The following is a 490,670-nucleotide window of genomic DNA, read 5'->3' on the forward strand; positions in this document are numbered from 1 at the left end:
CACTTTTTTTTGGAAAAAAAAATTTAATGCCTGCTCCGAAGGTCTTATCTTACTATACTAGGGATTATATAGCTATATATGAAATTTCATGCATATCGGTTAATATCTTGACCCTCCTCCACCAAAATAGCTGTTGACTTGGCTGTTTTCCTATGTCATGAAGGCTGAAATTTCAGTTCAGTGGAGCACTTACTGTTCACAACCCTAACCCTGTGGAAAGCCATCCAATTAGACTTTAATTTGATTTTGAGATGTTTTTAGAAGGTAATTTAATTATTGTTTGATTTTATACCAATGTTATGTACCTGATGTTAGCCACCCTGAGCCCGACTTCGGCCGGGGAGGGTGGGATATAAGTAAAAGTTTATTATTATTATTACTTGTTATTATTCCTTTGTAAGAAAATATGAAATAACGTAAAACCATTTTTGCGGGGGGGAATCAATGGGGGGGGTTGACAAGAAATTTTCCGCACTGGGTACCACCTGACCTTCCCATGCCTCGGGGGGGGGGGTGACAAAAAATTTTTTTGCCCCCGGGTACCAATTTACCTTGCTACGCCCCTGATAGTGCTTCCTTCCATGTTTTGGAAGCTTTTCCTCTGCTCTCCATGAAACTGATCTATAGGGTAACATCTCATTCCAGCCACTGTGCTAAGAAACGTTCACACTGTCTGCACTTTCTGTTTAACACATATAAGCCACCCCTACCAGGAAGCCTACAGGACAAAAAAAACTTTGCATGACAAACAGTGAAACAGACATGCAGTTAATGCTTGCAATTGGTAAAACAAATACATTGGAACTGGACCCCGACTTGATGATTGATGGAAATTAGTTACAAAGTTACTAAAGTAAATTAGAACTGAACGCAGTTGAGAGAACGGGGGAAGTCCCCTAGTTAAGATTTAAACTAGATTTAAACATTAAGCAATAAGTATCTGAGTGTTCGTGTTTTGGTATGTATAAGTTTTTATTATTTTTAATTTTTATTTTTATCTTCAGTTTGTTGTTGTATTTGATGTATTTTTATTGTGTTTGTATGTTGTATTTGTGATTTTATAATTAAAAAAAATAAATTTAATTAAAAAAAATTAAATTAAATTAAATTTTAAAATTAAATTAAATTTTAAAATTAAATTAAATTAAATTTTATAATTTAAAAAAAAAAGGAACTGGACCCCGACTTGAGCATCTCAGACTAAAGTCTTAATTTAAAGCCTTCTCCAACCAGGAAGGGGGAAATCCTTGTACAGTTTGCAGAATTTGCACAGAAATAGTCCTTTGGGACATTGTTCGCTACTATGCAGGTGACAATGTCTGCAAATTTCAGCCACTTATAACCAGTTCCAGTTTTCTTTCTAGACAATAACAAAAGCACCTGGGTCATAAAATATCCGAATAGATCTACAGTATTGATGTTTGCCAATTTATTTATTTTTTATTTTTTGCCTTGGACCAATATAAAGTATAAATGTCCCCTGGAGCATTTCATACCAAATCATGGGCTAAAATCCTAATGCTGAATTCAGTGGAATGAGGTTAGGATTTGAGCCCGATCCAGGGAAGTTGCATGAATTGCCCTTCTTCAGACCCATGGCTTCGTTTGGGAACATTTTATGCTCCTGAGCTCCATTAAAAGTTGGCTGGGGGTGATAAAATGTCTCCGGAAACTTGTATTTGCGTGTGGTAGTTTGATTTCATTTTGTTTTTGATGTTAATGGAGCTGAAGAGCGTTGCTTCCCGTTGCTTCGCATACGTCTTTGTCATCTCTATGCAGGCTGCATAATTCAACTTTCCTTTTTTCGTGAAGCAGGTTACTTTAAAACTAGAGCGAAATATCTTTCATGCAGCTATTAAGCCATATACTACTGGGGAAAGAAGGGCTTCTTTTCTTTCATCTATCTTTTCTAATAATCCACAGTGAAATTCTCATTGATTAAATGAGCTCTGCACAGATGCCTAAACTATTGTTGGGTAGGAGCACAACTTGTCTGCAGCTGTTTTAGCTCTTCTGACTTTTCCACCTTTTCCTTTCCACTGATGATGAAGGACTTTCCTGTAATTGGGATGAAACAGCATGAATAGCAGACTCTCCCTGTCCTCTCTACTCGCTCATATCACTGTCTTAATAAATCTCTTCCCAAACTGAAATAACTGTTGCCTATAATGCCCAATTCAATCCAAGAGATGCAGCGTGTGGCACGACTCTTGAAGGGCTATACCACTTCAGACTCCATGTTTGAAGACATCCAACCTATTTCTGAAGACACTTTAAAGAAAACTTCCCTGCAATCGATACATTTCAACGCAGCCGGAATGTAATCTACCATCTAACTGCAGCAGTTGCAATTTTATTTCCAATGTGGGGACGTGACTCGGATGTGTGAATCCCAGACATGTGGCCTGGAGCGGTACAGTCCTTCCAGGGCACAGTGAGAAGACTCGCAAAGGAGGCATGCAGTGGTGTGATGGCACAATGGATGACACAAAGCCAAATGCATGCATTGCTTGGTCTTCTTCTTCTTTGTCGATCCCTCGTAGCCAAGTAAGATTGTAACATTCCATGAACACGGTCTTAACAGTGAGTCTGTAAGTGGCTGTGGAGGCCAATTCTGGATCCACACATCTTTCCACAGTGGGGACATTAGTTTCCAGGAGTTGATCAAGGTGAAGGTTTGCCAAGCGTGCCTTCCTCTTAGCATATTTCTCCCTTGCGTCCTGAGTTCAAGTGTCTTCAAAGTCCATGACACCTTTGGTAAAAACTGTTCTCCAATTGGAGCTCTCGCAGGCCCGTGTTTCCCAGTTGCCAGTGTTTATACTACATTTTTTTTATATTTTCCTTGAGAGTCTTTAAACCTCTTTAAACCAGCATTACGGTGGTGTATGTATTTAAAGTGTGTGTACTTTATTGTTTTGTCTGTCTGTCTGTCTGTCTGTTTGTTTGTTTGTAAGTATGCCTAAATATAACTTTAAAAAAATAAAAAATAAAATAAACCAGCATTACGCTTTCCATTTTTAAGTTCAGAATAGTCGCTTTGGAAGACGATAATCAGGCATCCAAACAACATGACCAGTCCATCGAAGTTGATGTTGAAGAATCATCGCTTCGACACCGGTTATCTTTGCTTCTTCCAGTACACTGGCATTAGTTCGCCTGTCTTCCCAAGTGATGTGTAAAAAATTTCAGTACACCATTCATGGCAGCAGATTGGATCGTTGCCTGGTACACCTCCAAATTGAAAACAACGCTCCATGATACAGGACATACAAGTAAATTGCACTGATGTACAGTACTGCCAAGTCACGGTGCTAGGGGTTCCGCACCTAATTCTGCTTTGAATTATTTCACGGGGTATGTGGTTTATGATTAGGGCCTACATTGCTTTGATCCCAGGTTTCCACTAGGTGGCAGCACAGCAAAATGTTTCTAGCACAGAATGCTAACATTGTATTTGCTCACTGAAACCTCAAACACAGGGGCATAGAGAGCCGCTGTCACACGGAGTCAAATCTGTCCATCCAACTCAGTATTGTCTACACTGACTGGTGGCGAACTCCAGGGTTTCAGACAGGAGTCCTTCGCAGTCCTACCTGGAAATGCCAGGGACTTGAACCTGGGGTCTTGTGAATACAAAGCAGATGCTCTACTGCTGAGCTGAAACACATGTTCTATGCAGCAAGATGTATGAAACTTAATAAAGCGTGGAAAACGGAAGAAGAAGAAGAAGAAGAAGAAGAAGAAGAAGAAGAAGAAGAAGAAGAAGAAGAAGAAGAAGAAGAAGAGGAGGAGGAGGAGGAGGAGGAGGAGGAGGAGGAGGAGGAGGAGGAGGAGGAGGAGGAGGAAATATTTTGAAAGGAACAACGCTGGGGAAAGTTACTGGACCACGTGAAACATTTATCATGTCCGTATGGATCTGCCAAAGCTACTCAAATGCAGACTTTCTGTCTTTGGCACCTGCTGCACTGCAGTCCACTGCAAGGAATATTCGTGTCCAAATTCAATTGCTTTTTCTTGGATAATGTCAAGTTCCTACAAAGTCAGAATTCCAGGTGCCTCCAGACCCATTTATGGAAAATGGCACTGGGAGCATTTCACAAAGTGTGTTGTTAATGAGTAATAATAAGCAACAGAGGAAAATACAAGAGAGGAGGTTCCGACTAAACACCAGGAATAACTTTCTGGCGGCATGAGCTGCTTGACAGTGGAACCCCTTGGAAGGTGGAGGAAGAGTCTTTTTAGGGCAGAATTAGGCATTGTCGGAGGTTTGTGGCAACAGTCACCAAAATCAGCTGCCTTACACCTCTGCTCTCCAGAATGATTTTAGAAGAGATTACGTTTGCCAGTTTTCTGCTCAAATTTCCCTTGACTGCACTCATATGATTCAATGGACCTTGATACAAAAAACTAAACAAAAAAAATCCCTGCACATAGAAAACTAGCATGTGAGGGGGGATCTGGGCCTCACTTCCTACCTGACAAGTTAGTTTTGTAGTACTGTACAAATGTTTGTTTTGGTACTAAAGATGTGCTCCTCCACAAATCTTGGCCTATACCACTAACGTAATTTGTTTTGCTTAAAGGGGTGTGCGCCCCTCCCAATCTCTGTCAAGAGGTAGCAAGGGGTCTTGACACTTCACCAGGGTTTGTGTTCCTTCAGAATGAGACACACCAGAGACTGTAGCATCTTTAAGAAATAGGATTTATTTACACCTGAGTTTACATGGAGGGAGTGCAGAACATTACATGCCAAGAGTGCCTCTTGTTGATCTCATCGTAGCTTCAGGAAGATTGGGTCCAGAACAGAAGCCAGCCAAGCTGTAAACTTCCCCCTCCCAATTCTGCTATTGTCTTTTGCTAACAACACCCAGCTGGGGGAGGGACGCCACCCCATTTCTTGTCTGACACTAAACGTGTCACCGTTCGTCATGGTATGAACTCTGCCATCGCCTGTCTTTGTTGGTACCTCTGTCAGCCAATCTCCTGAACAGGAGAACTAGCCCAGCCTGTGGTTTTTTTTACACTGTCTTTTATACATTTTCTCTTAATACTCCAAACATTAGTGAAATTCTATCATTTACTAAACAAGGAATTATGGGGGATCTGCCCCCTCCCCCAAATTCATAACAATATTATGAATAACCCTGCACTTTAGTATCCGCATATAGTTATAAAGGTATGTATTTTTATTTTATTTTAAAAACAACTTTATTTATTTTAATTTCATACAAGACAATAGAATAAAAACCATCCAAACATTCAATCACAAAAATACATTCTCCCATCTTTTTACACCCCTACCCCTCCCTCCCCACTCTCCCTCACCTATGTATGATCTCCCTAATTCTTCCTTTACTTTCCTATCTTTTGCTGTGTTATTTATTCCAATACTGCTATTCTATTTTATTTCACCTTGCTTACCCCCACCCGTTTCAATCCATATTTATCAAAATGTCAAATCCTGAGCACTGCAATATCATATAATTCTTCACTCCTTGCCCGGCCTCTTATATTTGCTGTTAATTTTGCCAATTCTACCAGCTCACATATTTTACTTCTCCACTCAGTTAATGTTGGGGTTTTCTCCCCTTTCCAGTTTTTCGCTATTAATAATCTGGCTGCCGTTGTCACATATAAGAATACATTTATATTATTTTGGGGGGGATCTCATCCGTAATTATTCCTAATAAAAAAAGATTCTGGCTTTTTTGCGAATGTAATTTTAAATAATTTCTTTAACTTCTCATAGACTTCATTGCAAAATCTGCTTATAACCTTACAGCCCCATCATAAATGAAAAAAAGTGCCCACTTCGCTTTTACATTTCCAGCATTGATTGGTTATAAAGGTATGTATTGTGGCTCATTATCTGTGCAAACAAAGGTGTGCATGTACCATTGCGAATCTGTTAATGTTTTTGTATTATTTCAGACTGCAACCGGGGACCAAACATTTGAGTGCTCTACCAGTATCATACATTCAAACCTAGCAGTCCAATGAGAAATGGTCTAATCCTGGCTAACAAAGGAGACCCATGCATTGACAATCACCCAATCAGCAGTCTGGATGGGAAAAGGGAAGGCCTTTTTGCTTTGTGCCTTCTCTTTGCCTTAAACAGGGTTATATTTAAGCTGGGGAGATCAGCTATAACCTCCAGGTCAAAGAGTTTATTGAATCTGTCCACAAACTGGTTTTCCTTCTCCAGTCGGAACCTCATGGCCCAGATGATGACAGTGTTGTCCTTGCACAAGTGGTCGAAGGTAAGGAGTAGCTCGTTCAAGTACGGGTGGTGGTAAACAACGTCGGCCGCCAGGATGTAGTCAAACTGGCACGAAGCCCTGGGGAAATTCTTCTCCAGGTCAACCCCCCAAAACAGTTCCTTTGCCTGGGGTTCATGCTTGCATCTGGTCTTCGTGTTTTTGACAAGGTTGTATCGAAGGTTCCCCAGCAATTCGGGCAAATCGGTGGCAACCACACGTGCACCTGTGGCAGGAAGGGGACACAGGATGAATGCTTAACAAATCTAAGCTAGTTTTGCAGGAATGCTCTCTGGCATCATTAAAGACAGTAGGAACATGGGCATCTGTTACCAAAGTCAGACCATTGGTTCCTCGATAACTCAGTACTATCTACTACACTGACTGGTAAAAGTTCTCCTGAATTTCAGACAGGAAGCCTCGCCCAGCCCTGTGTGGAGATGCCAGGGATTGAATCTGGGACCTTCGGAACAGAAAGCAAACACTCTATCTCTGAGTTACAACCCTTTGGTCTGTGGGTCATTACTGCCGCCAAACCAACAATTCACAAATAATAATAATAATAATAATAATAATAATAATAATAATAATAATATATTTTTTTTATACCCCGCCCATCTGGCTGGGTTTCCCCAGCCACTCTGGGCGGCTTCCAAAAGAATGTTAAAATACAATCATCTATTAAACATTAAAAGCTTCCCTAAACAGGGCTGCTTTCAGATGTCTCCTAAAAGTCTGGTAGTTGGTTTTCTCTTTGACATCTGGTGGGAGGGTGTTCCACAGGGCGGGTGCCACTACCGAGAAGGCCCTCTGCCTGGTTCCCTGTAACTTGGCTTCTCGCAGCGAGGGAACCGCCAGAAGGCCCTCAGCACTGGACCTCAGTGTCTAGGCAGAATGATGGGGGTGGAGATGCTCCTTCAGGTATACTGGACCGAGGCTGTTTAGGGCTTTAAAGGTTAGCACCAACACTTTGAATTGTGCTCAGAAACGTACTGGGAGCCAATGTAGGTCTTTCAAGACCAGTGTTAGGTGGTCTTGGCGGCTGCTCCCAGTGACCAGTCTAGCTGCCACATTCTGGATTAGTTGTAGTTTTTGGGTCACATAGAGTGCATTGCAGTAATCCAAGCGAGACATAACTAGAGTATGCACCACTCTGGCGAGACAGTCCACGGGCAGGTAGGGTCTCAGCCTGCATACCAGATGGAGCTGGTAGACAGCTGCCCTGGACACAGAATTAACCTGCGCCTCCATGGACAGCTGTGAATCCAGAATGACTCCCAGGCTGCGCACCTGCTCCTTTAGGGGCACAGTTACCCCATTCAGGACCAGGGAGTCCTCCACACCTGCCCGCCTCCTGTCCCCCCAAAACAATACTTCTGTCTTGTCAGGATTCAACCTCAATCTGTTAGCCGCCATCCATCCTCCAACCGCCTCCAGGCACTCACACAAGACCTTCACTGCCTTCACTGGTTGTGATTTAAAAGAGAGGTAGAGCTGGGTATCATCCGCATACTGATGAACATCCAGCCCAAACCCCCTGGTGATCTCTCCCAGTGGCTGCATATAGATGTTAAAAAGCATGGGGGAGAGGACAGAACCCTGAGGCACCCCACAAGTGAGAGCCCACTTTGCCAGATAGGCACATGAAAGGGCTGAGGCTCACAGAGCTTCCCTGGAAAATTTGCTAGAGAGAAAGAACTCTGTGAGATCACTTCCTTCGTCTACCTTGGCAGGAAGCTGAAATACTACAAGCTTCCTTCCTGCCAAGGCATCTTTCTCTTTCTTCATCATGCCTCCAAGCTGACCATATGTGCAGCTCAAACACCATTTCTGAACTTACATTTTGTACTTTTGTAACTTAGATAGTAGTTATAAACCTGCCTTTGCTTTGCTAATTCAAGATCTAGAATATGTAAGTAAATGCTACTTTTATTTCTTCACAAAACAATGTGATTGCTGTTTTCAAGGCGGAGAAAATGGGTAATACCAAGAAAAATCCAGTCAGCCTTAAAGAATCCTGGATTATTGTTTCTAGAAGGTTAAATCAACCTTCTCTTCCAAGTTCTGGCCACAATGGATGGTACTCTGCTGATCTCACTCACATGGGCAAGGAAGGGTAATAACTAAACAATATTTCCTCTCCTAGTGTCTCAATCCATCCTCACATGGTCTATCTACCATGCCCTCTTCCTGCAAAACCACATTTCTATGGGGGGGGGGGGAGAGCAACCTGTGTTTAAAAGATAATGAGCCCTTGTCTCTGTTGCTACTTTTGTTTTTGAGCTGACATGCTGCTCCTTGCTCACAGGTGCACTGAAATCCCACACACACCTTGGAATACCACTTTCTGATCCAGAGGACACTACCCATACTCACCAAGGAAACTGGCAACTATCGAGACCAGGCCTGTCCCAGCTCCGATTTCAATGACATTTTTGTCAGTCAGGTTATAAGATTTCATGTTGGTTTCCAAAAAGTGGCAGATAACGAGAGCCTGTGGATGGGGAAAAACAAAAACAGGACAAGAGCAGATTGACAGGGGAAATAGCATTGTAAATAAACAAACAAATAAATGCATATGCCTTGATTATTATTATTAATAGCAGCAAGGCTTTCCTTGTGTGGATGATAGAGCTTGTTGATCTTGCAGTGAATTGCTCCTTTTGGGCAGCAATTCTAATCCCCAAATGCTTCGACTGTCTGTATTTAGAACCTCATCTTCACAGAATTTTAATTTCCCCAGGCTTTAAACAACCACCCTGTACGTTTCACACAGAGCCCCGTGTGGTGCTCTGCTTCACGTATCAGAGCCAACAGTCTTGTTTGCCTGCAGTACCGAAGGCCAGACGACAGCTCCATAGCAGTCGGTGGATTCCGTGATCTTTATCTTGTGGCCAACAAAATGGAACCCTTCCCAGGCTTGGGTGGTTATCAGCGAAGGGGAGAAACACCTTCCCATGATCTCTGCGACTATCTGTTCATCTCCGTTTGGTCCTAGAAATAAAACAATGGAAAGGTCATGTGTCATAACAACAATGAGAGGTAGCCCAGCTCAGCTAAAGATAGTGCAGTGACCTAATCGCAAAAGCCACTAACCTCTATATGGCCAGGCTGCCCTCTTGAGCATGAAGCCATCTGAGTTATGTCCCTGCCCACAAAAAGTCCCTGACAATAATTGTTTAGTGTGATATATGTGGCCACGGGGAGCTGCCATCCATCACACTTGCTATTTATAAAGCCATAATAACAGAACAGAATCCCACCTTTACTCAGCACCAATGAGACATAGAAGTCGGTCAGAAAAGTTAGAGTGTTAGGTATAATCTGTAAGTGAGTTTCAGACTGAGTTCTTTCCTTTTCGCTGATACGGATTTAAAGGGAGGTTTAGACCACATTCTAGTCCATTGGGTGGGGTTAATCTCACAGCCTTTGTTGTCCTCCCATTCTTTTTTTATCACGTCAAGGGGGGTTGTGGGATTTTGGAGCAGTATTTTGTATATTGTGGATACCATCCCTTTGCCGGGTCCCTTTGTTGTTTGGAGGAGGTTTTTTCAAAGGTTGTCAAGGACGTAGTTGCTGCTGATTTTACTACCGTGTTTCTCCTAAAATAAGACACCGTCTTATATTTTTTTTCGCTCAACAAAACACAGTATGGCTTATTTTCAGGGGATGTCTTATTTTAACCGCGTCGCATGGGTACGCTGCATAGCCACACCTCTCCAGGCTGTTTTAATGGGAGGTACCACGTCACTATGGCTTATTTTTGGGGTATGGCTTATTTTTGGGGAACGGCGTATATTTCGCAAATGCATAGAAATCCTGCTATGGCTTATTTTATGGCTACGTCTTATTTTAGGAGAAACAGGGTACTGAGTTGTTTAGGAGGGCTTGTAATTGGTGGTGTGTTAGCCAGGGCATCCCCTAGTTTGTCTTGTATTTCCTGTGTGTACATTCCCCCTCTTTTCTTCCTAACCTAACACTGTATGTAACACTAATGTCTCACAACACATGAAACTGATCTGTAGAAAACACAACTTGAAAAAAGAGACAACGCGTGTATTTTTTGTAAACTAGTAAATCTTTAATAAAAAATATATTTAAAAGAAAAGGAAGTTATAGCGTTCCTGCCATGCTATGGGACTCGCTCTCAAAGGAGGCAGTGGTAGCCTCCAACTTGGATGTCTTCAGAAGAGGATTAGCCCAATTTGTGGAGAACTAGACTATCAATGGCTACTAGATACACTCAGTAAGTTCTACCTCCACTGCTGGAGGCTCGTCTTAGGTTCATATATAAAATCGCTCGGAGGCTAAAGGAAGCCACATCCTACAGGCTCGCAGGTTCTCTTCCAGCCTAAACCACAGTTCCTTGGTTCCTGCTTGGCCTTGCAATGAGGAGGCAGTTGACAACACAGAAAGGCCTTGATCTTGGCTTATGTATCTCCCCTATCCGAACTGCGTGCAAGCAGTTGAAGACTCCGCCTGCATGAAACCCTCTTCTCCTCCCTCTTCCATCCTCTTCTGGTCCTGGGAAGCAGTGGAACAAGAGAATTCTCTCTCTCCCTCCCTCCTGCACTTGTTCTCCACTCTCCAGCCTTGCAGCTTCTCCTGCCTCTGACTCTCATCTCCCGGCTGTTATAGGTTCCTTAGGGTTCATGGATCCCTTCTTCCAAGTCTCCAACCCGCCTTGTCATGGTCCCCAATCCTCAGTATCTAGCCACCACTCTTCAGTGCCCTGACATCATGCTTCCAGTTACAGGTGGGTAGCCGTGTTGGTCTGCCATAGTCGAAACAAAATAGAAAATTCTTTCCAGTAGCACCTTAGAGACCAACTGAGTTTGTTCTTGGTATGAGCTTTCGTGTGCATGCACTCCCTCACTATATTTAAGGATTTGGTGACTTCTGTTTCAGTGTATCTGAAGAAGTGTGCATGCACACGAAAGCTCATACCAAGACTCAGTTGGTCTCTAAGGTGCTACTGGAAAGAATTTTCTATTTTGTTTTGACATCATGCTGTCCATTCTCAAAGTAAAGTGCTAACGTGGTGAGTTTATCTCAAACTGTAAGGGGCCAGGGGAGGTCAAGATGGATGGGGCTTCGGGACAAGGAATCTGCTCTGAAATGCTGCCAAGCAACTCCAGCTGGCACTTTTATGGAAACCCTATACTGTGGCAGCATGGAGATGCAGCAGCATATGCCCTGAGAGGGTTGGGCCCTCAGATAGCGCATGCTTTCTCCCACACAAAAATGACAAACTCTTGTCTTGACAGAGGCAGTGGTGAAAGCAGGCAGGGATGGACACATTCATAAACGTTCATAAACGTTCATCAAGGGCCAAACCTAGAAGCAACATGGAAGACCCGCAGAACAGGATTTCCTGTGTATTTGTGTGTGTGTTTTAATGCTGAAAATGTTTGCACAACGTTAAAAAGAAAATTTCCAACGGAAAAGAGATCTGGACTGTAGCACTATGGGAGGGAGGGAGAGAGTTAAGTCTTTCCCCATACCAAATAAAAATAACCCCTGGAGCTTCTATGTGCCCTGTTTGGGGCAATAGCTTTCTTTCCCAGGTCCAGTATCAGTATCATAATATATACTGTATATTTATACTGTTTTGAGTCTAGCCATGTGTGCGATTACGTAGCCCAAACCTGGAGAGGGGGGGGGGCAGACAGCAACAGCCTCAACAAAGCAGCCCCATTATTGTGCCTTTCAATGAAATAACTCAAAGGCACTATGATACAACTTTAGATTGTCACGCCTTCCCTCGCAGAATTCTGGGAGCTGTGGCTTATTAAGGGTGCTGAGAATTGCATCCTTAACAAACTACAGTTTGTGAGTAGTGTAAGATCAAGTGGGTTCAAGTCCTCTGCTTTCTAAGAGGTCAATTCAGGACTTTGTCAAGTCATAGATACAGCCTAGGAACACATGGTTATATATATGCAACACTAAACCATCTAACAGATCAGGGTGTTAACGGTTGCGCTTATTCCATTCCAACCTATTGGCCCCATAAATTGACTTGCTCTCTTGGTTAATCTGCTCACCCTGGCAGATTTGGAGAATATGCTAAAGGTCCCCCTTCTACTCTTTCTTGCTTCTATTTTAAGGAAATCAAAACACGTGAAATGCTGAGTTCACACTAAATCGATAATCCTTCAGGGTGGCTCTTGCTCCTTGCCTATGTAGGGTTTCCTAATCAACAGCGAATCACTTCTGCAAATGCACCTGGAAAGCTGCATTCCTAATGAAGATGTGAAATGGCCAGAATTTCTACACGGAAGAGCTTCTCTTTGAAGTTGAGGGCGAAAGACTGGATTACCAGATCACATTTCTTTAAAAAGGATCAAGAGAAACGATGTCCTGCCAAGACCCTAATGTGCCAGGGATCTGAGCTGATTCTTTGCAAAGAGGTTTTCTCTCACGGGTCACATAAAAATACCTGTCAATGTTTCAGTTTGAGGGTTCTCTACAACTCTATTGTACAAATTCCAAAATCCACGTTTGAGCGATTTCTTTCTTAGGGCAAACCAAAATGTTCCAAAAAATAGTGTGCAAGATTTCAAGTAGAGACTGGTTTAGGTAACAGCTGGATTTTATATCCCCCCCCCCTCCCAAATAGGGGTCAATTATTCCCTGCTGATTCTTCCCAACAGCCAAAAACCTGCAACTCACCTAATGGACTAGAGCTTCATTTGTGAATGTCTGCTGCCTACCTACTATCTGAAGACTACAAGGAAATGCAAACTCCACCATGTCTTCAGAATCAGCCAAAATTCCTACTCTCTCCCCCACTGCCACTTACAGGTATGTTCACCATCGAGTCTGATGTCCTCATCCAAGTTCTGGAGACCTCAAAAGCTACCACACTCTTTTGTAAGATTCCAGTTGGCCCAATAAAAACATTGCCCTAATGTGGGTTTTGGAATTGTTCCTGTGGACTTACACGTATATCTTTCTTTGTTTTACAACTCACAGCACGAGTTATTAGTGATTTTTTTTTTACAGGAGTCTGCAGTAGTTCCCCATTGCACATTCTTCCCTCTGCCCCTTTGTAGCTTTATTCCAGGCCCGAAATAGGTTTGCGATTTATTTGTTTTTAAAGTGCCCGCTTCCTTAAGGAGAATGTGTGTCATTGGGAGGCTCTGAGAAGTTGAAGGGAAGCAACAAGAACCTGAAGGCAGCAGGTTCATTGTGTAATTACAAGTGATAAGTACCGGTAAGTATTTTAGTGCTCCCTGGCAAAAGTTGATGAGTCTTTACAATAGCCATGCGTGGATCATCATAATCCTATATAAACTCTCTCTCACTCAAACTCTCTCTCTCTCTCTCTCTCTCTCTCTCTCTCTCTCTCTCTCTCTCTCTCACTCTCACTCTCTCACACACACACACACACACACACACACACACACCAAAAATGGAAAATTTCAAGGGCTGCATACCTGTTAAGCATTTTAGGTGTGCAGCTATTGTATTTTAAATATACACCTAATGTATACTTGATCAGAGCCTTGCACAGTAACCCATGTTCTGGTAGCCTCCCAACTAGATTACTGTTCTTAACTTTATGTGGGGCTTCCCTTGAAGGCAGCTTGGAAATACTGATTGGACATGAGCCATAGCTGTCAACCTTCCCTTTTTTTTGCGGGAAATTCCCCTATCAGTACTATAGTCTATAGCATAGCTGTCAACCCTCCCTGCTGTTTCCCAATGCTATAATAAGGGAATTTCCCGCAAAAAAAGGGGGAAAAGGTCGGCAGCTATGACATGAGCTTAGAGACGTGATAGACCGCAGGTGTAGCAAAGGTACAAAGCAGCGGCTCATGCATCACCTGCCAGCAAATATTTACCGTTTTTGTTGTCTGGTTTTCTGGATTTTTCATCTGATCCAAGATGCTTGGGCTGCAATGAATGGGATTCCATTTCATACAATGGCCTAGAAATACAAAGGAAGAACTATTTAAAAAAAAACCAAAAAAAACAGCCAAGCACAGCTTTAGTAACGAATTGGAACGCATGGCATTTTCTCTCATTTGTCATGCATTTGGCTTCAAATGCATACATGTCAGGAGTAGACAATGTGGTACCCTGCAGATGTTTTGGTCTACAATTTTCATCAGCCCCAGCTAGCATGGCCAGGGATCAGGGATGATGGGAGTTGCCATCCAACAATATATGGAGGACACCGTGTTGGCTATCCTGACAATAAGAGGCCTTATGCTTATGGCAGTATAACCAACAATAAATCAACCATGCTGGTTATTGTTAGGCCAATGGCATACCACAGGTTGCCAGAGCCTAGGGCTGTGAAGAGGGGGTGGGTGAGAGGGAGGGAAACGGACAGAGTATGCATGTACATTCCACTGCCTAACAGCATCCGCATCACCCAGTAGATTGCAGCCACAGAGATAAGAAAAGAAGACTTGTTCCGTTGTCTGGAGAGGTCACTTCCTGGTTTATATGGAGAAGTCGTTTTTAAAGGATCCCAGCAACAGAAATGCACAGCTGTATTGAGCCAGCACTGGGTGTTGAGATTTTGTGCCGCTAACAATTTTGCGTCTGGGGCAGCCGCCTCTGTGACACCCTCCCCTCCCCCCTCCCCCGCCACACTATGCCACTGTGTTAGACTATGCAAGTAATGGTCGTGCGTAAAGTATTTGGAAGATCTGGTTCAAGTGTGCACCAAAGCCATAGCAAGGACATTTAGTCCCTACAGCAGAATGAACAAAGTGAATCTGTAGATTAATAGCAACAACAACAACAGCCTTCCATAGATTATAGATATATAAATAGATATAGATCATAGCATCATCTGGTCCAACCTGCAACCTTGGAGTTATTACTGGTAGCTCCACACTCTAAGCAATTGAGCTATCCAGGTTGACAAGTTATATCAAGGTTATATGCAAAATATAACAAAAACAACTAAGAAAGGTTTTTTTTAAACACACACACAGACACACACACACACACACACACACACACACAGCACAGAATAAATTTTCAGAGTGTTGTAAGGAGTCTTGGGAGAAAGTGCTGCACAATCATCCTTGTGAAGGAATGTTAGGGACAATATTTCCCCCACTCCCAGGTTTTAACACATACACATATTTCCTTCCAGCCCACTTTAATTGCCCTGGAAGGGGGAAATAATTGTTTTGAGAGTTTCTCACACAATCAACCCGAAAGAAATAAAATAGGCGACAAGCCTCTATCCATTTACCTGAGACTAAGCCCCACTGAATTCGACGAGACCTGAATAGGATTGCACTGTATACAGAAGAATATGAGCATAGCTGTTTGTGATTTGTATGGTGCAATCCTATGCATGGTTACTCAGAAGTAAGTTTCACTCTGTTCAGTGGGGCTTACTCCCAGGTCAGTGTGCACAGGACCTGCACCTTTGTTTTGAAGAGAAGCCGCGAGAAAAATTACCCCCAAACCTTGCTGTGCTTTGACTGACAGTATTGTTTAGACAGACACTCTTGATCAAGCATTACCTTTCAAAGCCTTTGCACAAAATGTTATTCTAAAGGTCACCCCCCCCCCATAGGACATTATTATCCGTAATCTGGAACAACCTACAGGGCTCAGAAATGTTAACTTGGCACCCTGCTGATTAGATATGGATCTCTTTTGACTGTGATATATTTCAGATGAAAAACAACTACATATCTAAACACAAGCTACATCAAAACTGTGCCTTTAATTTTTTTTAAAAAAAAACAACAACAACAATTATTATTGCAATGCACTAAGCAACATACCTAGGTTATTTTATTTTATTGTTCCAGGTTTCCACAGAAAGTGAAGGCCAAAAATTCACACCTGCAGAATCTCTCCCCCAACACTGGTCAGTCTGTAAATAGCGCTATAGAGAAAAGCAGGAAAGTCTGAAACGTAACTTGCCAGCAGCACTTCCCAGGGAAGAATTTATAAATCATGACAGCTGCAACCATTAACGAAGTGGGCACACCCCTTGAGTTTCATTGGGGAAAACTCTTCGGAACACTTGCATAAGAAAGGGGGGAAATATTTCCTAGAAGTTATACAAGCTGCACTCATCACTGCCCAGCTGCAAAGTAGTGAGTGAATGCATGTGCTCACACACACAACCAAAATAGAGTGACTTTCTTATTACCAAACCTGTTTGCACTGTTTATGTGCCTTTCCCTTAAGGAGACCTGTGGAAAACTAGTTCAGCAACTTTGCAGCACAATTCAGGGCAGTTCTAGGCTCCTGCTGTTTCCAAGCATACACGGCCAGCACTCTTGGACAACAAACCTGACAGGAAAACACACTGCGGGGGGGGGGGGTGATATGTGGGACACGGGTGGCGCTGTAGTCTAAACCACTGAGCCTCTTAGGCTTGCCAAATGGAAGGTTGACGGTTCGAATCCCTGCGATGGAGTGAGCTCCTGTTGCTGTGTCCCAGCTCCTGCCAACCTAGCAGTTTGAAAGCACGCCAGTACAAATAGATAAATAGGTACCGCTGTGGCGTGAAGGTAAATGGCATTTCCGTGTGCTCTGGTTTCTGTCACGGTGTTTCGTTGTGCCAGAAGCGGTTTAGTCATGCTGGCCACATTACCCAGAAAGCTGCCTGTGGACAAATGCCAGCTCCCTCAGCCTGAAAGTGAGATGAGCGCCGCAGCCCCACAGTTGCCTTTGACTGGACGTAACTGTCCAGGGGTCCTTTACCTTTTTACCTTTATATAATATAACCCTAGCCTGGTGCAACTTCATCTAACATCCCTGCAAACAAATTAGGATGATTGCTCAGTTTGAACAGGTATGGGGAATCTGGTTGTGCAGTTTGGCAAGTGGTTGTTGTTTTTTTTAATGTACTTCTTTTAATAAGGCAAATTATGACTGTATAAATGAATTGATGCATCTGTGCTGCTTTTAAAAAGAAAGCCAAGAGCCTATGGAACCACAGAGAAACAGGCAAAACAGATTGCTGAATCATCATTTGTCTCACTGTCACGTACGTGTGCCGTGCAAATCAGGAAATCAGGCTCGCAGTGGAAAATTCAGACTGCTCTTTAAATACTATGGGTTTCATATTGACAGGGAAGGAATGCAGGGCACTAGCTGCTCCACCCTGTCTCTTCCTTCACGCGCCTTTTAAGTCCTACTCGCTGCCTGCCCCACAGTGCTGGTGAGCAGCAGTGCTTAGGAGCCTTTGTTACTGCTCCCACATCCCAGGGCACAACAGTGGCCTAGCAAGGTCTTTTCCTTCCCGTTGGCTCCATGGATCCGACATCCAGAATACAGCAGTTACTCCCCCAGTGAACTGAGGGTCTCACCACATGCTCCTATTTTCTGACTTCATTGAGTGACTGGATAGACGATCCAGCAGTCGTCACTAAATCACCGGAATAGCCCAAGACCTAGAAGCAGTCACGGGATACCTTCTACTTCTCCTTGGGAGATGATCTATAGAACTGTGACTGCTGTGAAGCCGCTGCTGTACAACTCAGGTTGTCGCATCCTTGAAAGTGAGGCGGGATTTTGGTGTACGTGGGTCTTTTTTTTTAAGCCTTTTCTCTTTTCAGAGTAAGCAGGAACAGGGGGAAGATCGGGTTTGTTGTGGTGCAAAAAATGGAGAACATTCCTCCACGCCGATATACGCAATTCCTCATCCCAGGCATAATGGGGTGTGTGTGCTAGTCTGGACTACTTCCCATGTGGCTTTCCTAGCATGCCTGCACTCACAACAAAACTTTGGACTGGATCCAAAAATGGTCTCCCATCTGAAAGCCAGAGGTTTCCCCAGCCCCAGGTTATATGTTCTTTGACAGCTAGAAACACATGGATTGGGGCATAGACCTTTTCATGTATTTATAGTTTGGTCATGACGTTCGTTGCCTCTAGACCTGCTAAATCTAGGTTCAGAACCAACCACCATCACTGGGAATTTCCGTGATTCGTTGACTGTCTTCTAAATACTGGCGCTGCTCTGTATACTTTGACTAAAGACTTTCCCTGATGTCTGTCCATTTGTTGGAACTTAAACTGCAGAGTTAAAAGGGAGGAAGTATAGCTGAAGAACTTTGGCCCAAATTTGGCATACCACAGCAGCAACAAAAAAGCTGCCTCATGCAACGTGTGACAGTTCTCCTAGCTCAGAATTGTCTTATCTTACTGTCAGTGGATGTACTTTCTGTGATGTGCTCCCTGATCCTCGGTCCTGGAAATGCCAGGAACTGAATCGAGGACATGCAAACAACATGATTGATTCCACTGAGCTACACTTCCTCCCCTAAAGGGTTTTGGTTTGTACACTCAAACCATGCTGGCAACTGTGGCTACAAGCACTTATTAACACAAACACACCATTGCTATCAAGAAATGGAGGCGGAAGATTTGCACAATGACAAGGTTCACTTTGACAGGAGGAAATAACACACATACACTTTGTTGTTGTTGTTCAGTCGTTCAGTCGTGTCCGACCCTTCGTGACCCCATGGACCAGAGCACGCCAGGCACACCTATCCTTCACTGCCTCTCGCAGTTTGGCCAAACTCATGTTAGTAGCTTCAAGAACACTGTCCAACCATCTCGTCCTCTGTCATCCCCTTCTCCTTGTGCCCTCCATCTTTCCCAACATCAGGGTCTTTTCCAGGGAGTCTTCTCTTCTCATGAAGTGGCCAAAGTACTGGAGCCTCAACTTCAGGACCTGTCCTTCTAGTGAGCACTCAGGGCCAATTTCTTTGAGAATGGATAGGTTTGATCTTCTTGCAGTCCATGGGACTCTCAAGAGTCTCCTCCAGCACCATAATTCAAAAGCATCAATTCTTCGGCAATCAGCCTTCTTTATGGTCCAGCTCTCACTTCATCGTATTCATATTAGTAATACATATTTCAAAATGTCTCTAGTAACACATTTTATCTAAAGCAGCTTTCCCCCCAGCAGATTCTACTGTGTCTTCAAATATTCTCTCTTGCACAAGCATAGGGATGTTCTTCTTTACTAGTTCCACTATTCACGCATTTCTCCCTTTGCAGCATCCCTGTCAAGACTGTATCATCTTCTAAGCAAGGGCATTTTCTGCAATTTTGCGGGGATTAATTCAAGCACAGGCTACCGACGCAACTGTTGTTCAACTCGGTAATAAAAACATCTTCTAGGGACTTGAGAGAGGACCAGTGAGACGGGACTGTGCTGAGCAGCAAAAGATTAATGGCCAGCACACTGCTGAGGTGGGACACGTTCTATAAAATCTTATGCCTCAGAGGAAGAATTTGCTACGGTTACGCAACACTACACTCAACAGAACGGTGAGCCAGATCTTATGAAAGTCACCTTCAGGGTTCATCTCTGCAAGACGGGTAATGCAATTTCTGGGTACCTTGATGTATGCCATGTTTGAACTTTCCGGTGATAAAATATCAAGGAGCAAAGGCCTTTCTGCTCAATGGCAACAATAAAAGTTCCTGCTAGGGAAAGAAATCTACCCTTCTCAGGTCCAAGCTAAACACAATGGCACTGTCTTTGCATTTAATTTGCTTTGGGGGTGTGTGTAAATATCTCTAGCTGGGGAAGGGAGGTAATAATTATCTCGATGGGAGCAGGCATTGGTGGGGAAGGGAGATTTGACCTTTCTGTTTTCTGGCACACAACACCTTGGCCATCTAGCTAATGTGCCAATAGGCTTAAGAACGCCTAATGATGAACCTGCAACTCTGCTGTGTTGGCACCTGCCTTGCTGTAACAGCGGTTGACTTAGTACTGTAAGGGGAGCGGGTGGCGCTGTGGTCTAAACCACTGAGCCTCTTGGGCTTGCTGATCAGAAGGTCGGCGGTTCGAATCCCTGCGACGGGGTGAGCTCCCACTGCTCTGTCCCAGCTCCTGCCAACCTAGCTGTTCAAAAGCACGCTTGCAATTAGATAAATAGGTATCGCTGCAGCGGGAAGGTAAATGGCGTATCCGTGCACTCTGGCACTTGTCACAGCGTCCCGTTGCACCAGAAGCGGTCGAGTCATGCTGGTCACATGACCCGGAAAGCTGTCTGTGGACATATGCCAGCTCCCTCGGCCTGAAAAGCAAGATGAGCGTCGCAACCCCAGAGTCGCCTTTGTCTGGACTTAACCGTCCAGTGGTCCTTTACCTTTAACCTTTTGCCTTAGTACCTTTTTTCTTTTTAAGGTCCCTTCTATCCAACCTCGTTCTCAATGTAATCATCCCATGAGAGGTCAACTCCCTTCAAAGAAACCTTTCTCTTTAACTGTGTATTCCTCTGACAACCTGTTTTTGAGTTTCTCCAGGAAGCTGCTCTATACTTTTTTCAAGCATGCTTGATCTTGTGGGTTCCTGTGGGAATAGACTTCAGTCTTAGCTAGATCCCTTTGGCTTGCCTCCTTCTCTGGAAGAGGCAACAGTGGTGCCTCTCCTTCTTTCCCTAACTTGTTGTCTTTCCACCCTCCTTCATCCCTGCCCCATTTATTGGCAGACTGAGTCAGAGTGGCTTGCCTAGTTGAGTTCGTGGCAGAGGCAAGTTGTGTGCCACAGCCCCATGACCCCACAGTTCCCTAGGGAGCTACTAACCACACAAGACAACAGCATATAGGTTTATGGGTTCAAATAGGCCACAACTTTATTAGTTACAGATGTAAATGGTCTGGCATTGGGCGAGGTCAAATTATGCCACTCCAGCCCATCTGCTGGAAGCTCATCAAAGGCTAAACCACATCTTGAGGGGGCCCTGTGACCTATGGCCCCTTGAGGGATCCCTGTTGGAATGCTGATATGGTTCTAGCCCCCTTCTTGGCGTCAGACAGAAGCTACTCCTCCCAGATCGCTTTAAGCGGATCCCCTTAACCAAGGAGAGGCAAGGAGAAGCTACAACCTCTCGTCCAGCCAAGTCAAGGCCTACCAAATGCCAAACCTCAAAGTTGTGACGATTGCTATGAGGTGGGCAAAAACCACGATTGCTATGAGGTGGGCCAGGTCTAGTTTGTCAAGTGAAAAAATTCCTGCCCATCCCCAAATACAGCAGCTCACATGGTCCATAGCAAGGTCGTAGCATAGATCTTCCTCATTCGTACCTCAGCCACTATGCAAAGCCAATTCTCCTTTTGAATTTATTTGTTAAATTCTCTATTAGCTATGCTGTTAAGATACTACTAGCTATCTGTAGCTCTTATTGAAGAATGACCAGTCCCATCAGATATAGCTCTGTAATGGATGACATGCTTGAAGTGATTTTTTAATATAGGTGAACAGCATGGTATGAGGAGTTGAAGCTGCCCAAAATATTTTCTTCTGGAGGAATGCAGAAACCCTGTATGGTATGCTGCTGCTCGCATTTCATGAAGTGTGAAGCTGACTGACAGGTCGACTGCATTATAAAACGACTCAATTTCCATGATGAAAAACACATACACCATTACAAATCACCTTGAGAACCTTCAAAGGAGGCAAATTTGTTTATTCTCCTGGAAGCACTCTTGAGAAGAGAAAACAGACATTGATATTATCCTCTTAAAAGAGGTTTAAACATTCCAGCTCATAATCGCTATTAGAAAAAGAGAAGCTGTTATTTAATAAATAGTGCTAATATATACAAAAATAAGATCATGGAGGTTCATGCTGATATATACAAAAGATAATGAAGGTGGAAGAGCAATTCTTGGCTAGTGAAGATTACATTCTGCTGCATACAAAACAGTATTTTCAGAATTCCCTCTCTGTTGCTAGTTAGCACTATTTCTTACGTCTTCCCCTGGAAGACTTGCCCCTTGCCTTCTTGCCCTCAAATACAGGCCTAGCTGTAACCAGAGGCTTTTCTTCCTCGGCACTAGAGCTGCTGTTCCCCTCTTCGTCCCGCTTGGCTTCAAGATCCAAGCTGGCTTCATGACTGGCTGTGTCCGCTTCAAGCACCAGGGCATTTCCTCCTTTTTTGCACCTTTTGGAGGCTTCCTTCTCCGACTCTTCGCCCGACAATTCGCTGGACGATTCAGCCTCCGAGAGCTGAACGTCCCCTACGAAGCCTCCCCCTCCACAACCCTCCCCTTTCAGTTGTGGGGTTTTTCTCCTCTTGCCCCGCCGGCCCTGTGTTCCAGCCAGTCCTTGCTTCGCACCTTGAACACGATCCTTCCCTTTCCTCCGCTTACGTTCCTGCTCCATGACTGCAGTAGCCTGCAGGACTTCGTTTTGCTCTTCTTCCATCTCTTTCCTCCTCATGCAAGTCACAGCCCGCCGAAGTCTCTGACTCTTGATGGCTTGCTTCTCGTGTTGTGCTGATCTGAAGAAGGAGTCGATACGGAGCTGAGTCTACAAAGAAGAGAAAAGGGGGCATCCCCACAACTGATGTTAAGGAATTATGGCATAGGCTAATTGCAATAGGAAAAAATACACAGGGCATCTAAGTTCACCCTCTATATTGTATTGCCTGGGCCTATCAAGCCAGTTGAGGCCCACTGTACCAATGAAGATCTATGGGAAAGGCCTCTCTTGAGATTCCACCCAGCAAGCTATAAGATCCACCAGACTCAGGAAATGGCCATAGCTCAGTGATAGAGCATTTGCTTTGCATGCAGAAGGTCCCAGGTTCAATCCCAGGCATCTCCACATAGAGGTGGAAGAGAACCGTCTGAAATCCTGGAGCACCGCTGGCAGTCAGCACTAGATGGACCAATGATCTGGCTCAGTATAAGGTAGATTTCAAGTTCCTACTCAACACCTTTCAGTTAGTGGCACCTCAGTTGTGAAACTTGCTTCCTGACAAGTCCACCAGAACATGCCACTGATATCTTTCATAGTAGGAGGGTGAAGATCTGTTCATTCAGATTAACTGTTAGTGAGTAAATGATCAGTTCATATAGTTCACAGCTTCATATAGTTCACAGTTTATCCGTGAAATACTGCATTTTGCAGTTTGTGGTTTTATGGGTTTTGGGGCTGGATGGTTTAATTTTGAAAGAGATAAAGTGTCTAAGTAATCCAGAATTCCTAATAAACATGCAATAAAGACTGCTGTTCATTTGCATATTTTCTAAGTAGATGATATCTGCATATAATTTGCATTAAAAACCAGGTTCTCTGCCTGCGGGGTCTCATACAATTTCTACACAGGTTGATATACTGGATGCTGACTAGTCTCTCCAGATACCATATTTTTCATTCCATAAGACGCACTTTTTTCCTCCTAAAAAGTATGGGGAAATATCTGTGCGTCTTATGGAGCGAATGGTGGTCCCTGGAGCTGAATTGCCCAGGGGCCAAAAGAGGATCATGCTTTTTATTTTACAAAGAGAAAAGGGGGTGTTGAAAGGACCCCGCTCAGCAGCTGATCAGCAAGAGATCGGGAGAGAGATAAGAGTCCCCGGCTCCCTTTCAGCCCCGCCCTCCTTTGTTGAATGTGCTGCAGAGGGAGGTTGTTTGTTTCCCCAGCAACATGTGACTGGCTGATTAGATTATCTGTCTGGAAACTGTAGAAAAGGTTCCCTTTCCTTTAGAAGCTGCAAAAATGTGAGCTGAACCCCATAAAAACAGAGCTTTTCCTCTTTGCTTTTTGCCCTTTGCAAAAAAAACAACTGCAAAACGTTTAGCTGATCCTCAAAAAACCAGAGCTTTTCCCTTTGCAAAATTAGCTGCAAAACTTTTAGCTGATCCTCAAAAAAACCAGGGCTTTTAGAGGAGAAAAACCAGAAAAATATTTTTTTTTCTTGTTTCCTCCTCTAAAAACGAGGTGCGCCCTATGGTCCAGTGGAGTGAAAAATACGGTACTTGTAGGCAGCTCTAAGTGCAGGGATTATGACGCTGCACAGCTAGGGAAGCGCCCTGCCATTCTACACTGTTGGTTTTCATCACTGAACAAAGGAGAGCCTCAGGAAAAGGTAACTAGTCACATTCCAGGAGGCACAGAACGTGACAGGATAGCGTCTGGATGAGCCCTCTTGTCTGCTCAACATAAGGACTAATCATCTGTTATCAACATAATTGCTTACAAATTTATGTCACCAGTTATGGTCTGAAAATAACTTGTATGCATGCTGGAAAGGAAGAGGAGCCTCACTGATCCTGGCAAATTTCCCAGCCACCTGTGGGAAGACTGTTCCTGCCAACTCCTGGGCTTAGAAATCAAGAGGTCTGAGCACAAACCAAATGCTAATCCCTTTATATCTGTCTCCAGGCTTCTGGTACTTATCTGGCTTCTGTTTTCAGCTCAAAGCATCTTACCACTTAAACTGCTTGAGATCTATGTAATGTTCACCTGCAAACCTAAACCCGCATCCCTTCTTCAAAAGATAATAAACTCGTTGAGCCAGATAAAAGATTCATCAGCCAGGTCCATTAAATGGCCTCTGTTTGGACACAGGGTTTTTATAGGTAAATGTGAGGTCAGTGCTGGTCCTTCAGTTTCCAAATAATCCTTAATATCAAAGTAAGCGTAAGCTGTTTGACAACAGCACCTATGGTGCTGCAACCAATTCAGAAGGCTATCCACACAAAAAAAACATGATGAGTCTAACCGGAGTAGAACAATGACACCATAGATTCTTAAATTTGCAACATCCACCTGAAACATGGGTGGCCAACCTATGGCGCAGGCAGCAGAAGTTTGTTGGAGTTATGAAATTGAAAAATGAGGGTTCATACGCCTGGTGCTGGAAAAAATATCTTCGAGTCTTCTACTTGTTCCCTGGCACAGTAGGGGCAAAACTACACCAAGATACAATGAGCCACATGTGTAATGCAGCAAGCACCAGCACACACAATGGCAAAAAAACACTGGCCACTAATTCCAATTCCTATCAGCCCTAGACAGTAATGGCTGGGGATGAGGGGAGTTGCAGCTCAGCAACCTCTGGAGGACCACATCCCTGAAACAGAGCCTACCCAAATTCTGATCCAATAACATGTTCCAAAAAGTGAACTATTCATTTCACCTACAGTACACCAGTTCTGAAATTTAAAAAAAAAAAACTCAGTTGAGCTCTCACTCTTGTCTGCATTTTGAGTCTGCCCTGAGCAATTTATTCCTGGGATTTAAATTCATCATTTGCCTTCTTTATCCGACTTTCAGTGAATTTCATAGTGATGAAAATTTCAATACATATTTGTAGGTAATGATTTAATTTTTACCTTTGTGGGGGATAGACATCGATTCTAACTGTTCTTACCAGGGTTTATCAGGGCATATGGAGAAAGCCTTTTGATGATGCAGCAAAACGAGTTTCACACAAACACACACACCCCCACAGACACACATTTGTGCGTGTTACTGATACCTGCTGCGCATTCAGCTGCTTGAGGACAGGCAACAGAACTTCGTCTGTTTTTAACTTGGTCCAGCCAAAACGACTCTGGCAAAATGTGTTTCGAGTCAAGGGTCAATAGAAATTCAAAGGAAATTAAAGCATGAATGAAAGTTCCTGAAAGCAGCAAACACATCCAGGAAAACAGGATTTGCAATATGCTGCCATTCTGCTTCCACAACAAACTTCAACTTATGCAAGAGACCTTCTTCCTCCTCTCCAATCTCTTGCAGCCACTGCTCCCCTGCACACCCTTCAAAATCTGCTCCAGAGGATTGAGGTATCCTTTGCAGAAGATTTTTGGGGTGAACAGGGATATGCCACTCACACAGAGCTGGATACAACCTTGTATTTTGGAAGTCTACAAGTAATAGTTTTATGTAGCAGCACAATGAGCATTTAAAAGCAGAAAACCCCCTAACAATTTCTACATTTTATGATGCAAATCTGGGATATTCTCGAGCCCTTTCCTGTTAATTTTATACATTTATTGCAGCACTTTTCACAGGCAAAGACTGCAGCTCTTTGTCTTGCTGTTTTCCAAGTACTGTACTATCTTTCATGCACCACACATCTGCATTTGGTGACAGCTACTTGAAGAAACTGTGCATTAGGAAGCACACAAGAGGCGGCACATCGGTTAGCTGCTTCTGGATGACACTTGCATTGAGAGAGAGATTTCTATCCCCTCTGCACCACAGAATTGTGTTAGCAAACCATGTGAACTTTTTCATGCAAGACAGCATCCCATTTGTTGCACGTTTCACAAACATTTCTGCCGCAGCATTTCTAAGCAGAGCTTATCAAGAGTACAGAGAAAACAGAGGGGGGGAAAGGATATTCTCTTATCTGTTCCACGTCAGGTCTTCCCCAAACAAATAATCCTTTCGACTCATCCACCACGGGATGCAGATAAGCCTCTGCTACTGCAGGATTTGGGAAACCGGGTGCAAGCTGCAATTGCCGCAATTTTTTCTTCACTTTGGTGTCATACGGATTGGGACGCGTTTTATTATACTTCTGAGCCTCGGCCCACCATTCCCTGAGAAAACAGAAATAGATGTTTAAATCTCTCTCACACAAAGGGAGAGATTTTGTTGGTTTGGTCAGAACTGTCACCTGTCAAAGAGTCAAGGGAAACTTCAGTTTTGATGAACTTATGTCCCCTTCAGGTATAGAGACTACAGCAAACAAAACAGATTTTAGTACACAATGAGCACATAGCCCCATACATAAGTCCTTTTCTTGCATTGCGCAACGTAAAATGGAGGTCCTCAGTTTGCCCCAGTGCGCAGCAAGGTGGTAACCAGGTATGACCATGTGCTGAAATCAAGTTTGGGAAAGGTATTACATCTGCAGAAGAGCAGTGAATGTGTTTTCCATTTGTGGAAGACAAAAGCATAAATAACATCAAAGAGAAATCAAAAGCCCATTATATATGAATCAGTAGACAGCCTTAAACCATGGTTTGCTGTTGATTTTCAGATAACGGCTTGTTAGGGAGCAACAAACCATGGTTCTATGCTTAACTGCAGCTTTCTGCTTTATTTCTCCTGTTTGTACCAGGAGGGAGGCAAAGCAGGAGCAACCTGGCAGCATGCAAAAGCCAGAAACCATGGTTTGCCGTAACAGACGAACATGTTCTGCCATAAATGCAGAGAATCACAGTAATTACAAGAAATATAAACAGCTTCATGATTGTTTCTGTGTTATACTAATATTTCCCTTTGCATACGCCAGGCATCCTAGCTCATAATGCTTCAGACCAGAAAACACACACACACAGAGAGAGAGAGAGAGAGAGAGAGAGAGAGAGAGGAGATACACAACAGCCTGCCAAAAAATTAAATACCTACACAAGTTTTAAGAGAGGCTCCATTCCTCGTCCAGGAAATTCGTTCAAGATCTCCATTGCTGTTACACAGCCAACAGTAGGAATTCCTTCTGTGTAATCACTACCAAGCAGATAGGCTAGATTAATTAACTTGTTTCGATCCAAGCCTGAAAGGGAGGGGGGGAATAAGCAAGTCATGTGTGATAGAATTCACAAGTTCACACTTAAACTAAAAAATATACATTAACTTTGCTAAGAAAAAAAAGGGTGTGTGTGCAACAGCTCAGTGCATGCTTTTATGGTGCGTAATAAAAAGTTCAGTCCTGAACCTTTTCCACACACAAAGAGCAGAAATCTTGGGCAACCAGGTTTGAGATCTGCTACATATCTGCGAAATCAACAGAGTGCCCAAAAAACTACTGGTTGGAATTAGCGTGAATCATCTTCATGCAAGAGCAGGCACTGTAAACATGTATAAGAGCTGCAAAGATTCACTAACTAGTGCTAACAATTGCTTTAATTCAATTTATTATCAACATATCCTAATACCAAATGTCTTGCGGCTTGCAACTAAAAACAGCTATCAAGTTTAACAATAAAATAGCAATGCACACTCCTACACTGAGAGAGAGAGAGAGAGAGAGAGAGAGAGAGAGAGAGAGAAGCATGTTAATCATTCCTTCAAATGCCTGCAAGAAAAGGTATGTCAAACTGGTGCCCAAAGGATGCTAACGTTGGTATCACACTTTACCGAGGCTGCTCCATTCAGGCCAGATAATAATTATTCTACCCTATCCACAGGCAGCAAAAGCTAGTTTAAATAATGAGAGAACTTGCTTTTAGTTCAAGAAACCTGACAAGTTTTAAGGCTACTCTGACTAAATGTTGTGTCTCAGTTGTTTCTAACTACTGAGCAGACATGGCTCATTCCTAATCTGGGAAGCCAAACATCAGAAAGATTAAGAGTGTTAACCCAGGGACCAACACCAGCAGCCACAAGGATCAACCAGTTACAGAACATCTCTAGACAGTGGAACTAACAGAACAGTGTTCTGCAGGTTACCCCCTGAATTCAATGGCACTTATTCCTAAATCGCTTAAGTCACCAATTCTATAATCCTCCGGAAGCAGAAGAACGAACAGAGGAACAAGGAAATATATTTGAATTATCTGCTGTATAATAGCGAAAGTGTTGATACACTATCATAATAATACATAGTTTCAATTAGAGGGTTAAAAAAAAGCAGCAATTAAAATCTTCTGCATAAGCAGGGTTTTGGACTTACCTAGCTGATTCTGGAAATCCACGTACTGGTAATATTCCACGTACTTGTTTTGAGTGAAAAAGTTTTTATACACATGTCGTGCTCCGAACAACCAAATGTCACTGTCGTCCGTGATTGTCCCCGAGGTTTGATCAGTGAGGTCTAAGACGGCACATTGAGCCTCTGCCTCCATAGGGGCTTCAATGTATGGAATGCCAAAGAGCCGCAGAAGTTCCTGAGAGAAGGGAGAAACAAACTCAATACAGTGGTACCTCTGGTTACGAACACTTCAGGTTACGAGCTCCGCTGACCTGGAAGTAGCTGCTCCTGGTTGCGAACTTTGCCCCAGCATGCAAATGGAAATTGTGCACCTCTGGTGCACGCAACGGGAGACCCCATTAGCGAAAGTGCGCCTCAGGATAAGAACGGTTTCAGCTTAAGAATGGACCTCCGGAACGAATTAAGTTCGTAACCAGAGGTACCACTGTGCTTCTCTCCACTGAGAAGGGCCCATTCACTCACCCACGGGTATCACTCGATTACTGGCAGGTGAATGCGCGAACCAGCTCCACTGGAAAGCACTGCATCGGAGGCAATATCAGGCAACATGGAAGTGCATTATTAGATGTATAATGGGACATTTGCACATGCAAGCCATCACACCCAACTTACAAACGATGCCAGTGATTGTAGTTTCTGGTAGATATTTTTTTCCCTTAGAAGACAGTAAGTGACTGGTTTTGAATGCAGCGTTAGTTTTACTGGGGTGGGAAAGGTCAAAAATATGTAAGACCACTGACTATGTGAGCAGGGCAAATAAATCTTCTGCAGACAGCTATTTGTCATGGAGATGTTCCAAGCCTGCATCTGCTGCATCTGCAGCTATGTGATATGTCACTTAAGCCTGGATTTGCACAGGATGGAACAGTTACACTATTTCCAGCTTTCTAAGAAAAACAAATAAGGACTTTTCCCATTTCCACCCCACCTTCCCTAACATGTGTCTCGGCAATACATCAATAATCAATGTGTTTGTACACATCCCTTGCTACCCCTTTCTGCCACCAGCCTAACTCAATATGATATATTTAAGTTGCACGGTGGAAAACAGAAACGAAAAGGCGATTTGTAGCTTTTATCACTGACATCTCTCTGCGGTTTGTTCTTTCAAGTCATGCAAAGTTAACATGTGACGGAATTACTAACATGAGAATGTGTGTGCTTGTGGAGTGGGGGGGGGGGCGCCTCTAACTTATGATGTAATGTTGACATTTTCCTCTTATTTTATTTATTTCATCCCATTTATTTTAATCCAGTTCCTGTGAAAGATCTCAAAGCGATTTAACAATAAAAACATATTTAAAAGAGCATTTATTTATTTTTAAAAGTCAAATCCAATACAGATGTAGACTGGGGTAAAACACTCAATTTAAAGATCTGTGGGGGGTCTTCAAAAGGTGATGAGGAGACAACAACAGAGATGGCACCTGCCTGGTATATAATGGGAGGGAATTTATTTCCACAAATGTTTCTCAGTTTTATCTCACAGAATCATAGAACTGTGGAATTGGAAGGGACAAAGATATCCATTTGCTGTGCTCAACTTTAAGAAATATCAGTTTATTCTTCCTTCTTATATCCCCGTTGTTCAAATTAGGCACACAACATTGAAATGAGCCAAGCAAGCTTGTCTCTGGATGTAGGTGGCAGGTTTTTTTGTTTTTGCAATAAATTATAGCTGTACAGTGGTACCTCCAGTTACGAACTTAATTTGTTTCGGAGGTCCATTCTTAACCCGAAACCGTTCTTAACCTGAGGCGCGCTTTCGCTAATGGAGCCTCCCGCTGCCGCTGTGCTGCCGGCACACAACTTCCGCTCGCATCCCAGGGCAAAGTTTGCTAACCGGAGCACCTACTTCGAGGTTAGCAGAACTTGTTACCCGAAGCGTTCGTAAGGACAGTACGTAACCTGAGGTTCCACTGTATAGAATATCACAGCAGCTGTGAAATAACTCCATGAAACTGATCCTGTGAGCATTGCTCAAATGCAATAAGGAAAGGAAAATATCAATACCTCAAGTCTAGGCAAAGGTTCATACTCTCCCTCGCCTTTTTCCCGGTCACAGTCAAAGCCAGCGTAACCCAGTGCAAAGAGAGCTGAACTTGGACTTGACTGGATATTCTTGCCAACATTTCTCAGTTTTCCCTTTGGGAAAATGGGGATCTTTAAAGGCTACTGAGAACAAGAAGGGATGATAAACATATTACCTGACTTTCTAAGAACATCTGTCCTGTCACAGTGGCAGCAATACGCTCCTGCTGTTGCTTCTGAGCCTTTAGGGAATTCTGCTCAGCAGAAAGGTTTGTTTCCAAGACTTCCAACTCCTCCTGTAATCGTAAAGGAAGATCCATGTTCCGTTAAGCCCCAAGGCACCGATGTATGTTAGTTACCTGTCTGTGCTTAAGTTTGTAGTAGGCATAATTACAGCAGAAACCTATGCTCAAGATTGTTAGCAACCAACAGAAATATAAAATTCTGCACCAAACAAGTCCAAATTCTGCATTTAGCAGAGCAAAAACAGAGGAACCCTACCCAAAGAAAGGAAATTTAGCAGAAGACATTGTTGGTTCAGTTCTGTACGCATGCATGGTCAAATCTGAAATTTTGACACACTGTTTTTAAGGAGAGTTGTTTCAAAAAATAGCCTATTTCTGATCTTCAAACATAGGCAGAATCTGAAAAAGTACAGGCAGCAAACCAGTCATAAGAAGGGGAGTTTCATGGATGTCATAGTCTCTGTTCCTACTGACTTCAAATTCATCCTTTTTGTACTCTTTCAAATAACTCTACAAATCTTTCTCATTAAATAAATAAATGTTATGAAACAACTGAACAGAATTGTTGTATTCCCTGGGAATACAGCTGTTTCCTCATTAATGACAACAAAATAATTACCATACTAATATCCTGCCATTCGTTAACTGCATCCTCCTTGCCTTCAATTTCAGCATCCTGTTGTATAGACAGCTCTGAATCCTCGCCAGCGTCTTCTGTTAGGCTGCCCGTGGGACGTTCGTCCGCCCCTTTCATATCCTCTGCAGACAATGCTTCTTCCTCCTGTTCAGCCGAAGCAAGGGAGACCTCTGATGTTTCGTCCTGAGGTTCACCACTCACTTTGGCATCCACTTCAATGAAGCTACCTGATCAACATTAAAAAGAAATGAAAAGGTGAGAACGATTGGCTTCTTTGCCCCTGTTCTTCTGACAAGTTTCTTAAAGTAAAACCCAAGTGGTTCAGAATATTTAAAAACAACTTCATAAGCATCAATTAGTCCAATTAAAATCTGGGTGGGATTCAACAGTTGCCCTCCTTCCAAAACAAAACCGTTTTTAATTTGCCCCTGAAAGATCACCAAAAATGAATGCATCTGAGCTTCCCTGCCCAGGGCATTCCACCAAACCCTTCTTACATTCTGTCATGTTTATGTTTGTTCCTATGCTCCACCTTTATCATATGCATATATTTTAACAACCACATACCATCAGAATCACTCTCTTCAGACTGTGATTGAAGTTCCTCTCTTTCTTGGTTAAGGTTTTCGATTTCTGAAGTAAACGGGAGTGCCCGCTGCTGACGCTCAGAGACTTTTTCCCCTGACTGCTCAACCAATTCCACTAAATGTTCAGCTTTGCCATTTTCGGCTACCTCTGCAAAGTTTGAATGGCTTGGGACAACCGATGGAGCCTGCGCCGAAGGCTTTTCTTGCTGCTCTGTGCCACTATCCATACCTTCGTCTTCCCCAGAAGTTGTGCCCGTTGTGGGAGTCAAGGCTTCCATTGCTCCTTTTTCCTTATCTGCCACAGAAGGTACTTTTTCCATAAAAGGAGTGAATGCGATTTCAGGTACGCTCTGATCCTTCTCCAAGAGGAGTTTCCTTTGATCCAATTCCCTGTCTCGGCTAATGAGTGTGCCTTCTGAATGCCCGACAGATAAAAATGGAGGCTCTTTTTCACGCCGATCTTCAGGTACTTGGCCCTCCTCATCCGAGCTACTGGCAAGAATATCCTTCGCAGGAGGTCTCTCCACTCGACTGCCACCAGTGCGGATGCAAAAAGATGCTTCGTCCTCATCCTCATCCTCCTCACATAAAGCATTCTGAATAGCCCTCAGTGTCCTTGGGGACATGTTGCTGGCATCAGAATGAGCGCTGGACCTGCCTTCATCCAAATCAAGCCGATCTTTGTTGTCGTCTTCCAGCTCCTCTTCTGAACTGCTTCCCAACATGGCAGCTTGGATAGCAAGAACGGTTCTGGGAGAAGGAGGAGCTAGAGAAGAACTGCTGGTAGGTTCAGCCTTTACAAAATCCTCTAGAGGGGGCTTCCTGTTAACCTGAGCCCCCTTAATATTCCCTGTAGATTCTGAATCTTGAGACCCTGCAGAAGAATGGCTGGCAGACATTGTTTTCATATCTCTGGGGGCATCGCCTTTGGGTTGGACACCTGAGAGAAAAGGGATCATCACTGTTTATTCATATGTTAATACAATGGTTTCAGGGGGTATTAAAAAGAAAGACTGCAGGATTAAAATCACATGCAACCTGAGTGATGACTTTTATTTTATTTTATTTATAGGATTTGTATACCACCTGTCATCGTAAGATCTCTGGGCAGCTCACAGAATAAAATGCAGGATAAAGGTAAAAGTAAAGGGACCCCTGACCATTAGGTCCAGTCGTGTCCGACTCTGGGGTCGCGGCACTCACCTCGCGTTACACGAGAGAGCCGGCGTACAGCTTTTGGTTCATATGACCAGCATGACAAAGCAGCTTCTGGTGAATCAGAGCAGCGCAAGGAAACGCCATTTACCTTCCCGCCGGAGCGGTACCTATTTATCTACTTGCACTTTGACATGCTTTCGAACTGCTAGGTGGGCAGGAGCTGCGACCGAGCAACGGGAGCTCACCCCATCGCAGGGATTCGAACCACCAACCTTCTGATCAGCAAGCCCTAGGCCCTAGGTTTAACCCACAGCGCCACCCGCATTTATGCAGGATAAAAACAAGTAAATAAGTAAAACAAAACAGCAAAACAATACACCCCCTTCTCACAGACACTTTTAAAAGGCTGTAGAATATTAATCATCCAAAGGCTGAAGAGGAACATTTTCACCTAGTGCCTAAAATATATAATGAAGGTGCCAAGCAAAGCTCCATGGGGAGCGCATTCCACAAAAGCAGAGCCACCACAGAAAAGGCCCGTTCTCGTGTTGCCAACCTCCAAACCTCAGCTGGAAGAAGGGCCTCAGGTGATGAATGCAGATTCCGGGGCGGTTTATATGGGTGAGAGGCGGTCCTTCAGGTATTGCGGTCCTGAGCCGTTTAAGGCTTTATAGGTCAAAAACAGCACTCTGAATTGGGCCCGGAAGCTAAGTGGCAGCCAGTGCTGTCGGGCCAAGATTAGCCTTATACGCTCAGCAACCTGGTCACTGAATTCTGCACCAGCTGAAGCTTCTGAACCATCTTCAGAGGCATCCCTATGTATAAACATGGTTACCAGAGCATAGACAACAGAAGTTATTCTGCAGTTATTAAACTGGTTTAATTAATTAATTAATTAAGTTTGTTGTGGTTATTAAACTGCTTTAATTTTAATAGCACTGTACATTTAATTTTCTCATGGAAGGAAACGTAATTGCCCTACTACCTTTTATTAGGATGTAGTGAGAGGTGTCTTCCGAGACAACCCTCCTGGTTTCCACTTCTTTCAAGAAGCCCCCGTCATCTTCATACTGGCTCTGGATTTGGCCCGAGTGCTGTTCATTCATCTCCTTCTGCACCTTTTCTATGTGCCGATTCAAGCTGCTTTTCTTAAGCAATCCCTTGAGCTGATACTGGGAGAAGTCACTGGACTCCTTCAACAACAACAAAAACAACACTTCAATAAACTTGAATTGAACTTCTTGTATTTCCAGGGCAAATAAATGTACTGTTTTAGAGGAAGAGGAGGTATTTCAACCATCAGGAGACATGATCATCGTTTTGTAAAAAAAAAATATGGCATTTTTCTTTTTAGAACGCCAACAATTATATCCATCACATAGCTTGTTCCATTTAACATGTAAAAAGTTTTGAAAATTATCCACTGACTTTGGAATAGTTACATAATAGAAGATGCAGAATATCCTCATCATATAACATAGCAGAGATGGCTAATTTTCTTTTCAGCTACACTGAACCATAGAAAACCCTTCAGGAACCACCTATTAAGGCGGTTGTGGCTGAAGTGTGAAAGCAAGTACGGCCCTTTGCTTTTTTTGTTTTCTAAAAATACATTATTGGGCCCTTGCAAAATAAAAACCTTTCGATGTCATGAATCACAACAGGGGACCCACAGGAGTGATCAGTTAAAAACAACAGGAGGAGGTAAGGGCAGGGTTCATTGGGGGGGTCCCCAAAACACATTTTAACATCACAGTATCACAGTGGGGTGCAAAAGGAGAAAAAATAAAAAGCTTATACATATGCAGTATGTTTTTAAAAATGGACAACTTTGCAGTGCCTTCAGGGGCCATGTAAAATCTTTTGTCTTCATGGTATCACAGTGAAGGATAAACAGGCACAGAATGGCACACACAAAAAATGGCACACTGAGCGGAAGGTGTCTTGGGGAGCGAGAAAAACTCTTGTGGCTCATTGACTATCTTCCCTGACATGAGAACCAAGCAATACATGTTTGGGTCCCGGAATTGCAAGTGGCAGCTTGCAGCTGAGAATGGAGACTGGGATTATAGCGGTGAGTCTTATGAGCAGACCCCGGGACTTTGCCCCAGGAGATTTAGTTTCAAATCCTCACTTAGTAATAAAAACTAAGTAATAAAAAGTGGCACTGAGCATGCCTATGCATGTCTACTCTGAAGCCGGCCCTATTCCGTTCAGTGACCTGGACTGCAATCTTACTTTCCAGTATGCAAAATGTAGGTTTGCTTGGAAAATAAAACATTATTAGATCATACTGGCTTAATAGTAAAAAATTTACTGTTTGAAATACATTTTATGCATGTTTTGGTGTACTTTTATGGTTTTATCATAACCTGCTCTGATTGTTCAGTTTTGAAGAAAAGTGGGGCATGAATAGCAAACTATAAGGGCACTTTGAATGCTGTGTGCTATAGAAACAAGATAAAAATGGCAAATTAACAGCTGGCATTTCTCACAGAGTTAGGACTGAGCATTCTATCGTCATAGCATTATTGACCCTAAATAGGGAAACACAATAACTGGTTGCCTGGCAGTGCTTTAAATAGCCAAGAACAGTTGCAATATAAAAAGTGGTTATGCAAGGGGGTGGGTTAAAACAGTTGCCTGAAAACAGCAGGGTGCCCTGCGGCCAATGTTACATGTGTGAAAGATATCTAAACACATCTATTTACAGGTCAGCTGTTTATAAGAGGAGAAACCAGCGCCAGCTCCACTTACAGTTTTCTGGTTGTGAGCACACAATGTAAGGCTACCCACTACATCAGAGGTGAGGAACTTTTTCTCTGTTTGAGGGCCACATTCCCTTTCAGGGGCCACATGTCTGTGATAGGTAGAGTCAGGGGCAAAAGTGGGCAGTGCAACAGTGTAATATTTCACCTTTACGCAGTAGGCCGGTTTGTAAAGACACTCACTGCATCCTCCATGCAAGCAAGCCAGAGGCACTACCAAACTTCAAGGACACATTCCAGCCCAGCAAAAAAACCCAAAAACAAAACACTAAATGAGAGCGTGCAGCAGAGGTCAAGGCGGAGGGGTGTAGCCTGGGGAGAGGAATGTGTTGCCTGGAGAAAGTTCTAAGGGCCAGACAGAGAAGCGTGGAGAACTGCATTCAGCCCCTAGGCCTCGTTAATCTAAGGCGAACAAAGGGTCCAATTACACAGTGCTTGGTCTCGTGTTTTGAAGAACACATCCCCCCCACACCTGGATGTTCTGGGGTAAGGTGCCAGGTGCACTGAGTTACCATAGCGACACCAGTGAGGTTGAGTGTATGACTTGCTGAGCCATTCACCCTCCAATTGGTTCAGAAAATATATCTATGAATAGAGATGGGTATAATAGTTTCTAGGGCATTGCTTTCCTTGTGGGTTGCCGTGCCCTTTCCCATTTGCTGTCAGCATCTGCCTCTGGATCTGTGAGAAGTCAAGGGAAGAGGCTGTGGTTTTTACACAGCAGTGTTAGCTAGCATGGTGATAGTATCATAGAATTTTTTTTGAGAGCTGGAAAGAAGCCTGCAGATCATCTGGTCCAACCCCCTGCAATGCAGCAACATGCAGCTGTCCCTTATGGGGATCAAACCTGAAACCTTGGTGTTATCAGCACCGCACTCTAACCAACTGAGCTATCCATGATGCCAGTAGATCCTTCTGTACATACATGTCTTTACTTCAAAGACCAGAAGAACTGTATATAGTAGATTTTAGGGTTTCGCTTTGTCTTGTGTCTGGAGACAACAAGCACTCTGTTATTTTGAGCTGTGAGGCTCAGTTTTCCAGAGTCCCTGGAAGAAGCTGTCTGTTGGGAGCATGAAATCTCTTTAAGACTCTGCTGGGGATCTACATACTGTTGATACATTACACTGGTTGAGTTGTGGTGAACTACTGACACCAGCAGGCCTGAGGCTCCCCACCCTTGCTCTACAGTGTATGATTTTAGCTCAATTTCTACGATTTACATTACACTACATGGACGCGGGTGGCGCTGTGGTCTAAACCACAGAGCCTCCTGGGTTGCCGATCAGAAGGTCGGCGGTTCGAATCCCCGCGACGGGGTGAGCTCCCGTTGCTCAGTCAAAGTGCAAGTAGATAAATAGGTACCACTCCGGCGGGAAGGTAAACGGCGTTTCCATGTGCTGCTCTGATTCACCAGAAGCAGCCAGGTCATGATGGCCACATGACCCGGAAGCTGTACGCCAGCTCCCTCGGCCGGTAAAGCAAGATGAGCGCCACAACCGCAGAGTCGTCCGCGACTGGACAATGGTCAGGGGTCCCGTTACCTTCACCCTTTATATGTCTGCTTGGGAACTAAGCCTCACTGAGTTCACTTGGGCTTACTGCCAGTTAAGTGTGTGTGGAGCCTAAAAATTCATTTAACAGACAGGATGGATTCATTACAGTTTAATCTTAGTGATGTTTCCCAGAGAATTGGGAGACCATCCTTCTCTTCCCATATATAAATGGGCACTTAAGACACATGCCCATAAGCTGGCCTTTGAATGTTAGCGAAACCACTTTGAAGGTTTATTACAATCAAGAAGTATATAAATTTTGGAATCTAAGTAAAATAAAATGAGCAAATCCTGTATTTGAAGCATTCAATCAATTCCCTTCCTGCTATGGATGCATTCATTTTGACTGCCCTACATCTACCTTAAATTGTGATGTTGCTATTTTTGACATTTTATGCAATGGTTTAAATAAGCTGCTATACACCGAGTACTATTACTCTGACATTTTTACGTAAGTACTTGTCATGACAATAGTGGGTTTACTAACAGGGATTTATCTGTTCTAAACACAGCAAGATTTTGTTTCGCTCACTTGAAAAGGAAAAGGAAGGCTTGTGCATTACCTCTGGCATTGCCTCAAACAACGTCCTTCTTCGTTTTGTGAATTCCTTCATGTCGGTGAGGATCTCATGCTTTACTTCAGGGGGCAAGCTCAGGAAATCTTCCGAGTCAACATCTACAGAATGAGGGTTTTCACACAATTCTTCCTGTGCAGGTTGGAAAAGACAGCACAAAAAATGCAGAGCCGTGAGATAGTACAATAGTTCAAAAGGAAGACGCTGACCGTGCAAAAGTACAGGAAGGAAAACAAACATGCACATACTACTGAGCCTAACAGAAACATTGAAAGTTTTAGTTTTCTTTAGTTTACTTTTGGGGACTGCACTTAAAAAGCATCTGCCCTATAGTTCCTTTTATTCAAATGTTTAGGATCATGCAAAGCCTTAAGTGGAGTCATACCACTGATCTAGGTAGCCTAGTACTACCTTCTATGGAGCTCTCAAAAGTCTTAGGCAAAGGTCTTTCCCCAGATGTTGCTTCCAAGACACTGTTTTTAGCACTGATGTTTACTTAACCATAGCCATGATACCACATCAGCACTTAGATTTTATGCTGATGTTCCTTGTCCATTAGAAATGCACACAATAATATAAATAAGAACTCTAAATAAAGTGAGAGTTACTTGCAGTATCTTTTTCTGGGTCATTCTCTCCTCCCATTCCTTTTCATCTTCTTCATCAGAACTACGTTACAAAAGGAAAGGTGGTAAGCTGTCAAGTATCAACACTTTTTCCATAAAAAGCAAGATGAGCAGAGTGTTCTTTAATGGTTGCATGCCCATATAAACTTTGTAAATATAAACAATATAAGCGTGTTCAACTCACCTGTTCTTTGCATCTTCTTGTAAAGAAGGTAATACATAAATATCATCTATTTCTTCTCTTCGTATTTCTGAAAGGCTAGGGAATGCAGCCTCACTTGGGGGGGAGAAATAACAACATTAGCAAAAACTTAATATTTAGAGTTGGGGGGGGGCAGAGAGAGAGAGAGAGCAGCTATGTACTTGCCTCTTGCCTGCCAGAACAGATTTGATAGCTTGTTTTTTCAGAAAAGTTTTCAAAAGCTTCTCTGATGTTTTCCTGGAGTCAGAGGCTGCAACTTCTTTCCGTTGTCTTCGCTTAGCCTGCCAACAACATTGGTGAAATAATGTTTCATGTTAGAAGACTATGTTCTTTCCATTAATTTGATTCTCGTTTCATATTAAACTGCTGTTGAGAACTTGACTTTTTTTACCAACTGGTTTATCGTCATGCAACATCTTTACTGATGTTGTTACGGTGGCATCATGTTTTTTGCACTGTGCTGTGCACAGCTTTGTTGAATTTCCTATGAAACTGCAGTTCATAGTTAAATGAAATAGAAAGTCAGTTACAATAACAGTCCTTCCAATGGTCTTTTTAGAAGTCCTTACATTAATGACCAGCTACCGCATACTCTATTCATGACACATACTTCCACAAGTGAGCCAGAGATTTACTGAATGCCATATTAAATTTGACCGTTGTGGGAAAGGATTAAATTCCTGCCTCGGTTAGAGATGCACACAGCAGAGTCTCCATTTTGTTGTAGCTGGGAGAATAAAATTAATTGCTAGGGTCCAGTTCTGCACCTCTAATGTGGCAATCCTATTCTCATTTGCCTGAAAATAAATTTATACTGTAACTGGCAAGAAGTTCAGTACTGGACAAGGTCACATAAAGCACGTACCAAAGTTTGTCTCTTCAAAAGTGGTGCTTCACCATCAAAAACAAAGACAGGGCGAATTCGAAAGAACAGCAGCTTGCAAAGTCGGTGAAACAAAGTGAGAAGGTGGGCATTGTGGGTGGAATTTCCATGGCGGTCCCTTGCCCCTTTCACAGCCTGATTTAGCCAAATGCTGATATCTTAGAAGAGGATTCATAGGAAGAAAACTGGGGAAGCAGATACATGCAAACAAGAAGAACATCTCAAGCAGCTGCTTATGTCAGATCCTGACATTGCATCCAACAAAGTGAACTCTAACCCACAAAAGCCAGTGACACATTATTTTTCTTAAGAGTTTAGAATGCCACAGGATTCTCTGAGACACATACATCCTGTCACACCTCATAAGAGGTTTGAAAGAAACTGGTTTTTTTACATTCCTTATTAGCTTATTCGTTCGTGCATTTTAAATAATTTTCAGCTGTGCAATTGTGGTTTATCATAACCTGTATAGCTTTCTTTATCACCACCTTCCTTTTGTGCTGACTTGGTACCATTTTGCCTCTGTTTTGGCTTGTGCTTTCTAACTTAGCTGCTGCTCTAGTTTTGAAGCTAAAATAGTATTTAACTCTTTGTTGTTCTGGGAGCTCTGCAACATCCCCAGTCTGCCTCTTGTCAAATTTTGTGGGATTTCACTACAAGATCCCCCCCTTTCTTCTTCTTCTTTTTTAAGGATACCAACAGCAAGGATTTTTCCTTCCAACGTTTCTGGGTTTATGGGTCTTCCAGAGCACTCCAGCAGCTTCCAAAGTCCTTGAACTCCCATCTTTTATTAGGTAATCAAATGGAAGATGAATCTGTTGAAAACAATAAATAATATTGGTGGGTCAAATACAAAGACACCTTTAAAAAAAAAAGAAAAGAAAACACACACATGCACATTCTACTGATGGAGGTTTAATTATTATTTTATTTCAGCACTGCCCCAGGAATTGTGCGAGAGATATGCAGTGGTTCCCTAGTAAATAAATCAGCATGTAAAAGGTTAGAATGTTTTAACGCAGACCTACCAAGTGAAACACACACAAAATCACACAATAGCGGGTTTGCATTCCACATACCCCAAAACGTATTTTTTAAGACACCCCCGCTTTCCCTGAAGAAATGTGCAGAAATTAATTTCCACCCCTTAAAATGACGCGGGGCAGGAATAAGCGTGAGGAGGGGAGATCACACGGGTCCAGAGATGGCATTTCTGAGGCATCCTCTTACCCAAACTCCGCCATCTTGCCTCGTCGCGCTTCCTTCGCGTCTACTGCTCGTCGCCGGCATGTCTGTGGCGCACGGCCTGCTGGGAGATGTAGTTCCGGCCGCCGCTTCTGCTTGGAGGCCCATCACCCCTTCCCCGCGCAGCGCAGTTCCCGCAAGCAAAGCAGGAGAGTGTGCGCCAATCCCCAGTTCTCTCTTAATGTTTTTAATGGTCGCTATTACTGTGCTATAGTGTTGTGTTTTTCTTTTTTAACAAAAACTGGCACCGTTCTTTGGATTGGTACCTTTCCCGCAAGCCATTCCCATATGTTTGCTAGCACAACATAGTCGTTCCTCTTGGAAACAAGCATAGAGCGTGGCTGCGTGGTGTTTTACACACATGCCCTCCAACACTGGAATAGGGGTGTCCTATTTCATTATTGTGTTGTTGTTGTTGTTTTATCCCGCACATCCAACCAGGTTGTCAAAGCCTCTCTGGCTGGCTTCCTTTAAAAAAGAAAACATAACAAAAGAAAACAAAAAACAAATTGACTTCCCTCTAGTCCTTTCCTTGGTTCCATTATTTATCAATGTACTGCATGTCCATTGCTCAGTTTAAAATCTTGTTTAAATTACTTATCCAATCATAACAAAATTACAAATAATTCTAAAATCCTGCTGTGTTAACCTGTGTACAATGCTTCTGTGTATTTTTCAGTCCATAAGGCGCTCCGGACCACAAGACGCACTTGTTTTTTTAAAGAACCTTCTTTAAGAAAGAACCTTCTTTGGGTGAACGGAGGTGCTGGCATGATCCAGCAACATCGCTGCTGCCTCCCCTCACCTCCCGCCGAACGCGGCAGGGGATGTGGGGAGGCAGTGGGAGCGAAGCCTTCACTCCATAAGGCGCACAGCGATTTCCCCTTCCATTTTAGGAGGGAAAAAGTGCGTCTTATGGAGCGTAAAATACGGTATATATGCATCCTTTCTTAAATTCGTTGTCGTCTCTTCCTCTTAAATTTCATTGTCAGTTTTGCCATTTCAGCATGTTTCATTAGTTTAACTTGCCAATCTGGTTGGCTTCCAACATACACAAAAACAAATAAAACATTAAACACTTTAAAAAACTTCCAACATACCTGTACATGGCTGCCGTCAGATGTCTCCTAAACGTCTGTGGCTGGGGGGATGGGGGGGGGTTCGCGTAACTCCATACCCCCCCCCCAACATTTATGCAATGAAATAACATTTTACCATATCCTTCATCATTACTCTGGTGGAAATAGGGATGCTCCAAGGAAAAGCAGGATGTTCTGGGATCAAATCAGAAACTGCTTTTATAAATTGAGGGTGGTGCCTGGAAAACAGGGACACCAGGAGCCAGCCATGGGGTCATGGCCTGGCCAGGATGGCTTTCCTGTAATACTTCAGAAGTATCTTGGGAATTTCCTTGTCTGAGCAAAGAGGCATGTTTGATGGAGACTAAGTTTCAAAGAATCATAGAACTGTACAGTTGATGTAATGTAATTTTCCTCTGTGAGTCAAATACATTCGGAGCAAGTTTGTGAGCAACCGATTGATCTCTGAGCATAAACATAAACAAGTGACAAAACTAGAAAATTATGTTTATTAAAAGGAAAGGTCTTTTTAAAGTTTTAAAGCCAGTGCTGCAAACCTACAAAATTACAAAACAAGAACAAAGATGGTCCTTGATCCCACTGATATTTTTTATTAAACTGCTTTTTTTCCATAATGAGAACAAAATATTGTATTTCCAAATAAAGCTACTTGACATGATCATTTGAAAAGATACAAACAGTGTTCTGGCCAAAGAGGTATATCACTGTGGCTGCTAGTGTGTTTCGGCACTTAAAAGCACCTCCCATATTAACAATAAAGCAATTAAAGGAGTGGAGTGAAAATGATACAGAAAGCACAAGAAAAAAGGTAAGGTAGGAACAGCACAATATTGCAAGCTCAGGTGCTCAGTTCGGTAGCCATATAAGATGGAGGGGAAGAGATGTGTTTACAAGTAACCCATCAAATTGTGAAGCGATCACACAAAAAGGTGTTGGAGGAGCGCACAACTGGCAGTGAAAGATTTTTCTGACCCCCTCCTCGAAAAGGAGCAAGCAATGACCTCCTCTTTCCAGGATTTTTCACAGGCTCATCGCCTGTGACCGCCAACTAAAGTCGTCAATTAACGCAAAGAACGTAATCCATACAGAATGATGTCCCAACGGTCACCAAACTGAGATCACCCAATAATGATACAAATTTAACGTTTGGTGTGTGGTAAATTTAGAACTGGACTGTGGTGTCCTTATTGCATTTTTGATTTTCTTTTTTAGAACAAAATACACAGTATACATTTAATTACACAGGTAAAAGGTAAAGGTAAACCATTATACAATGCGTGTTTAATAAATCATTTTGGAAGTTAACAAATCTCATGCTTTTGAGTATTCTCTATTTCTTCTAAAGATAGATTCCCCAGGGCCCCCCACCCTCCCCGCAATGGCTTTGATCTTGATTTTTTTTCCTTCCGATTTCATGGTCAGAAACGCAGGTCAATTGCTGATTATACTGGATTGTAAAGTGTACAATATTCTGTGCTTATCTTTGAGCTAGTGTTTCTCGGCATCCCTGACATTCACAGGTTTAATGCAGCAAACATTGCTAAGGTTGCATGTTGCACTGAAATTTACACCCTCTCTCTACTATGTGCATAATGTACTTTAAACCTGTCTTACGGAATACTTTACAGGACACCAGTTGCACAAGCAGTTCTTTTTAGTCATTCCCGTCATAATCTGTGTAACTCTGAAAGCCGCTATTCCGCCTTTCATGAAGGTGAGACAACTTCTTCCAGACAGATTCCTGGTGGAAGCTAGCACTGAAAGATCTACCCAGGCGCCCATGCTGCTTCTTAGAAATATTGTCTTCGCTCTCAGACTTGGCGATACCCGGCGTCTGTGACGGGGGTTGCAAGTCTTGTCTAGAATTTCCAAATGGGAAGTTCCAGGGGCCAAACCTTTGCCAGCTAAGCCTCTGGAGAGCAATGATGCAATGCAGATTTCCTCCTACCTAAAAACCGAGGAGAAACAGAAACAAAAGTTATAACATTTTGACAGATAAGGAATAGCAGATTGTATCATTCAATGCAGGGGTCCCTAAACTAAGGCCCAGGGGCCGGATGCGGCCCAATCACCTTCTAAATCTGGCCCATGGACGGTCCGGGAATCAGCGTGTTTTTACATGAGTAGAATGTGTCCTTTTATTTAAAATGAATCTCTGGGTTATTTGTAGAGCCTGCCTGGTGTTTTTACATGAGTAGAATGTATGCTTTTATTTAAAATGCATCTCTGGGTTATTTGTGGGGCATAGGAATTCGTTCATATATTTTTTTCAAAATATAGTCCGGCCCCCCACAAGGTCTGATGGACAGTGGACCGGCCCCCTGCTGAAAAAGTTTGCTGACCCCTGATTTAATGTAACAAACCGGAGGGGTAAGCTGAAGGAAGTCAATGGAAAGGGGGGGGGAATGTAGAATGCATGTTTGGAAATGATTTTGATATTTGTTGCTAGAAAATAAAACTAATAAAAATTATATACAAAAAAGAAAAGTTCTAGATTTGGTACTAAGTTCCTTTCCTACAATTTTATGCTTTCCTCACCCTCCATTTTAAGACTTTCCTTGTTAACCTTTTTCAGCCTGCGCAGGAGAGATGCTAACTTTTCATCTCTCCCAACACCTTGCAGCACTGGTTCTAATAATAATAATAATAATAATAATAATAATAATAATAATAATAATAATAATAATTTATTCATACCCCACCCATCTGGCTGGGTTTCCCCAACCACTCTTGATGGCTCCCAACAGAATATTTAAAAAGCTGGTGAACAAATATCCAAGAAGCTGGTGAAAACATGTGAAGAATCGCATTTCAGCAATGCATTTTTCAGCAGTCAATGCTACTTCCTATGTGGCTAATTTTTTTACAGGGCAGCGACCTAGTAAGAGGCCGTGAGCAAGAATATAAGATTTTGTGTGGAAAGAGCAGGTCTGCAGCAGATACATTTAGGTCAGCCTTTTCCCTAGAAAGAGCAAACAGACCAGGAAGAGGTTGCTTAAGAGGGGCTATCAAAAGTCCTTTGAAATTTTTGTTGTACTGGAATACTGGGGCAGTTTCCTCAGAGGGCCGGTGAAAGAAAACACGGGAGCTACCACAGAGCTCTGATGCTTAGCCAAACAATCTATTTGGCAGCATATACAGTGCTGAGAAAGTTACTTTTTGCAGTGAACAAGTTTTAGATACTCATTTTCACCAGCTTCTCTTAGTCCACATATGAGGAGCAGGAGTCACACTAGATGTATATGCACTACTACTTAATCTCCCTGACCTCCTTCCCTTTCCTCACTTCCCTTTTCACTCAGGCATTAATTTTTCCATACTTTTCCCCGCAGTGTTTAATTTTACATTACTCACGCAGCAATCATCCCTCACAGCCAGAGTCTTAAAGGCAAACCAACCTAATGAGGCATAAATGCCCAAGAAGCAAGAAAATTTTGTTATCAAAATGAAGCAATTTTACCTTCTTTGTCTTCCGATACTGAAGTCCCCTTTCCAAGTGCCGGATATCTAGATACTCAGGATTTTGTGTGTTCAAGTCAGTTACAATATCTGCCCACCTGTGCAAAACAAACAAACAAACAAACAAACAAACCAGGGGTGGGAGGGTGGCAGAGAGATCACAAATTCAGTGCAGAACATGCCATGCAATAAAATTGTACCAGCAGTTTTTTTATGGTTTTAAAACTATTTGGGATTCAGATCACAATACAATCTTAATTAGGAGCATCCTGCACAGCACATGACAGAAACTTTCCTTTCCTTGATGTACCTTTTAAAAATGAACACACACAAAATTCACCACTCAGAAATGACTACAGCCCATGAGAACACAGGATATTTTGTATCCCTGCACTGTGCTTCTGTATTACCCAAGTATTTCCCTCACTAATTTCTCAGCTCCTCTTTGGCCTCTGCCTCTTCAGTTACCAAAACAAACTGAAAAACTATTTTCATTAATCAGTAAGGTGGGAGGGTATTTACTTTCCTCATACCAAGAACAAACTTAGTTGGTCTCTAAGGTGCTACTGGAAGAAATTTTTTTATATTTTATTTTGTTTTGACTATGCCAGACCAACACGGCTACCTACCTCTAACTCTTAGAAATTTGTTTCTCAACGAAACGGTACCTCTGCAGAGAAAGCGCTCAGCTAAAGTCCTACCACTTCTTATTTTGGAACTGCTGTTTTAAAATTTACATCTCTTCAGGACAAATACCCACCCCCGGGGTTCTACACCAGATACCTAGTAATACACCAGCTACCTATGTGAAACGAGATGTCGATCAGATACAAGCTACCTACCTACATTTTGTAAAGAAACACAGTACCGCAAAAGCCTTCACGGAAGATGTAAATGAACATTCAAAATACTCTTGGAAACATCTCTCCTGTCCAGTTTTTGCATTTGCCATTAACAGCAGCTCTACAAGCACGTGAAGTTCATAAAACCTAAATCTGTATCTGATTAATCCCACTAGGGTGTGCTAACTTACTTTTTGCAGTGAATAGTTGGGTGTTTTCTGCTTGGCTCTCCGATGAGTATCCAGTGTTCCACATCTTGCTGCAACAGGCGCCCTCTAGTGCACACAAAATCATATCCACTCGTTTACCACAGTAAGACAGACAGCTTATGGAAAAGCTTAGAATCATAGAACTGTAGAGTTGGAAGGAACCACAAGGGTCATCTAGTCCAACCCCCTGCAACGCAGGAATCTTTTTGCTCAACATGGGGCTCAAACCCACAACCCTGAGATTAAGAGTTTCATGTGCCACTGAATGAGCTACGCTTTCTAAGGTATTCTGAACAGTCAGCATGTGTGTCTCAATATTACTACTTAGCTGTTTTACTTGTACGTAACAATACAATTTCTGTTAAGGATGACTAAAACAACTTTAAATGTTTTCCGTGACTGTGGTTCAGAGAAACTGCTTCAGACTTAAACATGCAAAAAGATCACAGGGATACGACATTGGGTGACACAGGCAGCCTTTCTTCTCAGCAACCTAGCTCAAGATATCCTGTATTCAAAAGGCACCGCAGGCAAGCAGTACTCTGCATCGTACATTAAAATTAATATGTACCCCAGTCCCAATTAAAGTACAGGCACCAATTAATCTTGAAGTACTGGCTCCACATTTACACTGCATCACCTCTGTACCGATTTCGCCGTATTTAACAACTTGCACAAGCAGAAATAAATTGGCTCTAGAATTCTTAAGTTATTTTTGGATGCAACACCAAACCAACATTTGAGGTTTGTTGCTCCCCATTCCTAACGAGGAGCCCATGGCAGCGGCAGCCTGAGCATTCATGGCAAAACATTAGCCATGACTTACCACGAAATGTGAATACAGCTGGTGAGTTGATGGCTAAACTGGGATCTCCCCAGTTCACAACTCACGCTACTGCTGCTCTTGGTAAAGATGTGCATGGTTTTTGTTTTGTTGGTTTTTAAATAAGATTCCAGTCCAAATTAGAAAATATTTGAAAAAATTGAAAGCAAGCCATCTTCATGCTGTGTTACATTTTCAACGCCATTAAAGTATATAAATGTTTTTTTTAAGTAGGTATGCACCCCTTAGGAATGTGGGTGGCGCTGTGGTCTAAACCACTAAGCCTCTTGGGCTTGCCAATCAGTAGGTTGACGGTTTGAATCCCCATGACGGAGTGAGCTCCCATTGCTCTGTCCCAGCTCCTGCCAACCTAGCAGTTTGAAAGCATCCCAGTACAAATAGATAAATAGGTACCGCTGCAGCGGGAAGGTAAACGGCATTTCTGTGCACTCTGGCACTCGTCACGGTCTTCCATGTGAAAGTAGCAGTTTAGTCATGCTGGCCACATGACCCGGAAAACTGTCTGTGGACAAACACTGGCTCCCTCAGCCTGAAAGCAAGATGACCGGCGCAACCCCATAGTCGCCTTTGACTGGACATAACCATCCAGGGGTCTTTTACCTTTTACCTACCTATGCACCCCTTTCATTATTCCATTAGGACTTACTTATCAGGTGTCACTGTGTTCACGTATCTTTATAGGTGCACTATTAGAATGAATAATGTCAGACTCGATTTTTCCACAGAGTGACCAGTAACTGTTCAAGTGCTGTTTTCGATGCTTTGCATAGGGTATAGAATTCCAAAAACCTTCATCCATAAACATCTGGATGGGAAGTTTCTTTGTACTCACTGATTCAACAAGTCACTGGGTAGCATCTGATGTTATTGTGCAAATAGGAGAACCATTTGCATGAACGTAAGTTCCTTCTGCTCGCAAAGCAAGCATGTTGGATGCTACTCACTGACTCTCACATAGCAAGCATCCTGTCATGTGTTCTTCCTATCACCTACTTCTGACTACCCTGTCTCTGATTCTCCAAAGGCTTTAATATACCCAGCACACAGAAACAGAGAGTAGTCTGGATTTAACAACGTATTATTCAAAGAATGCCCATCGCATCAGTAGGTTATCAAAGTCTTACTTGTATGCCTTGCTAGGTTTTATTGGGGTGGCTTCAAATCCAATGGGGCAAAAATAATGATTTTGGCAATGATAAATGTAGGCCACAGATTCATCTCGCAGTCCTTCAGTTAGCTTGGTCAAAGCCCCCGAAGCTACAAATTAAAACAAGACAAAAGTCACTGGTGATTTGGATTTAGTCTGCAATGAGAAGAAATGTCATAGAAGATTTTAATGCCTACGTGGAATTCTTTATTTTGTGCCCTGTAAATGGCAAAACACGCAGGGGCATCAGAGGCATGCAAAACATGCAATACAAAAGCCATAGCTTCTAAATGCTCTCTGTTTATTAAAACAGATTGAAATGTACTAGTAAAAAAAAAGGCAATGCAACTGTATCAAAATATGTTTTTTTAAAAACAAAACCCCGCTTCAACATTTCTTTGGGTTTTGTTTTTGCAATCGAGTGGTGTATAAATTTTATTACATAAATGAATGAAACCAGCCTCCCCTAACATGGTGGTCTCCACAGAGTTTGGACTACAACTCCAATCATTCCTGACCTTTGGTCATGCTAGCTAGAGCTGGAATCCAATAAGATTTGGAAGGTGGTACTAAATTTGTGACCAGCCAGAAAGGTTCTGTGTTGCCTCCAGAAGCAGCTGAGGTGATCTGAAGTTTTATTTCAACTGCAGTTTCGTTTTATTTTTAAGTCACCCTTTCTCCTGTAGGAACCCAGGGTAATGAACAACATGGGGCCCTACCGGTCAGAAGGGCAGGTGGCATATAAATAATAATTATTATTCCCTCCTGCTCTATTTTGTTTTCAACTGGCGTGCTGTCCAAGCCCCCTCCACAAGGACAACTCCACAAGGAAGTTTTCTGGCAAAGTTCAAGAATGCATGCTACAAAATAGCATCGTTCTTTTTTAAAAAATAAATAAAAAATTCTGTACTGAGTTCAATGTAGATGTTATACAGAAATGTTTTAAGAAACAATGCAACTGCTAATAAATGTTTTAATAAACATAGTGGCTATATATTCTGGTTCCCTTTTCCCTTCTGTCCTTTTCTATTGCTCCGTCTGTTTGGACAACTCACCTTAATAAAATTAGTTACTTACCAGTCTCCCCAGCTGTCTTATACTTCCCGTGAGGTTTATAGAGAAAATATGAGCATCCTTTTACATGGAAATGGTCGTTAATTTGTCTGAACCACCTGAAGAGCACAAAGTGGGGGGAAAACATAGTACTCTTAAAAGACAACACCTCTGGTCCATCATAGCCCCAGAAAACGACTCCCTCTGTCCCACTTTATTTCTCCTTTAAATGCTATGAACATCATACGAAATGGCTATATGTTCACAACATGCCCCGATTAAGCATGTAGCAAAACGATTCTATGCACGTTTATTCCCACTGAGATCAGTGGATCTGAACTGTCAAATAAGTGTGCACAGGACTGCAGCCTCTCCTTCCCCGGTGATTTCTGCTTATTTCACTTCACTTCACTTTAAGAGCACATCTTACAGGCTGAGTTGCTTCACATGCCCTTCTCCTCTGAACCTAAGGGGCAGCTGAACTTAAGGGCTGATCAGTCAATTGCCAGAAGCATGTACATTTCAGCATAAATGTTACCTGCACGTTTTTAAAGCTTTGTACATATTTATGGACCACGATTTGTCCATTAAGACTTTATACACTGTGCGGGTCTCCTTGGAAGCAAGCCCCACTGAACTCAATGGTGTTTACACCAAGGGAAGTGAGCAGATTGCAGCCCTGGCGAAGTTCTATAGATTAATAATAGCTGAGTGTCATTTAAGATACTTTAAAAAAAAAAGTTGCACGTATAACCCTGTAGAATAGCGCAAGGTATAGCAAGAACAGCTTTACCTCATTAATGTTGTATTTCCAGTAAACGGCCCAAATCTAATTTCCTCGAAAGGAGGTTGAAATCCCAATATATGCAAAGCCTCTTCTTGAGTAATAGGAGGTAAGCTGGTTAAAAATAAGATGAGAATGTAAGGAATTATCACTTTAAAAAGCAAGGATTAGGCTACTTCTTTAGAACACTGACTAGGATGTAAGTCCCACTAAATCCAACAAGACTTACCCCGAAATGAAAATAGTTAAATAGCTCCACCGAGTGACTTACTTTCCAGCTCCCATTGTGCTATAGAGGAAATTCCAGCAAGAGACTAATGAGGAAATCCCACACGAAGTCTTATATTGAGGGCGACTTATACAGTACCTTTAAAAGAACACATTGATTAAGTTTATGCAGCCATGTCAAGACGTAAAGGAAAACAATGTATTTCACTTTTGACAAATAGATAAATATATTCAGCCACAGAATTTGCTTCGCAACTGAATAGCTGGCTCCTCTCACAAGAAAACCACTCACTCCATGAGCTGCATCCACCTAAATAGTTCCACGAGCATACACAATCCCTTCCCTCTACCAGCACACCCCTAAATCTGCTCTGGAGGGATGGGGGAACCCCCAAAATATATGTGGAGGATTTACTGGGAGCCAGAGGCGATCGCACTAGCAGAACTGTTTAGTTGGAAAACGCCCTTATAGTTATCTTAAGTAATGCAGAGATGTACCTAGTAGAACTACTTCACTAGAGCTTAATAGCTAATAGGACAGCAATAAAGCTTGACATAGAGAGACCTCTTTAGGAAACAGATATATAGATTCCCAAACAGGATTCCACTTATTGTTTCAAGACAGCTGTATTGCTGTATTTTTATTATTGCTGGAGACAGACCTATCATGGTGGAAACTTCATCCATTTTAGAGGTTGTGGGGAAACCTGGGGGCTTTACTGTCAACACATACGCTCCAGTTCCAAAGAAGTAATTTGAAATATTCTCAGCCAGCGTTTCACACTTAAAAGATTCAGGGCTGTTGTTATTCCCGCTCCTTTGAGGAGGCAAGACACCTGTCTATGAGAGAGTGCAGAGCTACACACAAACTTGTAATGGAGCCACAACAAAGTAGTCTTATAATCATAGATTCCTAGAAATGTAAGTTTGGAAGGGACCAGGAGGGTTATGTTGGTTTAATGCTTCCGGAAACAAAAGACACTCCTGTGATTTGAATACTCTCACTTATGAACAGAGCTGCACCCAACATGGATTTTTAAAATATTCATCTTTACACATTCAAAATTTTTAAAAAAGCTTTTGAAAACTACCATCTTCGGAGATCTAACACTTTCCGTTGTTTTATTTCTTCAAGAGCATAATGTTGCGGACATTCTCTGTATTGTTTACTCTTCTTTTCTACAGACATCTTCTTGGTTCCTTGCTTCTTTATGTTGCCTGTCAAATAAGTTGGATAATTATTCTTCAGTTAGACAAAACATTATACATGAGCTTATTCGGTAGGCAGGTAGGGATATAAATTGAATAATAAACTTTAAAAGTCAGTTTTCCAAGAGAATTGCAAAAAGAAAAAAGCAATCTACAATTGGGAATTTTTTCTATGCGGTCATGCTGATCTCCAAATTAAACCCAAAATATGAAGTATGGACTGTGTAAGTGTATATAGCTTGGTTTCATTTGCTTAATTTACACTGTGCGCAATAATTAGATTTGGACTATTTTGACACGGGAAAGAGATACGGTTTTAGGGTACAGGAGAGACATACACAGAAAGCAAAACATTTGGAAGACAGGCTGCTCAGAAAAAGCATTTTGGTTCCTGAAATTCATTCCGATTACGCAGACAAAATATAACTGATGGAATTCTACAGGATGCGGTATTAAGTGTGTGAAAACAGTCCTGACCCAATGATCCCTAGGCATGCACCTCCAGATGTGCACTATCCTGGCGCCCAGGCATCTTCACTTGGTTGCAAGCGGACCGATAGCAAGGTACAAAATGCACCTGACTAATTTTTAGCACTGCCTGGAATCTGGTGCAGTGAAGGGGAATCTTCCCCTGCCCCTTCTTCAATTCTCACCAGTGGGAGCACCAGGACTATGTATACAGCTGGGACTACAGCTGCCAGCCAGGAGTTTATATTACAACCTAAGTATATTTTTCAGGAGTTGCTTTCCATTTATTAAGATGAAAACACCACCACCACCACCACCACCGAACGTTCCATCAAAATAATTGTACCTGCTCGATTCTTCAGTTCTGGGGATGTATCACTGAATTCAGACTTATCAATTTCCCACGCCAATGGGAGCTTTCCAAGACTATCGGACAAACTTTCCAAGTGAGTATCTTCATTGTAAACTATGTCTGATGCACCAGTCCGGATGCCAATGAAACCGGGCGAATTGTTCCTAACATTTAAGGCAGTGTTGTCTTGTAGGCAGGCACTAACTGTAGCACTTGGGCTTTTGCGAGCGGATGTTACCTGGTTTAAGAAAGCATAGTCTGAACAGATAGTGTAAAACTTTTCTCGGGTGTGAGTGACGGGGCATCCCCACGGATAATGCCTGTCCCCACTAGATCCAAGAGAGGCAACGGAGGCACCGGCAGCACAGAACGGTTTCACAGTACCATGAAGATTCACTTCTGAAGCTGTTCTTCCAGGTCCATGTTCATTTTCTCCAGAACTACTCTCTAGCTGAGAGTCTGCAATGTTAGGCATTGAATGAATATACAAAGCTTTTCCCAAGGTAATAAAAGCACAGTGAGCTGCGAGCTCCTTTCCAACTCAGATGCTGCCTACATCGCTTCCTCCAGATTCACGAGATAATTTCAAATTGTCTGAAATAAAGAAGAGAGAATGTTATGTTTTCAGATAATAAGTATGCCAGAATTCTTCACAGCAAAACTTGGAGCTGGTACACAATTTATTTTCTCCATGCACCTGCCCAAGCCGTCTTATTATATCCTCCTTTGAGGTGAGAAACCATAACTTGAAGGGGGAGGCCTACATTTAGGAAACTATTACAACAAATCCACTTAATGCTGCTCACCTACACACCCTGTGTGTGTCGGGAGGGTTTGTGTTGTGCGTGTGTGTGAAATTATTAGAACTAGACAAAGGTTCCCAGACAGTAAGTGAACACAAGCCCCGAGGCTGCAGGGTCCTCACTTGCAGGGGGCTGAAGGCAAAGGCTTGCCACCCACTGTGTTGTCCCCCAAAGCACCTAGACTTCCAAGGCACAACTGCCTCTAAACATGGAGGCTGTAACTCGCTTACCATGGCCAACGAGAAAGCCATTGGCAATCATAAAGGACTTCATAACTGGACATATTCAGACTGACACATGCAGGGAAAAGGAAAATAATTAGAGCACCTCATTTGAAATCCTTTGGAAAGTTAGGTGAGGCATTAACACAAACAGCAATCACTAAGAATGGCGCTGTTCTCTTAATGATTCATATACCAACTAAAACGCAATTAGATGTTAATTAAAAAAAATATGAATTGTAAGAACTGGATGGAAAACATGGATCAAGGAGCATGGGAAACCACTTTGATTAAATTGCATAAATTTTGGAAATGCTAATTATTTTGATATCAGTTGGAATCTGTATGTAATTGGCAACACTGTGGTAATAATGGGTTAATATTGGGAAATTCTCCTGCCAACCAAGCAGTTCGAAAGCACGTCAAAAGTGCAAGCAGATAAATAGATACCGCTCCGGCGGGAAGGTAAATGGCGTTTCTGTGCGCTGCTCTGGTTCGCCAGAAGCGGCTTAGTCATGCTGGCCACATGACCGGGAAGCTGTACACCGGCTCCCTCAGCCAATAAAGCGAGATGAGCACCGCAACCCCAGAGTTGTCCGCGACTGAACCTAACGGTCAGGGGTCCCTTTACCTATTGGAAAATTTTACACACACACACACACACACACACACACACACATATATATATATATATACACACACATATATAAAAAGACACTGGCAGGCCTAGTGTCATCCACCCAACGGTCTTGGGCTCCTGCTTTCCCCAACGTGGAAAAAACAAGAATAGGGGGTCGGTTGCCTTGTTTGCTTACCCCCCCCCCAACACACACACATACCATTTTTTTCTGGCTCCATTTTGAGTCCACCCCTGAACAAGGCGCAACAACAGAGCCTGCACTAAACCAGCACTCGCAGCGCACGCCCCCGCCCCGAACTTTCTCCGCTTTTATCGAGCAGAGACCCTCGCTGCCCGCTCACCCCTCCAACTCCAACCCCCGGGGGTGAGTGTTCTCCTCCCCGCTACCTTTCCTCTTTACCTGCTTGGCGGCGGCCATGACTCGCATCAGCACCAGCAGCGGTCTCTCGCTCTTTCTCCCTCTCTCTCGCCGCCCCCTCCGAGTTCACCTGAGCGCGCGCGCCAGCGGGCACGCACGCACGCATATACCCAGCTGGCGCGCAAGCCCCGCCTCCGCCCTGCAATCCTACGGGACCCGCGCCAGGAGGAGGAGGAGGGGGACGCGCAGCCGGAGAGGCCAAAGCTGCCTTGCAGCCCCGCCTCGCTCCTCCTCCGGAAAGAGGCCCCTTTAAGCATACAAACAGCATTGGGAGGGTTTGGAATAGGTAGGGGGAGATGATCATTTTGATCACGGCTATTTTATCCCGAGATACGGTAGCTTTGTTCCACTCTGCCCAGGTCTTTGTTAATTTGTCGCCCTCGGGGTTTGCAATTTGCCGTTGAGGTTTGTTGTTTATTTGCACCCGATGGTATCTGAACTTGGTGCGGCAGAGTTTTATTTTGGTGATGTTGGCGAATTATTTTTGGATTTGGGGGGAGGGGGGGTGTTGTTGAAGCACACAGCCTCATATTTTGCAAAGTTTTACTTGTAGGCCCACATGTGTTGCAAATGTGTCGACCACCAAGGAAACGTTAACAAGCGATTAGAAAGAGAACCTGCCCAAGTGACGCTGGCACAGAAACCCCACAAATACACTAAGAACATAAGCTTTACCATCCCACCCCCCTCTCTCCCGTCCCCCTTTTTTCTTCCCAACCCCCATACTCCATATACCGGTAACACCAATGTCTCACGACATGTAACTGATCTGTAAAAAACAGAGATTGAGAGTCCCATGGACTGCAAGAAGATCAAACCTATCCATCCTTAAAGAAATCAGCCCTGAGTGCTCACTAGAAGGACAGATCCTGAAGTTGAGGCTCCAGTACTTTGGCCACCTCATGAGAAGAGAAGACTCCCTAGAAAAGACCCTAGTGTTGGGAAAGATGGAGGGCACAAGGAGAAGGGGACGACAGAGGATGAGATGGTTGGACAGTGTTCTCGAAGCTACTAATATGAGTTTGGCCAAACTGCGAGAGGCAGTGAAGGATAGGCAGTGAAGGATAGGCGTGCCTGGCGTGCTCTGGTCCATGGGGTCACGAAGAGTCGGACACGACTGAACGACTGAACAACAACAACAAAAACAAAAACACGACCTGAAGGAGACAATGCATGTGCTTTTATAAACGAGGAAAAAACTTTAATAATAATAAAAATACAGTATGATTTTTTTTCTTTTTTAATTTAAACAATCAAATATTCTCACAGCTAACCATTTCATGGTTGCCAGTAATGGCATATTTCAGCTATGAAATGCCTGGGTGAATATGTCTGTAAAAAAAAAAAATCCTTCTGAATGTTAATAGCGGAAGAATCATAGACTTGGAAGGTTCCACAAGGTCATCTAGTCCAACCCCAGGTACATCTCACCAGGCTTCCTCCACCCCGATGGGCATCTTCATTCAAATGGTGTGCGTGCACTGTGTCTTGTGATTATGCGTGGTGGCGCTTACCTGGATCTCCCCAATATTTTATTCAAATGGCACCCCCCCCCGCAGCAGAGGTTTAGGATCAGTTTTCCTTCTCATAGATGGGCTACCTTTCCAGGTAGCTCATTGGCCCCTCAGTTCCCTCTACATTACATGCAGAAACCGCCTTCTTGGCCATTGGTTCCACTGTTGGTCTCGTCCACTCAATCTGCCAGAGCCTGTGCTTGCCTATCTCGCCAGGTTTGAGATCCATCTGCTACCCTTAACTATCTTAGTTGGGGTCACAGCCATTTCTCAGGGTGTGGCTGCTGCTGCATGCTGACATCTTCTAGGAGCCACAGGTGAGGGGTGAGTGCAGGGTTGGGACCTTTTGCTGCACCTTCGGTTTGGGGATTCCTATGCAGAAGGAGTTTTCCGCTAGAGTCCCACTAGTCCCATTTTTTTCCTGCCTTGGTCAGACCACACCTGGAGTCCTGTGTCCAGTTTAACAAAGATATTGTCAAGCTGGAAGGTGTGCAGAGGTGGGAGACCAAGACAACCGAGGGGCTGGATACCAAGCCTTATGAGGAACGGTTGAAGGAGCTGGGGATGTTTAGCCTGGAAAAGAAGAAACTGAGAGGAGGTATGATAGCCATCTTAAAATATTTTAATGGCAGTCACATGGAAGATGGAGCAAAGTTGATCCAGTGTGAGACTCTTAATCTCAGGGTCGTGGGTTCAAGCTCCATAGAATCGTAGAGTTGCAAGGAACCCTGATGGTCCTCCAGTCTAATCCAACCCCCTGCAATGCAGGAATAAGCAGCTGTCCCATACAGGGACCGTGGCACCATCGACACCGAGGTGTAACCAACTGAACTATCCAGGCGAAAGATTATGCCGCAATAAATCTGTGAAATCTTCAAGATGCCACCATGACTTCAGTGGCGATTTCTGCATCGCGCGAGGGGGGGGGCGATTGGGGTTGGGCTGGATGACCCTCGGGGACCCTTCCCAACTCTACCCGCGCCTTGATCTTCCCGCGCTCCGCCAACCCCCGGCTGCCGGCCGCTGTTTCGCCACCTCGTCGCCCCACATCTCCTTGCTGGACTACATTTCCCGGCATGACTGGTGAGCGTGGGAAGTGGCTCCCGTGTGGTTTTTCCCCTTCGGAAGAAGAAGTTTTCGTGGGACCGACGAGCCCGCCCGCTCCCCTTCTCTTCCCCCCCCCCTCCGCCCCTCTCTTCTCGCCGCGCCGGAGATGCGGGCGGAGGAGCGCAAAGGCTCCGGGCGTTGTTAGCAGGGGCTGCCGTCGCAAGACAAAGGAACTGGCATGTGGCTGCCGTCCCGGAGCCTCTCCCCGCTCATGCATCGTCCAGACAAAGGCCGCCTCTCCCTTGCAGCGTTCGGACGAGGGCAGGAAGCGGAGGAAACACCCGATCGCACCACGCTGCCTTCCGTCCTGCGAAACTGCCGTCTCTAAGCGCGAGAGAGACGCTCGCCTTCCCCCCCGCTTTGCCCTTTGCTCCTTCGACGGCAAGCTCTGTAAATGTTCCGCCTTGGGCTGACTTGCTACTGGCCTTTGGGGACGGTGATCCTGGCCCTTTGCGAGTCGGCTGCGGGGAGCCAGCTGAGCTCCGAGAAGACTTGGGTATGGGGACCCGGCCTGAGAGCAGAGGTGGTCCTCCCCGCCCGGTATTTTTACATCCAGGCTGTGGACACGGAAGGGAAGAGGTAATTCGGTGTAACGCTTTTTTTTTTTTTTTAAGCGAGTGGGAACGCGGCCGGGGAGGAGTTAAGGTGGATGCGAAGCGATGCGAGAGCCTGGCTTGGCGGATCTGGAAACGGATTTGCATGCCCGTCGCAGGAATCCGGAAGAGGCTCTGCGTTTTGGAAATAAAAGCAATTTTTGCGCGTGTTTATATGTGTGTGTGTGTGATCCGCTCTGCCCTCGGTATACATACAGCTCTGTGGAGAGAGAGAGAGAGAGAGAGAGAGAGAGAGAGGCGATTTAGCAAACTTTGATTGGTTGCCCCAGGGCACTCTTCAGTAAGGAGCTGCGAGTAAATCTGTGCTTTTTGAAATGTCCTTAGAAAATTCACACTTATCGTCTTTATGTGTATGCTTCAAAGCAGTGTTAGAAACTCAGGTATGAAAGCTAGGAGCTCAATGGCGCCTTAAACCGAGGTTATGGGCGCAACAACGGAATGCCTTTTTTATAACAATAATACAAAGCTGAAAATGAAGGAAGGGCAGCTAAAATATTATGTTCATTTTTCACATGGTCTAGTCCTTCCCTTGCCCACCCTCCTAATATCTCTTCTCCAGTCTTCAGAGAGTAGCTGGAAGTGGGAGGCAGAAAAAGGTCCTCCTTTCCTTCCACTCTGCACTTTAATCTGAAATCTTAGGCACAGTACTGCACCCAGAGCTCAGAAACTGCTCGGGCTATTGAAATTCCCGGTCACAAAATACGCCTAGAACAATGGGAGTTTCAAATGCTGCTTAAAAGTGGTGTGTGATGTTTGTCCCAGAAAGGTGTGCTCATTTGGGAGCAAACATGGGCGTAGTGTGGTGGGGGTCAGGGGGGCCATAGCCCCAGGTGCACAGTTTTCAAGGGCGCCCCCAAGCAGGGATGCCTTTCCCACCCTGCCTGCCCCAGAGCCTGGCCTGGCCTTGCCTCCTTGTCCCCAGTAGCTGGGTTCTGTTCACCCTCCACGCCCCGGGCATCAGCAAACACCGCAATGCTGCTGGGAAGAAAGGGGCAAATTGTGAATGCCCCAGACCAGTGGTTCTCAAAGGGTGTGGCAAGAGAGGATGGCAACTGTGGCAGGAAGCTACAAGGATGATCAAAGAAACATTTAAACGTTTCAGTGTAGTATAGTATCAAAATATTATTTTTTTGCAGAATGTAGATAACTTTTCAAAACGAGAGCCTCAAATGAGACTGAGGACAATCCTAGTTGCGTTCTCCAATGCATTTCTTATCAGTTAAAAAAACCCAACGTAGTGCAAACAAATTTTTAATATGAAAGTGGGGCGCAGAGAAAAAAGTTTGAGAACCACTGCCTTGGTAGCTTGTTGTCCCTGGGGCTGAATACACATGCATCTAGACATGTGATCCCATCTGAATGGATGCAGGTTTTCTCCTTCCCTGTGGAAGCCCAGTTCCGCATGTGTAGTGCTTGAGTTTCATCCACTTGGATGGGCATAATTTTGCATGTGTGTGCATTGGTTTGCATACCACAGCAAGCCAAGAGTGTTTTCTGTACTCAAGCTTGTGGTTAAGCTCTCTCATCCTTAATCACGAGCTGCAGCCAGGAAAAATCTCTGACTATAGATCGTGAGGAGTGAGCTTAATATCAAGTCCCCTTTCGATGGTGCAGTCTTGTCCCTGGGAACCTGCACAGCTGCCCTGAGCCAAAGTTAGGCCACATCTGCAGGCGTGTAATGTGAAGCTAATGCATTTAATGCAAATTTCTACATAGAATTTCAGGAATACAGAATTTCTTCCAGTGTCTTCTTTTTTATTCTTTAAAAAAAAAAAACTTATTTTTGTGACTTTTAAAAATGCCTTTGGATTTCATATTGTCTTAGACAACCGAGGTCTTTCTTTGGGGAAAATATTTGCAACTCCTGCCCTTTTTGGCTACGGTCCTAAACACAGTCAGACTGATTAAATTGACTTCAGCTGCTTAATGGTTTGCAGCGCCGGACCTGCTATAATTTAAATAAGGTTGCAATTTAACCAATGTAGCATTCTTTTAAAAAACACACAAAAAAAACCTTGCAAAGTCTACTGCACTTCAAGTTCATTCCAGCTTTGTTCCTGAATTTGAATCCCTGATGTTTTTCCACTATATATAAATGAATGAGAGATAGAAGGAGAACGAGGCATTCATTTACATGAGTTTGGGTTGGAAAACGTGTTACAATAGAAGCAAACAAATTGAGCAGTGCATCAGTGGTTGAGTTTAACTCCACTGGTCTTTTCGGAGCTTCCAGACCTTCAAAAGGAAGTGTGTGTTTTTTTCACACGGCGCAAAATGAACTTGTGGAATTCACTGCCACAAGATGTGGGGATGGGCAGTTGGTTAGGTGCCTTAGTCAGAGGATTAGTCAAAGGTCTGATCAGTGGCTACAAGTCACAAGCAACCTCCAGGTTTCAGTGGCAGTATGCTGGGGAACAACCGGAGGACAAGGCTACTGTGGACTTAACTGTGAGAAAAAGGATTCTAGATTTGACCTTTGGACTGATCCACGAAGACACAACTTACTTTTTTTCCTTCTTTATAAACGGGAAAAAATTCAGCCTGAAACTGAGCAATCATCAAGGAACCTAAAGGTAAAGGTAAAGGACCCCTGGACAGTTAAGTCCAATCAAAGGTGACTATGGGGTTGCGGTGCTCATGTCGCTTTCAGGTCAAGGGAGCCGGCGTTTGTCCACAGACAGCTTTCCGGGTCATGTGGCCAGCATGAATAAACCACAGACTAATCCGCTTCTGGCGCAGCAGGACACTGTGACGAGTGCCAGAGCGCACGGAAATGCCATTTACCTTCCCGGCACAGCAGTGCCCATTTATCTGCTTGCGCTGGCGTGCTTTCATATTGCTAGTTTGGCAGGAGTTGGAGCTCACCCTGTCATGCAGATTTGAACCGCCAACCTTCTGATCGGCAAGCCCAGCGCCACCCGCGTCCCTTCTGCCAAGAAACCTACAAAGCACTTAAACACATATTTCAATTTCAGTATAATACATGACATCGTAGGATCTTCATGAGCTATGCTAGTGTGGGGAGGAACCATGGAGGTGTTTTAGATAGGGAGGGGTGTTAAAACACTACCTTTTCTTGCGTTCATATCTTGGGGGGGGGAGGAAGGTTACTCAAAACATTTACCTCAGTAGGCATGTTTGCAAGTTAGTTTATCCAGCTCTGGGTATTGGTAGAAAAGTTCTGGAAAACCTTGGTGTTCAGCAGAAGTTTAATCCCTGAGAGACAGCTCATCTGCTATTACTGATGCATGCAATATGTGGGGTGACAGTGATGCTCAGCAGGGCTGGCCAGCGCTTCAATTTAACTGAATGGACCCTTATAACAGACCCCCAGAATATGTTGCAATATGCAGGGGGTTTCTTGGCAGATGAGTTGCTGTGGAAAGACTTCTCTAGAAGTAAAAAATAAATAAATTGAAAAGCACTGCTGCAGAGTATCAGATAATCTGAAGTATTTCTGCTGTCAGTGAGACCCGTTCCCTTGTTGGTTTAACTTTACAAGCCCCCAAAGTTTATCCTTAAGCTTTTCGACTCGGGTCTAGAATTCTAACCCGAAGAGGGGGGGGCGGGGAGAATGTTTGATTTCATCGTCGCCATTGTCTTTGTTTCCCTGCGTAGGTTTACCGTCTCTCCGGGTGAAAACGCATTTCAAGTAAAGATCACGGCTCCCGAGGAGCAATTTACGCGGGTAGGAGTGCAAATACTAGACAGGAAAGATGGCTCCTTCATCGTCAGGTACAGGATGTATGCGAGCTACAAAAACCTGAGAATCGAGGTTCAGACCCTAGGCGTGCACGTTGCCAAATCTCCGTATAGCTTGAAAGGTACAAAAATGGCATCTCATTAATCCGCACTGTTGGGAGACTCTTATGCATAGTAATTGGGACTGAAGTTTGCCTTGCAAAAGTGAAACCAACTTACAGTGGTACCCCGCTAGACGAATGCCTCGCTAGACGAAAAACTCGCTAGACGAAAGCATTCGTCTAGCGGGAGGCTGCCCCGCTAGACGAAAAAGTCTATGGGGCTGCCTCGCAAGACGAAAAAATTTCGTCTTTTTTTTTTTTTTTCGTTTTGCGGAGCGCGGCTCCCATTGCCGCTCCGCAAGACGAAAACCCCGCTAGACGAAAATTTTCGCGGGACGAATTATTTTCGTCTAGCGGGGCACCACTGTATTGGATGTACTCACTCCTCCCGGTGGACCATTAATCCCCCTTTCTGTCTTCCACAAGATGGGCAATGATCTCAATGCAAGGAAGGAGAAAAGATCTACCTGAATTAATTATGTGACACAGCTCATGGTGCAGTTGATTGGTAATGGGTTCAGAGATGCATGGACTCACCTCTGAGCATTTACTGCAGGGATTTGACACCTGTAAGAGCCATAGTTCCCTCAGCCCTGTTTTACAGAATGAGCACAGGCCCTGGTGAGATTCTGGGAGGCGATATCAGCTAGACTGTCGCACAGCTGCAAGAAGAATACCTGCCCATTGTTCTGGGAATTGGTGGAGAAAATATAGACGTATCGTTTTGAGGGTTAAAAATAAAGACACCGTCAAATTTAAATCCAGAAAGAAACCCTGTGCCCTTCATCATCAAAAGTCTTGAAAATATGTGTTTTGGAGAGTGCTCTAGAAAACCAGGTGTCTTACTAGATATAAGTCAAATTAATTGTAACTCATTATCGAATATGTACGATATGTGGCTGCAAACACACGCCTTAAAACAAATTTATTGTGTGCAGGACCCGTCTATCATGAGAACTGCGATTGCCCCCAGGAAGATGGAAATGCTTGGCTGGAAGAAATGAGCTGCCCTCCATCCATTTTGCAGATTCAGAGAGATCTGGCGCATTTCCCCACCGTCGACCCTGACAAAATTGCCAAAGAAATCCCACAGCGGTTTGGGCAGAGGCAGAGCTTGTGCCATTACACCATAAAAGACAACAAGGTACACACTCCACTGACGGAAGTGGCTGTTTTTGCAAATAAACGTATGATAAAATCCCTGGAGAACAATGGAGGGTGGTCATTGTTCCTCTGGAGCCTGCTGTTCAGCTGACAGAAATCAGCTGATGTCCTTAATGCAAGGGCCTGGCATATGCACGTACCTGCCAGTCAGAGTAAACACTACTGAGGTAGATGGAGCAAGGGTCTGCCTTGTTATAAGGCAAGCTTCCTAAATTCCTACACTTAGAGCATACATCAGTGAAACCATCCTCCGGGTACAGGGCGGCATATTAATTCAATAAATTAATAAAATAAATAAATCATTTCTTCTGGCCATACTACTAATAGGTAACCCGAGGCTAAAGAGAACACAAGAACTCAGGAAGAGCCAAGGTAAAACCGAAAGAATCGTTTTGATAAATCAGACCAAGTTCCACCTAGTCTGGCATGAGAAAACCAGTTGCAAGTGTATAGTAGCTTATACGGTGGCAATTCCCATCCTTGCATATGTTGGCCACAGCATCTTGTATTTGGAGAGAAACTGCTTCTGAACGTGGTTACTAGTTGTTGGTGGAGCATGAATTTATATAATGTTAAAAAAAAATCTTAACAGAGCAGCTATTGCAACATCTTGTGGCAGTAAATGTATGCATTGTGTAGAAAATACCCACCTTTTGCCGTGAACAAGAGATTTCTCTCCAAAGAGAGAGCCAGTGTGGTGTAGTGGTTAAGAGCGTAGACTCGTAATCTGGTGAACCGGATTCGTGTCCCCGCTCCTCCACATGCAGCTGCTGGGTGACCTTGGACTAGTCACACTTCTTTGAAGTCTCTCAGCCCCACTCACCTCACAGAGTGTTTGTTGTGATGGAGGAAGGGAAAGGAGAATGTGAGCCGCTTTGAGACTCCTTCGGGTGGTGATAAAGCGGGATAGCAAATCCAAACTCTTCTCTTCTTCTTCTTCTAATACGGTAATATTGCAAGGTAGATGGCATTGGCAGGCAGGCATCTTGGGGTTGGATTTATTCCCTGAAGACTGGGTCCCTTTCCGATGAAATGGCTGCCACTCTTGTTAGGAAGGGTTGCTCTTTCCATTACTTCCATCTAATGCTGTGTTGCAAATCCTTACAGGGTGCTCCTAATTAGGACTTGCTAAAACTGTTACAGTTGGCCTGGCAAACTTGTTGGACATTAGCAATAGCAGCTGTAAGAGCAAGGTTGTTGGCTGTCATATATTCTGTGTTGTTGGTTCTGCAGTCCTAAAGTTACACTAGAAAATGGGGGTGATCTGAAGAGTTTAAGCTTTTCCTTTCCTTTCCTTTCCTTTCCTTTCCTTTCCTTTCCTTTCCTTTCCTTTCCTTTCCCCTTTTTCCTCTTTCCTCTTTCCTCTTTCCTCTTTCCTTTCCTTTCCTTACCTTACCTTACCTTACCTTACCTTACCTTACCTAATTCAAATATGCTCAGTCTGGTTTGTTTGTTTTTTTAGGTTTACATAAAGACCCATGGTGAACATGTAGGCTTCAGGATATTCATGGATGCCATCCTCCTTTCTTTGACTCGGAAAGTGAGTAGACGTCTTAAAAAACATGGTCATTACAGATTTTAATTCCGTTTTGTTTTTAAGTCTATGTGCTGTGTCCTCTGCCATGAATATGGTACCTGAAGTGCTGTAGAACACAATAAATGTTTTAAAATGCGTTAGCAATAAAAAAATTGGCAACCTCAAAATAAAAGGTGAAGCACCCCTGAACAGTTAAGTCCAGTCAAAGGCGACTATGGGGCTGCAGCGCTCATCTTGCTCTCAGGCCGAGGGAGCTGGCGTTTGTCCACAGACAGCTTTCCGGGTCATGTGGCCAGCATGAATAAACCGCTTCTGGCGCAACGGAACACTGTGACGGAAACCAGAGTGCACGGAAACGCCGTTTACCTCCCCGTTGCAGTGGAACCTATATATCTACTCACTCTGGTATGCTTTCGAACTGCTAGATTGGCAGGAGCTGGGACAGAGCAACGGGGATTTGAACCGCCAACCTTCTGATCGGCAAGCCCAAAAGGCTCAGTAGTTTAGACCACAGCGCCACCCGCATCCCTGAAAACAAATGACAGCCTCCATAAGACACAGGTGGGGAATGGTGCTGTGAGCCAAAGAAACCGAGTCACCTGCCACTAGCCAGCTGGAATGGTTATTTAGAAAAGCCTCATTTTAACTAAATACTGAAAGGCCAACGAAGATGTGACTGTCTGAATTTGAGCTGATAAGACAACTGGGGACAAGATGGGAGCCTGCAGTCCCCTGTAGCTTATGTCCCATGTGGCAAGCTAGCCATTCCCAAGTGCTGCCGTCAACTAGGAGTAACATTATTGTCAAGCAGCCTTCCCGATTCCCATCAGTCTGCAGCAGCCCAGGAAAGTTCTCTGATCTACAGTTTCAAATGCCGGTCTTCCTGTCCGGTGCTAGACAGGGTCCTTTCTAAGAGTCCTAGAAGGGAAGCCTTAAATTGGGTGCTGGGATTAACCTTTTTCTTCCTGCGTCGCCGTCGTTTTTGCTGAAAACCATGCTGTCCTAAATCCTGCTCTGGAAAATCTGTATTGTCAGAAGAGTCCCTGGAGTCGTCTCATCACTGGAATTCCAGCCTATTTGAAAGTAATAGATGCCTGACGGGTGTGCCGCAAGAATTGCAAAAACCAAATCCAGATGATTTAGGCAAGTTAGTTCCGTTCGTGCTATTAGGCAGAGCAAATATTCCAGGGTCCCTAATGAGTTTTCCTTACTCCAGAACAAAAAAAGAGAGAAGTTTCTATCGTTGCAGGGACAACTTCTTTGACACGGCGCTGCACTGATGAGAAAATTAACAGTCAGCTCAACTGGCATACAGCCGGAGCCGAACTAGACGTGACATGAGAACTCTGTGGTCAGAGACAGTATTGTGTAATTTGTTAGGGTTTTTGACTACAGCTGCGGAGGCCAGTGTTCAAATTCCCACTCACTGTGTATCCCGTTGCCACTTCACCTCGAATTCCTTGGGAGAAAGGCAGGAAACAATGGAATGAATGAATGAAATGAACTCTCCTCCTCTTCCTCCTCCTCCTTCCATATTGAATTTATCAATAAAATCAAAATATAAAACCACAAAATATGTAATCAAAACAAAAACAACCACCCAATAACCCTCCCCCCAGAAAAACACATTTTATTTTATTTTTTAATAAGAATTTATTAATTTTTTAAAAAAAATACAAAAAAGAATAAACATACAAAATACAAAACAAAACACTACAAAACCAAAATACAAAAACAAAACCTAACAAACAAACATTTATTTAACTATACTTATGTTATTTATAACCTTATTTTGGGACTTCCTCACGTCCTCTCTTCTGCGTTCATTTCGAATATATAAAACACATTTTAAAAGGGAATAGGATGTCAATCAAATCCTTTTTCAGCTTTTTTATACAAAGCTGAAAATGAATGAACAACAACTAAAATATTATGTTCATTTTTCACATGGTTTAGTCCTTCCCCTGCCCATCCCCTAATACTCTTAAGAGAGTCTCTTCTCCAGTCTTCGGAGGGTAAGCTGGAAGTGGGGAGGCAGAAAAAGGTCCTCCTTTCCTTCCACTCTGCAGTTTTAATCTGAAATCTTAGGGCGCAGTATTACGCCCAGAGCTCAGAAACTGCTCGCGCTATTGAAATTCCTGGTTGCCTAGAACAGTGGCGGTTTCGAACCCTTGACTACCACCACCTGCAAGTTGCTATTTCCACCCGTTGGTAGTATTTACAGTCGTTGATGAAAAGGGGAGGGTATAATTTTGAACATGTTAACCTGCCCTCTCCCTGCACCATGCTTCTGATCAAAATGAGACTTTGTTTTCTCTTCCTTCCCCCACACATCTGGTTTGTTTGTTTTTTAAAAAAATAAAAAAATAAAAATGGCAAAATTTAAAGAGCAATCTGCTTAACATTTTCATTAGGAAAAAAAGGAACAAAACCTTGGTCCACTCTGTTCTGTATCCCATGTTTAAATGTACATTATTTTGTACTTTGTAGATCAGCTGTTTTCTCATTTTCTGCCTTGAGGGAACTGTTACCCTGAACTCCCTCATGGCTGCCACAAGACTCCCTGAGTATTCAAGAGGATTGTAAGGGTGCCCACTCAATTCGCACTGGGTGAATTGAAACCATGACTGTAGACGATAACTCAACACCCAGATCTGTCTGCACGTTGCAGGGGGAGATTGATAGCAGAGGGCAAGAAGCTCTCTGAGCTATCTGCCATTACTGATATTCTAGCCGAAGTCCCCCTTCAAAACTTTCAAGGAAACACAGGATTCCCTAGAGCCCAATACGGATTGCACATTCATTTGAAAGATGTCATCACGAACATTTAGGGAAATGTGCTTCAAGAAGTCTGTTGAATAATATGTGAATAAATGAAGACTGAAATTAGGTTCCGAGAAATAGAATGGCTTGCAATTCACATTGGGATTATAAACCAGCAGGTGGCATTGCGCTCCTAAAGATTTCGGTGTACATGTTTCCTTTTTACCCTAAGAAGGCAGAAGACAAATACAACATGTTGGCTTACCCCGGCCTTCCAAAAGCCTGTCCAGAGTTGCTTCTCAGAGAAACTCACTTATCTTGGGTGTCATGAATAAAGAAAATGAGCTATGAACAAACCACTCCATTTCAGGCTCCCTTTTTAAATGTGAGGAGATGACAATAAATACTGGTCTACCTTGCAGGGTTATGATAAGTGTAATATATGTGCAGCATTTAAGCAAATGCCATATAAATACAAAGCATAATTCATAGTTTTGTGTTACGGGGGTTTTAGAGGACAAAATAACCTTAAATTGTACCCAGAAGACTATAGAAAGTCAGTGAAGACCCTGGAGTACTGATGTAATATATACTTTTAGGACTTGCCATTCCAGTTACTCGCCAGTCATTCATAAAGGCCTAGGCCCTATTCCAATAATCAAGTTTACAAGTCTGGAGGAATGTTTGCTTTCTGTGCGTTACATGTGAACTGTAGAGATCACAAAATTATAAATAGGAAACACGTGTCAATTTGGAGATGGTCAAAGAGCGGCCTGATGCAGCCGTAGATAGTGAATGTTTTGCTTTACTGTCTCTCAGGTGAAAATGCCAGATGTCGAGTTTTTTGTCAATTTGGGAGACTGGCCTTTGGAGAAAAAGAAATCCTCTCAGGACATCCACCCCATATTTTCCTGGTGCGGATCCAATGATTCAAAAGACATTGTGATGCCAACCTATGACCTGACAGACTCCGTTTTAGAAACAATGGGCCGGTAAGAGTTCCTACCAAGGTTTTGGAAGTTGTTCCACATCTTATAATGTTTCTTGTTGACTGTGTTCATTGGTGCTGCAGTTAGCAGTGGGCACAAGCCATTACCTTTATGCATGCAAAATGGGAAGCCGGATGCAAGGGGGATACAGACAAGAGGGGGAAAGAAGGAGATAGGCAACCCAGTCAGATGGGTGGGGTATTTTTATTATTATTATTTATTATTGAATAAGGCGTTCCTATTTTCATCAGAGAAATGTTGCAGGGCATGATTGAAAAGTCAGGAAAGTGAGAGCGCCTGGTTATGCGTGCCTTTGCCTCCACCCATCCCAGTCAGGAATAGGAACACAAAGGAGAGGATCCCTGTTTCCTCACAGGTCTCTCTGAGCATACTGGTTTTCATGCTATCTTCTCACTTCTGGTGAAAGGGCAAAAGGTACAAACCCCACATCCCTTACAAGAAGAGAAGACTTGGCTCTCTGGGGTCTCTCGCTGGGCCATGTCTCCTTCCTTTCAGCCAGAATCGGTGGCGGTTCCTCAGGGGCATATTAATACGGAGGTGCCACCCGCTCCTGCCTGGAAGCTCCCAACAACTGTGGACATACTGTATATCCCGTTTCCTCTCAACAGAGTCAGCCTGGACATGATGTCTGTTCAAGCAAACACCGGGCCGCCTTGGGAAGAGAAGAACGCCACGGCGATATGGCGGGGCCGAGACAGCCGCAAAGAAAGGCTCGAACTTGTGAAAATGAGTAGAAAGTACCCAGAAATCATCGATGCGGCGTTTACAAACTTCTTCTTTTTCAAGCATGATGAAAGTCTCTATGGCCCCATTGTGAAGCATATTTCCTTTTTCGATTTCTTCAAGGTATGATACAAAGGTGATTGTGCTTAGATAAGCCTTTAGAGAGGTTCCCCCCCCTTTTTAAATTATATTGAGATGTTGGCAGCTGCCCAGCTCCCAGAGATTAAAAAGCGTATCTTGCAAGTTTTTGTAGTGCTATCCCCCTATGGAGGCTGTATCTAGATTATAATTTTTCAGAAACCTTAAAAGTATTACTATAGCCATTGTTGCTTGGGATAAACATGTTCACTTTGTCCAAATTTCTGCAGTTCTAGATGCCTCTTAAGGCAATCTCTGCAGGTGGTTCTATTTTTCCACATTATTTCCCTGCATGTTTTGGTGAGGCAAAATGAGACCTTAAATTCTAATTTAAGCCAGTAAATGGAAGATGGTTTTTCTATGATCCAAAACCGCCCCAAGCCTTTTACATCTGAATATTTCAAAGGCTTGGGCTGGTTTTAACGTTATTAAAATTATCCCTCTAATGTGGAGATCATACAACAAGCAACTTCCACTTGTTGGTCCTCTGAGCTGAGAGGTAACATTGGTCTTGGGCTTACAGTTTTAGTTCGCCCAATTAAACGTCGTATTTCTATGCCAGTTCTGCCAGTTCCTAGTGGTTGCCGGTGCCGATGCACAGATATTTCACGCTATTCACTTGGCTCATGTTGTAAGCTCGGTAATGTTATAACATAAAGTATTGCGACGTGAAAGTAGTTTTCATGGTGTCCATGTGGGGCTTAAATGTCTCAAGCAGACTTCAGAGAAGCTGTGCGATCCACATTACTGCTCTAGGCATGTTTCTCTGCCTGCGCAGACCATAATCATCAGTAGACACACACACACACAGTGCTTTTTTCTGGGGGTACACAGGGGTACGTATACCCCTAAACATTTTGTGAATCTTTGTACTTTCGTCCATTTACTGTATTTATTTTTCCCAATTTGAACTATAAAAATTGTGATTTTCTTGAGTCAAAATGAGAGTACCCCTAAACTTTTTTTTTTTTTTAAAGAAAAAAAAGCACCGTATATATATTTTTTCAAAATAAAGACCTCAGATTGCTTTACACCTTTTGGAAAGCTTAAATGGATGAGACTGCCTTAGTAACACTTAAGCTTTGATTAGTTTTGTGAATGGTTAGTAAAATATGCAGTGATGTGTGATATGTAAAATGAACCATGGAAAGAGAAGAAGGGAAGTCATTGGATATTTTAAAGTTTGTAAAATGTTTTATTTGACATTGTGAAACAGAAAATTTAATAATAATAATTATTATTATTATAGAACTTCAAAGGTACAGGAGAATATGAAAACGAACCCAGCTAAACCTGATTTAGAGCTCACACATTATGTTTATGGGTTAAAAGCATAGCATAGTTGTGAAAGCAACACACTCATGAGAAATCCATAATTGGCTGGAGCTCACTATTAAGGGCACATCTGGCGGCAAACCCAGGTTTGCTGCTAAGTAAATGTGGAGAAATATCCTAAAGGTTCTCAGAAACCCTGCATTCAGATCTTCTTGCGGGTACTCAACCTTCAGATCTCGATGCCGTAGTGGAGAGAATGCCACAACAAATCTACAGGCCGCCTGCTTACGAATTTTGTGTTGTGTGTTTTGCAGTATAAATACCAAATTAATATCGACGGCACAGTGGCCGCATACCGACTGCCTTATCTGCTAGCAGGAAGTAGCATAGTGCTAAAGCAGGATTCCATCTACTATGAACATTTTTACAATGAGCTACAACCGTGGAAACATTATCTTCCTTTCAAAAACGACCTAAGTGATCTCCTGGAGAAGCTGCAGTGGGCCAAAGACCACGACGAAGAGGTGAAAATACAATGGGCCTGCACAGATGTTGCAAAATTATGTTCCCACAGCTCTTAGGAGTTTCTTGTGCCGCACAGAATGGGGGGGGGGCAAATTCCTGAATCTAAGCATGCAATGTAAAGCTGGGCATGGAGTTTTGGCTTGCAGTAAATGGGCAAGAAGGTAGATTGCAGTAAATCTACAAGAAGGTAGATTTGCAGGTAAAAAGTGGGAGGCGAGGAAAAAGCTAGTGCATGACTAGGAACGCAGTTGTTTTTTCTTCTCCCTCTCCAATTCCCCCCTTCTCTTTTTTGGAATCAGTCCTGTTAAACTCAAATGTTCCGGCACCACATAGGGACTTTTGGTTGGTCCTAATAAAAGGTATAGATTCATAGCCCCTGTCTGGATTCATTGCACAAAATCCCTGATGGATTTATGCCCTTAAGAGTCACTTCTCCCAGCTAATGGAATGTTAGTCTGTCTGAGACTTGGGGGGGGGGGACGGTTTGCCTATACAGTGGTACCTCAGGTTACATACGCTTCAGGTTACAGACTCTGCTAACCCAGAAATAACACTTCAGGTTAAGAACTTTGCTTCAGGATAAGAACAGAAATCGTGCTCTGGCGGCGCAGCGGCAGTGGGAGGTCCCATTAGCTAAAGTGGTGCTTCAGGTTAAGAACAGTTTCAGGTTAAGAACGGACCTCCAGAACGAATTAAGTTCTTAACCTGAGGTACCACTGTAATGGACTCATTCAATCTGATAAAGTTTTACACATGTGAAAACTGGAATTTAATTGATTTAGGTTGGGTGGGTCTGAGCAAGAAGAAGGGAAATGGGCATTATAAGAAAATTAAAGTTTTAACATGAAGATACCTTACCTCTCCCCCACCTGTTATCCCTGACAGGCAAAGAATATTGCAAAAGCGGGACAAGAATTTGCAAGAAACAACCTCATGGGAGACCATATATTTTGCTATTACTTCAAACTTTTTCAGGTCAGTTTTCTCGATTACGGAAATGGAAATGTAAGAATGCCTTAAATATAAGAACTAAAGTGACTTTCCAGTTCTGTGGAGGGACAAACACATGGCTGTTCCTATATTTATCACCATACCTTCACATGAGGTAAAGGTAAAGGACCCCTGAATGGTAAAGTCCAGTCAAATTTGACTATGGGGTGCAATGCTCATCTCTGCTTTCAGGTTGAGGGAGCCGGCGTTTGTCCACAGATAGCTTTCCGGGTCATGTAGCCAGCATGACTAAAACACTTATAAATGGGACACCATGACGGAAGCCAGAGTGCATGGAAATGCCGTTTACCTTGCCACCGCAGCAGTACCTGTTTATCTACTTGGACTGGTGTGCTTTTGAACTGCTAGGTTGGCAGCATTAAATGTTAAGGTTTGTTTAAACAAACAAACAAACAAGCACTTTATTAATTTCTTTATCAGATATATTAATACAATACAGTGGTACCTCTGGTTGTGAACAGGATCCGTTCTGGAGTCCCATTCGCAACATGAGCAGAATGCAACATGAAGTGCCGCTTCTGCGCATGTGCGAACTGCCGAACCCGGAAGTAACCCGTTCTGGTACCTCCAGGTTTGGTGCGTTCGTATCCCGTGATGAATGCAACCCGCAGCTATCGTAACTAGAGGTATCTGAAGAAGTGTGCATGCACACGAAAGCTCATACCAGGAACAAACTCAGTTGGTCTCTAAGGTGCTACTAGAAAGAATTTTCGATTTTGTTTTGACTATGGCAGACCAACACGGCTACCCACCTGTAACTAGAGGTATGACTGTACAGTTACATTTCCCAGAACAATAAACATACAGTCGTATCTTGGAAGTCAAACGGAATCCGGTCCGGAAGTCGGTTCGACTTCCAAAACGTTCGGAAACCAAAGCGCGGCTTCTGATTGGCTGCAGGAAGCATCTGAAGCCGTGTCGGACGTTTGGCTTCCAAAAATAGTTCACAAACTGGAACAGTCACTTCCAGGTTTGCGGCGTTCGGGAGCCAAAACATTCAAGAACTACATTGTAAGCTGTTCGAAAACCAAGGTACGACTGTATTACATATATATCCAAAAACAAAACTCGCTGATCAGATAGCAAGCAGCTGGCTGAATTCACCACCACCCCAGTCCCAAAGTATAGAAGCACCTTCACAATCCCTAATTCTGCCTTTGTTACATATAACCTACACTGGTGCTATTGTGGTATATCAAACATGTTATGTGTGCATTAGTCGTGGGTTCAAGCTCCACGTTGGGCAAGATTCCTGCCCAAAAGAAGACCCTCGTAGTCCCTTCTAACACAACGGCTGTCTGGTTTCACATCCCTTCGAGCCGTCCATTCAAATTGAAGAGCATCCTTTTAAAACATTACCCGTGGTGTTTAATAACCAAGATCTGCAAGTAAGCACCGTGTGAAAGGTATGCCCTAAAAAATTAAGCTGGCATTTTGTTAAAAGAAGCATCCCGACTTCCACAAATCCCATTCTAATGTGGAGGGATATGTTCCTCAAAGCAGCGATCAGCAATGATCAAAAGAGCCCAGCTTTAGAAAGCCCCTCCCGAAACACAGCTGAAAATGTCTGTGCATTAACACGGAGGTACTGATATTTCAGCAAGTCACCCGGTGCAGCCCGTGTCAGCTTACAGTTTCTGTGATACCGAATCTCACGTTCTTCCCCCGCGAGGTTTGTTGGAGCAATGGGCAATTGATTGGCTACAGCTTTTCCAACACGGAGTGCGCAAGCATAAGACGTGTCTCTCCCCCCCCCCCCACACACACACCTTTTTAATTTTTCAATTAGGAATATGCCAAACTACAAGTGACGGAACCGAAAGTGAGAGACGGCATGGAGAAAGTGGAACAGCCAGATGACGACCTTTTCCCCTGTAGTTGCCACCGAAAAAAGGTACAGTGCGTACAAGTTAACATTTTAGGAACTGTTTGTTCAGGGACCTGACCTACCGTTTATTGTAACTGGGAACATCTTATGCCTCACATGTTCGGATTCTAAGTTGGGGGGGGGGGGGAACAGATTTTGTTATGGGTGCCAACAGAATCCCTTGCTGCTTTTCCATATACAGCATTGAGGGAGGCAGAGATTTTCACAACCAATGCCTGTGGTTTAACAGAAAACCACTGAGGATGTTTTGGAGTGGGTTAAATCCTGCTAAGTCATGGAGGTAGCATGAGGCAGGAGAGCATGAGTTGCAAGGTCACAGAAACCGGCTGTGAGTATTTCGCCTAGTTTTTTTTATTCCAAGGGAAATTATGTGTTTGGATTTTTCCGGATGCAAAAATCATACAGCAGATCTGCATAATTTATCTTACGATGTGCAGGTCTCCAGTTTGCTTTTTCCTGTTTCACGTAACATACTCAAGTTTGGGCAGTCGTGGCAAGGAGAAATTCGGATCGCAAAAGCCTCGCCCCAGACACTCTACTTAGTCGGCCACCTCTCTTGGTTCTTGAGATTTCAGCAGGAATTACCCACACGCTTTCTAGCATATGTTCGCAACCATAAGATACTAGCAACTTGCTTTCGAAAAAGATAAAAATAAAAAATATAAATGAGATTTTCAGGAAACTGAATGGACAATGAACCCAGGACATTGTGCTTTTTCTATGTGCTATAAAACATGCACGACACAGTTCTCTATCACACACACACACACAAAACACAGGGCCTCTATCGCAGAGAAAACGTCTCCCTTGCAAAAGGCCATCTTACCGTTCTGCCAATTAAGTTGTGTTGCCGACGTGAGCCAGAAAGAGTTGCAATTTTTTAAAAAACGAAACAATATTGCAAGTCATCATGGGTCAAATCAATGAAGAAAGAGGGGTTTGCTGTCACTTCCTCTGAATCCATGTTGTACCGGTAGTAGGAAGAGGAGTATTTTGGAACTCGTGGGGAAAAAAATGTTTCAAAATGGGAGTTGTATTCCAAACATTCCATCCCATTCTAACATGACCAGAAAACAGAAGTCAAGGTGCAGCATGGAGTGCTTATGAATCTCTGATTGTTGTTGTTGTTTAAATTTACAAATATAAAGCTGAGCAGGTAGCAGGCAGGCAGTGGTAATCCTGAAATACCACCAGTCTTGCGCACCAACACAAACCCTAGGACAATCTAGAACAACACAAATCTAGAACAATGCTCTCGCTTGCTCTTTCCAATGAAATTATAATTTGCAAGTACCAGGTAGATCCTTTCCACACCCATCTAGGCAAGTGGGTATGATACAGCCCAGGAACTTATAATTAAGTACAAACTATCATAGCCCATTAACCAGGGGCTTAATTTTCGCTATTATGGACACCTCTGCAAAAATATTCTAGAGAGAGAAGGAACTTTTTCTGGAACATAAGAGTGTGCTCAAAATACTATAACGTAAAGCAAAGTTGTTCAGGACTTATTTCAACCGTGAAATATTTTCTTCTTGCTTTACAGGTCAAAGAGGAACTTTAACAAGAACACTGGTGTTTACAGTATTTGGATTTCAATGTCTTCAGATGAGAACAAAAAAAAAGACGAGTCCGAATGCCTTCTGTTGTGCATGCAGTATTACTACACCTTTGCTTTTATGATTTTTTATTATTATTTTTAAAAATAAATACTATTTCCTTAAAGTTGAGAGCATTTTTTTGTTTTAAAAAATAGCTTTGATTTTGGGACTATATTATATACCCCTTCTGCAGAGGACTTTTGCTGCAGCCTGTGGATTACTGCCGCTTGCTTAAGCAGATTACACACAACACACCAAAATAATAGGTGTGAGGAGAGGAAAATGTGGACTAGAAAACTCCCACTTCAATCTACATAGCTGAAGCTAACAAGAAAAAAAAATACAATTGAGAAGCTTTCAAATGATTTGTTAAAATAATTGGCTAGGGTGTGTTCAAGCTTCGTTAGCAGGGTTTAATTGTTTAATTCAGTAGTCTTTTTTCAAAACTCTTGTTTGTAACAGCTATACAAAAAGACCCCCTATCGTATGGATTTCAGACAAGGGGCATTGAGCTTCTCATTGCCAAACTACACTGAAGCCCTAACTAGGAATAAAAATTATTCCAAGCCATTTAAGGAACCTGTGGCAAAACCATGCTGTTTCACAGACTTGTTTTGAAACTAATAGCGTATCATTCATGTTTACCCTGTACAAAGCTGCCACCTCCAGGGATAGTGTATTGGCTCTCAGGATGCCAACTTATCTACAAAATAATTTTAAATATGCAGAATCTCATGTTTGGGTGCTTCCTCCCCATATGTAGAAAGTTAGCACATTGGGGGGACGGGACGACCTTTGCCCTTGTCAACCAGGTCTCCACAGGCATGTTGTAGTCACAAAGAACTGAACAAACCTTTCTCAGAATATGGCTCATTGGGTCTAATCCCTCACTTGCCCCCACTTCCTTTTGTTTTTTCTGATATTTTCTTTCAGAGCCTATATGATGGTGCAGACTGATGCAAAGTTTACTGTTTGCGGGTGGCGCTGTGGTCTAAACCACAGAGCCTAGGGCTTACCGATCAGAAGGTCGGCGGTTCGAATCCCTGCGACGGGGTGAGCTCCCGTTGCTCCGTCCCTGCTCCTGCCAACCTAGCAGTTTGAAAGCACGTCTAAGTGCAAGTAGATAAATAGGTACCGCTCCAGTGGGAAGGTTCTCGTTCGCCAGAAGTGGCTTAGTCATGCTGGCCACATGACCCGGAAGCTGTATGCCGGCTCCCCCAGCCAGTAAAGTGAGATGAGTGCCGCAACCCCAGAGTCGTCCACGACTGGACTTAACGGTCAGGGGTCCCTTTACCTTTACTGTTTGCATTCCCTTTTAGTCTGCATAGTCCAGATAATGTGACACCAAACAATACCAATCTCAATGTTCCCCCCCTGTCAATTCAGGTTTACCCAATGCAGATATAATCTGGTCTGTTGGAGGAAATCGATCTCCAAACTGCTCCACCTGGCATGGTACGGCTAGGCTACCCATTTCATGCAATCCAGTAAAGAATTGTCTGCTAACAGATTTGCTTTGGAAAAAATACCATGTATAAAAATAGATGTGTGAGATACAGTGCTTTTTTTGGAAAGTAAAAAACACAGTAAGATTTATTTATTTCCGTTATCTCTGAACATGAACTATATATACACAAAACCAAATACGTAGAGCAGAACATATTTTACACTCTAATGAAGTTACAAAAACACGCGGTTGTTTTTGCCAGTGCTTTAGCACAGAGCTGATTACTTATACTCCTATAAGGTGGTGTTATTAATCCATTTTATACCGACTACAGAGGCTAGTTGGAATTGGCCAATTGCTTCTGTCGCTATTCAATGATTTCTTTGATCCAAGACAAAACCTGCTTGTTTATTTCCATCGAGATGTCGTCTGCATTCCGTCCTCTCGCTGCCATGCTGTGGTTTGCCTTTTCAACCCAATGAATTTTCTTGGGAGCTTGCATTTTGACTGCAACGCCATCCAGCAGTTGCTATTGAAACAAATGGAGGGACAAAATAGATCAGAAAGACGTATCTAACTGTTAAAAGAGTTCATTTCCCACAGAAGACAGCATTACTTGGGTGAGGCAGTCAATAACTGTCGGCATGGCCCAGGAATATCTTTTGTCCATGTTGGCTTCGCATGGTTCTCTAAGCAGAGCATCACGTGGGGTGTAAGGGGGCAAAAATGGTGGTGTTTAATAGTGCTAGCAAGATTATTAAAGAGTGCTGCCCTTAACTTCATACACACACAGTTTAGTGGATAAGATAGATGAATTTCCCCCCCAGAAAGGATGTGAAATCATACGCTATGCAAACAAAAGTTCTAAAATGGAAGTATGGTTTGCTTTTGATACAAACTGGGCAATTCCATAGGGGGAAATGTGCTTTTTTATGGGTTTGACTTATTTATTTGTTAGCACTGACTGAGAAATAAATAAGTGTGGAGAAAGGGAGAGGAGGTGAACGTTCTGTTAAAGAAACCAAAGCTTCTCGCCCGCCATTATTTTGAACCTACGTAGCAACCCAGCAAGGCAAACCTCCAGAAAGCTCCTTTCATCACCGTGTTAGAAAACATGGGCTTATCGGTATCGCACATTTTAAGCAAGAGTGTTATTTTTCTCCACTTTCCAGCGCGTCCAGGTACTCACTTTATCACACATCTCATCTGTATCTCCAGACACAAATAGCACAGGAGACTGAATGGACAATAAATCTTCATCCCGAAGTTTAGAGTGAAGCTTTGGTCGATGCAGCGGGTAAGACAAGCATATCAGACCTTGAATGAAGCTGTCATTATCTTGGTCCGCTTGTCGTATCACAGAAGCAGCAGCACGCGAGCCCATTGAGCGGCCTACATCCCATTAAGAATCAAAGAAGGGGGGAGAAATACATTTTTTGTGATTCGAGCTACGCATTCTGTGTAACAACCATTTTCAAGGACTTCTAATCCTCCGTATTTCTCTGATGAAAGCACTCAAAACTCGGGAACCCTGCTACAGTTGGTGCACATTATCTAGGGATTTATTTACATGGAGGCAACGTGAACTTTTGCAGCTACCTCAACGCTGCTGGATGAAAAATGTCAGGCTTAAATCACAGCCAAGAAGAAGAAGAAGAAGATTTGATATCCTGCTTTATCACTACCCTAAGGAGTCTCAAAGCGGCTAACATTCTCCTTTCCCTTCCTCCCCAACAAACACTCTGTGAGGTGAGTGGGGCTGAGAGACTTCAAAGAAGTGTGACTAGCCCAAGGTCACCCAGCAGCTGCATGTGGAGGAGCGGAGACACGAACCCGGTTCCCCAGATTACGAGTCTACCGCTCTTAACCACTACACCACACTGGCTCTCGAGGTCCGTAACAGTTTTAGGAAAAAGTTCTGTTGGATCACATCAATTCCAGCTCTGACCAACTGGATGCCTTTAGGAAGCATGTAAGTGGGGGGAGGGGGGAGGGAGGACAGACCATTCTGTATGGCAAGCAAAAATACTTGTGCAGGTGAAAAGATCCGAGTGCAACACTGAATTCCTTATCAAATAGGTGGATGTCAGGGAACTGCCCTCAGCAGGGTGGGAGGTCTCGTCGATGTACCGAGAGCCCAGACACCTCAGTAGTGTGACCTCCTCCAGCGGAAAGAGCGGCATCTCCTCCAGTGGGAAGGGGCAGGCTAGAAACAGCCAGGCAAGACAAGGGCTTGGAGATGCTGCTGAGAGCCCCAGCACGCCTCATGAGTTTCGCTCTGAGGCGAGCACGCCACTTCTGTCACCCCAGTTGCGCAGAGGGGTCAAAAGGAGACCGGGGAGGCAGCGCTTTGGGGTGCCGAAATTCTTATGTTGGAGTCACATCCGGAAACCGGCACTCCCGGATTCTGCGAGTGACTAGGGCGGTCATGTTTCCATGTTCTCTGCACTGTAAATAGTCTGCACCAATAAACTGTTAAAAGACAGTTGAGACTCATGCCTGATTACTCGTGAGCAACCCTAACGCAGACCTGACAGTAGTGAATTGATGCATGGAGTTCCATAAGTAAAGGTTTGGATCACAGAAGTAGAGTTGGAAGGGACCCTGAGGATCATCTAGTCCAACCCCCTGCAAAGCAGGAATCTCAACTAAATTATACACCCCAGATGGCCACCCGATCTCTGTTTAAAAACCTCCAAGGAAGGAGGCGTCCTCTCGTGGGCATCCTTTCCACTGTCGAACAGCTCTTGGCATCACACAGTTCCTCCTGATGTTCAGTCGGAATCTCCTTTCTTGTAACTTGAATCGATTGGTTTGCCTCATTTGGAGGCAAAAAGAACCGCCTTTGACTCTTTAGGTGAGAACAGAGGTCTGTGTTGTTCAGAAATGCTAAGCAGAAATAGCTTAAATCCATATCTATAAAATATACATACGCAATCAACAACAAAAAAACCCGGTATGTGAAATGCCTGCCTCATTCAAAAATATTTGTCATAACCCTGTTTGGCAGGAGGGAAATAAGAAGCCGTGTTACATATATGGACCTTCAAATTTTCTTACCTCCAAGAAAAATGCCAGAAAGTGTGTAGTTGCCTGATGATCTTAAATATTCCTTTAAAAAAAAGGTTAAAGATTAACATTTTTGGATAATCAATACAAACATCTAGAAAGTAACTTGCTAAAAGATGCACACAGCAAAATGCAGTCTACTCAACAAATATGTACCCTAACAAACAGATACACAGAACAGGGACTGCTTTCAATACACTCAGTTTCTTACATAGTGAAAAATGAAGAAACCACAGGAGAAAGATCCATCTCTACATACATATAAATTTTATACATTAAGTCTACATGTTGATTGGAGGAAGCTACATATGGGCTATGTGGCTTAGACTACAATCCGATACACATTTATTCAGAAACCCAAATGAGCTAAATGGGGCTTAATCCCAGATAAACAAGCAAAGGATTATAACACTTTAGGGTACAAGAATTAGCACAATGTTCCATTCTCCTTGAAGTAAAAAAACAAACTTGGTGTTTCATACCACAACAGCCTTATATGCTTTAGTTCTATAGATGATATTGAGGCTTTTGCAGGTAAATCGCAGACACAGAAATCCATGAGAGGCCAGATAGTTTGCCAAAGATACAAGGTGAGAGAAATTCATATCACCAGATGCACCGTGAGTAAGAATCACAGCATACGGCAGCTTCTTCTCGGGGATGGAGAAAACGGCATCTAAGTATTTGCTTCCAAATGGTATCTTCACACTGGTCTAGAAATGAAAACACTGAAATCAACAAATATGTTTTCAGCACCCGTGCATAAAACACAGTGCATCAGACTAGCTGCCATGTTGGTCCGATCCTTTGACACAGGGCACTCCAAAAGGAAACGGAAACTGTTCTTGTGACGAAGGGCATTTCCAGATTCCCACAATTTTCAAGTATCATCCAGTCACATACTAGCAAATTCAGGTTGCACAATTATAGTTGATTGCTCAATAACCCCGCTTCCTAAAAAATTCAGACTTTTTGCTGTAAGGAAAGTGGTGGGGAACTGCACTGGAAAGTGTGGAATAACACTTGCTCTGAAGCACTGCCATCTATCTAAACAAATCAAAATGAATGCTCATTACATAGCCAATGTCACCTAATCTCCCTGTAAAACAAATCAGGATAAATCGTCAATAAACAAGTCATCTGGAGGCATCCTAAGAGACATAAGAAGATACAGTTTTCTTTGTTCTTGTCAACGACCTAATTCAACATCTTCAAAGCCAAGTCACATTAATCATTCGGTTGCTTTAATCTGTGTGAAAAATAAAATGTTGGTTTGTTTGGAAGTGTTTGAACAACTTTTAAACTATCCATACAATTAACAATGTAGAGCTGGACTTGTAAACACCAAGTAAAATGTTTTTACAAAACTTTTTTTTACCTTTTCAGTAAAAGGTATAGACTAACATGGGCACACATGAAAAGTGTGTGGGGGGTTTTGTGTGTGTGAGCTAGTGGCTTCTGTGAATTTATTAAGCTTGCTTAGGATTAGAATAGGAGCTTTAAAATCAAACCTGTATACAGAGCAAAGATAAACCTGCAGCGACATACCTCTGAACAGTCACCCATTTTCCTGTTGCGATCTCGCAAGTTCGTGTCTCAGGACGCTTGACTGCAAGTCACTGTAATAAAATTAACCAAACATGAATGGCTGCCACCCAGCAGCTCAACATGGACAACCACAGGAATATGGCCTATTGCTTGCTATGGACAGGTAAAAAAAAAAAAACCTTACAGGACATCCCGCAGCCTCTGGTATTCAAAGATACACTGCCATTCATATTTGACTCCTACAGAACTTCCTTCCAGCTTTGTACACAGCTGCATAAACTACTCAGGGTCGATGGAGGTTAAACGGATGCCTTCCTACTGCTCCGTGTTAATAGACAAACCCACCTACCCCGGGGCTTTCTCTTTGTGGAACAAAAAAAAAAATCTCTCCAGACTTTTATCAAGATTTATCAGTTAATCTAGGCCCAAAAAAATTCAAAACAGACAACCAAAATTACTAGTGCAACCAGACGTGGGCAACTAAGCACACCTGCTCACCCTCTCAGTAGAAAGATATCTCAGTTAAGTAGCAAAGAGAAAGCACACTGATTTGTGATCATCGGATGAAGGGCGGTAGATAAATTTTAAAAAATAATAAAATACATAATAATAACTAAGGGGCATGAGGAACGAATTGGGGGGTTGGTTAATTTTAAAGGGCAACAAACTGACACTTACTTAGCTGCTTGTTGCTGTTGCTATAGCTATCCCACAACAGAATTATAGAAATGGAAGGAACAACGAGGGTCATGCAACCCCCTGCGATGCAAGAATCTTTTGCCCAATGTGGGGCTTGAACCCACAAATCTGAGGTTGAGAGTATCATGCTTTAGTGACCAAGCTATCCCTTGGTCAAGAAGAAGGGTGAAGCGACTTGGCACTATTTGGGTTTTCATCAGGGACTGTGAAAGACAAGGAGAGCAGCCTTCTGGCTGTACATATTGCAGCCCCTATACACACACAGTTCTTTGCCTGCCTTTCTGTGCTCCCCGTTTCTAGATGTCCCCTTTGTATTAATGAATGTGTCATAGAATCATAGCATTTTGGGCTTGGAAGGGACCCCGAGGGTCATCCAGTCCCGCCCCCTGCAATGCAGGAATCTCTCTGCTGAGGACAAGGCACCTTGACCAAACTGGCAAAACTGCAATAAAATGGTTAGCTTTGAAGGTGCAGCAAGACATTTTGGGGGTGGGGGGCTGCAACGGACCCCACCTGCGAGCTGCGCAGTGCGCACTCACAAAACCAAAAACGCTGCTGCCGGCAGATACGTAACAGGGACTCCGACGCAGAAATAAAACTGCCGGCACAAGCACAAAGCTCAGCAGGATTCGGCACATGGTTTCACACTGGATGGGCGGGACCGCGTGTTTTGATTCCTGCATTGCACGGGGTTGGACTACATTGTCCCTCGTGGGTCCCTTCCAACTCTAGGATTCTATGAGAGATTTCCCTTTCAAAAAAGAAAACCCCGATTCTTTCTTTCCCCTCCTTCTAAGGAAACCCCCACCCGCGCTCCTGAGGCTGCAGCATCCCTTATTATGGCTCGTTTACTCGGGAGTAAGTCCCGCTGGAGGAGAAACTTGCTTCTGGAGTCATGCGCGCCCGAGATCGCGGCTCCTTCTTTCCGCGCCTTCTTTCCTCTTCCCGCAAGGGTGCCTGCAATTGCGTGCTATGCAATTGCATGCTGGGAGTTGTAGTACGCGCGCCGAAGTGAAAGCCCAGCCAGCGGCTCCTAACGCTGAGGGAGGAAGTCGAAGAAAAAGAGGGACACACCTACATAACGCCTTGCCACCCCACACACTCCGTCCGATGTACACCGGTGCCTTTAAGGTGTAAACACACGCAGCCAAATGGCAGGATGGCCGCGTGAATCATAACGAGCCAAAACAAAGACACAAAGAATTAACATCAATAAGAGCAACAAACCCCCAATAAAAGCCCCTGTTGTTGTTGTTGTTGTTGTTGTTGTTGTTGTTGTTGATCCTTCCCATCTGGCTGGGTTTGCCCAGCCACTTACAGCATATATAAAAACATAGTCAAATATCAAACTACAGAATCCTGGGCAGATAACTTTGAACATTACCGTTGTGTATGCTGTCTTTGTAACTAGCTCCGCTTTCTGTTTTCAGAGCAGAAAACTCTGTTGGGAGAATGAAAGCACTCTCGTTGGGATCGCAAACCACCAGAGCCGTTTAATAAACGAAAGCTTTGAAAGCAATTACCAAGGGCTGAGAAATCGGGTGCAGATTGTGAGAGTGTAAATTCAGATCCCCCCCCCATCCCTCCCCCCCCCCAGCAATAATGTTTAAGGCTGCATGCACGTTGGACATTTAGAACACATTGCCCCGCCATAGAGTATCCCAGGAACTGTAGTTTGCTAAGGGTGTTGGGAAGTGTAGTTCTATTGGGTGCAAACTACAGTTCCCAGCATTTGGGGGGGGAGTAGCAAATGCATTTTAAAGCGATAGTGTGTGTGCGTACACACCTCCACTCGTGTCATGGCTAGAAAGCAGGGGCCCAAGCAGTTTCCCCCTTGCTAGTCTGCTCCTTTCGAAGGGAAACCCCACTCTTTAGTGATAGATCAAAGCAAATGGGAATTAGGGAAAACCCAAATTGCTGCGGGTTTGGGGAGGCAGAAAAGCAGGACAAGAGAAAGTGTGGATAATCCCTAAATTTACTTTCTTTTCACCACCCTGTGCTTATAAGGGAACATATTGCTCTCGTAAGTGAAGGGTGGGTTTAAGTGTCATCTATGAACTGTTTTCATAGGACCCAGGGACACAGGTGGCGCTGTGGGTTAAACCACAGAGTCAAGGGCTAGCTGATCAGAAGGTCGGCGGTTCGAATCCCTACCACGGGGTGAGCTCCCGTTGCTCGGTCCCAGCTCCTGCCCACCTAGCAGTTCGAAAGCACGTCAAAGTGCAAGTAGATAAATAGGGACCGCTCTGGCGGGAAGGTAAACGGCGTTTCCGTGTGCTGTTCTGGTTCACCAGAAGCGGCTTTGTCATGCTGGCCACATGACCCGGAAGCTGTCTGCGGACAAACACCGGCTCCCTCGGCCTATAGAGCGAGATGAGCGCCGCAACCCCAGAGTCGGACACGACTGGACCTGATGGTCAGGGGTCCCTTTACCTTTACCTATGAACTGTTTTCTGATGGTTTGCCAACAAATATCTAGGGTTTTTTAAAAAACAAATTCCACACCAGCAACCTTTATAATTTTATGGGTTTAGGAGATAAACAACTACTTGCAGAGATAGCAAAGATTTCTCTGTTCAGTATTTATAGATGTAAGACCTGCAAAGAGCACATACAGGTACTATCGAATACGCAGTTTCTAAGCAGACACTTCAGGAAGTTTCCTTTGTCAACATGTAAAAGTCAATAGGCCTGCTGACCCCGCTGCTATTTTGGGCTGTGTTCACCAGTTGGAAATCTGCTTGCATCATGGTTTAATGCCTGCTGGGAAATAAATGTGCCAAAGATCTTCGTGTCAACTGACTTCATACTAGTGGAATTTGTTAAGACCAAAAGTCAAAATCCACAAGCCCTGTGATAAGCTCATCCAAGAGATCGACTTGGCTGCTATGTGTATCTTCTAGACATTCCTTTCTAAATTAGCCAGGGCAGAGAAGTATCAAAGAGAGACCGCTTGCCAAGTTAAAAATAATTATTAGAAAAAACATAACACAGGGTAAAAGGCCCGAACTAGTCAGGAACTGCTTTCTTCAGATTCAACAAAGAAGTTGTTTTGGAATCAAAAGGGCAAAGGAATGCCTCCATCTAGTTAAGATGAGTAGCCGATAAAATTACTGCCGTTTTAAGGCAATCTTTCATTGCTTTGATGAAGTTCTGAGTAGGGGTGGAAGGACTTCTCAATAATCTCAGTTTCTCCTCTTGTCAACCTTGAATTCAGCTCTCCACATTTCTACTGCAATTTGCTATTTTTTAAATGAAAATTATTGAGCGTTTTAGCACAAATTTATCCCAATGAACACACTTTTGTATGCAGTTTGGATCAATGCACACATTTTTACAAACAATTTATCCTAATATAATGCATTTGTGTACGTTATTTTCACTAACCTATTCATTTTTATGAACAGGAGGACAGGAGTGCCTGGCGTGCTCTGGTCCATGGGGGTCACGAAGAGTCGGACACAACTAAACGACTAAACAAAAACAACATTCATTTTTATACGCATCTCCCCCCTAATGTCGACATTTTTTAAAAAATTGCTTGGAGGATTGCTTTGCAAAAATCGAATAAGTTCAAATAGGGAAGGATGGCTGTATTGTTTCAGAAAATGCACATTTGATATATTTTCCTTTAAATGCAAAGTGTATTGAATTCTTAACCCCATCCAAAGGCTCTGAGCAGCAGTTCAAAAGTTATTAAGGTCCTCTTGCCGCATTGAAGTCTACGGGAGCCCACTCACAACTAACCCCACAGTGACAAACACACCCGCACACACCCTGCCCAAAACTGAAACCACACCCCAAAGTGAAACACCCACGCAACCTGCCCCACACAAACAGCTCCTTCACAATACTGCATCTTCTACTGATCCAAACGCACCAACACTGACCCACACTGAAACCCCATGCAAACTCCACTAAACCCCCACTACCAACCCTATCCTGAAACCCTCACATGCACACTGAAGGACACACACACACACACACACACACACACACACCTTGGTCTAATGGATGGAACTAGGAACCTTGAAACAGCGGGAGCAGTCTTGCTGCAAGAAGATCCTGTTTGTTTCTTTTTCACATTTCAGGGCGTGTGAGTGTCTAGGCTGAAAGGGAACGCCCTTGCATTTTTCAAAGCCTGCATTGGGTACCCAAACTGATAGATTCCAGATGATGTGGCCTACAGCTCCCATCAGTTTTCGCCATCAGAAACTATGGCACATGTAGTCCGAAATTTGCATTTGCTGTATAATCCAGTGCAAGCTTTGTATACAAACGTCCTATATCGCGTTTGCCTCGGCATTGCAATATACATATAAAGCTCTGAGGGGGAAAGCAAGAACAGTGATCTCGCATCTTCTTTAGCTTTAGTTATTATTGAGCACCTGCCCATCAGCAATCTGACAGTCCTAAGTTTTAGACCTCTTCTAGAAGGATGGAATAGGAACGTTAGCAGATCTCCTTCTCCTCCTTGTATTGCATCACCTTTCAGCGCAGCTCCAAGAAACCTTAAGCAGAATGCACACCATCTATTTTGATCACAGATGTGTGTAGACTGCCTCCAGTTATATTTAGTTCAGGTCATTATAAAATTCCCAAAGAGGTTCCAGGATGTAGTCATAGAATAATATGCATTCTCGTCTTAAGGAATACAAATACTAACATGGGGGGGGGGGTTAATGGAGATGAAGGCAGTAGAATCATCCGGCCACTTTTGTTGCTGCTGTTCTTTCTAAAGAGTAAAGTGAAATAAAGACTAAAGTTAGTCTTGTTAAGAAAAAAGAAAAACACACGCACATACTAAAGGTATCCGATTCTTCATTCCCCCGCCCTCTGCTCTCTGGGAAAGTTATCATAGATTGATTTTTATAACCGTCACAACACACCAAGGGGAAGAGCCCTCATTTACCAAGCGTATCGTGCATCTCTTAAGCAAGGAGTGCCCGGGGGGGGGGGAATTTACCATCTGAAATAAATCAATAAATAGCAAGGTGTATTTGTCTGGTTTCTAATGTGGTATGGCAAGTATCATGATAGCCTGCTTAAAGATAACTGTGTAGACTTCTCTGATAGGCTTGATGTGCTAAAGGCAGCTCTGCATGAAAAACATCTGCCTCTTTAGGAAAGAATAACATTATTCACTGAGATCTACATTAACTTTCTGCTAGCTATTGCACAGCTCCTGGTAAAGTTGTTTTCTGTTATCTTTTGGAAACGTACTGCTGCCAATTTAAAAAGAAAGAAAGAAGCATCTTTGGCCACTCACTTTTTAAAAAATAATTATTTTTATTATAGATTTTCTTTGATTACAAAAGTACATGCATTGTCTCTTTTTTCTGGGTCATAAGAGTCTTTTCTACAGATCAGTTACATTCGACGTGAGACTTTAGTGTTGTATACAATATATGATGCCATCACTCCTGAGTTCCCCTCTCTGGTATCATAGAGGGAACATGGTATTCTGAGAGCTCTGGGTGGTGAAATGATCCAGATGTCAACTAGATTCAAGACACAAGGTACATTCCAAAGCCAACCAAACACAAGTTGGGGTGCTTTGTTGGGCCTACTGAGTAGCGATGAGGGAAACAAAAAGGTCTCTTGCATCCTCAAGCAGAAGTCCTGCAGAACTTCTCTGAGTGGTCAAAGGGCTGTTGACATCTGCACCTGTGGGTGGAGCTACACAACTTTCTGGATCCCAACGTGAATTGTTTATGAGACACTTTGGGGGGGGGGTCTAGTTGTTTGCCTCTGTACTGATATCCATTCTGTTGTTGTTACAGAATCTGTCAAGGCACTGTCCGAATAAAGATTAGGGGTTCATTTTCACTTACTGCAGCCTAATAACATGAACAGGGTGCTTGAAGGAATGCATTCGACAAGTTGTCCTCACCTACATGTATCGGATTGTACTTTATACATCTTAGCCAACCTACTCGGAGTTAGATACCATCTATGAAGTAAATTTCAAATCACTTTCTCAAAGTTTCTCCCAGAGGTTTAGGTCTATATTGTGTCCTATATCCATTGCCCAGTGTGTCGTTGAAGCTTTAACTGGCTCGTCTTTTGTTTACCATTCTAATGAAAGGTTATACATTCTAGACAAAAGTTTGTCCTTATTTTGTAATAGTCCATTTTCAAATTGTGAGCTTTGGTCAAAAAACCCAAAAGATTTTGGTCTAACTTGAACACGTCATGTACCTGATGCTATTGTAACCTGTCTGTAACTTGGCTTCTGAAGTTTTCCATGGGTTTCTTACTCTTGCTTGATCTACCAATGGCATTTGATACCATTGACTATGGCACGCTCCTGGACCTTCTATGTTGGGGTTGGGGTTCCTCAGTGGTTCTGCTCTTACCTGCAGAGTCGATTCCAGAAATAAGCACTTGGTAATTATGTGCCAGCCCCTGGTACCACAGGGTACTATTTCCCCCCTGTACTATTTAACATTTCACGAAGCCACCAATAGTAGTCTTAAGAGATTTAGAGCACAAGGTCTTCAGTATGCTGTTGGAACTCGGCTCTATTTCTCATCCGAATCAGGACTGGACGTGCAAGTCATGAGAAGGTAACTGGATGCAGTGGTGGGCTGGATGAGGGCCAGTGATCTGAAACTGAGCCTGGTAAGACAGTGTCCCTGTGGGTGGGTAGTTTCTGAGTCCGGGAAACTGGCCGTTTGCCTATTCTGGGCAGGGTCGGACTCCCTTTGAAGAAGCAGGTTTGTAATCTGGGGACCTTAATTGATTCATCTTTCTTACTTCAGTGGCTAGGAGTGCCTTCTATGACCTTCGGTTGATATGCTCGCTATAGCCATTCCTGGATAATCTGGCCCCAGTGGTCCATACATTGGTAACCACTATGTGGGGCTGCCCTTGAGTGTCATCCAGAAAATGCAGCTTGTGCAGAATGCTGCTGCAAGGCTGTTGTTCTGTGGCTAACTGTTGTCAACACATTACACCTCTGTTGAAGCAGTTGCAATGACTGTTCCCGGGACAAGTTCAAGGTGTTGTTACTTGTTTCAAAGCTCTGCATAAATTAGGACCAGGATACCAGTACTTGAGAGATGCTCTGCCTGGCCATTACATTCCAAGTTTGAGGACTTCCTGCTATTGGCTTTTTGTCCACCATTAGTGACAAAGTGACATAGGATTTATTACCATTTGAGCTAAATTTCTGAATGAATTTTAAAATTATTGCCCACTCCTCATCTCACAGCATTGTACTGCTATTTTAACTGTGTTGCTTTTGGTGTATATTTTATCCTCTTTTGGGGTTTTCTGAATAGCCCTTTGATATATCACAATGTGAGTGGTTTATAAATCTTTTAAAGCAAGTTCCAATCTGAGATTGTTTGATGCCGAGGTAACATATGGAGGGCAACTTGTGAACTCCACATGGAGCTGTCCAGGGTGCTCTCTGAAATATCAATTCTTTACTCCCCTTGCTCTGCTGGAACCCAAACTGTGGTCTCGACCCCACTGTTTGGACTGGAACTCTCATACTGCTGAGGATGTTGCTTGGAACAAAACAACCCACTGGTCTATTTCATATCTAGAATATTCGACATCGACATCTACATCTACATCTACATCATCTAGAAATGTAGCAGGGATGCCTTATTCTGCTGTCCCAAATGATTTCCTCTGTTTCATATATACTTACATGTATGCTGTTTTGTTCTTATTTAGATCAACAGATCAGCATTCATGATCCTCACCTACATATTGACTTTGCAAGGATAAAATAAAGCATTACCTGCCGAAAGGTGAAGGTGGTTCTGGCCAAAAAAGAGAGAAAAGAGCAGGTACTTGCAATACACAATCATGGGAAGGAGAAGAAGACATGATACATGTGAACATGTTGTAAGGAGGCACGCCAAGGAAAACGAGCAGTGCAAACTAGATCTTATTCACTGCCTTTACACTGCAGAAGTGAGCCAGATTTGCATTTTTGTTTCATTAGGCCAGATGATAGATGTACTTTTATGCTGTGTGCTTCGAGACAGATTCTTCTTTGGCTATAAATTTGTCAGTCCCCTATTTAAGGGCACTTCATTCCTGCAACAGTATTAGGTGACATGATGCACTCACTGGTGTGTCTGCAGCAGCTGCTACAATTCGCTGATACCTTGAAGTGGGGAGATGCAGGAGTGGTTGGCAGCGTGTGACATTTTATGGCTGTTCCCTCTTGTCCTCTCATTCAGCTAATCAGAATAAATGCCAGTAAACAAACCTCTCTGAGTCTCTGCCTCTGCGAGGCAAGCAGCAAAGCCTCGGGCACTTCCACACACTTGCAAAACAGAATGCCTATCCCATAAGCATTTTCCTTTGTTGCCTCACTGCATGTACTGTACAGTGGAAACTTGTTAATCTCTGCATGCTAAACTGGCCTGATGCAGAGATGCTACCGTTATTGTTCTTATTTGAATTCAATACCTCTTGACCCCAAAATACAAAACCTTTAACATTTAACTGTTGGACCTAGAAGCATGATGTCTCCCATAGCTATGCAGTTACTCATAGTAGGTGCAAGAGATTATTGCTATTTATAATAGGAAATAGAGAGTTTCCAGGCTAAGAATTCGCATAGCGGTAGTAATTCCTTGGTTAGCCTTTGTTCAAATTAACGGTGTCTTCAGGCTATAATGCAGCAGAAGACATGGGGCGGTATTCAACTAAGTTTTACTCAGAGAGGTTTTACTCATAGTTCCCATGGATTTGCCTTTTCAGTGTAATGAATTCGGAAGCCTGAATCCTTCACTTAAAGCACTGTCAGTTTCACCTTGGACTTAATAAGATACACCCCACCTCGGGCATACATACAAAGACATATTTGCAATGCGATTCTACACATCTCTACCCAAAAGTAAGTCCCATTCAACTCAATGAGTCTTCCTTCCAGATATAGAGCATAATATTGCAGGCGCATGAGCCTCTATGGCATTTAAGTGTTTTTGTTCTATCCACTCTTCATATTATTGAATATATGTTTGAAATATCTTGTCTGTGTGTATCGCGCTGTCATTCACATTATTTGCACCCAACACAGGTATCCCTGTTGGCATATGACTCCAGTCATACAGTCACATGACTTCATACCTGCAACCTAACAACTGATTCCTGGTAGCTCTGTCTCTTCCCTTCTCTGTAATGAAAATTTCTCCCAGCCACTGCTGGCCTTTGGAGTTAGCATGCTAACTAAAACTCAACTGAACACCGAATTCCTGCTGCAAGAGCACACATTGCCCTGAATGTAATCACTGTGTTTTGTTGCAGGAGATACAAATCTGCTAGGGAAAAGCCTAGTTCTAACTAGAAGAAGAAGAAGAAGAAGAGTTTGGATTTGATATCCCGCTTTTCACTACCCGAAGGAGTCTCAAAGCGGCTAACATTCTCCTTTTCCTTCCTCCCCCACAACAAACACTCTGTGAGGTGAGTGGGGCTGAGAGACTTCAGAGAAGTGTGACTAGCCCAAGGTCACCCAGCAGCTGCATGTGGAGGAGCGGAGACGCGAACCCGATTCACCACATTATGAGTCTACTGCTCTTAACCACTACACCACACTGGCTCTCACTAACTAAAGAACTAAAGAAGAAACGTAACAAGCTATGCTCTGGGATGGAGGGAGATTCCAGACCCTCCAAGTGTCCCTATTTTCCAGGGACAGTCCTAGATTTACAGATGCCGTCTTGGCAGGAGCAGAGGAAGGGGGGTGCAGTGGGGGCGTACTGTCCCAAGTGTCTTTGCTATGGGGGGGGTGACATTTGGAACGCCGCCCACCCGCGACTCCCAAGCCTACCCCAAGCCATTGGGGGAAGGGGAGAGCTGTGCTGCTTTGCCAGTGGCATTCCTCCCTTCCCGCTTTGTTTGGAAAACTTGGGGGAGGCTTGGGAGTCGTGGGCAGGCGATGGCGCCAAATGTCCACCATTGGCAGCTTGCTTCACCCCCGTGGGCGGCTTGCTTTGCCCATGGCTGCAGGGCGCATGTGCCACTCCAAGCACCCGAGCGACTATCCCATGCCTGGGAGGGCACACTTCATCCCACACCCCCTCAGGAGCGTGCCCGCCCTGGGCAGTGTGGCCATATGCTCTGCAGCTGTGTGATGGTTTCAGATTTGATCCCAGAATATCCTGCTTTTCCTTGGATGCCCCTATTTTCACCAGAGTAATGTTGGAGGGTATGGAGGGTATGCGACTTCCAAGCCAAGGAGATAAGTAACTATACAACTTTAGAAGACATCTGAAGGCAGCCCTGTCTAGGGAAGTTTTTTTTTTTTAAAGTTTTTTTTTTTTTTAATATGTTGGAAGCTGCCCAGACTGGATGGGACAACCCAATCAGAAGGGCGGGGTATAAATAATAGAATTGTTGTTGTTGTTGTTGTTGTTGTTGTTGTTGTTGTTGTTGTTGTTGTTATGGAATAGGACGTCCCTATTTTAATTGGAGAAGTGTTGGAAGGTATGAGGTTCAAAATAGATGTCTCCTCTCACGAGGGAGGTGTGAAGAAGAAGGAAGCAGGAAATTAGGTCAGCCACCCTAAAGGTATCAGGCTAGCACCTGATGGAAGGTCAAAGGTTAAGCCAGGCAGGCCAGGCAAAGAAACAAGGAGGTTCTTGATCTACTGCAGTTTGAATTTTGAATTTGTATTTTAATCTGTATTTTAAATTGATTGCTTTTATGTTTTTGCTGTGATTTTAAATAGTGTTAGCCGCCCTGAGCCCGGTTTTTGGCTGGGAAGGGCGGGGTATAAATAAAATTATTATTATTATTATTATTATTATTATTATTATTATTATTATTATTATTATTATCACTACTACTACTCCTCCTCCTCCTCGATGTAGACACATCAGCCTTCAGTGCAAGCTGTGTTGCATCCCAACACCTCCAACAGCAGCAGCCCCATATTGGTGGCTATTTGTGGCAGAATGAGGCACTGGGGGGCAAAATGTCTTGGGGTAGCCCAGACCTTATATCTACTTATCTTATACAGTATCTGAATAAGTGGAAGTCCACGCCTCCCCCCCTCCCATTTGTCTTAACTTCTTTCTTAAAACAAACCATACATTTAAAGCATTTATACAACCCTGGGAACTGTAATTTGCCCCACGCAGAGCTACAATCCCAAGCACCTTGATCAAACCACAATTCCCAGGATTCTCTGGGGGCAAGTTATGTGCTTTAAATGTAGGGTTACAATTTCATTGCTCTCCTTTAGTAGCACCCACTTTGTTTACACCATTTCACGTTTAGCTCGTTTGCCTGCGCCTCCCTTGTTTCTTTAACTCCGACTCGTTCTGAACGCTGCCTGCTAAGTTTCGTTACTGAGCGTGGTTGCTATGTGAGGCAAACCGTGTCAGGTGGCTAAGGCCTCCATCTTAAATTAGGGCCTGCGTGTCACAAAATCCCTCCCCTATTTACAAGGGTTTGTTTTGTGCCAAGTCGACAACCTGCTTGCTGCGAGATGCTGCGTGCACAGCAGATTTCTGGAATCCACATGACAAGCTGGAGCACACGACGTGTTTGGCACGCCATTTCTAGTCGTTATAAATCAGAAGTTCATGACAAGCACAAGTTCATAAGAAAGTTGAAGCAGGTCTTTCTCCAAAGTGGTACGCAACTCCACGGGGCACCCTATCAAACCACATTTTATTTATGGGGGATAAAACACGTCCATTTTTAACCTCTGACTTATCTTGAATAGCCGTGGTCTTTCCCAGATCACCTGGTTGATCTTACGTGCAAAGCACAGCGGGGCATTCTTGGGATTTCGGAGAGTAGCTCACATGTCTTTCGTTTGACCTCTGAAGAACCGTAATCCGGCTAGAAGCCTAAAGAACTACACTTTGCTTTGCCGGGCCATCTCCATCTTAACTCTCACCCACAAAACAGAGGAAGTCCACCCTGTCAACCTTCATAGTTGCAATTCTGACCAAGAAACGTGTTAGCAAAGCTGACCTCAGCTTGGTTTCAATGTCAGCGAGAAAGATATTTGGCTAACTTTCTCATCCCCCAGGCTTTCTTCGGCTTTAAGCAATAAGGTTTTGGCTGGTACTTTATGTATGATGAACAGGAACGGTATTGGGGAGGTCACTGGTGCCTTCTGGGGAAAGTTGTTCTTTGCGAAGGGATGATTTCATCATTACTGTGTTCTCTTGTTTTCTGCACAAGGTTTTTTCTTTTAATGAAGCTCAAAGGGAGTATCTTTCACAGTGATTTTTTTTAATTTTTATCTTGGTGGATGTCTCAAGATGCTGCAAGGTTGGGAACCTCTATTATATTTCTAAAAACTTGGCATTTTCATTGATTAACTCTTAATACCATATATTCAAATACCACACATTATTTTTTTGCATCTTTTTATTTGTTTGCAAATTACTGTGTTGAACAGGCTCTCTATTTCTTTTAAACTTATTCTTCCTCCAGACGCTTCAGGACAGTGTAGTTGGGCATGTTTGCATTAGTCTGTGCTATCCTCAAGAAGATGTGAAAGGTAGATTGGGCTTAGAGGTTATGGTTGACCCATGGCCACCTACTAAAATTCCTGGTTGAGTGGGAGAGTTGGAACCTGGATCACCTTGATCCAAGCCTAACACATGTATTTAAATTCACTTAGCACATTTCTATCCTCCAGCAATGCTCTCAACAGTGACCATATCTTCTTGCATAGCACTGGCTTTTATAGGTTTAGTGCTGGTGTGTGGATAATTTTCAGGACAGTTCCATACATTATAATTGCCACAGGAATACTCTGAGAGCCAGTGTGGTGTAGTGGTTAAGAGCGGTAGACTCGTAATCTGGGGAACCGGGTTCGTGTCTCCACTCCTCCACATGCAGCTGCTGGGTGACCTTGGGCTAGTCACACTTCTCTGAAGTCTCTCAGCCCCACTCACCTCACAGAGTGTTTGTTGTGGGGGAGGAAGGGAAAGGAGAATGTTAGCCGCTTTGAGACTCCTTAGGGTAGTGATAAAGCAGGATATCAAATCCAAACTCTTCTTCTCTTCTTCTTCTTCTCTGATTGGGCTGGGTTTCCCAGACCCATGTGCAAGGAAGTTTAATGTCACAGGGACACACAGGCTTTGCGTCTATGCTTTACTGTAGGGCCACAACAAACAAGAAATGTAGGGATGGAAAGCCAGTGGCCCTTCATATGCTTTTGGACTACAACTCCCATCAGCCTTGGGCAGCATAGCCAAAGATCAAGGATGATAGGAGCTGTAGTACAGAATCTGGAGAGCAACAGATTTCCTACCCCAATGTCATGTACTGTATTGAGTTCTCTGTTTAAAACGGAAAGCAACTTTGTATTACCACATGTCACGTGTTACTTACAGTTGCTGATTGTCCCCTCTCCTTACTAGAGACTGATGCCTATGCTGTACACATCCTGGGCTGAGTAAACCCTCTTTAACATACCCTCCAACAATTCTCAAATGAAAATAGAAATGTCATATTCTATTATTATTATTATTATTATTATTATTATTATTATTATTACCCCACCCCATTTGACTGGGTTTCCCCAGCCACTCTGGGTGGCTTCCAATAATAATAATAATAATAATAATAATAACATTAATAATAATAATAATAATAATAATAATAATAATAATAATAATAATTTATTTATACCCCACCCATCTGGCTGAGTTTCCCCAGCCACTCTGGGCGGCTTCCAATAGAACATTAAAATGCAATAATCTATTAAACATTGAAAGCCTCCCTAAACAGGGCTGCCTTCAGATGTCTTCTAAAGGTCTGGTAGTTGTTTTTCTCTTTGACATCTGGTGGGAGGGCATTCCACAGGGCGGGTGCCACTAAAACATTAAACATTTTTTTTAAAACTTCCCAATACAAGGCTGCCTTCAGATATCTTCTAGAGAGGTTTCGCTTTGGCTCAGGGGGTCGCCTAACTTCCTGCCTTCCAACATTTCTCCAGTGAAAATAGGGACATACTAAAGAAAAGTAGGACACCCCAGGATCAAATCAGAAACTGGGACGGCTTCTGTAAATCTGGGACTGTCCCTGGAAAATAGGGATATTTGGAGGGTCTGCTTTAATTCTGGCAGGACACAGCAAAGTTTCCAAAGACTGGATCAGTTTACTGGCACAGCAGGAGAGAAGCACAGAATGCCACCAAGATAGAGAGCAGTTTATCGTTCCTCGTGGCTACTGCTGAGAATCTTGGCAGGCTTAACCTGGTTTTAAAATTGCAAGGGCCATTACCTGTCTCCCTGGCGCCCACCTCCAGCTTAGCAGTCCTTTCTCTCCCTTGGATAAGCCTTTTCTTTTTATAAATGTCTACCATGTTGTCTCCTGCTTACCTCTTAACTAAACTACACGGTCCCAAACACTGCAACCTTCCTTCGTAGGGGATTCGCTCTATTCCCGTGATCATTTCAGTTGCCCTATTCTGAAAACTTCTGCAACTCTACCATATGCTTCTTGAGGTGAGGCGAGCAGAACAAGCTGTGGGGTTTTTGCACTCGGATGGAAAGAGATTCAAAACAGGTGACTCCTCTTATGAGAGAGGCATGGAGAAGAAGGAAACAGAAAATGCGGTCAGAAACCATAAGCATAGGGCTTTTCCCCCCCAGGGGGAACTCACAGGAACTCATTGCCATTCTAAGAGAACAAGGGAGGTGTTCATGGTAAGTTCATGGTCCCTTTCCCCCCTAGAAAAATAGCACTGCCTAAGTGTACCAAATGGGAAAGGGGAAATGGTCCGTTTCTTCTTTGTCCACATCTCTTTGCATTGTCACTCATTTGCACGCAAGACCAAACCACCCATTAGAATAGAGATCTCTGATTAGATCTCACAGAGCATTTACGTTCAGTAAAAAAACAGTTGCAGAACTGCTCCAAATTGGATTAGAACATCAGAATTTGAGAAGGGTGGTTTTTTATTGTTGTTGTTTTTTCCTGTGGCATTCCCCCAACTGTTGTTCAACATACTAGGGGGAAATATAGGTTTCCCATCCTCCAGTGTAATAAGCATCAGGGCGGAGTTTTTTAGGATCAAAATCAGGAGAATGGCCTGTGAGAGCCAGTGTGGTGTAGTGGTTAAGAGCGGCAGACTCGTAATCTGGTGCACCGGGTTCGCGTCTCCGCTCCTCCACATGCAGCTGCTGGGTGACCTTGGGCTAGTCACCCTTCTCTGAAGTCTCTCAGCCCCACTCGCCTCACAGAGTGTTTGTTGTGGGGGAGAAAGGGAAAGGAGAATGTTAGCCGCTCTGAGACTCCTTCGGGTAGTGATAAAGTGGGATATCAAATCCAAACTCTTCTTCTCCTCTTCTCCTGTGTTAGTTTCTGTGTTTCCCACAGTGCTGCTGATTCAAACTAATCCAGGCCCTCCAAAAACTGCTTTTAAGTAATAAATAAATAAATCCAGTGATAAATCTTGCACCATGTAACATGCACTGTATTTTGACCAACATATATACAGTTTAAAAGATGGCAGTAGGCCTCAAACAAATGGTAAATGCTTTCCTGTGCTGTAAATATAACAAATGTTACTACTGAAAAGAACTGCACTTCCTTAGTGAAATACTCAGGGCTACCAGAAGATACTACAGGGAAATATTATACTCAACCACCAGATCACTTGCTCCTTAGACGGCAGTATTTATTTTAACAACTACTGAGAGGCTGCGATAGATGCCATGATACATGCAAGTTCTGGCACCGTCACTCCTGATTTCTTATTGTGGGTCATAGCAGCGTCGCAACCAGACCTCTGCTCCTGCTTTCAGTTTCCATCAGAAGCAGCAACCAAAGAATTTTCCTGTTTCTGACAGTGTGGAGAACCAGACATGTGCATTGTTCAGTCCTTTGTGTCTTGGTTCCCTGGCATGATGGTGCTGACCTCTTGCTAAAGCTAAGATTCGTCAGGCCCATCTCAACAACACCTTTCCCAAAACCCTTAGTAGAAATGGCAAAATATTTCTTTTAAAAAAAACCACTCCAACAAAGTCTATGTGAGAAAAGTGCTAACTTCATTGTGTTACTCATCAAATGAAACTTGTTCAAAATCATTTCTTTCCTACCCTCCAACCATTTCTCCCATGAAAAAAGGGACACCCCATTCCATAACAATAGTTTATACCCCACAAATCTGACTGGGTTGCCCCAGCCACTCTGGGCAGCTTCCAACATATAAAAAAACCACAATAAAACATTATAAAACTTCCCTATACAGGATTGCCTTCAGACAGCTCGGGGGTATGATAACTCCCTACTTTCCAACATTTCTCCAATGAAAATAGAGACATCCTAAGGAAAAACGGGACATTCTGGAATCAAACAAGAAACTGGGACGAGGTTCACCTGTATGTCTGCTATTAGCAGCCTCTCTAGTTCAGCATTGCAGAGTACTGCACAGTCAACATCCCATAATTATTAGCATTTCTCAGAAGCATGTGTTTGAGTTGCAATGGGTCTGACACACTGCAAATCTGTACTGTACAAGCAAAATATCACTACCAGAGGATAAGCCAGGCCTACTCGTGGATATCCTCTCTTTTTCCCTAGCAAGGCCTTCATGCACTTCTTGGGGTTAGCAAAGATGACTAGCAGCTCCACCTGGTATGCTGGCTGAGACCCTACCAGCCCACACACCGTCTCGCCAGAGTGGTGCATGGTCTAGTTATCTCCTGTTTGGACTACTGCAATGCGGTCTACATTGGGCAGCCCTTCGAAGGTAACCTGGAAACTACAACTAATCCAGAATGCAGTGACTGGGAGTGGCCACTGGGGCCATGTAACACTGGGGACTCAGCTATACAGTTGCAAATGACACATCTTAAGTGTGTTTTAAGTGCAATATACAATGTGACACTAGATGGCAATGGTGAGCCTTACGGAAAATTCAACATTTAAAAAAACACACTTTAAAACATTTTCAGAATGTTTATTCATGTGTGTGTAGATTCCACATGGATGTGCATGGATCTGAGCACAATTCAAAGTGTTGGTTCTGACCTTTAAAGGGTGGGCCCCACTACCAAGAAGACCCTCTGTCTGGTTCCCTATAACCTGACTTCATTGCTGGCAGTGAGGAAACCACCAGAAGGCCCTCGGAGCTAGATCTTGGCATCCCAGCTAAACAACAGGGGTTGGGACGTTCCTTCAGGTATACAGAGCCAAAGACGTTTAGGGCTTTAAAAATCTGCACCAACACTTTGAATTGTCTTCGGAAATGTACTGGGAGTCAATGCAGATCTTTTAGGATTGGTGTTACACAGTCCTAGTGGACACTCCCAGTCACCAGTCTGGCAGCTGTGTCCTGGATTAATTGTAGTTTGAATCACCTCAAGACTGGTTGAATGTGTTAGGCTCCTGGTTTGAGCACAAGATTGGGTGCCCATAAAACAAAACTTGGCAACCAGCACAAAAGTGACATTTGGTTGAACTTGTATTCCAAAGCAATCTCAAGCTGAGAAGTAGGAACACACAAAGATATATAACTATTTTCCATTTTGGTCAGGTAGAAGAGAATGGGAAATTATTAACCTTACTGGGCAAGGCAGACTTCAGTCTGCTGTCTCTCATATGATGCCACGAAGTTTTCCTTGCAATTTCTGAGTTGGCCTCTATGCTGAAATGAAAAACCATTCCTCACTTTGTAAATATGCTATCACACTGTTTATTTGAAATGGTGCAGTGCTGGAGAGGACTTCCAAGACTGTAATTTGAGTTGCTGATCATAAACTGTCTAAGCCGTTTTTCTTTTCTGGTATTCACTTGCACTGAACCTGAAGATTAACTTACAGTCTGTTATGTGGTCAAGGATACTTAGGACAAATAGGAAGAATCGTTGATAAACTCTGGCAACCAACTTCTTTCTAAGAAAACGATGCATCTTATAAGTGGACTAGGAAACGTATATTTATACTTGTTTAGAGGTACAGCCACCATCTGCCTGTGATTTTAATATTTTTATCTGCCCGTTAACTCTTGTAGCTTTAGTAAGAATAGTAACATATCCTGTTAGGATTGTGAAATCTGTCAATTCAACTTGAAATGGAGGTTGCTGCCATATATACGGTATATGCATTGCGGGGGGCGGGAATGGTATGAACACCACCCCAGGTGTCATGCTAGAAGTGCAACCCCACTATCCTGTTCTGCTTTCACATGAAGAAGAGAAGAAGAAGAAGTAGAGTTTGGATTTGATATCCCACTTTATCACTACCCGAAGGATTCTCAAAGCGGCTAACATTCTCCTTTCCCTTTCTCCCCCACAGCAAACACTCTGTGAGGTGAGTGGGGCTGAGAGACTTCAGAGAAGTGTGACTAGCCCAAGGTCACCCAGCAGCTGCATGGGGAGGAGCGGAGACGCGAACCCGGTTCCCCAGATTACAAGTCTACCGCTCTTAACCACTACACCACATTGGCTCTGCAGGGCTGCCATTCATCCAGACATTACCAGGGTGGGGTGGGGGGTTCCGAAAGGCAGTGCTTTGTCCTGGATCTTAAACAAGTGAATCGATCTTAGAGAAGCTCAATATCTTTTCGGTTTTCCTTATAAAATTTCAACAATTTTGGAGGGTTTCCTTAATAATAATAATAATAATAATAATAATAATAATAATAATAAAGGTCAGGATGTCCTGGTTTTCACTTTTTGAAATATGGCAACCCTATGGAATTGTGAGAGACGTTGTGCATTCCTGAGTTTGGGTTTATTATATCTTAAACTGCACAGGCTAATCAAATTGGTGAGCATTTAAATGAACAACTGTAAAGTCCAGTTTAACCATGGATTTATGGCTAAAATTATTTTATTTTATTTATTTAGGGCAACCCAGTCTGGTGGGTGGGGTAGTAAAATATAATAATAATAATAATAATAATAATAATAATAATAATAATAATAATAATATCTCTATTTTCATTGGAGAAATGTTGGAGGGTATGCACCCTGTTTTCATTAGTATTTCCCACCATATTAACGACTGATTGCTTTTGTTCACTCCACTATGTTTATAAAATGTTGGAGGTTTATATGCGCAAGAACGTAACTGTTAGCTCCGTTCTATGATTTGTAACTCTGGAGGAAGGCAAACTTCAACAGCCTTGTTATATACTATGAGACAAACCTGATACGTTGCCATAGCGGTTGCAATGGCATCCACTGGACTTTCATCCACTAACCCTCCTGCTTTCTGGGAACGTGGGGAAGCAGATCTAACCCGAGAGATCTTTACAGCTGCCTCCAGAAGGGCTTTGCACTCTGGCCTTGCAGAATTTTGCTGCATATGCAACATGCCACAAAGCAGGATCTTATTTTTTAAAAGCAGTTCCCTGGCAAAACGCAGCTCAGGGGTGCCATGCGCCAATGTGCAGAAACGATAGAACACTGTTCCACCGGAGTTAGGGAGCTGACAAACGCGAGGGCGAGGCAACCTAACACCTTATTAGCATCATAAATTTTACGCTGCATTCCAAGAACGACCCGTCTCATGTTTCTGGTTCATACTCTGGAAATGACCGCAGCCCTGGGAAACTTGTGGCTCGATATTTTTCATGTAACGTTCCAAATGCGCGGGGGGGGGGGGGGGTTGCAATTTGGGACTGGTCTTTAAATTTGTTGCCTTTGAGCCAACAAGTTACCGTTAAGCGACTGGAGAGGTTTTGGCCTTGAATATGCGGCCTTCTCTAAGGTCAGATTTTTTATTACAGTGGATATAATACGATGATATGATACATACATACCCTTTCTGGTTTAGAAATAGGTTTAGAAACCCGCTGGAATGCAAGTTGGACAGAAAAGAAACAGGAAGAAATGCTGCACCTGTTCACATATGTTTACCATATGGTTTAAATTAAGCTTTCTGCGGTGTGATGTGGGAGGTACTTGCAGGCTGCAGCTCAGTGGCAGAGAACATGCATTGCATGCAAAAGGTCCCAGTTTTAGTCTGAAGCATCTCCAGACAGGGCAGGGAAATACTAGAAACCCTGGAAAACCATTGCCTTCCGGTTTACACAATACTGAACTAGACAGACCAGCTCCTTTTCTTTTCTCTTCTGCTACTTCATTAATTTATTCACAGAAGGGGTTTTAATGGCATAAGAGCACCCCCCCCCCAAGTTCAATATTCATTTGTCTTTTTGCCACCTGAAATAAATAGAACTAGTAAAAACTCGCCCTCTAAGGTTGTTCCCTAGTTACCCACGGCACTTCCGGAATGTCACTATTTGAGCAAACCCACTTCCCTCCCATATTGCGGTAAGAAGAGTGGCAGGCTGCATACCGGTATATACCATACATCTGAAGCACATGACTTCCCCCAAGGAATCCTGGGAACTGTAATTTGTTGTGGGTGCTGGGGATTATATGTCTGTCTGGGCTAAACTACAGTTCCCAGAATTCTTTGAGTTTGTTTTGAACGTGTTAGCCAAATGGACTGGAAAGAGTGGGATTAAAATTTATTGGTGCAAACTTCCTGTCCAACAAATCAGAACGAGTGCTCCATAATTCCGCAGCGCCATCTAATTCTGCTGCCCCCACCCAAGAAATCAAGATGAATACTCTGTAAAGAGGAAGTCTGGAAGTCATTCATTGCTGGTGTTCAACTGAGGTTTCCCCTGTTCACAAATACTGTAAGATCATGCAAAGTATTCTCAAGTTCTGTATCTCCTTTAGCCTTCTGTATCTGCATGATTATTATTTCTAGTTAAACATGTTTCCTCAGTGCTATTGGTACCTGCTCCTCTGCCTCTGCTACTACCAGATGAGCAGCTACAAAGAAAAAAAGGCATTATCTTTGCCCTGCAATCTTTATTTTCTCCATCCAATATTGATAATAGTTTTGATTCATTTTTCTAACCTTCTTCCATTACATAATCACAGTATGTACTTGCTACACTGCAATCCCACTCATTCCCTCCATACACACCCCAGCAAACCTACTGTTTGATAGACTTAACCAGACATAGGCAAACTCGCCCCTCCAGATGTTTTGGGACTACAACTCCCATCATCCCTAGCTAACAGGACCAGTGGTCAGGGATGATGGGAATTGTAGTCCCCAAACATCAGGAGGGCTGAGTTTTCCTATGCCTCGACTGAACTTACTTTACATAGAATAAACAAATGCATTTCTGAAATAATTCTGTCTTGCTTTTGCTAAAACTGCCCTAAGAGATCTCTATTAATATGTCTTGGACCACTGAAAGCAATGCATTTGAATCCTCCTCGCATACCACATTAAGCCTTTCTGTTGTTTTTGTAGACTCCTGTACCCATACATTATATTTTTATTACACCAGACCTTTCATTTAACTGTCTGGAGAAGCAATGATCTATATTGCTGATTTGCCCACCAATCTCTTGGCAGACAAGTAGAGGGTTGGAGTGAGACCTGGCATTCGGTTCAGGTAGGTTAAACATGCACACATGAAACTTAAAAAAACCAAAACCCTGCCTAGGAGCATCTCTCCAGTTGTTCACAGTGCTGTTGTTCAGTCGTTCAGTCGTGTCCGACTCTTTGTGACCCCATGGACCAGAGCACGCCAGTCACCCCTATCCTCCACTGCCTCCCGTAGTTTGGCCAAACTCATGCCAGTCGCTTCGAGAACGCTGTCCAACCATCTCATCCTCTGTCGTCCCCTTCTCCTTGTGCCCTCCATCTTTCCCAACATCAGGGTCTTTTCCAGGGAGTCTTCTCTTCTCATGAGGTGGCCGAAGTACTGGAGCCTCAACTTCAGGATCTGTCCTTCCAGTGAGCACTCAGGGCTGATTTCTTTAAGGATGGATAAGTTTGATCTTTTTGCAGTCCACGGGACTCTCAAGTGTCTCCTCCAGCACCATAATTCAAAAGCATCAATTCTTTGGCGATCAGTCTTCTTTCGCCGAAGAATCGATGCTTTTGAATTATGGTGCTGTTCACAGTGCACAGACAGCTAAATTTGCATCTGCACTGCATGCATTACAAAAAATTCTGAAAACCTTTGGCATCCCGTTTCAAAAATCTTTCACCTTGAAAGATACTTGGTGGGCTCTTCACTTTCTCTTTATGCATTTCCCTACTAATGCTGTAATGAAATTACTTCTGCTTTCCCCCACTTTATCTTCCTAAACAGCTGTTAGGATAACCAGCTCACTTTCCATAAGCCTTAAATACCATATTACTCTTCTTTGCCAGATTGGAAATAATGAGATCAAAGGAACAACATATCTGAAATGCATGTTGGTTTTCATTGTTAGCTCTGCTGGTAATATTTCACCAGTGGGGCCAGTGACATCGCATGGGAATCGGAGCGGAGCAGAGTGCTTTGCTAAAGCCAGTCATTCTGTCTACCTGCCGCTTCAGTGCTATTAATAGACAATTTAAACGACAGCTCTCAAGGTCTGCCAGATATAAACGTTTCAGATGCTTTTGCTGTGCATTTTCAGCAAAACTGGAGACTTTGTAAAATACATTTTTACTCGGCATCCAAATCAAGAGTAAGACTGCCAACTTCTTTTCCTTTCAGGGCTCCCGAGCCTTGCATACTTGCAAAACAAGGACTGCTTTTCTTGATGTGGGGAACCCTCCTCCCCCTCCATGCCCAAAAAGCATGCTGCAGGCACCACAGGGCTCTCCCCCCCCATGTGCCAGGAAAAGTGCAAGCTAGTGAATTATGGTATGCCATGCATCAATTAAAGGCGTAGGAGCCCTTCCAGAACAAAAGCTGGCAACCCCAAACATTTTGCAGAACCGTTTTTATCTAAACACCAGTCATCCAATTTCCCACGTATTCGGAATAAAGTTGCTGTGACATGTAAATGTTCCCAAAAGTCAAAAATAGGAAGGATCTATTTTAGAATCCAATCTATTTATATGCTAATGCATAGTTATCTTGAAAGAAACAAAGACGGAGGATTGGGAAGTGCTAGTCAGAAAACATGGCTAGAAAACATGCCAGGCAGCTCTGCAAAGTTTAACTTGCATTTCCCCCAGATGTTGGCTTCTGGTAATAACCCAATTTAGCATCATAGCACGTAAGAAGATGCACAGGAAGTTTTCTGAAAAGCCCTCATCCATCTCTGTGAACCAGTGAAGACAAGAATGAGTCAAAGCACCCAATATATCACAGAGTTAAAGAGCTGTCCAACAGTGATCTCCATGCTTTCAATTAGCACTGCCTCAATAGGAACTCCTAAGATGGCGCACCTTTTTAAACACACTGACACACGTCACCTGCTGTCTGTTCAGCAGCTGAACTCGCATAAATCCTTGCATTACAGTTAGACTCATACAGCTTATTTGGCATACAAGGACCTGTGTTTTGAAGAGCACCTTTCCCAAATAAAGGCCATTAACCCGAAGTCTGCACTGGCTTTATATTTTCCTGTGGGAGAGATGCCTGCAAACAGCCAATTATGTGGGATTCTGCCATCCACTTGGATTCCTAGCCACATGCCTAAATAAGGAATTGCACTTGAGGGGCAAGAGATGGCTATTCACATCTCTCAGTTCATAACCCTGGCATTGGTTCAGGAAAGATTTAGGCTTTGGTCATAGGAGTTTGAGCAATGCTCCGGTAGTGTGACTTGTTTATTGATTTATCCCCAGCATAAATTTGACATTGTGGTATCCGGGTGACTAAAGATCTAAAAACTACTGCGTGTAATGTTATAGGAGTTGGATAAATATATGCAGTGCAATTTCCATCTACAGAAATTGCCTCCCGCTGAAACATATTCATAAGTAACCCCAACCGTGGTTTTAAATGCCATTCCTTCAAATTAGCCGTATTTTCCTCACAATGCCTGTTCAAATGCCAGCTTATTAACACAACCTATAGGATCTCGACAACACACAACATTATAATTTAGGGAATGTAGCATTTAACCCATTCTCCATCCACTATGATTTCATGCCGCAGTACTTTCTCATTTTATTTTACAGTACTTTTCAAACTTTCCACATTTCGGGAGCTCTTCTCCATGCAGTGGCGGAGCTTCATGCTCCGGCACCGGGGTGGGGTGGGGTGGAGAGCGGGTGGGGCCGGGCGTGCTGCCTGCGGGGGCGGGGCAGGGTGGCAGCCACGATGGCACCCTGCCAGGATCACGCTGCCAAGGGCAGTGCGCTCCCCCCCCCGCACTCCTCTTCCTCCACCAGTGTCTCCCTGTTATATGGTCTGTCCCTGTTCCTTCCTGGTCCCTTTCTGCGATTCTGCTATTCCTTGACATGCACACCCAACTTCGTCAACCCCCTCCCCTCAGCTGGGAGGATGAGTCATCTTTGGTTCCCAAATTTTCTCACTTTCCAGAGATCATGCAACATTACAGTAAAAGTGGCCACCTTCAGAATAATCAACAATGAAACCATATCTAGCATTCTTCTTCAATATTAGGAACGTCAAAACCCCCCGCTGCCTCTCCTTATTCCCAGGTGAGTATTGGGTTGCAGCCTCAATCTCCATAAAGATTACTCGTGTTCTCCAGAACATATAACTGTTGCCTGTTTAATTCCTACCATATTATTGTCACGCTGTGTTACTCCCATCATGCACAAATAGCTTGACGACATGAGGTTTGCCAAAATTCTAAGCTAAATCCCCAGAGCATCTCTGCTGGGCCCTCTCTTTCATCGCCTCTGGAAAAATACGTTTCACAGAAAGCAAATGTTTTTATAGGCAGCAATAAAATTAAATGAAACATATTGCTTAGGTTTAGATACTCTCGGAGGAAAATATGCAACCATATCCAGTGCTTGGTGGGTGGGGTTCGCTGTAGCTTGAGGTTTAAGTGACTCCCTTGATTAGATACAGGTGTGAATGGATGAGAACTTTAATTCTATTTGCATTTTAAAACAAACTTAATTTGTACTTTCCCAAACAACATGCAGAGCGAACGCAGCCATCCTTCAGAACTTGCACTTACTAGAATTTCATATCGTCCAACATTTCTCTGATGAACATAGGGACATCTTATTTAATAACAATTCGGCTGATCGCCAAAGAATTGATGCTTTTGAATTATGGTGCTGGAGGAGACTCTTGAGAGAGCAAACCTATCCATTCTGAAGGAAATCAGCCCTGAGTGCTCACTGGAAGGATCTGGTGAACTGGGTTCATGTCTCCGCTCCTCCACATGCAGCTGCTGGGTGACCTTGGGCTAGTCACACTTCTTAGAAGTCTCTCAGCCCCACTCACCTCACAGAACAAAATAAAATAAAAAAATTCCTTCCAGTAGCACCTTAGAGACCAACTAAGTTTGTTTTCCTAGTAGCAATGTATGGAAGTGAGAGTTGGATCATAAAGAAGGCTGATCGCCGAAGAATTGATGCTTTTGAATTATGGTGCTGGGGGAGACTCTGGAGAGTCCCATGGACTGCAAGAAGATCAAACTTATGCATCCTTAAAGAAATCAGCCCTGAGTGCTCACTAGAAGGACAGATCCTGAAGTTGAGGCTCCAGTACTTTGGCCACCTCATGAGAAGAGAAGACTCCCTGGAAAAAACCCTGATGTTGGGAAAGATGGAGGGCACAAGGAGAAGGGGACGACAGAGGATGAGATGGTTGGACAGTGTTCTCGAAGCTACCAACATGAGTCTGACCAAACTACGAGAGGCAGTGAAGGATAGGCGTGCCTGGCGTGCTCTGGTCCATGGGGTCACGAAGAGTTGAACACGACTAAACAACAACAACAAAATTTAGTAACAATACTGCTCCACCCATCTGACTGGGTTGCACTAGCCACTCTGGGTAGCTTCCAACATATATAAAAACATTAAACAGCATCCCTATAAAGGGCTGCTTTCAGAAATCCTTCTAAAGGTTGTTTAGTTACTTATCTCCTTGGCTCAGGGGTTGCATAACTCCATACCCTCCAACACTTCTCTAATGAAAATAGGGATGTCCTAAGGAAAAGCGGGACATTCTGGGATTAGATCAGAAAACCAGGAAGGTTTCTGTAAATCTGGAACTGTCCCTGGAAAATAGAGGCACTTGGGGGGCCTGGAATCCAGCAATGCAGTCACCCAACCAAGTAACGTAGTACAAAAATGCATATACTAAAAGTGCATATATTAGTGAAAAGAACATACAAAAATGTGCCAAGTTTGAGGGAATTGCGTTGCAATTAGAAAAATCACATACAAAATGTGTACAGGAGCAGAAATTCTCACAAAAATACTGATGACGTTGCACAGCTTTTCTAAAAACTGCAAACTGAAGTGAAAATGTGGAGAAGATAACTCAGATTATTAAAAAAGAGAGAAAACCTGAAAGCAAAATTGGCATATTTGCCCATCCCTAGGTAAGGGATGGATGGATTACCCCAGGCTAGTAGTGGGACAGGTGCCTTGCTTCCTTTTTTGGTTGCAGAGGAAACAAGCCCTGCACCCCTCAGATGAATTTCTGGAGCTACTCATTTATCTTTTAGTGGTACATCTAGTCTCTTGGCACATTGAGATCTGGTGTATATGTGTTGATCTTTGGCAGGCTCATGGCAATGGAGTTAGACTACTAGACAATGCAGAATTTTGTATGAAGTTACATTATTCCCACTGTGAGTTTGGTGCAGGGTCCAAAAACTAACACCGCCCTTACACAGTTGCTCACGAATACACGTTGATTGCATGGAATGTAAAAGTGATCTGCTAGCTGCTGCTACAGGTACAAACTATAGTCATACACAATCTATTCTTCAGAGCAGGAGGAGGAAGCCACTGCAGAATTGCACTTTTTGGATGAATTCAAGAGCAATTTGGACATGAGAGACAGGTTGGGCAGGCCGTAGCCGGAGAGGAGCTGGGAGACCTGCCTCGCTAAATATTCCTGCTTGCCCCCCTCCTCAACCAATGCTTAAATTTGTTACAGAAATTACTTCTTAAATGTTCAGGGGATATCATTTAGAATCTGCCTACCATGAAAAATCATGAAACTAGCACCAGAAGGCGGAGATTAAGAGAGAAAGAAGATTGTCAAGTCAAGACTCAGATGGTAGGCAGACTTTTCCTACCTGGCCAATGAGATAGCAAAAACAACCAAACCCACTCTATGGCTATGATAACAATTCAAGAGCAATCACTGCAGCAGGGAAGTGTGGTTCAGTAGTCTCTGCTTGCTGGGCCAAGGAAGGAGTCACTTAGCCGAAGCAGCAGCGGCAGTAAAACTGTTGCCTGTTAAGCGGATGATGTTCTTACTTTTTCACACAAAGCCTTCTCAGATGTTAAATTGTGGGCAATTCCAGACATCCTGTTTATTGAGCATTCATCCCAATTTGTTTGCAGGGAGATCAGGCAATGTGGACTATTTAACGAGCATCCATGCCAATCTGTTTGTGGGAAGTTTGTATGACATTGCGCGAAGAAATGTTATTCCACACATTCCAGTGCATTTTCTCGTCACTTTTCATATTGCGGAAAGCCTTGTCTTTTAGGGGAGCAGGTTTGTTGCACAGGGCATCTCAGTTAACCACAATTACACCACCAGAGTTTGCTATTGCATGGCTGAAGTTGAATCCCACCTGAAAATGGCAACACCCATATCTAGCATTTGCTGAGTGTTTGCTCTGATTGTTCGCGGGGTGGTCACATGGCCACGAGTATTCATTGTAAAACGTTTATATGCCTTCACACCAACAATTTGTTCATGTCACATTTTTTAGTGCAGCTCTCCATCACTGACCAAAATGCAGATAGATTATTTGGGCTACCGTAGAAGGAACAAAAATGTTGGTGGAGCAGTAGGCCACTTGCTCACTTGGCTAGGTCAGTTGCTGGGGGAAAGTGCCAAAACTAAAGGCGTTTGGCGATTAATTTTGCCCGGGGCGAAGCTTCCAGAGGGCACCATTGATGGTCTTAGCCCACCAGCCAATCCACAATGTGCCTGGGCTGTCCGGCCACCACCCCATAGGTCCAAAGCAGTTTTGCTTTTGCCTTTGTCTGCTAGTCCGTGTCTGTGGGGGTGCCCAGGACAGCTGCTTTGGGCTGCAGCGCCATCTCCTCTGTGTGCCTCTGTACTCCTTGGTGGTGGGCAGCTGCCTCTGGGAGAATTTGACTATATCCATCACCTTTGGCAGACAAGACCCATGGAGTTACCCTGAAGATCTGTGCGTTCAAAAGATGTGATAAATTAATTACACTGAGCCCGTTAGGAATGCTACTCTCTGTACTAGAAAACAGGGCACACTCTCTGTGTACAAATATTTCTTGTTCCAGTGGCATCAGGGGATAACACAAAGGCCCTTAATGTTGGAGCTGTGCATGAGGTCTAGGTCCACTCTGTGCCTAGGTAGGAGGCTGTTCAGAACAATCTGCAGCATGCCTTGAATTCTGCAGAAGAATGGCACACTGTGAACGTAATACATAATGAGTACCGGTATGTTACATACTCCCATTGATAGGTGCTATGTCCTTTCTTTAAAGCACTGGCAACAAATACCCAAAATATTAAAATCTGAACCAGCAATTCAACAACAAACAACAACAACAACAACAAAAGACTGATTACAACAAGAAACAAATGGTTAAACCAGAAAATGAATCATCTTAATGCAGATAACACTTTCAAAAATATTCCCAATTTGGTTAAGAATCGGTCTCTTTGGCCCAGAATAGAGATTGCCAGAAATTCATGGCATGCTAGCTTAGTTTAAAGGTACAGTCAACAAGACACACTCAATGTTGCTTCTCAGGAGGGTCCTGAAATGTCCGAATTGGCTGCGAAATGAAATGCACAACAAACAACTGGTGCCAGGACATGAGAAGAAGAAGGAGTTTGGAATTGATATCCCGCTTTATCACTACCCGAAGAAGTCTCAAAGCAGCTAACGTTCTCCTTTCCCTTCCTCCCCCACAACAAACACTCTGTGAGGTGAGTGGGGCTGAGAGACTTCAGAGAAGTGTGACTAGCCCAAGGTCACCCAGCAGCTGCATGTGGAGGAGTGGAGACGCGAACCCGGTTCCCCAGATTACGAGTCTACCACTCTTAACCACTACACCACACAAAGGGAGTTGGTTAAAAGCACGTGGTTTGTCCCCAACAAAATTCCAAATTGTATCAAAAACTTAATTCTGCAGCTAACATATTCTAGCTGGGAAGTGATGAGTGGAAACACGAGAATGATTGATCCCATGCCAATCCCTGCACAGGCCACTGGGGGTTGGAGTAGCTAACATTTGAGGGTCCTTCAGACTCTAAAAATCTATGATATGTAGAGCCCTGTTTAATCTGATCTTGCATTATTAGAATGAACGGGTGTCAAATCTACTTAAAAGCCGCATCCTTGTCCTTGGATATTTTTATGTTATTTGGAAGAGAGAAACTGTTTTCTCTCCGTACATTGAAAATTATGAATTGGAGCTTGTGAATCTATCAGCGGCAGATAGCTTGCTGGAATATACAGCTCTGCGATAGATATTAAGGTGTAGCTTCTCTGCAGGAATGTTTATTGGGAGACGTGCCACTGATTTTAATATACCCATAACATGCACATAGCCAGTCATATCATATCAGTTAAGTTCATATCACAATCGTCACTTACTACTTCAGCACAGAGAATGGAAACCACGACAGGGACTCTCTTCATTCAAAGGTTTTCATCCCTAAATGGTCTAGGGCCCGCCCCCTTCCCCAGTACCCACCCCACACTTGGCACACCTTCGCTATAAAAGGCACCGAGCTGGTTGAAAAATCTCTCAGCTTAGGAATTGGATCCCCGGAGTCCGGATTAATTACAACTTTCCAGGTAAAATGGTAACCTTAGCCTTTTCGTGGGGATGGTCGGCAAAGGGGCAAGTGAATGAGCTGAGACTTAAGCGATGGGCATTTTGAACTTCATGTTTATTTTTAATATGTGCGATGTATCAAGGGGCACATATTAAAGGGGCACAACAGGTGGTGGTTAGTTCAAGCAAGATATGTAGCGGGAGACCAGTAACATATCGCTTGATAGCGGCAAGCTTAAATTCAGAGGGAGGTTTTAGAATCCGAAAGACTAATGAACGGACCGGAAGATTTATGGTGAATGGGGGACTCTGTGGCAGGCCCAGGGCTATGAAAGCACAGCCTCCAAAGCAAACAGAGCTCGCATGAACACACGAGGCATGCAAAGGAGAAAGTGAGAGGTAAAAAGTAGGAGGTGAACTCAGGACTGGGTTATGTGATGAGCCTGTGAGTTATGGGCACAGTTCATGGGACAGCAGCCGGCCTGTGTAAACCTCATTGAAATTTCCCATTCATTTCAACGGGGCTTCTGCAGAATACTTTCCTTGTGAACTTTCACCAGCATCTCTCGTGCTTTTCTGTCAAGACATGCTACTAGCCCAGGAACCTGAGAGGATGGTTTCTCGAGTGGCCCATTTATCCTTTAGGGAGGCTTTTTTAAATTTTATTTTAACAAAGTGTTTTTCAGTTACTACCTTAACTGAAATAGTGACTTGACTTCGCGAGGTTATCTCTCTCGAGCAGAATGCCACAAACACTCGCAGATCACAAACTGCACTTGCAAATGGCAATCCATCTCCCACATAAAATTAAAAAAAAAACCCATTCGAGTCTGGATAGAGATTAAACAATTATGGAATATAAGATGGCATGGAAACAACTTTGAATGACTGTTCCAGAGGGGTAGCCTTGTTACAGTCTTTTCTAGCAACACACACACACACACACACACACACACACACACAGAGAGAGAGAGTTCTGTGGCACCTTAAAAATAAAGGCCGTAAATCTAGCCTCACTTATTTGAGAGTAAGCTCCATTGGCTTCAATAGGACTGACTTTTCTGTAGACCTTGTTAGGATTCCAATGTAATCTGTTTCTATTGTCACATAAGCTTTTGAGGACACCTAGTGGTCGCTATAAAAAACTAAGGTTCAGGGGATTGGGTGTCAAATAATAGCAGAGAGAAAGGCCGTGTTCTGTCAGCTTTACAGGTGAAGCTGAACTACATGCTAAGCTTGTTTCAGCTGTTAAGTGGCTGGTTTGAGTATTTGCCTGCATTATGTGCTCTGGAAACTCCAGAGCTAGTTCTGGGAAGTGAAGTGGTGGCAAGGACCATTATTAGGGAACAGGTGAAATATCTGGAACAGCACCTGTTGCCTATACGGCTTCCACTGTCGGAGGCAGTCCCAAACTTCTTTGAGCTCTTTGGTGGTGGAGCAAAACATGAATGCCAGAAACAAAAACCAACTAAGTGTCTGAAGATTTTCACTGACGAAAAGCTCTTCACTCTGGTTTCTGGTTTTAATGTAGCGTGTGCCAAGTTTCTGGTAGTCAACTTCTTCTTTTCCTCAAAGGGTAAAATGAAAAAAAGTCGGGAACTATCCTCTCCCCATCAGAAATCTCATGGTTTGTTTGTTGGTTTGTTTGTTTGGTGGTTCCTTCTGCAGCATTCCTGCTATGATTTCTACACAGCACCAGTTCTTCCCTAAAGCAGACCAAGGAATAATGGAGGACGAGGAACACTTGGAGGAAGGAGACAATGGCTGCTCCCTTGCATCTGACCCAGGTTTCCCTTTATAAGACAGTATCGCTTTCACCCACTCAACCCTACCCAAGTTTTTTTTCTCTTTTCTAAATCAATTGCTCTCATCAGCTCCCAAGTATTAAATAAAGCAACCCTGTTGTCGTTTTCGTCCTGCTGCAAAATGAGTCTTTGGGAACACTTGTCCTTTATGTTTTCAACGAGGACGTGGTAACGCACAATGCAATTCACGACACCAGCCTCCGCACATTTATCCAGTGGTTATTCTGCGTAGGATTGCCGATTAAGTGTTTTATGCTGTTAGAAAGTAAGGAACAGTTGAATCAAATTTATTTAAGATCATTTAAATGGTTTTCAGGGAAATCAGGGGAGCTTGAGGGCAGCCTGCCTTGAACCCTTGGAGTTTCCAGGCATGGCGATACTCAAATTTTGGGCTGAATTTGCCAAGTGATGCCAGGAGGACTGTGTTTATCTCAGACAGTGGTCTACTTGAAGGAGTTCTTTGTTTGAAGGACTGTCCACACCAAGTTTAAAAATAAATAAAAGGCAAGAAGGAAGAGCAGGGCTTTGTCAACTGTTCGCTCCTATGCTGCAGAATGAATAGGCAGATGGGTCTACAGCCAGAACCTTTCCAATTGTGATGAGATGTATCTACGTTACTTGTTGTTAATTTTTTGTACCCTACCCATCTGACTGGGTTGCCGCAGCAGCCACTCTGGGCTGCTTCCAACATGATATAAAATAGCACACCAACATCATAAAGGAACATCACACATCAAAAAGGTCCCGATATAGGGCTGCCTTCAGATGTCTATGGAAGGTTGCATTTACATTTCTGATTTTGTACACACACACACACACACACACACACACACACACACATATTAGCATATGCAAATCCATGCCCTCTTTTGTGAAGGCTGCATGCCATTATATGCAATGCAGAAGTGGCTACCGTAAGATGCCAGCTTTGAGATAAGTCTACATAAACATTTTTGTGTCAGTGTATTGCAGGAAACTGTATAGGCACGCTAAGATTTGCAGCTCTTTGTGAGGTTTTTTTTTTTTTTACCAAGATCGGCTTTCTAAGCACCCCCAACAAAGCACAGCCCATTTTGTTTCAATTCCTGCACCCTCTTACGTTCACAGATGACTATTGCTGACCTCTCTCCCCGCAGGACTGCCCCGTGTGTTCAAAATATTACAGAAATGGGTTCCCAAGGCCTCTCCCTATTTCGACAAAGAACATTACTGCTACGCTGGCCACCAGATCACCATTCAAGAGTCCATCGAAAACTTCGGAGCCGTAGTATGGCCTGGCGTAAGTTTCACACAGGGAAAACAACACCTCGCGAGTAAGCTTCTGTAAGATAATGAAGCGCCTCACTTTCCTCGATGCCTTGTTTTAGGATCTTAAGAGTTGGAAAGGGTCATCAGAAGGCTATGTCCGCCAAGCCCTCCAGCTGCAGGGAGCCACCGCTTTTCCTTTGCTTGCGTCGCTTATGGCCTTGTGGTCCCAGCACATTTATGGGGGTAAAAATCAACTCTGTGCTCATAAAGGCAGAGTTCATTGAGCACCCGATACTGGGTATGTGGTTAACTCCACTGAACAAGATAAGACTGCGTTCTCAACCTCCCTACAGTCCAGGGTAGATTAAATGGATTCATTGAATCTATGGCTTTACACATCCGCAGCTGTGATATCGGCTGCATGGTTAATCAATGCTACATCAGTACTGAATAAGGCTGGGCGATATCTGCTTTCCAAAATCGTAATATGTTGTTGTTCAGTCGTATCCGACTCTTCATGACCCCATGGACCAGAGCACGCCAGGCACGCCTATCTTTCACTGCCTCCCGCAGTTTGGTCAAACTCATGCTAGTTGCTTCGTAATATTACCTTGTCAGAAAGGAGGCGGGGAAGAAGTCTGTTGTGGGCCATGAAGACAATTGGCCTCACTGTGCACAGCTTCTGCCTTTCTGTCGGGTCTGGGAGGGCAGCGCTGCTCTGGGCAGAGTGCATTAGCCTGGTCGCCGCATGGCAGGGCAACGCAGAGTTTCCCTGGAACTGCCAGCCACGGCTTGCCCCGATGGTCTCTCGCCATGCAGCTCCCGGGAGTGCCACTTCCTTCCCTCCACTATTTCCCTGATAGGTAACCCCATCAAGAGCAGGCGATCTCCCACCCATCTGGTCTAGGGAACCACCAACAGTGCCTCCGTCTTATCTGGATTGAGTTTCAGTTTGTTGGCTCTCATCCAGTCTATTACCGAGGCAAGACACTGATCCTGCACTTCCACTGCCTCACCTGCAGATGTCCCTTATCCATGACCTGATTATGGAAGAGGAGGCTGATCTGGCACGTATCACTGAAACCAGGGTGGGTGATTGGAAATTCCAAAACTGCTCTCGTGACTTTAAATTAAAATAGGTTCCAGGAAATGTATCGATACATCGCCCAAGCCTAGTACTGAGTGCAGTAAGGAGGAAAAAGCACTGGGGAGGCTGAAGGGATTAATCCATCACAACGCAGCCTTCCCCCTTTCATCATTTGCTTTTGGACTGAGCTTGCATTGAACTTACTACACAGAGGGTATCGTTTGTGATTTTGCATGCTGAAATCATGGGATGCACATGCACACACACACACACACACACACACACAATTGCAGCTAGATTAGGTTCTAAACATTAGCACCTTCCAAATTCTGAAGACAAATTAATTTTTTTAGGCTCTTGCTCTGTGTCAGTACTTGGAATCAAATCAACAGGAAATCAGTCTCCGAGACAAGAAGTTACTTGAACTGGGAGCTGGGACAGGCCTGGTGTCCATTGTGGCAAGTATACTAGGTTGGTAATTTTCTGAAGAGTATTTATGCATGTGTTTGTGTGTGTTGCTTCTTGTTGCACATTTTACACACAGTTCCTACCTATTCACATTACCCAGTACTTTCGAGTCCCAAACACCTGAATAGCATTTTGACAATGCTGTCTACCCACAACCTCCTTCCTAGACACAGGATGCCATACGAAGCCTAAAATGGGCTAACAGCTTAACTTGGTGAGTAAGTGTAATTACAAAAAGCTTTCTGAAATCTATTTGTTTTGTGCCTTAACTTCATTTATCTGGCAATGAATATAACCAAGTGCAGTAGGAGACAGTCCAAAACAGGCTTTGATTTCCCAAAAGAGAATTGCTCCATTTATTAACACGTAGGTGTTGCCCAAACAACTTTGCTAGTCTGAAATAGAACCTTTCCAAAATGTTCTTCAGACACAAAACTTCCGGCTCGCCTCATCTATAGTAAATTCTCCTTTAAAATGTGCCAGTGCAGTAAATGGATTACAGTGCTAGTCTTTGGATTTCTATGATTTGTTCTAGCCAGAGGGTGTCCTGCAGTTTTATCCAGAGACTGCAATGGCTGCTTGTTCCTGCAGAGGACAAAAAGCCTAGTGAGTCGGTAATGATTACATCACTGAACAGCAAAAATGTAAACAGAGAACTGCCTTGCCTCTCTTCAGGTTATCAAGGAAGACGAATTATTTTTATTCTCTTTCAGGTGCTTTTGTGACAGCTACTGACTTGCCTGAGGTCCTTGAAAATATGGAGTTCAATATTTCAAGAAACACACGCAACCTGAACGTTCACAAGCCTGAAGTAAGAAAGCTGGTTTGGGGAGAGAATCTCCACGCAGACTTCCCCAAATCAACCCATCGCTATGATTTTATTGTGGCTACTGATCTTGTGTACCACCACACAGCTCTTGAAGCTCTGTTAGTCACCATAGGCTACTTTTGCCAGCCTGGGACAATCTTGTTATGGGCAAACAAATTCAGATTCAGCACAGATTACGATTTTTTGGACAGAGTTGGTAACATTCTCAATATCACGCAGCTAGCAGAATTTCCAGAGTCAAATGTCAAGTTGTTCAAAGGCACAGTAAGGGAAAATTAAGATCCGGAAGAGTGCCAGAATCTAGAACAGATGCAGCCTAAAAGTTTACAAAGCTGTAGTTTTAAAAATATGTTAATTAGCCACTTCTTTACAACAGCCTGGCGCATTCAAGTTAGCTTTGGGATTCTATTTCCCAATAATGGATAATCCGAAAAAAGCAGGACCGTATGCAACAGGGGTCAAATAAGTGGATTTTAGTAAATGCTCTCCTGCTCCTTATGCAGCTGTTGCCCCAGATGATTAACAGAACATGTTTGACCACCACCAAACTGCATCCTTTTGGAGCTACCCATGATGTTATGCCCTGGGTTTTTCCATAAAACTGATTTAATTGGACTTGAAAGCTTAACCCCACATCCTGTTGCTAGAAACAGAAAGGAGGACCATTTTACTCCATAAACTGTAGTGTAATGAAGCCACAGAATTTCAGATTAAAATTTACGGTTGTGCTTCTACAAGGATACACCAATTCCAGGTAATGGGGCTACTATGCTATAGCTTTATAGAGTCCTTTTAAAAGTCCTCTGGTTCTATAAGCAGTGCCAAATCGTTGTCTCGATAAGAGGCATATATAATATACGCAGTGACCAATATTTGCTACAATGCTGAAATGTAACTTTTTACTTGGCCTCCATGAAGTCATATAAACTAGATTAGGTGTCCTCCCTCCATCAGCTCTGAAAATAGCATTTAGGTATAGTCTTGAAAAAATTAGGACAGATCTCAGCTTTGTTTAATTGTTTTTATTATTAACAAAATTAAAAGTATGAGTGCGCGCACGTTTTTGATCTTGAAATTTGCACATTTATTTAGCAGTTTTACATTTCCCCCCAAAAAAACATTATTAACATACCTGTATGTATAAGTTTTACAATACCTGATTTAAGTGTTAACTGACTGTTTATACATGTATCAGTTTATCCGATACTCTGCAACACATGGATATTTGAGAGCATCTCCGAGTTGAAGATATTCAAGAGCACCTTTTGCACCAGCAATTCAAAATACATTTGCAGTGAGTGTGAAAGTTTTTAATTTTAAAAAAATTCAAAATGTAAACTCTTGCAAGTGATACTGGTAATTAAGTTCCATTACTGTTAAGTCTAATAAATAAGGTTTTAGCTACTCCGAAGGAGATTTTTTTTTTTTAAGGCCTTTATACAATTGAAAACTTCAATGTTAAAACCCTGCTCATTGTAAAAAGAACCGCTTGTACAGGCTTGTGGTTAAAATTACAAACAGTTAAGAACCACATACACATGCAAGAAACCTCCCCATCTTCATTTCCTAATCCTTGGAGCTGGCTATTTCAGAACACCCATTGCCAGCAATGCGATGTATGCAAAATATTTTGTTCGTATGTTTTTATTTCTAGGGCAACTAAGAGTTACACCCAGAAATTAAATATCTAAGTCTAAACAAGCTCATTGATGTCAGGAGCCGAACCCTCACACAACCCCCTTGTCCTCTGATTAATAACACACGATATAAGCATTCAATAATGGATGAAAACATGCATTCCAGTAATATAATGTATCTTTATATCCAAACCACGTAAGAACACCTCAGATTTACAATGGCAGCAATTTCAAAACACACAATAATCGGGTGGATACATCACGGGGAGCCAGTTTTCAGTGAAAGATGCACAGTGTGTCCATCCAAGTAACTTCATTAGCTAAAGAAGAAAAAAAAGTACACTTTTACATCTTCCTCTATTAAACAAAGTCCACTCAAAAAATGCTGACTTTTTAAACACTGCATTCTACAGTGGTACCTCAGGTTAAGTACGCTTCAGGTTAAGAACTCCGTTTAAGAACAGAAATTGTGCTCTGACGGCAAAATGGCAGGAGAAGAAGAAGAGTTTGGATTTGGTATCCCGCTTTATCACTACCGGAAGGAGTCTCAAAGCAGCTAACATTCTCCTTTCCCTTCCTCCCCTACAACAAACACTCTGTGAGGTGAGTGGGGCTGAGAGACTTCAGAGAAGTGTGACTAGCCCAAGGTCACCCAGCAGCTGCATGTGGAGGAGCGGAGACGCGAACCCGGTTCACCAGATTACGAGTCTACCGCTCTTAACCACTACACCACGCTGGCTCCTCCATTAGCTAAAGTGAGGCTTCAGGTTAAGTATGGACATCTGGAACGAATTAAGTACTTAACCCGAGGTACCACTGTATTAAGTAGCCAAAGGGGGGGGGGGGAGATATTACATACACACACACCTGACTTTCTACCTTTTTTGGGGGGAGCTGTAACCTTTTCGTAAACTTCCAAAAATACCAAAGAAACTTGCATGCAGCCTTGAGTCAGCCGAGGTAATAATGAAGATTACTTACCAGTATGCAATTCTTCAAGTTTTCTTTGGTAGGTTTCTCCTCCGCAAGCTTTGTTGCAAATTTGAGACCTCGGCCGTACATTTTATTTACCAGGGCGTGCTTATAGGCAAATGGCAAAACCTACACGGGGTGCAAAAATAAAAGGTGAGATTTGTAAGCCGGGTGAACATCTCGGTCTCCAAAGTTTACCAGCCCCGGTTCTTTTTCAGACTTGACACCAGCAGTGCAAGCGGTGTGGGGAAGCAGAAGACCCTTTCGCATCTAGGTGGCTGAAGTTGCCCTAACGTTAACTTAATGCTGCTAAAGCAAAAGTTGGGAGGCTGTTGGATCCCCCCGAAAAATTAAACAGTTGTAAGAACAGAAGTTATTTTATATTGTACCATCAGGCACTTTGCAGAGTATGCAAGAGGAAAGGTTCCTGGCCCTGAAGAGCTTACCATTTCAAATTCAACACCAGGGAAACAAGGCAACACTATTTCAGCTACACATGCTTAACTTAAAGCTTAGTTACAGGAAAGCAGCCATTTTCCCAACCCTACAACTCCCAGCAGCTGCATGATTCACCGGGTTGGTGAAGGCTGCAACAGGGCCAAAGAACTAGGGGACCAAGCCTTACAATAAATGCACAGAGGTGGAAGAGCCAAGAGGGGAATCATTGCCTGGATGGCGAGGCTTGAAAGTGGAAGGCTGCTCAAGACCATTTCTGGCCTGATGTAGCAAGACGATGCTCACACTTTATGAAAACACTCAGGATTTTAAAAACTGGACTATTTTTCTGCAGATATGATTGTATGCTTTTGGTATCTACAGTATGAAAATTTTTAAGGCTTTTGTAAAAAAAAACAAAAACAAGAAAGTTGGCTGTGGCGAATGGCTGCAATCCTACAAATCTGGTTTAAAAACCAATAATGAAAGGTTTTAGTTATTGTGTTGGCATTCTCTGGTGTGTATGAATACACAGTTTAGGTGGCCAAAATAATAATAATAAAACCAATGTTTTACCAAAGGCTAAAGTTGAGACTACATAGAAAACCAGTCTGTATAAGCAGCATATGAAGGATTCCCTCCATCAGTTATAGGAATCCAATTTTCTTCCCCCACTTCCATATACCTTGGTGTCGAACAGGTCAGTCCATTTGGTTATTTCCCAGAAAGTTTCTGCCAGAGCATCCAAGCCACCCTCCTGTTGGTCATCTTTAGATTCTGCATCGCCTGACACAGCCCCTTCTTGGGCCTGAAACTGCAGGATTTGGTCGGACAACGCACTTCCTTTCCGACAGAGAGCATCCACTAACGTAGATTTCTGCTTGTCCATCTCACTAAATGGGAAGCACACAAGAAGGATGACAGCATTTGCAGTGAAGCCCTTTGTTTTTTCTAAAGAGAGTCCTGAGGTGCAAAAACTGAATAATAAATCATTTATAATGGGTGTACATGCAGGGTCCCGCCCCCATTACTCCCAAATATTTCAAATGGTTACTTTATACCCATGCCAAAACTCAACTGTTATATTTAGACAAAAAGAACACAAACTGCTAACTTGCAAGGAAGACACAAGTATCCAAAATAAATAAATAGCTGATTTTATTTTGATTATGCATTTTGTTATTTTATATTTTGATTTTATTTCCTGAGAGCTGCAGGTATAGGGCAGTATATAAATTCAATTATTTATTGTTGTTGTTGTTGTTATTTGTGTGCCCCACCCATTTGACTGGGTTGCCCCAGCCACTTCCAACATATATGAAAACAAAATAAACCATTTTAAAAAAACTTCCCTATATACAGGGCTGCCTTCACATGCCTTCTAAAGGCTGCATAGTTAAAATAACAATAATTCAAGGTTCAGGTAGGTAGCCATGTTGGTCTGACGCAGTCAAAATAATAATCCAGTTATTTAAAATACACAGTGTTCCTATTTGGGCATACACAATGAGCACAGAATTAATCTACTACAGTACAATCACAACTTATGCAAATTTAGCTTAATAATAATAATAATAATAATAATAATTTTATTATTTGTAAAATTAATAAAATTAACCCATCTGACTGGGTTGTCCCAGCAACTCTGGGAGGCTTCCAGCATATACGAAAACCATAATAAAACGTTAAACATTTTTTTAAAAAACTTCACTATACAGGGCTGCCTTCAGATGACTTCTAAAGGTTGTATAGTTACTTATCCCGCTGACATCTAGCATGTGCGATTTCAGCTTTACAAAGCTGAAGTTGCACAAATGAAATGGACGGAAGGCGGAGAGCTTAAAAGTTGCTTTTGCAAAGGGTTTTCCCGAAGTAGAAAGAACTTTTAAGCTTTCCAACTGGTTTACTGGGCTCTGGGACGCTTTCGTGAGATCTCATGGAAACTCAGGTGGCCACGCAAGATCCCTTGAGAGCACCCCAGAGCCTGGTAATCTCTCTGCCTTGATTGGGGGTAAAGGCCTGCTTGGTACACAGCTCATGCAAAAATGTTTGCAGTTTGCTTTCAAGTACACATGCTTTTGCAAATGAGAATGGGAATTTTTTTTAGAAAGATATGGGAACAGTTGGAAATTTGGCAGTTGACAGGGATGACTTGTACATATAAAATAATAAGGGAGTAAATGAATAAATGGAACTCGACAATCTCATTCATATATGGAACAACAGATTTACGGTCAGATTGCTTGCAGCTCCAAGGGAACTGAATTTCTATCCATTTATATAATTCGTTTAGATGTTTGGTGTTGAAATCTTTAAAGGTAATTCGTTACTTAAGATATTGATACTTAAGAGATGTTTTAAAAAGATGGTGAAATATAACTGATGTCAAAGGTTTTCAATTAATATCATATAGGACTATTGCAAGGTTTAAACAAAAGGATGTGTTGCATTATGCAATATTCTTACTAGTAAAGCAAATGTTGTGATCTAAAACATCTGGAGGGGTGGTGGAGAGCTGAGTTATAATGTAAACCTTTATCCCTAATGCAAGATTTCTGGTCTTAACTCAGTCCAGTAATTATTCTGATTATTTCAGCGTTCTGTATTGAATAATAGTTCACAAGATGCTGCTTAGAAAACTTGGTAGATTTCAATTCTGAACTTAAGCCTCTTGCCTGATTGCTCATGCAGATCATGGTCTCTAACCACTTACAACACCCATAATAAAAATCCCAGCCACTACCATCTATTTAATCCTAAAATTTAGGACAGAAGAAGCTTCAATTCAAAGCTGCTTCTAATTGTCACTGGCCACAATCCAACACAAAAAGTTCAACACATTAGGGCTCACTGCAACAAACGGACATTATGTTGGTTGGTGGCCACTGTTGTCCTATCAGGATCACAGAATTGATCTTTAAAATAATTTCATCTTTAAGAGTAACTTAATATTTGAAGCTACGAAGTGGGGACAGTCTTAGGGCCAAGTTGCAGAAATAAGATGCAAGGAAAAAGTATTTACTGGTTAGGTACTTTTTTATAGTAGCAGCATCAGGTCTGGGATCTGTCTTCATAGCGAGATAAATGGCGAGGGCTGTTTGATCAATATGCGAGATAACCGTATTAGCTGCCTCAATAATGTCGTTCAACCTTTTCATTCTTTCCTAGTGGAAAAAAACAAAGGACATTGCATTATTACTCATGCATGAAGAGACATTAATGCAACAATAGGCTAACGTGTACAGTCATTCAATACCTCTGTCATGGACCCAATAACACAAGATCAGGAATCACACTGCACAATATTGGGGAAAACATATTCAACACATGGCCCCAAAAGAAGCAACTTGAATATGTTTCTATGATTTAGCAGTTTAAGTTCTTGCTGCAATACCGGGATAATAAAATATTGCTGGTGGTTACTAGTTTTCAGCAGTATTGGAGGGAAAGGTTTATGTAACGCTGTATTAAAGATCAACGCTCCTTAAGAATCTTGTGGCACTTTAAAGACTAACAGGCTTACTGTGGCATAGGCTTTTGTGGACAACATCAAATGAAGGAAAGGCAATCCTAAATTGGGAAACTTATTATTTTATTTATTACATTTATATACCACCTTTATCTTCCAAGGATCTCAATTTGATGTACAGGATTCTCCCCCTCCTCATTTAGGTTACGCCAAGAGATGGTTACTGGCCCAAAGTCACCCAGTGAGCTTCATAGCTGAGTGGGGATTCAAACCCTGCTCTCCCAGGTCCTAGCCCAACACTCCAACCATTACGCCACATATTATGTACATATATATGGTGGTGAATGTAGGGGGAACGAAGTCTGAGGGGAGGAAAATGCAAGGGGATTACCAAGAAGCAAACAGGGCAATGTTAGCGATTGTAAACATCCAGGTATTGAGAAGCTAATTTAACACATGTAGCATGATAAAATTGTATGATTGTGGCTTGTGCTACATGTGGCAGAACTGAAATGCCCAATCTATTTTGCTTTAGTTGCTTCACACTGGGATTTTCTTTTGGAGTACCTTTATTCAAGGGTGACCACCTTAAAACCAGTCACAGAATATTCCGGAAGACTAAAACGTCCTGCTGCTTGTTTCCCAGTACTGCCAATTTCTGAACTCCAACTCCTGCTCTTATGCGTCAACCTCACCAAAGCCCTGATCTGTATAAGTACCAATCCCCTGAACAAAATTGAAGTTTGCTATTCCAGGCTGCCCAGAGCACTGAATTCAAAGCTTAAGATACGTGAAGTACAAATAAGTGGCCAAGAGCAGACCTAAAACTGCCAAGTGCAATTTTGGTGTTTCTTTCAAATGTTTCTCACCTTTTCAGAATCCAGCTGATGAAGTCTTGCAACGTACAAGGGCAGATGATTAGGGAAGGCCTCTTTCAATTCATTATACATGTCACTGGTCTCGAGCCTAAAGAGAAAAAAGTATGAATGAAGCTGCTGACTGAGCAGTCCCTGGGTAGCAGACCATGGAAAAGAGACATAAACCTCATTAATAAATTTGTTCTTTGAAGGATGCAATTTGACACCAGGAGAGTAACAGAAACTTACTTAGTCATCCATTGTATCTTCAGGTCTCTTAAAGCTTCAGCAAATTCATCCTTTGCGTCTTTTTCTTTTTCAGGCTCTTTCTCCTTCTCCTTGTTGCCATTCTTACTTTTTATTGGTGATGGGATCAGATGATAGTGAACCGGAATAATATCCTGCAGGAGGGGGGAGAGGGGGAAGCATAGTATTCTGGTCAAAGCGCAGCCATATTCTCTTGCATTTATTTCCAAGTATTTTTTCTTAGGGCTATGCTACACAAACAAGAGCAAAGCAAGATACAAGCATGATGATCACACCAGCAAGAATACGGAGTACTTGTAAGAAATTGCTCTGTAAACACCCAAGCAAATTGTAATCTCAGTTAAAGAGAAAGGTCAACCAATGTTTGCCTGCACGCCGTTACAGATAGGAAAGTCAAAAGCAGGGAGTTCCACAGTTCTAGGACCGTAAGTAATGTGGCCCCATTTCTCACGCACCCCAACCTAACGGAACGTGATGGCAGGCACCCAAGAAACACCCCTGAAGCAGACCTTAGCATATGGGCAGGATCATATGGCCAAAGATGGTCCTTCAGTTAAGCTGCTCACAAAGCCCTTAGGGCTTTAAAGGTTAAAGACAAGCACTCTGAACTGGGCACAGATGCTCACTGGTAAGCCAGTGTGACCAGCACAAAACTGGAGTTATGTTTTGTGACTTCCTGGCCCCCACCAGCATCCAGGCAGGCGCTGCAACTGACCAACTGTCTTCAGAGGCAGCCCCAATGTCCGAGTTTACCTGTATGCTGCTCACTTGGTCTAAGAGAAGTACAACCCTATCCAGGTGTTTCACACCTCTATTGACACTATGCTTCTGAAAGGGCAATGCAGTAGTAAAAGGGAGCTGTTGCTTATGTTTGAAGCCGCACAAGAAGATAAGCTTACATAGCTGTCAACTTTCCCCTTTTCTTGTGAGGAATCCTATTTGGAATAAGGGAATTTCCCTTAAAAAAGGGAAAAGTTGACAGCTATGTAAGCTTATGCAATGATCAAGGAGTACCTCAAACGATTCAGTATATTCACCTAAGCCTTTAAAATTGTGATCCAAAGTCATTTCGGCCAGCAGACTTACACATTCATTCCTTTCACAGCTACTGGAAGGATTTTTTTAATTTCTTTTTTATTTTGTAGAGACCCCAACAGACTGACTTAAAATGCATTGTGCCTTATTTGATTCCAAAATATCTCATTCCCTTTCTAACTTCCTTTCCCCCAAACCAAGGAAAATGCATCAGATGCAGCTGTCCAACAGAGCCAACAAATTATGTCTGATGGAGTAACATGGTAGAATTTTGTTCAGATGAAAAACCTGACTTCAGAAAAGTCCAGCTGTGGGACAAAATAAATTCTTATAATCTTCCCATTCTGTTATGCACTGTCATAATTCTCATGATCACATAGTTCAAATAGGTATTTAATTTTTTTTTTGTTTATTTCCCCTGAACTGAGACAGGTTCTCTAAAGCAGCTTTTTTTATTTATTTTAAAGATCATTACAATAGCATTGGCGTCAGATGCCAACATGGTGAAATCTCACATTTAACAATAACTACCCGTGGGCAGTATTTAACTAGATAGTTGCATTGGTGCAGGGATTAGCAATAGCGCAACAGGATTTTCCCATCCTGCACATGCCATGCACCATCTCCAAATTTATACTAGAGGCTTGGGGGGAAACCCTAGAACAGGTTAAGGGTCAACATGGGGGGAACAGAGGGGAAGACTGTTCCATTGCACAACAATAAATTCTTATGCTGACACAGCAAACTGCTTGATGCTACACTGAATACAACCTTTTATCTTGATACAGTGGTGCCCCGCTAGATGAAAATAATTCGTTCTACGAGTGTCTTCGTAGAGTGAATTTTTCGTCTAGCTAAGCGGCAATGGAGCGCGGAGGTTTTCGCGCCAAATAATAATAATTTTTTTTTGTCTTGCGAGGCAGCCCCATAGACTTTTTCGTCTTGTGGGGCAGCCTCCCGCTAGCGAATGCCTTTCGTCTAGCGAGGCATTCGTCTAGCGGGGCACCACTGTACATGTTAGGCTTTTGAAAAAAGGTAACTATTCACACCACCATTTTCCGCTGAAGGAAAAACACACAAAGTATGACTACAGAATACCATCCTTGGTTTGTTGAACTCTCGTACAGCAGCTTGCTTTCTCTAAATCAGAATCCCTGCCAAATCCATCTCTTTTTAGAACATCTCAGTTGGGGTCTGTTGACTCCCCAGAGAGTAGGTTTCATCCCTGAACTCTCCCCAACCAACACACAGCCTCCGGTGTGAATCAGTGAAATGTGTGAAGTAGACCCATGTAAAAGGGAAACTGCTCTCCCTTTCCTAAAAGACAAGGATCAGAGCCAGACCACTGCTTTTCTACCCAGTTCTCTACAACTGTTCCAGGAGGCCCATGCAGCTGCTTAAAATTTAGCCAGTCATCTCAAAGATTCTGCTTTCAATTGTGTTTTATTGTACATATTTTTTTCTTCCCTGCCCTTATATTTCATGAGATGGCTGTATATAAACACTTTCATAAACAAGAAAAAAGAATGGGAACAGCAACTAGGAGGAAACTTATCAGCTGAGATTAGTGGTGCTCAAAGAGGAAGTCACAAAGCTATGTTGCATGCACGGCTCCAGAGGAAATTATGTGAATGCATCGTTATGTACATGTGATTCTTCTTTCAAAATATTAATTCCAGCAGCATTATATAACACGAATGCCCCCAAATGCAAGAATCCATGAGAGGTCTCCCCAAGGTACAACAGACCCAGGTAAATGGCAATCACTTTTAGGAATTATGCTATCAAGCTACAGATGCTGAACCATGTTTTCTAAAGGATATAAAATCAGCAGCAGCACCATCACAGTACACATTCAGAAGCCACAGTATGATCAAATTTAATTAGTATGTAAGAGTTGAAAGATGTTAGCATTTTCTGGTAAGTTTCTCCTCACTGAAGAGATAGGTTTCCTGCCCCTGGTTTATGGGATCAATGCAAAAAGTTCACTGAGGTCTCCTGAACAATAAATGAACTGACCGCACAGAGCTTGAACAACAGCAATAATCTCCTGGCATTAAAAAGTAGCACAAATCAAGCGGGACAGTGCTAATCCACAACAAGTGAGAAGAAATGCTTAAAACAACATTGGTAATGACCCTGTAATCTTCACCTGTTGTCTCCATCTGCTGGATGTAGTTTGCTACATCCCCCCTCACTACAAGAACACAAAACTGAGCAGACTACTGGGAATATTGCTCATTCCCAGAGAAGGCTGAAGGCACCTTCTAGAAATATTTCTTGGACTCCACAGCAACCTCAAACCTCTGCATAGGAAGCACACAGTTCGCTCAGTTTCATTTGCCAAGCATATACAGAGATTCTGAGACCACGAATGTGCAGGGCTCCTCTTCTTTTACAATCTCACATTGTTATAATAAACTAGATCAGATGCAATCAGATTTAAATTCTATTCCACAAATTGTTGCTAGCAGAACAGGAAGTGTCTGTTCAGCAAGGGGGACCAGGAGTAACATTCCCTCTGCAGGAGAGCTGCCTAGATCACAATGGTTCTATCATAATATTTGCACTGGTCGTTGCAATCATTTAACCCAGACAATGATAATGCAAAGGGGAGAGCAGTGTTAAGAAAATGCACTGGGCCATCACAGCTCCATGATCAGAGTAAATGCTCTGTGCAGAGAAGGTCGCACCTTCAATCTTTGAATGTATCACATAACAGTTGATGGGAAAGACCTCCTTCCAAGGCCCACTAAGCAGGTCGTCCCTAAAAGCTAGTAATACTGGGCCAGACTGGGGTGGCAAATCAGATATGAATGCTGAGCGAAATCTGTATTTCTCATACCCTTTGCAGGCCAAATTAGAAGGTGGGCTAATCAGCTGACATCAGGTGATGGGTGCTTTAAAGTGCTTGCAATCATGGTGACATCATTCAGAGCCTGCAAAGAGTTGACCGTCAGTGTTTTGCAACTCCCTTCAAGGACTGGCTGACTGCAGAGTCTCCGCCAATAAGAGAAACTCAGTGCAGCTGATTCCTTAGAGCTTAAGGAGCAGAGAGCTCCATAGAGCATTGAAGTCAATGACAGGCACCAACCTTTGGGCTTAACTTTCTGCAGCAACTGACTATACTCCCTCAACCACAAGCCTCCCTTGCCAATGCACAATTGGGAAAGCACTTTAAGGCCCTGGCAGCTGAATCTACACCTGTCCTGGGCCTGATGTTATATGTGTGCAGCTGGGTGTGGTTTGGGAAAATTGCCCTTGCAGGTCCAACTGGAACCCATGGTGGGCCTTATCAGAAACCCATGGCAGGCTTTATAGTCCTGACCTGCAAATGGTGGCTTTCAAATTGCAATGCTGTATGAACATTGTACAGTATGTATAGTTCATCTTGTCTTTGCTTTGTGGCTGGCTGATAGTCTCATGGGGGAGTAGCTAGGTAGGATAAAATTCCCTTCGAAACAAATGGATTCTGCAGGGCAAAGTCCAATTTTTACGTGTACGCCCATACCACTGCTATATTATAATGCGGGTGGCACTGTGGGTTAAACCACAGAGCCTAGGGCTTGCTGATCAGAAGGTCAGCAGTTCAAATCCCCACGGCAGGGTGAGCTCCTGTTGCTCGGTCCCTGCTGCTGCCAATCTAGCAGATCGAAAGCACGAAGTGCAAGTAGATAAATGGGTACCGCTCACGCAGGAAGGTAAACAGTGTTTTCGTGTGCTGCTCTGGTTCGTCAGAAGCGGCTTAGTCATGCTGGCCACATAACCTGGAAGCTGTACGCCGGCTCCCTCGGCCAATAAAGCGAGATGAGCGCCGCAACCCCAGAGTCGTCCGCAACTGGACCTAATGGGCAGGGGTCCCTTTACCTTTTTACTATTCCAAAAAAGAAGTGATGCTCAAGAAGCATGGTTCATTTTGTACTAAAGACAACTGCGAATACAGAGAAGTTAACTCAGTATAATACTTTAAGTCATATGCAAAAAGACTTAAGCACATCTTTCAAAAACTGACAATCAGTACCTTTTTAAACTTTCCTTGTCGCTTTGCTGCAGACTGCCCCTGGGAGTTAGAATAACACACTGTAAGAACACATGCACAAAACTCTGTGGAATGGAGCCACCTCCTCCCATCATGTTTTTGTTCTCTCCTCAGGGACCTAAAAGTCAGTGTCTTGTCCCCTGTAAATATTGCTTATAAGATAATATTTGAGCATATTAGAATAAAACTAATGTATCCTTATGTATCCTGTTGGACTTTAGGTTGTTTTTTTAAAAAATCAAGCAAATGTTAAGAGAGCTAATCAAATTGAGCTTTCGACTTATGACCACCATAAAATGAACGTGGCAATCTCAATTACTTAGCAACAAGTTAACGGGAGCTGTTCCCCGTCCCAAGTTAAAAAAAAAAAAACTAACTAACTGAACACCTCAATATCTGTCTCCCACTGAATATGCCGCTGGTTGTAGCAGGAACGCAAGATGATGGATGCTAATTTTTTTAACACTCCGCAACAGGACTGTGTGGAGAAATTTTGACCAAATGTTCAAGCCAGCTTGAGACTTTGGTTCTCTTGAAATCATTATGCACACACTGACATGCTCATACATTCTACCCTGCCTTCCTTGGTCAACAGCTTTTCCCGCACACAACACTGCAGCCGTTAATGAAATTATTTCTTTAGCATCAAAACACACAAAAAATAAGGTCAGGAAGATATAGGGCAAAGCACTTAGGCTGGTTTAAGCAAGCCTATGGCCACCATGTTAAATTTCCTAAAATATCTATATGACCTAGCCTAAGGTGCTCCCTCGAGACTAACTTGTCTTCTCAGTGACTGCTCTTTGGCGAGCGGCTTGTGACAACTGGTCTTGAAAGCATCTTCAAAAATATGTCAGGTTCTGACCCATTTTTCTCCTGGCTGTACTTCACCAAAATGTGCTACAACAGCAATCTTTTAGCATTGATAGGTAAAATATTTACAGCCCAGAAGAAAATGAGCAAGGATTGGGGTTAGAATCTACAGTTAATACTCTACTGCAGTGTTCCCCATCATCCCTGACCACTGGTCCTGCTAGCTAAGGATGATGGGAGTTGCAGTCCAGAAACAGCTGGAGACACCGCTCTTCTGTAAGCACTATCAACTGCCAATATCATCTTCCACCTGTACTGATGCAAGCAGGCAGAACAGAAAGCCAAGATGGCAGAATAATATTCTATATGGGTAGAACCAGCTCAAAAAACCTAAGTTTTTTTGACCACTATTTTTGGCCACTGCTGCTAATGGCTCTGCACTTCTCTGCCAAGGTGTGGCCAGAAGGTACAATTGGCAAGTGGTTCCCTAATTCTCCCTCCCCGATCCCACTCCAACATGGCATAGTGATGCATAACAAAACTACAAGTCCGATATGAAACTGATGAATGATCTTTCCCATAATTGGCCAGTTCTGACCAGAAAGCTTATCTGGAAGGCGATTTAATTTTTAAAATCAAGTATAAGGCTGCTGAGAGAGTTCCTGGATCACAATTATATGGATGCTGACCTCTGGAAATGTCTTCAATTTTGTTGTACCTTCTCAATATCCTATTACATTTAGCTCACTTACCTAACCTTTTAGAATGAAGGAATTTATGTCTATTAGAAAGTGACCTCTAACCTGGTCAACATAGAGTAGATTTTTTAAAAAGTAATCCTTAAAAATGTGAAGTGAGCAAATAAGAAAATGACTTAACTGTTGCAACCAGACTCGGGCACAATCCAGCAAACACTATTGTTACTGCAATCACTGAAATGAACACATATTTGCTCAGTGGCAATGCTTACTGGTTTGTATCCTTAATGAAAATCTGTTTGTGGGAGAATATTGTTTTCCTAGTTCTCTGCATAAATACAAAGGATGCCAGATCACTTTTTACAGCTTTGCATTATATAAGGCAGGTGAAACCTCACACCAATAGAGCATCAAACGAGGGAGCATTGGAGACTAACAACCTCCAACGTCTAGAGGAAGTGATATAGGACTTTGTATTCTATGGTGCAAAAAAGTACATTATCAAAGGGAAAAATAGCTGAATACAAAGCACTATGTTAAGTATGTCTTGACACTGTCTATCATAATATAAAGTGCTGGATAGTATGAAGTACTCGAAGTTATTGCAAAAGTACACACTCAAAGCTGAAAGTATTAAAAACTGCTTGATTTTAAAACAGAAGAATCCTAGTACTTGGCACTGGAGCTGTGTGGAAAATTATCAGCCATTCAAAATGGCAGTAAATGGCAGTTTTCTTTTTGAAAAATGCAAGTTTATGAACTTGAGTGTTTTTATAAAAAAAAACAACGAAAACAACTTACCGCTTTCTTTCCAAGATCAGTCTTTGAAAGGGTTAATGATCCTGCAAGGTAACAGCCTGGACTTGCTCCTTTAGGTACTCTAACAAAAAGGGAAATATAGCACACAATAAATGGTACATAGTATAAAATGCCCAATGCATAAAATGGTCACAGAAGAGATTTGGTGCAACGTGGGACTGGGAAATATGGCAAAGCACACCCCCAACCTGCGAAGAGCTGGGGCAAGACACACACTGAGTCAAAAGCTGTGAAGCCAAGCCTAATGTGCTCTCTTTGCTTTGCTGTGTTAGGTGGGTGGGTAGCAAAAGAGGTCTAAACATCCACATCTATTCACGGTGAAGATTCCAGAAAGAGGAGCTGAGGGTGTCCCCCTTGCTCAGTCTCTGGCCAAACCTTTCACTGAAGGAACTGCTTCCTAGGGATAGGGTGAGACAGAGGTTCCTGGACCACTGGAGGTCAATACGTAGGGGGCACCAGCCACCTGCTTTCGCTACCTGAGTCTGAAGACTCAGAACAGTTCTCAACCTTTATAAAAAGTGAAGACAGTAAGAGGATGCAAGCTACTTACTTGTCATCTGGCAAAGTGGATACAAAGAAGGGCTGGCTATGTTTTGGTGGCAGAGACATACTGTTTGCTTTCTTCTTCCCCAAGAGAGCCTGGGCGTGGTTTTCGTAAATATCTAGATTCAGGGCACTAGACAGTCTATGAGAGATAATAAATGGAAGGTCTTTGAGACGATCCAGTTCGCTGTTCTGCTCGTGGCGGATCTGTAGCCGAACGGTATAATCGCCTTTCTCCAATTTCATGGAATACTAAGGAAGAGAAAAATAAAGCTTTTCTTTAGCAAGAAGAACAATCAATACTTTGCAAAGTGAACAACAAACCCTGAATTTTTTTAAAAAAACAAACAAACAGTAGAGCTTAACACTTCAGTTCAATCTGTCATTTGTATCTTTGATCAATTTCCCTTCTTTGATAAATACAACTAAACAATAATATGCATTGAATTAAATTTATATACCTCCCTAGATCTCAGTGGTTCACAGCAAAAACACACACACACACACAAAACAAAATACATAACAACAACAACAACAACAACAAGAACAACAAAACAAAACAAAACATACCTGGTGAGGATAGGCATCTCCTGACCCCATCTGTTTTTTATTCTGGTCAAAGATGATCCACAACTGGCTGTCATATTCTGACTCATACAAAAGCTCACAGAGCAAAGGACAACTCGGTGTGACTTCTCCACTCTTAGGCTGAAAAAAGTCAGAGTATGTTAAGGATATTCAATAATAAAAACCACATTTTTATACACACAGCTTAGGACATAGCTTATATTTAATGTACAGTTAAATGCACTGGAGTCTTACCTACATATCAGAACAGTATTTCTTTGGGAACTCTGGTTTAATAATGCGAACTTACTTGATGAAAGTTGTACGTCAAAACCATCTCATACAATTGCCGATTATTTGGCAAAACATCCCGTGATCCTAATGGCTTTATTTTAGCACTCATTGGCCTGTAATTCAGCAATACAATGATAAGAATTAGGAGCTAGGTTCAGGATGCATTTTTAAAAAGACGTTTCACAAATTTCATATGCCACTTTTCTGAAAGAATTCTCATGCAAAGTGGTGTACAAAATTTAAACAATAAAATTAAAATTCCAACAACCTAAAAATATAATCATATAAAAACCTGGATGATATCCAACCACGCCTTTTAAAGCGGGCAGAGCAATGGAGCCCAGTATAGTCTGTTCTGCTAGTGCCTCTTAGGACTACGATTCTCATTAGCCCATGTTATGCTAAATATTCGTGATTCTAGCTGTAGGTTTTTTTATTATATCACTAATGGAAAAAATCCCATTGTTTTAGACACATGAACTTCCAATTTAACTACTTTGCTGCTGTGTATCCTGAGGCAGAATCATTACCTTGCCTGCAGGACACTTTTACCATTGCCACTTTTAAGACAGAAACAAAATGCAGTTAGGAATCAACATCATACACTCCTGTAAAAATCCCTGCAGTCATACCTTGGAAGTCAAACGGAATCCATTCCGGAAGTCTGTTCGACTTCCAAAATGTTCCGAAACCAAAGTTCAGCTTCTGATTGGCTGCAGGAAGCTCCTTCAGCCAACTGGAAGCTGCAGAAGCCCCATCGGATGTTCGGGTTCCGAAAATAGTTTGCAAACTGGAACACTCACTTCCAGGTCTGCGACATTCAGGAGCCGAAACGTCTGAGTACCAAGGCGTTTGAGATCCAAGGTATGACTGTACTTCCCTATTCAGCCTCTGGAAGAGTTGCTTAGTGTGAACCTTGTTTGGCCTTCATTTCACATGGACCAAAACATATTGTGGATCAACACAGCTTCTTGGTTTTCGATTTAAACTACTATACCTTAGTGTCTGAACCCAGCTTTTCAGATTTATAGAAGGTGCAATGTCTTCGTATCTCAATGTTGCCTGGACATCAAAGCGCACGATGCCTTCCGAAGCATGCTAAAAAAGAAGGGGTGCTTGTTAGGACTTATTTTCTGCTGGACATTATTATGAATTAGGTGGTGTGCATTCGAACGTCTACATGAAGAAGCGTTTGACGAACTGGAATGTAGGAAGCTAACTCAGACCACTGATCTATCAAGCTCAGTATATTCTACAGTGACCCTCCAGCATTTCAGACTGGAGACATTCCTAGCCCTGCATCAAGATTGCCTGGGATTGAACAAAGCAGATGTTCTACCACTGACCTATAACCCTTCCCAAAAATAAAGGGTTAGTAAGCTTGAAAATTCTACAAGGAGACGGGCATGCAAGCATTCCACATTTATGAAAAAATACATCCAGTTATTCTAAAGTCAGGAAGTCAGAAGCCAGTGAGACAGAAGGAAAGTTGGGGTATTAGGGGAGCAAGGAAGGGGAGAAAAGGGAGCAGCCCCCAAAAAGCCCCCAAATGAAGCAGGAGAGGCGGAAAAGCCTCCGAATATGAATCTTTCAAATAATTTATGATACAATAAAATGCTGAACACATTTCCGATAAAAGAATGAACATATAAATAATTAAGTCAACCATGATGAGTCAACCAGGCTTGGATGAGTCAGAAAAGCAAAACCTATACATATTTTAAAATAACACTCCATGATTATTATTTTTTTAAAAAACCTTGACTACAGAATTTCATACCACGAAGTCATAGCTCTCCAAGCATTTTCTCCCACCCTTTAAATGAACCATAAAGCAAAATAAAGACAACACAGAATGATACTCACAACGTTTAATTGAGAAGCAGTGCAAACTATGCCATGAAAGGAAAGGGTGTAATCAATGCTGACATCATTGAGGCTTGCCCACCAACGGGCAATGCAAAATTCAATTGTTTTTTCACCCTTAGTGGGGGGAAAAGAAGAAGATTTAGATGTATATCTGACTTTCATTCTTTACGAAGCGCCCCCAAACTAGAATTCCATTGCAGCTCAGAATACTTAAAAAACAAAAACCCCACAATACCTTGGCTGCAAAACTACCTTAAAGGATCTATTCTCATCCAACTCTAATTACTATGCACATGCTTTACTCATGCAACAACAGGCAGCCATAGGCGGACGGCTTCAGTTTTAGCCCACACAGATTCTATTAGGAAAACTATAAATGGCTAGCCACTAAATTCATAAAATGAACCCATAATGTTAGCCTAAGGCAGAAAGGCGAACATTTTCTGGGCCGAGAGCAGCACTGTCCCATCTTCAACCATCTGGGGGCTGCATATGAAAATGGGCATGGCCAGAACTGCAGTGTACAACTTTCCGATCAGTTATTTTATATCTTTTATTTAACCATTCACTATTCATTAAGTTCCATTCTCTTATTTTCTAATGACAAAATTGGAAGGGTCAGGCGGTCACAACCCCCTTTTGACATAGGAGCAGTGGGCTCACAGGAGTAGCCAGATTATTATTTTTTATTAGGAAAAAAAAACCACCACAATATTCAGCAGTTCATCATTGCCTATTACTGCACTCTATATGGCGGCACTTAACTCTATTTTGAATTCAAGGTCACTTACTAGGACAGGAAATGCTTCAGTAACTGATCCTTTTTCTGGTATTGAGGAGAACTTGTAGAACTCATGGCTTCGGTACGCCTTTTGCTTTACTAGTTGAACCGCATGGAGAACAAACTTGGCAGTTACATCAGGTGATGAGGAACATACTGTTACTTCTAGGTAAGAGAAAAGGCAAAGCTTTAGTCCTAATGCTCTATGGACCTCTGACTCACTCCTCTGAAGCTAGCAGGCCAAGTGTGTGCTTAATTCCTTGATAAAGGACACAGTGATTATCCTTTAAAGTACTGTATAACACAAATTCCAAACAGGCGCAGAATTAAGCAGCGACAACTTAAAATCTGGAATCTTAAAGTGACGTGCAAAAGTGTCACTCAAATCTTAAACTGTTTTGGCAGCATACATTTGGGTTAAGTTCCCTAAGAATTCAGGGGGACAACTTGCTACCCAATTTGCCTTACCAGCCCACGTTGCTCCAGAAGGGACTTCAACAAAGTGTCTTTGGATTTGACCAGGTTTAAAATGCACGTCAGTGAACTTGAGATCATAGTGTGAAGCTTCATCTGTTCTGTGAAGAGAGGAAAAGTTTAGAAAGTGCAAAAACCCTTAAAGAGAGTGTTACAGGTCAGAATATGCAAGGTATTGTAAAGATGTCTAGAGTCAACAATTCACGCAGCTCGCAAATGCATGAAAAGCATCTCTCTCTCTCTTTTAGAAAAATGAGGCTCTGATCAGAGCAACTGGTTTAAGATACCTGTTAATGCTTACATATATACCCTTGACTAATAATCAAGATGTACACTGACAGGAAACTGGACCCTCAATGAAAACTAATTCAGGCTCCTTTAAAGTGGCAAATCATTATACTTATGTCAAGTCATGGTTTACATAGAATAAATATTTCCTGAGCATTAGATGTGCATAACACAAGCAGGAGACATCACTGCTGCTGCTACTATTGAATATCAGATACTGCAGACACACTAGGGGAAAGACTACTTTGAAAACTGGATGATGGACTAGAGAGTTTGGTTTAGCAGAGTTTTTATGTACTATCACTACTACCAATTTATACAGAGTTCCTTACTGCGTTGTAAATGATTCCCATTGCGACTTCTCAAAATTCTAACAATGGGTCCATGTCAGAGCCTGGAACTTTGTTGCCCCGCTTTCTAGCCTGTGATCTATGCTAGTGCTCACTCTTGCCGTTTTTACTGTCGCATTATACAAGGGAAGGTTTGCATTCTGCCTACTGTTAGTGGTGAAATATACAAAGGTAGAGATAGAAGCCAGATCTTCGCACGATGATTAGTTGCAAGTTTGTTTTCAATAAAGCATTACAAGGCGTAAAAAAGAAGAAGTCACTTACCTTGCTGGTTTAACAACAGTCACTGGAATTCTAAAGAGGGGGCCTGCATTAGGCATAGATATTTCATAACCACACACCTAAAAAGGTTGAAAATGCAATAAAATTAGGTATTGCATTTAAAAACAAGTCTCAGTCCTTTGAAGATATTGATAAGCTGGCATGTACAGTGGTACCTCAGGTTAAGAACTTAATTCGTTCTGGAGGTCCGTTCTAAACCTGAAACTGTTCTTAACCTGAAGCACCACTTTAGCTAATGGGGCCTCCAGCTGCGCCGCCAGAGCACGATTTCTGTTCTTATCCTGAGGTAAAGTTCTTAACCTGAAGCGTTATTTCTGGGTTAGCAGAGTCTGTAACCAGAGGTACCACTGTATTAATATTTGACAACTTTACTTTCTGGAACTCTGTACCGCAGGCATAGCCAACAGTGTGCCCTCCACATTCTGTAGGACTACAACTCCATTCAGCCCCAGCTAGAATAGTCAATGGGAGCTGCACAAACTTCTAGAAGACATTGTGTTGGCCACCTTTGCACTAACACATCAAATATAGTTTTCTGATGAATACACTCCAACCTGTTTCGCCTTCACCTTGTGAACAAATGCACATAATTTTTAACAGCCTAGGGCTTGTTAGTTCAAACTTATTCACAATGATTCTTGAACACTGTTCCTAAATTTTTTTCCTCTGCCCCAAATCTTATCTGCAGAAGACTGAAGGAATCGCCTCTCTGAAATCTACCTCTGCAAACAGCCCCTTGGAGCAAATCAAGCTGAACTTTGTTACTGTCCTCTTGCCAGTGTTACAGGGGGTGGTTTGTGGAGGACGCCTGCTCCACCAAATGATTGTCAAGAGCCCAACCCAAACTGGTGGAAAGTTTACATCCCAAGACTAAAAAGGCCAGTGAAGAGTAATTATATGGGATTTATCAGAAACGTGTTACAGTTACGAGCACCAACCGAAATACGAACCGCCAATGGAAAAGGATAAATGAAAATAATAAATAATAAAATGTTAAACAATTTTAAGTAAAGGAATTTACTTAAATTGCAGCACGAAGGGGGGGGGGGAGAGAAGGGAAACACTGCAAAAAACAAAAACAAAACAAAACAAAACCCAACAGGGCAGGAAGTCAACTTTACATTTGTATTAAATTGTATTCATTGGATGAAACTTCATTATTATTATTTTTGAAAACTAACAAAATATAATTTGCGAAAAAAGAGACAATACCTCTGTATAGTGAACTCCTTCTCGCAGGCCACGCGGATCCACGCGAATGTTAATATGTCTACATTGGTTCATGAGCTCCAGATGAGTAGGGCACTGAACCCAGGATGCATTTGAAGTTAAAGCTAAATGAAGCCTGAGAGATATCCTGTCAGCGTTGTCTGGAAGAAGAAAGTGCAAAGTTAAGGATTTTACTCCATCCGTCTGTAGCAGTTTTAATTAGGAAGAAATTATAAACACAAGGGATTTTTGAACTAAAAATAGTTTTCTTGTGATTTTATGGCAAGCTTAAACATAAGCCCATACTTTCCCCTTTGTTCAGCCATGAAAATATTTAATATCGCTGCAACTTTCCTACCTGTGTTTTCAGGGAAGAAGGGCTCTATGCCAACACCATGGTCAGAAGGCACAGCTACCTGGGCAGGATCTCTGAGGTAGATTCCACGGTTGTTGCCAACAGTAACGGTGAAACCTATGTTGTCAGCAAATGATGAGTTCTGGATGAGGTAGTCATAGGCTTTATCAACCTATTGAGAGAGGGGCGGGGAAGGAAAGCAAAGGGGAATTTACTGAAACTGTGGAAGCCCATGAAAATCATCATCTTTTTTAAAATTTGTGACTTTTATGCCCATGTCAGCTTAGAAGTGGTAAAATTCAGCGCCCTTTGTAGCGTTTCCACAGGGCAAGGCTCTTTGCAGCTTGGCAGGAAAGCGTGCAACGTCTTCAAAATGTGCCGCAGCCTTTCTAAACAAGAAAATGCACCCAACAGGTCAAAGGCAAGGGGAAATGTTTTCAGTAAATCAACTTCCCTGGGAGAGGCCCTTACCAAGAGAGACCCAGCAGCGAGAACATCTGGACAGCTCATTTTGCCCTATTAGAAAAGGGATGAACACATTCCCTTTTAGGATGACTTCCTCAGCTAAGCTGGCACTGCAGAGGATGTTTATACTTTACCGTGTGATCACTTTCTCCTATCTCTTTCAAATCTGGTTGGATTTCAAATTACAGTATATTCTGGTGTATAAGACTACTTTTTAATCCAGGAAAATCTTCTCAAAAGTCGGGGGTCGTCTTATACGCCGGGTGGAAAATCTGTGGTTGAGTATATTTCAAACTCTATATTTTAACTGGGAAAGTTGTGGGTCGTCTTATACGCCCAGTCGTCTTATACGTCGCAATATACGGTATCATATTTTAAATAGTGTTTTGTGGATATTCAGCTGCATGCTCGTTCAAAAGCAGGATATAGCCTGCGTTCAATGGGATTTACTCCCACTAAATGTGAATAGGACTGCAATCAAATAACTGGTATCAAAAGGACAATGAAAAGAGCAACGAATAAAACAGGTTATGAGAAAATTAAAGGAGCCATATAACACCGGAAGATATCCACTTAAACGGCTCAGGACTGCAATACCTCAAGGACTGTCTCTTCCCATATGAACGTACCCAGTCCCTGAGATCATTTTCTGAGACCCTCCTTCGTGTGCCTCCTCCTCGAGAGGTCCGGAGGGTGGCAACACGGGAACGGGCCTTCTCTGCAGTGGCTCCCTGTCTGTGGAATGCTGGCGCCAGGCAAAAACGTTCCTTTTTAACCAGGCCTACGGTTGATTCAATTTACATCCTATGCCATTTTAAAATGTTTTTTTTGTGGGGGGGTATTGGGTTGCTGTTTTTATTTTATTATGTATTTTGTGGTTTTATATCTTGATTTTATTCTGTGAACCGCTCTGAGACCTGTGGGTATAGGGCGGTATATAAATTCAATCAATCAATCAATCAATAATCTCAGGCATCACTTCTTGCCTCAAGCATTGTTTTCAAGCATTTGCTTTAGCATTTAGTTTGGAGCTTCAGTATTGTCTGGTAAGCCATTAGGTTTGAATGAGAGCCAACTGAAAACAAGGAAGTAATATAGGAAGTAGCTCAATAAAAAACTAGAAGTTGTCTGGTGCAGGATTTTATTTTATTTTATTTTAGCTAAACCTCAAATACTGGAGTGGAACACCAGGGATACATCTGTTTATCAACAAATAGATTTGTTCTTCAGCTGACCTAAGAGACTGATGAGACAGTATTGATGACTACAACAGGATATGTTTATTTGCACTCTAATTACCTGAATAACACCATGTCCTTGGGCAAACACTTGTATATTTTCCACCTTCACCGCAGTATTTTCCAGCGCTCTCCTAACCGAATGAACAGTGTAGCGCACATCATTAGCTTTAAGTCCTGTAACAGAGAGAAGGGGTGGGGAATTCATTGACAGCAATAAGAGAAATGCTCCTCACAAGTGAATCTCTTGCACATTATGAAATGCCCTTTTGCTTTAACCAAAATGAAAATTGTTTTAAACAGTGGTCTTCCACATTACCTGACAGTACCAAAGCAATGCCACCACATGCGTTCGGTGAAGACATTGATGTGCCATTCATGAGCTGTGTCCCTCGTAGTGTCCAGTTAGGGACAGAGGCAATGGCCCCTCCAGGTGCGCTGATGCTTACTCCCAGTGCTCCGTCGGTACTGAAATTAATAGAAAATAGAGCAATATAGTTAAAATACTAACAACCCACCTGTTACTTCGAGAACCTTATTGTCTGTGAGCTACGGACGCTCACGACAGGATGAGACAACTACTTTGCCAAGTTGTAAGCTTTTAATGTTTTGTTTTGTCCCTTTGTATTTTTGTTGGAAGCTGCCCAGAGTGGCTGGGGCAACCCAGTCTGATGGGTGGCGTACAAGAAATATTAAATATTATTATTTATATTATTATTATTTATATTATTATTATTATTATGATTATGATTATGATTAGTGAGTTACCACTTGGTAAATAGTTGCCTGCATCTACCCACTGCCTGAAACCCTTTATCGCCTCATCCTACTCCTTTCTCTTCTGGAGTAATGTCTTTTTTCAAACACTTGTGACTCGAGGACCCAACTCCCGCATTCAGAAATAAAACATTGGTTAATGGAAGGAAAAAGGCCACAGCTTTATTGGTTACAGCATGTGAGTGTTATTGGCTTAGGCATTGGGTTGAACAAACTACAGTAGACTCCCCCTGCAGAGCGTGGAGTCACTCAAGGGTTAACCGCCCAGGAGGTGGAGCCTGTTGATGCGAGATACAACTGGAAGCTCCACCCCTGAAGTCACAGGGGGGGGGGGGGTCGTGCCATGGCCCTAGCCACCAACAGGGCATCGGACAGGATCCACGACCACCGGATTCCTTTACGGAATACCCAGCATTTGAAGGGTTAGGCGATGGCCCAAACCTTGCCCTCCGATACCACACTAAACCCAATGCCTAACCGCCAATCTAACAGAGTTGTGACAATTTGCTAAGAGGTAGGTGAAAAACCAAGAGGCTGTGCCAATTTGCCACTTGGACAAAAACTCCTACCAGGCCCCTTGCACAAACAAGGCGACCAACCAAAGTCCATAGCAATGTCCAACCCAAGAACCAACCTAAGGGAGGGTGGGCGGGTGATCCGGCGAAGGAACGACGCAGAATGGCGGAAGGATCCGCCGCGGCTGCCTTAGGTGCAGCTAAAACCCCGCCCCTGTGCCAGCCCTATTGGCTGTCTGCTAGGGGCGCAGCGCAGCGGCGGGAAAAGGTAAAGCTGGGGGCGAAACGCCCCCTCAGTGATGCAGGAGCCGGCTCCCGATCACAACCCCTCCCCTCCCCTCCCGCAGGAGAGGCTTTCTCTGAATAAAATCAATTAGGATTTGATTCTTTCTACTTGCTAGCCTCTTGGCAAAGTATCGGAAATTTAAGAAAACAACAAAAAGGCCTGATCTTGCAGCTGATAAATTACACAAGGTTTCTTGGGCTGTGTTGCTTATTCTGCTCATGACCACCTTGCAGCATTTGATATTTCAAAGCTCAGCATCTATTTTTCACTACGATAAGCAGGAAGCTGCAGAACTATCTCAGGAGTCATTCCTATTACATCAATATAGGTCCCAGAAATCAGCGAAGTTTTTAAAAACTGCATTTCCCCTTTAGTTTCAGGCAAATTTTGTCAAAAAATGTGACGCCTCATATGAGCTCATGAATCTATATATCACTTACCTAGGCCCTCGAGATGACCAAGTGTACTGATTTGCAGGAAGTTTCTCTCGCAAGGAATACTCGGCAACCATCATATCAGGCGATACGTAAGCACCAACACCTGGAATGTTATTGGGCAGATGAAGGGGTTGAGAATACAAGGTCTTATCACCAAGCCTATTTCCAGCCTCAATAAAATATTGGCTTCTTTCCATTCTCAGAATTGTTATGTAATTAGAAATATAGTAATAAAAAGACTTGCCTATCACACTAGATGTAGTTCCGCCTGGGCAACCAACTGTTGACAGGCAAGGACCATTGTTCCCGGCGCTTGAAACATAGATTACATTGTGTTTCCATACAGCTTCATTTATAATTTCACATATTCTCCTAGAGGAATTGCAAGGAAGAAAGAAAAAGGTTCAGCAGGTGCCCTTTCTGCTTGTCTTCTCCCCCTGCCTGTGAAAAATGCACATAGGCAGAGCTGGGCAGTTTTCATTGAACAGATTCCTGTTTATTTATTTAAAAACATTCCTTACCGCTTGAAGATAAATGGAACCGCTAGGCAATTTACTCTCCAACATCTCGCACCACCAAAACAAACCAACAGACAAATAAAGAGCCTATCCTCATGATGCTGACACAAAAACTCAGCACATACATGAAGCAAAAGAATGGAAAAATCTTTTTTTCTTCCCCCCCCCCGATTCACTCCACCCCATGTCTATGACAGCAGCGTCTCACACTGAATGCAAAGGACTGATAGAAAGAACTCTATGAACTGAGAACAGAGATGTTGCATGTACCCTTGTTATCTATGAAATTCCTTCAAGAAAACCGTTTAAACTGTCAACGAAAGATCTCTGCACGCTGCAGCCTAAAGCCATTTACTATTTGCAACATACTGCCCACTTCTTGGCAGTGGATGCTGTGAGGGATCCTATTCCCTCCCCTTCAATACTTCCCCAACAGTGACTCTCCCTAGGTGTCACTGACAACTAGGATGAATCCTTCATATGGGAGTTGTCTCTGGGGTACCTCAGGGCTCTACATTTGAATACCTCTTGCCACCCATGGGATCTCCCTACCAGGGTTCCCAACTACTGCAGTTTGCCTTCCTTTTAGGCAAATAAGTGGCACACTTGGCTTCACTGTCCAGCCCTCTGTATGACAGGAGAATAAGCAAACAGTTTCCTCTTCCACAGGAAAGCTTTGTTCTCTCCTCTTAGTCACACCTCTTAAGGTACTGATCCACTGCCACAGTCAGCGAACGTTTAAGCACATTTAACTTTATTAGGTAACTTGAAAACATGGATGTCTCGGGTTATTACTGGTACAAATCTTCTTCTCATGTAATTCAGCTTAGTTATAATATTTCCTGCATCCCTTTAGCAATGGTAATGACCTTTCCTCCCATTCCCCAAAGCTTAACCTCTCATTTTCTCTCTCTAATCCTCCACCCCCAACTGCCAAAACCCCCAACTGCCTTTCAAGGTTGTTCCCCCTCCTTTTTGAATGCCAACTAGCTCCGCCTCCCAGGGAACACCTACCTAACATGGGAGTGATAGGTTAACCCATGATGAACCTGAATCATCAGCAGGCATTATTCCGCCACAGATGCCACTTACGCTGCTCTGTGACATCACTGTATGGATGCAGAAAGGCCATGGCTTCCAACAGAAAGAGGGCCATTTCAAGAAAAGCGGTAATGGATGAGCACCCTGCCTTATTAATCTAAAGCATCTGGGAATGTAGTCAAACAGACTGTTCCTCAGGTTGTCCGGAAAAACACAAACAAAAGTGCCTCCCATCCCAAAATGCCTTGATTAGAGTGTGGGAGCTGATCCAAAACTAAAGCTATAAATCATTTGGCAAGAAATTCTGCATTAGTGTGTGCTTTTCACTGGGTGTCACTTCTGCGCAAAAAAAGAAAAAAAAATATTTTTAAAAACCCTCCAAGTCACAAGGCAACTGTGTCCTCCTTCAACAGCCCTAAGGGCAGACTCTTCAGACCTACTTTTGCTTCTCTACTACAACCTCCCAAGATCTACCAACCAGAGCTTGAAATACACGCACTTCGAATTAAAGAACAGGGTGTCTCTGAGCACTTGTTGAGCCTAGCAATTTATAATTTAGGTGGAAAAATTGTCTGGTGTTTGCTATTCTTAACAAAGAAGAGGAGCCAGAAGCATTTGCCAATTTACTACACATCAGCCAGAGATCAACCAGTAATTCCCAATCTACCTTCTGCCCACCCCTGCCGCAAGCAACAACCCTTCCACATACTGCACTGCATGACCGCAAAAACCCAACGCCCTCAGTTTCGCCCCCAGGTACCTGTAGGTGGCCAACATATCTGACTGGAAAATCTAGTACACTGTCTTCACCTGATAACTTCCTGTAGTGCCTCCCTTAAAAATGATGAGCCAGCACACTGTTTCTCAAGCTTGAGTCTCCAGTTGTTGTTGGACTACAACTGCCATCATCCTTGACCTGCTAGCTAGGGATGATGGGAGTTGTAGTCCCGTGAGAGGAGTGAGCCGGCAGTAAATCACTCTTAGCAAGTTGGAGTTAACTCTTTATTAGCAAAAAGAGGATCTGCACAGGAGTGTCAGGCCTAATGAGCACAGCAACTCATCTCTGGCAAGTCTTGCCCCCATGAAGCAGTTGCCAGGACTGAAGGTCCCTGCCTACCCACAGCTGCCTAAGTCCCCTCCTCTCCAGGGCTTTTCCCAAGCCATGTGAGACTGTGCCTGTGCGAAGCTAACTTTTCCTCTGCCCTTTTCATGCCTCTCCTGGTTCTGGGAGACCAGTGGGGAAGGGAGCTTGTTGAAGGAGGGAGAGACAGTTCTGCTTCTTCACTAGCCAGACTCATCTCTGCCTCTTGGTCTCCCTCCTCTCCTATCTCAGCTTCTGCCTGATTCTAGACTCTCTCTGCCACCGACTCCCCCCACTCACCAAACCCTATTACTTCTCCAGCTTCCGACACCTCCTCCCAGTCTTTTCCCGGTCCCCCCTTTGACCACTCATCATTGTCCCACCGCTACTCCCCAGGCCCTCAGCCTTCTTCCCTTGGGGCTTCCCCAGCTGGTTCTTCCCACCATTCCTCTGCGTCCAACCAGTATGTGACAAGGGAACCCAAGTTGGAGAAACACTAAGCTAGCAACTTTAGATTTATTTATTTTCTATTTATTGAATTTATATTCCTCCTAAGGGGTCCAAGGCAGCCAACACCTCTGTCCCTCAGACCTTGTGTGGGGCCTGACTATATGGGGGGGGGGGGATGAACGAATTCCTACGCCCCACAAATAACCCAGAGATGCATTTTAAATAAAAGGACACATTCTACTCATGTAAAAAATACTGATTCCCCGACCGTCCGCGGGCTGGATTTAGAAGGCGATTGGGCCAGATCCAGCCCCCGGGCCTTAGTTTGCCTACCCATGTCCTATGCTTTGAAAGCGGAATTGGCCAGTGATCTGGGGCACAACAAGACTCCCTTGAACCACGTGCAAATCAAGAGACACTCCGGTAGATGAAAGCTGAAAACCCGGCTCTAGGATACTGGAGCTGGCTACCCATGACGGAACAAAGTAAGGGTCATAAAAACGTGTGGTCCTACTCACCCAGCATTTGGCCAGTGAGTTGCCTCTCCGTAGCTGTAGTTGACAAGGTCACACTTATATTTTATTATTTCTATCATCTGTCGAAGTTAAAAAGTTGCAACGCTTAAACCACAATGCATACTGCGGCACCGTCATCTTGCACAATATTGCTAAATGGCATTTTTACTAGGATCACATACAACTTTTAAGAAGCAGATCAGCTGGCCATTACCCCCTTGGTAATCCCATGGTGTGGGAACCCAAGCAAGGGTCTTTTCAGTGGTGGGTCTGCCTCCTTACAAAGGTGTGTCTGACTCAGCATCTTTAAAGTTTTCGGTACGTGGTTATGACACAGCTCTTTCAGCAGATGTTGGGAAGAGGAGACCTGATTAGATGAACAACTCCTCCTTGGACAACGTGCTAGGCAGTGATATCACGGCCATATTTTCCCATTAAGCTACTGCAGCAGCTTTTCAACCAAAGAATGGGGCAAAAATCCTTGATATAAATACTGCGTGCATGGGATCCTCAGGCAGCTTGTCTGAGGAGGATTTAATTGAAGCAGCTGGCTAGCTCTTGTTTAAATTAAAATGTTTGTGACCTTTGCCACTAGTGACCGCTCAGAACTATTTTTAGCCAATTGCTATGTACACTCACGCTAATCGCTTGGCAGTGGTACTCTGAAAGCAAGGGTGTACTTCTTCATTTCCAAAGAACTACTGTTCCCTTGAAGTAAAGGGGAATTTCATGGACAACTGCAACAAAATTTAATGAACAAAATTCTACCTGCACTCCCCTCCAAAAACACATTTACACATGACATGTACTAGTGTTGTCTGAGATAGCTGAGGTTTGAGTCCCACGCTGGGCAATATTCCTGCATGGCAGGGGATTGGCCTAGATGACCCTTGTCAATCCTATGATTCTATAGTCTTCCATGTAACAACTCTGCCAATACTTACAGCTCTGATAAGTCCGGTGCCAGTTTCCATGGTGCTTAATCTCGTATCACCAATCTTAATTGCGAGAATTTGTGCACCAGGGGCCACCCCATTACGATCTGGTTCATCTGGAAAATACCCAGCAGCTATGCTAGCAACATGTGTCCCATGTGCTCCTGAAAGAATAAAGACAACGCACATCAGAAGAGCGGAACCACTTTTTTCATACAAGTTTGGGTATACAGCTTTCCTTACTGCCACTTACAAAGCAATCCTGGCAAAGCCCTTTCAACGTGATCTTCGATATAACATTCAGCATGACAACTGCACTGGGAAAGGCATTCCCGATAGCTGTTCTGCAAACGGGCTCCAATGGCGGGAATAAAGGAATGCTCATCTTTCACCCAGAGGTCTCAGGGCAGTTCACAGAAAATCATGAATGTGTAGTTCCATTTGTTAAGGCAGGCATCAGAAAACTTTTTCAGCAGAGGGCTGATGCATTGTCCCTCATTTTTTTTGGGGGGGGATGAACAAATTCCTATGCCCCACAAATAACCCAGGTGCATTTTAAATAAGAGCACATATTCTACTCATGTAAAAATACGCTGATTCCCGGACCGGCTGCAGACCAGATTTAGAAGGCAATTGGGCCAGATCTGGCCCCCGGGCCTTAGTTTGCCTACCCATGTGTTAAGGGGTGGTTGTGAAGGTTGTCCATGCAATGTGACAAATTGCAACCACATCAGTGGAGCTCTTCACTCAGGTATTGCATTGGAGTGATTAAAATATGCTCAGATTTTTTGTAGATCTGCCTGTGAGCATGTCTTACCACTTATGGAATGACCTTTGAAACGGAGTGTTAACACAACAGCTCCTCCCTTTTATCTTATCTAATTTATCTGAATCATTAGCCTTCCAAACAGAGCAAACTATACATTTAGAAAAGTAAGAAAATGAAGGACACTGAAGAATTGTTTCTGGATGATTAAGCTTACCTCCACTGGTGACAATTGAGAGCAAGTTCCCTTCATCATAGATATTGACAGAGTAATTCAACATCTCCGACGTGCCAAACGATCCAAATTCTTGACCTTCCTTGTAGTTGCGTAAAACTGTGCAGTTAGAAAAGTCACCAGTTTCACTTGAATCTATACAAGCTCTAGAGAAAAGAACATATACACAGCTTGCAAGTTAACAGTTTTCTTTTCTTGTACTGAACTATCCGAAAAGGGTAATTTATATCCTGCCATTCCAATACATGCAATGGTTCCCAAGTTTATGAACCTGATTCCACAAACGAAAAAGTTCATCAGTTTAGGGCTTCCCGTTCAGCCACGCTGCCTGCACCAAAACACTAGTTAGTTTTTTTGTGCCTCACAAATTGTACAGCAGCTCTAGGCAGGACTGAAGAGCAGGTTCCCAAACTGCTTTATTTGTGAAAATAAACATTGGTAATGCGCAGGTCCCTAGTAAACATCCAACGTAACCCCTGTCACTTGGCAGCAGCCGTTCCAGCTGTGTACCTCAGTGGAAGAGATGAGGGTGGCTCACTCCATCCCCTCTGCTAAAAGATCAGCAACATCAGGCACCTCCTACCTGGAACTATTTTCACTCCAGCTGATTAATCTTAAAAATTGGTACCCAAGTAAGTGGTAGCAGTGCTGCTCAGGGTAGCATTTGGCCCAGTTAGTGGTCAGGCTTCAAAGAAGGGGTAACAAACCTGTAGCCCTCCAGATGTCATTAAGACTGTACCATCCCCAACCACTTACTGATCTGGCTGTACTGATGGTAACTGTAGTCCAGTAACACCTTGAGGGCTACAGGTTCTTCAACCCAGCTTCAAAGCTACTTTCATTTGTTTGCCCTAAATCTTCTAACACTCAGTTTCACTGGATGGCTCTGAGTTCTGGTGTCATGGGAAAGGAAGAAAATACTTCTCTCTGTCCAAATGCTGTAACCTTTCCTTATCAGAGAGTGTCTCCATCCCATTAATCATTCTGGTTGCCCTTAGCTTCAAAATATCAAATAAGGTGAGCACAGTTAGGGACAATACGTATTTTAAGGGCATAAAATAATTACCTCCAAGTTTCACCATCATGCCACACCAAGCAGTCATATACAGGGCCAGGATCGCTGTATTTTTTCTCAAAAGAATTCAGCAACTCCACTTGACTCTGAAGCTCTTCCTTCATCAGTTTGCCTTCCTGAAAGATGAGAATTTGTCATAAAGTATGCTAACGTAATGATGCCCAGATTCACTCACTTCAGTGGGAGCTGCGGGCATAAATTACAAATGAAGATGCAGCCTATTCGTACTGAATGAGATCTTCGCTCCAGTGTGCCCCCCCCCATTTTCTGCAACCAGTTATATCTGAACAGATTGCTTACGCACAGCTAGACCCGAATCACAGCTACGTAAGCATATGCCATGCGCAACGGAGCATCATAGCAAGACAAGGATTGTGGAGGTGTATCCCCACCTGCATTGCATACAGAATGCACAACCTCATCCACACGACGCAGTGCAGATGAAGCCTGCAGAGAGACGTGGAAGTTAGGTACCTGTGTGTATGTTATTACAAAATGGACCACAGGGTCTTATGCAATGGTGGCTGGACACAAACAGAATGGACTTCCACCCATGAAACAAAACACCCCTTTCTTCCTCCCTCTTCAAACTCCAAAATCTGTTCTAGAAGCTTTGTGTGATGTTCTGTTCTGTGAATGGAAATCTGCTTGAGCAACAACGGATTTCACACAGAGCAATGTTTCTTAGGGGAGTTTGTTTTAAAACAGTAACCTGCGATGGAGAGCTGTGAGTGGCTTCGAACTCATCTTGTTTCCTGCAGGCTTCCGCGAGCACCAATCTGTGAACAGGATCCCAAAGCTTTTCCTTGCGTTCTTTCTGCAATAGATGATATACTGAATTTCAACACAGACATCTTTTTACACTCAAATGGAAAAAAGGGTTTGTGCCAAAATGGCTGGCTTGCATGCCATGTTAAATCACATAGGGCAAGTACGAAACACACTTTGCGGGTTGAAACACATTGGCCAACCAGGAAGGAATAGGGGAAATCACAGAAGGGTAAGAAGGAGCATGAGAGTCTAACACAGCAATCCTAACTCTGGGTGGGAAATATCAGGGAATGACACAGCAGTACAACTGGTGCTACGTGCCTATTGGAGAAAAAGGGGGAGAGGCAAAACTACTCTTCCCCAGTTTGGGCTAGCAGAGCAAAGTGATGGCAATAAGGTCAACTAAAAATCCATTGAATCCCAGGCCAGCTCAGCTACTTCCCCAGAATGATCTGTTTTGCTACCTCCAGTAGCAAAAGGAGAGGCCAGGAGAGCTGTTTTGGCCAAGTTAGAGGGTTGCCCTATGAAACCATCACCCAGAAAATTTGGGCTTTGGATTATAACCTAAGGGCTTATTCCACTGTTTTCAGGGTTTTAAATTTGTTTTAATGCTATTTTTAAATTTTACACAGCCTTAAATTTGTTTTATTCCATCCTACTTCATTTTATTTGAATATTTTCTAAAAGAGCAATGTCCCCCCCCCCCTTTTAATGGGCATGTTGTGATCTGCCAGGGAAATTCAGTATTTTATGTTTATGTTTCAGGCCAAACATAATTTCTATTATGTGCTACTTTCGTAATATGAAACTTTTGTTCCACAATGTTTGGGTGTGTAGATACAAATAAACAAATCTAATGCACTGTTGCTACTTTTGCAGCATAATTTGGTGTAAAAAGAGAGCCTGTATACAAATTAAAGACTTTAAAAATGAAGATGCAAAGAATTACCTGTATTCTTTCCTTGAGGGCTTTAGGGTAGAAGTCATAACCATTTTTTAAGCCAATGTGATATGTTCCTGAAGGATTTATCCAGTCTGTTGGGATCTGAAAAAGGTAGAATTTAGGAATCTACATATTTTGTCCATTCTATCCACCTCAGTGATCATACACAAAATGTATACAATAAGAACAGCTGAAACCTGTTCACAGCCGAATCCTATGCATATGCCTATATACCGTACATCCAACTAAGTCTAATGTGTTCAATTGGGCGTACCCCTGGGATGCATGCAAAGGATTTAAGCAATAAGCACATTAGTATTGTGCAACAAAATTCAAAGAATATTAATTAACGCCCAGCCTATTCTCAGTTCTTTCACAAACAAATTTATATTCTCTGTTACACAGCTACAGGAATGCTTGTCTCTTCTATAGGCACATTGCTTTGGTAGCCCTGTATGACCAGTGCCAGATTACTACAACATGTTATATGTGGGGCTGCCTCTGATGATAGTTCGAAAACTTCAGCTGGTGCAGAATTAGGGGATCAGGTTGTTCACCGGGGAAAGACGGTTTGAGCATATAATGCCAATACTTCCTCCACAGCACTGGCTGCCAATCAGTTTCTGGGTCCAATTCAAAGTGCTGGTTTTGCTCTATAAAGCCCGAAACGGCTCAATACCTCAAGGATGACTTCTCTCAATATGAACCTACCCGGACTCTGTGATCATCATCTGAGGCCCTTTTTGGGTGCCTCCTTCAGATGAGGTTCGGACGAGAGCAACATGAGAACGGACCTTTTCTGCAGTGGCTCCCCATTTGTGGCATGCTCTCCCCAGTGAGGCCTGCCTGGCATCTTCATTACGTAGCTTTAGGCACCAGGCAAAAACATTCCTTTTCTTGCAGGCCTTTGGCTAATTAAACAACCTATGGCCTTTTAAACTGGGGGAAGGTAGTTTTTGTTTGTTACCATGGTATTCCCCCCCCCCCCCATTTTTATATTGTAAACCATTTGGTGATCCTCAGATGAGAGGTGGTATTGAATTTTAATAAATAAAAATAATGATGTTATAAAAATATGTTAAGTATGTAACTGAAACTGTAGATTTTGGGTTGCATCAAACTAAGTTATACTCAAACCCACTGAAATTAATGGACCTTAGTTAGTCATGTCCACTACTTTCAATGGGTCTACTCTGGGTAGGACTGATACAGGAGGTAATTCATAAGGTGATATCTAACTGTGTCACCCAGCTGACAGCAAGGGTTTCATCACAAAATAGGGAGAGAAGCCATTTTCAACTATTTCCCTTTCCCCTCTGCAGTCTTCCCAATCTGCTGCAGGATGAGTAGCCTTCCACAGCAGACTGGGAGGCAGGGGAAATCACTTAAAATTAAACCCTCTCTATTCTCCTGTTGGAAGCCTTGCCATCAGCTGAGTGACACCATCGGCTTCAACCCGTTGACCTTCCAAGTAAACATGCATAGCATCAGGCTGCAAAACTTAACAGTGGCACCAGAGAAGTTTAAAGCACATGACTACAGAGCACCCTTGAGTGTTAGTAGCAAACATTAGGAGATTCTCTTCATCTTAAGAGTTTACTTCTCTGGTGTCAGTCAAACAATGCCTTTGAAGACTCTAGGCCTCAACATAGCAGCAAATGACCCAATAGGCCTTTTACCATGGAAGACAAATAGGCAATGAACTAAGATGGGATGCAGCGAATGAATGAATATGAGAAAGAACAATCCACAAAGCCTTAGCTTTTCTTGATGAACTGCAGTTTTTTGTGTCAAAGGGAGAAGCTGCTCTTTTAAAAAGTAGCTTGTTTCTCTGGCAGTGGGAACAGTTCAGTGAAAACAGCAAGCAATATCTCAATGTACAAGGGTTCACTCCTGCCAGTCCATTCTCTGGACTGCAACCACGGGACTGCACTGAATAAACAAGGAAATCACAAGGGCCAAGCTATCAGGGCTCGTAAAATCTTGAAGTGGGGATTTAAAACAGCTACAATGTCTTAAGAATCTGGCTCCCATGTAGACTCTGAAATCTTTTCACAAGCCTCAGTATAAATATCAAGTATCAACTTGTGTGTGCCGCATTCTGAGTGAGCCAACCTCTACGTATGCTGTTAATCTGCAGGAATTATTATAAACAGAAAAGTTCCATGGGCAGTTTACAATAGAATACAAAAGCAAACATATGCAGCATACAAAAACAACAGAATTTAAAAGGCAAACAGTCCGGCTTGAGTCTAGATTCAATTAAGAAACGATTTGAAAAGAAAAGCTTTCAGCTGCTAGTTGAAAGCCAGTAAGGAGACAAACAAGCACCCTAGGCAGGATTGTTCCCCAACTGGTGCACTGTCACCATGATGACCTATGACCACCTACCAAGAGGGGAAGCTGCAAAGCAACCTCTCTGGATGATTTCAGCACACACTATAGAAAGCATTCCTTCAGACAGACAAGAACTAGTCCTTGTATTCCCCCAATGCAATTTTTATAAACACTTAAGTACAATTAAATGTTAGGAGTGCAAACAGAGCATTGAAAGTGTTTTGAGGAGATTACTGATCGTCCTGTTGTATATACAGCTGGAGAGTACTTTGCCTGTGGTTCAAATCCTTTCATATTTAAACAGAGTATCTTGGATTTTTCAACTGAAGGATGACCCAGAAGAGGCCACCAACTTTAATTCCAAAATAACCTTTACCTTCAGAGTTCTTCCTGAAAGACCAATGATTTCTCCATCTTTTGGTTCTACAATAGTCGAAGTGTTTACATCACCACTGCCTGTTGTATCTATTATGTCAATTATCTTAGGTTTCCCATCAGTTGTAATCTGAAAATAACAATAATAAAAAATTAGGAGATACAAATAATTGCACTATAAATGCTCCATAGACACAGGAACACTTGGGAAAAAAATGTCCTATGCAGTGTAGGACATCTTCTGCTTGGTGTGGAACAAACTGTTTCCTAAAGCAAAGTTATCTACGTTATTATTATTTTTTAAATTATATTGTGAGCTGTGGCAGGATAGAATAATGATGCTCAAACAGTACAAATTTGATTTAAAAGAGCACAAGCACAGTATGATAAACACATATTCAATAAAAGCATCTTCCAGATAACTGCAGCAAAATAAGTGTAATAGCTTAAACTTAATTAGTGTGAAGATTAGAAACACGCAGAGGGAACAATCCCGAGCTCCCAAGATGGCAACTGAGGGGATGTTGAACACTGCGTCTACCCTGCTGTTCCCCCAACACATCCCCACAAAACCAAACAAAAAATATGCCATTCCTGGAGATGGTGCAGTTATTTTCCCTCCCACTGCTGTCAACAGGAGGGAAAGTTTTCAATGGCTCAATGAGGGGCAGAGAGAAGGAAAATCCCCCATGCACAACCAACCTTCTGTCAGCTAGGGCTTTGGAAGAGGTTGTTTCCCTGCCACAGAAACTGCTCTGAGGGCTAACAGAAAGCCTGCCCTTTTTTATATAAAAAGGAGGCCATTAGAATGAAGGTAACATGAATGGATGATTGCCACAGATGGAACTCTTAAGAGGTCCTTCGCTGATGACCTCAGGAAGGAGACAAGTTCACACAGTAGATTAAAATAGTATAAATGTATGGCCAAAACATATTCAAAGATGACACCCTGGAATACCAATTAGGAACACTAAGATTGTCCAGTCGCACATCCATCTCAAAAGTGCTTCTTTCTTTTTTCTTTCTTTTTAAAAGAGAGAGATGGTTAGAGATAAGGATATGGAGTGTGGGATGCAATAGGAAGTGATACAACACTGGGAGAAGCAGACAAACAGGATACTGTCACAAACAACAGCTGTATGGAAGGACATGTGGGTGGATGTGACAAGACAGGGGCAGATCTTAACAGGAAAAATACACTGCAGAAGCAAACATATAATTGCCCTGTTTCAGAAGGACAGGAAATAATTCAGCCTTCGTGCCAAACCTCTCGGAGTCTAATTGATCAGCCCAATGAGAAGACCCTCCAGCACCTATACTGAAATAAGTACACATGAAGCAAGGGTGAGACTGGACGATGTGACCAAGGCTATGCTTACATTCACAAAGGAGTGTCAGGAGCAGCCCCAACAAATCACGCAACAGCCAGCAGCTATCTCTCTCTCCCCACCCCACCCCCCGTAATATATAGAAGAAGCCAATCATCAAGAATCCAGCTACAGTATCTAAATTCTAGCAAAGTTCCAGTCTGGATGGAAGATTAAACTTGTACATCTGTGGGCCACATCTCTCCATATGATACTACCTGGACCCTGTGATCATTTCCCCAGGGAGGTTCGGCTGGCACCTTCATTGTACACCTTTTAAACGCACAGACAAAAATGTTTCTCTTCAATCAGGCCTTTTGGATTATTAACATCCTACACCCTTTTAAATGTTGAAACAAAATAAAAAAATAAAAAATTCCTTCCAGTAGCACCATGGAGACCAACTAAGTTTGTTCTTGGTATGAGCTTTCGTGTGCATGCACACTTCTTCAGATACCTTTTAAATGTGTTTGTGGGAAAGGGGGGCATTGGTGTGTGTGAGCGAGAGTTCATTTTTATTATGTGTTTTGTGCTTTTATCTTGCATTTTAATCTTGTAAACTGCTCTGAGATTGAGGAAGGGCAGTATACAAATTAAATAACAAACAAACAAACAAACAAACAAACAAATGAATGAATAATGGAAAGCAGCTGGAATCCCATAAGTTTTAGTTCTGAGGATGGCAACGTTGTGCTTTTACTTCATGTTTGAATCCGTCAGGAAATTGTTTCTCAAAGTTTCTACTGAGTGTTTCTATACTAAGGAATGCAAACATGCAAGACTACCTTTCTCAATTAACTCAGATGCTTGATCTTATTCATGAACTGTGAGCAATTATAACACCCCAAACACAGCAGCTATACTCTGAATAACTAGTTAACTGATTAAGAACAAGTTCTCCCAGAAGCAAAATTTAACAATACAATTACATTAAGCTTAATTTCCTCCCACCCTCCCTAGTCATTCATGTCATGCTTCATAGCATCTCCAGAAGACTACCAGAGTCTATCATGTGTTTTCATCTCTCCAGTCTTGTGAGAACAGCCAACCCAGTCAATTTAATCAGAAACCAATTTAGTTCCATTAACTTTATGACAGGTCCAACTCTTGTCAAAAATGTGCATCCTTACAAACTGTGTCAAAATGGATAGAATTACTACTTATTAGAGAAAGGGATATTATCTCTAGTGAAGTGAAGTACCTACACTTACTTACAGAACAAAAGCCTAAGGGAGAATGCTGACTATTATGCATTCAATATATGCTGGAAAAGAAACGTGCCTATCAGTGCTTTTTGCTTCAAAAGAAAATATACCTGGATCTTGGGTGGAAAAGACCAACCAAAGAACTTGATGTAAATTCATATGCTTGACAGAAGGCTTACTTTTAAGCAGATTGGCTATATTTCTACTTGCAGTACTGCCATAATTATTCACACAGTTTTGTTGTTGTTTAGTAGTTTACTCGTGTCCGACTCTTCATGACCCCATGGACCAGAGCACGCTAGGCACTCCTGTTTTTCACTGCCTCCGCAGTTTGGTCAGACTCATGTTGGTAGCTTTGTGAACATTAACAGTGTTAATGCACACAGTCACACTTAAATCAACAAGGTTTAATTGTGCTTAAAATGGGGCAGCAGTGTACCACTAGCTTTAATTTGATTTGAGAAGGGTAATAACATTTAGCATGTGATGCACCCACACTTCAAACAAAATTAATGGCCTGCCTCCTCCTGTCCATTAAAAATCAAGGAACTCCCTTGTGATTCAAATCTGATTATCAAAAAACTTGCTAGGTAAATATAATCAAAGTCAATAAACCTAAGCCAAATGCCTAGTATGGCAGAACTGGTTTGTTTTTTTCACTGTGAACAATTTATCCCAGCAACCTACACGTATGGACAAATAATAAGTGCTACTTTTATTATTCCAACCTTTAATTGCTTTAAACCAGAAATCAGATACCTGTGGCTCTCTAGATCTTGTTGGACTCAATTCCCATCAGTCCTAATCAGTGTGACCAACAGTAATGATGTGAGTTTGAAGGACCACATAAATTGCTTAAACCGTCTCTAGTTTAAACACTGCACATGAGGCAAGTGCTTCTGAAATGTAACTCTTCTGACCTTTCATAAATCTGTTTTACCTTGAATTTAACTATACATAGGTGGCTTTCCTTGACCAATCACAGTCAGAACTTGAAGAGGGCTATTCCTTCATCACATTTTATACAACTGTATCTTAATAAAACCTCTCCTTTCTATAATGAACTACCACAATTCTGTATGAATAAGTTGCAGTGTGTTCTGAAGATTAATAGTGTTACTTAACCAAAAACAACAAAATCTGTAAGTAAGCCATGACATGTGGCAAAATCTATTGATGCATAATTTGGAACAAAGGCTCAGAGACAAAAGCATTGGAAAGAAGAACAAACACCTTTCAGTTTGGACATTTTCAATGCACCACAAGTTTCATTGTCATCTTCCGTACAACGCAAAAACAAGGATGCTCTCCTACAATATAAGACCACACACATAGGCTGTCTTTTCAAGCCTTTCCATCGTTTTTTAAACACACTCGCCTGCTTCAGCTAATCCTTTCTATGCACAAGAACTGCTCTCCCTTTATCTTTGCCCTTTAAAATGATTCCCTGCGAACATTTGCGAGCTACTCGCAACACAACAACTCTGCCAAGCTTTAAAAATAATTGCCACGAGCCTAGGAGACGCTGCAAGCCGTAGTGGTTATACGTGCACTTCGCAGAGACAGCGTGCCGCTGAATACAGGCTGTATTCTGAATAAGGCTGTATTCTCCCACCGCCAACCTAGTTCCCATAAGCATCTGGCTGGCCAAGGTGGGAAACAGCATCTGCCCCAGCAGGACTCCTTTCATACCCTTTAAGGCTTTTTCCAGATGAATAAGTCTCACTTAAGTCTCAGGGGTGATTTAAAAAATAATACAAATAATACCCATTTCCCACTATTTTCTGTTTTCCCTCCACAGCCATCCAAATCCCCACAACAGGGGTGGCTCAATCTCATCTTCCCAAATCTCTCCCCCACCCCTATCCCACAAGGGAGAGATGGGGGGGGGGGGTCCCTTCTCTCACCGATAGGCAACACTGCCCACCCCGCCTGTGCTGTCTTACCTGCATGCCTGGCGCTCCGGGGTCCACGCCCGTGTCTAGGACGGCCAGGAGCACTCCCCGCCCGTCATACTCCGGGTACCGGGACAGGAAGGAGGCAGCGCCGGTCTCTTTCTTGGGAAGGAGCCCTTGGAAAGGGTACTGCTCCTCACCGGCCGCCGCCGCCATGTTGGATGAGCAGAGAGAGAGAGAGACAGAGAGACAGAGAGAGAAGGCGAGAGGAGAGTGACCGGGCACGCACGCGACGCGGGCGCCGGACCGGGTGACGTCACTGCCTCGACGGAAGAACGCGGGCCGGGCGTGAGGCTTCTTTTCGCGTCAGCCGCATGCGCGACCCCCCTCTCTCCGGCCAATGAAAGCGCAGCTATCAGGTGCTACATGCGCCCTGCAGAGGCTTATGAGCCGGGGCGGGGCGGCAGCTTCGAGCCGACGTGCAGCCACTCAAGTTGCAGCGCGAGGAGAACCCGCGGAGCCGATTGGTCCTCGCGCCGTGCCAATAGGGGGAGGAAGAACCCGGCGCTTGATAAAAAGCGGCGAGCAGCGCCCGCCCTTTCCGCCTTTAGCCCTTTTATTGGCTCTGATCTGTTTTATGTTGAAATTGGTTTTTAATCGCAGGAAAACATTGCGCCGAAGTTGTAGCTCTGGGTCCAGTGAGAAGATGCAATAAAGGGATTATTACAGCTACCTCTCTGAAGGCGTCGGCATTTCTTTTTCTTTCTTTCTTTTTTCCAGCTGAAGCTTTTGACCAATTTTTATACCTTTTTTTTTAAACCCCCCCCCCCAAGAGCTACCCGTACAAACTTTTCGTTTGCCACCACGTGGATATCGGCAGATGCTCTAAAGCCTGGTTCTCAAAAGGGTGTGATGAGCCACACTGGTGTGGCAGGAGGATTCAAGGACAATCAAAGAAACATTTAAACATTTCAGCATACAGTAGTAATAAGTATAGCATAGCATAGCATAGCATAGTGTAGAAATTTTTATATATAGAAAATACACACCCACACCCACCCACCCACCCACACATACATACGGGGAAGCTCAGCCAGGTGGCCAGGGTATAAATAATATATGATGATGATGATTACTTATTATATTGAGATATATATATACATACACATACACACACATACAAACATATAGGCCTACACATATAGTGCTATTTCTCTAGAGAAAGAGGTTCCAGAACTCGCCATTAACACCCCCCCCCCTTGTTCTCGTATAATGGCTGTGGCACCCACCAGAGAGATACTAGAACTGAGTTTTGGCATCTTATATTTTCTTCTCCATGTCTCTCTCTTCCAGCAAATTGTGGCTAGAATAAGGCACTCTCTCTATCCAGAAACAGTTATCTACACCTCTCTTCAAGAGTGCTGGCTATTCTACAGTTCTCCACAACAAAGGATCGGAAAAGAGAAAGGCTTCTTTGCATTGATGAAATGAGAGTATGTTTGTCTCAAATTAGACCAAATATAAATGAGATACCCGGCAAATGCAGGCTCACACCTCTTGTTGAGTTTACAAACAAGAAATGAACAGGCTTCATACTAAGCTTTCTATTTATTCTGGAGTTCTTGAGGAAGCAACCACAATTAGTAGCATAACTGAGAATGTTACAACATATCATTGTGCTAATGACTGCCAGCGTAAATACCCGTTGGCATAATCTGCGTTTATTAAACAGCATGCAGACTTTAAACACTTTTTAATGCAATATGCCTAGGCGGAAAGCAAGCTCAAGCTGGTTTGCTAGTTACAGCATTTTGGAAGCCATATTAATTTTAAAGTAGATTGGACAAAATTAAACACAAGGGCTTTTATCTAAAGCAGTCTTGCATGAGCAGAAAGCACTTCTACGCCTACAAGGTGAGTTCCCTATTTTCACAGTTCCCTGTATTTGCTACATACCCTGCACTGCATCCTGTGTTGTTATGGAAGCACTCAAAATCTTCAGAAGCAGCTTTTTGGGGTACAGTGAACATTAGTGTACAGTGAACCTGTTACTTGAGCGAAATGCTTTCTGCGTGTGCAGCAAAACCTTTGGATCCATATGAGCCAGTAGTTTTACAGGTCTTCGTAAGAATGGCTAAGCCTGTTCCATGCTTGGTGCATTTTTAAAATTTGAATGCATGCATTTGTTTACATATTTACATTGCCTACTAACCGAAATCCTGTCTGCTTACAATATATCTGAAGCAGCTTACAATAGTTCCTCACTCAGGCTGACTTGTGATTTGAGAGGCACAGAGGAGCAAAGATGTTTACAAAGTTTCCCCTAGTTCAGGGGTGGGGAACCTCTGGCCCTGCATTTCCCCCAAACCATGCCCACCCCTTTTCAGGTGCAGGGCAGATAGAGACAGCATTGTTTGTGCAGAACTAGCGCACAGAAAGTAGTTTTTCCAGCCCTTTGCTTGGTTCTTGGGAAGCACCAAGCTCAGGGTTTCTAAAGTGCTTTGTGCTGTACTTCCAAACACTTAACATGGAATAATATAATTGTAGAGTTGGAAAGGACCCTGAGGATCATCTAGTCCAGTGGGGCGAACATTTTAGAGACCAAGTGTCCAAACTGCAAACCAAAACCGACTTATTTATTGCAAAGTGCCCGAAGTTGTTGAGCTTTTTTTGGGAGAGACAGAAGAACAGCAGAAAAAACACCACTGTACTCCCCATCTCCCTCCCTCTTCCCCCTTCTTTGAAGAAGAAGAGTTTGGATTTGATATCCCGCTTTATCACTACCCGAAGGAGTCTCAAAGCGGCTAACAATCTCCTTTCCCTTCCTCCCCCACAACAAACACTCTGTGAGTTGAGTGAGACTGAGGAACTTCAGAGAAGTGTGACTAGCCCAAGGTCACCCAGCAGCTGCATGTGGAGGAGAGGAAACACAAACCTGGTTCACCAGATTACGAGACTACCACTCTTAACCACTACACCACATTGGCTCCCTCTGGGCATGCTCCCCGGCTAGCTGGCTGGCTCGCTCTCGGGCTGCTGCGATGGGGAGGACGGAGCAGCCCTGAGGCCAAGTGAGTGGCGGCGGCCAGGAGGAGAGGGAGAGCCCCCACCCAAGTCAGCCAGCCCAACAGCCGCGGCTGCCTGCCTGCCTGCTCCCCACCCGCAATCCCGCCGTGGTCTTCCCTGTTCCTTTGCCTATTCCTGATTTAGGGGGAGCAGCTGTCCCCTTGTTCCCTGGCTACACCTATGATTCTACACCTAGGAGGTGTCCCCCCCCCCCATGATTGATGCAGGAAACAGTGGTAGCACTTCTGCTTTAGAATCATAGAGCTGGAAGGGGCCTTGAGGATCATGTAGTCCAGGCAAACTCGGCCCTCCAGACGTTTTGGGACTACAACTCCCATCATCCCTAGCTAACAGGCCCAGTGGTCAGGATTGATGGGAATTGTAGTCCCAAAACATCCGAAGGGCCGAGTTTGCCTATGCCTGATCTAGTCCAAGACTCTGCAATGCAGGAATATGCAGCTGTCCCATACAGGGATTGAACCTGCAGCATTGGCATTATCAGCACCATGCTCTAACCAGCTGAGCTATCCCCATCTCCCCACGTGACAGCTGTTAATTAGGTCCTTTTTGGACTTCTTCTCGGGTTTCGTTTCTGGGATGTTCTATACAGAAGGAGTAGATCCACTTACTGTCTGAACCAAAGTTTAGTTTCAGGGAGCCATTCTGATTCTCTCTGCATAGGCCAAAGGCTGGGAGAGCAAATTGATACTGGGGAGCTGTAATAGTGGCACAAAAGAGATCCTGAGATAAGGTCTCCCTCCATTCATTCCAAATAAAACAAAAAAGGAGAAAGTGTATATGTGACTCATTCAAGCCTGTGCTGTAACAACACTAGACTTTTGTTTATTTGGGAATGAAATACTGAGCCATTAGGCTAATAGGCTCTTGAGTGGTTTTTTATGATCTGGCCAACACTTGTACCATTTTGTAAATGAATTGGACGGACGTTGTATTGCCTGACCAAAAACTGCTGAATTTCCCTTTATAAAAGAAAGGAGAAGTAGTCTGAACCCCCAACGTATTTTATTATTGGACATTGTCTTCCAGTAAGAACTATCTCTTGGTTTTAGCAGAATTTGGAGCAGGGAAAAAGGTCTCCTAATACTTTGGTATGTAGGTATTTAAATAGTTTTAATTTTGTAAGGTAGCCCAAATATACAAAGTTTAAAATAACCCCTCTCTTGCAAGTCTGAGTCTTAGGGAGTTGCCTAGATAAATGATAACTACTTGTACAATTCCTTTAGAAGTGCAGCAGGAAGCATATTCACATTAATGGCAACAAACGTCCTCCTCCACCTCTTTTTAAAACATTTCTCCCAGTTTGATCCTCTTATCTCCAAGTACACTTTCGGATATGTGTTCCTTCAAGGGCCAAAGTTGAGCTGAGGAAGCAGCTGCAGTTCCCCCCAGCTTTTTTGTTCCTTTACTACCAGTGCATATTTATTCAGATATTCAGATCTGGGACGCGGGTGGCACTGTGGTCTAAACCACAGAGCCTAGGGCTTGCCAATCAGAAGGTTGGCAGTTTGAATCCCAGCAACGGGGTGAGCTCCTGTTGCTCGGTCCCTGCTCCTGCCCACCTAGCAGTTCAAAAGCACATCAAAGTGCAAGTAGATAAATAGGTACTGCTCCGGTGGGAAGGTAAACAGCGTTTCCGTGCGCTGCTCTGGTTCGCCAGAAGCAGCTTAGTCATGCTGGCCACATGACCCGGAAGCTGTACGCCAGCTCCCTCGGCCAATAAAGCAAGATGAGTGCCGCAACCCCAGAGTCGTTCGTGACTGGACCTAACGGTCAGGGGTCCCTTTACCTTTACCTTTAAGACCCATTTCACCCAATAGTGCGTACTCTTTAGTAACTATGCTTCGAATTGCTAACACCCGGTGTAGAAGTTCTCCCTCCAAACTCCCTTCTCTGCAATACCTAAACTCTAAAGCAATGGCTCCCTCTTGTGTTCATGGATAACAATATCATTGCCCATAAATTGCATTTGTTGCTTCTTATCAGCATTCAATTCCTTTTCTATTTCTACTCCATACTCAGCTCAGCCAGCTTCCTGTTTTCCTTACAAACCCCACCCTCAAATTCAAGATATGAATTGCCTTCATTTTCTCAACACTTGTTTCCATGTGAAGACTTGATGAGAGTTTCAAAGTACCATAGGCCCCCCCCCCCCCCGTTTCCAGGCAAGAACTATAGAGTTTTGGATCAAGAGTATAATATTCATTATTTGAAAGAGTTGTATTATTCTGTCTTTCAAACCTTTCATAAATGCTTTTCATCTGGCTAGCATAGCCTGGATTGCTGCTTTGACATTTTAATTGCATCCATTAAATTCTGATTTAGATAATGTTACATGTTTTGGTGGCCAAGTATGCTATAATACATTTGCAAAGTTATCTAGTGTGCTCCAGTTAGGTTCTTGCAAGGGTTTTTATAGTTCTTGTTGTTTTTCATCAGATAGTTAACCATTATGGATTATTAAAAATTTCTCTATTATTTAAGTGGCATTTATATACCACTTAATCACCAGCCTTTCTAAGTGGTAAAGGTAAAGGTAACCCCTGACCATTAGGTCCAGTTGCGGATGACTTTGGGGTTGCGGTGCTCATCTCCGTTTATTGGCCGCGGGAGCTGGTGTACAGCTTTCTGGGTCATGTGGCCAGCATGACTAAGCCGCTTCTGGCGAACCAGAGCAGCGCATGCAAACGCCGTTTACCTTCCCGCCGGAGTGGAACCTATTTATCTACTTGCACTTTGACTTGCTTTCAAACTGCTAGGTTGGCAGGAGCAGGGACCGAGCAACGGGAGCTCACCCTGTTGCAGGGATTCGAACCACTGACCTTCTGATCGGCAAGCCCTAGGCTCTGTGGTTTAACCCACAGCGCCGCCCACGTCCCTTCTAAGTGGTAGACATTAATAATAATAATAATAATAATAATAATAATAATAATAATAATTTGTACCCCACCCACCTGGCTGGATTTCCCCAGCCACTCTGGGCGGCTTCCAACAAAAATCAAATACATTAAAATATCACACATTAAAAGCTTCCCTAAACAGGGCTGCCTTCAGATGTCCTCTAAATGTCTGGTAACTGAAAATTAAACCAAAAGGCACCCTGTGGCTGAACACTTATCTTATTTATTTTGTTCCCACACATTGCCACGAGCACTTTCACATCATCCTTCTGAGGATGAGGGGGTTTGTACGAATCCAATCAATCAATCAATCAATGCATTATGTAAATGCTTCTAGACAAAGATTGTCAGGACAATCTCTGCCCCCCTCTCTGCCAACACACATTTTAAAATCTTCGTTTGATGATCACCCACCCACACGTGTCTTACTAGTTTTCACAGCCCTACCTGTCAAGTACTGCAAGCTTCTCTGAGCAAGAAAATCAGATCCCTGGAAAATGACCTTAGAATCATATCAATACCTTTAAAGGGGGCATGCCTTGTACAGGCTTCCTTCACTCTTGCTAGAACTCGTGCTAGCAGAGCACTCTGCAATCTGGACTGTGAAGGTGTATCCATTTATCCTCCACAAGGTGGTTTTGGCACAGGAATAAAAGTTCCCAGTGATTCTGTTAGAAGGACGGAGAGTGCTTAGACTGGTCCCTGGTGCCTCTACGTTTAATTAATAATACCAAAATGATGGCTTGCTACATCCCTCCAGGGACAACTTCTGTTATGAGTGGCGAAAGCAATAAATTCCTTATCAATTATTCAGGTACGTCTGGAAACCTTTTAAGGATTGAAAGGAGGCACTTATTACCCTGAAGCTCCAGATGCTGCATCTTTATTATTATTTATTGGGTTTATGCGCTGACCTTGACCGCAAGGTCCCAGGGCGGGTTACAACAATAGAAAAATGCAATATTAAAATCGGTTAGGACGATCTACGTTCTAGAAGACTAGGGCAAGTCATATATATGCAGAGTCAAAGGCCAGAGGTTACTGACTCAGTTTGGAGGGCAAATCTGCGTAAATGGTGAAGGGATCACCGGGAGCAGTGGGACGCACAAAAGGAGGCAGCCTGATGGGCTCAAACATGCCTGAAGGGCAGAAATATCTCTGCCTGCTTGCCCAGACCCTGCTGGAATGTGGGAAACACAAGACATGGGCAATGTTTTAGTCGAACGAGCCGAGATCACGTACAAAGATTCATATGTTCATTGTGGCTTCTCTTCAATAATTTTACACTGAGACACAAGCTGAGGAGTAGCTAACCTTTTCTGATCCATTGCAGTTATCTGGGTTGAAGTGTGTATGCTCAACTTGTGAAAGTGTTTTGTTGTTGTTCAGTCGTTCAGTCGTGTCCGACTCTTCGAGACCCCATGGACCAGAGCATGCCAGGCGCACCTATCTTTCACTGCCTCCCGCAGTTTGGCCAAACTCATGCTAGTCGCTTCGAGAACACTGTCCAACCATCTCATCCTCTGTCGTCCCCTTCTCCTATTTCTCAACATCAGGGTCTTTTCTAGGGACTCTTCTCTTCTCATGAGGTGGCCAAAGTACTGGAGCCTCAACTTCAGGATCTGTCCTTCTAGTGAACACTCAGGGCTGACTTCTTTAAGGATGGATAAGGTTGATCTTTTTGCAGTCCATGGGACTCTCAAGAGTCAAGTGTATGGTGTGGCTAATATGTAGAGTGGCCATAGTGCTCAAAACTGCATTCAATAGGACTTTAGCATCAACTGTTCTACACCATTTTGATCATTATTCAATTTAGAAATCTGGGAAGAGTCACGCTTCCTGATTAATATTTCAAAATAATATTATTTTGGGAGATCTAATATCTCTGTATGTGCTGGAAGAAGTCTGCTTTAGATGGTTGTGTTAATTATTTAAAGATGCCCTAGAAGGTTTGTTTTTTTGTTTTTTACCAAAAAGTGGGAAAGAAATGTTTGAAATAATATAATGGAAACGAAGGTAAGCAGGTTTCGCCTACTCCTCAGCTGAAAAAGAATTCCCAGAGCAGCTTAAAAAGATCAGAAATGAGACAATCTAACAAGGACACAACACGAAAGGAAGATGGGGGGGGAGAGGCAGGAGAGGAAAAGAGAACAAACTCTTTAATAGTTATTAGTTACAGAGTTGAGCAGGTAGTCCTTCAACTGGTTATGGAGCTGGATTTAAGCACAATTGAAGGGATACTGCTTCCCCTCCCTGTACTGCAGCAGAATGCCAAGACACCACTAAAAATTCAGAGCACAATCCTCCTTACCCTTCCCACCAGTAGCAGGGTAACTTGTGCAACCTCAGTGCCAGAAAAGGGCTGTTGTCCAAGCTCAGTCCCTGGCATCTCCAGGAAGGAGATGGAAGAATCTGAAACCCTGGAAAAGCACTGCCAGACATTATGGACTAAGAACTGGATCCAGGCTGGAGGACCATATCCAAAATTGGTCCACCCTCCACAGGCCATTTTGACAAGTGGGTGGGGCTGCCCACCTGTCACTCACCTGCCATCACCTGCCACCAGGTGCTTCAAAGTTCAGTCCGTGGCTTCACAGCCCTGGCTTGAAATCGGGATTCTCTTATCTCTGAATTCTCTTATCTCTAATCACAGGTCTGTGGGACTACAGTGTTAAGGATGAAGACAAGCCCCTGCCTACTGTGTTTTATCATCAGTCTCAATATCTGAAGGTAAGAGGGAAGCCTTTTAAAAACTAAATCCAACCCCCCCCCCCCAAGCTCCACCAGCTTGGTGCTCATGGGCAGCATGGCACCCGGTAGGTGATCTACGTTTTACACCATGCAACAGAGGGAAAGTGACGGGGTTTGGGGAATCGGCTTCCTCCCTTGTGGCAATAAATAAGAAGATCAAACAATAGGAACGTCTTTCCAGTTAGATTCTTTAATAATCACACTGAGAGACACAAGAACACGTCTCCCTAGAAATGGCAGTGCTCCCAATTAAGGCTCACTCCCCCTTCCGTCCCTATTAATCTATGTCACTCCTATTCCTTTGTAATCTGAGCTTGTACCCTCTGCACTTTCTGTTCTGAGACTTTCTGAGCTCTTCATGACCTTGGGGAGGGCAGTGGAGGAATGCTGTCCAACGACTGTGAAACTGTTAACCCTCTCTCTTCCAGTGTTTCTTCTCCTAGCTGTTCCCCATCCAGTATTTCCCAGCTTCTTCCTTCTGAACTATGCCCCTGCAAACCACTGCTCCAAATCTATACTGTTTCCCTGCTCCTGGGAAGATTCAGGATCAGGGGGAGGGGGTGGCTCCCACCATTCTTCCTTAGTGCAGCCCTCCTCAGCACGGTCCCTGACAGAAAGGGATGAATGATATACTGAACACTGAAAAGACCCATTTGGAATAGTGCTTACCATTAATTGACCACTGGCAAATGCAAACATCCCCCCCCAAAAAAAGCGCTCAGCACTGTGTTGCATGAACGGAAATGAGAGTGCACCAGATGTTCCACAATACTTCCCTGAGGCTGGATTGTGGCCTAGATGGTTTTGGTTATTTTATAGCCTGATGGATCCCAGGGCTTACTATATCAGCAAATAAGGAATGGGCACACACACCCAGCTTTCGTCCACTTCGTTACAAATCTTGTTAGGCAGTTGTGCTTAAAAGCAACGGCTTAAATCTCCAAGTAAATAGGGAATTAGCCAAGAAGGAATATCTCCTTTGGTTCTACCTAGTGGATATTCTGCCTTTGGACTATGCATACACAAAGAAATGATGCCACGCAGTGTTCATAGCTCTCCCTGTTTCCTTTGGTGAAGCAGAAAGTAAAATAAAAATTAGAAACACCAATGTAACAGCCGATCAATAGTTACAAATTTAAAAGCGACGTTGCTCACTCCCAGAACACTTTCTTCTAAGCTTCACTGTCTCCCCCCTCCCCAACCTTATTGTGCTATGGAAGTGCATTTCTTTATTGCTTTAAATAATACTTAATAAGCCGGTACTTGTTCAGCCCTTTAATCTTGGAAAGTGCTTTACAAACAGACTCTGATTAACTGTAGACCAGATCCTGGCAGCTTCCCAGAAACATGGAAGTTTTGATGGGAAATGCCTAGAGAGAAAGATGTGTTTGTCCATTGTGCTTTGGCTCCAGCAGGGGTGAATCCACCAGCGTCCCCAGGAATTTCATTTCTGCCTAATAAATACTAAGCTGACATTTATGGCCCGGGTTTCAGCCGCTGACGTCAAGAAGCTGTACCCTGGGAAGCCAAGGAACCTCCATCTTGGCACTGTTTTCAGTGCATCACTAACACGACACCAGAATGCTTCATCCGAGATGAAATATTCATCGCCTCGCTAAGGTTATGCAAGCCTTGTTTGGATGTAATGAAACTAGTCGGACTTTTTTTTGCGGACTGAAAAATTCATAAGGATTTCAAACAGTTGGTTAAACCTTTTGCTAATCCCGTGTAGTTGGTCCCCAGCAAGAATGTAATTCTGTGTAAAAGCCATACCCTTCTTTCCCTTCAGAATAATTGAAATGATGGCAAAATGCCGCATCGGGCCTCAAATGTGCATCCTTTAAATAGATGCCCCAATCTGCGTCTTAGTAAACTTTTATTACCAAGCTTACCCCCCCCCCAAAAAAAACAAATAAAACCACGAAGCTCCCACACAGCTACATCGGGTCAAAGCTGGCTACATAACTCACCGGAGCCTCCAGCCTGAAGTAGAGAGCCATAACACACCCTCAGAAAACCATTCATTTGAAAACGGGACCATCCCAGAGAAAGCAACTGAGGATTGCAAACTTCATATGCTTCAGTGCTTTAATCGCCTCTCCAAACGCCTGAATTTATGTCTGCGCACTCATGGGTTCTAAGCCTCAGCAAGTTTCTTATACAGGGTGGAAAAAAGTGCAAAAGTTTCTGTGATATACTGGCGGTATACCTGTATATACTGCTGCCTCGGGTGTTTTTTGGTTCGTGTGCATTTCATCCGTATCGTCGTCGTTCATCGTTAGTGAGATGGGGAAGTGTGTAGGGAAAGCACGCGAAGAGAGAAAGCCTGCTGCAATTGAAGAATTTAACTACTGGCTAGCCAACCCGTGGCTAAGGCGCTGCAACAGGGCATTCTGGTTAAACTCCCATCAGAGCCTTTGGTCTTTGTTGGAACCAAAAGAGACATTTATGGACATTTTGTACAGCAGGGAGGTTAATCCCGTGACAAAGGTCATAGTTCAAATGAGGTCAATTGCCTGGTGGCATCCTTTATAATTTGTGAGCCCCCCCCCCAAAAGGACCCAATAGCCAGGGGTCTATATAGACTTGTGTATAGCAGAATTTTTTAATTCTAGGCCAAGCTGACTTAAAAAATAAACCTATTTAGCTTCTTTTGCCTTAGAGACAATTGTCAGTTGAACAAATGGTTGCCTTGGCCATGAAGATAGGAGTTTAGAAATTTCTACAGACCTGAATGCTTCCGAGGAAATGGGCGCTCCATCTTTTAACTGAGCTGAAACCTCAGTTCCAGGAACATGTATATTCGCTAAGCTGTCATATTCTGGTTGGGGTGTTCCTTTGGCCACAGTCCATACAATAACTGTGCAATAACTGAAGAAGTGTGTATCTGAAGAAGTGTCTATGCACACGAAAGCTCATACCAAGAACAAACTTAGTTGGTCTCTAAGGTGCTACTGGAAGGAATTTTTTATTTTATTTTGTTTTGACTATGGCAGACCAACACGGCTACCTACCTGTAACTGACCTGCATGAGAGTCTCAAACTCAGGGCTCAGTCTGTGATGCCTAGATCTCCCAAATGCAAAAAAAAATTCACCTGCAGTAGCCTGCAGTACAGTGCTTTCACTCTAAATTATCTGGAAAAAGTTCAATGTTCTTCTGTAAGGACAGTACATATATTCAGTACAGCATGACACACTTAATATCTGAGTCGTAGGTTTGAGTCCCACATTGGGCAAAAGAGGGTTGGACTAGATGATCCTCGTGGTCCCTTTCCAACTCTACAGCTCTATGATTCTATGATAATGCAGGAGAAACGGTTTCAGAAACAAGATCTCTCGAGCCAATTTACACAAGCATGCCAACAGATTAAAATAAAACCAAGTATTTTGTCATTCTCAATTTGACCATAACTGATTCTGACATTTGTCATGTGTTGCTAAAGTATGATTGGCAGCTTAACTTTTCACACAATTGACTGGAAACCCCATCTTAAAGCTATGAAGGGGTTTGCTACCACTTCAGATTCTGAGTCTGAATTTGTGAAAAGTCATTATATGAAATAGTAAAGGAATACCTTTTCACCTAAGACTTTTCCCCAAAGACAAAATCACCATTCCCTCCTTTTCAACTTCCCTAACAAGGTTAGAGCCTGCTTTGAAACTTGTTCCATCTTTCTCAGCCTTCTAAGCTGCTAAGAGGCCAACATGAAGCCACTTTCCTGCTTTTCAGAGTAGCTTTAAAATAATAATAATAATGCACAAATCCCATTGTAAGACAAGGCAGAGAAAGAACTGAATAAATATTTGAGTACATGACTGTGCAGGTGCTTGAAACACAAAAGAAAACTCCTTTCAAATGGGGAGAGGCCAGAATTTGCATTCAATATAGACCCAGATGTGTGTGTCTGTTGCATAGTGAAAGAGCTGGATGGGGGGGGACAGGAACAAGCAAAACGGAGAAAGCCTGTCCAGCCTGTATGCAATTTTAGCATCATTGTCTTTTTCTTTCTTTTAACAGCTGCTTAAATTGTGTAGATAGAAACCCTTCAACAGCTGTACCAATTAAAGAACAGTTGGCGTCTTGACTAGCAAATAAAATGACACACGTTCACAGGCCTGGGTATAGAGGAATGTTTTTGCCTGGCGCACCGCAGACATGTAATGATGGGGCCAAGGCAAGCCTCTCTGGGGAGAGCATGCCACAACGGAGTAGGGCAATCCACCCATTGTGAAAACAAGCTCTAGTCCCGCCTTAACTAGTGTGCTTAGTGGGGCAGGCCAGATGGCACCCATAGCTCTGTCCTCCAGTACCTTGCTGCCCAAGGCGGCCATCTCACTTTGCCCAATGGCAGGGCTGGCCCTGATAGATCCAAAGGAGTGGGCTCCTACCTTGCTATTAAAGAGAGGAGTTCTGCAAGTACAGTTTGCATACCAAGCAACTCCTGCTGAATCTGTCTTTTACACAGCTGTTAAAAGTGAAGGAGTCCATCATCTTCTGCCTCCAGCCAACCTATATTTAAGTCCTATGTTTTAAAAATTAGGCATTACTTTCTATTCTGTTATGAGGTTGGGTTTTGCTTTCCTGTAGGATTATGTGTCTGCCACGATTCTTCAGACATGCAAAAACAAAACAAAACACCAAGGGAATGTGGAACTGGGCTCAAAGATGAATTTTCTGAGAAGGTGAGCTGTCTTTTTCTACAACACTCCTCATGCTTCTAGTCCATAGGGCTGCTATGGTCAATGTCTGCTCAACAATCCAAAGCCAGAGAGGTGGCACCCAAGAATTCCCTGTGAGTTGGATGGGGCTTTGGTCCTGCACTGCACAATTTCTGAAGATTACACAACCCAGTTTTTCTTAGTGAAGAATTTTAATTGTTTAAGGATATAATACAGACTGCCTACCCACTGCCCCTTTGTCTAAACTTTTCCTGTTCTCTCTGTCTTGTCTCTTTATCTACCCACAATACAGGCTTGCTTCTACGATCAGGATAATTTGTGAAAGAGATAAATTTGAATTTGGGACTGTGCATGGCATGGATCTGAGCACAGCGGACTTCAAACATCCATCTCTGCATCAAATTCCATATCAGTGTGACATGCGATTAGTGGGGGGGGGGGGTTGGTTTTTTTAAAAAATGCCAGCCTTTGAGGAATCCATCTCTCCAGACAAGATAAAGTGCAGAGGAATCCTACCATGGAGCTGAGGAGAGGCTGATAGATGTGATCCAAGAGATTTTAAAGTATATTTTTGCTATCATAAATTATGACCATCAAGAATGATGAAAGGGCCACCATGTCCATATTATTGGGTGGGGGAGGGAGGAGAGGGTTTGAAATCCAGAATGGCACAATCTATTGAAGGAAGATAGTGTCCACTTCCACGGATATGATATAGGGGACAGAATTTGATTTTTAAAAAAGATTAACATATCCAAATGATAATCTTCCTAAAACAATGTATTTTTTGAATGCTTTTTAGTCCCCTGGACCTGGGCTAAGCATGTTGAAGGGAAGCATGTGAAGAAGGAGGAAGCAGGGCATTGCTTCCTTCCATGATGTGGGTGAGGGTCTGCTGCCACTTGACAGGGCCACAAAAAGTCGTACTGGGGTCTGTTGACCTCAATATATGTAGGGGATGGTACCCACAATATGCAAAATACTACTCCAAGACCCTACAAATCCCTCACCACAATCAAAGCCCAATGGGAGCATGACATAGGTTGTGAAATAAACCCTACCCAATGGTCTAAATTGTGGTCTAAAACCACCCTTTAAATCTATCTCAGTCCAAAGAAGGGGACTCACTTTGAAACTTAGATGGTATCTAACACCATGGAAGCTGACAGTGATACACCCAGGAAAGTCACCTAAATGCTGGAGAGGTTGTATCTCTACATGCACATACCTACACATGTGGTGGGAATGCCCCCAAATCTAACCTTTTGGACATCCGTCCTACAAGAAATCTGCAAAATAACAAAACAGAAATCCTTTGGTGATCACTCGTAGCTGAGTAAGATTGTAAACGGCCTCGGTACTGTATACCTGAAGGAGCGTCTCCACCCCCATCATTCAGATCTAGTGCTGTGGGCCTTCTGGTGGTTCCCTCACTGTGAGAAGCAAAGCTACAGGGAACCAGGCAGAGAGCCTTCTCGGTAGTGGCGCCCGCCCTGTGGAACGCCCTCCCACTAGAGGTCAAGGAGATAAACAACTACCTGACATTCAGAAAATACCTGAAGGCAGCCCTGTTTAGGGAAGTTTTTAATCTGTGATATTTTAATGTATTTTAATATTTGTTGGAAGCCACCCAGTGTGGCTGGGGAAACCCAGCCAGATGGACAAGCTACAAATAATAAATTATTATAATATTATTATTATTGTCTTCCATGAACACGGTCTTAACAGTGAGTCCTTAAGTGACCGTGGAGGCCAATTCTGGATCCGCAAATCCTTTCACCATGGAGACATAGGTTTCTGGGTGGGAATTGATCACGGTGAGGGTTTGCCAAATGTGCCTTCCTCTTAGCTTGTTTCTCTTTTTCACCCTGAGTTCATGCTTCTTTAAAGTCTATGAAACCTTTGGTAAAGGCCGTTCTCCAATTGGAACACTCACAGGCCAGTGTTTCCCAGTTATCAGTGCTTATACCACAATTTTAAAGATATGCCTTGAGAGAGTCTTTAAACCTCTTTTGTTGTCCACTGGTATTTCATTTTCCTTTCTTAAATTGGGAATAGAGTACTGTAGTTGCTTTGGAAGACAATAGTCAGGCATTTGAACAACATGACCAGTCCAACGAAGTTGATGTTGAAGAATCATTGCTTCGTGGGACTGGTGATCTTTGCTTCTTTCAGTACACTGACATTTGATGTCTATAACACATGGGTTTTTAAAACAAATACTGCAGCAGAACATTTTTCTCCCACTTCAAAAATGGATTGTTCGCTGTACAAATTCCTGGCTACTGACATCCTTCACCAAAATGGACTGAGCGGCTCTGTCTTTTTGCTTGCTTTTGCAATATATCAACATAACTTTGTATACATGATGGAAAACAAAACTAAGCTGGCTCTTTTAAAAATAACTTCTCAGTACTAGAACATGAGTGTGGCATATTATATAGCAAGTGTCAATATAGTTGCATTTAAAAAATAATAATAATTGTTATTGAATTCTGATTATTATACAGTTTAAGAGCAATAAATTAAGTTATAGGATTGGGTTGATGCACAGAAGTTTGGAATTGTAGGAACTGTGTGAAAAAAACACACAACATTATCGACTCTATCCATTTTTCTTAGGCTTAAAAATTGACAAATGCTGCATGCCTTCTTAAATGGCTATGACAAATCAGTTTTAAAAACACACAAACACCAAAAAGCATTTGTTTTTGGAAGCAGCCTCAAACTGAATTATGCTGCTCCATCTTTCTTGCTTCCGAACAGAAAATAGGTAATAATAACTTGTGATCCAGCTCAGGCATGCATAGTGGTTTTCACAGAGTCTCACTCAAGGAAAATTATACCCAAAGAAAACCATAAACACAAATTTGTTTCATTCTATGAAAACCAAGATTGACAAATTACATCTAGATGTAAGCGGAAATTGAATTACTAGTATAGATCACAGTGGTAGTGTGTTTTAGATCCAAGAATTTCACTACTTAAGCAAAGCTTCCTTCCATCACAGTTCGATGTGAATTCTGAATTACTTGTTTAAGTAGCCGAATAACATCTAGGGCAATAAAACGTACACTTTGGATTGTAAATAGTTAATCATGTTTGATCATTTATGCCCAACTATTCATTGTTCCTACATGTATAATCTTCCATAAGATGTTGCTAAAGTGGTTCTTCCTCTGAGACTTTCCTACCAGGCAACGGAGATCATATTGTGCATCTGACTCATTCTTATATCACTGCATCAATTTCTGCAGTGCCTACCGATGATGTAATATTTTCCCCAGAATTACATTGATTAATAAATTGGGCCTTGAGGTCTTTTAAGCTGCAAAACATTCCTGGGAATAAGCACCATTAAAAGCAGTGGAGTTTACTTACTTCAAAGTAATATGCATAGGTGTGCTGTGCTAGAATGTACACTCAGCAGAATCAGCCAGTAAAGCGTTTCCTTGATGATTTCATTTCACACTGCAAGTCTCATGTTTAAATGCTTCCCCAGAAACAGAGAGAGAGAATAAACCCAGCAAACACAAAGCAAGCATAATATGAAGCATTACTCAGTTTGGCCTTCTCCCTTGCACGGTATTTTTCTAAGTATAGGGGACTGGATCTGGAATAAGTTGCACTTTGCTCCCTTAGTGCATGGCTAACCTGCCCCATTTAAAACCTTAGGACCAGCTTTTCTGAAAGCTTACCCTACCTGCATGTTCACTGTGGTCATTTATATTGCAGGCATGAATACTGTACAGTTTGAAGTGATTGGATGCATGAAAACTGAATCTTTTTGGAATAAAAATATTGTCAAGGTCCGTAACTTTAATTCAAATCTTTACTTGCAGAACTTTCTTCAAAAACAAAACCGAAGCATCAAAGATACATGCAAAATATCCATGCAATATCTTGTGCTGTCCATCACAGGCTCAGCATCTTAGAAATATCTTTAACTTATAATGAGAGCTAATAAAGAGAGTTCTCTCTCACAGTCTCCATTGCCTGCATTCCAGCCCCTTTAGCCTGCCCTAGGCTGTTTGCCTGGAGAGCTTCATTTACACCTTTCACTCTCCTCTCCTGGTCCTGGGAAACAGTGGAGTAGGAGAAGTGGGGGCAGGAAGAGGAGGAGGTGTGGAAGCCCTTGATTCTACAGCAATTTGACCTCTTCCTCTCTCCTCCTGTACCTGTTCTTCACTTTCCAATCCTGCAGCTTCTCCTGCCTCTGACTCTCATCTCCTGGCTGTTACAGATCACTGGCATCTTCCAAGTCTGCCTCCAACCTCCCTTCTCGTAGTCCCCACTCCAGCCATAACTTCTTAGTGTTCAGCCAGTCCCTGACAGTAAAAAAAGTGCACACACTGGAGAAATCCAGTATTGGTGTACTGGGTGAGCCCAGTCTGCAGGAGTGGGTGTGGCTAAGTTGCACATCCCCTTTACCTCCTGCATTCAATGCATGGAAATGTTCATGTGACTGCCTCCCCCCACCTGCATTTGTTAAATGGCATGGTACATGTGCAGCTGTCTTATGTGCTTATATTTGTGTAAGATAATCATCTTCTGCAGAGTGGTCTTTAGAAAAGATCTAAATTGCTTCTGAGTGTAAGCTTGTTTCTACAACGCTGGAAGTGTGGGGAAATCAGCACACTTAAAAATATGCATTGATGCATTCTGAATATTTCATGTTGTGTTGATTGCAAGTAGGTTAGCAAATACAGAAAGAGTTCTAGAAGTATACCTCCTTGGAATTTCTCATGTTTTGATAGATTTCTTAAAAAAAAACAACCAACAACACACAACTGAAGTACCTTGACCAATAGTTCTTCATTCAACACAGAACTGAATTGTAATGTGCTATTTTGAGGAATATCTCTTGTGAATCCAAGTTTAATTTCAGATTTACAAGCATTTCTCCCTACAACACTGTCCAGAGAAATATGGTTGGCATGTTTTAAAAAGTAGTATACATGAGACCCCCAGGCATTTTCTTATCTAGGTATTAACCAGACCTACTTAGCTGCAGCCCAAGAATCGCATCATGTGCCCTCAAATTGTGCCCTGAGAGCAACCCAACTCGTCATTTTTTAGGGGGAAAGTATTGAGAATGTTTCATGGCTGGATTTGGGGAAACCTCACTGCAGTTGCCCAGTGCAAACTGGCCTTGACATTTGACGTTTCATTTTACCCATGTTAAATATGAAATGAAGGTGGCCTTCTGCCTCATTCTTCACAGACATTGGCAAAAAACATGCATTTCCCCCTTTCTGTCTGAAAAGAACTTTTTATGCATCTTCTTTTAACTGGTGTTAAAGAGCAAGCAAACCCATTAGAACCTGCTCTATTTTATATGGAAAGGTTCAATAATTCATGCAATGGCTTTAAAATATAGCAAAGTGTTATAAAATTTGCTTCCATTTTCAGCTTCAGTGGAACTCTTAATTTCCATTGAAGCAGAAACCAGCTATATTTAGGCTGTGGTGCACAGCCATAGCAATCTGAACCAGATTGGTATTTGTAGCACCATATTCTTGTTACAAATAAGGCACCCAGTGAAAAAGCATTGGATTTCTTCCCTGTTTCCAAAATACTGTATCATCTTCATAGTTTAACAACAGCATCATCCCAATGCCCTCTTCAAGTGGCTGATGTGATAAAAGATACATGAAAGCACATAAGATGGCATTATTTCCTATTGAGAATTTCTTCAGATATTGAAATAAATGCACTATTGGCTCATCTGTTTTATGACCATGACTACAACATTATGATTGTGGGGTTTCAGTAGGGGGGTTCACTAAGGGCTTGTTTTCAGCCAGAGCTCACCAGAGCTCAGCTCCAGCACCTCTCAGGTGGGTGCCATTGCCATTCTAAGAGAGCAAGGGAGATGTTCATGGTGAGCTATGGCACCTCTTCTTCTGGAAACATAGTACCGGGTTCACCTATTGAATAGGATGATCTACCTACACATTAAAACAATGTGTGAGCAATGTGTGAGTACAAGCTAGCCATTCCCCCACCATATGCGGTGGTGGTCACACCCCTGTGTGTTCAGCCATTGTGATTGGACCAGTCACCCACTGATTGACCAAGGGGCAGGGCGTTTGTCACAGTTCATGCTGTGCAGCTTGAATCCTTTTAATATGTAGGAAAGCTGTCTGCCCCTCCCTGTTGTAACCCCCCCAACCCGCACACAAACACCCTGTTACAAGTGTGAACCTGGGTTCACATGTGTGCAGCCAGCACTCATGTATGTTTATATACACACTGCTGAGAGGTTTAGGAACTTTTGCTGGAGGTATGGTGTGTGTGCTTGTTATTGATATGTGTTAACCCTTAACCTTACGCCCACAATAAGCTCTCACACAGAGGAATAAAGAAAGCTTGCTTTATTATATGAAACAGGAGTGACAGAGTATATATGCTGTTTCAGACAGCAAAGTTACAATCTAAACAGGTAGCAAATTCTACAATACATGCACACCTTGATTAAAGAGTAAAATATTCCCCAACTACTCAATCCCTCCAAAGACTTTTTGAAGTCCTCCGGACTGCAATATGTGTTTATCTTAAAGGAAGAAGCTCTATGTAATATTAAAACATCTCCTTCTTACATACAATGTTACTCTCCAGGATGCTGAGGACCAATAAAAGGAGATGGTCGCCTTCTGATTTGCTTGTGAGTTTTTACAGGGCATCTGTCTGGCTTCTGTGGAAAACAGAAGGCTGAGCTAGGTGGACCTTCGTCTGCACATCAAAATGATTTTTATAGTCTCACTCCACGTTTCCAGGCATTTTTTCATTAGTATCTGGCAGGAGAGGCGCAAACAATCTCCGCCATCTGGTGCTTACTAGGCGTCAACATTAAGCCATGTCTGGATGACCTGGAACCTGGGTTCTCCTCGGAGAAGGGGATCGCCTGCCCTTCAATAGATCATCACGCCACCAGCAACCCTAAGGAACCATTGGGTTCTTGGGTGGCTCTTGGATCTCCTACTTGGCACTCAAAGGACATAGAAGCAAATGAGAAAGTAAGCTCTGCAGAAACTTAGGCAGGTGAGGCACCTGCCTCTGGCAGAAGATCCTGGGATGGTGAGTCTGGTGTCAAGTTGTTGGAGGAGAAACCTGTGTGTGCCATGCAAGACATCCTACACTACCCAGCTAGCCTGCTGCCCTCAGCTGTGGTAGGGAGAAGGTTGCTCTGTTGCCAGTGCTGAAGCAACATTCAGCTGCCCATCTGGTTTGCTTTTATACAAGAAATGGGAGCAGGGCATCTTGTCCTCAAGAAGCAAAACTGTGTGATGAGATTTCTGGATATTTCCACATGCAGGAAGAATATTCTCTACAGGTGCTTCCTCTCGATGGGGCTTTGTGAATCAACCCTCTGGCCTTACAGAAATCCCATTACGATGCTTTCATGGTCCTGTAAGAAGTAAACAAAAGCTTCTTGCGCCTTCCTATGTTTGCCAATTATTCACTCAAGTGTTGTGACAAGTGCTAGAGTGAATAGTGTGATTAAACATTTTTGCCATGAAAATGTCTCATCATGACAAGAGAATGTGCATGGGATATTTTGGAGTGTGTTAAGTTTACAAAGTGCACGTGCACACTGTTTGCTTTGCTGTATTTTTTTCCCCAGCTGACAAAATGATTTATTAACTGTCTTTTGAGAAAGTTCCAATTCACTAAACAAATGATGAAATATCATTTTTTTCTCTCTCGCTGACCCAACATCAATATAAAACCAGAAGGGAGAGCCACAGGCATAGAGAAAAGGAAAGGGAAAAAATTGAGAGTGTGAACATCCCACCAGAGAAGGCATATGAATATTGTATTTAAAATTTCAGTTTTAGCATTGAACCAAAAGACTGAATTGTGAACTGATAAGTCTGCTGTTCAAATTTTGACATGAACTCAATATGCCACCTTCATGTGTACTATGAGGATGATAAATAATACTGAATTTCTACTGATAGTCACTGAGATAATACATGTAATTGTAAAATGCTTTAGAGTGCTCAGAGTATTATTTGCTTGTTTGTTTTTTAGATTTACAAAACCACCCATAGAGCATTAGCCCTCTGAGTGGTTTATAAACCCACACATTAATCCCTGTCCCAAATGATCAAAATCATAAAATTTATTAATTTTACCCACATCTATAACAGTATAAACCAGGCCAGAATTAAAGCAATACAAATCTTAAAAATACAAGCAGCAAAAACCATCTAGCAATGGTGTAGCAGCTAATAATAATTAGAACAAAAACCAGAATGGGAATAATTTGGTGCAAGAATCCAAATGACTGCTCAAATGAAAAAGTCTGGAGAACAAAAAGAACGTTCCCTTCTTTTTTCTTTTTTAGATGACTTTTTATTGGGTTTAATAAACAAGGACCATAGCAATAATAAATGATACAAATGAATAGACCAAACCTTCTCATGTTATTTGTATATACAGTGGTACCTCGGGTTACAAACACCTCGGGTTACAAACACTTCGGGTTACAGACTCCGCTAACCCAGATGTAGTACCTCGGGTTAAGTACCTCAGGATGAGAACAGAAATCGTGTGGCGGGGGCAGGGCAGCATTAGGAGGCCCCATTAACTAAAGTGGTACCTCAGGTTAAGAACGGTTTCAGGTTAAGAACGGACCTCCGGAATGAATTAAGTTCGTAACCAGAGGTACCACTGTATCACAAAAACAACATAGGAAATTTGCAGTAATATCTACAACGTATCATTGCTTGTTAGTGGTCAACGTGCAAGCTATTGGTTTACAAATTGGTTTAAACAAAAACAAAGGGAAAACAGGATGGAGTTAAGAGATGACATTGGTGGGGAATTTATTACTGCAGTGGATCCCAATGGGCCTTGCTATCAGCACTGATCAGCTGATCATATGACATCAGGAGTGGAGCTGGTGGTATGGTTTGGAGGAAATGGCCTCACAGGCTGAGACCATGCCATGCCTAGTTAGGCCTGTGGGCTGGAGGTTCCCCATCCCTGGTATAAGACAACAACATCTGATGACGTATCAGAATACAGAATATAAGGGTGTTTCAAAGCCATCCCAGGTTAATTGGGCATGGTTTGAAAAACAATGGTGTCAAACATTGTCACCGAAAGGCCAACACTACATTAGGTGAAGAGTACATTTGAGTAATAGCAAAATTGTTCTCAACTGTTAGTAAAGTGCTCTCTTCACAAAATAACGTGGAACTATTTGCCGGAATGAGATTCGAGGAGAAGCATTTGAAGTAATTCTTACATCGTGGAAGTGTTAAAGCACTCTGACTGTCAACCTTGACACCTGTGGAAACTGCAGATCTATTCTCTGTGAAAAACTAATGAAGTTGACACCCTTGTCTTTTACGCAGATGCAGACACAAAGAAACCAGTGCTGAGTGAGTACTCATTTCCTGTAAGAGTAGCTATTTCTGGACCGAGGTCATCTAGCCACTATTGTATGTGAATTGGTAACCATCAGGCTGGATTAATGCAATATGTTCTATGTGGGGCCGCCCTTGATGCTGGTCTGGAACCTGAAGGTGGTGCAGGATATCACCCTACTGTTGAAATAATTGTGTTGGCTGCCAGTTAGCTACCAGACTAAGTTCAAGGGGTTGTCTTTTGTTTATAAATCCATATGTAGCTTGAGACCAGGATATCTGAAAAATCATCTTCCTCCTTATATTCCCAGTCGATCATTGAGTTCTGCATGTGAGGTCTATTTTGCACAATGTTGGACTTCAGCTGGTACGCTAGCAGAAGGTCTTCCTCTAGTTAGTACAGCGGGGCTTTCCCCACTCTCCTCTCACCATACCTCTCCCAGATTGGCTCTGGAGGGTTAAGAGAAACATCAGAACAGTGTGCGGAGGGAGGAGAAGGGAAATTGTTCTGTCTGGCAAGCAGAAACGATTCAGTCTATGGGAGCAAGACACACAGGGCCACAAGTTCCCCACTCAAGAACCAAACACATGGCTAAAGCAAGAGAGCAGATTCAGTTCAGTTTAAGTTAATTTTTGCAGAGGCTTGTAAGTAGAACTAGTCATACCACCCAGTCCCAAACTGCGGCAATCCAGCAATCTCAAAGCACCACTAATCATCTAATTTTATTTGTTTTGTGCTGGTTGTAATGGTTTTATACTAACATATACTGCTTAAGCAGAGAGTAGAGTTCAATATGAGTAAATACAGAAGGATGAGAGTGGATGTACATTACAAGAATGGCATGACTGTGTCCGGAATAATGCACAAGCTCCGAAGCTGGCCAAACAAGCTCAAGCACTGAGATGGCAAGATTATAAACATAGCTGTCAAGTTTCGGATTTGAAAATAAGGGATCAGCAGTCTTACCTATCCCGGGGACAGTCACATGTCAGTGGTGGGCGGAGCCAGAAGCAAAAGTGGGCGGAGCAGCAATGTAAACTCCAAGCGGGCTCGGGCTCGGAGCGGAGCAAAGAGGAGGGCAGCCAGCAAAGAGGAGGGCAGCCATGTGCTCCACGCAATGGAGCCCCATCGTCTTCTTGTCTGATCCCATCAAAACAGGACAGGAAGCAGCAGCTGCTCAAAGGCAGCCAGGCTCCACCCACCAGCTAACCCTATTGGCCGGCTGAGGGGCTCGGCGGCAACGGATAGGGGCTGATGCAGGGGGAGGAATACACCCCCCTGTAAGCACGGGAAACGGCTCCCACTTGCTTTGAGGGCTGAGGCTTTTCTCTCCAAGTAGGCGAGGTCTTCCCACCCAGTCCCTGGCCAGCAGGGGAGGAGCTGCTTCCATTAAAAACGGGAAATTTAAGGGAAATAAAAAACAAGGGAGAGCAGCGGGAAACTGCTTGAAATAAGGGAGAATCCCGGGGGAAACGGGATACTTGACAGCACTGATTATAAGGATGCTTTTTGTGGGTAACTGGGATGGCTTTATTCCAATGGGTGAAGAGGCCAAATGGAATTGTCACATATCTCCCCCCAAATATGGTACACTATGGTGCAAACTGTTGGATTAAAGAAGAAGAAAACTTGATAAGGGCCTCATTTTCAATCATCTGGGTCCATTTGTCCGCATGGGCAAATTTAGAGTTGGAGGCCGCATGCATTTGGGATCCCAAGTGAGGCAGAGTTCTTGAACGCACACAGAAGTGGTCTCCATACATACAGTTGTCCTTGGCAGAAGGTGGGAAAGTAGGGGTTCCTTCACACAGTATGGGGGCAGAACCTGCCACTGTCCCCTACCACCACCCACATTTCATTTTATACATGCAAAATGTCTGGGAGGAAAACATATGAAAAGGTTCTGGCCTGCCCCTCTTTCCAACACGCTAGATGGTGTAGAAATGTGCTTCGTTCAGTTTCGTAAGACCTCCTCCCCCACCTGAAAATCTGATATGTTAACAGTCTGGACATAGGTCTCCTAATGCACCTGCTCTTTGTGAGAACTCAGTCCTGGTGTCCTGGCATTCTGTGGGGTATTAGGGTAAAACCAGAGCTATCAACCAATTAAAGGATTTTAGTAGATCAGCCATCTGCATAATTAACTGCATTTAAATTCATTAGCATTTAAATTATTAAAATGCATCTGTTCTCTTTTTCATTTCCTCCTTGATGTCCCATTTGACTCCTTTGATTCTCATCCTACATATAGGTTGATTATTATACAGGTTTTACTTTAACAATTTTCTGCTCACATATATATATATTTTTAAAAAGTCTCACTCGGTTTATGCAGTTTCCTTCTCTCTCCCCGCCCCCATCCCGCCCCGGGTGTATCATCTTGTTGTTTTTAGACTGCAAAACTGTGGGAAGGGACCTGCTAATTTTATTTCTGTCCAGTTTCTCATACATTTTAGGCACTTTTGTAATAATATTTTTTAAAAAAATAACTAAGCCTCTTTCTCTCATCTCTGCATCTCAGTTGTGATCGGCCGTCTACTCGACTTCATTTACTTAATAGAAACCATAGTCTTTTTATAATAATTTTTATTAAAAATTTTACTAAAAGATACAAAAACAAAAACACACAACTACAATAAAAAACATGTACATAAACATAACAAAAACAATAACATTACGTTTCTAAAAATATGATCCTTCCTCACATCGTTGTGCGACTTCCTCCTGTCTCCTCCTCCTGCGTCCCTTGTGTATACCTTTTATGTAACTTCCAAAACTTCCTATAATTCTATTCTAATTTTTACATTAAATTCATTGCTATCTCATACCTGTTAACTTTTATTATAACATTACCTAATAATCAAACTTATATCTTATCTTAATCCTTATCATCCTATAACTTAATCATCTATCTTCTACTCTACATCCTATCTTATCCTCAGGTTATATCTAACTTTCAGTCAATAGAAACCAGAGTCAGAACTCCCAGCATTAAACTAATCACCCTGAAGTGGCCAATGCCCTGTGAAAACCCCAAATAGATCACCTTGTCTCATTCACCCATGCTCAGGGGTGTAGCAAGGTAAATTGGTACCTGGGGGCAAAAAAAAATTGTCACCCCCCCAGGGCGTAGGAATGTCAGGTGGTACCCGGTACGGAAAATTTCTAGTCACACCCCCCATTGATTTCCCACCCCCCGCAAAAAATGGTTTTACATTATTTCATATTTTCTTACAAAGGAATAATAACAAGTAATAATAATAAAAAACTTTTATTTATATCCCGCCCTCCCTGAACAAAGTTGGGCTCAGGGTGGCTAACATCAGATACATAACACTGGTATAAAATCAAACAGTAATTAAATTACCTCCTAAAAACATCTCAAAATCAAATTAAAGTCTAATTAGATGGCTTTCCACAGGGTTAGGGTTGGGAACAGTAAGTGCTCTACTGAACTGAAATTTCAGCCTTCACGACATAGGAAAACAGCCAAGTAAACAGCTATTTTGGTGGAGGAGGGTCAAGATATTAACCAATATGCATGAAATTTCATATATAGCTATATAATCCCTAGTATAGTAAGATAAGACCTTTGGAGCAGGCTGTTTTTTTTATATAAAGTTTTTTTATGAACCGCTCTAGTAGGGCAGTAATTGTTCCTTGATAATTTGTTACCCCTCCATTATGGAACATGGGGCGGACTGCCCCCTATGCCCCCCCTTGCTACGCCCCAGCACATGCTGACTAAAAATCTGGAAACCCCCCATATTTAGGCAGAAGGAATAAATAAACTCCTGCCAGTGGCACCCGTTTCTCTGGGGTCTTGCTTATCACTCTTAAGTTGCTGCTTAGCCCGGCACTGGACTTCGATATAAGGCAAATAATGTCAATTGCTTAATGTTCCAAAGCATCCTTGTCAGGCCAATCCACCAGCACATTACTATCAATCCCCACATGGGCTGGAATCCAATGAGACTGGACCCAAAGAGCCATTAAGGATGACTCCAAATTCAAGAACCATAATTCACCCACCAAATCTCATTTACATCCCATGCCTCCATTTGGAACAATCAACAACTCTGACAAGGAGCCTGCCTGTTTAAACCACCACATTACCTGGCCTCAGATCCCTAACCAACTCTAAATCCAGCATTACCACCAATCCGCTGTCTATATTGAAAGCAATCTAATAAACTGAAAGCTCGTTTGAACTTAAGGCTTGGATGCAAAAAGCTGCACCCATTTTTCTACCCTGTGCCATCTGGAATCCACCTCTATAGATTGGGCAACACTGGTCCCATTGCAGAAAAGGTATTTAACAGCTCTACTTATGACCCCTAGTGACTCAAGACGTTTCTTTTGATACCCATTGCAACTCGGTCTGCCATTGAAGATATGTACACCCATGTATAAAACAAACAAACAGCCTATGGTGCCTTGTGCCCATTCTATGACCTTTTAAATGTGTCTGTGGGAGGGGTGTGTGATTGTTTCGTCTTGTTTTATTGCATATTTTGTGTTTTCATTTTGTATTTTTATGTTGCGAACTGCCCTGCGATCTTTGGATTAAGGGCGGTGTACAAATTTAATAAATAATAAACAAGAAACAAATAAAATGTGTACAAACCATACCTGCTCTGCTACAGATATTGCCCTTCCCAAAGCTATAGCCCACTTCCAGAGCCTAGCAGAGCATGAATAATCTCTTTGGACTTTGCCAAACTTTCTGGTTTGATAACAGATGGTGCTCCTTCCGTGGCTAGAGCAAAGGCTGGCATGGCAACATTTCCCTCATTGCTCATCTGTGTGATCATGGAAAGAGAGAGGGGAAAAAATACTGTATATATACCAGTACTTCCACTGAAACACAGATCAGGAAAACTGTGTGGTGAAGACGGCCCTAAATGATGTTCCAACAGGATTTGTCATGAAGAGGCAGTCCTATGGATTTTCCCTAAGTCAGCGATCTTCTGCAAGAGCTTTGAGCTGAATGTTCTTTTTTTCCCTTTCGGTTTATCCACAAGCTCTGAAGAATAGCAGATCAATGTGCATCTTGTATGAAAAACATATAAGGAAATATTCCATTCATAAACCACGTCATTTCCGCAATAAAAACCCCAAACCTTGTGAAACAGAGACTCAGATTGCCTTAATACTAACTTGAAGCTATTGAGAACTGGTATGTACCTCCTAGCCTGGAATCTTCTCTGCCATGTTTCAAATGATGGCAAGATGCACCATCTCCTGCCCAATGTCAAGAGCAGGGATATGGATCCTCATACCTGGGGCACAAATCCAGCTCTCCAGGCTTCTCTTTAAGACTCTCCCTGAGGTCACACACCCTCCCTATCCACACAGCCTTCACCGACCTTTCTTTGCACCCTCCTTGGGTGTTCCTGCCTACCTGGAATGTGTCCTTGAACTCTGATAATGCTTCTTGCTTGCCTCAATACAGGGTGTAGAAACTAGCCTACTCTGCTAAGCTAAGATCCATGTTTATTGTTCTGTTCCCTTTTGCCTTTGGGCCCAAACACCACTGCCTTGTGGCCCCTGGAAGGTTGACTTCCAGGGAGAATACGGACCTTGAATTGAAATGGTTCTTTATCCCTGGCGGTTGTAAGTTGCCCACGACCCACTAACATAAAGCAGTGTGCTCAACACACAAGCCTAGTAGACTTTCATCTTGGTATTGGATGTTAGCATCACATTCTCCCATACCCTTTTGATGAGGGGAGCCATTGCCATAGCTGCCTTGCCAGTTATCTTGGGATAATTATGAAGGATCCCTATGCATGGTTTCTGAGAAAAGCACAATAGAACGATGCACAGCTACAAACACTAGTAGTTTTACATGCAAATATGCCATGGTTCAATAGCGTGTCTTCTAAAAATGTAGTATGTGAAGCAGGTCTCAGACTAGAAGTAGATACGATGACTCCCATTGAACGCAGCAACTGAGTGTCTACTCCTACTTTTTGTCCCTTGGTAACAGAAAGTACATAATTTAACATTATTGCCCTCCAAGTTTCCCCATACCTATAAGCAGCAAGAGCCAATGAGGCAGAATGGGGATAACCTGATAACCCAACTACACACGTTTCACATTACTGTATTGGCCGTTACTGTGTGAGAGCGGAGTGGCAGACTTGCATTCTCTGCAATGTCTAGCTTCAACTGTGCATCATGCTCTGATACATTTTTACGCTGAAGCAAGTCCTGCTGTATTCAGTGGTGCTTAGTCCCATGTAGGAGTGCACAGGATCGCAGCCTTTGTCACTAGAGAACAAAGAGGGAGCATAAATGTTAATTGGTCCCCTTAAATTGCTGTGCAGCCAAATCTGCTTTACAGTGTGGCAGAGTTAAGCATGTTCCTAAATAAAAATAATTATAGGTTTTTATGCAAGCATTCATCTTTTTCGGGAAGGCAAAGTACTCTGCAGGTTAACAGCAGCTTAAATATTGCTCCTCATCTGGAAGCTTATTAAAATATTGATTAGTTATCTGCAAGTTATATGTCCTTCTTGCCTCTTACTGTCTGTTTAATATGGTGACGGCATAGTTATTGATTTAAGGTTTTTTATGTTGCACTTATTGCCATGGTATCCAGGTTCTGAGGAAAAATTCTTTTGCATACAGGGGAAGACATATTTTTCTATGTTCTTCCAAGATGACAGAATGTGGCTTTGGGTTGTGTGGGATATTTTCAATATCATTATTTTATTTTTAGCAACAGATCTAGGTCTATTCCATTCCACTGGCAGGGGATGCTTCATTTTCAGCATCTCATCCTGTGTCTGGCTAACTGTGTCCTCTTTGTCAAATAGGGATATCTTAGGGTAAGGACATTCCTTATTTGCTATATGTGTCTAATCTGAGTGGCCAAGTGACTTACAGGAGCCAGGCAGTCAGAAGCGTCATGCGGGCAGACTTTCCATGAGGTCAGGGAACAAAAATGAGTAAAGAATATGAAAAGAAGAAAATCATCTAGGATATATGTCTCAGCCTGACTGCCATTAGAAAGTTTAGGAGGAGATGCCTGAATGGCTTATGGGATCCCATTTTAACAAATCAAGAAAGGAGGCAAGACTTAGACCTGGTTCACTTATGGATGTTAGTCACTTAAGGACAGCAAGTGATGAAGCTGAGACTGAATTTTCGCATGCATTCAAATACAATGTTTTTCAGCGGAATTAGTTCACACTTTCAGCTGTCAGTCTTCAAGTAATCTGTGCACATGTGTAAACCAGCCCTATGCTACAAGAAGATCCCTCTCCACGTCAAATGTCAATAGCAATACTCAGTCTGTATATTTATTTTATTTTATTTTATTTGGCACGATGATGATTTTATGATTATTTATATACCACTTAATCAAAAAGTATCTCACTTAGCAGTTTACATAAAACAGTACAGAGCAGCGGTTAAAATAGGCTTTAAAAACAGTAATTATAAAATTATTAAATAATATTTATTCATTTCATTTATTAATTGCTTGTCATAAAGCATTCCAAAGCAATTCAACAACATATATAAAACATAAAACTCTGAATTAGAAACAAGTGTGGTAGGAGATCAACTCTTACGATGTGAGCCTTAAATAGCAGGTTGTAAATAGTTCAATTTTTATTTAGTTTTGCATGTTTGATGCTTTACTATGTTTTTATATAGGCTGTAAGCTGCCCAGAGTGGCTGGGGAAACGCAGCCAGATGGGCGGAGTATAATAATAATAATAATAATAATAATAATAATAATAATAATAATAATATAAAAACATTTTCTGGTCCAATACAGATGCACACTGTTGAATGAATGAGTGTGGTAGAATATTCAGAGTAAAGGCATGTGCCACCAGGATTGTACAGGGAACCTTTTGTACAATCAAAGTATTGCAAGGATGGAGATGACTTCAAGCAGGGCTAATGACTAGTTTGGTTTCGGGAGAAGGGCTTGTCCTAAGGCATAAAGGGCGAGAACTGTTCTGAGGTTCCTCACACCTACTTGACACCAGGTAGGCTGGAGCAAGCCAGGTCGTCATTCCTGACCCAGAGACAAGCTTCTAGGTCAAATGTCTTCATGGGTCTGTGTAATGAAGAGATGCTGCTATTGCTAGCTGTGGATGACCAACACCCTAGCTGAGTAGCAGTTGTGTCTTACACTTGCCAGGTTTGTGTCGCAGAATGCTTTTTCAGCCTCTGACAAATCAATGAATATGTTGATTAACCCGGATGATTAAGATAGGCTTATGCAATAATTAGCTGAAGGTACCCTGAAGCAGGGCATTAGAAGCCATTAACAATTTCGATCGCACGGTGGCACTCCTTTCTTCAGCTACATTCTTGCTGGCTAGAAATCAAAACAATTTCTGTGGCATCCTAAACCCTCCTATGGGTCATTCCATGGTAACTCGCGTTACATTTGACTTATGATTACTACAATTAAGTAATATCTAAACATAGTAAATGAGAAGCAATCTTGAATAAAATAATTGTGTATATAATACATACCTGGTTATTTTAAAAACCTATTACCTTTTTCATATTAATTTCAAAATATTAAAAATAAAAATTATTTTTGTGTGGTAACTCGCGTTACATGAATTGGACAGCCTAATTTTATGTACCCACGTTTTTTCTTTTTCCTCCTCTTACGAGGAATTTAGAAAAAAACTTTTTAGGCAATAGTATTACAGAAATCTTGCCTTTCATAGCATAGTGGTCAGGCATTTCAAATTTCAATGGTTATTAATTGAATAACTTTTCTCATGGTAACTCACGTTACATAATATGGTAACTCACGTTACTTTTCAAATAATAATTTCATACATTGGAATTTTATGAAGGTAAATAATTATTTTCTTGTCACTTAGGAAATTTTGACAAATATTTATTTAAACATGAATGTTAGAGACAGTTTAGAATCTATAATAGCCTCTTGAATTAACCATAGTAGGTGGGGAAATTACGCCAATGACTTTAGATCGGATGTAAAATATTTCACCAGCAGGCATAGGCCATGTCCAGAAATTTCCAGTTTTTTTCATAGCACTAACTTTGTACTCCTGCTGCTCTTCAACAATTTTAATGTCTTTCACAGTTCCTGGAAAAAACATTTCCCTCATAACTCACTTCTACCCAAGATCCAAGCTTAATATCAGCAGGAACTGTTGAACTTGCAACAGTAGGAAGGTTAGAACTAAATGAAGGTAGAACTCCCACTTCATAGGTCTGCTTAGTTACTGCATCACTATTTTTAGAAAGTATGGAGCAAATAGGTTTGTGTTCCAGAATCTTAATATGGTGCATCTTTGATATGGCCTTCACTGGCTGCGCACTTTTGAAAATATTCATTGTATTCAGTGTAGCGTTTCTTTTAACGATTTGGCCTGGTGTGATCACTATTCTCACCATAGAGACTTTAGTTGCTGTGGTGACAAACTGAGTGGCACTGAAAACCAGGGGCGTAGCAAGGGGGGACGGGGGGCGGGCCGCCCCTAGTTCCAGGGGAGGGGGTGACACTTTGGCTGGCCCTTCCCACCCCACCCCGCCGGGCGGGCCCCGAACGAGAGCATGTCGCCTTTCCCCCCTTCCCAGCGGCTATTTTTTGGCGGAGGGTGGGCCAGCGAGGAGGGGGTGTCACGTTGGCATGACACCCCCTCCTCGCTGGCCCACCCCCCGCCAAAAAAACCGCTGGGAGGCGGGAAAGGAAGCAGAGCAGGCGCATTCAAGCGCCTGCTCTGCTTCTCTTTTCCCCCTTTCCACCGCTTTTTTTTCGGCGGGGGGTGGGCCAGCGAGGGGGGGTTGTCACGCTTGTCACTGGCATGACACCCCCTCCTCGCTGGCCCACCCCCGCCAAAAAAAAAAACCGCTGGGAGGGGGGGGAAAGGAAGCAGAGCAGGTGCATTCAAGTACCTGCTCTGCTTCTCCTTTTCCCCTTTCCGCCGTTTTTTTCGGCGGGGGGTGGATGGGCCAGCGAGGGGGGGGTGTCACGCTTGTCACCCCCTCCTCGCTGGCCCACTCCCACCAAAAAAAGCCGCGGAAAGGGGGAAATTCCCCCTTTCTGCATCCATGTGCGCCGTGACGTCACGATGACGTCACGATGCACGCGTTGTGCCCCTCCCCCCAGGGGGGTGCCTCTGCACCACCGCCGCCCCCAGCAGCGCAGAGGCTTGCTACGCCACTGTTGAAAACTATTTGCTTTCTTGCTCTCACTGCATTCCAAACTTGATGCTTAATGGTCCCTCCTGTGCCATCAACTGGGCCTTTGCCATGCGATGTAGCAAAGTAGTTCCACCTTATTTTCTTGTGGTGCTTTTCTTCAAGAGCAGCAATTGCAGCCACAACATATTTGTTCTTAAATTGTGAGCTTGGTCCATCAGACCATACATTAATTATGTCAACTTCTTTACGAATCTGCTGCAAAATGAAATCTATGCAACATACCACTGTCTCCTTTGAATGATCAGAATTGTCAAATGCAAGAACCAATGGGTGGTGCTTCCCACTATACCACATTGAACAAGTAAACAAGCTTACTTGGTTTTGTTTCCAGTGAGCACTTTGAATTTCATCCTGTGCCACACAGGTGTAATTTTCCAAAAAGTAATTTTCCAAAAAGAGCAATTAGAATGCAAAATTTGAGCACTGTAACGTGAGTTACCATAATTGCGGTAACTCGCGTTACACATGTTGATAGTGTTTGTAGGGCACAAACTGTAACATAAAATTATAATGTTTACATGATTACATTGCATCTATTGCCTAGAAGGAAAATGCAGAAAAGTTTAATTCTGAAGCTCCAATTCAGGAAGATATTCTAAAAATAACTTGTTTTGGTAACTCACGTTACAGCTTCATCATCAATAATTAGAATCAATCAATACCAATGAAAAATGTAATTGGAGCAATATAGATTATTTGCAATCAAAAGATGACATTTTAAGCTTTCAGTATGCATATTACAATAATTGTTTACATGGTTTGAATAGATTTTATCTTACCTTTAATGTATGTCTAACTTCAAAAACAAATTCATTTGCAACATGTGCTACATTCAGGTGGTGGCCATCTTGGAATGAAGCATTCTGGGAATAATTTGTTTTGTTGCCAAAACAATTTGATATGTGTACACAAACTTAACATGTAAAAAAATTATTATTTTTTAAAAAAATAAAATAATTTTTTTTCCTCATTTTCATGGAATGACCCCTATTCTGGTCAAGCCAGACAGTTAAGCACTTGACTAGTCTGCAAGTTTATTACTAATTTTTATTAACACAAGCGTAAGGAGGGGGGAATCAGACAAAGTACAACAGTGCTGCATTTGGACAAGCTATGGAGTCACACAGTGTGATATGCATACATTTGAATTACACAGAACTTTATATTGTAAGATGTTGTTGATGTTGTTGTTGTTGTTGTTGTTGTTGTTGTTGTAATTAAATAATATATCTGGGAAAAGTATTGGCAGTAAGCGCTCGCTGTGGTTAGTTTCAGTCCTATAACAGAAAGCTGTTGCATGCTAAGAAGGTTACAACTTTGCTTTTTGTATCTCAGACAACACAGAGACACAAAAGCACTATCCTATATAACCTGAGATGTTTTACACAAGGCTCAGTTGTAACCTAGTTAGTCTTTCCCTTTGGAAATATAAAAATGACACATAGCCGAACTTTATCCCTAGCACTAATTGGAACATCCTCATAAGGCAGAGAACAGAAGTAAAGCAGAACATAGTTATGCTTGTTTTAGCAAAGCTAGAGATCCATTTGTTTTTGGTTTTTGTTTTAAAAAAACTCAGACATCAAAAAGCTAGGTGCTAAGTCATTAGAAATCAAATTGGGTAGTATTGCCTAATAGCAAAGGAGGACTGGATTTAATGGCTTCTAACAAAGCAGATAATTTAAACACTTTGTGAAACCATGGCAAAGTTCTCAGCATTACGCCCACTAAATGTAGCTGTATTACAAATTGAAAATTATGCCTCATTTTACTGTATAAGTACTTCTAAATCTGAATAGTATGGTACTAATCCTGAGCTTTCAGAGTATATGCCACATACAGTGTCAGAAAACATGAGGATTATTTTGTAATGATACACATCGTGTATCAGCACCCCAAGATCGACTCTATTTCTCTTACAGATATATTGGAAACAATTTTCGGAGCATGTAGGGTAGGAAAGGAGTATAATAAATTGTTTGCACTGTATAAATACTTCCCCAGACAAGGAGAATACACCCTCCTGTTTCTGTCACAAACTTGGGTTGGCCTCAGTTATATATCTGGATAAATCCCAATTTGAAAAGTACATAATTAGGCACTTTTGGAATACTGATGGCAAAATATTGGAAGCAACAATAAGTGCTGTCAATGGATGGATGTGTGGCAAAGAAGGAATATTTAGTAAATAACTCCTTATGTATAAAATAACTTATTTTAGGAGATTTGAAATGAAATTAAGGTTGCAGTCCTAGACACACACACGAGTCTCAGTGAACTCAATAGGATTTGCTCATCCTGAGTAGATGTACATAGGATTGCACTGTAAATTTAACAAATATTTATCAAAATACAGGTGAAACTCGAAAAATTAGAATATCGTGGAAAGGTTCATTTCTTTCAGTAATTCAACTTAAAAGGTGAAACTAATATATGAGATAGATTCATGACATGCAAAGCGATTATTTGTTATAATTGTGATTATTATGGCGTACAGCTGATGAGAACCCCAAATTAACAATTTCAACTTTGGGGTTCTCATCAGCTGTACACCATAATCATCACAATTATAACAAACAAAGGCTTGACATATCTCACTTTGCATGTCATGAGTCTATCTCATGTATTAAACTCCAGTAGCTAATGAAAACAATTGCTTACATAAATGGACTTTTCCACGATATTCTAATTTTTCGAGTTTCACCTGTATTAGCATCCATTTACAGTACAATGGAAAGAGCATAATACTAATAAGAATGGGCATAGTTTAATTTATAGTTGGTGAGTGATATTCAACATTACTTGTTTAATGTTAAAATAAATGGATCGTTAAAATAAACGGATTCCTGTAACTTAAATTCATTTATTTCATTCAGTTTGCTCTGACTTAGTTGAATATGACCTCTTGTTTTCGTCATTTTGCAATGAAATGTCCTTGATTTGATCCTCAGTATATACTGGGTGACCCTAAATTCATATATATATATATATATAGCATTTGTTTTTATTTTCATTATGTATTTTGTGTTTTTAGATTGTGATGTTATGTTGTAACTGCCCTGAGACCTGTGGGTACAAGGTGGTATACAAATTTAATAAATAATATAAAAATAATATAAAATCTCCCATTTATATCAATGCTATTAAGCACGTGCTGCTTCAGTCTTCCAGTTAAATTGACTTAAGAGATTTTGCCTGTAATTTTTTTTAAAGTTTTTAGTAATAAATTTGCAAGTCTCCTTTGATTCCCCCCAATGATGTCAGAAAAATAAAATATAAAATATAAATATAAACAAAAATATATAATGCTATAAATAATGTTTATAATGATAAAATACAAGTAAAATAAGAATAATTAAAAGAGCAAGGAAACAGCACCAGATCAAGTAAAGAAAGAAAGAAAGAAAGAAAGAAAGAAAAGAAAAGCCACCATGAAACCCATTCCCAGCTAATCAACATTGAAAAACTGTTGCACTTCCTCAGCAGTTAAGAAGTTAAGAAGTTCTGAGGTAAATTAGGGTACTTTTAGCACCACAACACCCATGAGCAATTCAATATAATATGCTGTAGCTATGTGTGTGTGAATGTATACAGTAGAAGTTTGCTTTGGGCAAAACTTAAAGATAAAACCATTGACAAGCGGGGCTTTTCTTCAGCCGGAACTCTCCGGAACTTAGTTCCTGCCCCTCTCAGGTGGGCGCCATTGCCATTACAATAGAACAAGGGAGGGGTTTATGGTGATTTCCGGCACCTCTTTTTCTACAAAAATAGCACGAGGTACTCTTGATTATGACCCTGAATAACGATATCAAAGTTCAAGTCGATGTGGGAGCAGTAGTTCAACTTAGTGTACCTCTTGAGTTTACCTCAGGAGTCCAGTCAAGCAGAGTTGCTTGTTGCCCTCCCCGTGCCACACTTTCACATTTGCAGACCTTAACCCTCATGATGGATGCCTTCTTTCCTGACAGGGTCGAGAAGACTTATTTCAGTTCTGCTTTATGTGACTGCTTGAGTCCACGAAGGATAAGGAGACTGAAGGGAAGCCAAGTCCATTTCTTTGCTGCGGAAGATTCCCTGTGCGTGATCGGACATTCACAGGATAGGGAGTCTGAGGCAAACATTGGTGTGCAAGGTATGAAGTGATATGCATCCATGACAAAAACTGAGAAATCACTAGTCTGGATGGTGACCACCCACGAGTTTTGAAAGAACTCAAGTATAAAATGGTTTCTCTTCTAACACAAATCATTGTAGCTCGTCTGAGAGCAACTTTGATACCTGAGGACTGAAATACGGCCAATATAAACGCTAATTTTAAAAAATTGATTCGGGAAGGATCTGGGAAATTACAGACTTGTTAGCTTAATTTCTGCTCCAGGGACACTGGTGGAAAGCATTGTTAAAGATAACGTTACCAAGTCTTGCTGAAAGAGAACCAGCATAACTTCTGCAAAGGTAAGCCATGTCTATCTAAACTTTTAGAGTTCGAGTCAATGCGAAAATGGATAGGGGTGATACAGTAGACACAGTGCACTTGAATTCTCAAGGTCTCGGGAAAACCAATGAATTGGAGTCCCATATTATCAGGGCGTTTTTTTCAGCCGGAACTCTCTGGAACTTAGTTCCTGCCCCTCTCAGGTGAGCGCCATTGCCATTCTAAGGGAATCTAGCACCTCTTTTTCTAGAAAAGTAGCACTGCATATTATAATATTTGGATTCATTCAGGTCTCATTCCAAAATAATTTGTTAAAAATAAAAACATTGTACTTTACATCGCCATATTCCAATGCCATTCCTCAGATTCACAGTGTAATTCAAGGGACATTTGTTAAGGAGTAAAACCATTGAGCTCAATGGGACTTACTTCTGAGTAAACAGGCTTAGGATGCCACTGTAATTAATTGTTCAGCTCCGGAAGTTCTGATATCAATGGGCTTGTAGAAGATCTCATGGAAATCTCTCTCTGGGGATAACTCAGTTGGCAGAACATGAGACCCTTTATCTCAGGGCCAGGGCTTTGAATTCTGGGGGGCCAGGTAATCCCCACCCCACATTAATCGATCACATGACACAGTGCACACACCCCATTTGATTAGGAATGCCCATCAACTTTGTTGATATTTTATTGTGGGAGCTCAGGGCTGTGGGTTCAAGCCCCACATTGGGCGAAGGATACCTGCACTGCAAGGGGGTTGGACTAGAAGATCCTTGTGGTCCCTTCCAACTCTATGATTCCATTATTCTCTTTCTGCCACACTCACAGGCACATCTGGTGGGAACGCGGGACAGGGCCTTCTCGGTGGCTGCTCCCAGACTCTGGAACTCCCTTCCTAGAGAAGCTAGGCTGGCTCCCTCCTTGTTCTCCTTTTGCCTTCAGGCGAGGACTTTTTTATTATTATTCTGGCAGGTCTGGGGGAACTGACCCTTTTTAAGGAAAGGGCTGCTCTGTTTTTACTATATGTATTTAAATCGATTTTTTTAATGTCATTTTCATTCCCATATAATTTAATTACTTTTAAACTATCCCCCCGTGCCTTTTTATCTATCTGTGTTTTACCTGTTTTGTTTCCATTTTTGTGAACTGCCTTGAGTCCCTGTTCTGAGGAAAAGCCAGAACACAGCATCATATAATTGTAGAGCTGGAAGAGACCCTGAGGATCATCTAGTCCAATCCCCTGCAATGCAGGAATGAATATGCAACTGTCCCATATGGGGACTTAACCTGCAACCTTGGCATTATCATCACTATGCTCTAACCAACTGATCTATAAATAAATACAACAACAACAGCAACTACTACCTGAGCATTTAGCTGTCTATGTTGGGGATTAAATTTGGGACCGTCTGCATGCAGACCATGTTTCTTAGCACTAAGCTGTGAGGAAGTTCTTCACACAATACTGTAAGAACTAAAAGCTAAAGTAAGAGCTGCATATTGGTACTTCTTTAAAGTAGAGCTAATATGTTAATTTAAGCATGATACTGGGAATATAAGGAACTGGGAATGGAACGTGGATAAGTTTGTAACATGCTTGTCACATCTGGGATTTCAGTTTTTAAGCAGTTATAAGTCCTGTTTAGAGACTGTCTTGGCCATAACTTTCCTCTGCTACCTCTGTCTTGTTAATGGATTTAATCTCAGGTAAAAGGCATCAGACACCTTGGAATAATGATTCCCAGAAAAGCAGTTTTCACTATTAGGATAGCAAGGATTTGGGTCATTCTTGCTTTAATGAGGAAGTGGGGTCTAAAGAACCTCAGCTGTATAAGTGCAAACATTATATAGAGTTGTATTAATAACAAAAACAGGGTTGTATATATTTGCAATTCATGCCATAAATTCGTTCCGTTGTTTATAGCATTATAAAGATGTGCATGGTTTGGGGCAATATTAACCTTCTTCATTAGTTGAACATACAAGTGAAAGAGGACACTTTTAGCCTCATTCTACAGCTGGGAACCGATACCAGGATTTGCCTCAGTCTCATGAGCTCATGACAACATAGACGCTTGATCCCAGGTATAATTCCAACACGTTTTCTGCAGAGTAACAGTGGACTTTCAGACACTAAAGTTTGGTCCCAGGGCATTGTCTGAGAGCATATAGCACAGCCATTTAGCTGAAACTCAGCAGACCCAAGTCTGGCAAATGCCTGGGGACCCCCTAAAACATCACCACAAGTTTCATGATGGAAGAAAAGTGCAGGATATAAAGAACATTTTCAACAAGAAGTGCACATTTCCAAGGTGGGAGGAAGGTGCCAATGTGCAGCTGTTCTCTTGGGCTTGATGGCAGCAGCTATTGATGTGCTACTCGTCTCCTGGCATTTTCCTAGAATTGTAGCATTGGAAGGGATCCTGAGGGTCATCTAGTCCAACCCCCTGCAATGCAGGAATTCCTTTAGGATCTTTTGCATCCTGCTTTTGAAGCCTGGATGGGGTAAGCATATAATCTCTCCTTCTTCTGGCTTCTTTGAGATAATGTTTAGCTTCGTTTTGGCAGCCCCAGGTCTAGACTAGTAAAATTAACTCTCCTGCTGTTAGAATAGCTCAGTCGGTAGAGCATGAGACTCTTAATCTCAGGGTTGTGTGTTCGAGACCCATGTTGGGCACAAGATTCCTGCACCGCAGGGGGTTGGACTAGATGATCCTCGTGGTCCCCTCCAACTCTGCGTTTCTGTGGTTCTCCATTTGGCGATCAGGGTGCTTCCAAGGAATCTCTCATTCCCACCCACCCCATTTCCCTCCAATTCTGAATGTGTCACGCTTTGTGTGTGGCCGGTTTTCCTTGCCTTTTTGGTTAGCATGCAAGGATGCACTTCTCCCTGGAGTGTACAAGTGGCAGGCTGGGTCCAGCATTTTAAGCTGCAGCACGTTAGGTGAGAGAAACGGAGGAGAAGGGGTTGGGTGGGTGGGGGGGACAAGGCAGAGACTGCAGTGACACTGCCTTCCCTGGGCTGGCTGAAGCATCTCACTGGTGACAGGCTCGGGAGCACGTGGCTACGTCATGGAAAGCCAGGCTCCCCATGCAAATCTCAACTCCTCCTACTCCCGTTGAAAGCCTGTAACTCATAGCCCAGGCTCAGGAGCAGAATCCAGTGTGTGCCTGCGTCTTTCTCTCTCTCTCTCTCTTTCTCTCTCTCTATCTATGTGTGTGTGTGTGCATGAGGGGGGAGGATCCGTCTCCGTTTCCCCCTAATGCACGCCAGTGCTGGACGGAGCAGGGGGAGAGAGAGAGAGAAAGAAAGAGAGAAAGAGAGAAGAGACCTTCCTCTGTCGCGTGTGTGGTTCGCCTGCATGCTAAGGGCTAAAGATTTGCATCTGCTGTGCAACTGGGAACCGCAGGTGCCACACAATTACATACATCCTTGAGATGATTTGATGGTAGAAACCAGCACTTTCCGAGGGGAGCACCTGCCTTCATCCATCAGACTTGAGCTGGGTGGTGGTGGAGGAGATCCGGGCGCTGTGCGTTCTCCCTTCCAGGGGCTGCACTATGGCAGTCTTTTAGTAGGATGCATCCTGCCTTGGCTTTGTTCTGCAGATCCACCCAGCCTCCCAGCCATCAAGTCACAGGCTATGGTTTCCTCTGTGGGGATCTCTCGCGCTTTACTGTTGTCTCGGGTTAGTTTTTGGCCTTGGCTGGAATTTCATCGCCTCATGTCTTGGTTGGCTTCCATCTGAAAGAGAGGAGGAGAAGGAACAGGAACAAGAAGGCAAGCAAGAGAAGGATCTATGTCTTTTTTCTTCTTCCACAGTTTTGGGTGATAATCCAGCGTCGTTCTGGAGGAGGGAGATAACCGTTCACCCTGGCTGAAAAACGCATCCATTGAGAAGTCTGAAAGAAATTAACCACGTGAGGGGGGAAAGGGGGGGAGAAAGAAAGGAAAGGAAGGGGAAAAACAAACAAACCTGGGAGATCAGGATTTAATCTTTTTTCCTCTTTTTTTGTTTTTGTTTTGTTTTTGTTTTTTGTTTTGGTGGCCAATGATAAAACTGGTGCCCCTCTGGAGGAGACCCTGATCTCAATTTTTATTATTATGCAACAACCACAAGGATCTCCTCTTTCTCAGGGTGTATAAGCGCAGGATTGCTTTTCGCCCAAATCAATGTGGTTTCTTTGGAACATTTTCAGCAAAGGATCGCATATGCTGCAGTGTCTTTGTGGCAAGAGTCTTAAGAAGAACAAGAACACAACTGGTAAGCAATACACTGCATCACTGTGTGTGTGTGTGTGTGTGTGTGTGTGTCAGTCAGTCCCCCCCCCCCACCTTTGTGTTACTCTCGTCTGTTGCTCCCCATAGCGCCAGGTCTGCAGTCCTCTCGAGGGGAGAAAGGGGGAAATAGGAAAGCAGGCCGGTGCAGACTTGCGTGCAGCGCCGTGTACAAATAACCCAGGCTGTGTTTGCAGGAAATTCGCCAAAATCTGCTTTGGATGAATTGTTTCCAACGGGGAAGAGAGAGGGCGGGAGGGTGGGTGGGTGTGGGGAGAGAAAACTTAGATCTCTGTTGACATTTCTTAACCGGAAGATGAAATTGTAGCAGTGTCTCATAACCCCCATTTCTTTCCTGGTCTCCCCGCTCCCCGCAACAGTTTCCAGCATTGGTCTCAGGGCCTTGCGCGACTGGCGGTGGGTGTACCTGAGGGCGCCCTGCCTGAGACTTTCGGTTCAACTTGCAAGCTTGGCTCGTGCTTCTGAAGTGGACAGGGGGAAATAGAAGAGAAACCCTTGCAAAATCTAGCTCTTTTGTGTTTATTCACCAGATTTTCGTCAGCTGCCCTTCCCCATCCCCGCATTCCCCTAGCCCTGCAACCTGGTGGCAGAGAGAAAAGAGAAAGAAACACTTTTCAGGGAGTTTTGTGCCTGGAAGGGAACTAAGAGAAAGTCCACCTGTCCAACAGTAGCCTAGGCAGAGAGGGGTGTGTGGTGTGTGTGTGACTGTGTGTGTGCGCGCGCAGTGGAGAGTCTCTGAGCAGGACTTTGGAGGCAGAAGCCCAAGGCCCCACTCAGGAGGAGGAGGAGAAGGAGGGCCCCCCCCTCCGTCTCCATACGCAGCAGCAGGGCTGACTTGCCACATGTGGAAGGAAGTCATGCAATGCACATTGCCTCCTTAACCCATGAAGCCCAGGATTTTAAAAAAGAGAAATGATCTAGCTTTTTGCGCGCCTGTCTAGCTTCACTTTTTTTGCGCCTTGTTGATCAGCCCAGCCTGTCTGCTTGTCAGCTTTCAAACCCACCCAGCAAGCTCCAACGGGGAAACTTGCAGTACGTTACATAAGGAAATGCAAATTGCAGGTGCTCTGGGCAGCCCCACAACCCCACCGCCTCCTCCTCCAAGCCTCCCCACCCCCCTTAATTCCCTTTCCCTCGTGTCAACGGGGAAGGACAGCGCTGGCAAAAGGAGAGAGTTTGGGGAGAGAGGGAAGGAGGCAGGGAAGGAGGGAGAAGGAGAGTCTTCCAAGGAAGCGGCGCCACAGCCAGACAGACCCCCGCCTCCTCCCTGTCCACACACACACACACACACACACAGGCTCAAGCCTGTCGAGTTGGATAGTTGGGATCACCTGTGTGGTCTTGGGCGGGGATCTGCGTCCCTAGCAGTGGAGGGCAAGAGCCTATGGAGTTTTGTGGGGAGCCTAGAAAGGAGCAGGGGTGTGGGGTGAGAAGACTAGTGTAGTGTGTGTGTGTGTGTGTGTGTGTGTGGTGTTGCCTGCCCTGCAGAGGCAGTTTCTAAGCAGGAGGCTCTTGACGCTGGTACTGCAGTGTAGTAGATCATAAGCATCCGCTGACACACCAACAAGCTGCAGCAGGGTTGGCAGCTGGTGCTTGGGGGGCAGCCTTTTCCTTCCTCCCTGGCTTCAGACTTGCAATGCAAAGGGACCAACTCTGCACCCGAAAGAGAGAGACGTTTGGCTCCCTTCGTGTGTGTGTGTGTGTGTGTTGGCTCCGTCCGCTTCCCCGCTGCAGCAAACAGAAGCAGCTCCTTCCCAGAATACCAAAGAAGGCAGGATGCCCCAACAGCCCCTTCAGCTCTCCGGGGGGTGGGGTGGGGGTGGGGGTGGTAGAGAGAGAGAGAGAGAGAGCTCGGTCTTCCCTTCTGCACAGGACCATCCGAGTGGGCTTGGTGGTGGTGGTGGGTTTAGCTTGGCGCTGATCAATTCCTCCTGGAAGGCAACCTTTTGCACCTCACTTGCAGGCACTGCGGGAACAGCACGTTTGGGCCATGGCAACTTTGCCAAGGCGCAGGACCTTCATGCAAACGGGCGAAGGAACACGGTGCATTCTTTTCCAGTTTATGTATATATAAAAACAACACACATCAAAGCACTCCCGCAAAAAGCACTTGCCTCCTTGACCAGCTGAACGCAGATAGGGGCTGGTGAGGAGGGTGCCCTGAGGCTGGACTCAAGACAGTCGGAGAAACTGACCTAAATAATAAAGCCCTTTTTTGCCCCCTGATTTCCTTTTAAATAACAAAGATGTTGCATCTCTGCAACAACAAAAGAGGGGTAAGGAATGGAAGGTCCCCTTCCCCTCCCCTTGCAAGCAAGAGAAATGCACAGCCTAGGATAACCAAAGTGAACACAGGAATGTTTTGGACTCCTTTAGATCCCTCCAGGCACAAGAGAGAGAGAGAGAGAGAGAGAGAGAGAGAGAGAGAGAGAGAGAGAGGTTGCTTCTCAGGATAGTTGTCCAGTTTACTTTATGATGACTTCTTACAAGCAGGCTGCTATGCAGAGCTTCTTTCTAGATGTTTCAGAGATGGTGGAGATTTTTGAGATGTCTGGGTACCCCCAAAATGCTGCAGATTCCCTTTCACAGGGTCCAGCCAGAATGAATAAGAATACAGATAAGAAACGTTATTAGAGGCCTTTGGAAATGTACAGGATAAGCAAAACTCTCCTAGGTGATCTCTGTTCTTACTCACCACCCCACTCCCTTCCTTCTTTTTAAAAAAGTGATTTATAACATGCTGTTGATGTTTTTCCTACATTGGGGGAAAATGAAATTCTGGTCCTGGCGCGGCGATGCACAATTTAGTGCAAAATGCAAATATTCTATAGCAAGACTTGTACAGTACAGCAGCTTTTATTAGGACGGAGGCTGCCTAGTTAAGTGTGAACAAAAATCTCAGGTGCTTTGTGTTATCTTTTAGTTTCAGCATCACTCTGTTAGCAATGCAGCAACCGGACGTGGATTTTGGTATATACTTGCAAGCTATTTTCTTTCCAAAAGTTGTCGAGCTTCTTTCTTTCTCTCTCATACACACCAAATGCACACTCTCCTACAGCTTTCTGTTGTGGTGATAATGGTTTCCCCTCGCCTGGTTGCTGCTCCCTTTTTCTGCCTTTAATATATGCCGCAAGTAGTCTGTGGTCCTGAGGTATGCGTCTGCTGTGAAATTAATTGATCAATTAATGTGAAATATAGGCAAACCCCTCTAAACTGTAAAACAGCCCTGAGGAATAGTCTTGAATATGATTGATCGTGCTCTGTTTGTTATGACTCAGAGGAGGATAAATAGGTTATGATTTTAAGGTGAGAAAGACTTGGCAATCTGTTTGGTGGCTACATGAATAGATTTCTTTGACGGTGGTTGATGTACTGTAGCAGGTCAATGACTGGTCCATGTTCTAAAGTTTGTCTGAGGCAGCGTTTGCATATGATGCTACGATTCATGGGGGGGGGGGAACAAGCTATGCACAAAATATAGTGCTTGACCTTTAGGAACAAATATTGGAGTGTTTACACAGCCATGAAAGAAACTGTGTTGATGATGGCTAAATCATGCTTTGAATAAACTACCACCAAGTAACATATTTCGCTCAGTTTTTCCTTTGTTGCATTATGGCATATTAGTTGTAATGATGAGTGATGAATGACTAAAATGCTTTCCCGCTTTAGCAAAAATAAGACTGTGCAAATCCTAAGAAGATGTACTAGATAATAAGTTTCACTGAACTCAGTGGGGCTTACTTCTGAGTAACTTGCCTGTGCAAACCTCACCACAGCGTAAAGTCAAAACAAAAGGACCTGCCATTTAAACATTGCAAGATGCTTTAATTTTTAGAGACATTAGGATGTTAACCATTAGTCATCTTGATTGGATTTGTTAATGGGTAAACTGAAAGAAAATTGGGATAGAGAGTTATTGTTGCATGCAGCAGTAAGACCCTACAAATATACTTAATTCATACTTTACTTATGTTGCATTGTCCTAGTTTCGGGTATTCAACATACTGTACTTCATTCACACAGTGCAAGTATTCTTTTGTTATATGAAACATTTAATTTCATGATTAGAGTCAAGCATTTTTGTAGCTTCTAAGCCTGTGGTGGATCATGCAAAATGTATCAACTTGTGTTTGATTGCCTAGGCAAATGAATAGCTGGAATTTTCATCATCTTCTGAATAAAATTCTTAATATTCAGTTTTACATATGATGAAAATGAGTTTGAAAAGCAACACAGAATGTCTGTGCCTGGAGTTTCTCTTAACACTGATGTGTCTGAGTTGTTCAAAAGCCATTTGTATGGGAACATTTAGCCAACTTTTTCCAAATAACAATGTCTTCTTTTCCTTCCCTCTATTTTTCCTTCATCTGCCGTGCTTGCTTCTTGGGATTCCTATCACTGAATGGCGTGTGAAACATTTCAGAATGACTGACACAATGAAGCAATTTAATTTAAGAAGTTGAGAGAATATGCTTTTAGAAATGCGATGGTTAAATATATTTTGACTTTCAAATCTGGGTCCTGGGAAAGGAGGCATATTGGTCCTTGACTTTTACTTATTTATTTTCAAGGGGAAATATTTTGTGACTTGCTAGGTTTTCTTTAATATTTAAAGTGAGCAAAATAAGTGAAAGTTTCAAAGTTTGTATATTTTGTTATTATTAAGCTTGTTTCGCTTTGCAACCCCCACCGCCACCCCAGTTCCTTGTTTAGTCACCCTCAGCTTTTACAAGTTCTGGGAAGGAGGGCAGATCAGAGTAGGCCCTAGACACCTTGCCTTTTCAAGGGGCAGTACTGTGCCATTCAGAAGGCCTCTCCCAGTACCACAGTGCTTGTTGCAACACAACTTTCTGATCACATGTGGGTAGCTGTGAACAAATCAGGTGAAGCATCTCAGTATCCTCAGTGACAATGCAATGTGCACCTCTCAGATTGGTTCACTGCTGCATTGGGACCTCTGAACATTTTGCCACAACAAGAGACTTGCTCCATGTGGTGCTGTTTTCACTCTATTATACATTAAGTGAATCTATATGTACTGCATGAAGCTCTAAGTGAGTGGGAAAACAGGAGTTGCATACCTGCCATTACCAAACTCAAGAATGTTCAGCTGATGGCCTGGAGGCAGCACTCACTGGGCCTTCTTGTGCATCCTTTTGTCCCACCCCCTGACTGGAAGTCAATATTATTAGGAGCATGATGAGCATTTGAGACATTTTGAAACCCTTGTCATCACCACTTTGCAAATGGGAAGCGAAGCTGACAGACAAGGGGATTTTTAGATGTTATTTGAGGACTAAATGAGTGTGTGTGCATGTGGGTTGTTTTTTGTTTGTTTTTAGGGGTCTGTGTGGCATTGCAGTGGCAGGTTCCTTGACCTATGTGTGTTCATTAGGACGTGTATAGGAAGGCTGACATATAAAATTGTACAGACAAGGGCTCTCTACAAAGGCATAGAGGAGAGGAGGCCAGGAGCATGCTGCTGCCTCCCACCCTGGGCATTCATTTAGACCTCAAATAATAAACAAAATTGGGGGGGGGGAGAGGCCATTGAGTGGATTCCCAGTATAGCACAGATTTGGATCATAGCTGTCAACCTTTCTCTTTTTTGTGGGAAATTCCCTTATTATAGCATCGGGAAACAGCAGGGAGGGTTGACAGCTATGATTTGGATCCACGTCCAAATTCAACACTATCAGTTCACATATGGTCAGTGTGGATTTTGCTGCACTGACTATAAACATATTTAACATCCTGGAAGCTCAGGCTCAAAGGACCCAATACATTAAATATTTGCAGGTATGTCCATTTTGTGTGCATTTAAAATAACTGCCGTAGGAGGTCATGACCTGGGCCTGTGTCATGGGTGGAGGGAGGTTAACTCTTTCTTCCCTGTGCTACAGCTTCCTTCCTTGGGAAACCTCTTAAGAGTTGCTTTCCTCCTGGGACAAATAATTGTGCATGGGTGTACTAGGTTTGTGTGGGGAAAAGATTAACCCCATTGCACCTGCACCATGTTCCAAATCTGGATTAGGTCCAATACAGTAATTTTGTTTTGTATTTTTAGACTATGAAGATGCATTCAATGTATCATGAAGTTCGGAGCTCACTTATATGTCTTCTGTACTCAATTTTGGGTTCTAGCCAACTGGTTGGGAATTAATGATACGTAGCATTTTATGCTGGTTTAAGCAATAATGTAGCATAGGGTAAATAATAGAAGGGTTATGAGTTAGTTTGGCCAACTGGCAAAGAGACAATGTTCCATTCCCTGATTCTTAGTTCAGTTCTAGTTCAAGAGTATTGGCAACCATAATTGGTTACTCCAGCCAGTTAAGGAGGAACAACTGTGTGTATGTGTGATTGCTTGTAAAGTAGGACACTGGCAGGAACAGAAATGTGGAGTTGATTTGAATGTCTTTCCAAATGATCAGGCATCTTCGTCTCAAAACATTCATCATCACTGTCCTCTTGTGCTAGCCCTGTTTTTGCATCTTTATAAGAAAGCCTCCTGCTACTCCCAGATTAATGAGACCTCAGGTGAAAGGCAGGTAAAGGTATGGCTACCATCACTTTGAAGTCTATTTACAAGCAGTTTGTTTTGAAATAACTTATGGACTTCAAAGGCGCCTTCCAAGTTGTCATGACGTCAGGTAATTGACATTTGGGCAAAGATGCCTACTTGTTAAAGTTGGCCCACAGGGGCAGGAGGAAGGGTTTGGCATGCTAGTCAGATTCAGCTCCCCACCCCCAAATACAAAGGATAAACTTGCATATAAAGTACTCTCTCATCTGGCAATAGAATCATGGAATTGTAGAAGGCAGTCTAGTCCAACTCCTGCAATGCAGGAATCTTTTGCCCAAGGTGGGGGGCCAGAACCCACAACCCTGAGATTAATTTTTGGTGGAGAAAAGAAATAAAGATCTGTAACATAATTTCTCCTGTAACTGGCAATTCCCAATTCCTTTAGCTCCTTTTTGCTTAGGATCATATTATTGTGAGACCCCACTCTGTGCCAAGGCAATGTCATGGTATTAAATGATGCATGGGTGATAAGAATCAATAGAGTGTAGGGAAGCCAATGTGGGGCAGTAGCTGGGGGGCCAAGCTACTGTGCTGGCAGTAGCCATAATTATCAGATGTGGCACAGCAGTGCCACGAACAGCTGCTGCTCTTGAGCTGACTAAAGGGTGGAATGCAGAAATGGCAGGAAGAAAGTCTAGGGATGACTATCCTTGTGTATCGTCCTACAGGGATTTGAGGCCAGCTGCATTGACATAAAACTTTGTGCCAGATGTATTGCAGTAAGCTTTTAGAATGGGATTGAAACTGACAGGAATCATAGAAGAATGGAGGACTGAATCCACCTCTTAACTCACAAACACATGCTGCTGTTGCTGGACTCTACATGGCATTGGAAAGAATGCATGCATATAGATCTTGGTCTAAAAGCATTTCACTTTAATCTGAGGTATTTATAGCCTACCTTTCACAATAGCCTCAAGGCGGTTTGATAAAACATGAACAGTACAGCATAAAAGAAACATGATTAAACAGCAGGTAAAAACAACCACAAGCACATAGTGTTTTGTTTTATTAAAACAACAACCAGGATAAAATAGTAGTCACTCCCATTTATAAGGGGCAAATATTGTAAGACACCATTAAAGGCCCTTGACACCAAGACAAACTTTATCTGGTACCTAAATAATAGTAAAAGAAAGTACCAGGCATACAGTTTTAGGGAGAGAAATCCATAATTTGGGTGCCATCACAGAAAAGGCCCTCTCTGCAGTTGGGGTGCAGGTGGCTGACCACTGAAGGCAGGCAATTTCGGGGAAGAGGCATTGATTTAAACTCAATTCAAATTTTAATTTGTATTCTGCCTTTCTACAGTACTGTAGAAATTAATAGACTTAGGTTAGTCACATTTGTTAACTTCAGTGGGTCTGTTCTGAGCAGAATTAATATTGGCTGTGACCCAAAATCAACATAATATCAGCAATACATCAAAAGCATTCATACCCACTCAACTTACAATAAATCAGTTACAAACCACCAAATGTATGAACAACCGAGAAAAATAATAATACATGAAATGCTACAGAGCTCCCAGGCATAAAGAAGACAATGTTCTGAAGTGGAAAATTACTATTTTTCCATCCCTATTTGGCAGCTTCCATCCACGGGCCCCAGCCCTTCACTTGGAGAAGGGACTCTGAGAGAGATCTTAATTGGAGGGCAAGTTCATGTGGGAGAATGCAACCCTCCAGGCGCTGTGTTGTCTTTCTCTACTGTGGAGGTTAAGTCAGGTGTTTTCAAATCCTTACCAGTATTGCTCAGCCCTGGCAGAGTATGAATGGAGAGACCATAGCTCAATGCATGCAGAAGGTCCCAGGATCAAGCCTGTCATTGATGGAAAACACATGTGATGGAGACTCTCACACAGTTACAACTCTCAGAGTTCCTTGTGAAGATGGATTGACAGTTAAACCAAGCAGAGAACTGCAGCTCTGTGCAGGGGGAATAGGGGTCTTGTAACAAATCTCAGCACCGATAACAAACTACAGTTCCCAATATTCTTTGAGGGAAGACCTCCAACATTTCTCTGATGAAAATAGGGATGTCCTAGTCAATAATAATAATATGCCTACCACATTTTAAAACTTAAAATCCATTGTTGTATATTGTTTTAAATGTTTGTTTTGCTTTTGGGATTGTAGTTCCATTTGTGTTTCACAAGCTGGTCTTCGACCATAATAAATAAATTCTTAATAATAATAATAATAATAATAATAATAATAATAATAATACCCTGCCCATCTGACTGCATTGCCCCAGCCACTTTGGGTGACTTCCAACATATATAAAACATTAAACATTAAAAAACGTCCTTATACAGGGCTGCCTTCAAATGTCTTCTAAAGGTTGTATAGTTACTTATCTCTTTGGGTGTGTGTGTGTGTGTGTGTGTGTGTGTGTGAGAGAGAGAGAGAGAGAGAGAGAGAGAGAGAGAGAGAGAAATCCATAGTCTCCAACATTTCTCCAATGAAAATAGGGACGTCCTAAGGAAAAGTGGGACATTGCAGGATCAAATCAGAAACTGAGATGGCTTCTGTAAAACTGGGACTGTCCCTGGAAAACAGGGACACTTGAAGGGTCTGTGGCTGTTTAAAGTGCAATAATACTGCTTCAAATGTGCAGTGCAGATGAGACCTATTTGTCCATTTAGTCCAATATTATCTACACTGACTGAAATAGATGACTCTTATAGATAAAATAAACTAGATAAGATAAAATAGACAAGACTTAAAAACAGTCTTATCTATTTTAAGGAGATGTCCTGTGTACCTTCAGAATCCTAAACCTTTAAAATTAGCAGAGAAGAGAACATTTCAGCAGGTATGGTCAATGCATCACCGTGTTGAAAAAGCTTCTCCTGGGAAATTTCTGACTTCTGTTCAGTCTTCAAAGGTACAGGAATTTAACCTCCAAGGTCTGGATCTGGTGAACATAGGTTTCTCATTCTGGCAAAAATGCATCTCCATCAAAGCCAAAAGGGGACATACACTGTTGGTCACCAGGCATTTTTTTTTATCATAGTTTAAAATTTTGTAATGTTTTAATTAAATATTAATGATTCTATACTATGCCCCTGAATTCCTCCAGGAGTGGATAATAAATAAATGCTAGTTTTCAAGCAGCATCCATAAAGGCCACAGAATTATGTATGCTAAAATGTTAATACATATGCATTGCATGCCTATCTATTATGAAGTTAATAGATGCCTAGTGTTGGCATGCTCTTCGCAGCACTCAAATGAACAGCGACCTGTTTACTTGGATCTCACCTACTAAAGCACTTGCCCACCATGGAATATATTTTCTGAATTTACACAAATTAAATTCCTTCCCCTGATCTAATTAAAGCATTTGTTGCCCTTCTTAATGGGTGAAATTGTTTCATGCTCATGATTCTTTCTGTTTTAGCGTCCATAGATCTGCGTCCATTTCAGTGCTAGTTGGTTTTAGTACTTACAGCGGCAATCCTATACGTGTTTCCCTGGGATTAAGCCCCACTCAGCATAGTGGGGCTCACTTCTGAGTAGCTGTGAATAGGGATTGCTCTACTATATAAGAGAATAATTGATACTTGAGGGACAAACGTAATACGCATGCTTGCCTGTTATGTTTATTTAATAGATTTATTTGCCAACCTTCTCAGGGCAGCTCAGAACAACAACAACTATAGACCATAAGAATAAATATGACAGCACAAAATTTAAACTCATGTCTCTATTTGGTGTTTTTTTTTTTAATAAAAAAGACCAGTAGGATGTTCATCTTTCTCTAGATGTCAAATTATGTTAGGAGAAGAGAATATGGACATTAGCACATTTATGCATTTTTACTCAGAAGGAAGCCAAATAAGTTTAGCAGTGCTGACTCATGAGTAAGTGGTTCTCACAACACAGTCATGTTCATTGGGGTTTGCTCCTAGGCATCTGTGCATCTGGTTGGCTACTGTGAGGACAGGATGTTGGACTGGATGAGCCTCTGGCCTGATCCAACAGGAGGAGGCAGAAGCCACTATAAAGGGACACAAGGAACTGCCTTATGCCTGGATAGCTCAGTTGGTTAGAGCATGGTGCTGATAACACCAAGGTTTGCAAGTTCAATCCCCATATGGGATGGCTACATATTCCTGCGTTGCAGGGGGTTGGACTAGAAGATCCTCAGGTTCCCTTCCAACTCTACAGTTCTATGATTCTATGACTCAGAACACTGGTCCAGGAATCTAGTTCATATTGTCAACTCTGACAGGCAGCAACTCTGCAGAGTTTCAGGCAAGTGCCTCTCTGAGCCCTACCTAGATATATTGGGAATGGAACCTGGGACCTTCTGCTTGCATTGCACAAATGAGCCGCAGCCCTTCTCCAAATGTTTCTTCCCAAAAGCAGTTAGATTTTAAAAAATAAAAAAGTAGTGAAAGCCTTGCAAACTCATGTTGATAACATCTGCAGTGCAGCACTGTCATGGCCCCATTTCTTCACAACAAAGGCCTGATTCACACTTGATTTCTGTACACTTCACTGCTGTTCACTTGATGAATGACAGGTGAATGTGGGATGCCAAGTGACTCCATTGAAAAGCACTGTGTACAAGGTGATGCAAAGAGATACAAAAGTGCCACCTATGGCATTATTATTTCTGTGAAGGCTTACTCACCCATGGAAGTCATCCATGTATGAGCCAGCCTGGATTTTAAAAAAACAAAACAAAACACACACACACACACCACACAATTATGATGCAGCACACAACAGCCCAGTACCACAAATCCACTTCTGATGGGTCTTTACTTCCTCAAGCAAATGACAGATTCTGAGTGCAATGCAGGCAGTTGTAGGCTGGGTATTGCATCTCTGAAAGAGTGCAGCCCTCTATGTGGCTACTCAAAAGTAAGTCGTGCTTACTTTGGTGGGACTTACTCTCAGTTTAGTGGGCTTAGCATGGCAGCTTTCATGCTCCTGATCATTCTGCTGAATGGGGTCCTGGACTTCTGCCTCAACACTCTGCCCTGCAGAGATAGTTGCATTGACCATTTCTGTGGTCCTCTATGTGTTTATGGGATTGGGCATTTGAAAGATAGAACCATTGTAGTATTTGGCTAGGTCTACGTTTGGATTTGTGTGTGTGTGTGTGTGTGTGTGTGTGTGTGGTGTAGCATCTAGCTTTAAAAAGAGATTCGATGGGTAACTTTTGCCATTGCATGCCTGGATAGCTCAGTTGGTTACAGCATGGTGCTGATAAAGCCAAGGTTGCAGGTTTTATCCCTGCATGGAACAGTTGCATATTCCTCCATTGCAGGGGGTTGGACCAGATGATCCTTAGGGCCCCTTCCAACTCTATGATTCTATGTGCACAGTCTTTCATGGGTGTCATTGAAGTGTGATGTGGTGTGCCCTGCTTCTCCCTTGTGTGTATGGTGTCTTGGGTTTAAAAATCTGTAAATCAGACTGGTAATTTCAGATTGCAACAAGCAAGGTAGCCAAAATGGTGTGATTGCTAATATTGAGACTGGTGAGTTGAATTTAACAGATGTATCAGATGTAGTGGAACTGTTGCTATTTATAGAAGAGAGTTAAGATCTAAGGAAATAGTTGGCATGATATGTTTGTAAACAAAAAGGCATATGATGGATTATTAATGATGGATTATTAATCACATCTTCGTGAAGATTACAGCTATGGTACAGCATCATGTAAATGTTGTGCACTCTTAAACTCCTTTAATGTCAATGGCTTTATATCTCCTCTATGGGAACTCAACTTTGGCTGACTTGTGTCCATTATGTTAAAGTGGGAATTTATTTTATTTTATTTTATTTTTTGCAAAACATTGAATGTCCTGTACAGGCACCTCCCAATTTATGGGGGGTTGCGTTCCAAGGCACCATGTATTTAAGTGAAATTGCCTATGTTTGGAACACCATTGAAAAAGCCTGCAAGCATCCCGTTCTGCCCCGCTGCACCCCTTTTTGTGTCATTTTTGGGGCACTTTTGGGTTGGTTTGACACAATGCACACATGTGAAATTGCACATGTATCAGACACGCATAAAACATTTGCTGCCTGTAATTTAATAGCTGATAACAACATTTGTAGAACTTTGGGGAGTGCCCGTGGTAATTCCTCCCATCCTATGGAAGAAGAAAAAGAAATTTTGATGTTTAATTTGATAAGAATAAGTTGTATGATTTAAGATATGTTGATTATAATTGTAAGATTAGATGTAAGAAATTAGATTTTACAATGTTACAAAGTTACTGAAGAAGATTAGAAATGAACGCATAAGAGAGGGCGTGAGGAAGTTCCAAGTTTAGGATTTTAAAGAAGTGAAGGATTTTTAATTAATTCTGTTGTTTTGTGTGTATTGGGTGTATTGTGTTGTTTTGTGTGTATTGTGTGTATTTGTAATTGGTTTAATCCGGAAAATCCAATAAATTCCTATTTAAAAAAAAAAAGAAATTCTCTCAATGAAGCTTCCAGTTCCTGTTACTGATGTTTAGGCCCAGATAATGGGAAATATCAGTGATTCTCCTTGAGACTTTTAAGCAGATGTTGAAACATATAACCACATGTTTGAAAAGTCCATCTTTCTCAGGATTATTAGGTGTTTCTTATATGGTCAAGAACACAACAGGTATTATTTTCCTCATTTCAGAGCATCTCTTTGCCTTGATAGTAATAACATTCTTTTGGTGGCAGGGAGGCAGAGTTCCTTATTTTTGAGAGATTAACAAGCCTGATTTAGTGCAGGTATTCAGCTTTGCAAAGCTAGTCTTGGTATATATCATGCACCATATGCTTTTCTGTTTCTCTGGAATTATCGTTCTACCAACGCAAGTAGCAAGAGTGAACCCTTGCTATTTAGCGCAGAGAGAATCTGCTTGTCACAAAGGTTGCAATCAGATTGTTATATCACGCATACGCACACACAGGTGTGTGAGAAATGATAGCCTGAGTGTCGGAGGCGAATATAGAACGTGTGATGCCATGTCAAAGGGAAGCGTCTTTGTACTGGCTGCTATACAACACAGAGGCCAGCATGCTTAAACCAATGGAAGGAAGTGGGTTTAGGTGAATTTAGTCCTGTGATGGCTTCTAAACAGCTGTCACATGGAGGATGGAGCTAGTTTGTATTCTCCTGCTCTGGAGGCTAGGAAGCGAACCAATGGATTCAAGTTACAAGAAAGGAGATTCTTACTAAACATCAGAAAGAACTTTCTGACAGCAAGAGATGTTCGGCAGTGGAACAGACTCCCAAAAGAGGTGGTGTGCTCTCCTTCCTTGGAGAGTTTTAAAGCAGAAGTTGGATGGCCATCTGTCATGTCCGATCTAGTTGAGATTCCTGCATTGCAGGGGGTTGGACTAGATGACCCTGGAGTCCCTTCTAACTTAAGGTTACCAGATTTTTTTCAATGAACCCGGGCACACTTTTCAACTTCAGTAGGAATGATAGAATTTTGTCAGGGGACTCATTTGTAAATACGGGGACTGTCCCCGGGAAATGGAGATGTCTGGTAACCTTATTCTAACTCAATGATTCTATGGCCAGCCTGCTTCTACTGATTATGTTGTTGGGTGGGATTGTGTAAAGTATCAAGCAGCATACAGTGAGGATGAGTGATTTAAATTTCACCAGAGTTCAGACAATTTCATTCTCTGAGCAGCCCACCTGTGAGAAGAAGTTATACATTCTGGTCACCACCAGCCTTCTTTAAGAAATACTATCGAAGCAGGAAATTAAAATCTGTGACAGAAGACCCAACTATTGCTTTGAATCGGTGCACTCTCTGCGAAAGAATTGGTTTCTATTAATTATTTAAAGTGCTGTATATCTATAAACCTCAAAATAATGGGCGCGCCCCAGCCAGAGTTAAACACTTGGAGTGACTGAAGGTGATGCTTTGCTCTACAGCTGCAATCAATAGGACTTAAATAGCCCGACAATGTTTGGCTCATCACCTTTAAATACTTTCATCCCAGTTGTTCATGAGAAGCACTCTATCTAAGAACTGGTGCCTTAGTTTGCACTTCTTTCCATTCTCCCTTTGGATCCATTTTCCTTTTGTACCATGTCATTTGCACAAAATTAAACTTGAGGGCAGGGATTGTGTTTATATCACTGGTAAGCTGCTCTGGAATATTGGGACTGAAGAGTGGATTACTTTTGCCATCTTTTGTCAGAATCTTGTGGTAAGCAACGTTTCTAAAATTTGTCAAATATGTTGTATTTTGGCATAAAAATACAAGTTTATTCTTATAGGGCACTATTACATAATGTCAAAAATGAGATTGTAACATACCATAGTTTTTTTGGTTGTTGTTTTTTAAATGGAGTTTAAAAAATTGAGACCAAAAAAAAGAAATGTCAACAATGGAAACAAAAATGATGTTGCCGACCTGTTTGTTTGTTTGTTTGAATTACTCCCCCTCCCTAATGCTTTAATTTGGGGGGAAAGGTATGATGGATTAGCATCACACTATTTTAACATTTGCATATGAAATGTAGTCTCCTGAAAATTATTTGGCTTAATCGCTTTGTGAAGTTAAAATTAAATAGGTCCCACTCAACATCAAAGCAGTTCCAAGGTTAAACATGTCAACCTTGTTGGAATTGCCTTTATTATTAGAAGACAACACAGGTAGAATGCTCGGTTATAAGGTAGCTTTTCTTTTAAAGACATTCCAGGTTAGAGTTGGAGATTTTTGAGTTTCAATACAGAGGTATATTTTATTATTGATAAGCTGTATTTATTCAGTGAAGGAAGCATGCCTAGGATTTCCAAACAGTCTCCCATCCAGAAAATGACCAGAACTCGTACCTGCTTAGCTTCAGCAAGGTCCTGCATCATATACCTTCAGGTCATGCTGTCCCAGGCTTCTTTGGAAGAAAGGGCAGGATATACCTTTAATAAAACAAACTGATAAGTAAAATCATGGCCCAGGACTAGTGGGTTGTACCCATTGCTGAATGAGCAGTGTTCCACTTAGAATCATGGAATTGTAGATTTGGAAGGGCCCACAAGTGTCATCTAGTCCAACCCCCTGCATTGCAGGAATTTTCCCCTCATTGTGGGGCTCAAACTCATGACCCTGATTTGCTGCTACCCCTCTCTGCCACCACTTGCTGATTCACCTGGCAGCAATGGAAGAAGAATGGTGAGAAGAAGGAAGAGGACCAGTGGCCACACCACTCTGGGGAAGGAAAGATCAAGTGAGTGCCAGAAGCTATCTGGAGGAGAAGCACAACTGTGGGAAGGAGCTGAGGGCCCCCTGAATGCATTTTTCCTGAACCTCACACTCCACAGATGTCTTTTCTCTCAGGGTACTGTTCTGGCAAATGTGGCAAGTCTTATGTGGATCCAGAAAATCCTAAAAATCTGGTCTTAAGTGAACTGAATTGCATAAACAGAATGCCCAGTCCTCTAAGTAAATGTTCTTTAGAGGAGCTTGGAATCAGTGTGGCAACTTATCCCACGGTAGGACATTTACATCTCTCATGCCAACCTGTTCCTGAGAGAAGGGCAGGACTGGGGCTGTAACCAGTGGTTTGGCAGTACATTCTGCTTTTTAATGAAGTGACCAAAGAGTAGGTTTCAGCATGCAAAATCCTTCTGCGTATTTTGCCACACTAGAAAAAATAGATATGCAACACTGGTAAAAACATTGTGGTTTTTTTTGTATACTTCTGCTAATGAAACTATTTTAAGTATAGGACTTATTTACTGTATGCAGTAGGTGTGAAACTGAGATAATGCTGGTCGGCCAACCAGCTTGGTAATCAGAACAGGGAAAGAGTTCTTTAAGGATACGGTCCTGAGCTCTCAAGCCCCCCACTTTAAAGGATTGTAATATCATTACTAGATGCAATTATGCTCCAAATTCCCTTTTGTATTTGTGTTTACTTTTGTGGCTCCTCTTCAGTGACTTATACTGCCTGATTACAGTGACTCTTGTGTTGTACAAATAAACTAATCAGTTTCATTGTTCTCCTGGAAGTTCAGACACCCACCCCCCAATATCACAATTCCTCCAGTGTCTAGGTTACAAATGCCACAGGGGAGCCTTTCTGATGCTGCTTTCATGCTAATGAAATTTAGAAAACAATTGTTTCCTTATGTAGTTCAACTGCATCCTTATACAATGGATGTAGTTGTGGTTTGTGCTTTCTTATGAAACTAATGAATTTCTGTCTTCCTCTTGGTGAGAACTGGATGTGTAATATACAACGTTAAAAAAGAAAGGGGTGGAATTTTAAATAGTGGCTGCTTGCACCTGCTTGTTGACAGGCTAAAACTGACCCTGGAAGCACAGGGGAGTGGCTGAACTGGCTCAATCTTGAGTTGATGTCAGCACTTGTGGGTGCAGGACAGTTGCTTGAGGGTGCTGGGTGCTGATGCCAGCCCTGCAATGCTCACATGTCCTAATCATGAGCCCCAAGCTGTTCCCAGCTTCCTTTTTATGTTATTGCACCTCACCTTGTGTTTTCATGACCATGCCATGCTGCAGAACCCTCCAGGTGGTTTCTTAATCACATGGCAGGCCACACGACCAAGCTAGCTTTCAGCAAACAGGCCTACAATATGACAGGCCTGATATATGACTCTCTTTTCTTTTCTTTTTTGGAGTGGGTGGAAATGCACTAAGATGTAAACCTTCTCTCTCTTAGAATTGCTTTTACATTTTGAATTTAGCACCTGCTAGAACATAAAAATCCTGGCAAGCATATCCTTTGCTTTTGAGTTGAAAGGACTAAGGAAATTCAAATGAGAGTCTAGTTTATATTAGACACCTAATTCTTTTGTGCTCTTTAAAGACGTGTTGGTATTGAGACCTTTCATGAAGAGAGAGCCTAATGGACAAATCATCAGTGCAGTGCTTTCAAAAACACCTTATTGGATCTTATTAGCAAGAAAGAGTCAGCAGTCTTGTAATCATTCACAGCCATGCTAAAACAGGTTGAGAACTTAATGCAACATCTCTGCTTCTGAAAAGGAAATACATTCTATTAAATTATCTATTATATCTAAACACTGAAAGGATTAGATTGATTTTTTAAAAAACATTTGCTAAGTTGTTTACTGTTTGTTTGAAGAACACATTTCAACCCCCTCCCCCCATTACTGGATTTTGATTTGGAATTGAAGAAGCCAATTTCTTGAAATGATCTATGGTTCATTGGTTTGGTTTGAGACAGAAGTGACTTGTATCTTATGGCTGTTTACAAGTATTCAAGCACCCTTGCAAAAGTCCACAGCCTCTTCCTACAATCTCCCAAGTTTTTGTTTTCCTTTCCAGTCACCACTATGTTTCTCTGCTCATGCCCTTGCCTTTTTACCAGTAGGTTACCAGTGTGTTTGCTTGAGGGTTTTCTTTCAAGGCATTACAGTAGTCTATTCTGGCTATAAGACACATAACCAGTATTTGTGTTACTGATGCTAGCACTTGTATCTCCAGATAGTTGGTAAATCAACCTGAGATGGTGAAACATACTCCTAGCTACTGGGGCCATCTCAGCTGCTGTAGATAACACTGGTCCAGGAACATCTTAACAAAACATCCCATTTTCTTTCTTTCTTTTTTAAATAAAAATTTATTGGATTTTCCAAATTAAACCACATTACAAATACCCACACCCCACACATAACAACACAATACACCCAATACACACATATTACTTAAAATCCTTTACATCTTTAACTCTTAAACTTAGGACTTCCTCACACCCTCTCTAATGCGTTCATTTCTATTCTTCTTCAGTAACTTTGTAACATTATCAAATCTAGTTTCTTACAACTAATCTTAATCTTATAATTATAATCAATTTATCTTAAGTCATAAAACTTATTCTTATCAAATAAAACATCACCATTCAAATCTTAGCTTCTTATATCCTTTCTTCTCTTAACTCAGTAAAACTGTTGCTCTTGTTACTTCTAATTCCCTCTTTAAAAATATTAAATCAACCCATTTTAACCAAATCCTAAACATTTCTCCCATTCTCAAAGTCCCTTCCCCCCCTGATGTCGGAGTACCATGGTCAGCATTCCTAGTAAGACTCTTAAATCACTTTACCCCACCCCCCTCCTGATCATCTTTCCCCCTATTAAAACCTCACCCCAGCCTTCCCCCAACTTTTCCTCAGCCCAGTTTCTTCTTGTGTTAAAATGTTGCCATTTTCTTCTTCCAGAATGTCACATTTTCCTTGATACATGCAAACCGAAACATTGTCACAAAGCATCCCATTTTCATGGGGGAGTGTAGGTCTGTCCAAACCTGGTTGCAAATCTCCACTGAGATCAGTGCCCTTCTCAACCAGTAGTGTTTACTTCTGTCACTTGTATTAAGTTTCTGTTTTCATGTAGGTAAGGTATTTCAGGGTATTCCATAATGGCCTTGGCACATAATAAAGAAAAGGAATTATGTGTCACAGAGGTCCTTTCTTTGGTCAAAAGCTTTGAGGCATGCCATGTATGAAAATCATGAGAACACCCCTCTCCTCTCCTAGCAGTTAGGAGACATGTATTGTGTTTATTTATTGAAACCTGCACATTTCAACTATACCTCCCTTTTACTGAATCTCAGGAGTTTTAGATAACAGGCTATTTTTACAATGTTTAACCAAGTCACAGTACAGAAGGTTCATGCTGAGTGCTTTTAAAAAATGTTTCTGTAGCTTGTTTCTTGAGCCAATTATTTTGTGGCTTTTGAAGGTACGTGTCTTGATCCAGTAGCTCTGAAGCACACATGGGGTTTCTCCGTGTGGGGTAAGAAAGCACCATGATACCTTTCCAATTCCTTCATGGCCCTAGAGCTGATGCATTCGTCCTCCCATCACATGGCACCCTGGGAGGCGCTATGCTTAATGCTTAAGTTTAATCATGCTTCTTGGGATCAAACTGGATGTGATGTCAAATGCATCTTGGCTCTCAACATGCATGTTTTAAAAATGCAAATTAGCAGCCACTGAAGGAGGGGAAGCCTGTTAATTATCAGGTTTGCAGCAGGCAGGGTTTCCCCTCCTGCAGTATTCCGTTGAAGCTACTAGCCTTTTAACTGGAGAAGCTGGAATTAAACATGGAACCTTGTGCATGCAGAGACTGTGGTTTCTCCAAAGTTAAGTTGCAGTAATACAGTAGAGTGATATGTCACTCCTTTCAGTAGTGGGGAACATGGGAACAACCTACCAACGCTGTGGACGCTATTTCTGATATTTAAATAGTTTCTATGAGTGTCAATCATGATATTTTTGCAGTCCCTTGGACTGCAAAAGGATCAAACTTATCCATTCTGAAGGAAATCAGCCCTGAGTGCTCACTGGAAGGACTGATCCTGAAGCTGAGGCTCCAATACTTTGGCCACCTCATGAGAAGAGAAGACTCCCTGGAGAAGACCCTGATGCTGGGAAAGATTGAGGGCACAAGGAGAATGGGACGACAGAAGACGAGATGGTTGGATGGTGTTCTCGAGGCTGCCAACATGAGTCTGACCAAACTGCAGGAGGCAAAGAAAGACAGGCATGCCTGGCATGCTCTGGTCCATGGGGTCACAAAGAGTCGGACACAACTGAACAACAAAGCCCATTATGTGGACAACTCAAGGCAATGCACAGCAAATCATGAAAAAAACTACAATAGCAAGAAATAGGGCACATTTAAAACTATCAAACATAGTAATGTCAAGCAGTCAGAAAACAAACCTTAAAATATACAGTGGCAGACATCAATAGTTGTTCCTCTTGCAGTTATTTAATAACAAGATCAGCTCTGTCGTGGTAAGTCACTGATACTAGAGGTGGAAAGATGTGTCCAATTTTCTTATATTTATCAGTTGGAACTTTTTGTTGTCTTTGGTGGTAGGATTATATTCCCCAATCTGTCCACAAATACTGGGTCCCTTGTATAACCCTTCCAGTGGCAATGGGTGGTTTGTGGTGCAAATACTGATAACCCAGTCAAACTGAGGGAGGGGGGAAGTATCATGCTAGGTGTTTTAAATTATCTGGTTGGGTTTCTCTTGGTTTGAACATTTGCAGCTGCATAATAATTCTATAGAATGCCAAGTTTAATTTGCTTCCAACTTTTCAAACACTACCTGGTCTAGTAGGTGACATAGCCTTGCTCTGGGTTTTGCTTTGTTTCAACATGTCTGCTCAACACTGATGTAAGAGATGAATAAATGAAAGGACGCAAACACCACCGACTTGATTGGTGGATGCAAAAGACCATTGTAGTATTGTGCACATCTCCTATTCATTTTATGGTTTGTGTGCGGCAGAACATTCCAGTGTTCAAAGGAGTTTTAAGAGAAATATATAAAAAAATGGTTTCAAGATAAAGCAGCACAGGAATACCGAATTGGAGATTATTGATTCAACATTAGTGAAGGCTAAATTCTGAATTAAATTGCTTAGAAGACCAAAGTCAAGGAGGAGTGTCTTCTATACTGTGACTTTTTAAAATAATAATCCTGACTCATTGTTTACTGTTGGTAGCCTTGGACCTGAATTTTCTGTATTGTTCTATAGTTATGCATTTGACATAATGTTCCAGAGAAGCATACTAAGATATTCTTTGTGTTTGATATGCACAGAATGTTCCTTTTCATTAAATAAAGAGATCATAAAAATGCTGGAGAAGCTACAGAAACAGTGGCACTAAATTTTTCATCAAACACGATTTCAGTTTTGTAACCAAGAGTGAAACATGGTCTCCCTGGAAATCTGCCTCTCTCTATTATTATTATTTTTTTAATTACAGAATAACCGTTGGAATTTATGCAATTTATTGTTACTCGATAGAAGAGGGATATTAGAATTTCAAGTGGCCATTGCTTCTTATTTCCATAGCCCAGCAGCAAAAAATCAACAACTGTAGGATATTGCTGTAGGTTTCCTCTCCACTTCTTTTGAAATGTTTGCATTATTTCACCATTCATATTAAAATGTAGCACAGAAAATGTGTACAGAATACCCAGCGGCTTTTGGTAAAGATTATGTCAATTATCTGGTGTGTGCTAATTTTTTTTAACCAGACTGCTCACTTGCTGCATTGAGGGACCTCTGCCTTCTGTTGTAAGAGCAAACAATGTACTTCCTGGTGTGCTAATAAGTGCAGTAACAGGAGAGGCTTCCTGAATATAAGGAGACCTGTACCAATAATCTGAACTGAGTTGATGCATTAAAGAACTTTTTGTGTGTGTAAGCTATTTGAATTAGCCATTCGGACAAGTGTGCTACAGTGCAGAGCAGCTACTGTAAATGGCCTCACCCATTTGCCATCAAGCACCGTAACCCCCTTTATGGTTTATCACCCATGCCGTCACCTCATAGGAATCTAGCTTGGTTTGATTAGATTTTAACGGTTGTTGGATCCAGGGATTAAAGGGGTCTGGCACCCAGTTTAACACTCCAGGCCTTGAATAAATTCTAACACTTGCTAGATACAGGGATTGATTAGAGGGGTCTGGCACCCACAAACTTATAACAGTACTGACCCACTTTTCTGGGTTGTTGTTAAGGATAATTGAGATATATTTGCAAGCCAGTAAGTATATTGGAAGTGTATTGAAAGGCAGGGACTGACCTCTGCTCTGATAGCAAATATTTTGAATAGTAACTGTTCTGTTTACTGCAATAATGAAAACAGGATTTTTTTCATCACCCTGATAACGTACATTTCTTTGAATGTGACAGTAGGAATACTACGTGACAGAGGGAGAGAGGTTCTGTGAATCATGCACTGTATGTTTTATGAGAGAGAGAGAGTGACCACATCGTTTTTAACTGGAAGAGAAAAAAGCAAAACTGCAAACCTCTTATTAGCAGAATCCAATGGGTGTGAATAAAACAGCTATTAATACTTCAGGAGCTGACGCATTTTGTTTGACACTTCTGTGGATGGGCTTTTTATTAATTATGGAAATTATATGCTGGGTAGGAAAGGCATTATGCTGGCTTTCATTTCTTCTGGAAAACAGATCTGTGTAGGGGCCTCAGGTTCCTAATCAGGGTCGAGGCTCATGTACAGATGATGGAAGTAGATTTCATTGTTTATTGAAAGAGACAACTATTACCAACTCTGGGACTTGCAAAGAACTAATAAAGAATAACATGTTTTTTAAAAAAAGTATGTGCGGAATACTTTGTTTGCGCTACATATGATTCATCTGAATAGCACCACAGCAAATTCAACTTTTCAGTAGGCAACTGTGACCCAGTCTTCACCATCTAACTGAAACAAATGCACTTTCTGTCCCAACAGATGCATTTAAACCCAGCCACAGCCCTATTCAGTTGTTCATTGTGGTGATAAGGAACTGCACACTGGAGGGCAGAAGGGCCCGACTCATTGTAGTCTAGGTATATTCATTATAACCACTAAAAACAGGTTACAACAGGAAGGGCTCCGTCCATATGAAGAAGGTTCCTGATTGCATAGATAGAGCCATCAGCTTATATAGTTATATATATATGCAAGGCTTCTTATCAGGCTTATAAGCAAGGCCGGAGTAAGGTGGCTGGGGGCCCTGCGGCAGTTCTCAAAATAGGAACCCCTTTTCCCAAGTGAGTGCATAATATAAGGCACAACAATAAAGTCTTGTGGTATCTTAAAGACAGGAAACCAAATATCACCACAGCCAACCACAAAGGAACAATCAAACCCTACGCCAATCACAACCTCTCACAGCCAAAGACAAGCAAACAACAAAGAACCAACACAAGCGACGCTGATAACAAATCCTACATATATTAAGGAAAATAGAAACATCATCTCCCCACCCCACCCCACCCTCCCACCCATCCCACCCACTTCCTTCCTCCCCTCCCTCCCTAATGTCTCAACAACTAAAATTGATCTGTACAAATGTTTTGTGGAAAAATACGAGAGACATTACACACACTTTGTAAACCAAGAAAATCTTTAATAATAATAATGATAATAAAACTAGCACGTTTATAATGGCATAAGCCACTGAATTTAGTAAGACTTCTGAGTAGATGTAGTTAGAATTGCACTGTAAAAATGACAATTTTAAAATATGGTTTGTAGGGGGATCAGTGAGGAAAATGGGGGAGGATATTCTCTCTCTCTCTCTCTCTCTCTCTCTCTCTCTCTCTCTCTCTCTCTGTGTGTGTGTGTGTGTGTGTGTGTTTAATTACAGTAACAGCTCTTCAAAATGCACAAAAGTAGCCAGTATGTATAGCAGACTTTGGTGGAACAGGAGGCAAGGGGGAGGGGAAAGACATACTTAAAGAAAGAAAGAACGAAAGCTTGGACTCTGGGACCCTTTGCAGGAATGGGCTCCAACCTTACTCATAATGAACTTCCAGTTGGCAGGTAAGGTGTGAGGCCTGCCAACCAGAAGTGCTCTCTCTCTTTCTCCCCTACGTCACTGTTCATTATTCTTGGACTGAATAGCTGAGAAGGACTCATGTTTAATATGGATTTAAATTTAAACCCTGAAACCCATCAAGAAAGCTAGAGCAGTGTGTTCTTTTAATTAATGACTGGCTGGATTTCCCTTGAATTTCATTGCCGAGCTCTCCAGGCAGAAATGGAAGGAAACTGAAGGTGCAATTTCCACACCATTGAACCTAAGTGGCAGATACCTAATTTATTTTTTAATCTGGGCTTTTTGTTGCAAATTAAGGGTCAAGTCACAGCTCCTACAATGTATTGTGAGGGCACATGTGGTGGAACCCGCAATTGTCTGTATTGGTGGAGACCCCAGCAGTGCCAGGGTTGTGTGTTGTTTAATCCTACAGCAGCAAAAGTTACACATTGACCTCATGAATGCTGTTCTCATGGAAGCAAGAATGGGTAAAAGTTTGAAGAGGCCTGCCAAAGTTCTCTTTCTTGGCTTTACCTAACATCAGCACACAGTAACACTCTGAGCCACGGTATTGCATGGATTAGTGTAGCCCATAGCTCTCAAAATTTCCCTTTTTGTGGGAAATTCCCTTATTATAGCAGTGGGGAACAGCAGGGAGGGTTGACAGCTATGGTGTAGCCACCATTTCCCACAGTGCCCCTGGTTTAATACAACAGCTAGAGCAAGCTGCCCAATACTGCTCAGAAACTGGGCTGGATTCTTCAAATGCAGACCCTCTGAGTGTCCCAATTTTCCAGGGACAGTCCTGGATTTACAGAAGCCATCCCAGTTTCTGATTTGATTCCAGAATGTCCCACTTTTCCTTGTTGTTGTTGTTCAGTCGTTCAGTCATGTCCGACTCTTCGTGACCCCATGGACCAGAGCACGCCAGGCATCCCTATCTTTCACTGCCTCCCGCAGTTTGGCCAAACTCATGTTAGTAGCTTCGAGAACACTGTCCAACCATCTCATCCTCTGTCGTCCCCTTCTCCTTGTGCCCTCCATCTTTCCCAACATCAGGGTCTTTTCTAGGGAGTCTTCTCTTCTCATGTGGTGGCCAAAGTACTGGAGCCTCAACTTCAGAATCTGTCCTTCCAGTGAGCACTCGGGGCTGATTTCTTTAAGGATGGATAAGTTTGCTCTTTTTGCAGTCCATGGGACTCTCAAGAGTCTCCTCCAGCACCATAATTCAACTTTTCCTTACAATGCCCCTATTTTCATCGGAGAAATGTTGGAGGGTATGGAGTAAATCCAACTCCCAAGCCATCTGAAGGCAGCCCTGCATAAGGAAGCATAAATAGTAAAATGATGATGAAGATGATGATCATCATCATCATTGAATAGGGCATCCCTATTTTCATCAGAGATGTGTTGGAGAGTATGCAAATAGGGGAGCTGGGGCAAATGCCAGCAGTGGGCCCTGCTTAAGGACTGGACCCCTGGCAGCTGCCCAAGGACGCCTGATGCTGATGCCAGTTCTGTATAGAAGCTAATTTTGAAACACCACCTCTGACATTATGCCACTTACACACAAGTGAGCTGTTAAATGAACTACAGTGCCAGGCAAATCAGTGTATGCTCTGGCTCTTGGTTGTCATCTGTGCCCTCTTTGTAGGGAAGGACTTGCATTCTTGTGAGTCAAGATACAGGCATACTAAATGATTCTTACTTGTGTAACTATTTATTATTATTGTATTTGTTTTTCCTCTCGGAAGTTTACCCTTATGACCATTTCATTTACACACAAATGTTGGGAGTGCCAACATTATGTGTATGGAGAAAGAGAGAGAGAGAGAATGCTACTTTGCTTTTGTTGAGTAATATTTGCAAAAGCAACAATAATGTGGATTTTAAAATAGCATTTAATATTTTAGCCCATTTCCTGAACAAAATACTGCCCCCCTGGAGCACTTTACAGCCATGAAACATATGGAGATAAAAACGACTATAATAAAATCGAAACAACAAAATGAATACCAATGACAATGTAGGAATAACATTCCGTAGGACTAATTGTCGGAAGCCTGGGGGTTGATGGAAGTGATAATTGACTGCAGCTCTCAATGGAAAATTGGGGAAAGTTATACTTCAGCTTGGAAGTCAAACTTGATAGATACCCATATTTGTTTTTTTCCTCTCATGAGGGAAAACTTTATCTTTTAAGACAGAGTCTGAAACGGGAAGAAAATATTTCAGTGAAATGAATACAAGTTTAAACCTGTGGGAAGATTTGTAGGCTTGCAACAGAACTGAAGTGGTGGAATGGACGATGCTTCTTTAGATTGTAAGTGGGGGGGGGATAACATTCTTGAATACAATTTGAATTAAAACAAAAGTCCTGCAACTGGAGGGGAGGGGTAACTAACGGAGAAAGAGCAGGTCCCTTAAGATATCTCTTCTTGACGTCTTAGGTTGTTGGTTTTACACCTGGCAGTGAACTATTTTATATGGGGGAGCATTGCAGTCTGAAATGGTACAATCCATTCTAATCACATCAGGAACCTCCTATAACACTTACTATTGCAAATAGACAAATAGTTTTCTGTAAATTGGCAAGCCATTGTGTTTTTGTTTACACCTGAGTGAACTGGAAGCAGCTGAGTATCTGCTCTCCATTTTCTTATTTCAGTGGACATTTTTTTGCATTTACGAGTTTGCCATTTCAATATTTCCATTCTGCTTGGGCCTCCCAGGGCCTCCCATGCCCCGATAGGTCCTGTGTTCAGGCGGCACTCGGCAGAAACAGGAAACAGCAGGAGTAAAACACATTGCAAAAGCAATTCACACACTGATACAGGGAGAGGACAGACCAAAGCAACATCTGGAAGACTAAACCACACCAGGCTAGTAACAGAGGGGGAATGCAGACTGTTCTGTTACAGGACCCATAATCATATATTCCACAACCAGGAAGAGGTTTCTGGTACTTTACAAAGCTCCATAAGAGGTGGATGCTCTGCTGGGCACAACAGCAGAGCACCACATTTACTCCTTCATCAGCTGCACTGTTGCACAATCTGGGGGCTACTCCACACGAGTTCCATTTCATTCCATTATTTTCTTCCTGCAGGTGTATCCTGCAAGAAGCACAGATAGTGCAAAATAGTAATGTATTAATGCTGGACTGCTCAGACATCATTCCGTTCCATTAGTTGTTCTGCCATGTTTCCCCAGTGTTATCACATTATTGCTGTTTGGAGGGGCACTCCTGCAACAAAAGTGAGAAACACAGACCTTGGGACATTTGTGCAGTAAGAAGGATTTTAGCAGGATGCTATGGGATGTTGACCGATTGGAAGCAAAACAGAGTTATCTACCCCCAAAACGTTCACAGGTGCAAATAGTATTTAAAGTAGAGTCACGTATAACTGCCCTGATACCATCATGAGCACAAATTGTCATGAACGCACACACAAAAACGGATATCCAGAGGGGCCCTGACAATACTGCTGATCTTGTCACAGTTCCTTAGCTTACTTAATTCTACGAGTAAATGCATTCCACATGCTGTAACTGAAATGGTGAGATTTGTTTCTTGGTATATTATTCCCTGGGTGTGAAAGCTTTTACATACTGATTTTAGCAGCAGCAGCTCACTTCACACTTTGTGTGTGTGCATGTGCTGTTGTGTTCTTTAAAAAAACCCATGTTGGCTATAATCACGAGGTGCCGTGATGAATACATAGCATGGCCAACTCTGTTGCAGCTTTAAAAATATTTTGACCAACGCACTGTTTCATCTTGCTCGTTTGAGAAGGTGTAATGATAGCTGGCTATTAGTTAGGGATATAGGTTACAAATCATAGTAATCCCAGAAAATGCACTGTACCCTTTTATGTGGCGTTCACCCCTAAAGGTTCTCCAAGGGTTAATTTGGCAGGGAGGAGATTGGCCAATGGGAGCTCTCCAGGCAAATAGAGTGTGGGAGGATGGCAGTTAGAAAGGAGAGAAAAGGCAGTTAGAGGTTAGAAGTCAGACAGTTCAGTTGAGTTGGGTTAGGGAAGGATAGAGAGAGGGAGATAGAGCCAATGAGCAGAGCTAGAGCAGGTTTAATACTAAACAGGAGGCATTAGGGATAGTTATTGGAATACTAGGTTGAGAGTTGAAATATACTTATCTGAATAACCATACAGTTATACTAAACATTTCACCAAGTCATTTGAAACCATTACGCTTTGTACAACAATAAAGAAACTTATGTTTTATTTTACCAAAATCTGAATCTGAAGTGAGTTATTCATTTGCCAGAGTGAATACTGGCTGGTGGCAGCGGAGATACCATATGTCGTTGGGGCAGTTACCAATAGACCGTTAAACGTCCGGGGGTGCTGCTCAGGTCTGAGAGAGTGACCGCGACAAAAGTGGGAAAACCTGGAATATATATATATTTTAAAATCAGAGAAGAATAAGGTGGATGAGTATAGTGGATACCTGTCATGGACTGGTTGGATTCTTCCTTTTGCCCAGGCAAATGTTTGCTCCTTCTCCCTGCTCCTTCCCCAGATGGGTATCTGGAAGGCACCTGGTTGACGAAGGACGCCTTAGTGCTTTAGGGGTTCTCAGTTATCTTGTGCACAACTGCAGGCTGCTGGTGTCTCTTATATGGTTTAGGCTGCATTTCTGTGCACATAAGTTCCAGTGAACTCAGTCAGAATTACTTCTGAACAGACATGTGTAGGACTGCATTGTTAATCTTTCTAGATCCTGAACTTCATAAATCCTGCTTCAGTGCCATTGCTTGCACTAAACAGCCTTTTGTGGGAGTCTCCCAAACAAGCCTATCCAAGAAAAGATGGGATTTGGGTAGGAATCTTAGGTTAGTGATATAGCAATTGCTTTGGTTACAAACAGTCCTAAATTTAATCCCTGGTATCTCCAGCTGAAAGGACAAATAGTTTGACCCGGTATGAGGCAGCTGATAATTTCACGACTCTCTTACACAGAGAAGAAAGCGAAAGAACAACCTGCTATGAGGCATAAATAGTGTTTTGTTTACCTGGTGTGCCTTCAGATTCCTAGAAGAATGCAAATTCTTTTTGCTCTATTTATGGATGGGGGGAGGGAGAGTTTGGTTACACTACAGGGGAGAAATATATTCATCAAGCTCAGTCAAAATTTTCGTGTTTGGATTTTTATGAGTTATTTGAACCAGCCTATTTGCATCAGAAACCTGATGAGTTAGTTACATTGATTCAGTCAAGCAACAGAAAATCATGATTCATAGCCCCCATCAAATTAGCTGAAAACGTGACTTGTGAATATTGAATGTGAAAATCACTCTTGGGAGTGATTGTATCATGAGTTATATCTGGGGTGAAATATGTTGGCAGGTGAGAAACAGAATATTGATTTGCAGCAGTATTGTAGGCATGTTTTACTCTGCAATAAGCTGCAGTGTGGTCACTGGCCTATATCCCTAGGTAAATACATAGGATTGAAGTGCAATTCTATGCAGGTTTGTTCAGACCTAGGTCCTACTGGGTTTTATTCCCAAGTCAGCGTGTGTATGATTGCAGCCTCTGTGTTTTAATAAATCAGGCAATGCACAATGCACAGCACTAAAAAAAATGCTCTTACGTTTCATGGCAGATAATTACGGTAACTTGGGCAGCTGCTGGATTGATTGTTCCAGGTAGGTGCATGGGTGTCTCTGAAGCAACAGCTCCTGCTTTCTACTCCCCAGAAGATTAACCAGATGCTTCTCTCAACATACTAAATCCCAAAGACCTATATAGTTAGACGGATAGCATGGATAGGATTGGAGCCCTAATTACTCTACAGCTATGGAGGATCAATCCTGCCCTTCTCATACTGGGCATTCTTTCTCCCACCACTGGGTTCCCCTTCACCCCTTTCACTGGTAAGGTATTCCCTTATATTTTGCACTGACACATTAAATCTTATAATCTTCCTACCCCACAACCCAACTCAACCCAACAGAGTTCCATTCCTGCCTGAGAAAGAGAGGGAAATCCCACAGATCTGCTGTTCTGGTCAACATTAAATAGTGCTGCATCCATATGTTCAGAAAGTTCTATAAATGATAGGTGATCACTAGGGTGGCAACTATTTCATCAAAATAATTGATCTTTCCTTTTTCTTACATGGTTGAATTGGTTTGCTGTGATTTTGTTGATAATGGATATAGACTCGAGTCTTTTTTTAAAAAATGCCACTAGACTAGACTTTATCTTACTCTTGAAGTTAATTGCCCAGAGAACTTGAAAACTTGCTTATTGTTTTGCAACATTTTGGTTGCCCCACCAAAAAAGAGCAACAACACTGCTTGACCATGGACTTTGGAATTTTCCACAAAGTGCAAATGGAACTAATAAGCATGCCATACGTCTTCATTCACTACTGAGCCAGGATTGTCTGCAGCCCCCTATTTAAAGTACACTCAGTCATAAATCCAGGATTTCTGCCATGTAACATGTGTAATGATCCTAAGAGATCTTACCATTATACACTGGACTCGTGCCAGCTCAGAAAGCATAAGGTGTTTTGTAGCAGTGCCAGTAAGCAACAAGAAACAGTTTGTGGAAGAAATAGGGTGGGGTGGGGGAAAAAACACTTTGAACAATGTGTTTGTAAATTGGGAAGAAAGCGCCTAATAGCTTAATGTATATTATACAGTTTTAAAGGAAGCTATTACCCTCAGAGTGTACTTGATTATATTAGCTATTTGTGGTGAATAGGCAGGTTTTCAGATTTCCTATTCATGGCTGCTGTTTCTGGAAAAGAAGTGCATGAACTTTGTATCAAATAAACATATAGCAACCACACACACCTGCTGGTTTTGTAGACATGAATGATGTTTTAACTGGCAGAGACAGCTGTTTCCAGATATATTAATTACCCGGTAAACCAAGACCACCCCGTTGTATATAACATGGGTCAATTCTCTGGGTCCTTGTGCTAGCAATGAAACAATATTTCCAACCAGTTAAAACTGTATTCTGGCAGGTAGCTAATAAACTCCAGATTATGTCCTGGCTCTGTTACTGACTGGCCACTTTGCCCTTTTTCTGCCTGTGATTGAATTCTTGCCCTGAATTCTGCATGTACTAGCATTGTATGGGGCTGTGTTCCATTCCAGCTTTCCCAGATGGAGAAGGGAGCTGTCCGCATCAGCACCCAGAAGACCTAGGTTTGAGCAGCTGTCTACAAAATACCGGTAATTCAGCTGAAAGCAGTGCTATTGGAGCTTACTGCAACATCAGTTTCCAGACAGAAGCTTGGGGGTTTGGTACTCAGTTTGAGGTTGGGGCAAATTAGGTTTCCCAACTCTGCAAAATTTGACCTTAGAGTGCTCTCTGTGTCCCGCATCTCTTCCTTGCCCTGGTTCAGAACAGCATCCCACTCTGATGGCAAAGTCTTTCAAATTACGACTTTGGGAACTGGCAGGTCCCCAAAGGTTGTGGTGGTTGTGATGGTGGATATTTTGAAATTAAAAGTTAGCAACCTGAATGTGGGCAGTGCAGGGCATGGATAAAATTGACCTAGCCACTTAACACAAGTGGCTAATTGTACAGAAAGGTGCTTATATATTTTAGGTTTCCAGCAGCAACTACACTATTGCGTGACATTGGAAGCAGGAGGCAGAGAGGATGGATTCTGCTGCAATATTAGGTGCATGATTAATACAGATCATTCTTAGTTTGGGTCTCTTGGTGCCACACCAGTGCAATGAGTTGGCATGCTTCAAAAGAAAAGTTTGAGATACTACCAGCTTTTTTTTCTTTTTCTTTTCGGATGGATGGAATAAAATAAAAAAAATCTACCCTTCTCTTTCTTTCACACCACAGTGAACATAACCCCTCTCCCACAACATCTGTAGAATAAGATGTGGCTAGAAGCCATGTTTGTTGCTGGAGAGGGAAGAACAATTCCACCGAGATTTCCAAGCACTGCTTCTGTGTTCTGTGAAATCTACTTCTGCAAATACTGATAAGATATATTTCTGTGACTTAATGTACAAGAGGAAACATGACAGATGATGGAGGTGATATTGGAAGCCTGCTGCCATTTAAGGAATAAGCCACCCTACACTGGCATCCGCATGCCAAATCAAGATAGTGAATTATGGCTCTCATTTTGAAATAAAATGTGCCCTCATGGCCCTTTTAGTGACCCTAATCTCATTTTTTATGAGAGTAATTTATAAATGTCATGGTCTCTGAAAGAATGAAATTGGCTTCTCTAAGCTTTTGTTTACAGAGGGGAGAAAATGAAGCTGGAGAACTGTACACATTATCACTTAGTAGTGCCATGTCTTCCATTGTGCCACACCCTAAAGTACCCTGCCTTTATAAAATAATTAGAACGCAAGGCGAGAAACTGGTGCAGTGGTATTGATTTGTGTGTATTGGAAAATTTCCCAGCTTTGCCTTGTACTCAACTGGTTCTTAGAAACCACATGATCTGAACACTGCTTTGTAGATCATTAAGCTGAAAAATGTACAAGGCGATCTAATGCAGGACGACTTGCACGTTTACCCACTAATCAGCTGCCACAATCCAGATCAAAGTATAGTATCATAGTATGGTGCAGTTGGAAGGGACCCTGAGGGTCATCTAGAGTGCACAGAAACCAGTGAAAGGTCCCTGCAGGTGGCTCAAGTAGACAAGACAAGCTGTATTCCAGCCCTGACATTTTGCTGTCTTTTCGGGTAACTGACATCTACAGCAGCTCTTTCTATCACGATCATCCCAGACAAAATCAGGGCAATTCAGAAGTAGGAGTAAGAAACCAAAAGGAGGCCCATATAAGAGGATCAGACACAAAGGTTTGGATACTAAGATCATTTAAGGAAGGTCACAGAAGAGACGTTTCCTGTGTCCTCCTTCCACACCATGCAGCTAAGTGCAGTCAGAAAAAATGCCACTTGAAGATTTGCAGGGAGTGGGGGGCTTTTCTGAGCCATATGGGCTGGGGGGGGGGGGGCGGGACTACTAGGGGAAGAAGCAGAGGGGATAGGAAACCTTCCTTCTGTGAATCTATTTTAGGATCCGACTCCTATTCTGGGCAATTTTCCCTCCCCGCCCCATCAGCTTCCTTTGTCCCATCCTGCTGTATTTTTCTAGTCTAGAATGCTCATGACTCTCCAGGTGGGAAACTTTTCTTCCATGAATTTTCTTCCATTAGCTTACCTTAGGTTCCAAGCCATAATCATTTTTTATACGTGTCAAAAGCATGTAACTTGGCTTGATGTAAAAAGGCAGCCAGGTACTGCCAGATTCTGCATTGACTGAAGTTTCTAAGGCAACATTGCAGAGAGCACATAAGGTAAAGGGACCCCTGACCATTAGGTCCAGTCGTGGATGACTCTGGGGTTGCGGCGCTCATCTCACGTTACTGGCCGAGGGAGCCGGCGTACAGCTTCTGGGTCATGTGGCCAGCATGACAAAGCTGCTTCTGGCGAACCAGAGCAGTGCATGGAAACGCCGTTTACCTTCCCGCCGGAGCGGTACCTATTTATCTACTTGCACTTTTGACGTGCTTTCAAACTGCTAGGTTGGCAGGAGCTGGGACCGAGCAACGGGAGCTCACCCCATTGCGGGGATTCGAACCACCGACCTTCTGATCAGCAAGCCCTAGGCTCTGTGGTTTAACCCACAGCGCCACCCGCGTCCCTGCAGAGAGCACATAGCAGTAATCTAATCTGAATGTGCCCGAGGCACTTGTACTAGTGGCCAAATCTGCCTTTTTAGTTCTTTATTTGCTAATTGCATTTCTATCCTATCCTTCCTCCAATGAGTTCAAGGCAGCATACACTGCTTTCCCCCTTCCCATTTCATAATCACCTTTGAGGTAAGGTAGGCTGAGGGATGGTGACTTGCTGAAGGATTCATTATTATATGGCCCCTTCTTTAAATGCCCTAAAAAGATGTAAAGCTGAGGACTAATTTATTTACCCAAAATACAAATACTATTTTTAGAGTGTCAGCTGTATTCCATACTCTAATTATATTCTATATATAGCTACAGTATATTGATGCGTATTACTGCCAAACGCTGTACGGTGTGATATCTTTGTTTTCCTGGGAGAAGACAGAGCCAAATATACTTGCCCCTGGGGCACAGTTAGGGTGTCATGGGAGCCAGATAGCAGCAGATCTTGTCTGGTCTTGTTTAGACTGTTCATTTCAGTTGCTTCATTAAGGTGCAATGCTCACAGTCACAACGACGTTATTATGAAACATCATGAAATTGTGACAAGTGTAACCGAATAACATAAGACAGTTGTGTGAAGATATCCTATCAGTTTTACCTTACTAAATGTATGGATAGTACTAGGTACTATTTTAATTTTCTATTATCCTCCTGATTCTCTAGAATTGGATGAGTCTAAGTTTTGTAGGATCTCTATGTGGCTTTTATCCAAACTTTGATAAGGTCTGGTGCCTAAGATCTGAAAGTTATTTATTCTTGGAAAAGGAAACTCATTGTCTCTGGTTTGTCTGAGTGTTTGTGAAGAGATAGCTGTGTGCGGGCAAAGCAGAATAATTAAATAACCAGATTAGTGGCTGTGATTAGTGGTATTGTAGTCTGTGAGTACTGTATGTAATAGAAAAGATTACAGGAAAATGCTGAGCAGCAGACAGTGACAAACATAATTTTAAAAACTCAACTCCGGTGCGGCTTTGAATAGTAATGTCTTGGCTTAAAAGCATTTTAGCAGCACAGAGAATACAGTACACAAAACTTGCAGTGCGCTGTCCCCACTGACTACACAACTCATGACCCACCAAACTGGAAGACCACTATTCATGTATTTTGGTGCAGCAACACCTTCTTCAGAGTGCAGAAGTAAAGCTTTTATTTAATAGTGTTGGAGGTGGAGCTTTATAGGTCATTCCTGGTTGATGCAGGAAATAAAGGGCAAGAGCATCAAGGGCTTCTCCCTGAAAACCTCTAGTGAGGGAGCGCCCATCTCCCCTCTAGGAAATTGGCTCAATTGTTAAACTGTTCTTACCATCAATCAGCTTCAACAAATGTTCAGTCACAAATATACCCTCCTGTAAAATAAGCCCATTAAATCTAGTCCAGCTCTCTGGAGCGATAGAGCACAAATCTTGGCCCTCTTCTGTGTGACAGCCCTCCAAGGGCAGATCCACATCATACATTTAAAGCATATGACTTCCTGCAAGACTCATGGGAACTGTAGTTTTACTCCACAGAACTATACAGTTCCCAGGGTTCTTTGGGGAAGCCATGTGCTTAAAATGTATGCCAGGACCCCCTCTTCTCCAGGCTGGTTCCTTCAAGCTTTCCTCCAATGACCATATCTGTTGCTCCTTTCAGAACTTAATCCAATATGTCTATATCCTTAAACTAGGATACATAACTAGGAACACTCAGTTGTTGTCTAAGAGGTAGCAAAGCAGAACAAGTGATCTCCACCACAGCAAAGTTGAAGGGTCACTGAACTAGATAAAACAATCAGTTCTCAATGAGCATTTGTATTATCAATGTTATGTCATGATTGTACCTCACAGACAAAGTGGACTTTGTTTATTAATTTTTGGAAATCATATTGTTTGAAGTGTGGATTTGCTACTGCACCCAGTTAAGGATAGACTTAACTATCTGTGTCCAATGTAAATTGTTTTCTCTTTCGCTAAATGTAATATTTTAAATGCTTAAAAAATTAATCCATTACAACATCCTTCCCTTGCACCCATACAGACGTTTTATCATCCTTTCTTTCTTTATTCCAATATAGGGGCTCGTAGCTTTAAAACTCTTCTTTCCCCCGGAATAGCTCTTTTTGTTATTGTTGTTCAGAGGAAATTGTAAGGGGGTGGTCTATGATGTGCCAAGATTGCTTGAAGCAATAATGTGAACCTTGAACAGCATACGAAGTTATTGGCATGTTTTGGAAAGAAATTGCATTCATTTTGACTTCTAAATTGAACTCATGCTAGGATGAGAGTGGGGAAAAAATGTCTTGCACCTTCTAGCCTGCTGCTGCTGTTTGTATGGTTTTTTTATTATTATTTAATCAAAAGTTTGCCATCGGCTGTTCTGATTTCTGCTTACACCTGTACCCTATAAATAGCCTCTGTTGCCAATATTTAGTATTTATGCAGATTACTACCTTGTTTTCATTATACATGTCCAAGCTTTTGTGCCAGTCTTTCGGTCTTTGTGTTTCCCCTGGGATGGACTTACTGTGGTTCATGTTCCAACCAGAAGATACAGATCAGCTGTTTTGGTGGGAGTGAGTCAGTGCTTGCTGTGGACGAAATGACCAACAATTAACCAGTTGCACAAACAGTGCTTTCAGCGGGGCACGTCATGGGTTGTAACTGAGAGGAGCAGTTGCTCCTAAGAGGTCGTAGCAAATAGAGTTGATCAGTATCTGTGAGTAACCTTCCAAGTGTCCGCACATTCAATATGCAACAATAGGCTAACATGTGACATTACGCACAGCTGGCTGGCTTAGTTTTGGGGATGATGCCAATGTTGTGCAGGCATTGCCAACCAGTTTGTGTGGGAAAGATGGAGTGGCAATGCAGTTAGATTATGTAATGGCTTCCACTTTGAATCACTGACATAGTTTTTCATCTTTCCAATCTCCTGACTTACGTTTACATCCAAGTAAGGGTGCTGAATGTGAATTTGGAACATACTGTAATGCAAGCCTAGAAAATTTTCGACCCACCAGTAAGCTTTTATGAGCAGCACAGTGCCTGAGCAACTCTACCATTTTTGCCATCCTAGGCGGGCTGCACAACCAGGACTAACATGTGGGATACCATGCATGGCTGGTGAGCTTGGTAGGTCACAAGATGTGCAAATTGTGGTTTGTGTATAATTTCTTAATGAAGTCAGATCAGAATACCATTTGAATAGTTAGTCTGAAATGAACTGATTTTTCCTATTATACAACTGAAAACAATGTAATTTCCATGCAACAGGAGAGACTTTGAAACATTTAAGTCTATAAAAAACGCTATTTGACACATTGATCTGTTGGGGAGAAGTTATCAAGAGCTTTCTTTAATCTGGAACTGACTTCGTGGGCAGAAACCAGCATCTGAATCCAAGCCACATATATGCTGAATCATTTCACCAGCAGCCCAGATTAGGTTGAGTCAGCAGATCAGAAAAAAAGATATTGCCATGGTGGGTAAAGCATTCTATCCAAGAGTGGGACAGCCGTACCTTTCAAAGTTGCAGAATGGGGCCACAACTGAGGACGACCTGATCTCATGACAGTCTGGAGAGTGTCAGCATGTTAACTGTGCATTGTTAACTTATTTCCCCTTTTAGGGGAAATTTAGGGGAGATATCTGTTTCTGAATCCACCAATACTGAAAGGAGGAAAATTAGTTACTCAGTCAAGTTACCAGATTTGCCTATTGAGATGTTTCCTATAATAACTTGTGCATAATGTTCCAAAACTGGTGCCTTCTTATGTTATCTTCAAAATAGGTAACTCCTGCTTTATTATTTCCCCAGGTGTAGATGACCTATTGCACTGCTATGCTGGCCTTATCGATTTATTTGTCAGTGGTCTGTCTCCTCTCTAGAAATCAACTCTATCACTTTAACCCTTCCCTAACAGCAACACCTTTATATCAATTCCTCCACCCTCAAATGTAGCCAGGGGAAATCATGTTCAAGACAGGAGTGCAATGAGGGAAGTGCAATGGACAGGAGTGCAATAAGAGAATTAACAATTTCCCTCCTTACAGTGAAAATCACTACCCCTGGAGAAAAAAGAACTGTCTTCTTGGCTAGAATGTCAGTTGTCTGGAAGCCAAGTTGGTATTCCAGTTCCAGTTTAAAGGGAACAGCAGTGATAGTATGCTGCTAAATTGTCCACATCTGGAAGCACCCTAAAAGGTATTGCAATAAATGCTTACCAGAGGAACTCCTGTCAAGTAACTGGAGTTTTGTTTGGAAACAAGCCAAATTCTGTTGTTGAAGCAGAGGCAGTTTTAGTGTTAAGGTAAATAAAATTGGCAAAAAAAAATCAATGGAGTGTTGCTTACCATGCTGTAGTCACTAATTCTAAATGGCACCAAAGGTGTAGAAACTTCTCAGAGAATAGGATTGATGGGAGGTAGGAATTACAACACACTATTTTAAATATGTCAAATCTGCTCTCATGAGAAAAAAATGGTTGATTCTGTTCATGAGGCAGATTTCTGTAGTCAAGAGATTGCAGCTTTTCAAGGAAGTTGTTGTGAAAGCGAGAACAAGAGATTACAGAACAGGTTCCATTTTGGTGTCTGTTGTTTCACTCTATAGGACTATTCAAGCTTACAGATATCAGTTAGGAACCTCTGGCTTTGAAGCTAAAATCTAGCCTAGTGAATTTTTACGGCCTGCCTATAGTCAACCACAGAGCCATTTTCAGGTATACAGAGATTAATGGCTATACATACCTGTAAGGTGGAAGTTGTTGGTTCCAAGAGCAAATTAGTTAGTGCAAAGGCCCTTGATTGCACCAACTAGCAGAAAGGCTTTGTACAAAGGGGAAATCCCCATAACACACCCCAAAGATGCATTTAAGATGGATGGAAGATATTAAGGGCAAATGTTTCTTGGCTTGCTAGGTGATATTTCCCCTTCTTCCTGTTTCAACTGTATGCTTTTTTTTAACCTTATAGAGAATGTTTTGGTATTTTTAAGAAAATAGCAAATAGTTTTAGAGGATCAGTAAGTCTTTGGACCTAGAGCAGGACATTGGTTACTAAATCCTAATTAGTCATCTGTACATAACAGAATCTGGCTGTCAGAAATATGGGAACGAGCTACATCCTGCCCTTTGTACTGGTGAACATTGGAATGTTATTACTTTGTTTGGTCTCTATAACAAAGGGTTATTTGGGCTTTGTGTATATCCCTGGGCTATTATTTAAGTATTGATACAATTTTTTTATAGTTAATGTTAATTTTACCATGATAATGCTCTCTGATTATGCAGCTTTTTGAATTTCGTTTCCTCGGGTATAGGGATCCTGTGGCCCATCAAATGTTGTTGGACTCCAACTCCCATCAGCCACGGTCAGCATGACCAAAGGCCAGGGATGATGGGAACTGTAGTCAATCCACACCTGGAGGGCAACAGGTTATGCATCCCTGTTAAGAACTTCATGTATTGCTTTACAGTTACACACAGACTACTCTGTAAAAATAACACAGTATAAATGGGGCTTGCACTAAAATACCATATTAGTGTGGAGTACTTCTGCTCAAGATGCCAGCCTTCCAGACCTATTCAATTTCCTCCTCTTCTGATTTTCCATCATCCTTTCCTACAGTCAGCCTGTGATTACTGAGTATGTTTAATTCATAGAATCATAGAGTTGGAAGGGACCCAATTTGTCATCTAGTCCAACCCCCTGAAATGCAGGAATCTCAGCTAAAGCATCCGTGACAGATGGCCATCCAACCTCTGCTTAAAAACCTCCAAGGAAGGAGAGTCCACAACCTCCCGAGCGAGACTGTTCCACTGTCGAACAGCTCTTACTGTCAAAGTTTTTCTGTATGTTTAGTAGGAATCTCTTTTCTTGTAACTTGAAGCCATTAGTTTGAGTCCTATCCTCCCAAAACAGGAGAAAACAACCCAAAGCAGGAGAAAACAAGCTTTCTGCCTGATCTTTTTTTGGATCACCACCCCAAACCTCTTTTGTACTCCTGTAAATTTTGAGTTTTGCCCAAACCTCCCTCTTGTATGTGAATGGAGCTGTTTGGGATACATAAAGACCAGCACTCAGAAAATGAGTTTGAAGCTAGTATGTAGGACACTCTCCTTTCTTTTGCATTTTCATCGCCCCTCTTATCTAATGCAAGATATTGTTGCGACCTGCTCTGTCTGGTTTGGTAATGGCTGCTTGTTTATTAGACCCAAAGGGCGCAGGCTCTCGACGCTAGGCAACACTGATGGCAATCTACGAAGAAACTAGGATGGATGTAAGTTATTCTTGTCACAGTTGCCCAATGCAATATTTTATTCATCTAAAATAAATATTTTAATGACCTCCCCCGCTTTTGGTTGCTGAAAAGGCTTTCAAAATGTCATGCTTCAAGGTACAAGACAAGCCTACCTTGGAAAAACCAGGCATGCAAACTCCCTCTGCTCTGCCTAGTGGCAGCTTTACCAACAGAAAAGCATGGGATTGAGGTTTCAGTAGATAAATGGCCTAACGTGGTCATGTTTGCTATCCTGTTCTGGCTCTTCCTGTCTGTTTACTGCACCATGTCACTTTTTTATTATTATCATAAGAGTGCAAACAGGTGTAAAGAAGAACACATTATAGGAAACAGACCCAGCAGCTTTACCTGCATGTCATGCAGCAGGTGGTGCTCTTGGCTAGTGGAAGGTGGAATGCCAGCTGACTAAACCCAACACACCTGCAGATCTTTTATGAAAAAGTCAGCTGGCATGATTAAATTGATAGGTTGTGATTATGGGCTGAATGGATGCACATTTTTCACAGAGCAATCAACCAGCATCAGTGAACGTTGCTTGGATTTTGCTCTCCCTCAGCTATTCTACCAGCGCATGCCTCACTTTACACGGATACACTCAAGCCACTTCTTTAACATTCTGCTTTTGCCATGTTAAGTAACCATAAAGGAATAGAAAGTTAACCACAAAGAAACACAAGGTTTCTATCTTGAGGAGTCACAAGGTCCTAAGAACAGATTGGAAAGGTCTACTTGGTTTCTAAGTAGACGCCACTGAAGAGCATGCATGTGTGAAGAAATAATGCTGTTTCACCAGTTTGGTTAATTCTGTTTTCTGAACTGGCTGTTAACCTGGGTTGGAGTGACCCTCTTCAACCCTTCTTTGGTAATTTTCAAGCAGTTTTCTGTGATCCTACTTTCTTATGTCTTCAACCAGGAGGCCTATTCCAGATAAGGTAATGAAACAGTTTGAAGCAATCACCTGTGCACCATTACTATGGCATTGGAGATTTTAGTTTCTCTTATGGAAAGATTTGTGCATTCTTGCCTTGATTTAAAGTGATTCGCTTCCCTTCCTTAACAGATGTGAATGCATAGTCCCTAGGAAGCAAAGTGTGAATCGGCAGCCCAGAGACATTGTGACCAGCTTTAGGCAGGAACTGTGTCAAAGGTTAGTGGTCAGAGCAGTTGTGGTAGATTAACACGTGAACATCATGTGTAAACAAAAACAATAAAACCCAATTAGGCATTCTGGTTGCTTTTTATTGGCCAGTGGAAATGAAGTATGAAGGAATGATAGAATCGTAGAGGTGCAAGGATCCAAAGGGTCATCTGGTCCGGTCCCCTGTAATGCAGGAATCACACCTGAAGAATCCTACCCAACCTCTGCTTAAAATGTTTTCTTTTGGTTAGAAGAAGCTGTGCCAAAATTGGAAGAACAGTGTTTTCCCTGTTTGTGGGCAGAATAAGATTAATGGCGTCTTTAAACAGGCCAGCACAGCTCGTAACCCACCAAGGAAACAACCGTCCACCTTCTATGCATGGTGGTCCACTGGGGGATTAATAAATCTCTTGGGTTTTATCTTGCCTGAAATGGAAACAAACTAGGACTTACTAAGCAGTTGGCTTAGTATCACAGGGCTGCAAAGTCGCATTCATCCTGCTGGGTCACAGCTTGAACAAGCCTGAAACATTAATTCCAGGGATTGGTAGGAATGAACGGGCACCCCTTTGTTCACCCCTGAAAGGGGGCAGGACTTTGTACATGTTCCAAATTAATGTGCTCAAAGCCTCAGGAACACAAAGGATGCTCTGTGTATCATTCCAGCTGACTGCATCCTCCCACCTGGGAACGGGATGCTGAAGAACCCCATTCCCACTGAGGCAGGACCACCTCTGGTGGGTGTTTTACAGCAGCAGGAGCCATGCACAGCATTCTTTCCTCACCTGGTAGCTTGGGCTTGGGACTGCTGTAAGTATCAGCCTTTCCAATGGGAAAAGATGCTGGGAGCACCTGGAAGCATCTGCAGCAGCAACAACCTCTGCCTCCTCCTCCACTTGCTCCAAACACAGCTTCTTTGCCTTTGGGGAAGTGGAAGCCCCAGTGACATCCTCACCACCTGGAAGGTACTGCAGCCCACCCCCCATGCCTCTCCTTTCCTTTTGCCCCCAGGATAGATGCTGGGGAACCTGGGGGAAGGGGAAGTTATCAGGGATGGCAGGAGATTACATGCAGGATCAGGCTCAACACAGCTCTGTTCAATCTGCTCAAAGCAGGCTGTAGTGTTCATCCCGATCCTGCTCATGGCATTCAAGGACTGTTTCCTTTATTAGCACCTCCTTTTGAATGCTTGCAACAGATCTATGACTGGGTATTATTGAAAATCCAGGCCTCTACAAGCTGAAAGGAAGCCACCCCTTGGGCAGATGGCTAATCACATTATGATCTTGTGTCTGAAAGTTGCCATCACATGCACACAAAAAATCAATTCTCTGCTCCACCATATCATTCAGGTACCCTTTTCTTTTGTTATTGTACATTTGTACCCCTTATTATTGTGAATGCTACTGAATGGAATTTCTTTCTTTGCTTTTTACTACATTTTCTTTCTTTTCCTTCACATGGATCTCCCTATCCTAATTTTATCCTCACATCCACCCTGTTGAGAGGTGGTGCCTGGCTGAGCCTGGTCTTCCAGTTCATGTTCTGACACTGCACCACACTGGCTATCTTCCAGTGGTGCAACCTTTACAATTTCTGCTGCGTCTCCATGGCCTCCATTATTTTCTCAGCTGCTTCACAGAAACACTCGTGCATCCCCTCCTTCTCATCACAGCTAATTAAAAAAAAAAAAAGCTGCGTTAGACCTTTCCCCTAAATTATTGTGAAGAAGTTGTGGGGTTGAAGTGCAGAATGATAGAACACTGCTTGTGTGAATTTTGAAAAACAATCTCCTACTTCACCCAGAGTTCAAATAGAATGTGTAAAGGCTCAGGGTAGGGATGGGGTGCATGCAGGGGCAGAGGAAGAGGGTGTGGTGGGGGAGGGCCACCCCAGGTGTCATCACTGAGGGGTGTGTGTGACAAAATGGTGGGTGGCACTCACCTCCCCATGGAGTGTGCTGCCCTGGCTGGCCTTGCCCCATGGCCGTGCGCACCACCCCAGATGCCCATTCGGCTTGCTCCACTGCTGGGTGCATGCACCAGCCACTGGCTCCAATATTCCTGGGTGTATCAAACACACTTACTCTAGCCCCAAACTTTCTGTGTTCAGCAGGAAGATCTGGGATGAGTTTCTAGGTGTGTTTGTGTTTGGCTGAGTGCACTTGGAGCCCCCAATGCTACTTGGATCCAGGTACTATCAGGGTTCTTAATTGCGAGGCACATTCAGCCAAACATGCTTAGCCTTCTTTGGACCTTCCTGCTTGTTGCAGGTGAATCCATTGTGCACACCTTCTCCCCAGTTTGAACCTCATGCATCCTATCTGAATGCCTAAAGAGGGCTACAGTCTCTGAATGCGATGGTTGTCTGGAAGCAAATCTACCCTTGAGCTGAGTGAACTGTAATGATTGAATGGAAGTTGGTTCTTCTTTCTCAGCATTTCCTAAAATGTTCTGATTTCTCCTCTTTTTCCATCTTCCCATCTGACTTAAGTGCCTACCAGTAAAAGCACTTTTGCAGAAAGTTCTAAAAATAATCTCCACTAAACGCTGCGTAAGTAGAAATGTAATTCATATCAGCGAAATGAAGGGACATTCTGCTAACTGAACTGGTGGCATGAAATAGAATGGTGTGTCAACAGCAGAGGGTGTTCTTTGGTGTGGAACAGACATTTCAGAGAGGCATAATCTTTCAGCCATTTTGGGAACTTGTAAATAGTTTGCAGGGTGTCTAAAACGATATAATGACTTCACCGCACAAAAGAGCTGAACACGAAGGCAATGTGTATATACATTATTCTGGGGTTTTTGTTTTCTTATTTCTGCCCTGCCTTTTAGCTCACAAAGAGATCTGAAGGAGCCTAATCACTGAGTTGGTTTTTATTACAATAAAGCAGCATATAAATCTCATGAAATAAATAAATATGCAAATGAGCCAAAACAGATTAATTCTAATTCACAGGTCAATTCACTCACTTGGCTGGAAGTTACTGAGTGACAAATTATCAACTGATGTGTATTGGATGCATGAATTGTCTTTTAAAAGATGCATCCCTAATGGTGTCTTAATGGAAGATGTGCTCCCATTTACTTTACATCTGGAAACTTAAATGTGACTATTTTAATGTATACAAATCGGGAACTGTAGATACCAGAAACTACTCTCAACAGCAAATTGAGAGTAATCCATAGCTCTTTCCTTATAATAGCAACACAACTAGTATATAGCAAGAGGATTGTAGGAACCCAGACCAGAGCTTTAACATAAATAGTTTATGTGATAGGTTGCTTGACCTTCACAATGATGATAGTAAAGGATATAAGGGCAAAGCAAAGGTTCTGCAGTCATTCATGCCGTCTAAGTGACAGTGCTTCATACAAAGGTGTTCTATAATTATTAAGTAGGCCATTGCACCAGGCCTCATTAGCTGAGATAACTTTCTCAAGAGATCCTCTTGAAGGAATCGAGGCCGAATGGGTACTAACTTATTGAACTATTTCCATTTGCGTACGGCACCGTGAAAATCTGCCAGGCTAACTTACATCAAGGAGGTTTTAATGCACATGGAACACGACACTTTCTGTTATTACCTAGTCATTATTTATTTTTGGCTTTTATATATTGTCTAATTAACCATGCCCTCTGGGTGGTTAGCAGATTTAAAAACCAATGGGACATAAATACAACCAAAGCTAAAAAACAGTAAGTAAATAAAAAGCAAATGCACGAAGATAAGTGTAAAACAAGCACAAGACCATCTCTGCACATACTGTGTTAGTTCTTAATGAACTGTCGGGGAGGTGGGCTTAAGACCTGGAGACAATAGTCTTCAAATGGTTGAGCACTACACAACACATGGTTCTCACTGCTATCCTTCAAAGTTCGGTGCTACTTGTTTCGCCTTCTCTGCAGACACTACTGTTTACTACTTTCTCCTTTCCTAGATTCATACAGAACCATATTCATTTTCTATCTCACCAAGGCCTGGTATAACAACAACAACCTGCACCTTGAATTATTGCAGTGTGCCCTCTTCAGGCATTCTTCTTCAGTGTGATGTTGACACATGAGGTGAATGGGCACAAGTGTGCTCCATCGCCTCTTCAGTCGCCCTCCATGAGAGTGAGCGGATCCCTGCAACATCTGGAGGGCAATGACAATGGGGGCGCAACAGTGGGAATATACTTTCCCTGTGGGATGAATAATAATAATAATAATATCAATATTTATTTATTTATTTATTTATTTATTTCAACCTACCCCGCCCATCTGGGTGGGTTTCTCTAGCCACTCTGGGCGGCTTCCAACAAATGATTAAAAATACATTAAAACATCAGTCATTAAAAATCTCCCTAAACAGGGCTGCCTTCAGATATCTTCTAAATGTCAAATAGTTGTTTATTTCTTTGACATCTGATGGGAGGGCATTCCACAGGGCGGGCGCCACTACCAAGAAGGCCCTTGGTGCTGGACCTCAGTGTCCGGGTTGAAAGATCGTTGAACACTTGAAGGGGTGCTTTTTCCTCCATTTCTTTTTTCCTTTGGCAATAACTACCAGTAGCTTACTGGCAGCAAGATTTTGTTGTAGCCTTACAGTGCATGCATGCTCTATGCTTTATATTCTGTTCACTTTCTGTGTCTAGAAGTTTGGCCACTCCACCTTAAGAAGTCATTTATTGATTTGTTTTCATAGTAGACCAGAGCATCCTGTTGTGTTTCATGACTTTGCTTTCTTGTTGTTGTTTTTTAAGCTGTATCCCTTAAGCAAATTAATGCTGTTGTTATTTTAATTAAAAAAGATTAAAACAAGCAATCCCATGATCCCCAAGGAAGCAGCCTGTGCTGTGTGTACTATATCTATGAATGTATGTGTAGCATAAAGACTGAGCTATAAGTTACTTGTTCCACTTCCAAATGTAAATGCTTTTTTGTAATACATTTTATTAGTTTTCAATTACAGTCCAGTAATAGCCTCATTATAACAATACCAGTTTATAATACAATTATTAATACCAATTCAAATAGTGAATTATCTAATTTAGTTAGAGTGCGCCCCCCATGCTAGATTTTGATTTGATTATTTTCTTTATTTCTACATTCCAAAATCTTATTAGTTTCAGTTACATTCCGGTCACAATAATAATCCCTTATTCAACAACGGCAATATTAATAACTTCTATTCATGTTGAAACATGAAATGATTTATAAAACTGCAAGTGAGGAACTCAAACTATATCCTTGTTCTTCCTGTCTGTGGGAATTATTCTGTCCATGGTGTTCCTTTCTGTCCTTGTAAGATGTTACGTCTTTCTTTCCCCTGTTGCTGTTATCTGTCATGCCTTGGGTGGAGCTGATATCCCATTGTAGTTACACAAATTTCTCCATCGCTCCGTCCCCTGCTTTGTTGTTTTGCACCAAGAACTTTAACTACAGCTGCAGAAGTTACTCTGTCCCAGTAAATAAACTGTTGTCACCATATTTCCTCTCAACCTGGGAAGAAGAGTGGTCTGTCAAACTGCAGATGACTCAAGAAAGAACCTTATCAGTTCCTTGGCAGCTCACAGACTCCTTTCATATTTCCTTCCAGCTGAAGGTATATGTAGATAATAAAGGATGGGGAAGAGTCAGATCTAAGTTTCCATCATAAACCTTTTGCAAAATAGAGCTTCCCTCCCTTCCCCCACTTTTTACATACACAGTTCCATTTGATGTTATATTCCAGGGGTGGCCAACTCCCAAGAGACTGTGATCTACTTACAGAATTAAAAACTGGCAGTGATCTACCCCCTTTTTTGGAGTTCAAGTCAAAGTTGTTGAGCTTTTTTGGGGAGGAGGAAAACCCTGTTTTTGGGTGTGCAGGGCAAAAAAATTGAGCTTTTTTTAGGGGAACCAAAGTTGTTGAGCTTCTTTGGGGGAGCCAGTGATCTACCAGTGATCTACCACAGACGTCCAGTGATCTACCTGTTGGACGTGCCTGTTATATTCCATATTTATGATCCAATTTCTTTCATCCTCACTTGTACAAATATAATTTGAACTAACATTCAGAGGAGGTTTGCCGAATCATTAATACAGAGAAGCAAATTTTAAATAAAGAAACTCCGTAGGCTCCTCCCCCCAACGTCTTTTGCACTGAACGAAGTCTTATCTCAAATTCAAACCTAAAAGTCCTTGCAGCTGGTTTGTTCCACAGTTTGTGATCTCTTCTAGCACGTGCCTGTAGTTTAGTGCAATTAAACTCTAATTAACAGGATAACCTCTGCTTCTTAATGGCGGCATTGGAGTTCAGTGGGGCTTACTCCCAAGTAAGCAGATTGCAGCCTTATTTATGACATTTTTGCATCTCTCTTTATTTTTTTACATTAGTGGCCACTTCAGCTCCATCAAAAGCATTCTACACAGTGGTGTTTGGCACAGCTGCCATTTATCTTGGCATTTCATTATTGATCCTGAATATGAACTATGATAGTTTATAATAAGTTCAATCTGATCTCTCTGAAGCTTTGATTGCATGGTGGGGGCGGGGGGGGATCAGCCTGGAATATGTACAAGGAAATAGTCTAAGTGAGTGAAAAATTGTATTTGTCTGATAAATAACCATGATCAATTTCAATGGTCATTGAAAAAATGAACCATACACAATCTGAAAAATCAGCTGATGCACTATGAGTAAATCATGTACATACACACCTCCCTGCCAGAATCAATGAACATCATATGCACTTTATATTGACCCACTTCTCATGGAAACGTCAATATTAAGCAGCAGTATTTGTGAGAAATTTGAGTGAATGATAAGTACCATATGCTAGCTTGAACTGGGATCATCTTAGATTTGAATATTATAATTTATGGGATTTGGGTTTTATTTTGTTGACATAAATATGATTTTGTGAGCCTGTTACGGGTGTGTACATATTTGCAAACGCCTTTAAATCAGTTCGCACTTGGTTGTGTGTCTGTGTGAAAGTACATACACATTTAAAGTAAAGTGGGTGGGTTAATAAATTGTTCAACTTGGTGGTGTATAAATAAACAGGGTAAGCAAGCTATGACCAAGAAGTTGGCTTTGTACACATGAGTCTTAAAAATACATCTTCCTCCTTGGAGCCTCACGAGCTGCGATTCTGGAGAATCAAGGGCGGTTGTGTTGCTTAATCATCTGACTCTTCTGAAACACCATATGCCATATTTATTTATATTGTTTATTATTTATGGTGTGGGTTGCTGTGTCTTTGCCTAGTGAGCTTCCAGAGCCTTTTGTGGCCAGAGAAAGGTGTGCCACTTGGGCTCCTGTGACTAGCAGATTGTATGAAGCCCCCAGACTGGAAAGATTTATGCCTGCCCGATCAATGGAAGCATTATCTTTCAGCTGTAGCACTTTAAACTCTAGCTCCAGCCACTGACCTCCTGAACAACACCTCCTTGGGGTGTTGTCCCATAACATTTGTGTCTACAGTCATACCTCGGGTTACGGCCACTTCAGGTTTTGTGTTTCCGGGTTGTGCACCGCACCGAACCCAGAAGTACCGGAACGGGTTACTTCCGGGTTTCGGTGCTTGCGCATGCACAGAAGCACTAAATCACGCTTTGCGCATGCGCAGAAGCACCAAATTGCAACCCACACATGCGCAGATGCGGTGCTGCGGGTTGCGAACACTGCGGGTTGCCAACGTGCCTCCTGCACAGATCACGTTTGCAACCCGAGCGTCCACTGTATTTACATTTATCTCATTGCACAACATATACTGTGCCTGTTTTTGCAACTTTGGGTACTGTTATTACCTCTATGTGACATGGAAGGCAATAATAAACAGAGAAGGGGTTTTAGATACAGCTGCATATTGATGCATTGTAGGAGATTGGACTATGTGATACTCAGGGGCCCTTCCAAGTCTACAATTCAATGATATCTGAAATGACCAAAAAATATATATATGAAGAAAGTGAAGGGCTATCCCTCAGGAACAAAAAACCAGAAGCGAACAGTATTCCAGATGAAACAAAACAAATATGATAGCAAGTAAGAGCGGCTGATAGAATACGCTGGTTGTGTCCAGATTATCACATCTTACCCTTATAAGCAGAGATATGAATGAGCCTTCTGCACATGTAAGCAGCTGCTTTGAAGCAAGCTAAGAAGGTGCAGTTAACCATAGTTTCCTGTTACCTCCCAAACAGGAAACTATGATTAATGGTTACCCAACAAGCAGCATGTTAAATCCACTTTAAAGCATGTCTTGATGGTTAACAGCTTCCAAACAAGCCAAAATATTGTTTCCTGTTTAGGATGCAACAGGAACCTGTGGTTGACTGAAACTGTGTGCCTTGTTTCCCTGCTTGCTTCAAGGGAGGAGTGAAGCGGTTGTGTGGGCTGCATGAAATGTAAATTAATCTTCTACTTTTAAGCAGAGATGCTGTGATTTGAATGTGGCCACTGAATCAATGGAAGACCTATTCACAAAGCATCTAGAAAATAACAAACATGTTCAAATATGACATAGAATAGTGACACCATGATTAGGGCTCCCATTTGGCCTAGTTATGACTGATTTCTCCCATATCGGCATAGCAAACTGCAAGTTTCTGTTTATCCTTGCCTTGTCCTTTAAGGTGTCTGATAATACTAGTGTTAAACTGGACTTAAACCATTATTGGACTAAGAATCTACATCTCATTCAATGTGATCATTCCTACGGCATCATTTTACAACCCAGGTTCAACATATTGGCAGGAAAGCACACTAACTGTGCTGGCCCCAAGGGTTTGTCCATGAAGCGAGGTCCAAGTCCAGTCCTGGGTCTAGGGGTCCAAAGGAGGTCAGTCCGGCGGGGAGCGAGGCAGGGAGCAGGTCAAGGTCCAAGGCAGGTTCAGGCACAAGGTTGCAGGTTGAGCACACGCTTGCAACTATGTTGCTCACGCAACTTGGGCTGGGTCTGGCTGGCTTTTATCTGGCCCTATGCTTAGGGCCGCCCCGATCCTCTGGAGACTCGCCTCTCCTCCGGGCCTGGAGGCGAGCACTCCTCCTGCAGACACTTAACTCCCTTCGCCTCTCTGCCCTGAGCCTCTGTAGCTCAGGAGAGGCTGGTGGGTTACTGGACCCAGGGGATGCCTCAGCTTCCTCTGAAGAGGCTGGGAGTGGAGCACCTGCAGGCAATGGGTCCTCCCTCCCATCAGGAGCCAGAGCAGACTCTGCTGATGCCTGCACCTGGGGATCCAGCACAGGTGGGGATCCTTCAGGCTCAAGCCCTGGCCCCGGCTCAGCTGGTTCTGGAGGCGGGGAATCCTGTGCAGGCTGGGATCCCTCAGGTTCAGCATCAGAGTCTGACTCCCAGGCCATCACACTAACCGTCAAACCCAGGGGTTGTTTATTTGATGGTATTTTAATTATTCCTGCTTCACTAAAGCTCCCCTGTGCTTCAGCTTAAAGAGTGCTGACTCAGTACAGGCAAAATGCTTTGATATTATTTGCAGCTGAGGAAGTAGCTACGACTTTCCGGATTATTCATTGTGCATTGCTTTTGATGAATAAAAAAATACTTATTGGAGTGGCAAAAAGTGTAGCAGGTCTTTCTGGTGCACTTTAAAACTCTTATATCTCCACAGAATCACAGTTTAAGTTACCGGTATATTTTAAACTAATATTTAGCTGTATTTAAGGCTGGGATCTGGTCACTGCTGTGCAGTCATGATAAAATGGAGGCTGAGATGAAGCTGGATAGTTAGAAAGAATGAATGAATGAGAAAAGAGAACATTGACTGTGCACTTAATGTGTTTCTCACACATTACCTAGCAGCAAGCCTGCTAGTGTACATTTGATAGGGAGCCACAGTGAATCCTGAATACTTGATGTATGTTCCTGTATAATATATGTGTTTGCATTTCATTCACACTAAACATTTTTAGGCAAACACACACACACACAAAATCTAATGGGTGAATCAGCCTTCAAACTGGGAGAGGGGCTAAAGTGGAAATAGAACATCTCCAGAGAGGTCTTTGAATTGTGGCAGGTAGATGCTTTTAAGAAAGAGCATTTCTGAACTAGCACTTGGTTTGCTCTCCCTGGCAAATCGACAGTGTGTAGTTTATGGGTTGCTGAACAGGTTAATGCTGCAGGGATGCAACCATTTCCAGCTTTATGATAAGTGTACATTTATGACACATGTTGCGCGAAACACACACTTGCCTAACACATGCAAAGGTGTGTACAGTGGTACCTCGGGTTAAGAACTTAATTCATTCTGGAGGTCCGTTCTTAACCTGAAACTGTTGTTAACCTGAAGCGCCACTTTAGCTAATGGGGCCTCCCACTGCTGCTGTGCCGCCGCCCTATTTCTGTTCTCATCCTGAGGCAAAGTACTTAACCTGAGGTACTATTTCTGGGTTAGCGGCGTCTGTAACCTGAAGGGTCTGTAACCCGAGGTACCACTGTATGTGTATTCTATACAATTTGTGTGTCTGTTCACTAGGATCCTGAGATCAAGGAGCAGGTTTTGTCTATGTTTGGATACAATTGGACACATTTTTTAATCAAGATGGGGGGCTGAACTTTTAAAAACTGCACCGATTTTAACCAAATTTTGCACGATTGTTCTTAAGAAGGAGCAGGTTTGCATCTATGTTTGGACACAATTGGGTGCCATTTTGCACCAAGACAGTGGGCTGTAGCTTTCAAAACTGCATTGATTTTAACTGCTGATTGCAAAACTGCACTGATTTTTTTTTAAAAAAACAGTTTCTTTGAATTCCCCAGCCATGTCAGGTATGAGACTGATAGCAAATATATCAAACTGGCCTGATGTAAGTCCTGCTTACTGATGGTATCTGTTTCAGTACACAACCCAGCAAGCTCAGAAATAGCATACCGAAGCTGATTGTTGAATGTCAAATCCACTTGGTTTTTTTATTGAAACAATACAGTATACTCAACTCATCCAATAAGATCATGTATTTTTTTATGAACAAGACAATTTAAGATAGGTTTTATATATTGAAGACTATAGTTTTTATTTAAGAAATAAAACCCAAGCTGGAGCATTCATGGAAGCAAGATTTCCCTTTGATGGCCATTGTTCAGCTTGATACATATGAATGTATTGATTTCCTGTGAAGAGCAAGCCTGGATTCATTGCACAATATCAACTTTATGCTGCTGAGCCATTCTGTTTCCTTGCCACACACAGCTTCAGCAGCTGAAAAAGGCTGGTAGAAGAAACTTCATTTCTTTTATCTTTTCTTGCAGCTTTTGCTTGACAGTTCAGATCATTTTGCAGCATATTGTCATCTTAATGACTTGATGCATTTGGTGTGAATAGAGAGAGATACATTTTGTAAGTTATAACCCACAGGATAATTTATTCATTCTGAGTAGACATTGCATTTGATAACTGATAAATTTCTTACACAGGGAGTGGAGCCGAAATGCACTGTCTGTATGTGGAAGGGCCGATCATCATTCTAGACTTGTAGATTGAGGAGAGAGTCACATACCATAGGTTATAAATTATATAAAACACATCCACAAGTTTCTATCTAGGGGGGAGAACAGAGTCCTTGTAGGTCTGTAGTCAGAATTTCCACGGCTGTGGCGTTTAAGGGTGGACTGATGGGAGGATGATAAATTAGTGCAAAACAGCCTAGATCCAAATGCAGCAGTGTAGTGCGTTTAAATTTATTTAATTCTATTGCTTGTTATCAAAATGTAATTGTATAAAAAATTACAAATAAGACCCTAGTGCTTGTTGGTTCTACCTGTGGCTTGCATTCATTGGCCAGAACATTGGATGTAGGAAACAGGTTGGTTTCTTAAAGAGAACTTGAGTAGAATACCATCCACATATCGGGTTCTACCCTGAGTAAGAGCACGTGTTGTGGTCGGGGCCTGGCAAGACACTAAATTGACCTGTAGGGAGTGGCAGGACGCTGGCCTTAGTCAGGATTGGTCAGGCAGAGTTACTGGGCAAAGTGAGATGTAGCAATTTGTGATGGACAGGTCAGCATCCTTTATAATCCTCTGCACGCAGGGTGATCCCTCTCTTGGCTTCGAGCTTCGGATCACCCACCCGCCCCCCCCCCATTGTTTTCTTAGGCCTCTGCTTTGACCTTGCAACTGCCTGTCATGGGGTCATCTGCTTTGTAGCAGGGGCCCAGTAGGAATTTTTCCATCTGGCTGATTAGTGGTTGCCTTATGGTTTTTGCCTACTGCAGTAGCAACTTGTGACAACTTGTAAGGTTGGCGGTTAGGCATTGGTTATGTTTTGGATTGCTCGGATGGTGAGGCCCCACCTCCACAATCATGTTTATGTTGGTACAGGGAATTCCGTTAAAGGAATCCGGCGGCTCTTTTGCTTTGTCCGAACCCCAGGTCTGGGGCTAGGGCCATAGGCAGAGCCCCCGGGACCGCTGGTGAGGGGGAGGTTTCGTCCCCAGCCTCCTTAACTCTCCCCAGCTGCATTCTCCCGACGCTGACTGAAGTCAGCAGCTGTCCCGTTTGGACAGATAGTCTGAACCAATGCCTACGCAACCACTCACCAAATTTGTATTTTAATAAAGTTGTGGCCCTAAATTATTTGCCAAAAACCCAAACAAAAATTATGTCTCTGTGTTTAATTCTTGGGGGGGTGGCTTGAGGACCTCGACGCGCAACATGCTTTTTCTTATACGTCCCTGAATAAAAAAAAATACTGGGGATATATATATATATATATATATATAGAAAGCTGAACATGGGGAGGGGGGACTAGAATGTCATAGAAGCCATACTCTGCTCCACAAGGCTCTCCATGGCTGCAACAACAACAACAACAACAACATCATCAACATCATCATCATCATTTGTACTCTGTCCATCTGACTGGGTTCCTCAGCCATTCTGGGTGTCTTCCAACAAATACAAATGCATAATAAAACATCAAACATTAAAAACTTCCCTATACAGGGCTGCCTTCAGTTGTCATCTAAAAGATGTGTAGTTACTTATCTCGCTTTTATAAACTCTGCATTCTATTTTGAGTCCCCCCCCAAAAAAAAATTAATTTATGATTAATATCATTGTAGAAGAGTCATAAATTACCAAGGAAGCAATAACCCAGGATATTTTAATTCCAGCACTGCATTTTGATTAGCACTTTATAATATAATTTTAATATAGTGCTTTCCAGTCATCAGTTAGCTCACCCGCCAATCAAAGCAAGTTGTTTTTTTCATTTCATATGGGAAACTTCCAGACAGGTGTTTATTGTGAAATCAGTGGTATTCATCCATGAAACTTTTTTGCAGCATCCACAAAATATTGTTAGATCAATATGCCAGGCCTTGCCACCATTAAATATATATTGACCATTTTCAGGTGAAATCTGATAAAAAATTTTTTTAAAAAAACACCCAACAACTTTTGCCAATGACCTGTTACAATATTAAGCCGCTGACTGGAAGAATACAAGGTCCCCCCCCCCCACCTTGCAAGCTCAAGATTTGAACTCAATTTGCCAAATCTAAATCTACGTTGGCTATCTCCTGCAAACAGATTTTGTTAAAACAAAAGCAACAAACATCTCTCAGGACCAAACATATAAATAGAGGAATGTGCAGTTTTCACAGGCCAGCTTTTATAGATAGGTTACAGGGTCAATATTCTATGAATCCAACTGGGAACTCATTAAGGGGAAAAAGAAAATGGAAAGTTGTCTTTCTTGAAACAGCCTAAGTTTGCTCTGAAAGGGCCTGCTGTGTAATACACAAAAGAGGATAAATTGGTTGCTGATTTATTCCTTCTGAGTTCCCTAGTACTGAATCCACTATGTAGATTAAATGTGTACAATAGCTGTATGTGTGTCCCGTGAAGCCAGCCATTTGGTGGATCCTGGTAGTTGACTGACAACACCCACAACTTTTCCAGTCCCAGTCAGGCAGCAAAAATAGGGGATGCTTTATTTTGTTTTAGTTCTTGGAAAATTATGCTGGGAAGCTATATTCTGCTTTGTGGGTCACAAATTGTGTGTGTTTCCAGTGGGTGATTAGAGTTGGGTATAGATTGCTGAGAGTTATCACTGTCATCACTACCAATCTCATAGTGGTCAAGGATGATAGGATTTCTAGTCCACCAACATTTGGAGGGCAACAGATTCCTCCTCCCTGGCTTACAGCTTAAGTTCGGATAATTGCAATGATAGCTCTCTCGGCTTAGTTTAAGGGGCCACAGAATCCTTTATTTGTATCCATTGCACTAATTGCTTCTACTTCACATGTATAAGGTAGATGGCAAAACTAAACAAGCTGTTGCCGAAATTTGTGCCGAGTGCTGTTGGACTCTACATTGATAACTACTGTGAAATGTGTGGGTTTGTAGTTATTATAACAGTAAAATTCGTGGGTGCACCTGCTTTTGGCGATAGTATTGTTTAAAAGGAAGGGGCAAAACTAGATCTGTTCCTTGAAGAAAAGCAGTGCTCCAGTAATCAGATCTTGCCTGTACATAATTTGATTTCTTTCTGACTGAGGAAAAATCTGAAAACAGCAGCTGGATCGATTTCTGCACTTGGAAGCTACGGTAACTTTGAAAGTTCAGTATTTCTGAAAATGAAATGCAGTTGGAGCAACTTTCTAAAAGTGTTGTGACATAAAAGAGACTAATGTTAGTAGTGTCAATAAACTTGAGAGGTTTCTTTAAATGTACAATATCCAAGGTTTATAATGAAAAACACTGTAAAAATAAAATCCTCTCCAAACGATTTTCAAGTGCTGGATGGTCAGGCCCTAGGTGTGATTGTAATCATAATCATAATCCAGATTATATTATAACTGGAATCCAGTAGGATATTGATCTTCTGCCCCCTCCTTGGGAGAATGGGAAATACTTTAACACTTGTGCTGTGAAGCCTTGTAGGAGAGCATTAGTTTCGCTGATTTGGACTCTTAAGGGTCACACTTGACACAATGCCATTTTGCACAGTTTTCAAATGGCATTTAAAAAGGCAAATGACAAGCACGAGGGCCCTGTTCCAGTTTAGGACTCCGGTATGGGTGTGCTTTAACTCTTTGCCTCCTCCCGCTGTATTCTCAATTTGTCTCAATCTCCCTGTGCGTCAAGCCATTGAGGCAATTGCTAATTTAAGCTGGCGTTTAAGTAGAAGCTGGCCATTGATCAGGGCTGGAGGGCTTCCTGAATTAGCAGGGCCTTTGACTAATGACCTTTTGAGGTCCCTTCAAACTCTGTGATTCTGAGGTGGAGTACTGTCCTCATAATAGGTCTTTCAAAGAGCTTTTGGGAAAGCTTTTGGGGTGGAAGGGGGAGAGATTGAAGAACACTGTGAGAGATTTGCTGGATCAGACTGAGATTTCACTCAGTCCGGTGGTTCTCAAACTTTTTTTCTCTGGGCCACACTTTCAGAATAAAAATTTGCTTTCACCACACCAGTTTTTTTATGGATAAGAAATATATTGGAAAACAAAAAGTGCTGGATTTATAACACAGAACACAAATACTTTATAATACGATCACGGGACATCCAGAAAGTACAGAACAATGCAGCTACAGAAGAGCATGAACAAAATAAAATTTAAATGAGCCTCTTACATAGGTACATTCTGTATGTAGGCCTATACAAACTCAATGAAAGGTGTGACCTTGCAGTATCACATGATGTTCTTGCTCTCCTTTTGAAAAGTTATCTACAGTATCCATATTCTACAAATAAAAAACACCATTATTTTGATACTATGCTATATTCCAATGAAAGGTTTATATGTTTCTTTGATTGTCCTTGAATCTTGGCCATGATCTCCTGCCACACCAATGTGGCATGCCACACCTTTTGAGGACCATTGACTTAATCTTTTTCTCCCAGTGGCAAGCTGGATGTCCTTAGGAAGCCCACAATGAGGGCTTAAAGGCTTGGGTTGACTTGCCCAAAGGCACTGAATACATTTGACAGCTGAATAAAGATCCACACCCAAGGGAAAAGACAAACAATTCTCCACCATACTTTATTGGTTCAGTTGTTAGAAGATATTTTTCATGCTGTCAATGTGACATTGTCAAATAATTACATTGCCAGTTAAAGCAATATTGCACTAATAGAAGATTATTCTTGTGGTCTTTAAACTTTTCTAAGACTAAATTCTTTGTTTGTTTGTTTGTTTCCTTCTTTCGTTACATTATCCATCTGAAATATTGCTGTTCAATATCAAAGCAAGCCTTAATTTCAAGGCCTGCTGAACAATGTTGCCATTTTGATTAGCGCATCATATGTTTGGTTTTAGAACTTTACAAGAAAATCAGGGTGCTCGTACTAATCAACTAAGCATTAGGGAGTACTGAAGGTGTTGTGAAATGGGAGGTGCTGTTGTAAAGGATAGTTAGTGAGGTTATTGAAAGACGCCTCTTGCTTTCAGGTAGTCCTTTGGGTTTACTGACTAATGGTTCTTAAAAAGGTGCCAGATGACATGTGGCAATTCCCTCAATATTTCTTTGCCCCTTGGGAAACAGGCTAAGTGCTGATACTTTATCAGCATTTTTTTTTTAAATGTGACGTTGCAATAACTTCTCATTCCATCTAAAAAAAAAGATCTCTCTGGCATCGAAATAGGAGCTACCGTGTTTCTCCTAAAATAAGACACCGTCTTATATTTTTTTTCGCTCAAAAAAACACAGTATGGCTTATTTTCAGGGGATGTCTTATTTTAACCGTGTCGCATCGGTACGCTGCATAGCCACGCCTCCCCAGGCTGTTTTAATGGGAGGTGCCGCGTCACTAGGGCTTATTTTCGGGGTATGGCTTATTTTTGGGCAATGGCTTATATTTCGCAAATGCATAGAAATCCTGCTATGGCTTATTTTATGGCTATGTCTTATTTTAGGAGAAACAGGGTACTTGCCTCCTCTATGCCAATAAGATTTATGATATAAAATAATAACTGCCAACTTGTTCTTTTTTTCGTGTGTGTGTGTGTGTGTGTGTGTGTGTTTTACAGTTGCTGGGAAAGGCTCCATTATTAGATAGAAATATTGTTATTTTAACCCAAACCCAACCCAAACCCCTATCCTAAAGAAGACAAGTTCTTCAATTCCAAGATGTGGGGAAATTAAGTTTGCCAAGCTCTTTCTGGCTTGAATAAAGAATTATAGAGAAGTTAGTAAGTGTTGGCAATATTCTGTAGGGCCAAATTTCATTTCATTTATTTTTAGTCAATTTATAGACCATTTACAATCTTCGCTATATATACTATCTATCTATCTATAAATAAATATATGAATATAGGCACCCACACTTGCGCATCACTGCGTATACATGCATCACTGGGAAATAAATTATTACATCTGTTCAAACCTGGAAATGCTGGGAGAGAGGTGGAAAGTCCTAGTGGCTCATGAGCCCCCCCACACACACACATGCTGGGGTTCGGTGCTGGAGCTCCTCGTGCGTAAGCTTAAGCTGCCCACGCACGAGGTACCAGTAGCGGGGGAAAAGCGGCCAGCGTTCCACGTGCTTATGAGCACGGGCGCCGGCCAAGTCTCACAATCTGAAGGAAGCTGAGTAAGACGGAAAATGACTCCGAAGGTGTGTGAGTTCTTGAATGCCTTCTAACTAAAATGATGTCTCGAAAACTAATGGATGCCTCGAAAACTAATGGATGCCTCGAAAACCAATGGATGCCCTGAATCTGAACTAGGAAGACCAAACCAAGGACGTTATCTAAGTTTTGGTTAAAATCAAAAAAAATCTTTAGACCTTTTCCCCTTTTCCCCAAAGGACGACAGACACCGAGTATATTTTTAGTGGCTTTGGCAAAACCCGCGTAGGCTCGTTTCTTGCCCTAAGCTAAGGTTCCCTAAGCTCTCAGTCCCTGCGCGCCCAATCTTTCGCGATACTAAACTAAATAATACTAAACCGAAATATCTTCCGCAAATCTAGCCCTAGGCTAAACCTAAAAGCCTAACTAAAGCTAAACCGAATATCTTCCACGAACTAAACCTAACTAAAAGAAAAACCCATCCAACCCATCCAGCCCGCTCCCAAAACCCCTTAAACTAAACTTGACTTCAACTGAACATAAAAGACCCCAAAAGAACAAAACGTAAAGAACGATTGACTAACCCAAACTGAACGTGCCTAAGCGGGGAACCTCAGCCTTTTATTTAGGAACAGATGTGACATCACGATCGATGCCTCAACCAATAAAACCACTGTTGCTGCCTTCCAAAAAGGCGGGAAGCAGGGTTAACGCTCATTGATAACTTTGAAACATTACCGGGACTATAAATTAAAGGCGGATTAATCTTATTGGCAAACCGACTGTTCATTCTTACTTTCACTTTCGCTTTTACACGTAAGGATACAAAAAGTAGTTCTCAATAACCATTAAAATAAACAATTAACCGCGGATCTTTTAACGGATCCACGCAGTGTATTCCGACACACACACACACCCCCGAGCCCAAAGAGGATGTCAGCCTGGAAATAAAGGTTTAAAGATCTTGAAAAAGGAACTGTATTTTTGATGCCCTTTTGCCTTAGTTCTCCACTCTGACGAGGCTCCCCACTTGCACAAATTTTGCTTATGCACACTGGGGCCCTGAACGTAACCCCCACATGTGGAGAGTCACCTGTATATAAAATCTTGAAGCAGTTTGCAATAAGGAATCAAAAGATTCTAAAAGAGGGGGAAATTCTCTAAAACATACAACAACAAAAACTACACATATGCAGATGCTATAAATAACCAGCAGATAAAATAAAGTACGGAAGTGAGAGCTGGACCATAAAGAAGGCTGATCGCCGAAGAATTGATGCTTTTGAATTGTGGTCCTGGAGGAGACTCTTGAGAGTCCCATGGACTGCAAGAAGATCAAACCTATCCATTCTTAAAGAAAACAGCCCTGAGTCCTCACTAGAAGGACAGATCCTGAAGTTGAGGCTCCAGTACTTTGGCCACCTCATGAGAAGAGAAGACTCCCTGGAAAAGACCCTGATGTTGGGAAAGATGGATGGCACAAGGAGAAGGGGACGACAGAGGATGAGATGGTTGGACAGTGTTCTCGAAGCTACTAACATGAGTTTGGCCAAACTGCAAGAGGCAGTGAAGGATAGGCGTGCCTGGCGTGCTCTGGTCCATGGGGTCACAAAGAGTCGGACACGACTGAACGACTGAACAAAATAATAAAAAATTAAAATAAAATAAAATATTCTGAACACAGAATACTAAATACTATTAAGTAAATAATTGGCAGTCTTTTGCTGCGACTTGTAGGTGACCAATAGAAACTGAACCAGAAAATCCATTCACTGATGTCTGTCAGAAGTCTTTGGTTACTGTTACAGGTTAGTGGGGGAACAGGGATTTCTAGATACCTGGGCGCCAGATCTTCCCCTCCAGATTCTTGGATGCTGGCACTTAATCAGAGCTGATGGGCTGAGCTTGCTTAGAGGGGCCGGTGGAGAGATGATGGGCCTGCCATTAATCCACCTACAAGACAAAAGACCCTACAAGTAACCAAGGGGGAGGTTGCCAGGGCAATGTTGGTGTGGTGTCACACAGGAAAATTGTCACTTTTCAAAACTATGGGGGGAGAAGGGGAGGAGTTGCTTGGCAAAAGGTTTTCTGGGACGAGAAGTAGGAAATAGGTTGAACTCCATGTGGTGGCTGTAGGTCAGAACCATCTTGGCAGGTTGGGACAGAAGCACAGAGATAGTGTTCAGGATGCTTTGGAAATCCAGTTCTTCAATACTCAAACCCCTCTAGAAATGCAAATGCTGTAAATTCTGCTCTCCCTCCATCGAAAACCTCTGGTGTAAATATGTGTAAAATTAACCATGGTCCTGGGTAAGTGCCTGGAATCCCCTGGAATCTTGCTACTGCTAAGCAGAGATTGGAGGTTGAGTGCCACCTTCATAACATTGCTTTGGTTCTCCAGTATTTCATGGCTAACACCTGCTGTAGATATCATTAGGGATTTGAGGGTTTTGTGATGTGATGTGCCATGCTGTCCAGCCCCAATTATGTTTATTGGGATGGAAATCACATTGAGGTTAACAGGACTTTCATATGTGTTTGGGTAGGCTTGCTTTTTTAATTGATTTTGTATGTTGACAAGGAAACCTTGATAGCTGCTACTTCTTATGAATGTAAATATTCAGGCAATCACAAGATTATTTACATACTGTGGAATAACATCAGATACAGTAAAAATAAGGAGAAATAGTATTTCTCCTCTGCCCCCCTTTTTTTTGTCAGAGGATAGTATGGTGACCCGAGTTCAAATTCCGTGCTCAAGGGGGCAAGCTCTTGCTTTGTGTCTACACTGCTAAATAAATTATCTTAGCAATTTATGTAGAGGTTACATTTCCAAGGGACCTTCTGGAAATGTACAGTTTTTAATTTTTAAAAAAAAAAATGGGGAAGTGAAACTGGCCAAATTGTAAAGGATTATATTTATTCAATTATTTTGCCTGCAAAGAGCAGGCAAGAGAGTAGAACAAATATAACAAAGATATCCTGCTGTATTCTCTCCCTGCCGTTGGTGTGTTTCTCTCTTGACCTACTTGCTGCATGAGAAAGGTTTGTAAATATTTAAATACTTCTCTTAAGTATTTCTCCTGCATGAATTATGTGTATGAAACTAAAGCAGAACTGCAGCTGCCAATTAGAATGCGGTGGAGCTGTAGTTGCTGATGTGCCGATGTAATGATTTCTCCCCGCTCCCCCCCCCCCCCGCGCTACAGCCATGCAGCTCTAGTTCTGAATATCAGAATCAACACTGCGGCTCTGTGGTTATTGCCAGATTTGGTTCAGTGGATTTTTGAACGTTGCTAAATGCAAATTTTGCTCTCTTCTTCATTTACTAATGGCTTATTAACTTCCTGTCTTTACCGTCTAAGAAAACATCAAAATGTCTGCACAGGCGACTGCCATTCAGGTTCAAAACCGACTTCTGGATAGGTCAGCAAATTACTACAGGTCAAAAGTTGTAATTCATCCATTCCTTCATTCACTTATAGCCCACCTTTCAACCTGATAGGCTCACCAGGCATCATACAATAATAAAACTGTAAAACATGTACAAACAGGGCTCTTTTTCAGCTGGAACTCACCAGAACTCAGTTACGGCACTCTCAGGTGGGTGCCGTTGCCATTCTAAGAGAACGAGGGAGGCGTTCATGGTGAGTTCTGGCACCTCTTTTTCTAGAAAAATATCACTGTGTACAATTCCTAAAACTTTATAAACTGCTACAACCTGCCTGCCTTGTTTCAAATGCACAAAATAAAAACAAAAGGGGGGAGGAAGTACCGGTACATGAAGCAGAAAGAGTAACTGGGACAGAGCATCCCACTTCCACCCTCCTACTTCAGATCTATGTACCGGTACTTTTCGAGGGAGAAAAAGAGAACAGCCCTTACTACCTCATGAGGTAGACAGTGATTGGAACTAGCTCAGAGGCTTCATGGGTACCAGGGTAGGACCTCAAGGGTGCTTTGGCACCCATAACCATCATATTGATGACACTTGGGATAAGGGTGTATTGTCAACAGGAAAATGTATTTTAGAAATGTGGAGATTGTATCATGCCTCCAGAGCTAAACTGTACTATATGTTATTCAATACAGTGGTACCTCTGGTTATGAACTTAATTCGTTCCGGAGGTCTGTTCTTAACCTGAAACCATTCTTAGCCTGAGGTACCACTTTAGCTAATGGGGCCTCCCGCTGCTGCCATGCCGCCACCACACGATTTCTGTTCTCATCCTGAGGTAAAGTTCTTAACCCGAGGTACTACTTCTGGGTTAACAGAGTCTGTAACCTGAAGTGTTTGTAACCCGAGGTGTTTGTAACATGAGGTACCACTGTACTACTTAATATATTAGGTATGGCAGTGTTGGCTTATTTTTTTTTTTTTCAAATGGGTTTTGCGTAACCCGAAGGGAGAAGAAAATGTTGACATCGTACCTGGCTTTTTAAGCTTTATGATGTCGGTTTAATAACAACAAATATGACACCTTCTGAGTGTTCAAAGTGCTTTGTATAGTTACCTTATTATTAACCCCATACGGCAGAGAGGAAAGAGTGAGGTTGGGAGATGGCAGCTTGCCTTAGGCAACTTGCTGAGTGAATACCTGAGATAAGAATTCAACCACACATACACCAATTCATGTGTACAGGAGATCGGTCTCATGTAGTCCAGGAAGCACTGTTAGGAATCTTTCTGACCAGTTTGTATCTGCTGGAGATGCACTATCTGTAAAAAAATAAAAATAGAAAAACCATAGGGAGACAAATAAACAAAGTTTGTGCAGTACTTACCGTATTTTCTGATCAGTTCTAAATTGAGAGCAAGTATGGTGCAATTGAATAGAGCATTGAACTAGAACCTGGGAAACCAAGGTTCAAAATCCCACTCAGTCATGAAGCTTACTGGATGGAGAAAACAGGAGGGAAAAGGTTTAAAACAGAAACCATCAACATTATAGTTAATAATTATTTGTCCTTTGAAACTGCCTCCACAGCTGACATTATCTGCAAGGAGAAGAAACAATGCAATTATAATTTCGTAATGTCACAGTGGAATGACTGAACAAGCAAATTTCCCTCTTTCAAGCTGTTCTCTATTCTGTAAAGAAGTAAATCCCTGCCCTGTCCTTGGATTTGAGTCGTACATACGTACCTATAGTTTACAGGGATGATGATTTCATAAAACTGTAGTTTGTTTTACAGAGCAGTCTTGACCCCCAGATTTGCAAGCTGAAGGAGGTTAGGATGAGAACATTATCCAGCAGGGAAGTTTCAGGAAAAAATGCCCCCCCCCCATCTGTAATCTTTTTACTTCGTCCACCAGCCCTTCACATCTCTATACCTTCAAGATCTAAGCTTGCTTCAGAATACAGTGTGTGTGTGTGTGTGTGTGTGTGTGGACATCGGTTATCATGCTGACTGGATAATGGCTTTTTCAAGAGAAACATATTTGGGCAGATCTTAAACTGCATGATTATCTGCAACTGTCCAATTAAAGCCTTTTTCCTTCTTAGAAGACTGATTAATCTCACTGACCTCAGCCATCTCTTTCTAATTAGGAAGCTAGAAGAAGGCTAAAGCTACTGTAAAAGTTTCATGTGATCCTATTGAATTGACAGCATGGCTTCCCAATAAGAATGGCTAATAATGGAATTTGTAACAGTGTTTACAATAAAGCTGTTCTCCTTAGGAAAACCACAGAAGGAAAGTATGCTTGATTCATCTAAATAAAAGGCTTTGAAAGGTTTTATTGGTTGCAAAAGAATGGGATGGAATTCTTTGTTTCTTTGGATGGGTTTCTATTGCTAAATGTAGAAAAGTGTGTCATGTGTGGAAACGTGTGATTATGGCTAGAGATAGGGGTGACAAGTTATATTTGGGTCGAATCAGGCCACAACTTTATTGACAACAGATGTCAGAGGAAATCACAGCTTTGCTAAAGCTACTACCCCCACCCCCACCCCACCCCCATGAACAGCAGCATATCCCTAAAGGCAGTTATTATTGGCATATAATTGATCACATTAATCTCTTACAGTTCATGCATATTTATTTTATTGGGGATTTCAGCTCTCCCTTCTCCTTTCAGCTTCAATATTCTTCCTTTCATTTTTAATGTATTTATTTACCATGATTCCATTCCTTTTATCTGGTGGCAGTCTATTCCGCAATCCATAATTTTCTTGCTTTCCTCCAGCAGCTAAAAGGGGTCTTAGCAGTGCAAGATCATTGCTGTGAAAGGAAAAAAATCCCCAAGAATGGCTGTCAATTTCACGCTGTCTCAGAAAGAGGCCAATTCTATTGGGCTTATTGCTTCCTAAAGCCCAGTTAAAAACCACTGGTAAAACTGGATAGTTTTAGTTTCCTCCCTACCCATCCCACCTCAAATACACATGCCACCATTTTAATTTTCAGGTGAGTAATTGGGGAGATGATGTGAATATCTCTAAGGTTGTGTTCACCCCATTCCCCTTTGCCCCCTTTATTTTTTCATTCTGTCTTGTCTGCCATTTGTACCCCTTTATTGCTGCACTGCTTTTTTTGTAGAATGCAAATGCAAAGGTCAATGTGGGAATAATAAGGGCAAGAAGCATGGTAAGGAACAAATGACCGGTAGGCTTAATTTATATCAAGCAGAGCTACTTGGTTAGGCTGCTACTTCAAGTAGCCGGCTAAGATACCTGCTCAGAAGTAGAGGTACTCAGAGGGAGTCATGCCGTAGTGCTATAATGCTTTATGCAAGGTTGGGTTGTGCTGAGACAGTAGCTTGTTCCACAGTGGATTCAGTGCTCCCGGCAACAGCAAAAATATTTAGGTAGTTCCCATGTGGCCTTGTTGCTGTCACAGACACTTACACTGAAGAAAGCCCTTGTCTAGATGCACCCTTAGTGCCTCTTCAATGAAACATTGACATTTCTACTTAAAAACACACGACTAGGGGCACCACCTAGGAATCTCAAGCCTCCTCAGGCAACTCCACATTCTCCCCACACCACACTCCTCAATGGCCCTGCATTCAACCCCATGTTTTTTCCCCCCTGGCTAATATGTGCATTTGAACTCTGATAATGCCTCTTGCTTGTCCAGATGGAAGATAGAGAGGGGTGTGTAAGTGTGTACAGCCTACTGTGGAAAGGTAAACATTTACATTTGTTGTTGTCTCTGATATCACCCGTCATACGCATGTGGCCCATGGAAGATGGCTCAGATGTAGCCATCTGCCTGAAAAAAATTCTCCTCATCCCTGACCTAGGGCCAAGTGCAGACAACTATCTTGGGACATAGCCTAGGAAAAACGCCATTAGTGGTATCAATTTTACAAAATCCTCACAGGTCTTCCCTTTCATTGCTTCTGGAATTCCCTTTCTGTTGTGTGGTCCTCCTTTAAGCTCTCTATACTGCCTCAGCTTCTCCTGTTGTTTATGTGGCCCTGCTTTGCCTTGAGTAGAGCAAGTTGTGCATAAAGGCAGAGGCAGAAAGCTCCTGGAGTTAAAAGGTCAATAAGAGATCTTCATTTGCTGTGCATAATTTAGATCTGAGTTAATATTTGTAAAGGCCAGCTCACCCCACCTCTTATTCTGTTGTGCCAGATATCCCCCATGATCATTTTGGAAACATGGCCCTGGGTTTTGGGGGGGGCATTTGGATTTGGCATGGTGGATCACAGGATTCTTTAGAGATGCTATCTGAGTGTCAGTGAAAGTATTGTGGGCTTTTTAATAGGCAAGACCTTCCTTCAGTGGAGGCATGATGTGAAAGCACTTGCCAAGTTCATGCATCTGATGTAGAAGGGTATCGATGATGCTAGTTCATGCCACAATATAAGGTGTCACAGGATTTTGTTTTTGCTGCAGCTGACTCACATGGCTACTCTTGGTTCCTGGATATATGGGTACTAAGCTCTCTCTCTCTCTCTCTCTCTCTCTCTGTGTGTGTGTGTGTGTGTGTGTGTGTGTGAGAGAGAGAGAGAGAGAGAGAGAGAGAGAGAGAGAGAGATAAAAAGGACATATGGGACACAGCTAGGAATATAACCAGAGGTCCTTTTGGCACAAAAATATCAATGTGCTAGAATTAGGTCATGCTCCCCATCCTACTTCCTATGTACAGTTATCTGACCCTGGCACAAACTCTGGTCCCCCTAAAGGGAGACGATCTGGTAAGGCATCTGCTGTAGCCCTAAAGCCTTAAAATGAAAGGCTTCTTAGTTTATGGAAGAAATCTGTCTTCCAGCAGTCTTGAATGATCCACATTTTTCACTTTAGGCAGGTTACAGTTTCTGCTACATCTACAGTAATTGCAAAGAGGACGATGCTTTTTTATTTTATTTTAAAGACACATATCTTCCAGTGATTTTCTTCTTAAGCAATATGTGAAAACAGGACATTTTGGAGGCAAGCTACTGCAAAAGAGGATAGGACTCTTAGTTGAGTAGACAAAGCAATTTCGGCAGGAAAAGCTTCCATGCAGGAATGACAAAGTGGCATTTTCTAAAATTCCCTTTTTACAACAGTTTAAGAACCTTTGTGTCTGGTTACTGTTCTCCCTTTATGTCTGGTTACTGTTCTGAAATGACACTGAAGGACTGTAGCTCAGTGGCGGAGCACACACTTTGCTTGCAAAATCTTCAAGGTTCAACCCCTGGCATCTCCAGGTAGGAAAAGACCTGTGTCTGAGACCCTGGAGATCCACTCTCAGTTACAGGGTAAGTTGGACCCATGGCCTGACATGTTCCAAAGAAGAAGGGGTAGCTTCTGATTTTGCCATGAATCAGGCTGCATACACAAGCATACATTTAAAGTGCACAGCTTCCCCCAAGGAACCCTGGCAGCTCTAGTTTACCCCTCATAGGGCTACAATTCCCAGCTCACTTTAAAGCTACAGTTCCCAAGATTCTTGTGGAGAAGTCATGCCGATTAAAGGTGCTTTGAATGTATGGTCTAAGTTACGTTTGGTCATTCCACATCTGGCCTTAGCACAAATCATACCACCCGACAGTTGTCCTTTGGCAGTTTTGCTCAGAACAGCTGCCTTGCATATCTTTATAGCCAGCGGGATTTTAAAACATGCCCAGTTGGCTCTATTAAATTTAGCTGCCTTCTTAAACATTTCACCCCTTCCCTTAATTTTGCTGACTGCAGGACTTTCTCCTGTGCTTCTATTTATATGTTTAATTAGTAGGTGTGTGTGTGTTTTAAACCCACAAAAGTGCACGTCACTTGTCAGCTATTCACTAATACAGTAATAGATTACACTTGCTACAAATAACGGTGGGGTAACATTTGTCTGGCTGATAAGAAGCTTAAACCTTGAAATATTTCCTTAAGGTTCCTTTTTAATGTTAGGCTGTTTGTAAAGGGATCATGGGGCCAGTGTTTTAAGTAGTACAACGTGCTCCATGAGTTTGGTGCAGTGCAGCAGGCTTGTATAATATTAGTGCTTTCTTCAAGCAAGCTTTGGATCTTAGCACTACTTGGAGAGATGGAAAACATCCAGGATTTTGCTGTGATGTTAAAAACTGCTCTGACTACTGAGTTTCTGGAACGTATTTGTTCTTGAAAAGTCCACTGTTTCTTTCACTGGGAAGCCGTTTTAACTAGCTACTTACAAAATTATGACTAAGATATGTTGCGTTGAGAATAGGACCGTCTCCATATTAGAAGCGAGTATTGCAGGAAGCCTTTAGTCACAGGATTATTTAGGAAAAGCAAACATATTGACTCTCAATGTATTTACTTATAGATGTGTGCTGCATATTTTTTGTATGTTGACCAAGCAGTGATGCCTTGCACATGTAAACCAGACGTTAAGTTAATTCACCACTGATAATATTTCCAACCAACTCATGACAAAACATACCATGTCCTCAGCCTGAAACCCTGGAGAGCCACTGCCAGTCAAAATAATTCAGAGCAGTGCTCGCTTCGGCAGCACATATACTAAAACTGGAACAATACAGAGAAGATTAGCATGGCCCCTGCTCAAGGATGACAAGCAAATTTGTGAAGCGTTCCATATTTTTAAAAATAATAATAATAATAATAATAATTCAGAGCTGGGTGGACTAGTGGTCTGGCTTGGTAGAAGGCTTCTTTCTTTCCATGTTCCTGTGTTAACAGTTTTCCAGAAGACCTTTATCCTACACCTGCTTTGCCTCCAAACATTTTTCTGTTTACACATGATGCAAGCAATCTAATTTGCAAGGACCCTTCATCTTGCATCAATTTCTTCCTTTGCCAATTTTAGCCTTATTTTAAGAACCAGGCCATTTCTTTTCCTCACAGAAGAGAAAGGCATAAAAAATGATAAGCAATATCTTTTACAGTCTTCGCCCGTGTATTGGCAAGATATTGCATTGTGCTCTTTCTTTCCCTGAACAATGTGACATTAAGCGGGGCCATTGATGGGTAAATTTATTTCGAAGAAGAAAGCACAGGAGATTTACAGTGCCTTGTAATATTCTTACTGTTTTGCAAAAGCACAGCGGGATATATGTGCATATCTGCCAGGTAAAAATGAAAAGCATTTGTAACTTTCTCTATCAGTTTTCAGAAACTAATGAAGACAATGGGGTTGTATCAGGATTAAGCTCCTAGAAGCTGTCAGCAGGCAACAGCAGCCACACACCCTGGGCAGGGGCGGAGGAGGGGGGTGCATTGGGGGCAGACCACCCCGGATGTCTTCGCTGAGGGGGGTGATATTTGGCGCGCCACCCACCCATGACTCCCAGGCCTACCCTGAGCTGTCAGGGTAAGGAGGGGAGCAGTGCTGCTTTGCCAGCAGCATCCCACCCCTTCCCCCTTTGTTTTGACAGCTTGGGGAAGGCTTGAGAGTTGTGGGGAGCCAGCACGCTGAATGTCCGCCATCAGCAGCTCACTCCGCCCCTGGCTGCAGGGCGTGCATGCTGCTCCATGTGCCTGAGTGGCTATCCCATGCCTAGGAGGACACCCTCTGTGCCCCGCCCCCCTCGGGAGCATGCTTGCCCTGGGCAGCACAGGCATATGCTCCACCGCTGACCCTGGAAAATGGCTTTGACTGTGGCTAAATGAGATGAGGATAGATGATGGGTCTCAAACCCTCAGGGAATTAGTGAGTTCCTGTGTTATTTGATGTTTAGAGGCCAACTAATTATGAATGGCTGCATCATTACTTGGTAAGGTAAAGGTAAAGGGACCCCTGACCATTAGGTCCAGTCGTGGATGACTCTGGGGTGGCGCCGCTCATCTCGCTTTATTGGTCGAGGGAGCCGGCGTACAGCTTTCCGGGTCATGTGGCCAGCATGACTAAGCCGCTTCTGGAGAACCAGAGCAGCACACGGAAACACTGTTTACCTTCCCACTGGAGCGGTACCTATTTATCTACTTACACTTTGACGTGCTTTCGAACTGCTAGGTTGGCAGGAGCTGGGACCGAGCAATGGGAGCTCACCCCGTTGCGGGGATTCGAACCGCCGACCTTCTGATCGGCAAGCCCTAGGCTCTGTGGTTTAACCCACAGCGCCACCCGCATCCCATCATTACTTGGTATGGTGATATAAAAGGCACCTGAAATCCCAACTTAAACAAGGGTGTGTCTGGAAAGGCAACACTAGTCCTGTTTGTTTCAAGTGTCATTTGCTATTGTTATTTGGTGGTATGTTGTCATTTGGTGGTACGTTTATCTTGCTATTCAACATAAAAATAACAAAATCTCATACTAAGAATAAACACTTCAAACCAGCACAAGGGAAATATAAACTCAGATTGCTCTTCTATAAATGGTTCTGCATTAAATAATAAATAAATAAATAAATAAATAAATGCAGCTAAGCAGAAGGGGAGAAATTACGATTACAGGAGGAGGAGTGGCTGTGGTGAAGGAGGATCAGCTGCAGAATTGACTTTGGATCAGGGCAGAGCATGCATATTCCACTACTGTACACAAGGATCTCTGGGCACAGCTGCAGTTTAAGGATTCAGTGTCAAACTCCAGGCATGAAACCAGATTGAAGTGGACCTAGATACCAGCAGATATTTTCAGAATATGAAGAAAAATATGGTAGAATATGAAGCAAAATGTAGAACGTCAGAATAAAATACAACATAGACAGAGTGAGAGGAATTTCTAAGCGTCCTGTTATTGATCGCATTCATCTCTGCTGCCTGATACAAAAAAAGATGAACTAAGCCTTAAAAAGATTCCTGAGTCGATCATTGTTAAATGAGTACTACTGTATTTAACTGGTTTTGCTGCATTGCAAGATTCACTGCGCAATAATGAATAGGAAGTGACCAGATTTGAAGGAAATCTCGTTTTCTTTCATTGGATTCAATTCATTCCTATATTGTGTTATATATTCCCCATAAAATGGCTGAATCAAGACCGTCCAAGTGTCCCTGTTTTACAGAGACAGCCCTGGATTTACAGAAGCCGTCTGGGTTTCTGATTTGATCCTGGAATATCCCGCTTTTCCTTAGGACATCCCTATTTTCATCAGAGAAATGTTGGAGGGTATGGTAGGATGTCCCTATTTTTATTGGAGAAATGTTGCCAGTATGTGAATCTTGCCCCTGTTTTATACATTGATTGACTCTTGCATGATTAAATAGTTTATTCAGTTCTTAAGAGCATTCCTTTACAGGTCTAGTCAGAAGTAAGGTCCGTTGACTTCAATGTGTTTTACTCCCACATGAGTACAGGACTGCAGCCCAAATGTATCAGCGCTTGAAGTTTCCACGAAATTTTCCTGCCCTCGCTATTATTACTACTGTATTATTATTATTATTTATGTTTAAGCTCACCCTGTAATAATATAAAATTGTGTAATTTTAATAACAGCATGAATTACTGCACAAACAGCTCTTTGGGGAATTATACACCAGACTTTAATTACAGACACTTTCCAGTTCAGATGCTTGCAAATGGAGAGTAACAGAGAAAATTCCATCTATTCTCTTGCTCCAAGCAATTCCTCTATTTAATAATTAAAGTATTAACAGCATAATGTGACAAGTGCATACGCATGTAAATGCAACATTAGACACTGGCTTAACGTTGATTGTATAAATCAGTCTGGATTTGTGTGTTTGGTAAGGAAAGCACGTACAACGGATCATACAAGTGAATTGATCAAAATAATTCTATCATTAAATAATATGATGGTGCATAGTTGTTTGTCTGTCTACTATTAGTACCTTGATCTGGAAAGCTGCCAAAGGTTCGCTTTATCTCACATTCTGTCTGAACATACTAGCACAAATGTATCTTAATTTAGGACTGTCATACGTCCAGATTTTCTTGGACATTACTGGTATTGCAAAGGCAGTAACTGAGATCTGGGGGGAACTTCCAAAAGGCAGTGCTTTGTTCTGGATCTTAGGCAAGTCAATCGAAAAATTGCTTTTATTCTGGCTTTCTTGTTTAAAAAAGCTCAATTTTGGGGTCTTCCTACTAAAAAAAGCTGAACAACTTTCAGGGTGCCCTGGTTTTTACTTTTTGAAATACGGCAACCCTACTTAATTCCCTTCTGCTCTGTCATAATATACCATGGGACAACAATGTAGCGTTGCAATCATTTTTGTATTTTAATCTGGTCAATGTATGTGTTTTGCACATCTCAATCCCGCAGTTCCTTGACTGTTCAAAGCCCTCTGGTGCCTGCATGTAACCTCACCATACCTCAGAGCACCCCATTAACTTCAGTGTAAGAGGCAGCTCCATTTACACAAAGGGTCATGTTTAACTTAACAGTGAAGCCTTATGCCCATCAGAGTCTCATGCACTGGAACCAGTAGGTTCATCCTAAGTGATATTTAAGGAACACTTATTAAACACTTCATTGAACGCCACTGTATTATGGTGGGTCAAGTGTTGGATTTAGAAAGTCATTCTACATCCAGGTGAGCTCTAGTAGCTGCTGTGCCTCAAAATCACCATGTATAATATATGGTCTGCATGTGTGTGAGTATAACATGAGGGAGCCCTGGGACAAACTCTGATAAATAGCAGTGTTCCTGAGGGAGGCAGACATTCACTCTTTCCTTCATGGGACTGAGGATTTTAACAGAGATACTAAACTCATCCATCTGCTCATTAATGATAATAGGAAATATATTTCTCTGGAAAAAATATATATTTAAATTTGCTTGTCACTCTTCCTGAACGTTGGCTTCACAGTGATTTCTCTGCCACAGGCATCACAGATCAGTTTATGAATCCAAATAAGTTTTATTTAACCCTCCCTCCCATCCTAGAGGCGTGAACAGGAAGCATGAGGCAATTGCACTTTCCTGCCTTCCCGGCTGCGTCTCTGCCACATCCAAACCCACCTTAAGATGACATTTCGACGAAGAGATGCATTTCTGTTTATAGGTTGTTTTCTTTACTTTCTATTACTGTGTCAATGGATTAATTATTTCTTTATGCAATTTTCATCTAAAGAGGCTTGCTGCTAATTTTCTTCCTGTAGCAGCACTGTTTAATTAGGCAATCACCCGTGTGTCTACATGCTGGTAGGGGAAAAAAAAAAGCGACAGAAATTACACAATGTGTTCATTTAAAACTCTGTAAAAGATACTCTTTAACTAACAAATTAAACAAGGAGGAGGAGGGAGGAGGGGACTTGAGAAAACTACAGATGAAAATTTCAAAGGCCAGAAGTAATAGGGAAATATCTAGTTAACACACATTATTAAAGTTGTGTTTTCTGGAAGGCCATTGTTTAATTTCACACACCACCCTTCCTCATTGTTTCCACTCATTGAATAGGCATACTGGCTGTTTCTTTTTTATATAATCAGTGGTTGTTATTGGTTGGTATTGTCTTCCTTCTACATTGATAACCTGTAGTGCTTTTTGTGTAAATGCATCTTGCTCTGTTCTCTCCACACCAGTGAGTGTGGCATAGCCATGGGGGCAGAAATTTAAGCACACCCTTTTAAAAATAATTCTTTTTTTAATCCACTAAAGCACTTTTATATTAAAGTGCTACAGCATATTTAACTTCAGTATTTTTTTTTTAAAAAGTTGTTCAGTCATGTCCGACTCTTCATGACCCCATGGACCAGAGCACGCCAGGCACCCCTATCCTCCACTGCCTCCCACAGTTTAGCCAAACTCATGCCAGTCACTTCGAGAACACTGTCCAACCATCTCATCCTCTGTCGTCTCCTTGTGCCCTCCATCTTTCCCAACATCAGGGAGTCTTCTCTTCTCATGAGGTGGCCAAAGTATTGGAGCCTCAACTTCAGGATCTGTCCTCTTTTGTTTTAATGTATTTTACTGGTTTTCAACAGTTACACCATAAACATAACATAAAAACCAAAGCCAAGCAAGGAGTACAGATTATTGGATTGCCAGTTGCACAGAGTAAAATTAAGGTATATATTTAATAGTTTCATCGGCTTAACTAGTCCTCTCCATAAAGATACATCCGACACTGGGGTTTGTAATAGCTGTGCTGACTTACTAATGTGATCAATAAACAAATACCACATGACTTTAAAAATGGTCCCTCTTTGCCTGTCCATCTATAAGTCTGCTGTGCTGGGTAAAGCAATAAACAGATTGCCGTGAAATAAATACAGTGCTAAAATGGTACTGGCCATAAAGGCAGTGCTTTTTTTCTTTTTAAAGTGTTTTTCTGCAAATAGTTTAGTATCTTAAAAATAAACCAAACCATAGGTGAAAAGGCACTTTTGAACAAATTTTAAAACTTAAAAAAGCACACTGATATAATTGCATTATCCAAAAGATAATGGGCAGAGCACTCAATCCGCTAGATCTCCTAGCTAGTGACAATTGGCAGAGGTAGCTGTCCACCTGCAGAGAGCAGCTCTATTGACACAGAAGCCACTTCTGCTGCAGAGGCCCCTGCAATGCCTATGGAAATCTACCACTGACATTCTTTCTGCTAGCAATAGGCCCTGAAATAGGGCACACGGAAGCAAGAGAAGGATCGAACAGAGGTAGCCTTGGATTGATGGGCTCCAAAGCCCCTCTATTTCCCCGAGAGACTCCAGCATCAGGTCCCCTATGCCAGCCTGGAGGTGGTGTGAATAAGCATGAGACTCTTTCAGAGCTGTGGGTTCTAGCCCCACGTTGGGGAAAAGATTCCTGCATTGCAGGGGGTTGGACCTTTGTGGAATCATAACTCTACAATTCTCTACAATTCCAAGTAGCTGACCCCCATTGCTTGGGAGGGGGAACTTGGAGAAATAAGAAGCCCCCAAGGAACAACAGGGGAAATACCCAGGTGCGGGGTGGCGGCACTGCATACCTGACCTGCCAGCACTGTTACTGTGATGTACCAAGAGGGGTGAGGCAACAAAGTCAGCACAGTGCAATCACACCAGTTGGAGGGCTGGATTGGCTCCTCCAGCGCATTTGTACCATGCCAACCTGCCTCTTCCCCTCCTGGTATGCTGCAGTGGTGTGTCGTTCTGTCATGCCAGTCCCTGCAGGAAATGCATCACCCCCTTCAACATCTAGGCCTTAGAAGTGGCAAGAGGCCATCCTATCCTACTTAACAATAGTGCTCGGTGCTGAAGTTGTGTGTGTGTGTGTGTGTGTGTCGACAGGCTTTCCAACCTGATGCATTGCTGCACACATCCAAGTTGCACCTATTAAAACAGTCAAAATTAATGCTAAGGTGATCTAATTTGGTGCAGATTCCACTTCTGGCCTGTTCTTTAATAATCATTATAAAAATGGATATTTATTTATTTATTTATTTATTTATTTATTTATTTATTTATTTATTTGCAATCTGAGATAAGACAGGCTGAGCACCAGAAAAGAATTCAGGAGGACAACCTGGAGCTAATGCTGAACACTTTAGCCAGTGGTAGCACCCACCATCACTGCAAAACCCTGCAACTTTCAAATCCGTTCTTATTGACGCGAGCAGCAAAATTTCTATTGATTGCAAGGACTCTGTATTGCATTTTCAGCACTCCAGTGAGCATGCCACTGGAATAAACCCCGTTTTGGACCTTAGTTCCAACTTGCTTCCGCATTTGACCGCCCTGAGCAACTTTATTTAATAATTACTGTGCAATTATCCCCAAAGTGACAGCTTGCAGGATATAGGTAAGGCAATTGTTTCACTCTGTTCCTATACTGCACAAGGGAATGAACTGCTGACTGGTCTGAACAATAATGAACTCCCACAAGAACTAGAGTGGGAAAGAATATTAGAAAATGCATGTGGCAGGAAAGGAGTTCAAAGCAGAGGGGTGTGGGAGGCACCAGAGAACAAGACAGAATGTGACCGGAGTCATACCATGCACTCTGATGTGGCGAGTGTTCTCTTAATCAGTGATGTCTTAATAGGGGGGAAATTATTTCATTGCAAAGGTGTCATAAAGCCAACATGTTTCCTTATCCTGCAACCTGTCAGGTTCCATTCAAGAGGCGATGCCGTCTAAACCTATTGTTTGTTTATGTGCTGTCCTCGTACAATGTGCTTTAAAGCTTAAGCTAATTCTTATAAGGAGCTCTTATTGTATTTCTTCTATGGTGTGGTGGGTACTCTTGTTTTTTTCACAGTGGCCAAGTAGGTGCCTCTGCTGGGAAACCTGCAAGCAAGATCCGAGTGCGAGGGCAACCCTTTCTCCTTCCGTGGCTTATAGAATGGAATTGTAGAGTTGGAAGGGACCATGGGCATCATCTAGTCCATCCTCTGCAATGCAGAAATCTTTGGCCCAAGATGGGGCTTGAACTTGTGATCCTGAGATTAAAAGTCTCCGTTTTTGTTTTGTTTTTTTTAAAAAAACAAAAGTGTGGTTTAGAAATATTTAAATCATAAATAAATATCAAGTTTGGGCAAAGGTCAGAAGACAGGGACTCTACAACCCTGGCCTAGCTTTGGCAGGCAGGGACCTCAGCTGATTTTGGTTGTCATGAAAATTAATGTTGATTATTACAGTACTTTTATGGCCAGGGAGCGAGAAAGGTTCTTGTGGGATTCTCTGCCTCAAGTGCCAATATCTCGACCAGCTTTGCATACTATGCAGCTTGACTTAGGTTAAGGAGGTTGTTATTTGCTGTCGTGACTCAGGCGGCAAAATGTTTCGGGGTGTCCCTGAAGTTGAGGAATGAGAGAAGCCCATCTTTCAAAGAATAGATGTGAGTAAATGCAGATATACCTAGTAGACTTTGTTGCAATTGCGTATGGTGCTGGTGGAGAGTAGTTAAGCCAGGTTTTAATAGAAAAGTTGTTTGAGGGAGAATTTAAGATAGACTAGGCAACGGATGGCTTAGAAATCTAGTCTGGCTCTCAAGGGCATCCCATGTGGCTCCTACCAAAATCCCCGATCCCCAAGGCATCTCAGCTCTTATTTAACTTAGTAACTTTTCTTAAAACAAACAAACCCTTTTGTGTAATAAGGGAAGGGTTTGATGTCTTCTGGTGTCTATAGGGTAGCCACTTATTCATTACAAGAAGAGGATACAATTTTGCATGTGCTAATTTGTACGTATGGATGCACATTTGAAAAATAGTTATTGCAATTTAATTACTCATCTTCTCATCCTCCACAATTAGAAAAAAATGGCTAACTAAGGTATGGGATGTGGCTCAGATGATCAAGCTGACAAGCATCATCATTGTCATCAGCAAGACAATAAATGCATAGAAAAGTGGTGTCTGTTCATTTCCTACTGCAACCAAAGACTGAAGGAGTTTGATGAATCCATGTGACTTATTGGAGGTGATATATAGACAAGCATATTTGAGGTTTAGTAATTTATGCAATTTCATTAGTTTTAAGTTGTTGTTTTTGTGTGTGTGGTTTTTTTTTAAAAAATACAACTTAAATTGAATGATTTGGATATTTTATACAGGATAAGGATGAAAGTTTTTTCACAGAACATTTTTTTTTAAAGGAAAAGAAAATAATTACGATATTTACGTAGGAATGCAGTGCATCTCACCTATAGTGGGAAAGACTGGGGCCAGGTGACCTGTGTGCCTGCTCAGTCCACTCTCAGATGGTGAATGCCGTTGGGCAACTTCAAGGTCCTTTCTCTCATGCATTATGGTGCTTTTTCTGTAAACTGGACTTTTGCTGGTATCCATGGCCAGGGCCTCATGTGGAATTTGGTTCTGGAGTTCTAGAGCTGGAGCTGAACTAGTGAACTTGAAATTTAAGTAGCTCAATTTGGAGTCACTAACCCAACATGGATCCAGAGAGATTAAGAGACATACATCCTCACTGCCAGCTCCTCTTCTGCCTGGTCATCTGCTGGGTCATTGTCTACAGCTGGATCTTGCCCTTCATCCTGAGGAGACCCTGCCAGTAGACCCTCCTGGCAGACAAATGGATGTTTTTACACTGACTTTCTGCCAACTTTCTTCTTGATGCTTGGGGGGAAAGTGGGAGAATCAGGCATCAAGGCTCTGGAAAAGTTACTGGGCAGCCCAGGTGAGACATGCAGGTGAGATGGGAGACTTCAAGCTATTTTGGGACTGTGGTAGAAGAAGAAGAAGAAGAGTTTGGATTTGATATCCCGCTTTTCACTACCCAAAGGAGTCTCAAAGCGGCTAACATTCTCCTTTCCCTTCCTCCCCCACAACAAACACTCTGTGAGGTGAGTGGGGCTGAGAGACTTCAGAGAAGTGTGACTAGCCCAAGGTCACCCAGCAGCTGCATGTGGAGGAGTGAAGACACGAACCCGGTTCCCCAGATTACGAGTCTGCCGCTCCTAACCACTACACCAAACTGGCTCTCCACTCCGCTCCTAACCACTACACCAAACTGGTGGATTCACACAGGTCCTCGCCTACATTGGGGTTCTCTGTGGGATCCCAAGCTTCTTCCTCAGAACTGGTCTTCCAGGGGCCTGGGTCCAGCAGAATCTTGGCAGACAGGCACTTCTTCAAATAGAAGGCACTTTCAAATAAAAGAATAAATTCTTGACAGCCCTTCCAGCAGAGGATTATCCTCTTTAATGTAGGACACATGACTATTATCAGTGGCCTTTTACATTTTGAAGTAAATAGAATAAGGGGCCATTTGCCTCTCATGTTCATGGAGAAATAATTGATCAGAAGACAGAACTAACTTCATTGGCTCCTCAGCTCAACTCAGAATATGACCCGCATCAAAAATTAGCCAGGTATGAGGGATTTAAAACCATTGTGTTCTTCTTTGGGAGAGACGTACTAAAAATTGCAGAATTGGGTCAAATAGTCATCTTGCCTATTTTACACTTAAGAATTTGTTCTTTTATATTCTCATGTTTGTCTAAAAATGTAACAGTTCTGACAGCTTTCTCCTCTTGTTTTTGCTCAGTTTGGGTATCATATCACATGGCATGTTGAATCAAGGGCTGTGAGTATCAAGCTGTTAATAACATCTGATGCAGAAAAAACCCAACCCATTTAATACTTCAAAGCACGCAAATGGGCACTTCAAAGCAGAAACAGAAGCTTTTTAGCTATTGTTCCGTCTTCCTCAAACATTACACTCTTTCTTCCTGGACAACTCCAGCTGGTGAAACAAAAGGAGCATGTATTGGAAAATAGTGGTGGTTTCCTGCCCCCGGGGAGGGGGGCAGGTTGGCCAAACACTGCTATTCATTTCGTATGTGTGTGGCAGAGATAAAACGAATTACTGCATTGCAGCTAATAATGTGTAAAGGTTATCCTTTCAATCATGGTTCTTTTGGGTATCCTTTTTGTGTTTAAAGAAAGGCAGTGAATTTTGTTTATACACAGTGTAGTGTGTTTCTCTTCCCAGGGGAACACAATGCAAAAGCAAATTGTAGTAACCAGAGAATGCTGCGTAGCTTCCCTGCCTTGGCTTATTATTATTATTATTATTATTATTATTATTATTATTATTCCCTGTTGCTAGTTAAATGATCACACAAATAGCATTGCAAGTTCCCTTATTCTGTACATAATGTAGAGTGGTAGAACTAAGGACACCTTTTAAGAGCCTTTGAGAGTCAGTGTGGTGTAGTGGTTAAGAGCGGTAGACTTGTAATCTGGTGAACCGGGTTCACATCTCCGCTCCTCCACATGCAGCTGCTGGGTGACCTTGGGCTAGTCACACTTCTTTGAAGTCTCTCAGCCCCACTCACCTCACAGAGTGTTTGCTGTGGGGGAGGAAGGGAAAGGAGAATGTTAGCCACTTTGAGACTCCCTAGGTTAGTGATAAAGCGGGATATCAAATCCAAACTCTTCCTCCTCCTCCTCCTCTTCTCTTAGGAGATTATCTGCACGGAGTTGTGTTAGACCAAATTATATTGCATTATTCTAAAAACTTGAATGCAGCTGATATGTTTTTCACCCCACACATTCTTCAGAGTACTGGTGAATATTTTCAGGCATTATATAAATAGTCCTAAAAGGCTCTACCTGAGGTAGTAGAAACCTTCCTAGATATTTAGCTATGTTAGGAATCTACCTGTTTAAGAGATTGGGGATGCTAAATTTGGCATTTAACAGGTGAACTACTAAGCGAGCAGTTCAAGATGCAGGCTTTGGGCATTGCTAGCTAAAGATGTGCTGCTTTCTGTAGATGCCAAATTATGCCTCCACCTAACTCAACCTTTTAAAGGTTCAACTCAACCTGCTGCAACAATTTCTGCCTTCATATATCTCTCATTTGTGGTGCCTCCTGAACAGGGCTATTTCACCTCCAACAATTCAATGTACAGAAACCAATTGGACTGGCAGTTGAAACTTATTTCAACACTGGCAGTGAGATTGCATCCTGCATTGCACTTGAGAGCGTAAATAAAATTGGAATTCTTATTACAAAATACACTGAAATAAATATAATTAAGAACTCTGGCCAGAAGTTTCAACCAAAAAGATGCATTTACTCGTAAGTAAATACAAATATAGTATCAATCCTGTTAAGAATTACAGTCTTAAATGAAGAAATAGTTTCACATTGAAAAATCCCTTGAAAGTCTTTTAGAAGTTGATGTAAGGGCTTCTACGATGCATGTCAGATGTATAATGAGACAACTGGAGACCAGGGAGACCAGGACAGGGCCCCGTTTCAGCGTAGATGCCTTCCTCAGCTCGTTTTTTTTTTGAGAGAAGTGTATAAAATATTGTTGTTGTTGTTGTTCAGTCGTTCAGTCGTGTCCGACTCTTCGTGACCCCATGGACCAGAGTACACCAGGCACGCCTATCCTTCACTGCCTCTCGCAGTTTGGCCAAACTCATGTTAGTAGCTTCAAGAACACTGTCCAACCATCTCATCCTCTGTCGTCCCCTTCTCCTTGTGCCCCTTCATGGATCACTGCCTTGTCGTGGCGAAGGGGATTGAATTACTCAGGCAAGCTATGGACAGGTCAAGATGGACAGGTCATAGCGGAGAGTTTGGACCAAACGTGATCCACCTGGAGAAGGAACTGGCAAGCCGCTCCAGTATCCCTGCCAAGAAAACTCCATGGACAAAGACAACAGGCATATAAAAGATATGACGCTGGAAGATGAGCCCCTCAGGTCGGAAGGCGTCCAACTTGCTACTGGGGAAGAGCGGAGGACAAGTACAAGTAGATCCAGAGCTGATGAAGCGGCTGGGCCAAAGCCGAAAGGATGCTCAGTTGCGGATATGCCTGGAAGCGAAAGGAAAGTCCAATGCTGTAAAGAAAAGTATAAAATATATATGGTTTGTATTTCTTTGATTCTTGAGAAGATGTAGCATCTTAGAGAAAGTTTTCCTGTGTTTTCTATGTGTTTCCTTATTTCATTGCACTTGAGAGCAGCGGGTTAGTTCAGGGGTACATGACAAGCCTATGGCACCATGATTTAAGAAGGATATTGACAAGCTGGAACATGTGCAGAGGACGGTGACCAAAATGATCAAAGGTCTGGAAACCAAATCTGGAAACTCCAGTTGAGGGAGTTGCGTATGTTTAGCCTGGAAAAGAGGACACTGAGAAAAGACATGATAGCCATCTTCAAATATCTAAAGGGCTGTCACATGGAAGATGGAGCAAGGTTGTTTTCTCCTGCTCTGGAGGATAGGACTCGAACCAATGGATTCAAGTTATAAGAAAAGAGATTTCGACTAAACATCAGGAATGCCATTCTGACAGTAGGAGCAGTTCGTCCGTGGAATGGATTCACTTGGAAGGCTCTCCTTCATTGGAACAGAGGTTGGATGGCCATCTGTCATGGGTGCTTTAGTTGTGATTCCTGCATTGCAGGAGGTTGGAGTAGATGACCCTTGGGGTACATTTCAGCTCCACAGTTCTGTGATTCTGTGAAATAAGTACTTTCTATTATATTGAACCCACTGACATTAAGTAGCCTGAAGCTTGAGTATTATGAACCAAGGAAGAAGAAAATATTTGCTCCACAAAATGCGTAGATATTAAGCACCATTCAGAATCTTTTGTCTCTGGATATGTTTATAGGCACTTCTTCTGCAAATGCAATAGCTAACCACAAATAGAAACTAGAAAATCAGCACTTGAAAGTGTAGGCTGGACAGTGCGGGCAAATGTTTTATTATGAAGAAGAAGAGTTTGGATTTGATATCCCGCTTTATCACTACCCGAAGGAGTCTCAAAGCGGCTAACATTCTCCTTTCCCTTCCTTTTTTTTTTTATAAGATTTTTATTATTTTCCATTAACACAAAGAAAAACATAACATAAACACCAACATTAACACTATAAAAACACAATACATAAACACAATCAAACAATAACAATAAAAAGAAACATATACAAACCTTAAACTAACACTTATCTTCTTACTTTTCTTGGTACTATCTTCTCTCCTTTCCCTTCCTCCCCCACAACAAACACTCTGTGAGGTGAGTGGGGCTGAGAGACTTCAGAGAAGTGTGACTAGCCCAAGGTCACCCAGCAGCTGCATGTGGAGGAGTGCAGACACGAACCCGGTTCCCCAGATTACGAGTCTGCTGCTCTTAACCACTACACCAAACTGGCTCTCACCAGTTGTTATGATTGTTTTATTGACATTTTAATTAATGGGATTGTTTTATTGTGCATTTTATATTTTAATCCTTGTGTAATTGGTGTTTTTTGGCATTAAGCTGTATATAAATTAACAACAACAGCAGTTGCTCTGATTTCTATAAAAAACAAGAGAGTGACCACCTGGGGGAGCAAATTGTATCCTGAGCAGGCTCAGTTACCCTAAGCTAAACCTTGTATCTAAAGCACTTTTGTCCATCTTTCCCATGCAGAGTCTTTTTTAAGCCTGATGCAAACATACAGTCTCCCTGTGCACTACAAACAGTTAAAATAGCAACTTCTGAAATTAAATTTCGCACCGACTCTGTATTAAGATCACATAATGTCAGCTTTTGCAGCAGATCTATTAGGTGCACAATCAACTATGCCAAGCCTTGGTACGATTTTTCATTATGCAAAGTCATGTTTCTTCCGTGTTGTTTGGAATGAGCTCTCTGCCGGCATTAGGCAGCATAGCTTGTCCTTTTGTGATTAACTATTGCATTGCCTCGACTGTTTTTTCTTTAGCTCAGCTTCGGCATCCTGTACAAAATGGATTTTAGGTTTGGATAGAAGACTGGGTTTAATTTTGCTCTGGCTTTATGAAAGAATTGTTTGTTTTCTCACTAGCTTGCAGTTCACTCGAGAGTGTGTATATTTTGGTCCAAAGCAAGTTTTGAATAAGAAATATAAATACTGTACAGTATTCATGCAAGTTGCAATTGACTTATCTTTTGAAAATACAATCCAAGGACAGAATTTTTATTCTCAAATTATGGAAAATATTTATAGACTGATTCAAGAATTATAAGTTGAAATGCTACAACTTTCCATTTATTGTTTATTATTATTAATGACAATGATATCCAGTGTTGTTTATACTCAGAGCCAAGCACATTGATTTCAGTGGGTTTACTCGAACTTCATTGGATATCAACAATAATTCTTAAATGTTCAAAGTCCTTCAGAAATAGCAGAAGGGGGAAACCTGAATAGACATTTAACACTTAATCACAGAGTTGGAAGGGACGCCAAGCATAATCTAACCCAACCCCCTGCAATGCAGGAATATGCAGCTATCCCGTAGGGGAATCAAACTCTGTCTTTGGTGTTATCAACACCATGCTCTAGCCAACTGAGCTATTCAGAAGGTGGCCCTCCAGATGCTGCTGGACTCCTGTTAGTGCCATCAGCATGACCAATGGTAGTACAGCAAAATCTGGAAGACTACAGGCTTCTGATCCCTGATATATAGGCTTACAACAACTCTATGAGGCATGTCAACATTATCTCCATATTAATTACATTTATTTATTTAGCCACTTATACCATGCATTTTAAACTAAAGTATGTTTTTAAGGCTGCTTATACAATGAAAACAATAAAACAATTTTTTAAAATTGCATTTCCCTGCAGGAGGAAATACATAAAACAGTTTAATAATGTACACATGAGCCAGCATAAAATCATTTTTGAAAACAGTAAAAGTCAAAATGCCATTTGTACCCCTTTTCCTATATGTTTTAAAGGTAAAGGTACCCCTGACTGTTAGTTCCAGTTGCAGACGACTCCGGGGTTGTGGTGCTCATCTCGCTCTATAGGCCGAGGGAGCCGATGTTTGTCCTCAGACAGTTTTTCCGGGTCATGTGGCCAGCATGACTAAGCTGCTTCTGACAAACCAAAGAAGCGCACGGAAACACCATTTACCTTCCCGCCGGAGCAGTACCTATTTATCTACTTGCACTTTGATGTGCTTTCAAACTGCTAGGTGGGCAGGAACTGGGATCGAGCAACGGGAGTTATAGTTTTCTGACCCCTTCTTAGGATTCCACAAGGAGAGGGAATGACTGCTAGACCATTTAAGTTTGACATGTAGGTGCTCACTATGGCAGCAAATAAATGCTTAGAATGGGGTGTGACAAGTGGGATTAGATAGATATAGATAGATACATCACCCATGTGGGATAATTAATAAAAGAATGTGCTGGATGCATATATCTAGAACCACAAACTTCAGTGAGAGAGAGAGCCTCATCAGCAAGAGAGTCACAAAAGCAAGCAGCAGTGTAGTGTGAGGAGATTTAGGCTGTTAAACCTTAAAATAGTTTAAATTGCCAACAGGGCTTCCCCTTTTCTACCCCTCTCACACTGAACAGAACACACTGTTAGTAAGTGTGAATGTTTTACTTACAAATTTCAAAGGTCAGATTCATGTGTTATTCCACGCAGCAGCAAGAAGAACACAGGTCGAAAATTAATGGGGTTCCAAAATAAAGAAAAATACTTCTGAGCATGCTTGAAATAGTCATCCTTCCCTCTTGTTCTCTTTCCCACTTGTTCTCCCTCTCTGCAGCTGGCCACACCCTCCATTCCTTGTTCCTTCCAGCCCATCTCCCATAGGAAACTTATCCTTACGCCACCTCACTCCAGTACAGATGCATTCTCCTCCACTGCATCTAAAGGCAAGGGACTAGCTAGGGGGCCAAAGGGCAGGTATTAAAACCAGAAAGAAGCAAGCTTTGCTACCAGGGACTTGGGAAAATTGGAATGGTTGGATTATCGCTCAGAACTCAGAAGGAGTTGTCCCAGTCAATTTATGTGAGTTTGCTGCCTTATTCTCCCTCATGGTAAGTCTGGCCCTGCTGGGGATGTAGTTGTGTACATATTGATTGTGGCCAGTGTTTCCTCAGTGGAAACATTTCACACATTTAGCTAGTCATCATCAAGTGTCTTGAGGAATCAAGGAATGAGAGAGACCTTGCAACTGCATGCAAGAACAGCCCTGCATATGTATTCCTCAATCTCAAATTACTGTACTTGCTGACTGTTCTGTTGTGAATGGCATTCCTGAGGTTACAAATGCTTGCATTCTTTGCATCATTTGCTGTCATCTCCAGGATGTCACATTATTAATGAAACCCCATCAAACAGTGTGTGTGTTTTTTGTTTTTAAAAAACGAACAAACCCAACTTGTTTAAACCAATAGCTTCCCTGTAAGATAGAAGTAGGCAAAGTGACATTTTCAGAGAGATTTCCCCCACTAAATACCCGGTATGCTTTTAATAAACGTTATTTGCATTTATCCTTTAACCCTATACTCATTCTAAGAGATGATACATAAAACATTTCAAAAAAAATATTTTGAAACACCTCTGAGCTATTATTCATTTAAAGACATAACTCTAATTAGAATGAAAGGATTTGTCAGGAATTTGAACAATTTTCTACTTGGGCAATTTACCATTAAAAAGGTAATGGGAAGGGTTGTTATGGACAGGAGGGGGGTGGGGTAAAGGAGGAATATTTAAAGGGGATATTATAAAGGCTGACCACGGAACTCCGAAACCAGAGGGAAAATGGCTTATGAGACTGGAAGAAACTTTTAGGTAATTGATAAGATGTGATTTTTTTTTAATATTTGAAATTGGATTGGAATCAGAAGAAATATAGGCTACAGTATAACAAAGTTTAGTTAAGAGAGGATAAAAGAGGTTGAGATGTGGAATTTGATGTTTTGTTTGATAAGAATAAGATTTAAGATATGCTGATTATAATTGTAAGATTAAGACTAGGTGTAAGAAAGTAGATTTTACTATGTTACAAAGTTACTAAAGAAGATTAGAAATGAACGCAGAAGAGAGGACGCGAGGAAGTCCCAAATTTAGGATTATAAAGAGGATAAGGATGGATAAATAAGTGTTTTGCTTGTGTGTGTTTTGTTTTGTAGTTTTTGTAGTGTTTGTATTTGTATTTTGTGTATGATTATTATTGTTAAAATCCAATAATTTTTTGTGGGAAAAATGCTTAGATTTTTGTTGAACTATCATTAAAGTGGAGGGGTTTACTTCCTCTAGGCTATATTGGCTAGGCATATGATTGAAGGGTGATATAAAAATATTGATGATGATGATAATAAGGCACTATGTAATCCACTACTCTATTTAAATACCAGGATAAATTTTCAGGTAAGGACCAATTTGTAGCAGAGGTTGGATGACCATCTGTCAAGGATGCTTTAGTTGAGATTCCTGCATTGCAGGAGTTGGACTAGATTACCCCCAGGGGTACTTTCCAACTCTACAATTATATCATTCTGTGAGTCAGCTTGTAGAACACTCTCAAGGTGTCATCAGGAAATAAATAGGCCATTGATTTATACAAGGAACTATTGATGTACTAATGAACTATTTGTTTTCTGATGACAGAAACGTTCAGCCAAAACAGCATTTTCTGAAGAATCTACAGCCCATGAATGGTTACCGCAGAATATGTAGATGAATGTCTTCTTCTTGTCCAGTGATGGTTGATGAGTCAATTTAAATGTTAATTTTTGACACGATAAGGTGGAGCCATGGTAGTAATCTGCCATTTTTTGAACATTATTTTACAAATATTTTCATTATAACCTAGACAAGTAGAAGAGAGGTTATTGCAATTCTAATTATATTCAGTTACATTTTCATCTACCAAATGATGTTTGTATTTGTAATTGGATCAAATTATGGTTTGCATGGGCAAACAAACACATTCTTTCACTCACACAGGTGTGGCAAAGAATGTTAAAGTACATAGAGAGTCCCAGTATTGAGATTTCATTCGCTGTTATATTTCCTTTTCCTTGTCCTGCAGAAAATGATGTAGATGGCAAAGCTATGCCAGGGAAACTTTTTTTGTTTTGCTTGCTTCACTATTGGCACCAACTGAATCTGAAAAGACAGTCAAAACATACTTAGAAATGGATAGCCGATACTCCCTGAGGACAGTTAACATTCATACATAACACACAGTTGTGGTGAAAGTGTTTGGCATGTGGCCACTTAACACTATCACATTCCTAAAATACTCGGTAGGCAATGTTTTGATACACTTGGCCTACCTCAGTCAATTGAAACCTGGTAGTTCTGATGCCAGCTGCCTGGATGATTAAGAGGAAAATGCAGTGCAGAGATGCCAATATCTATCTAGCAGATAGACACCTGTCAGAAAATGCATTCTCACATGAACTGTGCTCTAAGAAAAGACAGTTTATAGTTTATTTTTGTACCAGTCAGTCTAGCACATCTTCTCATACATTTCTCCCCATTCCACAAAGCTCTCTAGGGGCCTCTTGGCTAGGTCAGTCTCAGTTTGTCTCAGGGATTCTGGCAAGAGAAGGCAGCGTCCTTCAATAAGGCTAGGAAAAGATGTGATGCTGGCATTTGCTTTGGTTTGTAGGTTGATGGGGAGGAGAAGTGTGTAGCCACAATCAAAGGTAAGGTAATTTCCTTGTCATAAATTGTGCACAGATCTGACTAACAGCTGTAATTGCAATCAAATAATTTCTTCTGTTTGTTCCTCTGAAGCTCTCTCTCGTAGGTTGGTCACGAAATACTCATCCTCCCCTTCCATCCTACTGCAGGGTGGAGCAAGGTCTTTTTATCAGTTGGGTGCACATTAAGAGAAACTCGCTTAGAAAGAACTTCCATATTTGTCCATTTGCCTAGCTGTAGCCAAGTTTTAGCATGTTTGCTTCTGCTGTAGAAGGTTTAGAAGAATTGGCTAGAGGCACAGAGTCTCAAATTTTGCACTCTCAGGCTCTTCTTCAGACAGCTAAAAATATCTGAGGCCCAACATTGGAGATGGTAACAAGATGGTGGTAAATTGAAGTGGTAGGATCAGAAGGAAATCACTGGCATTTTCACCCTTTGGAAGTTGCTGAATTCATTGCTGCACTTCTTTGTGGCACGGAGATCCAAAGTACAGTGGTACCCCGGGTTACACACACCCCGTGTTGCGGACGTTCAAGTTGCAAACACCCACAACCCGGAAGTGTTTCCAGAGTGTGCGTGACCCGCACGCGACCCCCAGATGTGCAGAAGCGTTCTGCGCACTTCGAGCATGCGCAGAAGCGCTCAAATTGTGCTTCTTCCGGATTGTTTTGGTTTTCTTTGTGTGTTCATGATACGAACGCCCGTGTTACATACCGCGACCCGGAATGGATCGCATACGTAACCCGGGGTACCACTGTACTGTGGCACTTCAATTTAAGAACAGCCCTGTTTATGAACTATTGGGTATAAGAATTCTGCAACACCGGAAGTAGTGTTCCGGTTAGTGAACTTTACCTCTGTCTACAAATGGAAGCTGAATGGTGGAAGGGCACCAGCGGCTGGAGGCCTCATTAGGGAAAGCGTGCCTTGATTTAAGAACGGCTTTGGTTTAAGAACGGACTTTCGGAACGGATTAAGTTCATAAACCAAGGTACCACTGTACATATTTTGCTCCCAACTCAGTCTCCCCATTATAGAAAGAATTTTCTGAAACAGAGACTCTATAAGTGGAAGGAGGCTTTCATTTTATATCCTCATAATTTATTTGCAAACATGCTTACCCACAGGGGCGTAGCAAGGGGGGTGGGGGCGGTCCGTCCCGGGTTCCATAATGGAGGGGGTGGCAAATTATCAAGGAACAATTTTTTTTAATATTTTTTTTTTGAAAATGCCTGCTCCAAAGGTCTTATCTTACTATACTAGGGATTATATAGCTATATATATGAAATTTCATGCATATCGGTTAATATCTTGACCCTCCTCCACCAAAATAGCTGTTCACTTGGCTGTTTTCCTATGTCGTAAAGGCTGAAATTTCAGTTCAGAGAACACTTAATGTTCCCAACCCTAACCCTGTGGAAAGCCATCTAATTAGACTTTAATTTGATTTTGAGATGTTTTTAGGAGGTAATTTAATTATTGTTTAATTTTATACCAATGTTATGTACCTGATGCTAGCCACCCTGAGCCTGACTTTGTCTGGGGAGGGTGGGATATAAATAAAAGTTTATTATTATTATTACTTGTTATTATTCCTTTGTAAGAAAATATGAAATAATGTAAAACAATTTTTGCCGGGGGGGTATCAATGGGGGGGTTGACAAGAAATTTTCCGCACCGGGTACCACCTGACCTCCCCATGCCTGGGGGGGGGAGTTGACAATTTACCTTGCTATGCCCCTGCTTACCCAGATGTTTTCATAGTACAGAGAGTGCAGATCAGCCACATGTTCAATCAGTACACATTTGTTCCAGGCCTGAATAAACTGCTAGTGCCAATCAGGCCACAGGAAGTTTTCTTGAACAGGCCAACTCTTACTTTACGTTCTGTACACAAGTGCAGATGTGCAGGCACAAAGCAATCAGGTGTGATGCGTGCCCACACATAAATTTGGCCTGTGCTCCTTTAAAATACCCAGAAGCAGCAACCAGGGAAGATTCCTGCTTCCATGGATTTTAAAAGGGATAGCACATTTTACACGCGTCAACCATCAGAACTGATGACAGTATATATTTTGTGATGGTATCAAGTGTGCTTGGACACAAAGGTCATGGCAAAGACAAACCTTAAAGTTGGATTAGCCATTATCTTAAGTTGCCATAATGGCAGGTTTGTGATCAAGCTGTACCAAACACTAGGGTTGTGCATGCTGCTTTGAGGAATGACTGAATCCAGCTGTTTTGAGTTCAGATACAATGCCCCAAAGTAGCTTGCAGGGCCGTTGGCTGCTGGATTTCTTCTGCAAGCTGACATGAGTGCTCAATAGTAGCAGACATCTTTTGTTCTGCTTCCCTGGTCCCTTTATTGGAATATTAACCTCATTCAGAAAAGCATGCAGTTCATGCCCACAGGGGGTGTCTGCCATTATGATGACTGTGGAATTACTAGGAGCAATGAATAAGCCAAAGGTTTAGCGGTGCCTGTTTCACATCCCCTTTCTAGATGTTCAGAGGAGGCTAAAACGAAGGGAAGCAGTATTGCAATGGCACTGGATCTTCTCCATCTTAGGGTGTTCAGTCAAGCAAGCTATCCTTCATTCCTGCTGTTAGGCTATACATTTATTCCTTTTAAAAAGCATGATTCAAATTTTTGTCAGACCTGTTAATACACCTTGTTATATCTGTTACAAAAATATTACTATCAAATAATCCAAGATAACTATTCATGGAGATTATTATGGGAATCCGTTTTTCCGTAATCAGAGCTAGGGGACAAAATTCTCCTTCAAATAATGAATAATTGTGAGGTGAGGTAGAAGCTCATTATAAGCCCCCATTGCTGCTTACACTGCTGTGATTAAAAGGACCCTCTGATGAATTGATGAGCAAATCCCATGTGACTGGTCCTTCATTCCTTGCTAACCCAAAATATAGGCTACAATTTGGTCTGTACATCTACTTAGTCAAGAGTGAGCCCCATGGAACCCTCGTGGACTTACTTCTCCGTAAACATGCCTAGAATAAGGTGAAATGCTTGCTATTTTAAACACCTCTGAGGGCTAAGAGCCAACACAATTCATATTCAGGAGAGCACATAGGCATGTTGTCAAAAACCAGCTCTAAACCTTCCTATAGGTGACACTTCCTGAGAATGACAATTCTTATCTTGAAGGACGAGTGAAGCAGTCAGGTTAAATCAGTCAATGACCATCTGGGTATTTGCCTTAAGAAAGCTAGGCGTAACTGTCTTCGGAGGAGTTTCGTTGTCACTTTAAGATACTGTTGCTATTGTTGCCCCAAAAGATATAGTCACAACTTTTGTAAGGCCGTATATGCAATGGAACTTCTAGAGTTATGAAAATATGGGCTTTTGTCAAGGTGTGAACTAGTGATATGCCAGAATCTGTCCTCTGGTTTTTCAGACGTTTTCTTCCGCTGAAAGAAGCTTCTATTTTAATGCTCCAGGCAATTGAAAATTCCTTTGGAATTTCAGTGAAGTTAACCTTATCATAGTGAGATGGCTGGTGTGTTGTCATTTTCTTTCCATTAATCATTCTTCCAGCACTCTGTAGCCTCCCCTGCTGCCCACACTTCCTGTTTGAAAAAGCCCCATGGGAGAAGGCACTGCAGGGTGTCTTCCTCTGACCTCTAATTAAAGCGCGGGAGCCAGAAGGCCTGGGTTTGTTTGTTTTTTAAAAGTCTTTCCCTTACCCTTAAAAACAAACAAATAATCTTTAAAAGTTAAAAAAGGACAAATAATGGTTGTCTGGTACTAGTCTTTCCACTGTGCTGTTCTTAACTGGAAGGTCCAGCTCAGGGAACCAAGGGATTTTCAGGAAGTGCAGGTGCTCAGGAAGGCTGCAGAGTGTGGCCAGTAGAAAGACCTTGAGATCCTCTTTGGTGAGCTTTTTCCATGTGGGGTGAGTGACTACTAGCGGTACGCAAATCTGTCAATTTCAGCGTTTCTCAGTTTGTGATTATTATTATTTTTGGAAGGAAGTTCCCACGAAAATACATTTCTGGTGCAAAATTTGCCCAATATGCAATTGTTTATATGTGATATTGCCTATTATATGCATCTCTACATAGCAATATCCCTCAATATAATGCATTTTTGTATGTTGTTTTCAAGAATATGCATTATTCTGGACACTTTACATGGCTGGGGAACTGTATTGCAAAATTCAGAGAAGTGTGAACTTTGAAGGATAGCTGTGTTTTCGTTCTCATAGTTTCCCTGTGTAAGGGACGTGAGTGGCGCTGTGGGTTAAACCACAGAGCCTAGGGCTTGCCAATCAGACGGTTGGGGGTTCGAATCCCTGCGACGGGGTGAGCTCCCGTTGCTCGGTCCCAGCTCCTGCCAACCTAGCAGTTTGAAAGCACGTCAAAGTGCAAATAGATAAATAGGTACCGCTCCGGCGGGAAGGTAAACGGCATTTCCGTGCACTGCTCTGGTTCGCCAGAAGCAGCTTTGTCATGCTGGCCACATGACCCGGAAGCTGTACGCCGGCTCCCTTGGCCAATAAAGCAAGATGAGCGCCACAACCCCAGAGTCGTCCACGACTGGACCTAATGGTCAGGGGTCCCTTTACCTTTACCTATTTCCCCTGTGATTTAAAATATTAATACTTCAAATTTGGCCTGGAAAATGAAAAATACCTGTGTGAGAGACAGAATAGAGTGGTCTTTCTCAGGGTGTGAAGCTGAGGAAGATGGGCGCTGTCCCAAATGAGAGGTGGGAGGATGTGGATCACTGTGAATTGAAGATGAAGATAGAAGGTTGATAGAATATAAAATTTTGTTTTTGTGTGGGTGTTTCTTTTTTCTTTCTCTTTTCTTTTTCTTTTTATTATTTTTCACTTTTAAAATATTAGCTTTGTTTGGTTTTGATTGTATTATATGTTAAAAACCATTAATAAAATTGATTTTAAAAAAAGAACATGACTCCTCTGAGGTGGAAAGGAGTCATAGTGGTAATGAAATAATATATTGCACAGCTCTTCTTTAGTAGATTTATTGCAATGACACACAACTTTTTAATTTTCATGCCACCTGTAATACATTTGGGAACATTAGTAACTATAGCTTAATATTAGTTAAGTTAAACTTTATTAGTTAAGTCTGCAGTCTAGTACACACCTACTAAGCACTAAGACTCATTGAACCAAGTAGGATGTACTTCTGAGTAAGCATACGTACGATTGTTCTGAAATTCATTGAAATCATTCGGCACAATCCAGCCAAAGTAAACAAAACATTACAAGACCTTCAGTGGGAGAGGTTTCTTTTAAAGCACGTGCTTAATGTTCTCCAGTTGAAATTAATGGGGCATTACAAAGTGCTTAACTTTGGCTGGATGGCTTCCATTATTAGTCATAACTGGAATTTGTGCATCTGGATGAGGGCAGTAATTATTTAATTTTATTTTGTTAGCCAAAAGCTTCCATCAGTGAGAACACAGCACAGAAAGACCGACATCTGTTCTCTAAGGCACAAATAAGGTTATGTGTTCAGGAGATGTAGTTATGGTCAAGGCCAGGGAAATATATTCAGCGTGGGTTTTTTTTTTTTTGTTTTTTTTTTACTCCAAGTTTTGCTGCCTATAAAAGACCCTAAAGCTTCTTCTAGAACCAAGGACCATTCTTTCACTTCTACCCTAACTTTCAGTTGTACTACTTCAGAACATAGAATTTATTCAGCATTTATGTTCAAAATTCTCCACAGTGATGAATTGAAGAATCCTCACATAGTCTTACAAAGGTAGGCTGGGGTTATTATCCCCATTATGAGACACAGAGGCTATTTAAGGGCCTATGACCGGCTGGCCGGCTATCTCTTCTGGCTTCCTTTGATTAACTCCGTTGGAACCAAAAGAAAACAATTCTGACACGAGGAGGAACAATGCCTAATTAGTGTTTAATTCACTGGCATTTAAAATCAGTTTTTGTTTGAACTTCTGCCTTTTCATGAATACGCAACACTTTAGAAATAGATGGCAGTGGATTTATTCCTGCTTTTTCCCCACCACCAGTCACTATCCAGCAATACAACAAGCAGAAGGATTTTCATTTAGCTGGTGTTAACAACAACGCCATCCTATGTAACAAAAATAAACCCAATGCTAAGTAATGAGATAATAAAAAAACAACTGCTGAGGTTAACAGATAAATATCATTAGTATACAAAGAAATAAAGCTGTACACAGGCATCAAGAGTACCATTAAGCTGTTTCACCCCCACACCAGAAGAAGACATTTCCATTAGAGAGCTGATGAGTGCTTTTTCAAGAGCTACATTGCTTTTTGCAAAATGTTGTTGAACACTAATATCTTTGAGCAGATTTATAACTCACAGTTTTAAGTTTTAAATATAGCAGTACAATTACTTGATTTTTTTTTAAAAAAACCAGAACCAAACGTTTAACCTATATTAAATTTAACCCCACCCCATCCAACCCTTTCTCAGAAAACTTTAGTGCTTCCCAGCCTAAAGATGCCTAAATCACAAAGGACACATTTAACTAAACTTGCAAGCAAATAAGAAGAAATTTGCCCTGCTTGTAGCCTGTCCATTGCCACCAGCAATAAAGTCAGGACATGTAACCTTTGAAGAACTTGAAAAAAAAACATTAACATAATAAATTTATTCCATCTTCTTAATAGGAATAATTTAGCTGAACTTGGTCTTTTCTTGTTAACTTTGTAGACATGGCTTGTAGGACAACTATTCAGTTTGGAGCACTGGAGCACTGACACTCATTTCCACATTGTAATTTACTAGATAAAATATTATGATTAAGAGTTTTGCATACACTTTGCATTTAGGTGGCAGACTCCAAGCTCTGCCACTGTTGTTTTGACACCATTTGTGTAATTCCTAGTTTGACGCGAGAATATTTTGGAGCTCATCACAATATAATTGTTATCCCTCCCTGCTGATGAATATCAGTGAAAATGCAGTGAAAATTAAAGGAAAGGGTCTCAGCATTGGGGATGGACACACAGTTTGGGTGGATAAGGTCCTAAGTAATGGCCAGGAAAGCCCTACCTCTACCCAACAGCCAATAAACAGCTTGAAACAAACAAGTTATTTTAAAGGGACTGTATATCTGGGTGGTAGGGCACATGTATTTAAGTTCCACATTCAATCTGCTTTAGCACCTCTAGTTAAAGGGTGTACCAGGGCAAAAAAAGAGGTCAGCTTAGAAGGTTGCTGCCAGTAGATGCCCTTTATTTATTTTCCATTTATCCACTGCCTCTTTTTTTTTGGTGCAAGACACTCAATGCAGCTCCCATCCCTTGCAGTAATGGTTTGCAATTTAATAGACTCAATACAAAGGGGGGAAAGGGATGGAGAGGGGAAAGGAAATCCAAGTATATTGGCTACTGCATTAGGGGTGGATCCAAATGGTGGTTGTTCACCAGATTCCTTGTATTCCTTACCAGATTCCTTATATTCTATAATGACCACTGAGGTCATTTTGCCACATTCTGTCAGGATGGTACTGACTGCCATTCCCAGTGGAGCAGGTACTATTTTTCAGTCTAGGCTGCAAATGAGAATGTATGAGTGACTAGGAGATTTGTTTTTGGTTTTTTTTTAACCACCCTAGGTTGGTTTGCTGACTGTCACCCTACCTTCAGAAAGCACTGAGTGAGATTGAAATCCTATGCACACTTACCGGTACTTGGGAAAAACAAAATAAAATAAAAAATTCTTTCCAGTAGCACATTAGAGACCAACTAAGTTTGTTCTTGGTATGAGCTTTCGTGTGCATGCACGCTTCTTCAGATACTTGGGAGTAAGTGCCGTTGTACTCAGTGGGACATACCGTTCAGTAAAATGCCATGAGATTGTACGGACAATCTCAGTTATACATACACCAGCTGCATCCAGACTTGACTGCTGCCATTTGCTGCATACAGAATTGCCTTAGAAAGAGAAGAATAGAAACTGCAGCTGGTCCATAATGTAGGAGGAAGACAATCAACACGTGTTACACTAATTCTACATCAATTGCATTGGTCCCAATTTGTTTTCAGGCTCAACTTAAAAGTGCTTGAGTTGACATTGAACAGCTTGAGACCAGGTTATTTGAAAGACTGCTTGATCCCATGTGAACTTGAGTGCTAAGATCAGCATCAAGGGTTGTACTCTGATCACACTGGAAGATACAAAGGACAGAACTCCCTTCCTGTGAAAATCCAATACATTCCTTTTCTTTTAAGACAGTCTTTGAAAATCTTTTTTATTATGTCAAACCTTTAGCAACTGGTTTTATTATTCTTGGTCGCTTTTAGATTAGATTTCTGCCAATATGTTTTTAAATTACTTTTGATACTGTGTATATATTGCTTGTTACCGTATACTTTTCAATTGCTCTTTTATTGTTTCACTCTCTCCTTTTGAGATCTTCCCTGACAGAACACACACACACACACACACACACACACACACATGCACTTGTTCAGTCGTTCAGTCGTGTCCGGCTCTTCGTGACCCCATGGACCAGAGCACGCCAGGCACGCCTATCCTTCACTGCCTCCCGCAGTTTGGCCAAACTCATGTTAGTAGCTTCGAGAACACTGTCCAACCATCTCATCCTCTGTCGTCCCCTTCTCCTTGTGCCCTCCATCTTTCCCAACATCAGGGTCTTTTCCAGGGAGTCTTCTCTTCTCATGAGGTGGCCAAAGTACTGGAGCCTCAACTTCAGGATCTGTCCTTCTAGTGAGCACTCATGGCCGATTTCCTTGAGAATGGATATGTTTGATCTTCTTGCAGTCCATGGGCATGCACACACACACATATTTAAATGAAATAAATATATAGGACTTGAAGGGGCAGAGGTCATAGTGGCTTTTACAGAAATGAAATCTGTTACAACAGGATGTGTAGGAACTTTTGTATCAACCACTCAAAGGCATCTAAGACTACTGCAAAGCTCAATTCCTTATACTTCATGCTTCAACACTGTAAACGTACATTTGTCAATCTCTAGAAGGATTCAGGCAGACTTCTTCTCTCATGTGATTATTACAATTGTCATGGTTTAGTTTGGTTGTTTGAAAATGTTATTAAGGTTCAGTTGTCATGAATAAAATACGGGAATCAAGTACACATCAGTGGGTTATTAGGCTGGGGCACAGGAAGCTTTCCACAGATCATTTCAGTGAAAACAAGTGGTCTGAAATTTGATTGCTAGTATCATGCATCTGATCTAAATATAGGGCAGAAAATGTCTGGAAGGAGCCCATTTTTAAAAACCACTCTGGAATCAGGTTAACCTGCTGAAATGCATGAAACAGTGGAGTCCTAGCTGTGTCACCTTTTGTCTCCATTCTAGTCATCTCCCATGGCAGGAGGTCTACCTTTAAGCAGCAACGTACCTGGAGATGGTGCTCTGCTTCTTGGATTTCTTACAATGGACAAAATCTGAGGGAAAGAAACAATACATTGTTGACATGGAGAGTTTTGTGGGTTGGATCTCTGTGGATTAACGGTCAAGAACTTGACAAAATGGTGTTAATAACCATGAATGGGACGCTGATTTGCAATTCACTCTGACTTGGTATCTAGCACATCTAAAAAATGTGCATGTGTGAAATAGCCATCTTGAATTTTGGTAGAGTGAAATAGAAACAGACAGAAACTTGGGACCTTTAACTTGACTATTCAGGGTGGAGCAGCTCTCTCTGGGCAAACTTGGATGGAAGAAAAATATTCTCATTCAATTTTAATACATGCATACATACATACATACATAATTTTATTTTTATGCCACCATTCTGCAGTTCAAACCATGCTCAAGTCAGCTTACAATACCAAAACGATGCATAAAAAGTAGTCATAAACAATAAATCAAACATTAGAAATATACAACCTAACTGAACAACTTCCATTTGATATACAAGATTAAAAATAAATATACAAAATAAAAACAGTTGCAACAGCAACACCCCTCTCCAAGCTAAACCCTCCAAAACTCCAGTCCAAGAGTCTGTTCATCTGCCTTAGCTTTTGTAGCTGGAGTCAGTCAGGGCCCCACTCTCCATCATGGGACAGTGATTTTGCAGTGAGCATTTCTGTACTAGGCAACTTGACACCAGGGGAAAAACATCACTGCAATTTATCCAGTATAAAAATGAAACCTACCTTTCTGGGATCTGCCAAGGGCTTAATAAATATCTTTAGACACTCAAATTACTCTGGGATATGGCACAGAAAATAAACACAATGAAACAAAATGAAGTCTAAAAATTTTTTTTGATCTGAATTTAACTTGGCCCTTACTGGCATTATTAACTCATTTCACTACTTAATATTTATGCTATTTGTGAAGGGCAATGCTATATTTCCCCAGGTAGTTCCCTTCATTAAATGTATACTGATATTTAAATTGCAAGGCAGGCTGGGTGAACACAGAGTGCAAAATTGCTTGCTTAGCGGGATTGCTTTAGTGCTTTCCCCCACAAAATCACCGGCTTTGTCAATATTTCTTTCGGTCTTTAATAATTTAAGGCAAAGCTGACAGCTTGCAGTAATAATATGAAAAATACTTTCTTTTTTCCCCAGCAAGCACAGGGGTACTGGCAATCTGTGGAGAAGGACAATTGAATTCAATAATCTTTGGGTTTCAGAATGCTCGAGCATCCTAGAATATCTTATCTCTGTAGGGTTGTTAAGAGCCGAAAATCTAGCCTGCTGTGTAACTGCAGTGTTGGACTCAACACAATTTTTGCTCATATAGAGGGTTGTTTTATTATTATTATTATTATTATTATTATTATTATTATTATTATTATTACTATTAGAATAGACCAGAAGATGGGACCAGCCAAGCTGACCACAGACCACCAGTCATGTATGGTCTGTGGACTAATAGCAGGAGTTTTATAAATCTTATGCTTTTCCCATGTGCAAATAGGGACAGGGGCTTGGTTAGAGCATTTGGGCCAAATTGATTTGGAAGTGATCTTCCTTTTAAGTATGAGTTATATATTGATGTTAAATTAATTTATTTTAGAGATGATTTGGCTACAATATTTTTGTTGCTTTCTGTGAAATGTATGTCCATTTTCAGCAGAAAGCTGGGACCAAAGTGTTTTGGGGCTATCTGACTCAGAGTAAATCCATTAAAATCAATGGACTTAAATTGGCCATTTCAGCGCTATTTTTTCTAGAAAAAGAGGTGCCAGAATTCACCATGAACACCTCCCTTGTTCTCTTATAATTGCAGTGGCACCTACCTGAGAGGTGGCAAAACTGAGTCCCAGCTGAAGAAAAGCCCTGGTCTTGTTCATTGATTTCCATGGGTTTTCTCTGTGATTGGGAGTGGAGGAGGGATCTGTCAGTGCCCATAAATATTTTGGCCCCAGAAACTCTTGTTGACACCCCTATTGGGGTTTCTAGTGTAATGATGAGCTGTGATGATCAGAACATGCAAGGAGAAATGAATGGAAACAGATGTTCCTTAAATGTTTATTTTTCATGGTTAGTCACTGTGAGAACAGGATGCTGGACTAGATGAGCCATAGGCCGGATCCAGCAGGTTCTTTATATGTTCTCAGGATACCCAGGTCCCAACCTGTTAAAAGCTTTAAAGGTGAACACTAGCACATTAAATTGAGTCCGGAAATTAATTTACAGCAACTGCAAATCATGCAAAACTGGTGAGATGAAATTTAATTGCTCATCAGTACTCCTCAACAGCACTTTGCACTAGTTAAAGTTTGAACGCTATTTGAGGGCAGCCCCATATAGAACATGTTACAGTAGTCCAATCTTGAGCTCACTATGATGTGAATGACTGTCCAGAAAGGTGGTAGCTAGCATCCTAGCTAAAGCTGGAAGAAGGTATTTTTTTTACTAAATAATGAACTGCCCCTTCAAATAAGGAAGCAAGCCAGAAACACAGAGGTGTGTCCTATGGAGTCATTAATTAGAGGTTGAAACATCTTACAGGAATAGGTACAGTTTAGATAAACAGTGACTTTGCATTTTGATGTAAGAAAGGGGGAGGCAACAAGGGCTATCAGTTTCAGGAGTGAACACAGGGAACTGCTGAGCTAAAGGAGGAGTTAGCAATGATCTGTGTCCTCAAGTAATCCCAGCATTCAAAGCCTCTGAAGTGTGGGCTATGGTTGGTGTTCCTATCTGCAAAAGTCGCAGGCGGTCACTGTAAATTACTGTTTTCTAGACAAATGGAGAGGGCATTTCAGGCCATAAAAGCTTCCTTTGTCATTTACCGGTATGTATAGTGAGAAACTAGATTATCCCACTTCCATTTTATCTTTAAAAAAATTTTTTTTTTTAAGGACAGTTTTGACTGGTTGTTATATTGGTGTTAAAACCGGGGCTCAATGCTTTAATAAGTTGAAGCCTGTAGATTAATACAACAGAGGCTTTCACCCATTGATCAGCCTGGGGCAATTTTAATCAGCAAGGTCAAATTAGAATGGGCGAGGCTGTGAATTAAGGGCATGGTTGTTTGTCTTTTGCAGCTCTGGTTTATTATTTTAATAGGGCACGGGGGAAGTTCCATTAGCCCCGAGTGGTACCTTTAATCATTGTCTGTCATTTTACATGTCTTTCAGTATCTCAAAGACAAGCCTATACTGCAGTTTTGTACTTTTAAAAAAAGAAGTCTAGTTGATATATTGGTTAAAAGCTTATAAATTGCCGCAATGTTTTGTAATTAGTTGACATAGGGAAGAAAAATCCCAAGAAAAAGCTTAATATAATGACACCTTATGCTGCAAAGGCCTTTAATGGTCCCGCCGTTCCTCCTGGAGATTCAAGAAAGTAGGGAGGAGAGGTTTGTCCTATCCCTGCAGCACTGTACTATTTAATTAAAGGTTATGTGTGTGAGCCATATGCACCAATGTGACCAGATAAAAGCTGTCCAAACAAGGCCTGCTGCAGGAATCTAATTTCTATTCTATCATCTTCAGTGGAACTATGTTTTCAGATATACTGCAGCAGCCTTTATAATATGTTTCATGCAATTCTTCTGCTAGAAGGGTCAAGCATACAGAAGACACGGTGTACCTGCAAATGCGTACCTGCTTGGTTGCCTGAGGTGAATGAGGATCACCTCTCACCAAGAAGGTATGTAAACTCTCTATAAAATCATTTTCATCGCAGCCCTTTCCATTTTGCTCAATGGGATTTTACTTCCAAGTAAACTGAAGTTTGTATAGCCTTAGTTTCAATAAGCCACAGATAACCACCATAGGCATGTGCAGATAGCTAGGAGTGATGTTGGAGTATTTGTTCTCAAGTGAAATGGGTATGTCTGGAAATGCAGGTAGCCATCTAAAGAGTTCCTGTTACTGTATGGATGCTCCATTTTGAACAACACAAAATAGAGACTCCAGCCTGGCTTCAGACTCTGATGCGCATGTAAATATGCAAACACTCGAGCCAGATCTCATCTCATCTCTTGGAAAGTGAGAGAGGAACACGAGCGCTCTGACAGCACCTACACCAAACTATTAACAGGAGCTCAAGAAATCTCTCCCATTAGCAAACACAGAGATATTTAACGATGCTTGGGAAACTTCAATCTGCGATAACAAAATAATTGTGACATTAATACTGATCAACCACTTGTCTTGATGCGCAGCTCCACAGATTCATCACTGTGCTATTGTAATCTAATAATAGCCACTTATGCATTCCAATTCAAAGTTATAAATAGATCCCAGAGCGTAGGGGGAGAACGGTGGTTCAGAACAGTCACACTCTCAAACACTTTTTTAAAAAGAGGAAAAAAAAGAAGCCAAAGAAATGGCTCAAGATAGAAGGTGCTTCAGTAGTGCTGAAGTGGAAAATTTGTTACAGGCATGATAGATTAGATATCAAGGAAAAGGTGGCGGTATTAGACTATGTACTTGCAAACTATTCTGAAGGGAGAAGGGGTGGTGATGGGAAGGAATGTACTCTACCCACAGTTTTGTGCAGGATTTTGGAAGGGAGAATGTGCTTGTATCAGGGCAAAACAGTCTATAAAGTCTAATTTCTCACATTTGGTTTGAGCTCGGAGCTTCTTCTACAGTGGTTTACTACATTACCAGCAAGAAGCCCCCCCCCCCCAAGCCCCAATGGCAGCAATGTCATACCCTCTGACATTTTTCCTGATTTCTCCTGCTCTGGAGGGTAGGACTCAAACCAATGGCTTCAGGTTACAAGAAAGGAGATTCCAACTAAACACCAGGAAAAACTTTCTGACAGTTAGAGCTGCTTGACAGTGGAACATAATGGAACGCCCTTGCAGGCCCCATGACCTCCTCCGGCAACTGGAACAGCTACGTAGCATTCCCGGGAAGGGTTCCTGGTGTTCTGGGACTCACAGCTGCTCTTCTCTTGTGAGCACCTGGTCTTACGCAGAATAAAACAGCGCAGACAGAGGTGAGGAGGTATGTGGGCATACCTACTTTATTTCTACTAATTACAGATTAAAGAACATAACAAACACGTATGAGAGGAGCAGCCCTCATACAGACACCCTGTCTCGTTGCAAGACAGAGCAGAAGGAAAAAGTACAATAGTACCAGAGACAGAAGTCACACAGACAGGCTTCCTTTTTCATGGAACAGAAAGTAAACAAAAGGATCAGATGATCCTTGCAATGGGAGGAGTGATACTCAGGAGGTTGTGGACTCTCCTTCCTTGGAGGTTTTTAAGCAGAGGTTGGATGGCCGTGTGTAATGGATGTGTTTCTTGCATTGCAGGGGGTTGAACTAGATGACCCATGGGGTACCTTCCAAGTCTATGATTCTATTATTTCTGTGATGAAAATAGGGGTGTCCTATTCCATAATAATAATTTTATTATTTGTACTAACTGGGTTGCCCCAGCCACTCTAGACGGCTTCCAACATATGTACTGTATATAAAAACATAGCAAAACATTAAAAGGGTTCCCTATGCAGGGCTGCCTTCAGATGTCTTCTAAAGGTTGTACAGTTACTTATCTCCTTGGCTCGGGGGCTGCATAATTCCATGCCCTCCAACATTTCTCCGATGAAAATAGGAATGTCTTAAGGAAAAGCGGGACATTCCGGGATGAAATCAGAAATCAGGATGGCTACTATAAATCTGGGACTGTCCCTGGAAAAGAGAGACACTTGGGGGGTCTGCAATGTATGTGGGAAAATAGCAGAGGTGGAATATATGGGGGCGAGTGCTAGCTCCACTTTCTCTTCTCTGCTGTTTCTTTCCTTTCTCCCTGCTTCTTCTTTCTCTTGTTCCCTTTGAGCCATCACTTCTATCTGCTGCCTCATCTGTACTTTTATCTCAGCTAGCTCCTTTCCAGTCTTTTGGTCATTCTCAGCTGTGTGGCCTACCCCTGTGGCCAGGTTCCTGAGATACTACCACCTCAACGAATTGGGAGTGGAGGACCTTTTTTTTAGCCCAAGGGGAGGGGTTTCTGGGCTCCACATGCTAGTGGTGCATGGGGTCAAAGGCAAAACTGGACAGGACAATGAATCTCTAGGTAGGGAATGGGAATGTCCCCTGTCTGGAGAACTGCTACCATTCATTGTAGACAATACTGGGCTTGATGGACGAATGGTGTAACTTGGTTTAAGGCCGCTTCCTGTGTTCCTAAGATTAGATGTTGGGGAGAAGAGTTCTATCCTGATTTTCTCCCAACTTGCTGGTTTTCAATATGCAGGGAAGTTTTGAAAATTAGGATGTTCCACACAGATCAAAGAAATGCAAATGATTTCATTTTAGATTTTCAGACATGTTAGTCTTTCAAGTATTTAAGCTTAACATATGTTTCATCCAGAAAGAACTGAGTGATCGTGTCACCAACATGGCACCCATGGGCACCACTGTGTTCACCAGTACCTCCTAAGATGCCTTATTGTTGTTCAGTCGTGTCCGACTCTTCGTGACCCCATGGACCAGAGCACGCCAGGCACGCCTATCCTTCACTGCCTCCTGCAGTTTGGCCAAACTCATGCTAGTCGCTTTGAGAACACTGTCCAACCATCTCATCCTCTGTCTTCCCCTTCTCCTTGTGCCATCCATCTTTCCCAACATCAGTGTCTTTTCTAGGGAGTCTTCTCTTCTCATGAGGTGGCCGAAGTACTCATTAGGGTCTCATTAAATATCACCTCCAAAATTCACAACCTTCTGCATGCAAAACAGATGCTCTTCCCTGTCACAGGGCTCTGTGGGGCCAATGGGAATCCCTCTGAATTTGGGCACTGTGCCCATGGTTGCAAATACCTCAAGTGTAGAAGGGAAGACGATAAACTAGGCACACAAGCAATGAGATCCCACAAACCTACAGAATCACTTTTGTGGTAGAGCAACCCTATCTGAGCTGATTCGGCATTTGGAGGGGGGGGGGAGATTGAATGAAAAGAAGAGCCAGGCTGTGGGCTGTGTGTTTCCCTTTGTTTGGAATCTCTATATGGGGGTTGAAAGAGAAGCCAGAGGGGAGTGATTCACCACGGATAATAATTCGAAGGCCAGGGTGGTTGTGGGGGGTGGGAGGAGGAAGGAGAAGAGCCGAAGCAGGCATAAAAGCTGTGACTCGATAAATGTTCCCAGCAGTGGCTGAGGCAGGAGAGGCAAAAAAAAAATATTCAGTGAAGACGCAGTACGGTGGGCGGTAATAAAACTGGACATTTACCACCTACAGTAATAAATTTTGCTTTGGTAATGAAGCTATTTTCCCTCTCTAGCCACAGGCAACTCTACTCTGCTATAAATGAAGGGAAATAAGGAAATGCATTTCAAGAGGTAAATTAGAGGGCACTCCACCTGCCACTCCCCACCACATAGGAAGGTCTTCTTCTCCAGAAAATGCCACACCTTGCACTTACCCCCAAGCCAGGTAGGGCTTTCACTTAGCTACAGCCAGTATTGTTTTTTTTGGAATGAAAACAAGCAAGCTGATCCTAAGCACTTGTTTGGCTTGGGAAAAAACATTCTGTAAAACTCAATGAAAAATTACTTTAACAAAGAGCAAAAAGAAAGCAAGAGATATATTTTTAAACAAATGTTACATGCAGACTGGCATTTGCATTCTTTGTTAAAGCACATTCACAGGCTACTTGAGCACTGCATCATACTGTACCTTTGGCACCTGATTCTGTGTGCCAGTTGGCACGTTTGCTTAGAACGTTTAGCTCCAATTAATGGCTCAGTACACTTCAAAAACAGGATGCAGCAAAACAAGCAAAGTGGCTCTGCATTTTTGTTTTTGCTTTTTGATTTGGGGGGAGAAATCAAATGTAATTGAATTTGTAGTACAGTATTTCAGCATATGAATTGGCCTCAATCCAGCTCTTATGATGATCAGCAAACTAGGAACACTGTCCCCATTTGCACCAAAAAACACATCCATCCAATTCTGCGGAGCCTGGATGAACATTGCGCTAAAGTGCAGGTGGATGACCTGTGGTCCCCAGGCCACATGTGGCCCACAGCAACCTATTATGTGACCCCAAATTCCTCCTGAAGCTGCTGCATTCTTCCATCCCAACAGGGTTCCCTCCTTCTGGTTAGCTTTCTCCATATCTTTCCTTGCCCGGACAATTGAGGTGAGGAGGAGGAACAGTAGATGCCACTGCTTTCTTGCTCATTGGCTCTCTGCTTGGCAAAAGAAGAGGAACAGTAGGTGAGAAAGTAAGCCAGGGGTAGACAACATGGTCACCTTCAGGTGCTGCTGGAGTCCCAGCTCTCATCATCTGACAATTGGCTGGGACTGATGTGAGCTGAAGTCCAGCAACACGTTGGCTGGTCCCGAGGCTGATGGTCTGAGGGAACAGGGCCCACAAAGGTTGCCTTGCCCAGGGGTTATCCAAAACATGAAATCAATGCGTTTGTTGTTTCTGTTGTTTCTATAGGTAAGGCTTGAAAGGCTCGTGTCAAACTCAAACAATTCCCTGTTTGCCACGTGCCTCTCTTCCTTACCATGCTAAAATTGATAGTTCAATGAAGCCTAGAGATATTAGTAATTTAAACAGGTGAGTCAATTAAAAGCCACTCAGGCTCTCTGGAAGCCTTACATAAGCACACAAGGATAAAAAATCCTCTTAGCAGGCAAGAGAGAAGAGTTTAAATGTACTCTTTGTCAAGTGAACAAGGCCCCTACCATTTGACAGATGGGTGTAGGTTCAGTTGCCTTACACTTAATGGGAGCAAATGACTCATAGCAGCTTGTTCATCCATTTGGGGCTACGCCTGCACAAGGGTTCGTGAGCTCTCAAGATGCATGCTCTACCCCTGTGTAGCCCTGATATTCAACAATCGGCGTGGGTGTTCCAGTTTTGTATATTCTAGGGCAAGAGGGATGGAAGAATAGAGCGATGGATCATATTAAAAGATTCAGTTGCCACGCTGCCGTACTTCTCATTTGAGTGGCATCTTTTACTGATGAACCAATTCAATTAAACTGGTTTCATCCTTGATATCTCCAGAACAGGGACATGTTGACTATAGTGCATGGTTGTTGTTGTTTTAATCCACTGGGCAGTTTCACAATGAATAATGCATATTATAACTGAGTAACGATTCCTGTGTATATTGATTTGGGCAATCGCAGGCAAGTGACACTCCTTTTGATGAGGAGACACACTTCAGGCATAGTCCAGTTTCTCATTATTTCCCATATGTAAGAATAAGAGAGATAAATGTTCTCTATTCTGTTATCCAAAAAGACCTGCGGATATAAGACCAGTGTTAAGGCTTTCTCGGGTTGGCTGTAATTTCACAAAGCTGGGGAAATGGGAGGTAAGGCTAATGCCTTTACAGACGCACCCTGTGACAACCTTTGATGTGCAATGTCACAAATTGTGGTTGATTATAACCTGCCATCCATGCAACCCACACTTTTCCTTGGTCTTTAAGGACCAAGTCCGGAAGGGGAGGATGCTCTGCTTTGTCCTGGTCCTGTATTGCCCGGGGAAGAGGGAAATTAAAGGAGTGCTTGCATGTGGACTTGTGGTATGCTTGTGGTGGTGCCGAGGTTCCAGGGAGTGTATGTTGGGGTGGGGTGGGGGTTAGTGAGGGATAGGATGTGAGTGGGAGTTGCAGATGTGGTTCCCCCCGTTTCCAGGTGTGCCCGTGCAAATGCTGATTCAGAGTTTTAAAATGTGCATGTGTCATGTTATTTTCCTAGTAACTGCTGCCCTAGACATTAACGGAGCAGGAAAACTTTAAGAACTTTTGAAGTGGTGTGCAGAACTTCATTTTTTATAAGCTATGGAATTTGGAGGCTTATAACTGCCAATTTCTTTTTTTAAAACCCTTTAACTAAAAGGGCACTCCTGTGTCCCATTAATCTCTTTGCTGAAAGGGACTTGCCCAGTAGGGCTTAGCCACAAGGCAAGCTTCCTGGCAGAGGTGTCAGTGCCACTTCCCAAAAGGGAGAGGGATGAGGCAGTGAGGAGATCAGCATAATGACCACTCCCCACATCAAATGGGGGGGGGCGACTTTTGTGTGGTCGCACACAGCCCCTTGGATCCCAGTGTGGCTCCTGGTAGTTCGGGCTGGCTTCATCCTCCCCAGGCTGGATACCTGTGGTCTCCGCCTACCTCAGTCAACTGCCCAATCCCACCTGGGGAGGCGTTGCCAGGGGATTGACCAGGTAAGGGGAGGCACCGCCCTGCCCGCAAAATAGAAGGTAGCTTACCTGTGAAGCGGCAGTCAGGCTCCAGAGCTTCTCCCACCCACCCTCCACTACCTTAATTAAACTCTTATTTTGCAGGTTAACCTCTTCTCCACAGGTACACAGGCACTGCTATGTCAAGGTCGCTGTTGAAGGGCCGGAAAGGAATTTCCCTGCATTGGCAGGTTTCGCCTTTCCTGTAGCAATACGTCACAACTTTGGCGGTTTCAGGCCTTGGGCAGAACCCTTTAGTCTATCTCCCTAAATGGGGGGGGGCATGAGGCAGTGACCCACACCCCCTTGCGGCGGCTATACCAGGGTTCCCTGTTAAAGGGGTCTTGGGGGGAGGCATTGGCCTCCCAGATCCCTGGCTGGGGACTGGGAAGGATAAACGCCCAGTGCCTGAGCCAAGGTCTCCCTACATCTGAATCTTAATAAAGCTGTGGCCAATTTTAATCCCATAGCACGTTGTCTTGAGTCATTATTCCACTCAGGGGTCGCCTGGGGTTCTGGCCACGCAATGTGGACATACCACAGGAAGCACTGACTTGGCTCTACTGGTGCTTCCATGCCAACCTCACCACCCCTTGGTAAGGTAAGCAGCAGCAACAAAGCTAACACTATGATGCAGCGTTAAAAACTCCCATTGTTCTAGGTGTGTTTTGCAACAGGGAATTTCATTAGCGCAAGCAGTTTCTGAACTCAGGGCACAGTACTGCACCTAAGATTTCAGATTAAAACTGCACAGTGGAAGGAAAGGAGCACTTTTTTCTGCCTCCCCACTTCCAGCCACTCTCTGAAGACTGGAGAGGAAACCCTCTTAAAAAATATTAGTGGGGCGGACAGGAGAAGTATGGCTTTGTTTTTTGCAGTCTTCAGATGGGGACTACACCATGTGAAAAGTGGACATAAGATTTTAGCTGCAGTTCGTTCATATTCAGCTTTGTATTCTTGTTATAAAAAAGCGTGCCTAGACATTCTGTTGTTGCGCCCATAACCTAGGTTTAAGGTGCCATTTAGCTCCCAGCTTTCATATCTCAGTTTCTAACACTGCCATGATGCCACCCCACTGGGCAATCTTCTGCTTTCTGTCCTTTGCCTATAGCATTCTTGTTAATGCTCTTTCTCTGTAATAATCCTGCAAAACTGTGCAGGTTATGGATCCCGTAGAGTAGGCATGGCCAAACTTGGCCGTCCAGCTGTTTTGGGACTACAATTCCCATCATCCCTGACCACTGGTCCTGTTGGCTAGGGATGATGGGAGTTGTAGTCCCAAAACAAGTTTGGCCATGCCTGCCGTAGAATGAATCCACGTGCATACATCGATGTCAGTTGCATGCAGAAAAGCCCATCAGCACATGCAGGTTTGGGTTGGGAACTGTGAGCATCATCTCTCACAGTGGTGTCCATAGAATTGCTATTTGCGTAATGCTAACACTTTGTCTGTTTCACCTTCCTCCTTACACAATGAAGAATGTGTCTTATATCTTCCTCATTATACAAAATGACATACTGAAAGCAGTTTCCCCCTCCTCCCACACCTTGATGGTGATATTTTGTGATCAGACGAAGGGCTCTTACTCCATATGTTCGTCGACAATCAAGTACAGTATGCCACAGCTAATGCTACAGCAAGAGAAATGCAGTTCATTAAAAATTACTGCTTGGAGTGTGTGCCGTGCAATTTTTGAGCAACTGGAGTGGAATTAGGGAAGGTGATTTTCCAGGGAGTAAGGGATGCTATCCTCCCTCAGCAAATGTCAGCTGGGGCCGCTGTGGTAACATAGTTGTTGTTTTTTAATGGAGTTTTAGTCAAGACTATTTCATTAGATGTCGCTTTAAGTTTTAATTAACGAAGCATCTGTTTTGTTTTATTGTGTGGTTTTGCACAACTCTGTTAACTAACTTTTCAAGGGCCACACATTAATTTTCAGTTGCTTCCTGTGCATCCAGTAATTTGTCCAAGCCATCAGGTGGAAGCCAGCTTCTTCCAGGACACAAAATTCTATTCAGCAATGAAAAAGAACACTAACCGTTGTGTTTGGAAGTAGCCAATGATGGGTTCTTGTTTGCTCATTTCAGGAGGCATTGCACCAAACTCACTTCAAAATGACATCATGGCATCTGACTTGTTTATCGCTTGTGTGGTCAGGTGGTGATGGTGTTCAGGGAATCCTCAAGGAAGGTATATGACCCTCAGGGGCATACAGTGGTACCCCGCAAGACGAATGCCTCGCACAACGAAAAACTCGCAAAACGAAAGGGTTTTGCGAGTTTTTAGTTGACTCGCGAGACGAATTCGTCTATGGCTGTTTTTCGCAAGACGAATTCGTCTGGCGAGGTACCACTGTGAGCCGCCGGAGCCGCGTTTTAAGGCGCCCCTTCCGACCGGCGCTCCCTGACTTTTTTCCCATAGGAACGCATTAATTAAATTTTAATGCGTTCCTATGGGAAACGGTGCCTCGCAAGACGAAATTTCCGCAAGACGAAAAGTCTTGCGGAACGAATTAATTTCGTCTTGCGAGGTACCACTGTATAGGGAATTCTCTGCGTAGGCTTCAAACTCAAAACCCTCAGAAAATCTTAATCCTTCACAACAGAGGAGAGCTCACATATGATCATATCTTCCCAAGATTTGAGATTACTATCCCAAATCCCTCTTCAATCAGGCTTGTATAGCTTGTGAGTCATTGAGTCATATGTTGCTCATCAGCCATGTATTGCGCACTTGCAGGTGCGTAATTCAGTCAGCAAAATTGAAAACTATATCGAGTCCCTAATGGATTAGTATCCTGCCCAGGGAGCTGCATTTAGCTTAGGGGTCACATGTTGTATGGGCATGGTGAAAGTGGATAGTTCCCCCCTGGGATGAGTGACTGAATGATGCCCATAGTGTTCAAGGCATAGCAGCTGGGCACATCTCCAATATTTCCTTAAAATAAAAAATAAAAAACCATGTGAGTGACTCAAGTTGACTTCTGCCACAAGCTATGTTGATGATGTTGACATAACTGACTGCTTATCTGTCTCTTTGGTTGTCCATGTAAGAGAAAAACTGGAGAATAAGTATTTCTCAGGCCCCACTTAGAGGTATAATGTTTGTCCAAAGTAAGGAAAACAATCCATTGTGAAAAGTTAAGTTGCTGTGATTTATGCAAGTGTGTGTGATGATTACATTGCATCTATTCTGGTGGAGTCAAAGTCAAATATGCCTGTGAATGGAAAACTTGCCTTTTTTCCATAGCTGCCACACATTACTACTACTACTACTACTACTATTACTATTACTATTACTACTACTACTATTCAGCTTAATGCCAAAAAGTGTATATTGTATTTATAATAAATTGTTAAATAACTTCCATTATTTGTTTGTGGGTGTATATGTGCAGAAGCAAGTACTCAGAGCAGTATTGACAATGTTCGGAATATTATAAGGATAGTTAAATAAGTGTTTGTTAAGATTTTTGTGTTTATTTTTGTTATTTTTTGTCCCTAATGGATTTTTGTAGTGTTTTGTTGTATTTTGTGTTTGTTGTATTATTAAAATTTAATAAATTCTTATAAAAAGGCATAACATTCCAAAAACTAAACCACCTATGACTACCTCAATAAATACCGCTCCCCAATTCATCTTTCAGAATTTCTTAACCTTCTCAGGTTGTGTGTTCACACACCTTAATTAATTAAACCTGCTTTTCCGTTCCTGGTTTCTATAATTAGCTTGTACTTCCTTATAAATGTGGATAACCCCAAATACTAACATGAGTTTGGCAAAACTGCGAGAGGCAGTGAAGGATAGGCGTGCCTGGCGTGCTCTGGTCCATGGGGTCACGAAGAGTCAGACACGACTGAACGACTGAACAACAACAAACCCCAAATATGCCACCCTCAGTTTCCAGGAGGAAAAAACGCAGTACATGAGTTATAAATAACAAAAGGGGTTAAGAAAGCAGAATAAGTAACTTTGCTTTTCAGCTTAGAAGGGTTTAAGGTCCACTAACCAAGGACAGAATCTCAAAGGCTTGGTAAGTCTCTCCCAGACCCCCTCCTCCTCAAAGAAAAAAAACACCTATATAAGGATTGTGTGTGTCAAAGTGTGTTTCTGCCAGCATTTGGTGAAAAAAAATTGTCAGCAGTGCTTTTTTTTCTAGGAAAAAAAGATGCTGGAACTCACCATGAATGCTTCCCTTGTTGCGTGGCAATATCCTGCCCTCCCCGTGGGAAATAAATGACACGTGACACAGTATATAAGGTTAATGGGCAGAAAAAGGCCACAACTTTATTGGTTACAAATGTTGAGCGGTATTGGCATTGGACCCTAACCGACTATATCCGACCCCAGTCCATGTGCTGGGAGTCCGGGAAGGGTTAACCACCAGGCAAGGAGCCCTGTGATGCACATCAACTAGGAACTCCCCCTGGGGTCACCGATAGGGGCGTGCCTTAGGCCCTAACCTCCCTAGGCTTGGACAGGGCCACACCCCCGGAAACCTTTAACGGAATACCCTTCAAATTGCAGGGCAGGTGATGGCACAAACTCACCTCCTCACTTCTACAGAAATATTCCAATGCCTAACCGCCACTCACCGCCAATACCCTCACACCTGCAACCAATACCTAATACCCTTGATTATATCAGCCAACCAAATATCGTTTCCTGCATTTGAAAGATGCACGCCACCATCACGGTAAAGGGATGCCTCGCTGAATTTTATGGCGGGGTGCTGGATAACCTGACCATTCAGCGTTATCACCCTGCGTGCCACAGAACGGTCCAATACCTTCCTTGCTTTGTTAATAGCGATAGGGCAACGCCCATCTCAGCACACACGCCTCTCAAATAGTGATGACCATAAAAGCTTGGGAAAGCTGCAAGCAGTTCGTCAAAGTCCTTGAAAAACTACTACATCAAATCAATGCCTTTCCGATAGGCCAAGTCGTTTCCACCAAGCTGGACAATCAAAACGTCTGGGGGACCTTGTGAGGCGGCCCTGGCTTTCATAGCCGGCAGGAGTTCGTCGCAGGGAGCAGGGAAAGCAGGAGGGATTCCCACCCGCATCCTGCTTAAATAGGGCAGGACTCACCCCTGGTGAGTGACGCAGGCGGGAATCCCCCTATCGTACAGGGGCTGAGCTCTCAGCCCCTGTGCACGTGGCAGGGTCATAACTACCCACAACCCTACCTCCTCTTCAGGGCGGAAGTGGCTTTCTCTTAGAATGGCAATGACACCTACCTGAGAGGGGTTGGAACTGAGTTCCAGTGAGTTCTGGCTGAAAAAAAGCCCTGCTTGTCAGGCACTTGTTAAAAAAAACAAGGTTGTTGCTGTTTAGATGTTGGTTTTGTTTATATGTGCAGTTAGAGATAAAAAGTGGGCTATGGGAAAACTGTGCTGCTGGAAATTGTACTCCTCTACTGCACCTTCATCTTTGGGCATCGCATCCTTTGTCACATCCTTGCAAATGCTCTTGAAGTTTTTTTGTGGCTGGTAATTACTGAGCTAAGTCAGATTCATAAATGAATCATTGCTGCATAGTGTAGACGAGCGATGGACTCCTGACACTGCCACTGATACAGGGTGTAAGCAAGGAGCAAAGCATGCTTTAGTTTCTAATCGGGAATTTGTACAGTTGGAAAACTTGCTTTAAAAAAAACCCCATTATGAGATGGGTTGGGGGGAGCAGATCTGCTTAAAAATACAGTGGTACCCCGCAAGACGAATGCCTCGCTAGACGAAAAACTCGCAAAACAAAAGGGTTTTGCGAGTTTTTAGTTGACTCGCAAGACGAATTCGTCTATGCCTGTTTTTCGCAAGACGAATTCGTCTGGCGAGGTACCACTGTAAGCTGGCTTACCTTTTCGCTCTGGTCGGGAGGGGTGATGTCCGCGTCCGCCATTTTGGATCGACTGTGCATGCGCAGTCGATCCAAAATGGCAGACGCGGACAACATCCCTCCCGACCGCAGCGAAAAGGTAAGCTCCGCTGCCGGTCGGGAGGGGGCCGTGGGATCGTGCCCGATGTCGGGCATGATCCCACGGCCCTCTCCCTCCTTCCCGGAGCCCCGCCGCTGCGTTTTAAGACTGCAACGATCGTTGCAGTCATAAAACTCGGCGGCGCGGAGCTCCGCTGCCGGTCGGGAGGGGGCCGTGGGGTCGTGCCCAATGTCGGGCATCATCCCACGGCCCCCTCCCTCCCTCCCGGAGCCGCGGAGCTGCGTTTTAAGACTGCAGCGATTGCTGCAGTCTTAAAACTCGGCGGCGCGGAGCTCCGGTGCCGGTCGGGAGGGGGCCGTGGGATCATGCCCGATGTCGGGCATCATCCCACGGCCCCCTCCCTCCCTCCCGGAGCCGCGGAGCTGCGTTTTAAGACTGCAGCAATCGCTGCAGTCTTAAAACACAGCACCGCGGAGCTCCGGTGCCGGTCGGGAGGGGGCCGTGGGATCATGCCCGATGTTGGGCATCATCCCACGGCCCCCTCCCTCCCTCCCGGAGCCGCGGCGCCGTGTTTTAAGACTGAAGCGAGCGAACAGCAGCGCTGCTGTTCGCTCACTGCAGTCTTAAAACGCGGCTTGGCTTGGCTCCGGTGCCGGTCGGGAGGGGCCCCCGGACTTTTTTCCCCATAGGAACGCATTAATTAAATTTTAATGCGTTCCTATGGGAAAAGGTGCCTCGCAAGACGAAATTTCCGCAAGACGAAGAGTCTTGCGGAATGAATTAATTTCGTCTTGCGAGGCACCACTGTATAATTTAAACATTGTGCAGGCTCTGAATTATCCTTGCTTTCCTTTAGCAGCTATGGCAGCTGAAGTTAACCAGAAGAAATTCCAGAGTTCTATTCTTTGGGCTATTGCATTATTGTTGCTAATATGGTTCTGTTCTAGCCAATTAGCTGTTTCTACAATTTGCTTTAGCTTTGAAAACCTGGCATCAAGAGAGGTCAGCTTACATTGATGTTTGGATTAGCTCACTAGACTGAAGTAGTTCTTCTTTCTTGTTTGTTACCCGGAGGGTATGCTTGCTCTGGTTTCTATTCTGAATACACACATGATCATCTACTTCACCTTTTCTCCTGTTAACCTAGTGTGCATTTTTTTAAAAAAAAAACAACCTCTGAAATAAGTGTCTTTGATAAAATTGCAAGTGTGAGATAAGGTGTGTTCATAAATTAGTTTGAACAGCATTGGCCCAATTATTCTTTTGAAACTTGGCAAATGAAGAAAAATAGCCAAAATCATTGTGCTGTTAAACAAATGTGCAGCTATTTGACAGATGAGCTTTTAATGAAAAGAACTGTGCAACTGGGGTGCATTGACACGTTTCCATTCTGCAGTATCCACATGCTTCAAAACCATCTCTTTGCTCTGCTAACTGAATACAGTGCATGTTTTGCCTGAAATGTTGTGAACCAGGCCTGTGCCAAGGGTCCAAATTCAAATGCGTGCATCACACTTTGGACATGACATTCCTCGCCCAACATAGTTTGTTAGAATGGGATGCTCTCCCCTCCTCATGGACACACCCTTCCTTGGGAGGAGTCTTCTTGGTTTGTCAAACCAGGACTTCTTATAACACTTGAACTGGGAAGCTGTGATTAAACGCCCCTTACAAACCAGGATTGCATACCAGGATCAGACTGGTTTGCCAATAGTGGCTTATAGGGAGCATTTGAACTACAGTTAGCTGGTTCAGATACCATAGTGAAAATGTGAGTTAACAAACCAGTCTTCTCCTCCTCCACTCCCACTCATTGCTCATTCCCACATCATTGTTTGTTGGGCCAGGAATGTTATGCCTTTGTAAACCAAAGTATCTAAATGGTGCCAACTTGAATAAAATATTGTGGGGGCCCAGGTAAGCCCCATCCTGCATAATCAATCACATGATGCAATGCACACACACCATTTGAATGGGAATGCCCATCAACCTTGTGGGGGCCCAGCCCCCTCAAATATTTTATTGTGGGGGCCAAAGCTCCCACGGCCGCTAGGAGTTGGCTCCTATGAGATGGGGTCAGAACTAGCAGGTGTCTGCTTATATTCATGTCCTTGCATATGAGATGGCTTTGCTAAATAGTTATGGACATTTCTTGTCCAGAAGAAATCATTACTTTCTTTGGTTGCATTTTGGATTCTTCATTAATTTCTTACTCTTCTCCCGCCTTTTTACTGTTATATAGAATCTGCACTAGAAAAGCTCTCATTAGACAGGAATGAGGGACACTTCACGCTGAGCATTATATATCAATGTTAACTCTAATATCCTGCTTCACATGCCTTAAAATAATATTTAAGTAGTCTCTGGGGGGATTAGCTGCATCTCCTATCTGCTTTTACGTGCACCCTTCTAAAGTGGAAATTGCTTGCGCCTAACCAATGCATGGATTTGGCTCTTAATATTTAATGTGCCTTCGGTCTTTTATGTAGGTCAAGAGAAGGAATTAAATAAGGATGCTGCACCACTTACACTGGCACGCTCCAGGTGCCTGCTGATTGGCCTGAATCATTAATCAAAGGGTAACTACTCTGTCCGGCCCAGGATATGCATTCTGAAGAAGCTCACACATTGATGATGGTGCACCCAGGAGATTGCTTAATTGTCCTGACAAGTCCCCTCTCTCTTCCCCCCAACAACTGCACAGATTATCAAAATTGTGCTTGTGGCATCTAAAAATACTGTGAAGTGATGCAACTTTTGGCTTCCTCAGTCTACTGTTTTTCCTTTTGGGTGCTGCTTCTGCTAGAGGAGGCAGCTGTTTGCTTTGAAAACAAAATCCTCTCTCTCCCCCCCTCCCCCTTTCTTCACTGCCTCCTGTTTCAGCACTGCAGCAGAACTCTCGCAGTTGGTTGTAAATGTTCATTCACAGTTTTAAAGCTTCCTAGCTTTGTGTCGGATGGATGGTGCAGGGCAAGCAGGGTGGTGGTGGTGGTGAGGAGATAATGAATGCTAAGGAATCTCTCCTTTCATAAATCCTTTTATTTCCCTACTGCTGCTCAGCTCTCTGGAGCCTGGTTGTAAGTGCTCTGAATTTCCCAAGAGGACATTACGATATTGCGCAGAAGGTTGGGTGGGTGGGGGGGGGATATAAAGCATTCACCAGAGGTGGGGAGAAACAGCAACACAATACGGGTCAGTTGTTTCTCCATTCTTAGGCTACATTTGTTAATAGGAATGTGGCACGTGGGTAGGACCACAGAGAACAAATAGCAGGATAAATATGAAAAGGAAAGAGATTCTCCTTACTGGGCAAAGTACTCATTAGAGGCATTTTTCGGTAATACACAGAGAAAGCTCTGCCTTGCCCACTACCAGTTGATGTTGAGAGAGAGAGAGAGAGAGAGAGAGAGAGAGGAAGTATTGACAATGGACTGAAAACACCATCAAGAATGTAGCTCCAGGAGCTGGCTGTCACATTAGACCAATCCTCTACAGTACTGACTTCATTTGGTTACCAGTTTTCTTCCAGGGTTCAATTCAAGACACTGGTTTTGACCTTCAAAACCTTAAATGCTTTGGGACCACAACATCTCAGGAATTGCATCCCTTCAAATAAACCTGCCTTGGAACATCCCCACCCCCCTTACTACAGGGAACTAGTAGTAGCTGATTGATATAAGGAAGGTGGGTGCCTGGGAGAAGGCCTTTTCAGTTATGGCACCCAGGAACTGGAAAAGCATCGCAAGAGAAGTGTGTCAGGCAGGCATAGGCACTGGGTTGCCCCCAAGATTGGGGGGAACTACCATGTGTGTGTGCAGGAGGCCGAGCTCTCTGGAGGAGAGACCTGCAGTGTGCGGTGCGCAGAGCGCAACACACATGATGTCACATGTGTATGATACACACAGGGTTGCCTGAATATTGAGGGGGCTTGGCCCCTTTAAAACAAATATTGAGGGGGGTCGAAGTGCATCCAGTTCACTAGAGTTGGAACACCTGGTGTCAGGCCTCTGCACTGCCTGTTTTTAGATGAGCATTTTCTTTAGGTAGGCTTTTGAAAGGCCCTGATTTATGTCTTTTTAACTACTGCATTTTTGTCACATATTTAATCTTTCAGGCTGCGTTTTATTTATTTTGTATTTTGATTTTATGCAGGCTGCTTTGGACATGATTGTGAAAGGGGGGCAGAGAGGACAGAGCTGAGTTTATCATTTCTGCCATGCTCATCTGCTAGGTTCAAAGAAGAAACATGTACATAATTGCACTTTAGCAGGTGGGATGTGACCCCAAAGTGATCTAATGTAGGTCACATGAATGGCACCAACATTTACTACTGCTATTGTTTGAACTTTATTTTTGTTTTGTTTTTTGAGAGAGGGAAAAAAACACCAACATCCTGAAGTTGGGGGGGGGGCAAAAGGGGGGGGCAGAGCGGAATGATGACAACTACCAAAAGACACAAATGTGAAACAGCTTGTCTCTTTTTCCATACTTTTCCAGCTGCGAAACCCATAATAAATCAGTAGGTACCCAATACTAGATGGTTGGGGTATCTTAAACCATCCAGATTCTCACAGCTCCATTTAATTTTGGGTCTGAGAACTCCACACATTTGAATTAGGTGGACAACTATGCTAAGTTTGTGGCAGCCTTGAGATTCACCCCTTAAAAAGCAAAGGACGATGGGAAGCAGAGTGCATGGACCAAGGGATTGTGTTCATCTCCCCCCGCCTCTTCCAGCTCTCCCCCAGTTTTGTTTTCCTTGGGAGGTTGGAGCAGTTGAAAGTGTTGCTTTCACCCATCTTTTAAGGGAGGCCGGTGTCAAGTGAGAATGCTGATATCATCTGATAAGTGGGGGCCCACACACCTTTGGGGATTTGTTCAACTCTGCCAAATGCTGCTGTTGGCCATGCAGAAAATAGTGTATGCCTTGTTTCCCAATCCCTTGTGAGCAAAGGCAGCAGCCTAGCGAGAGTCAGAAGCGTGACAGCTGTAAGGTATCGTAGTCCAGGTCATTAAAGATGCGTGTTCCAGAAATGGTAGAAATGTTAATCTGTGTTAGTGATCGTGAGCAGTTCCTGAAGTGACTTCGTTCATGCAGCGTTTAAGGTTATAATCTTGCATTACGTGGCATCCAGTGGGACTTACTGTATTGAGTCTGTTGATGCTTGCTCCCAAACCTTAATAAGAGGCATCAGTGCCGGATTTATGTATAAGCTAAACAAGCTACTGTATAGCTTAGGACCCCACTCTTTGTTGTTGACAAAGCCACAGCTGGACCCATTACCTTCAGTAGCTCAGCAAACCTAAATCCGGCCCTGAGTGGCATGTGGCAGTTAGAGGATAGCTAAATAGATATAAATGCACTTTACCACTGCTCTATGAATCGGGGGAGTTGGCTGGGTTGGGGGCGGAATGCTGTTTGTGTACTTCGCCTTAAATTTCCTGAACAACAGAGAAAGGGGCTGTATGTATTGAAGAATTCTTCTAGCCTGTAATTTTTACCGAAAGGGTTGTTATTACTTCATAAACTGGAAGAATAACATTCAAACAGGGCTGTGTATCGAATCCAAAAGGTTAAATTACAGACTCTGCAGAGCAGTGCATTGGGCTTTCCCCCCTTCTTCCTTTTTTATACTGCTGTCACAAAACAAAACCATCATTTTATGACTTTATTTTTTGCCTCTTCTTAACTTAGATTGCATGCTTTCTAATTGGTTTTTTTTTTTTTGTAAAAGAAAGAAAGAAAGAAAGAAAGAGAAAATGCTGTAGTGTGGATGGCTCCTGTTCAGAATTCCAGATATTTCCATTCCATCCTCATCCCAGTTTTCCATTTTGCCCTCACTGCCCAACAGTCAGTCATAATTCCTTGCCCACTGGGCATATTCTTTTTGCAAATTTAATGAAAAAAATCCCCTTACTAAAGGATTGGGGCTTTTTTGTACTTATGCAAATCACAAAGTATTCCTCCTGCATGCAAGTGCCACACTTTTGGCTATATAAGTGCTGGTGCTTGAAGAATCAAAATTATTGTTAGTACATGATAAACACCTTTCATTGTACTTTTCTGGAAGATGGTGAGAGGACTATAGCAGTTATGCTGTTGCAGTAGTAGTACCACACCTTCTCAATAGCCAGGAGGTAGTCTCATGTTCTTGCTGAACACTGAACACTGTTCAAGTGAATGCTTTACTTACTACATAAATAATTATTTTTGGAAAGCTTAAGTATTGTTTTACAGGGTATTTCTGGAAACATACATTTTTTTTTTTTTTAAGAGTTTGAATGTGCAACACATTGCACTTTATTATTATAACAACAACATATTCAATGCTATTGCCTGGTAGAGTATGTGTGTACCCCAACTTTCAGAATGAAGGTAGTTTTGGATTACAGATATTAGCTAAATTACTTACTCACTAACTAGAAGCCTCGCTCCAATATTGTATCCTTACATTGTCAGTTCAAAATGCCCCTCCAGCTGAAGGGGTTTGTTTGAAAGGAAAAACCAATCCAACAAGTATTTGATACTATTTGACTCAAAAATAAGCTAAGGCTATGTATAATTGTTCACGTGTGAGTCTAATCAAAATCAACCCGTAACAGTCTTCCTCCTTTAAAATATTGTGGGTTATTTCTGAACAATGAAGTTTACAGCAGGGGTAGTTCACATGTGTGTTTTGACTTTATGATTTTTATGTGTGAATGGGAGCTAACACCGCAGGCAGAGCTTTCAACCAATGTTACCTCTGAAATACTTTTTAATGGGATCAGTTTGCTTGTTTAATTGCCATGGAAGAATCAAGTGATGTGCACAAAAAAACTTCCTACACTGCTGCTGTACACACCCTATAGCCTTGAACATTCAAAGCGCATTTCTGACCTCAAGGAATTCTGGGTAGCAGGGAATTATAACTCTGTGAAGGGTAAACTACAGTGCTCAGAATTCTTTGAGGGCAAGAATGTGTTTCAAATGTGTGTTAAATGTAGAGTATGTAGGCAGCCTTGTTGGGCATAATACTCCTTTAAGATCACCAAATAAGTATGGCCATTTAAAGTTAGCATGGCCATTGGAGAAATAATGGCTTCCCCTTTACCCTTTTAATCATGTAGTAATATCACATTATATCTTGTGTTTTCTGTTCATTTGCCAGAACTGTCATTTCAGCTATGAAGCCCTGCTGTGGTACTGAATTAATATCATTCCTTTTAATCCACAGACCAATTATCCCCGTTACTTGTTGATTCATCCAAGAGTTATGAATCGAAAAGTACATTAGGCACTTCGATAGGTGTTGCTAGTCCTATGAAGGAATAATCTTTTTGTGCTAATTCATACCCACCCCCACCCCCACCCCGCTTTGTTTTTAGTCTTTCAAATTAGGCTGGCTGACTCAAGGTTTATTTTAATGGCATCCCTAACTGAAAAAAGACCAGGTGCCATAACCTTTCTGCAACATCTCAAAAATGCACTCTGAGAGCCAATAGTGAATGGTGCCCGTTGGGACTGGTAAGGTGGAAGTCAGGCAATGCCAGGGCCAGTGACAGACCGAGACAACTAAAGCTTTGTCCATATCCTCCTCCTCTCAGTTGATTTGTCCAGCTGAGACAAAGCGGGAGGAAGCTGACAGCAAGGGCCATCCTATGGACTGGTTGTAAGTTAATAAGTGAGGGTTGGCAGGCAGCAGGCTGAGATTCGTGGGGCAAAACAGATAGGAATTTGGGTGTTTTTTTTAAAAAAAAAAAAAAACTTGAAAGCAAGGGGTTCTAATTTTGGTTGGATCTCCCAAGATGTGATTTGTTCACTTTGGGTAGCTTCACTGGAGGTGGGAGGAGTTCTGATTATGATTGTACTCAGTGCTATTTTTCTAGAAAAAGAGGTGTCAGAACTCACCATGAATGCCTCCCTCGTTCTACATCACTCATACACACCAAGGGCACAGGCTCCTGGGGACTGAGGTACTGTGGGCCCTGATCATTTTTGGTGGGTGCTGGGCCTCCTCAATGTTCAGAGGTACCCGGACATCACGTCAGACCCCATCAATCCTCCAGAGAAGGTAGTGGCAATAAATAAATAAAACAAAATATTCCTGAATGTAATGCACTTTGCACCATAGCAGCTATGCATCTCGATAAGATACAGTTGCTAGTTTTGGAGGCTAGGTGGAAGGAAAAGGCTTGAGCATCTTTTTCAGGTACCCAAATGCCACCCTAAGGCCACAAATTATTTCTTTTCTTGGCATTTTGCTGCTTCATGGAAGCCGTTCATAGATCAAAGCTTCAGCAGAACAAAGTGTTGTGCTGCAAACTTTCTCCCTATCACAGTCCCCCCCCCCAGCCATCATTAAGTCATGAGTGTGATAATAAAAGTCACATGAAGTACAGCCTTCCAACTCCTTAAACCAAAATAGATGGAATATTACAGGGTTGTTGTTGTTGTTGTTCAGGGATGCAGATTAAGAACTGACTCAGTACATGACACATTTGATGAGTGTCACAGAGTGAGGCCATTGCTCTAAGTCTCAGATATCTTTAAGGGTTTAGGTCTGATTAGACTTCTCCAGTTAAAGACTGTCATTTTCTTGCCTGTGTGGGTCTTTCAGTGAGAGCTTGTCGTGGGCTTTGACCATCTAGTATATACTAAAGCAATACACTTAGCATTTCAGAAATATTTTTGGCTATGCTGCAATAATAATAATAATGGACCAGTAAGTGAAAATAACAGATATCCTAGGAAGTAGGAAGGGTTTTTGTTCCTGAAAGAAGAAGAAAAAAACTTAAAGGAAGGCATTCAACAAGTAGGAGAGAACAGGTAGCAAATGGGATGATATACAGAACATGCACCTCTTGATAGAAAAAAGCAAATGTTACTGTAGTAATCAATATTAAAATGCCTAATGCTGGAGATACAAGTCCCGCCTGTCTAGGCTACTGCATCATTAAGCTGTTTCATTACATTTTATATCCTGCCTTTCCTCAAAGGCAGTCAATATGTTGTGCATAGTTATCCCTCCTTATGCATAGTTATCCTTGCAACAAAACTGGACTGAGAAACAATGCCTAGCCCACGTGAGCTTCATGCCTGATTGAGAATGTGAACCTGGGTCTTCCCAGTGGTAGCCACTACCTCACACTAGTGTCTCCATTCTCAGTTGGGGGGGGGCTTGTTTGTTTTTTTGTAAAGCTTTCAAAATCTGTCAAAACTGTTTGATCAAAGATGACAGTGGAACGAAACATGAGCTGGCATGCCTTGAAAAATGATGTATCTACTGTAGCATCTTTAACTTTCTTCAGTATCTACATGCCTTTTAAAGGCCAAGGGGAAACCGTTGCTGCTGCTCATAATTTCTATTAATTTTTTTTTAAAGTACCTACTTTTTGAGAAACCTATTACACGCCAAACACTTTCCGTGCGGTGGGTCCTTTAGAACTGAGAAACTTTCCATTCTGAAGCCTTTCCCATTAACAACAGCAATACAATTACCAATGGCAGTAGCTGTAATTGAATAACATCAGTGTGGTGTGTATTAAGCATCAAAGCAGAAGAGCCGTCAAGATCTTTCTCCGAGAAACATTTGCAGACTTGCTGCCAGCTTGTACTTTATTTTATCCTTTGTATACTGTAGAGGGAGAAATCCTTGGCCTATGGAGAAATCTGTCTCTATGTCCTTTCGCATTGCTGTGCTCCTTGATGAAGGCAAGCCAATGAAAACAACTTCATTTTTTGATAATAATAATAATAATAATAATAATAATAATAATAATAATAAAGCTTTCGGTTTAAGCCTGCATTAAAGGAACACTTCACTTGCTGATATAAACTATGGCTTTGGGGTGGGGAAGAAGGGTGATTGGCTGAAAAGGAATAGGAGAAGAAGCCAAGTATATTTCTTGGCTATGGAAGCAAAGGGCAGGCAAGCTAGTCAATAGAGGTGCTACAGCACAACATCTGCAGAGCAGCCAGCAGTGGCCCACGGGGCCTGGGGTTTTAAATATCTTTTTTCCCCCTAGTGTCTTAAAGCCAGTAAAGGGAGATGGAGTCTTGTGCTGGGAAGGAAGCTTATAGCAGAAAATATTTTGCTCTGGCACTTAAACCAAGACTGAAGTTGAAAACATCCTGTGTCAGAACCATCTCTGACATGGTGTTCAGATTGATTTGCTACTTACAGATCCACAGATCAAAGAATCATAGGCAGGGCCGTCTCGTCCATAGGGGCTGGTGGCGCAGCGCACCAGGGCATCGTGCCCCCCAGGGGCACCTCCGCGAGCCTGCTGGGATACCGGGCTCTCCCTCCCCAACCCGCCCCCACGGGTGGGCGGGCGGGCAGGCTGCAAGCCGGCCGCCCTCGCCTCCCGGAGCCCCAGTTGGAGCGCTGGAGTGGCGCGGGGCTTTGCGCACCCTTCCAGCGCTCCAGCTGGGGCTCCGGGAGGCGAGGGTGGCCGGCTTGCAGCCCACCCGCCCCTCATCCCTTGTTGGCCCGCCAGCGCGCGAGCGCCTGCTCCAGCGCCATGCCCCTCATCCCCCGCGAGCTTACCCCCTTCCCGAGGGGCGGCCAGCGCGGGAGGGAGGCGGTCAGAGAGGTGGCAGGCCGGGGGAGCTAAGGGATCACCGCACCATGGTGGCCGATCCCTCTAAGACAGCCCTGATCATAGGAGAACTTCGGCGGAGTGAGAAACTCCTTCCACGAGAACTGGTGGTTCCCCAGTTGTTCAGCTCTAGTACCCATCAGCCCCAGCCAACATGACTAGGGATAGAAGAATCTGTCAATTTCAGTTCTCTTTATTTTTTATTTTTTTCCAATCTTAAATTCAGTTCTTCACATTTTGCAGCAATTTGCCAATCCTCACCAGCATTTTAGTGTAGATTTCTTCCAATGAACTCATTTTTAAATGCAGTTTTGACTCCTGTACGCATTTTTTGCAAGCAACTTCCCCTAATGCAATGCATTCCTATATGCTATTTTCATTTTTATGCACACTTTCTCACAATATAGGCATTTTCCAAACGTCGGTCCGAGAACCGCAGCACAAATTTCAGATAAGTACGAATTTCAAATGATAGCTGTGTACTGAAAGGATTGTATCAAAAGTGTAGTCAAAGGATGGTTTGCTTATTGTTTTGGAAAGTGTGGATATGATAGATTTGGCTTTAAATGCATAACGAATTCAATTTCTCCTCCATCCCTAGGCATAACTAACAGATGATGGGAGTCGTGGTCCAAAAACCTTTGGAGGGCCACAGGTTTCCTTTCCCTGCTATAGTAAGATTATTGGAGGGGGAGGGATACAAAGTTAAGGAAGATTTAAGTGCCTCATCCTAAATAGGCAATCAGAATGGTGGGATATGGGGACAGCATTTCCGGAGTCTGAGTGAAATTAATGGAAGCTAGGAAAGTACACGTAAGTACAGCTCCTGTTTATTTCAGTGGGGCTTCTGCGGAATAATTTACTGGTGAATTTAGATCAGTTTGAGTTCAGTGCTACAACCCACAAGTAAATGCAAGCAGGAATGGGTCTTCATTTTTAAAGACCCATAAAACAGAGGTTCTCAAATCTGTCAAAGTGGGAAACAAAGTGATTCTGCACTGTGAGTTAATTTAAGAAATATGCCTAAAAGGCTTGGGCTGAACATCAGAACCTGCAGATGAAAAAGTTGCCGGTTCTGACACAGCCTTCCTTGCACTGTACTGCCTCAGAATCCCTTGTTTGGGTGGGAAATCATATGGCTGGATGATTTGGCATTGCTCAAAGACAAGTCCATCATTTAACATTTTCTTTTCCCTTACATTAGTGGTGGGGAATCTGTGGCCCTCCATGTATTGTTGAACTACAGTTCCCATCATCCCTGACCATTGGCCATTGTGCTTGGGGCTGATGGGAGTTAAGAGTCCAGCAACATCTGATGGGCCACATGTTCTTCCCCTGCCTTCCACAACAGAATCGAGACAGCTTTTTAAAAATCTCCCTTTGTCTCATTTCCACAGGCTAAAATTGGCCTTTGCTCATTAATTGAATAAAGTTTTAGTTTGTTAATGAACCAGTTTATTACCCAAACCCTTTCAACCGGAGTACATGTTATCTGCGCATAGATAATACTGTTCTGACATGTTGTTAAAATACTTTGCATTTAAGCAGAGTTACATCTGATTAAAACATGGAAATGTCAGAGTTTCTGTGGAAGCTTCAGGAGTTCATTGGGTGGTATTTTTAAACTGTGGTGTGAACAATGTTCCTATGGATGAGGAATAAATGTTAAGGTGTGTTACTTACACTTAAGAGAACAGAATGGAATAATATACTTTCTTAAACAGAAATCTCCATTATTAATAAGATTTTTTTAAGTGTTGCCTTAGGATGCATTTATTAGCAGTGACCTGTGAGCTTCTTGATTCTTCTTGTTACATTTCTATACCATATTGATATCTTGGAGAAATTAATAATAATTCAATATCTATAAAATGCACAATACTGAGAGCTTTACACCAATTAAACGAAATGGGTCCCTGGGTTGCCAGGCTATTAATCAGCTATGATCTTGCATCATTTTGCTTTACTCGTTTACTCCCAGTATTTCACTTAATAAGGGATTTTCAAGGAGAAGAACTAATTTATGGGAGTATATAATCCAGAGTATATTCATTAAAATAATGAAGGGGTGTGTGTGTGTGTGTGTTCACTGGGAATTATGTTCTGTTTCAGTGAGGTTTACTCCCAGGTAAAGGTGCATAGGGTTTCAATCTAAATCTGTAATCCTAAACACACTATCTAGGAAGCAAAGCATCATTGAATGCAGTAAAATTTACTTCTTCTTATTATTAAACATGAATAAAATTTTGCTGTCAGTTGGGTGGTTGGTTCAGAATGTTGTCACACTATAGCGTTTTTATGGTGGTCTTCTAATTTTATTCAGAAGGGCAATGTATCTAATCCATTTATAATGGATGAGACAAGGGAGACTTTCTGCACTTGGGTTAGGTACTAGTGCTATTTTACCCCTTCAAAATATAAGAACCTAATAAGACCTTGCTGGATCTGGCCAATGGCCCATCTAATCCATGATTTTGTTCTCACAATGAGCAGCCAGGTGCCCATGTGCAGGACCTGAGCTCTCCAGCACTCTCCAGCACTGGCAAAATGGACAATATGGGGCTAGATGGACACATGTTGGTATAAAGTAGCTTTCTACATGAGGAATTTGTTCAAGCAGGTACCATTCAACTCTCCAAACTCTAATGGTCCTGGTAGGTTGGGGAAGAATTGCATTTCCCCAGAAATGAGAGATTGCAGCTTATATTCTCGGAAAATGCTGCACCCCAGACACAGAAGTGCTGCCCATAGAAAAGTTATCTGGCTGTCATTTGTCAAATGAGCAACCATATTAACATTTGGTGTGAGATAAGTCTAACTTGCCGCTACTCCCTTGTATAGACGTTATGTATTAAATCATGAAAGAGCTAGAACGATGCCAATAGGATGACAATGGGATTTCTGCCCTTGACTTCAGTGGGACAAGGACTGCAAATGTTAGTTTAGTCTGGATTTGTTAGTGCTAATTATTCGTTTCCTCTTTTGGCTCTGAACTTCATAGTGGAGGTGGTTGTGAGATTTTGAATTAAAAAGCAATGACAAACCTAGACAGCATCTTAAAAAGCAAAGACATCACCTTGCCGACAAAAGTCCGTATAGTTAAAGCTATGGTTTTCCCAGTAGTAATGTACGGAAGTGAGAGCTGGACCATAAAGAAGGCTGATCGCCGTAGAATTGATGCTTTTGAATTATGGTGCTGGAGGAGACTCTTGAGAGTCCCGTGGACTGCAAGAAGATCAAACCTATCCATTCTCAAAGAAATCAGCCCTGAGTACTCACTAGAAGGACAGATCCTGAAGTTGAGGCTCCAGTACTTTGGCCACCTCATGAGAAGAGAAGAATCCCTAGAAAAGACCCTGATGTTGGGAAAGATGGAGGGCACAAGGAGAAGGGGACGACAGAGGATGAGATGGTTGGACAGTGTTCTTGAAGCTACTAACATGAGTTTGGCCAAACTGCGAGAGGCAGTGAAGGATAGGCGTGCCTGGCGTACTCTGGTCCATGGGGTCACGAAGAGTCGGACACGACTGAACGACTGAACAACAACAACAAAACATGAAGATAGAAGTCAACAGGACCAAGAGTAAGCAAGTGTGCTTGCTGGTGGCACCTATTTCTTTATTATTTATTATACCTGACTTAGTAATAAATCACACTGGATTTATTAAGCATACTACCAGAAGTAAGTTTCTTCTTTCCTCCCCCCACCCTCTTGGAAACCCACATTGTTTATCAAGTCCCAAGCTGATGACTCCTGCTGTGAATATGTCATATGGTGATGTTAGTCACATTACATTAACTTTTATGACAGTTACAAGTGCAACTATTTGTCAGAGAGAAGGGGGGGGAACCACTTTTCAGCATATTTCTTTCATATAACAGTGAATAAGTGAATGTATTTCAGATGTCATGGGTATGCAAACTTTATAATGTAAGCAATGATATCCAGTTAGTGATGCATAATAATCTGTGTAACATAGCACTAACAGAAACTTACTCTATACCTTTAGGGATATCTTGTTTGTTCGAGAGATGGTGATGAATAAGAGAATTTAATCAGATTTGAGGGGGGGAGTCAGATTTGTGGGGGGGGGGATCAGATTTGCCTGCAATACACAGAAGCAGAAACCATTCTTCTGCACCAGTGACACAGAGACATTCCAAATGTCATGATTGAGGCACCAAAATTTCTAATTACAAGATGCACAACTTTGTGCTTGTACAGCAATATATATATATTAAGTGACTTAGTGTGACGAATGAATGCTAGTTCAAGGAAACAAAGGATTTCTAAACTATGATTCCCCAGTTAAAGTTTTCTTGTTTGTGGGGCACTTGGTGCTTCACCACTTGCAAAGAGTTTGATTTAGATGGTAGGCTTGATGGTATCATTACAAAGGTACATCTAAGCTTGGAGCTGAAACATCCTCAGCTTTAAGAATCAATCTCCTAATCATTGGGAAGGAACCAGTCTGAAGTTACAACTATTAAACTGATGCCATAATTTGTTCAGCTAGGCCAGAAGATTCCCTTGAGCTAACTGCCTCTCTCTCTCTCTTAAAGCATAGCTCTGGATTTTGAAAGAATTATCTCCAGCAAATGTAAAGGCATTTCTTGCAGTGGAAAAAAGGTGGTTATTGCTCTTGCAGTAGATAAGGAGGGAGAAAGACCAGAGATGGTGAGTGAAAATTGATAGTAAAGGATGTCTCAAAGGGACAGCTGAGGATTGCTCTACACTACACAGGTACTGGACATTGTGGTCATACAAGAATAGGACAAAATGAACCCCATGAGCCTCTGGTCACTTAACATCAAAGGACTAAAGTGAAGCTCCATTCAAAACAACTGCATCTCAGAGTCAGTGCTTCCATTCAGACAGCCAGTGGTGAAGTTTAGTCATTTGGGGACTTACTAGTCTTGGAGGAGGAGCTGTTAGATGGTATTACTTCACATACCTCAAAATGTAGTAAGCCTACCCTGCTGTGTTTGGGGTAGCTCCTGCACATTCCTTTGTATGGGACCCCGAACTTCTTCTCCTAACTCCTGGCCTGATGGAAGCACCTTCAGCAAGCACCTTGGTTTGTAGCTGAACCAGAAAAATGAGTGAACTTAATGGACCCTCTGGGAGGTCAGAGTGGCATAGCTGCCAGCTGCTGCCCTGTGGTTCATTGCATGCCAGGAGTGTGGGAATATATAAATCACGTGGTTGGAGGGAGTTACAAAGAGAAACAGTAGGAGAGATAGTTTCTAAGGTGTGCTGAAAATATATTCTGTATTAATTAGGCCCAATGCATTTTGAGAAAAGTATTCCCTCTGAGACACTGTGTTCTATATTCTAAGCAGCAGTGTAATAGGAGTTTACTCTCTGTTATTTAGAATATAGAGCACCATGCACCTGAGGGAAGAGTTTTCTTGAAGCACTTTAGGCCTGGTTAATAAATTGCATATTTTCAGTACACCTTAGAGTTTCTCTCTCCTACTTATTTTTTGGTGCCTCCTCCCTTTCCTCCTGAGGTATCAACTAAATGCACCAGTAGGACTGTTGAGATGTTACACTGGACACCCCAGCAAGCCACCTGTACATGTGTAAAGTTGTTTGTGTGAAAAAGTGTGCCCTTGTTCATTTGCACAGCTCTGATATTGTGTGCACAGGTACACAAACTGCAGTTACTGAACATTACATATGAATTACTGTACAGCTCTACAGTACATAGGTACACAGACTACATAATCATTCCAGTAGCACCTTAGAGACCAACTAAGTCTGTTATTGGTATGAGCTTTTGTGTGCATGCACACTTCTTCAGATACAATGCACATGAAAGCTTATACCAATAGCAAACTTAGTTGGTCTCTAAGGTGCTACTGGAAGGATTTTTTTTTATTTTTTATTTACTATGGCAGACGAACACGGCTACCTACCTGTAACTACATAATTATTTAATGTATTGTGTGAACACCTCCAGTGTAAGACGTTAGTGAGATGTCTGTGTACGGAGGGGAAACGGCATAGGGTGGTGCCATAATGTAAGAATCTGGGTTTAGGGTGAAACTCTGCATCATGAAGCAAACACGGGGCATCTAGATGAGTTTCATAACATGTGTTTGCTGAAGTGAGGTGAGGTTGCCTCCTTAGCAAAAAGTATTTAAATGACTGCTATCATAAATATATTACATCTTTGTGAGTTACATATATGATAGGGAGCCCTAATGAGAAAATTGGAAAACAGTGAGGCAGCTCTCTCCAGAAATTTAGGGAGTGATCTAGGAAAGATCACATTTGGCTGTCCTATGGGAGAACCCAGGAGTTAGACAATCAAAGGAAATTGTTTATATCAGTTGCCTCTTGGTAGGCCAAGGCTAAAGGCTTTCATGGTATAAGCAGGTAGAAGAGGCAGATAGGTTAAGACAAGGAAGCAGTGGACTGATGAGGATGGGAAGTAAAGTGTTTGCATCTCTTCTAGTATGTTCAGATCTTTATACTTACAGGCTTCATCTTCTGGTCAGCATCTCTGAACCCCATCTGACTTGGTTGCAAGATATACTGAAATCACTAGTTTTTGCAGCCCCAACCTCGGCCTGTTCACTTGGAAATCATTTCAAGTGTAAATGGTGCTTACTCCCAAAATAGGGATGGAGGAGAAATCCAATTCAGCATGCATTTAAAGCCAATTCTATAAAAAAGTGCACTTTCCAAAATAATATGTGAACAAAAACACATTTATCTGAATTTTGCACTTATCTGAATTTTGCAATGCAGTTCTCAAACCAGCCAGTATTCATGAAAAATGTGCATATTTGGGGAACATGTGCATAAACATGAAAATATTTGTGAAAATCACAAACACACATTGTATTGGTGGAAATGGTGCATTAGTCAAAACAGCATTTAAAGATGTGTTTGTTAGAGGTTCACACTAAAATGCTGACACATTTTCATGATGATTTCTTTTTTAAAAATCCACAAATTGCTGCAAAATGTGGAGAGCTGAATTGGAGAATTGAGAAGTGGAGAGAACAGAAATTGATGCACCCTTCCATACTTACTATCAAATACTGGGAATAATATATAGAGTGGCAGCCTAATTTTAAACATGTTTGCTTGGAAACAAGAGCCACTGATTTTAGTGGTCCAGGATTGCTGCCTGACAACCTGATCCTGTGCATATTTGCTTAGTAGTAACTCCTAATAAGATTAAACAGGATTTAATTCCAAGATAGTGTATGTAGGAGTACAGCAGCTGTACCTGTACCTGCTATTCTGAGATAATTACAGAGAAGTTTGAAAGCTTTTTATACCCCCTTTGAAAAACAAACTCTCTCTTAACATATTTCCCCTTTGTAAGTCCATATTCAGCCTGCCTCTCCACATTGGTAAAAAAAAAAGAAGGGGGGCACAAATTCGCTTTTCGTTAATTATTTAGAAACCCAAGGGATAAGTTGACTTTTGCACAAGGAAGAAAAGAATTGCGACCTTTGTGTACACCCATCATTAGATGTGCAGCTATTTGCGCGGTGTTAGGTGAGGAGGGGCCACAGGTGCACTCATTATAGTGAGAATGAGCAAAGAGGGGATGAAAGGAGATACAGCTGGGAACAATTATTTCTCGGGAAGAAAAGAAAGCATCTGGGTAGAGAGTTGCACTTCACGGAGAGGTGAACATAGTTTAGGAGACTGAACTTTAAATGCAGCAAGGATGTCTGTTAAGGGGATGAAGATATTGCGCTGTTGGCCTTCCATCTATTTGACTGGTTCCAGCCTCTCTCCCCAGCCTTGCTGTAGTCACAGAGTGATCTGCATTGAACATGTTAGTAATAACTGGCAGGAACAGAGACAGAAGATTGGGTAAAGGTAAAGGACCCCTGGACGGTTAAGTCCAGTCAAAGGTGACTATGGGGTTGCGGTGCTCACCTCCACTTTCAGGCCGAGGGAGCCAGCGTTTGTCCGCAGACAGCTTTCTGGGTCATGTGGCCAGCATGACTAAACCGCTTCTGGTGCAACAGGATACCGTGACAGAAGCCAGAGCACATGGAAATGCTGTTTACCTTCCCGGTGCAGGGTACCTATTTACAGTGGTACCTCGGGTTACAGACGTTTCAGGTTACAGACTCTGCTAACCCGGAAGTAGTACCTCGGGTTAATAACTTTACCTCAGGATGAGAACAGAAATCGTGCAGCAGCAGCAGGAGGCCCCATTAGCTAAAGTGGTACCTCAGGTTAAGAACAGTTTCAGATTAAGAACAGACCTCCAGAACAAATCAAGTTCTTAACCGGAGGTACCACTGTATCTACTCGCACTGGTGTGCTTTAGAACTGCTAGGTTGGCAGAAGCTGGGGCAAAGCAACAGGAGCTCACCCCATCACATGGATTCGAACCACCATAGATTTGGGTCTGTCAGTTTTGGGTCTGAGATGATTCCCCCTAGGATATGCGCAGGTACACTGCTCTCTCTCCATGTCCCTCACTCTTAACACACAAAACTCTCATGCACATGCAAGCATAAGCACACGCTGCTCCTCTCCCATCATGGTACTGGGCTGAGAGGAGAGATTTAAACCTCTTCTCTGACCCCAGCACTTCAATGATCCCTGTCTGATTAACTTCCAAACTTTCTCTCTCTGGTCCTGCACCACGTCCTCTCAGCAATGCTGCCATGCCAGAGGAGAAGAGACACCAGATTGTGCCAGTAAACAACTGGCAGTGGTTTGGCAAGTCAAATCCAGTCTGCATGTTCTTAGAAAGAAAGGCAATAAGCACTGAGGCTCTTGCCTTTTATTTTGTACACACAGGATATGTGCTACATGAGTGTCTTGCAAGGAAAGGTGTTTATTCCCTTCTCATTTAAAGACAAGGTTTTGCTTTCACCCCATTGAGCAACCTTAATTAAAGATGATTAAGGTTCCAATATAATCTGCCTAACAACTCCTTTAAAAGTAGTTTGGAGTTGGAAGTAATCTTGGAGTTCTCGACATATAAAGGCAATCTGCTCTTGAAAAATGTGTCTGGGGTTTATAAGATTGGTTTTTTTTCTGCAAGGAGCTGGCCCTTCCAAAATGGATTTGGGTTTTTCAGAGTCTCAAACGCATTTTGGGATATTAAGCTGCCAAAGTTTCCCGGAAGACTTAAAAACCCCCAATCCAATTTAAATGCTTGACTAGATTTCTGTTTTCAGTAGATGTTTCAGACCATTTCTGTTGTCTATGGCTGCCATTTTCTGAGTGTGTATTTCATTCTGTGTATTTCTTTGCATTAAAGGTTCATAAGGCAGAGTCACTCCAAATTTACATGGGTTGGTGCAAGCATATGGTTACTATAATTCTGTGAAGACTTCAGTTATGTGGATTAATGAATACACTAAAGCCAATCCTATACCCGAGTAATTAGATGCTGCTGTGTATGGCACATCATGCCCCCCAAATACTTACCCATTTCTACCTGCTCCCCTACACCTCCATACTGAATTATAGTTTTTGCATATTGTGTTCATGAGGGTTCCCATTTAAGTTGATTTTTAAAAGACCCCTTGTTTATGAACTTAGCATCTGATCCCATTAGAATTAATTGCAACTTAGTCACACTGAAAGCAGTGAAGCAACTGACCTGTGTCCCATTGTGTTTAATAAGACTTGGCCACAACTGACTTTTGCTAGAGTGGGGCTATAGCCTTGCAGAGGAATGTGTGTTGCGGATCAACTGGCAGAAGCTAAAATACCAGAAAAGACATCTTGTGATTTCCTTGGTTCTTGAGTTTAATGCCTGGTAATTGAGGTGGATACTGAAATGGATCGTTGAATTGCTGAGATCTTAGGGCTGATGAATAATGTCACGAACTGGCAGGATGATAGAGAGGAGGAAGAGGATCCTGGCAAGGGGTGTAGCCAGAACTGGGTCACACTGGGACAGACAGAGGATTGGGAAGGAAGTACTCACAGGGTGATGGAGGATTGCGAGGGGATGGGATTCAATGCACAGGAACCAGAGCAGCAGGACCCAGAGCCAGAGAGACCCCTGTCTCCACAAACAACGGTGGGCTCTGAGGCATAGTTAGCAGTAGGAGTGGCACTCCAGGAAGTTGAGGCAAGCAAGGGCCCACAGCCCAGCTCTCTAGCTGGCCAGGTGGGGGGTCACTAGCTCTGGGAGGAAGTTGTGATTCCTCAGCTGGAGGAGGCTTGGAACAGGTGACGGTCTCCTGCCTTGTCAAGCCCAGATGCTGTAGCATGCAAAGTAGAAAAAGGAACCAGGTCTTTGTACTTTGGGACTTGACATAATGACTTGCAAACAGGTAGGCCAGGGGTTCTGGACATATAATGGAGTTGTTGGCTATTGGTAGAAGTATTTATTGATGTGAAGGTAACAAGTCAGCTGCTGCCAGTCAGAGTAGGCATCAGGTGTGGGGAACCTTTGCCCTGCAGATGTTGCTGAACTATAACCTGCACCAGCTGTTGCGAGTATGACCAATGGCCAAGTATGATGAGAGCTGTACTTCAGGAACATCTGCAGAGCGAAACGTTCCCAGGTGCAAATGGAGCAATGGTATGACTTCTCATAAAGAAGTTTGAAGTTATTTTTTATGGATTAGTAGTGAATTTTAGTGTTGAAGATTTAATTAATACAAACCTTACTTTGCTGAGTTTATAGCTTAAATATTTTATATACAATGTCTGCTCTGAAATCGTCTGGTCTGTTATGCCTAATAAAGGTTATTGAATTGAATTGAATTGAATTGAATTGAATTGAATTGAATTGAATTGAATTGAATTGACTTCTCATAAAGCAGCTGCCAGTAGCTTATGTTTCCATATGAGTTTTTACTGATTGCTGGTTCAGTTTGATTTGACTCGTTGTGGCCTTGGGTGGCATCTTTCTTTCTTTCTTTCTTTCTTTCTTTCTTAAAAAATGCAAACCTATAATAAAAATGTGAATACATAAAATGGCTCACAGGCCTTTCAGGAAAAATGGTTATGATGCAGTGGTGAGTTCCTAGCTGGACTGAATACGGTTAGATTTATCTGCCGAGCTTGACGCTGTTAGCGTCTTTTAACATATATTTAGCTACCTTCTGGAAATGGACTGATGCGGTGAATCACGCAGTGCCTCAGAATGCTTTTAATGGGTGGTGGGGAGCATGAATTGATTTGCACAAAGAAAGCACACACACACACACACACCAGCAGGCTCCCTGGGAAGAGATCCTCTTTGCAGAAAATTAGAGCTGCTATACTGCCCTCTAGAGTTCCTCACAAGCCAATTCAAGCAGCCTCCTTTAGCTACCCTGCAGATTTTTCTCCAGGTTCCTTGCTGCTGGCTCTTTTGTGTCCCTAACTTTGCTGGCCGAACAAGTGTAAGGGGCTCGTCCTGCTACAGCAGGTAAAATGCATAAAAACACTTCTAATAAAACCTTTGACAGTAATGCAGATGTTCTCTTTTTGATACAGACAGCACCATAGCTCAAAATCAAAACAACCCTTAAAAAAAATAAAAACTTGTGTTCTGCACTTGAGGTCTGCTTGGGATACAAAAGGCAGCTATTTTCGAAACTCTTGCGAGTTATTGCTGCTGCTGTCAGAGACTGGGTTTGGGAATTACATTTTTATATTGGGATTTTTTTTTTGTTGGGGAAGCAAATGAAATTCTGAAAGAGAGGGCAGCAAACTGTTCAAAGGCTATTTTTAGCATTTGGCCTTTGTGACGAGAATGAAGTTGAAGCTTCTCTGTGCCATGCCAGACAGTGGAAAGCATCACCGTGGTGATGGAGAGGGAGCTGTGCAAATACTCAGAGGGACCTAGGGTGGCCATGCGAGTTTTGAAGGAGTTCTTCATTTGAATGCCTCTCTGGTCCAACAAAAGTGATGGAGGGAGTGTTGTTGGTGGCAGTTACCAGGGTGTGTTTGGAAGTGATGGGAGAAGGGTTGGAGTTTGTATGTAAGAGCATAAAAAGTCCCCTGCTGGATCAAGTCAATGCCTTATCTTATCTTATCCTCTCACTCGTAGCCGAGTAAGATTGTCTTCCATAAACACGGTTTTAACAATGAGTCCGTAAGTGACTGTGGAGGCCAATTCTGGTTCCACACGTCCTTTCACAGTGGGGACATAGGTTTCCGGGCAGGAGTTGATCACAGTGGCCAATCGGATACCTGTGGGAAGTGTGCATGCAAGACCTGAATGCAACAGTACTCTCTCCATGTGATTTCCAGCAACTGGCATTCAGATCCATACTGCCTCCAAGAGTGAAGCCAATATGCCTCTGAATAGACAGATAAGTTTGGTGTGCTGGCCAATCTAGTTACTGACCCTCACATTAAAGCTCATGTTTATGCTTGCACATAATCGCCACTAGCAACCACAACTATACTTTTCAAAACCAAAGCTCCTCCAAAAATCAAGGGGCTATAAACAAAACATACAGTCAACTAGCATCATATAAATGTCACCATTAAACTCGCACATAAACTAGAGATTTATTTTTTTTATATAAAAAAAAGTTAACAGGGCAGCATTAAAAAAAAAGGCTTGGCTATCTTAATAGCCAGCTTAACATCATCAAATCCTGGTGGTCAGGGATGATGGGAGTTGTAGTCCCAAAACATCTGGAGGGCCAAGTTTGCCTATGCCTGGCCTAGTAACTGCTAGAGTGACACACATGGCTGGTTGGTTTCCACACAGTATTGTGAACAGAAATATGGCAGATAGAAGCTGTTGCTGTTTGCAAACCCGTTCTGGGAGATAGAGTTGTGTGTTAGTTTTATCTGGAAAAACAGTACTCCAAGGAAAACCCTTAAGTTAGCCAATGGAGGAAAAGAACACATAGTACTACCTTTTTTCAGTATGTGATAATGAAAATGATGCTGCTTTCATCTGTAGTAAGAGGTTTAGAAATATAATCTTCTAGAACATTAATTTGTGGCTGATCTGATTATGATATAATGGTACAACAGTACAATTATGTAAACCCCGCTGTTATAATGAAAATGTTTACAGAGCGACCAGTCTGATTTTGCTTTCTCCCCAAACCATTTTTTTTTAATTTTATTTTGGTGCCCAGAACCATTAGAACAAATTGAGCTCAGTGGAATGGTTCCCCCACCCCCCGAATACACATTTGATTCCATTTAATTTCCAGTGCCATGTCTCATTGCATTAGCTATGGGATATATTGTCGCTGCATATTGGGTTAATGTCAGTGTCACAGACCAGGGTTAGAAATTAAACAATTTTTCATGCTCAGTCATGCTCCAAGTTTCCTAGCAGAGTCCTGAGGAAATGGCATTGATGTCATGGTAACTGTTCATGGATCTCCCAAGTGTGTCTAAAAATTAGTCGCTGGACAGAGGGGTTGATATCTGTATCAAGCGCTCAGGTATTCAGACATCCAAATATAAATCACAGACAAGTCCATCGTATTGCCCTTTTACTTGTCCCCACACAGTGGAGAAACCTGAGTCCATTCTGAAATTCTGGAGAACTGGATCAATGCAGGAATTAATGACCTGTTCCGAATAATTTGAAGGTCAAAGTGTAGCCGCAGCTATTATTTGGTGTGGAGACAGGGCTGACCCAATGCATTTTGGCACCTGAGGTAAACCACAAAATTGCGGACCTCCCCCTGCCAGGAATGAAGGGGTGGGCAAAGATCTACATCAGGAACAAGGGAGGGAATATAAAGATCTATATTGGGGGAGGGGAGGGGGGAATCAAATATTGCCTGATGGTTGAAGTGGGAATCTAAGGCTGTCACAGGGTTGGAGGTGGGGAGAAGGGCCCAGCTCTGAATCACGGTGAGCAAGTATAGATCCCAAAAGAGCCCAGAGCCCAGGAGAGCCCAGAGGGCAGCCCCTGCTGTTTCCTCCCTGGGGTGGGAGCAGACCAGCAGTGCCCCCTATTCTCCACGAGGCTGCTGTAGCACTGCCAAGGAGACAGCATATCAGGTGGTACTGAATGCTTAAATGTGGTGCCCGGGATGGTACTTCAGTAAGTGTGCATAGAACTGCCACAAAAACTTCAGTATAGCTAACTGGAATGATTGCATATTCTCCCCCTGGTTTGCTTCTGACTCCACTTCACTCCCTTTCTTGTCTTGCCACCCATATGTCAAATTGTAAGCTTTTCGGGGCAGGAACGTGTCCTCTTATACAGTATTCTGCAAACAGATGATAAGAATAAAAAATGAAAGCTGCGCTTCCATTCCTGGGATTGTGATGCTTTTCTTCATGAGCTACCTACCATCAGAGACTGTGAAAGAAAAATCAGTTCTGGGTGTATTAAAGAACTGAGAACATGGAAGATAAGGTTGCCAGTGACTACTAACCCTGGGGCTATGTTTCACTTCCATTGGTGGAGGCAGAATACCAGATACATAGCTGGCGGTTCTTATGCATCTTTTAATGCTTTTCAAAAAAAGTATATTGAACCCAAAACAAATCTGACAGTAACATCACGGTATCTTGCAAAGCGGCTCTGTTCGTTCTTCTTTAGCAAAATCTCATGCTGAATTTGCTCATCATCCGATCATAAATTGCACTGTAGAGATTTTGTGCTTGTATGTTGTTATGCCTAATAGAGAATGTATTCGCGCTGAACAGAACCAAACTGGAACAAACTGAACTTGCTCTTTCAATGTATGCTTCCGAAGGCACTTCATGGGGGCTTCTTTATTTATGTATGCCAGCTCCTTTAACGACCCCATATATATTTGTTGTTGTTCAGTCATGTCCGACTCTTCGTGACCCCATGGACCAGAGCACGCCAGGCACCCCTATCCTCCACTGCCTCCCGCAGTTTGGCCAAACTCATGCCAGTCGCTTTGAGAACACTGTCCAACCATCTCATCTTCTGTCGACCCCTTCTTCTTGTGCCCTCCATCTTTCCCAACATCAGGGTCTTTTCTAGGGAGTCTTCTCTTCTCATGAGGTGGCCAAAATACTGGAGCCTCAACTTCAGGATCTGTCCTTCCAGGGAGCACTCACGCTATTTGTTGTTGTTGTTGTTGTTCAGTCGTTCAGTCGTGTCCGACTCTTTGTGACCCCATGGACCAGAGCACGCCAGGCACGCCTATCCTTCACTGCCTCTCGCAGTTTGGCCAAACTCATGTTAGTAGCTTCGAGAACACTGTCCAACCATCTCATCCTCTGTCGTCCCCTTCTCCTTGTGCCCTCCATCTTTCCCAACATCAGGGTCTTTTCTAGGGATTCTTCTCACGCTATATATATAGTAAACTTCAAAACATGCTAGCATGCAGAGCTTAATTTTATTTATTATTACCGGTATGTATTTATAAAAATATTTATATACTGTGATGCATACAAAAATTTGGAGTGGTTTACAATTGTACATAAAACTATGCAATGAAAACCACACTTTAAAAAGTTAAAATTGGAAAGCAGCACCAGAAAGTGGAAGAATAAACCTAGGGAAACCTTAGTCATATGAACTAGGTGCATCTTAGCAGCGGTGGCTATAGAGGCTATAGAGTCCTTTGGTCCTTTGGTCTAAATCAGGCATCAGCAACCCCCGGCCCATGGGCTGAATGCGCCCCACAAAGGCCATTTAACCGGCCCACGAGCCACCCAGTCACCGAGCCGCCCGCTTGGCAAGTGCCCCGCACACTGCGCTAAACTGGCGCGATGTGGTGTGGGGACTTGCCAAGTGGCGCCGGAAATGGCATCTGTGCATGTACAGATGCCAAAAATCACTTCTGCGCAGGTGTCTGGGCATGCATAGAAGTGATTTCTGGTGCCAGGGACATGCGCAGACATGATTTCCAGCATCGCACTGCCCTAGCCATTGCTCCCTAACCCTTAAGTCGTCCAACTGTAGCATGAAAGGGAACTGTGCAGGAGGCTGAAAGGTGTGGGAGCAATGCCAGTATTTTGTTACACAGAGTCTCTGATAACAAGATCTGGATTCCTCTGCAGGGCCAATGGCAGCTACAGTGTTCCACCCATTTTGCATGTAAAGTTGTTGATCTGACTGGGTTGCCCCAGTCACTCTGGGTGGGCTTCCAACATATATAAAAACATATTAAGGCATTTAACATCAAAAAGCTTCCCTTTACAGGGCTGACTTCAGATGTCCTCTAAAAGTTATATAGCCAAACATGCATGTTAAGCCAAACATGCATGTTCCCAGAGTGAAGAGCAAGCACATAGGTTCCCAGAGCGAATATGACAGCAGCTATTGCACTCCTCCTCCAGTCCTCCTCAGGCTGCACTGCTCGGAACTAAGCCATGGTTTGGTTTAGGATTACATCTGAACCTGGGTCCCCCAGATAAACCAGGAAGTAACCTTGGTTTGACTAGAGCTCATGATTCGACTAGAAGTGAGACAATCCACAAAGTCAGGCTCAGATGCCAAACCATGGCTTAGCCCAGGCAGTTGCAGCTGCGGGGAGACTGGTGGAGGAGTCCACAATACATGCTTATTTGGCAGCCAACATTGGTGACAGTTAGATGTTGATGAGTTTCTTCCAAATGGGAGCAGCAGGCCTGACGATGCTGAGATTGTGATGTGTGCATCCGTATTCCTCTGCAAGGCCAAAATTCTGCTATTGATTGAGTTGCATACTGTTCCCTTAAATAGTGTGCATGACTCTCGAGTGAGCCGTGGTGGGTGAGACTCAAAAAAATGGGGGCATACTGAGAACAACTGTAGCTGCCTAGCCTGTAGTGTCATAAACATTGCTTAAAATAAACAGGTTGGACAGGCAGTCACAACACATAAAAGGAAAGGAGGAGACCTGATTTGATCCTGGCTCAGCTGCAGAATGCAGCGTGCAAGGTGATGAGTTTTCATCCCTTCAGGAAACAGGTAGAAAGGGCGACTGAGGGAAGGGGAGATGAGCTTTGCAGAATCAAGTTGGGAATGTCTGCATTCCCTTTTCAACACTAGGAATAGAAACAGTAGCTTGGCTCTATGGAAGCTCTCTCCATCTGAAGTCTGTACAATAAGAGTGATTTAGTTTTGCCTGCAGCCGGTTACATTTACAAATTTCTTTTCTTTTTCTTTTCTTTTTTTAAAAAAGGTTAATGTTATGAGGTACCTGGTTATTCTTGTTTGGTTTCTGCTCTTCATGATCTAGACAATGGCTATGATTCAGACAATTATCTCAACTTTGGATGATCATCTGGATTTGGACCCATGATTGAACCTCACTGAGAACAAGAACCTGAATTGGCATCATGCTTATTAATGGCCGCAAATATTGGAGACAGAAACCTATGTCAGCTATAAAGCTTTCAGATCATCAGTGCTAGGGCATCATTTGCGGTGTCATGCTGCACGCTCCTAAAAACTTTTACTATGAAGGCAACTGAAAATAAGGATCAACTTCAGAGTAAACACAAATAGCACTATAATACATGATTAGATTTACCGGTGGATATTTTCCCCCACCCCCAGTGCTGGACTAAGTGTACAGGCAACCTTGAATATGCTTAATTTGAGATGATAATGCATACATGAATATGAATTGTGGTATAATATCTGTGCGCACACACACATATCTGGAAATTGTTTCAGTAAATTGCATTGTATAATTATTATTGCATTTTAAATTTGTGTATTTAATGTGTTTTTGATTGTTTAATGGTTTGTATTGCTGGTGGTTTAAAATTGTTTTCCTCTTAATTGGTTGGATTAGTTTCCTGTGAGTGTACTGGGCTGTGAAGTGTTTCACGGTGTTTAAATTTTATTGGAATGAGATGTTTTAGCTTTACACATGTATGAAAAGTGCCTTAGGAGGGATTTGCCCAGTAGCAGATTGCACAGTGGGGCTGTGTCGTTCACCTGACTTCCCTCTTGCCAAATCTCTGCTGCATACCATGGTTGAGAGGAGTAAAGGCAGCGGCAAGGCCAGTGCAGTGCAGACACGCTGTCATGGGTCAGGAGTCAGCTTTGCCTGCTGAATAACAGCCTGAAAAGGGAAAAGGCTGTCAGAGGAGAATGCACTAATGAGAGCCAGCTGGTACTGATGAGAACCAGCTGGCTCTGGCCTTCTTAAACAGAGCTCTCAGCAGCAGTCGGATGCTGGAAACAACACCTGTGGCTCCCAGCCCTGCCTTGCTGCTTCCTGTTCTCCATCTTGACCCTTGGCTCTGTGATCATCTGCATCCCTTGGCCACTGGACTGTCAGACTTCATACGTGGATTCTGCTTTCAGGCAAGTGTTCCTTGGAGACTCTTAGCCCCTGCTTGCTCAGCAACGGGACTCAGGTGGGGCTGGGACACATGCCAGCAAGAGCACTGGATTTACTCTGCTGGTGTGTTTACACCATGCTGACCTCACCACCACCTTGTCCCTCCCCTCTGCCCTCTCCATCCCAGTGTGTAGCAGTAGGTTGGCAAGAGGAGGTCAGCCGTACTTCACCATCTGCTTCTTTGTTGTTGTTCAGTCGTTCAGTCGTGTCCGACTCTTCGTGACCCCATGGACCAGAGCACGCCAGGCACGCCTATCCTTCACTGCCTCTTGCAGTTTGGCCAAACTCATGTTAGTAGCTTCGAGAACACTGTCCAACCATCTCATCCTCTGTTGTCCCCTTCTCCTTGTGTCCTCCATCATTGCCAACATCAGGGTCTTTTCTAGGGAGTCTTCTCTTCTCATGAGGTGGCCAAAGTACTGGAGCCTCAACTTCAGGATCTGTCCTTCTAGATCTGCTTCTGCTTCTTGATTTGCCCTGAAAGGTGGTATGAAAATAGCTGTAATTAGTCACCTCACTCACGTTTTAAAAAACCAAACACAATGTTTGCTAAACACTCATACGGAAAAGCTGTTTCCCAATGTAGCAATATTTGAATTAATAAAAAGGAACAGCTAAAGCAGCTGTGGGAGGTAGTTGCAGTTACACGGAGAACCTGTGACTCTCTGGGCATTGTTGGAATCCAACTTCCATCAGCCCAAGACAGAACTTGTGAATGGTTAGAGATGATGATGGGGAATGTGATCCACAGCATGAAATCCCAAGCATGTTTAAGCAGAAAGAAGTCTCAGTGGGGCTTATGTCCTTGCAAATTTTTCTAGGATTGCAGCCTATGTGTTGCTTCTGCTGCTGTTTAAAACACTGTTCCAGAAGCGAGATTCCATTTTTATCGATTCCCCGTGCTTTTCATTTGGCCGGCTATGGCAGGTGTTTTTAGTTTGCTTACATCAAGCAAAATATTGTTTGGGCAAGGCTATTACAGTGTGTGAGCAAGAGATAATGGTGACAAAGTAAATGCATCGAACAATATATAGGGTGCCATTTGGTAGCTTGCCAGAACATGATCATTTTCATTTCATAGTTGTTAGTGCAAAATTGTTGGTAGAATAGCTCTCCAGTAACTCTGAAATTTATCCCTGCCTAGTGTGCAAGGAAGGGAAAGGAAATAAACATTTTTATCATGCTTGAACATGATTAAACCCACAGGAGCCTACCCTCACATTGTTCACACATGCTTGTTTTTAACATGATACCAGATATTGTTAAAAATTCTTTTTCTTTTGCAAAAAAAAGAAGTTTGATGGTGCCTTTAAACTATGCCATTTATTTGTAAGCATGCTGCAAAGTATCAGAAAGCAGAATTTGAGTATTAGAAAAGGTAGCAAATATATTATTATTTCTATTATTGTTGTGATTATCATTGTGATTATTATGGCTGTTTTATATTCTACATTTGGATTTTCTGCCTCAGGCACCCTAACGTCTTGGGTCAGCTACGCTTTTAGAGCAGAGAAAACATCCTAGCACACTCTCTTGTCCAAATATCGCATAGCTGTGTAACCACACTTAAATACCAGCAAAGCAAGCAACAGAGCGCCATCAGATTCAGCTAGTAGGTTGCTGATGCTTTGCCAGTGAGCGCAGACATGCTTGTCATAGTTCTTAATTTTTGTGTCATTATTCTGTGAAACAACCTGGCGTTTATTAAAGAAGGTTCTGGACGCAGTCATTGGTGCCACCCCACATCTCAGTAGTGGGGCTGAGTTTCCCCACATTTCTGCCTTCTTTAGAGTGGGGTGTGCACCCTCCCTCACTTGACTTGCATCCAACTTCAGTGTGATCTGGGGCCTAAACCTGCAATTTTGCTCTACTGGGTAGTGGATCATGCTCACCCAAGTTGTCATTGTCTTCGTCTTCTTCTTCTTCTTCTTCTTCTTCTTCTTCTTCTTCTTCTTCTTCTTCTTCTTCTTCTTCGAGTGGGGGTATTTATGCCCAGTACACATTTAAAGCTATGCGGGAGGGCAAGCAAAGCTCACTCCTGTAGTGCACAGAAGATGGGCACCCAAGGTAGAAACATCAACATCTCATTTCTTATACATGTCTATTCCTCAACAGCTTAATCAGACAAATTGTGGCAAGCCGTGTATTTGTCTAAATATTTGAATGAGAAATGCAATGAATGAACTGCTTATTCTGCAAATGTATGCATCACGGTTGCTATCTTTGGAAGCCACCACCTACTCTGTGCCTATTTCAGATGCCTGCTTGATGTTGCACATTTTGCCCCATTATAATAATCACATCTAGAGATCCGCTTGGGGGAGAGGTTTGTGTACCCCCAAGCAATGTCAGAAATTCAGTAAGTGGGTATACTGTACAAGTAGTTGAATACAAGCCATCAAGCGCAGGAGCTATCAAGCACAGACTGTTTGGTGAGGGGATATTGGTTAAGAACAATGAAAAACCAAAATATAAATACTGAGATGGGGGGGGGTATAATACTTGCTTATTGATATGAATACAAATTTACAGTGCAATACATAGCAGGGCTTTTTCTATACCGTGAAATCTATTGCTGACATTTTCATTCATTCATTATTTGAATGAGAAGAGGCTGTTCTAGCTCAGTGTTGCTAATGCCATATACACCAATTATACAGAAAATTAGCATGTATTTTCAGTATAAAATTAAGATATATATATTTTTCTCCTGCTGTGGCAAAAATCTGAAGAACAATGGAAGAGATGTGCAAGAGAGTGCAGGTCTAGAAATCTCTCCCCCCCCCAAAAAAAAAAAACACAGCAGGAGCAATGACATCATTGCTAGAATGCAAAGATGGAGCCTCCTTGCTTTGGCAAGTGTAGGAGATGATAATGAGACTTTAAAGCTTGTTTGTGATAGATTAGCCTAGAGGAAGCCAGAGCATGAGAAAAATAACAGCAGAGGCTGGTTACTTCTTTCCTTTTCTTAGATGGTGCTCCTACCTCAGGCTAGCAGTTTGACAGGTAAAAATTTTAAGCCAGATATTTTGCATATATCGGTGAAATCTAAAGGCTGTGTTTCATCTGGCTAAGTGCCTTTTCTTAAAGCGCAGTATGTTCTGCAGGTTTTAACCTATAGAGTGTGGAGTGAACGGGACTGAGCTCATGGACATTTACTTCTAAGTGTATCATGGCCACATTCCTGTCTGGGCAACCTTCTAGGTGCCAAATGTCAGTGGGGGTACGGAGCCAGGGAATGTAAATTTTGAACAGTATGCTGGTTTCTCCACATATTCACACACTCCTCCATCCTCTATCCGTCCAAGCAAGTAAGAAGCATTGTCAGCTTAAAGACTCAGTCTAGCCTGGCAAAAACACTTGAGGATGCAAAGCAGAACTGGTTAGAGGTGTGTGCAGCCTGGGACAAGTCTCAAGGACCATATAGAAGAGGAGGTTCCTCGTCCATGTGCTATACATTATTATTGCTCTGTATATACATATACACAAACATATACAGATACACAGACAAACACAATGTATTAATGCAACTGCCTTCATTTTTGGACTCTCCTTGGGACAAAGGTCATGGGGGCCGTCATGAGTTCCCACACTTCAAAATTTACCACCCCACCACTGGTGGAAATAATTACTGTTCTGATCTGTGGTGTCCAAGGACTCCAATGTTCCTGAAAGAAGGTGATTAATCATCAATTTCTTATGCCAGAGAAATGGGATCTGAAGTAGAAAGACGATAATGGAATTGAGGAAAGCATGCCAAGGTACGCCACAGAGTCCTTGCCTACAACTAAGAATATATGGTTTCATCCCTGCCTCTTCTTAGCCTTTCCACATGCTGTGTGTCTCAGGAAGGACTTGCCAAATGATACTGTGTGATACATTTGGGGATCATTGCTCTCCGGAGGAAACAAAAATTACTCTAAACATGAGACAGACGTTGCACCAAGAACAGTGTTGCAATTTCTGTGAATGGATAATTGACCAGCCGCAGGCTTCTGTACAATATCTTGCTTGGCTGAGCACAAGGAAGGGTAGCTTAACAGTGTGCAATGGCTCATGCTTTCTATTTTATGGTGCACTCTCTCTCTCTCTCTCTCTCTCTCTCTGTGTGTGTGTGTGTACTGCAACATTTCTCAGTAGGGGTGCTTACACCTGTGTTAATTTTCACAAAAGCATCTTTGCTCTGCTATTTATACTCAACTGCTTGTTCCTCCTCAAATAATTTTTTTAACAGATTCTATTTTATTAAAGTGGAGAGAGGAGGAATAATACACAGTGATCTTTATCATAATTTTTTTTAATGAATTTTATTAGAGCAGTTTTGAAGGGCACACACTAGTGTATTACTGCATTCCCTGGTAATTTTGCATACTTATACTAAATGTCATTTTAATTTTTTTAAAAGGTAAGAATGGTCATTGTACTCTTCAGTCGCACAAAGAAATCCAACTATGAACACATCTTGTACACAACCCCCCCGGACTGTTTGCATGGATTTATCTGGGTGGTTCTATTGTTACAGATTTAAAAGGGGAAACAGTAGATTGAGTAGGAAGAGAGTCACTAGCTGCTTGAGAGACTGAAGGCTCTTGTTTTTCTTTCATGTGAACATATCGTGCAAATCAATATATTTCAACATTTCAACACCCAGGACATATTATACTTGCCTTGAACTTTTTGTCTCACCTAGTGGTTTATCTTGAGATTCTTTGTCTGTCTGTCTAGTCTACCTTTTTGTTTTAGCTTTCCCTCTGTCTGCTTGGACTCACAAATTGGTTTTGACAGCACTGAGAGGTTGTCTAAATTAGGGTTTGGTATCATTTGGTTGTCTAAATTAGGGTTTGACTGTCATTTGCCTCAATTTCCTCTTCATTTTGAGAGCCAAGAGAATTGGAGGATATAACGGATGAGAATCATTCTTGTCATGTGCTTCCACCCATGACAGGGTAAACATGGCATGTAATGATCTCCACACACCAAATTTGCTTCCTCCTTATTACTGTCAGTACCATCGGCCGTGAGTGTGATTTTGTGCATTAGCGATTCATGGAACCCTGGTGTGAAATTGTGCTAGTCTTACTTTGAAATCCCAAAGTAATCCCATATTTTCCCAGAGAAATCCCATATTTTGACCATTTTGAAATATGCATGCCCATTTTATTTTACGCAAACTCATTATCAGTGTGGGGGTGTGCAGAATCCCCTGAGAATCTTTGCTGCCCTTACTCAACTTCTTCACCTTCTCTCTGCATGTCTCAGATGCCTCACCCTTGCAGGAATGTCCATGGTGCCATCAGTGCAGGATTTGAGTGGGAGGGTCCATTCAGCAGAATGAGCAGGAAAGGCGCTAGGCTCACCCTTCCTTGCAGGTTTTTAAGCAGAGGTTGGATGGTCGTCTGTCATGTACTAGCTGAGATGCCTGCATTGCAGGGCATTGGACTAGATGACTCAGGATCCCTTGCAACTCTACAATCCCATGATTCTATGAGAGCTCAGTAGGCTGGGCTTACCATATTTTAAAGTGATTGCACACTGCTATTTCAAGAGGCATAAAACACAGAGTCTAAAATTACCTAACTGTGACACTGAGTAGCATACTAATATAGTATTTCCTCATAAAGAAGACCATGTCTGAATTAGCTCAAAATCAAGTAAACCTTGACAGTGCATCTAATCTTAGGGGAATAGATCCAATTTATACATCCCCTCAGTGATGTGCTTTCCATGAGAAGCAGGTTTTATACAGCAGGTCTCTATGGTGTTGCCAAGTTAGATAACTTATGAATTCTTTGCTACATTGCTCTGTATCATGGCCCTGGCCTTGAGTTGGAGAAGGAGCTACTGCTTTCAACCAGGCTCTTAAGACTGGTCGTCCAGAGCCTACAGAGTCTAGACCTTCACAGATGCTGCTCTGAAACCTGACTTGACAGAGGAATCTAGTGCCTCCTGCAGTATTATACCTGCCCAGTGGGTCAGGTAACACACTGTATCAGGAGGCTACAGAAATATGAAGAAGCAATTGTCTTAGATTGGGCCTGAAAGACCTACAGTATTGGGTCCAAGGCGGTTGAACTGGAGTGAACTGAAGAAAGAGACTCAAGGCTTCCGTTCACCCTTCACCCATCAGAACAAGCTGCTTGCTCTGAGCTATCTGTGGTGCTGCTACAGCAGCCACCTGTCTTGCTGCCTTGACCTCGCAGCTACCTGATCTTTTCAGGTCAGAACACTCTGCACCATGATGTGCAATGTACCACACCAATGTCACACCTCCCTGGGGACTGCTGGCGCTGGTGTGGGAACATTCCATGAGACAGTGCAGAGCGAGATGGTAAAAGATTTATGCATGCCTAGCAGTGGTGTGGAGAATTTTCTGCATCAAAGCAGGTTTTAGTAGGAATTGTACGGAGGTAGGTACATGCAGTTCATATTCCTGATTAAAGCGGTTTGGTGGAATTTAGTTGATTTTTGCATTTAAGGGAGATATTGCCACCACCATGGCACAGAGAGAGAGAGAGAGAGAGAGAGAGAGAGAGAGAGAGAGAGAGGCACATCTGAATGGCCTGGCAGAAACTAGTCACACCCGTCTTAGTGCTGTGGATCTGCCTCTTCTGCATGCATTTTAAGTGGCAGAAGCCTGTGTTAAAGTTGGGTTGCCATGGTTACAGGGGATTCATAGAAATGCCTTGAGGAGCAAAAGAGCTCCAATATGTTGGGACTAGATAACTTTCTTTTATCCCTTTCAGCTTTGGGGCTCTCCCACATTTCCATATTCCCTTACATTATAGTTGTTGTTGTTGTTGTCGTCGTCATCTTAATTCTCACTTTAATTCCATCCTTTGGTTCACCATACTCGGGAAGGCAGTACTGTAATACTGCCTACCCTCAAAGGATCAAAAACGAGTATGAAGCTGGTTTCAAAGCTATACTGCTTTTATGGAAATTGCGTTTAATACTTGTTAGATTCTGACTTGTACATCCAACGTTTTAGAGCTTTGAATCAGAAACACTAAAATAGCTCTGTCTTTGTATACTTCCCGGGAATTGTGAGTTTAGTAAGGTTGCCGTATTTCAAACAGTGAAAATCCAAACAGAAAGGTGGTTGAGCTTTTTTTGTTTTTTGTTGGCAAACATGTTGAGCGAAAAAATTGCCTTTTTAGACCTGTTTTTATCAAATAATGGCAAAAATGGCACTGCCGACATGGACTGCAGTGGAGCTACTATGGGCTAAGCAGGCCTAAGTCTGGCAAATGAGAAGCAAGCCTTTAAAATAGGGTATGAGTTACACTACCCCTTTTTTTGCTGGCTTAAATTATTCAGGGTTGCCAGGTCACATGGCCAAGTTCAACAGGTTTAGGATCTAGCATAAATCTCCCATCTCTGGTCCCACCCTGCCACGCACCCCAGAACAGCCCCTTTTCAGGGCTTACATGAATTTAACATCTGCCAGACTCGGCTCACCCAGCTACGGGTGAGGGAGTTAAGGCAGAGTAGTCTGGCTCGGCTATAGATACATTGGCTCCCAACTCACTCATCCTGGCATATCTTGCTACTGTGGTCGGAGCACATTATATTCTCCAAGAAATCTGCAGTTTGCTGTGACATGGAAATCAGTCTGTTTGCTACCGTTTACCGTAGCACATACTTTGAATATATAGAACATAGGTACATGACCTGCATTAATATTGCGTGCATTGTATATTGGCTTACCTTGCTCTATAGATGTTCACTCAACAACTTCAACCTGCAGAACTGGCACTGTTCAAGGTACCACATAATACTTGTTGCACACTTGTAAGGAATCCATATTGTAGTGTGGCAGCAGCTTCCCTTTGGAACTCCCTGCCTAGTGGCAGGCGCCTTTGCTGCACTGTTTTTGGCACCTGCTTAAAATGTTTCAGGTTAAACAAGCCTATCCAGACATACAGAAGTTCCATGTATTATTATTTTTAGATACTGTTGAATTTCATAATCTTGTAATTTTTTAATATTTACATTTAACTGTTTTTATAAGTTTTATTTTATATTGTTTCAAAGAACCTGGGGGGGCAGAGAAGTAGCATTTAAAATAGCTGTAAAGAGGAAATGTAAATTCTATCAACTCCCCAAAAAAGTTCGAGTGCTTGCAAAAATTAAAGAGCTGTAAAAAAGGCAAAACAATACAGCATATTTAATTGAAAATGGTACCCAGCCATGAATATTAAATTGTCCAAGCACTGTAAAATTTTAATGCTCTGCATTACCAGACAGAAAATTATAATGGGATGAAAATGGCAAAGATTTTCAGCTCCTGTTTTGATTGGCTTTACGGCCACATGCCAGAAAGCCTGCAGCTTAATTCTTAATTTTGCTCAACTAATGAGATGAATTTAGCTCACAAAATGTCTCCAGGAATATCATTTCTCACTCTGTTTGTAATAAGATGATGACAGTTTCTGCATCAGATAAGGCCTCATGAAGAGTATGCAACGGGTGGAGAGTCGTTATAAGCACACATGCTTCCATGAATGATACCTAGAAAATTCACGTTGCATTTTCCCTGCTGTAGGCGAGGGATCGGGAGCAGTGGGTAGCTTGTGTGTTCCATGTTTGTACCAGAACAAAGAAATTCTGCTTAGGAACTTATATTTTTTAAAAACACACTACAGCTCCCCTCCCCCTTTTTTCAGGCCTTTTTGGAAGTAGTCCAGGGACTGGTGTGCTGCTGAGATTGTATTGTAATGTTTTGTTGTGCAGCCTGATCTTTTAAAGTTTTGATTTATTGTCTATATTATATGTGTTGTCATCATCTTCTTTTTTGTAAACTACCTTGGAATCCCAATAGGATGAGATGCAGTTTTAAAAACAGAATAAATAAGCAAATATCTAGGAAGTGGTCCAGGCAAGAGATTGCTGCTCTTCTTTGCTTCTTGATTGCAAAATAAGTGTGGGTTGGCAGGTGGTGGCTTAAATGCGTGAAGGAGCCATCACAGATCACGGAACTCAAACATCATCTCTCATTGTTCTGATTACAGTGTTTTTCAAACAGAGTTTGTTGCAAATAACCTGGCCTGAGTAATCATATGTTTCTGCTGCAAAGAACCAGGTGTGAGTAATCATATGATGTCCAAGCACATGTGAATCTGCAACCATGCCAGGCCCATGTTCTCTCTGTGCTCCACAGAGTGTAAGAAACTCTTTTGGGCCTTGGGATCAAGGCCAAGGCCATGGGAGTGGAATCATAAAACTATTGACACCTATATTAAATGTATAGATGCCAATTGGTGTGTAGTTGGCACAGAATGTCCACAATGAATTAAAGGGAGCTTGCAAAGTGGTAGTCCTTGGATTATTTCATGGTGTTATTTCCCTAGTGGAGCCTGCAGTCCTTTGACTCAACTCAAGTTGCCCATTCTAGAGGGCTGATTGCCAGTGAAGCAGGAAACAAAGGACACTACATGGTGAAAGCGAAGCCATAATATATCCCTGATTTATTAGCAACCTACTATATTATTCCTTTAAGGTGTGAAATCCTGTTTTCTTTATCAGGTCCTCTGGCAGATGTTTGGTGAGCACACACTGCGGCACTCAAATACAATTTATCAAAATGTGCTGATTTTAGAAGTTTGAGGTAGGAGGGAATTAACAGCGATAAATGTGCGCATGAATATTCATTGTAAGCTTGCTGTTTACTATAGCAACCTCAGCAATTTGGCGTGTCTTTATTTTATGCCTCATGCTATTGTTGCTCCTTATAACATGAGTTGCAAATGTGTGGGTGTTAGCAACTGTGGCTGTAACAACTCGTCAATGAAAATTCAGTGATTTCTTTTAAGCTCAGGATTACAGCCAGTGCATGAACTGGAGGGGAAATATGATGGCCAAATGAAAAGGAGGATGAGGCTACACCTGCTGAATTTTCTCTTCTACACAACTATTAAAGTTTCAGAAGCCATTTCTTCTTTTGCACATGACATGACCACCATATTAGTTAAAATATGGCCCTTCTGGAACCTTCTAACTATGGGAAACCAGTCTCTTATAACCAACATGCTGGACTAAATGCATGAAGGGGTTAAAACCATAGAGTAAGCTGTCCTGTCAGGCTTAGCTCACCTTGGGAGGGAATAAGTAATCAAGCCTTTGTTCTTCAAGTCTACATGTGAACTTTGGTGTGTGAGTATCTCTGAGCTTCTCCTTCCAGCCACATGGCTCTCACAAGCCGCTCTTTAGTTCCTATAGGAACTTTCACCACTTTGTAACAACTAAGTTTATTGACTGTGCAACTTTTTCTGACTGATGCATGGGATAACTCATTAACTTGACCTTTGAAGCATTTGTAAGTAAACCAATTTTTAACTTACTAAACATGCGGTCTTTTACTTTGCTGGGGAGAAGAGGGAATTTTTAGAACTCACATGGGCGTATTTTAGAGATCCAATAGCCTATATGTACTTCCATGCTTTAGTTTGCTGCATAATTTGTTTTATTTTTTATCTCTGCTGGGCTTCTCTCACCAAATAATACTTGCCCAAAACTTGAATCTTGGCTTCCAGGGAATTCTCCTTTCTATATGCCTATTCTTTTCTTTGCACCAAGACTAACCACAGCATTTAAAGGGTCCAGGCTCGCTATAATTCAAGCACTGATTGCAGTTAATGAAGCTAATGGGCAGATATGTTTATATGGCAGCAACAAATGCATAACATGGTGCACGCCAATGAGTGTAGCCTAGCTAGCAAGGCCATCTTGGTGCCATGGATGAGCCTGTCTCCCAAACACCTCATATGGGATGCCAGTATATGCTACTTAGTGCACTAGCACTCCTACAGTTAGTTCAATGTAATTAACAGATTTATCGTATTTAACACCTGTGACATAATGCATAACCTTATTCTTGGAGCTTGCTTGGCATCATCTATCTGCTGTTTCTCAGGTGCCAAGCAAAATTAAGTCAAAGCAAAGATGGTAGCTTCCTCCTCTTCCTCCTCTGAGACACACAGATGGCACAATGCTCAAATAGCAGTTAATGAGAATTCTGAATTATTTTTTTAAAACATCTCACTATTTACTCAGCAAGCTGCTTGAAATTTTGTAGTGATTTTAGTGTCAATAATAGTCAAAACAAGGCGTTAACATATAAGTGAGCATGTGTTAACATTAATGTTAATTGAGGCATGCTTGATTCATTTATAGCACAACAGAGGTTGCTTTCAGTGTGGCTTCCATGGTTCAACTACTCTTTTTTCTGTAATTCTTATGTATAAAATTATAGCATTAAAAAATGACTTTTGAAGTACCATGCAGCATACGTCGGCAAATAGATATAACATATAGTTCCGGGCTTCTTTATTTGTATAAATATTTTTATTGATTTTTCAACAAACTATGAAAAGAACTTTAAATTCCCCCAGTTCCACTCAGAACAAACTACCAATATGCCAAGTTTTGCTGTTAGCTGGTGGGTGTAGTTGGTGGGTGTCAATATATTCATTCAAATACTTTATAAAGGGGTACCATATTTCGATAAAATCATCCACATCAGATGTGTTGTTCAAGTCACGTACCTTTTTTGTCAGTTTTTCAGATACGCCAGTAGCCCATTTGTTCTGTCGCCATCATGTGATGTGTAGGTGTCAAGTCCTTTGCAGGTCTGTGCTATGAATAGTCGTGCCGCCACCAGGAGAAAAGTGATGAGTTCCTTATAAACTGAGTGGATCTTCTTCCAGTAATATTAATAAACCCAGACTTGGACTACATTGTACATGCTGATTTGTAATATTGCTTATTTCCACAAATTCTCTTTCCCAGAATGGCTGCACAAGTTCACTTGAGCACCACATATCGAATAGCATGAGAGCTGCCTTAATCCTCTCCAACACATTGGTGAATATGTTTTGCCCGTGCAGCTAAATCTTAAAGGTATTAAATGCCAGCTATAAAGTAACTTAAAAGAATTCTCTCTTATGCAGGTTTACACTGATCTTAAAAGTTTTTTTGCCCATTAAGTTGTTCCAGTCAGCCTTATCAATTTTGGTACTTGGGCCTGTTTCCCATAGATGTTTGGTTGCTGAGCATTGTCCAATAGTGAGACAAGAGGTCAAGGCTTCTTGACATGAGTTAGGCCTTGACATCTTACAGTAAAAGGCAGAGAGCAGTAAACATTCCCTGTGACTGAAGTTACCAGAGATGACCAAGGCCACACCTATGTTAAAAAGAGAGAACCTCAATGATTTTGCTAGGGACTTTGGGTCAGCTAATATCACAAAAATTCCAAATGTCTGGCTAAGAATTGGGGCAAAGGTGCAGGATAAAGAACTCTCATTGCTTGGGAATGTGTTGAATTTATTAGCGGAGGAGAAACTGTTTGGTCAATCAAGTTAGCGTGTTTAAGCATGAATGAATAATAATATTTGGTGTGATGTTGAGGATCTAAAAAAGGACTGGTGCACCATGTTATATTTGAACTGTCCAAGCCATGAAGCTGGTCTTCCAGCTGTGGAACACATCCTCTTCAACTTTGCTTTAACCTTGTCAGTGTACACTCTTGCTGTGTCAAACAAGGTGTGGGAAATACTTTCCATTTTCATGCTAATCAATAAAATGCCTCTGTTAGCATTACAATCTGCATGCTGTTGTGTAATGGACTCTGCTTCAGTTGATGTGTAGTCTGGATCTAACACCTACAGATTCAGGGGATTTCTGGTTGACTGTGCATTCCTTATTGCCTGGGAAAATCCAGAACTTACACCACCCAGTAGTTTTTATAGTTGCATACCAGATAAATTGTTTTGGGATTGCACATAGGACATAATAGCATAATGGAATGGAGCCTAACACAGCAATCCTCTACAGACTTACCTGAGAGTAAATAATAAAAAGTCAATTGAACTTGCTTCTCAGTAGATTGTGTTGAAAAACTTTTAAATCTTAACAGCCTTTCATTCATTGTTATCTGTGCTGCAATGTCCAAGATGTTTCCATCATTATATATTGGGAGAGCTACATAGAAATAGCTGAAATTGTGAAATGTCAATAAATGCAACACTATCTTTGCCTTCTATCTAGTCTGCGGCTGATGCTTTATCACTTGGGATGCTACAGAATTCACCTGTACCCAGGCCACTGTAGTGCATTTGAAGAGAGGACAAGAGTGGAGAATGTGATGCTCAGAAGGCTGATAATACAATACTGAATCGTTTTTTTTGAATCCTCATCATCCTCATAAACTTTCATTTAGGGGAAAAAAAACAATATGTACTGGGTCCTGTACCAACACAAAAGAACAAAAGTCCTTGTCGTCCCCAGGGTCACAATTACAAAGCAAGACAAAAGTAAGGATAGTTAGAGGGAAAGGGGGGAAACAGCAAGCTAGCTGAGGAAGTGAGTAAAAGAAGGAAAAAGAGTTTAATACAATCATTTACAAAGTTGTGGGGCAGAATGTTTAAACCCAAATAGAACATCAACACAAAAATGCAACGAATAAGACAGATTCCTTAAAGGGAGCCAATGGTTTGGTGCTCATGATACAACAAGCCATATTACGGCTGTCCAGGACCGTGGAAACTTTTGAGCTTCTAGAGAGGAACTTGGAGTTCCTCCTTCATCTTGTTGACTCCCATGCTGTGCTGGACTAAGTCAAAGTTTGACTTGCCATATCATATGAACTTGGGCTTAAGCTCTTTATCCTCACTATCCATGAGTTGTAGTGATGGTTTGTTCTTGATGAGCGCTTTACCATAAGCCCAGGTGTGAACGGCATCTGAAATGGGGACTGGGAAGGGATGAACAGGTGGAGGACAGCAGCAGCTCAGAAGTAGTGCTGAGAAGTTCTGGGAAGCAAAGAGGAGGCCAAGGTTTGCATGCTCAGTAATGGTTGGTGCTGGGAAGGGGTGGAAAGAAAGGAGAGGGGGGAGAGGCCAGAAATGAGCAGCTCAGGAAATCCCAGTGCAGGCTCATCCTTTCTGGGAGAGGAGGAAGCTGTCATTGTGAGAGCAAGAGGATTTGCATCTCTCTGGTTTCCAGCCAGCCTGAAGTACAATATTTTAGGTGGTTTCAGAACTATGACACTCGCTTCTCCCCACCTGTGGTTTGGGCCAAATTCTGCTTCCTTTACCCTGTAACTGTTTGTGGTTTATTTTATTTTATTTTATTTTATTTCATTTCATTAGTGCCAAGCCAGAAGTGAGGAACTTGTGGCCCTCCGGACATGGCTAAACTTGCAACTTCCATCACACTCAGCTAGCATGGTCAATATGCAGAGCCCAGCAGCATATGGGGGGGGGAGCACTGCTTCCCCTTCGCTCTAGTCCTAAACACACCTACTAGGGAAGAAGCCCCACTGTGCTTTTGAGTAAACTGTTACTTTTGAGTAAACCTTTACAGGATTGTGCTGCAAATCCTGTATCTTTTCCTTTGTCACAAAGCAGCATTCCATTCAGCAAGCCTTTTAACCCTAATTGCAAAGGAGGAGACAAAAAAGTATTGCTCCTAAGAACCAATTTCTTCTCACTGTCAGGGTTCTTTGCTCTGCTGGCAATTCTGTCGCTTCCGATTTGTGCCTTTGCCTTCCCACTTATCTATCTACCAGGCTGGTGCTTGAGGGAAGCTAACACCCCAAAAGTAAGAGTGATTTCATCTGATCCCACAGGCAACACTGACTGTCAGCACTTAACTCCACAATGGCTTCTAAAGACTTCATCTATGAGGTAGACATTAAACTCAAGAGGACAACATTTTAAGTTCTTAATAAGGTCATTGTCAGAACAGTCCTAGGGAGGCGGGTGAGAGGAAGAGCCTGTGGCAGAGGAGCTACTGAACTCACATCCTACACCAGTGGTGCTGGGTAGAGGGGGGCTTCAGCTCCCCCAATACTGAGGGGGCCACTCCCCCACCACCAGGGGCTCTCCATGCGCCCTGGCCTGTACCCAGCAGCCCAGGAGCTAGACGGGGGCTGGGGCTGGTACAAGCAAGCGTGGAGATCATCCTCTGCATGTACCGCCCCCGCCCGGCCCCCACCAGGCAGCATTACATGACCACACACCCTCAATGTGGGGGGCAAATTGGCACCTGTCCAACACAGAGAGTGGCAGTCGCCCCTTTCCTCTCCAGCAGATTAAAAACTTTCTCCCTCCCATTTGTTTTCAACAGTGGGAGAGTGTTGGTGATGGAGCTTTTTGTCACCACCATGAAGGGGCCTTTAGCGGCGAACCTCACTCTCTGACCTCAGAGACAGAGTCCACAAGAGCCAACAGTCCCTCTGTGCCCTTTCTACAAGCTAATATTGGCTACATAGCTGTGTCTCTAAACCAGGCTTCCTCAACCTCAGCCCTCCAGATGTTTTTGGCCTACAACTCCCATGATCCCTAGCTAGCAGGACCCAGTGGTCAAGGATGATGGGAACTGTAGTCTCAAAACATCTGGAGGGCCGAGGTTGAGGAAGCCTGCTCTAAATGCAGGACTTCACTCACCCACCCACAAATTCCTAGTATGTGCCTCCCTGTCAGGATTGGGACCCTAATGTGGGATTAGGGTGAGCCTTTAACTTTTGTCCCTATCCAGATGGGGCCCACTGGGCCTACATTGTGCAAAGCAAAAAAGAAATGAAACAGCTCCCATTGAAGTGTTCTTCCTGTTTCTCTGCTTGCAGAAAATAAAATCTTACCTGGTACAGTAGGCTGGTTTCTATGCACACTCGCTCACCTATCCCTCCCTTTCCTCCATAGAGACATGCATAGAGTTGAAGGACAAATTCCTGCCAGGCCAAAACACTCAGATAAGTTGTGAAGCAGGGCTGCTGAGGGTTGTGGCCTGAGGAGAGAGGGTGTGGGACAAAGGAGGGAGTGTAGCGTGTGGAGAGTCAAAATGGCCAGAGAGAAAGGCCTGGACGGCCATAAGTGACCCCCAAGCCTGAGAGTCCCTAACCCTGACCAGGTATATCACCACCATAGCTTTATATTGACGTTTCTTTAAGGCAGCGTCTTCTTGTTTGTTTGTCCCACCATGGACCATGTGGTATGTGAGAAATGGACCCAAGTGAAAAAGAGCCTTAGCTCAGTGCAGAGGTGCCAATTTGTGAGGACGATGGGGAGGGAAGCCAATGGCGTGCACATGACGTTGCTGTCCTGGCATCATGCGCATCCGGGGCTGAGCCATACATGGCGGTCACGTGTCACCAGTGGTGGCCCCTTCACTACCTCCTGGCACCGCCATTGGCGGAAGGCTTTTCCAGCCCTCCTTCCCCTCTACTGTGCTTTTTGGACATTGAGCAGCTGGCCATCACTCCAAAAGTATTCAGGGGGTGCAAGTTCTTGGGCCCCAGAAGCTGGCGCCTCTGTGGTAGGGCATCTGCATTGCATGTAGGACACATCCCAGGTTAAATCCCTGGTATCTCTAGGTAGGCCTGGGCCTGGAGGGCACCTGAAAGTCAGTGTAGGCCGTACTGAGGTACATGGGCCAATGATCTAACTTGGTATAAGGCAACTTCCTAGCTTCCAGTCCAATACTAAAAGTCATAATTATTTGCTGTAGTTCTTTCTCTTTCCTCTCCTTACTTGGCTCTTTCCCTCTTAATCATGACTTTTCAACATATAATTATAATTATTTATACATATAATTAGAATTATATACTGGCAATTGTTGCAACCAGAAATCAGGTGCTTTGTTTTTCAGTGATCAAGAGTGGAAAGGAAGGATGAAGCATTGCTACATATATTTGTTCCTCCTATAAGCTAGTCTTTTTTGCCGCTCACTTCCTAGTAAGTAGAGCTATAACGCTTGCTATATGGAATCTTGTTTTGTAGGATGGAAGAAGGAGAAGGACTACAGCAAACACAAATAGTGGTATGTAATCCTTTATTTTATTGATTTTTTTCTTCTTTCATCCCTCTTATTTTTCTTTTTCTTTAGCCTCATAACAGTGTGTTGAATATGGTCATCATTCATTATTTTACTTCCATAAAAGTAAATACACAGAAATGTTATCACAAATAACATCTGAAATGGGGCTAAATTCCAAAACAAAATCGGAAGGAAAAATCCATATACACTTTCATTTTTCTGTACAATATTTGACACTGCTCCATGTGGATTTTGTTGTTCCAGATGTGTGTGTGTGTGTGTGCATATATCTGTGTGTGTGTGTGATCTCCAGCGATCCAATAGTAAATATTATAAATAAATACAAAGACATTTCCCATAGACTTTAAAAATGCATAATCTTAATAGGTTCTTCACCAATAATCCACTCTGACTCTTTTCCTTTTCCGAAACATTTTCACTGAAATTTGTACTGTAAGTAGCAAGTTATTTATTTATAAAGTACTGAGTAGCATTCCTCCCCCCAATTTGTGCACATAACCCTAGCAATAGGGTCTCTGATTTCAGTGGCAATATTACGTTGTAATTTCCTTAAATAAGTTTACAGAATATTTGCAGAAACCTCATTCTTTTATTGCCGGGGGTGGGGGGCACGTGCCTTCTGTTTTCCTTCGTTGATACCACCTATCGTCTGGTAACTGTAAAGCATTGAATCATTTGTGGAAAATGCCAACCAACCAAGCACATGCTGCTACTTGCTTTCGACTTGTGGTTCTGAACAGGCAGCCCAATTCATGAAAAAGCGTGAAAATGTCAGGCAGGGACCCAGAGGCTTAAGTTCAAATCTCCGTTTCTGAAATCTAAGAGTACCGCTGTCATAATTGCATGCTTTGTTGAGGCTCTGCTGTATAAAAACAAATATAAAATAAATGGATAGTGTTGAACTGTGACCAGGGAAACTGGGGTTTGAATATGCACTCAGCCATGAAGCTCACTTAGGTGACCTTGGGCCAGTCACCATCTTTTAGCCTAACCTACCTCACAGGGTTGTTGTGAGGATGAAATGGGGAAGAGGAGAACCATGTACCCTACCTTGAACTCCTTGGAAGATAAAGGTGGTATATAAATGTCATAAATAAAATAAAATACGAAGAAGTAGCAGATTTTTCTGATATCTGGCCGTTGCTTTTATTTCTAACTGTTTGGGACACAGCAAATTCATCCAGGTCTTGCTAGTAGTGTTGATGTATTTTGTATCTAGTGTTTCCTCTGCTGTGATTAATTTTTGATTCCCTGCCTCCCACTTTTGACATAGTGCGTTGAAAGCTCCACGTACTGAAAACGATGTATTAAAGGTACTGTGTGAAGGCTTGTTGTTGTTCAGTCGTTCAGTCGTGTCCGACTCTTCGTGACCCCATGGACCAGAGCACGCCAGGCACGCCTATCCTTCACTGCCTCCCGCAGTCTGGCCAAACTCATGCTAGTCGCTTCGAGAACACTGTCCAACCATCTCATCCTCTGTCATCCCCTTCTCCTTGTGCCCTCCATCTTTCCCAACATCAGGGTCTTTTCTAGGGAGTCTTCTCTTCTCATGAGGTGGCCAAAGTGTGAAGGCTTACTTTTCTATTAATTTAAGTGAGTTCATTTTTTTTTCAGTACTAAAACGTTTGCCACTTCATTAGTTGCAATCTTCATTCCACAGAACGTTCTTCTGGCTCCCTTGGAGGCATTCCTTGAGTATTCTGAAGTATTCCTGCCATGAGGCCTGGCAACCTTTGCCCCAAATTTATTTTTAATAACATAATCATTCTGCAGGATAAGTAATGCATTTGGTTATAGTCGGCTAATTAAGGCGTAATACTTATACAGCCACATTTCTTTCCAGTAGAACTAAGGAATGAATTAATTACTTTTGTTCTCCATTTATTGTATTACAATATAAACACACACACACACACACACCCCAATCATTTTACTATGTAGAGAAGTATAGTCTTGAAAAATGCATATACCTATGCTTGCTAAGGAGTCAAGGAAAAAACCAACACAATGTTTTTTAAAAAATAATAGTCTTAGCGAAATTATATCAAGGTGAATCCCACTAATTTTGACATATTTGCTAAGAGTGAAACCATAGACAAACAGTCCTTGCTGGTGGTCATTTCTGCAAATTTTAAAAAAAAAACCAAAACAATTTTATTATATGCTTTAAGATTCTTTTGGACTGATTTTTTAAAAAGCCTTGGAAGTTGAACAGAAATGAAAATTCTATTTTAAAATGTCACATGTATGAGTCTCTTAATGAAAAGCAACTGAAGCCAAGCGCTTTCTGAAACTATCAACAATGTTATACTTTTGATAATCAGTGTACAGGAATGATTCAACCCAAAGGGTTTATCAGTGCTTAAAAGGCTGACCTTTAAAATCTGTCGTTTCCACGGGAGCTGACCATGTTTAGTGCCTACTGACTCTAAATAGAGCTGCAGATGTTTGCCCCTCTTCGAAAATAGGGCTGTTGGAGTTATTTTTGTTTCTCAGCAGAATTTCTGCTCAAGCGACCAAAGTTCCAGTGGCAGATGGTGGTTGCAACCTTGCACACACTGAATACGTATTCAAGGATACGAACAGTGTTTCTATGGTAATGGGAGGCTCAACGTCTCAATGTGTATTATGTTCAAATTTCCTATAAATACATGCTGCATTTATTAAAACTGGAACTATAATCTCACGATGTTTTTAATGCGAATCATTCATGCCTTCTGCCCTCTATCCATGTCGAAAGAGAAGCTCTGTTTTCCCTTGTATGCGTTCGTGGTGTGTAGTGATATTGGCTGCACTGGCCTCTGACAATTAACTTCTAAGAATGAACGAGATGGCAATGCAGTGGACATTCTGGCGCTAGGAGAGCTGTCTTTCAGCGGGGGAAGGCAGCTACTCGCCACTGCCACCGGCAGAACCTGACTGTGCTCTACTAAGGCTGTGTTGTGCAAATATGCGTTAGCTTATGCTTCTGATGCAAAACACACACATGCATGGTTACAGATGAATTCCAGTCAGGCAGCAGAGTTGGGAATATACAACTTCAGGGGAAAGCAGAGAGTGGAGGCTTAAGCGAGATTCAAATCTGCCTTGTATTGCTATATTTGCTTTTGAATGAGGAATACAATATGGAATAAAAGCAGCTATGGATAATATGCATGCAATGTGTGACGGTTCTGCATGGAATGAACACTATCTGCTCCTGCAGATAGGGGGTCCTGAATATGCATTACCAGCAAGTGGGAGGGCAGAGGTATCCAAGAAAATAAAGGGGTGGATTTTAGAGGTTCCTACTTGCTATCATTATAATAAGATGAAAGAAATGCCCCTAAAAAGCAGAAATAACTGGGGGTCTATAGGGGTGCTGGTCAGGTACAAAAATGTTGCACAACTTCAGAATTTAATGCAATTTTGTCCTCTGCTTGGGCCAGATGTTCCCCAATCCAGCCTAGTTCTTGGATGGAAGCAAAGGCACACATGCCTCTACACTGTCCTGTCTGTACATGAGGGATTGAGTGCCTGAATACCTTCTAGAAATGTAGGATTCAACACATAAGCACTGATTTCATCATTTAATTATGAAATCAGCTGCAGTTTTCACCTATGTGTGTTGCTGGACAATCCAGTGTTCGAAACTCCCACAGTTCTAGGCCCATTTTGTGACCGGGAATTTCATTAGTGTGAGCAGTTTCTGAGCTCTGGGCGTGGTACTGCTCCTAAGATTTCAGGTTAAAACTTCAGACTGGAAGAAAAGGAGGACCCTTTTCTGCCTACCCACTTCCAGCTATTCTCTGAAGACTGGAGAAGAGACCCCCTTAAGAATATTAGGGGGGTGGGCAGGGGAAGGACTAAACCATGTGAAAAATGAACATAATATTTTAGCTGCTGTCCATTCATTTTCAGCTTTGTATTGTTGTTATTTTAAAAAATGTGCCTAGGCATCCTGTTGTTGTGCCCATAACCTAGGATTAAGGTGCCATTTAGTTCCTGGCTTTCATATCTCAGTTTCTAACACTGGGACAATCCATGTCGACAGGTGGGGACAGCCTACCATACAGACAGGAAGGAGCTGCACCCACTTGCCGCCATTCATGAACTGGGCCGGGGTTAGAGGAGAAATGTCCCAACCAGCCCCTTCTAGACTGCTCTTGAATGTAAACTGAATTAGAGTGAATTCACACAACCATATATAAGACTTGATTACTCATCACTTGAGTACTCAACATGAACAGGGGATTGTGTGAACTGACCCAGTCAAAAAGCATGAGTTTGCAGTAATTTGAAAGCTCTGTCTGTGAGGGTTGATCTATGATGGTTCATTCAAAGATGCAAGTCTGTGTTCAGGGATTTTAACAACCCTGCATAGCTTCCAGGGGTTTGATGGGGAAGGGAAGGGAGAGGCTTCATTTAAAATCTTGGTGCCTTCTGCTAAGCACCACCCTACCTTCTGCAACAATTTTGGTTTTTCCTTATTTTTTGATCTTTAAACTTGTATATAATAAAAAGTACTGGTGTATTACATAGCACTGATATCACACTTCAGATGCACCATCAGTTTACCACTGTATGTATCTTTCTCAATATACTGCCTTGGCGTTCCCCATTTTTAAGGTGCTACTTTTTCAGCAAAGGTCACAACGCCACAATTTGTGTCCCACCATATAAACACAGCCTACCAGCCATGTGCAGTAGGGCTAATTGAGAGCTCAGCAAGCCTGCTATGCTACTTGCCTGGAACTGCAGGGGGGGGGCATTCTCAAGCACTTGGCAGTGTGTGAGTTGTGGTCTGCCCTCTGCTTGGTAGGCCATATTATCTACAGGTTTATCTCTGACCTGTGTAAGGCATTGGAAGGTTTCGGGCTCTGGAAGGAACTAGAATGCTAATTTATATGAGGTTGAAGATGACTGAAGGATATTTTTTCCCCTGAAGGACTGAGGACCCATGCTGTCTGTGAGGTTTGCGGGGGTGTTTTTTTCTTGTTTAAAACAATATTTGAGGGTTATCTGAAAAAGTCAGGGATACTCTCAGCTTCTCCCTTGTGAACAGAGGTTATTTTGGGATTTGTGAATGTATAAATGGTGTAGAGAACTGGACCATTGTGTGTAGAGAACTGGACCATCTCAAAGTATCCACACTTCCCAAGAGTAAAGCGGAAGAGCTATTGGGAAACATGTAGCTGTGTAGATGTAATAATGTTACTGTAGGATTTAGTAACCATATGTTACGAGTTCAGGCCAAAATATGGACAATAGATTGATAGACAGGACAAGTATAACCTGCACAAAATGTCAGTATGTCTTCCCAGGAGCATAGGGGAATTCCACCCACCTATCTTGTAACACTACATGTGAAATAGATTCTTGAATTTAGTTTTTCTTAATAAGTGATAGTTTGCATTGTTTACAGCAAGGAAAAGGAAGCTTTTTGGCTCCATATTCCAGATCCTTATTAGGATTTGCCTCTCAGGACAAATCTGGCCTGTGGGCAAGTCTGCCCACCTGTCAATCACCTGACATTACAAGGACATTAAGTGATTTGGTGCATTGGAGTCCTGAAGTTGGGGCTCTGCTAAAATAGGCGGGGGGGGGGGGCTTTGTTTCAGTGCAAACCTGGGTCACCTGGGAGCACAATTTCTGTTTTGTCATTTCCATGGATTGTTAACCACCTTGAATGCAGTAATGTAGAAAAGTAGTACACAACTTTAAAAGGACATACCTCCAACTTTCTGCTTTTCTTTTCCAACCAATGTTCAATATTCTTGATGACTATAGACAATGCTTGGTCTATTTTTTTTTCTCCTTTATTATAATTATTATTTTAATAATGTGTTTGTGTTTTTCTTTTTTCTTGTCTAAAATGAAACATTATGCACTTCAGGTCACTGCCTTGAGCCACATTTTAATCCTCATTTTTGGAACCTGACCTACTTTGCTGCAATTCATCTCGCAGCATCTAGACTGGTACGTGTCATAATGAGATTGCAGTTGCTGTGAGAAAGGATTTGGGTGACACTCTTTGGTAGTGGGGACAAAGCAATTTGTGCTGCAACACCTCTCCACACCTTTTCACAGAGACTGTCTCAAAGGACTGTCTGCCTTTGTAGTTACCATTTCTATCAGTTGTCATTTTTTAAATGGTGAAATGTTTTTTGGTTTTTTAAAAAATGATGTTCAAGGTTTTACATCTTTTTCTCTCTAAAGCTATTAAATACTTGCTTTCCATCTACTGAGCGGGGAGGAAATCGAGAGGCAGAATATGTTTTCTTGTGGAGGCAGAAGTTTCGCTTCTTACTATTTTAGTTGAAATTAATAGTGTGTAGGAAATATCTACATGATTTGAATAAACACAAGCATTTCCAATGACAGCATTTCAACATATGCATATTTCATGAATATATACATAGTGAATCATATTTCATTCTAATATGAAGTTTTGGTTTTTATCCAGCATGTTTTGTAAAAATTTATGAAGGAAGCAATTCAATTTGTATGTGAGCCAATTGTAGATAGGTTTTCCTCCCTAAGCTGAGTTTTGAGTATTAAAACATTGAATATTCATTCCATGGTGGGGTGGGGATTGCCTCTAAATCAAATGAAGTCAGGAAATTAACCCACCATTTCTGACACTCTGCTTGTTTTCAGTGTTGAGTGCAGAGGACTGGAGTCTTCTGTCACTGCCCCATCATCCACTCACTTCCCTGCATGAAATTCTTTGTCACTTATTGCTACCAGGCTTGTCCTCAAACTATGAATCTGAAGTAAACATTTCCATGGTGGTTTACTAAAAAACGAAAGCAAAACAGAAATGACAACCCAGTTACAGAATCACAATAAATAACAAAAGGAGCAACTGAAACAAGGGCAATTAAGACTGTTCCCGTTGCGGCTTAAAAGCCTGGGGAAATAAATGAATAAACTGGCAATGGACCGGGCAGCACAACTGAGGAGACTTGCTCTCAATTCACCACCTGCCTCACTTGAAATTATTGGGACACGTGAAGGAGGGCCTCTGAGGATGACCTTAATGTACAGGCAGGTTTGTGTTGGATTTGATGGTCCTCCTGTTGGAATATAATCATATATCGAGTATAGTGACACCGCGACACCAGATACAGTCAGATTTGGCTACGTACTTGCATCAATGGGACCAAGTAAACCTGAATGAGGGCAATGGTATGCACCAGTCCTGGAAAAATTGTTGAAAGGGAAGTGCTTAATTGCTGACAAAAGTGATTGGAAAAATTGCCCCCATTTGCACCAGCCCTAATGAAACTGAGGAATGCATTACAGAAAGGGTGTAGGTTGTTGTTATTGTTGGGAACAAACTACCTGGCAATTTTCCTATGGAGGTTGAACTACCTTTCTCCAGCAGTCACTAAAATGAATTACTATGTATTCTTTCTCTTGTTTGGATCCTAGTGGGCCGAGATGCTGTGTCCCTGCAGGTATCATTCTTGCAGCTGGGGAATAGCTAAGCATGCTCCAACTGACATGTTGTTGTGCTGTTTTGCCAGATCCCATAGTTAGCTTCTGAGTGTACTCTTTGCGTAGCGCATTTTGATGTCAAACCTCAATGCGTGTCACCCTCGCGGGGAGTCTGACAACACAAACGATGTGAGCTGTTCACATTTTGAGCCCAAATAGCCTTTCCTTATTAATTCTGGAAGAAAATAAATGAAAATCAAGCTAGTGTCTGTTGGGGGGGGAGAGAATTAGATTAACTCTAACTCTGCTTGACAGACCATTTCTCTTGTTTTCCATCTGCATTCTCCCCCTCCCTCACCCATGTAGAACAGAGGCACTGTTCCCATCAAAAACTCTCATTTGTTGATAGGATTAGGATGTCCATTCAACTGTTCACTCAATAAATTGATAAGGAATTGTCTAATCAAATTATAGGAATTTTCAGACCCTAGGAAATCATGAATTATTTGAGCTGCATGCTCAGGAAACTTGGTTCAATCAGTGCTTATTGCCTTTGACTATGCACAGGGTTATTACCTTGCCTGAAATAATTTTGAATGTTTCATTAAAGAATGAATCATCTTAAAATAATTGGTGTTCTTTCAGTTGCGTCTGATGAAGAAGACCTAAATTCACCAAGGTTCATGCCACAATAAATTCATTAGGTGCCGTGTGACTCTCTTGTTTTCATTTCGGAAAAAGATTGTTTAGCCTCAATAGTTTAGATGTTGCAAATTAGACGTGTTTTTATTTAGCCCTCTTTATTAATGTTGTTTAATTTATATTGAACATATGAAACAGATTTGTAAAGGGTCAGGCCACTGCTCCATCTCATCCTGTGTTGATCTACCCTGATTGGCAGTAGCTTTCCAAGGTCTCAAACAGAATTCTTTTCCCAGACTTTTAACGTGGGAATACCTGGGATTGAACTTTCCATAAACAAGGTCTGTAAGGAGTGTGCTCCGTTTTAGCGGTAAAGGCCAGAACACTAATTGAAGCTTATCAGACCTGAGCTGCAAGTATCGGTAGTGGCATCATGCCAGCACCCGAACCCAAAACATCAGCAGCAACAGTTATTACTGAAGAAGGAAGTGCTCCTGGATTGTCACGCTGAGCAGCACCCTTAAGGGATGTTAGCTTCTAGACCAAACTTCCCCAACCTGTTGCCCTTCAGATGTTTTGGACTGTGTCTCCCGGTTGGGACTGATGGGAATTTTAGTCCAAAACATACTGAAGGCAACAGGCTTAGGGGTAGCCTTCTGTCTGCACAGTGCACAAACCATTCCAGTCAACTTACAGCAGGGGTGCCCAAAGTTTTTTCAAAGAGGGCCAGATTTGATGAAATGAACACTTTTAGGATTGAAGTTGTTGAGCTTTTTTATGTTTATTTTTATTTTTACAATTTTACCCCAAAGTTGAGCTTTTTTCAGGATTTAACCCCAGGACATATACTGCCATGGGGGCTGGATTAAATCAACCAGCAGGCCGGTTTAGGCCCCCCAAAATGGACTTTGGACATGCCTGAATTACAGGTTCCCTCTGCTGCAAAGTTGATGGGGGGCCATATTTGAGTGTTAAAGTTCGTGTTTTGTACTGATTTCCTAGATTCAGTCCTCAGGGCCTATAGCTTTTGCTATGGTTAGACAGCAGTGCTAACACGCTGCCCGGGGTCTTGGAGAGCTTTATGCCAGTCAGAGTAGACAACACTACGGGGGTAGATGGACCAAATGTCTGACTCGGTAAAAGGCAGCTTCATACATTCATAAACTTAGGTGGAAGGTCTTGATTGTATTGCTATATGGGCCAGAGCAAGAAAACTTTACAGGGCAGAGCAATGCTATTCCACCTCTTTCCTGTTCCACCTTCCATGCTATAAGCCTGTCCTGATCTGATCCAGCATTCCATCTCCAGTTTTGAGAAATGCTTAATTCATTTGTATGGCTAAAGTGACAGTCTGGAGATAGATGGAGTCTTGATAAGTGTTGTCTACTTGAATTAACCTGTAGACCTCAATTATCTAATGCAGCAGATAATGGACTGCTGAGGCGTACTGCAAACCATTTTGTCAATGGCTCATTAATACAGGCATATTTAAAATATGAATTTTTATGAAAGGTTACATCTGCCCACTATGAATTGCCAACTCATGTATGTTGTTTACAAATGATCAGGCTCCTAGACTTTTGTACTCCTTCTTCCTTTTTTTACATGTCAGAATTGTGAACCAAGGTGACAGGAAAATAGATAAAATATATAGGCAGGGACACTCCAAGGACCTTATCACTCACACAAGAGGAATGACTGCCAATTCAGCACATGAAATTCAATTATATCCACTGAAAACTTAGAAGCATATCAACACCAGTCATGTCTGAATACGCATAGCATTTAGGACCAGCAGATTGCAGCTGTTGTGCATAATAGCACTCATTTTATCTATAATGTTTGGTGTGTGTTTTTTTGCATACATTGCTAAACAGGAATAGAACCACCCAGTGGAAGTGAAAGCCTGCAGTCTGATTCAGAGCCAGCCTTAACATTAGACAGAGCAAGACAGTCACCTCATGTGGCAGATGCTGAGGGGTGTGGGGAATGCTACAAGACAAGAGTCGTTTGCTCCATACAGCCTTCCCTGTGCCTTCTGAGCTAACCTGCCATCCTCAGGTGTGGTAGAAGACACTGTCCTGTTGCCAGGGTTGAGGTGTTTCAGCTGCTGGTATTCCAGTCATTTTCTGTACATGGACGCAGGAGAAAGTACCACCCTTCACCTCAGGCAGCAAAATGCATTGTACTGGCCTTGATATGAATCACTGCATGGGCATTGAGGTCAATGGGATTTATCAGGTCTGATACCAGGCTGTGGGTTTCCCTCAAGCTGTTGTGTTCCTCATTGCAGAGGCAACAGAGTGTGATTCATCCATTCCTACATTTTTTTAATGTTAAGAGGCACTTCTCCTGTTAAGAAATAGGAGATGGGTCTAGTGTCTTGGCTCAAAGGTGGGTCATCCGACAGGTTCTGGACCTTGGCAAGTCCCTAAACAAGACAAACTTTGATGCCATTCTCACATAGCCTCTTAACTGATTATTTATTTTGTACTCTCCAAAATGGAGATAGAAAGCTTGTGGTCTTCCAAATGGACTCTCACTCTCATCAGCCCCTCAGCCAGCATCAGCAGTAGTTAGGGAAGATGGGAGATGTAGTCCAACCACCTCTGGGGAACTATGGGTTCCACACCCCTGCTCAACACAACTTTTGTTGGAAACATTCATAGAACCAAGCCAATTTCCTGCAGCCTTACAAATTTATGATATTAATGCACAGACAGTCATTTTCAGTATGTGAAATACTCAGTAGTAATTATGAAGAATGTTGTTTTTGTTATCGTTTTGAGTCTGTCCCTTTGGAAGTAGGCAGTCCAGACTTTTTAGGGTCTATTCAAATAGAAGCAGTTTCTTGCAAAGACATCAGGTAACATGGTGACTCAAGGCCAGTGTGGTGCAGTGGATAGTATGCTGAGGTTGATTTTGATAGCTGAATAGAGACCTGCACCCACCAAGCCTATTACATTTACTGAATAACTACTCAATCTCCCTCACAAGGTCTTCTGAGAGCAGATGCTTCACAAAATTAGAATTGTAAATTGCTCTGAACGTTCAAAGGTGCTGTAGAAATGAAAAGCAATGACCTTGTGGGAAAGTGCATGTACAAGTAAAGGAAATAAAAGTGAAGTAGAGATGGAAGCCCCATAAGCAAAATCACGGTAATTCTCTAGAGTTAAGCGAGGTTCTCCTTCGACCTTTGCTTTCACAGTGGAATTCAAGCTCAGCGCAATATGACTACTTCTTCTGATCCCAACAAACAGCTAGTCCAAAGCTGTCATCTTTTCTACTAAGGCCCTACATTTTGGTTTTGCTTGCCCTCTTAATTAACTTTTACTGCTTCCATTAATCAATGCATTCCACTGTGAACAGTCAACCCTCCAGGAAGAAGGTGGTGATTACATGGCCGGATTGGCTTAGATACAATGTTTAAAAGCAACTTATGACACAGTTGACATCTAATGAGTTGGCTCACTGTGTTAGGGTATTATTGAACTGAATTGGCAAGACAGGAACGCAACTAAGATAGACTGGAACCAACAAATTAAAAAAGATGTTAGATGCATCACTGCCTTGTTAAATCTGCCATTTTTAAACCCTCTGATACTACCTGCCATATCAGGACTCTCTATATCAGAAATGGGGAACCTCAGGCGTGTGTGCATGTAGAAACTAGCCTACTTTGTCCTGCCAGGGGCATATTGCCACTGGAGTGTTGCCCAGAAGGGAATGTGTCTCAGGTTAAAAATGGTACTTCACTCCTGCTTCATATCATGATTGGGGAACCTGCAGCCATCAGTCTAACTTTGCATAGGTGGCAAAGAGGAGAAAACATGAGGTGGAGGGAGGCAAAGGGAGTTCTGGCTCTGCCCACCACTGACTTCTGCCCCATTCTGCTAGACTGGTTATTGGGGGTGGCCACCGAGACCATATAACACCGGTCCTGAAAGACCTACATTGGTTCCCAGCACGTTTCCAAGCACAATTCAAAGCCCTAAATGGCCACAGCCCAGTATACCTGAAGTCTTTACCCCCATCATTCAGCCTAGACACTGAGGGCCTTCTGGTGGTTCCCTCACTATGATAAGTGAGGTTACAGGGAACCAGGCAGAGGGCCTTTTCAGTAGTGGCGCCCACCCCGTGGAACGCCCTCCCATCAGATGTCAAGGAAATAAACAACTACCTGACTTTTAGAAGACATCTGGAGCAGCCCTGTTTAGGGAAGTTTTTAATGTTAGATGTTTTATCGTGTTTTTAATATTCTGTTGGGAACCGCCCAGAGTGGCTGGGGTATAAATAAATTAATAATAATAATAATAATAATAATAATAATAATAATATATATATATTTATTTACAACTGAAGCAAGGCCCTCAACAGAAAAATACTCCCCCAACCCTGTGGTATATAGTGTCCCTCAAGTATCAAGATCAATTCCAGCTTGTCCTCACAAACAAGATTCAGTTCAAGTGTATTTATTCCATGCTCGGGGGCAGAGAAAATATTTTCGGACAGGAAGCTTATTCTCCGAACCACTTCAGAGAGTTGTTTCTGTGGGAAGAGTTGTGGCTGGATTGATTTCCAGCAATTTTGACCTGTGCAGGATGATTTGTGTGCATCCACCACCACCACACAGATTCTAGCTTTTAGCAGCTTTAACAGATACACAGTAAGTGAAATTGCGCCAAGTGCGATCTCTCCCATATTAGCACTCTGCTACAGAGAGAAATCCCAAGGAAGCTCATGAGGCCCAATGGGCAGTGAAAGATGGCATTAATTTGAATGTTCTGCTATGTAGCATTCCAGTCGGGTTCCTTTTGCAGGGCATTATGTCTTGCTGCAGAGCAAGAGGGAGAGTCCATGATGCCCATGCTTAGATTTGCCTCCCTTCAGCCTCCTTTCAGTGCTGCTGGGGGACACAGACAAGGTGAGCAGGAATGCTATGGCCAGCCTAGGCTACACATTACTGCTCTGTCTCTTTTGGCAAGGTAGTCCATAGTCAACAATGGTGGCCTTGGGCTTTGTTACATCAATTTCTGCTTCTCTTCTGCATACACAGAGCTTTCGCTATTGGTGTTCAGTAGGCAGCAGCAAATGTTAACTTTATTTTATGTTGTTATCTCTGACTGACTACTACAACATATATATCTGAGTAGCACAGCAACCTTAAGGAGGGCTGGGAAGACATGGAGAAGCAGCTCCTCTGCCGTATCTGCAGCCCTGGTGGATCCTGCTGGACAGGGTGGAGGGGGGGGCAGGGAGTTTTATTATTTTGCTATGCCAGCTCTATCCCAGCACAGCTGGATCAGGCCCCTCAGGGGCTCCATGGGACCCAGCACCCAGGAGTTTGGGCTTGCTACCAGAGTTCTGCAAGAAGAAGAAGAAAAGGAAGAAGAGTTTGGATTTGCTATCCCGCTTTATCACTACCCTAAGGAGTCTCAAAGCGGCTAACAATCTCCTTTCCCTTCCTCCCCCACAACAAACACTCTGTGAGGTGAGTGGGGCTGAGAGACTTCAGAGAAGTGTGACTAGCCCAAGGTCACCCAGCAGCTGCATGTGGAGGAGCGGAGACATGAACCTGGTTCACCAGATTATGAGTCTTTCTCTCTCAACCACTACACCACCCTTACTCTCAAGGAAGAAACTACTCTTGCCTCTTACCCCTGCTCTCCAGTCATCAACTCTGAGGTTCTAAGATTGTGGCCTAATAGTGTGTACTTGTCTACCTGCATACTCAGAAGTAAGTTGCAGTGGTCTCAATGCAACTCAATCCTAAATTGATATAGGAGTCCAGCCTGATTATAATGGCCTGGCAGCATCCACTTGAAAAAGAATGTAAAAATGTTTAAAATTTCATTCGCCGCAGAAACTCCATACAGAGATGAGGGGGCTATTTTAGAATGGTTTGACTTATTCTGGCATTTGAAAAACACTTGGAATTAGTTATTAGAAAATAACTGCATCAGCAGCAAAGCGAGAAGATAAAATGCTTTGATTTTTATGATTTCAAATTGCCTGGCTTCTCTTCCCTCAAGGGGTTTCAGTAGTGGAGGACACATTCTTTATCTGGTATCTAATCCCTAAAGACTGGAGAAGTGAGTCTTTTGTACACAACAATATTTTTCAAGGATGGTTATAAAGAGCATTCGTTCACTTCTGCCTTCCAGACTGTTTTGGGCATTGCTTGATTTGCATAATTAGATTATAAAAAATAGATGATTTAAGGGTAACTTGTGCCGCAAATTGCTCAGCCAACTTCTCTCCGTGTGTGTGTGTGTGTGATTTTAAGCAACTGATTAAGGACTTTATTTTTATTTTTGCTTTTTTTTGCACATTGCTTTTGTTTGGCAGTACAGTTTTGCTTTGTTTTTCTCTCCAAATAACAATAATATGAATGTCAACCTACTGTTCTTTGGTCTGGTATTATAAAAAGAGTTGACATTAAACAGGAAGGCTAATCCTTTCATAACATGTTGTCAAGACTGGCCGCTCAGGAAAGCAGATAAGCTCTTAGCCTGGATGACAGTTTTGGAAAGGGCATTGGAGAAAGAGTTACTTACAGCATCATCTTTAAACACAATTACCTGTGAGCTAAACAACATGAGAGAAAGGACAGCTGCATTGTTGGTGCTTGTGTTGTCTAGTGTGGCCACTTAACCATTGCCAAAAAAAGGGGACTTAACCATCACCCCCAAAAAGAAGACAGAGATAGTGAGCTGAATGCTTGCTTAGTCTTCAGACCAGGTGTTCTAGATGATGATGGGCAATTTCAAGGCTGTTGTTCTCCATTCTTACAGTTACTTATATTTAAACTGGACTTGGATTAGACTGCCCTTCAGATAGAGGAGACCTTCAAAATAGAAGACTGACAGCCCTTCAAAATAGAACCACGGAATCATAGAATTTTAGCGTTTGAAGGGATCCCAAGCTCAACCACTTGCAATGCAGGAGTCACAGCTAAAGAATTCCTGATAGATAGCCATCCAACCTCTGTTTGCAAACTTCCAAGAAAGGAGAGTGCACCACTTTTCAAGGCAATCTGTTCCGCTGTTGAGCAACGCTTTCCATGAGAAAGTTATTCCTAATGTTTAGTCAGAATCTCTTTTCTTGTAATTTGAATCCATTGGTTTGGGTCTTGCCCTTGGGACCAGCAGAAAACAAGCTTGCTCCATCTTCCATGTGACAGCCCTTCAGATATCATACCACCTTTTTTCCATGCAAAGGATACCCAACACCTGAAGTGTTCCTCATAAAGACTTGGTTTCCAGACCTTTTATCATCTTGGTCAACTTCCTTGGACACATTCCATCTTGTCAATAGCTTTCTTAAACTGTGGTGCCCACAACTGGACACAGTACTTCAGGTATGTTCTGACCAAGGCAGAAAAGAGTAGTACTATTACTTCCCTTAATCTGGACATGATACAGCCTAGAATTGCATTAGCCCCCCCCCCTTGCTGCATCACATTGTTGACTCATATAGGAGACTCTGCCCTGTTGGACACATGACCACCCTACTGGTCTGTTCACATTTCAGAATGTGGTTGAGAAACCTAATTTTTACAACAAAACGTGAGCTCAATCCCCATTCTCCCCAATGCTATGTCTTCCGTACCAGAAGTGAATTGAACTGGGGAAGAAAAGTGAGAAACCATAGGTTTGTAGGTTATGCTCAGCTCAGCTATGAAGTTGATTTCTGTACTATGAATGATTTCCGTCAGTTCAGTTTTCCAGAAAGCCAGAACCAGGTGGTGGGGTAGGATTAGCATCAATTTTTATCACTCACATGGGGGACTACTTGAAGGATAAGGGAGGTGTCAGGAGTGACAGAATGCTTTGGCCACAATAATCAGAGTAAACAATTTTTAATGCTAGAACAGGAATTCCGCTGTGCTTTATCAGAAAAGGCATTTACATTACTGTTTATTTCCCCCCCCCAATGTTTAAACTGAATCCAGAAATTATATTCTGTGAAAGCAAGTGTGTGAAGAGGGTGTTGAGGCCAAGGTTTGTTTTAAATCAGCACTCTCCACCCCTGAAACTCTTTGTACATTTTTGCTAGCTTCTGATTACCTCAGATGAATACTTTCCTAGCAAATGGTTTTCAGCTTCTTTTCTGGATGTTGCTTCTATGAAATGTATTTACTTAGCTTGGTTTTGCACTTTATTATCTTGTCAGTGGTACAGCTTCAGTTTTGACATGTTTGGAGTGGAATTTTGATGTAAAACCACAGGTCAAAGTTTGTCAAGTCGCTCCAACAAATATTGATAAGCTTTCAAGTTGTGCCAGGAACTCTGTGCTTCTTGCAATAAATACTGAAATGTTGCTTGATTTGCATCACATAATATCCCAAGGCTTTCAAGTCAATATTCCACCTTTTGTGCTAAGCCTCAAACGGACTGTGCTGGAGGAATATTTCCATAAGAACAAAACACAAACAAAACAAAATAGAGCTCAGAATCTAGATCTATAAGAAATTCTGTAAATGGAGAAAGAAAGAAAAGGCTAAAAATATGTCATTGGTACCTTCTACCTATGCAGATGTGACTTTGCCTAACCTTCCTCTAGTCCTTTACAGTGCAATTCAGGGATAGTCAGCGTGGCAGCCTCCAGATGTTTTGGGACTCCCAACTCCTATCACCTCCAGCCAACATGGCCGGTGGTCAGGGATGATGGGAGCTGCAGTCCAGGAACATCCATAGGGCAGCACATTGGCTATCTCTGGTGTAATCCTCTATGTGTTTACTCAGAAGTAAGTCATGTTGAGTTCAGTGGGGCTTACTACCTGGTAAGTGGCTTCAGGATTGAAGTCCCAGCCAGTAGATAATTCTATCCGATTTGCCTTTTATTGACACAAGAAAACCTAAAAACTGTATAATACAAACTATTCTTTTCTCCATTACTGTTATCTGCTTTACAAAGGGAACCATTGTATCAAAAGAAACATTCTTTGCTACTTCAGTTTCAGTTTTTTGTTTATCTGAGATATTTTGCAGTAGGTAAAACCTGACAGGCATTCAGAGAGCCTCTATCTTTCAAAGAATGAAACAAATCTGCAGGCTGAACCCAACATTATGTCGTGCACCAGAAATACATTTTTCATATGTGTGTGCAATGCCAAATTTGACGGAAACATCTGTGAATCTCAAAAGCTCTTAGCACTGCATTTGTGCATCTTGGTTAGTCCTGATAAAGGAATTGTTTGTGGTTAATGTTTAAATTTACTCGGTATTTTAAAGAAGTCTCTATCCTCGATGCATATATGAAAAGCAGTATCTTGGCATAGTTTTAGGATAGATACATCCTTTCAGCACAGATTTCTTAAACACTGCGATGAGCAAATGCAAGAGATTATGTGTACATTTGCAGTCTCTCCTCTCATTTTTGAGCAGATAACTAGTGTAACAGTGTCCACTGCTGGCAAATCAGGCAACTGCACTTCACTTTATAGAATAAGTCAGGCTATTGTTACAAATAACAATTAAACAAGTGCATTCTAAATTAGGTCTGGAGGGGGGTTTTTTGGAGGGGGAGACCCACCTAATTTTTCTAGGAACTTTACAATTACTTCTTCTGCTAATAATAATATAAGTGGAAGACTGAATTAGTGACCTGCAGCAATGCAATAACTTCAGCTTTGCACAGTCTGGTTTAAAATCCCCAGAGGTTTTTTGTAGAGCACAAAATAATTTAGCATTGGCCAAGATTATTGATGTTCCTTTCAGTGGAGTGTGAAAGGCCCCGCACAGTTACTAGATATTATTTGTCAGAAGCGCAAGGCAAGTAAAATTTGACATTCAGCTTTTTGATGAGATTTTAATTGTTGGTGCCATTTGAACATCACATCTATCAATACAAAAATAAGAAATGTCTTGTTGAATCAAACCAAAGGTCAATGTGATCCAACTTTCTGTCTTGCTTCAGCTAGCAGCCTCTGGGAGACTCATCAGTTGAGCATGATGGCAATTCCTGTTGCTGCACCACCACCGAAACACATAGTTTTCATTTATGTGTCATGCAATGTAGTCCTATGCATGCCTACTCAGACATGGTCCAGTTGTGTATTGGATTGCAGCTGTAGCTAATAAGCACTGATACACATCAATTATAGGAAAGTCTAATGCTGTTCAAATGCTGGTAGTGAATTCCATAGTAAGCTCATTATGTGTTGTTTCAAATTCTCCCGAGTCTAATTTTGCTGAATGACTTTGAGCTCTTATTCTCTATGAATTTGTCTAAACCCCCCCCCAAAAAAAGCTCTCCAAATTAAGTGGTCATCACCACATCTTGTGGGAGCAAATATCGTAGTTGTGCTATGTTCTGTCCTGAATCTTCCAACATTCTGTTTCATTGGGAAGAGGAGTTGGAGTTCAGGCTTAGGTTTTCTAGTTAGTCCAGACATTTCCCACCAACTAAGAACCCCCAACACCCTCTCAGATCAACCCTATGTAGTTTAGAGACCACAATCACCTTCTCCAATTAAATCATTGTCTGATGTAAATCAGAATATCCTGAAGATTACTCTCCCTCTGATAACCGAAACAAGGCCTTGGGATTTTTCCATCTTTCTAAACGTTTTCCCATAGAAAATCTCTCCCTCTGGCTTTTCTTGCAAAGCCGTCAGCTGTGTGGCATCATAGCAGCAGCACAGAGATGTGAGCTTTGGCAGACTGCCCCCATTTTTCATTCAATGTCTTCCATCTAGCATCTAAAAGATTAGTGTAAATTCCAACTCTCTGTGACTTACCGTAATATTTTCAGGGATGAATGATGTGAATTCAGTGGAGAAAAGGCATTATGAACCATTATAATGACTCCCTCATGGGTGTGTAAAAATATAGCACTCTTATCAGATGGTTCTTGTTTACAAACGGCAGGGACCTTGCATATTTACAATCTGGCTCATCCTAAGAACACCACAGAGCCACTGCCAGATAGCAGAGATAATGCCAAAGTGTAAGCCAACTTCTTATGTTCCTATAATGGTTCGTGCCTGCAAATGTATTGAGGGCAGGACCCAGGCAACTTCAACTACACTTAAGTTTAGACCCATTGATTTCAACGGAAGAGATTTAAGTCAGTAATTAAATATTTCCAACTGAAAGTAGGCTTCAAATTTATTAGCATTGGTTGCATCGTTTTCAGACCACAGCAAGTGGTGTCTTGCCATTACTTGTTACCCATTGCACATCTCTGCATAAGCTTTACATCTTTGAGTGACAACCAGATTTTAGCTCAGGAATGGAAATCTGAAGCCATTTCAGCTTCTTGGTGCATATTTACTTTCATGGGGGTGGAGCGGGGTGGCATGCGCTCAGGAAAACTAATTTAAAATCAATTTCAAATACTGCCTTTCTGTTTCCTTAGAAGTGTATTTTGTCTGCATATTATAGATGCTTATTTCTCTCCTGCTCTAGGTAGGAAATAGAATGTTTCCCTTGGGGGGGGGGGAATGAAAGTGACTAGCTAACACTTTTCCGAACAGTTAATTAACATGCATATGCTTTTTTGCTGTTGAAAAGACACACTTTCGGTTCTATGTGTGACCTGGATTGATGGTGCAGCTTGAGTGATTTGAGTGCTGTAGTGTGATGTACAACAATGTATTAAAGCACAACACTTGGAATGCAAGCATGGATAGTTCTACTTATGCAGAGTACTTTTAAAATTAAATAAATTCTGCTGCAAGGAATAACTTTCACAATGAATAAGAATTCAGTGGGGGAAAGCCCATATCCATTTTGTGCAGCAGGCATAAGATGGGGACAATTTAAATGAAAGTCAACAATAATCCATACGTGCTCTGAATGCCCAGAAATGTAGCCGTAAGTGCAGCATGAAGTTGTAGAGGAGAGACCTCTATGGACAGCCCCATAACCATTTCTTTAACGGATACTGCTGATAAATCTCTCTCTCTCTCTCTCTCTCTCTCTCTCTCTCTCTCTCTCTATATATATATATATATATATACACACACACACACACACTTTAGAAATATATAATTTCTTTGAACACATACTAAAAATACTGTTTAGCTTATTATGCAGGTGTTACTTCTTCCTCAAATGGTTTGTTTTCTGTGTTAATTTCAGTGAAGGATTGCTGCAAAGTTAATGCTACAATATTCGCTGCTTAAAGCCAGTTGCCTATATTTACTTTGGTTTGGACCATTATATTTTCCTAATTTTATGCCAATGATCATCAGGTGAAGAGTTTTGTTATTGTTCAGGGTTCCTGAAGTATCAAAAACCACTAATGAAGTATCTGGATGGATCTTTCCAGACAATAAGTGATCCTCTCAAGCAATTGCTATCCTGTGCCAGAATCTACCATCTCTTGAGAAATTTCCTTTTGTTTTTTTCTTCTTTGCCCTCTTGCGACAAGCATGACCATGAGACAGTGATATGATAGGAACTGTAGCTCAGTGTGGAGCACACTTTTCATGCTGAATGTCCCAGGTTTAATCCTGGGCATCTCTAGGCAGGGCTGAAAAGGCTTATGTTTCAAAACCCTGGTGAGACTTAGTGGACCAATGGCTAGGTGACTTGGTTTTAAGGTAATCTTCTATGCTCCTGTCTGTTGAGGCATTGGCTGGAATGCATCGTACAGCCCTTTGATGGCCCAGTCAGCTATGTTCGTGGCTTGTGGATTCCTATGATGTGACATGGGTGTCCAGAAAGTATTAGCATTAAATTACATTAAGCCAAACATGTGGATTTCACAACCACATTAAGTTCCAATCTAGGCACCTTACAACTCAAGACATGCAACGATAGGTTGCAACATACCTTCTAACAGTTTTGGTTAAACTCTCCCTCATGTGTGGTTTTTCCTCATTGTGTTTTGGTGGTTTGAGGTGTCAGAGTGGCTACAAAGTGCTGAGAGCAAATGTGCTGTAGTGGTTAGAGTGTTGAACTAGGACTGTAGCAACCCAGGTTTGTGCTCCTGTAACATTATTTACAAGAATTCTATATGAACAGATGGAGTTCATTTTAGAAAGTATAATTTCTACCCATTGTCTGTCTGGCTTTGATTATTTTAGTACCACTAAGCACTGGCGGAGGAAGCCGCTTGGCTGCCTGGGGCGGCAAACCCAGGGCACCCGGGGGCATGGTTTCGCTCCATGGCACACAAGCGCAGTGTTGCTGTGTACGATGCATGCGTTGTGACACTGCGCATGCACACTGCAGAGCAGTATGCGCTGCCGGTGGATGGGGTGGGGTAGGGCGGCCTCACTCCGCGGCTTGTTCGGGGCCCGCCGGTGCTGTGCGCCGCTCCGACGCTGTGGAACGGCACACACCACCGATGGGTGGGCCCAGATGGGCCACGGGGCGGGGCAGGGCGGCCTCATTCTGTGGCTTGCTCACAGGCCACCATGCAGGTTTGCGAGCGGGCTGCAGGGCGAGGCTGCCTCGTTCCACGACTTGCTCAGGGTTCGCCGGCGGCGTGCGCTGCTCCGTGGTGGGCATGTGCAGCATCGCGACGGGGCGGGGCTCGGCTTGGGCGTTGCAGGGGCAGGGGGCCCCACCCTCACCTTGCTACACCACTGCCACTACGCAACAAATAATGCAGGGATTTGCAATGTGGTATACATCAATCTATTTTTATTCTCATCTACTGTGATTTATGATACATAGTATTTCTCCATGTTCAAAAACCATTTAATTGTAGTTTCCATAAATAAGGATTTTGAAATTGCACCATGTTTTTCTGGTGTAGCCTCCTTTGTTCATTTGATCTAGTAACATTTGAATAAAGAAAATAATTTATTTTTTATCTCCAGCATATTTTGTCCTTTGTCACAGTACAAAAACAAAATACACAATTACACCGTTCAATCTAAGATGGCAACATTTGATAGTTTAACAAAACGTTTAGCACGAGGTTTCCCTTGGGTTCATGGCTATGAATACCATCAGCTGAAGTTATTTCAAATGTTTTGAAACCCATATGCACAAGTCAGGTTTCACTATCATTTTAGCGACAGATTTCTCAAAGGGACAGGAACAGGAATTATGGATGTTCTGTTTCATGTTTGCTGCCTGGTTCATTCCTATGATTTTTTTTTTATTCCTAAACACATCTGCCACAGCTTCTTTGTATTAATTTGGGATGGAAAATATGTGGCCCTCTAGATATTGTTGGATTCCAACCTCCCATCAGCCCCAGCCAGCATGATCAATGGTCAGGGGATTATGGAGTCCATCAACTGCTAAAGAAACTCTCCCCCCCCCATGCTCTTAGAATTCTACAGGTAGAATTAATTTAGAATGTTGTTCAATATGGAGCTACAATTTAGCCCACTTAGGCAAGGTCACACTGTGCATTCTAGGTTAATTAACCCAGGATAACTGCTATTGCCTAGTTCTCTATCAACAATTATTAAACATTAGACTTCTCGCTCAGTACTCATGCACTGAGAAACTAGCAACACACACACACTCTCTCTCTCTCTCTCTCTCTCTTACCAGTGAAATGAATTGTAGCAAACTTGAATTTGGACACAGGTGGCTAAAACTGAGGTAGGCTTTGGGCGTACTTCCTTCTCCTGGGAACCTGATTCAGGATAAGTGGTTGTGCTGCCTGAGTTTAGGAGTTTGGTTGCTTCCAATCCTGTTTGTACATTTGTAAATAAACTGGTTACAAATACATCATAAGGACCTTCATACAATTTATGCATGCATTCACTGAAAGAGATTACACCTACTGACCTTGATGCTGCTTACCAGCTGTGTATTTCAGTGTCAGTGGGAAACAGCCCTATGTTCATGTAGTTGCCTTTCTTACTAATGCCATTGCATTGTAGTGATTAGAGTGTCAGACCACGACCTGGGAGTCTAGGGTTCAAATCTCCACTGGGCTATAAAGTTCACTTAGGCTTGGGTCAGCCACTGCCTCTCAGTCTAACCTACATCATAGGGTTGTTGTAGGGATTAAATGAGGAGGGCAAGAACCATGCACAGAGCCTTGAGCTCCTTGGAGGAAAAGTTGGGTTTATAAGTGCCATAAATAAAATAATGTGCAGCCACCGAGATGTGTGTCTGGCAAGTCTGATCCAACTACTCCATCACACATTCATTGAACATGTGTGAACACCCAGCATTACTTCCCAACACTGTCTCTCACATCCAAAGAAAACCACTTGTTTATTGAAATACGTATATCCCACTTTTTAGGATAAATGTTCTTGCTAACATGCTGGCTTTTAGTTAATTGTTTTGTATGGACAGGTCATTTGAGCCTGCACCTGCAGACTGAAGTGGTGCAGGCCAGACACAAGCTTCATTATCTCAGTGACAACTAGGCCAGAGCTGCTGAAAGAAGGGAGCTAGGCTAGGCAGCGAGAGAGGCTGGAATTCTGTACTCATTTAGGACTAAGCTCCATTGAGCTCAGGATTGCACTGTCCCTCAAAAATCATGGTATGAAATTAACAAGGACAAATTCCATTGTTTGTATATTACAGTTATTGCACAAGAAAATAACGGATCTATCGGGAAGTTGGTTTAAAGAACCAAGTCTGGACTGTATTTATCCTATTTACCAAGGCATTACTATTCTTTCATTAGAGCAAGATATTAAGGGGGAAAGGCTTGTTTTGCAGTAATTCCACCAATCAAAAGTGCTCTTCTTCCTTCCTTCCTTTATTTTCTTTGTTTTTTCCTTCTTTCTGCTAATACCTTTGTCTTTATTCATTGACTTTATGAAGATAATGAGTTGGCAAAATATGCTTACCACAGATTCCGGATTAACACTGTTAACATGTCATCTAAGGAAGTACGGTAATTGCCTTGAGACAGCCTAGCTACTGGAAGGATAGAAAAAGGATTAATGTACACAGACATTTTTGAAAAACTAAGTCCTTTCAAGTCACTTACAGATCCTCTTCATACACAAATCTTTCCTAGTAGCAGCCATGTATTTTGATTCTTCCTGTGTGGTGTTTTTTAGTCACCAGAGTGTATTATTGAAAAATCACAATGGTGGAAATGGCTCTATAATGCCAATATTAATACATCCAATCATCCACAAGATTACAATGTAACTATGCACTTTAGATATTCACCTGGGAATGAACTGGTTAACAAGAATCTAAAAGATTTTCCCCCCCCTTACTGTTTTACTATATTTGTCTTTAATCAGAAACTGGTGAATGTTTTAATACAGAGTGTGACACTTGTCTTCAATCTAAAACCATACCTTGTTAGTTGGTGGCCACATAAGCAAACAGTATGTTCATTTTCTGAAAATCTTTCTGCTATCAAAACCCTTTCTCCAGTTTGAAGTGCAAATATTTTATCACAGATTTAAGACAGCAGATGGCTCTCTTGAGTTTCCCTTGGAACATCTAATGCTGTAAACAACTATCTTGCATTTTCAGATTAGAATTAGGAAGAATTGAATTTACTTTTGTTTTCTGGGGGTGGAAATCACACCTTCCACGTTATCCCACTATTTATTTGCATTCTTTTCTGCACTATAAAATCCCCCCTCAGCCATCATAGACTGAGACTGGCAAATGTATGACCTGTTTCAATTCAGGTGAGACTATAAAATTTACAGTTTAGAATAAATGAAATGAACATGATAGGAAGATACCAATCAGTGTATCACAGAGACTATTGGGGTACTTCACTGGATAGAATAGGTATCTTGGATTGTATTTTATTTACAGTGTTTAGTGCAAATAAAAAACAAATATACCGGTATATCCATCAAACAAATATAGTAGCTTCTTTTTCAAGCTGTTTTTAAAATGTTTGAGGTTTGCATTTGTTTTCTGTCCTATGTAGCAAAAATCCATAATGAGGGAGTACAACACTGGTAGACAATTGTATGTGTGTTTTGTCTTCAATTTTCTAACGTTTAAAAGCTGTTTTTAAAAGGTTTGATCTTCCTGAATGCTGGCAAACAAAGTGCTCATTCAGAAATAATAATCATGTGTTATAAATATATGTAATACTTTAGAGGTGAGAAGGATTAGTTATGGACCAATCAGCATCACAGTGCAATCCTATAATGCCTGTTCATAAGCACGTCTTGCTGAATTTAAAAGGACTTACTCCTAAATAAGTGGGTGTAAGACTGGAGCCATAAACACTCATAGTATTATCCCAATAGAACCAATGGGACTTAAATATGTGCTTAATGTTGAATGGAACATACTTAGTATTACTGTTATTAGTGTTAATGTATATAAAGCTTTTAGAGGACAAGCTATTCTCATTCTCGCCATTATTACCACTGTTCTGTGAATCAAATGGTTGCTGTTCACATTTTTTGTTCAAAGCGAAGAACTTAGCATGACATGTTCAAAATGTGGTGCAGCAATCAAAACTGCTAGCACATTGCAAAGCTAAGCAGGGTTCAGCAGGGTTTCAAATTGGATGGGGGGCTTTGTGTCGAGATTCCTGCATTAGATATAGATATAGAATCATAGAGTTGGAAGGGACCCTGAGGATCATCTAGTCCAACCCCCTGCAATACATTTTCAGGGGGCTGCACTTTGATGACCCTTGGTGTTCCTTCCAACTCTACAATTCTATGATGATATGAAAACTACTCAGGAAGCCTTTATCTGAGGTGTGTTTTTGATGTGGGGCATCTTAGGTATAAGGCTAAATATAGTTGTATCTCATTTCCCATGCCCTTAATTGGGATGTTTATACTAAAAAACCCTCTCCTATTTACCAGCATATATTACCAGGACCCATGAGAGCCCTATGTTTTGCACTGTCCAAGGTCCTGATTGAAGTGAGCAGGCAGTTAAAGGAGATGAAGAGAAAGCTCCCACCGAACACTGCAGTTTGTCAAAGCTGTTCCTTGCAAACAGCATATTTGTGCAGAAAACATTGGGCTTTGAAAAATGATACATTATGTTGTGTGTTGAAGAATATATTCCAAAGCAAAATGCAGATGAAACGAATAGTGCTTAATGCCAGTAAATTGTATTGGGCAAATTCTAGCAGGAGGAATTCCTTGTATTGGCACAAAATATAAATGCTTGCATTTCCATTTATTCATAACCACTTCAAAAAATAAATAAATCAGAAGCACAAAAATACATCCTCCAGTTATCTGAAAATGTGCTTCTCCATGTTGGCCTAATGTAAAAGAACAAAAATCGAAGCTGGGGGATAGAATTACTGTAAAACCATAACATCTTCTACTCAATGTAAGTACTATGCTTTGTTAATAAAATAATTTAAGAGGATCTGGCAGTTGTCTTTAGAGACACAAAATGATCAGCTAAAACAATGGACTGCTCTGGTGTTCATATTTGGGAGGTTTTGCTTTAAAGGGCATGCCTAAGCATTAAAAAAAATGTAAGCACTACTTTTTCACCCAAAGTTCAACTGAAGCCCACAAGTTCAGCTAAAGTTGAAAAAGATCTCTTTGAAGGGGAAGAATGAGTAAGGTTGTAAATAGTTCTCTTGCTCATCCAATCTTCCAGTTATCAGATGCTTTGGATGGGATAGGAAGCTGTAGATCTGTATGTATCTCTTAAAGAGTATTTCCTTACATAGGCTTGTAGTGGGTTTTATCTAAGTTAAAAGTTCACATAGCAAGTGAGGCTCTAAAGTTATTGAAGTTTCACAAGTGAATGTTGTTATAGTTAATACATAATTGAAAATCCATTTTGTTTAGTATAACTATCTCGGCAGCAACTGATTAATCTGGTACCAATTATGGGTGTGTCTGCAGAATAATTTTTATGTCTGGAATTCGCACAAACCATATTATTATTATTATTATTATTATTATTATTATTTGTATCATAGGAGTCAACACCTAGGGGCTGAGGTCCCATTGCCCCACCCCTAAAATATTTGAGGGTGCAACAAGCCCCCCCCAATTGTTAGGCATCGCCATTCAAATGGTGTGTGTGCACCATGTCTTGTGATTGATTGTGTGGGGCGGGACTTACCTGCCCCCCCATTTTTTTATTCAAGTTGGCACCCTTGAAGGAGCTCGTGGTGGCACACACAGTTCTTGTCCCCATTTTATCCTCGCAACAACCCTGTGAAGTAGGTTCAGCTATGAGTTAGTGACTCGCCCAAGGTCACCCAGCAAGCTTCACAACTGAGTGGGCATTTTAACCCTGGTCTCCCAGGTCATCATCTAGCACTCTAACCACTGCACCACATGGCACTCATTCTGGTGCCACACTGGTAGTGGGTTGTCTGTTGTGTGGCAGACTGGTAAAGCTCGGAATCAATACAGGTTGGAATTCCAAATGATGGGGCTGCTTGCCCTAGCTGGCGGCGTTGTGCTAAGGTGCCAATGAAAGAAAAGGCACCGCACGTGCCCAGCAACAAATATGATTTCCCCCCCCCCTTGCATATGAGCCTCCACCTGTAGCAGACATGTAGAGTTTGCCTGGAGCGCGCAGTTATAATTACATGCTTGAGCTCTTGGCAGACAAATAAATTAATCACAGAATCTCGGGACTCTTCCCCCCCCCCCCCCACAAAACTAAAAAAAAAACAACTCAGTGGTGCACAAATGAGAGCCAATTACAATTCCAGCCTTTTACAGACTACAGGGTGAAGTTGAGTTTTCAGTGGCTACTACAGAACTCCATAAATCTAGTGGTGCCCACTTGTACAACTAAATGTGTTTGCCTTGGCAATAGAAGCTACGGAATCCGTCCTGTTTTGAAAGGTGATCTTAGGAGGAACCTGTTCGCCCTTCCTTTGAATGTCATGGTGTCTGGAACGCCTGGGCGATCTCCCTTCCCTGTTTTCCTTCTTCCACAGGGAAACAAGACAAGCCCAGAGAGATCGCGAGCCAGGGCTGCCTTTGTGGTCAGCTCGCTGCGTCCGAGAAGCCATAGCAGCCGCCGATGCTCTGGAGCAGAAAGCGCGCCTGCCTCTCTCTCTTTCCCTTCCCAGCTCACCCTCCCCTGCCTGGGAATTAGTCTCCCCCCCCCCCTCAAGCAGCAGCGTGTCCGGTTCCGAGCCCCGAGAGAAGAGGGCGCCGCCGCCGCCGCCACTGCTGCTGAGGCGGAATGGCCGGGTTTGGGCGCCGCCGACTTGTGTCCCTCGAGCAACAGCCGCCGGGCCCTAAGAAAGCGCGCGCCTCTGAGCGCCCATCCCCGCCGCGTCCTTCCGCAAGAGTAACCCCGTCAGCCCCACCGTAGGCAGAGCAGCCACAAATGTTCCCCAGAGAGAGCCGCCTCGGCGGGGAGTCCGGGGACAACAAAGAGACCCGCGCGCGACGCCAGTCTGTCGTGGTTACGTAGGGAAGAGCCTCTCTACTCTCGCACCACCACCACCACCACACGCGCGAATCTGTAATGCAAACGGCGTGGAGTTACGGTGCTGGCCGTTAATTCGTAATTCTAATGCCGGTTAACTCGGGGTCTCGCGGGGTGTCCGCTTATTCGGGGATGGCGCAAGGCAGGCAAGACTGCGTGGCGGGAACGCGAGGGGAAGTCGCGGAAGCGCGGGAAGCAGTCTGTCGCTTTCCTGCCTCTGGCTGCACTTTCACCCAGAGAGCTGAGACTTTCTGGAGCGAGGGAGAGAGACGTACAGAGACACCAAATTACAACTTCTCCGTCTCTCTTTCTCACATCCGTGCGCGCGCCGTCTCACACTTTTCGCGTGCATAATTTCCCTCAGTCAAGCCCCTAACCTCTCTCTCCCCCCCCCCACTTCCTCCGCCTCTCTCACTCACTCACTCACACACAGACAGAGAGATGAACCACACACGCGCGCTCTGCCCTACGCGCGCGCCCGCGCAACGCACACTCTCTCTCTCACACACAAGCTCCCGGCAGTCACAAAAGCCTGACTGGAAGCCGAGGGGCGGCAGCGTGGGCTTCTCTCGGCGACAAGCAATTTCCTCTCTTCAATCGCATCGCGGCGAGGCTTTTTGAGCCCACCTCTCTTTCCCTCGCCCTCCTTCCCTTTGATTAGCATTCTCCTTGCTGCTGGGTTTTTGTGTGGTGCGATTTACCCCTCCCCCCTCCTCCTTTCCCCCCCCCTCTCCCTTTCCCTCGCTCCCACCCCAAGGACAAATCCCCTCCCTCAGTCGTCTCGGGAAGGGAGAAGGAGGGTGAGAGCGCGTGCGAGTGTGTGGCGGGGTGGCGGCTAGGGTGGGACTGAAGCGCCGCGATTAAGGCTCGCGCGCTCTCTCCGGAGCCGTAGCGGGCGCTCTCCAGATGCTGCTTTCTCAGGCACTCGGAGGCAGCCCCGACGACGAGGAGGACACGGCGCCCGCGGCCGGAGCGGCGGCGGCGGCGGCGACAGCAGCCATGGACCAGCAGGCAGAATAAGCCGGGCGCCGAAGACACGGCATCCACCGCGGGTGCTGCTTGTTGCTGTTCCCGCTCGGCCTGAAGCCAGGCGACTCCATGTGGTGACCGGAGGACTTTTCCTCGCCGCCGCCACCACCCCTACCCGCGCCTTTCTTTCCAGTTGCCCCTCCTTTGGCCTTCCGGAGATGGGTCGGCGCCTCGGCTGAGCCAAGCCCCGCGCCCGTCTCCGCTGCGTTCGGGCAGGGCTCTCGCGGACGCGGAGCGCCCGACGACGGACCGAGGCCATGGCTGCGGCCATCGCCAGCGGCTTGATCCGGCAGAAGCGCCAGGCGCGCGACTTGCAGCACTGGGACCGGCCCTCGGCCAGCAGGAGGCGCAACAGCCCCAGCAAGAACCGCGGGCTTTGCAATGGGAACCTGGTGGATATCTTTTCCAAGGTCCGCATCTTTGGCCTCAAGAAGAGGAGGTTGCGGCGCCAAGGTGTGTGTGTTTTGTGTATGTGTGTACATATGTGTGTGTGTGTGTGTGTGTGAGAGAGAGAGAGAGAGCGTGTCATATACGCCTGTGTATGCCTTGGAAGGAATGGCCTGTGGTTTCCAAACTTGGGCCAGAACACGCTGGTAAAAGGCAAAGAAGGTGGGAAACTGCCACTTCTTGGTGCTTTCTAGAGCTTGCAGTGCGAGAAACCTCCAACTCGTAGATTAGGGTTGTGCCCATTTTACGGGAGGGAAACTGAGTCTGTCTCTGGGTTAATTGTTCTGAAGAAACTCTCTTCCCCTTTCTTAGTAATGTGAACGAGGACCATCGCCTTCACTACATAAGCATGCTTTGGGACTGGCAAAGAAAGCCCTTGCCTTATTTAACCGCCTAAATTGATGAGCAAAACTGGATGGTTCCAGGGTGTTAAGAGGCAGCTAAACTACGCTGAAAATGTCATCACAAGTCTGTGGGATAAGTAATTGTGCCCATTGTACAGAAGTGGGAAAGGGATGTGCCCAGGGCTACCCACCGAATTGTTTGGATTGCAGGTGTTTAAAAGTGCTTGGTTCTCAACCAAATCATGGCATTTGGTTAAGGTAATGAATGGGCCAAACTGCGGGAGGCAGTGAAGGATAGGCGTGCCTGGCATGCTCTGGTCCATGGGGTCACGAAGAGTCGGATACGACTGAACGACTGAACAACAACAAAATGAATGGGCAAGGACTTATCCACAGCTGTTTAGATATTCTTGTCACACTCCCAGTCAGGGGTGTCAAAGAGAGGTAAATGAATGGATTCCTACCCACCCTTCTAGTTAAAGCTTGTGGCTGAAGTGGTAATTCTAGTCTAGGCTTGTAATTATTGGTATAGAATTGGAAAGATAATTGTTTCATATTAATTAATGCCAGATAAAGGGAGTGATACTTTATCTTCATTCATAACAAAGTGTCTAAATCAGTGTTCTTCCAACTATTTCAGCTTAACTAGGTGGGTTTTGAATGGTCTGTAACTACAAAATATGTTGCTCTTCAATATCTGCTAACTAGAATCTAACTTGTGTCCCATCCCACCCTCTGAAGCTGAGGATAAGAAACCTGGGAGCTCTGTACAGATTTAAGTGTATTTCATATCCACTGCGTGGAGCAAAGGGTTGTGTATACTAATGGTTGAAGGCAGCCTTGGAAGGATAACACGATGCAACAGTAAATCCGCTAAACCTTTATTATTCCCCTTTGTTGTGCTCTGTTTCTTTGCCTTTAGATTTTTATAATTTATGAATACATAGAAATCCCAGCACGAATCCCAGCACGAAGCAGCTCTAAGAGACAGTTCATATTTGCAATGATCACGCATTGTTCCAATCTGAAGCGCAATGTTAGCAAAGAGAAATGTATTTTATAATTGTAATTTGTGAATTGAATCAAGTAAAGAAAATAATTATTTCCAGTGTCAATAATCTAAATGCATTGAGGGCAATTTTTTTTGTAAGAAAGCAAGGTTTAACAAAGACACAGACACAGAGAAAGATTTCCTGTGAATAAATTGTATAAAGATCCATATAAAAATATTGTGTTTTGAGTGAAGTAATAACTAGTATGTAGTGTGTTCTGTATTTTATAATACAGCCCATTGTTTCAGTATTAGAAAACTGATAGCATGAGAAGGCAAGGCAGGCATTCTGGGGCACTGTCACTTTAAGAATCTACAGTTGTTGAGGTGGAGAATCCTCAGAGTGTTGAATGTGGGGGAACCCCAATTCCCACTACACCCTGTTTTTGCAGCCTCTGTAGCTGGCTCACTCCAGTCATGGCTGACTTTTAATCATTACATTTCTTAGCACACTGGGAATGTTCTGTCACCAGTTGGAAAACCAGTTGGAAAACCTTTCCGAACCTTAGCACTGATTTTGCTGAATTTCTTTCCCTATCTTTGGACAGTCTAGCGCTGGGGGCTCCCCAACGTTCCTTCATTTTGTCTCTTTGGGCTGCTTTTAACCACGGTTATCACAAGGTGTGTTAGCCTCCCAAGGGAAGGCAGTTCAAGTAACAGTAATTGGTAGAGTCTTAACTACATTGGAACTATATTTGAGGAGTCTTACCTATATTGATACACCAGGCGCATCATGCAATTGTGGATTTCCATTTCTGGTTTTTCTGTCTTTATGCACAGTGTGGTGCACTCTTGGTGGTGGGTAGTAGGGAGCTGTTTCACACACACACACACACATATTCCTGCTTCAGATGGATTTGATCAAAGTGCAAACAGACCATAAAATCAGTGTGATGGGAAACCTGCTCTCTCTCTCTCTCCCTTGGATCAGATAGTTTCCTATTCTGGTAATACTCCCGAGTTTTTAAAACTGCAGGTGCTGTGACAAAGCTAGCATCATCCCTGCCATAACTAAAACTAGGAAGACCTCAGAACAACAACAACAACAACCCCTTCCCCTCTTTGGTTTAATTTTTTCTATACTTTTCCACATGTACAAGCATGTAAGGTTTGCACTTCTGGGAAACAAGGTCCTCCCTATCACAAGGTGTATCAATACTGAAATGCTTTTCCTGGCTAAGAAAGCCATGCACTGCTTTCTAGGATGTAACTGACACTTAATAAGAAGCTTCACTTATGGAAACGTAAACTAAACCAACACATATACGTTACTGATAAAATTTAAGAAGAATGTTTTAGACTCTGTTAAATTAATGCTGAAAGGGTGAATTGGCTTTTTCTTTTTTTGGAAAGCAGTGGCATAGCCAAGTGAATTACCTGGACAACAGCAACTAGTGACAGTAAAATAACAGTGACACTGATTTCCACAATCTATTCATCATGTTTTTTAGTGAAGGTAGTGCAATGCTTATAGCTGATAGTCGCTGTATCTGCCCAAGAGCAGCCTCAGCGAAGCAACATTAATGCCTCTGTTTGTTGTCCTGTTTGCTTAGTTTTACACACAGTGATGCCACTTTATGGCCTTAGCAACTCAAGCATGCTTGACATCCACACGTATTTGTTTGACTTACCATTTATGGGAGAGGGGTTGTATTTAATAATAAATGCATTATATTTAAAATGAGCAAATCACTAAAGCTAGTGATCTACTTAAAACATTATTAGATCATGAGGGTTGTTGTTACGTGAACAACAATAGTGTAAAATAGGAGCCATTTGGAAATTAAGGCGACTCCTTTAAGAAGGCAACCCAACAAGCAGAAGCAACAATTCAGGTTGATTCTCTATTAGGGAATGTTCCTTTAGTCATATGCTACAATTTCAGTATGTGGGAAAGATACACACATCCAATCCATATTAGCATAACATAATGAAAATATTACATTCACTTAAACCATTTGCAATTTTTGTACCCTCTGTTTCATATACGAATGTTTATAGAACATATTTATAAATACACTAGGAGAGTTTCTTGTATATTCTCCTAGAAAATGTACTCTCTTGTTTTAAGGAAAACGAGAAGAACATCAAATCTACTATTTATTACTGGTTATAAACCACACTGTTGCCCTTACAGGTGATGACATGTGTTTTGCCTGTCTTTAAAAAACAACAACAACCTACTGATTCCCTAAACTTCTTTTTAAGTGGTGTGGGGTTGCATAAAATATTGTTTAATTAAATTTGGCTAATGATTAATACTTGTCACTTGTGTGGAAAAATATTGCTATGGTTTCCTAGGATGTATTAGGTTGCTAAATAATAATTATGAACCAGTTTTCCATGTTTGTAGATTCTGGGAAAATTAGTATTTGCCTTCTAGAATCAGGTGTTGATTTAGTACTCGCCTTCCAGTTGATTCCAGAAAGTTATAGATGAAGGGGGGAAACCGAATGCAACTAGAATCAGTCGTAATTTTTGTACTGATGTTAACGGAGCACATACTGAGCTTTTTCATATTGTATCTAGGGATGTTCCTAAAACCTGCTTTGATGGTATTAGGTTGAAATGCTTGACTGTCCAAATTTTGTGGGCAGTATATTTCGCTGATAGCAACTGGAATATTTCACATATGGTGTGTGTTCTGGGAAGCAGTTGCTTGCCATTTTATTGTTTTATTGCATCTTTTATCAAATGAGAATTATTTGTGCATGAAACTTTATCACTGTAAAGCTCTGCTTCAACCTTTTGTGTGTTTACTGATACTTGCTCTGCAATTGTAAACACATGTATTTTGTAAGTTATAGTCCTATTATTATTACCAAACTGGTTTACTTTGAAGTAGGGATGGGGGAAGAAATTGCATTCAGTTTGCATTTAAAGATGAACTTACCTAATTTGCACATTCTGAAAGAGTATACAAACTGAAACATATCTATAGTTCAAAATTCATACTACGCCAAATTTTGCAGTCTAGTTCTCCAGACAAGTGATGTGTAGAGAAATGCATAGATTAGGATATGGTGTGCATACAAATGCGTATATTAGTGAAAATAGCACACACACAAAATGTGTTGCATTAGGAGAAATTGCTTTGCAGAAATGTGTATATTGAGAGGATTTTGCTGTTTAAATTGCATGAAGACTTTTTTTTGAAAAAAATTGCAAACTGATCTGGAAATGTAGAGAACTATAAAATGGGGGGTGGGGGATGAGGAACTGAAGGAAACAGAAATTGACAGATTTGCCCTCCCTTACTTCCAAGTAAACATGCTTGTGATTGGGGTGTAAAATAACTACTTTCAAACAAGTTCACACCCACCCATACATTTGTTGGTTAATTTATATGTGGGAATTTGTACATTCGCATTGCAAATTTGTATTGTAGTTTAATACCTAACAATGGAAAATGTAATTTCTGTAGCATGGCAAGTGGGCTGAACAATCCAGAGCTCTGCTGCTGCTGCTACACTGGTGAAAGTGCCACAGAACTTTATACACAACACAACATACAAAATTCACTATATATATGCCAGAGACTGTGCCAGCAATGATACTGACATGCCATCCACACATGAAGGCCCCCTTTGAATGAAGGGGACATGCTCCCAGCATCCACCTTGCATCATCATACACACATCAGGCAAGGTGACACACAAGTGCTCCCACTCCACTAGCCCCATTGGCAGAGCTAGCAACAACCCCAGTACTTCCAGTCCCAAGGCATCCCTATAGGCAGAAGTTCAAATTCATTCATGCCACCTACAAGCAGTATTTTAGGAACACAGCACACGGGAAATATAGAAAAGACACAATACAACATCAATATAGCTCCCTGCGCAGAGTGTGTATACACACTCACACACACACACACACACAGAGAGAGAGAGAGAGAGAGAGAGAGTTCTCCTGAGACATGGGTTCAAGACCATCAAAGGGGGGAATGGCTCCATGGCCAATTAACCGAAGCGCAGTGTTGAGAGAGGCAAAGGGGGCAGCCCTAGACACACACTGGTGGCAAAAGCAGCCTACAGTGGCTCACTCACCCCAACCCCAGTCTCAAGACCCACCAGGATCCCAGGAGCATGAGGACTGCAGGAAGATTCCTTGTATGGTGGAACAGCTCGTGTTTGATACATTGGAAGTCCCCGTACACACCACATTAGGAAAGGGGGAGGCGCACTTGAGCCAATCATCAGGAGTGCTGCAAACAGCCCTTTTGACACACCCTTCCGACTGGCAATCCATGTGATCAAGACACCCTCCTGCTATCAGTAGCAAATGGTGCGATGGGGCTGTGCTACTTACCTGACCTCCCTGTGGCTGAGTCTGCTGTATACTGGGATGGATAGGCATGTGGTGGCAATGAGGTCAGCATGGTGCAAATATTCTGGCAAGAAAACTGCATTGGCTCCATTTGTACCATGCCCACCCTGCTGCTGCCCTGCTCCCTCTGTGTCCCAGCATGCAGCAGCAAGTAGACCAGGCAAGTGGCACAGCCCCACGACACCATCTGCTACTGTCTACTGTTTTACATGATAGGTTGGTCCTCCCAGGTAGTATCAGAGCAAGACTAATTGCCTCCCTCCTCTTCCTCCCTCTCCTGCAAACTGACTGCCTCATGTAACCTGGCAGCAGCACTTACCCTATCTGTGCACTCTGAGATGCCTGACCCCCTCATAGTCAAGAGAACCATAGTAAGCAGAGAGGGGAGAGGCCACTCTTCTCCTTACCATCCTGTCCTCCTGAGGCTAGCTGAGACAAAATTAAACTAGAGAGGAGCAAAGAAGTACCTATCTGCTGATCCATAGCAACAAAGAAACTATGCTTGTGACACAATCAAAGTTCTTACTCAGAATGTATGAGGTTCTGAAAGGGAAAAGTACCTATAGGGTTGCCAAACACTCATCTCAACAAGGCTTCTGTGTCTTGGTCAGTGGTTTGACAGACAGAAGGGTAGCAGGCTTGGTGATCTGTCAGGTACTAGCTCCGTACTGGGAGCATCATCCGTGGTACAACTGTCTGCAATTAACCTTGCAAGGGTGTGGCAGCCTGCCTGGAGCAAACAAGCCCACAGAGGAACAGCTGAGAGCATCCTTGTTACTGCTGCAGGTCATGAGGTGGGACTGGACGGCCTTGTGAGAGCTGTGAGATTGGTGCTGTGCTTGTGGAAGAGCTGCTTGTGGAGAACAAAGGGGGAGAGAGAGAGAGAGAGAACAGCAAATAATAGATAGCAGCTGGAGTGCATAGTCTTTGAAACAGTAAGTGTTTGTGTGAGGAGGTAAGAGATCACCAAGAGAGAGCTTACCTGCTTATAGCAGCTCACCTGTGTAGGTGGACACCATATTGCATCGTTAGAGCAATACAGTTCAGATCAGGCTCAGCATTTGCATGCATAGACAAGGAATACGCTTGGAGCAGCTCCCCATTACAGCACGTGTTTCACACTTCTCTTGTTTATCTGTGTAGAGTATTCTATCCTTGCATTCCCAGCTGTTACACGGGAGTAGAGATTGCTGTTGGCTGGTCCTGCCTGGAGCCTTGAAGCAGGGTAGCTTCCAGTGTTCTGGGGGTAGGAACTGCTCTCAATATGCAGAAACGTCTGGTCGTACTTAGGAAATAGATCTTTTGTGAACTGATCACTTTTTATGCAAAGTGTCCTTTTTCTGTTATTTCCTTTCAACGGGGTTCCCTGTTGTGAGCTCAAAGTCTGTGTAACATCATTGATACAGCCCTGTGCCTCACCACCTATCATTTGATGTATGGTTTATGCGTAGTTTGTATTACTGGTAGTGTTGTGAGTGGGTGTTGAGTTACAGCATTTCCTATGTTCTGTCATGGTGACAAGGGCAGGGCAGATAATGGGGAAAGCGATTGTAATTTTGCCCTCTGATTGACACCAGTGGGATGGAAATTCCTTATGCTAGGTGGATGCAAAGTTTGCTCATTGACAGGGATGTGAATGTGAGTTGAAGTGGCGTAGGATTTGGTATCAGAATGCTCCTCAACCAGTTATGCCAGCATAGCTGGGCTTCTCCAAGGTCTTAGAGCAGCAGATCTCAAGTACAGATTTGTGCCCTAATTCTATTACTATATTAAACAAATTATCAATTGAACTAAGAATGTTTCAATAGATTTTGTGGGGGGGGGTTGCTTTTGCTCCTTTCTCAAACCGAGCAAGTGATCATTGGTTGATTCATTGGTTAGGAGTACTGAAAAGAGAATTCTTTTGCAGAATAAAATTACCTGTGGCTCGAAGCCTCTAATGTGAGATTTTCATTTTTATTTTTGCTGGTAGGGGCATGAAGGCAGGATAAATCTGATTTGCATTATATCTATAGTGCAGTGATCCAGTAAAAATGTGGCAAAGGAATCACTGGCTGCACTCTCATTGGCATTTATGTACTGAGTAAAATACTTTGGCACTGATCTGTCAAGCCATACATGCACACTGTAGGTTTCACACAGACTGCTACATGTGAGGAAAAGATGGCTGTTACTTGGATACAGCTGATAATTTGCTGCAGCAGCAGCAGCCAGGAAATCAGTGCTCTTCCCCCCCCAAAAAAAATCTATTTGGTACAATATGCCCCAATCATTTTGTTTGGCAGCGTGGCAAATAACATATTATCACATGCATGCATCCTCTGTTGCAATTTTTAAAATGACCCAGTTGCCCACACATACTTACAGGAGTCAGTAGTGCCCTTAAAAAAAAGGAAAGAAGAAATTTTTGTAACCTTTTCTTACCTTGTCTCCTGGAGGCAGTACTTACTCAACACCAGCAACTAGGCAAGTGGTTATTGCATGTCAAGGACCCGATCCCTCCCGCGGAGAAATAAGACACAAGACACCATATGTAAGGTTCAAATGGGAAATAAATGGCCACAACTTTATTGGTTACGGATGTTGAGCGGTATTGGCTTAGGCATTGGATCAGCCGACTATATCCGACTCCAGTACGTCGTGCTGGCAGTCTGGGAAGGGTTAACCACGATGGATGAGCCCCTGCTGCTGCACATCAGCTAGGGACTCACCCTGCGATCACCGGCCTGGGGGCGTGCCTGGGGCCCTCACCTTCCACGGCTCCGGACAGTGGCCACGCCCCACCGAACTCCTTTATCGAAGTACCCTTCAGCCCTTTGGGGGGAGGTGATGGCCAGTCCTCCCCCCCACCTTTCCAACCTACCCTAAGATCCAATGCCTAACCGCCAAACCAAAGTTGTGACGAATTGCTACGAGGTAGGCGAAAAACCACCAGGCGGAGCCAATTTGCCAAGTGGGAAAATTCCTACCAGGCCCCTCAACGGCGACCAACCGTAGTCCATAGCAGCGTCAAATCCTGCCTAAGCTACTGCCTAAATTAAAGGGAGGGTGGGCCGGGGAAACGCGACGAAGGGAGCAAGGAAAGGAAGAGGTCGAGCCCTGGGAGCGTCCTGCTTAAGTGCAGCAGGCACGCCCAAAGCCACCGCGCCAGTTGGCTGGTTGCCCAGGCACCGCGCCCAGGGCTCGACCAATTAGTGCCAGGGGATGACCCATCCCCTGTGCGCGTGCAGGGCTCGTGTTACCTGCCTGCAACCCCCCCCCTCCTTCTTATGGGCGGAAGGGGCATTTACAAGCCTGTAATTATCTATGTAAATTGTACATCTACCTTTTCGTGTCAGTTTGTCTTTGGTGCTAAGTTAGTGCACTTCATTATATGCAATTTTCTATTTTGTATTCATGTATAATTTTAGTGATGCAAAGTGGGCTTGCTGTAAAAATGTCTTGTAATGAAGCATGTGTTCCTCAATAATTGCTTTCCGTAGCGTATACTATATATTTCATCAATTGCAATTTTATTTTCCCAGCTTCCTGCTGTTTGCTGCAGCTTTATTTTGCTAGAAATGCTTTTTTATTTTATAAAGAGAGCTCGCCCATTTTTATTATTGTTTTTTATTATTTTGCATTTTAACCAAATTTATATAAGAATCCCTCTTAACTATGTACTAGATTGCCTAAGGGCTGTAATCCTAAATACCACACTTGGAATAGTCTGTACAATTCTGTCCATATCACCTCAAAAAGGATATTGCAGAGCTTTTTTAAAGAAAAGTAACCAAAAGTATCAGGGGGGTTGAGCAACTCTTCTGTGAGGAAGGGTTACAACAGCTGAGGCATTTTTAATTTAGAGAAATAAGATGGTGCATGGCATGAAGATTCTCCCCCGCTGCCCCTACTCATTCTCCCATAATACTAGAAGCTGGGGCCATTCAACAGAACTGAGTGTTGAAAGATGCAGAACACAAAGTTAATCACACAACACATAATTAAGCTATGGAATTTACCCCCATGAGATGTAGGGATGATCACTAACTAGGGTGGCTTTTTAAAAGATTAAGAAAAATTATGGGAGGTGCCTTTGGTTGCCAGTTGCTGGAAATTAGAAGTGGAAAGAAGGCTGGTTTGCTCAAGTCCTGTCTGCAGGCTTCTCATAGGCATCTGGTTGGCCGCTGTGTTAGAACAGGATAGTTCCAAAATGTTTCAGGGAGTTTCATCAAACTGTCTTTCAAGGAACCCTGGGTTTCCTCAGAGGTTAATCAAAGGTAACTCAGTGTGAAGATCACTAATGGTGGACAATCATCCCTTAAAAAAAAAAAAAAGTTTAATCATCATTACCACTACAACAGTGATAAAACAAAGGGTGGCAGATATAGGTCAGGATTATCCTCTTAGATTTCTGGGTGGTTTGCATCCGATTGGCAAGAGGGGTTTGACTCTCAAATGCTTAACAATAGCAACAACGAAAAGTATTTCCCCACCTAAATTAGACTGCTGGAATAAGGAAAGCTAACTGGGAGTGGATTTTTGAGTGAAAAGACTGTCTGCTCAGTTCAGTTGTGATACTGAAAACAAATCCCTGGGATAACCTTATGTCCATTGTACCTGGGTCTCATTGGTAGATCTTAGGGTTATGGTAAATATAAAGCAGATCTGAGAAGTCTGAAGTCACTTATACCCTAGGATAGCCTTCCCCAATTTAGTGCCCCCCATATGCCTTGGACTACAACTGCCATCAGCCTCAGCCAGCATGGCCCAGTGGTTTGGTAATGGGGGTATAGTCCAATTATCTGGAGGACACTAGGATGGGAAAGACTGTTCTAAGAGGTTACGTTCTCAGATCAACCACAAGGTTCAATATATTTTGCCCGTAAACCATCCCACATGAACTGTGACTCTTACAACATGCCTCAGGACCCTCTGTGATTCCATGTGAAAGGTTATCTCAGTAGACATGCCAATGTAGAGGCTTACCCTGGGCACAGGGGCAAGCGCCACTATTGGTCAATCGGCCCTCTAATTCCTGCCACCGTTGGCCAAGCATCAGATAGCACTTACAAGATTTCTCTTCATATAACAACAGCTGAAGAATGTAAAAACTTAAATGTTTTGCTTTAAAACTGTAATGTATCCATTGTGTGTGTGTGTGCGCACGCTTATGTACACACATAAACATTTTCACATAGGTTATATGTGCACACCCACCCACTTTATAATCAGTTCCCTCCAAGCAGATTCCATTTTTTCAAAAGGAGGTTAATTTTGTGATTGATTCATAAAACTTACGCAATGCCAAGACAACTCTTTGACTGGATTCTGTTATTCAGGCGGAGTTGACAATGAATTCATGCATATGGGCATCTCAGGTCACAAGAGAGATATGAAGGGAATTTGGTTCTCAAAGAGCAGGGGCGGTATTTGCAATACTTTTGAATAATAGCAGTGTCATCAGTCTGGTGGAATAACAGTTCTAAAATTAGACCTTTGGAAATGAAAAGGACTTATTTGATTTTTAAATAGCATGCCTTATAGTGCAATCCTATGCATGTCTATTCAAAATCAAGTCCCATTTATTTCATTGGGGCATACTCCCAGGTAAGTGAGTATAGGGTTGCAACCTTAGTATCTTTTTACCACCTGGGGCTTTTATGTAGACCAAGCCCATTATAGCTAACAGGTCCTAGATACATATAAATGTGTACAGCTAATATTTAGATCTTAAATAATATGCATGCATAATATGTGTGACTGTGAGAGCAGAGTGACTTTCTGACTGATTCTACTGTAGTTTGTCACACATGACTTGTGTCATGGGAAAGCGGATGGAAATGTGCCTTGCCATCAACTTGGTATTAAGGTTGGGAAGATGCATTCACCACTCACTTTTAAGTACAGATGGGGCTAACCACAGCTAGTGTCAGAGGTAAGCATCATTATACACCTACCAAGTCCCAAACCCCTTTTGGCGGGGGGCATAACTAACGCAAATCATTGAAAATCCACATGCAATCTTCCCTCCCCTCCCACAGAGGAACAACATGAGCCAATTTTAAGGTCATGGTTATATGGGAAAATACCACTACAAACTAATATTACTGCCAGTGACAACCCAAAGCTATGCCCTCAAATGCCACAATCACAGAAAATGCATCCGGCCATTACTACTGACTGTATTTATACAAACACATGGGACCACATGGTAAATGGTGGACTATAACCTAGTCCACACTCATGCTTTTCCATATGGTAGTGGGTACAAATATGGCCAACAATAACTTTTGCTGCTCATATATAGGATAAATAGTCTTGTATGAAGTGGTCATTTAAGCTAACCTGGTGCCTCCCAACTGTTGCTGGACTAGAGTTAACATTGGCCATTGGTCCAAAAATTCTAGATGGGACCAGGCTAGTGGAAGCTGGTTCAGACTATACTTATTTCTTCTGAAATAATGTAATAACCTATCTTGAGGGTAATTGTAATGTAAAGATATCTTGGGATACCTTGTACAGTTTTCAGAAATAGTCTGGATTCCCCCCCCCAAAAAAAACCCTTCTTGGTGACTTGCCAGTTTATTTCCCCCGCAGTCCACTTCTAGTGTAGTACTTGGTGTTCAGGAGATGTTATAATTGCATTTATAAGTGGTGTTGATAAGATAACTTTAAAAAGATCAAATGCAAGAACAGAATTGCCATACCTGATTTTTAAGTGGCTAATAGGGGTTTGACAACAGTATAGATCTCTGTTGGATCCATCTGACTGTCCTCTTGAAGCTTCCCAAAGAAGTATTATTATTATGATTATTATGATTTTATTATTTGTACCCCGCCCATCTGGCTAGGTGCCCCAAGCCACTCTGGGTGGCTTCCAACAAATATTAAAATACATTAAAATGTCACAGATTAAAAACTTCCCTAAACAGGGCTGCCTTCAGGTATTTTCTGAATGTCAAGTAGTTGCTTATCTCTTTGATCTCTGATGGAAGGGCGTTCTACAGGACGGGTGCCACTACTGAGGAGGCCCTCTGCCTGGTTCCCTGTAGCTTTGCTTCTCGCAGTGAGGGAACCGCCAGAAGGCCCTCGGTGTTGGATCTCAGTGTCCGGGTTGAACGATGGGGGTGGAGACGCTCCTTCAGGTATACAGGACCCAGGCCGTTTAGGGCTTTAAAGGTCAGCACCAACACTTTGAATTGTGCTCGGAAACGTACTGGGAGCCCATGTAGATCTCTCAGCACCAGTGTTATGTGGTCCCGGCGGCCATTCCCAGTCACCAATCTAGCTGCCGCATTCTGGATTAATTGCAGTTTCCGGGTCACCTTCAAAGGTAGCCCCACGTAGAGCGCATTGTAGTAGTCCAAGCAGGAGATAACCAGAGCATGCACCACTCTAGCAAGACAGTCCGTGGGAAGATAGGGTCTCACTCAGCCTGTGTACCAGATGGAGCTGGTAAACAGCTGCCCTGGACACAGAATTGACCTGTGCCTCCATGGACAGCTGCAAGTCCAAAATGACTCCCAGGCTGCGCACCTGGTCCTTCAGGGGCACAGTTACCCCATTCAGGACCAGGGAGTTCTCCACACCTGCCCGCCTCCTGTCCCCCAAAAACAGTACTTCTGTCTTGTCAGGATTCAACCTCAATCTGTTAACCGCCATCCACCCTCCAACCGCTGGAGGTGCATTTAAAAACTCCAGCAAAAGATCCCAAACCTCTCAGCAATGTGTATATGAATGTAAATGAGTACTGGCTGCGCAAATGCAAGCCCAGGTAGACACTTGTAATGACATTATGTGTTTGTGTGTCCCCAATCACTGTAGCTTAGATTTTAACATGGTGAGGAAGGAAGAGAAGAAATGGAGGAAAAATGGAGATGTATTTGGAATGACTCTTGAGTATGAACTACCGGTAAAAAAAGATTGCAGCACAAGAATAAATGAGAAAGCAATCAGAAGCTGAGAAAGAATGGCTAGACAGAAGCCTATGGAAAGTAATTTGCTTCTGCCATGATTGCCAGAGAGTCCCGTGAAGAGGCTGTTCCTGCATTTTCACCTTCTATGGTTTTTGACACCTCCCCCTGCCTGCCCCACTCCAGGTGTCCACTAAATTTTTCTTTCTCTCTCCCTTCATTTTGGGTTTATGGTTAGCTGGAAAAGGAAGCAAACTTCTGATGTGCCCTAGTTCCCACGAGTAAAAGGTTACAGCGCATCTACATATTCGGGTTCCAGAGACATTTCCCCCTCTGAGCTTTGGAGGGGGGGGGGAGGCTAAATAAATAAATAAAGTTCATTGATTTTATTTAAATGATTTCTTAAGTCACTGAAGGCAAAAGAAACCTGTAAGCGATGTGCAACAAGTGACATCATATAAAATGAGTTATTTCAATAATCAAATGAATAATCCTTGTTAAAATAGCATTATGCTATTCGACTAGCAATACCTGTAGTCATACGAGTTGTATTTTCAAATTTGTCCTGTTTTTCCTCAAGGATATCCTTGAGGTAGCAAGAACAGTTATATAGGTATTAAATGGTTTATCACCACCAGATGGAAGAGGGGTAGCATACATTATCATCTTAATTGTAAAATTTAATATGACTTGCTGAAAGTTATGCTAGTGAACATTGTAAATTCAGAGGGGGAAATGTTGCTCCCTTTTTTTTAATACGCCTATAAATCTCTTAATCATTTTTTAGACTCTACATTTAACCCTGTGTCTTTTTTTAATGTAACCTGTAGCAAAAATGCAAGCTGCACATTACATAATCTGCTATGGCAACATTTCACTGTGCAGTTTTAATCTCCCTGCCATGACAACTATAAGCAGAAGAATGGATCCACTCCAGCTAAAGTTAGTCATACTCGAAATCAATGGGGCTTGTTAGGCATGACTAACTTATTTTCTATGGGAATGAAAGGCTACTAAATTTAGCTAGATCAGGGCCTGTGTATTCTGTGGGAAGAACAAGAATAGGAATCAAAGCAGTAACATGAAGGGTTGCTTAACAGTAAATTAGTGGCATTGCATCCCTGAGCCCTTTTCACCTAGATACACAGCAAATTTTGTCTGCTAATTTCATCTGGCAGATGTTGTGCCTGGCTACTTCTCAGCCTTGTCTCACATTTTGACTGCCACACTTTCCCAGTCTAATTGTATCAAATTTATTGGCGCATCTGTTGATATTTGGGCGTACTGATGCAATTGCACAAATTTAATATTCAGGGAGGGGGCAGCAAAACCATGCTGCAGTTTGGGGATGCGGAATTATACATGAGGGTTAAAACTGCAACACTGAGAGATGAAGAAGAGATTAAATGGCATGGTATTGGTCATCGTATTGCAGACTTGGGGTTTTCTGGTAAGATATTGAGGCTGCAGTCCTTCCTTAGGAATTAGTAGACATGTATAGGATTTTGCTGTTGTATATTTCTGGGGTTCAGTAATTTGAAGAGTGGGTGAATCCTTCCAGGGCTGGTATGAGGCATTTTGGTACCTAAGGTAAAGAACATTTCACATATAGAGGCTAACCAGACTGGCAAGTAAATTTTACTTCAGCAGTAGTGATGAGATAGCTTTCCCCATGCAACCCACCTATCTGGATTAATTGCTACCCTTGTCCTGTATCTACAACCACGCATATTACTTAAAATGATCTCCTATCCATAAGCATGCATTGAAATATCTGCCTAGTTATTAAAACATACAAAATGGGTAACTACAGCTGCTGTCTTACACCTTGTACATAAGCCCCACTGAACCCTGTGAAACTTACTTCTGAGTAAACATGCAAAGGATTGTGCTGTAAGGGTGCAATGGCACATTAGACAGGAAAAGGGTGTTGCCACTTAAAACAACATTCTGATAGTGTGTATTTTCCACTCTTACCCAAATTGTGTTGGATCACTTGCCCTGCGGGATAGTATCCTTGCATTATACATTTTGTTGCCCACACAGTATCAGCTGTCGACTGTGAGCACAGGATAATGCAAAACACAATGACTTAATGCTCAAGAATCCCACGTGTTCCAGGAAAGGAGTGATGGGGAGACTTAACCTAGGAATGCCATTTCCAATGGTAGCCCCATGTCTGGCATATCACATTTCTGCCCCAGGTCATGTGATCTTGACTGTGTTCTTTGCAGTGGAGAGTAGAAAGGGGTGCCTGTGGAAGACACATTTTCTAAGGCAAGGCTGACAATTAATGCAATCTTCCCCCAAATGATTGATGCTTGTGGGGAGCAATGTAGGGGAAGCTGAGTTTACAATTTAATGCATTTTTTTAACAGTTTGAAACTGGAGCCACAAAGTGACTGGCTAATGATTTAATATAACCATTTTTCTTTTTACACATATTTTATTTTAATGTGTAATTTTCTCCTGTGGGTAGTCATCGTTCTTATCCACCTTTTTCTTAGCAAGGGCGTTTTCTCATCACAGTGTAGGAAATGCTGTATTTTATTGTCAAACTCTCAGCTCCTTTAGGGATGTGTTGAAATAGAGTAAATTCATGACTCTTGCATTTAAATTGTAAGAAAGGGCTACATTTTTTATTATAATTATAATTTGGTTCTTTCATTTATTTTTATTTTTTTAAGACTAATTTATACAATCACTTGTCCTGGCACAACAACCCCTAAAATCACTTCAGCCTTTGATTGCTTATTATTCAAGGGGACTGAAAGAGAGTCAAGAACCTTGACAAAATCATTCATAAACTGTTAGCATCTGTCTCTTTCATTATTATTTGTATTGTATTCCTGCAACACCATGGTGCTTCACAGGATATTATAAGTAAAAATATTATTTTGTTTAAGAAAAAGCTCTGGCTTCTAGGAGCTTACAATCTAAAGTTTAATGACTGGGAGAGAGAATGGAGAATGTGAAGAAATGCAATGCATACTTTTTGGGGGGAGGTGACGGGTGTAAGGCTGCCTCTGTAAGGTGGGGCTTGAGGCAAGGTTTGAAGAAAAAGAGAAAACAGAGAATCATATAATTATAAAGTTGGAAGGGATTATAGAGGTGTTCTCTGAGACAGTTCAACACATCAGGGAAAGCATGGGAGAATGGACATGTGGTTTATGGCTCACATAAACAGTAGAAAAATTGTCTCTAATGGGTGGAGTTTACAGTTCCATTGAGATTGTGATTTGTGAATAGTGATGGGTGAATCTGTCAATTTCAGTTTCTGAGTTTCTCACTTTTGCATTCTAAAATTCAGTTCTCTACATTTCTGTATCAGTTTGCTTCTTTTTTTAAAGTCCTCTTGAAAATTCATCAGCATTTTAGTGCAAATTTCTCCTAATATGTACATGTTCATCTGGATTGCTGTCTAATATACACATTTCTGCAAGGCATTTTTTACCTAATATAATGCACTTTTGCATGTTATTTTCACTAAAATGCAATACCTACCATTTAATTCAATTTTTGAAAGGAGTCTGTATTGCATTTTTCAGATAATTTTGGAATTTATGTATTAGGTAAATTTGCCTTTAAATGTAAACTGATTTGAAATTATTCTCAAGCTCTATCTGTTAGTGTCCAAAGATAGGCAATAAGAGGCTTTGATTGAGACATCTTAGAATTCTCTATGGACTAGGCGAGCAGTTCTGAGGAATAGCAACCAAACTGTGATTGCTGTTGCCTTATGTGTCTGTCAACAGCTGGTTAGTGTAACATTCATCTGTTGCACAGATTTCTGTCCCTGTTTTTTTTTAATCACAAATCTCTTATTTCCTTCTGTATTTTAGACATCACAACAATAGGATGTCTAAGATATCCTGGGAGATAAAAGGAACTCCCTTAGTGTGTTACTTCTTTAATTAGGATCTCTTTTGAAACACACTGAACACAGGCATCCAAGTTTTAGAAAGAATCAGACAAAAAAAACCTTAGCTCTGTCTATAAAATTATAAAGTAGAGGAGGTTGAACTTTGGCATTAATTGAGCCTTCTGTCTAGTCCAGTGTTTCCAAACTTAGGTCTTCAGCTGTTTTTCAACTACAACTCCCATTATCCCTAGCTAGCAAGACCAGTGGTCTGGGATGATGGGAATTGTACTCCAAAAGGAGCTGGAGACCCAAATTTGGGAAACACTGGTCTAGTTGGTGCTTTCTGCACAAGACAAGAGTTACTGGTTTGTCTAAAATTAAAATTCTGTGCCAGAAACATGGTGTTACCCTAGTGTGCCATGAGATACTTCTGAATTCCCATATAATTTGGTGTTTTGTCTCAGTTTGGAGTGCAACACACAGGACTGATGCAATATTCTCTGCATTCTAGCCTCTTCTTTCTCGCATTCCACTGTAAGAGAACCCCTTAAAGATCAAGTCAGTAGAGTTACGCATGATAAGTTAAAAAAAAAAATTCATTTACATACAGTGGTGCATTTTGGCACTTTTTGAACTCTTGCCTTAAAGCACAACCCTGTGCATGTCTACTCAGAATAGACCCATTGTGTTCAATTATGCTCACACCCAGGTAAGTGTGTGACTAGAATTATCATTGCATAACGCCCGCGATATGCTGAAGATACACTTCCTTATCCTTACTGAGAGAGAGGTATTTTAGGGGCTACCCTATTCTTTAGATTATAGATTGTTTTAAATGATTTAGTGTTGAATTTCTATACTGTTTTAACCCACCCTGAGTCCCATGGTGAACAGCGGGTAAGAAAGTCTAATAATAATAATAATAATACCAAATAATTATAAAGATTGCAGTCCTAATGGTCTTACCAGGATGGGTAGTGATCTGATGGTCATGTATATTACTCCATGTACTTCAAAATGTGGCAGGCAGCCCTGTAGCATTTAGGGGTTGTCCTCCTCATTCTGCTGAGTCCTGACATGACAACACCACAGCTTCTGCTGCTCCATTTGTATAAGTATATACCAATGTAGATGAATGCCATCTATAGTAGCAAGAACACTTTAGAACGCTGTCATTTTTGCTCATTGTCTTGCCTGTCTAGTCTTTGAAGTTTATACTGCTATTTCAAATATATCTCTTACATCAACATTGGCTCTGAATCTACCTGAAAGGGTATGCTAATTTATTGAATTGTTGAAGCACACTGAAGGTGAATGCTGATAGGGATCCAGACTTCTGTTGTCATCTATTAGTGATCTAATTACATATTGCTTCCTCTCACGGGACACCAGTACAGGCTTGATTAAAGTATAATATAGATAGTTCCCTAGAGGGTGTTAGGCTCTTTAGCTGATGCCATGAATTCAGAAGTCCTATTTTTCTCCCCCCCCCCCCCCCGGTTATTGTATGAGCATGACAGCACCAACATTATCATTTACTCCAGCGGTTGCCAACCTTTTTGGGCCCATGGCCACATTTGCAAACATTGTAGACACACACGCTCACACACATGGCAACCAAGCACACATCACAACCCGTTCCACTGGTGTATATATATATATATATATATATATATATATATATATATATAGTCTTTTTACAAGCATAATTTCAGTGGGGGCAGAGGTGAGGGAACCCTGTGGGCACATACATGCCCCCAGGCACTGCCTTGAACTTCCTTAGCATCATCAACCACAAAAAAAAAGCTTTGGGGGCTGATGAGGTTTGAAATTAGTAGTCAGAATGGGCTTAGGTTTGTCTTCATTTTTAAACACTACAAAATTTTAGATTGACCAACTATGCCAGCTGTAGGGAACCTTAGACCTCCAACTGCAACTCCCATCAGCCCCAGGGATGCCAGCAATGGGCAGGGATCATGGGAGATGTAGTCCAGCAACATCTGGAGGACCACAGGTTACCTACTCCTGACCTATACAGAGGTTGTTGGATTGTCGTCCCCCCCAAAGGCATCAGCTTCTCCAGACAATTGAGAGCCCCTGGTGTCATGTACCAATGTCACACACACATAGCCCTCTGAACATTGAGGGGGGCTGGCTCCCTCAAAAAACATTGGGGGTGTCAAAGTGCCTTAGCCCCCAGAAGCCGGCATCTGTTTCCCCCTAGTATGCAATTTTATATTAACTTTGGAAATGTTCATCTGATGCACTACGAAAACTATACCTTTACAATCCTATGATGGAATTAAATGGATTTCAATCTTTCCCCTTCTTTTCAACCTTCAGGGGTCTGTAACTTTTCTAATGAAGGAAACTTTTGCATTATTAAAAGTTTCTCACTATTGAGATTTCTGTCAGTGAATAAAATGTGACTCTCAGCACTTGTCATGTGGTCCATGGAGGTGGGGAAATGTTTGGGAACCACTGAACTGGAATGTCCATGGTATGTATAGATTAAATTCTGTACAGTTACTGTGGACTTGCGTGGGAAGCATTGAAAAGAAGGATAATGTGAATGCTGGAAAATGAAATCAAGGACAGGCAGTGATTTTTTTTTACCTATGTGTAGTCAATGTGTTATTGTATCAGTGGAACAGATTGCAGCCGAGTATCTTCCATTTTGGGTTCAGTTGCACTCTGAATTCCCAACTACAAATATAGCACTCAGCTCAACATTTATTTTTCTTCATAGTTCCACACATATGAGTTAAAGGGAAAGTGTGAGATGCTGAAGAAAACAATTTGGAAAATTCAGATATTGTTTAAGTTAGCAAATTTCCTTGGAAGTTAGAACTAGCTGGTTTCAAACTCCTGGGCTGCATTGCTGTGTTAGGTCTTTGCGTCAAATAAATTGCCAATAATTAACACAGGGGCAGGGGAATAATCTCTGTGATGGGGATCATTGGATTGGTTTGTGCAAGATGCTATTCCTGAGCCCTAATTACCCATATTACCCTAGTTGCCATATAAAGGCAATAGGCTGAATGAGGTGGTAGCATTAGGTAGTGGAGTGAAAATATTTGGGTGAGAATTTAAATATTTGGGTGAGATTTTCAAAATTCCATTATGATAGTGTCTAGTACACTAGATAGAGAATAGAACAACCCACCCACCCACTCCTTATGCCAGCCTGTGGAGGGTTTGGATTGAGTAGAGGCACTGGCTGAGTTGGCCTCCCACAGGCCGACACCAACATCCCCCTTCTTCCTCCCAGACATCTGGGTCCTGAGCTGGTCTCACTCTTGTCAGGTGATGGTATCGGTCCCAACCCAGACCTGATAGCTCTTCCATCTCAGAGGGGTAGGTGTCTGTGCTCATGGTTTGACCCGAATGTCCCTTGGAGCAGTCAGTTGACTGCTTTGCAATGCATTAAGATCATGCCTAGCCTCATGCCCACACAGCCCAGTTTCATAAGTTTTGCAAGTGATTTGTTGAGCAGCAATCAGCTGGCTATTCGCCAAAATGTAAGAATCTGCCATGAGCCCACTGAGCCACTCTATGCCAAAGGGTCATATGAATCAGTTGTTAGGTAAGCGTCACTCAATAAAAACACTCAATAAATATGTGTTAAGCGTTTTTGTGAAAGATCATCACTACTCTTTGTTCATCACTGACCCCTACTACTTTGACTGCATTCCTGAGGACAGCCAGGCTATTTAAATTTCCCTGTATCGCCCCTTTATTGGTGCCTTCATGAGCACTGAACAGGAGAGGAAACTTTTGTGGTCCTTGTATTTATCTAAGCTGAAGCGGGTTGCGTGTAACTTGAGCACTCAAGGTGTTCAAATTTACAAAATGCTAGCTGGTCTTTAACACAGACTGAAATGAAGAATCCTGTGTGTTTGGCAGATAGACTGAAAACCAGGTTTGATGCAGAAGTAATATAGTAATGATCCACTGTGGCAGAAGGGAGTAGCAGGAGCAGTAATTAACACAGCTTTATTAGAGTGGAACTGGTTATTTCCACATAAATAAACCCATTGGCCCTTTGAGCTGTGACATGTTTCATCTAAAAGCATTTCATCCTCCACTTATTTGTGAAGTCCTTATTTGTGAAGTCTCATGCCCAACCTAGTTGTGGTTCAGTGACAACTACAAACACCTATTATCATGCAATAGTAAGTTTAGGCTACTGAGACAAATGTATCCATCTTTCTCTGCCAACACTGTGTTTCAGGTAGGAGCCATGATTTTCTCATGCAAGGCTAGAAATTCAGAACTGTCTCTCGCTCTCTGTCCTAGTATATAATAGAGGTAGTAATAACAGAGCAACAGGAACTGTTTGTAAAGTATGTCAAGCTTTGAAAACAATTTTAATTCTTTCCCCTTTTCCACAATTCATCATTTCCATACAGATTAAATTGTATGTCATGCCTCTCACGACACACACACACACACACACACACATTTTTAATGGTGCTGATTGCTTTATTCAGTGTAAGGAATGCTTCTTTTTTTATTGATCGGCATCAAAGGTTCGCTGGAAATGAGTAGCCACAGAAGTCAAATGGGGAGCCAGAGAAGCGCTCAAGGAAAAGCAAAAGATCTGTAGCTGTCTGCACTGTTACATCATATTAACGGATAGTGCTGGAGGAGAAGCCTACAGCCACACCACCCTGAAAGCACCCGGTCCAGTCAGATAGTGCTAGAGAAGGAGAAAAACATCAGGACATGAGCTGGCACTGCATTTATTTATTTAGTAAAACGTAATTTCCTAAATCACTATGAAACAGACACAAATAACATTTTGACCTTCCATGAAATGTGACATACTTAATGAGAGATCCAACTGAAGTACTATTTGATGGTGCATAGCTTGTTGCCTGCAGATAACATTGTGCCACGATAAAGAGAAGTTTTGGAAGGGATTTTGACTAGAGGCCAGGGATCCTGCAGGATTGTTTATTGCTTTCTTTCTGTAGATGCTGAAACATGCAGCTGGGACATGGGGCAGGAGGGGGTCCCTGTACTGCCCCAGCTCTTCTATTAAAATGGATTTAGTATGGCCCTTTGAGAGCTACGGAGTTTTGCCCCCTTCCTATTTTGAGCTGCAGAATTCCCCAACTATTTCTCTCCCTCTTGTCTCACCATCTCTCAGCTACACATTTACACTCTCCCTTTCTTCCACCATCCCTCTCTTGGTTCTGCAGTGTTGAGGCACACAGGAATATTATTGAAATGTCTCTGTTTATAATATCTTTAGTCAGTGCAGATCTGATACTCTGTGTTCAGCCTTTTTTCTTTCGAAAGGGGCAATCTATTCTTATTTTATTGTGCGTATTTCTTTTTTAAAAGATACAAACAGTGAAGGGTGTATTACTGGCAGATATTTATAAAATCATAGAACTGTAGAATTTGTAAAGAGTTGGCAGCTATCTAATTCAACTCTTTACTCTAAAGCAGGATCTTCTACACTGCATCTCCAAATCCCTAAAGGATTAGCCTATATATTACTGCTGTTAGAAGCAACTTTTTCAATCCACAATTGACTGGCTTCCAGAAAAGGGAGAATCCCCTTTCAGTGGCTAATTTTAGAACATTCCCTAACTGTTTCTGAAATCATTTCATTTTTCAGCAATAATTTGTACACTTTGTCCTACGCAACATTCTCATTGCTTTAACTTCTCTGGCAATCATCCTAAATTGAATCTTAGATATTCAATAATCTACATTGCACTATGCCTTTGGAAATCTCCTAAAAGGAGATGATATTTTGGTAGAAAGATGCAAGGGTCTTAATGTTCCAACAATAGCTTTAAATGCGTTGGAAAGAGATGCACTATGAAAGATTGATTCCTCAGCCATTAATTTGTAACAGAACAGTGCAATAAATCTTAGTTTCTCTTCAATATCTTTCTGCAATTGTGAATTCCACTTGATTCACCTCTCTCACTCACCTTAACAAAATCAGTATTTGCCCTAGTTAGTTCGGATAGGAATCCAATTATGCGGGGAGCCAGAAAGCTAACCAGCAATGTGCACAGGAGATCTAAAAAAGGCCATTTAGTTTAATACAGTTTGGTGAAGTGAAGATAAAATAATGATGCTTGAATCTATAAAAAATGAAGTCCAGAACTCATTGAGAGTAATTGAATCAATTTCCCAGACATCTTTTAGAGATCTAGACTGAGGCCTTATGACAGGAAAATGCAACCACCACCACCACCTCCTGCTTTTGAGATACACATACCCTTAGGTGGATCTTTCAATGAATGAATGCTAGTGGAGGGCATGGCCCAAGCCAGTGGTAGCTGGAGCCAGATGGACAGTGGTCAGGGCCCCCTTTCTGCCTCCCCTGCCACTTCCTTCTTTCTCTACCTCTCTTTCTCCTCTTACCCAGTCAACTGTCAGTGGACGGACAGATCACTCTTTCCAGAGTTCTGATCGCTTGCCAGAGTGTTTCCTCTACTTCCTCTTACATTGCCACATCCATGTTGGATTTTCTCCATAGTGTTTCCTTCCTCCAGCCCTTCTTCTTTTCCTCTGGGCTTCCCACCCACCCACCCACATGAAATTGGGCTCAGGGCTGCATGCACCCTGAGATGGCAACATCTGCCAATCTCTCCAGTACTGGAATGGGGAAATGGCGGACAGAGCTCAGTTTTCCCCATTAGGGCCTGAATACATAATACATGTACCCACTAGGGTGTCATGTATTATCCTATGTTCCACATGCAGGGAATAGCAGCGAGAACAGTGAATCTTGCTTGAGGTGGTGGTTGGCCTTAGCATCAATTTAGCAAAACCAAATCTAGCATCTCACAGTTGTTTTATAGAAATGAACCAATTGGGATGGGGAGGAGTTATTTAAGTGAAATCCCTTCCTATTGGCAATACAGTGGTCATGGTGAGAGGGAAATGTCTCTTCAATTTTGCATGGGCAAAAATGCCCCCTGCTGAGCTCAAACCACTCGTTCCTCTTTCTGTATACGCGAAAACATAGAACAATACTTTTGCCTGCATTTGGCAAGGCTTATATAACATATTTTTAATTGATTGCTTTACGCCTAGTGCTAGCAGCAGGAGATGGAGAAGGGTAGGTGTTCATTGCCAAAATACTCTGTAAGACAGACTGGGAAAGCCTTGCATCTTGGCACAGTCCTCAAATTAAAAACAAGCGTTGACCCTGGTTGCCCTACATTTACTGTGTGTGACATATATAATATTGAAAAATTCAGTTTAATCGGTTTGGAGGCAAGTAGAATTTCTTTTTCTTTTCTTTAGTTTGCCAGATTGTTGACCATGCAGTTTTTTCCCCCTCCTCCTGTTCTGTATGCAGGCTCAGCTCTTGCCTCTCAATACAAGCAAATGTGAAATTCTATACAAGTAATATGAGTGGTTCCTTTCCATATTTTGTGCAATTGGCATATTAACAAGAAATAGGACCACATACAGTGTGCCATAAGACATTCCGTGAATATGCCAGCAGCATTTTGGAGTGATGCTTTTGCGTATCTAACCAGAAAGAACATACCACTTCATTTCATGTGCTTTTATGCATTCTGGCAAGGAGTAAATGAAGTTAATCACAAGTTAAGGAACCCTGCCACTCTGTATTATAGAAGAAGCTTCCTGTACATAACAATATAAAATTGGCTGTGGTTCAGAATTTTCATACTTAGCATTGCAAATTAGGCTCCTGTCCTTTCCCTACTGAGCTGCTCACTGATGATCTGCAATACCTTATTTTCTATGGAATTTTCCCAGGTGCTTTAGAAATTAAAATTCTAGAGGGAGTTCTGAAATGGCTGTAGCCAAATGAATTACATTAGTCCTTGATATAGGTAGAATTGCCAGGTGCAAAACTGTGCCAGGGTTCTCTAACCTGCAGATTTTCATTGTCACTTCAGCCCTCAGCTGAAGCTTTTGGATAAAACCTTTATTTATGGGAAGCTTATATGAAACCGGCACACAGATGAATGACATACACAAAAATGATGGCAATCCCTGTGTTGTATTAAAAAAACGAACCATCTGAATTTCTTTTTCTTAGCCAGGTATTAGTGCTCCTATATATGGAGATCTTGTATTACTATCCCACTGCTCTTCTATTTTCTATTACTATAGAAATGCAACCTACTGATTTATAGATGCTTCTGGTTTGGTAGTCATACTAATGTGGATTGGCTAGTTTCTGTACAAATTAGAAGCAAAGTGACAAATGGCTCTGTCATTCTGCTATGTCTTTGTACTTTCTGGATGTGACTAAATTAAAATGGATAACATGATTTGATTTTCATGGAGGGTTTGTTCATGCATGACAGTTTTGGAATCACAGACTTCCATGACGGATGGAGGGCTTGAGCTACTTGTTGATTATGCCCTTGGCAGAAAACTGCAGAATATTCTATTCTCCAATGAGCAGGAAAGAGGGGCGGGAATTACCCATACAGTTCCTTTGAGGTTGGTAGCATAAAGTTTTTACACATATAGATTTTAGTTTTAACAAGAAAGAAAGGGCAGCAGTTGCCCTTCAATTCTGAACACATAGCTTGAGAACATGCAACTTACCATATACAATATGTTTTCATTTTTAAACTAGTCACAATGTCTGTTGGGTAGTCATGCCTGTTATGTAGTTTTACTTAGGATTAAATCTGCCAATACATAAAAATTATATCCTTCCATATCACTCTACCAATGTAAGACATTTTCATACCTGATGTGATCTGCCAGCATTACCTAAGGAATACATGTCAACATGATGCCCCACTTTTTTCAGAAATGACACACAATTCATGTCTGAAATAGGACAGGAGGTTCCAGTTGCCTGGAGAAAGCTCTCTTTTATCAGTCATTGCTTGGAATCCTTTTGCTGGAAGACATGAATCTTACTGTTCTCTCTGTGTTATAAACCCTCTTGTTCCTGTATGTACATGACATGGTTCATTATTAACAACCGTGCTTAGCAAACATGATTTTTAGTTACAAATAATGTGAACTTGAAAGGTACAATTTTTCATTTCCTGAGTGATTAGTTGGCCTGGACCTCCCACGTTATGTTGATTATTATGGTACACTACATTTATCTCTGCTAAGTTTAGAAATTTTTTGAAAGTACTGAAAGTATGTTCCTATGAAAGTGTACCAGCCGGATTATGCTCCTGTGTGTGTTTCAAAAGAATTAAGCTTGTGAAGAGAACTTTAAAAAGTAGAACTTGGAGCCTGTACAGATTTCCTGTGCAAATAGGAACAGGATTAGCACAAAGGTGGGTTGCTGCAGCTCTTGTTGGAAGAAAGAGAAAGAAAGAGTACAGATAGACTTTGTACTGAGCAATTTAGATGAGTAATTATAATGGAACTATATTGTACACATTTTAAGAGTAAGAGGCTTATGGTTTTTTTGTGAAGAAATAACAATTCTATTTTGGTGCTGCTGGGAATTTTCCAAGTTATTTCAGCACTTCTGTTTCTTAAGAGTCCAATTTTTTATTTATTGCTAAGTGGTTGTTCACAGTCAGTGTGTTCCCTGGTGTTAGTCATCATAAAGTCTAATAGGCCCAAATTTCAACCAATTAACTATATGAGCTTCCATAGTCTAATCAGTAAGCATATGTCCAATAAAATGTAGCTCACCTACCCTCGTTTTATGTGGGCAGCATGGACCATATCTTAAATTACTGATGTTTCTCTCTCTCTCTCTCTCTCTCTCTCTCTCTCTCTCTCTCTCTCTCTCTCTAATTTTTTAAAAATCATTATATTAGGATAAAAATGTGTACCCAGGTCAAATCTGCATACAAAAATAAATAAATAAATCACAAATTGTTGCAGAAGTGTAGAAAACATGAATGGAAAAATGAGAAACTGGGTGAATCAGAATTCACCAATCCTTACATTCCCACTCCTTGAAGGCAGCCATTAAGGGGAGCTATGTAGTTACAAGGTATCTTGTTCTGAAATAGAGATATTGGGGGTACCAATTTACATGGCTTGGAGGCTAGTGACAAAATATGTTTGTCTTTCAGATCCCCAGCTCAAGGGTATAGTGACCAGGTTATATTGCAGGCAAGGCTACTACTTGCAAATGCACCCTGATGGAAGTCTCGATGGAACCAAGGATGAGAGCAGTAATTCTAGTAAGTGTTTGTTCTAGGAAACTATTCATCTCTTCCACACATATAGTAAAGTTAACCATTTCAAGATTTACATGCAAACATCACTGGGTGTTTTTTTAATGCCTCTTGTTTTCTGATTTTGCTTTTGGTAAAAGTTGTTTTTGCTTTTTTATATTTACAAATTGAAATACAAATACATATTTTTAAAACCCCCAATGCCTTCATATATGTGAATGAGACGAAGGATGCAATTTCAGGAAAGAGCTGAAGCTGCTCACTGCAGGATGATAGCCCGGCTTCATTTTCAACAAAAATAGTTTTCCAAAATGTCTAAAATAATGTTCTAGTTTGAGAAGAACCTCCATACCTGCTTCCTAGTTTCAGCTTAAGTGTGCAGGCCTCCTGAAGTATTGCTAGGCATGATAGTCTCTTAAGGTGTGTTATAACAACACTAAATAACTCTAAATTATATAGAAAACATTGCTGTAAGTAGGGTTGCCATGTGTCCTCTTTTTCAGGGGTAAAATTTGGGACATATTGCATTTATTTGCTCTGAATGGCCGCCATAGTGTCCACTCTTTGGCTCTTCAAAATATGGCAACCCTACTAAGCAAAGGACTACTTTAATATTTCATGGTCATTATGGTGGCAGCTGAATTCAGCAGCAGCCAGAATGCAACAATGAATTGTGATGGCATTCCACAATTTCCCATTATTCATTGGAAATGCCACTTACTGTGTCTCCAGTTCAGTGAAAGTTAAGCCAATTTTAAAATATTGAGGTTGGTCAGGTTACCCTGGGATGGGTGGCGGCCACACTCACTCTTCCGTGTTCCATTAAAGACCATTTTTTCTGTGTTAATTCTCTGGAGGGAGCCCAATGTTATAAAGGGGTTTTCCTCAAATACTGTGAGTAATGCTTCCCCTTTGGTCTGTTGGTGTGAGTTCCTCCACATATTTTCATGGGCTGCTCAAGAGCATGAAATATGAATCCACATGAAGGAGGGTGACATACAACTGGCATAGGAAGGGTGGGTCGTAGGGGGTGGGGCGCCCCGGGCAGCGCGATCCCGGTAGGGTTCCATCTCGGCTGCCCCCCCACCAGTGCTGTGTGCCCCGCCCCCAGAACGTGCGCATTGCCCCGCCCCTGCCTGCTTCCCGCCCCCAATGCCGGAGCATGATGAAGCTCCGCCACTGGTGACATATTACCAGCAGAGCAATCAGATAGGATGCACACAGGGCAGGACTTCCTAGGATTATGTGTTTCTTCTTCTCTGCTGCCTCAGCAAAGTATCCAACATGGCTGCATTGCCAGGAAATCTGAATGGAGGAAAGGAGGGAAAGACACTGCATACACAGGCTAGTAGGTGGGTGGGCCTCTCACCGCATCATTGTTCTGCTGTGCATACACAGATGATTCACTAATGGTTCCTGAACAAGCTGTTTTGGAATGTATTGGAGACCAGGGCCATGCTGGAGGGCATCCTACTAACAACATTCCACTTTCTCCTAACCCCCCACTTTCCCTTTTTCTAACTTTTCTTGAAAACCACTTACAGAGAGTGTCGCTGTGCTACATCCAGCACACCTGGAAACTCCATTTAAAAGGTTATGGTTGGGCAGGAGCTGTTGCTTTAGTTAAATGTTTGAAGCGGTCAACGAGTGTGGTAAGAACCAGGGTGGCTCCAGAATGGCAGGACGTTGTTTTGCCTCACTCTGAAGTATAGGAGGAGAGCGAAAACATAAGAGTGGCTCATGGCGCTGTGTGCAGCATGAGCACCTTCCTCTAAAAGTTTTTAAATAAGCAAAACAATGCACAGCCACTTTGTAGCCCACAGTCTCTCATGCCCCTTATGCCCCTTCCCCGGCCTGTGTGGGACCACCTTGGTGGTGTGGGGCCCCATACAAGATGAATGCTGTTTACTTGCAGAGACTCAAGCATCTGCTTCATTTTACAGCAGCTTCAAAAGCCCAATTCTTATGGTGCTCACAATCTTCTAATACGACAAAGAATTAATAATAGAGCCTAATTTTCTCTATGTCTTTCCTGTGAGCGGTCTGTTATTTTTCTCCCTCCTGGGCATATTGCTTGAGTCATGTCCCTCTCCTGTGATGAGCAATAATGAGCAAGTTGTTCTTTTTCATGCATTTTCACTTTGGTCAAAACGTTTGTACCTGTTGTTGTCGTGATTTCAAGGTCTCACTTTCTGTGGCTGCTTTCCCTCCCAGCTTAAATCAATAAGCAACCCTTTGAGGAAACTGTTGCATGATTGCTTGATCCTTTGCAAGTGGTGAGCCAGAAAATATGCCCAAGTTGGATTTTGACTCCACTGTATGGAGGATGCTTCAACTGTCGTCCATTGTTGTTGCCTCCATGCAGCCAGGTGTTTGTGTGCAATGGTTTGCCAGGCAGATCAGGAGATTTCCCACACATCAACACAGACCTGGGGGGGGGGGGAAGAGTGAGAGGTTGAAGCTGCACAAAGAAAACCCATCTGCGTGGTGAGCTGCTACACCACACAAATGGCTTACCACATGGAGACCGTTGCTATGGGAAGCAATTTAAAGCAGCTATTTGTGCACACTGATACTTTCAGAGATGGATGCTGCAATTCAGCTTCTCTGAAGCCCTGTTGTTATAAGGTTTAGATAGTAGGGAAGGGTTTAATTCTTCTGTCTTTGTACGAGAAGTGAAGCTACAGGGAACTAGGCAGAGGGCCTTCTCGGTAGTGGTGCCCACCTTATGTAACGCCCTCCCATCAGATGTCAAGGAGATGAGTAACTATATAACCTTTAGAAGACATCTGAATGCACCCCTGTATAGGGAAACATTTTAAGGTTTAAGGTTTTATTATATTTTTATGTATGTTGGAAGCTACCCAGAGTGGCTGGGGCAACCCAGTCAGATGTGTGGGGTACAAATAATAATTTGTTGTTGTTGTTACTTTGAATATTTTCACACATGACAAAAGTGAACCTGAGTGAAGAAGGTACATACTTATTTTTTCATGGGAACCAATCTGAAACAATTCTGGTACAGAAGGAAATGTTTTCAAACCAATTTAAATCTGCTACTGTTACTACTCCTAAGATTGATTTCTAATACTGTGGCTGAAATGAACTTTGTTGCATTCTGACTTCAGTCTTACAATATAGTCACAGATAGAATTTGAGAATGTGTAGCTAACTGCATAGGATTTCTACATGACATCATTTGCTTATCTGTGACAGATCTTCTTTATTTTTACAGCATTGTTCAACCTTATACCAGTGGGACTTCGAGTTGTCGCTATCCAGGGTGTAAAAACAGGCTTGTATATAGCCCTAAATGGAGAAGGGTTCCTTTATACGTCAGTAAGTAATATGCCATGGCTATTGGTTCTAATCTACTTTTCTATAAAAAGGTAGATCCAATTAATAGAAAATCTTACAGGATTTGTAAAGAAGAATGGTGAGATGGTTCTACATATTGATTCTTAATACCTGTGGGTTTAATAAGGAGATAGAACCTTCATGTGGGATTTTCAGACTGCAAATCACTGACACAACCCTTTCTCACAACATTTTTTGTCCTGTGGAAGCGACTGCAGTAAGGTATCTTCCTGAACTATCAGAAGTTCTGAGCCACATAGGAAGAGCCCACACACCGGCACAGGAAGGAATCACAGCATGAGTCCTGCAGCTTCCCTTACTGTCTCAGGGTCGCAAGAAGCAGCAGTGCTGCAGCCACTCCCATGCTAACCATGAAACATGAGAAACGGCAGTTAGTTATGCCCGTGCAATAATTTGATAATGATTAGAAGATGCATTCTTAGCTGTAGCTGGAGGACTTTGTTTAATATGACTGTACAGTGCTATGACTGCAAGGTGTGGAGACTGAAGTCCAAACTCTTCCAATATATTGATATTTGCTAGTATACAGTATTACAGCCTCACTTATTCAGGTAATTTGCACGAAATTCAATGCTTTTGGAGGCATAGATAAATAGGAAGATTCTTCAGAGTTAGAGCTGAAATGAGATTCCAAAGAAGAGTCACAGTGAATTCAGATAACAATGTGTTTTGATTAACTTGGGCAATGCTGTGTATACATTATCCTACATTCTTACATGATAATTGAAGCTGGTGGGTTTCCCACCAAGGATGTCATTGTCATGATTAAAGGCAATAAAACCTTCTCCTCCGTAAAGCAATGCTCATGGGAGCCCCTACAATTTCATTGGGAGAGAGTTTATCTACCTCCCGTGTACATCACTTTGGCCTGATTGTTCAAACATTTTGTGCAGGGGGGAACAAAAACATTCTTCATGCATACAAAAGTGAATCATGTCAGCATTTTTTTTGCAAGCTTATGTTTTATTGTCATTGAGGTAGAATTAAAGTAGATATTATTCTGGTATTCTGGTAGATATTATTCAGGCACATGAACTAGTCAAAACTGAACTCACGTAATTTCCTGTGAGTTGAGGGGGGAGAGTTTCAAGGGTGTGGTTAACTCTCCCATTGAACTGAAAATGCTTACTTTTGGCAGAATGGTACTGCATGGCCCTGATCCAACTGTATGGATGCAGCAGCATGTCACTGATAGTCTCATTAAGGCTGTGTGCATGCAGGCTGCTGACTTGGACTCCCACCCAGTGCACCCAGCACATGTTTATGGATGCAGCTCCTTATCTAGGTGGTGATGAATGCACAGAACCCTTTTTCCAGGTGTGCATTCCTCTAGCTGGATCGTAACATTGGTTTAAATATCGTTCTCTGTTAGAGGAGTTGCTTGGAATTTCATTGTGCTTTTTACAAGCCTTATCTCAAGAGCTGCCTTGAGTTACCAATGTAATGGTTTGGGGTTGTTGGTTTTTTTTTTCCATTTGAAGGAATGTTAGACATATTATCAAGGTCCTGGTACCCTGAAGAAAAATATTCTGTTTGTTTTGAATGGATGACAGTGATTTTTAAAGTTAATTAGGAGGAAATGTTCTAGTAGCTGAAATGTCATCTAGATAAAAATGAGTATTGCACAGCACCTCTCTGTCATACATCGAAACATGGGCATATGGAAGATCTGTGTTTTTGAGTAACGTACTAAAAGTGTGCAATAGAAGAACTGCAAAATAAAAGCGCGCAAATACCCCCAGGTTGGAGAGAATCTGAACAACTGCTGTGATGAGTTGCTTTTCTGTTCCTTTGTATGATGGCTGGGGAATGTGTGACCATGAGAAGGTTGCAGGACTCCACTGCATCATGGTCAGCGATCAAGGTAGCTGTAGTCCAACAACATCTCCAGATGATCACATGTTCCCTGTTCCTGTTTTATTTATGTGTATGGCTTTGCAGACAAGCATCTATAAAACAACTCACTTCAGCAGTCGGAGCAATTTTTTTCTATGTGATAGGACTGGGTGCAATCAACACATTTCCCCCAAACTCATGGTTATTACATTGTTTTCCATCATTTGTAGGGGTAAGAAAGACATTCTGAAATGTTCAATATGTTTCTAAAAATAGTCTGTAAATCTGTAGAATGGAAATTCCTAGGAAGAGAGACTTAACACCATTCCACGTGGCTTTTTTAAGACTACAGTGGTACCTCTGGTTACGTACTTAATTCGTTCCAGAGGTCCGTTCTTAACCTGAAACTGTTCTTAACCTGAGGTACCACTTTAGCTAACGGGGCCTCCTCCTGCTGCCGCACCGCTGCAGTGCGATTTCTGTTCTCATCCTGAGGTAAAGTTCTTAACCCGAGGTACTACTTCCGGGTTAGCAGAGTCTGTAACCCGAAGTGTTTGTAACCCAAGGTACCGCTGTATTCCATTGCAGTTAAAGTCACCATAACTATTGACATAGAAAGGCTATATTTTAATGGTGTGTGTGTGTGTGTGTGTGTACACCTGTACCTTTGTTTTTTTGTGCATGCACACATATATGCAGTACTATTTTTGTAGAAAAAGAAGTGCTGGGACTCACCACGAAGAGATACAGTTCTCATAATGGCAATGGCACCCACCTGAGAGGTGCCAGAACTGAGTTCTGGTGAGTTCTGGCTGAAAAAAAGCCCTGCATATATACAAAGAAATGTAAATTGTATATTTCAGAAGTTGATGTAGCATTGGCTAGTGTTTCTTAAAGGGACTAGCTCATTCTATCATAGTGTGCATCAGTAAGTTAAAGGGCAATGCATTTTGTTGGAGGAAATGATGATTTATTTCTTTTCAAGAGTGTGAAATATAAGTTGGAAATATAAGAACTCGTAGCAAGGAAAAAACACAGGTCAGAACCAACCTTAACAAAATGTGGTTTTGTTTGTGTTTTTAAAGAGGGTGCACAATGTACCAAGTTCAAGTGTATCAAGTTCAAGTGTAATGTCCAAGTGGATCTTAGGCTGCAATCCTATACTCTAGGAGGAAGCCCCATTAAACTTTGTGGGATTTACATCATATTAGGCATGCATAGGATTGCGCTGCTGCATTGGTGATCTTTTTTATTGGTCAGTTAGTTGTATTGTTGATTTTAGCATTGTATGTCACCATGGATGCCTTTTGGTGCAGAGGCAACTTACCAATAAAGTAAGGCTACATTTTTATGCACACTTTGTTTGGAGTAAGCTCCACAGAGCACAGTGTGACTTGTTGTTGTTGTTCAGTCGTTCAGTCGTGTCCGACTCTTTGTGACTCCATGGACCAGAGCACGCCAGGCACGCCTATCCTTCACTGCCTCCCGCAGTTTGGCCAAACTCATGCCAGTCGCTTCGAGAACACTGTCCAACCATCTCATCCTCTGTCGTCCCCTTCTCCTTGTGCCCTCCATCTTTCCCAACATCAGGGTCTTTTCCAGGGAGTCTTCTCTTCTCATGAGGTGGCCAAAGTACTGGAGCCTCAACTTCAGGATCTGCCCTTCTAGCCTCAACTTCAGGATCTGTCCTTCTAGTTTATTTCCTAATAAACATGCATAAGGTTGTACTGTACAGGGGTGGATGAAGGAAGGAAAAAAGAAAAAAGAAAATGTGACTTTAGCCTTGCTTTAGACTCCGGCCTTCACCATTTTATAATATCTCATGAAGGTCACCTCTTCAAAAGAAAAAAAACCCAAAAATTTCACTGGACTGGTGCAAGCCTCTTGTCTGAACCCAATGCTGCTTTTCTAGAAAAAAAAAGAGGTGCCATGTGAAAAATGCAAGGAAGCTAATTCTGGCTAAAAATTAGGATAAACTTTGTAAGACTAGGAGCTATTCAAAAGTGAAGCAGGCTGCCAAGCCCCCAGGAAGTGGTGGGTGCTGACAATGCCAAGGTTGCAGGTTTGATCCCTGTATGGGGCAGCTGCATATTCCTGTGTTGCAGGGCGTTGGAGTAGAGAATTTTCAGGGTCCTTGCCAACTACACAGTTCTATGAGTTTATGAGCCCTTCACTGGAGGCATTTAAGCAGGGATGCTATAGTCACATCTTGTATAGTCAGCAAGGAGTTTAGATTAGATGACCTCTATGGTACTTTGCAGTTCCATGATTTCAAGGTTTTGTATCCTTGTGCTATGAAACATAAGACTTAATAACAAACATGATGAAATTTAAGATTTGCCTGTGTTAACTTAGAGATTGCCTGAAACATTAAGCACTATATAAATATATTAAATGAAAGTTAAACAAATAAATGCTGTGAGCACTACTTGATGCTGTGTATGCAGAAGTCGCTCAGGCAACGTTCACCACCTTCTCCCCGCTGTGGAGACACCTTGCAAAAGTGATTTCCTGATTGTATGAGACCCCTCCACTTGATTTCTGGCAATTCTCCCACTGCAGGCTCCCTGCCACATCCCAGACCTCCACTGAGAGTCTCCTGATCCTCATGGCATTTCCAGGGGCCCGCGAAGGCAGGAAAGCTCCTTTACAAAAATGGACTCTCTCTGCTTTGCATGGCATTGGCTACAGCTTATTTGAAGAGCTGTTCTTCTGGGGGAATTGAAATAGATTGGAACTGAAACACACCTGCATTGAAAAACTAAATTTGATAGTAATAGATAGCAATGCCACAAACTGGTGTGGAGTTAATTTCAGGAAAAAAAAGCAGTTAATAAACTGCATTGGTCACTTAAAAAAATAGATTGGTAAAGTCATATATTGCAGAATTATTATGTGGATGAACTAGGTTTCCACTTCTCTTTACAGTGCACAACTTATGATGGAATTAATTACCCTTATGTTCAGCTATACAATCCACTAGTAAGGAATACTTTTGTTATGCAGCCTACAAGTTTCAGACATAATTTGGATTCTGCACACTGTCTGGGATACTTCACTTGTAGCAGATAAGTGACAGATACGGAACCAGAACTAGAAGTGTTGACATACTCTGAGAGAAGCCGTTTCATATTATTTTCAACTAAGATCAGAGGTGAAAAGTTTTGAAATCCTGTGGGGAAACCTGTCCTCTTTGCACCACTTTATGGGTCCCAGCACTTCACGCATTGCCTGTGCTACATGCATAACCAACCAATAATTCACAAAACTTGACTTTAGCCACGCAAGTAGTGACCAGCAGCATCTCTTGATTTATTTATTTTTGGGAGCAGGATCCTGGTGGAGCTTTGAACTAGCAAGTCCCTATTCCTGCTATGTAGGTGGCCTTATTCAAGTGTGAGGAGATACTGCGTCTGCAGACCCACCCTACATTTAAGCATGTGGCTTCCCGCAGAGTATCCTGGGGGACTGTGTTTTACTACTCACAATTCAAAGCTCCCTTAAAAAAACTACAGTTCCCAGGATTCTTTAGGGGAAGTCGTGTGCTGTAAAGGCAGGACTTTTTTTCAGCAGGGACGTGGGGGAACTCAGGTAGGCACCATTGCTATTCTAAGTAACGAGGGAGGTGTTCATGGTGAGTTCTTGCACCTCTTTTTCTAGAAAATGCCACTCTTTAAAGGCATGGTGTGTATGCAACCTGTGTTGACAGCCCATCCTCTGCATATAGTCCCAGGTTATTCTGTGATGGTTTGATAATCTGAATGGGCTCAGAAAAACAGGGGAACTTTCATTTCCTGGTCACCATGCATCAGTGCACAGATGCAAGTGACCAAGGCCAAGCAGGGAGTTTCAGGCCATCCCTGTCATTGCCACAGCTGATATCCACCAGCTGCAGACAGCCTCATCTTGTCCGCTTTTGCAAGGTCCACTTGGCAGTCAATGGGCAGTGAGGATGGAAGAATCAAATCACACGTCTTTCCAGTTGTAGCAAGTGGGATTGAGCAACGAGCTGCATAGTGCCTCCAAGCAATAGCTAATGGCTATTTACACAGGCTTTGTTTTGAAGTTGTATTGAACAGAAGCTGAATTTTTTAAAGCTTTCTCAATGCAGAATCAATGAGAAGACTGATGGTTGACATGAGTATTAGAATTCATCCACATTTACAACCTTCAAAACATATCTACCCATTTCAGTGATATTTAGAGAGGGGGGAATGTTCACCTCGTAAGTAGAAGTGGGAAACATTGCCCCTACTCTGATTTGGCTTATTGCTATCACAAACCTAAATCTAATTGATCATTTGGTGCTGTACTGTTATCACACTCACTCTATTATCCCTGGTTGGCTGGTTCACACAGCTATTAAGAAGAATAACCCTCTGTAGAAATCCAAAATGAAAAAAATGGGAAATTAAATGGTTTGGTTTGGGGCACAGTCTTTCAGAAAATATTTTGAGCCCCCTCAAAGTTTTTTCCGACCAAAAGCATTCACTAAAGAAAATTCATTCAGCACTTGCCAGTAATGAGCTATGCGGAAATGAAGATATTCTAGCACTTCTCTTATGAGCATTTAGTTGGGAGTGCCTTTTCAGTGTGGGAGGTTTCTGTCCCCCTGACATCTCCATATTGTCACCTTATTAATACTTTCATCAGTAGCTTAGAGCTTGCTTTTCAACTCATCCGTGAGAAAATAGCTTTCTGCCTTAGGGAAATGTATAGGACTAGATACAATACAAAATGAAAGGGAATGTGACTAAAGGTAATCAATATTTTACAGGTGACATTCTATTGTATTTAAATCAAAGTCAAAGAAGAAAGAAGTTTAGTTCAGGGTGGATCTTTTATGTAGGCTTCAGAGTGCTCATTCTTTATTTAAGAGGGGGGAAAACAACAACTTGAAGGCCACAATCCAGAAAGCTGTGCAGTGAGCTCTATGAGCCCAGCATGATTTCAGGCTTATATTATATTATCAAATGGTGGTCAGCTAGCTCTATCACCTTTTTTATGCAGCAAACCACTTTTGAAACTTCATGAAGCTTTAAGTATCTGTAGCCCAACAAAATGTCAACAAGTTTCATTAGCTACAAACACACCCTTGGGTGTGTCTAAAGAGACTCCCAGGATTGTGACATGCATTTCCTCAGTGTAGTTAAGCTGTATATTTAAGACTTAACCTAGGAAGGAGCAACATAATGGTTTTGATACACCAGCCGTGCAATCTCATCTTTAGCTGAAACCTAAAATGTTACTGTACTATACTTTTGCTAAAGTTACTACAGAGCTGCTTGTTAGCTCAGAATAATTCATTTTCATTTTTAATAGGATGGTACCACCGGTAAGTGCAGCGTGAGAAATTTTCACATGATTTACATTTAGTGATGAGCAACCATTGCAACCAGGTACATAGCTCGGCAGTGGCACACTGCTTTGCATGCAGAATGTAGAGGTAGATGGATCAGCCTGTTTCTGGTCCATCTTAAGTTTTGCATGTGAGTCTGTTCCATCCAATTTCCACATCAGACTGATTGTTTGCTTTTTGCAAGAGAATTCACATTATCTAATGCCTATTTCCACAAAATACGTACTTTAGAAGCATTTTATCCTTTAAAAAAAACTCTCATTTTTGTAGCCATTTTGTTGCATTATTTGAGGGGAGCTGTATCACAAAATTTGGCAAAAACTGAAGGATAGCTGTGTTCTCATCTGTGTTGTCTGTCTGGAAAGTATGGATGAGGCCAGTTCACTTAAGACTTAACAAAATCCTCAAACATCCCTAGAAGCAGGGTTGAGGTTCAGTCCCATAGCATCTCTGCAATCCAAAAGATCTCTGCTAGCAAGGTTAAAATAGGCTTCTCTCCGAGACCTTGGAGAGCTTCTCTCAGGGCCAAACTAAATGGGACAGTGGGAGATTTGTGATCAGATACCAATTGTTTCAAACAAACAAGCAGTAAATGCAGCTGTGGAGGTGTCCATTATTTTCTTTTGCCCTCTTCTTACACCATATAGCTGGTTTCTGAAAGGCACGGGGCCTTGCATGATTATAGTCAACTTATAAAAGGACAAAGAAATTTTGTTAGAAGAAGTACACGAAGGAGCACTTGGGTTATACATGCTAAAATAATGGTAATCTAATCTCATGCTTCAGAAGTAAGGTGATTGCCAAAGGGGGTTAGGAAGCAGTACTGCTCTTGCTAAGCAGCATTTCATATTTCAGAAGGTACATTATAGATTTATTTCCCCCCACCCACCCTCTTCTGAAGCCCTAAGCAAGGGCTCTGAACGTACATTGATGGATCCATAGCCTGATCTGGTCTGGCAAATTTTTTTATTCCTGACTCTTCTTCTTTCTTGTATTTCTTGTAACCTGTACTGAACTTCTGGCCCTTTATCGGACCAGTTATATAAGCACACCCACACAATTTGTAATGCAATTTATTCAACTGCAATTCCAGTTGAATATGCTAGTAACATTTTTATTCCTTGTTATGCAGCATTCCTTTGGCGGGGAAGGGAGAACTTTTTGGTGAGACTGTGAAAAAAGACAACACGCATATTTATTTAATTTTAGGCTTCAGTTTGGAGTAGAAAACTTAAGAATATATTTTGTTTAAGGTATATACATATATGTAGCATGGGACCTTATCTTACATACACTCATCCTTTGTCATGCAATGTCTGGATGCAGAGGAGTGGTAGAAGGTACCACCTGGGGAACCCCTAAGAGGTGCCCTGGGGAAGAAGGCCCAGAGCCAGGGGATTGGTGGTGGGATGACAGTGAGTGGTCAGAGGGAGAAAAGGGGGCGGACTGGGAGGAGGTGTCAGAAGCTGAAAGGGCAACAGGGATTAGTGAGCAGGGAGAGGCTGTGGCAGAGAGCAGTCCAGAATGGAGGCAGAAGCAGGAGAGGGGTCAGGAGGCAGAGTGGAGGCAGGCTGTTGAATAAGTCAAGAAGTCTCCCGCTCCAGCTGTGACCAGCTCCTCTCCCCCCTGGTCTCCCAGAACACAGAGAAAAATGAAAAGGACAGAGCAAAAAGAGAGGCAAGATGAAGGAGCCGTAGGCTGCTGGGGAAGGAACCAGGGGAAGAGCCTTAGAGAGTGGTAGGAAGGTGGAGACCTTCAGTCCTTGCAACTGCCTCGTTGGGGGAAGAACTACAGAGAAGAGTTGCAGTGATCACTAGGCCTGTGCTAGTGATCACTAGAGTTAACTTCACTGACACTGGATGTTTTATTGCTGACCTGCCCACACACCAGCTCCTGACATCGTTAGGCAGACTGGACCAGGGCCAGCCCAAGACATTTAGGCACCTGAGGCAGACTCCAAAATGGCATCCCCATCCCTGCCAGGGAATAAGGGGTGAGGAAAGATCTACATCAGGACAAGACAGGAAGAAAGATCAACATTGGGATCTACTGCCCCGGTAAATCCTGCCACCTGAGGCAGTCACCTCACCTTGCCTTATAGGTGGGCTGGCACTGGATTGCCATATTCCAATTCCTCTCATATAGCGCTTACGTAATTTTATCTTCTTTATTTTTTTTAATTAGGTTCTGGGGTGGTGCTGTGGAATCTGGAGCAGTAACTAATCTAATCATTAGAATTAGTCAGGGCGGACAATGGGACCAACTAAGTAACTGGTTTGTAACGAATGTACCATGTTAGCAGGGTGTTTGTTCTGAAGTAATATTATCCTTGCCTGAAATTTCAGAGCTTCCTATAAATAACTTCATTTATAAAACTTTATTGTAAAAACCAGCTTCCGCTATCATCTTTGTATCTTTTATATCATATTAGCTGTGTTTTTAGGAAGTATAAAGTGAATCATTACCTTCAACAACTATATATAACAAGAGCCACTTTAACAAAGATAAGTAAACCTGACCTAAAGTTTTCTAAAGGAAGTGCTTCTCAAAGTATTTAAAATTTCCTTGTGATCTACTAGTAACACTAGATGAATGGATACTGCACAACAAATGAGAAAAATATGTGGGTGCAGTGACGAACAAGCTTTGCATAACATTTTTTTTAAAATATCTAATTAGACATCTGCAAATAGTCAAGGACAAAAAGGCACCATGAAGAAGAAAAGAAAATATGTTTTTCTGAGTAACACAGTCACTGAGTTACAAAACAATATTTACAGTAGCAATATTGCTTCTGCATTAGCATTGTGTTTCAAAGTGTTATGCAACTGAGCTAGTTAGGAAGCTTTTGTAGTTAGGGGACTTCTGTAGCCCACTGTGACTTGTTTGCAAGACACTTTGCAAATAAGGTCACTTGTCATCCTCTCTGACATGGATACCATGTTGATAATGGAATTGCCACTGAAGATCCCCTTGGTTTCTTCTTTTTGCAGTTGCCTGGATCAGCTGCATTTGATTTCTCCTGAAAACAGAGACAAAGTGCTTGGAGAAAACCAAGCCATGGCTTGTGTACTTGACCTCTGCCTTTTCAGGCTTGTGATAGCCAGTCATGAGAAGCTTTGTCTGCTTGATGTGTAGGATCATTCATAGTTCTTTTTTGTGAGGTTATTGCCTGCCATGTTGAAGATGGTGGTATCATTCCTACTAACTAAGCAAGCTTTAAATTCTGCTGACCTTAATGATTGCAATCTAGTCTCTAGGGGCAAGTTGCTAAAGAGGGTAGTGGGTAGACCACTGTAGGTGTCTGGGTAAATATGATTTCTTATGTATTATAGACCCTTTGCAGTCTTTTTCCAGGCCTTTAGGATAGAAATTTCATTGGCTAGCCTAGCTGATAACCTACACTGGGAGAGGATGACTCTGTTAATTACATTGAAGCTCTTGGCACCTTTTGACAACATAATTCTGAGATGACAGTAGTATCATTCTGGACTGCCTTTCCAGGTTGGAACTTTCTTGTTCTGCCTCTTTCCAGAAAGCAGGTTCTAAAAGGTAGTGTTGGAGGGCTGTTTTTCCTTCTGGTTGAACAATATTGTCCAAACAGGACAATATTGATGATAATAGGGGAATCAATAGACCATTTAATTGGGGAAATACCTGTTACGAATGCAATCATTAAAAAATTTCCTTTCCACAAGCAATCCAGAGTAGTTAACAAAAACATAGCAAACCAAATACAATACAAAAAGAACCCATGTATTATATTAATTGCATACAACAACATTTTTAAAGAAAAGCATTTGATATGTTTTTATAGTGGATATATTTTACTGCTTTATTTGTTTTTAGTTTTGCTGTGATTTATATATCTGTTGTAAGCCACACTGAGTTTGATTGGCTCCTGTCACTGACTCTACTCCTAGCAGCAAACATGTATGCTTTCTCTAGTAGTTAGGAATGTAGGGTGGGCAACAGGAAACAATGTAAAGGCCAGAAACAATGTCTTACAACAGCTTTTTACTCAGTTTGCTATCACTTGTACATAATCAAACAGTTGAAAACAAAGCTATAGTGTTTTAGAGAGACAAAAAAATTAAACCAATTATTTACAACATGATATCCTTACTGCATATCAGAGAGTGACATCAGTATGCACAGTAACAATTCCAATTGCCAGAAATGTTTAAACCTAAAGAGAGTGTCCAACCTGTGCCGTATCTGGTGACTTAGCATATATTCCTTTAAGCAAACTTATAATGAAAAATCTAGATCAGGACAAAAACCATTACAAGTCCCAGTGCTCAGATTCAAGTCTATGAATGTGAATTCAATTAAATAAATTTAAATATTTAAATCACATTCACCCCTGAAAGTGTCCATCACAGTGCAAAGAAAGTCAAATGCTTATTTTTATTGTCACCAGAATCCACTCTAGAGGAGCTAAATATAGCAGATAAAAAAGAGGCTCTCCCTCACCACTAATTAAATAAGCACCATCATCCAGTCTTCTAAATAAGGTTGTATTCCTAGAATAAAGGGCCACCAGAGGATTCCCCAAGTTGTACTCTGTGGTTCCTACTTTCCATGAAGAAAAATACATATTCTTTGCAAACGTGTCTATTGTTCAGTCGTTCAGTCGTGTCCGACTCTTCGTGACCCCATGGACCAGAGCATGCAAGGCACCCCTATCCTCCACTGCGTCCCGCAGTTTGGCCAAACTCATGCCAGTCGCTTCAAGAACACTGTCCAACCATCTCATCCTCTGTCGTCCCCTTCTATTAACGTGTCTATTAGCTGATATTAATAAAAAGGAGAGAAAGGGTTGCATATCATTTATTCTGCCAAACAAACATAATCACCATGCAAGGAGCACAACCCATTTGAGGTCAGTTGGTTTGTTTTCCTTTGTCCCTTTTGGCCAGTATCTGAGTTAGTTATGCACTGTCACATCAAGATTCAGGCCATCGGCCATATTGATAGCAGGAGTGTGTGTGTGCAAAGAGAGCTAAGAGAAGAAGGTCAACTTCCGAAAGGACTTACATTAAATAAGGACCCATTCATAGAGCATTATTCCACACTGCTGGCATCCGTCTGTCTCGGGAGGCAGTGGAGGAGTGGGCCTTTGTGGGTTAGGTCAGGCTGTTGGAAGGTTGCAGTGCCTGATGTGGCTGTAGAGACCGTTGTGCACCTGGGACAGATGAGGGCATCCAGTTGTGCTGTTGCAGGTGCACCATGGTGTTTCTTCTCTCTGTGCTCCTCCCAACAGTCATTTCTTAAGAGGGATTTTTGGGCATAGCTCTCAACCCTTCCTGCTGTTTCCCAATGCTATAATAAGGGAATTTCCCGCAAAAAAAGGAAAAGGTTGACAGCTATGTTTTTGGGAGACTCCCCTATCTTTGCTCTGCCTTCCCTGCTAGAGTGGGATGACTGCCTTTGTGTGATGCAACTGGGCTGCATTAATGCCTCACACTGTTATAGCAGTAAGAGGTGGCGCTCCATAAGAGACAAAGGGGGAACAGTGAAAAGTGGAGATCCTCTTAAGGGAGCGTTGTGTGTGCCAGAGATTGAACCAGGGACTTTCTGCATGCAAAGCAGATGCTCTGAACTATGACCCTTCCCCAAGAAAAATACCTGAATTCTATCCCCATTCTGCCTCCTACATCTCCTGTGTTGGTGTGTCCTTTGTATTTTTTCATATAATGTGAACATGAGCCCTGCACTGTAAGGAGAGGCTGTAGCAAAATATAGTAAAGAAATGCTTTTTAATAGTAAATGGAATATCATTAGTATCCGTTGTTATCTCTTTGGTCTGCTTTTCTCACGATGACTTCACCATCCTTCCATCACAGTGGCTTTCCTTTAAAAAAAATACAATCTCCCTATACTTCCAGTTTTCCAATTACCTATTTTGTTTGGTAGGGACAATGTGAGAATATTAAACAAACAGTTAAAAAGCACTGCCCTTTTCTTTAGAATTAGGTATCTGAGTTCAGGGCAGTGGAAAGATTTTTAAACAATCAAAAAGGATTAGTTTTCATGGTTGAAAGGGTCCCTATTAATAAAAGTGTACACCATTTCTCTGTATTTCTCTTTCTCTTGATGAATTGGTATTAACAGTTCTATTTTGTCTTCCTTTGCCTAAGGCATACTATAATAATGTCACATTGTAGGCTGAATCCAAAAAGTTCTACATTAACGACCCACGTCTCTACCTTGAAATAATAAGGCATTTTCATTTCGAAAGGCAAGGCACTGAATTGAAATTATTCTTTAACAAGGATGACCAGGCTTCTTCGACCCCTGAACCTTGAAACTCAGGGACAAAGGCTTCCAAAATCAGGAGTTCCAGACACTTGAAATTAAGAGATTTCAACAGATGAGTGAGAAACATCAAACCTTTCATTTTCTGCAATGTATTGTTGACAATGGACACAATCCAAAATGGAGTTAATGAGGATTTAGCCCACTTTGGGAGCCCTGGGGAGATCCAGGCACTCACTTCATGATCTCTGTGCCACCTGGCCCCTTAGGTTAGAGGGCAGGTGGGGGGGGGCGACAGCAGGTAGAGACTCACATTATTCACATAATCTTTCAGCAGAGGACTTGAGGACTAAGTTGGTGTCACTGGCAAGTATAAAGGCTGTCAGGGTTGCTCACTTCCTCTGTTGCTTGAAGAGGCTACCCATTTCGTTCCCTTATGTATCATACCACTGGTCTTGAAACTGCTTGTTTCTGGACTGGCTGTCTCTGGTCTGCCCACCTCCAGCATACCTGTCCACTCTCAGACCCGAGTTCCTGACAGTTTGTCCTGACCGCTAATGATCACCTCCAGGGCTTGACCCCAAAGAACGAAACAGTGGAAAACATGCCAGTGATGGATGCTTTGAGACCCCAAGAGTCTATCATTAGACACCCTGGTGGTACAGCTTTGTAGTTTCAGACCTTGAATCAGAACATTGCTCTTCCCCCTCCCGACCATTATTCCATGCTTTGGAATTGCTTTTACATTCTTGATATGTTGGAGCAAAACAACAAAAAGCAGTTTGCCAATCTTGAGAAGAAGAAGAAGAAGAAAGAACACTTCAAACATGCACAGTTTTGTATCTTAAACTCGTGAAAATCATTGCACCATCAGGAGGAAAATATTGTTTTCTTCTGCTGACCTGACGTTAAAACATGTTTACATGCACACATTGTTGTAGGAAAGGATAATATATTTTAAAAGTAAAAATACTGTTGTTGTTGTTTTAAAAAAAAACTTTACAGTTACTTGCATTTTAAAAACACTTGGTTTATGTATGCCATTTTTCATTTCCTGAAATGGAAGGCAGTTTTGACACCTGCAAAGCAATGCCAAAGAGAACGTTGCAAGGTGTTTTTCATGATGGCTTTTGACAAGTCACACCTTCTATGTGCATTTTAACGGCTTCTTCAAGCCCCAGGGCTGCTGCTTTTTGTTTTTATTCTACCCCAGTGGCCATATACAAACACTGCTCATTACTCCATGCTCCTTTACCAGTGGGAGGGGACTAAATGTAAAAAGGGACAAGTCGTTAAAAGTTCATGCTGTGTGAGATGTTGATGTGTTTCTTAGGATGGCTTTGGTTTAGGAAACATTAAGTGTTTATAATTCCATGCTGCAGAGAATGGCAATGGACTTTCATTGTACGTACAATGAAAATGGCAGCAACGAGCAGATTTAAATGTTAGGTATCTGTGGGGAGTTCTGTTTGAAATGGTGGTCTTTTAAAAAACCAACTCATCACATTATTTAGCAATCTCCCCTAATCCTTCATACCCTTGACCCACTTAAATTTCTCATTTAGCAGTGGAGGGATGAAACTCAGTATTTCACACTTGCTCAGATTATAATTTATATAGCAAAGGAACACAGTGAACATTTCTTGTAGTGCTAAAATGCTCAAGGTGTCTTCTCTGTGGTGATGTAAGTAAAGCGGGCTATCGCTGTGTCTTGTATAACCGAAAGCTTCATATGACCTTCAAAGAAAACAGAGTAAGATGTGAGGGACAATCTTGATTTGTCACACACAACAGTGGAGCTCTCCTCGCACTGAAAAGGCAGAGTTGTGCTGTTTCCTTGATTTTAGAATACTGTGCGTTTGAGCACCATGACATGCCCATCCCATCTTAGTGGCAAAAATAGCATGTTATTATTGCTTGGATGAAACTCATTTCATTCCCTGGTGTTAATTTATTAAATAAGTTTCATAGCAGTACTCGTTGCCTTTGATTTTCGTAGAACCATCCTGCGGTTTTGTTTCAAGGAGGCTATCACTTCTGCGGGATTTCTAGAAAGGTCATTATCATTTCAATCAGAGACCTGTAGTGGTTTTGATGATGAAGTGAGGTTTGCTGGCTTGCATTATAAATTTTAATATTCCATAAGCTAAAATATACACTACAGACAAATATTAAGAATGCACTCCTTAAAGGCCAAATGCAAGCTCCTTGAGGGGTAAAACCTAGAGGGGGGGGGGCCAAGAAAACTGGATTTTGCCAGTGAAAAGTGAAATGCCAGTGAAAAGTGAGTGCCCCTTAGATGAATTGGCCAGATGTGTTTCAACATAAAGTCGTCTTTAGTGGCCTAAGATTTGAAATGTAACATATAAATACATAGAAATATTAGCAGTAAGTACCTCGGTTGGGGGAGGAAATCTCCTTAAAAACAATATGTTATACAGCCTTTCATAGTCTTCAGTGTAGATGTGCTGGAGTGAATATAAAACTTGTCCAAATGTAAAATGTTTAAATCCTGCACAGGAGATAAAAAGATAGATTCTCTGAATTATAAAAAGAAAGTATACAATATTAAGTTATACAAAGCCAAACTTGCTCATGATTAGATAGTTACAGGTAGGTAGCCGTGTTGGTCTGCCATAGTCAAAACAAAATAAAATAAAAATTCCTTCCAGTAGCACCTTAGAGACCAACTAAGTTTGTTCTTGGTATGAGCTTTCGTGTGCATGCACACTTCTTCAGATACTTCTTCTTCGTATCTGAAGAAGTGTGCATGCACACCAAAGCTCATACCAAGAACAAACCTAGTTGGTCTCTAAGGTGCTACTGGAAGGAATTTTTTATTTTATTTTGTTATGATTAGATAGTATTAGTAACCCCCTTTATTCTCTAGTTCCTATGCAGGCATCCAAGTAAAGATGGTGATATTTAAAAAGAAAGAAAGAAAGAAATCATGAAGAAGCAATTGCATTCAATGGAACGTATTCCCAGGTGACTGAGTAAAGTCTGTGCAGCCTTACACTGCAACCCTAAGCATTTTTACTTAGAACTAAATCCCACTGAGTTCAATAGGATTGACTCTCTGGTATATTCCCGATCATTCTCATAGTTTCCATTATTATTATTATTATTATTATTATTATTATTATTATTATTATTATTATTTATGTGACCATGTGATCGATTCTGCAGGGTGGAAATTACCTACACACATACACATAAACACACACAACATTTATTCAAGTTGGCACTCCTGATTCAGAGGCCATGCAGGGGCCTGGGTGGAAACTCTCTGAGATGTGCAAAGGCCTATTCCTATTCTGTGGGCATTTGGCGCAATGCACCTTGTTTGCCTTTCTCCTCCATTTATGGTACACTGCCAGATGAGATGGTAGAGATGTCTTGTTCCATTACCTTACTGCCATGGACACTATATTCTTTGTGTATTTCCCCTCCTCTGGTGGAGCATCATGGCTGTGTCTGCAACCAGAGACAAGACCCCCACCCTTTTTTTTCCTTGCAGAGTAGAACACACAACCAAGCTATTACACTTATTTAAAACTTCCACGACATTAGCTCTATTTAGATCTGAATTTTTTAGATGAGAGAGAGTCATGGGTATGTCAGTCATGTGGAAATGGTTTAGCTAGGTGTTGGTGACACCTAACTTTTGAAACTCATTTTTTTTTTTTTACAAAAAACAAATTAATCAAAATTTAAACCACCTTTCTATGGGATAGTTTTCTCTTTCTCTTTCTCTTTCCCTTTCCTTTCTTTCCCCTCTTTCCTCTTTCCCAGAATCTTTACAGTTTTCTAGACTGTGCTCTGGGCACTTGTCTTAAGAGTCATTTCCAATTATGAGGAAAGCAAACAGGATTGGCAGCGGGAAAGCCTTGAAGCCTAAATGACAGTTCAGTAGCAGCATAACAACTCGGTTGGTGTTGCTCATGATGTATTTCAGAGCTCTTGGGTAAAAAGGAAGTTGAGGAATACACTCTCTTGCAGCTGATTAAACGGCAGCAAGAGATGGCAAATGTTTAAAGGCAAGGTTAGATGTGAGTAAAAGACGTTTTTTCCACTTCTTCCCAGTGTACTGCAATAAAATAGTTTACAAGCTAATGCAAGAACAATTAACAAACAAAATTCATATGCTGAAGGCAGTTTCTAAACACCACATTACTGAGGCACAGGAGATTGTCCTCTTCCATATATTTAAATATGCATATTTATATTTTGTTGCAGGGGTATTTTTTAAAAAAATTATTTGTTTATTGCATTGCAGCATATTGACCTGTTGAAAACAATAGAGGGCTGAATGACAAAGAAGCCAGTTACTGCTTCTCCTTTTGACTTAGCTTCGAAGACACCAAATTTATATTCTTACACAGGCTGAATGTATTGGAGGTTTAAAAATTGGGGTTGTAATATACAAGACCTGACTATGTGTGTATGATGCCTTGATTCTACTGTCACCCCTTGCCTCATAAATCTCATAGAAACATTTGACCAAATATCAGACTGCCACATTAATTGGTACAGAGGGTGCCATATTGTACCAGGTATATGGTGCTAATTTGAGAGAAATCATAATATTTCTAGTTCTGGGGAAAGTATAGCTAAATTTGATATAGATGTAAAACTGAATCTTGCCCCTTCTTAATGTGTGCACGTTTGTGTGTGTTAACCATGTATAGTATTGTGCTTCTACTGGGGGTGAATAGGCAGAATGTATCCATAGCTGTCAAGTATCACGTATTTGCCGGGATTCCCCCGTTTTTTAACGCGTTTCCCGCTGCAATCCCGGTTTAATCAAAAACCCGTATATTCCCGTATATTCCCTTCCTTCCCCGTCTCCCCCGTTCTTTGCCTGCTGCCACTAAGAGCCAGATTATCTGCAGACAGGCAGCAGCCAGAAGAGGGGGGGGGGAGGAGGGGAAAGGAGGAGGAGGACTTGTAAGTGCCGAGGGGAGGGACTCGCAGCCTCGCTCTGTCCTGCTTCTTTCTTTGCGCGCAGGCTCCACGCGCTCCATGGGACTCAGCTGAGGCGGGAGCGGCGCTGCTGCCGCCGGTATTTTCTTCTTCTTCTTCCTCCTCCTCCTCCTCTCCCTTCCTCCCGCTCCTCTCCTCCGAGGAAGTTTCCCGCCAGCAAGACTTGAACATGGCAGGAAGCATGAAGAAGAAAGTCTCTTTAAGGACTGAGGGGGAGAGAATTATTCCCTTTCTTCCCCCGATCAGCTCAACGGGGACCATCTCTCCCTCTCTCAGCTCCCCAAAGTGGCCAGCCAGCCCTCCAATCCCGCTCTGCACCTGAGACGGACGGCGATCCGGGGCTGTCACCGCTCCAGGTCATTTCTATTATGCCGATGGCATAAGCACTGCTGTGGGGTTTCTAATCCCCCCCACTTCCTCCCTGCAGAAGGAGAGTTGGCTTGGTGCTGCTGCTTCTACCTCCTGTTCGCTGCCTCCTAGCAGGGAGCTAGAGCTGCCCCTGGACCCCGTGGTGCAGGGGGTGTGGAGGAGACTTGCTCCAGGAGGCTATGGGGGAGATTCCCCTCGGGCCGACTCCGTAGCCAGACTCCCTGCCTTCTCTACATAAGGGTTCCCCCACCCCCACCCCGGCCACGCTCCTCTCCCTCCTCCCTCCACCCCGCTATTTCAAGGGGGGAGTTGGGGGCGGGGAGGATTCAAACTTGGACGAACGTTGGCGGCGCCTCTCGGCTTAGGAGAGGGCAGGCGCGGGAGAATCAATGAGGGCAAGAGAGGGGCGCTGCCAGATAGTGTGCCACTAACAACAGCAGCAGCGGGGGGGGAGCCCACGCGACCCTTCCTGCCAGATAGTGAGGCGGCTTCACCCCGCCCCTCCTGTTTCGTCACTCCAGCCAGGCTCCGCCCACTTTTGCTTCTGGCTCCGCCCACCACTGCCATGTGACTGTTATAGGTGATCCCTTATTTTCAAATCCGAAAGTTGACAGCTATGAATGTATCTCATGCTCTAATCATTTGGTAAAAAGCTGAGAAAAAGGTACTGAAATCTGCAACTCTTGATGAACCCTGCTGGACCAGGCCAGTGACCCATCTAGTCCAGCATTCTCACAGTTCATTTCTGTTTTAAAATATATACCCTGACAAATTCTAATCATATCAGTAAATATCAAATTAAATGCATTAAGCAAAATGGGAGGCATGCATTTGCTGCGCACACTGGAGATGTGTTTGGATCTGCTAGCAAAATAACACAGCTGTATGATAAAACAATATAACACAAGAATAGATTTTGGCAGAAATCAGTATTGTAAATAGAGCTGTCGCAGAAGTGACAAATTGCATAGAGGCTCAATCTGTCTGCAGGCAGTTCAAATTATGGACTCAACCATCCCATTCTGTTCCCATATCTGACAAACAATATGCGAAAACATTTTAGACTCAAAAGGAACATGTCCATAGCCATAACCATTTGCTCATCAGCTTGGAAAAAAGTTCTAATCCAAAACTGAATGTTCCAAGTGCTGTTTGTTTTCACTGAGAAGGCTTACTGTGTAGTTACTGAAATTAATTCAGCATTGCTAATGCTTCCAACAGCACCATGTCTTGCTGCTTTGTATTAGTCTATCGGTAGCTATTAGTTGTGGGTGTAGATATATTATGCCTGTTATAACATACCCCAGTTCATTAGAACTATATATACATGGTCAACGTATACAATTTGTCATGTCATTAGGGCTCGGACATTACACAAGGCAGCAGCTGTAAGGGAAGGGAAGAGGGAGGCTATTGATGTTCTCATGTACTGTTATTGGACATAACATCCAGTTCTTCTTTCACTTTGTGCTGTCCTTGTGCCTCTGTTAAATGAATTTTTTTAAGCAGAGAAACACAGATTCTTTCCTGCCGGTGCCAGCCAGGCTCCCTCTTGCAAATTAATTGGAACAGGGGCAGTGTTTCATTTGTGTCTTGGAGGTAAACATAAATACAATCGTTAGATCACCCTTAGACACATATCAAAAACCCCTACGTGCACCCATAATTTTTTTAAAAAAACATTGAGTGAAATAATTAAAACACAGAGACAGTTCGTGCAATATACATCACCTAATTCAAGGGATATCAGAATTGTTAGGGTACCTTTATACATATATTTGGTTTGCATGTAATCCAAGTGACCTTGATTTTTAAAAATTGTAAAGAAGGGGCACCTTTTATGAGTCTTATCCAAAACCCAATTTTTTAATCTCTTCAAAGTGTGTGAGCCACAAATGAACAGAATTATGAAGACTTCAATTTAGTTTTCTGGCAGTAATTCATATCACTCATTCTGACACATATTTTCTGCTAGAGGTATAAAACTGGATTAATGCTAAAAAGCAAGGTAGAATACTGGTCAGCATATCTTCTAGTCTCCAATAAACAAAGAAGCAAACTACTGGTAATGCAGTTAGGTAAAATATATTCATTCGAAGGCTTCTCTTTCTTGTAACATGCAATATGTTATCTCTAAATAGCAGACACAATAGGAAGGGGGGGGGGAAGATATGGTAGAAATTGGCTTAAGCCATCAGCTCAAAGAAATAGCAGCAGAAGAGTTATTATAGAGCTAATCTGAAAATCAATGCTAGTGCTGTGTACATATGGAAATCAATATGCTGTAAAGTGCAGTCTGTGTAAGGAAAAAGTCATTTAGATTCTCTGTTTGGGACCTTCATTATTAAGCAAGCTTACGAAACATTGACTGTGCTTAGGAATTTTGGTTCTCCTCCTCTCCCCTACCCCCGCCCTCGTTTTAACTAGAGGTGAAGGTAACTTGTTTGAAATGGTTGCTAGAATTAATTCCTCATTGTTTAATCAATGTACAATGAGGTATGGCAAGTGTGAAACTCAAATACTACCTGCGCTGTGTGTGCTGATTTCAAACACCCGATGACAGAATCCGCTGTGAAACTCAGTGGTCAAAATCTACAAGCACCTGTTGTAAAATGGTGTATGTGTGGTTGGTTTTTTATATAACCAATAAATAGAATATGCTTCCTGTAAAAATAAATAAATCCCCTTCATCAGTGTAGATGAAGAAATATATGTAGACAAGCACTCACATGCTCTCTTTGCCTCACAGACAGAATATACATTACCATTAATGTCTTCATTAAAAGAAAAAGTACTGTACTGTGGTTGCAATTGGTCATTTTGAAAAATAGTTTGGTATTCATGTTTTCCACAGCTTCTGAACGCTGGAATGACATCTTTGTTGAGCAAGGCCTTGTTCCTTCTCAGAAAGACAGTATTGCCAAGGCTTTGGTGATTGGGTTGAACCTGAGAGCTGAGTTCATACTTCAAAGGACTCTATTGTGGCTTTGGACATGGCACCACATCTCACCTTAAAAAGAGGAATCATGGGGATTTGTGTCACAGGGCAGCTACAAGGATGAATGAGATCAAGGCCACAAATTTGTTCATCATAGTGTAAAGGTGAATAGACTGTGCTTAACTGACAAATTCTAGTTTGGAGACATGCCAGTTTGGAAGATTTATTTATTTACCGAGAGAGCTCAGATGTGTTTGATCTAGCAGAATTAATCTACCAAAATTCAGCTATCTGTCTTTGTAAGTTTTAATCTTCATTTTTGACAATTTTATCTAAATTCATGGTGGCTTTTCTAGATAAAAAAAAAAGTTACAGTTAAATATGATTAGTGATTGTATGGTGACAAATCCCATTGTGTATAACATTAAAAATCAAAGAATCTAGCAGTCCAACCCCCTGAATGTTTACTTAGATGTGGTCTCTCTGAGCTGAATAGTACTTAACTCTGAAGCAAGCACGCAGAGGATTGAGACTTAAGAAATTCACAATTATCCCTGCATATTCACTGAGAACTAAGTGCCTCTGAATTCAAAGAGGCTTACTCTGAAATATAGGAGTGCTCTCTGGCACTGGCGTAGGAAGGGCGGGGTGTAGGGGGCGGGGTGCCCCGGGCAGTGGGATCCCGATAGGGTTCCATCTCAGTGTGCCCTGCTCCCAGAACGCGCCCCCCGCCTGCTTCCCGCCCCCGGTGCTGGAGCATGAAGCTCCGCCACTGCTCTTTGGCAACTTAGTTGAGAATAAGTTCCATTCTACTCAATCCAGAGAGTCAATGTGCATATCCTTTATCATTCTCTACCCACTATCCCTGCCTAACCTGCCTAACCATGCTACGCTATGTTTCCAACTAATTACCACAGATAATTGTTTCTAATGCAGGGTTACGTCCATACATCGTTCATATCAATGGCTGGCCACCATTGTTCATTAAACCTCTTTTAACTTGTAACATTTCTCTTCCTGAACAGCAATCTACATTAAAATTTACAGCTATACAAATGTGCCGATGATATGACCCCATTACATTAGTGCTGAAAGGAATGAGATATAGTCCTAGCCAGTATCTCTCGCTCCAGAGTATCTTTCTTATTCAGACTTTCATGAAAGGATTCTTATGTTCTGCCATAATGTGCATTAATGTATTCAAGACTGTTTTAAATTAGAATGTCCCCTATCCAGACCTTCTGCCAACATGTTAATGATGAACTGTAATGGTGCATTCTTTTCATCACTAATCCTCATAGTGCATTCAGGTGCCAATAAGTAACAGTGGGCCGAAACATCACGTCCCCAGCTAGCCTGGAGCCAGCATACTAAATCAACAAAATGGGTGTAGGCAGAAGTGAGGACATAATACAATATTTTAAAATGATAATTACTTTTGATAAGATACAATCAGTCCAGCCCAACTACCGGTACATTGTTTTAAACATAGCTTTTAGCTGGCTTTGTCCCAGAATTTAACTTCATAGCTTCTTTGGATGTTCTAAATAAGTATGGAAAGAGGGATAGGAAAGCAATTCATTCAGTGAATTCACACATCTCGAACAAGTTTGTGAATTGAAACACAGGTCTTCTTGGAAATTTGCACTTCTCCAAATACTGCAATACAATTCTTCAAGCAAAGAACGTGTACAGAAATGTGCATCTTGGTGATGAAAGCACAAAAAAACTTCTATATCAGTGAAACGAATGTATAAGAATGCATTTCATTAGGGGGATATTGCTTCTAAAATGTATATATATTAGTCCAAATTACATACAAAAATAACATATTAGGAAAACTGTGCACAATACTGTAATGCATGTATATTTTCATGCACTTAAAACACATACACACACACAAACATATTCAAACTGGGTGAACCAAACTTAAGATTGGAAAAATGAGAAACTGAAGTTGACAGATTCATCTGTCCTGAGGAAGCACATCAGAGCATAGCAGAACATATTTGCAATGTGTGGCTCAGTCCTGAAAATGTTAAGTAATCTTGCCTTATGTGCAGAGTACATCACACTAGTGAGCAGTCACAATCACCCTCCATTGAGTCTGACATTAGGGGAAAGATCTCCCAGATTTTGGGAAGGAAGGGGAGTCAGTGACAGTCGCTGTGATAACCAGCCAGGATTAGTTTCAAAACTTTTCTTTATAGAAATTCACTGACAAACTCACAAAAAAGCTAGGAAATGAAAACAAGTTACCAAGCCTTAATCAGGAATTGTTCCACACCCTAAAAAAGGTAAAGGACCCCTGACAGTTAAGTCCAGTCACGAACGATTCTGGGGTTGTGGCGCTCAACTCGCTTTGCTGGCTGAGGGAGCCTACGTTTGTCCACAGACAGTTTTTCCAGGTCATGTGGCCAGCATGACTAAGCCGCTTCTGGCGAAACCAGGGCAGCGCATGGAAACGCCATTTGCCTTCCCGCTGGAGTGGTACCTATTTATCTACTTGCACTTTGACGTGCTTTCGAACTGCTAGGTTGGCAGGAGCTGGGACCGAGCAACGGGAGCTCACCCCATCGCGGGGATTCGACCCGCCGACCTTCCGATCGGCAAGCCTTAGGCTCTGTGGTTTAGACCACAGCACCACCTGCGTCCCTACCTCACACAAATGACATTTTTCTAAAATACCGTAAGTACTACCTTACCTTTCCCTTGCAAAGGAACTATTGTATGTGCAAGGTGTTATCTCCTTTCCCAAGGCACTCAGACTCATTTAAATAGCATAGTCCATTGAAATGAGCCTTGAAGCTTTGTTTTGCAGTTTTAGCTTTGGAAACATTCTCACCATGGTAGATCTGTTTTTAACTATATAGGGCAATATTGTCATCCTTCCCTTTACCCATTGCAATTCCTCCCTTCAGTCAAGCCATTTAGAGAAGCATGTTATAAAAACAACCCCACAACATTAGTTGTAGAGAACTAAAATGAACAGTTTTCACAGCAAGAATCAGTACCACAGTGGGGATCGAGTGGGCAGATGGAAGGAAATCTGCTTGGTTGTCTGTTTCCGATGGATTCCTCTGACATCCCTACCCATTCTTTATCTTCAGCTGCTTTTGAAACCCCTCGCCATTTCAAAAGCAGTATGAGAAATGAAAAAAAATCCAAAGTCCTCTCGGACTCTTAAAACTAGTGTTTTTGACTTAACGTTGCATTTAATGTGTTGTGTTTTCATTAATTGACTTGGCAGTTTTGCTGTAAGTGAAGAGGTGGTATTTAAATATATATACATTTTAGGCAAGAAAAAAATGTCTCACCCCTCTATTTTCCAATATGCTTTTTTATTTTTATTTTCACAGTACAAAAGTACAATTCTGTCCATGTCCTTTTAGAATTAAAGAGGGTTTATTCCATAGAAAATGTGTTTGGATTGCAGCTCAAGTGGAGCAAAGTGGCTTGTAGTTGTTAAGGATCTTCCAAACCACTCACCCTCCTAGGCCCTGGTCATTCAGGCCTCTTTCAAAATTTTTGGATGATGTTCCAAATTGCAAACAGTTTTGATAACTTGTTGTCCCTCTGCACAGAGCTGTTTGTGCTTTTGGCAATAGAAGCTCAGGTTGGCTGAGTGAATTGCCCTTGAGATTGTGCATGCTTGTTACACACAGATATAATGTAGCAAAGTTGTACAAAATAAAAAGGCCCATCATTGGTAGAACTGAATGCCTATACAGCTGATCAAATTGACCCACAATTATTAGGGGAAGTGTGCTGCAAAGGTGAAACACATGTCAGGTTTTCTGAGGAGGAAGCAAGTCTACCAAACAAAAGCAAGAAGACTGAATGATCTCTTTTTACAAAATGCTCGTTTTGTAGCTCTATGGCCTAAATGTACCCTAGGAAAGTTTCTAGCATTTTAAGAGGCATCTAAAGTTTATACTCTAAACAGTGTAAGATAAATTATTTGGTCTTTCCTTTGTTTCGTTGGCTTCTCTCTCCAATAAAGCTGTATGTGAATGGTACAGCCTGTGACAGAGCCATTAATAGCATTTATTTGCAGAAGCCACCACTTCAAGCGATCCTATATAGGGACAAGTGTATGACTTTTAAAAAAAAAAAAAGGGATGCCTTTCCATTAGACGTGTAGTGGTTTGGTTGAAAATTTGCCTCAACAGCTGTGGTTTAGACCTGATTGCTCCATTCAGTCATACCAAACAGAATCATATATTCTCTTTCATAAAGTGTTGTTATATACCTTTGCTTTTCTATAGTGTGCTGTATGGTGTGCACACAGGCCCCAATTTACAATATCGCTTTGTCCATACTTTCCCCCATACACAGTTGTCTATTTGCATTCCTTCCCAAATGGACTTGAATGCTCTTGCAGACACTGCTTCCCCCCCTCCCCCCAAGCTCTTATACTACCTGTATTTATGGGCACTCCAGAATGCAGAATGATCAACAAAAGGCAAAGCAATAGATGGCTGAGGAGTTTGCACATGCTTTTTCAACCCCACCTTCATGCCGCCTCCTCCTTTTCTGCAGCCTGTTCCAACTGCACACAGCTCACTCCCATGGGAACCTCCTGGATTTTCACTCCTCTCACACATATTGCAACTACTAAACCCCCTTTCCCCCTCTCCTCCCCAGGAGAATTGCTGCCTGCCTAGCCCTCTTCCGGGTGCAGCGAGGGCACTCCAGCCTTTCCAACTTTTCCATCCCCTCAGCTCCCAGCTCAGCTGCAGCGATGTCCAGCTACCCTCAGACTGCCTTAGCTTTTTCTCTCCCCGGTCTCACTCACACCAGAACTCTTCCTTGCCCTCAAAGCCAAATTTCTGCATGCCTAGCCCATTTCTGAGTGCAGCTGTGACAACACCTCCCCTCAGACTTTCCCTCAACTCAGCTCCCAGTGCAGCAGTGGCGATGGCAGGCAGGCAGGCTGCCTTGGGTCACTTGCTTCCCTCTCTCATTTGCACACATGCCCACCCAAGCTGTTCCCTCCCCTCACGCTTATCACAGGAGTCAGAGCAATAGGAAGGGAGCACTGTCAGTCACAGCTGACAGCACATGCTGGCATGGCGACTCCTTACAATTTTATATATTAGATATGTGTCAGAACTATTATTCCTGTCCCCATTGGCTGATTTGTAAATGTCCCACTTTTATGGAAGCTGCTTGAAATCTGCAGCCCTACTATATTTGTAGGAGGTAATTTATTAAAAACAAACCAATGCATGTATAGCATTTATAACCCTGCTTTATAAGCAAACTGTTTTGTTCCCATTTTGCCACTGCACTATACTGGATGCAATATTTTATTGGTATAATGTGCTATGCCAAACTTCAGAAGTACTAGTTCACTGATATATTGTTCCTGCTGTTTTTCTGACATATTATCCCATGGGGCAAATGAGCAACTCACAGAGGCCTGTCCCCTGGTAGTTCTTTTTTTATTTCAGTGCAATTAATTCTCATCTTAAATCCTTTCACATACTGTCAACATAGAAATAGCAAGGGGGAAGGAATCCAGACATGGCAACAAGTTAGAGAGAGCTTTAGATAATGTTTTTCAGTCATCATTATGTTCAGGTAAAATCAGTATTTCTCTTTCTAGCAAAATAAACCATAAACATCACTCTCTGTACCAAGATACCGTGCAACATACCACTATTTAGAGATAAAACAAAAAGTGGTGCTGTGCTGAATTTTTTCCTTCAGTTTTTCAAAGGTTTCATTCCCCTGCAAAAGACGCTTCAGTTTTTGCTATCTAATTCTCATTGCACTTCAGAATGTCTTGGGCATTTTGGTGGGTGTAGGTTTTTGAATTGACATTATAGTTGTGAGATGGCTGAGGGTGGTATGTGTGTTTTTATTTCCTTTAAACAGTTCTCCAGCATTCTTCAGTTACCTAATATCTTCACTGGGCTTTAACTGAATGGTGGACACCCAGGGAGGCTGCAGAGTGCAGGACGCTGGTGAGATCATTTGCAGAATGCAAGCAAGAACACACACAAATGTCACTCAGTAACGTCAAAAGCAAATTAAGTGTGACAAAAGCCCACACCCCACCAATCAGATTTTTATGGGTCAACTTTTTCTCCCCTTTCATCCCCCCCCCCATGAACTGATAAAGAATGGTTGAAATAATCATAGGGAAAATTTTCAGCATTATGCTAAAAACAGACACACACATCACTTTTTCAAGGTTGCCCCCCCCCGAAAAGAACCCTTGATATCCCCAAAAGATGCATAGGAGAACTAGAAAAGGGTCTGTGATAACAGAATAGTATTCATAAAAGATTCCATGTGAGGTGTTCGTGGGTATTTTCCAATTTTTGCCAAAGAGTTTACTTGTTTGGCATAATTTTGCTAATTTTTATAGTAACTTAAAAGCTAATTACATTGGGCTTGATCCAACAGTGCCGTTCTATAGACAGAAAGGGCTTTGTTTCAGTAGTGGACCCCGTTTATGGAAGGGAAGGGAGACAACTTTCACCAATCTGACACACCTCCTCACATCTCTAGAGCAGAATTTTGGGGAGTGCAAGGGGCTGCAGTAAAAGTAACCTCTCTCGTTCCATGAGTAGGAACTTTTGCTGCATCCGTGACCCCTCCGCAAACAGAAGAGCACCGCTGCATCCAACCTATCGCAGGTTAACTAAGGCGTGCACACTCCCTTTCAGTGGCATTTCTTGTGAAGGCAATCAGATAAACAGTTTACTGTATACAGGGAATCCAAAAACAAAATTGGCTCCCTTACCACCCCTTTCTCAGAGCCCAGGAGAAGCAACAGGCAGGGAGATGGAGGCAGACAGCTATCATAGATGTGAGCCGAATGTCCATCCCAGGTTGTGCCTGCCCACCTCCACTCTGCCTCATGGTTTGTGGGTAGCAGATCAGGCCAGTTGGAGCCCTTGTTGAGCCCTTGGGCAGTGTCCGGCCTGGCTAGCTGCTAGCACTGAGACTGAAGCTAGATTTTTAAAATAAATAAATGGAGTGGTGGTATGGAGACTGTTACTGTTAGTTGAGTCATCCAAGTCTGCATCGGGTAAGTTCAAATGAGGCACTTTGCAGCACTTGCAGTTTTCATGTTGCACCGTGGCCTCCTAGATGGGCTGAATCCCCCATCTCTATAGCTTTCTAATTTTTCTTATGGCCAAAATGGCTACCTTTACTCCTTAAGGAAAGTCAATCTCTCTCTTTATGTCTGGCATTATATGCATCGTGCCACAAGTTTCAAAGAAAACTACATCACTTGCTGCATCCTAGTATGTACTTGGCATCCTGGTATGTATTCATAAGCATGTGAGGAAGACTTCCTTTCCATCTAGGAAATTTACATTAGCCTCAGCACTGGGATAATTGTTCTCTGGAGCCCGTTATGTTAACTTGGAGACCAGACTTGTTGTTTACTATATTGCTGAGTGGAAAGTGTGCCTGCTTTTGTTATTCCTTTAAAAAGCAAGGGTGAAATGAATAGAATTGAAGTGAAGGGCAATTTCATATCAGTAGAAACAAGGTTTTCAAGACAGGGATATGGTGTTGTGGAGATTCACACTGTTGACAAGTAACTTGAGTGTTAAAAACACAACAGTGGTTTGCATTGCTAATTCTTCCATTCTGTTATAATCCCACATCCGATAGTAATATACCACAGCTCTTTTCATTAAGTGTGTACCTCAGGCTTGATCCTATGAGTCATCACTCCAACATGTAGTTGTTTATTATAGGGCATGGACACTGCTGTACCAGCACAACCGTTTTGTGCTTGTTTTGATTTTGATTGCATGGTATGCCAGCAGTTGAACTGATTTCTCAATTTTGTTATTACTTTATTATAATTTATAGAGCTAACAAACTAACAGACTAACAAACAGAGAAAAGAGAGAATGAGAAATCTCCACCCTTGTCTGGTCTGGATCCAGCAGGCATCTTCTTACGTACTTGTTATTTATGTCAGGAATGGGGAACGTGTGTCCCTCCAAATGTTGTTGGACTCCAGCTTCCATCATTATTGGCCATTGGCCATGCTAGCTGAGGATGATGCGAGTTGGAATCTAAAAGGTCACCTCCACGAGCGGTCCAGGGGGTGGCAACGCAAGAATGGGCCTTCTCTGCAGTGGCTCCCTGTCTGTGGAATGCTCTCCCCAGAGAGGTTCGTCTGGTGCCTTCATTATATACCTTTAGGCACCAGGCAGAACGTTCTTCTATTTGGTTGATTAAAGGACCTCCATTGCCCTTTTAAAATGTGGTTTTTTTTTGGGGGGGGGGGTTATTGGATTGTTGTTTTTATTTTGATTATGTATTTTGTGGTTTTATATTCTGATTTTATCCTGTGAACTGCCCTGAGACCTGTGGGTATCGTGTGGTATATAAATTCAATATGATGTTGATGATGATGATGAAGATGAAGAGGAAGACTTCCATAATGTTTGGGCAACATTTGCTATGGACAAATTAATTTATTTGAGCAAAGCATTGCAAAAGAAATTATGGAAGGACTGTGTAACTGATTGTTTTGTTCTTCTCAAATGTCTCTTGTGTATTATCTTCACCTGCATTCCTACCCAGATATTAATTTGAAGAGCAGCAGACTCAGATTATCTTCCTTCTGTGTGCCTGTTGAGCAGTCTGTTTTTTTCAGTCTCTTAACACTAAGGCAAAGCAGCCCTTCTCACCCTGTTGAGTGAGCTTCATGTGAACCCTGCAGGGGAAAATAGTATTCCTTGGAAGCATCATATCAGTGTCACATAGAGACATTGATGTGAATTTTCTATCCTTTCGTCTTTCAAGCTCCATGTAAACTAAATTTTGAGAGACACAAAGAAGGATTAGAGGGAACAACAAGAATTATGAGTGAACATTTTTAAATGGAGACATCAAATGGAAGGGTGAAATCCAGCTTTCTGTAGTTTCAGTCTGCAGACATGTAAATCAAGTAGTGGATTTGTGCTCATAAAATTGCTTTAGTAAGTTTCTTTAAAGATGCAAATAATTCCCTTTTGTGGGAAGAATGGATAGTTGATAGTTTGGATCTCCTTTTGACTTTATTGGTGAATAACACCTGTCCTTTCAAGTTAACTGATTGAATTGAAAGTGACACTCTTGATGCGTGTGTATTTTCCATTCAATGAACATCCCTTTCATACTCTGAAGACAATGGGAGCCTGATGCTCACAGTTTGCTTTGTTACAGTTTATCAGGGGGGGAATAGCCTTTTCACTGTCAACATTCCTGTGAGGCAGGCAGTACCAGAGGTTGCTTAACAGTCACTTATGCAGTAGGGAATTGTGAAAGCAGATTAAAAGTTAGAGATATCAAACTAGGCCTTCAATAAGGTCCTGGGAAAGCTGCTCCCTGAATTATAATATCATATAGAGTTGAGCAGTTTGTAGTAGCAACTGTTTTTTCCTGTTTTATCCTTGAGGAATGAGCTCCACTACTGAAATCATATGTTGTGCATTTCTGCTCCAAGCCAATCTTTTTAATCCATTATTTTCAGATTAAACTGACAGGCTCGAATGTCCCATTCAGAATCTTCCTGGTCATTGTGACTATACTCCTGTTACCTGTTCCTTTCAGTCTATGCCATCCCACTCTCCCCAAAGTTCACCCAGCCCTGTTGTAGTTCTCACTAGTCCAACATCCTGTTCCCTTACAGGTAAGGTAAAGGTTCTTAAAATGACCAGCCAGATATGAAGCCCAAAAGCAGGACCTGGGTGCAACAGCACTGTCCCTTCCTGTAATAATAATTTTATATTGTGGTTTCCACGACAGGTATTCAGAAACATGTTCAGGTCCATCTGCATTTCCACTTGTACTTCTGTTGCAGGGAGGGGGAGGGGAGCTACGTAGGTGTGTAGATGGCTCAGCCTTACAGTGTGAGATTGGATGAGATGATCTTTTGGCCACTTTCAGAGAGTGCCCTGTGTTTGTTGGTGTTGTTGTTGTTGTTTTCTGTGCTGTTTTTCTAGAAAAAGAGGTGTCAGAACTCACCATTAACACCTCCTGTGTTCTCCTATAGTGGCAATGGCGCCCACCTGATAGGTAGTTCTGGCTGCAAAAAGAGGACTATGTTTTAGTCCTCTGTAAACCACAAGAAGAGTTGGACTAATGCTGCTAAGAATAAATGTGCTGCTTGCCATCTGAGGCAGAAAATCCCACAAGCAGAAAAATGCAACAGTAAACATTAAAATTTGCTGCCTTCTCATGGCACCCCAAACCAGCTGCCTAATAGTTGGGCCAGCCCTGAGCTTCATGATACCAACATTCCTGTTGATCAAATGAAAAGGGTTGAGCACTTCATTCATCTGCCTTTCTGCGGTGGGGTTAATACATTAATAAGGAAGCCATTAATTAATGCATTAATAAGGAAGAGAGCCAGTGTAGTGTAGTGTAGTGTAGTGTAGTGTAGTGTAGTGTAGTGTAGTATAGTGGTTAAGAGTGGTAGACTCATAATCTGGGGAACCGGGTTCGCGTCTCCGCTCCTCCACATGCAGCTGCTGGGTGACCTTGGGCTAGTCACACTTTTTTGAAGTCTCTCAGCCCCACTCACCTCACAGAGTGTTTGTTGTGGGGGAGGAAGGGAAAGGAGAATGTTAGCCGCTTTGAGACTCCTTTGGGTAGTGATAAAGCGGGATATCAAATCCAAACTCCTCCTCTTCTTCTTCTTCTTCTTCTTCTTCTTCTTCTTCTTCTTCTTCTTCTTCTTCTTGTCTGTTGTTTACCAGCATAAATATAGTGCATTGTTTTGGGGGGCAATATGCAAAGCCCCATACTACTAAAGAGACATTTCTTTTTAACCCAGTTCTTTGTTAATGGAGGGAGGGGGAATAATTTCACAACGGCCACTGGATTTAATACGTATTTAAGAATGGGATTAGACCAATCCACAGAGGATATGTCTGGCAGTGACTGATGCACGGGGCAGCCAAACAGAACCTCCATGTTGAAAGGCAATGTACCTCTGAATACCAGTTGTTGCTGGGGGCACACTATGCAGAGAGAGCTGTTGACTTCCTGCCCTTCTCATTGAATTCCTGGGAGCGTTTGGGTGGCTGCTACCAGAACCAGGATAGTGGCCTTCATGGCTTGATCCAGCAGGGCTCTCATTATATCCCTACTGGAACTTCCTGTTGCCCCCAAAATATGTGACTAGGTAGTTCCCCATATGCATGCATGTTTTCTCACAGTGGTGTCTTTTTCCCTTCTGGGGGCCTTCGGTATAGAGCAACAGTGACATCCACTGGCTGGCTACTTTAAACAATGCACAGCTTCTCCACTGAACATTTCAGTGAAGTCCTGCATATATCACAAGATTCAGGGTGTTGTTGTTGTGTGTGTTTTAAAAAAGGTTCTGCCAATTGATTGGATAAAATGAAAATCTGTGCTGGCTTGCCATTTTGTCTAAAGTAATTATCAGATGCTTAGTAAAAACAAAGAAACTCTGTGATGCAATCTTCAAGCAGAAACCAAAAAACAAGCACCACAACAAGTAGTATATATTTTTCTATCAAGTATAATAACAGTAAGACAACGGATAGTGATCCAGTATTAACACTGTTCCGTGTACGTCTTCTTCAGCAAATAACGGAGCAGTGTTCTTAAGAATATGTAACCACTGGTACATATTCTTATGAACACTGCTCCATAGAAAATTGCTTCCAATGTATACTGAGGTATGCTATTATGTTACATTACTATTGTTATGTTGTATTGTCTTATTTATAGTAGATACATTGATTTCATGGATGCCTGTGATACATTTCCACGCAGGTTTTTGTTTATTTGTTTTTCTATTTATTTTGCAGTTACTTGTATTGGCCGTAGTGGTGCTTGTTTTTGGTTTCTGCTTAAAATAATTATCACACTGGAGAAATACACAAAGTGATTTCTCTTTAATAGTTCTTTTTCCCGTGGATTTGACACTCATTTCAAACCCACATACCTAATTACTGTATGCTTAGTAACCCCCCCCCCCCTTTTTCTTTTTTGGTAGATCAGATGGCTGAATTCCATCATTCCTTGATCATGAAAAGAAAACCCCAGAGAACAATATAGTATATTTTAAAGCAATGGTTAAGAAAGATAGAAAGTAAAGTATACAAAGTAAAACCAACTTGGTCCCCCCCCCCCCCGCTCCCTGCTGCTTAATATCAGGAGTCCGAGTCAGTAATATTACAAAAGGAAAGTTTCATTCATTTTAATTGCTTTAAGGACAGAGATTTTCACATATGGTAGAAGTAAACAATACACATGAGAAATGTGCAGTGCAATCCTATAAATCCTTACTCAGAAGTAAGTCCCACTGAGTTCAATGGGATTTACTGTCAGGTAAGTGGGTACAGGATTGCTGACTTAGAAGTTGATTGGCAAAAGCTTAAAAAAAAAATCCTGAGGGCCATATAAATGCACATCACATTTTTATTCAGTCTTCTAAAGCTTAAATTAAATCCGCAAATATAAGCATTTTAAAAACCATTAGCTAAAATATGATGCAGCTTTCTATCTTCAGCATTTATCCCATATGGTGTAGAATCTGCTTCATGAATGATTTCAGTACTACTGTTTTGCAAGCTAATAGGGGTCCAGGAGAAAAAAGTCTGACATGGCACACTCCCTGCTGACCTGATAGATTGTGAAGAGTGATGCAGCTCTTGATCGTTTGATTTCATATACAGGGAAGAATACATATTAAAACATCACAAAAAATGTTGGACAACACTGAAAATATAAAATACTGCATCACCTGCTCTTCCAACACAGTTGAAATAATGTTGCTGGTACAGTGTTATGCCCCAGTGTTACGGAGACATAGTTGATATTTCAACAGGGGTCACTTATAAAAAAAAACTACCTTCATTTATCTCAGTGATTCCAACCTCTGTAGCATTCCAATCCACTTCACCTTTGATGACTTGATAGGTGATTTCTTGTACTGACATGAGAGGCACATATTTTCTTCATGCCACTGAATGGTTGTGAAGAATGTTCATTTCATGCTGGGCTGGACATGAAACGAGCATCCTGCAAACATAGATATGTTTCTGGATGTTCCTGGAAATTCCTCCCCTCCAAGCAGGACTTGCTCAAATGTGTGAATGGGGGAAACCATAAGAGCAAATGAAATCATTTAGGAAACCATATTCAGCTAAACATAGCCTAGTTTATTTCTCTATCCAAACCAATACTTAACCATGAGGCCGTTTCCATTCTACACAGTTCACTAACTTGGCTTCCTGGAGTCTGGATCCACTGCAGCCCTTTATCCAAATGTGGTCTAGCTCAAAAGTCTAACTCTCTAAATAACTTTATTTGCCTGCTTTATGGCCAGTGATGTTGAGAAATATGATCCAGGTGCCTGAAGATTGGCAGAAGCTGAAAGCAACTGTTTTCAAACACCACCACCCCCAACACAAAAAGGCTAAAGCAATTTGATTCACCATAGGGAGCATTAGCCCTTTCTAGATAATATATGCATCCACAGTGAATGTATGTACTGAATGGGGCATTGAAGTGGCAGCCTCTACTCTCCCTGGCCTACACATATTTATTATGCTGATGGATATTGTGGGCCTTTCGCCTGTTTTTTCTACACACACACACACACACACACACACACACACTTGAAAGGGATGATTTTGTTGCATCCTGCAGCCAAGTAGAGCAAAACTGTCTGATTTGCCGACTTTTTGTAGTAATAAGGCATTTTTGACTCCCCATATACCGTACCTACATCATGTTAGTGCCTTAGAATTTTGATAACTTGAGTGAATGAGTCAATCAGTCAGCGAGGCCCAACTGTATGTTTGCATCTCTCTCTTATGGATATTTGTTTCATTCTTCAGCTTTAGCACAGATAATTAAAAGTCACTGCGGTAGGTGAACTTCTGTGGAGACACAGCTGAAAGCATATGTGCCAATTTATTTTCCAAAGTAGAAAACAGACAGCAGCTCAGTTGCCCTGGTGTTTTAACCATAGATGGAGACATCTTCTTGATGAAATTGCCTTAGCATAAAGACTGCTTGGAGGTTTCTTTGAAAAGTTATTCACAATCTATGAAATTTAGCAACTTTCTGCAAGAGAGCTGCTCAGTTCACCAGAAGAGATTTATCTGGATTAAGAAGGAACTTCCTTGCAGTCAGTTGGGCTAGTAAATGTCAACTCTTTCAGATTTGTTTGCCTTCTCCAAGACATTGGACTCCTTCCTTCCTTCCTTCCTTCCTTCCTTCCTTCCTTCCTTCCTTCCTTCCTTCCCCTGGAACTATTTCCTCTGTGTACCTGTCATTCAGGGGATATTTGCTTTTAGCAGTTCATGTTTTGTGTTGGATAATTTTGATAGTTAAGCTAGATAACATTTTCTATCCCAGCTCTATTGTTTTTATTTAAAATATTTCAACTCTGCGTTGTGATCATAGCCCTCAAGATGGTTTAAAATAGTTATTTAAAACAACTTAATCATAAATAACAGTCAGTATCAGTACTCAGCAGAACATAACCTGGAAATTCTCACAAATATAAATAAATACTACAACCCAGTAACAACGGCAAAAAGCTCCCAAACTGGAAGCATCCAGAGCAGGGTTTCTGATAAAGATATTAGGAATCAGGCAAGTTTGTATTATCTAGAGCCATGTGGAAATTTCCCACCCTGCTTGTGGGCAGAGAAATTGGGGAGACCATGTTACCGGATATCTCCAAGGAGAGAAGAGAAATTACTTTGACAGTTTCTAGCATAGGACTCACCATTAGCAGCGACAATAGTACAGCTTCTTTTTAAGGGGTTTTCTAAAGGATTTTCAGGGTTTTTCCAGTGGAAATTTCAGCTGAGCTCAATTAACATAGAGGGTTGATGGGAGGGTATAAGGGTGATTCATAGTTGAAAACAATATGAGGAATACTAGGGTTGCCATATGTCCTCTTTTTCCAGGACATGCCCTCTTTTTCGTGGGTAGAGTCGTGATAGTGATCCATAGTTAAAAGTAGAAGTTGGCAATTGTGTCCTGTTTTTTGCTCTTCGAAATATGGCAACCTTAGTGCATATTAAAAGAAGGGACCACTGGACTCATTTGCTACAAAGGAGTAAAAAAGGCCAGCTTTCTGGTCTGCAATGAGAGGATTTTCCGTAGAGCAACTCTGTTTCATTAATATTAAAAAATATGAATTCATTGTTTGGGGATTTTCTTTTTCTTTTGTCATGGGAAGGAGCATCAAATATCTCTTACTTTTAACCTTGAGGTTTGATCTTTGGTGGCAGTTCTGATTCTGAATACTATCTGCCATGCCAGATAATTAGAGTAACTGAAGGGGGATCGGAATTCAAGCTGTTTACTCACTTGTCTGTCAGAAAGTTTTCCTTTGAGGGAAATCATTTCAATTAGCTGTATTCAAACCAGAATGACAGAGCAGACCAGCCTTGAGCCTTTTACATGAGTGTCAGTTAAATGTGAATGTCAAACATGTTGTTGTTGTTTTTGTTGCTGCTGCTGCTTAATTGCAAACCAGACGCTATAGATCACTTTTATGATTTCATGGAAAGGTGTTTTAACACGTAGCCTGTAGGGTTGCAACTTTTATTCCACATCTTAATTGATAAAATGCCACGTATAGAAGCCAATGATCACTGAAGGGAGAAAAGTGAGCAAATGCATTTCAAGTGTAAAATTGAGAATATAAGCTTCATTGCTGTAGAGCCGGAAAATGTAAATGAAATTGTTCCATTGTGGAAGTTTCCTTAGCACAAAAAAAATATGAACTGGGATCCAAGCAACTGCACGACTAGCTCTAGGCTTGGAGAGGGGACTTGGGCTTCTTTGCCTTCAAGGGCAGTGCCCCATTCAGCATAGAAAGCTCGTTTTGGATTTGGAGAGGCTTTCATTAGCAATTTGTGCTATGGCATTTGGTGGCTGTCTTCTGTTCCAATTTTAAAAAGTAAAAAAATAAATCAATGAGTGTACCCAAGCCTTTAGCTAGTGTAGTTTTCCAGATATTGACTGAAGTGTTGCCAATGCAAAAAACACAAAAAACCAAATTCATTCCAATACTAGTTTTTTTATTTAAAAAATAATAATATTGATGTATTTTTTTATTTCATCAGTTGAATTCAAAGGAGTATGGGTTGAATGAGTTTGTTCATTAGTGCTATTCCACACCTGTTGCACAAGTGCTACCTGAAGAGTTTGTGCAACAAAGCGTCTAAAGATGTAATATGGGCATGGGAGTCCCCAGCCCACCCCAGTATCTCTGTAAAGGGAAGCTGATCCTGGCTCTGTAAATGATGCTCTGGGGTGCTGCAGGGGTGACCGGGGAGCTGGTGGGGCAAATTTCTCGAGTGATTTGAAATGAGCACATTGAAAATACAGGAGTCAGTGTTGTAGAGTCTTTAGTTGATGTTATTCAGTACTGGACTGGGGGAAGGGACTGAGGAAGTGCTAACAGTCTACGGGTTAGGGGACTCGGTAGTTGCCTTGCCCCGGGCACTGGCAGCCCATGCTATGCCACTGGTGAGTGGTAAACCAGAAGAATCTCTAACCTGTCCCGATTGCCCGGAACACACACTCTAGACTCGTGCCCCAAAAAAGAATCTCAGCTGGGAAGAATCTAAGCAAGTCTGCTGCACTGAGTACTTAGGTGAGACCAATTCCACCCTGCTCACCCACCCAGGTCTCAGTGACCAGACCAGCCTCCTCATCCTTAATCAGATCATGGATGAGGGAGGTATTTATTCAGAGCCAACCTGGCATTCAGCAACAGCAGCTGCAGACCTGAGGGCTGGCAGAAAGGACAACCGCAATTCCCCAGGTTGGAGGAGGGGCTGGCACATAGCACGGTCACCAACTGCCTGTGCCGTGTGCCCCTTACCCAAGCTGCTGCTTTGTTCCTTTCCTCCTGCTTTGTTGTTGCTCACGTTCACTGCATTTCCCCTGAAATATAATTGTTGTAAGGATTTATGAAAACGTTGGAGATAAGTGCTATGTATGAGGATCCTAGGGAATACTGCAGTCACATCACAGCAGGCAAATGTGAGTTGTTATGGCAATTTGCTGCACAGAGTGATACTGTCTGTACAACCTGCATATGCATGCAGGCGGGGCAGCCGTTAACAACCACCAGTACAATCTTTCTCAAACATCCCTGAACAAAGTGAAACTATTATACCCAGCATTTTCAGTATACCTCTGAAGAAACAGTCCAATGGCTATTTTGCCATTTTTGATTGTAGTATAATACTGCTTCCTTGTTCTCAAGCAGATTATCCATAAATGCCAGGTTTGTTTTTGCAGTAAAGCTTTCCAGCCAATTATCATCCATTTAATACTTGTACTGCTGCTTAAGTTTTTCAGATCATTTTCATTCTTGTTCTCCTATCAGTCTAGAAAATATTGAATTATAATTCTGCCCCCAGACATGTTTGCTAAGCCTCCCAGGTTTGAGACACCTGCACTCTTATTACATGTGTATACAGCTTGTTGCTGAGCAAAATGAAGTTCTGAAGTGATTATATAATCAATTATCCCACCCCCTCCAATTTTAGTCCTGTTTATTTTACAGTGTGTTGCCAATGAGCTCTTTCACACATTACGTTTTGGGGGTGTTTACCTAAGACTTTTTTTTTTCAATGTACACCTGAATTTTAAGTCAGAATGTACCAGGTGGTTTGAAAATATGTATACACTTGTTCCTAACAAAAATGTGATTTATTTATAGCTCAACCACCACAAATAAGAAGCTACAGAATGAAAAAAAACACTAATGTAGTTGAAAGAAAGAGACAAATCAGAAAGCAATTGTACATTGTCTAAGGAAAATTGGGATATTTAGAAATTTTGCAACTTGCTCAGTGAATTTTTAAAAAGGCCTCTACTAAATGACTCAGATGATTAACCTGGAAAGGACTATGTAGAGTGGAAAATATCAGTTTCTCTATCCCACTGATAACTACATTTAGAAAGAACATGTGGCACTGACTCCACCTCTTCATTATTACAAGGCCAGTATCTGCTACTTACAATAACTTTGTTATGTCTAGTTACAGGTAGGTAGCCGTGTTGGTCTGCCATAGTCAAAACAAAATAAAATAAAAAATTCCTTCCAGTAGCACCTTAGAGACCAACTAAGTTAGTTCTTGGTATGAGCTTTCATGTCTGAAGAAGTGTGCATGCACACGAAAGCTCATACCAAGAACTAACTTAGTTGGTCTCTAAGGTGCTACTGGAAGGAATTTTTTATTTTATTTTATTTTATTTTATTTTATTTTATTTTATTTTATTTTATTTTATTTTATTTTATTTTATTTTATTTTATTTTATTTTATTTTATTTTATTTTATTTTATTTTATTTTATTTTATTTTATTTTATTATGTCTGCCATCTAAACGTTTTGAGGGTAAGGTATTTAAAGGCTTTCCTGTATTTAGAAACAGGTCACCAGTTCAGCTATGGCATTCCACCCTTGAAGCTGGAACCAAGCAAACCCAGTGATTGAGGGGGGAGGGGGCTGCCTTGTCCTCCAGGCCACACTGCTGAACTGCCAAACAGGTGAGGGGTTAAAGGTGATGAACCAGGTGTGCTAATGAGCTGAATGGGGGCCACTAAACAATAAACTGCAAGTTGGAGGTGCAGCTAGTGGTTGGTTCCTGTGCCAAGAGAGTGGATGTTCAATTTGTTCTGATTGGTGTTGCACTTGCCCTGTGAGAATGGAGCAGGTTCACTGCTTGAGGGTGCTTCTATGCAGACTAGGACCTGGGAAACCTTTGTACAAATTCCTACTTAACCATGGAGGCCAGTGGGTGACCTTTGCCCTGTCACCACCTCTCAGTCTAACCCACCTTACAGGGTTATTGTGAGGATAAAACAGGGAGGGCGACAACCATGTATGCCAGTGACATGCGGTGAATTTTTTTTTTTTTTGTAGGGGAACTTTGTAGGGAATTTTTTTCAGTAGGAATTTTTTTTTCCAGTTAGGGCCAGAGGCACCAACTTGCAAGGGCGGGGGTGGGGGGGAGACATTGCCATGTCCCAATGTTGCGTATATGAGCATCTTGCCTGCCTCCCTAAGCTGAGCAAAAGCTTCCCAGGCTTTGGGAAAGAGGAGCCAGGTCTCTGACAGGAAGCTGGAGCCCAAATGCCTCCTTCCCAAAGTCAGGCGGACTTTGGGAAGGTGATGGAGGGGCTCCTGGAGCCATCAGAGAATCATGCCTCCCTCAGACAGCCAGAAGCTGGTGCCAGGGGAACATTGAGGGGACCAGCCTAGTCCCTTGTCTGACCACACACCACTGATATATGTCACCTTGAGCTCCTGTATCTTTTTGGTGTATGTATGGAGAGAAAGAGAGAGAGAAAAATGGCTACTTCTGAAATATAGACAGATTCTGTTGTCACTAGTTTCTACTCTGTTTGTTACTTAAGAACATATCTGGCATTTGCTACTTGGCAGTCAAGTTGCTGCTAGTAGAACATAACACTGTCATTACAGAAAAGGAAGCACAATGTATGTGATGCAGCTTTTTTTTTCCCCTTAAGGGGACAAAAGGAGTTGTCTCCTGGACTTGGCTCTTTTTATGCAAGACTGGAGGGTTCCCAGAAACCACCCCCGGAGAAGTTAACAGCCAGGGACTGGTGTTTCAGTATTAGTCTGACAGTTGACACCACCTTAAAAGATACTCCCTGCAGCTGTAGCAGCCAGCCTGCCATAATGTAGGTCACTCTCGAAAGAAACTGTTCCTCAGGGCATCTGAGCAAAAAATGACAGGGAGGAGAGGGGGGACCTGGCTGCTGCAGATGTGCTTTGAGGAAATCTGACATTTGCAATTAACTGCGCTTGAATAAAACGGGCCCCATTCAGAAACATCCAACTGGTGTGTAATACTAATTTTGAAACAAGGTCTTCACAACTGAAAGAGGCTATTCATGCCTTTGAACTTCATTGTGCAGACTAAGTACTCAACCATCATAAGATACCTTTGTGAGTTTGAGCCCACACTCCCGAGACGGCTGAAACCATTTATTAGTCTTGTAGCTATGAATTCATCATTCCGCGCGAATCCGTTAGCTTGAGGGTGGAAGGAGACTCAAGAACAGCATATTTTACTCCCATTTATTTACGTAAATAATGCTCCAGTGTAAGCCAGTATAAAGTGATGTGCAATTGGGGGTGGATATGATATCCAAGTTCCACACATATATGCTCATTAGTCTGAACTTGAAGTGACTGACTAGGAATGAGATTTTGGGTTCATTAATGTGTGGCTCAATGAAGATATGTATGTAAAGTAGGATACAGAACATGTAACAAAATTGTGAGCTGTTAGATAGAAAACCTAATTCAAATCTCAATTCAGTCACAAATCTATTTGGCAGCCATAGCTAAGCCACCACCCCATTTAATATACAAGGATGGTATACCTGTTGTAGGATTGCTGTGGTGATGTTATACAAAACGTTTTTAGCGCTATAAATGTGCTCTATACATGCTAAGTATTTTTTTAATGGCAATAAGTATTCTCTTATCCACCACAGTAATCAAACTCCACCACCGTCATTAACATATTCAATTTAGAAATCATTCTTTCAACTAGGGGAAGACCTCTGTAGAAACTGGATGTGGGCTATGCCCACATGCTGACTTCAAAATCTGAAAATGGTTAGAAAATAGAACACAACACTTAATTCTGTTTCCTACATTTGTGTTGAAATGGAGGGGCAATATGGTATGTGGGAATTAGGAAACTTCTCATATGAACTGCATACAAATATTGATCATGGTGAAACTTCCCCAGTGCCACAGCAATATATATTTGAGTCATCTTTGACCTTTGAAGACATATCTCCCCAACCCTGTATGAAGACTATGTTCTTTTCAGTATATAACTGTGGCATGTATTCAGATGAAGAGGCAAGGGGGGTAACAGAGTATTTTTACACACACACACACACACACACAGAGAGAGAGAGAGAGAGAGAGAGAGAGAGAGAGAGAGAGAGAACCATATCTGGCATCAATTTGCAGCCAACTGGGAGGCATGGTGTACTTACGGTAATTGTTCCTGTGGGTTTGAGGTTCCCCACAGTTGATTCAAGCTATGAGTAGTCTCAGAAATCAGCATGTTGTTGTTCAATCGTGTCTGACTCTTCCTGACCCCATGGACCAGAACACGCCAGGAACGCCTGTCTTCCACTGCCTCCCGCAGTTTGGTCAGACTCATGTTGGTAGCTTCAAGAACACTGTCCAACCACCTCTTCCTCTGTCATCCCCTTCTCCTTGTGCCCTCCATCTTTCCCAACATCAGGGTCTTTTCCAGGGAGTCTTCTCTTCTCATAAGGTGGCCCAAGTACTGGAGCCTCAACTTCAGGATCTGTCCTTCCAGTGAGGACTCAGGGCTGATTTCTTTAAGGATGGATAAGTTTGATCTTTTTGCAGTCCATGGGACTCTCAAGAGTCTCCTCCAGCACCATAATTCAAAAGCATCAATTCTTTGGCGATCAGTCTTCTTTATGGTCCAGAAATCAGGATACCTGTTTGTTTTTATGTATTTTTATTATTTATTAAATCTGTATACCATCCCTATATCTGTCTATCTCAGGGCCATCTTAACCTACCTGAGCTCTTAGTCTAGCAGGAAAACAGCATTGCAATAGGCAGTCAGGTAGATGTCCCCCCCACTGCATATTCTGCATGAGAATGAAGGTCTCCTGGTACAAGCACCATATGTGTACTGGGATGACTGTGCTTTAATTGGCACCATGCAATTAAACGTGTATTAAAAGATGTTAGGACTCCCCCCCCCCCCTTGACTCAAAATTATGTGTAGAATACTCCCCTGGTACCAATTATAAAAAAAGAAAGTCTAGAATTTAATTAGCATTTGATGATGCCACTCAGAATGTATTCAAATTATAAGCTCATCACATGAATAATCTTTTATCATCTGATTAGATGGAGCAATTCATGTGTCTAATGATACCTGCTAATCAATCAGGAAGGAGAGAAAAAAATACTTCAGAACCAAATCTGTATGCAAGCAATACGGCATCGGCTCTGTTCTGCTTTAGATTCACAAACATCCATGGTGATTTCTTTAGGGAGCTTTTCTTTAGTGTGTTTTATGATGCCCTATGCTCACAGAGGCATTGCACGAAGCCGACCTGTTTAAGCCTTTGCAATGGCGAAAAGCCTCTCCTCCTCAGCGAGGGGAGGGGTTGGGAACGGGAGCCGGCTCCCGCATCTGCGCGGGGGCGTTTAGCCCCCAGCCTTACCTGCCCCGCCGCCGCGCCGCGCCCCTAGCAGCCAGCCAATAGGGCTGGCTCGGGGGCGGGGTTTAAGCCTGTACCTTAGCAGCCGCGGCGGCCACCATCCCCATTCCGCTTCGTTCCTGCGCCGGATCACCCGCCCACCCTCCCTTAGGTTGCTTTTGGTTAGGACATTGCTATGGACTTCGGTTGGTCGCCTTGTATTCTCAAGGGGCCTGGTAGGAGTTTTTGTCCAATGTGGCAACTTAGCACGGCCTCATTGGTTTTTCGCCTACCTCGTAGCAAACTGTCACAACTTTGTTAGATTGGCGGTTAGGCATTGGGTTTAGTGTGGTGTTGGAGGGCAAGGTTCGGGCCATCGCCTAACCCTCCTAAAATTTGGGTATTCCGTAAAGGAATCCGGAGGTCGTGGATCCTGTCCAATGCCCTGTTGGTGGCTAGGGGCCATGGCACGACCTTCGGTGACTCCAGGGGGTGGAGCTTCCAGTTGTATCTTGCATCAACGGGCTCCGCCTTCTGGGCGGTAAACCCTAGAGTGACTCCACGCTCTGCGGGGGGAGTCAACTATAGTCTGTTCAACCCAATGCCTAAGCCAATACCACTCACATGCTGTAACCAATAAAGTTGTGGCCTTTTAATCTCCATTTAACCTAAAATCTATGTGTCGTTGTGTTTTATTCCTGACATGCGGGAGGAGGGTCCTCGAATCACAACACTCAGTTGCAGTGAGGTGTTTTCTTTCTGGCAGCAAAGGACTTAAACATGGTTTGTAACCACTTTCACAGCCCATTCCTCCCAAGTAGTTGCTGCAGAATGACCCATTGCTAGCAATGTGCATGAGAATGGGATGTGCCTTCCTGTAGCCCTTTGTATTGGCAGAGGTGGTGATGCAAGGGGACGGAAGCCGGGTGCACATCATGCTCTTTGCTTCACCCCTTGCACATCATCCTTCATGGTGTTTCCTTCACGGTGGCCGTGTCATTTGAACCAGCAGTGATTGGCAAAAAGTTGTTCACCTGCGAAAGCAGACTAATCACTTGAAAAAGCCCACGCCTGGAACTGCCCTCAGTCTGCTTTGCCCTTAATTTCTAATTTCTGTAATGGGACTACTGATAAGCCCCATTGCATTGTCTCTGAGATAAAACCTACATAATGCTTTGCACTCTGGGCATACAGTGCAAGCCATGCGTCATTAACTTCTCTGTAGCTTCGGAGATCAAGTAACTTCATCAAAGAGAAATTGCTTGCATACATTTTGAAATGGGCGAAGAACACTTCAGTGTTAAATAGAAGTCACGTAGATCTTTCCTCAGTGGAATGAAGTGGGAATAGGGTCAACTATACTTATCTTTCTGAAGATGCATGACTATCGAGCTAATATTGCTGCGTAGAGAAAAGCATTGTCAATTGCACATACCTGTGGCTTTTCACCAAGCTATAAAAGTTGAAATCTGCTTGTAATATTGTTCTCCGTTTCGTTCATTGAATAGCTACTGTCTCTGCAACACATATCATTGTTGTTCAGTCGTGTCCGACTCTTCGTGACCCCATGGACCATATCATTAGTGGCTGGTAATGTGTTCCTGGCAAGTAGATGTTCTGTGAATGAAATGTTATTCTCAAAGTCATCTTCAAAGAGGGGGAAAGTTTTGTAATTTTATTGAACAAAAATTGTAAAAAGCAGACAATGTCCACTTGAGTGGTCATTTTCAGCTATATAGCATGATGGGCCGGCTTGGTAGCATTTAAAATCTCTGCCTTTATAAATCAAGTGGGTTCATAGTTGATGCTTCCTTTTCCTTCAGTTCCCCCTCCCTCTTGTTTGCCATAATATATTTAGCATATCAAAAGAATCGGTGTAGGTTTTCCTAAGACAAGCATTGGTTGGGGGTAACATTGCAATTGCTGCCAACAGCATGATCCTACGTGCACTTTCAAAGGAGACATTAGGATGAAACTACACGTTTGGCAGCAAACATGGGGCTTCCATGGGCGTTTGTGGAAATGAAGTGGCAGGAGGTGGGTGGGATGTGACAGGGGAGGCTTTGTAAATGGGAAGCAATAGGAATAAGAAAGTCCTCTCCTACTTATTGATTGCCCCTGCAAATCCCATCATCCATTTTTAAAAATAGTTTTCTTGTAGTATTTAACTAATTTTAAGCAGGAGCCTGACACATTTCCTATTGCCTTTATGAGCTTCCAGCATTCTCCTTGTTGGAGCTTGCTAGATCAGTCCCAGTAAAGGCAGAGCTCAACCAGTCCTGTGTGCTCCTTACTCTCTCTGGTCTCTAGGAAGCATTATCACAGTCGGTAGCTTGCCTCTTCGCCATCCTCCTTGCTCCTTGCCTAAAGGATCCCTTTGCAAATGTGGATTGGGGAACTCTCCAAATGAGTTGCAAGTTCCCAGGCGACCAGACCTTATTGACTGCTTGCCCAGCCATCAACAAGGTTTCCACTCTCTTAACTTAATAGCAGATGTTTGAAAAACAAATCGATCTGCTATATAAGACCAGACATGGAATAACATGGTGCGTGAAGAGAAGCCTGACTCCATCCTAATTGTGGAGTACAAAAGAGAAGCATTCTGGGTAAGGGACGCTTTGTAACAGTTCAAGTGACAACTCATATATGCAGCAGGAGATATTGTCTTTTCACAGGGGAGATATGTGGGCCCCCAGTTTGGGCATTACACAAGGATCACAAGTTTGTCATGTGCCTGTCCTCTCTTCTAGATGGTTGCAATGCCCAGAGTGGCTCTTGAGCACATTGATTTCAGTGTGGTTCGCTTCCCAATCACTGTGGTCTGGATTGCAGCCTAAGCCAATCTGTAGGATATTAAGGTCAAGGGCAGCCCAACCCACACACAAGTAGTTGGAATTTAACTTGTTTTGTTCCATTGGCCGTAATGTGAATAACAGCTCCATCCTTAACCCAGCTGAGCTAAATTGCTAAGGTTTAAGCCGGTTTAGCCCTGTAGATTTGAATGAGATTAAATCAGCTTAAATTAAAATGCTTCAGCTTAACCAAATTGCGAATCCGGCTGCAAATCGGATTAGACCAAAGCACTCTTATTTAACTAATCTGTAGCCAGCTTATTAAGATCAGTGCTTTTAGTGTGTGTAAACCATATTTGTATCAAGAGATTTGCCTTGTACCTATATCCAGTAAAATATGGATGCTGTATCAGTTTCTTTGGTACCTTTACTGAACACGCTGAACCTTATAGAAAAGGAAAATAAGACAATTTCCCAAGCTACATATGTTCCGTGTAATTCACTGAGAGTTCTGACTAATAAAGTTATATCCTACCCTTCCTCTGTGCCATAACCAAAGTGGAAACCCGCCCAGCAGTGATCAGTGCAAACTAATTTATTCATGGATACACTTTGGTTTCATTTTAATAAAACAAATTATAAACTGAAATTTATATTTTGTTAAATAATTTCATGAACAGGTATCTTTAATAAACTATGCACTGCTGTAAGTGCAGTACTGATCATTATTTTGAGATTAATTGTACTATGATTTTAGCTTTGAAATACAGTAAGTGTTTACTATGCAGCATCTTTCTTAAATAAGTGTCTAGAATTTAATAGGCTCATCAGGGTTTCCCGGACTTGCTAGTTAGGGATGATGGGAGTTGTAGTTCAAAAACAGCTGGAGACCCAAGTTTGGGAAACACTGATCTAAATCCAATGGATGCTCCAGTCTGTGGACTTAATTCGGCCCAGCACAGATCCCAATTTGACCCGCAAAGCCATTCCTCACGAGCCATGCCCAGTACCTTCTCCATCATATGTCACATCAGGTGTAGGAGCAGGCACAGACATTGCTGCAAAGGAATAAGATGCAGTGTGGAGTAGTGGTTAGACTGCTGGACTACTAGGACCCGGGAGAACTGAGTTCAAATCCCCACTCAGCCATGAAGCTCACTGGGTGACCTTGGGCCAGCCACTCATTCTCAGCCTAACCTGCTTCGCAGGGTTGTTGTGAGGATAAATTGGGGCGGAGATGTATGTACACCACTCTGAGCTCCTTGGAGGAAAGGTAGGATATAAATAAACAGGAGCGTAAAATGAGCTTCCCACTTACCCTTTGCAAGCGGGACTTCTTGCCAGTTTTGTATGTTTTTGGGACCCACCCTATTCTTGTGACAGTAATTTGTTTGAAACTGTTGAAAAGGGTACTCTAAAAGTGTTGTAACCTTCCCTGGGACCTCATGGTGAAGGGCAGGTAAGAAATTGAATTATTACCATAGTGGTTGTTACCATCATGATCATCATCATACCAGAGCCACGAGAAATCCATATTATGATACTCTTTTGGAAGTTATCTAATGATCTTTTGAAAGGGGGGGTTGAAGCAGCTTGTGTTCAGCGGAGGTCTATGCTGATGACTTGTGTGAGAGAGGTAAGCAGACCGTGGGTGTTTTGAAAAAGCTGTGAGTCTGCAAAGCGCTAAGCAAGAGGCAGACAACGTGTGGGTAGAGGAGGCTTCCTTAACATTTGTGCTTCTTTGTAATTGTTGACAGGAGCAGAAGATGAAATCTCTGGTTCAGGATTTGTGATGCTCAGTTTATTTCTGGATGAAAGGCGGCCTTCGGGACGGGGAGGGAGGTATCGGAAAACAATTGCTAGCACCAAAGAGAGCACTAACCTATTGCGAGTTCCGTTTGAGCTAATAGTACCATGTGTTGTCGACAAAGAATGGATGGGAAGCTCTCTAACTTTGCTCAGTGAGGAATGCTCCCCCCCCCTTTGTTCTTTGTAAATAAAACAAGGAATACGTTTTCCAGTAGTGGAGTGCACAGTATAGAACTAAGTTCACGAACCAAAACTCAGTGAGCTATTTTCCATGGGATGCCCGTGTCCACTTTCCATATACCCTGTCTTTCTCCTCCCCAGTGCCCTAGCCTGGAAGTTCCTTGAGAGCAGGAACAATTTGCAGGCTGGGGCTCTGGAGACAGATGGATCCTTCCATGGGAGATGCACACCAACCTCTTACTGTAATTGAGGGCTGCAGTGTACGTACATCCAGGCACACACTGCGTGCCTAAGGTAAGCTGAGAGGAGGGGAGAGCTCCATTGTCCTTACCAGTGTGGTGTAGTGGTTAAGAGAGGTAGAATTGTAATCTGGGGAATGGGGTTCGTGTCTCCGCTCCTCCACATGCAGCTGCTGGGTGACCTTGGGCTAGTCACACTTCTCTGAAGTCTCTCAGCCCCACTCACCTCACAGAGTGTTTGTTGTGGGGGAGGAAGGGAAAGGAGAATGCTAGCCGCTTTGAGACTCCTTCGGGTAGTGAAAAGCGGGATATCAAATCCAAAAAGCGGGATATCTTCTTCTTCTACCACGTTTGGTAGAAGGCCATGTTTGTGTTCACCAAATTGTTGCTTTTCCAACATTTTGCTTTCTTTTTTTAATGACTACTGTGATTTTAGATTTTAGGCTGCAATCCTGTACTCACTTACTTGGGAGTAAGTCCCCATAGAACTAATTGGGACCTACTTCTGAGTAAACACACACATATATAGAGAGAGGAGGGGAATATATAGAATTGTACTGTCAATTGTGATTCTTGTGTTACTTCTGAAGCCACATTGGCTATTATGTATGAAGGTGGGACACAAAATGTTGAAGCAGAACATTACAACCACTTCCGTTACAGAGGCATGCTGAGAAGGGTTTGTTCTGTAAAACAGAAACAGAAAATATAAATGCAGTGCATGGTTGGAGGAAGAGTGTGTGTTAGTGTATGGTATGCACATTCACTGCACAACAACCCATCTACCTGGAAAAGAAACAGCTGAAATTAACAAATGATTAAGGCTGCAATCCTATGCACACTTACCTTGAACAAACCCCATCTGAGCAAATCCTCACCCATCTGGCTGGGTTTCCCCAGCCACTCTGGGTGGCTTACAGCACATAAAAAAGGTAAAGGGACCCCTGACCATCAGGTCCAGTCGTGTCCGACTCTGGGGTTGCGGCGCTCATCTCGCTCTATACAAAAACATAAAAAACATAAAAAAACTTCCAAATACAAGGCTGTCTTCAAAAACTTGTATAGTTCTTTATCTCCTAGACATATGAAGGGAGGGCATTCCACGGGGAGGACACTACTACCAAGAAGGCCCTCTACCTGGTTCCCTGAAGCTTCACTTCTCGCAGTGAGGGAAGCACCAGGAAACCCTATTTATATAGAATATTAGAGGTAGCTTAGTTGGTAGAGCATGAGACACATTGGGCAAAAGATTCCAGCATTGTAGGGGGTTGGACTAGATGCCCCTTGAGGTCCCTTCCAATTCTACAATTCTATTACCTCTCTTTTCCCATAGTAGTGTGGTGTACACACACACACACACACACACAATTGACAGGTTATGAGAAAAGTGGTTGTTTTCTTTCTTTTGTAGTGATGCAGTTCCTGCTTGCTTGTGTGTGCGGTGAGGAGGAGGAGGAGGAGGAGGAGGAGGAGGAGGAGGGGGCAGATCTCGGTGCAGCTCCACAACTGTACCATGTTACATGGACACTGGATTGAACCCCAAATCTTTCCCCCAAGGAAAGAATGACAGACTTGGTTAGAAATACAATTGGCCTTTTCTAGTATGTGAATAGGGAGAGCTCTTTCTAGATTTCTTAAAATAAAAAAAGTACACTTCTGCACTCTAGTGCCAGAGGGATGGGTTGGTACACGGGCTATAACTATATTTTTAGGCAGCAGCCAGCAGGAACACATTAAATGTTCATTAAATGACAGGACAACATTGGCGAGGGAGTTATTTCTCCCCTTTATACTACAAAAGGCTATAATCAGCATTACTAGTGAACAAATAGAGTGAGGAATGTTTATCTCTGAAATGGAAATAGTAGAGGAGTCCATTTAAGAACACTGTCAAATTTGTATGGGTATGGGGTGGGGGAGGAGTTGGACTGTCACTTGTAACCATATGATGGCATGGTCACTAGCCACTAGGTGGCCCCACACGCAATGTGCAGTTTCAAGGGTTCTGGATGAACTACATAGGAAAGGAATCGCATTTTCCCACCAAGAAAATGTGGAGTTCCTTATTGCTGAATAAATGCAATTTCTCTGTGGCAAGAACGCTAGTCTAAAATCAACTTTCTTGAAACTAGTTGAATGTAAATGCATAGATCCCTTAAAAGATTTGCAGTAAAAACAGATAACATAAACAGAACGTCACTTGGGAAACCCCATAATTTGAAAATTCAACCCAGTAATCATGTCATCTACAAGGGTTATGAGTTCCTCTGAACATGCTAGGACAAGACAACTCTCAGCTGATCCAGTTATATTGAGGTTTAAGTCAAAGCGAGCTGTACTACCTGTAGTAGCAGTTCCAGAAGAGTTAAATGCAGCATATAGTACATGACAGAACATTCAATATTTTGTCAGCCCATCACATTTTTTTCCAGCTGACTTTTGCAAAACTGCAGAACTCTCTGGATTTTACACCTGTCATCTAACTAGCTTCAAAATTTCTCACTTTTATAATAAAAGTGCACGTCAGCTAAAATGTCATGGATTCCCTATGCCACTTCGCAAGGGAATCCCAAGGACACTGAAAGCAGGAGGAGGATATTTGATTGATGCACCTCAGAGGCTTGGTTAGGTTAAATGAGGGCTCGGGTGGTATCCAGGGCACATGGGATTCAAGAACACAACTGCTGGTCCTAGTTTCCATCCCATTCCATTATTATTTGCAAGCTATGGACTGCACCTCCTGCTGTGCACATTTACTTAAAGCGGAACAGCATGCTCAAGAGAAGATCCTTTTAGTTTATTGGAGCTCTGTAAGGTATAATCATTTGCTCTGAGTGAGACTATCTTGTACATGAAGACGCTGGGAGGAGCAGGGCTGCTAGATCCTGCCAGAAAGGGAGTGGCTGGTTGAGTTTATAGACTTAATCATGGAAAACTTCCATTCTTGGTGCATGTGGGTTCGAGGGCGGATGCTCACATCTGATTCCCACCCTCCACTCATAGAACCTCTGTGTTCTGTCTTTTGCACAAAGAAGGGATGGGTGATAGCAGTACAAAAAGAAAAGAAAACGAACAATTGTGCTGTAGTTTCAGCAGCACCAAGAGCAAAAAGGGTCCCCCACCCCAAGGTATTAGAGGATAATGAGAAACCTTGCATTAAAATTCTTATTTTTAATTATGTATGAATGTACATGTTAGGGTGACTACTTTCAAAAAAGAGGAATGCATTTCCAAATGCAACACTGTGGTATTTAAATCAACAGAACTTAAAGGTTCTTAGCTTTGGTTGGATCATACCCATATTGCTGTATATTGAATGAAGTATTGCAAATTAGTAGCACAAGTGCAGGGACCTCCTGGTTGTCTCCCCCCCCCTTTATTCCAGTTGCATGGGAGAAATGACTAATTATAATAATAAGGTGGTTGCTTTTCAAGTGTCTTACCCATGGTTCATTAATTCTTTGAATTCACTTATTTTCATAATCATGCAAGCTTTGAACTTAAATGCTGGCTTTTGTTTTTGTGTGTAAATTGAAAAGTAAATCGATGTTATTTTCTCCCCTTCCACTTCACCTGATTGCATAGATACACACACAAACAACCAAGTCCTGTTAAAATGTTGCAGTGTGGAGTATTAGTGTTTCTGATAGGCAGCCATGTCCCCTTCAGGTTCTCCATTCCGTTCTACCTCCCACCCATTTTTCCATGAGTCAGTCAGCATTCCATGACCACTGAGCATGCTCAGTCCTCATTAGGTCTTTTTTTTAGTTGGGGGGCCTTAGAGTTGTTTGAGCCATATTTGTTTGTTTGTTTGTTTGTTTGTTTGTTTGTTTATACATACATACATACATACATACATCTGCAAGGCTTAGGGTTCTGTCAAGTCTGCTGATAATCTTCCTCTTGTGAATGTGTGCTGCTGCTTCAACTATCTAAGCATTGGCAACTATACGTGAGCATCAGAAATAAAGGAAATTATGTTCACTATTATCTATATAGAGAAATCTGTTGCTTTTATATGAGCTAGAGACTGTGTACCATTTGGTTTAGTGGTCATACTACACAATATGGCAGCTGTCTTTATTTGCACAATACCGTACTTAAAAGTTTGGATCCAGACATAGTTGTGGGTAGTATCATGTGGCATTATTTTTCTATCAAATGGAGAAAAGTTTAATCATAAATAGCCCAAATCTACACATATCTTTTTCCACAGAGGGCAAGTATTCAAAAGGTGGAAATGATTATAGTTTCTTACCAAGATACAAGGTTAAGGTTACCAACATAATTAGCCTGATCCTTCGTTATTACCTAAAATCAGTATTCAGAGAAATATCTGCAAAGCTCTAATCGCAAACTTTGTCATTTTAAAATAAAATTGGCAACTCCTGGATGCTTGGCCATTTTCCCAGTCTTGCTGCTTTTTTAAGAACTCTGGTGGATACAGGAGGTTGTACTTATAGTCTGAAGTAATGAAAGTTTATTCACTCTTTTTCAATATCTACAGTTTTGAAGAATTTTAACTTAAGTTTTTGGTTATATTGAGCTCTTTCATATATATATATACATATATATATATATATATATATATATATATATATATATATATATATATATATATTCTAGTCAAAGAAGAGCCAATTCTTAATAAAAGTTACCATGCAAGTGGATTTGATTTTAAAAGTCTAAAATTACATATAATATCTATTGAGCATAATAGGAGGATTTTAGCTTTAGATTTTGCTGCTTTTACGAATGGGTTTACAGAAGCTTCTGCTTTTGCATTTGAAATAATTATTGCTACCTTCGTTGCTGGGCAGCCAAATATAACTGAATGGCAATGAATCATGATTGTGAGTGGTCCCTTTTAGCAACAGAAATTGTTTACCCCAAGGTTTCTGGAACATTTCAAAAGTCCTTTGTTAGCCATGCTTTATATATTATAGGGATGAGAAATGTTGCCATTTTCTGTATACCACATCCACCCAACCATCAGCTGACATCACTGCTGGTGGGCAGGAGGAGAGGGTTTAATACCTCATTGGCTGTGTACCCTGTTTCCAGCAGGGAATGGGATCATGCAGTCAAGGCAGCAAGATATAAGTGGCGACTTAAAGCCCTGAGCAAAAGCACTGTTCGACAAGACTCATGCTTCTCCTTCAAGCCAGTGGAATCTACCCCACTGCTTCTGGCTGCCCACTCACTTAAACCAGAAGTGCAGGCTGTTTCAATAAGAGGGATGATGGAAGTCCAATCGAGGTGGCTTTTCTGGCCACAGTTTTCAGCCATGGGCTGACAAACTTCTCATTGGTTAAATGTACTAATAATCCCTTCTGCAGGCCAAAAACTGAGATCTTGAGCCAGTATCTCAAGGCAGCCCACCATGCTTTGGTGGAGAGTGGGCATTCACCTGTTTCCAGAAATAGAATTGAATTTGGGACACAGTTTGGGACCTGTAATAGGGACCGAAGAAACTTTGCCTGGAACCCATGTAACTTAGGAAATAAACCATTGTACCAGACATTTGAAGCACAGAGAAGTTGGGATTTTGCATTAAAACCCTTATGGCTGATTGAACATAATGGCCTCTCCTTGTAAAAAAGAATCAGAGTATAGCAAGTTTGAGCAAGATCTTCCCTGCAACTGCTGATGCAAAGGGAGGGCAATCCTTCAAAGTAGTGTCATGTTGCCTGCTTTGACATCCAGACTTCAAAGGAACTAATCCCATGATGTCATTCGTGATGTCAGTTGATTGACACATGGGTTGCTTGCCCACCTGTCAAATTTGACCTGTGGAGCTGTTAAGTAGCCTATTGGGGGAAAGGAAGGGCCATAGCTCAGTGGTAAAGGATCTGCTTTGCATGCAGAATGTCCCAGGTTCAACCCCCAGCATCTCCCTGTAGTGCTGGGACTGCTCCCTGCTGAAACCCGGGAAAGCGGTAATTGTAGACAGTATTGAGCTAGATGGACCAATGATCTGACTTGGTATAAAGTAGTTTCCTATATTCAAAGGCATCACTGTACACTCTTTCTACACAGGCCTTTTCACCTCTTACTTTTAGTTGACTTTAAAAAAAAAATCACTTACATGGGAGGTATTTTCTTTGGATGTCTCCAAGATCGGTGCCTTTACTGCTCGTGCTTTTTTTTTTTTTGTTGATGTGGTTCAAATATTTGTCTTCAATGCATTCAACCAAAGAGCCTGAATATGGCATACATTGTTTCATCAAAGAGTCTTAGCTTTTTGTGCTAGGCATTTGAAAACTGTGCTTCGTCATCCTACAGGTGTGTTCATAAGCATGAACTGAATTGCCGAAGCTTCCCCAATAACAAAACTGGGAACTAAACTTTCTCTTTTTAAAAAATCCATGAGCCCCAGATGCCACATGGGTTTTTGTATTTAAATGTAGTAAACCCAAAACAGAATTGGGGGCGGGGGGAGAACACTTGCTGCGGTTGTCCTCTAACCTATTTTCTTTCCCCTGCAGGAACTTTTTACACCAGAATGCAAGTTTAAGGAGTCTGTTTTCGAAAATTATTATGTAATCTACTCATCAATGCTCTACAGACAGCAAGAGTCAGGAAGGGCCTGGTTCTTGGGGCTCAATAAAGAAGGCCAAGTCATGAAAGGAAATAGAGTGAAGAAAACAAAACCAGCAGCGCATTTTCTACCGAAGCCATTGGAAGGTAAGCTTTGCATTGGCATTAGTGGCGTATCTTCACTTTTTGTGCAGCACACAGAGTGGGTGGCTTCAGGGGTACATTTTTATCATTCATGAGGGTTTCTAAAGATTGCTGGATGATATCTCCCTAGCTCCAATGAGTATTTTGTAGGGAAATTTGTTGGGACATCTTCCATAGCTTCTGTTCAGTTTTGGATATATAAGCTTTTCTGGGAAAAGGTATAAGTGGGCTGGGCTGGACATTTGACTTAGCTTTTATAAGCACTTTCCATTCCAATTTCCATTTTAAAAAAAATCATCAGAAATAAAGCATATGCTGAGATTCAGATCTCCCTAGTTGGTTACACAAAAACTTACCACAAAGCATGAACCCTGAATTTTTGTTTTGAATTATATTTCACAATGCATTTTCAAGCAAAGTGCTCTACATATATTGTCTCAACAATCCTTACAACAGCCTTGTATTTTTTATCACCCCCATATTGCAGGTGGGAACTGAGGCTGGTGGGAGAGGGATGGCTCTCTCAAAGGCCACCTATTGAGCCTATGACAAAGACAAAAATTTCTTTCTTCACAGCCCCGTCTTTTAGCAGCCATGCTACATCCGCAGTCCATTTTGAGATGCTGGAAAAGTGCTTTCGAAAGTGGCTTTCCACACTCAAGCCCTGATCAAGTACCACCACACGCACAAAAAGCCTTTCATGTGTGCCCTTTTCAAACAGAATGAAGCAATATACAAAATACTCCTACAGGGAAAAATAAAATGTAAACAATTGGGGCCAGAAGGTCATTAAAGATGAGGCATGGCACACTGGCTCATGAGACTAGCTCATGAGACTCTCTCTCCTTGTGGGAATATTGAGATTGCAAGTGCGCACTTGTCGGGACAAGTGGGTCTGCTCCCATCAGCAAAGGAAGTCCTGGCTTTAGGTGGCAAGGCTGCACCCTCCTGTTCGGTATCCCTCTCAGTCACGGCTGCCATCTGTTCAGTTTCTTTTTCTTTTTAATATATTCTTCATTGATTTTACTTTTAACATTACATCACATACAATTTATATTCCATACATTCTTTATCACTCCTTGACTTCCCCTCTTCCTCCTACTGTCTTCTTTAACTTGATTCTTCATTTTCCACATTGTCTTATCGTCGTTCATCTTTCTTATTATCTTCAACTGTCTAACAATTATACCAACTCTTAACTTATATCCATTCGATTCCATTTTCCTTTATGTTGTTGTTCAGTCGTTCAGTCGTGTCCGACTCTTCGTGACCCCATGGACCAGAGCACGCCAGGCCAAACTCATGCCAGTCGCTTCGAGAGCACTGCCCAACCATCTCATCCTCTGTCATCCCCTTCTCCTTGTGCCCTCCATCTTTCCCAACATCAGGGTCTTTTCCAGGGAGTCTTCTCTTCTCATGAGGTGGCCAAAGTATTGGAGCCTCAACTTCAGGAGCTGCCCTTCCAGTGAGCACTCAGGGCTGATTTCTTTAAGGATGGATATGTTTGATCTTTTTGCAGTCCATGGGACTCTCAAGAGTCTCCTCCAGCACCATAATTCAAAAGCATCAATTCTTCGGTGATCAGCCTTCTTGATGGTCCAGCTCTCACTTCCATACATTACTACTGGGGAAACCATAGCTTTAACTATACGGACCTTTGTCGGCAAGGTGATGTCTCTGAGGTGCCACAAAGCATTGTGGGGGGACGCAAAATGCTCACTGTGACTTGAAGGGGTATGGGCGGATATGGGGGGGGGTGACAAAAAAAAATCCGCACTGGGTACCACTTGGGCTTGCTATGCCTCTGCTCACATGTCACAGCACAGGTAAACAGAGCTAAGGAGAGTGGTGGTTTCCCACCTACCTGCTTAGTATGCATACATAACTTCTTCATACATAACTATGGCATTGACAGAGCCAGTGCTTAAGACTTAATACTAACAGCCAGTATGCTTACACCTCTATAGGAAATGCACTGGGAGCAATTTCTCTAGGATTGGGAAGTCTGATATTGTTATAGTCTGTGTTTTCAAAGTAGCACCGTTAGTGGGCAGATTTTTCAACTGGGACCCTTAACCAATTATGGTTGGAGGCGCTGGCCCTGCCAATTTAGAACCAGTTATTAGGAAAGCTAGTTTTAAAGCTTGCCCTCCCAGTGTGTTTGTTAATTGCTAAAGGTGAATGGGCCAAGAAAACTATCAGGGTGGTGATGGTCGCTGTTACACGTGGATATTTAATTAGTCTGCTAGCTGATAGAATGTGCATTAGCCTTGTGGAATCAATAGGGGTGTGACAGCTTCATTGGACAACATGGATGGTTTCAGATCTGGGAGTAGCATGCCTGGTCTCCAGGCAATTTTGAGTGAGTGTTGTAGAAAGCTAATATATATCGAAATACACCTAAAAGGGATTTCTCCATCACATGAGTCTAATCAAAATGTCATCATATTATAAGTAGCGTAGTTGTCTCTCATTCAGACTGCATCTTGAGACAATTGCCATTCTCTGTTTAAAATGGTCTTAACCCTATCTACATAAATACTTGCTTTACATATCTTAATGTTGTAGATTTTAAACTCATCCAGCTTCCAATTCCCCATAACTTTTATACATATAATCAGAAGGAACTTATGACACAACCATATTTGTACCCTGCTCATCTGACTGGGTTACCTCAGCCACTCTGGGCAGTTTCCAACATACATAAAAACATAATAAAACATTACACATTGAAAAGCTTCTCTAAACAGGGCTGCCTTCAGATGTCTTCTAAACTCATCTCCTTGACATCTAATGAGAGGGCATTCCTCAGGGTGGGTGCCACTGTAAAAAAGACCCTCTGGCTGGTTCTCTGTAGCTTCACTCCTCGCAGTTGAGGGAACTGCCAGAAGGCTCTTGGTGCTGGATCTGTGTCGAGGCTGAATGATGGGGGTGGAGACCCTCCTTCAGGTATAAAGTGTCGGGGCCATTTAGGGATTTAAAGGTCAACACCAACACTTTGAATTGCACCTGGAAATGTACTGGAAGCCAATGTAGGTCTTTCAGAACCAGTGTTATACAAGTGTGTGTGTTTAAACTCCCTTTTTATTTTTATAAAGCAGCAACTCAGTTAAATGGAGTTTAAGTATTGGGATCTCTCACGTTTTACTTACACATCTTATCTCTTTCTCTTCTCCTCATTCCTCTTCCTGTGTAGTTGCCATGTATCGAGAACCATCTTTGCATGATGTTGGAGAAACAGTGCCAAAGGCTGGGGTGACTCCAAGTAAAAGCACAAGTGCATCGGCAATAATGAATGGAGGCAAACCAGTTAACAAGAGTAAGACAACATAGCCAGATCCTCATGGGTATTGTGACTTATTGAGCTCTCTTAAGTACGGCTGAGCATTTTATCCTTGCAAGACTTTCTCACTCTGGTGTCTGCGGATCAGCTGGAGGCAAGCAAATGCTTGCTCTTCACTCGTCCCAAACTAGGTTATTGCAAGCGGATAAATCTCAACCCGTATCTCCTCCTACAGCAAAGAAGACACCTGGTTAACCAGCTGAACTCAGACCATGGAATGCCCTACCAGATATGGAATGCCTTTTTAATATCTTTTCTGTGACTGTGACACCTCATGTGAATGACATACTTCACAAGTACACTTGATATCCTGCCTGCTGACAAGTTACCCATAACCCCCCTTTTGAGTCCAGGAAACCCATGTGTTTTAAGTTCAATTTTGTAGCACACAAAATAAGTAATTTCTAGATAGATGCTGTTAACCTGTGCTATTATGAATTTTCTCTTCTTCCCCCTTTTTTACAAGGCTGCTCGCTCTGCTGTTTGTGTGACTCCTTTGCAGGGATTGTGTTTCTCTCAGAGTTAAACGTTGCTGGTGGCTTAGTTCTGAAAAGCAATCAGGGAATCAGGGGAGCTGTCGAAACCCTATTCGGAATTATACCTGTCAAGGAATAGGATCATTGTCTCAGATGTACAAATGGGGATTCGGCAAGGATACTCTCTAGTGTGTTCTTGAGTTTGGCATTACTGAGAAGGGAAAAACATCAAACATGGCCGGTCAACAATCTCTCGAGGCCAATGTTTGACATCCCCTGGCAGTTTCTTTTTGTGTGTGTGTTTTATACATATCACAGGCTTACTGGTAATGGTAACATTTGCCTTGCCCAGCGAGCAAGACCCACACATTTTTGGGAAAGTGGGTCCAAAGAACTCTGTAGGCCTTGTAGGCCTGAACTAAGGCTCATTTTTCATCTACTAGTCCTCATTATTTGAAAGTTAAAGGGAAAAAATTAAGATGAATGAAAATTGCGCTACCTAAGTCCATTTCAAAACAATAGAATCCTTCCTGTTTTTAATGAATGGAACGTAATCCCATCCTTATTTTTTTTGGCTGTAGTCCACTCTCTTACTCAGCAAAGCATGGGCAAGGAAGTTATTGTGTTCTTTTTTGCAGCACCAATGCAAGGGGTAGAATATACTTTAATACTTTCAGTGTTTTAAAAAAAGAGGGGAGTTTTTCAGTGGGACATATTTAAAGAGTTCCTTTGTGTTTCTTTCTAAAAAAGCTCAGCATGCAGAGTTTAATGCTCTCTATATAATTTCAACAGTACCACATTTCCAGTCCAGCTTTTTAGGATAATATATGCCCACCAAATTGCTAGGTTTACGGTGCCTTGCCTTGATCTCAGTATTCTTTCCATTGTACTACATGAACCTAGGAAAATTCTAAAACGATTACAAGGCTAAGAACTTTTACCATTTGATTGCTTAATAAAACGAATACTGTTGATATTTCCTGGATATCAGTTTAAGAGTGGGGTTGAAGCCAATTGAGAAATGAAATGACAAATGGTCACAAGTCTTAGGAGACATGAGAAAAATGCTGTAAAGATGTTAAGTAAATTGGTAAAGAACTTGAAAGTGCTGATTAAAAAACTTGATAAAAGCAGAAGGCATGCTATGGACCAAAATGTACCTCAGTTCTGGAAAACCATGTATTAGACTATTTGGTGTTCATTTTCATGTTTTCCCCCCTCATTTCATTTTTGAGACTGTGTTTTCAGAATGGCTTTTAAAAATTGGTTCACATTTACATAAATTATGATCTGTTCAATTGTTCAGCCTGCTTAGGTAGTCAACTAGATTGAACATTGCTTAACTCTTGACGCTTACAAGATTTTCATAACAGCTTCTATTTTAATAAGCAAACACTTGATATACATCCAAGTAGGTTATGTGATGTTGCTTAAGTAGAAATATACAATGTAAGCATTCAGACCAATTTTTTTGTTTTATTTCCATTTAAGACAAGAGACTGTTTAAGGTTGGTTCTTTTTAACCAGAAGAGTGAAGCACATAAAATGATGCTCAATTTTCCAAGCGCTTAAAAAGACATAAGAAGAAGAAACTAAAGAGGTGTTTTAAAGCAGTGAAAACGGTATGTGCACAAAAATAAACCCTGAGCATCCTTTTACCCCGTGGCTTTCTCAAAACACTCTCTTGTGTTCTCTACCACATAGGGACAAAAAGGACCAACTTCCCCTGCATTAATTGGATGTTCAGGGTGATCAGCAGGTGGTGTAGCCTTCTCATGCAGGTACACTTATGTGCAAGGGCTGTGTAGTAAATACTGAAACTGAAGGTCTCTAAACTATCCATACTTTGCTCTAAAATGTGAAATGTTTTGTGTTATTCTCTAAAGACTCAGTTCCAGCAGCCTGCTGACTTTCATTCTAAATAGACAATTAAGTTTCTATACTGTGCAACTGGAATTAAAACGAAACAAAGTTATAAAACAGGAAAGCAAAATAAAAAAGGTGTGAAATGTATTCTTTTTGCTAAATTTTGGAATCAGTTTTGTATTAGTGGATGAATGGGAGAGGCAGGTGTTGGGTATACAGTTGACTTTAGCACTGGGGAGTATGAAGATAGTATCGTATCTGGTCAGATCATGCAACTGATTTTATAAGGCCAGCATAGAAAAATAAAATTTCATCCCTACTGCATCTTAATCCAGACTGCACTCATCACAGTATAGTCTGTTGGGTCTACCCTGCACTGTCAACTCTTCATCTTTTCATCTATGGAGAAACTCATGAGACATAATCAAAGTTCTGCAAAATGGGATCAATATCCTTTGAAACACAACAATTTAATTTCCAACATGCAAACTCATGTTGCCAAGCCAACTGGTTGAGAGTGGCTAATATAATGTTAAGGCTGAGTTTATTTTTGTAATGTGAATGGTTGGCGCTATGCTGTAAGTAAAACACACAATGTCACCTTTGGTGGTCTCTTCTGTGTCTGGACGGGTCTTAAACCAACTGAGAACCTGTTTCAGCACAAAGGAGAGGATTCATTGTTTCTTGTGCTTCAGTTACTCCTTTAGGTTTGTCTCTTGTCTCATCTGTTGCATGGGAAGAGGATGGTAATGATGAACTGCATGTCGTAGGCTATATGTATCAGACCTGTTGGTATGTACTGCTAAACTGACATACATATAAGCAATGAGTTTGTCTGCATTGTACAGTTTGTGTTTATTACCATTTTGTTGTATACACAGATGCAACATATTGAATAAAATATTTGTATGAAGGCATATTAAAAAACCCCAACATTTGATATTTTACCCCCCCAAAAAAGTTGTGCAAAGTAACATTGCATTGGCAGCAGTATAACAAAACATCATGTACATAGTTTGGCAAAACTCAATTCTCTCTCCTTTGACCATGCCAAAGAAAATTTTAGCTCCTTAATCTATTACCTCTCTTGCTGTTTTCCAGGACAACATGTAGCCATTTTGTTTCCTCTCAAATTAATTTCTGTCAAGCAAAACTTTCTTTTCAACTGTCTGTTACTTGCTAAAGAAATGTACCAGTAAACTTGATGGAATCAATTTGTATTTACAGGTCAAATGTGTATACTGCCATGTAAACACCATGTTTGTGTTCCCACATTCTCTCAGTTTGCATGTTTTGTTGTGTTGGCTACTAGCTTCAATCCCCGCAAAGGAGGCAGCATTATCAGCAATGAACAAATATGGTAATGACAGACCCCTTCCATGTCATGCAGTTCTAATTGCAGAGGGAAATCAGACATTCCTCTGATCCCGAGACCTGCTTGCCCTGATGGATTTCTTGGGCATATTGGGTTTTGCCATTCATGCCAGCAGCTTCTTTTGCTGAGATACATGAGAAAGGCAACCTAGATGAAGGAGTTCTAAGCATGCATTAGAACTTGCCTACCCCCAAACTCATCATTGGATCTGGATATCCGGGTGATGGACTGCAGTGGGGTAAGACTGCACCTTTCATCCTTTTAGCAGTTAAAAAAAAAACACTTTTACTTATTCTGCAAAATCTCACCTAAGTCCATGAAAAACCCCATTCCCTGCTAAAATACTGAATTAAGTACCACCTTTTGTTCTGTCTAGGAAGCATCCACAACACACAGGAGTTCTCACTAGCCCACCAACACTCATACACTCTTATAGGGATCTAATAGGGAGGTAATATATAAAAGTTTGCAACACACTTTAGGATTTTCTGTCCTTGACGTTACATTAAAACTGACATAAAATATTTGTATGAAATTATTTTTCCCTGCATCAATTTGATTTAACTTCTTTAGAATTATATTGCCCTATAGCAAACTATCAAGGCATTTAAAAAAAATAAATGACTACTTGCTATAAAGATTTTGCCTGGGATGTGTGTGTGTGTGTATTGAGGGGGGTGGTCTTCTTCTTACCATATGGGGGAAGGTTTTCACTGTCTTAGTGCCAATATCCTATTGCATTAGGTGATTTGGCTTACATACCTTCTCTTGTATTGCACTGAAATACTTTTCAACTATGTCCTGAAAAGACACCATCCATCTATGGATACTTAAATACAATTTATTTTTAGCTATTTGGTTTAAAAATCATATTCTTGTGATACTTTTCAAACGGAGGTATTTTATCCCCCAAATTTTTAAGATTGAGAGTCTCATCTCCTGATATCTTCAAAGCAGGTTTGGGGAGAGAGGCTGCTAATTTGACCAGAGAAGCAGTGCAGGAGTAGTGGATGCTTAAACCCTTTCTTCCCATGCTATCCTTCTAGGCCCCAGCTACTTTTTAAGTTATGAAAGAGACATCAGGAAAAGTCTCCTGCTCTGCGTGGAGTTTGGCTCTTAGTCTTTAAATAGACAGGTAGGATATGGACAAATACCATCACTTAGGGTCAAGAGATAATCAGGGCCAATCAGATTATTTTGCTATATTTCTGCTGCATATCCATAAATTCAGCAGGTGGTCATTATTTTCATACTGGCAATCCCCTTGAATACAGCCTGCTTGGGCACATTCCTTCCCTGAAGGGAAGTGGACCATGGTTGTCCACAAATTATAAGTCACATCCTTTATGGACCACGTGAAGAGGGTCCCCCACAGGAACACACACACCCCCTCAAACTTTGGGGATGTGCATTTGCAAGACCTGTTTGCACTGGATTGAGACACGTTTCTTGAGTACATACTTTATCTTTCCAGGGGGGATTCTCATGAGAAAAGCATTTGCACTTGCAATGTTCCAACTGCACTTTCAAGTGGCACCATCTTGGAAAGACTGCACTGCTAGTTTCCCCTGAACATTTTCGTTGGATTCAAAATTATATGTTGGGTTAGCTCCTTATAAAACTATACGTTGAATCTTAGATGTCAAGGGAAGTGTCGCTTGCAGATTTAAGTGGGCAGTATATAAAAGCAACAAGCCACCTTAGGTTTATATTTCCCTATGTATGCCACTCACTCATATAGCCAACGGCAATTCTCATTATGGCACACATAGTGAACAGGCTATGCAGGCAAGTGAATTACACACAAGATGAAATCTTACAGCCTAATTAACTGTAGCAAAAATACATTATTGGAAAAGTGAATGAAAATGGACGCTTACCCCTTCCTCCAGGTAGGTGGCTGTTGCAGATCCTGACACTTGGTCACAATCCCTGGGTAGCCAAAACGCATATGGCCAGGTGGCCGTGGGGAATTGCCCTGGCCGCCTGGGGGTTCCCGCCAGCTCCTGCACTTTAAATTGGCCAATGAGAGGCCTGCTCTGGGGGGTGTACCTCACTAGCTGAAAGGGCATTGGCTGCCCACCTGCCCTGAGTAGCTAGTGAGGAATAAAAGCCAGCAGCACCTTCCACCCTCAGTGCAGTTGGCAGAGGAGCATAGTGAACTGGCTATGCAGGCAAGTGAATGACATCCAAGATGAAATCTTATAGCTTAATTAACTGTAGTAAAGTACATTCTCAGAAAAGTGATCAAAAATTATGACTATTTTGTTCTCACTGGACAAAGGGCTTCGCGATCTGAGGCTGAGATAGTATATAGTTATCAGAGGCATTCCTATCTCATTCCTTTCCCCACTTCACTATGCTTCCTCTTAAATCAGAAATGTGCAAACGTTGGTGAAGAGCAGCAACTGAAGGGGCAAACCACAAAGATGCAGAATGTTTTAATAAGATACTGCAACTGGTCTGTCCTGAAGTTTTTCCAAGTCATAATTGTTCTTCTTTTAGAGCAATTTTGGTGGGTGGACTCACTAATTCCTCAAACGTTTACAAAATTCTCCATTGTAGGGAACTCATTTTGATGGCTTGCCACTTTGGTTTGTTTGCTCCCGATTGCTAAAGGTTGCCCCTTCTTTTATTTAATGCATCACACATTGCACAGCTACAGCCCATGTTCTTTCACTGTCTTAAGCAGGGTGGGGTAACAATAACTGCTAGTGGTTAAGAAAAGTTCACTCCCATACTTGTGTGGGATGGGAATGCTCCTGATTTTCATGCTACCCTGTAAATGGCTAAGAAGTCTCTGTAATGACATAAAGGATAGCATTAGTAGTCATGATACACATGCAGTATAGTTCTATAGGAAGGCATGCCAAAGCCCACCGAAACCAAAGGGTTAAGATGTGCCTAACTGCATGCAATTGCCAATTGCCCGAGCGCCATTTTTTGGTTGGTATTATCAGTTATTTGGTTAGTAATATCAGAGTGTTTACATCAGGGGTCGCCAGCCCAGCACCCATGCCATGCCATGACATCCATGAAGGCTTCCACTGGTGCCCATGGACAGGGACCCCAGACTGAGCTTTCACAGGGAAAAGGGTTTCTAGCCCTCCTAGAAAGAAAGTTATGGGGCAAAACATGCAAGTAACGTCCAGGCAACTTCTGTTAAATGCAAGTGAGTGCGGTATGGCCATTTCCCCTGGTATTGAGGGCATCCTGTTGCTATTTGATCGCAATAGCGTGTGTGTGTGTGTGTGTGTGTGCGCGCGCGCACGCACACAAAACCAATATTGTAAGATTTCCACAGTCAGAACCAGCAGGCCACAACTGACTTTCCATGGTAAGCATTAGATTGCCTGGGGTGGCTGTGTCTCTAATTTTGTGTTATGCCACACTCCACGCAGCATTTTGTGTTATAGCAGCTATTTTGGAACTGGTGTGCCCAACACTCCCTCAAAATTTGAAATATGCCCACCCATCCAAAAGGGTTGGCGACCCCCGATTTACATAATCAAGCCTCGCAATCGTTGCTAGCAATGGTAAGAACTATAGTAATGCAAAGGACAGCCTAAAGGCAACTACATAGATGTCTAAATACCATTGCAAGTCGGGAACCCAACACATCCTAAGAATTTATACAGCCAGCCTTGACTTCTCTCCTGCCTTTCTAGAAGTTATTTCTACCAGTGGAAACGCAATTTCTGCTCTTAGCTACAGTTGACCAACCACAGTGTCAGAATGTTAAAGGAGCAAAAACGGAAGAATGCTGCTGGAGCACATTAGGAACTAATTGGGTTGTTCCTATGTGCACCTACATGCACAATGCATGCATTACACTGAGAAGGTGGTTAATATGTGAGTTGAAGGTGTGAAGGCAGCAAATGGCCTCTTTATGTATGCAATTATTTACCAGCCCCCTAGTTCACACCAGTCATCTGATGAAATCAGTTTATGCAATATAAACTGGTGGCAGGCACAGTTTGCATAAGCAGCAAGAAGAAGAAGAAGAAGAAACGTATCCCACAATATTCCTATCTGCCCATTTATACAGGTCATCTGAATGGAGGTTCTCCTCTTTGAATTTAATGGAGCTGCCCTACAAAAGGAGATAATACACTGGGTTTCAGTTTCCGTACTTTTTATGCTCAAAGTTCAGACTCCCCCATTACTGTTCTGCCTCTAAGTATTTTAGACCTTGGAGCTAATACATTAAAAGCTGGAGTAGGGAAAGCACAGTACGGCGTCCAGCTTGATTGGTGGCATGTTTCCTAGCTCAAGGCCATTTACAGTTTGCACACACATACACGTAAATGTGTCTGCAATCTGATGGCTCCAGACCTTGCATGGAACTCTGTATGCGCAATGGGGCCCAACTTATGCACAGAGAGAATTTCCTTTTATCAACAAGAATCAAAATCCAATGATTATGGCAGAATTTTGATCTGGGGCAAACGTATCAAAGTTGTCAGTCAGGAATAACATTTATTTTGAGCCCCTTTTAAGCTAAGTGTCCATTTAGCAATTTGTTATACTGATCAGCATTGACGGTGCAATGCTGTCATTCAACTATAGCCAATGTGGCTTAGATCCAGGCACAGGGAAGCTGCAACTATGCTCCATATTAATTGGACTGTGGGTGTGCCATCCAGTACCTTTCTACATAAATAAAGCCCAGCAAATATTTAGATGGCCATTCCAGTTGCCCCAGGGTCACAAAAACCACATGTTTAAGATATAAGCATAGTTTTATGGACGTCTCTAGTCAAAGCAGCAAACCATAATTATGAATTACTGCATCACTAGGAATCTTCAGCTAATGCTGTATCAATATATTTTTGGAAGTGCACTGTTTGGAGTTTAAAGATGGCATAGAACAGCTCTGAGGAGTATCTGCCTGATTATGCATGCACATAACTCCTGTTTAATAAATTATGCACAGACATTTAGAGGTCACTGAGTACAGGCACTGATAAGAGGTGCGTCTTTTGCTTTTAAAGGAGACAAGAAATGGAATCGCATGAAGGGTTTGCTCTGTGTGTGTGTTGTGGGGGGAGGGAATTGTTTATACCCAGGTAATGCTAGCTTCCTATAAACATCTCACACTTCAGCCATTTCTTTATGGTAGCGGCTTCCTGTTTAAACAGTACCTGCTCTTTCTACAAAAATAAACTCACGTTTTTACAGTAATTAAGAATATATATTTTGCAATGGTCTTTCCTTATTTCTGCATTATGGGTCAACCCTAAAGCTGAATATAGACATCCAAGTTGTTGCAACAAAATAATATATTAAACTTTTATATCTGGATACAGTGCCTCCCCAAACATGTTAGCAAATTTGCTTTTGCCATCCTTTAACACAAAATGTAAGCATTCTTTTTTTTAAAAAAAGAAAAGAATAGAAAATGTATGTAATTCTTTTTTCTCTGAGGAAATAAAGGGCTGCCAATTCTCCATGTACAAAAAGTGATTCTTTGTAAATAAAGCAGGGAACTCCCCGAGAGCTGTGCATTTTTTTTTTCATAATTCAATGTGAACTCCACACTGAGCAGCATTTCACCACTAAAAATAAAATTAAAAAATTGTTCCTAAGACTGACCTATTTGTATTTATTGTTCTAAACCCACAATTTCAATTTTCTGTGCTGTCCTGTTCTAAACACCTTTGACTCTCTGCACAATCACACTGAACAGATGAACTCAGGGCTGGCATCAGATTTGGGTAGCTGGAGCGGCTGAGGCTGGGTTCCCTAATGATATATCTGCCCTATATGCCCTGCATTCCTCCTTTTTCTGGCCTAGTGCTCTACCACTAGAAGACAACGTTGCCCATGGCCCTGCCAAACCTGGATGAACTGACCTTCCTCTGGCAAACCTTCAGTTTCATTCTTTCTATTTTTAAAATGGCAAGATTGGGTGAATACTAGGTCTGATTATAGTAGTTAATGCCAGGTGCATGTAACACACATTCCAAAAGTGGTATCAGTTTTCCTTTGCTTTGCATCAAGGACCAGGCAGCAAGTATTGCTAATGTAACATGACAGGGTTATATGCAATGAATAGCTAAGCTAGGATAGCCAACAAGATGCCCTCCATATGCTGTTGGACAGCAGTTATGCAGAACTTGTGACTGTTAAGCCAAACAACACCAGCAGAGCAGTCAGAGCTGGGTATTAGTCAAAGCTATTCCTGCTGCCTGCCTGGGACTGCTAAAGCAAGGGAGCAGCCACAATATACAGCTGATGTTTGGCCCAATGGGTGATAAAACACTTAAGGCTTGCTGTGCAATTCAAGGTATATTCATGTGATCCACAGAGCCATGAGACATAACGTGGTAAGTCTGCTTCTACACAAGACTTGATCCCCTCTGACAGTAATCCACACACTCATGCACCAAGCCACCTAGGGGACAAAGAGGGACAGGAGGCTTGGCTAGAATAGCTCCGCAGCAAAAAACACATGCTGGGCTTCAAATCTCCCCTACAGGATTGCAGTTAAGCTTAATAGCAAGTATTGCATTCTTGCAATTAAAATCCACTTAGTTACCTTTTCAGCAAGTTCTAAGAGCAAAGGAAATCCCCAAGAAGCCTGCCTTGGCCATTATCCTCTAGATGGCAAGACACTCATCACAGTATATTGATTTATTCAGCCTGCAAGAGATCTGATGGGCACACAATGTTCCAGGGCTGTTGAGAGGTTCTCTCAGCTGGGATGGGGAGTCTGCAGCCTAATTGTACATGGGTGGGGAGAGCTTGGAGAGAAGATAATGAGGATGGGAGGGAAACAACTGGAGGGGGCGAGAGTCAAAGCAGATGACAGGATGGAAAGGGGGTGAGTCCCATGCAGGTGATCAGACCATGGGCAAGAGTGATCTGACCCCCAGTAGCCCAGGGAGTAGGAAGGACCTGAGAGAGGCAGAGAGAGGCGAGATGTGTGAGAGGGAAAGGGGGTGGCAAAAAAGAGAGAGAGAAAAGGCCCTCCCTCTTTTGGCTCTGGACCTGCCAATCACTGGCTTCAGCCATACAGTCCGTAACAGAAAATAAAATTCTCAGTCCTTCTTTATGCATTTGGAATCCACAAGACAGATCGCTTGGGAGCCACAAATCTGTACATTACAACTGTCTCTTTGCCAAAATCTAAGCTGTGGCTTGGCAAATTTGCACAGCCCCCTCCCCCTCCTCCCAAGGCTTCCCTCAGCATCTCAATGAAGAAATCAAATGTGCAGGCACTGTGCTCTCAGGCTTGCTCCGCCTGCTGAAATTAGAGGGACAGATTCCCCATTATAGACTGCTAGGTACATAGCCAAGTGACAAGGACTGGCACTAAGGCAGTTGCCAAATCAGTTTTGCCCACAATTTCTTGCTGCTTCAGTCACTTCCAACCTCCACCACAACCCTCTCAAACTCAGCTTGCTTTTTTTTTCCAGCCGCAGTGTGCCAGAGCACAGTTCCTCCACTTTTGTCCAGAGCCCCCAAACAACAACTGGCACTAGGCCCTGACACGAACCAACTCCCAAACCAATGACCCGTCTTCTTCCCCCTCACACATGAACCCAACCCTGACATGATTGTGCTCTGGCTTGCCATATCCCCTGCACACCACTGCCTTTTTTCTTTCCAGTTCCCTGATGGCATTGGCGAGTGAGAAGAGCCAAATCAAGGCCTATATAATATGTACTGCTGAATTACTTTTGCTAATTCATTTCTGCTTGCTCAGGGAGGCTTT

At 42.3% G+C, this 490,670-nt stretch overlaps 8 protein-coding genes and 1 non-coding gene across 17 annotated transcripts; 4 read left to right on the plus strand and 5 right to left on the minus strand.

The window, feature by feature from the left end:
• Nucleotides 1–5,680: 5,680 nt before the first annotated feature.
• Nucleotides 5,681–16,241, minus strand: LOC117046049 (protein-lysine methyltransferase METTL21E-like). Its single transcript, XM_033147778.1, has 5 exons — nt 16,022–16,241; nt 14,105–14,190; nt 9,094–9,251; nt 8,634–8,751; nt 5,681–6,483 (listed from the first exon to the last, which is right to left on the minus strand). Exons 2-5 carry the CDS (start codon nt 14,175–14,177, stop codon nt 6,047–6,049), a joined length of 786 nt encoding a protein of 261 aa, XP_033003669.1. The 5' UTR covers nt 14,178–14,190; nt 16,022–16,241; the 3' UTR covers nt 5,681–6,046.
• A 5,451-nt stretch (nt 16,242–21,692) lies between these two features.
• On the minus strand, nt 21,693–41,239 carry LOC117046050 (DNA repair protein complementing XP-G cells-like). Its single transcript, XM_033147779.1, has 16 exons — nt 41,175–41,239; nt 40,641–40,759; nt 39,927–40,102; nt 39,227–39,342; nt 39,044–39,136; nt 38,842–38,902; nt 38,222–38,365; nt 34,320–34,527; nt 32,157–33,116; nt 31,572–31,816; nt 30,884–31,003; nt 28,638–28,851; nt 27,374–27,518; nt 26,359–26,559; nt 25,491–25,575; nt 21,693–22,530 (listed from the first exon to the last, which is right to left on the minus strand). The coding sequence occupies exons 2-16, from the start codon at nt 40,726–40,728 to the stop codon at nt 21,961–21,963; spliced, it is 3,426 nt and encodes a 1,141-aa protein (XP_033003670.1). The 5' UTR covers nt 40,729–40,759; nt 41,175–41,239; the 3' UTR covers nt 21,693–21,960.
• Nucleotides 41,240–43,642: 2,403 nt separating this feature from the next.
• BIVM (basic, immunoglobulin-like variable motif containing) lies at nt 43,643–54,990 on the minus strand. 2 transcript variants are annotated; one of them, XM_033147780.1, is made up of 10 exons: nt 54,949–54,990; nt 52,879–53,478; nt 51,947–52,073; nt 50,899–50,994; nt 50,637–50,741; nt 49,868–49,962; nt 48,768–48,900; nt 46,782–46,865; nt 45,750–45,846; nt 43,643–44,237 (listed from the first exon to the last, which is right to left on the minus strand). In XM_033147780.1, exons 2-10 carry the CDS (start codon nt 53,357–53,359, stop codon nt 43,944–43,946), a joined length of 1,512 nt encoding a protein of 503 aa, XP_033003671.1. In that variant the 5' UTR covers nt 53,360–53,478; nt 54,949–54,990; the 3' UTR covers nt 43,643–43,943. The 2 variants fall into 2 exon arrangements, with proteins under 2 accessions (XP_033003671.1, XP_033003672.1); XM_033147781.1 differs by lacking the exon at nt 50,899–50,994.
• Nucleotides 54,991–57,542: 2,552 nt separating this feature from the next.
• On the plus strand, nt 57,543–75,763 carry POGLUT2 (protein O-glucosyltransferase 2). Of its 2 annotated transcripts, XM_033147782.1 has the most exons (10): nt 57,545–58,166; nt 61,820–62,025; nt 62,943–63,148; nt 64,631–64,708; nt 68,288–68,460; nt 69,087–69,324; nt 70,929–71,138; nt 72,025–72,114; nt 73,940–74,044; nt 75,585–75,763. In XM_033147782.1, the coding sequence occupies exons 1-10, from the start codon at nt 57,982–57,984 to the stop codon at nt 75,600–75,602; spliced, it is 1,509 nt and encodes a 502-aa protein (XP_033003673.1). In that variant the 5' UTR covers nt 57,545–57,981; the 3' UTR covers nt 75,603–75,763. The 2 variants fall into 2 exon arrangements, with proteins under 2 accessions (XP_033003674.1, XP_033003673.1); XM_033147783.1 differs by lacking the exon at nt 70,929–71,138 and having other exon boundaries at nt 57,543–58,166.
• Nucleotides 75,764–77,249: 1,486 nt separating this feature from the next.
• On the minus strand, nt 77,250–83,345 carry TEX30 (testis expressed 30). 2 transcript variants are annotated; one of them, XM_033147785.1, is made up of 6 exons: nt 83,255–83,345; nt 81,704–81,774; nt 80,638–80,868; nt 80,147–80,198; nt 78,276–78,478; nt 77,250–77,615 (listed from the first exon to the last, which is right to left on the minus strand). In XM_033147785.1, the coding sequence occupies exons 2-6, from the start codon at nt 81,719–81,721 to the stop codon at nt 77,454–77,456; spliced, it is 666 nt and encodes a 221-aa protein (XP_033003676.1). In that variant the 5' UTR covers nt 81,722–81,774; nt 83,255–83,345; the 3' UTR covers nt 77,250–77,453. The 2 variants fall into 2 exon arrangements, with proteins under 2 accessions (XP_033003676.1, XP_033003677.1); XM_033147786.1 differs by lacking the exon at nt 83,255–83,345 and adding an exon at nt 82,202–82,220.
• Nucleotides 83,346–112,005: 28,660 nt separating this feature from the next.
• Nucleotides 112,006–118,468, plus strand: METTL21C (methyltransferase like 21C). Its single transcript, XM_033147790.1, has 5 exons — nt 112,006–112,085; nt 113,734–113,852; nt 115,007–115,149; nt 116,559–116,676; nt 117,387–118,468. The coding sequence occupies exons 2-5, from the start codon at nt 113,744–113,746 to the stop codon at nt 117,779–117,781; spliced, it is 765 nt and encodes a 254-aa protein (XP_033003681.1). The 5' UTR covers nt 112,006–112,085; nt 113,734–113,743; the 3' UTR covers nt 117,782–118,468.
• Nucleotides 118,469–118,509: 41 nt separating this feature from the next.
• TPP2 (tripeptidyl peptidase 2) lies at nt 118,510–159,034 on the minus strand. 3 transcript variants are annotated; one of them, XM_033147789.1, is made up of 30 exons: nt 158,834–159,033; nt 154,317–154,445; nt 151,610–151,705; nt 150,602–150,706; nt 149,881–150,005; nt 148,797–148,960; nt 147,823–147,977; nt 146,882–146,958; nt 143,518–143,645; nt 143,277–143,376; nt 141,578–141,726; nt 141,320–141,435; nt 139,559–139,727; nt 139,204–139,361; nt 137,974–138,050; nt 137,066–137,172; nt 136,608–136,762; nt 135,814–135,930; nt 134,945–135,045; nt 133,964–134,060; nt 133,657–133,794; nt 133,094–133,338; nt 132,526–132,604; nt 130,196–130,234; nt 125,122–125,273; nt 124,885–124,981; nt 123,580–123,710; nt 121,232–121,439; nt 120,121–120,240; nt 118,510–119,459 (listed from the first exon to the last, which is right to left on the minus strand). In XM_033147789.1, the coding sequence occupies exons 1-30, from the start codon at nt 158,996–158,998 to the stop codon at nt 119,370–119,372; spliced, it is 3,789 nt and encodes a 1,262-aa protein (XP_033003680.1). In that variant the 5' UTR covers nt 158,999–159,033; the 3' UTR covers nt 118,510–119,369. The 3 variants fall into 3 exon arrangements, with proteins under 3 accessions (XP_033003680.1, XP_033003678.1, XP_033003679.1); XM_033147787.1 differs by lacking the exon at nt 130,196–130,234; XM_033147788.1 differs by lacking the exons at nt 118,510–119,459; nt 120,121–120,240; nt 130,196–130,234 and having other exon boundaries at nt 121,277–121,439; nt 123,569–123,710; nt 158,834–159,034.
• Nucleotides 159,035–200,251: 41,217 nt separating this feature from the next.
• Nucleotides 200,252–482,789, plus strand: FGF14 (fibroblast growth factor 14). Of its 4 annotated transcripts, none has more exons than XM_033147792.1 (5): nt 200,252–200,497; nt 416,727–416,837; nt 420,067–420,170; nt 475,695–475,893; nt 479,087–482,789. In XM_033147792.1, the coding sequence occupies exons 1-5, from the start codon at nt 200,407–200,409 to the stop codon at nt 479,221–479,223; spliced, it is 642 nt and encodes a 213-aa protein (XP_033003683.1). In that variant the 5' UTR covers nt 200,252–200,406; the 3' UTR covers nt 479,224–482,789. The 4 variants fall into 4 exon arrangements, with proteins under 4 accessions (XP_033003683.1, XP_033003686.1, XP_033003682.1 ...); XM_033147795.1 differs by lacking the exon at nt 200,252–200,497 and adding an exon at nt 359,374–359,413; XM_033147791.1 differs by lacking the exon at nt 200,252–200,497 and adding an exon at nt 388,930–389,232.
• Nucleotides 268,991–269,097, plus strand: LOC117046153. The gene has a single exon (XR_004426525.1). It is a non-coding gene; the product is annotated as a U6 spliceosomal RNA (small nuclear RNA).
• Nucleotides 482,790–490,670: the final 7,881 nt, after the last annotated feature.

The sequence above is a fragment of the Lacerta agilis genome, chromosome 4 (genome assembly GCF_009819535.1).
Source record: "Lacerta agilis isolate rLacAgi1 chromosome 4, rLacAgi1.pri, whole genome shotgun sequence".
NCBI lineage: Eukaryota > Metazoa > Chordata > Lepidosauria > Squamata > Lacertidae > Lacerta > Lacerta agilis.

Coding starts and splice junctions, on each gene's coding strand:
- LOC117046049 (XM_033147778.1), bottom strand. CDS start 14,177: ATGGAATCCCATTCATTGCAGCCCAAGCATCTTGGATCAGATGAAAAA. Junction 9,252..14,104: donor AAAACCAGACAACAAAAACG/GTAAATATTTGC, acceptor TTTTATTTCTAG/GACCAAACGGAGATGAACAG. Junction 8,752..9,093: donor GAGCTGTCGTCTGGCCTTCG/GTACTGCAGGCA, acceptor CCCCATCCACAG/GCTCTCGTTATCTGCCACTT.
- LOC117046050 (XM_033147779.1), bottom strand. CDS start 40,728: ATGGGAGTTCAAGGACTTTGGAAGCTGCTGGAGTGCTCTGGAAGACCC. Junction 38,366..38,841: donor CCCAGAAAAAGATACTGCAA/GTAACTCTCACT, acceptor CAACCTGCACAG/GAAGAATTGTGTGAAAACCC. Junction 31,004..31,571: donor AATGGCAGGATATTAGTATG/GTAATTATTTTG, acceptor TTACGATTACAG/GAGGAGTTGGAAGTCTTGGA.
- BIVM (XM_033147780.1), bottom strand. CDS start 53,359: ATGCCTAACATTGCAGACTCTCAGCTAGAGAGTAGTTCTGGAGAAAAT. Junction 50,995..51,946: donor GTGTTAGATCTCCGAAGATG/GTAGTTTTCAAA, acceptor GTTCTTTTAAAG/GTACTGTATAAGTCGCCCTC. Junction 45,847..46,781: donor CCAACTATTCACTGCAAAAA/GTAAGTTAGCAC, acceptor TGTTTTGCACAG/GTGGGCAGATATTGTAACTG.
- POGLUT2 (XM_033147782.1), top strand. CDS start 57,982: ATGTTCCGCCTTGGGCTGACTTGCTACTGGCCTTTGGGGACGGTGATC. Junction 69,325..70,928: donor CCTTTTTCGATTTCTTCAAG/GTATGATACAAA, acceptor TGTGTTTTGCAG/TATAAATACCAAATTAATAT. Junction 71,139..72,024: donor CCAAAGACCACGACGAAGAG/GTGAAAATACAA, acceptor TATCCCTGACAG/GCAAAGAATATTGCAAAAGC.
- TEX30 (XM_033147785.1), bottom strand. Junction 78,479..80,146: donor TTCTGGCATTTTTCTTGGAG/GTAAGAAAATTT, acceptor AATGGGATGTAG/GCCGCTCAATGGGCTCGCGT. Junction 77,616..78,275: donor CAGATGAGATGTGTGATAAA/GTGAGTACCTGG, acceptor TTGTTTCAATAG/CAACTGCTGGATGGCGTTGC.
- METTL21C (XM_033147790.1), top strand. CDS start 113,744: ATGATTTCTACACAGCACCAGTTCTTCCCTAAAGCAGACCAAGGAATA. Junction 113,853..115,006: donor CTCCCTTGCATCTGACCCAG/GTTTCCCTTTAT, acceptor CTCTCCCCGCAG/GACTGCCCCGTGTGTTCAAA. Junction 115,150..116,558: donor GAGCCGTAGTATGGCCTGGC/GTAAGTTTCACA, acceptor TAATTTTTTTAG/GCTCTTGCTCTGTGTCAGTA.
- TPP2 (XM_033147789.1), bottom strand. CDS start 158,998: ATGGCGGCGGCGGCCGGTGAGGAGCAGTACCCTTTCCAAGGGCTCCTT. Junction 148,961..149,880: donor CATGATGGTGAAACTTGGAG/GTAATTATTTTA, acceptor TCTTTTCTCTAG/AGCTTGTATAGATTCAAGTG. Junction 130,235..132,525: donor CTGATCTTGGAAAGAAAGCG/GTAAGTTGTTTT, acceptor TCTAACTCCCAG/GGGCAGTCTGCAGCAAAGCG.
- FGF14 (XM_033147791.1), top strand. CDS start 389,037: ATGGCTGCGGCCATCGCCAGCGGCTTGATCCGGCAGAAGCGCCAGGCG. Junction 416,838..420,066: donor GGATGAGAGCAGTAATTCTA/GTAAGTGTTTGT, acceptor TTATTTTTACAG/CATTGTTCAACCTTATACCA. Junction 420,171..475,694: donor AAGGGTTCCTTTATACGTCA/GTAAGTAATATG, acceptor TTTCCCCTGCAG/GAACTTTTTACACCAGAATG.